Source organism: Rhinopithecus roxellana, chromosome 14 (assembly GCF_007565055.1).
Source record: "Rhinopithecus roxellana isolate Shanxi Qingling chromosome 14, ASM756505v1, whole genome shotgun sequence".
Lineage (NCBI taxonomy): Eukaryota > Metazoa > Chordata > Mammalia > Primates > Cercopithecidae > Rhinopithecus > Rhinopithecus roxellana.
In genome coordinates, this window is record NC_044562.1 from 23,609,357 (window position 1) to 24,186,072 (window position 576,716).

The 576,716-nt window shown below is 37.6% G+C and overlaps 1 protein-coding gene across 1 annotated transcript; it reads right to left on the reverse strand.

The window, feature by feature from the left end:
• Positions 1-117,047: 117,047 nt before the first annotated feature.
• On the reverse strand, positions 117,048-411,226 carry NYAP2 (neuronal tyrosine-phosphorylated phosphoinositide-3-kinase adaptor 2). The gene is made up of 8 exons (XM_010354777.2): positions 410,678-411,226; positions 409,886-410,368; positions 401,894-402,131; positions 297,819-298,120; positions 230,986-232,080; positions 191,486-191,695; positions 167,039-167,142; positions 117,048-122,366 (listed from the first exon to the last, which is right to left on the reverse strand). Exons 3-8 carry the CDS (start codon positions 402,112-402,114, stop codon positions 122,139-122,141), a joined length of 2,160 nt encoding a protein of 719 aa, XP_010353079.2. The 5' UTR covers positions 402,115-402,131; positions 409,886-410,368; positions 410,678-411,226; the 3' UTR covers positions 117,048-122,138.
• Positions 411,227-576,716: the final 165,490 nt, after the last annotated feature.

Consider the following 576,716-nt stretch of genomic DNA (forward strand, 5'->3'; position numbering starts at 1 on the left):
ATCAGCTGTTCTCTTCAGAGCTGGCAGGCAGGAATGATTAAGTCTGCTGAAGTTGCCACTGCAGTCGCCCCTTCCCAGAGGTGCTCTGTCCCACGGACATGGAAGTTTTGTCTGTAAGCCCCTGACTGGAGCTGCTGGATTTCCTGCAGAGATGCCCTGCCCAGTGAGGAGGAATCCAGAGAAGCAGTCTGGTCACCGCCGCTTTGCTGTGCTGTGGTGGATTCCATCCAGTCCAAACCTCCCAGTCTTCTTAGCACTGTCAGGGGGAAAACAGCCTACTAAAGCCACAGTAAAGGTGGTCACTCCTCCCCCCCACCAAACTCAATAGTCCCATTTGACTCTGAACTGCTGTGCTGGCAGTGAAAATTTCAAGCCAGTGGCTCTTAATTTGCTGAGTTCCATGTGAGTGGGACTCGCTGAGCAAGACCGCTTGACTCCCTGGCTTTAGCCACCTTTCCTGGACAGTGGAGAGTTGTCCTGTCTCACTGGAGCTCCAGGCACTGCTGGAGTATGAAAAAACTCCTGCAGCTCAGCGTCTGCCTAAACAGCCGCCCAGTTTTGTGCTTGAAACCCAAGGCCCTGGTGGTCTAAGTTCACGAAGGAATCTCCTGATCCTCAGATGGCAAAAATCCATAGGAAAAGCATAGTACCTTGGGCAGGTAGTATAGTCCCTCACTGCTTTCCTCAGTGAGGGAGGGAGGTCCCCAGCTCTGTGCACTTCCTTGGTGAGCTGACACTCCACCCTGCTTCTGCTCACTCTCTGTGGGTCACACCCACTGCCTAACCAGTCCCAATGCGATGAAGTGGGTACCTCGGTTGGAAATGCAGAAATCACCTGCCTTCTGTGTTGGTCTTGCTGGGAGCTACAGACCAGAGCTGTTTCCATTCAGCCATCTTGTCCCCTCCTCTGACTGAATGACTCCATTTGTAAACTGCTGATTCTTGGGGGAATTATCCCTATACACTTTTCATAAAGCATCAATGATTTTACCAGTCTTCAATCCAAGCCTCACCATTGATTTAAGGTTTAGCTAAATTAGCTAAATTTGCTAATTTTAGCAGAATACATGTTGCTTTCACAGGGACTGTTTTCAAATTAATGTATCATCCTTCTCACTGCCTCAAACTACATCCTATTCTGGCATTTTATAACCAGTTAATATGAGTTTATTTCAGTGCAAAAATATTTTGAAATCCATGCATAGTTTCTTCACAATACACATTTTCCATGAATATTTTGAAGACTCCTCATATACTTTTCCAATTCTTAAATATTTAACATTATTTGATTAAAAATCAACCTGGTGTTTGTGAATTAGACTTTTTTCTTTTTTTTTTACAGATTGATTTAAACCACACTCAAGGAATGGTATGAATCAGGATATTAGTGAAAATTTAATTATAAGATTTATTTGCTCTCTAGAGTGTTGATCAGCAAACACATTTTTGTGTTTTTTTAATCTAAAAATAGCATTTTTAGACATCAAGGAAATACTGTTAAGTAGGTTTGTTTATTTTATTAGCAGTTATAAATGACTAAGCGGATCAAGCTGATATTTATTTGACACTTCTTATGTTTAGTTGATAAATTGAGTCTATTTCCCATTAGAATTTTTATAGCCAAGTATATAATTGTGCCCTATAGTGTAAAATAATTTTAGACATATCCAAAAGCATCACAGCAACATCTACTGTGTTACTAACGGTTAGAAATTTTGTATTCATTTAAATGTACTTAAAATAAAATGAATAACCATGCGTTTATTCAATTCTTGACTAAAAGATGCTAAATTATTCAACTTCTACCCTGCAGTGATACCTTGATTAATATATCCTCTGGGAAGAAGGCTCAGGATCATTTATATCAGCTGAACTGTTTTATCCTAAAACATCAATTGGAAGATGAAAGAAAGTGTCTTTCTAATGGAATGTCATGCATCAACAAACCAGAGGAGAGGGTTTTTGTTATTGATTGTTTACTTATATGCTTTTTCTTTTTTTTTCTTTTTCATGAAGGCCCTGGAGTAACAATACCTTTTTTCTGACTTGTTCTGAAAACAAACCCAATTTGGTCCTTTTTGGAAAAAGGGATCACAGTGGCTATAATGACAGAATGAAAAATTTGTGATTTCTCATCTCATTTACTTCTACCTCTGACACGCCCCACTCCCCAACCTTCTAGTATCAGAAAGCTACACAGCTGATAGAAGAGAAGAAAAAGGGAATAAACTTATCACTTGTAGCTGCACTCCCAAATCAGCATGAGGCTATATAAAGACAGCAAGTTCTGGAGTCAGACAGACCTGGTACTCATATTTTAATGTTTGTTTTATTTAGCAAACACTAATACAGTGCTAGTTATATCCTCGGTACAGTTCTACACACTTGGCTAATGAGAACTTACTTAATCCTTATAGTACTTCAAATAAGGAAAATACTCTTCATACACCCATTATATAGAAAAAGAAACTAAGACACAGAAGGGTTAAGAAACATGCCTAAGATCACAAGCCAGCAAGTGGCAGAGACTGGATCAAAGAAATATAGTTGGAGTATGTGATCTTTACCATGATGTACCTGAGGCTGACTCTCCAGATCTTAGCCAAACCACTTAGTGGCCAGGCCCTCTTGGGCACTTAACTTTTCTGAGCTTCGATTTCTTCACTTGAAAAACGGGAACAGTATCTGCAGCCAGGGGCAGTTGTCAAAGTGTATATGACACTTTGATGGTCCTGTTCCTTATGATTATCTTCCCAGAACAGATCTGCCCAGCAGTGTTTCCTTCTCCAAATATTGCCACATTCAAATTTCAGCTGGATCTTGCCACCATACTTTTAATTCAAAATTACATATGTATTTGGGAATGGTGGTACGTTCAACATTATTAGAGTTAGCATTTAATGGCATTAATACTAGTAATTTAATGGGATTAATACTGTAACACATATTATATTCTAAAACATGTCCCAATATTTCTTATTTATTTTGCACATCTCTCAGTAGACTGGTAGTTGCATCAGCATAGGAAAATGTGTCTAATCTATTCAAAACTCTATCCAAAGCCCACAGAGGACCTGGAAAGCGGAAGGAATTCAAGAGTTATAATGTCATAAAGAAGTGAGTGAATGGTTTTCCTACAACCTATAAAATTTCCGTCAACAACATGTGCTAGTAAATGCATCCTCATTAACAGGCATGCTATCATAACAACAGCATTTCCAAGGAATGACAGCAATACAAATGAGCCAGAAGAAATGTTTAAAATAAAATTCAAAATTGTGCAAATGGAAAAACAAAGGCATTTGGCAAATTCTTAAGTTATTATATTATTGTGTCAAATTAATGTTTATTTTTTCCTTTAAGATAAAATATGAATTACAGTTGTGAAATCAGACCTACTAACAGAAAAAGAAACCCCAAACAACAACCACAATCAACTCAAGATCACAAAGCAAGATGTTTAAATGACATTTTTCCAGCGCAATGTTCCTGTCTGAGCGCCGTGAGATAAAACTCTCAGAACCACATGCTCTGGAGGCCGACCTTGTTCCAGAGAGCTGAAGGTGAAGGAAATCCCCATATGTGATTACCAAGCATCTTAAAGAGCCACATCTCACATTAAATTGCATTCAGGAGACAAAGGTTTGTCTAGTACAGCCGCTGCTCACAAATGGCTTCCATATGGTGATGTCTTCAAGGCAGTAGGATCCTTAGTTCTCACCTGTGACTCCCCTTTCTACAACTTGAATTCCGAACTGAATTAAAATTAAAGCCTAAAGGTAAAATTGTCATGTCTTTTCTATTTTTATGCTAAAATATTTTATGAAAAGCAGCCATTTTTTCCTTAGTTTGGAGAATTGTATTTTTATTCATTCATATGCTAACAAGCTGGATATAGAAAACATATCACTATGCTAAGTGTGAGACCATATACTGACTTTCCATGTAAAAAAAGAAAAAATTAAGAAAAATACATGAAACCTTTCTAAAATGAACAGTGAACCTACAGAAGGAAACTCAAATGCTTTTACAAAATGGGCTTGAAGGCAAAACCAAAAGATAAATGTACGGGTTTAAAATTACTAGTGGGCAAGCTTCCCATCTTAAATATTTGAAGTATTCAGGCCTCCAGGCACCTGTTCAAGTTTGTGCTGATTCTCCCCCCCAGGCAGCTGCCTCACTTGCCTCTGCCTTGGGCTGGTCCTGAACGTGGTCCAGGATGCATCTCTGATGAGCAAGTTCAGCTGGTGCTCAGTGACAGGTGTGGGTCCTGATTGCCTTCAACAGCATGGCATGTTTCTTAAAGAGGGAAAGAAAGCCATCAAACACTTGCTTCTCAAACCCAGCTTTTTAATGTGTGAGATCAAAATAAAAGCATATGCTAGTAAAATAATAGGCCAATATCAGGTCTATAGAATACTTTTTTAAAAAGAAAACTAAATTATGGACAACTGTGGCAAAGCAAAGAGCTGACATCACTGGTGGGATTTGAGGCATTCTATAAGGTCCAGTAACTCACAGGACATGCCTTTGTGAACACTAAAGCCTTGAATCCAGGTAGATGATGGACCCAAATGTCCAGACTCATGAAGAACTATAAGATCCCACTGTGTTGGCCTCCAGGCTTCAGAATGTGAGTCACTGATGACATGGGCATGGAGAGCACTGTCAATAAGGGTGTGGGGTTAAGAGTGATGGTTCTACAACTAGATGGCCATATAACCCTCCCTGTTCCATCCCAGAACACAGTGGGATTTTTCTGTGTGGCAGGATACAGCAAACTATGACCCATGGGCCAAATCCAGCCTACCACATGCTTTTATATGCCCATTGTACTAGTCCATTTTCACACTGCTATGAAGAACTGCCTGAGACAGGGTAATTCATAAAGGAAAGAGGTTTAATTGACTCACAGTTCAGTATGGCTGGGGAGGCCTCAGGAAACTTACAATCATGGCGGAAGGTGAAGGGGAAGCAAGACACCTTCTTCACAAAGCGGACAGGAAGGAGAAGTGCCGAGCAGAGGGGAAAGAGCCCCTTATGAAACCATCAGATCTCATGAGAACTCACTCACTATCATGAGAACAGTATGGAGGAAACCAACCCATGATCCAATTCCCTCTCCCTGGTCTCTCCCTTGACATGTGGGGATTAAAAGAATGACAATTCAAGATTCATATTTGTTGCTTTGTTCTTAAACTGGATTGCCTGGTCACAGTGGGGACACAAAGCCTAATGCATATCACCTGTGACTAAGAAATTTTTTTTTGCATGTTTGAAAAGAATCAAAAGAAGAAGAATATATAATGACATTGAAAATTATATGAAATTTAAATCATAGTTGCTATATATAAAGTTTTATTGGAACACAGCACATCTATTGTTTACATATTGTATATGGCTGTAGTGCACTACAATGACACAGTAGTTGTTACAGAAACTGTATCATCCACAGAGTCTAAAATATTTACTACATGACTCTTTAAAGAAAATGTTTGCCAGCTCCTGGTGTAGCCCCTTATCAGCTGTGGTAATGGGTAATTTACTAAGACACTCCACTTTGAGTCTCAGCTTTCCCATTTGTAAGGGTATATGAATACATGTAGTGTTGTTGTGAATGTTACAGGGGATAAGGTATCACAAAGAACCTAAAATAATGGCAACAAATGATTGTCTTTTCTATTCTTAAGGAAATGGAAGGGAAAAAAGTATTTCCTGGTCTCTTTTGTGATTATAAACAATGGAAGTGGCCACCAATCTCCCCTTGGTTTTAGGCTGTTAAAGACTTGAGATCACTGAGGGGCAACCTCAGAAACAGCCTGATCTTATGGACCCTCACACTGCTCAGAGGGAATCATAGAGGATTGCATTTGTCTACATGAAATCTCATAGTGTCTGGTGCAACCTGTGTGCATAATAAATATTTGTTGAATAAACTATTAAATGGAATAAATAAAGAAGAAACAGATGTTGATCCAAATATGAGATTCTATAGAATTTGGAGCTTTGCTCTCTAGTGTGGATGAGCAATAATAGAATATAACACCAAGGTGCTTTCCATCCTTAATGCTGAAGTGTTCCTCTAGGAATCTGAGCCTAGGTTGCTGGTAATAACCTTTAAAGAGCACCAAATATGTTCACAGCACTGAGACAAGCTGGCCATTCTGTTGTATGAGCGGCACACACAGGCTCAGGCAATCTCTGTACACATTGTGATTCTTCACATACTAGGTACTTGATCTGGATGTGGTACTCTTCTTTAACCAGTACAGCCATTTTTAAGCCCAGGCTCCCTTGTCAAGACTGGCTTTCATATATTGCACTCTTTAGCATGCTGTTGTAGGCACTGCCCTAATCTAGCATTCTCTCCACCAAGTCAAACATGAGACACACAATGAAATAACAGGTCGGAATTCCGGCAAAGTTATTTTTCTTAATATTTATCCACAGAGAAGTGTAAGAGAGAAGAAAAAAATTGTAATGCAAGAATAAAGCTTGACACCTTTCAGATGAGTGAGAATTGAATTAAATTCTCTTCTTGTCCCTCTCACCACTACAAATAGAAAACATATCCAAGAGCTTTAATGCCTTTGGACATTAAATTACATGCATGTCAAATTTTGTAACTGATTATAACTCATTTCAAAATAACACAGGAATTTCTCCACAACTAAATAATTGGTACTGTACCTTGTGAATGCCAAGTGGAGAGACAAAAAGAATGACAATCTTACAGATCATGTGGGTAGCCGAGCAAAACCTGTTTATGCCTGTCAAGCTGTGTAACTGATTTATTTTTTTTCTTTTAGACATATTTGAAATTAAATCAACACAAGAATATGAGAGGAAAATCTGTCTCCTAGGATTACTCAGCATAAATAAAGCATAATACAGGAGATTTGGATCTTCTTTACAGATTCTGTAAGACTGTCTGCTCAGACTTGTCTCCATAAAGATTACTGGATGAAGTTGGCTTTTAAAATGTCAGTAAAGTCAAACAAACATTTGTAATCTTCATCAGTTGCTCTACCCAGATTATAGATTTTTATATACCTGAAACTATACCCATGATACCTCCAAGATTTTTCAGGTATTCCCTTCTATGAGGAACTGATAAATTCTACCATTTTTGTTTTCTGCCTCTTGGGAAATTCTTCTAAATCATTGTGGTCTTTAATTTTATCATTTAAACAGCATACTACTCTTTCTTCTCTATATTATCACCTGTTTAATTTTCTTCTCCTTTTCTATATCTCTTTCTCCTTTCCTCCTCCTTCTCTTTCTCCTTATCTTTTTTCCCTCTTCTCACTTTCATTTATCCCTTAGTGATGGTCTGCAAGGTTCTGCATGACTGGCTCTTCTTTGTCTTCTTCAACCCATTTTTTTCCCTCATTATATTCATCTCTAGCCTTAAACTTATCATTGTCTAACTCATGTGCTTCATATTGGCTCTTCCTTGTGCCTAGAATGCTCTTCCTCAGGTTGTCTTCTTTCCCATCAGGACTACAATATGTGGCTATGCGTTGCGTGCAGAAAAACCCCAGGGCAATACTCAGATTATGATGTGACTAGCTTCTCCAGAACTTGCAATATGGCTTGGTTTTCTATTCTAAGGAACTCAGCCTATGTATTATATGTTTTTCCAACTCTGACAGATGAGACATAAAATGAAATTTTAAAAATAAAAATAAGGCAAAAAGGACAAATTCATATCCAGTTTCTCATACTACTTTTAGAAATGGGAAAATTTTTCGTCAACTTTCTTGCCCTATTTTTTTAAAATTGGTGATTTATAAATTATTATTATCTTATGAGTTAATGTTAATAAAGAATATCTCTCTATGCTAGTCTTCCATGACTCAGCTAAAAGAAGAAAGCAGAGCTAAATACACTGATGTGGGAACATTCCCAAAATATATATATGGAGAAAACAAATTATAGAATCATATGATTGCACAAGCTGAATTATGTTTGAAACAAACCCACAAATTCTTAAAAGTATACATATGTATATGCATATACATACAGAAACATGTATTTTATATCATACATATGGGAAAGCAAGGGTGTGTATACATATACCAAACATTTTGAAGAATGCACATAAATTTTGGGTGGAACACTGGTTAAGGCTATAATTGATGGGGGCCTCACTTTCTGCTATATATCCTGCCCCAGTTTTTGTATTTTATGGTGGTATATGCATCTATTCATGAATTACTATGTAATAAACAGAAGGTAGACCACGTGTTCATATTTCCAATCCCTATCATTTTGTATGTGGCATTTCTCTGTGCAGATTTTTCAGTCTACACCTGCAGCAGAAATAATTTTAATGTAGAGACAAAACAAACGTTATTTTATTTTATTTTTACTGTCACAAGATATAGGACCTGGGCCATGAGAATCACTCAGTAAATGTTAATTGATTATGTTAAGGAGTAACTAAATAAGTGATTGATTGAATACAGATATTAAGGCTCCAATCTCTATAACATAAGCCTATCATCCTTATAGTTGACTAGCAACATGGTATCCAATACAATCTAGTAGCTGTGGATGACCAGTCTTAATGAGGTTCCTGGAAACTCACTTTTAGTTTCTATTTAGTTTCTGTATTAGTCTGTTCTCACACTGCTGATAAAGACATAGCTGAGACTGAGCAATTTACAAAAGAAATTTTGAAATTTAATGGACTAACAGTTCCACGTGGCTGAAGAGGCCTCACAATCATGGCAGAAGGTGAAAGGCACATCTCGCATAATGGCAGACAAGAGAAGAGAATGAGAATCAAGCTAAAGGGGTTTCCTCTTTTAAAACCATCAGATCTTGTGAAACTTATTCACTATCACAAGAACAGTATGGAAGAAACTGCCTCCCATGATTCAATTATCTCCCACCGCATCCCTCTAAAAACACTTGGGAATTATGGGAACTACAATTCAAGATGAGATTTGGGTGGGGACACAGTCAAACCATATCAGTTTCCATATCAGTTTTGTAGGGTTGAACTATGACTAGAAAAGGAGGTGAGATGTTGTGCACTGACTTGAAGAAGGTGAGATCAGTTGGTTTTCCAGGAGCACATTAGAGAAAATTTAAATGTCTATACCAATTTTAGTCATACTCTCATGAAAACTATTTGGAATGACAAATTCATTTTGTTTTAGTGGAGTGCCTCGTAATCCAGTATTGCTCTGGAGGTGATGGCTGTAATGAGAAAACTGCTAAGGCAGGCAACCACCCATGTTCAGCTGGACAAGACTCACTTTATATATCCAAGTATTCAGATTTCTGGCTCACTGTCAGATAAATTATACTGCTTACTGATCAGCAATGTTCCTCTCTTCTTAACATACCAAATATCCACTCTCCAGGAAAGAGAAATGGCAAATTATAATGTACCATGGACATCAGTGCTGTCAGTAATGTTCAGAAATTCTTGAGAAAACCCATCATCAGATAACTCTCTGGAATCATCTGTATTCTGAATAAAACTGTGACAGTTATGTGCTAGTAAATGATACAGCCAAATGTGAACCCAGGCCACCTAACTCCAAAGCCATTAAATATTAAGTAATGTTAAATAAGTAAATAGTCATCAAATCAGATCAAACTTAAAATGTTTGGCAAAAAGCTATTATAGTCAAATCACTGTTCTAGAAGAAACTGGTCTCTATGCATTTTAGTAGAATAATTCATGGTATGGATAATGGTGGTGCTATGCTCACTGATGTCATAAACATGTTCAAAAAGTTGAAAAAATGGATGCTAGATCAACAAGTACAACCCTATTGATATGGTTTGGTTATGTCTCCACCCAGAATCTCATCTTGAATTGTAATCTCCATAATCCCTATAATCCCCACGTGTCAAGGGAGAGACCAGGTGGAAGTAATTGAATCATGGGGGTGGTTAATTCCATGCTGTTTTTGTGATAGTGAATGAGTTATCGCAAGATCTGATGGATTTATAAGTGTTTGGTAGTTCCTCCTGCATTCATTATCCTTCCTGCTGCCTTGTGAAGAAGGTACCTTGATTTCTCCTTATCTTCTGCCATGATTGTAAGTTTCCTGAGACCTTCCCAGATATGCAGAACTAACTGTCAGTCAATTGAACCTCTTTCCTTTACAAATTACCCTGCCCCGGGCAGTTCTTTATAACAGTGTGAGAAATGGACTAATACACCAAGAGTAGTAGTGATTGGGAGTTTTAACACACTTATGATTATTATCCATTTTCAAAATGTCCAGAAATGACATCAATATATGATGGGGCCAAGTTCATTCTTATGAATCTTCAAGATAACATCACCCAAAGTATGACACGGTGAGTTTTTTATGATTTCTTTTTATTAATATTATTTGGTTTCTCAGGCTATAACATTCAGAAAAAAATCTGCTCATGTGTATGAAAATCTTCATAACAGGAAAAGTGTAACAATAAGCACTGAAATTTCCTTCTGTGAAACTTACATCTCTATATGTACAAGGTGGTCTTCTTGTGCTGTACACACATGAATAGGCTATCTGGTTAAAACAAGAGAAACAGCCATGCCCAAATCTTACCATCTCTGAGTGCTTTGATGGCTTATTTGAATGAATGTATTCTCCCCAAAATAATTAAGAAAAAATTTTACTTGACAAATACTTAAAACATCTAATGTGAACCATTCTGTTAAACAGAAAAAATAAAATCAATGGCAAAAAGTAGAATAAATATCATATATCATATATGATATATGTGTAAAGTGTGTGTGTGTGTGTGTCTGTGTGGTATGATATGTGCTATAAGGATAGCAGGTTAGATATAAAACACATAAGCAGAGGGGGCATGAAATGCCTTCAGAGTAACATGGTTATCATTAAATGTTTTCATATTTTAAGAGGGGTTGAAAAACATACATATTTTTTACTAAATGTTATCTGGACCTTTATAGGAGGGCTTTTCAAAAAGTCCTTGGAAAATGTGTATTATGAAAAAACTATGCCTGGATTTCAAAAATTGTACACCAAGATAAACTCATACTACGTTGCTATAACATGTTTGAACAGAATCTAGTTTGAAGCACCAAGGAGAATGAGATATAAGTTTGAAAAGGGCCCCTATCAGGGCAGCATGTATTCTGCTAAAATAGAAACAAGAACAAACATCAAACTGATGAAGCTTCAGTGGAAGAATAGTTAAATCATCGATGCTTTCTGAAAAGTTTATAGGGACAATGCCCCCAAGAAATCATCAGTTTGCAGATGGATTATTTGTTTCAAGAAGGAATAAGACAATGTTGACGATGAAACCTGCAATGGCAGACCACCCACATCAATTTGTGAGGAAAAAGCTCAGTTTATTCCTTGCCCAGTTGAAGAGGACTGAAAATTAACAGCAGAAACAACAGCCCATACCATAGACATCTCAATTGGCTCAGCCTACACAATTTAGATTGAAAAATTCAAATTTAGCTTATTTTCCACTCAATGGGTTCCAAAATCATTGCTCTCAGATTAGCTGCAGACAAGAGCAGAGCTTCCAATGGAAATTTTAAACGTGTGATTAAGATCCTGAATCATTTCTTTGAAGAATTTTAACAGTAGAGGGAACATGGCTTTACCAGTACAATCCTGAGAGCAAAGGACACTCAGAACAAGAGGTAGAAGTCCAGTCAAAGCAAAAGCAGACCAGTCAAAGTAAGGGTCAGCTTTTAGGGATGCTCAAGGCACTTTGTTTGTTGACTTTCTGGGGGACCAAAGAGCAATAAACTTCTGCTTATTATGAGAGGATTTTGTGACTGTTAGCCAAAGCTTTATCAGAAAAACACCCAGGAAAGCTTCACCAGAGAGTTCTGCTCCACCGGGACAATGCTCCTGCTCATTCTTCTCATCAAACAAGGGAAATCCTGCAAGACTTTTGCTGGGAAATAATTAAGCATTCACCTTACCATCTGATTTGGCTCCTTCTGACTTCTTTTTCTTTTGGTTTCCTAATCTTAAAAAATCTGTAAAGTGCACTCATTTTCCTTCTGTTAATGATGTAAAAAAGACAGCATTAAAAATGGTCATGTAAAAATGACCATTAGACTGTGTCATTACATTAACCACATCCCCTATACAATCTCAATTTTAAGCAACCAACTAACATTTTCTATTTTCCATCTCACTCTTTCTAGTCCCTAAATCCTGAAAATCCGTTCACTACCCAGAATCTTTGATCCATTGATTCTACACATTTTCATTCTCCCTCAGTTTCCTTCATGTTCTCACTGCTTTTTATGCAGTCTGAATTCCAGAGTCTGTCATCATACTTACGCACTGCATAAATCCCTAATTATCTTGCTACTAAAGAACTGAAGGAGCTGATATGGTTAAATTCCCAGCACCTTCAGTTCTTTAGGGACAGGCTAAATATCTGGTATCATCATTTATAAAAGTGTCCTGCACTTGATGGAGCTTATATTGAAAAGATTATATTTTTATTTTTATCTTTTAATTTTGTTTCCCATGAACTCTTGAAGCTCCTTATGCCTCTATTATATTATTATATTCTAGTTGTAAAATTAATTTACTTAATAGGCAATAAATGTTTTTATTTAAAGAAAAATGTAAGGGTATTTAAGGTTAAAAGAGGAAAGAATTATTACTAATATGACTTCCAGCCCTCCCCACCCCCTCAACCCCTGCATTCGTCTCTATCCTTGGGGAACACCATTGTTCCCAATTCTGGACTTTGACTTGCAGATTTTCTGTGCCTATGCAATTGTCTGTCAGGACAAAGGAAACCTACTTATTTTATATTTGAGTTTCATAATATTCCATGATATAATATGTTACATTTTACTTTAATTATTAGTTTACTTAATTAATTCTTTACTGGAATATAATTTAGTGCCTTTGTATTACTGTTGTATATCTCCATCTGCAGTGCTACTCAAAGTGCTACTCAGAGACTTCACCTTTAGATAAACTACCACTGATCTGCAACAAAAGTATATAAACTAAGCATTAGTATTTAGAAACTGTAATAGCAACTGATGTAGTTGCAGTAACAAAAGATATATTCCTGTATTTTACAAAATCATCAGCCTACAACAGATTGTTGAGGGAAAACTCGATGGTTACAGTTGGAGAAATACAGCATTTGACTCAGACTAATGAACAATGGCTACTACAGTGTAGGCACTAAATAAATATCTGTGGAAAGAATAAATATGAATATACTTACATTTAGAAAATTAAAGCCTCTCCAAGCAGTTATTATTCTCCCAAAATGTGAAATGTGACCAAAGGAACAGGATAGAAGTTCATCTTGAATTGAAGTGAAATTAGTTTTATTTTGTACTAGTTGGAACTGATATGTAGGAGATTATGTTCCACAACCATTTAAATAATGTGACTAATGCATTATTTAAGCTAATAGACAGCACTGCTACACAGGACTGGATTGCCAAGTCATACAGAAATCAGAGCTCTCACAGGATATCAAGCTTTATTAATACGGGCAACCAAGGATATTTTGCAATTAAGGATATAAACAATTGAGAGGGTCAGAGGAGCAGGAGGAAGTTTGGGACATTGGGGGCATCTCTCCCTGTCCTTCCTTCCTGCATCAGACACAGACTCTCTGGCCCAATCTCTAAGTTGAGGTCATTACCTCCCACCATAGAGCATATTTAGTTTATGAAACTCATCCATTTTATACCCCAATTTGCATGACATTTTCCAGGGAGTCAAGCCTCATAAATACATACATTTCCTCTTTATTTACTATAAACAATGCTTAACCAGGAATATTCCATAGATGTGAACTCCTTACTAAAAATGTTATTAGTCTATTTATCTGGAAGTCTGGCTATCACAGTGATAAGGCAATTGGATAAAGTCAGTTGACTTTTTTTCCTTCCTCAGGGTGTGTCCTCCATTAAAGAGAATGTATAGGTCGTAGACTAGCCACCTTAGCTCCTTCCTCCCCACAGACTAAAGTCAATATTTAACAAGTATTAAAAGTCTGTACAAGTGGTCTAAATATCAACTATGTCTTGACAGTTGGGAAAAAATGTAACCAAACATCATAACTGGTAATTCACTCTTCGTAAAATGATTGCACTAATGGCTCAATTCTTACACCTCGGTGAATCCACGCCCATGGGTAGTGCCCTCCCACGCTGACTCAAGTTTTCGCCATCTGACTTGCTTTGGAATTAGAACATGTGATGTAAACTGAACTTTGAGAACACACTCAAATTTTCCACTCTCCTTTCAACCCCTGCCATGTGAACAAGATTTGGCTGTCTTACTGGAGGATGACAGACAACATAAAGAAAATCCACTTCATCTTAGCTGAGGCCATCCTAAGTCAGCTGCATTGAGCAGGTCAAGGTTAGAACAGCAAAGTGGCTCAGATCAGCAAAACATCGTAATCACCCCAAAAGCTCTCCTGAAGGAGAGAGAGAGCAAAAGAGCTAGACCGAGAGCATGAGAGAGAGAAAGAGATAGAGTGTGCACAAGAGAGAGTTGTTTTAAGCTGTGATGTTTTGAGGTGGTTTGTTACAGAGTGTATTAGCTTCCTAGAAGTGCGCTAACAAAGGGTAACAAACTGGTTGTCTTAAAATAGCAGAAATTTATTCTCCAACAATTCAAGGGGGCCAGAAGCCCAAAGTCTTTTTGATATTTGGTTCCTTCTGGAGGCTCTGAGGGGGAATCTATTCCATGTCTCTTCCCAGCTTCTGGTGATTCCAACAGTCCTTGACTTGGCTTACAGATGCATCATTTCAATTTCTGCCTCCATTGTCACATAACCCTCTTCCCTGGGTGTCTGCCTCCTCTGTTTGTGTCTCTCTGTGTCATGCCTCTTCTTATAAGGCCACCAGTCACTGGATTTAGGAACCATCCTAAATTCTGGAGAATTCCATCTCAATATCCTTTAATAACATTTGAAAAGACCATATTTCCAAATGAGGTTGCATTCAGAGGTCCCAGGCATGAATTTTTGGGGACACTACTCAAAGAACTACACAGAGCAATGACTAACTGTATTGGAATATGTTGTGATTAAATATGCACAATAATTAAGCCCATAATTAACTGAGAATGAATGAAGTATGAAGCAGTTTGCATACCAGGCTCATTAGCAAAATCTCTATATACTCAACCTTTCCTCAAAAATGTTCCATTTACATTGTTGTCACTGAAAGCTAGACATTTCTTGCTTTTCACCCTGCAAGTTGCAAGTATTTTTATCTCTAATACTCCTCCTTTGCCTGGAGATAGGGGAGCTATTCTTCATGCTCTTTATTGTCAGGGGCAGACCGCTTTGCTCTCTCTGTCATCTCTTACTATTCCAAGTTTAAATCTTTTATTATGTCTTGCTTACTGCAATTATCTGCCAACTCCATTAACTTTCTTTCATTCTTCTCATATTTGAGCTTCTTGTTCATTATCAGTCTTAAACCATCACTCCTAGTCTACAACTTGGTGATTTTAATATCTGCATAGACAGTTCTTCCTACATCTTGCCCATTCAGATTCTTCTCAATAAATTTTGTGCACTCCTATCTCAACTCATCATAGAAATACCATTAGACTGTGTCATTACATTAACCACATCCCCTATACAATCTCAATTTTAAGCAACCAACTAACATTTTCTATTTTCCATCTCACTCTTTCTAGTCCTTAAATCCTGAAAATCCGTTCACTACCCAGAATCTTTGATCCATTGATTCTACACATTTTCATTCTCCCTCAGTTTCCTTCATGTTCTCACTGCTTTTTATGCAGTCTGAATTCCAGAGTCTGTCATCATACTTACGCACTGCATAAATCCCTAATTATCTTGCTACTATGTCATTTCATTGTAATTGATGGCAAAACAATATGATTTTGCTCATTTGTGCCTGCAGCTACACAGCTGAACAAGGGTGGAGAAAATATACAGTCATGCCAACTTTTCTTAGGTAAATTTTGTGGCCAGTTACTTCAAGTGTGACCTTGGTACTATCTAGCAATTTTATCAAATTTAACTAGTTCATTCTCTTCCATTCTCCACAGCTTGTATTACTGATTTACCTCTCTCCTCAATCTCTTAACACACACACTTTCATAATCACTCCCAGTTGATGATGTGGCCTCGTATTTTACTGAGAAACAATCAGTGCAAACTTTCACAATAACCTACCACCACCACTAACCACCTACCTGCACACAGGTAATGGCCATTATATATGCTTCTCTTCTCTTACTATGGATAAACTTTTCATGCTTGTATCCTTAGTCACCTCTTTATTTGTGCACTAAATCCTATTCTAGCTCATTTTATGAAAATAATATCAATTCAGCAAAGCTTCTCCTGTTTTTCCTCCATCACCAGCTTTCCCTGGCTATTAGGTATTTCACATCAGTATAAAAATATGCTGTTTTGGCCTGGCGCGGTGGCTGATGCCTGTAATCCCAGCACTTTTGGAGGCCGAGGCAGGTGGATCACCTGAGTTACGGAGTTCGAGACCAGCCTGACCAACATGGAGAAACCCTATCTCTACTAAAAATACAAAATTAGCCGGGTGTGGTGGCACATGCCTGTAAACCCAGTAACTCGGGAGGCTGAGGCAGGAGAATCACTTGAACTTGGGAGGCGGAGATTGTGGTAAGCCGAGATGGCACCATTGCAGTCCAGCCTGGGCAACAAGAGCAAAACTCTGTCTCAAAAAGTAAATAAATAAAAACAAAAATAAATTTTTTTAAAAAATGCTGTTTTGTTGCCTTCCATCCTAAAACAAAACTTGCATTACCCCAGTTTGTATCCTATATTCCTGATTCCCTTTATAAAAACACTGTTCTAAAAGTTTTTTTTATATACTTTTTGCTTCTAATTCCTTGTCTCCAGAGATTGAACTGCCTGTTTAATATCTCTACTTGTGTGTTGAATGTGCATCTCAAACTTATCTCTAAAACAAATCTCCTGATTTATTGCCCAAATTTAATCTATCCAGTCTTCTCCGTTTTAGTGAATGGCTATTCCATTTTTCCAGTTGCTTAGGATACAATAAAACAAACAAATAAAACTTGGATTCATCCTTTATTCTCTTTAGCCGCATAGTCAACCCATTAGCAAATATTCTCAGCTTTCCCTTCAGAATATATCTAGAAATGAGTGTCTTCTCAACACTTCCACAAGTGGCCTAAGATTTTAGTACCTCTCACATGATTATTGAGGTTTCCTTATTCCTGCCATGGACCTCTGTGGTCTGCTGAATACAGTAGCCAGAAGAATCCTCTTTCTTTTTTTTTTTTTTTTTTTTTTTTTTTTTTATTATACTTTAAGTTCTAGGGTACATGTGCATAACGTGCAGGTTTGTTACATATGTATAATTATGCCATGTTGGTGTGCTGCACCCATCAACTCGTCAGCACCCATCAATTCATCATTTATATCATGTATAACTCCCCAATGCAATCCCTCCCTCCACCCTGCTCCCCATGATAGGCCCCAGTGTGTGATGTTCCCCTTCCTGAGTCCAAGTGATCTCATTGTTCAGTTCCCACCTGAGTGAGAACATGCGGTGTTTGGTTTTCTCTTCTTGTGATAGTTTGCTAAGAATGATGGTTTCCAGCTGCATCCATGTCCCTACAAAGGACGCAAACTCATCCTTTTTTATGGCTGCATAGTATTCCATGGTGTATATGTGCCACATTTTCTTAATCCAGTCTGTCACAGATGGACATTTGGGTTGATTCCAAGTCTTTGCTATTGTGAATAGTGCTGCAATAAACATACGTGTGCATGTGTCTTTGTAGTAGAATAATATATAATCCTTTGGGTATATACCCAGTAGTGGGATGGCTGGGTCATATGGTACATCTAGTTCTAGATCCTTGAGGAATTGCCATACTGTTTTCCATAATGGTTGAACTAGTTTACAATCCCACCAACAGTGTAAAAGTGTTCCTATTTCTCCACATCCTCTCCAGCACCTGTTGTTTCCTGACTTCTTAATGATTGCCATTCTAACTGGTGTGAGATGGTATCTCATTGTGGTTTTGATTTGCATTTCTCTGATGGCGAGTGATGATGAGCATTTTTTCATGTGTCTGTTGGCTGTATGAATGTCTTCTTTTGAGAAATGTCTGTTCATATCCTTTCCCCACTTTTTGATGGGGTTGTTTGTTTTTTTCTTGTAAATTTGTTTGAGTTCTTTGTAGATTCTGGATATTAGCCCTTTGTCAGATGAGTAGGTTGCAAAAATTTTTTCCCATTCTGTAGGTTGCCTGTTCACTCTGATGGCAGTTTCTTTTGCTGTGCAAAAGCTCTTTAGTTTAATTAGATCCCATTTGTCAATTTTGGCTTTTGCTGCCGTTGCTTTTGGTGTTTTAGACATGAAGTCCTTGCCCATGCCTATGTCCTGAATGGTACTACCCAGATTTTCTTCTAGGGTTTTTATGGTATTAGGTCTAACATTTAAGTCTCTAATCCATCTTGAATTAATCTTTGTGTAAGGGGTAAGGAAAGGATCCAGTTTCAGCTTTCTACTTATGGCTAGCCAATTTTCCCAGCACCATTTATTAAATAGGGAATCCTTTCCCCATTTCTTGTTTCTCTCAGGTTTGTCAAAGATCAGATGGCTGTAGATGTGTGGTATTATTTCTGAGGACTCTGTACTGTTCCATTGGTCTATATCTCTGTTTTGGTACCAGTACCATGCTGTTTTGGTTACTGTAGCCTTGTAGTATAGTTTGAAGTCAGGTAGCGTGACGCCTCCAGCTTTGTCCTTTTGACTTAGGATTGCCTTGGCAATGCGGGCTCTTTTTTGGTTCCATATGAACTTTAAAGCAGTTTTTTCCAAGTCTGTGAAGAAACTTATTGGTAGCTTGATGGGGATGGCATTGAATCTATAAATAACCTTGGGCAGTATGGCCATTTTCACGATATTGATTCTTCCTATCCATGAGCATGGTATGTTCTTCCATTTGTTTGTGTCCTCTTTGATTTCACTGAGCAGTGGTTTGTAGTTCTCCTTGAAGAGGTCCTTTACATCCCTTGTAAGCTGGATTCCTAGGTATTTTATTCTCTTTGAAGCAATTGTGAATGGAAGTTCATTCCTGATTTGGCTCTCTGCTTGTCTGTTGCTGGTGTATAAGAATGCTTGTGATTTTTGCACATTAATTTTGTATCCTGAGACTTTGCTGAAGTTGCTTATCAGCTTAAGGAGATTTTGGGCTGAGACAATGGGGTTTTCTAAATATACAATCATGTCATCTGCAAACAGGGACAATTTGACTTCTTCTTTTCCTAACTGGATACCCTTGATTTCTTTCTCTTGCCTGATTGCCCTAGCCAGAACTTCCAACACTATGTTGAATAGGAGTGGTGAGAGAGGGCATCCCTGTCTTGTGCCAGTTTTCAAAGGGAATTTTTCCAGTTTTTGCCCATTCAGAATGATATGAGCTGTGGGTTTGTCATAAATAGCTCTTATTATTTTGAGGTACGTTCCATCAATACCGAATTTATTGAGCGTTTTTAGCATAAAGGGCTGTTGAATTTTGTCAAAAGCCTTTTCTGCATCTATTGAGATAATCATGTGGTTCTTGTCTTTGGTTCTGTTTATATGCTGGATTACGTTTATTGATTTGCGAATGTTGAACCAGCCTTGCATCCCAGGGATGAAGCCCACTTGATCATGGTGGATAAGCTTTTTGATGTGCTGCTGAATCCGGTTTGCCAGTATTTTATTGAGAATTTTTGCATCAATGTTCATCAGGGATATTGGTCTAAAATTCTCTTTTTTTGTTGTGTCTCTGCCAGGCTTTGGTATCAGGATGATGTTGGCCTCATAAAATGAGTTAGGGAGGATTCCCTCTTTTTCTATTGATTGGAATAGTTTCAGAAGGAATGGTACCAGCTCCTCCTTGTACCTCTGGTAGAATTCAGCTGTGAATCCATCTGGTCCTGGACTCTTTTTGGTGGGTAGGCTATTAATTGTTGCCTCAATTTCAGAGCCTGCTATTGGTCTATTCAGGGATTCCACTTCTTCCTGGTTTAGTCTTGGAAGAGTGTAAGTGTCCAGGAAATTATCCATTTCTTCTAGATTTTCTAGTTGATTTGCGTAGAGGCGTTTATAGTATTCTCTGATGGTAGTTTGTATTTCTGTGGGGTCAGTGGTGATATCCCCTTTATCATTTTTTATTGCGTCTATTTGATTCCTCTCTCTTTTCTTCTTTATTAGTCTTGCTAGCAGTCTGTCAATTTTGTTGATCTTTTCAAAAAACCAACTCCTGGATTCATTGATTTTTTGGAGGGTTTTTGTGTCTCTATCTCCTTCAGTTCTGCTCTGATCTTAGTTATTTCTTGCCTTCTGCTAGCTTTTGAATGTGTTTGCTCTTGCCTCTCTAGTTCTTTTAATTGTGATGTTAGAGTGTCAATTTTAGATCTTTCCTGCTTTCTCTTGTGGGCATTTAGTGCTGTAAATTTCCCTCTACACACTGCTTTAAATGTGTCCCAGAGATTCTGATATGTTGTATCTTTGTTCTCATTGGTTTCAAAGAACATCTTTATTTCTGCTTTCATTTCGTTATGTACCCAGTAGTCATTCAGGAGCAGGTTGTTCAGTTTCCATGTACTTGAGCGGTTTTGATTGAGTTTCTTAGTCCTGAGTTCTAGTTTGATTGCACTGTGGTCTGAGAGACAGTTTGTTATAATTTCTGTTCTTTTACATTTGCTGAGGAGTGCTTTACTTCCAATTATGTGGTCAATTTTGGAATAAGTGCGATGTGGTGCTGAGAAGAATGTATATTCTGTTGATTTGGGGTGGAGAGTTCTGTAGATGTCTATTAGGTCTGCTTGGTGCAGAGCTCAGTTCAATTCCTGGATATCCTTGTTAACTTTCTGTCTCGTTGATCTGTCTAATGTTGACAGTGGAGTGTTGAAGTCTCCCATTATTATTGTGTGGGAGTCTAAGTCTCTTTGTAAGTCTCTAAGGACTTGCTTTATGAATCTGGGTGCTCCTGTATTGGGTGCATATATATTTAGGAGAGTTAGCTCCTCCTGTTGAATTGATCCCTTTAACATTATGTAATGGCCTTCTTTGTCTCTTTTGATCTTTGATGGTTTAAAGTCTGTTTTATCAGAGACTAGGATTGCAACCCCTACTTTTTTTTGTTCTCCATTTGCTTGGTAGATCTTCCTCCATCCCTTTATTTTGAGCCTATGTATGTCTCTGCATGTAAGATGGGTCTCCTGAATACAGCAGACTGATGGGTCTTGACTCTTTATCCAGTTTGCCAGTCTGTGTCTTTTAATTGGAGCATTTAGTCCATTTACATTTAAGGTTAATATTGTTATGTGTGAACTTGATCCTGTCATTATGATATTAACTGGTTATTTTGCTCGTTAGTTGATGCAGTTTCTTCCTAGCCTCGATGGTCTCTACATTTTGGCATGTTTTTGCAATGGCTGGTACCGGTTGTTCCTTTCCATGTTTAGGGCTTCCTTCAGGGTCTCTTGTAAGGCAGGCCTGGTGGTGACAAAATCTCTAAGCATTTGCTTATCTGTAAAGGATTTTATTTCTCCTTCACTTATGAAACTTAGTTTGGCTGGATATGAAATTCTGGGTTGAAAATTCTTTTCTTTAAGAACATTGAATATTGGCCCCCACTCTCTTCTGGCTTGTAGAGTTTCTGCCGAGAGATCTGCTGTTAGTCTGATGGGCTTCCCTTTGTGGGTAACCCGACCTTTCTCTCTGGCTGCCCTTAAGATTTTTTCCTTCATTTCAACTTTGGTGAATCTGGCAATTATGTGTCTTGGAGTTGCTCTTCTGGAGGAGTATCTTTGTGGCGTTCTCTGTATTTCCTGAATTTGAATGTTGGCCTGCCCTACTAGGTTGGGGAAGTTCTCCTGGATGATATCCTGAAGAGTGTTTTCCAACTTGGTTCCATTTTCCCCCTCACTTTCAGGCACCCCAACCAGACGTAGATTTGGTCTTTTTACATAATCCCATACTTCTTGCAGGCTTTGTTCATTTCTTTTTCTTCTTTTTTCTTTTGGTTTCTCTTCTCGCTTCATTTCATTCATTTGATCCTCAATCGCTGATACTCTTTCTTCCAGTTGATCGAGTCGGTTACTGAAGCTTGTGCATTTGTCACGTATTTCTCGTGTCATGGTTTTCATCTCTGTCATTTCGTTTATGATCTTCTCTGCATTAATTAGTCTAGCTGTCAATTCTTCCACTCTTTTTTCAAGATTTTTAGTTTCTTTGCGCTGGGTACGTAATTCCTCCTTTAGCTCTGAGAAGTTTGATGGACTGAAGCCTTCTTCTCTCATCTCTTCAAAGTCGTTCTCTGACCACCTTTGATTCGTTGCTGGCGATGGGCTGTGCTCCTTTGCAGGGGGAGATGCGCTCTTATTTTTTGAATTTCCAGCTTTTCTGCCCTGCTTCTTCCCCATCTTTGTGGTTTTATCTGTCTCTGGTCTTTGATGATGGTGACGTACTGATGGGGTTTTGGTATAGGTGTCCTTCCTGTTTGATAGTTTTCCTTCTGACAGTCAGAAGGACTGTCTGTTGGTCTGTTGGAGATTGCTTGAGGTCCACTCCAGACCCTGTTTGCCTGGGTATCAGCAGCAGAGGTTGCCGAAGATAGAATATTGCTGAACAGCGAGTGTACCTGTCTGATTCTTCCTTTGGAAGTTTCCTCTCAGGGGTGTACTCCACCCTGTGAGGTGTGGGGTGTCAGACTGCCCCTAGTGGGGGATGTCTCCCAGCTAGGCTACTCAGGGGTCAGGGACCCACCTGAGCAGGCAGTCTGTCCGTTCTCAGATCTCAACCTCCGCGTTGGGAGATCCACGGCTCTCCCCAAAGCTGTGAGACAGAGTCGTTCGCGTCTGCACCAGCCCCCGCTGCTTCCCCTGTTGGTCTTCAGCTGTGCGCTGTCCCCAGAGGTGGAGACTACAGAGACAGGCAGGCTTCCTTGAGCTGCTGTGAGCTCCACCCAGTTCGAGCTTCCCAGCGGCTTTGTTTACCTACTTAAGCCTCAGCAATGGCGGGCGCCCCTCCCCCAGCCTCGCTGCTGCCTTGCGGATAGATCGCCGCAGACTGCTGTGTTAGCAGTGAGGGAGGCTCCGTGGGCGTGGGACCCTCCCGGCCAGGTGTGGGATATATTCTCCTGGTGTGCCTGTATGCTTACAGCGCAGTATTGGGGTGGGAGTTACCCGATTTTCCAGGTGTTGTGTGTCTCAGTTCCCGTGGCTAGGAAAACGGATCCCCTTCCCCCTTGCGCTTCCAGGTGAGGCGATGCCTCGCCCTGCTTCAGCTCTCGCTGGTCAGGCTGCAGCAGCTGACCAGCACCGATTGTCCGGCACTCCCTAGTGAGATGACCCCAGTACCTCAGTTGAAAATGCAGAAATCACCGGTCTTCTGTGTCGCTGGCGCTGGGAGTTGGAGACTGGAGCTGTTCCTATTCGGCCATCTTGCTCCGCCGCCCTCAGAATCCTCTTTCAAACCTAAGTCGGATGATTTGTCTCCTTCGCTGAAAACTCTCTGATCACTGTCTCCGTATTTCATTCATAGTGAAAGCCAAAAGTCCTCACAAAGCCCCAGTGTAACCTGGCTTTCCATTTTCCCTTTTATTTAATCTTCTACCATTTTCTCTCTCTTACTACATTTAAGCTACTTGGCCTTTGCCCTTTCCATTCCTTCTGCCAAGAATGATATTTTCCTAGTTATTCACATAGTTGGGTCTCTCATTTCCTTCAGGTATTAGATCAAATGTTACCTTTGCAGATATGACCTTTATTCCCATCTTATTTAAAATTATATTTTGGCTGGGTGCAGTGGCTCATACCTGTAATCCTAGAACTTCGGGAGGCCAAGACAGGAGGACCTCTTGAGCTCAGGAGTTCGAGAACAACCTGGACAACATAGTGAGACCCCATCTCTACAAAAAAAATAATTTAAAAATTAACTGGCCATGGTGGTAAATGCCTGTAGTCCCAGCTACTTGGGAGGCTAAGTTGGGAGGATCTCTTGAGCCTGGCAGGTAAAGGCTGTAGTGAGCTGTGATCAGGCCACTCACCACTGCACTATAGCCTGGGCAACAAAGTGAGACCCAGTCTTAAATAGATAAATAAATTGTACTTCTTCAGTATACCCCCTCCCCAGTGCTTTGCTTTTGACAGTGATTTTTGTTTCTTTTGTCCACCGTTGTGCCTTTCAGAATAGTGATTTTAAAAGTTTGGTGTTTGTTAGTGGTCCAAGACATGAGAAGTATAAAGAAACACTTAAAAAGGTTTTATAGTCTTTTGACAGAGTAGTTTTATGCCTGTTGAATCCAATAATTTTTTTAAAAGCCTTATAATTTGTATGTCTTTTTAGATTTACTTTTAAAAATAATTCTGTTTTATTTTATTTTTAAAATGTATCATTGGGCAATAAATTTAGAATTTTAAAAACAAAACTAAACTGATCTTTCTCTTGAGATAGTTTTAGAATTATTGCCCTATAATATTAGCTGATTGAATCAATGTCTTGAGTGGCATAAAACCACATGAAGTTTCTAAGGCAAAGTACAGTTAGCAAAATGAGAACAGTAAAATATTTTAAATGCATTTTTAAATGGTTTATTATTTTTATGAAATTGTTATATCATGATTAATAAGCAGATGTAATACAATACCCAGTAAACATTAAGAAATGTCAGCTTATAGAAATTAACCAATGGGTATAATCATACTGTTCTACCATCATTTCAAATTTGGTACTTATAGACTCATTGTTTTCTTTAGGATTTTTATATACTGTTTAAAGACACATAACAAAATAATTTTTTTCTAAAAATGTATATATGTTTTCATCGACTTATTTCCTCTTTAAAAGTTAACCGATTTGTTTCTCTTATATATTTACTAAAATAAACATGTTTCCTTTATATTTAGCATATGTATAGGATGATATGTTGTAGCATGTTATATATCCCATTTTTAAATGTCTTTGTGATTTCTTATTTGTTTGAGAACTGTCTATTACTTTTTAAGTGGACTGTCTTACATATAGTAATTTATTGGTAAATGCTTCCTGAAGATTAGTTGACTGAATGAATGGATTACCCAACAGATGAATTGTTATCTCACAGACTGTTTACATTCAGGTAACGGAAAAACCATCTTTTACTTGTAGAAATTAAACCCTCATCTAAGACATACTTTCTTAAAGAATTTTGTTATTCTAATCTAATATATTATTAAGGTGTTTTACACAAATGTGATAGTATTTTGATGCAATTTGAAAATTGTATTAAAAACCCAAATTATGTTTTCACCAGTGCTTTAGAAAAGCTGTGTGTTAATCTGCAAATGTGAGTAATCATTGATATGTTTATGAGAATAGGTCTGAAAGAACAAGTTCACTACAGTATTTTAAAACATTATTGAAACTGTTGCAAAAAGGGATTCAGCCTGTGCTTGATATTTAAGTAATCTGTTAATTAGCATCCTATTTGGCTATAATACTTTTGATCAGTTTAGAATACATTAATACAAGCGTCCTTTGTTAATTAAAGGTTTAATTTATTAACAATAAAAGAGACTGTATTCGTCCATTCTTATGCTGTTATGAAGAAATACCTGAGACTGGGTAATTTATAAGGAAAAGAGGCTTAACTGATTCACAGTTCTGCATGGCTGGGAAGGCCTCAGGAAACTTACAATCACAGCGGAAAGCACCTCTTCACAGGGCAGCAGGAAAAAGAATGAGTGCCAGCACAGGAAATGCCAGATGCTTATAAAACCATCAAATCTCATGAGAACTTACTATTACAAGAGCAGCATGGGGGAAACTGTCCCCAGTGATTCAATTACCTCTCATTGAGTCCCTCCCATGAAACATGGGGATTATGGAATTACTATTCAAGATGACATTTGGGTGGGGACACAAAGCCAAACTATATCAGAGATCTATGGCAAATATGAAAAGACATTAGGACCAAAATATTAAGTCCTGTGTAAATGTGTTACCAAACTTTAAATATGAACTACATTTCTCATTAATGAATAAATAGCTGGACCATTAATATCTTTGACATATATTTCATTCTCTTCATGTTCATAACCTAATCTTAAAAAGTATAAATCTCTAAAATATTAGCGGTCATTTAATCATTTTTTTTAATGGTGTGGGACTAGCTCTGTGCAATGGGAGATACAAAATCTTATAAGACATTGTTTCTGGATTCTGATAACATAGAGGAAAAAAACGGTGATAAAATTTTCAGACATTTGTTTTCAACATGAGTAATATTGGATTCACATATATTGAGTTTATGAAGCAAGAATCTATTAGCCAGCGGGTGCGCCATGGGAGAGTGTTTTGGACCAAATTGTGTCCCCTAAAATTCATACATTGAACCCCTAAACCTCAATATGTTGAATTTGGAGATAGGGCTTCTAAAGAGGTAATTAATGGTAAGTGAGGACATAAGAGTCGAGCCCTAATCAAATACAACTAGTGTGCTTGTAAGAAGAGGAAGAGACACCAGGATGATGCACTTGCACAGAGGAGAGGCCATGTGAGGACTCAGTGAAAAGGCAGCCATCTGCAAGCCAAGGAGAGAGACCTTAGGAGAAACCAAACCTGCCAACACCTTGATCTTAGACTTTCAGCCTCCAGAACTGTGAGAAAATTCTGTTATGCTGTTGAAGCCTACTGTCTATGGTACTTTGTTATTGCAGCCCTAGCAAATTAATAAAGAGGGAGGAATTTCATTAAAGCTCAGATATTGGAAGGCTAGACTGCTATGCAGGGAGAGCTCCTTCATCCTAGAAATGATGGTCCTCCATTGTTTCTGCTTAGGAAATGGTATCCACGTCCACCTACATGCTGATCAGAAGCCTGGAGTATAGTCTCATCTCTTCTACTTTTCTCACTCAGGTATGAAATCTTGCAGTAAATATTTTCATCCTTCCTCTTAGATATCTTTTAAATTCTGTGCTCCTCTTCATTCTCATCACCATGGGTGAGTCTAAGCCTTTATGGTCTCAACTCAGAACCACTTCCTTCTTTCTGGCTCCCAAACAGCTCTGGCTTCTAAGTGACTTATTTTTCAAAAGTAAATGGGGCAACACTTTCCTTTGTTTGCAGCCTCTTTAGGATAAGACGTAAAATCCTTTATTTACCCTATATTAATCTGATCGTCATCTCTCTCTTAAGCCACCTTTTACCCTCGTACCTGTGTTCACTCCACCTATGATGAAATCCTTCCATTCTGTGAAGATACCACAGTCTCTTGACCCTGCAGATCCTCAAGTCAGTTGTTGTCTCTGTCCTATGAAGTCCTCTCATGCTTGTTTAATTTGAAGTCTCAGTCACATATTTCTTCCACCAGGAGGCCCCATGACTTCTTCCTGGTCTCTTACCTCTTACCAGAACAAGTTGGTGTTCCAGTTATTAATCATTTGGTACTTTCTAATTTTTTCCCTTAGCACCTGCTTTATGTTTATATAATTATTTTTTAAGTTGACATTTCCCCTCTCACTGAAAATTCCTTAAGGATAAGTAACTAATCTGTATGTTCACTATTTTATTACTATTATCTAGTAAATAGCGTAACACAGTAAATATTAATTAAGTAAAGAAGCAGTGACTTTAAAAAGGGGGAAAAATGTGTGGCTTTGATCTGAGATTAAATTGGGGTTTTCTATTACCTCTCCAACAATTCTAGACATTGGGACATGACTCTGTCTCAAACACTCCACCAGCCCCACAAAGGGTCACCATCTGGTGAACAAACCCAACTGTTGATAGGGAGCATCAACACGTGGCCCCACTGCCTACCTTGGGAAGTCAGGCTCTCAGCCTTGACTCAATGGGTCATAGAGAATGACAGTCAATGGTCCTTCCAACCTGAACACAAAAGGAGCAGCTCCAGAGAAAACAATAGATGTTGATCCAGTCTTGCCTCGGATAGTAGTCATGAATTAGCCAGTCCACTTTCCCTGAGTAAGTAAGAGTGAAAGGTTGTTCTTCAGCACTTCTGAGAAAGGTGAGGTAGTGATAGAATGCTTCTCTTTGCAGGCTGATACTGGAATGTAGTAAGAATGGGGAAAGTGTTCCCTCTTGTGTAGGGTAGAAACAAGTCCAAATCTGCATCATAGAATGAGTGGAAAAGGACAACTATTGTAAATGAAAGTGTAGAGGGAGGTAAGAAAGTGACTGAAGGTGTAACCTGGAAAACGCCAACACTTAGGGAATAGAATGAGAAAGACGTGTTCGTGAAAAAAAAAATGTATATATTGACCATATCAAATAACTTTTATTTAATATTTCAATGCCAAATAGGATTGACATTGATAAGATCACTCTTTAAGAGAATAAAAATACTTTTTAGATCAAATGATGCTTTTAGCATACATGAAGCTATGTTTGCTGAGAGTCTGCGAGGAGAGCTGCTGTTCCTGCTGAGTACAGTACACGTTGTTATTAAATAAAGCAAACAGGTGTTAAGCACCCAGTCATTCCTGCTGCCTCAAGAATTCTTACACCCACCATTGAAAATGTCAGACTCAGTTTTGAGCCTATAATTCATATTTACAAAGTTATTATTTGAACTTCTTTCGCTTTCTGTTAGTACTGCTTCAGAAAAATAATTACTAGGTGCCTGAATAAATACAGAGATATTAATGAATCATTCAATAGTATGCTGGGAAAAAACAGAAAAAATATTTTATTTTTTTAAACAGACAAAATTATACAGGCAAATCAATCTTTTAGTGTGAATAGAATCCCGAATAATGCTATTCTGGTCAAAGATCTTTTGCTAGATGGTTAACACTACTTCCAAATTTAGAACACATGAGATTCTTTGGTTTCTATATTATTTAGGGTATAATTGTGGCTTCTTTAACTGGGTCTGCAAATGGCAATGGTTTAAGAAAGACAGTTTATTTCCCTCCTAGGGAATGATCATGGGAAAGGAGCCTCGGGCTTACGTGGTGGCTCCATGATGTAGAGAATCGGAACTGAGCCTCTTTCCATCGAATTACTGTTCAGTCCTTGGGTACTATCCTAATTCTCATGGTTCAAAGTAGCTCACGCACATTTCAGCCAGTGTAGAAGGGGAAATGTAAGAGGAGGCCATGTGCCCTCTTAAAAAGGTATGACTTCATTCTGCTCACCTCCCAGGTTGCAGAGTTAAGTAACATGGATAAACCAGACTACAAGGGAGGTTGTCAAGTGCTCTCTTGCTTGAACAGCCATTGGCATAGCAAAGACCCAAAGGCCTTATCACTACCAGAAGGGAGCAGAGCAGGGATCTTGGGAGACAGGTCAGAATTGCCACAGCAATTGCTTGCTCTAAATGAATGTTTAGCTGCTCCTGGAGAATGTTTCTCCACCAAAATCGTCAACTCTGGACCAGTAAAAGAAAAAATAGTTTGCACTTGACTATATAAAATTATAAAACTATGTAACAAATCAATTCACAAATGATATATTTGCAGAAAAAAATAGATATAAATAAAATTTAAATTTAAATAAGTTGACAGAAAAATATATGTAACATACATGCTAATGAAGGTTAAACATACGTACTATCCAACAGATTCATGTGAATTGATAGGAAAAAGGCATCTATCACAATTTAAAACAAGTCCAAGTGGCCAAAGAGGGATAAAAATATGGTCAAACCCGTTAGTGAGGAACATAAGAGTAAGCTATCACTCCATACTTATTGTGCTGAAAGATTAAATACAAGCTTCAATACCTGTTCTGGCAGAAATGCAAGAAAAGGACTATGCCTGTTTACTGTTGGGGAAAAGACAAATTGTTGTAACTTTTTGGAAATTAATCTGGTAACACCTAGGAAATTTAAAACACATATAGCCTTTGATCCCACACCTTGGAATCTGTTACATAGATACAAAGAACTAGATGGGAAAGGTACTAAGGCACTTAGGGCACCTTAGTTTGTAGTGATGAAATCTAAAAAACAGTGAATGCCCTTCATTGGCAAGCAGTGAATAAATTATCAAGCACCTATACCATGGAATATTATACAGGCATTAATAAATGTGTTAGAGCCATAACAGCTGGCTTCAAGGAATTTCCATGAGGTATTATTCTGTGAAGAAAGAAAGATGCAGAAACTACATGTGTATGTATGTACATATATGTTCTGTAAACAGCTCTTAGGGGTTTAATTGTGTCCCTCATGAAAATATATAGAAGCCATAACCCCCAAAACCTATGCATGAGACATTATTTGTAAATCAGGTCTTCACAGATGAAGTAAAGGTCATATTAGATTAAGATGGTCCCTAAATATAATATGACCTTTTCCTTATAAGAAGAAAAGAAACACAGACACACACAGAGGAAAATGCCATCTGAAGACAGAGACAGAGATAGATGTGGTGACTCTGCAAGTCAAGAAACACCAAGGACTCCTGGAAACCACCAGAAGGCAGCAGGATGACATGAGACAAATGCTCCTTCAGAACCTCTGTAAGAGAACAATCCTGGATTTGGAACTTCTTACCTCCAGAACAGGGAGAGAATAAATTTCTGTTTTTTTTTTTTTTTTTTTTTTTTTTTTTGTGGCGGAGTCTCGCTCTGTCACCCGGACTGGAGTGCAGTGGCCGGATCTCAGCTCACTGCAAGCTCCGCCTCCCGGGTTCACGCCATTCTCCTGCCTCAGCCTCCCGAGGAGCTGGGACTACAGGCGCCCACCACCTCGCCCGGCTAGTTTTTGTATTTTTTTTTTTTTTTTAGTAGAGACGGGGGTTTCACCGTGTTAGCTAGGATGGTCTCGATCTCCTGACCTCGTGATCCGCCCGTTTCGGCCTCCCAAAGTGCTGGGATTACAGGCTTGAGCCACCGCGCCCGGCCAATTTCTGTAGTTTTAAGCACCCAACCCTAGGAAATCAACAGAACACCTAAATATCATATATTTTTCCGTATGATCTTGGGAGAGAACGTGCAGGGGAAGAAGAAAAAAAAATAGCAAAAATGAAGTTAATGAGGATTTTAGAAAATAAGAACCAAGTAATTTAATGTAAATGTGTATGGATATAAATGTTTTAAATTAACAACCTAAAAATACAACACATAGAAACACACACTCCTTCACCTCTACTATAAAATTTTTACTATGATGTTACTGTGTTTGGGTGAATGGGCTTGTCTTCTTTTTGCTTGCAGTCTTTGAATAATATATAAATAAATAACTTCATCTTTTCATCATAGAAGATACCTAGAGACTATAATCATTCTTTTTTAAGATTCTGATCTGAGATCATGTTGAATTAGGAGGGATAGAAGGTTTCCATAAACATTTAGTCTCATAGGTTTTTAATGGAATATTGGTTAAATAGCACATTCACAAATGTCTAAAATAAATGATTATTTCACATGTCAAGCTCACAAAAGAACAAATTTCTGTGAAAGCAACTATTATATTACCATTAATCCACATCATGATGTTTGTACATCAGGGTGAAAAATTCTTGAAGCATTATTCAGTCCTCTTAATAGCTTGTAATGGTAGTTTATTTGGGTTGAAAACCTATCTTTCATTTCTCTTGCTTTTACTCTTAGAATATTTATGAATGTCTCTTCTTTTACTATTACCATTCTCCTCCACTATAAAACATCATTGTGCTTTTAACTTTATACTGAGTATATTTTATGTCATTAAAATAATGAAATACAAGTATATATAAAGTTTCACTTCTGGGACTGACCTAAATCTATGCCACCTAATTGCACATTGGTTAGTTTAAGAATGTTCCTCCAGAGACAGTGATGTCTGCATGTTTGTAACCTGCAGGAAAGAGATGTTAGCCTGAACTTTTTTATTCTACTAATGAGGGTTCTGAACAAAAAATATGAATCTGTAAGATTCTAAAATTGTTTCAAAACTTAAACGTTAATATGCTTAATGTTCAAAGTAGCCAATAAAATGAATCAACAAGAATCCAAAGTTGTTAAATAATTGAATATCTATACACTTCTTGTATAGAAGTGCTATCGTGAATACAAAACAAATAAACAAATAACTAGAAATTAGAAATAAAAGCGAATACACCAAGTATCAATGACTAAGAATTTCTTTTAACAATTACTGAATGCACTACTATGAAAGTATTACTACGCAGGTATATTGTAGATTTCAGAAGATCAAAGTATTTTCCAGATTTTTAATTAATTTTGGTAACTTCTCTTTAATGTAGAGAAGGAGCAAGCACTCATTTCATTATACGATGTGATTTTTAAAAAACTGGTCCAGTGAATATTCAACAGATTTGCTGCCCAGCGTTAACATGTTAACATTGTGTGTGTGTGTGTGTGTGTGTGTGTGTGTGTATGTGTGTGTGTGTTGGTGACCAGTCATTTTCCAAGCAGAGTTTTCACATCAACATAAAAATCCAAAGAAATATTACAAAATCACAGTGTAGGATTACAGCATATATCAATCACTCCTATTACCACAGAAGACTATTAACATAGCTGAGCCATCAAGGCCACTACTTATGTTATTCTATCACCCAAATTGTTAAGGGGCTAGCACATGAATTTCACTAGGATATTTTATGACAAACATCTTTTACTGCAAGGAAAAGTCAATTCTTGGTCCAGCAAGAAAGATTTGTATCAGTTGCATGTTGAACTCCTTAAATATTGGATGCATTAGCAGAGAGGAGTGATAACCTTTAAAAGTAAAAGACCTAGATGATCTGATAGCTGTAGCAAGAATCACGGTGTCAAGATGCCCCCTGAGTATTTTGAAGTAAAAATATTTTAATGGAAGCACAATAATTGATCAAAGAGACACTCAGGCCTCCTGGGTCTGGAGTGAGGCTCTTCCAAGTCCTTAAATCTGCCATAAAGCTCTATTGGACACCCAGGGGGACACTTCTGACAATTTATTTTAGTTTAAGTGAATTCCAGAACCTTAAATTACCAGAGAGAACCTAGCCACTTGCTATAGTTGATTGCATTTTCTGTTTCTTATTCGTTTATGGATCAAATTCAAATTTTTCATTATTAATAAATTTGTGATCAGCATCAAATAGCTAACAGCTATGTCATTGAATAACTCCTAGAAGGGAAAAAAGATTATCTACTCAAAGGGTCTGAATTTTATCATCTATGCATGTTTATAATCCTTGGTTCAGGCTCTTAAAATACTCTCTCATTGCCTGCTCAAACACTAGCTCAAACCATCCTTTATGCTTGTATGTTTCATGTCTTTTTAAAAAATTATATATTGCTTATGTAGTAGTGATATTAACTCACAATATTAAAAAACCACAAATTAATGTTAGCCTACTAGCATCTGAATAGAATCTTAAAATGAGAGACCTCTCTAAAATTACTTCGTTTTTTCAGGCATCAGCAAAGCAATTAAGGAAAGAAGTAAGTTTGTTGCCTTACATAGTATGGAGAATCTTATTCCAAATAGCCTGCTCAAGTATGCAATGCTTTCCAGTCACACCATAACAAATTTCTGGAATAGAGCTGCCATTGATTTTATTCTTCCAGCTAAGCGGAGGAGAGTATATTTCCAAATAAAAAAAGAAAGAAAGAAATTAGGAGCCCAAAAGGCAAATGTTTAAGGCACTTTCGGTTTTAAAGATACATTGTTCTAGTGGTAACGAACCCCAGCCTCCATCTCAGATTTGCCTCCTTTGAGTCATCCAACTGATTAAAAATAATTTATTGAACACCCACATAAGCTGAACACGTTGAAAACTCACTCCTTCTGTCTCTGCAAAATTCATGGCTAAATGTACAAATCTGAAAACTGAAAGAATCTAACAGAAATGAAGGCCCCTTGGAAATCATTTATGGTTTTCAAACATGGATGTCCATAAACTGTTTTAAATTACTTTTTACAAGTTACAAATTTCATACAGTAAAACTAGCCTATTTTAAGGGCTAGGTTTGATGAGTCTTAGCAAATGTACACAGTTTTATAATCACTCTCACAATTAGGATATAGAAGATTCTATCACCCCAAGAAGTTCTTCCATGCCCAATTAAAATCAATCTGCTCATCTCACCCTTAGCCTCTGGAAAACACCAGTATGTTTTCTGTCACTAAAAGTTTGCTATTTATGTAACTTCATGTAAGTGAAATCATAGCTTGTATAATAATTTGTTTCTGGCTTCCTTCACATAGCATAAAATTGGATCTTGCTACTTTATCCAGTGTGAACAACCTCTATTTTCTCATGGAAGCACTTAGACTATCTACATTTATTTGAAATTATCCATATGATTACTATGTTTCCTATTTGTTCCATAGATTCTTTGTTATTTTTTTCCTCTGCCCCTGCTTCCTTTTATATGAATTAAGTATCTGTAAGTTTATGCTTGCTGCTACTTTTATCAGCAATACTTCTTTTTAAAAATTTTTTGTAGTTGCTCTGGGTTATAATATACCTGCTTAATTTTTTATAGTCTATATTTAAACAACATAATGCCTTGTAATATATGACCTAGTGCCTTACAAAGTATCCTTCCATTTCCTCCTCCCTCTTCCACTATATTATAAAATCTATAATACATTGTTATTATATTTGCTTTAAACAGTCAAGTATCACTTCCAGAAATGAGAAAATGCAAAGCAAAATCTGTTTTATTGATTTACTTATTAATTATTACTGCCAGTTTTCTTTTTGTAGATCTAAATAAGCAAGAGATTCTTTTTAACATTGTTAATATTTAATATTTTAAAATATTAAAACAAACTGAAAGAGAAAAATTCAAAAATTATATTATTCAATGATTTCTTATTTCTGAATGAAGAAATATTTTATCACAATTAGAAAGTATATTGTGTGAAGCACTTTTGGGCACCTTTAAACATATTCTATTAATAAGTGTAATATAATATTTGCTTAATTTTCAGAAAACCCACTATAACTAATTTACAATATTCTATTTAACAGGTAAGAAAACAGACTTATAGAAACTACTTAACTTAAATAACTAATTTATATAGCTAATCAATAGTACAGCATGGTCAAGAAGCTACATCCATCTGACACAATAGTTTATATTTTTCATTTGATTTGATTCCCACATTAGTTGATATTTGCAACTCAGAGAGTTTAAGTAATGTGCCCATGGTTAAATACTGGTATGTGGCATGAGGAGAATTAAAAATTTTACCTACTTGATTACAAACCTTTTGCTAGAATCCATTACATTATACTAATATCCAATCAACTTTAAAGACATGTGCTCATCTATCTACAGTAAAAGACAATTAATAAAATTATGCATTATAGTTCTATGTACATTTCTAATATAACCTCAAAGGAAATTATTTTAATAAATTCTTTTAATTTGATGTCATCTAGAAGCAATTATAATTCTGATTTCTCCCCAAATATCCTTGGAAGCATATTAAAAACTAATTATTAAAAAATCAAATACCACAAGAGGAATTAAAATTAATATCAAAGTATATGTGAATTTTAAAAGCCCAAATGTGTCTTTCAGCACTTCCAAATGTATCCTATTAATCAAAGTAATTCTTACCTGACTTTTGGCTATAACTACATTTCATTTAGATGGTATTTTAGAAGGTTAAAATTCCACTGGTTTAAAAATTGCTAAATTATTTTTTAAAAGTAAAATTGTTCTGAAAATTAATTAATAAGATACAACTGTATGTGGCATATAAGAAACCTAATTTAAAAAGCTGATTCTCTTAAAGCTTAACATATCAATCAACTTCTAGCCAAGCTAACCAAGAAAAGTGGTAAGAGGGTCCAAATTAACAGTATCAGAAATGAAAATAGCATCATCCCTATTGATCCCACAGATGTTAGAAGGATAATAAGGGAACGCTTCAAACAAAACTATGACTACATCTTTTAATAACTTAGATAAAATGGACAATAGCTTGAAAAATACAAACTTCCAAAATGCATACAAGGAGCAAGAGTGACCTGACTCATGCTATGTATGTTAAAGAAATTCAATCAATATTTAATAATTTTCCAAAAAAGAAAGCACCAGGCCCAGATGGTTTCAATGGTGCATTCTACCAGACAGTTAGAAAAGAAATAACACTAACTCTCCACAGACTCTACCAGAAGATACAAGCAGAGGGAACACTTCCTAACTCATTCTATGAGGCCAGCATTTTCCCAACAAAACCAGATGAACACATGAGTAGAAAGGAAAACTTTAAAGAATAGTATCACTCATGGGTAAAGATGCAAAAATTCTCAACAAAATATTAGCAAACAGCATCCATCAATGTATACAAAGGATTACATACCACAAATGAGTGGAACTTATTTCCAATACGCATACTGATTCAGCATTTAGAATTTAGTCAATGTGGCCAGGTGCAGCAATCCCAACATTTTGGGAAAGCTAAGACAGACAGATCACATGAGGCCAGGAATTTGAGACTAGCATGGCCAACATGGCAAAACCCCCTCTCTACTGAAAATACAAATATTAGCCAGACATGGTGACACGTGCCTGTTATCCCAGCTACTCAGGAGGCTGAGGCAGGAGAATTGCTTGAACCTGGGAGGCAGAGGTCGCAGTGAAAGGAGATTGTGCCATTGCATTCCAGTCTGGGTGACAGAGCAAGACCCTGTCTCAACAAACAAACAAACAAACATAAAAGTCTAGTCAATGTAACAAACCACACCAACAAGCTAAAGAAAAAGCATATGATCGTATTAATTGATGCTGAAAAAGCTAAAAAAACTTCGATATCCTTTCATGATTAAGGGAAACCTCTCAGCAAACTAAGAATGGTGGAAAACTTGCTCAACTTGCCAAAAAATTCTCATCTACAAAAATCCTGTAGCTAATATTGTACTTAATGGTGGGAAACTTTCCCATTAAGATGTTTTACCCCTGAGACTTGGAACAAGGTAATGATGTCTCTTCTCACTACTCCTGTTCAGGATGGCACTGGAAGTCTCTGAAAATAAAATAAGAAAAGAAAAAGAAAAATATACATGTATACACGTTGACGAGGAAGCTATAATACCAAATTTATTTGCTAGTGATATTATACACCAAAAAAAGGAAAAGAAGAAAAAACAACAACCCCAAAACTAATAAGAAAGTACAGCAAGGTCATGGTATAAAAGTTTCACTTGTGCAAGTCAATTGCTTTCCTGTATATATGCATTGCACTATTAGATTTTGCAATTAAATAAAACTACCATTTACAAGAGTACCAAAACAAAGAAAAACAAAAACAAGAAATTAAGTTATTAGGCATAAATCTAACAAAATATTCACAAGATCTATTTGCAGAAAACTATCACACATAGGAAAAAAAATTATCTGAAAAAGTAAAAATATATTAGATGTTCATGGATTAAAAGACTCAATACTGTTAGGATGTCAGTCTTTCCTAAGTTGATCTATAGATTTAATGCAATCTTAATAAAAATCCAAGTGAGATATTTAATAGACTCTGATAAAAGACAAAACAATTAACTAAGATTTTGATTGAAATTTTATTAAATATGTGGATCAAGTTGTGAAGAACTGACGTCTTGACAACATTGGAGTCTTACTGTCCATGTTCATGGACATGGTAAGAGAGTTCAAATTAACTTCACTTAATTAAATCTTATTTGATTTCATTCATCAGAGTTTTATAGTTTTCTTCATAAATATTTTAGATTATTTTAGACTAATACCTAAGTATTACTTATTTGATGCTAATGTAATGACAATTATTTTCTTATATCTCAGGAATAAAAAATTGAAATCCCAATTGTCAATTATTTTCTTAGATACCAGAAATAAATACTTGGAAATTCAATTGTTCATTCCTGGTATCTAAGAAAATAATTGACTTTTAAATATTAACCTTGTATCCTGCAAGCTGGCTATAATCATTTAGATCAAGATTTTTGGTTTTGCTTTTTATTCTTTAGGATTTCCTACACAGACATTCATACAATCTGTGAATGAGGACAGTTTTATTTTTCTTTCCTAGTCTTCTGTTTACATTTTTGTATGAGTCCAGGTTCTCCAGAGAAATAGAATCAATAAGGTATACATACATATACACATGCACACATATACTCTGTTTTTCAGTAAGTGTTTTCCTGTCCTTAGACTTGAATTGAAATATCTGCTCTTCTTCAGGTGGAAACTACACCGTTGACTCTCCTGGGTCTCCTAGGTCAGCAGCTTGTCAACTCAAACTATGGATCATTTATATACACATATATGCTCATGTATGTGTGTATGTATATGTATGTGTGTGTGTATATATATGCTCATGTATGTGTGTATGTATATGTATGTGTGTGTATATATGCTCATGTATGTGTGTATGTATATGTATGTGTGTGTGTATATATATGCTCATGTATGTGTGTATGTATATGTATGTGTGTGTATATATGCTCATGTGTGTATGTATATGTGTGTGTGTGTATATATATGCTCATGTATGTGTGTATGTATATGTATGTGTGTATATATGCTCATGTATGTGTGTATGTATATGTATGTGTGTGTGTATATATGCTCATGTATGTGTGTATGTATATGTATATGTGTGTGTATATATATGCTCATGTATGTGTGTATGTATATGTGTGTGTATATATGCTCATGTATGTGTGTATGTATGTGTGTGTGTATATATATGCTCATGTATGTGTGTATGTATATGTATGTGTGTGTGTATATATGCTCATGTATGTGTGTATGTATATGTATGTGTGTGTATATATGCTCATGTATGTGTGTATGTATATGTATGTGTGTGTGTATATATATGCTCATGTATGTGTGTATGTATATGTATGTGTGTGTGTATATATGCTCATGTATGTGTGTATGTATATGTATGTGTGTGTGTATATATGCTCATGTATGTGTGTATGTATATGTATGTGTGTATATATATTTATATAAAATAAGGAATTGGCTGTCATGTTTTCTTAGTCTGTTTGTGCTGCTATAAAAATACATATAAAATACTATAACTTAGATGGCTTATAAATGACAGAAATTTATTTCTGAAAGTTCTACAGGCTGAGAAATCCAAGATTAAGGTGCCAGCAGATTCAGTGCCTGCTGAGGGCCCTTGTGATAATTAATATTGAATGTCAACTTGATTGAGTTGAAGGATGCAATGTATAGTTCCTGGGTATGTCTGTGAGGGTGTTGCCAAAGGAGATGAACATTTGAGTCAGTGGACTGGAACAGGCAGACCCACCCTCAGTCTGGGTGGGCACCCTCTAATCAGCTGCCAGCATGGCTAAAATAAAGCCAGCAGAAGAAGGCGGAAAGAGCAGACTCAGCTAAACAGTGCCATCTATGAATGAGAAAGAAGACTGTATTGTCAGTGTTCTCCAGAGGGACAGCACTAATAGGATGTATGTATATATGAAAGGGAGCTTATTAAGGAGAATTGACTCACATGATCACAAGGTAAAGTTCCATGATAGGCCATCTGCAAGCTAAGGAGCAAGGGAGCCAGTAGCAAATGAGTCCAAGTCCTCAAACCTCAAAAGCAGGAAAGCTAACAGTGCAGCTTTCAGTCTGTGGCCGAAAGCCTGAGAGCCCCTGGCAATAAACTGGTGTAAGTCCAAGACTCCAAAAGCCAAAGAACGTGGAATCTGATGTTTGAGGGCGGGAAGCATCCAGCGTGGGAGAAAGATGAAGCCTGGAAGGCTATCTTCTTTCAAGGAAGAAAAATCCCTGGTGATCTCCTCAAGTCCACAAATCTTGTGGAGTATATTTTCTGTTTAAACCAATGTTGGTGTTCGTGCTTTTCTTCACAGCTCTTTCTTTTAAGAATTCTTCAAAGGAAAGACATAATTACATGTTATTTTAACTTGCCTGGAGATTTTAATATCTACTAATCTCCATTTTAGGAAAGGTGCTAAATTGAAGGAGAAGAACAGAAGGGAAAATGATGTGGTTCTGGAGTTACTGTGATGAACAAAGGATCAATCGAACTCTTCATAGTTTGTCTAAATAAAAAATTCAGTAATCAAATCATAAAATTCTAAGTTCATCCATAGAGAATCTGTAATCCAAATGGAGCCTGTGCCAATTTTATTTAAAACTTCATTTAGGCCAGGTGCAGTGGCTCACACCTGCAATCCCGGCCCTTTGGGAGGCCAAGGTGGGAGGATTGCTTGAGCTCAGGAATTTGAGCCCAGCCTAGGCAACACAGGGAAACCCTGTCTCTACAAATAATTTTAAAAATTAGCTGGGTGTGGTAGTTTGTATCTGTAATCCCAGGACTTTAGGAGGCTGAGGTGGGAAGATGGCCTGAGTCCGAGGAGGTTGAGGCTGCAGTGAGTTGTGATGGCACCACTGCACTCCAGCCTGGGCGACAAAGCGGGACTCTGTCTCAAATAAATCCATACATACATAAATACAAATAGATGTATTTAAAGCTTTGTAATTTTTGAGGAGGTCAGGGGGTGTTTGCCAGAGGCTGGAGATGAAAGTGAGAGATGGGGAAAGGGAAGATGGTGGCCAAAGGGTGCAAAGTTTTAGTTAGACTGAAGGAATACATTTTAGTGAACTGACTGCACAGTGTGGTAACTGTGCCACAGTCAATAATAATGCATTGTGTATTTCCAAAATGCTAGAGGAATACATTTACAATATTCCTAATCACAAAACATGTTGATAAAGTGATGGACATATTAATTAGCTTAACTGAATCTTTCTACAATGTATACATAGATCAAAACATCACACTATAGCCCCTTAAGTATACACAATTATTATTGGTCAATTAAAATACAATTTAAAAAGTTTAATTTTAAAATAGACTTTGAAAAGGAATCACATCATTATAATCTATAATATACAAATAAATAAAACAGCAATTTTAAGGAAAAATCTTGTAACTGATTTATAAAGCAACAAATTTAGGTGTATTTTCTTTCATAAAAGTATAAAAGAGTTCTTTTAATTAAATAACCTTAAATATGTATAAAAAGATTTTTGACTTTAAAATGTCAACGTACTCATGTTTTCTGAAATACATCCAATTGTAAAAAAAAAAAAACAACACTTGTACATGTAATTGCTAACATGATAGATATTAGCATTAGACTCCTTTTTAACCTATGAGAAACGAATTTATTTCTACTGAACTTGCATAAATTATATTATTATTAGCCATGGTTGTTTTATGGTCAAGTTGAAGGTTTCAGACCATACATATGTTTATCTGTCAAGTTTGGCTTCACCTACTCCTCTTCAAAGAGAGAGAGAGAGATCCTACACAAAGCTGAATATTTGCACACTGTAAAATGTATGTAGTGTCTTTTATCTCAAAGTGCTAACCTGTTATATATGAATAAATCAGTATATGCTTCAGAATAGCTACTTCAAAGGAATCATTGTAAACTGTTCACAATGGGGGCATTTAGAGTACCTTGTTTTCCAATTGACAGTCAAAGCAAAAAATCATTTTAGATTTTTGACCAACAGATAAGGAGGTGCTAAAATAGCTTCAGAAACTAAAACAATCTACAGGGAGAGATTTAAATAACACTTTTCATACTAATTTTTTAAAGAGAACAAAATCTTTTCTGGGAATTATTAATAGTGGCAAGAGGTATTTCAACAATTTTGATGAATTTACTTAAGAAATGGTTAAAGCAACTGCTTATCTTATTTAAGTAGGTTCTGGGATTCAGCTCAACTACAAGGACATTTAGTTTCTATTGTAAGATAGTGGAGCAAAACAGGCTCCAGAAATGAGAAACTGCAGACACTGCTTTTTTTAGGTCATAATGGATAAATTATGAACATCAAATTAAAAAATAAAGCTGGGTTCTCCAGTGCTTTTTTCCCACCAGGTTTTTCTTTTCATTTTAGTTGGTAGTTATTTCCTCTTTGAACTCAAGAAATTGTGAACATGTTCCTGGCCTTTCATATTAAAAGTATTTCCTTGTTCATTATCCATGCACTCCCCTGGTCCACCTAAACAGCGTGTGTGTTTTTGAGAAGACAAAATATGCTCATTGTAATAGAGTTAAGAGTTTCAACCTTTAGATATAGCAACGCATTTCTTAGTGAAACATACCTCTTGAGTGTATTACCTATGTCTCATAATCAATATGAGTATATCCTTTTAATGCTGCTTTAGGCAATTTTACTTTGTAAATTGTCTTTGAAAGCTTTTCCATATATATATATATATATATATATATATATATATATGTATGGAAAAGCTTCTATATATATATTTATATATATATAAAATCATTCTGTATTTTTATACATGTTTGTGTGTATATTTGTAAGTGTGTGTAGGCATATATATGTGTGTGTATTCACATACATGTGGACTATTTTGAACTTTCAGTAACTGAGAGCTCTCAGGGCAACATAAGTTATAAATTTGTAGGTATCGTCTTATTATATTTTAATATTTATGTTATACTTTCCTAACCAACAGGTATTACAATACCACACATGCTGTCAGCTAAGTACTTTATTACAATCTCATCTTGACTGTGATTACAGTATCATGAGTGTATGTAAATATACATATAAACTTATCAAATTGCACATGTGTATGGTATGTGGGTTAAAGTAGATCAATTAAACCTCAATGAGCTTGAGTAAAAGTGGTTTTGGATAGGTTTGGGTAGGTGGGCAGCAGAGAAAGCAAATTTCTGTCCTGAAGGAAATATTTGCTATTTTGCTTTGAATGGTAGTTACAAATTTATTACACAGTATATTCAAAATATGAGTAAAAAATAAAATAAAAAACAACGAAATAATAAAAGAATGTAGAGATGGCTGGAAAATGGGCATACTAAAAGGGCCATAAGCATCACTGCAGTCTGAAATGAATGAGGGCAAACTGCAGGGAAGATCATTGGAAGAAACTATGGACAAGGCACGTCATGACCACTCAGGATTTGAAGAAAACAAAAGCAAAATTTTTAATTTAAAAGTACCAGAGATGTATTTACCTAGAACAGGGGTGTCCAATATTTTGGCTTCCCTGGGCCACATTGGAAGAAGATTTGTCTTGGAGCGCACATAAAATACACTACCACTAACAGTAACTGATGAGCTAAAAACAAACAAAAAAATGCAAGAAAATCTCGTCACATTTTAAGAAAGTTTATGAATTTGTGTTGGGCTGCATTCAATGCCATCCTGGGCTGCATGCAGCCTGCGGGCTGTGGGCTGGACAAGCTTGACATAGAGGATATGTAATATGTCTTTCATGACCAGGAATTCATCCTCTGCACCAACCATCTAAAGACATTAGGTTCCTAAGCACTGGATTCAGTGGCCAATGTGTGTACAGCCTAGTCATAAAGTACTTGGAGATGTCAGTTTAAAGCTCTAGATACTCTTCAAGGGTTTCAAACTGAGGATTTACTAAAACTTTTAGTGTCGGCAAGCTTACAAAGTACCACTTCTACTAGACATGAGGGATAAACCACCAGAAAAATAAAATCTAGGGTTTAATTTATACATTATACTCTGAGCACCACCAAGGAAACCCAATAAGACCTCTGATTATGTGATTAGTTTTGGTCTTACACAGTTCAACAGCTCTGCCTAATTAATAATGACATTTAGTTGGTCAACTGCACCAAGTACTAGGAAAGGAATTCTTTTTGCCTGTGTTCTCTCTAGGCTTCAGTTTCCCCTTCAGGAAAAATAGAATTATAATAAGGGTAGCAACACCACGAGGATTATAAGTATTACATATGTAAAGAGCTTAGACATGTACCTGGCACACAAAATACAATATATCGGAATCCATTGCTGTTGTCATGATGGACATTTCATTTCACACAAGCTAAATTAGTGAAGTGACCATGAGTAAGGTGTTATGCCTATGTAGCATGAATGTCAGACATAGACTGTAGTCAAGTCTGGGGAGGAGAGGGAATTTGTAGCCATGCCAAAATGTGGCCCTAGGACTGCCATTACTAATATTTACATGAGAAGCTAAAATATATGATTTGCACATTGAATCTCTAAATTTCCAAGTTTTGGTTCAAATTCAGAAATTCCATAAAGCTCAAATAAAAAATATCTTCAGCTCAGATCTGCTCTTGAGTTTGTCATCTTTCAAACTCTGTTGCAAATATTTACATTGACTGTTTTTACTTAAGCGTTTACCAAGTTGACTTTTTGTGCACAATCCCCCAGGAAAAAAGTCTTCTGTTGTTATATTACATAATATTTCTTCCTTGTACACAAACGTATTTTCTGTCATTCCAGAAAATTAAAAGTGTAAGAGCTGGTTATCATGAATAGAGTAGGAATGCTACATGGGTGAGCTTGGTATAACACTTATTCTGGAGGGAGGGAGGGAAGGAAGGAAGGAAGGAAGGAAGGAAGGAAGGAAGGAAGGAAGGAAGGGAGGGAGGGAGGGAGGGAGGGAGGGAGGGAGGGAGGGAGGGAGGGAAGGGAGGGAGGGAAGGGAGGGAGAGAGGCAGGGAAGGAGAAAAAGGAGGGAGGAGTAGAGAGGAGGGAGGGAGGGAAGAAGGAAGGAAGGAAGGAAGGAAGGAAGGAAGGAAGGAAGGAAGGAAGGAAGGAAGGAAGAAGAAAGTAGGAAAGGGGAAGGGGAAAAGAGGGAAGGAGGGAAGGGAGAAAAGGGGGAATTGAGGAAAGGGGAAGAAAGGAAGGGTGGAAGAAAGGAAAGGGGAAAGGAAGAAGGGGGAAGAAAGGAAATGGGAAGGGAGGAAGGGGGAAGGAAGGGAGGAGGAAGGGAGGGAGGAAAAAAAGAAGGAAGAAAGGGAGGAAGGGAGGAAGGGGAAGGGAGGAAGCAGGGAAGGGAGGAAAAGAGAAAGGGGAAAGGAAGGAGGGAGGAAGCAAGGGAGAAAGGAAGGGAGGAAGAAAGGAAGGGGGAAGGGAGGGAGGGAGGAAGTAAGGGAGGAAGGGAAAAGGGAGGAAGGGATGAGGGAGAAAGGGAGGAAGGGAGAATGGCGGAAGGGAGGAAGGGATGAGGGAGGGAGGGAGGAAGGAAGGGAGGAACGAAGAAAGTGGGGGAAGGAATGATGAGGAAGGAAGGGAAGAAGGGAGGGAGGAAGGAGAGAGGAAGGGAGAAAGAAAGGAAAGTGAAGAGGGAGGGAGGGAGGAAGGGGAAGATAGTAAGGGAGGAAGACAGGGAGTAATGAAGGGAAGAAGGGAGGAAGGAAGGGAGGGAGGAAGGAAGGAGGGAGGAAGGGAGGGAGGAGGGAAGGGGGAAGAGAGTTATGGAGGAAGGGAGGAAGGAAGGAAGCAGGAAGGGGGAAGGGGAGAAAGAGGGAAGGGGGAAGGAGGAAAGAAAGGAAGAACGGGGAAGGAAGCAAGGTAGGAAGGGAGGAAAGGAGGAAGAGGAAAAGGAACGAGGGAAGAATGCAGATAAAAAGTGAGAGAGAAAGGAAGGAGGAAGGGAGGGAGGAAGAGAGGAAGGGAGGAAGGGAGGATGGAGGAAGGGAGGAAGGGACAAGGGAAGAAGAGAGGAAGGAGGAAGGAAGGGAGAAAGGAAGGGGGAATGGAGGAAGGAATGAAGAGGGGAAGGGAAGAAGGAAGGGAAGAAGGGAGGGAGGAAGGGAGAGAGGAAGGGAGAAGGGAGTGAGGAAGGGAGGAAAAGTGGAGGGAGGAGGGGTAAGATAGTAAGGAAGGGTGGAAGAGAAGGAATAAGAGAGGAAGGGAGGGAGAGAGGGAGGAAGGGAGGGAGGGAGGGAGGGAGGAAGGAGGGAAGGAAGGAAGGAAGGAAGGAAGGAAGGAAGGAAGGAAGGAAGGAGGGAGGGAGGGAGGGAGGGAGGGAGGGAGGGAGGGAAGGAAGGAAGGAAGGAAGGAAGGAGGGAGGGAAGGAAGGAGGGACAGAGGAAGGGAGGGTAGAACTGGCACAGTGAGTACCGCACTTTGGTGCACTAATCTGGTTTGGATCCTTATACCCTGACTGATGAAGTGTGCACTACCTGAAGATGTGCAAATCACTTTGATGCTTTCCTCAATAGCTCAGCAGCCTCAATCCAGGCAGATTCTGCTACCAGACAAACTGATGATCAGCAACAGAATTTATTAACCCAAAATGATTCTAGGGATATAGACAGCAATGGCTAACACTGCCTTATAACCTTACAATCTTTCCAATGTTTATCACTTATACTATCTCAAAAGCTGCATTTGTAGATATTGTCTTTTGAATGGTCAGCCAGAATGTACTTTTCAGAGTCTATCTGCTGAACTGTAACAAGAGTTTATTGAATAATTAGGCACATAGGTAAGTAAACAAGACTCTTTAATAAAAATGTGGTTCTTGTCTATCAAATTCCCAGAGAATATTATGCAAAGTATAAATCCTCATGCTAATACTTCTCTGTCAAGCTTATATCTTCAGTTTTTTATTGCTCTCTATGTGTCTACTTTAATGTTTCTTATTTACTCACGAAACTGCTAAATAGGGATTATTAGAATCACATGCAAACAAGAATAACTAGGAATTAGTGATAATTGGGAACCTTGCCTAGCAGTGGGCATTTAGGCAAATTATAATACCCAATATCATATTTAACTTAGATGTTGGGAGATTTTTTTAATTAAATTATTTATTCTGAGTTGTGTTTCAAAAGGTGGACTGGCCACTTACTCATTTCCAGCTAGAAGGACTGTCTCTAGTGCAAACATTCACTAATTCACACAACACTCTTGCCTTTAAGACTCATGATGAACTTCCAGAATTTCCAGGCCCATGATAGATGGATGATACAGAATTGGACAAGAAACAGAATGATAGGCAAGCAACACTAACACACAAGAATATAAAATCATATAGGGTGCAAAATCTTTAGTGCATTCCCTGAATTAATCTAATGCCATATTCTCAATGTGCTGATCAATTCAAGGACAGCAGCCCTATTTTATTTATCTTTATACACTAACACCTAGCAAGTTATTATTGTAAGACTGGGCAGGAAAAGTTGATAGACCTGAAACTCACATAGTATTGCAGTTTAAGGACTTATTAACTCCAGCAAACCAGGTACCCTCACTCCAATGCTACATGCACTCATTCAGATACAATAAATGGCTTCGCAGTTTGCGCTTCTCTTGGGCTTGTGATTAAGGTGGAGCAGAGGTTTGTGAATCAGCTGTTGCGCAAAGAGAACTGCCCAGTAAGGTTCCCTTGGAGTGATCTTGCCATTACTTGGCATAGTGGATAGAAGAGTGACCCTCAAAAAGATAGGTTCACTCTTCATTCCCGAAACCTGCTAATGTTACCTTGATTTGGAAAAAGAGCCCTTGTAAGTGTAATTAAATTAAGGAACCTGAGATGAGGAGATTATTCTTGATCATGTGAGTGGTCATTATTTAAATTAAAAGTGTCCTTATAAGAAAAAGTCAGAAGGAGAGTTGAGACAGACAGAAAAGGAGATGACACAAACAGAAGAGGAGGAGGCATTGTGATCACAGAGGCAGAGATTAAAGTGATGCAACCACAAGTCAGAGAATACCAGCAACCACTAGAAGCTGGAAGAGGCCAGGAATGGATCCTCTAGGGACTCCAAAAGGGAGCTTGGCTCCGCTAACACTCTGAATTTGGACCTCTGGACTTTAGAACTGCGAGATAAAAAAAATTCTGTTGTTTTAAGCCACCCAGTTTGTGGAAATTTGTTAAAGTGACCACAGGAAACCAATATGCCTGGGATTGTTCTCTGGTTTCAACTCATAATGATGCCAATGCATTTCTGTCCTTACAGAGCAACCACTCTCTTAGAGTGCGTGAATTCCACATTCCAACTCACATGTATGGAAATTATGTTCATTTAGGTCTTTCATTTTTAAAGAGTTCCAAGTTGGCATTGTTTTTTCTTTAGGAAAGGCATGTTTAGCTCATGAGAACCTTGCAAAATGCTTTGGAGATGGCCACCTTGGAAAACAAAGTCCTTGCTTTCTGCTGACTTAGAGGCTACTTTGGAAATTGACATTTTGACACCCATGCCTCCTCATCTGTATCCATGCAGAGAATTGTGGGCAATCATTGCATACTTTCACTTGAATAGATCTTTGCCAGCGTTTTTGATTTGTTTGTTTTAGGCAAGAGACACATTGTGGAAGGCTCTACAGCAATGTAAGGTACTCAGTTCAATAATGACTGAATGCATGATGTGATACAGCAAATAAATAAATACATAAATACATAAATATTCATTCAAGACCTGCCTTCTTTATGAAAAGTTTGCTTCTTCAACACTCCTCTATGAAATGTAATTTGGCTTGAAGTTAAGAGAATGGTCACCAAGGTTGAAGAAACAGGGTTAAATCTACTGCCCACCTGCTGGGCAATCTTGCATGCATTACTTAAACTCTCTTTGCTTCAGTTTCCCCTTCAGGATAAAGAGAATTATAATAACGGTAGCAATATCCTAAGGATTCAAAATGCTACATATGTAAAGCACTTAGACAAGTACCTGGCACACAAAATAAGGTATATCAGAATCCGTTGCTATTGTCATGTTGGACATTTTATGTCACACAAGCTAATTTAAAAGCCTACCTCTACTGGCTCAGTAGATTAGACATGGAATTGGATGGTGTCACATTCTCTGGGAATGGGAACCCTTCGTTTTACTGTAAATACCAAGAGCTCTCATCCTCAGTGTCTGATCTCCTGGACTTTCATACTACTTGGAGAAATTGCAGATTTTTTGAGGAGAAATATCACTTGTTCATTTTGCATCTCTCTTTACAATATAGAGTCCTGTCCCCAGTTGCTTTGTAAAGGTAGATCTCGAAATAAATTGATTAGATTAATTTTCTTCTTAAAATTTGTTCTTAATAATTGTTCAGGGAACTTGCTGTAGCTTCTTGGAGTTTTAAAAAAGACTAACCAGCATGATGAGTGGTAATGATGGCTGCTTTTGCCAGACCCATTTTTTGTCTGTGCACCAAAAATGTGACTTGGGGCTGGTTTGGAAGGACTTTGAAGTGACAGAATAGCTTGAAAGCCCTGATTAAAGAGGACTTGTTTACAAAACAAACTTTAAGATTATAGGAAAACTTCCTCAGTGACTTTTTTAGGTCTTTGATTCAATGAACCAGATCCTTCTTTTCTCCCATGGGGTGAAGCTGACCTAGACCACAATAGAGAAAGTCTCGCAGATAAGCTTGCCAAATCCATGCCCGATACAATTAGTGGGAAGCAAACTATAATCTTTAAAGAGCAGGTGGAGGAATGATGAACAAAAACAAAACCCGTGTTTGGCCATATCTCCTGTTTTACTGACCATTCATATTTTTGCAAACGTTTAATTAAAGAGACTTTTTTATTTTATTTTTCATCTTGGAGCTATAAATATGGTACTTCCAATCATAGATATTCTTGGAGCAGGTGATGAAACTAAAATGTCAAACCAAAAAGGAAGACTTTTGAGTGTCGTATAATTTTAAGACTTCCTTTCTCTCCTCTCTCTCTCTCTCACTTTTGTTATTTGTGTGTGTGTTTGTTTTTAAAATCTGACTGCTTTATTTTCAATGATATTTCTCATGGAACCACATTCTTCATTCCTGAGGGTCCGTAATTCTCAAAGGCTGCTCTCAGAGACATGTGAATAGGCTGTTTTTCTCAGCATCGTGTTTCCCACCTCTAGTCCACAGCATGAAATATTATACACACTCAGTAAATAGTTGTTGAAGAAGTGGAATAAAAGCCAATAGGATCTTGTCTTCAGGTGTGACCTTTTTTTTGACTTCCTTTTCATGTGCTAGCCATAAAAGTATTTTGATAAAGCTGTGAAGAGACATTACTATTAGCACGTGTAAAATTCTTTCTGAAGGTTTCTTACATTTATTTACTCCATCTCAAAATCTTGCCATTAACAGATTTTCTGTTATTTTTCAGAATTTTTGAGAATTTCTCTGACTGCTTTAATCACTGTGGTCCCTACCACTCCACTTATTCTCCATTGTACTAATTCTTTCCTTCTCTTCATCACACTTAGTGTGATAGGAAATGGGACTTTTACATGTTTACTGCCTGTTTCCACCACTGAAATGCAGTTCACTAGGTCTAAGTGAGCAGGGACCTGGCCTCTCTCATTCACTGTTCTACTGCCAAAATTTAACATAGTTCTGAGCTCATCATAAGAGCTTAATAAATATTTGTTATAAATAAATTTTTGCATTACAAAACATAAACGTTTCATTCAGTAAAGTTAGCATTCATTTGTTAATTTTAGAAAAAGTTTTTCAAAATAGCTTTAAGTTATGTTTCATCCACATGATATTTAAGGTATATAAATTATTACAGAATATGAAACAAATATTGTGATTTCATCTCAACTTATCTATTTTATTTTCTATTATGGTTTGTTTTAGTACATAAGACTTTTCTGTGTTATATGTACTATGTTCAGGCTGTTAACTAAAATAAGCTGCAAGAATTTGCGTCAGAATAGAAATACCTGAGATAAACACTTCATTACATTTGCCTTTACACTTATAAAATTCATCTAAGTAGGTATAATTAAAAGTTTTGATTTGTATAAAATGATCTGAAGAAAGACCAACTGCAAGAAACAACATATAAAATCAGAAAAGGAGCCAAAAATTGTATTTATTCACTGTTAGCTTTTTTTAATTTTGTGCATGTCTTAGTCCGTTTGGGCTGTTTTAACAGAGGACTATAGATCAGATGGATTATAAACAACAGAAAATTATTTCTCACAGTTCTAGAGCCTGGGAAGTCCGAGATGAAGGTGTCAGCAGATTCAGTGTCTTTGGAGGGCTCATTTCCTGGTTCGTATCTAAATGGCGGTCTTCCCTTTGAGGCTTCACATAGCCAAAAGGCTAAGGGCACTCTCTAGAGTCTCCTCAATATGAACACTAAGGACACTAATCCCATTCATGACAGTGAAGTCCTAATAACCTAATTCCTAAAGGTCCCACCTCCAAATATCATCACATTTGGGGATTAAGATTTTAGCATTTAGATTTTGGGAGTACACAAAATTCAATCTATAGCGTTCCATCCCTGTCCTCTCCAAATTTATGTCTTTCTCACATGGAAAATATGTTAATTACATCACAACAGTTGCAGCACTTGTTCCAGCATCAACTATAAAGTAAAAACCCAAAGTGTAATCTAAATATCATCTAAATATCATCTACATCAGATATGGGTGAGACTCAAAGTATGATTTATCTTGAGGCAAATTCCTCTTCAGCTGCGAACCTGTGAAACTAAACAAGTTATATGCGTCCAAAATATAATATCAGGACAGGTGTAGTTTAAAGATATCCATTTCATAATGGAAAAACAGGAAAGAAGAAAGAAGTAATGGATCCCAATTGAGTCCAAATGACAAGGCAAACTCCATGAGATCAAAGGCTTAAAAATAATCCTTTGTGACTTGATACGTTCTTCTCCAAGTCCAAATGACAAGGCAAACTCCTTGAGATCTAAGGCTTAAAAATAATCCTCTGTGCCTTGATATGTTCTTCTTCAGGTCCACTGGGCTGAAGGTCGCACCATCAAGACACACTGGGGTGGCAGTCTTGTTCCTGCAGCTTTCCTGATCGGAGTTGGGCATTCAGAGCTTTGATCAGCCCTGCCTTCAGTGGTTTGGGACAGAAGCCATCTGGTATGTTGAAAGGAAGGCAATGGTCCCCTCCATTTGAAACTCAGGAGGTAGCCTTGATTATCTTTAAGTCACCTTTAGGATCACACTTGTCTTAAGGAAGAGCATCTGGTTTCTGTTGAGATTAATAATTAGGCCCATGATGCACATTCATACTTGTCTCCACATCAATGGGTCAATTGGCCACATCCTTAATGTCCTTTTCTGAACATACTTTCTCATGTTTTGCCATGTGAATTGGTTAAAAACTTCCAAAATTTTAAAGTTCCAATTCCTCTCTGCTTAGCAATTCTGCCTTTAAGTCAATTCTCTTCTCTCTCATCTTACCATAAGCAGTTAGGAAGAGCTAAGCTTCACCTTGAACACTTTGCTTAGAAATCACTTCAGCTAAATACCTTATTTTACCACTCACAAATTGTAACTTCCACAAAACACTAGAACATGGACACAATTCAACCAACTTCTCTGCCACTTTATAAAAAGAATCTCCTTTCTTCCACTTTCTAATAATGCTTTTTTTCAATTAACAGCTCATCAAATGACCATCCCTATTTGTACCAACACTCTGCTCATCACTGTTACTATGGTTTGAGTCTGGTGTGTCCCCTCTGAAACTCATGTTGAAATTTTATCCCCAGTTCAGCAATGTTGACAGATAAGACCTTTAATATATGATTGGGTCATGAGGGCAGGATTAATGGATTAATGGGTTACCACAGGAGTGGATTAGTTTTCAAGAGAGTAAGTCTGCTACAAAAGCCAGACTGGCTCTCAGTGCACCCCTCTTGCCCCGTGATGCCTTCCGCCATGTTATGACGCAGCACGTGGCCCTCACAGGAAGTCAGTCAGATGTGGCTGCCCAATATGGACTTCCCAGGCTCCAGAACTGTGAGAAATGAACCTCTTTTCTTTATAAATTACCGAGTCTCAGGTATTGTGTTATAGGAATAGGACTAAGGCAATTACTTAAGTATTAAGAAGATTCAGGCTTTCTCCACAACTCTCTTTTTATCTCTGAGCCCTCGCCAGAATTTCTTCTAAAGTTCTATTCACAGCAATGTAGGGTTTCTCTAGTATGCACTTCCAAACTCTTCCAGCCTCTACCCATCACCCAATTTCAAAGCTGTTTCCACATTTTTAGGAATTTGTTACAGAAGCACAACCACTTCTCTGTATCAATTTCTATCTTAGACTGTTTGGGCAGCTGTAATAAAGTGCTACAGGTTAGGTGGATACTTTGCATGTGAGGATGTAAATTCTGGGAGTCCAGTGGTGGAATATTATAAACGGAATGTTAACATCCCCCTAAAATTTGTATATTGAAATTCTAACCACTTAGTACTTGATAGTATTAAGAAGTGGGGCTTTTGGTAGGTAATGAGGACATGAGGGCTCCACCCTCGTGAATGAGATTAGTGGCCTTATGAAAAGACTTCTGAAAGCTCCCTTGGTTCTTCTGCCATATAAGGACTCAGCCAAAGATGGCTGTGAACCAAGATGTGGGCCCTCACCAGACACTGAATCTGTTGGTGCTTGATCTTGGGCTTCCCAGCCTCAAGAACTGTGAAAACTAAATTTCTTTTGTTTATGAGTCCCCCAATCTACAGTATTTTCTTACAGCAACCCAAATGGACTAAGATAGTGTATTTTGATATGTTAAAATAGACTATTAGACAATAAAACTATAAATAATGTGGTTTTACTGAAATGTAATGACTATAGAAATGAAAACTTCCCTAAGGCATTCAGTTTTAATACTTCATCATTTAAAAATTGTTCTTAAATTAAAAAAATAAACAAATGTTCAAGAATCTTGGGACTGGATATTTAAATAATTTTACAGAAAAAAAGAAAGTTTTCTTAGTATAAGCTGTGATGGCAATGAAAAACTTATTTTTCTTATCATACAGTTTTGCATTTTTTTCCTACCAGTTTTCTTATCCCAAATTATCATCACTCTGGCTACACCGTTCATGTTATATTATTTTCTAAGTAAGCATGTAATAGTCACATTGAATATAATACAAACTTTATTGAATATTTTTCAATGTTTAATAAATGTTTGTGATCTTCTTTATGATTGAAGATCACAGATCAGTGATATCCAATAATCATTATTGCTTTCTGCAGTAATAAAAGTGTTTTATTTTTATTTGCCCAACATGGTAGCCACTAGCCACATGTGGCTATTGAACACTTGAAATGTGGCTAGTGTACCTAAAGAAATTAATTTTTAATGTCATTTAATATTATTAATTTAAATTTAAATAGATACCCATGGCTAGTAGCTACCATATTGGGCAGCACAGATATAAGTTATGGATTTGAAATATTTTTCCTGCTTTCACTTCCCAAACTCACAAAAGACCAATTTTAGAAGGGCCAATACAGTGTTAGTTCTCAATATTTCTGGAGTTCATCTGGCATAAGGACTTAAAGATTACCATTAAATTACGAACAAAATTATGCTTCTCACTTAAAGTTACCCAGGCTCTGTCTTTTCTTTTTTCATGCTAAGGTTTTGTCTGGGTTTAAAAATCAGAGGGTCAAAGTAAGGCTGATTTTGCAGGATTCCATCTGGGAGTGGAAATAATAATGGGTGAGTGCCAGATATCTCAAGAAGGAGCCAGCACTCATGAGATCCACAGCCAAATTTACCAGATAAGGAGGAAGACAGAATGACAGAGAAAGAGAATCAGACAGAACAATATTAATAAAACTGTTTTGTTTAGCTAGGTCTGAACAAAATGGTTTTATTTATATCAGTCTGAGGTTCAAACTAGGTAGGAATCTCACCATACAAAAAAAAAAAACAGATGTTTTTGGGGTTTGGGAGCAGGGGTTTTCGTATAAGAAGAAAATAAGATAAGAATTTTAGTTTTTTGCCAGGTGCAGTGGCTCATGCCTATAATCCTAGTACTTTGGGAGGCCGTGGCAGGTAGATTGCCTGAGTTCAGGAGTTCAAGACCAGCCGGGCAATACGGTGTAACTAGCTGGGTGTGATGGTGTGCGCCTGTAGTTCCAGCTACTCGGGAGGCTGAGGCAAGAGATTTGCTTGAATTCTGAACCTGGGAGACGGAGGTTGCAGTGAGCTGAGATCATGCCACTGCACTCCAGCCCAGGCGACAGAGTGAGACTCTGTCTCTAAATAAATAAATAAATAAATAAATAAATAAATAAATAAATAATTTTAGTGTTTTTAAAAATATGGGAAAAGTTGTTCTTTTACTTCCAGCAAACACACCTATTATTTTTGCTTCCTATAAGTCATAAGATTTGGAACAGAACATATTATATTCCAAATTGAACTACATGAATGCATAATTGCCTGTTTTCTTAGATATCATTACTCACTTGCCACACCCTTGAATATGAAACAGAAATTAAATTTGTGGATTTCCTGTAACTGTAAAAATTATACATTTTTCAAAGGGTTTAACTCACCACAGAAATTATCAACCCCTTTCGGCTATTGGGCCCCATTAATCTCTGTCATATTTTGCAGATATATATCTGTCAGCTATGCTCAAAAGTTTGCTGTGCAACAAATACATGTATTTTACAAGAGAAAAACACCTTTGGAAGCCACTTTTATAATGAACACCTTTTTCTTCAGGCTCATTTTTTGGAGTTTAGAACTCCAAGTAATGGAAATGGACCTGTCTGCTATTGTGTAATGTAACAAATCCATAGGGGAAAATAGAATGAAATCAGAACCACAGAAAACCAGCTTCCTGCACTTCATCACCCTCCAAAGGAAACAAGGTGATATATAATACGTGTAATAGAGTCTTGTGGGCCAAAGACAAATAGAACAGGCTGTACATTCCATTTTCACTCGAAAAGTTACATTAGAAATATCACCAAATGAGCAAACTTTTTAAATGCCTGAAACGGAAACCAAGAAACAGTAGGTATATTTGAAAACAGAGATCTCTAGTAGATGCACTAATGAAATCTTCATTGAAAGGGATTATAAAAAAGTTCCTCAAGTCAGTGACCAGCTAGTTTATCATCCAAACTGAAGCATATTGGAAAGTGAAAGTTGGTGCTATTAATAATTAAGTGACTCTTCCACACAAGCCAAGATGTCTGGCCATCCTAATATGTGTCTCTCTTACTTAGCCCGTTATTCATCCTTCCTGGTGCCCCTCCATTACCCAAATACCACCATTTTTTAAGACACTGTTTAATTCCTACTGTAACAGTAGTACTTTCACAGACTCTTCAGCCCTCTTGGATATCTTCCTTGTTTATGCTTCTGCAACTCATAATCAGTTCTACAGGTTTATATTACATTTATCATTCATTTGTAATGCAAGTTCTATTGCTATAATTACACTGGAAGCTTCTGAAACCAAGCATCTTGCTCCATTTTTCAAATCTCCCTAAAGCCCAAAACAGTCCCCTGGAAAGAGCTGCTCAACAAATACTCCTCTTCTTATTAGTTTCCTATATTTTCAAAGCCCCACTCAGGTCTTTCTTCTCCTATGAGGCCTTCTCAAACCAAAGCAGAGATAGTAAGCACTCTTCCTCTTATGGATTGTGGATATTGCTGGCTAAAACATAGCAATGCTTCATATATCAATACTGACTGCCTTACACAATATGGTATCTTGCCAGCTGGATGACAAGGGCTTTGAGGGTAAGCATTATGTCTTACCCTTTTTCCCGTCTCCAGTGTCTCTCACCACACTTACATCTAGTGATGCTAGGAAACATGTAATGTTGAACATTCACAGCAACATCACAGTGACATATAGGTCATATGCAGCAGCATTTAGCATACATACAGGTCATATGTAGCAGCATCTGGCAAGGCCAGTTTAAGTAAAAATGACCCAGATAACATAGAACCAACCACGTCTTGAGTCATACATCTAGCTCCTACAGTAAAGGGGAGACCCTCTGGTCTCCCAGACACACTGGGACAAGCATAAAAATAGGACTGAAAGGGATAAGAAAAGACTGAAAGTTGACCTGGCTAGAAATAGAGTTCATTGTTATTATCTCCTGATCTCGCTTCAGTACAGGACTAAAAGAATCTCAACTCAGTACAGGGCTAAAAGAATCTAGCCAGCTGCCCAGTCTGACGATGAAGAGAGACTCTGCGTGACCCAGAGAAAGCTCAAGCATGATCAGGCGAGTGCAGTAAAAGGTGATCCCAAATGGCGATCAAGATGAAACTCCAGAGAGGCTAGGAGAAGGGCAACCGCATGGCAGGAAGCACATGAGAAAAAGCTGGTTCTTGTGCCCCAAGGAAGAAGACTGTGTTAGTTCATTTTCATGCTGTTGATAAAGACATACTTGAGACTGAGCAGTTTTCAAAAGACAGAGGTTTATTGGATTTACAGTTCCTCGTGGCTGGGGAGGCTTCACAATCATGGTGGAAGGTGAAAGGTAAGGAGGAGCAAGTCACATATTATGTACATGGCGGCAGGCAAAAGGAGAGCCTGTGCAGGGAAACTATCTTTTTTAAAACCATCGGATCTCATGAGACTTATTCACTATCACGAGAACAGCATGGGAAAGACTTGCCTCTATGATTCAATTATCTCCCACCAGGTCCCTCCCACAACACATGGTAATTATGGGAGCTACAAGATGAGATTTGGGTGGGGACACAGAGCCAAACCATATCAGAGACTGTTGGAGTTAGGCTAGTTTAAGGACCAAAATCAAGGCAGGACTCCGGACCACTGAGAGAACACTGTAGGAGAGGGGAGAGAGTGAGCAAAGCTACCATCGATGCAAGAACAGACTCTTTCATCGCCCACCAGATAATGAGGGGAATCAGGATGTGATTTGAGCCCTGGCTGCAGTGCAGCAGCAGCAGCTGGGACTCTTTTGAACCTATGATGATGGATGCAGAAACTGCCATGGCCTGGACACAGAGATGAAACCTGTTAATATCCCCAGCTGAGAAATACTAAGAGATAACATGAAACAGGAATGGAGAAGTCCATGGGCAGAAGATGAGAAGAGAGTATACTTTCCCTATGGGCATTCTTTAGGATATTAAGGATAGAAGAAAGGAGAAAGTAGCAAGGTAAGTGTTGGAAAAGCTGAGTTAAACAAAATTAACCATTTTCTTTTACTAAATAGTCTCATGTGCACTATCTCAAGACATGGCTCTCTTATGCAGTAAAACACTAAAACATCATTTCTAAACAAGAGAATAGAACAGAGCCTGTATAGAAATGTTGCCTCAGGCACACTGGACCCGTAGAAGTGACAGAAAGTGGAGGGATGGTATACATGGAGCAAGTCCCTGGTTCCCTGGAGCAGTATTGCTCATCGTCTGCATTGCCTCCCACCACTTACTTGCCAGGAAAGTATTTGGGGGAATAATTTTAAAAATTAAAAAACATACAGACATAGATTTCATATAAATGTGTGTGTGTCTATATATACACACATGTGTGTGTAAATATACACACATACGCAGATATATATGCATGTGTGTAAGCCCTGATTGTTTATTTGCCTTACCAGCCTCCCAATCAATTACTCACTTTATAGCACAGATAATAAATAGTTGGCTTGTAAAAAAAGAAAATGTGAAAACATCTGCCAGTAATTGTATAATGCATGAGTTTCCTATTCATCTCAGTAGTTTTTTCATATAGTCCTTTTCTTTTCTTTTTTGCTTCTTTGCTGCTAGAAAAAAAAAAAAAAATAGTCTAAGGTAGGCGTTCCTGCAAGAAAACAGAAGGAATAAAATGAGTAATGCTAAATGATGAAGGAAGTTATATCAAGTTCTCCCAGCAAACAGTCACATGATGGGGAATGGTATCATGTAGGCTCCCTTTGAAGTGATTCTGTGGTTACCACCCAACAGATTTCTTACATAAGTTGTGTGAGAGGCTCTGCAGCACAGTACAAGGAGGCAGTGGCTTACAGAGTGTGGATCTGACTGAACCCAGCTCTGTCACTTAAGACTTTGTGCTCATGGATTTGCCATGGAGAGACATCTGGATATCTCCCTATGACCAAGGCATTTATTCTCCCAGCAGCTGCTAAGTATGGGCTTCTGTAGGCTCTCGCCTGAGAACACCCTGGAAATCGCCCTCCTCCAGAGGGAGCTACTTCACCCTGAGTTGTGTCCCCTTCCTGGACCCTTTCATATCCAGTGACTGGTCAAAGCACAGGTGCAAAGGCCTAGACCTCTGTCCCCAAAGGGAGACAACTCTGAAGGCCATCCCAGCTCAAGGCTCCTGTGGCATCAGCTGAATTCTACTGCCTCTGTGTCACAGCTGACATCTCTGCTCAAACCAGCTCCCCAACTCCCCCACAGGAGTTGTTGCTAAGAGTGTTTTCTAATAATTTTTCTGCACATGAACCTCAGTCTCAGAGTTAGTTTTCAAGAGAACTTGGTCCACAACAGCCGGTTCACTGACTTATCCAAGCCTCAGGACCCTCATCTGTAACATATGAGAGATATTAATAGCTCATTGAGCTATTAATTGCATGGAGTGGTTACCATGTGTTGGGCTCTGTTCTAAGCATTTTTTAGGGATTAACTATTTTAATTACTCAACCACGTTATAATATACTTACAGAAATCACTTAGTTGTCCCAAGGTCCCAAACCTAGTAAGTGGGGTTCCTGGGATTAATTTTATGACTCTGATTCCCTCACAGAACAATGGTTAAGATTGGAGGAGAATGTATATCCTATGTCTATCACAGTGCCTGAATATAGTATGCAATCCATAAATCTTCATTTTCTTCAATCTGCATATACATCTAAGTGATGCAGGGTCACGAAGATGGCAGAAGATGATAGGATGCCGTGATATGCGTGGAAAGTCTGATCTCCAACTACAAGTGACCAGTGCTAATTTTCCAATGGTGGCACATGACCCTGTGGTAGGAATGTAAGTTTTAGAGTGGGATCCTTCACATTTGGAGTCTGGATCCTCTGTCTGCCATTTTGGTCCTCTGAACTTTGGTTTTCTCATCTATTAAAAAGGAAGTAATAATATTATCTACCTTGTAAGATTGCTGTGAGGATCAAATTAATTATTATAGTGTTTAGCACATTATCTGATGCATAGTAAAATTGAATAAATGTTAGTTGTTATTATAATTGTTATATTATTTATTATTGTAGTGTTATGGTACTTTTTTACTTAGGATTAGGCTTGTTTTCACATGGCAGTAAAAAAATGAAATAGTTTAAATAAGAGGGAACTGAATTTCTCTTTCTTGTAAAACAAGTCCAGTGGTAGGTAATCCTACACTGGCATGGCACAGCAGGTGCATGAAGGCACTAGGTACCTTTCAACACAGGGAACTACTAGTCTTGCTATTGCCTTGTGGTCCAAGATAGCTGTTAGTGCTCCAGCTATCACATTTGTATTCCCAGCTATATGCTAGAGAAAGAAGGAATAAAAGAGGATTATCCTTCCTTTGAAAAGTGTCCCACCAAAAATATTACTCCTAATTTTTATGGCCATCTACTAGCCACATGCCACATCTAGTATGTATAGGAAGCTGTGATATGTGGACTCTTATTCTCGGCAGTGATGTGTTGGCTGAAATCAGGATTCTGTGACAGAGAAAAATGAAATAGATCTTAGAATTGCATCCAGCAGTCTCCACTGCAGGGGATGAGCTCTCGAGGCATCCAGTTATTAAGTTATAACATTTTTCTGATTGCCTTTAGGGAAAAAGACAAATTGTTATTTTAGGTAATGCAAATATCCAATGTCAGTTAACTTAAAACCTCAGAGTTTTAATTCTAATCCTAAACATTTTCATTTATTTCTGTAATAGTTTACTGACAATTCTAATTTATACAGCAAAGTTTACTATAGAAAATGTTATAAAATCATAAAGTAAAAATTAGTGACCCACCACACTAGTTCTTGCAGGTGTCTCATAAATAACACATTAAAAATATTAATTTAAGAAGTACAAAGCTTAAAAGATATTTATGTTCGCTATGCAAATGCATTGTCATGAAGTTCAGTGGAAACTAATTATATGGAAAATAAATAAACAGGACCTTTGAATATTCGGGACTAGCCCTTTGACACCTAATATTAAGAGACAAGGAGTGAGAAATTGCCAGCAATGTTTTCATTATGTACAATTAATAAGAATTAATAGCCTTGAAATTATTTAAGAAATTTACAATTAAAAAAAATTCTACTCTGTTAATTCAACTTACTTTCTTCACAAATACACATAAAATTTCAAAACAGCAAGATGTTAACTACTAAAAAATGTGCAGAGGCAATCAAATACAGCTTATTTATAACAAGGAAGAAATCATCACATGAAAAGAAGCATGTCACTGTAATGTGAGGAACTGAATACTTTCTCCATTCTAAGAATGTGTTAGAAAGAAACCACCCACAATTTTCCACAGTTTTTTTAATCTGACTTCACCATGAAGCCAGCCAGTCAAAATATAAAGTTACGGGAACGTGATTTTCAGCTATACCACAAACCTGGAAAAACAAATGTTATTCTGAATCTATGATCTCATCATAGACAAGGATTACATAACAGGAAACAGCCAAATGGCTGGTCGATCATTGACGAGGCTTAATTATTTACAAGGATGTAGTTTACTAAATGCATATTCCGCCCAGTGTCCAAATGTATTCTGCATTGCTTCATTGGAATCCAAAGAAAATAGCTTGCGTAAAGAAATCATTCTGAACCACAGTTGCACTTTTCAAATTAAAGAAAATAAAAATTGCAAAGAACAAATATGAGTGTTTGAATTTCTGAGAAACTGTAGGCCTTGACTGACTCTACAGAAAAATGAAAACTACACACAGCTGATCATCTTAACTTTGGGTTAAGAGGCTCCCAAAATTAGACACAATGTAGATCACCTGATTGCTTTATATTTTCTTGTCATTGAGTTGGAAAGATTGGCTGGTGGTTAGTCAGCAGCATCTACCTTGGCCTAATGGGTAATCAGCTAAAGAAAAGGTGATTTGTTTATATAATATTGTAAAATATGCACAGCTTTTATTTCTTTTAACTTCAGTTAAAATGTAAGGCATGGAAAAAATGTAATGTTCTAGGAACTCTTCCAACTGAAAAAAAAATTCCAAACCAAAGTTGCAAATATTATTTTTTATTCTCTCTCTCTCTCTCTCTCCCTCTCCCTCCCTCTCTCTCTCACACACACACAAACACACACACACAAGCACATACGTGCACAGATACACACAGAGTCCAGTGTAAAAGTGAATATAAAGATCACAGTCTTTAGAATATTTGGGATGAAAAAGAAAGTCTGAGGTTAAAGTTTCTGAGATTTTCAGATGTTACCTAATGTGTTAACCCCTTTGGGCTTGTATAACAAAAATACAATAGACTGGGTAGCTTTATCAACAAACATCTATTTCTCTCAGTTCTAGAGGCTGAGAACTGCAAGATCAAGGTACCAGCAGATTCAGTGTCTGGCGAGAGCCCATTTCCTGATTCGTAAATGTTCCTTCTTGCTGTGTCTTCACATGGAGAGTGAGGGAGTTCTTAGGGTTCTCTTTCCTCTCCAGACTTAACCACCTCCCAAAGATTCCACTTCCAAATACTATAACACTGGGAACTAGATTTCCACATAAATTTGAGGACATACAAACATTCAATCAATAGCACCTAAACTCCCTGACTCTTAACTGCTTCAGTTGAGAAATTAGGATAACACCTGTATTAATCAAGGTTCTTCAGAGATACAGAATCAATAATATGGGTATAGATATGTAGTTATAGATTTATCATAGGAATTGGCTCACACGATTATGGAAGCTGAGAAATTCCACATTATGCAAGCTAAAAGACAAGAATGCCCTTGGTGAAATTCAGTCTGAATTCAGAGGCCTAAGAACAAGGGGAACCAATAGTGTAACTCCCAGACCAAGGAGGAGGTCCTGAGAACCCTGTAAGAAGGGGAGTGCTAGTGTAAGTCCCAGAGCTTGAAGGCCTGAGAACCAGGACTTCTGATGTCTAGGACCAAGAGGAGATAGACACTCCATCTCAAGAAGAGAGGAATTTACCCTCCTTCTGCCTTTTTATTCTTTTCAGGTCCTCAATAAATTAGATGATGCCTCACATTGGTGAGGGCAGGCTCATTTCTTCCATAAATACCCTCACAGTCACACATAGAAACTGTTTTACCAGCTATCTGGGCATCCCTTAGTCCAGTCAAGCTGACACGGAAAATTAAACATCACAACACTTATTTTAAAGTCATGTCAGAAAATAAAGAACATGAGCTTTGCAGTCAAAAAGGCCCAGTTAAATCTTGCTCCTAATCTCTCTGAGCCTAGTGTGTCACTGGCACACAGGGGATTATCTGTCACCTTTCTTATTTGGTCTATTGCTGCAACTTTTATATTTCTGAGGCCAAATCAGTATGCACAGATCCCACAAAAGAACATTTTTGTTGAAACCTAGCATTATCAAATGATCGACACCCCACAATCGTGAACGTTTTCTCAGTCCCCTTAGTTGCAGAGTTTTCCACCTGTTTGTGTCCACCAAGTATTTTGATCGTCATCTCTGGTTTGTTTTCTCCATGTTTCAGATTTCAGGTTGAATGCAGTCACGGTTCTTATTGGTGGCTATCCCACATTCTACGTAAAAAAAGATGCTCATGGACAGCAGTCTCATCAAAGAAATGATCTGTATTGAAGCAGTATTTGTCATATAGCTGTTTTTAATTAAAAAGATCCCTGGCTGGGTGCTGTGGCTCATGCCTATAATCCCAGCACTTTGGGAGGCTGAGGCAGGCCAATCACTAGGTCAGGAGATCAAGACCATCCTGGCTAACACGGTGAAACCCCGTCTCTACTAAAAATACAAAAAAATAGCCAGGCGTGGTGGCATGCGACTATAGTCCTAGCTACTCGGGAAACTGAAGCAGAATTGCTTGAACCCAGGAGGCGGAGGTTGCAGTGAGCTGAGATCCAGCCTGGGCAACAGAGAGAGACTCCATCTCAAAATAAATAAATAAATAAATAAATAAATAAATAAATAAATAAATAAATACCTGATTCTCTCCAAGTGCACTATGCAAGACATTTCCTCCTTGTTCTCAACTGTCCCGTGCCTGCCACCTATAAGGTCAGGGACAACTAGAGATGCTTAACCCACCCCCCACTCCCAAGGGCCTTGTAGAATCTAAAGTTACCTCCGCACCAAAGTAAAAGAGGCTGATTGTGGCTTAAATCCATAGGCCTTGGGCATGGTGTTATTCTGGTGTTATACTTTAGGAGGAGCAAGCCTAGAGCCCATAATCAGCAGAAATCAAAGCCTGACAATGTTTTTAAGCATCCTCTTTTCCAGTTACCCCATAATGCTGCCTATGCCCCCATCCCACCCAGGATATGTAAAGTATTATTTCAGTACTATCAGAAAGAACATATATAAATAAGTGGATATGATTTTCTGTATTATGTATGATTTCTTTGTCTTATTTAAGAAAGATTTCCTTTTCTGTATTCTTAAAAATATGCTGTTCTATAATTTTAAAAATTTGCTTTTCTACTTAGACCATTAAACTATTAGTTGGTGCAGATCTACAAGATTTAAACTTCGAAAGTAACGGCAAAAACTGCAATTACTTTTGAGATGGAGTTTCGCTCTTATTGCCCAGGTTGGAGTGCAATGGCACGATCTCTGCCCACCGCAACCTCTGCCTCCCGGGTTCAAGTGATTCTCCTGTCTCAGCCTCCCGAATAGCTGGGATTACAGGCATGTGCCACCATGCCTGGCTAATTTTGTACTTTTAGGAGAGGCGAGGTTTCTCCCTGATGGTCAGGCTGATCTCAAACTCCCGACCTCAGGTGATCCGCCCACCTCTGCCTCCCAAACTACTGGGGTTACAGGCTTGAGTCACTGCTCCTAGCCACTTTTTGTACCTTAAATTTATGTGTAGTAGTGAGGTGGGAATCACATATTATTTTCAATGGAAACATCAATGGAAACATAGGGTCAATAAGTTAAGGTGTTTTTGGTTTTTTGGATTTTTGTTTTGTTTTGGTCACTTGTAGCAAACTTTTTCTGTGTGAACTTTCTCCATGTAATCTAAGGTTTCAAAGGTATTGTGTATGTCTACGGTGTCCCATATCTACACGTTTTTTCCCGCGGCTGGCTTTGTGCTCTTCTTTTTTCTTTTTGTAGTAAATCAATTTGGGCAGGAGATCATTATTAGTCTCTAACTTTTATTGGGTTCTGTATTAGTCAGTGTTCTCCAGAGAAACGGAATCACTAGGAAATATATATAATGGGAACTGGCTTGTGTGATGATGGAAGTCTTATGATTTGGTGTCTGCAAGCTGGAGCACCAGGGAAGCTGGTAGTGTCATGCAGTCTATGTCCAAAGGCCTGAGAGCCAAGGGAGCCAATGATGTAACTTCCAGTGGAGTCCAAAGGCTCAAGAACCAAGAGCTGTCATGTTTGAGGGCAAGAGAAGATGAAATTCCAGCCTGAGAGGAGAGAGGAAATTAGCCCTCCCTCACCTTTTTGATCTCTTGAGACCCCCAATGGATTGGATGGTGCCTACCCACAGTGGTGAGGGTGATCTCTGCCCATCCTGCCAATTCAAATGCCAGTCTCCTCCAGAAATCCTCTCACAGACATACCAGAAGGTCATGTTTCACCAGGCATCTGGACCTCTCATGGTCTAGGCAAATTAACATAAATTAGCGATCTTAGCTCCCCTAGGATTTGTTTTCTATTTCATTGCTTAGGGATCTAATTTTTATGCTTTTCTTTAGGTTTACTTTATGTATTAGGCTTCTCTAGAGGGACAGGACTGATAGGATAAATGTATATATGAAAGGGAGTTTATTAAGAAGTACTGACTCGGCCGGGCGCGGTGGCTTAAGCCTGTAATCCCAGCACTTTGGGAGGCCGAGACGGGCGGATCACGAGGTCAGGAGATCGAGACCATCCTGGCTAACACGGTGAAACCCCATCTCTACTAAAAAATACAAAAAACTAGCCGGGCGAGGTGGCGGGCGCCTGTAGTCCCAGCTACTCGGGAGGCTGAGGCAGGAGAATGGCGTGAACCCGGGAGGCGGAGCTTGCAGTGAGCTGAGATCCGACCACTGCACTCCAGCCTGGGCGACAGAGCGAGACTCCGTCTCAACAACAACAACAACAACAACAACAAAAAAGAAGTACTGACTCACACGATCACAAGGTGAAGTCCCACAATAGGCTGTTTGCAAGCTGAAGAGCAAGGAAGCCAGTTTGAGTCCCAAAACCTCAAAAGTAGGGAAGCTGACAGTGCAGCAGTCTGTGGCCAAAGGCTCGAGAGCCCCTGGTGAACCACTGGTGTGGGTCTAAGAGTTCAAAAGCTGAAGAACTTGGAGTCTGATGTTTGGGGGCAGAAACATCCAGCACGGGAGAAAGATGGAGGCCAGAAGACTCAGCAAGTCTGCTCTTTCTATTTCTGCTTTTATGCTGCCAGCCGATTAGATGGTGCCCACCTAGACTGAGGGCGGGTCGGCCTCTCCCAGTCCACTGACTCAAATGTTAATCTCCTTTGGCAACACTCTCACAGACACACCCAGGAACAATTGGATGCTTCAATCCAATTAAGTTGACCCTCAATATTAACCATCACACTTTGTGTTCCTTTTCTAACCTCTTTTTGTTTGTTTTGTAGTGATAATATCTTGCTATGTTGCCAGGCTGGCTATTCCCAGGCATGATCATAGTGCACTACAGGCTTGAACTCCTGGGTGCAAGTGATTCTCCTGAGCAGCTGGGACTATAGGCATGTGCCACCGCACTCGGCAATCTTTTCTAACTTCTTAATTTTCAATTTTTCTTTTTTTTCTTCAAGCATATGGATGTAATGGGATATATTTTCCTGCAAGTACTACTTTTGGCTGTGTCATACATTCTGGAAAGATGGTTTAATGTCACTCTGTTCCAACTACTTATAGTTATGTTTTTTTATCACTCAAATTATTTTAAATAGCTTAAAAGTAGATTTTAAAAATTTAAATATATTTTGGAGTTATAGTCCTACCTATGTCTAATGTTACCATTTTTTTTCAGATATCATGGTCATCATATTTAAGATTTCCAAGATTTGAAGTATGGAAGGTGATTTTTATAAATGTGCCATGTTCTTTGAAAATATGTATTTTCTAATTTTCTAGTGCAGCTCACTATGTATACACACATACATATGTATCATATTTATGTTGTATATATAATATATATGTGTATCATATATGTACCTGTACATATGTAAATATATTCTATAGGTACATGCACACCTGTGTGTGTGTATATGTCTCTATTAGGCAAAGCTTATTATGTTTTTTGTTCAAATTTTCTTTATATTTATTAATTATTTTCTAACCTATCAGTTACTAACAGAAATTCTGAAAACAATTTTAAGAACTGTTTACCACACCCCTATGATTTCATCCCCAATCAACATTTCCTATTTCCTAGTCCCATGCCTACCGAACTATCCTTGAAAACCCCTAACCTGCGAGCCTTAGGAAAGATTGATTTGAGTAAAATCTCCTTCTCTTTCATGGCCTAGCTGACCTAGCCTCAATTAAATTCTTTCTTTATTTTAATACCATGGTTTGTGCAGTGGTCAGGAAGAACCCGTTGGTTGATTACATGGGCAGTTAATGTAAAGTTGGTCTCTGTGACAACTCATGGTGCAGGCTTGCCTGCTCAGTAAAGGCAATATTTCCAAGATCCCCACTTTGGGAAGAGGTCTTAGTTCTGTTTCCTTGCCTTTTCTCCAGGTCAAGATTATTTCTCTTCTCCCTTCATAGGGTTAAAATTTTAAGTACTAGAATAAGGGCTTCTCATCGCTCACTCCCTTGATAAGCCACTTCAGCCCAACTCATAAAATTAAGCTTTGATCTTCATTTATGCTTATTTAGAATCTCCAAAGCTACTTTTCGTCAGTTTCTCCAGCATTTTTATGTGTTTTGGGTAGAATTAGAATTTTGCCTTTGCCAGTCCCACCATTTCATCTGAACTGGAACTCTGCAGCCAATTCTTTAAGAATGATCATTCATTGCTCCCTACTATGCAGGGGAAGATAAATAACAGATGATTGCTGTCCTCATTAATCTAGGGGAAGAGAGAGAGATTTGCCCTGAATTGTGTGTGAAGGAGCTTCATGGAAAGGCCTGAGGAGGCACAAAGAAATAAGTCATTAGCTGGAGTCTGAGGATTGAAGGCTTCCCCAAAGAGAGATTTGAGATGACCTCTACAGGGCGTTAGGGAGCCCCAGGGTGGAAAAACCAAGAGGAAGACATTCTCTTAAAAGGACTGAATGTGTAGCCTCAGGATGTCATATCAACATAGAGGCGAGAGTTGAGGCTATAAGACCAATGAACATAGTCATGCAGAAAGCATGGGGTAGAAGGAGAAAAATTAATGGCATGGAACTTGGGAGAAACGAAGTTGAACAAGAACCATCAAAGACCCTCATGTTCTATAGTTGAACAAAAACCTCCGTTGAAAGGAAGTTCCAATATTGATGGAAATTACAAGCAAAAGAGAAGGCCTTTGTGGGCCCAAATGAAGCAATGAACTTTCCTGTTGAGCAAAGCATGTTTTAATCTTCTGTTCTCAATAAGATGGTTTTAACCTTCTCATAACATTAATTGCAATGCTTAACTAGAGTTAAGGCTTATAGAAATCTCATACATAACAAATCATAACTAAAGCAAACAGAATATCCCAAGTTTGCTTACTGCGTGACAATTTCTATAATTTTTTAAATTTTTATTTTATTTTCTACAAGGCTAAAAATGTACTCGCCTTTATTTTACCACATACACATCCCATGATCATCCAAAATGTCACTGTGAGTAGTTAGCAAAGAAAGGAAAAAACTAATCATCCATCTACTGAATCAAGAAAATGCCTGAAGGGTCTCTTAAACCTCCTCAATCAGCATAATCTTCTCCTTTATCTTCAGAATCCCATGAGCTTCTATTATAACGTAGACTCCTCTTGATCCCCTAAAGGTTTACAATCAGTCTAAAGTTTCCTCATTCTAAGCCCCAAAAGGGAATTTTACTTTTTAACTATCTGCACTACACAAAAAGTTAATTCAAGGAATTGACTTCTGTGGCCTCAAGAATTGAGTAATAAACCCTCTTGTATCCATTACAATTCTTTGAGAGTGAGAGTTCCCCCAAAGCACCAAAGGGCAATTATTGTAAATCTACCTGGACAGAGCTTTCAGCATCGGGAAAATTTAATTCTCAGCTTACTCAGAGGTGAAAAATGGCCTTACTGAGACTCTGCTGGTTCCATATACAGCACCCACATTATACTACACTCCCTCTGACAAGTAAGCACAATTTGAAACCATGATTTTCCCTGAATATATGTTATTCATAGTTCTCATGCAGCAGCGTTTACTACCCAATAGGTACTAAAAAATGTTTATCCGGATTAAAGCATGAATAACTGAGTGAAATACAAATCTTTTAGTTGAACAATAATTGAAGATGAAGAAGCAGTTTCAGGGAAGTTGGTAGTGGAACTGAGTCTAGGATGGATGCCTCTATCTGACTTACCTTCATCACAGTCTGCTTCAAAAGAAGGACAAACTTCAGTAGTGAAGGCACACTGAACTTAGCATGTTCAGAACTTAGCTCATTCAATCTCAGACTTTAGCAGTCAAGGAAACACCTGAGAAGCTGACTAAAATTAAAATTAACTGCTTTCATACCCAGATGTTATCATTCCGTAAATCTTGTAAGTACCACAGGAATCTTCTTTGGTTTTTTTTTTTTTTTTTTTGGAGACAGTCTCGCTCTGTCGCCCAGGCTGGAGTGCAGTGGCGCGATCTCAGCTCACCACAAGCTCCGCCTCTCGGGTTCACGCCATTCTCCTGACTCAGCCTCCCGAGTAGGTGGGACTACAGGTTGTGTTTTTAGTCCAGACGGGGTTTCACTGTTTTTAGCCAGGATGGTCTCTATCTCTTGACCTCGTGATCCGCCTGCCTCGGCCTCCCAAAGTGCTGGGATTACAGGCCTGAGCCACCGCACCCGGCACATTTTTTTTTTTTTTTTTTAAATATGCCTGGTGATTCTGATGAGATACTGTGTCAGAGATACAGGTGCAAAGCCAAATAAGCCACTGTTCTTATATCCACCATGAAAAATTTCACCACACACTACTGGAGAAACCTTCGTGTAGCTGTCTTCGTTTTTGGAACAAGTATACTTGCTTAACATCAGTTATTGCATATAGAATCTTCTTCCATAGCTAGCTGACTCTACGCAATTTAAGCACTTCATTTGAGAATCAGTAATAGTTGTGTACTAACCAGTGGTACTAAACCATTTTCTGTCACCCATGTGTCTGAGGACATAATACTTTCGTATCATTTGCAAGGACTTTTTCATTCAGTAAATAGCGGAGACACTTGAGATGAGTCAAAAGAGGAGTACATATCATTTGAAAGGACCTCACAGTTAATCCTAGTGCCCATTAATGTTTAATTTGGATTTTTTTGTTCTGAATTAAGAGCTACCATGTGCTTTTAATATTTAGTCATTCTCTTATTTTTCAGCTTTTCTGCTCTCTTTTCAATGCCTGGCTTAAATTATGCCTCTTCTCTGAAGTCCTTTTGTTTATACCTCTAAAATTATTCTATTCATTTATGCTTTTCAGCATTTTGTCCAAAACTCTGCATAATGTAGCATATAATATATAACAAAAAATATTGGAACTTTTTGTTTACATATACACTTCCTCGTATGCTATAGCAGAAGCCTGTCTTACTCATCTTTACATTGTCAGCTTGTAGCAAGTTGTGTAGCCAGAATATTGTTTCAATAAATATTCGTGGATTAAATAAAACTGGCAGACAGGCACATGCAGATGTCCTGATGCTGATGTTAGAAACTCTCTGCACATAGACAAGGAACGGCCTAGTCATTAGACTATGGCAGTAGATGTAGACAAGGATAACTGGATGAAAGATTCTTCTGAGTCTAATCGTCAATAACTTCGTAGTCTGCTAAACCTAAATAGTTGAATGTCTTTTGGATGGTTTCAGTTTAAACATTACATATTGTAAAACTATGATAGCTTTACAATAATGACATGTGTGTTGGATAAATTATGCATTTTTTGACGACCTAAAGCAACTAGCATATAATGTTACTCAGTAAAGAAATGTTTTAGAGATTTACTTTAAAAACTGAAGATCCATAAAAAAAAAAAATAAAAAAATAAAATAAAAAAATAAAACATAAAAAAATATAAAAAATAAAAAAATAAAAAATAATAATAAAAAAATAAAAAAAATAAAAAATAAACTGAAGATCCAATAACTTTTAAAAAATAATATTTCAGAATAATAAAAGCCTTCTCAAACTTATACAATCGTTGGCACTTTTCTCCTCACCATGTACGAGGTTTGGAAATTTGTTTTTATTGATTAAAGTCTGCAAAGAAAACACATTTATTTAGATTGATTTGTGAAACTGGCTGCAGTAATGGAATACCGTACTACTTGTTTTAGTATTGGGCCCTGAAAATCAATTACAGGGCACTGAGGCCATTATTTTCCTCTTGTAAACAAAGGTTCTTTAAACTACAGAATATACCCATTATGTTAGAGAATATGAACCAAAGTATTGCATTTAAAGAGGGTATGCCAACATTTTCCAATTTAGATTAGGTAAATGCCATAAAATTAATATTGGCTGATTCTGAATTTTCCAGGTATTCTCGAATGTATATATTACTAGAATAGCAAAACAACAAAAGTCCTATGTTCACAATGACATAAACTTAAATGCCACTCCTTAAAATAAGAGGACTTTAAAGTCATTTCAAAAAATAATCTAAATTCTATGAAATGTCTTAGTCTGTGTAGAGCTAGAAAGGAATCTTCCCTCAGTGTGGGCCACTTGGCTGCAATGAAGGAATGTCATGGTCTTGTGGAATTTCCTGTTCTAGCCACTTAGAGTTTGACCAACCCTCAATCATGCAGGTTTCACTAGTATTTACCAGGTTCTTTAAAAACAGATTTCTTCTTTTTCTGGAAAGATCATTTACAATTATATCCAAGGAACAATGCTTAGAGTTTATTTTTAAAAAGAAGAGGAAGTGTAGGTCAAGATTAAAGCATACAACCACGGTAAAGTCTCCACCCAAAGAGGCCCCTTGCATCCAAGTTCTAGGCCTTCTTATTATACTTCCTCATGGGCTGCTTTGGAGTCCTTTGTTTCTTCCTCTACAAAGAATGGAGGAAAATTCATGGCAAAAGGAAGCTGAAAACCCAAACATGAACTTTTCGAAACCTTTGGAGAAATATACCATGTAAATAGCTGATTTTCAATAAGGCTTTAAGATTCTCAAAAAGCAATCCCATGTTTGGAAAAAGGGTTATCAGTAAGGATCAGTGCATCTGCATATTAAAGTTAATGTCAAAAAGAGTGAAAACTGGTAATGAGCATTATAGTTTTAAACAGCACCTGAGCTACTTCTTTTTAAGAAGTACTTGCGATAGCACCACACAACATCCACACGTGTAGAGCCTGCAATTGTACAAAGCAAACTTACCTATGGTGCTTCATTTCACCTTGTCATCAGCTGTGTGACATAGGAAGGTAGGATTTACACTCCTTGGAGAAGTCTCTGAATCTCTGTTTCATCATTTGTGAGATTGTGATGATAAATAACAACTGTTCTAATTTTTTCTACTATAGAAAAGAATAAAATGGTCTATATGACAGATAGCAAAATAAATAAAATGGGAAACTAATGTACATTAATGTCCTTAAGGAGAGAATTTGGGTTTTAAGACTATATACATATATGAAGAACTGAAATAAACTAGATTGTTAAAATTCGTTACCTAAATATATACACATGTATATATACACATGTAAGACTATATATGTATATATACATGTGACATGTATATATGACATATATATGACTTACATATATACATTTATATATACATATATAAGACATATATAATATGTCTTTTATATATGTCTTATGTCTTATATATATAGTCTTATGTCCATATGGTCTATATATAGCCTATATATCTGTTGTCTATATATTGTCTATATCTATAGTCCATATGTAGTCTATACATCTATAGCTTATATATAGTCTTTATAGTCTATGCATATAGTCTTAAACATATATATAGGTATCTATATCATCTTACGTGTATATATACACATGTATCTATATAGTCTTACGTGTATATACATACATATATAACAAATATACATCTTTTATATATAATATATAAATAAATATGTATATAAACATATATAACAATATATATGTTTTATATATATGTAACGTGTAGATAACAAATATATATATGACTATATTTACATGGTCTTTTCCTGCTAACGTTTCACAGCCTGTGGAACTATAAAATATTTGCTTTGTGCCTATTATTGCATCTCTAATCCCCTGAGAAAGAGTTTAATAAATGAATGGAGAAATGAACATAGCAATCTATCCAGAACAAGGAATAATTAGATATAAAGACCATATTCTGTGCCATAAAGCAAACCTCAATATAATTGAAAGGATTGAAATCATGCAAAATATTTTCTCTGATCCCAATATAAGTTATGTTAGAAATAAAACAAACAAAAATAGCAAAACCAATCAAATATTGGAAATTAAGTAACTTAATCTACTTTTAATTAATCCATGAGTAAAAGGATATTCAATAAAAATGACAAATATTTTGAACTTAATTTTAATGCAAACGCAATATATCAAAACTTGTGTTACATAGCTAATGGTGTAAATAAAAAGAAATTTTGTGATCTTAAATGCATATATTTGTAAAGAAGAAGTGTTACAATGAATAATTTGAGACTGCATGCTGAGAAACATTTTATATAAAAGTTATATATACATATAAAAGTTATAACTTTTCTCTTGAGAAAACTTTTCTCTTGTGGAAAGTTTTTTCTACCTCCCTTAATTTGATCTTAGTAATATTTTTAAATTTATTTTGAAGCTGTACAGTTACCATTTTGTCAAAAGGATAAAGAAGAAAACCATATAGGTAGCAAGGTGTACATTCACTAGTTTCTGTATTTCTCCTCCATCCTTTCCAAGTTCCAGCTGCAATGGTCTGGCATAAGGTAAGAGGGCCAATTACTTGCTATCATTACTTGTTGTGTGGGTTGGGGAGCAAGAATAAAATCAAGGGCCACTTGGGTGTGCTGTTGGTAAATCCCATGTCCTGATAAGAGACTGTGTGGTCCTAGGTGGCTGCTAATTCTGTCTGATATTCAAATTTCACTTGGCCCTGTCTACACACTTGAGGATAGCATTATGCCTTTTGTTGGCCCTCAATAGATGAATGGGTTTTTGTTTGATTATCCTTCAAAGATAGCAGCTATTCTGTGTGAATCTAAAGCTCTAGCAGTCATCAGAATGACTTAAGAACTAGTAAAATGCAGATTCCTTGTTTCTAACCAGAGATATTCTAACCAACACACTGGGTCTGGGCAGAGCATCTGCTGTTTGCACATCCCAAGGGATCCTCATATTGATAGCTCACAATATATGAGACTGTGAAGAAGTCATGATGAATATGCAGGTAAAAATGAAATGCTATTCCCTTTGTTTGATTCTAAAAGTTTTCTCAAGTCCTCCTCGACCACCGGTCTATAGAATGGTCGGTTCTTAATGCTCACTTTGCCAAAAATCCAGAGGCGGGCTGAATTAATCTCCTAGGGCTGTCATATCAAAGTGTCAGAAACTGGTGGCTTAAAAAAGCAGAAATGTCCTCTCTTACTGTTCTGGAAGTTAGAAGTCCAAAATCAAGGCATGGGCAGGGCAGGGCCACCTCCTGAGCCTTTGGGGAAGATCCTTTTTTGCTTCTTTCAGCTTCTAGTAGCCTCAAGTGTTCCTTGGCTTGTGGATGCATCACTCTGATCTCTGCCCCAGTGTTCACATGGCTGTCTTTTCTCTGTGTCAGGGGCTCTATGCCCTTGTATCTCTTCTTATAAGGACACCAGTCATATTGGATTAAAGGCCCACCCTATTCCAATGTGACTGCATCTTATCATTATAACGGAAATGACCCTATTTCCAAATAAGGTCAGATTCTGAGATTTCAGGAAAGACATGAACTTTGGGGCGACACCATTCAACCCAGTCTACAAGTCTTAAGCTATTTAATTACATATTTTCTTAAAATAATGTTAAGTTCTTCACAAGAAAATGAGAACATGCCCTTAATCTCCCATTTCTATTAATTTTAGTTTTATTTTTTTATTTCCAACTTTTTATTTTAGGCTTAGGGGAGTACACAGGCAGGTTTGTTACATGGGTAAATTATGTCATGGGGGGTTGGTGTACAGATTACTTCATCACACAGGTAATAAGCATAGTGCCCTACAGGTATAGTTTTTTGATCCTCACCCTCCTCCCATCCTCCACCCTAGGAGTAGGCCTCAGTGTCTACCACTCCCTTCTTTGTGTTTATGTGTACCCAGGGTGTAGCTCCCACTTATAAGTGAGAACATGTGATATTTGATTTTCTGTTCCTTTATTAATTCACTTAGAATAATAGCCTGCTGCTCCATTCATGTTATTGCAAAGGACATGATTTTATTCTTTTTTATGGATGCATAGTATTCCATGGTGTATATGTATCAATTTTTTAAAATTTTTTAAATCCAGTTTATCATTGATGAGCATTTAGGTTGATTCCATGTCTTTTCTATGGTGAATCGCACTGTTGTGAACATACGCATGCATCTTTATGGTAGAACGATTTATATCCCTTTGGGTATACATCCAGTAATGGGATTGCTAGGTTGAATGACAGTTCTGTTTTAAGTTACCTGATAATCTCCAAACTGCTTTCCACAGTGGCTGAACTAATTTACACTCCTACCAGCAGTGTATAAGCATTCCTTTTTCTCTGTAACCTCGCCAGCATCTATTATCTTTTGACCTTTTAATGATAGCCATTCTGACTAGTGTGAGATGGTATCTCATTGTGGTTTTGATTTGCATTTCTCGAATTATTAGTGGTTGAGCATTTTTTTTCATATGCTTGTTGGCCACATGTATGTCTTTTTTTGAGAAATCATTTTATTAAGGTTATCTTTTATTCTTGTGTTAATTCTTTTTTAAGTTATTTCCTTTTGTCTGTTTTTCAGAGGACAAAGCTATCATTCACTTTCGAATTACCTCATTGCTGTCTCTGCCAGATTTGGCACATCCTTAGAAACTAGGGATTGCTTCAGTAATATGTCTGTGTGTGCATACATGTTGGGGGAACAGAATAAACATCCCCAGGGAAATCAATGCTCCATTATCCTTTGGTTGCCAAAAGAAAGAACTTTTGCAATGTGATGAATGGAATGACCTTCAGAAGAGTGAGAAATAAATCTCCCTAACCTTGTTGAACAATGCAAGCCTGATAAGCATTGCCCATTAACTTTCTAAGAGAAAAAGCAAAGCTGAGTCATAACAACTCTGAAAAATAATGCTTTTTTTTCTAGGACAGACAAGGGAAACTCTTGAAATTCCAGGGAACTTTATTTACTGAAGCCAAAAGACTGCAATAGTCATGAATATTGTCATCTCCAAAAAGCTCAGTTCTCAATGGCAGCATTTTCAGGATGGAGAGATGTGGTAACATGCAACAACAATAAAAGTTACTCACAATTTAAATTGTTCTTGATTTTGTCTCAGCATCACATAACTTCATGCACTTCATTCTTTTCAAAGAATAGAGTCGAAGCTTCATTTAACTCAGAGAAACTCCTTTAATATGTGTTTTAATTTCTATAAGCCTTTGTTCTCAAGCTGCATGTCCCTTGTGTAAGCCTCCGTGGAGTCTTCAAGGTCTGCAGCCACCTCCTTGTGACTCACAGTTGCTCTATGTATCCAACATCACCATAATCTATTACATCACAGAAATTCACAAACTGTCCCAGAAACTCACATTTAACCAAAAGGCACTGACACCTATAGTTATCACTCACTATCCAGGAGCCATTGGTTCCAGGACAACCTTCATGTATATATCTTCCTGTATACCTTAAATCATCCCTAGATAACTTATAATACTGAGTATAATGTAAATGCTATGTAGATAGTTGTATCTTTTTTTAGTTTGGATTATTTATTTTTCTGAATATTTTCAAAGTAAGCTTTATTGAATTTTTGGATGTGAAATTAATGGATATGGAGAGCCAATTGCATGCTTGTTCATTGTTATATTGAAGTTTCCAGGATATTTCTGATGCTATTACTTCTGCGTTTTGCCTTTAAAGGATGGCTAAGGCACAGATAAACCCTTACAACCAAGCTTTCATGAAACAAGTGGCTGTGCCCTTATACATTGTTCTTAACCATAATTTATAAACTTGGATACTGAAGCATCTTCATAATGCTATCCAATGCTTTTGGTCAGAAATATGTATATGTTAGATAGTTTAATAATTGTGGGCCGGGCGCAGTGGCTCTCACACCTATAATCCCTACACTTTGGGAGGCCGAAGCGGGCACATCACAAGGTCAGGAGTTCGAGACCATCCTGACCGACATGGTGAAACCCCGTCTCTACTAAAAATACAAAAATTAGCCAGGCTTGGTGGCGCATACCTGTAATCCCGGTTACTCAGGAGGCTAACGCAGGAGAATCGCTTGAACCCAGGAGGCGGAGGTTGCAGTGAGCCGAGATCGTGCCACTGCACTCTAGCCTGGGCTACAGAGCAAGGCTTCCATCTCAATAATAATAATAATAATAATAATAATAATAATAATAATAATTGTGGGTCCTGAAACTAGTCTTTTATAGGCAAGAGTTTTCCATTTATGGGTAGGAGAAGATGATCAAGAATATGTTTTTTTTAAAAATAAATCTTCCACCAGCATTTTCAGGCCCCATTGATCACAGAGATAGTTGGATATGTGGTATGAATTCACTCTGCCATGGAAAAGTACATGCATTTTTTAGACAATATCAAATAAAAAATAATTATTAAGGTGATATGATCAAAGTTATTATGTGTTTTAGGTAGTGTGGTCTATAAACTAGTGTGTGATAATTCTAACTTTTTCCACATAGACCATTAAATGAATCAGTGCAAGTACAATGACTGAGGCCTCTATAGGTATTTGGTAAAATATAAGGTAATATTTGTATGTAAGTTCCTTTATGGTACTGGTTCTCAACCCTCGCTATGCTATCGGAAGCTTTTAAAGAGTTCAGATTGTTGCATCGACCAGTGAAGGAAGAGACAAACTGTAATATGATCATACTATACAATACGGCTCAATATTCTCAATACAGTTTAAAGGAATGGTCTTCTGACACACGCAATATGACGAATATCAAAAGAAATATGCTAAGTGGAAACCAGGCAAAAAAGACTAAATGGTCTCTGATTCCACTTACATGATATTCTGGAAAAGGCCCAACTATAGGGATAGAAATCACCTTCAAATGATATTTTACCATAGTTAAAATATGTATAAGTCAACAAAGCTTGTGGAAAATTCAGATACTCAAGTCCTACCCACAGAGATTCTATCTCAGTTGTGGAGGAACTCAGGCAAGAGTAAAATTTAAACACTCCCCAGGTGTGTCTAATGCTGGGCTTGAAAACTATCACTTCACTGCATTAATTTTAGACATCCCAATCCATCGTGACTGTAGTATCACAAATCTTATGCAGAAAAGACAGCTACCTGAAGTGTTCAAAATATAAACATCACTTCTTCTCTACAAATAGAATCATAATAAAATTTCCCTTATCAATGAACATACACTGATTGATTTATAATGCACTTATGACTAAATACAGCGGTTTAAAAAATATTGTTCCTCACTTTTACACTGTTGGTGGGACTGTAACCTAGTTCAACCATTGTGGAAAACAGTGTGGTGATTCCTCAAGGATCTAGAACTAGAAATACCATTTGACCCAGCCATCCCATTACTGGGGATATACCCAAAGGACTATAAGTCATGCTGCTATAAAGACACATGCACACGTATGTTTATTGCGGCACTAGTCACAATAACAAAGACTTGGAATCAACCCAAATGTCCATCAGTGACAGACTGGATTAAGAAAATGTGGCACATACACACCATGGAATACTATGCAGTCATAAAAAAGGATGAGTTTGTGTCCTCTGTAGGGACATGGATGCAGCTGGAAACCATCATTCTCAGCAAACTATCGCAAGAACAGAAAACCAAACACCGCGTGTTCTCACTCATAGGTGAGAATTGAACAATGAGATCACTTGGACACAGGAAGGGGATCATCACACACCGGGTCCTATTGTGGGGAGGCAGGGGGAGGGATAACATTAGGAGATATACCTAATGTAAATGATGAGTTAATGGGTGCAGCACACCAACATGGCACATGTATACATATGTAACAAACCTGCACATTGTGCACATGTACCCTAGAACTTAAAGTGTAATAAAAAAAATTTAAAAAAATATATTGCTCCTCTGTGAGGATCACATTCAGGTATAAGATTTAACTTCATTCAAGAACATTGGTGAACACTGGTAGTCCCTATGTAATACACAACAACACCAGACTAAATCCATTTACCTTATGATAACACATAATTTTGATTTCATTCATACTAAGACCTTTATGTGAGTCAAGATTTTGATGTAATCACTGAAATAGCTAAGGCAACCTCGGTTTAACAGGAAATACCATACAAATCATCTTGTATTTAAAAGGTACCATCACCACCATGACTACCACACCCAGAACTTTAACTCTTGTGTGAGAAATAGGTTATGTCCATTCAAAACTAGAAAAGATGGCAGGTACCAACTGGTAGCAATCATCTCTACAGCCACAGGGGGAGGTAAAAGATTCCCCCACCTCTAGTGCTCAAACCTGGTTAATCTCCTATTTTTCCGACATCAAATCCATCCACCATATGAACACAGAATTCAATTTCCTAATCTACAAATTTCATCTGTGACATCCCTGCTTTAAATAATTCCATGATGCCTCTTGACTTACACGGTAAATACCAAATTCAACATGCAGTATAAAACTTGGCTTGATCTGGGCTCTGTCTCTTATACCAGCTTCATCCCACTCCTTTCCACTTTCCCCTCCCCAACTGCCAAATGCGTTTCCACATCCCAAGCTTAATTAACACTACATTTAGAGACGGTAGAGGGGAAATCTGAAAGTTTGTTGATCATCTGCTAATTTATGCTGAGCTAAGTGCAGGGCTGATTTTACAGGCTTGAAACCTGTGCAGTAGCCCCACTCTGAGAAAAACCCTTCACTTGGTTTAATATTTTACTCTCACCATTTTGGAATTCTTAAAAATTTTATATTTGACTCTGTGTTTTGGAAGTAAAATCCAATAGGACAATGGAGCATATGTGTAAGTAGAGGAGATAACCCAGGCGGCACCATGTGCTTGTGTTGTTGGGTCCAGCAACTGCAGATACGGGTATTAACACAGATAGTAGTTGGCCCCACATGCAAGCTCAGACTCCAGGGAAATACTGAGAACCCCTCTTTGTTTGTGCAATGGTGTTTTCTATGCCTGAAATGTGATTTTGCAACCCCCTTCATATTTGCCAACTTATCATTCCTCTGCTAAATATTGGAGAAACTCCTAGGCATTCTCCAAGACTCAAATGGGCCCTCATTTCTTCTAAGAAGGCTTTTCCAAGCCTGCAATAGTCCATTATTTCCTACTTTAAGCCACTGCTAGTCCTAGCACTAACCACTATTCCAGCATGTATTATGAATAGTATACAATCCTCCACAGTTATTTCAGCCCTCACTAAATTGTAGATCCCTGTGGGAAGTAACTCCTTTTACTAATCTCTGTATTCCTGATACTTAGCACAGCGCTCACTGCTCTCTCAGTAAGTGTTTATCTGAATTAAGCTGTTGACTTTACTTAGTAAGTGGGCTTCCTGCTAATGGAAAGTGAATGTGTGGTCAAATGGTCCTCTTTATAAGCTGGGAAAGGCATAGTCAGAGGAGAAGTTCTGTGTATTTGGAGAATTCCAACCTTTCCAACAATCTACCAGCACCCACTCTGATGAAAGATGGCTATTTGCACAACAGGGAGCCTACCCTTTCCATCTGCTCTGTTCCCTTTGCCTGCCACGTATTCAGAGACCCTTTTATGTGAAATTAAACAATTTCTCAGATCCACTGGGGAGTAGGTTCCTCCCAGCTGATTGTATTTAATATTACAGTGTTTACTTTCTGGCTTTTTGTTGAGTGTTTAAATCCAGGTGTTTACAATATGGGTTTCTTCTGTAATTTGTGTTTATTTCAAGTGCAGATATTCTTAAGCAGCCGGTGGCACATATGTAAACAAAATCAAAATATTTGTTTAAACTTTTCTAGGGTTTTGCATCTACTAGGCCTAGTGATAGAAGGTGTTTATTTTACAGATGACTGTGAATGAGGTAATAGAGATTGTAGTGCCTGGGAAATGTAAAACAATTGAAGTGGGATTTTTTTAAAGAACATTAATGATTAAGGTGTATTGGTATAATTATTGGAATAGTTATTGGGATAGTGGCTGAATGAAGTTGAAAAAGGCATATATTGATATTGATATAGGTAGCACATTTTACTCAGCACCTATTATGCATGAATAGTAAGTGCAAATCAAGAGAATATGCCATGTGCTTTGGTAGTTGGAGAAAATAGGTACTCATTTTTGGGCCAGGTTGTAAATTTGTACATTATTTAGGCATAGCGTATTATTTAACTGATCTAAAATAATACCTAATCATTATGACTAATTTTCGTATAATAATCAAATTTTCTTTCAAGAAAGACTATTTGGGCCAGGCACGGTGACTGACACCTGTAGTCCCAGCACTTTGGGAGGCCAAGGCGGGCAGATTGCTTGAGTCCAGGAGTTCGAGGCCAGCCTGGGCAACATGGCAAAACCTCATCTCTACCACAAAAATTAGCTGGGCATGATGGTGCATGCCTGCAGTCCTACCTATTCGGGAGGCTGAGATGGGAGAATTGCTTGAGCCCAGGAAGCAGAGGTTGTAGTGAGTTGAGATCACACTATTGCACTCCAGTATGGGCAACAGAGCAAGACTCTGTCTCAAAATAAAAGAAAGACTATTTGGCTTAGTAGAAAGGATGGATAGCAGTTAAAGGCACAGCCAAAGCACATATGTAGACACAGGGTGGGCATGAGGAAGCTTTTCTTGGCCATTTTCTGAACTCAACACACCCATTAGCAATGTGTCAGGCACAGGACTGGACACTGGAGTGCAGTGCAGAATGAACCAGGCATGGGTCTTGTCTGTGGCAGTATCTTGATATGTGTTAAACAATCAGAGTTCTAACAAAAATTACACCTGGATAAAATGCTCTAAGGAAGAATTATATGATGAGATTAAAGCCTGTGCTAGGAGGAGATGATGTCATCTGGAAATCTTGATGAGGGAAGCAGATAAAGGGAACAGCATGTACAAAGAATAGCAGGTTTGAGGGCTAGGGCTAGACTCTATGGGGCTGATGTGAGGTGGGGTCATGGAGGGAGGCTGGGGCCTGTGGAACACGCCAGGAATTTCAATTTTCATGTGAAAAGTCATGGGAAGCCCTTGCCCTTTAGCAGCAGAGTAAACTGATCAGCTGAGCAGACCTTGGAAAGTCTGTCTGGCTGTGGAGGGGGGAAATATTAAAGATAAAAGAACAAGAGAAGCCTCTCCACCACCGCATTGTTCTCAAAGGCTCTTATCTTAACTCAGCATCCAAATGCAATGGGCAACATGAGGTCAATTGTGGATACTATTTTCTATTTATATATATATATATACACACACACACATACACACACATATATATACACACACACACACATATGCATCTATCTATTTTATATATATAAAGATACATACATAAAGATATATATATATATAAAGATATATATACACACACACACACACACACACACACACATCTTTCCCTTCTGAAGACCTAGAATTGGCCATAAACATTAGTTAGTGGTGGAAAATATTCCTCCCTACAATCTAAAAGCAACTCCAGGGACATCAAGGCCGAGGCTTAGTGAGGTCACACAGCTGTTCAGCAGAATGTCTCTATCTTATAGGCCATGACCCCAGTATAAAAATGAAAACAACCTTGGGCGTTCCTTAGTTAACCTTGTGGAACCTGGCAGCCATGCACAAGGATAGGCCAGCCAGGTTCAAGAATCATCTGTGAGTGTCAAGGTATGTATAGAAATGTAAGCCAGATAAGCACTTGATTCGCTTTTGTAGGTTCTGACTGTGGGAGCACATATCTGTATGACTGTGTATTTGTACTTCTTGCTAATCAAAAGCACCTGAATGGGGGAAACACAGAAGTCATTTCCTAATTGAGAACAGTTTGGGAATCTAAATACTGGCGTTGATCCACCCCCACCCTTCCTAATGAACTGTGTGGAGCTTTCCCAGCATATGGAAGAAGGAGTGAAGCTGCAATAACCTTCTGCTGAGCTGAACACCAAACATCGTGCCATGCAGGAAGGTTACAACTCATTCCTCACCCTGGATTGCAGGGATGTGAAGTTTTTCTGTAATGAATTACTGCAAATGTTGATAACTTAAATATAAGCAATTTTACTCTAGTATGATTACGTTTTAAGACATTTTAGTTCAACATCTATAAAATAATTACCAAATTTATCTATTGAGTTCCTTCCTTCAGCCTATATTTCTTGTACAACACATCAAAAGCTACGATCTAGACCAGGTTCCAGAGACATGAAGACAAATGACACACAGATCTTGCCCTAAGGAGTGTCTACACTAATGGTAGAGACAGACTGGTAAACAAGTAGGAAAGCTGATAGAAGACTGTGGTTAGTGTTACATAGGCACAAGGTGGTAGGGGTGACGGGAACCATACTCTTTATCTGAACCTGGTGAGTTTCCCTTGTCTTCTGTTCTCATCATCTATTTGTCTTATTGCAGATGGCTACCCTTGCATTTCATCATGGCTCTGCTTGCAAGAATTGCAAGGCGGATCAAGCCCAGAGGCTTAAGGTATTCCCCACCAGTCTTGCAGGAAAGCCAAAGATAGGAGTCCAGTTATTCTCTAACCCTTCTCATTCTCTATCCTCCAACCCCAAGGATGACTTGCCTTATTAGAAAAGGAAGTGAAAGCATGTCAACAGAAAGTAAATTTAAAGCGTATTTTTCATGTTTTATGGGCTGCAAATCTCTGTCTTGCCAATCAATGAAGAAGACTCAATCTTTACCTTCTATTTTAATTGCTTATATAGTTGTATACCTATATTGTGTATGTTTTAATTTATCACAGTTTACACAGAGCAAGGCAAATGAAATGATAGCTTCATAACTATATTATAACATAATTGTATTAATAATCATGTAAATGTTATTGCAAATGAATACCTTCTTAAAACAGTCAAGAAAATAGTACCTTACAAGGCAAAGTACCTTGTAACTATTACTTGGTGATAAAATATGAATAATGTGACTATCACTGATGTAGAAGAATCAACAGTAATCTATATATACACGCAAATATGTGATATATATTTTCTATTTTTATTACTGCTTTAAATCTCTTGGCCTCTGATATTTATGTGACTACTCCACCTCCTTTCACATAAATCTACACATATGTATCATTCCTTCAGTTATCCTCTTCACTCCTACATCTTGAAAACTGAGTGATGCAGGAGTAAATTATATTATTGCACAGTTTGGTGCTGATACATCAGGTTTTTCTGTCTCATCTGGATCCTCAACACCATTTGTCAGTCTTTTGTCTTATTCCAGTGATTAGCCCCCTTGATTCCATTAAACTTTGGCTATACTCCTCAAAAACCCTACACCAAATGCTCGCCTCTAACTCTAAACCAATATACTCACCTAAATAAATCAATAAAGCATATCAGATAGAAGCCACCCTGTCTTACAATACTGCTCTCTCTGAACCAGTCTTCTCCTTCTCAATTCTCTGTTTTCATAAACAGATATCTTTCCTCTTTCTGCATCTTAAAGGTTGGTGATCTACAGAATTCTGTTCTGTCTTCCTTCTCAGTTGTCACTCGGTGACTTTTCCCAGGGAAAGATAGATGTGACTGGACCAGAGCTTTGTTAGGGTATTATCTGGGATTCTACACCCGCGGACAGGAAGGGATCAGAGGGACCTTTCAGAGCTTCCCTATGTTGGAGAGGGAAGGGCAGGCTTTTCTATGTTCCTGTCAGTCAATCACCAGATGCTTAGTTTGCTAGGAAGCAAGTTTGACCATGAAAGAGGTGAATCTCTCCAGTAGGAGAAATCTCTAAAAAGGGCTACATTCGAAGGTGACAGCAACGCTCTCAGGAGTTGAATAGGAGTCTTTCATTCCTGAAGAGGGATCTGGGCAGTGGGTCACATCATTGTGTCCACCACAGATCGCTGCCCTGGACACACACACACACACGCACGCACACACACGTGCTCACCATCACACACACCAAGACCTTGCGACTTTTAGGTCTTGTCTGTATCTCAAATATGACCTAGTCTACCATGCTAATATCCTCTTGGGCACTGAAGATGAAAGATTCAAGGTTTAGGAGGTGGTTTTCCTGCTCCCTTTCTCTTGGAGAAGGGTCATCCATAAGCATGAATCCTATGTTCAGGGAGAAAAGTTCCAGTGCAATCCTCTCTTTTCCTCAGCTAATTCAAGTAGTGCTTCTGATGCTTGGGACTGCAAGAAATCTTGACTAATACAGAAAATAACCACAGGCTGAACTGAGCCAGTTCCTGGTGGGTCATGATGCCCTTCAGATTAGGCAGCACCTGCCCTGGAATCTGCCTTGTTTTGTATGTATGGCTGACTTGTGCCAATATGATTCATTCCCACCATATTTTCTCTACAGCCATACTTTCTTCCTCTTCTTTGATTTTATTTTAGTATGTTAGGTTTAAATAAGGAAGCACTTGCATTTCTCATGCAGTGACAGGATGATTCATTTCCCAGAAATGTTTATACCTCTTTTATCAGAAAGAAAAGACAAAGAAAGCTTTGGAATTACGTTCTCTCACTTCCTTCCCCACTCCCAAGATTTAATTGCTCAGAAACACTCTTAAAGAACTATCTTTCAGCATGGATAGCATATATATAGAGGGGAGGTCAGAGTAGCACATCTGACTCATCTTTTATAAGGTAAGAATTTAAAGGAATATTGCTAAAGAGGAGTGTGTGTGTGTGTATACCTGTGTGTGTGAGTGTACATGCATGCATTGTAATAGGGGCTTTTTGGGATAGGGAGGTTCAGAAGTGGTCTGTCTTAACAAGCCTTTTTCATCCAACAAACTGTCCATTCTCTTGTTAGAGGTTAACTGACTTCGATAGAGGCTGCACAACCTCTATCTTTAGAGTTGAGCTAACATGAAAGTAACCAATGCCTCAATAATGCTGATTGTTGAAACAACAAAGCAAAAAGATGTGGGAAAGAAACAACTTCAACTCATTGACTGATATTTAACTTGCATTCACTTTAAACCCTCCTGTCTCCCAGTCATTAAGGAAAACATTTTCCTAGAATAAAGGATTAGAAGGACTTCATCCCCAGTGCTTCTATTATTTAATTCTGAGTTCCAGTTTACACTTTATTTCTAGGAAACACAAAACAAATCACATTGGTATAGAACTTCATACTGCATTTTTTCACATACTTTTTTTTCTTTTCAGTGCTATATGATATTTTGAAAAGTAATTATTAACTTTCCCAGATTAGAAATTTTAAAACTTTAAAGGTCAAAGGAGGTTAAAATTTTAAAGCCAAAGAAGATCAAAAGAAGTGCCTCAAATCACCAAATTACTAGAAAGGGGAGAGTTAATGTAACTTGAGTTTTCTGCCAGCAGCAACGAAAATTCATATAACACAAGGAGGCAATAAATAAATGGGGAAGATTTGAGTTTCTCTGAAACAATATAAACCCAAATAAGCCTCACATGAAAGAAAAATAAAAATAATATGTATCCAAGAGCTAGAGAGAATTCATTCAACAAATATTTATTGAGCCTTTATCATACATCCACTTATTTTCCTAATGCCCAACAGCCTTGGCCTATTTGACAGCCTTTGTATAAAGTGAAATCCACATACCATTAACCCTTTTAGAGGCTGCAAAAAAAATGCCTGTTGTGTCAGAATCCATAGGAGGAATATGCACCTTTAATAGGTGGTCTAGGTGATTCTTATGGATGATAAGGCTTAACAATCCTGATTTAAGAATCTTGATTCAGATTCCCAAGTAGATTCAATGCATCCTTTTCTTATTTCCAGTACACAAGGTAAATACTTTCAGAGAAATGAGTGCCACTTTCTTTATCCTTCTATTATTTGCATTGAAATAATACTTTCACTCAAATAGTTCTCTTCTGAAACAGTGAAATGATAGGTGCTGTAATTCAGAGCCTTAGAATCTAGTCACTAAACACAGCACTATCTGTCTGGGTTTGTTGGAGAAATCTACTAGGGTGGCCCAACTGCAAGATTTTTTTCTTTGGCAGCAATCCCATCAGTTTGTCTGACTAAAGTTTATGCCTATATTTTAATGACTCATATTCTCCTTCTGCTCTGTCCCATGAATTACTTGGCAGAATTTCTGCTGATTTGGAACATCACATGTCAAGGGGAAGGTATCAGATTGTGTGTGTATGTATTTCAAACTGAGCAGATGCAAACGTCTGAACTATTTGCTCTTTTGCAGACCTCTCAGGATGACCTAATTTTCCCAAAGTCTTAAATTTACAATCATAACATGCACTTCATATTCCTTAACATAAACTTGAACCTTTAAAACTTTCAAAGGATAAAATGACAAAATAACAATATTGACAGGGAGTTAGGGTGACAAAAAAAATGCTGTGTACATCAAAGGAGAGAGACGAAGGGAAATTTTACTGTTTAGCTCATGACGATCACTATTCCCTGACCTGTGAATTCTGCCCTCTAGAGATCTACTTCCCCTGGGAATTAATCCTTCATAAAGACCCATGTAAGGAAAGCAAGGCAAGAACTTGGATCAAGAACTCATGAAGTATATCAAAAGATCAAAGCCACACAGTATGTCTGAGACAAAAGTGCCAAACCATTTAACTATTGTTCATCAATAATATAAATCTCAAGTCCTTTTTTGCAATCTGAAATATTACCTTCTTTCCACTTCAAAGCTTTCGTTATACATAAACTAGCCCCTTCACTGTTTGAGGTGTGGAGTGGGGCGGTGAGGTTTAAAAAGGGAGGGCTGAGTGGGAAAACAAACAAAAGGGGGAGTTCCTCAAACCACAGGATGTAGAATCTTTTAGAACATGGAGAAGGGACATTTTCTAAAGTTCTATGTTCAATGCCAGGAATTTAAATTGCATCCTGCTATAATTGAAAACACGTATGTCTAACCTAGGGTTTCTTAACCTCAGCACTATTGACATTGGAGTTGGATAACTCTGTTGTGGAGGCTGACTTGTGCACTGTAGGATGTTTAGTAACATCTCTGGTCTCTTCCCCCAGATGCCGGTTGTCCTCTTGCCGTTAAGACAACCAAAATGTCTCAAGACATTGCCACAGGTCCCCTGGGAGACAAAATCATACCCTGTGGAGAATCACTGGGATAACTGGCCTGGATCTGCCATGTGGGTGACCCTCCACATATGAAGCAGTACCCAGCCCACCTTCCACCCTCAGGGAGTACCTGCTGCCCACTCCACCACTGCTGGTTCAGTCTTCCTTGCTCTTGGGCTCCAGCCGGCATCCTCTCCATGCAGCTAGTGCAGGTGAAACTTCTCACTAAAAGTTGGAGGTGGTGAAAATTGTTGCTATGCCTCAGCACAAAACAAGAAGCAAATTGTCAATATTTGATATCAAAATGAATTAACTATATTGACCAATTCCATTGCAGAGAAGTTCTCATGAGCTGTATTTTTCCTCAATCTCTGATCTCCTAACTTGGTCTAGGTTTCTTCCTCTCCCCAAAGAGTCCTTCTCTGGCTCACTCTTCCCCTCATACCAGTTTATGAGTTCCTTGCTACCATTACATAACTACACAGACCAATTTTACTCTGTGAGTATGTGTATGTATGTATATATGTATGTATGTACATGTGTACCTATCTATTCATCTATCTAGTCCCAAACTTTGGGACCTATCTTTGCGTGGTAGATAGATAAATAGGTAGGTACACATGTACATACATACATACACATATTCACTTACATATAAAGCATGCATATATATGCATGTATATATATTAGCACACATTTGCATAGAGGAATATATGTATCAACACACATGCAGAAACAAAACCATATTTGCTAAATGAAAGGGTTTAAATTGTTTGATGATCAATATACTCTTGATCTTCATACCTAATAAGCATAGTATTTTCCCTTATTTATTTATTTATTTATTTATTTATTTATTTATTTTGAGATGGAGTCTTGCTCTGTCGCCCAGGCTGGAGTGCAGTGGCGTGATCTCTGCTCACTGCAAGCTCCGTCTCCCGGATTCACGCCATTCTCCTGCCTCAACCTCCCGAGTAACTGGGACTACAGGCGCTCGCCACCACACCTGGCTAATTCTTTTTGTATTTTTTTTAGTAGAGAGGGGGTTTCACCGTGTTCGCCAGAATGGTCTTGATCTCCTGACCTCGTGATCCGCCCGCCTCTGCCTCCCAAAGTGCTGGGATTACAGGCGTGAGCCACTGCGCCCAGCAGTATTTTCTCAAAATATCTCAGGTAAATGTTTGTGTAGACCCCTATCCCCTACCAAGCCAAGGAAACCTCAGGGATCAAAGAACAAGTGGTAATTGTTCTGATTGCATAGTAGAACAGGTAGGTTTTATCCCTTTCTATACTGAACACAGACCCTCACCCCATCCAGGCTAAGGCAATAGCAAACATTTCTTCTATGATGCAGTGCAAAGCAAGACAGGGAAACACCTAACAAGGGACAGGTGCTATTCGAACAGGAGGTTAATCTTCACTATGTAAAGATCTGATTGCCGTTAAGACCCCTTGCATCAAAGTCATGCCATAAGGTCACAGTGAGGTCTTGCCCCATTTTCCTTTCTCGTATCAAGATCTAAAGCATCCCTTTTCCGTGGAGCGGCAGATCTGGTGCAGACTAGGGAGGTGCCTAAAACAAGATGCCCGTTAAAAAGAGGCAGGACCTCACAGAAGAGACAGGCCAGGGGAAAGGTTAAGACCCTGCAAAAAGATGCTCCCTGACAACCATAGGGTAGCTGCAACTGGGTTCTCTACAGTCATATGCACAGACCACAGGTCTAGAAACAGAATTCAGGGAGAAGTAGAATAGAATAGGCAGAACTTTGCAAGTTGAAATTTGTTGCCTGAACTTGAAATAAAATCCTGATTAATCACTCTGCAAATTTTACTGGCAGCACCGTCTTATTGAGCAATATGAAACTCCTCCCTTCCATAATTAGGGAACCACATCAACAAGTTTATATTACACTTAGAATATCCCCGGCATTCTCTTGCACCATATTGGAATATCTAATAACTGGGGTATTTTGGGACGTCCCAGCACCATAGGTGACTAATTAAAATGAAAGTTAAGAGATTCGAATCGTTGCAGGCATTTTAAACTACACCTATGACAAACCCAGGATGTAACACTCCTTCTAGGTGGGTTTAATGGTGTTGGCTTGGGTTTTATTGCATCTCATATATTTCATTCGAAATCATGTATGATCTGATGGAAAGAACTTTCCCTGCTTAAAATAATAGAAAGCATTCCTAAAGGGATGTGTTTTAGTCAAGGGAGAAAGGATTATGCCAAGGGATGTGAGTTAGTTCATGCAGCTTTGCACATCACTCTCATAGTCATGCTTGTGTCATATGGTTGTTTTATCTTTTTATTAGCACATTTAATACACTTGGATTCTATGGTTTAAAACTTTGAAATCTCAAATGTCTCCTTACAGGTACTGGAAAGGAATCCAAATTATATTTAGGAGAATATCACAAGAAGGATTTATCTCAAATTCACAGGTCAGTCAAGAAATTTATACACACACACTCATACATGTATATACATATATGTACATATATATAACTTATATATACATATTTACTATATATGGTATATGATAGTTGAACCTTCACTCTTATGGACATAGCATAAGCCGTTGTCTAGATTACTAAGTCAGGAAAAAGACACCCATCAATATCCTGTACAGTATATACTCCCTGCCCATGGAAATAATTCAGTCCATTCTTGTTGAAGTAGAGAATCCAAGTCATAATGCAGTACCTAGATATGGAGTCTAGAATGGATCCCAAAAATTGCTTTGGGCAGCAAGTAGTTTTAGAACCCTTGTTGAGTACTGAAGACTTTTCTTGATGCCTCTTTTCCTTCTTCTCTGATGTGTGTTTTTTTTTCCTTATCTTTATGTCACCAATCAAGCTTGCCTTCTCATTTTTCTCCCAGTACCCCCATCCATCCTAGATACACGATCTCATGAGATTAACTATTGACCAATTAAATTTAAACCACAACTTCCTTTTCTAAGCTCAGGACTACACATCCGAATGCCTCTTTCATATTCCTGTCTGAATGCCCTACAGACTCTCATGTTAACTTTCTGGGGATCTTTCTACTCATGTCTGTCCTACTTCTCTCTTGGAATACAGTGCATCACCAAAAGTAAGTGAGATCTTGTCAAGGTTATTTTTCACACAGTTTGTTGAATGAAAACAATAAGTCAGATAACTGTGTTTTTTAAAGTCACACTCATCCCCTCGATATTCTGATGGCTCACCCCTCTCCCAAAGGAGAGTTTCCTGCCATGATGAAAATTGCTGTGTTTGGTTATCCTTGGCTTCAGGGTTGTCCTTATCAATGTATCATCCACGTGCTGCCAAACACCTGTCAAAACAATCCAGATAACAAGTCTTCTTGATTCTTCTGCTTAAACCCTTCAATGGCTCATACTGGTTTAAAAGCTTTTTCGCTCACGTCCAGCAAAATCCTCTTGAGAGCAAAGTACGTACTTCTTTCATGGCTTAACCAGAGTAGTTCCCAAATTACGGAAGGACTATTTTATATTGCTTCTAACAGCAGGCAACATAGGAGAAGGAGACAGATTTTTTTTTTTAGATGGAGTCTCACTCTGTCGCCCAGGCTGGAGTGCAGTGGGGCGATCTCGGCTCACTGCAACCTCCGCCTCCTGGGTTCATGGCATTCTCCTGCCTCAGCCTCCCCAGTAGCTGGAACTACAGGCGCGCACCACTACGCCCAGCTGAGTTTTCTATTTTTCGTAGAGATGGGGTTTCACAGTGTTAACCAGGATGGTCTCGATCTCCTGACGTCGTGATCCATCCGCCTGGGCCTCCCAAAGTCCTGGGATTACAAGTATGAGCCACCGCGGCCATCCAGGAGACAGATTCTTTAAGCAAAATTTTCTTTCTTTTTCTCCAAACCAGTCACTCTTGGCTAGGTAAAAGATGCTTGAAACCAAGGAAACAGTAAATTGGTATGTCCTTATCTTTTTTCGTCTTTTTGTAGAGATCCAAGGCTGCAGGATGGAGAACATCCCAGGTCAGATCAGGGATAGAGACGGTGACGAAAGGACCCCATAGAAAAGGGAGGCCATCTTGAGGGTAGCATTAGGGAATGGAAAATTAGGGCCCGCCTTGGGACCTGAGCAGTGAATGAAGAAGCAAGAAATGCTCTATGAGGTATTCCCAGCTCCCTCCCCAAAGCAAACTCTGTCCAGTCCACACCTGAAATAAAGACCCATTCTCTGAAGTCTTTGGTGCTCAACATGTGAGGGGTACACTCCTTTTCATTGGAGAGGGGAGGGGAACATGAGATGTACCTTTCTAACTTCTTAGTGTCAAGCATACAGAAAAGGCATGGTGAATTTTTGAAAAGTCAAGCTTCCCAGCAAAGCTTTTCATATCACTGTCTTAATCTGCCTCTGAATACTCATTTTCTGCCACCGACTGCTTGACCCTTTATGAACTGTCAACAATGCCTGAACTTCACAGTTGAAACACCGCACCATGATCCGTGCTTTTGCTTGTGTGCCCCTTTGCATCAAATGTTCTGTGTTTCTCCACTCTGCCTTGAACTTCTAAACCCTCCTAATTTTTTTAAGACTCAGCTGATCTTCTACAGAAATATTTATCTCACGTTTCCTCTCAAGTTGAGTTTGGTGCTCTACGATATTCATGCTGCAATATATCATCATTGCAAGCAGATATATTTATCCCATTCACTAAGTTGCTAGTTGCTTGTATAACTGTATCCTATTAATCTTTCAGGTAGCTTCTTTAGCACCTAGTGGATATTCAGTAAATTTATTGAAGAAAGAAATACTGGAGTTATATGCATATTAGAATTTTTTTCCTTAGAATAAATTAGAGTTTCTTTTCCTTATAAACTAAGGGCGATTCAGAGAGTATAATGACAGGGCATTTTTCCAGCACCCCTACAATCTAGTCATGATACAAATCCATTGAAGATCACGACGATCTGGGCAAGGAGCTACTTCAAGTACTCTTCAAGTGACAGCAATCCTCCTCCTGAGGCCAGGTAGAGACCTGCCCCAGCAATCTGCCAAAAGCACAGCCAAAACTGAATTTTTGCCACAGCTACCTCATTTAGTTTCTGAAGAATGATTTACATCTTTCGATGTTCTAAGAATCAAGTATAAATGACATTATGAAATGCGTATCCAATGACTTCAAGGAAGCATTTATTCTCAAGTGTCTACAGGCAGCATCTTTGTTTTGACAGCCCACAAATCTCAGCACAACTAAGTAATTTCTGTGAAAAATTAAACTTCTAGTTCCCAGTAATAGTGATTTTTATCTCAGTCTCCTTATAGGAGAAATATATCTTTGAATTTTCTTAAATTTAATCCTGACTTTTAAGGATTTTTTTAACATGAGCCCATTCCCAATTATTAAATGTCCACTTAATTATTTAAATATATTACAAAATATGGATAACAATACATTAGATTGTGTTTATTGTAGCATCCTTTGATGAATATCACCTATGATATTAAAGTGACTTAATTCAATCCTGTTATAAATGCTCTACTGCCTATTATAAGGTGAAGGTTTTTCTGGATAAGATCTTGAGTCCATGATCTGAATAAAATATCTATATAATTCATCTTCACATAATCTGCAAATTTATGAAATAAGAAAGAGATACCTAACTTAAAACACTGAAAGAGAGGGGAAAGGGAAAATGCTTTGAGTGGAATTTGGTGGTGGTATTTGCGAAAAAGGAAAAACAAAGTGGATTATTCACTCTGCAAAAATTCTTAAATGCTAACTCTAAGAATTTTTCTGGAAGGCCTTGACAACATTATGATTTACGTGGAACCCATTTGATCATTCTAGCTCCCCTCTTGCTTCTTGTCAGACAGTTTCCCAGGAGCTGGAAATGTGGCAGTAAATGAGACAGACAGGACCCTTACTCCCATGGAATTTGAATTCTAAGATGGTAGTTCAGAGAAATAAATGAAGAAAATATTTCTGAGAAGTGCCTTCAAGAAAATAAATACAGTGATATATAGAGTGTTGCTTGGAGCAGAAGGGAAGGACCACATATCAAATCACATCCTCAGGGAAGGCCAGGAAGGTGACTTCTGAGTTCAGATCTGAAAGATAAAAACCAATAAGATTTGCTTAAAAACAGTTGAATAATGAGAAACAGCAAATACAAACACACTGGAGAAGAAATAAACTTGGCAAGAATGTGGTCATGAGGGCTGAAACTTCATGAACCAGGAATACATAGGCAGGGACTGGAGCAAATAGTTATATATGAATTAAAATGGGAAACTGGATTTTGTGGCAAAGGCAAGAAATCACTGGTGATTTCTAAGCCATAGAATGACATGATCTTAATATTTTTGAAATATCTCTTTCTTACTAACAATGTTAAGGTCCAAACACAATTCCAAAACAATAATATTCTTTTACTTCTGACAATTTTCTAATCAGTAGCATATCAAGTATTATTGGCAGTTTTAAGTGTGACTTAATTTCCAGAGCCTATCTCTGTATTTTATTTTTATTTTCAGTCATCATCATCATAACCATTAATGTCATCCATAATCTCAGGCATTCTTTCTGTGCTATGAAAAACATAATTCTAAATAATTAGAGTTTTATTATACTTTTATTCCCCCAAATATGGGCCTTAATATTTTAATTATCTCTATAAAACATATTCTGTTTTTCTTTTTTGACTGTCAATGAACATTTACTTTTTTATACAGCTGTACACCTGTATTCAAGTAGATAAAATGCACTTAAAGTTTTATGAAATCCTTTAAAAATAATTGACCACTGAAAGTACAGAACTAATCTTTCAAATTTCCAAAGCTCATAAAAAGCAGTAAGTTAGAATCAGTGAAAAATAATTGATAGGGCAATAGGTTATATATAAATGTGCAAAAATATTATTAAACTTTTTTTGTTGAAAATGTTTATAAAATTCATAAGAAAAACATGTTCTTTCTCTACAATTGTATGTTTTCAATTTGTATATATTTCAAACTTATTATAAGGAAGAGCTAGAAAGTGGCACAGGTAAGGTATAAAATAAAGGAAAATGAAGGAAAAGAAAATAAATTTACTCATGGGTCACAAACACTTATCTTAAAATCTCGGTCAACTAGATCACTATATCCAAACAGAAAATATCAGGAGGCATTAGAAAGTCGAAAAGAGAAATGTTTCAAGTTACTTTGCTTTGACTTGCAAGAAATGTATTAGTCAGCATTCTCCAAGAAGGACTTATTGTAAAGAATTGGCTCACATGATTATGGAGGCTGAGAAGTCCCAAGCTCTGTATTTGGCAAACTGGAGACCCAGGAGGGCTAATGATGTAGTTTCAGTCCGAAGGTTGGAAGGCTTAAGATGCAAGAATAGCTGATGCTTCCATTCAAGTTCAAAGACAAGAAGAAACCAATCTCGCAGCTCTAAGGCAGTCAGGCAGGAGAAATTGCCTTGTATTCAGGGAAGGGTCAGCCTCTTTGTTTCATTCAGGCCTTCAACTGATTGAACAAGACCTACCCAGTTTGGGAAGGACAATCTGCTTTGTTCAATCTATTGATTTAAATGTTAAACGTTACAAAACACCCTCACAGGAACACTCAGAATAATGTTTGACCAAATGACTGGGCACCTCATGGCCCAATCAAGTTGACACATGAAATTAATCATCATAAACAGTAAGGCAATCTTTATAGCTCAGGCCAATAGTTACTTATTTATTCATTCTCCCATCATTTGTTGATACCCTGAGAGGCATGAGGTCTATTTTACATGGTGGGGATTCAGTAAGATATAAGAAATTATCTCTGACTTCAATAGATTCATGGTCTTTGGGAAAAAGGAAAATACATACATAAAATGCAGTGAGACAGTTTCCAAACAGAATAGGTTAGAAAGAAACAGTGAGGTCACAAGTCACAGAAGGGATGTTCAAAAGTTTTAACTCTAAAATGTAGAGAAAGGTAGTGAGATTACTTGCAAAGAGGAGATAAGCATTCCAGGGAGAGACAGCACACTAACAAAAGCAATGGAGACAATCAGGAAGGACAGAGTGGGAAATGCAAGTGGACTGGGAAGGAAGAAAAGTCTGAAAGATCAGGAGAAGCCCAGGGACAATGGAAGGTTATGTCATCAAAGGCTTTGTATGTCCTGCGCAATACATTGCTCCTTGATTGTTACCAGGATCCACTATAAAATGTCTCCTAAGTAAAAGGGAACTCAACAGCTCACATTTATTCATTTTGGGAAAATTTTAGCCAGTCTTTACTTGAGTTTCAGCAAATTGTTTTTTGCAGTTACCAACTATTAATACTCATGCTGTCCTCTAATGACTTGTTCTGTCCAACAGTTAGTCTTCAAATGCACATCATTACTTTTTTACTCAGCACCCATTAATTAAGCATAAGTTAAGTCAGGTACCATGCTATGTGCTGATAGATTATAGTGGACCGGACTGATGTAACCCCTTCCTCATGAAGCAGAACAGCTTCTAGAGGAGAAAGTAAATAGAGAATTACAAAAGAAAAATACATACTTTTAAAATGTGATTACTGCAATGAATGTAAAGTACAGACTAGCTGGTTGCCAAAACTTAAGTCAAAATCTTGACCAGATGAAAGAATCTCAGAGAGACCCAAAGAAATTTGTTTTATCTCAGAGTTCCTGTATCACAATTGTTAAGGTCCAAATCAACCCCTAGGTTACTTTAAAGTATGCATTAACCCATGGTCTCATCCAGGAATAGAGCTGTTATTCTTGTCAGAAAACAAGAAATAAATTTTAAGTTCCTTTTTGACTTCAGGGTCAGATTTATTTATTCATTACTTCCATTGATTATCACTGACTGACTTAACCACTCCCTTTTCAGTGGTGGTGTTATTTAGTTCACTTTGAAATTATACCCAGAGCTCATGCTGTCAACATCCAAGAAGCAAAATAGGGAATAAGAATAAGGTTTATCACAGTTTTCTGCCTCTAGGCAATTAAATTTTTATACTGCCTTCTTATAACTAAATAAGAGACATAAAACCCTGTAATTGAAATGAGATAAACTCATTTGCTTTTCTAAAGTTCAAACTGGTTTTCATCATGCCAACTCCATTCAGACGCTCCCAATATCGTCATCCTCAAGCAGAAAGCAAGAGATGTGCCCCTCCAGTCTTTGGTAATAGTTTTGATATTGAAAAAGTGAGCGGGAATAAAAGAAACTCAGAAGCTGGTTCATATCCACTAAACTTTGGCCCAATTCTCCAGGTTAACCTGGTATTTTACAGACCAAATAATTTATTGAGACTTTCTCTTATCAGCCTTTTACATATAACCAGCTCTTTCCACTGTGCTTCTCTCCTTGTCTTCCTGCTTTTGCTGGATCCCAGCCATTACTATTTACCACTCCACATTAATCCCACACCTGCTTTAAACTGTCTGGGCCCTGGTCGACTATGCTTTGAAAACATCTGCCTTCACAGCATCCACGCTCACAGGTGATGGGACTAAGGCCCTTTACAACTCCTGGTGAGCTGGGATTCTCTGTATCATTAGCATAGTAAGAACATATGAAGGCTGAAAAGGAGACTAATGTTTGGGATGAATGTTTTCAACAGAATAAAAGATTCTATACACTGAACTGTAATAGATAAAACATTGAATACATGATTTTAGGCTCTAATTTTGCATTTAAATATCACCTATTTCAAGAACACCAAGACATTTAACTCTACTAGGGATTGAAGTTTTTAATTCTAAAAAAGTGAAAATTCAAATACAGCTGGCAGTTAAATTCAATTAACTTTGTTTAATAGACATTATTGAGCTCAGAGTGAACACACATTAATTCATTCATCCATTTAGCCATTCATGTATTATTTAATAAATATGTATTTAGGATGAATTCTGAGTAAGACTATGAGCCCCAAATGTGTGGGAAAAGATTGGTTTTTATTTTCTCATCATATTGCACTTATATCACACAGAAGCCTATAAATGTAATTTTTGAGCCTTTCAATGAGAAAAAAATGTTATCTATTTCTAGAGTCAAGCAAACAACAGCATTATTGTAGTTCTATTATCTCATTGATTCATTCGTTCATTCAATAAGCATGTACTGAAATCCTAGTATCTATGTTGGATGAAGCTCAGTTGCTATAGAAAGAAATTATTATCTCAATAGATTTTTTGGATAAATACAAAAAATTAGCATGGCTTGCTCACAAGATGTTAAGTTCAGAAGGTGGGAGAGCAAAATAGATTTGTTACTTTACCAAGAAGTGGAAACTCTCCTTAGGCAATTGAGAATAATTAAAGACTTTAATAAAGAGGAGTCTGGTCAAGTTAGCAAGATCTTTTGGAGGAAGTTTAGAGAAGGAGTTAGGAGAGGAGAGAGGACTGGAAGGGAGTTACTGCAGTGAACCCTGTGAGAGACAGTGGGATCTCAACCTGGCACTCAGGCTGTGGGATGAAGAGGAAGTAACACATTTGGAAGAAGTTGTTATAATTGTATTAGTCCAGGTTCTTCAGAAAACCAGACTCAATAGGAGATACATGTAGGAGATATATATACATACACACACATATATATCAATATGTACATTTCCATTCATTTATATCTATATATATATACACAGACATATATTACACACCTATATGGATATTTATTACAAAAAATTGGCTTACATTATTGTGGAGGCTGAGAAGTCCCCCATCTGAGATCTGCATGCTGGAGAACCAGAAAAGCTGGTGATGTAATTCAGTCTGAAGGCCTGAAAGCCGTGGAATCAGTAATGTAAACCCCAGCCCTAAGACAGGAGGCTATGAGATGAGATGTCCCAACACAAATAGTGAGTCAGGAACAAAAGGGACGCATCCCCCTTCCACATTCCAATCTATTCAGACACTCTATGAATTGGACAATGTCCACCCACATTGGGGAGGACACTCTATTTTGATAAGACCAGTAATTCAAATGCTGATCTCATCTGGAAACACCCTCACAGACACACTAGAAACAATGTTTAATGTGAGCACCTTGTGGTCCACTCAAATTAACACATACAATTAACCATCACAAACCCCAGTTATGTGGATTTAGGAATCACCATTATGTAGACAAATATAAATCTGTTAAGGATCAGAAGTGCTAGGCAGTAAAGCCTAATATTTCCATAGCGTTTACCATATGTCTAAATGCTGTACACAGATTAACTTTCAGAGAACAGACTCACGGATTAAATCCTTGCAGTGATCCTAGGAATAAGTTACAATTTATCTCTGATTTTACACATGAAGAAACTAAGATGAGACGGGTTAAAGAAAGTTTCTCAAGCCTCTGAATAAGAGCTAGATTTAAAAGCCAGAAATACTCATATCCATGGATTTAACCACTACCCGAATGGTATTATCGTTACTGTCATTGCATCTTTATTATAGTAATTCTTGCTCATAGTAACATTAAATTGTACAGAAAAAAATAGGCTAAAGTATAACAGTGGTCTCTTTCTTTCTTTCCTTATCCGTGCTCTATGAATCTCTTTTCATCTCGATTGTTTTTAGATCTTACGATGGTTCCCTCTGTAATTGTCAATGATATGCTTATTGACACTCTTTAATAAAGATGACACTGATTTTCTCCTCACTCTGAAAGATGAGTCAGCTTACATGCACTTCATCCCACATTCTCCATTCCTGGTCCCAAAGTCTGATAGTTGTGATCATTGCTCTTAGCTTTTGTATTGACCATTTAAGACACTAGTAATGTACACATTTATTGTTCCATAGCACTCTTTTGGGATCTGTTGACCCTTACCCGCTTCTGATGATGAAGTTGTCATAACCCTCACCCCTACTTTCCTGATATTCCCACACTTTCCTTGCTCCTTCATCTCCTGTTATGCTAGTGAAATTTTTCCTTAACTTTACACCTCCATGGGACCCTTCTGGCCCTGGGTCATATGTAACAGACTCTTTGAGGCTTGTTAGACTCTAGGGTTTTTGATAGAAATACCATAAAAATCTCTTCTGTGTTTGACTTCCCGAAATTCCATAGAAATTCCAACACTCCCACCCTCATCCCCAACCCCACCACACTCAAGAATGTAAGCTCTGGAAGAAACTGGGAGGCACAAGTCCTTTTACCAAGGACGAATATCAGTGATTTATTGTATGCAATGTTTTCTGAACTCTCACCCTTTTCCCCCAGTTCAGAGCATTCTTCGCTGCTGGAAAGATTCATTCTCTATGATTCTTCCAAATCTCTCATTTAGAATTGTCCTTCAATAATTAGCATATTTTATCTAATTTTGCTTTTCTTTTTTTAACTACCCTACCCTGTGTGTAGAAGATCCTTTAGACCAAACTTCTCCAGAAAATGGATTCTTTCAATAACTTCCTGGGGATCAACGTACCACACTCCAAAAATGCCTGAATCTTAATTCCAACTTCAGTTGGAAAATAGTTCTACAGAATAGCCTTAATTAATAAATGAGTTTTATCAAACATTAAACCCATGCTTTCCTAAAGCAAAGCTGTAAAGCGAAACTGGCCAAACAAAAATATTTTTGAAATTGAACCTGACCCTAACTGATAAATCTTTCTGGTTTAGTTCCTCAAATAGAATTGTTTCTAAATTTGACCTCATCTCAAGGTGTTTGGAGACAAAAACAGCTAAAGATACCCGCGCCTATTAATTCTAACCTCAGGTCTCCCATATATTGTGGGCATCTGAAGGCCAGTCCTGTTTATGCCATGTCTTTCATCTCAGCCCTTCAGGGATCTGCTGGAGAAAATGGGCTTTTAAGAGGATGGCTGAGGAAGCAGAGTTTCTGCCACTTGGGAGGCTGAATTCCCACGTGCTGCTAACTCCGATGAACTGGCAGCTTTTAAAGGCTGTTCAAATTCATGCTCAGTCCTCGGGTGGCCTGCAAATATCAGACATTTTTTTCTGAATTTTTTTTCTGGTTTTCTCCTTTGTGCTGTCTTCTCTCATTGGAAGACCATTTAAATGGGTTAAGTCGGAGCTGTGGTTATTTTAAGTAGATGCTCTAACAATTCTCATTAAAGTTTTAAGGATCTTCTAGAAATAAGGAAGTAGTTATTAGCAGGTATTTCATGAATTTTTGAAATGAGGAGAAAGATAAATCATCAAAATGTCCCAGTTTTGTGCTTCAAAATATCATAAACCTATTTTATTATTGCTACATGCTGCCATACAATGGTTTTTTTGGTAACAGATTCTTAGGGAATCCTGAGGGCTTTTAAAATATTATGGAATAGATTCTTACAACCTGAAACCATTGAGGTCTAAATATGGGAAGAGTGCTGGCTACATAATCTTGCAAAATCCTCTAACCCTCTAATGCTTTGACTGATGAGTCTGATATTACTTTGCTTCAAGCTTCAGAGGTCCATTGACTACAAATCAGGTTTAATAAATATAATTCTACTTGAAAATATTAAGTACCATAAAATCATTGCCTTGATGATTTTTAACTAAGTGCATTGATAAGAATTTCGGACAGTCTTCCTGAGCAGTGATCATTCAACAAAACTTTTTTTCTGGATAGAATATATCACCGCCAATTTCCTTAGAATTATATTTTCAGAGGTTTTCCTATTCATCTATAATCCAAGATGAAAAGTTAACTAGGTAATGAACAAATTTTCTTAATATGACTTACAAGATAAAAGCTTACGAAGAAAAATTCATGAAGGCAATTTATTCTCCGAAAATTCAAATAAATGGGAGTTGAACAATGAGAACACATGGACATAGGGAGGGGAACATCACATACCATGGCCTGTCGGGGGGTGGGGGGCAAGGGGAGGGATAACATTAGGAGAAATACCAAATGTAGGTGACTGGTTGATGGGTGCAGCAAACCACCATGGCACGTGTATACCTATGCAACAAAACTGCACGTTCTGCACGTGTACCCTGAAACTTAAAGCATAATTAAAAAAAAAAAAAAGAAAATTCAAATAAAGTTTACTAAGTAAGAGGGCAAATCTATTTTGATAAACATGGATTAGATAATTGGGCAACATGTAAGTAAGAATACATTGGCTTAACTGAAAATTTAAGGAATCAATTAGCTTCTTTAGTGCTTAATGCCACCAAGGGGAATTTCATAAAATGTTCTTGAAGCTTTTTTACAATTTATTTAAGAATCAGTTTAATTATTGCACAGAGAGCAAGATACGTAAAACTGAGCACAGATTTAACATGACATTAAAATATAGATCCTGATAGTCTTACATATGATAAAATGGTGAGAGGATAAGCATGGTGGCTTATACATTTCCACAATCGAGTTTTTACAAAGTTAACATCTGGCTAAACTAGCAGTTGCAGAAGCAAGTTCATTGTACTATCAGGCTTCTGTGATGGTTAATTTTATGTCAACTTGACTAGGCCATGAGGTAGCCAGATATTTGGTCAAGCATGATCCTGGGTGTCTCTGTGAGGGTTTTAAAAAATTATTTATTTAACATTTAAATCAATGGACTGAGTAAAGCAGGTTGCCCTCTCTAAGGTGGGTGGGGCACATTCAATCAGTTGAAGGCCTGAATACAACCAAAAGGCTGACCCTTCCCTGAATGGGAGGGAACTCCTCCTGCCTGACTGCCTTCAAGCTGAGACATTGTTTTCTTCCTGCCTTCAGACTTGAATGGAAACATCAGCTCTTCCTGGGTCTCACCCTGCCAATCTTTGGACTAAAACGACATCATCAGTCCTCCTGGGTCTCCGGCTTGCCAATCCCCTGCAGATCTGGGAACCTGGGACTTGTCTGCCTCCATAATCACCTGAGCCAATTCTTATAATAAATCTATTCATATCATATAAATATATGTGTGTGTGTGTGTCTGATATATATGCATATACACATCTATATAGATATACACATATATACACATCTATATAGATATCTGTATACAAATATATACACATATATAGATATATACATACATAAATAGATATGTAGATATCTAGATATGTTAGATATATACATATATTAGTATCTATATGATATCATATATATGAATTAGCTTAGGACAATCAATAACCCTGTGTGTATATGTTAGGGGAGTGTTTTGCAGGGGGGTGGTAGGGATGGTGTTTCTGTGTGTGTGTGTGTGTAAGTAGAAAGTGATGGCTGTGATGACTATTGAGAAAAAGGATCAGGATTTTTTTTCCTAAATAACTCTTTTGTTTTAAGAAATGGAGAGCCACAGGGAAGAGACCAAGGGCTAAAATGTCCTAGTAAAATATATTTTGGTCTGATAAAAGTTAATGACTCCTTTATTTGGGAACAGCTAATATTATAGAATGCATCTTCACCAATCCACACAAATATTACTTGGAACATAAACAATATGGAGAGTAAATTCACACAAATATTTTTTGGGAAATACAAGATATAGATAGTAAATCTACGCAAATATGTTGTGGGACTTACAAGATGCAGATAGTAACTTTATTTTTCCAGTTCACCTCTTGATAATTATTTTTTTCCATCTAAAGAAATGGGAAAAGAAGGTCCAAGAAACTTTGGTGACTTTCTTAAATTAGTTTTTAAATCAAGCAAGCAATATTGATGCATTCCTACAATTATATTTTGAGAAGCATATTACAGTATATAAAGTAAAAAAGTATCTCATCATTACTCCCAACCAACGTTGTGCCACAATCTTCTTGTTAATGGTTGGTCTTACAATTTCAAAACTTTGTCAGTTCATTTACATGAATGTATATGTACATATACAAATATATATGTTTTCAAGATAGCAATGGAATTTAAATACACTGTAGAACTACATTGGAACTTTTAAATTAAGATATGAACATATTTGTCTGCCTCATTCTTTTTAGGTATAATATATTTTTATTCCATGAAGTGGTAGTTCCTTAATTTCTTGTACTTCTAAGAAACACACAGTAGATTTAATTTGCAGTGCCCTTGAGGTTAGGTATTTCCCTGTGAATGATATGTGAGTGGGAGAGACATGTTATCATTTTTAAGTGGAAGCTTTAAGAGCTGTCTGCAAGGCACCACACCCTCTCTTCTGCTAGGAATACGGTATAAAACTCCAGATTGGTGGCAGCAGTGTCTGCCTGGCCCCTGGATGAGAACACAAGGCAGAGCCCCAGCTGACCTGAGAGGACCCTGTGTGAGCAAGAAATCACCTTTTGTGTTAAGCCACTAAGATTTTGGAGTTGTCTATTATTGTGACATACTCAAACACTTCTCACCTCATACCCAGTACTGAGACACAATCCGTATTGTGGGCTGGTTTAGTCATTTTCCTAATAGAATTATTATTATTGCTTCCAATTGTTCATGAATACAAAATAATGGCAATACACATTTATATTTATACTGTACAATTTTATACCCACAGGCAGGTTTTTGTGTAGGCAATTTTGACAAATATTGCTGAACTGTCCTCTAAAAAGGTTGTAGTGGCCGCACGTGGTTGTTCACACCTGCAGTCCCAGCACTTTGGGAGGCTGAGGCCAGTGGATCACTTGAAGTCAGGAGTTGGAGATTAGCCTGACCAACATCGTGAAATCCCATCTCTACTAAAAATACAAAAATCAGCCAGGCGTCATGGCAGGTGCCTGTAATCACAGCTACTCAGAAGGCTGAGACAGGAGAATCGAATCGCTTGATTCCTGGAGGTGGAGGTTGCCATGAGCTGAGATCATGCCACTGCACTCCAGCCTAGTCAACAGAGGGAGACTCCGTCTTAAAAAAACATAAAAATAAAAATAAAAATAAAAACTAAAAAGATTGTAGCAATTTATTCTATTAGAAATGGTCCATACATAAGCAATATAGAGAGACCCTGTCTCTACCCAAAATTTAAAACAAAAAATTTAGTCAGGTGTAGTGGCCCACACCTGTGGTCCCAACTACTTAGGAGGCTGAGATGGGAGGATCGTTTGAACCCAAGAGGCTGAGGCTTCAGTGAACCATGATCATGTCACTGCACTCCAGCCTGGGTCACAGAGTGACACTCTGTCTCTAAAAAACAAGAAAGAAAGAAAGAAAGAAAGAAAGAAAGAAAGAAAGAAAGAAAGAAAGAAAGAAAGAAAGAAAGAAAGAAAGAAAGAAAGAAAGAAAGAAAGAAAGAAAGAAATGGTCATGAGAATACACATTAACTCATAGTGTAGCCAATATTAGATATGACCTATCAATCATGTTAATTTGTGTAGGATCTGATAATCTAGAACTATCTACCAGTGTTGTTTAGTTTGCATTTTCTGATTATTGATTTGACTATATTTTGTGTATTAGCTATTTGTGTCTACTCTGAATTGCATGTTTCTATTATTTTGCTTTTCCATATGGCTATTTAGGGGCTCTTATGTGTTACACATTTTTACTTTGGGTATGTTGTAAATTTTGCTATTTTTTTTTTTTCTGGACTATCTTTTGCCTTTTGATTTGATTTGTGTGTATGTCATTGCACATAGTTTTTACTTTCGTAGAGTAAATCTATCAGTTTCTTGATAGATATGGAATCTGAAATTTGTTGCATGTAAGAACTCTTTCCCCACTCTGCAAAGCATTATGAAATGTATTATATTCTATTATAACTTAAATTATTTATAAAATGCCATTATGGTTTTGAGGGGTATTTTATGTTTTATTTCTCAATGTAACTGGAATTTATTTTAATAAAATAGAGACCAAAATGAATTTTTCATTCAACTGAATAAGCGATTATGCCCACTATTTGTCGAATAATCTTTTTTTCCTGCTGACTTGAATGCCACATGCATTCTATATTTATTCCATATATATACATATATATGCACACATACACACATATAGATATAATATACTTTGCTCTCTCTGACCTCTATTCTGTTATTTTTACCTCCCCTAGTCTATTTTTTGTGTCAGTATGACACAATTTTAATTATTGGACTTTCATAGAGTGTTTTAAAACCTATCAGGCCAATTTCTCTCCATTTGTTCATTTTCAAAATTGTATTGCCTATTCTCACACATTTTTAAATCTAGATGAATGTTAGAGTCAACTCATCAAGTTTGATACAGAATCTTGTTGGATGTGAAATTTTAGATTAATGTGTGTGGTGGAGTCAAGGTGGTGCCACTCAGGTCCCCGTCAAGAGGACTTCAGCCCAGCTACAGAGAGTGAGGGCAGATGTTGGCTCCAGCTATCCACTCCTCAAGGCTATTTCCACTATTTCCAGCTATTGCTGGAGCTGAGAGGCATAAAAAACAGACCATTTGGGCCTGATATAGGACCTTTCAGAGCTCCAGAGCTCCCTTCAGGGCCTCTTGCCAGGTTGGCCAAGACTTTGTGGGGCCTCCATCACTGTTCAGCTTCATCCTTGGCCCAGTCGTCTTCTTCACCCTTCCCTTCACATTTGCTGATCACAGACAAAGACCTTGCATCCCAAATTCTGTCTCTGCTTCTGGAGGGGCTGAATCTGTGGAAATTTGGAAAGCACTGATATATTTACATTATTGGCACTCAGTGGCTGATGTGTGGATATCGTTCTTGAGAATAGTTCATCCTTATCCTCATAAAACCGTTCATCCTTAATCCTCATAAAACCAAGTCCCATGAAGCGAGTCTGTAATCACTGTTTGTTTATTAACTCCCAGAATGCACACCACCATGACGGAAAAGCAGCACAGTACCGGAAACAGAGTTCAAACAGATGTCGAGCTGGTCATATCACTGAATGAAGTGGATCTTAGGAAGACAGTGGGGTGGGGGAGGAGAGTAGAGCAAATGGGAGAGGATCTGCTTTGGGTACAGACGGGATACTCAGTTTCAGCCTTTCCCTGCCATGTGGACACTTGGGCCCAGGGAGGTTCCTCCCCCAGTTTTATTTTTTCCAAGGGAATACTATATATCAATGTATTACATACTATTTCTGGCTGCCTGATCTAGAATATGCGCACACATATTTCCAACCATTTTTTTCCTAGAAGGAATAAGGTTTCTGAGAGAAAAAAATTGCTGTATTGAATATGTATTAAACCTTAATTTATCCTTAACAACTTGCCTGTTTTCAAAGTCATGAGGTATGAGATGACAATATATTACCAAGGCCAAATGTCTGCTGCTAGGTTCGTCAACTTTCAAATAGAAGCAGATCAAAATGCATGCCCTCCGTGAGACATGGAAGACATTTGAGCCAGGTTTTTGTCCCAAACCAAAAATGATATGATTCCTTCTTCCCTAGGGAAGAATAGAGAAGGCAAATGAGAGAGAAGCCCAAAAGTTATTGGATGCCCCTTGCACAGAGAGAAACATTACACTGGAAAATAAGCTTTATGCATTGTATTAATGCAATTATACTATTTGATATTTTAGAAAATAATTATATGCTTAAACCCAGACGGTATCAGAACAGCTAACTTTCACATTCTGTATTTAAGTATCATAAGTAGTAAAATATTTACATTATTTGATTTTATAAGAAAGAACAATAATTGTATAGTTCTTGGTGTCATCATGGAGTCTTTTCTCCAGAAGAATACAAGCTCTACTCTAATTTATCATTTATTCATTCATACATTTTTATCTACTGTAATCATTTATAATGTAAAATGACAGAAAATAATGTTATTTCTTATAGAAAAATGGAAACAATACATATTTAGCTCTTTTATCATATTACTGCCTTCTATGGACCAAGCCAGTTATATTTGTTAGGGCGGGGGTTGAATGGTAGCTATGAACTGAATATTTGTGTCCCTCCAAAATGCATGTCTTGAGACCCTAGTTCCCAATGCAATGGAAAATTTGGTAATAGGGCATTTGGGAGAAAACTAGATCATGAGGGTGGGGCCTTCATGATAGGACCAGTGCCCTTATTAGAATAAACACTAGAGAGCTGGCTTCTTCTCTCTTCCCCTCCACCTTCTGAGGGTATAAACAGAAAGAGGACCCTCACCAGGAGCTGAATCAGCAGGCAGCTTTGATCTTGGACTTTCCATCCTCTAGAATGGTGAGGAATAGATTTCTGGTATTTAAGCCACCCAGTCTATGTTATCTTGTGGCAGCCTGGACTGACTGAGACAATGGTACAACAAATAGATTCACACATGTAACAAGTCAATATAATAGATTATTTTCCCTTTCTGTAAAAGTCCAGGTTAGTTCCAAGTGAAATAAATGTGCACAGATGGGGAAGAGGTAACTCAGTTTTATATACTGATGCAGAAACTAGTGGAAGGACACTATGCTGCCTAAGTTGACTAGGGTGGGAGCTGAGGGAGCCCACCCTAGTCAGCCTGGAGAGGTCGAAGTCACCACAGACCCCGTCTAAGTGGTTTCAATAGACTGGGCTGGCATGGATGCTCATCTTCTCTGTTAACATTTTAAATTCGGTCAAGGGCCACATCCAAGTGTGATTCTGGAAATGCAATTCAGTGGTAAACACAGAGAGAAGAGAAAAAATGGATTTTAAAAAAGGATTAGTCTCTGATCTCTTTCAGGTCTAAACTACTGTTACACAGCCAATATAATAACCGTCTAGCAGATCAGTCCTGCAGTCTGCTCGCCCTAACCAGCCCCACACTGAGGGCTGAGGGACACTATGGAACAGCATCCTTGTACAAACAACATTCTTAGGAAGACAGGAAAATACTTTATTTAACCATTGCCATCTCCCTCTTTGTTGTGCTCATTCTCATCAAGTCATACCTTTTCTGGATAGCAGATGACCTTGTATCTTTCTGTTTGGGGATAATTAAGAACATAGGACAGAAATTCACCTAATATTCTGCCTCATTCTCAACAAAATTCTTCATATCTTTACCCTTTGCTCTTTCTTTCCAACTTCAGATGATATAAAGCCATTTGTCCACCTCAAGACCAACTCTTTTACCTGTGTTCAGTTTTATAAAGTATCAAATGCATTAAATTTAATTTTATTTAATATTAACAAAAATCTTGAAAGTGAAGGGAATAAAATTGGAGAACTTGCCGAATTTCAAATGTCTTTTATTTAAAAGCAACAGATTAAGAATACCCCAATAAAGTGTATACAGGATGTATTAAGACATCTAAGAAGTAAGTAGGACCAAAATCAACCGATACTTGTTTTGGCTCAAAAAGTTTATCACAAGTTTCAGTGCTTTGCTGCCATCAATAGTAAAGTAACTATGAGATTTAGAAAATGCATATTTATATTATGGGGATAGTAGAAATAGTTTATAAAACTGTTTATAAAAAATGAAAAACATAATGATAATAGCAAAGAAAAATAAAAGTATATCATCAGAATTCAACTAGGAGAAAAAAACTACACAGTAATTGGAATGAAAAGTTTGAAGTAAAGAATTATTAACTCTAAACAAGAAAATCTAAAAAGCAGTAAAGAGAATCCTAAACATTTCCCTAGGGTAGGGGGAGATTGCTGAAAAGAGAAATACATATAGGGAAGGTGAGAGTCCCTTCCTCAAGGCTGGGATCCAACCTCGGGAGACAAATGTGGTTGTGACCCACTGGATGGCAGAGATGTTTTTTAGGTTCCCTGGGACACACCTGGCTCATAGTCCCTAAAAAAGCAAAAAAAAAAAAAAAAAAAAAATCCCTTTCGGGTTCCATTGAAATAAGGTGGAGGTGCACACTACAAATGACTCACAAACATCCTGCTGGCAGCTGCACAATAAGAGTAAGAAGTAGGTGGTAAAAAGAACCAGGAAGAGAGGACCTTCTTCCTGCAGTGTCTCTCCATCACCCTCTGCTTACAAAGCTTAACATCATACCAGCTATATAGAAAAACTATGTAAAGGGCCCAGCTAGATTTTTATACAGCAGGCAATGAAGGGTAACTTTTGGAGCTGAGAAGGTGTACATTGATCATTTTAAGCTATATGTAACTCTCTTTCTTACCTAGTCATTTCTATGTGAACATATGTGCTTAACTTTCCAAATAGATTAATTTCATCAATTCTCATAAATATTACAGCAATCATATGGTAAAGGAAATGAGCATATTCAGGAAATGAGACTACTTTAGTAATGTATATAAGATGCTTAATATAGCATTTGGGCCTATGGGTTTCCTAGATATCCAAATCATATTTCCCTGAAATGGTTGGTAAAATGGCCCTACTCTTTTAACTACACATTGTCTCTTGTTTGTTTTCTTTTGTTTGAAGGGATGAGGGAAGGACAGGCAGCTGAAGTACCCCATATTTCATGAATTTTATTTTTTCTGATTTATTTTTCCTTTTGCAGTTTGTTTTAGTTTATGGAAATTGTATCCCTCTAGATATCTATTAATATCTATGAGAATGAGAAGCAACTCCAAATTTTGTGAGGACTGAAGCTTATACAAATGGAAGAGGGATGTTTTTAACAAAAAAAAAAAAAAACTGTAAAATTATGAATTCTGTGAGCCATATGAAAATACCCTGCTAAAGTAAATGTATATCCAATTCAAGTTCTTCTTAGACAAATCCCCAAAATTCCCATAGCCATTCCAGCACTCCCAAAGCAAGGAGAAGTAGGATGGAAAGTAATTCAGAGTAGAAAAAGGTATTACTCTCAACTGACCACAGTCAAAATAGCCTACTTTTACAAATTTTACCAAATTGTATGACCACACACAAACACATTAGTAGGGTCTCTTACCTCATCTTAGAGTTGCTTTAACATGTGTGACCACTAAATTTAAGCTTCATTAGTTTCACATTCAATCCACCTCTGGCAATCAATATAACTATAATTTATTAACGATCTTTTCTGTTCTTTACTTACCTATTTTATTTAATTTCCTTTTATTCGTAACGTTAGTTTTCATCAAATGTTTGGTGATTCTTGGTCTTCTGCCCATACTTATTAATAAATATGTCGATCAGTTAAGGAAGGGGTAATGAATATCCTCTTTAGTAGATTCATAAACTCTTAAACTTCACCTATGACTTTGGTTTTTATAGATAAGTAAAATGTTTTCCACAGTGCCTGCATATAAACTCCACAGTGCCTACATAATCTGGCCCTTGTCTCTCTCCCTGACCTCACTTTTATGATATTTGTGACCTGTATGGTTCCCCAACACATCAAGTGCCTTTTATCTCAGAAAATTTAAATTCCCCAAATATGTAAAATATTCCCTCAAGTATTTGCATAGTTGACTATTCATCGTTTATATCCCATCTCACCTTCTTAGATTTAGTGAATGAGGCATTGATAAAGCAGAAAGAAAAAACTGTGAGAAGTCATCAGAAAATAAGGTGGCCAATCAATTTTTGGCCTTACTATTTCTTGAACTAATTTTTCTTCATTTTTATGCATTGACTTGTCTTACTTTCCTTTCCAAACCACTCTGATGAAGTTCTTCAGTGGTATAATTTTTAAAATTCTATATATTTATTTGAAAAGAGTCTACACATTCAAATAAAAATGATGTAAACTTCTTTAAAAGATTCCACCCAACAATATTTGAGATGAATTATGTTTTCCAGAACTAGATAATCTTAATCTTATTTTTTAGCTTCGTAACATCCCTACCTTTGTGTCTTTCCCTGGCAAACTTCATACCCTCATGTTGAAGTTTGTATTGCAGGCTACCCTCTCCTCATCCTCCAGTTTTTCAATCTCTACTTTGCTTATTGCCTGTCGCAATATTTGATGACAGAAACTTGCCTCTCTTACATACAATCATTTGAATTTGTGATCTTTGAAGCATGATCCTGGAGTCTGGGAGAAGGCAGGGGTTTCTAGGGACTTATATGTAAGATATAGGGTTGATAGGTTTCAGTAAACAAGAGTGGGATGGTTTGGAACTTGAACAATGTAATTGGCATTTGAAGGCTATGAGAAGTTAAGAAAATTTTAGAGTAGAACAAACATGTGGAACAAACATGTGAATTCTAGTCTCAGAAAAAGTCTAGAGGATCCTCAGGCAAGCAGACCATTCTGAGAGAATTAAACTCATGGCTATCTAATGATCTCCAAAGTTATTTCAGGCCTCTGTATCATTTTCTTCATAGTCTTCTTATTGTGAAGGAAAAGCATATGTTTACCAACAAAACAGTAAGTCTATATGTGTAATCGCTGACAAACAGGTGTCAAACCCCAAGGGAATGAGGAGGATGGGCAAAATAATGCCTCTGCTAGCAGTGTATAATCTTCTAGTCTCAGAGCAGGCTCCTTGCAGCTGTTTGAATACTTATGAGTTTTGCCACATCTGAGTAGCACTTGAACATCATACCTTGTAGTCCTTAAGGTGAAGGTTGGGTTAAGTTGATGCTACCAACTTCAACATTGATATAAATAATTATATCCATTATATAAGCTCCAAGATAAGTGGGGTTGCCGTCTTTTATTCATGACCATAGCCTAATCACTGGTCACCATGGCTGGTATTATAACAAGCATTCAAGAGATATTGATTCAGTGAATGAAATAAAGTAGTTTAATATGTTAGCTTTATATTCAAGTAAAAATGTCTTAACTATTGGCAGGGCGCGGTGGCTCAAGCCTGTAATCCCAGCACTTTGGGAGGCCGAGACGGGCGGATCACGAGGTCAGGAGATCGAGACCATCCTGGCTAACATGGTGAAACCCCGTCTCTACTAAAATATACAAAAAACTAGCCGGGCGAGGTGGCGGGCGCCTGTAGTCCCAGCTACTCAGGAGGCTGAGGCAGGAGAATGGCGTGAACCCGGGAGGCGGAGCTTGCAGTGAGCTGAGATCCAGCCACTGCACTCCAGCCTGGGCAACAGAGTGAGACTCCGTCTCAAAAAAAAAAAAAGTCTTCACTATTAAAATTAAAAAAGTGTGAATTTTTTTATATTGAAGTGTTATGAGTAACACCTTTCAAGGACCCTTGTGAGAAAATATTGTTAGAGTATTGAGGCACAAGTGCCCAGTGGGATGGGACATTTTAACTTACTACCAAGTCTCACTCTCTCTCTTTTTTCCCTTTCCTTAATAAATGTGATATCATATGGTATATTCACAAAGAAAGACAAAATTTTAGGTTAATGCATTCTTTAAAACAAAATACCTCCAGAAGGCAACAATAGTTACCCTAAGGAAAATCAACAAGCAGAATCAATTTAAAAGACAACTTACTATTTGACCCTAGCAAACTGATTTGTTCTTCATTGAAACCAGCTAGAAGATCGATAAGAAATTATTAATGACAAAGACTTTAACAAGCATAACCTCCCCTACACTGATCTGTACTACCTATGAAGTTCATTGTGTTGTAGAGAAAAATGCTGCTTTTTTAGTGATGAGTATATATACCTAAGTTAGATGGGTCACTTCCATTCAGGCTACATGGAACTGCATAGTGATTAAAATGTCTTTGAGTATCTGTATATGATGAATAGCAAACTAATAAAAATTAATTTAAATAAGAGTCTATGTTGCATTGGTTGTGTTTTCAATTCGGATAAGCCTGGTTTGAATTTCCACAATCAATTACTATTGTGCATTACCTTGGGAAAGTTTTCTAAACCTCAGCATCTTTACCCAGAGAAAGAACATATTCATAGGGTTGAGGTAAGAATTAAATAAGATGTCTTAAAAACTTAGTTCAGTGTTTTGCATAAAGTAAGAAATAAATTGTAGTGGTCATTACTATTGTTATTTTTAGTCTTCTTTTATAATGAATTATAAACCCATAAGTAGTGATACTTAGGGTATCATTGTATGCATTTTGTGAACTAAAATTATTCCTGATTGATTTTATCTCATGCTCCGACTGTGTTTCATTCTTGTTAAAATTCTCACACATTTCTAATGTGTGTCACCTTGCTATATTTGCACATTAATTACTATTGCTTTATATGGATAAAAAGCAGGGTTTAAATATATAGATACAAAACTCCCTAAATAATACTCACATGTATGACATGTGTGTATAACAATTCTGGCATATAAAGTGTCCTAGGGTCTCACCCAATATTTGTTTCATATAATGAGAGAGAAGAGCAGAAAATATAATCTCAAAAGAATATATAAATCAATTAGAATCAAAGCTTTACAAGCATACTGAGTTTGGCCTGTTATGTCCAGAACAGTGCTTGGTATACAGGTGGACTTCAGTTAGTATTTGTTGAATAAACACATAAATGAAATAAATGAACATTTCTAATAGTTTTATGTGCAGAGCAATTGGCCAGGCACTTTGTAGAATATAAGATTTATAGCAAATAAATGTAACTTCTCTTTCTGGAACTCACCATGTAAGTAGAGAGGATAAATTCCCAAAGAAATAACTATTATAAGACAGATGGCATTGTAATGAAGACCCAAGCACAACACTGTGTATCAAGGTAGGGGGGGTGTTTGAGGAGTGTACATTAATTCCAACTGGGGAAAAACATGACACAATCCTAATACTGTTATCAACAATTCAGAGCACTTGACACTAATTTCTAAGCAATATTTAGAATAATTTAAATATAAGCCTGCTCTCATGAAAAATATTGGCCTCCTAAAATGAGCGATGGGTACCAATCACAAGGAGCTGATTTAACCAAAAGCTGGCACTTTTTTTTCACACCACTCTTTACCCTGAAGTACCTGAAAGTCATTTTGATGAGGAGGGTTACGAAGTGGTACATTCTTGTGTTTGGTCCAGTGGATGAAATGTTATTTCTGGGGGAAATGATGCAATTTCCAATGTATGGGACAGAGTTGATTCTCTAATATAGCTTTCTCAGTACCAGCGTCATATTCTAATCCCCTAGGGGGTTCTGGGAAAGAAAGAAGAAAAGAGAAAAAAGTGGAGGAGAAAAAGAAGAAAAAGTTGTCTAGCCCTAACTCCAGACTAATAAAATCATAATCTCTGACAGAGGGGCCCAGGCATCAGCACTAAATAAAAATCTCACAAGAATGTAATGTGTTGCCATGATTGAAAGCCACATTGGTCTAAGACAATGCATCTCAAACTTTGCTGGGCATAAGAATCACCTATATGGCTGGCTGAAACACGATCCATGAGCCTCAGCCCTAAAGATCTATCGGGGATAAAGGTAACGTTTTCCATTCTAACCAGTCCCAGGATAATGCTGTGCTGTTGGTCTCTGAAGTAGGCTTTGAGTGGTAGTGCTTTAGGCAGTGGCTACAAAAGGCTCCCTACGTATAGGCAGAGAAGTGAGTTGCCAAGGAGTTGCTCCTCAAAGGGTGATCTATGGACAGGCAGCATCAGCATCTTCTGAGATCTTGCTAGAGATTCCTACTCTCAAACTTTTCTAAATCAGAACCTGTATGCCAGGTGGTAAGAATGTACATTCAAGTTTGAGAAGCACTGCTTTAATACTCAAATTTGATTCCATATTGGACTCATCTAGTAGATTTTTTTAAAACTGCCAGCACCTGTGTACTGCTTCAGGCAGCCTTCTGGACATTGGGAGTTTTTAAGAACTGACCAAGCGATTTTTTTTTTTTTTTTTTTTTTGCACGGCAAGATTTGAGAGAACCACCACTCTACAAGGCATGAGGTGAGGTGATGTTATGCAAAATTTTCTCTAAAGTTATGTTCTTCCGATCTCTTGGTTTGTCACATTACCTGACATTCTCATAGATATTCACTCAGGCATGTTAATAAGAATCTTCTCAAATACAAATCACTATAGGATGAACATTGTTTTATCAGTCATTCACATCATTGTGTCAACATAATTTAATTAGAATCTGAGATCACAGAGCTGGAATAAAACGAGTTGTAATGGACATTGGGAGAATGGAAAAGACCAATAATTTCAAATATTGGTGAGCTTTTTTTCATGGCCTGAGATGGATGGAAGGTTGGACTGTTGATGGTGGTGGGGTGGTGATAGGTTAGTTCTTGTTCAACCAAAACGTAGAGTAGCACACCGAGCATTTGAGTAGCTGGAAGGGTGGGACCAAACAATGAGAATAAATTTATTTCTTTTTATGAAATGAACATGGAAATAATTGGTGAGGAATTATGAAATTATAATTATGTTGAGATTGGATATAAGAGTATGTAAGTGGTTGATGAAGTAGCCATTAGAAGTTATTAGAAGTCTCGGCCGGGCGCGGTGGCTCAAGCCTGTAATCCCAGCACTTTGGGAGGCCGAGGCGGGTGGATCACGAGGTCAGGAGATCGAGACCCTCCTGGCTAACACGGTGAAACCCCGTCTCTACTAAAAAAAAAATACAAAAAACTAGCCGGGCGCGGTGGCGGGCGCCTGTAGTCCCAGCTACTCGGAGGCTGAGGCGGGAGAATGGCGGAAACCCGGGAGGCGGAGCTTGCAGTGAGCCGAGATCGTGCCACTGCACTCCAGCCTGGGCGACACAGCGAGACTCCGTCTCAAAAAAAAAAAAAAAAAAAAAAAAAAAAAAAAAAAAAAAAAAAGAAGTTATTAGAAGTCTCTGCATTATTTTATGAGCATTTTTTGTAAACTGACTGAGCTCCAGAATCTTATCATATATTTACCATGCTCAATGATATTTTAGATATTGATATCCTAGCAACACTATACATACTGACTTGCTCCTGACTTAAACCAGGTTAACTCCAAAAGTATGACTGAATAAATGAATGTGCTAAGTAGTACCCCTCCAATAAATATCTTGCCGACATACACAGGTCTAGGACTGCCAGAATTTTCTCTTTCATGCCACCAGCACATCTTCGATGCACTCTGAGTCATTTAACTGGAATTAGGTACATACAGAAGAAAGAGAAGCGTCAATGTTCCTCTTACTTAATGGGTCACCTTGAGGGAGAAGCCAAGTAGTGATTAAGGACAACTAGGGGTCACATAACAAATTAGAAAGTCTAGACCCTCAATACTCACCAGCATTAGTCTTCTACAATACATGCAATCTCATGGTCAACTGCAGAAGTTGAAAAATGTTGTATTTTTCTTTGAAAAAGTTATTATTTTGTTTCTTGATTAAAAAATACCAGTAACGACAAAGTCAACTAATTTAAACTATTGCTTTTATTAGAATTACACGGGAGCACAAATAAATAAGCACAAAAAGTATTGTAAAATATTGCCAATGCACTAAAGAAAACAATTTATTTTCAAACAACATCTGGTTACTTCAGTAGTATCAAAGTACATTTATAATTACATGTTACCTAAAAAAATCAAGTACAAAAATTAAGAGACATTAAAACATCAGTGTTTATATTATTATGTATATAGAAATGGCTAATAACACATGAGTAGAGAAATCTGTTATCTAATGCTTATTTGCACAATTTTTCAGGCACATACCTGACATTTCTAATGAATTATGAAAAATGCAATATGACATTCAAATTTTTAGATATGGTAAACATGTTATATTGGAATGGATGTTAAATGGTTTTCTTTAAAAACCCTGTCTTTTAAAAATGTAGTGCCATTATCCACTAAAAAACATATTATTTTATATCATCTTGTCATAGCTATTTGTTTCAATTGTCTGAAAGAGCAAGAAAGTAAACATACAACTGCTAAATACGTAAACACATTTTTAGTGCAAGATAACAAGACTGTGACTTTACTGTGCTTTGCTTTTTATAATCACAGTGCACTTTACACAAGTTGCTACACTATAAATGTTAACTTAAGGAGTTCCAATCAAAAGAAGTGCATACTAAACATTTTCATATATATTATATACAGTATGTATACTGTACGTGGGTGTATACATGTGTAAATGTAGATGCTTTTAGGGTGGGCAAACCCAGTTATATTTGGGAACAATTGAACACTTCAAAAGAATTTTCACATATGTTTGGTTGAGATAAATCCAACAGCATTTCTTTAAAGAAAATTCCCCTTAAATTTGAAATTTCATAATATTTAAAGGGAAATGTAGTCAGACATTTTTTCCATATTACACACATTTTGCTGCAATGTAATTGACCCAAATATCAAAGAGTTTTAAATCATCCAAACCCCAAGTCATAATGTTCAAGTCCAACATGGCAAAATGTGTTATCCTTTTAATGATTTACATAGACAGCAGTACATATTATATATGCACACATCGAGGCTTACACACAAACATATTCTATAGTTAGACATTAAGTTTAGTATGTTTAGAATTTTACCTTGACTATACACTTGATCTGAAAAAAAGAGAATTGTGTAAACACAATTGTATATATTCTTCAAAACAATTGGCTTTATTTTGAAAATATTGATGATTGCATAATTAAGCTCCTTGAAAGGTGGGACGACATCTTTTTCAATGTTTAACACCCAGTGCTTTAGAATTTTTTAATGCCTGATACATAAGTTGCTCAATAATGGATTAATAACAAATTGTCCACATTCTACAATTAACTGTCTATTTTGCATACATGGAGGATGTAGCGATATAATGTTAAATGCTATAGGTACCATTTTTCTTTTATTTCCACTTAAGTTTGGGACACAGTGAATTATGAATTGCTATCTATTCTACTTCTATTTATTTGCAAGTGTGAATTACCTCTCATCTCTGATTACTTACTGCTTACATCGTAGGAATCGTTTCTCAATTTCACATGTGAGTGTGGTTATTTTACAAGCTCTTTCCTACTTTAGGAAACTGACTTGTCTTAATATGGAAGTGATATTAAAATTGCACTTGTATGTGCATTGTGTTGATGTCTTATTTAATTAGTTAAAAACAATAACCCAATAGCTTTGTTTAGTTTTATTGACGTAGTCACTAAATTTGCTCAAAAGAATCAAACTAAATTCCATGTATAGGCAAGACCTGCACCAAAATGTAGTAGTAAAAACCTTCTTTTATTCTCTAGAAGCATTCAAAGACAATTTTGTCACTACTTTGGAAAGTAAAGTTGTATCTAGTTGTCTACAATTGGCATGTGTTTGAATATATAATACTTTAAAACTACAAATTTTAATCTCCAGATGTTTTGCTTTCCTAATTATTTTACATGGGTATTAACCTTCATTTACACAAATCCATCACATTTGACGCCAAGCTTGCTTCAGTAGCGTAAACATGGGAGAGATGCGGGCGCTGTTTATGTAAAAAATTACTCTTATACCTCAGAGGATGCTGGCATCTGCGATTGAAAAAAATGCAGATTTTTATATTTTCCTTTCATCAATCCTAAAGAAATTTATATCTTCTCTGCTAAGGAGTGTTTCACATGTAAAAGCATCTTGTGACATCCAATAAAATTCTGTTTCTATGAAATTTGCTGTGAGAGGACCATTTTTCGTAAGTATGAGCTCTTTCACCCTGATAACCACGCCATGAGATGATTTGTTCTTTGGCACTGCTAGAAATATGAGCTTCATCATAGCATAGTGTTCTGGCTATCTGTAGGCTATCTTCTGACCAAATTAACATATTGAAGTATCCTGGTTGATTACTGTCAGAGAGTCCGCTTATTTTTCTCTACATACTAATGACCTCCTTTTCTCCATTTAGAGAAACACTGCACAAAAAGGAAATTGATTATGGAATGATCATTGCCACAACAGACAATTGTATAGGCACAGAATAACAGTTCTTGAGTTAAATCTCAGTGAAGCCACTTTTCCAGATCTTTCAGTCGCTTTCCACTTAAGTAGAGATTTGCGGAAATAAATGAAAATGGTTGCCTAAAGTCAAATTTTCAAACAAGTTACCGCCTCAGAAAATAATGCATTTGAAAAAGGAGTGCATGAAACCTAGCCCTAGTGTGAGTTTGATAGAACAAATGGGAATGGTTTAATCCAACACAGATCACGTCAGTACTTTTATTTCCTTCTTGACAAATGGGCAACATTAAATAAACCTTCTGCCTAAATCAGAGTGATATGGGAAAGACAGGCGTCTGAAAAACACATTTGCATCTCCCCACAGAAAGATGTTCCCTAAATATAAATGTTAAGGGAGGGTTAATCATCACCATACTGAGCCTAAATATGTACGTTTCACAGAAATGCTGAGAATTAGTATCTTGTATCTGACTGATAGGCTTGAGTATATGTGGTCATAATAACTGAAATCAGGATAACAACTGGGGTCATAAAGACATTTTATTTCCATTCTGATTTTATCTAAACACATTTTCATCACCCTTAGATTTGTGCTCCATAGATTGTTGGGTTTGAAACATAATCTATAGCTGGTGAAACATGCTGGCGGGTTTTATTTAAGCTACTTAAGATCCCTTTGTAATTTCCTGCATTTGTGATCCCGGTTTTCTACCACCTCAATTACACAAGCAGAACCTGCAACTTCAGTAAGCATTTTATGTATACAGTTTTCCCACTGAGTATTCTTTCGTGTACACGCACACTCACACACACACGCACGCACACAGACACACCAACCGTACACTGCTCCCACTTACCTTTTTCCTCATTCTTTCAGAATTCGAATTGGACATCAAAATACACATTAATTATAAAATATTAGAAAATCATGTTATAACACTGAAAAGGCTTTTGAAAGAAACTATTACTGATAAAGCATCACTAGGTTTGTAGCAATATAGATTACAAAAATTCTCTAACTCCTGTTATATTTGGTTTTATTGAGCAGCACTGAACTATTGCTGTCAATACCCTTACAAGAAAAACTGCTATAACAATAACTTCAAAAACACACCTTTTCTCTCAGAAATATAATACTAAATTGATTGTTAACAAAGAACCACATACTATCAATTTTAGGAGGCATAAATAGTAATTTAAATATACAAAATATATGCGATAGTTTCTTTTTTATTCATTCGTGGCAATATTTATATTCAACTAACAAGTTCTTCTTAAAAGATATATATGATTTTTTAAACTTAAATTTCACCACCACATAAAATTGAATCCACCCCATCCCTCATCCCCTGCATTTCCTGTTTCTTTCTTGAAACAAAATAAAATAAAAAATGGCCATAATTCTTTGGTCATGGTGTCATAATCAGTGAGAATGGGTGTGATGATCACATACAGAAGATTATGACCCAGAAATGTGGTGATAACCAGTTTGAAAAAATTAACAAGAAATACATATTCTATCAATGGATCTAAACTTTTAGAAAGATTGGCATTTAGTGCATTAAAATATGTAAACTGGTCTAGTTGAATGTTTATTTCTCATTTTCTTGGGGAAACAAGCACACACATGAAAAGTTACTTAAATATAGTGATTAAGGTGGCTATAATGCCACTGGTCCCACTTTCTTGAAAGCAGTCATGCTCTCGAGCTATTAATTCCTTGTTCCTTCCATCGTCACAGTGAACCCTGGTCTCCTCCCATCAGATCAATGATGCAAGGACACATGTCCCTAAAGTCATTTCTGAAGGAAATGTTTTCTGCTGGGATGTCCAATATATCCTAGTAACTCTCTGGAGTCTGACTAACCATTGCTTAGTTATTACTAAATCAGACTAATGGTTAGTCTAACCATTGCCAGAGGATACTAAAGAGAAATTCTTATAAAGCCAATGTAGCAAAATATTGTTGTCAATGTAACTTGGACATCCAAATTAAGCATCACGTTTGCATTCATTTCCTGTCAAACCCTTGAAACTTAAAAAGCACAGATGCTCTTAACAAATATGGTATTCAACTTCTATGTTACTAGCACCAGATCATATATTATGTGATTGAACATGATTTATAGTTGTGAGCTCTTGTACAGAAACCAGATGTGGGCAAGGGTAAAAAAAAAAAAACATTTTAAATGCAAAAATTAATAATAAAAGGCATCAAGGGATTACATATAAAAGAGATAACAAACCAGTTAATACCGAAATGATATCATATAGTAAACTCTTGATATTTCTGTAATTTATATACGTATAATGTGTATTATTTCAGGTGTCACCCATAAACTAGTAAAATATTTACATTTTAATATCTTCTGGATTCAAAATAATCCGGGATAAATAAGTGCGCCTTCATTGCAAGGGCATATGCATTTTATCTTGAACTTGCCACGAATAGGCACAGCTTCCCATGGCATTCCACTCCCACAGAAAAGATATGTAACAGTTCATTGTCATAGGACCGAGTCGACCTCCCTCTTCATATTAAGAAATGTGGAGCTCACACCATCCTGCGCACACTCATATGGCAGTATCCCAGAATACCGTTTGCTGTTTAGAATAGGGTGGAGGGCTGTACTTCTTGGCACCTGCATTCTTCTTCCAGCTGGGCAAGATAGGCATGCTATCCTGTTTGCAAAGGCCCTTTTCCGTTTTCTGTCTAGCCTTTATTTCCTTGCACAAGCAACGCTTTTTCTCAATCATCTCAAGCATTGTATGGTCTCCATGAAACCACTGCATGCATGCCACCTAGCAAAAAAGAAAGAGTGAATACAGAAGAAAAAATGGAATGAAAGCATATTTCTTTTGCACTGTGCTAGTAGTTTCTTAGAACAATGTCAGGTGTTTCTATATCTCTTCTAAAATTCTTTTTTGTTTTGTTTTGCTTTAGACAAGGTTTCACTCTGTCACCCAGGCTAGAGTACGATGATGCAATCACAGCTCACAGCAGCCTCGACCTCCTGGGCTCAAGTGGTCCTCCCACCTCAGTCACCCCAGTAGCTGGGACTACAGACACATACCACCATGCCCAGCTATTTTTTTTTTTTTTAATTTTTGATAGAGATGAGGTCTCTCTGTATCACCCAGTGTGGTCTCAAACTCATGGGCTCAAGCAATCCTCCTGCGTCAGCCTCCCAAAGTGCTGGGATTACAGATGTGAGCTACTATGCCCAGTCTAAAAACTCTTAAGATAAATTAAGAGATAACTCTTACAAAACAAAACTGAAAGAATGGAAACCATATACAAACTTTGTACTTAAATTAGTAAACATCGTGATATTTAACAACAATTTGGGCATGAATATTTTTCAATATGTTCTAAAAGTTCATGATATGAAAGTTAAATCTTTTACACTTTTAAGCAATTTTCCAAATATATACCTGTAACTTTATGTTGGCTCCATTGTCTTATTGGTTCCCATATTTTTAAATTCAATAATTGGAATTACTTTTCAGTGAGGTCTAATATGAATGTGATATGTTTTAAAGATTTTAATGAACATTGTTTTATTCTTGAAATAATTTTTAAACACTTAGGTTTATTTATAAAGAGAATGTAGTAGAATATTTTTAATAATTCATCTCATCAAAATGATTTTAAGTGCACATCATACGCTTAGAATGTAAACGCTTAAATATTTCTCCTGCAAAGAAGTTTTTGCCATAGTTTTTGATGCTTCAGCAAATCTCTACATTAGAATCATTGGTCCCTATAGTCACAATGACAAGGATCCTAATCAACTTCAAAAACTTGGAAAAATAGATTCATGAGGTCAAGTTGGTTACCAGGAGAAAGTTCAGTGTGGACGATATATTGATACATACACACACATATGTATATATTACTGGACACCTGAAATATTATACCACTGCTTCCAGGTATATGTGGCACCATGTCTACCAGTAACTGTTCTTTGGAACAGAGCTAGCGTGTTGAGTCTGTCACACAAGGGCGGCAATAAAATTGGGCCCATGAGCTCAGCTAGGTTGTGGAAGCTTCCACATAATTGTTAAAGCAAATCTACTCTATGACTTGAAGCATTAAAATAGTGCACTTGAAGTCATTGAACTTGCTGTTACAATTTTAGGGTGATAATTACAGCAAATACATAATGCTTACTCTATATCAGATTTCATGCTAAGTACTTTGCATAGTTTAATTCATCTATTCCTTACCAAAATGCCCTGAAGTTTTACTATTTATTAACCCATAGTGATGAATAAAATGAGACTTAAAGTGATTTGGTAACTCTCCCAAAGTTACAGAGCCAACAAATGGCAGAGTCAAGATTTGAACCCAAGAGTTTATACCCAATACTCATACTTTTAACAGCTACACGATGCTGCCTCTCAATGTATGTATACATAGAACTGAAAGAATTGGGAGCATGGATTAGTACAACACTCTATGCATAGATGAGGAAGTTACATATCTAGTCTAAAACCAGGCAGGTAGATTTTGGTGTGAACAAAACTAAATCAAATTCTCACAATTCCTAATCATTTAGGGAGAGGGCAGGTCCTAGACCTAGAAAACATGGATTTAAATCCTCATGTGTCAAATTTCCATTGGTCACTAGGCTTCCTGACTTCTTTATCTGAATGAGTGAATTGATAAATTTGGTGTGAGGTTTAAATAGGATGATGCAGGTCAATTCATTTTAAAAAACAGTAAAGCATTGCCTAAGTCTCAGTATTCTAACACTGATGAATACCTAGCAGTTTTCCATACCTACACTCTGCCAGGCATGTGCAAAGAGCTCTATTTTATGTTAAATCCTCCAAGCCACACTGAAAGAATTTATCTACATGCTACAATTACAAAACTAAGTCTCAGAAAGTTTAAGAAACTAGATCATGGTCATAGCTAATAAATGATACAGACCTATATCAAACTCAGGTCTGTCTGACTCCAAAGTTGACATTCTTTCTATTATATTATGCTCCATCACCTGAATTTTACTTATAAATTATAATTATAGTTATTGTTATTTGTATTACTGTTTCCAGATGCTACTCAAAAATACAACTATATTTGTGACTTTATCAGTGAATAAAAACTGCTTATTAAATAATTAAATCAAAGTTACTAGCTTGGACTTGGAGCCCAGAAGATGATACTTTCTGATAAATATCTAGCTTGTGCCTAATTTGATAGAAAGTTCCTTGAAAAGATGGGCTGTATTTTATGCCTTTTAGTGTCCTCTAGTTCCTAGCTCAGGACCATAGACATGAGCATTCACTTTTCAAACAAAATTTTAGGTGTTTGTTGAGTTAATCTAATGAATAAGTTTGTGTTCCAACAGGATATTGTCAAAGTGGCTCAGAAATTTTTCAAAAGACTTACAATATTTCATAACATGATAATCTGTGCAATAAAAATGCAGTAACTCTATTTTGGTGAAAATAAAAGAAAAATTTATTGAGTGACTACAAACTGTCATAACGAAATTTATAACACAGAATTCCCAGAGGACAGGCTTCAAATCTCACTCGTCTTGGTGGTCCCAACATGTAGAACAGAGTCCTAGGCTTTCAATAAAAGTTTTATCAGTTAAATAGAAGCCACCATCATAGAACAGTTTTTGTTGTCTCTCAAAAAAATAAAATAAAATCCAGATAATCTTCTTAGTAAAATATTCTCGGTTCTATACATTTCAACATCATTGCAAAACCTCCAAACTTCTTTAAGGCCCAATATTTCTTACAGCATCACTTCTATTTTTTTTTTTTTTAATTTATCTATTTATTTACTTCTCTACACAAACATTAAGTCATGTGTTACTGAATTCCCTTTAATATTTTTATGGCATAAATTGGTATGTGCAACTGAAAAATAATTTTTCTGGATTCCTTTGACAACAGGGTCACTGATATATTTCATAGTTGCATAACATTTCATATATGTATACACAGTGTACTGTATTATCCATAAAATATGTATTTTGTGTCACACAGAAATGTATGCTACAGAGGTGTGTACATTTATTGAGAATACATTTCTTAAAACTCTAAAGAATAGAGGAATAAGAATAAAAATGATAAAGCTTGGAATTTTATTCTTTAGATTTTTCTTTTACATTAAATAGTTGGATAGATGGTTAGAATGGTCTGAAATACTGGGAAAAGAAAATACTTTTTTTTCCAGACTTACTCCATAATATTTAACTCATCTTTTGGAGACATGTGCAGTGAGTGAGAAAGTTTTGTCCAATATATAAAATTCCATGAAGAAAGCATTACCCAATACATGAAAGATGGCTAGGTATAAGACGATAATTCAAACTCAGGTTGCTGGAAGATTGTCAATTCAAAATATAAACATATATTTAAAAAGATCTTAACAAATATATAGATTCTAGAAAATATCTCCTTATTTAATATCTGCCATCAATTTGTTTCCACTTAAACTCCCCCAAAAATATTTCTGTTAAGATGTGATAAATAAACATAGAATATAATTATATTGTAGGAAGATATATCTGCTTCCCACATTTATTTTTAAATAGCACATGTTTTGGTGCATAGTCTTTTTAATTCTCAAAATCAAACTTCAATGTTACTACTGTAGCCATCTGCATCATTGAATCACCCCCAAAATATATCTAAATATTATGTTTTGCTGATAGTAAGATGTCATGCTTTCATTCATTGTTTTGGATATAATAAATAGCATGTTTAGCAAGTATATGAAGTATGTTAAGAACACTACTCATAAATAATTGCATCGCTTTTCTATTTTCTTTTATCACAAAATTCTTCATATTCTTAAAAGAAAAAAAAAAAAAAGACGTGTAAAATCCCATTCCACCTCTCCCTGGAACTGAAAGAACTCTGGGAATTAACTATTACAACAAATTTGAAACCAAGCCCAGTAAATAAATTCTTCTAATTTAGTTATTTAATTCAATGGCCTTATTTCTTATCTTTAATCCAAAGGCATTTATTATACTGTTTATCCCATGAAGAAAAGAAAAAATGTATACATTAGTAGGTAAGTACACATCAAAAGATAACAGTAGGACAATTGTTCAATTAGTATGAACACACATCTCTAGGACAAGATTTTTATACCAGCATGATTCAGCAGAAGCAATATCCTTGGATAATAAGTTCATGGAAATAAAATCAGGTGAAGTTTCCTGTCTAGGAGGTAAAATTTCAATCTCTACCCCTTTTATGTAGGCTACACACAGTGACTTCTTCCTAAAAAGTACAGTATGGAAAGCGAGGAGGGAAGTAACTATACATTGGAGGAACCCAGTGTTATGGTCTGAACATTTGTGCCCCCTTAAAATTCTTATGTTGGGATCTTAACCTCCAAGGTGATGGTACTAAAAGGTGAGACCTCCTCAAGGTGATTGGGAGGTGCATGGCACTAGTACTCTTATACAATAAACCCAAGAGAGCTCTTCCACCCCTTCAGCCATGGTGCCAAAAGAGCAAGAAGTCAAGAGTCTGCAACCAGGAAGAGTGTCTTCACCAGATCATAACCATGCTGTCACCCCGCTCTTGAACTTCTCAGTTTCCAGAACTGTGAAAAATAACTAACTGTTGTAGTTTATAGTGTTCTGTTCTAGCACCCCAAACATACAACACACCTGGCAAACATCACCCCCAACAGGTGATCAACAGTAGTAAATTATACTGGCAGTATGTATCCTTGGTATAATGTGATGAGACCAGAGGCACTTTTACCCCTGCCATCTTCCTCCTCAAAACCCGTAACTCCACTCTAATCATGAGAAAATACCAGAGAAACCCGAACTGAGAGACAGTCTACAAAATACCATACCAGTACTCCTCAAAGCTGCCAAGGTCATCCAAAATAAGGAAAGTCTGAGAAACTGTCACAGCCTAGAGAAGGGTAAGGAGACCCAATGACCAAGTGTAATTAATTTACATGCTATCCTGGAAGGGACTCTGGAGCAGGAAAAGAACATTGGATTAAAAACTAAGGGAATTGGATACAGTATGGATTTAAGCTGATAATGATGCTATCAATATTGGTTCATTAGTCATGACACATGAACCATGATAATGTAAGATATTAACAATGGGGGGAAAATGGGTGTGGAATATTGGGAACCCACTGTGCACTCTTTGGAACTCTTCTGTAAATTAAAAACACTATTTTAAAATTAAAAAATATATATGTACACACACGTGTTTGTGTACACGTTTGTGTGTGTGTGTATGCTTAAAGATCAAGTGAAGAGACTATATTCTTTTCAAATCTTGATTTTAACTGTATCTTTCATTCTTTAAAAGGAAGCAACATGGTATCATGGAAAGAGCTAAATGACTTGATTGGGATCCTGAGCATTGTGTGACATTGAAAAGACACGAATATCTCTGAATTTCCTAAATACTGTATATTGAATGAATATTGGTACATAATTCATACATACATAGTATATAAATTTATATATGCTTCACATATACATCTTATGGATATTGTACTGTATGTGTGTGTGTATATATATGTAAAACATATTGTTACACACTTCACACTTTACGTGGTTGTAGAAGGCAGAGAGCTAAAGCATATAAATGGAGAAAGCCCCATATATTATAACCATCTCATCTAATGATCCTTCAATGCATGAGGAGTAACATAAATGAGAAAGAACCTTTAGTTCACTTCAATAATTACTTTCTCTAGGAAATAAAATTAATTACTTCCTGAGATTAAGAGTATATTTTCTCCAAAGAACAAAGTAATATCAATGCAGTGCAATAATAAATCTCCATACTATGTATTTAAAATATTCAATTTTCCAAAGTAGATAAATTATCAAGAGAAAAAACAATACTCTGAAATAAGCACTTGGAGCATTTCAATATTGAAAATTGTACCAAAATAAAACCAATACAAGCATGCCTATCTCCACTGATTTTGATTTTTGTGCCTCGTTAGTTAGCATGGAAAAAACAATCATCTATCAAAGGCCTAGGAGACACAGCACAATGCCCAAGCAAGCGCCTTGTTAACCTTGGAATTAATTTCAGCTGGGAGTCTTGAGCCTTCTTGTGAGAGTAAAATTTAATTTCTTAAACCATAGGCACAGCAATCAATACTACTTTTCAGATGATCTGGGACAACATTGTCAGTCCTGTGTTGCTGTTTCTGAGCCAACCTCTCCAACTTGCATTGCCAGTTTTGTGAGAAATGGTCATTTCCTGCGTAAGGAGTGTAAGTTTAACCTGGCTGAAAAGGAAGCGGAAGTTCTCAAAGTTCTCTGGATTTTCTCTTTAAGGGAAGTTTCTCCGGGAGAGCATGAATAGCATTGGTGAGGGAACAAGGAAGAGAAGGCATGAAATCCAGTGTGTGTGACTCAAGAAGGGAAGCCAACATCTTCAGAAATGATGAGAGGTCGCGACTCGCCTGCAACTGTGCTCGCCCTGTCTTTAGGAGCCATGAAGTCGGCCAGGGTTGTTATTGCTTTCATTGGAAATGTTCTTCCTTTCCCATGTAGTGGGCAAAGAGGTTGATTTTTGAATTATAAAAACATACAGGAAAAAATAAGCACGTAAACACCATGGCTTTTTTACATATATCTTCAAGATAATGGATAGGGGTCGGCAATCTACAACCCACTGGCCAAATACAGCCCACTGCCTGTTTTTGTACTGTCCATGAGCAATAATTTGTTTTTATATTTTTAAATAGTTAAAAAACTAAAATGAAGTATATTTCATGACACATGGAAATTACATGTAATTCAAATGGTGGTATATATAAATCAAGATTTGGGGCACACAGATTGACCTATTTGTTGATGTACAAGGTAGAATTGAGTAGCTGGGATAGAGACCACAGGCTCATAGAGCTGAGAAGTTTTACAACCTGCCCCTAAACAGGGGGAAAAAAAAGCACTCACTCCTGAACTATTATGTAAGATGAAAAATAATAAAATTATAACTAACCATTTTGCTATGATGCATAAACTATCTGAAAAGGTCAAATAAATACTATGCTAGACCTGTAAAAAGTGAGAAAATAATTTTAATTAAACATCTAAAAACTTGTTAAATTTCCGCTTACCTGAACCTTGGTAAATGGTTTTTGGAACAAACTACTGTTACCCTAACATCACACTCTTTCCTAAACGTGTTTTCAACTAAGTAAATGATCATTTGATCCTTAAAATAAGTCTCTATTAGAATTGTCTGATAGAAGGCAGAAAAAGATAATGTTAGTATTGGTGCTATATAAACAACTATAAAACAAAATCAAGAGTATTGATTCACACGGGCTTACGATATTTTTCATATTGAGTTGGGCCCATTAGATAAACCAGAAATGATGAAACCTAGACTTGAAATCAGTTACAGAAATTAATTTAGAAAAATTCTCTATTCTATATATGTCAATTATATATTTTATAATTCCATCATTAGAAGGAAAAGCAGTATGTTAGAATTAAAGAGATAAACTGATAAAATTGTATAGATAAGAGAGTTAATACTAAGTCAACTCTTTTTAATAACCCTGCAGAGGTTGTTTAGTTGCCTGTGATGTGTTACTGTGGTGACTTAACCTGAAAAATATGTTTAATTTGAGAACATTCCCCCTAGTTTTAGTGAATTTATTTCAACTGTATTTTGGAAGGTATGGGTCAACTTGACATAATTTAGACAACAACATAGCCCTCAATAAATCTTTTGAAATTGATATAACACAGAGCTGAAAGGATTATGATTTTCTGCACTTGTCAGCATATTCAGTAATAAAATTGCTTCCTTAGTTAACAAATCACAAGTCTTTCAAATGACCATTACACAGAAAAAAAGCATTTTTTAATGAGCATATTTGACCCATGTATCTGTTATAAAATAATTGATATTTTGGAAACATATAGAGGCAACACTACTTCTCAGAATATTTTACATGAAATGTTTAAAAGGAACAGTAAAATAATTCATGTGGATTTACAATTAATTATAGATACCATTTATGCCACTTTAAAAAGTATAAATTCAAGGCTAGGAACATGATTCTGCACTAAATAATTTTCCCCCTTTTTATGAAGGCCAAATGAAGCTATTTGAACAGATAATCTAAGTGGGTAATACCAAAATAGTAGGGACTTTTCAATTCCATTGACCAGAATTTGATTTTAGGCTGTCAATCTGACTTGGATGATGTTGTATAAGTTACTCATCTGGCTTTCTTGAATAACACGACAACTAGGGATTATATATAAAATGTACCTAACTTTCAGACTTCAATATTATTTGAAGTAATATGCACCTTTTTCATAGCTTTAGGTTTTTCCATAGTCTTTCTCCTGTATTTTTTTCCATCTTTAACTCTAATCTACTGATCGGGTATTTCTTTAATTGTCCCCTTATAATTCTCCCTCATTTATCAGCACTGATGACTCAGAACATATGTTTTATGAAAAAATTATTAGGCAAGTCTACACCTGAAGCATGTACTGGAATTGCAGTGTTTATTTCCCATGTCTAAATTTAGTTTTGAGATATAGATATATTGATAAAATGAGAACCATGTCTTGATTTCAGAGTTGCTTTTGAATGCAAAGTCATGGGTACACATTAACTCCTGCTCTTCTTCTTCTAGATCTAAAAATCACCCTTGATGTACAGTCTCTGATCAACTGCCAGGCACATAATAACAAACATCACCTGTTGATATTTGAAGTTATATATATTTATTTTTATGTATCTGGGCTTGCTTACCTTACCAATTACATAAAAGTCACTCATCAAGAAGATTCAAAAGTTATAAATGCATAAGACTTACAATTATGTGATTATAAAGAAAAACAGTTGCAAATTAACATCTATTGCTCATTTTCTCTTCTTCTAAAATGAGGAAAACATCTAATGCTTCCATTTTACAGTGATATCCTTTAAGGAAGACCCATTTCACAAATTACTTTCAGGGATGAAAGTTGGTTTCAACTACCATGCTGAACAGTGACAATTATAACTTATTTCAAGCTCCTAATACAATGCACATCCCTTTTTAAATATGTATGTGTGTGTGTTTGATGTTCTATTTTCAAGCTAGGCACAGTGGTTCACGCCTGTAATCCCAGTACTTTGGGAGGCCAAGGTGAGCGCATCACTTGAGGTCAGGAGTTCGAGACCAGCCTGGCCAACATGGCAAAACCCCATCTCTACTAAAAATACAAAAATTAGCCAGGCTTGGTGGTGCATGCCTGTAATCCCAGCTACTAGGGAGGCTGAGGCAGGAGAATCACTTGAGCCCTAGAGGCAGAGGTTGCAATGAGCCAAGATCGCACCACTGCATTCCACTCTGGGTGACAGAGCGAGGCTCCATCTTAAAAAAAAAAAAAAAAAAAAAAAAAAGTTGATTTTCTATTTTCTGAAGAGACAGTATAAGATGAATAAAATGGATAAGATGACCTGGCTTTTATCACTTAATTGTATGTGAGATCAGAACAAGTTACCTAACCTTTCATTTTTTTACCTGTAAAATGAAAATAACAAAACCTCCGGTTTCTTGAGAAGAAGATTTTAATCCTAATTTGGCATCTACTGAAAGTGGACACTCCTAAAAATATAAGCTTGTCTACCCCAGTAGGCAATGAACTCTTTGAAGACAGGGACTCCATTATTAATCTTCGTATTCTTAGCTTTTAACAGAGTAAAATTTTGCAATAAATGTTCATAAAATAAATGAATGCATAAACAAATGGATCACACCAAGTGTAACATTTTCTGAGTATTTTCAGGAAAGGTGCTTTTGAAATCCTTGATTTCATGAATGAGTCCATTCCACTTTGGCTCAACTGAATCCAACAATACCTCAAATTGTACAAAGTTAACAAAAATATTGCCTGGGCTTTGTAAACCCCAGGAGGCATCTAACCTGAAACTCAGTCCTCAATGCCATGTGAGTCACACCTGGGTGTTCTATGGCTGAGAACATCTCTTTTTCAAACTCTGGACATCAATCCTCGGCCCTTTGGCTGAAGTTGAGACACAAATCAATGCTCCTTAAGCCTTAGCATGCATTCAACCAAGGAAGTATGCAACTCCCTTGGGAGTTTATTAAAATGCAAATTCTTAGGCACCAATGTCAGAGAATGTGACTCTAATTTTAGATAAGGTGGGTCTTAAGCAGCTATAGTTTTATTAGGCTTCCTAGTGATTCTGATGGATGATAGGCAGAGCATCACATTTTGAGAGATACCCAAATTCTAGTTAAAAATGATAAGAGGTTGTACTCACTCAAAAGGGCACAGAAACATTTTTTCAAGATCTGACCATTCCCATTCTCTGTCCGTACATACTTAGGGCACAACACGCAAGTAAAGAATCAATTGAGATTTTGAGAGAAGAAGTCAGACAGATTTTTGTCTTAGCAAATTATTTCAAGAACAGTCTATCCATTCTGCATGTATTTATAAATGTATGCATGTATCTGTATGCATATTTACACATATGTGCATATATTATACATTTATAATTATATCATTGAATCATTTTACAGGTCTCTTAGTTAAAATGTTACTTAAGAAATGAAATTGCAAAAGTGTCCTAAAGAATATTTATGTCAATAATATCATCCAAGAAAAAGTGGTGGCCTAAAGTTAATAAGGTGCCATATATTGAGATTTTTGATTGATCTAAAGGAATTGTCCCAAAACATTCTTCAGTGACATCATAAAAGTTCTAAGATAAATTGGCAAGTTATATGCACCTTTTATCACGTGACTTTGGAGGGAAGGATTGTCACAATCTATAAAATAAACATAGCGATATCAACAATGTAGTAATACCAACAACCATGATTTATTGCACATAACCATGTTCCAGGCATTCTATGAACCCTGAATGTATCTCAATTCCCTTAAAGCTTAATAACTCTTAAGCATGCCCTACCTATTGCTATATTTCAGATTATAAAATGAAGCTTGAACAGATTAAATTACATCACATGCCTAATAGAAGGCAGAATTAGAATTGCAATTCAAGACTAAATATATCACATGCTAAATAAAAACTTCACTCAGTATTATAGCAGATTGCCTCACAGCTAATTGTGAGTAAAGTAGTTCTTATTAGAAACTCATACACACAAACACAATTATTTCCCTTCCTATAGCCCATGACATGGAAAGTGCACTTGATTAAATAAAAGCTGTTAAGTTTGCTGCTGAAAGATAAGAGGACTTATAAACTATTAATAAAAACTCTGATGGATAAACGAAACTTTGACCTTTTTATTTGTCATTGTTGTCATCACTACCATTGTCTTCATCTTCATTATTATCAAGATTGTGGGCACAATAACCACAGTGTTTCCTCACAGTGGGCAAGGCACTGTGTAATCACTATGTCTGTTCCATCTTATCTCACCTCCAAATAGCTTACTCACTGATAGAACATCCATATACTTGTGTACTGAAAATACATTACCCACTGAAGGTAAATTTTTTAAATTTTATTTCATCAGCCACACTGCGGATCATTTCAGTAAACCCTGTTTTCCTCAGTTTCGCGGTAGCAGACAAATACAGTACAATAATCCTTCCATACATATTTATGCTTCTGTAAGTATATTTGCAAATATGGTGAGATGTTAGTGTCTCTCGGGTTACATAAAAGTGTTAACTGATACACTGAATTGTATTAGGAGAAAAAGCCAGGGAGAAAAGTCTTCACCAGGGAAAAATGTCAGGAATGGTTTTCATCCCTCCATGAAATAAGTGGCTAGTTGGACGAAACCATCATTTTACAAACTCTTGCTGTAGTGAAATTTTAGAGAATGAAATTTCAAAACCTAGAAAATACATCACATTTGTATATTACAAGATGACAACTAATGCAAAAGCAGAATAGAATGTTAACTTTGTATCTCTTAGAAGCAAATGCAAAGAGCAAAATGGAAGCATATATGATTTAGTACATGTTCTCTGGTGAAAGACTATGACCAGACATACAGTGAAAACCTTCCCATTAAACAGCACACCATCCATCGAGGCATGAGTGACATGGTATTTGCTTCTTTATGCATGTATACAGAGCAAACATACAGGTGTAATAAGTAAATTATTATGGGTAAAGGTACAGGAAAATAAAATGACAGAAAAAATCATAACATTGTATGAGAAAGAGTTGATTTGTGACTTAATTCTTGTGTGTCTGAAATTGGCTAAAAGTTTTGTTCCATTGAAATATGTATAAAGTTGTGAAGAATATCTAAAATAAGCATAAGTGACATGTGATGCAACATACTTATATATTACATTGTAAAATGAGGCTTTTCAGACGATTCATGCTAAAATATATTTTTAAAATTATGTTTGTGTACACATACAGAACCATGGTCTAAGCTTTAAAAAGCAATATATGATTCTTGATTTGACTTTTGACTGTTTAATGATTATAAAGTCTTTGCCCCTGGAGAGTAAAAATGACTATAGAAAAAAATGTGATATATTATTTTCCAATAAAGAAGACATAACTTATTTCTCAGTAATTAAACCTAGTAATCACTACAACTACAATTTCTGCTATTAATTGATTAAGCTAATTGTTTGTAATAAAAAATTAGCTTTTTGTTTGTAAAAAAAAAAAATTCCTCTGAGTATATTCCTAATTTATATGTTTTTAAATGAGCAAGAATTCTATAAATAGAAGGCCTTCTAAAGAGATAATCCCTGAAGGAACAAGCAGTATTACAAGATAAAATTCAATTATAACAAAGGTATTGATATCTTTCACTAAGTATATTCTCTTAATCATTTACATTAGCATTAATACAATTTCAAGTTTCATTTCATTATAAAATATTGGTTTCTAATAGCATATATGGGCTTGACCGCAGATAAATGAGGAGAGCCACTTCTCAGTAAATGTGGTTTATTCAGCAAAAGAAAAGGAAACTCATAGGCAAGCAAAATATACTAATACTCAAGAACGGACTTAAATAATAATTGCTTAAACAGCTAAAACACATTTTGAGTTTTTATAACTTTGAACTGAACTGCAGAAGTACCTGTAAAATATGTTTTTTCTTCACTAGAATGCATTTCCCAAAATGAGCGTTAAGTATGTTATAAAAGAAGAAACACACTGGCAATCCCAAAAATTCTGTTCTGGAGCCAGTTATTTTGCTAGCTCTGGGCAAGTCACATCACTTATCTTGGCCTCAGGTTAGAACGGACCAGTGGGTCCAAACTGTGGAACATATCACACTCACAGTTGTGTTTTGTATAAAATGCAGCCTGTTTGGCTGGCTGTGGTGGCTCATGCAATTGGGGTTGTGCATAAATGCAGTGAGATTATGGGTATTTTATATCATGTATCTACCACCATTCCTGGAAAACAGCACGTGACCAAAAGTGCTCACTTTCTTTTTCTTCCACAGATTGAATAACTGAGGCTTGGTGGAGTTATATCACTTGCCCAAAGAAATAATGTCAGTGAATGGAATAGCCAGATCTAATTCCAGAATCTGTAAAGCTCCACTGCTTCTCTCTGAATGTAGTAACCCATCCACAAGCCCTAAGATATTAGACATATCAGTGATCACTCCATCTGCTTTTGGCCCATTGCTGTTGTCAGGATTTATGCATTTATGTCTGCAATAATTATTTATTAAGGACCTTCTCTCTTGCAGTTGCATATGGCCTTATAACTGAATTCTGACTTTGTGTCTCTCTTGGGATAGACAGATAATCATTTTTCATATGTGATCTTCTTTCTGTCCCCTGCCTCTCATCTATGAGCCTGAAACAGCAGATTCAGTAGAAGTCAGAATTTCTCAGGAATGGCAGAGCCACAAGTTGGGAGGAGCCCAGATCTGTCCAACAATCTGGAACATCCATCAACCAGGAACACTGTTACACCTTATGTGACTAAGAAACATTTTTTAAGGGAAGAAGCACTAAAATTTTGGGTTATACTTGTTGCAATAAGTGTGTTACTTACCTAATGCACAATCACAAGTATAAAACGCACACACACAGAGTGTGAGGAAATATATTGTTATTGGACTACTTGTAGTCTATTTAATTTTCTTATATAGCTACAGCCAGATCCGGGGTGAAATGGTTTAGAATAATAATTTCCAATAGTATACACATCATACCTTTAAAAAGACTTTTATGGATGGATAAATATCTAATTATGGAACTGCCCTGCAACATAAGTGATGAGAGAAACTCTTTACATATGCTTTGGTTTTTTTCTGAATGCATAGGTTCAGAATTACCAAACAAACCCTCATCTTTTGATAGCCAATAATCAATCTCTTGTTTTCAGGGAATAGAATTGTATTAGAGGGGACATTGGGGAAGTTATGGACTACCTCAGCTTTCTGCTATAAAAAATAAAACTACTTGTCTGTATTAAATTTGATTTTATATGTTCAATGAAATATATCATATCCTTATAATAAAGTTATATAAATATAAGTTGCAATGACTATCTTTACAAGATTTACTTATCATAACATTCCTTAATTATTTTTATAAAGAATTTCTTGAGAAAACTGAACACTAGAACTCTAGAAAAATGCAAATGATCGCCTGTAGGATAATGCAGGGAGCAGTGCCACACTTGGCATTCGCAGTTGGACAGAATCTACTCTATAAGATTGCAACCCCTTTCTAGGTGTAACAAGAATCAACTACATACTCTTAGGTTTTACTGGTATTCTCTTATAAGAATACTGAGAGCTTTTCTTATACTTCTAAATTTAAGCAACACATTACATTCTGCCAGAGATATCCTTGCTTAACAAGGGAGAGACTTTTTTCAATTTTCATAAAAACAACATTTAATGACTTCTGCTGACATTTTGATTTGATGCCTTGGAGCAAGTGAGTAGCTAAACTGATGAATCCAAGCTCTCATTGATTGTGCGTGAGAAATATGCAACAAGGGAAAGTGTGAAGAGGGAAACTGAACAGTCATAGTATGTTAAACCCGGTGCTATCTGTCTCATAGATTATCTCATCTATTCTACATGCAAATACATTATTTCAAATTAGAATAAAGATAAAAGTCAAAAATAAAATAGATTAAAAAATTAAATCAGGCCGGGCACGGTGGCTCACACCTGTAATCCTAGCACTTTGGGAGGCTGAGGCGGGTGGATCACAAGGTCAGGAGATCAAGACCATCCTGGCCAACATGGTGAAACCCCTTCTCTACTGAAAATACAAAAATTAGCAGGGCATGGTGGTGCGTGCCTATAATCGCAGCTACTCCGGAGACTGAGGCAGGAGAATCGCTTTAACCAGGGAGTTGGAGGTTGCAGTGAGCTGAGATCATACCACTGTACTGCAGCCTGGGAAACAGAGTGAGACTCTGCCTCAAAAAATAAAATAAAACAAAATTAAATTAAATTAAATTAAATTAAAAAATAAAATAAAATAAAATAAAATAATTAGAAACTCCACTCTGCAAATGAGAATGTATTACCAACGTGATCGCAACATTTAAACGTTGTTTGAAATTCTGTTGGAAAAAATAGAATTACTTCAATTAAATACAATTATCATGTGCGTTAATGATCATTCTAGATAATATTGTTGAAAATACCAAGATGCTCTCTGTACCATATATAATTAATGCAAAACATCTCAGTGGTTAGTTTTAATTTTGTTCTAGGATCATGACTTCAAATTATACAGTGTTATGAATATTTTCTTTTCTACCTTTTTTTCCTAAAATCAAGTACTTACTTTTATAAAGCATTCCTCAAAAGTGAGAACATGATTCCAAAAGCAATTGTTATTATGTCCATATTTGTTAAGCTACATTTTCCCCTGAACAATACTTGCCAAGTTTCTTATACAATATACTTAATCTCTTTTTCTTAGCTGGGATAAGAATACAATAATGTATTCATTGTCCTTCGAGGACTGAACAATGATAAGAAAACCAGTGATGTCATCAATCTACTTTATCATAAATTACCATTATACTCTACTCTTTAGGACTCTAATTACAGCTCATCTTCATTACCTCCATTTTTCAGATAAGGCACCTGAGTCAGAAAGGTTAAATAATTTGTCCATGAAACTCAGCAAGGGGATAATGGAGCCAGGATTAAACCCAGAAATTCCATATATCTGCACATTTACATCCAATCTCACTGCTTCATGGGCAATGCATTTCGTAAATTAGTATTTCAGTTGAAATACCTCTTGGCCCCTCAACCTTGTATCTCATACCTTATCATGCAATTCAAGTATATGTAACATCCAAGAAAGAAACAAAAAGTCTTTCTCTTTATTTTTACTTTCTTTAATAAAATGCAGCATATTGAAGAAAATATGGCCTTCTTCCAATAAAATTTTAGAAAAAGGACTGAAAGAACTTTATCTTCAAAGATACTGCTATTAATTGGTCCTAAGTTTTGTGAAGCGTAAGGGATGCAATGAGAGGAACTAGAAAAAGATCAATCCAGCCACACAGCTAGTAGAATTAAATACATAAATAAATAAAATCTGAGAATAACTCAATGAAACTGAGACCCAAAAGTTCATACAAAAGATCAATGAAATCAAGTTAGTTCTTCAAAAGAGTAAATAAATTGATAGATCATTAGCTAGATGAACAAAGGGGGAAAAAAGAGAAGATTCAAATAAACGCAATCAGAAATGACAAAGATGACCTTACAACTGCTCCCACAAAATACAAAAGATCCTCAGAGACTATTCTGAGCACCTCTATGTAAAAATTAGAAAATCTAGACAAAATAGATGAATTCCTGAAAACACACAACCTGCAAAGATTCAATCAGGAAGAAAGTGAAAACCTGAATAGACCAATAAAAAGTTTGGAAATAGAATCAGTAATTGAAAAAAACAACTAACCAAAAAGAGACCTGGACCAGATGGACTCATAGCCAGATTCTATCATATGCACAAAGAAGAACTGACATCATTCCTGCTGAAACTTTTCCAAAAATTCAAGGAGGAGGAGTTTCTCCCTAACTCATTCTACAAAGCCAGCCTCATCCTGATACCAAAATCTGGCAGAGTCACAATGAAAAAAGTAAATTTCATGCCAAGATCCCTGATGAGCATAGACACAAAGAACCGCTACAAAATACTAACAATCCAAATCCAGTAGTACCTCAAAAAGTTAATTTAAGATGATCAAGAAGGTTTTATTTCTGGGATGCAATGTTGGGTCAACATACACAAATCAATAAATATGATTCACCACACAAACAGAATCAAAAACAAAAACCATATGATCATCTCAATAGATGCAGAGAAAGACTTCAATAAAATACAATATCCCTTCGTGATAAAAATCCTCAGTAGATTATGCATTGAAGGAACATGCTTCAAAATAATAAGAACCATCTAGGACAAACCTACAGTCAACATCATGCCAAATGGGCAGAAGCTGGAACCACTCCCCTTGAGAACTGGAAGCAGATCAGGATGCCCACTCTCACCACTCTATTCAACACAGTACTGGAAGTCCTAGCCAGGGTAAATCAGAAAAGAGAAATAAATAAAACACATCCAAACAGGAAAAGAAGTGAAACTATTCTCTCTTTGCCAAAGATATGATTCTATGCATAGGAAAACCTGAAGACTCCACCAAAAGGCTCCTGGAACTGATAAATAACTTTAGGAAAGTTTCAAGATACAAAATAAATGTGCAAAAACGAGTAGCATTTTTATACACCAATAACATTCTAGCTTAGAACCAAATCAAGAACATAATCCCATTTACAACAGCCACAAATAAAATGAAATACATAGAAATCCATCTAACCAAGAAGGCGAAAGATCTCTACAAGGAAAACTACAAAACACTGCTCAAAAAATATCAGAGATAACACAAATAAATAGAAAATTATTCCGTGCTCATGGGTTGGAAGAATCTGTATAGTTAAAATGGCTATACTGCCTAAGGCAACTTACACATTCAATACTATCCCTATCAAAATACCAATATAATTTTTCACAGAATTAGAAAAATCTATTCTAAAATTCATTTGGAATCAAAAAAGAGCCCAAATAGTCAAAGCAATTCTAACCAAAAAGAATAATGCTAGAGGTATTACATTTCCTGACTTCAAACTATACTATAAAGCTACAGTAATCAAAACAGCATAGTACTTGATACAGTTTGACTCTGTGTCCCCAACCAAATCTTATCTTGTAGCTCCCATAATTTCCACATGTTGTGAGAGGGATCTGGTGGGAGATGACTGAATCACAGGTGTAGGCCTTTCCTGTGCTGTTCTCATGATAGTGAATGGGTCTCACAAGACCTTAGGGTTTTTAAAATAGAAGTTGCTCTGCACAAACTCTCTCTTTGCCTGCTGCCATCCAGGAAAGATAAACTTGCTCCTCCTTGCCTTTCACCATGATTGTGAGGCCTCCCCAAGCATGTGGAACTGTACGTCCCATTAAACCTCTCTCTTTTGTAAATTGCCCAGTCTACAACCATATAATCCCCAACAAAATTAACAGAAATAGGCAATGGAGAAAGGATTCTCTGTTCAATAAATGGTGCTGGGAGAATTGGCTAGCCATATGCAGAAGAATGAAACTAGACCCCTACCTCTCACTATATGTGAAAAATAATTAAAGATGAATTAAAGATTTAAATGTCTGACCTCAGAATATAAAAATCCTAGGAGAAAAAAAAACAGGAAATACCCTTCTCAATCTAGGTTTTGGCAAAGAATTTATGACTAAGTCCCCAAAAACAATTACAACAAAATCAAAAATTGATGTGGGGCCTAGTTAAACAAAGAGCTTCTGCAGAGCAAAACAAATTACCAACAGAGTAAACATACAGCATATAGAATGAGAGGAATTATTCATAAACTGTGCCTCTGACAAAGGTCTAATATCCAGAATCTACAAGGAACTTAAATCAACAAGCCAAAAACAAAAACAAAAAATCCCAATGAAAAATAGGCAAAGGACATGAATAGACATTTCTCAAAAAAAGGCACAAAAGTGGCCAACAAACATATACAAAAATGTTTAAGATCACTAATCATCAGAGAAATGCAAGTCAAAACCATGATGAGTTACCATCTCACATCAGCTGGAATGGTGACTATTAAAAAACCACAAAACTACAGACGTTGGCAAGGGTGCAGAGAAAAGAGAATGCTTATATGTGGTTGGTGGGAATAAGAACTAGTTCAGCCACTGTGGAAACCAGTTTGGAGATTTCTCAAAGAACTTATAATAGGACTACCAACTGAACTAATAATTCCACTACTGGGTGTATACCCATAGTAAAACAACTTATTCTATCAGATACATGCACAATAAAAAATCATCGTAACAACAAAAATAATCATTGTAGCACTGTTCACAATATCAAGGAAATGGAATCAACCTAAGTGCCGATAAACAATGGATTTGATTTTTTTTAATGTAGTACAAATACACCATGGAATACTAGGAAGCCATAAGAAAGAACAAAATTATGTCCTTTGCAGCAATATGGATGGAGCTGGAGGCCAATATCCTAGGCAAGCTATTGCAATAACAGCAAGTCAAATATTGCATGTTCTCACTTATAAGTTGGAGCCAAACACTGAATACACTTGAATGTATAGATGGGAACAATAGACACTGGGATCACTAGATGGGGAAGGGAGGGAGGCAGGGATGTGAGCTGAAGAACTGCCTGTTGGTTACTACGCTTACTGCCTAGGTGATGGGATTGTTGGGACCTCAAGCCTCGGCATCAACAATTTACCCATGTAATAAACCTGGACATGTATACTTTATAATAAAAGTTGAAATTTTTAAAAAGTGCAATGGAAACTCTTTTACCACTAGTAAACAATAAGTTATGAAAAATCACTAATATGATGTATCTGGCTTGTAAAAAATTTCTAGTTAAATAATTTGAGAAGGTAGTAATGAATAATCTTTCATTTTACTATAGATATTAAGAATTTACATTGGGGAGTTATACATGATATAAATGATGAATTGATGGGTGCTGACGAGTTGATGGGTGCAGCACACCAACATGGCATAAGTATACATATGTAACAAACCTGCACGTTATGCACATGTACCCTAGAACTTAAAGTATAATAAAAAAAAAAAAAAAAAAAAAAAAAAAAGAATTTCATTCTTTCTTTCCTGTTAATGCATAAGACTGGGGACTTGCCCCTCACTTTGCTGATACAAGATCTACTCTAAAATCAGTATGTTACTGGAAATACAACATTCAAAATACACCCCCTTTTCAAATTCCCTGAATACTGGTGACCTCATGCCTTTGGCAAATATCGACAGATCTTCCCAACACTCCTATTGTGACCAAATTTAACTTCCTGTTCTCTCAACATACTGCTTCCAGGAGAATCTACAAACAGATGAGATTCAGGATATGTGATAAAACATATGTTCCACTTTTGACAAATATTGAGGGGCTTCCTGGTCTTCAGGAAAGGAGAAAAATCCACAGAGCAATGACATGTTGGGGTGCATGGTCATAGCACAGTGATTCTGGATTGAGGGCAGTTTTCTTGCACCCTCTGCTGATTCATTTTGCATGTCTCTAGCTTCGCCGCTAATCGCTATAGCACCTTAACACACGTTTGCCCATCACGTACTCACAAGTCAAAGTCCCAATGGGCAAATATAAACACAAAGATTTCTTGTCAATTTTTCCAAATACAGTAACCATTCCTACAGCCACAGCAAAGCTTCTAGGTAAAGGGATGTTAAACTCTTCTGAGGGGAACTAGTAAACCCTCAGCTATTCTGAAATTAATTTCACTTGCAAACACCAGAAAACACAGGCCTTCTTTGTACTGCATGTCAGAACACATTTTTAACCCCCAACTCCAAATACCACAACCTAATATATAATCAAAGCCCCAACACTATACAAGTTACATTCTCTTCAAGTCCCCAGTCTCCTCATCAAAGTCCTGCCAGAAGAAATGAAAGTTTTTTACTTTTTTTTTTTTCTCTCTCTCTCTCTACCCCACAGCTCTCAGAACAGAAAGCTACTTACTGAAACTCTTTTGGACTCAGCTCAGGAGATATAAGACTCTAAGCTTTGTGGCTTCACCTGATTTCCTCAGCCCTGAATGGGGTCCTCTGCTCATCACAGGGCAAATTTGTGAGCTACAGTTCTGAAGTCCATCTGGGTCAGGAACAGAGAGCCTGCTTTGTCATTGTACCCAAGATAAAAGGGAAACAGAGGACTGTTGGTAGTGAGTACACATAGGACTACAGACTGCTTTGTTCTTTTCATACTCCCTGCCAGGGAAGAGTGGATAGGAGGTACTACAGCTGGAGTCACAGGCTCAATGTTCTTGTTTTACCACGTATCATTTCTCAAAGAAGACTGCTTTCTGACTATCCTGCAGATCTAACAATTGCTCATTAATAATAATACCAGAATCCTAGCCCCCAAAGGATTATATGACCGTAGCATAAGACATTAATTTGATTCACAGTGGTCAAGGTAAGAGCCATATCACCTATCACTGCCTAAAGAAACATTTAAAAAGTGTAGTTTGTAATGAATGCACAGCAATAATCCACAGACTGTGTGTGCTTTTCTAAAGAAATGGTTACATAAGCTTACCTCGTTTTATTGTGCTTTGCTTTATTGTGCTTCATAGACATGGCATGTTTTTTAATAAATTGAAGATTTGAGGCAACCTTCTGTCAAGCAAGTCTGTTGTCACCATTTTTCCAACATTATGTGATCACTTACTATCTCTGTGTCACATTTTGATAATTCTCACAGTATTTCAAACTTCTTCAGTATTATCATGTGATATGGTTTGGCTGTGTCCCCACCCAAATCTCATCTTGAATTCCCACGTGTTGTGGGAGGGACTCCCTGGGAGGTAATTGAATCACGGAGGCAGATCTTTCCCATGCTGTTCTCATGATAGTGAATAAGTCTCACCAGGTCCAGTGGTTCCATAAGGGGGAGTTTCCCTGCAAGGGCTCTCTGTTTGCCTGCCGCCATCCACGTAAGACATGACTTGTTCCTCCTTGCCTTCCACCATGATTGTGCGACCTCCTCAGACATATGGAACTGTAAGTACATTAAACCTCTTTTTCTTCCCAGTCTTGGGTATGTCTTTAACAGCAGTGTGAGGACAGACTAACACATTATATCTGTTTATGGTGATCTGTGATTACCTTTGATATCACTATTGTAATTGCTTGGGGGTACCATGAACCATGCCCATATAAGATGGCAAACTTAATCAATTAATGCTTTATGTGTTCTCACCGCTCCACCAACCAAATATCCCCTATCTCTCTTCCTCTTCTCAGGCCTTCCTCTTCCCTGAGACATGACAATGTTGAAATTAGGCCAATTAATAACCCTACAATACAATGGCTCCTAAGTGCTCAAGTGAAAGGAAAAGTTGCACATTTCTCACTTTGAATCAAAAGGTAGAAATGATTAAGCTTAGTGAAGAAGGCATGTCAAAAGCCAATATAGGCCAAATGCCACATTTCTTGTTGCCAGTTACCCAAGTTGTGAATGCAAAGGAAAAGTTCTTAAAGGAAATTAGAAGTGTTACTGCACTTAATATTTGAATGATTAAAAAGTGAAACAGCCTTCTTGCTGATATGGAGAAAGTTTTAGTGGTGCGGGTAGAAGATTAAACCAGTCACACATCCTCTTAAGCCAAAGACTAATTCAGAGCAATGCTTTAATTCTTCAGGTATATGAAGGCTGAAGTAGGTGATTGACCTACAGAAGAAAAGTTTGCAGCAAGGAGAGATTGGTTGATTAGGTTTAAAGAAAATAACCATCTTCATAACATAAAAGTGCAAGGAGAAGCAGTAAGTTATCCAGAATATCTAACTAAAATAATTGATGAAGGTGGCTATACTAAAAAGACTTTTGATGTAGAAGGAACAGGCTTCTGTTGGAAGAAGATACCAGCTAGAGCTTTCCTAGCTACAGACAAGTCAATACCTGGCTTCAAAAGTCACGTTGACTATCTTGTTAGGAATTAATGCAGCTGGTGACTAAGCTGAAGCCAATGCTCACTTACCATTTTAAAAATATTAAGACCCTCAACAATCATGCTAAATCTACTCTGTTTGTGCTCTATAAATTAAAAAACAAAGTATGGATGACAGCACATCTGTTTACAGCATCATTTATTGAATATTTAAAGCCTATGTTGAGATCTACTGCACAGAAAAAAAAAAAAAGAATTCCTTTCAAAATATTACTGTTCACTGACAGTGCACCTAGTCACTCAATAGCTCTCATGGAGATGTACAAGGAGATTAATGTTTTTATGCCTGTTAACATTCATTCTGAAGCCATTAATCAAGAACTAATTTTGACTTTCAAATCTTATTATTTAAGAAATACTTTTCATCAGGCTATAGCTGCCACAGATAGTGATTCATCTGATAAGTTTGGTAAAAAGTTACCTTAAAAACTTCCGGAAAGGATTCACCACTCTAGATACCATTAAGAACACTTGTCATTCATGGGAAGAGTTCAAAATATCAACATGAACAGGAAACTGGAAGAAGTTGATATCAACCTTCTGGATGATGTTGAGGCATTGAAGACTTCAGTGGACTGCAGATGTGGTAAAGTATAAATTATGGTAAGAGAACTAGAAGTAGAAATGGAGCTTGAAGAAGTAACTGAATTGCAGCAATCTCATGAAAAAACTTGAACACATAATGAGTTGCTCCTTATGGATGAACAAAGAAAGTGGTTTCTTGAGATGAAATACACCTCGGTAAAGGTGCTATGAACATTGTTGAAATGACAAGAAAGGATTTAGAATATCACATAAGCTTAGTTGATAAAGCAGTGTCAGGGTTTGAGAAAAAATGACTTTAATTCTACTGTGGAGAAAATGCTCTCAAACAGCATCACATAGTTTAGCATAGGTAAAGGAGGGAAAAAGAAAAAACAAAAACAGCATTGCATTCTACAGAGGAATCTTTTGTAAAAGGAAGAGTTCAATTGATATTGCAAACTTCACTGTTGTCTTATTTTAAGAAATAGCCACAGCCACCCCAACCTTCAACAACCACCACCCTGATCAGTCAGCAGCTGTCAACACTGGAGAAAGACTTTCCACTGCAAAAACTTAAGACTTCATGCAGGCTCAGATGATCATTAGCATTTTTTAGCAATGAAGTATTTTTAAAATTAAGGTATATACATTGTTTAGACATAATGTTTACACTTAATAGACTGAATTATAATGTAAACAAAATTTTTCTATGCACTGAAAAACCAAAAACTTATTGAGACTTGTTTTATTGCAATATTCACTATATTGCCCTGGTCTGGAACTGAACTTGAGCTATCTCCAAGGTATCCCTGTAAACAGTTCAAAGAAATCTTAGCAATATTGATTTTAATACAGATCCCTGTAATTCCAAAACACATGATAAACAGTGAATTACTGCTTGATGGTGCCAAAATGATTGCTGAAAGCATATGTAGGATTTTTTTTTTTTTTTTTTTTTTTTTTTTTTTGGAAAATACTGAAGACAGTTTCCCAGGAAGGACATAAACTAATGCAACAGCACCCCTTTGTGGTGACATAAGGGTATAAAAATCATAACCAAGACCATTAATTTGTAAGGGTCTTTTTAAGAGTTTCCTACAGAACTACATTGACATGGCCTAAGATTCATTTAGTAATCCTTTCCCTTGTCTTAGGCAGAACCACACTAGTATCATCTCACCAATATGGAAGTGTACTGTGGTTTTAAATGTCTCCAAAGGAAAGATTCCATGACTTCTCCCCATAAAATAATCCAGTGTTCTGCTTTCAGGTCTAATAAAAATAACCTAACACACGAGCATGCACCCATTTCCTCTAGTTAAACCTGCCTCTTTGGTTGAAATGAGAATCAGATGGTTGTTATCCTTTTTATTCCGTGGCATCTATGTACACCAACCTTGAAGGCCAAGGATACAGAACCATAGCAAGATTGTACAAAATGGATTTGGTCAGAGGAAGTCATCATGACCTATCTATAAAACCTTCCAAAGTAGGAAATACCACTTCTGTTTGGAGCAGAAAGTGTTTTAATGGGCCAGAATGTGCAAAGCACATTTCTTCATTTGAAGAGTTCTTCGTCTTCCCCTCATGTAAGGTGAATCGCTGCAACCTGGGTGTACTTTATACCAACCTGACTCTCCTTAGACGAGGTCTGCTCACACTGCTTTCAAACAGCTTGAGGCTTTGGAACAATCGTATCTATTTATTTAACCTTCTTGTCCTTTGCACATCATCTGACTGCTGGACAGAACTGAAATACAAACTGTTATTTTTCTCTTTTTCAAGTCTAACATAATTAAACATTTTCTACTGCTGAACTAAATGCTGAACTGAGATGAATTTTCTCCATCTCAGCATTTTAAATATTAATAAAATTTTGATTTTTCTGTTACTCGCTTCGCAGTTCCCGGTGGTTTTCAAATTCTAGAACAAACTGAGCTCTTCCCAGTACATTCTGGATACTTGTTTTCATAGGGCTGACATTACCATACTGTGTTTCTTTCTTTCTTTTTTTTCCTCACTAAATGGGTTTTTAAATCATAATTAAGAAAAATAAGTAGTTGAAAATGTAAGCTTCCAGTTTTATCTCTAGATAGGGTTTATTTTCATAACACATAATCAGTTGAAACATATAGAGATTAGCTTTGCCCATTTTTGTCCATAGGAATGAGCTTTTAAGGGATGAATTAAACAATCGTATCTTCTTTGTGGTAGATAAAGATGTGATGTGCAGAAACCTACGTTGAGGCCTTTAATTTTAAAACAATACAGGGTAATAAAAGCCAAATTCATGTGCCATAATGACTTTTGATCTCTTCTGTAAAAAGGAAGAGATAGACTCATGAAAAATAGTAATAATTAACATCTGCTCTGTAAGTTCATGTACCACATGCTTTATGCCTGAAGTAGATAACATATATTGTAAAAGAACAACCAACTGCATGTTCCTGCCTGAAACCTCACTGTAAATAAAATATGAGTCAGACATTCATTATGTAGTTTTTTGGTTTTCATACTTGTCCTTAATCATCCTCTATTATGTCTGTAGTTAATGCATATGCAATCAATTTTAAGCTATTAGCAGCAACAACAACAACAAAAAATTGCAGGGGACACCAATTAGGACACAATATTTTTTCTTACTCATTCCTGTGTATGTAATTACCTTGCATTAATAGTTTGACTTGTCAAATGATTTCTAGCCCAAATGAATGTGGACGTGTTAACTTTGGAGATCCTCTTCCTCCGTCTAGTGGTGATGAACTGCACAGGAAATTTTCAGTATGTGTTTGCTCTATAATATCCATGAGAGTGCAGCTGACACACACAGGAAAGAGTAGTGCATTGAGAATGAGAAGAGAGGGGTTCAAGTCCCAGATCTGCCATTACTCACTCTGTGAACTTGAGATTTCACTTGACCTTTTGTTTCTCAGTTTTCTCATCAGAGATGGAGTAATGATTATGATTTGCAGAACTGTTGCGATGGTTACACGAGAAAACATTAGGTCAAATATATTTATACATTGATAAAACATACTTAGATTTCTTCTTTTTCTAAGAGAAAATACAAGAAACATAATATACTCAATCCACTGATCTGATCCTCTAATGGAAACCTCTGAGGCAGCCCCCATGGCCTCAGCCTCCTGGTACGCAGAGTATTTAGAGTGGACAAATCTAGAGGAGAGAGTCTTAATGATGTTGTGTTCAAACATCAGTCCCAGTGATGAAACCAATTGATGTCATCTGCTGTGTGACTCTCGGAGAAGGTTGTCACATGTAATTTTCTTGCCAAGCATGGTGAACTCAAATGTAATCACAAAAGAACAATCAGACAAATTACAGTAAGGGGCATTCTGGAAAAAAAGCAAAATTGTTCTGAACTCTGAAAATGTCAATATCTTGAAAGACTAATGAGGTTGGGAAGTATTTGTGATTCAAGGAGATTTGGAGAAACAAAGAAAGAAATTGTGGAAATGATATGTAATGTCATATCCTTGATTGGATCCCAAATTGGGGAGGGGTGAAATATTGGGGCCCTTGTAGAGATTTGAAGATTCCCTTTATATTAGATGATCGTAGATAGTAGTGAATTATTATAAATTACCTGACTGCCTTTCTGAGTTTGACTGTTTAGAAGAATACACTTGGTCTTAGGATAGTCATGTTCAAATATTCAGAGATGAAGTGACATGATTTTAAAAAAAAAAAACTTTGTGTGTTTAAAGGAATACACATTATACTAGTCTTTCAACTGTGCATCTGTAAAGAATCTCTATTAAATTATCTCTATTAAGTATTTTCAAAAGGAAAATATGAAACAAATGATTGCTCTTAGGTATTCTATCCATTGAAGATTCATTTCGGTTAAGAATGCCCTCTTTTGTAACGCTAATTGTTCAGGGAAGGGCTCTCTTCTACAATCCCCCTGTCATCTGAGGCTTAAGTGAGATGATCTCAGGGAATCAGAATTTAAATTAAAAGGAGAGAGCTCCTTAGCAAATTTCTGTTGACTTGACTTTCTACATGAATCAGCTTCCTCAAGCTGGGAGTAAGAATGATCATGCTTATGGTTCCTAATTCTCCCAGAGCTTTACCACATGCTCTTCATCCCCTAATCGTTTTTCTATAATTTTTCCCACCTCAACATTTGTTAATCCTATAATGCTAAACTGCTTGCATTTCTCTATCAAATTGTATGACTTCAGACTTCTCACTCCTTTGTAAATTGTCTTACATCTGACTGTAAAGGTCTTCCACTCACTCTTATTAAATATAAATTATATTATTTATATATTCACACACACGTATTTGGCTTCTTTATCAGGCTGTAATTTCTTTGAACACAAGAGTTTGTTGTAGCAACCATCTTCCAACTCAAGCATCTAGCAGAATATCTGGTGTTTAGCAGTACACAACAAGCATTTGTTGGTTGAATACATGAAGGCAATTTATGAACTCTGAAGTATGAGGCCTAAGCTCTGATTTTATTCTAGCTTGCACAAATTCCTATCTAATGGGTCTGGAGAGCCATGCCCTACAAACCATAAATTCTCATCAGAATGGTTTTATTTAACCCTATATACCATGACTTACTTTCTAATCTGACCCTGGCATAACATTACCTGACAAAGAAGAAAGTCAGAATATTTTACTCCAAAACATGTTTCTTTGCCATATTTTGAAATGGTCCTGCAAAGCTGTCCTGTGTGTGTGGTTGGGGGTGGGGAGAGTGGGGAATGTGTATTTGTAAAGCATCTCTATTAAGGTAGCTAGATCTTTTTCTTCCAGGCCCTGCCAATCCTGAAAAGATTAAGTAAGAATCTAGCACTTTTTAAAAGTCCGAATAGGAAACATTTGTCATCCATTGTCTCTAAGGGCAGTCACTGTAAGACTTCAAAAGAACCTTGGTCTCCACAATCTTTTATCTTAATCTGAATATTTCCTTTCTATTGATCTCAAGTGTTCCTTTCTATTCCTTTCTATTGATCTCAACCAATTATCAATCAAAAAATGTTGAAATTTACCTGTAGCCTGGAACCAGCCCCCCAACGCCGCCCAGCCTTTGAGTTGTCTCGCGTTTCTGAACCAAACCAATGTATTTTTTAAATGTATCTCATTGATGTCTCACGCCTCCCTAAAATGTATAAAAGCAAGCTGCACCCCGACCACGCTGGGCACATGTTCTCAGGATCCCTGAGGGTTGTGTCACAGGTCATGGTCATTCCTATTTGGCTCATAATAAATCTCTTCAAATATTTTACAGAGTTCGACTCGTTTTGTCAACAAGTACTAATGCTGACGACTGCAAAATGTCAATGACAGTGATATATGTCAGTTATTGGTGTTTGCTTGGTGGTACAAGAGAAGGTAGGCTACACAATTTGGCATAAAAGTAGGTGACTTTAGCGCATGGAAGCTTTGGAGAGAGAAGAAAAAGCTAAATTGGCCAAAAGTCAATTGTATTCACACTACCCTTTTGCCGAGACCCCAGATTATTATTTTCAGAGCTGTGGCATCTAAGGTTGCCAGAGCACCATTAGAAAGTTTGCACCTAACAGCATCCTCCAGAGTATTCTTTTTCCCCAGGTCCAGCCACTCCACTCAAAGTGCCTGGGAGTAGCTGAGAGGGAGGGACCGCCATAAGAAGGAAAGAAGGTTGTGATGTACTCTACTCTAGGCCACTCCCTTGGCCTCACTTCCTCACCTCCTGTCTCTCTGGGTGGTGGGCTTTTTCTTCTTTTTTTTTCTTTTTTTGACTGAGTCTTGCCCTGTTGTCCAGGCTGGAGTGCAGTGGCGCAATCTCAGCTCACTGCAACCTCTGCCCCCCAGATTCAGGCGATTTTCTTGCCTCGGCCTCCTGAGTAGCTGGGATTACAGGCATGCGCCACCACGCCAAGCTAATTTTTGTATTTTTAGTAGAGACGATGTTTCACTATGTTGGTCAGGCTGGTCTCGAACTCCTGACCTGGTGATCCACCCGCCTCGGACTACCAAAGTGCAGAGATTACAGGCATGAGCCACCGTGCCTGGCCGGGTGGTGGGTATTTAAAAATCCCAATCCTGCTGTGACCTATACACAGGACTCCTCCCTGCTTAAAAAGGAGCTAGGGGCCGGGCGCTGTGGCTCACGCCTGTAATCCCAGCACTTTGGGAGGCCGAGGCGAGCGGATCACGAGGTCAGGAGATCGAGACGACCCTGGCTAACACGGTGAAACCCCGTCTCTACTAAAAAATAGAAAAAATTAGCCTGGCGTGGTGGCGGGCGCCTGTAGTCCCAGTTCCAGCTACTGGGGAGGTTGAGGCAGGAGCATAGCGTGAACCGAGAGGGGAGGTTGCAGTGAGCTGAGGTCGCGCCACTGCACTCCAGCCTGGGCTATAGAGCGAGACTCGGTCTCAGAAAAAAGAAAAAAAGGAGCTAGGAAAGATGGTGTGCTGCCCTCTCCTGGCAGCTTTGGCAAACCTTCAGGCAGCTCAGGAGACTTAATCAGCTGTGTTAAAACGTTCCAGTTTTGTGACTCATATTGAGAAGACCAGCAGGACAGGAAGGGGAGAGACCTTCTTTCGGTTCAATAGACTGCAGTAGCGAACAGCTGTTTGTCACTGGGGGTTTTCACACTTAAAAACTTTTTTTTTTTTTTTTTTTGCCTTTGTATTTGAATTTAGCTGCAAGAGTATTTTTAAAGATTCTATAGGCATGTAACAAGTGCTAAATCACCCAAGGAGGAGGTCTCCATGTGTTTAGGGAAACTGCTCAGCAAAGTCAGGGCAGAACTATAGAAAAAAAAGAGAGAGAGAAAAGAAAAAAGTTCAGCTTTAATAAACTTATGCAAAATTTTGTAAAGAGAATATCTAAATAAAGTTAAGTAAAATTTATGGAGAAATTATGTAATATTTGTGCTATTTGCAAAGATAAAATTCTATATTATTTGTGGAGAGAAGGCTTCATAATCCCTTCTGTTCTCAGAGACTGTAAATGTCTTAATTTACTCCAATCATAGTTCATGTTCTGCCTTAAATATATACTTGTATCACTCAAGTATGGAATGTCTTTCTAGAATGGTTTCCATGATATAGTTTCTCCTAATATTCATAAACCTTTGTTGTTGTTTTTTTTGTTTGTTTTTGAGATGGAATCTCATTCTGTCTCCCAGGCTGGAGTGCAATGGCACAATCTCGGTTGACTGCAACCTCCGCCTCCCAGATTGAAGCAATTCTCCTGCCTTAGCTCCCCATTCCCTGCCCCCGGTGACTGGGATTACAGGCTGCCACCATGCCCAGCTAATTTTTGTATTTTTAGTAGAGATGGGGTTTTGTCATGTTGGTCAACCTGGTATTGAACTCCTGACCTCAGGTGATCCATCCATCTCAGCCTCCCAAAATGCTGGGATTACAGGCATGAGCCACTGCGCCCAGCCTAAGTCTGCTTAAAAGAAAAAAAAAAAAACATTTTTAGGAATGAGGCCAGGCATGGTGGTTCATGCCTGTAATCCCAGCACTTTGAGAGGCTAAAGTGAGCGGATGACTTGAGGTCAGAGTTCAAGACAAGCCTGGCCAACATGGAGAAACTCCATCTTTACTTAAAAAAAAAAAAAAAAGCCAGGCATTGTGGCAGGTGCCTGTAATCCCAGCTACTTGGGAGGCTGAAGCAGGAGAATTGCTTGAACCAGGGAGGCAGAGGTTGCCTCCCTGTAAGTCGAGATTGCACCACTGCACTCTAGTCCAGGCTATGGAGCAAGACTCTGTCTCAAATATATGCATAAATAAAATAAAAATAATCATCAAGTAAATTTTTAGAAATGAGTTTAGAAGAGATTTCTCTTCCAACGTGAAGTGCAGCCATTGCGTTATCACTCTCAGTGGTACTTGCATTTCTGTTCTATTCTCTAATTTTTCTCTCTCATCCTCAGTAAGTAGGTAAAACTGGTAAGTAACTAGCTGAGGTGGGCCTATGTGGTGACTGTGTGCAGAGTCGCAGTCAACAGTCCCAGTGTGTCTGCAAGTTATTATAACACTTATACAATGACATGCTAGTCCATTTCCACCCTTAGCATTTATTTATTCATTCAATATGCATTGAGACAGCAAGAAATTTCCAGGATAAAAATAGACATTCTCAACCCTCAAGAAGCCTCCATTCTAATGCAAACAATTATAAGCTGAATTTTTGGAATCAATACATGCTCCTTGGGAAAATGAAAAAGACATTCCATGGTCAGATATATTCGAGAAACATAAGCAATATTATATCCCTCGCTTTGCAATTTCCACTGCACATCAGCACATTTGAAACTCAGATAGTAGAGAAATGTACTTAACTTGACTTTCCCCACACTGCTTTACTGTGTAATAGAACAAAGGGTAATATTCCTCAAACCATGTTCCTCTCTGATACAAAAATAAGGCCTTTCATGGATATGACAGTAAGTACAGGGAAGAGACAGAGAAGGGAGCTGCTGCTTGGGAAAGATAAAAAAGCCTTGTGGATAGGAGAGCACACTGATCCCAGACTTGAAAAATAAGCAATAGTTTGCCAGGAGTCAAGGACTAGGGAGGGTGTTCCAAGAAGAAGGAAGAGTCAGGCAACTCTTGGAAGCATGCCAGGAATATTTAAAAGTGAGACAGGGCCGGGCGCGGTGGCTCACGCCTGTAATCCCAACACTTCGGGAGGCCGAGGCAGGTGGATCACAAGGTCAAGAGATCAAGACCATCCTGGTCAACATGGTGAAACCCCGTCTCTACTAAAAATACAAAAATTAGCCGGGCATGGTGGTGTGCGTCTATAATCCCAGCTACTTGGGAGGCTGAGGCAGGAGAATCTCTTGAACCCGGGAGGCGGAGGTTGCAGTGAACTGAGGTCACGCCATTGCACTCCAGCCTGGGGTAACACAGCAAGACTCTGTCTCAGAAAAAAAAAAAAAAAAAAGTGAGACAGAAATAACTGTGGCGGGTATGTCCATGAGCCTGAGGTGTAGCAGGTGAACGAAGACAGGTCATGGATAAGGAAGCTGAACAGGAAGACTAGGGCCAGGTCACACGGGGCCTTGAAATCCAAGCAGAGTTGTTCATGATTCATGCTGCCAGCAGTGGGCACCCTTAAGTATTGTGCACAGAGAAAGTCAACTATGATCACTCTTTTGCTGCTGTGAAGAATGGATCTGGGAACAGAGGGTGAGTTTAGAAGCTGGAGCTGGGAAAATGGGTGAGAGACACTAACCCTGTGATCAAACTGCAGAGTCATCTTGCGAGACTGTTTGGATTCAAGAGAAAAAAAGCATAAATCATAAAGATGCTGGAGTGGCCCCAGTCGCCTTCCGTACTGGTGTCCTGGGCACATCCTGCTTCTCCCTAGCGCTCCATGCATGCTTACAGTAAAAACAGTGCTTTGTACTTTTTTGCTGAAAGAAAATGTTAAACACAGCCCATGTTTTGAATAAACGAATGACTGAAAATTAACACATTTAACCCCTTCTGGTCTAAAGTGTGCTTTTGTATTCATTATTTATTTTATATGGATGTAGAAATCAAAATACTTGGAAATTCCACAAGGCCTGGAGACTGTGATCGTCGGATATGAGTGTTCGGTTTCTCCAAGGGTAGGTCCCTTGTTTCATTATTTAGGTTTATATCATACAAGTGACAGTACAGATTGTGTTCCTTCCTAGATCGTTCCTTGAATGATAAGCAACTTCGGTTCTGTCGGTTTCTCCCGAAAAGCCTCCTCCCCTTTCATATGCAAAGTTGATTGGGTTGGGTAGGATTACTCTTGACACCTTTTGGTCCTTCAAATAACTTTCTCATTTTCTGGGAACGAAGTCATTAAATGCAGCATTCCAAATACCATCCCTGTCAAAATAGCTGACAACTAGAGATTATTAACTAGCTGTAATGCAGCATTTACTTTAGAAAACAAATGCTTTGAAGTGACAGTACAGTTGGGGTTCCCCCCTCCCACTTTAAAGTGTCTGTCCATAGGATCCTGGGGAAGTCCAGAAGCCAGATACATTTTGGTGAATACATCTTGGTCTTTTGTGTTGTTGGTTAAATCTACACCAGTACTCTGGAAGCTGATATCTACGTGTGCATGTGTGGGCGAGGATATGTTTCTTTTCAGAATGTGGAAAGGGTTCAATGTGCTCAGGTGTTAATATTCACAGACACTTGTGCACATGCGCAGCTGCAGGGCTGATATCTTACTGCACTAGTCCATGGTCCACAAAAATATAATAACCAATGAATGGAACTTAGCTTTCTTCCAGGTGTTACATTCCCAGCCTCATCTCAACCTTGGAGATTTTGCTCCTAGGTAGCACTCTGCTTAGTTGAAGTCCTAGCTCAATTTGTCCTCTCCTGTGAAATTTTAGTCTTGAAAAGGCAAAAGTCAAGACCTGGGAAATTGAAGAGTGATTAAATCAATGATGAATGAAAGTGAAGGGAGGTAAGTTTTAAAAAGAAAGCAAATTCAGGGACAGGCGCAGTGGCTCATGCCTGTAATCCCAACACTTTGGGAGGCAGAGGTGGGTAGATCACTTGAGGTCAGGAGTTTGAGACCAGCCTGGCCAACATGGTGAAACCTGTCTCTATTAAAAACACAAAAATTAGCTGGGTGTGGTGGTGCATGTCTGTAATCCCAGCTACTTGGGAAGCTGAGGCAGGAGGATCATTTGAACCCAAAAGGTGGAGGTTGCAGTGAGCCAAGATCACGTCACTGCACTCCGGCCTGGGCGACAGAGCTAGACTCCGTCTCAAAAAAAGAAAAAAAAAAAAAAAAGAACAAATTCAAAAAGGAAGCTATATATGCATAAAGCAGGGGTTTGGTAGATAGAACTACCTGGTTTTACATCTTAAGTCCATAAAGCCACTCACTAGTTATAAGACCTTCAATAGGTAACAGAAACTCTGTAGCCTCAATTTTCTCATCCATGAAATGAGTATAATATTGCCTACTTCAAAAGTATGCTGTGAGAACAACATTAAATAATACAGCATTCTGAGCACTGTGTCAAGCACAAAAGATGTCCTCAACAAAAGCTATTTTAGGAACGCAATTTATCTGGAGAAGTGTTTTTGACATGAAGGATAATGTTCATTTGTAGCACAGAATGAAGGATAAAGATTTGTCCAACAGGTGGGCTGGATGCTAGTGCTAAAGATCTCTAGTGCTTCTTGAGTAAAAAACTTATGGCTAGGATGTATTTATTATTCTGAGTGAAGTGTACAGCAACTCTGAGCCACTACTAACAGCATGTAAACATTTATTCCTAATGCACATGCAATTTAAGTTGGAGTTAAATTTACCTACAAGTTAGAAAGAACACTCCTTTCCGGAAAGACTCTCAAGCTAGCTGTTTCAAACATGGTAATGGAAAACAAAAGAATCAAGAAGGAATTCTTCCATTTAACCAGTCATGCTTTTTCTGTTCTTTTCCTTTTCAGTTGACAAAAGAGGGATAATGATCTCCTTTCCTGGAAACTCAGGTTGAATTAAGGAATCTACAATGCACAGAAGATGTCATAAATCCTAATGAAAACAACTGCACATATTCATAAATAATGCATAGCACTCTGAAATCACTAGCTCTGATTCATTTTTCCCCTCCTTAAAAAGTATTATTTTTAAAGGCATACTGCTTAAAAGTTAGAGAACCTAAAATTGCAAGATTAAAGTAATGAAAAAAAATTCAAAGCAAACATCATCAGAAGATTTTGTCATAGACTTCTAGAGGCATTTTGCTTATTATCCCGAACAACACATACATCTTCTCTGTCATAAAACAGTTTTGTTTGGTTCAATTTTTGAAAACCAAGTATAGATGGCAAAGTGCACTTCAGACACTAGGTGGCGCCATGTATCCACCTAGTGTTACGCTACTTTTCCACAGGCTGGGTTGGCCCCCCCCCCATCTGAAGCCAGACATTCGTTTTAATAGTTAAATCGATATATTTTATAATGTGAATGCTTGCAGGCATTAAAAAAAAGAGGCATTTAAAACTGGTATGGGGAATATTTAAGTAAATGCTGAGGTTGGCAAAAAAAAAAAAAAAAATTGTATCCTGTGTCTCTATACCTGCTGTCCGGACCCTAGAAGATAATAACTTCCTCTATAGACCTAATGTTTTCATTGTATTTACTCATACCTTAATTCAAAGAGGTGAGTAAGTAGTATTGGGGGCAGGAGAGCTGACAGTTCTGAAATGCTACCTGTAGCCAATTTCTACTTACTTTGCCTCCAACCCATATATGAGACCTACAAGGGAAGAAGAAATGCCAGACCTAAACTCCATATTACATGGTAAATAACCGAGTATCTAATTTTGTAATTGTGAAAGAAGGAGTAATGAATACAATCGGCTCGAGTGGGGTACCAAGAACAACGTGGGGGGAATCAATTTGCCCCAGGTGCAGGCAACAATGAGATGCACGGTCTACGGAGAACTTAAAACCAGTGATAGAACCAACTAGAATCTGTCTGCTTTTTCTTATCACCATGCACTAGCAGTTCTATATCAAGTGGGTGATAGTGGGGTGGGCTAAGCATTCCTTCAGTGACTACTGCCTTTGGAATACCACCGACTGAACGACTTTTCCTCTTTAGAATTTTCCAGCAAGCAGAAAAGTTGAATCTTTTGGAAAGAGGAAAAGCTGTTAGGAAAAGGAGAAAGAATTAGTATTTTTCCAAAGAGTAATGTCTATCCAGGATTTTACACACCTATGTTATCTCATTAATCCTCAACAACAACCCCAGACTCAGAAAGGTTCACCAACATATTCCAGGTCTCACAGCCACTAACCGGTAGAGCTAGCATTCTAATAAATCTTTACTTCCTGTAAGTCTCAGGTTCTTGTCTATCTTAGGTTTTTGAGTGGTAAATCTCAGGTTTTTGAGTGGTTAATAGCATAGCCTTTGACATTTAATAAATACAAAACCTTGGATGAGGTATGTAACCTCACTCACTTTGGTATCTTTGATTCTGATGCGGGATAATAATCAATGAGGACTGTAGGGAACACACATCCAATGATGCAGGCGTGCTCTGAGCCCAGTCCTGGCACGTGGTAAGCACATCAGAGGTGACAATAAATGGCACGTAATGTTCATTATGCAAACTTTACCTAAGAACCTTGAATAACATTGTGTCCCTCCCAGACGGTAAAGGATGCTGGAGTGCGTACTTCTGCTACTTCACACCTGTAGCTTTGGTGGTTAAGTTGATAACTCTGACCTTGGATGCTGAAGAGAGGGACAAGCACAGGTACCAGGGACAGCAGAGTCAGATAACAGGCACCCTCAGAGTCCACTGGGCCCAATCCCCGCCCTTATTTGTCACTTGGTTCAAGACTTCTTTGAGAACATCTTCTTGCTTATTGTATCCTCCTTGCTCTGACAGAATAAATGACAAGGTTGTTGGTGGCAGGCATGAGCTTGTTTGGTTTTATTCCACTCTATAATGGAGTTACTGAGACACTGATCATGGAACTTCGGGACTTTAAAAAGTGACCCCCAAATATTCTGCTGCATAAAGTATGTAAAAGTGAATAAGCATGTAATGGCTAAATAATACGTAAGTTACTTAGCCCATACTGCGGCTCAGTTGTAAAGAGTTACCACACTGAATTCTTTGTATTAAGGTAGAAAGGAAATAATTCCAACATTTCATTTTACATATTCCTTGATTCAGCTGCCATTTAAAAGTAATAACAAATTTTATTTTCTGCCTTAGACATGACATTAATTAAAGTTTATAGAGAGTGCCATAAAGAACTAAACCTAACATTTTTATAAAACAATCTGACAGGACTGTAGAGAAGACACATACGATAATGCTTTTTATATATTTTTTGCACTTGCATTGTTTTAACGCAACTATGCTATAATACTTGGTAACAGATCAACTTAGCCACTGACGTTCTTATTTGTAACATGAATTTATTCCACATTTCACAGGGCTAGATCCAAATTCTTTGGTAAATATCATTTTTTATAACAAATAAGCATACTTTCTTTGTAACATAATCTTTGTTAACATAGCACTTTATTTCACAATTTAAAGTTAGTACAGAGAAACGCTTCTCAAACGTGATTCTGATGTTGTACTGTGAACTTAGTGAGGGTGTTCCAAGTCCTCCCCTTAGGGTTTTTCATGTTTGGAAATATATGTAAGATTGACATGTATGCAGAAGGAAGTGAATAATAGGAGCCAATTTTAAGACGTATCACACAGCCTGATAGAAGGCGGGTGGTGGTGAGAAGCTGTGTATTAACGAGTTCAGATTTTGCTGGTTCTGTTGTGTCTGTTGTTTCTGCTTTTCTTCCATTTCCATCATGTGATGTAATCATGAGCATAGAATCAAATCAGCTGTATAAATGTACAAATGGCATGGAAAACATGTTCTCAGTTCAGGTCTGATAGGAGAATCTGGAATATCACAGAATCTCAGAAAAAAAAAAAAAAAGAAAACACATTTGTCCAACACTTGAGCAACAGATGATAGAGAAGGGGCCTTTGGTCACACAGAGTCAGGGTGGCACATGCTCTCCCATTACATATTCTGTGGCTCTCTCGTTCCCAGCACTGCTTACTCCTGTCCACTGTAAAACGTTAGTCTCAAAGAAGGAAAGACTTGAAATTGTATCCAACTGATCAGATAAAATGTCCTTCGTCTATAGGACAAGGGGCTAAACTAAAGCATGCATGACTTTGGCAAAACAAGTCATCTCTATGCTCATAGCAGCCTGAGAATTCTAAAGAGAAAATATTTTTGAAGTTTTTCTACTCTTACATTTTATGGTGTTTTGGGTTTTCTTTTTACTTTTCTTTTCCTTTTTTTTTTAGAGCAGTTTTAGGTTCACAGCAAAATTGAAAGAGGTTTCCCATATTGCCCTTAGCACTTGTTTTTGTTTTTCTGCTTGATCCTATTGAGGGCAAAAATTAAATGAAGATGCAGCTTTGCAGCCTTTAAGATGACATTATTCAGAGTTGGGGTGGGCACCTAGAGATGAAATTAGATTTCCAGCTGGGCGCAGTGGCTCAAGCCTGTAATCCCAGCACTTTGGGACGCTGAGGCAGGTAGATCATGAGGTCAGAAATTTGAGACCAGCCTGGCCAACATGGTGAAACCCCGTCTCTACTAAAAATACAAAAAAAATTAGCCAGGTGTGGTGGCAGATGCCTGTAATCTCAGCTACTCAGGAGGCTGAAGCAGGAGAATCGTTTGAACCTGGAGGCAGAGGTTGCAATGAGCTGAGATCGCACCATTGCACGCCAGCCTAGGCAACAAGAGTGAAACTCCATCTCCAAAAAAAAAAAAAAAAGAATTAGATTTCTGATTTCACACTCTAGGCCTTACTCTCCTGCCTCCCCTTACTGTTAGCCTTTCTCGCACTCTCCAGGCTCCTAGGCATGTTTCATGTGCAAATGTCCTATCTGGAAAGTTCAATGAAAGCTCAGAACTCACAGACGCTGCTTTGGAAATACTAAGGACTGAAGAACAGGAACGAAATCCAATTGTTTGAGAAAAAAATTTTGAAGCATATATACCGGAAGATGTTTATAGAGAGAGTTGCTGAGTAAGTCAACAAACGATGACTGAGGGCCCCATTTTGTGCTGGGCATTGGCAGAAGACCTCTGAACTGAGCACAGTCCGCGCAAAGAAATTCACCTAAGTCCTTCACCCTAGTCTTCACATGTACTGACCCTACATCCCTATCTTTGGGTTGTCTATCTTCTTTTATGAAGTCTGTAGAAAACAATTCCGGCATCTAAGCATGTTCAGAAATACACTCTATTTTTTTTTTTTTATGTCAGTCTACACTTTATTTACATTTCACTGATTTATTGCTCCTATTAAGGCATTTTATTTTTTTCTTCCAGGGTTAAATATTGGATACATTGCATTTACATCATGATGAATTTGGGTAAACATCAAGCTATGGACCCCCTGACATGTTCCATTATCCAGGAATGCCGGCTGATGCTGGTGTAATGACACACCTGTAGAGCCCATGGAAAGAGAGAACCCGCCTCTGCTCCAGAGGCAGCCCTGGCAGGCTCTCATTCTCCAGCAAGGTCGTCAAGCAAAGGGGACGTTAGGAGCTTGGTGAGAGGCCAGAGGGCTGCTATGAAAAGGAGTAAGCATTTGCTAAGTAATACTGAAGGGGCAAGTTGAAAGGAACGGGGCTTACTCGCCTGGATAACAGCTATTAAGTATATAGAAGGGACTGGGTTGGGCAAGTTTTGTCCTGGGTGGTGAGGACACAGGTATCATCACACACAGGACCCACAGAGGTCATGGCTTCAGAGGCAAAGCCCTACATGGTTTCTAAGCACTCTGTGTAGGTTTCTAAAGAGATTTGGTCTGTCAAACTTTGGAATGTGTGTCCAGAGGAAATTATAGGTGACCTTTTCTTACCTCCCTCCCCCAAATCAAGGATGATCAGAGATAATTCAGTTTAGAGTGACAAGCCTCTGAAGAAGTTGAGGTTTCAGTTCGACACTTGGGTCACTCTTAGCTTTGTAATTCCTTGACATGAGAATCTGCTATTAAAAAAAAATATGTGTTTGTGAGTGAATGTGAGTGTGAGATTGTGTATGTGTATGTATGTGTGTGTGTGTGTGTGTGTGTGTTAGTGGAGGCTGTGGCTCCCACGTCCTTCCTTCCTAGAAAAACGAATTCAAACATGTCTTGGGAATATTTTTCCAAGGAGAGCTGCAGTTCTGTTTGGAGACACATCTTAGCTGCTCCATTCTTGCAGGAAAGCATGGTTTGATATGGCCTGTACATCAGCTGCTATAGCATCCCCTGTGCAGCAAGAGTATAGATGGCACTGTCTCCAATGGGGCCACTGAAGAAGGAGGCTGAGATCAGCCAGAGATGGAGGAATCACATGAACATCATCATCATCTGCTGTGTCTAAGAGCATTCACTTCTCTTTCTTCTGAGTACACCGCTTTCTACTCTATTACAGAGGATACAAAAGAGAAAGTAACATGCTCCAAGTTTAATACATGACTCCTGTGCAGTTTGACTTTATTAGCTAAGAAAATAAATTAAATTTCTAATGGTAGGCACAAAAATTCAGTCTGATTTCCAGAGATTTCTATGAAGGTAAACGCAGAAACATGGCTGCATTACAAGGATGTTCCAAAAAATGTCCCTAATTGCCCCACGTCTAGTCTATTTACTCAGGAGCAAATTAAGAAAGAATAAAACCTTATATTTATCTCTCTGAGTGTCAGAGAATAATACTTCTTTCCGGGCAAACTCTAAATGCTTTAGAACTCATACTTTTTTTCCAGAGTTTCCCATTTTCCCAGTCAGATACAATTATACATTTCTACAGATCTTGTGTCTGCTGTAGTTACCTGAAGCTAAAACTAATTGCAAAGGCAAGCAAACATACCTTCCCCTTTGTTTATACACAAACTCTGGTGGTGGGCTGTCACTATTGGCCCCAGGTCCATGGAGAATGGGGACCAGTCACTTTGGTCACCTCTGTGAATCTCTGCTGGAATAATGTCAAGCCCTTCCACCTAACTCCACCTGCAGCAATTCTTAGACAGCTCCAACCATGACATGAAATGGTGAGTGACAAACTAGGACCAAGAAAACTGAATAGAGATGGGATGAGAACAACAATCTGAGAAGTAACACAGATCTTTCTGTATGGAGGGTAATGCCCCATAATGTGGCTGGAATGTCACAGCCTTCGTAAGGTCAGATTCCTCCATAGACAAGCACCACTGGAATTATTTAGAGGTGAGTGACTGATTTTGTTTGTTTTATTTATTTTTTATTTTATTTTTTTGAGTTGGAGTCTCACTCTGTTGCCCAGGATGGAATGCAGTGGCACAATCTCAGCTCACTGCAACCTTTGCCTCCCAGGTTCAAGCGACCCTCCTGCCTCAGCCTCCCAAGTAGCTGCTATTACAGGTCCACCACGTCCAGCTAATTTTTTGTATTTTTAGTAGAGATGGGGTTTCACTACATTGGCCAGGCTGGTCTCAAACTCCTAACGTCAGGTGATCCACCTGCCTCGGCCTCCCAAAGTGTTGGGATTACAGGTGTGAGCCACTGCACCTGGCCTTTTGTTTGTTTTAAATAGATCATGTGGATTCCAGTGATTTTCCTACTAAGAAGTCTATTAATCTCCTATTAAGAATTCCGGGTTTTAATAACTACCAGGAGTCTTGATGTTGCAAAAACTGCTTAAAAAGTGACCAGAGGGATTGTTTGTTTAATAATGCTAGGTGTTCCCTATCCTTGTTTAGGTATGAGTAGTCACTGTTAGATTCAACACTTTTACATGTTTTTTTACCATTGTCTTACATGCCTGAGCACAGGGCAGTGCCATCCTGGTTGTAATTTAAGAGACATCTTAGTCAAGACTATGGTTGAGGGCATGGGAATTAGGTGAGAAAAGGACTTTTAATTTTTAATTTTTTTTTTTTTTTTTTTGAGATGGAGTCTTGCTCTGTTGCCCAGGCTGGAGTGCAGTGGCATGATCTTGGCTAACTGCAAGCTCTGCCTCCCAGGTTCACCACATTCTCCTGCCTCAGCCTCCTGAGTAGCTGGGACTACAGGCACCTGCCACCACACCCGGCTAATTTTTTGTATTTTTAGTAGAGATGGGGTTTCACCATGTTAGCCAGGATGGTCTCGATCTCCTGACCTTGTGATCTGCCCACCTCTGCCTCCCAAAGTGCTGGGATTATAGGCATGAGCCACCATGCCTGGCCAATAAGTATTTCTTGACTTAAGTTGAATGCTAAGTCAGAGGAGCTCAGAGCAATGTTCACATGAGCTATGCTTACCACTTCATCTCTAGAGTATAGGAATGCATGTATACTATGCATGTGGCCATAAGCCACAGAGGAGAAACCCAGAAGCCAGCCTTCTAATTTATAGCTCTGACAGCCCATGTATGATTTGGCTGTGTGTCAGAATCTCTATCAGCAGTGTAAGGAAACAACAGCATATAAAGGCATCCTGGACTTTCTCCCTTGCTACATTTTGAAAAAGGAAGAACTTCCCATCAGGTGAGCAAAGAGTTGGTAATGCAAAGGCACAAAGGGTATACCTTGTTTCTATTCTGGAAGTCTATCCCAGGAACCTGCTTTCACTGAGAGTTTGAAGGGGCTTAGGGTGAAACAGCTATAAAGACAATTAGGAAAAAAGCAAAACAAAACAAATAATACAAAACCTCTCTGAGATATTGAAGGTAATATACTAGCAAGGGTCATAAACTTGAAAACTTGATTGTATTAGTGCAATCCTCTGCCATTTAGCTAAACTTATCTTCTTTCAGTACCCAATGGTTTTAAGCTTTAAATGTTGGTAAGTACAATATTTTTGGAACAGCTTCAATCAGCTAAGTTGGCAGTTTAGCTTATTTATTTTATTCAGTGTCTTACTGTTTCTACTTCTTTTATATCCAAAAAGTGTTTGAGTTAGTACATTTAGTTATAAAGGCATTTAACATTTATATAAAGGCATTTACATTTTAAATTAAGACACAAGAAATTTTAAATGGTACTTGAGATACCCTTGAGAGAAGCATCTCATTTCTTGTATTTGCAGATACCTCATATATTTATAAATCAACTTTGCATACTTAAGTCAGACAAAAATACGAACAGGCACAATGTCTCTCATTAGAGAAAAATGCAATTAATCTACTTAGTTATGTTTTTAAAATAGCCTGACATTTAAAATAATGGATGAATATATAATTTGCTCATCAGTAATGGGCAGTTCCCTTGGAGGTATCATCAGTGTTTTATCAGTTACTATTTCAGAGGAGTTTCATGAATGCAAAGATTAAAGCTAGGAAGCAGAGAGAAACCACAGCAGAATGACACCACCCTACTTAACACCCATAATACTTAACAGTAACAACAATTAAACCTCACAAATTAAGTCAATGTATTGTATTCCTATTGGGTGAGCTAAAGATAGGACATTTATGTGTAGTGATTTTTCCCCATACTAATTCCGCATCCACAACCACGTACCCAAACAAACATCACAGCAATATATTATACTGTAAAGTATTAAATGACATTTCAGTTTATGCCTTTATTTCTTGTCTCATTTCTCCAAGTGATAATTAAGATCTCATTTACCATGCATGAGCACTTACATTCCCTTTCTGAGAACATTTCTGATATTGTTGGTATAAGAGAGAAAAGTCATTTATTTAAAGGTTGCCTTATTAATAATCTGTAGTTTTTGTTAAATATCTAGGTTATCTGGCCAGTCAATTTGTCTCTATAACCTAAGAAAGAAGAAAGACTAGCTGCCATACTCAATTCAAATGAATTGGGATGTGAATATTTATAAGGACATCAATATTCAACAGTGTCTTACAGTCATGCTCCAAGCTAAATAAAAATAAAACCACCAGAAATATTACAGTATAATAGGATAAGAGCTAAGAAATATGTACAAATTCATTGACAACATCTGTGCAAGTGTTGTGGACAAAACATTTAAAAATAAATCTACATAAAACAAAGTAGATAAATTTATCAAATATTGATAAATTTTCAGAGACAATATAAAAGTACACAAAACATGAAAGAGAGAAAGAATTTAAAAAATAACCACTAAGCCAATACATATAGTACAAGTTTACAACATTTATATTACAGAATGATGGAAACCAGAGACAAAAACGATTTGGTAACAAACAGCAAAGAAAGTTTCACCACCAATCACAAGGAAGAAAGACATTCTTTTTCAAATGAAAACACAGACTGCCAGAACTCATCCCCCGCGTCCCCCAACCCATACACACATAGAAAAATAAAAGCAAATGCGAAAGTTGTCTACAGCAACAGGACAGACAGAGGTGGGAAGCATTTGGCAAGTTGCATCACAGGAAGTCAATCACGATTGGCTAACGATGATGGTACCTGGCTCTGTTGCAGGTCACTGGTTTGCCTGAGAGGAGCAACTGATGGAGGAGGCACACCTGATGTCGACGCAGACCGGCCTAATTTGCAGCTTACTTTAGGCTCTGGAAACAAGGGGAAAAAGACACAATATTAGCTGACTGACATCTGAAATAATGAAGTGGCTTTTCAGCCTTCCTGTTTGTTTTGTTAGTTACTCGTGGAATATACAAAATGCTCCTGATGTTTGCTAATCATTAGCGGGTGATAAAACACTTTCATAACAGTTGACTCTAAAAGGAGCTTTATTCCCAGATCAGCTTCTGGGGAACAAATCTCAGAAGCACAGGCCTTATGCCCTTGCACATTTTACCCCACTTAGAGTTGGTTTCTATGGAGTCATCCCCCGAGCAACAACAATCCATTAGGGGAACAAGCAAGTATCATGACTATTTTGAGTGTTCACTTTTAGCTTTGGTCCACAGGATTTCTGTGTCCTAAAATGTCTTATCTCCCTTCTCCAAATGTTCTGCTTTCCTTCCTTCCATGAATGCTATCATCATGTTTTCAATGTAACATTTCTTCAACTTATCTTGATTTGCATTAAATTTTATAACTGTCTTCCAAGACTTTTGCTATCTTTCATAATATTATTTTTCCAACTTAAAAAGCTTTCTCCTACCTCTTATCTAATTTGAGGAGCCCAAATTAGCTGCCTAGGCCACTGATAGGATGCTTTAGAGATTACAATTTGAGCACTGAAAGAGTTCCCTTCATCCAGAAATTACAGGATATATGGGCGGTAGAGATGATGAATTTAAAGTCATATTTGAAGATATTTGATAAAGGAAAAAGAAGTCATAGAAAGAAAAATGGACATTTGTATTTTATCACAAACTTCAATGTGAGCTGTTGGTTTTTGAGTGCCTAGTGCAGTCCAGCTTCTGTGAGGAATTACACCTAAATTATCTCTAATCCTAAGAACTCTCTTTGGAGCTACAGAGTTAGCTATCAACACCCTCAACTTACAAATTAGAAATCTAAGGTTCTCCAAGTTCAGTCTTTGCCTAATAAATAAACAAGTGCTTTTCAAAAAGTCTTTCTTTATAAACTTGACCTAAAAATGAAACTCATCGAACAACTCGTTTTAAATGATATGACGTAACTATGGTACTGAGAACTGACACAGGTGCCAGAGAACCAGAATGTGCTCAATTCTGTTGGAAGAAAAGAAACTGTGTTGCTCACGCTGGGGAGGTGCACTATCCTTATGCCATTTCTATATGAATCGCACTTCAGAGAAAAGCATTGACTATATCTGCATTGCATGAATGGTTCACTGCCAACTTCAGTTTCCATCAATTGCCTTCCACTCCTCCACTCCCAACCCCTCTCAGACACAACATGCAGACACACAGAATGAGTAAGCTTACGCCTACTTACACACAGACTCATACACTCTCACCCATATGCACCTTTCCTCTCTCAGTCCTGTTTCCACCTATTCAACAGTGCTGCACCTCTCTATTAAAATTATTCTCCTAAGGGAACTAATAGTTTTCTTTCTTGGCAAATCAAATAGTATTTTCTCTGTATTTCTGATTTAGAGGAAAACAATAAAAGACAATAAATAAGGTTTGGACTTAGAGCTAATTTTGAATCTGACTCTGCTAGGTGTATGATCTTAGACAATTGTTTTCATTATTTTAGTTCTTCTCAAATAAAATGAATTTAGTCACTTACTCAACATTCGTCATCTATGTATTTTATGCCTACTATGTACCAGGAACTTGCCAGAGAGAAGTGACCAAAATCCCAGTATTACCCTATGGCAATAGTGCAATATGCAATATGCAATAGGGAGTGCACAGTCTATGCAGTAAACATAGGCTTTAAACAATAAATGATGGGCCGGTCACGATGGCTTATGTCTATAATCTCAACACTTTGTGGGGCTGATGCGGGTGGATCACTCGAGCTCAGGAGTTGGAGACTCCATATTCTAATGACGTTTATGTATTCTCAGGGGAGAGACATTAAATCTAAAATCATTTGCTGAAAATTAGGAAATATGTTAGAAGGAAGAAGTAGAGAGTGCCGTGGTATCATTTATCAGAGTATCCACTGTGTTCTGGGGAGCAGGGCAAGGAGAGACCCTGAAGAAGCTGCAGTAATTTACACCTGCCAACAGGACTGAATGGGCAGCAAAATCTGAAGTGGGAAGGATCCTGGATCCACAAACTTACTTTCTGACTGATCCAGAGTCAAAAGCATTTCAGAATTTATTGCTTGCATATTATAAGGAAATAGTAATAGTGAAATATCCTGGTTTCCAGGTTAGTGGAGAAGAGTTGAACTAGTGCTAAGTAAACAGATAAACTGAATTACACGCAAAATTCATAGAAAAACACCAGACACATAACAAGTGCTTTTAGTGAATGCTGGCTCTCATCCCCTACACGCACACACACATACACACGCACTTGCACATGTACGTGCATGGTGACCCTTACCTCTATTCTTCCTTCTACTTTTAATCAAGTCAACTACATTCTCTTTCTGGAAAATGACTCCCTTTCTGTCTGTGATATGCATTCCTTCACCTCACTCTCAACCCAGTGTCATGTCCTTTTAGTTTTATCACCTTGTGCCTTGCTTGGCCTTTTCTCTCCGCACCTTCTCTCTTAAGCACATCAACATTCTCATGGTTTCAAAGATAGTGTTTTCCCTTGGAGTCACATGCAGGTTCCCATAGCTCTGTCCCCTTCCCATGCTGTTTGATTTTGAGCCCCTGTGCTTCCTGGTCACTAGGCTGTCCTCATTGTCTCAGGATGCAAACCAAGTTCTAGCTTCTTCTCAATATCTTGGATCTTCCTTCTACTTTTCCTATGTATAGTAAAAACATCACCTCCATTTTCCTAAAGTCTTAGGGTCCAGATCTTGTCCTTTTTCAGTTCAGAGCTTTCTTTTCCTCTCTCTGTAAATTTAGTCCTGTTGGAATTTGCTTTTTTTCCTCCTTGCCATGGCTCCTGTAGTTATCTCAACTCATCTCAGAAACCTCCCCATAATCTCTCTGCTCAAATCTGACTTGGACACGATGCAGACTGTGTTTCCTAGATTACTATAGGCCCCTCATCTTGTTAAAAAAACGTTCAATTGTCTAATTTCCAGAGGTCCTCTGTGACCTGGCTCCATCTGATCAGGTCCACTCTATTTTCCACTGCTTTTTGCTTCCTAAAATATATACGATTTGGGCCCAGTGCAGTGACTCATACCTGTAATCCCAGCACTTTGGGAGGCCAAGGCCGGCAGATCACCTGAGGTCAGGAGTTCAAGACTAGCCTAGCTAACATGATGAAACCCTGTCTCTACTAAAAATACAAAAATTAGCTGGGTGTGGTGGTGGATGCTAGTAATCCCAGCTACTCAGGAGGCTGAGGCAGGAGAATCACCTGAACCCAGGAGGTGGAGGTTGCACTGAACCAAAACCATGCCATTGCATTCCAGCCTGGGCAACAAGAGCAAAACCTCATCTCAAAAAAATAAAATAAAATAAATTCCATACATATATATACACACACACACATACTATAAATATATATACACACACACACATACTATAAATATATATATACACACACACATACATATATATATATAATTTGGTCTACCCTCTTGGTATCCACTTTTGATTCTTCCATCTTCCACCTCAAGTTGTTACCAGGCATGGACTTCAATCAAACCGTATCTCATCATTTTCTAAGACCTACTTCAAAGTGTACTTTTATTATAAAGCATCCTGTGGTCTTGTTTCCTTCTTCTCTCTTCTGAACTGCCTTATCACTTAAATAGCATTTGCACTGCTTGCTGTGGTTTTCAGCATTTTTGCTGGTAGGAACCACCTAGTAAGCATTCTATTATCATGTATTTTTCTTTCACTGAAGATACTCAAATTAACTTAGGAAAGGTCACTGCAACTCCTCAAAGCAAGGAGGTAATGACGTAACAAAGAATATGTTATAAGACCTAGTTTCAAGCCTCTCTCCCCTACTTATTAAGGCAGTGATTCCAGTTACAGGGGATGTGACCCTCTGGGCTCCTACAGAGGAGGTATGGCATTTGAACATTCTCCCTTGATTGTGTGCGGGTGTTTAATGTCTGCCCACCCATTCTTGAAAATACCACTGGATTCTCTCTGAGGCTGTTTAAACACAAGTGTATCATATGATGACATAGATATAATATCCTGGTAACTTATAAATTAACCTCATTTCCCAGGATGCCTCAATCCTTGCGTACCTTAAGGAATCATCCTTCATTATATAAAACAATAAGCAAAGCATCCATCAGAACCCTGGTTGACATGTTTCCATAATAAGCCAATGTTTCCATACATGCCATGACTAGCTTAGCACATTTGGTCACATGGAATGAGAAAATTCAGTATTTTTTTTTTCCTAGAAAAGGATGAGAATAAGAATTATTTGCTATAGAGATTTTTTCCAGTTTATGTTGAAGATATTATCATCTGATGAAAAAAGATTATCTAACCAGATCAAAGGCTTTTATATCACCTAAGGTACCTAAAGATTAATTTCCCCTTTTGTGGGTTTCTGGTCAGACCAGCTTAACCTGTTTCCATTGTAGACAACATTATCTCCAATGCACAGACTATGCCTCACTAAAATTCAAGCAAACTCCCAATGTCACCCTGACCTGGAAACGTCTTGCTTTATCCCCATAGCGTGCCAGTCCAGATCATGTCTAGGTTCATCAAGTCCCCTTAGGCACTGCAATATAAACCACTAACCACCCACTGAACATGGCAAATCAAACTACTAGCCAAGTACCCTGTGTGGGCTAGTTCTAGAGTCAGGTCACCCAGTGGTCTAATGCTCGATCCCAGCATAGAATATGACTCCACATGCAGGGACAGAATAGGATCATTACCGTATATTCATAATGTACACACACATACACAGGCAGATACACACACACACACTCCATAACACTGCTGCTTAATGGTATCACATGGCAGGTTTTTTGTTTGTTTGTTTGTTTTTTGAGATGGAGTTCTGCTCTTGTTGCCCAGGCTGGAGTGCAAAGGCACAATCTCGGCCCACCACAACCTCTGCCTCCCAGGTTCAAGCGATTCTCCTGTCTCAGCCTCCTGAGTAGCTGGGATTACAGGCAGGCGTCATCACGCCTGGATAATTTTGTATTTTTGGTAGAGACAGGTTTTCTCCATGTTGGTCAGGCTGGTCTGGAACTTCCGACCCCAGGTGATCTGCCCGCCTTGGCATCCCAAAGTGCTAGGATTACAGGCATGGGCCACCGTGCCCAGCCAGCAGGAACATTTTTTAAATGGTGAGATTTTTGTTTATCTCATTTATTTTGACTCTTCTTTCAGTTTCACATGATTCTTAACCTAAATGTATTTGGAATTTCCTATGGTGTTTCTGAGACAGGGATGATGAAACAAATCCTTATGAGGTTGCATCCACCAAGGTTTCTTTGACCAAAAGAATTATCTGAAGCAATCACGAAAATCCTAGAAAAGACTCTAATTATAACCAAGCCTTTCAGAGATCCTTTAGTCCTGTGACATCAAAGTCCAATTGTTCAGCTCACCTACCTTTGACCAAAAGAATTATCTGAAGCAATCCTGAAAATTCTAGAAAAGATTCGAATTATAATCAAGCCTCTCAGAGACCCTTTAGGCTTGTAACATCAAAGTGCAATGTTTGGCTCACCTACCTTTGGAAATGCAATGCTCTTTGAGACTTGAACAGTGAGGCTGAGGAGCCATGACCCTGGAAACAATAAGTTTTGATCTGGAATTTTGATAGATAATTGCCAAGAATTTTGGGGTCTACAAACAATGGGCACATGCCTGCAAAGAGATCTAAGACAGGGCTTTCCTACCCCAAGGAAAATTCACCCAATTGAGAGATTAATTATTAACTAGAAGGCACTTGTTCTTCCTATGTCCAAGGAAAATTTTCCTTTGAGAACTCTTCTAGTATCATCCTAGAAGTAAAAGTTGACTCACTTGTGCATTTTAGTGAAGATCAAGTGTAAAGAGAATAAGAAAAAAATGAGAATGAGGTTGATTCAGAAAGAGAGAAAGAGGAGGTGGAGGAGGGAAATAGAAAGGAAGGAAAAGGAAGACGGAAGAAAAAAGAAGGGAAAGGATGGAAGGAAGGAGAGAAGGAGAGAGGAAGGGTGGAACACAGTTTGTGTTTTGTTTTGTTTTGTTTCCCGCCCAGGCTGGAGTGCAGTGACGCGATCTTAGCTCACTGCAACTTCCGCCTTCTGGGTTCAAGCAATTCTCTTGCCTCAGCCTCCAGAGAAGCTGGGACTACAGGTGCTTGCCACCACGGCCAGCTAATCTTCTGTATTTTTAGTAGTGACGAGGTTTCATCATGTTACCCAAGCTGGTCTCAAACCCCTGACCTCAGGTGATCTGCCCACCTCGGTCTCCCAAAGTGTTGGGATTACAGGCATGAGCAACCGCGCCTGGCCTTTCTTTTTATTCTTAATAGATATAAACTTTCATTGCTTTTTTTTTTTTTTAAGATAATCATTTCTCATCTTTCCCTTAAGGGAAATTGAATTTTTGTTCAGTATTATGTCATTAGTATTGTTATAGGATCATCTCCACAGCGTCTGCTGCTATTACTGTGAGTATTGGAGCTCCATTTGTTTCCAGAAAAAATGACAAATGACCATTCTCAACCACTGTATTTGCATAACCATATAAGATTAAGATTGGTGTATTTTCATACACGAAAGAACAATTTCATCTAGCATTAAAGAAATAAAATCAGTCAAATTCTGAGGACACATATCTTTTTTCCATTTTTTTCAATACATAACATTTTTGCTGTACTAGCAAAGACATAATGATTCCCCCAAGTAGCTAATAATGCTGAAACTTTCTAATGTCAACACATGGAAGATCCATATGACTTAATGAACTGCTATTTTCTAAATGCACGATGTTATAAATCATGATGAGTAAAACACTGCATTTTACAGTTCAAGATAGAGCAATAGATTTAAATGTAAGACAGCAGCATGGTGAGTTTATTGATATACAGCTAACATTGCCACTAACCTTTAAGAAACTACTATTCATTTAGTTCTGGAATGGTATTAAAAAAGAATATCCACAATTATATGAACAAGCTATTTAAGTATTTCTCCCTTTTCAACTACACATCTGTATAAGGACAGATGTTTTTGATATAGTTAACCAAAGCAAAATATTGCAATAGATTGAATCCAAAAAAGATAAGAAATTCTGTCTATGTTCTTTTGAATCAGACATTAAAAAGATTCTCGCAAATGTAAAACAAGTTCAACCTGCTCACAATTTGTTATAGTTTTAGAAAATATATTTTTTTGAGGAAAATGTTACTTATGTTAATATACTATGGGCTTGTCTTTAAATTTTTAATTACTAGATAATATTTTAAGTTTCCAATTTTAATTTGTAATATGATAAATATTATTATACTTAATTCTTATAAAGGAAAGTTTTTGGGGCCCTCAATAATTTTAAGAACAAAAGGTGTCCTGAGGTCATAGTTTGCGAATTGTTGCTTTACACAGTCTGTCTCCAAAAAGCTCTATTAAAAAGATAACTTTTTATATAATTAATTTGCCAGTTGTGTATTTTCAATCAATGAAACATAGGAAAATGTCATGTTTAAGCACAAGGAAGGTGGGAAATCCTTTGAAAATTTCAAGGGATTTGGGAACCACCAGTTAGGAAATGCTTTCCTGGAAAAATCTCTATCGCAAAATCTAAGAAACACTGTTTTCTGCCCATGAGACCTGAGGGAAGTTATACAAACGCTCGGGGGATTTTTTATCATCTATAACAAGAAGCAAATTCCAAGGTTCTACTCAATGATTCTTTGATGCTAGTAAATGAAATTTGTTAAAATAATTGAATGACCTCAAAGATACTCTTGATTAATCATGAGCTAGTTTAACAAGGTTATTTATTTTATTCCCCTTTTCTGGTTGGAATTTTTGTTTTTGCCTGTGTATTTGTTTTTCAGTAACAATGCAAAACTCAAGTTTGCAATTTGTTAAAATATTCTAACGCTGTTGATAAAAGTTTAGGTAGTAAATAGTTTTTAAACACCCATAAAAATTTATTTAAAAATAAAAATTTATGAGGGGTAATGGTCATTTGTCATTTTTCTCTGTCTAAAATCCATTTCCTCTTTTTCTGCAATAGTAATTTGATTTTTCTTCAGAGAACAGTATCACCAGTTATCTTAGTTCTTACGATTCTGTAGTAAGAACTGACTTCAACTCTGTCTCCAGAAGTGGCCACATGACACAAGTTCGTCCAATCAATCATTTTATCCCCTTGGTCTCATTGACTGGTACAGGGATGGACATGTGACCCAAGTCAGTCAATGAGAGTGGCTTTCATACTTCTGCTGGAGCTTTTGAGAAAGAGGTATATCTTTTCACAAGGTCTGCTAAACTCTCATCACTTCCTAGCTGAACGACCAGGAGAAATTTGCTTGACCTCTCTACACTTGTTTGTTCACAGATAAAATGGGAGAAATAATGGTACCTAGTTCACAGGATTGCTGTAAGAATTCAATAAGATAATAAATGTTAAGATTTTTCCATGGCAAAAAGAATGTACTAAAATCGCAAGAAATGTTAGTGGTTTTTATTGCTCGGGGGTCAATCTGATCTTTTAACTTCCCTGCTTATAATAAATTACACACCACTTCCTCACACTGGTACACACAGCTTAGTTTATAAAACCAGCCTCATCAGTAGTCTTGCCCCCAGCACACTGCATCGAGTTATCCTAAGCTCCCTGCTTTCTCTTACTGTAGGATTCTAGTCATGCTACTTCACTCCACCTGGTACACTTGGTCCTTCCTTCCCTTTCCTCCTCTACTAAACTCCATGCTCTTTGAAAGCAGGAACCATGTCTCTTTCCTCAGAATATTTTCCTGAGTAACATGATAACTGATCCTTAATAAGGACTCATTAAGCATTTATTGACTGAATTATTCTAAATAATATTTTAAAGAATGAGGCCACTCTAAAAGAAGATTTGTATGTTTCACGTGGATAAAAAGCCATGTTTCTCCATCTCTTCACCTTCCCCATGTTTCCAGGAAAAAGAAAACTAAAATACATAGATCAGTTTTCTCTTTTTTATTTTTTGAGATGGAGTTTCGCTCTGTAGCCCAGGCTGGAGGAGTCCAGTGGTGCTATCTCAGCTCACTGCAACCTCTGCCTCCCGGGTCCTGGTTCAAGCAATTCTCCTGTCTCAGCCTCCCGAGTAGCTGGGATTACAGGCATGTGCCCAGTTAGTTTTTGTATTTTTAGTAGAGACAGGGTTTCACCATGTTGGTCAGGCTGGTCTTGAACTCCTGACCTTGTGATCCACCCACCTTGGCCTCCCAAAGTGCTGGGATTACAGACATGAGCCACCGCACCCAGGCTGCATTGACCAGTTTTCAACTGAGTGCTTCATAATCAAAAAAAAAAAAAAAAAAAAAAAAAAAGTGTGTGTGAGCGCGTTTGAGGGATTGCAGTTCCTATGTTGGACAGTAGATGGCAATAAACATATTATTTACTACCTATTCTGGGCCAATTACAAAATTTCCAGACTAGTCTCTGTAAATGCCTAGCATAAGTCAGACAGAGTCTTCTATTTTATAATGTCTTTTGTGGCTTTTCACAGCAACAGAAAGGGCATTCTTTGTGAACACTGTTGGTGCAGCATCTCCACAGGGCCTTTCCAAAGGAAGCCAACAGCTGCCGTCTAGGAGCAAGGTCAGGGTGAACTCCACCAGGAGACGGCACAGGGTGGAGCCACCGCCCTGCAGTGACAGACACCAGTCACTGATGCTACAGTCAAAACTGGAGCCAGCACACTGTCATCGTGGTTCTCAAGCAGAATTAATCTTGTTTTGAGAGGCAAGGCAAGGAAAGGCACTTTCCGCATTATCTGAACGGTTTCTACCTAATTATTTTCCCCAAAAGAATCAGAGAATAGTTGGAATTCAGAATTTCTCTATTGAGAACGAAATTACTATCAAGTTGTATTATTTTCTAGCAGTGTTCAGGGTATCTATAGAGTATACAGTATCATATTCTATGCATGTGTTTAGCAGAAACCAAGTTAAAGGGGAAATATGTGTACGAACATAATGCATATATAAAATATGGTAATAGGTAATTAGCTGACTGTGCAAATCTAATCATATGAAACTTATATTTAAAACCTGTAAGTAGCCTCATGGCTTTATATATGTACACACACATCAGTTAATATCAGCAAATTCCTTGACTCTAGGCTGGTCCCGTAACTTCAGCTAACCACCTTCCTAGAAAAAAAAATGAGAACAAGAACACAAAAGTTTGATGAAATGTTACAAAATATTAAACAGCAAAGACTTGGACTAGTTCCTTGTTTTATGGAATCAGAGGCACTAAGGACCCCTTGCTGTATAAAATCAACTGAGATCATAGGCACAAATAAGCTCCTTGAAGGCGGGGGTCATCCTTTCGTCACCTCATAGTGTTCTCACAAGAGTGAGTAAACGACTGGACCAAAGAAAGACAAGCATACATAATGTTGCTGATGTTTGAAAAAACAACAAAAACACATGTGTTACATGGCTGCTCAGGTGCTCAATAATTAATTTTTATAGATACCAACAATCAGTTAAAAACACCTCTCAATGAGGTGTAGGAAAGGTGAAATCTCATTAAGAGCAGAGATAACAGTTCTTCGGATTTATAAGGTAGGTTATTTGGGGTAGCCTGTTCATGTTGATCTTCATAAATCGGTTTCCCTTGGTTTAGGATGATCATAAATTAGCTGCCTCTGTATATGTGATGACATAAGCTCTGAGTTAAAAATCCATAAATGGCTTTCTGTCATTTTTAGGTAAGACCCAAGTCATGGATGTGGCTGGCTCACCCTCAAGCTTGTCAGGTTCTAAGCTTCTTCTCTCTCCTCCTTTTAGCTCTTCAATTATGTGGGTCATGGCGTCACAGGGATCTGGCATCTCCTACATCCTCTTCCTTGATTGCTCTTCCTTCTAATTCACCTTGAGAGCTCAGGCCCCAGGTTATTAGGATGCCTTGAAACACACTCTAAAGGAAGCGCCCTGTCACTCTCCTTTCATCACCGATTGTAATTACAGTTTTAAACTTTTGTCATTACTGGAATGGCTCTCTCTCTCACTGGCATGTACCCAATGGTTGGTAATTTTATATTGAATAAAATAGATGAATAAATGAAAGAATGAATAAGTGAATGTGAATAAATGAATAAACCTGGGAGCACGGAGGTAGAAACAGAGAAACCCAGCCTAATTAAATCATGGGAAGAGAGCTGTAGTAGGAGTCACAAACCCAAAGTTCATTTCTTTATTTGAGTCTACTACTTATCAGTGAATCTGAGCAATTGACTTGATTTCTCTTGAGCCTCAGTTTTATCACCAAAAAAAAAAAGAAAAAGAAAAAAATGTCAGATAATGATACCAGCCCACTTATGCACAGGTTTTTGTGAAGGACAAATGAGAAAGTACACATAAAGGCATTTTAAAAGTTTTGGGATAATAAAAGTAAGGCATTCTTTTAAACAGGTCACAGATAACCCACAAAGGTAATAAACTTAAATTCCGCAACTCAGGTTACATATAATCTGCTATAACATTAAAGCAATTTTTAAAAATTATACCCGAGTCTGTTCTCTTTAAACTTGTCAATTTAACTGTTTGTTTGAACATACAGGATCTTATATGCATCAGAAAACTGTTTTATTTTTTTCTCCCCAGAAGCCAGAGCTGTACCAACCTGTTCTAGGGGAGCGAAGGTCTTTCTTGTGCTTTAGAGAGACTCTCTACTGAGTTCCAGGACTTTTTTTTTTTTCACTTTGATGATTAAAAATCTTTCAGTTTCTTTAAGTTACAAAAAGTCTTATTGAAGTAATAGTTTAAGTGCCCAGTTACTTACATTAATCAAAACTATGAACATTCTCTCAAGGAAACACTTCTCCCTTGGCCCACTTTCAGATACCTCCTGGCAAACAGAAGAGATGGCCTCCTCTCCCTGTTCTTCCATCTCTGTTCCCAACTTGGTCCCCACAATGCCTGCTCTCATCTAGGCAGAAACAGGAGAGAGCGGGAGAGATGGGGGAAGGAAAGGTTCTTGAAGGGCCTGGCACGGGCTAGCATCTCTCCCCATCTCGCTGGGGAAGGTGTTTGACACTGAAGCTCTGTCTTCTTGGGGTGCTTTCCAGGGTCCCTGAAGGACTCCTCTGATTGGTTGGCCATCTCTCACCTGGAGACATGATGGTTGCTCACTCTATGACTCTGGGGGGAACTGGATATCCTGTAGGGCACCTTGAAACACGTCCCGAGAGTCCTGGCTGCCCCAGGCACTCTCCTGATCTAGGCCACCTCCAAGGTTCCTCTCCAGGACCAAATCTGATTCATAGAAAACACACTTCATACACATCTTTAACCCACCATCAGCGGCCAAACAGTTACTTGCTAAGCAACTTTCCCTGTGGTCATTGACCGTTCACCCAGTCTTGTGCTTTTTTTCTTCCACCCTGTCCCTCAAACTGTTAGAAACAATATCAAGTTTTCTGAGTGGTTCCATTTAAGTATCTTATTTGACTTTCCACTGGGGGAGACACTTCTCACCCCTCTTCTATTAGGATGGACACATCTCTCTCTCTCTCTCTCTGTGTCTCTGTCTCTGTCTCTCTCTTACACACACACACCATACACACCCCCACACACAGAGTCTATCTGAAATTCTCTCTAATATCTAGTCTCTGTCTCTCTCAGCCTCTAACAACTTTATTAGGCTAGAAATGAGGGTTCAGTTAAGGACAACAGTATTCATTTTGATCATCTCCTTTGCAAGCTCTGTTTCTGCAGTCAAGCTTTTTGCCTTGGAATGTGAGAGTCATTATCTTCTATTATTTTGTAATTAGCCTTTTGCATTTTGTACCCTGTTTGTTTACATTCAAACTCTAGAAAGACAGGCTTTGACCATTTTAAATGGTTAACTCCCTCCCAGTTCTCCTTTTCTCGTTGTTTCTCAAAGCCATACTACCAGTATCAGGAGAAATCCAAATAAAACTTTCTCTGATAAACACGCATTCTAGCCAGCAAAAGTGACAGTTTTCCACAGAGAAATAAAAGTGGGACTCTTGGGGATACAGCTTACAGTACCCTCCCAGGTCCCTCCAAATGAGAATTCTGTTACACATTTGCTCCTTGAATTTAGAAAGGGAGAATGAAACTGCAGAGTGAGAAAGCAGTGAACAGAGCCAGGCAGCAGAACCCGGTAAATGTTCCCCGGGGAAGTCACCAAGCACCCAATTAGAACTGGAAAGGAGAACAGATGTGGAGAATTGTATTCTGGTGCATGATCTGACTGCACAGAAAGGCAGCCTTGAGGGTCGTAGCTCTGGAAGTTCACAGCTGCCTGGGGCTGAAGTGGAGCCAAGCAGGAAGTTAGAGAACAGCCTACAGCGGAAGTCTAAATTACAATGAACACCCAAACTCCATCAGATCTGTTTGCTATTCCTGTTGCATAATAAAAACGAATATAACAGAGAACTCATACTCCTTATCAATACTCATTCCCTAAACTATGAAAACATGATGGTTTAACACAATAATACTTCCTAAAGTGAGATGGTGAAGGAAAAGGCGGGCGAGTAGAGGTTCATTTTTTACTTTAACTTTTTGTCAATGAGCATACTCTACTTACCTGTCATTATACTACTATACTATTACCTAATAATAATAAAGCATTTTCACTTGGAAGACAAATAGCAAAATATAAACAGATCATGGTATCTGTGTCACACCACACCCAAACTCAGTGTCTTACAATGACACTCATTGAGTTTTGCTCATGAGTCTATGGGTCTGTTGGGTAGTTTTTCTGGTCTCAGCCAGGCTCACTCATGCCATCTCTAGTCAAACGTGGGTCAAGTAGATGGTTCTGCTATACCATGCTGTGCTTTCTCACATTTTGGGGGGTTCTCCTCTATTGTATTTCATCCTCCAACAGGCGAGCCCAGGCTTGTTCACATGGTGGTGGCAGGGTTGGAAAAAAACAATGAAAGCATTCACACCTCATGAGGCCAACGCTCAGAACTGACACATGGTCACTACCATGTCACTCTGTTGGTCAATGCAAGACTCAAGGCCAGTCCAGATTCAAGGGATACGAAATTGACTTGACTTCTTGATAAAGAGCTATGAAAGCACATTACCAAGGGCATGAATACAGGGAGAGGGGAATAATTAGGACCATTAGGATCAACCTTGGCGTCCTGAAGGAGCTGGGCCACATGAAGAAATGAAAGAAAGAAAAGAAGGCACAGCTTAGAAATTATGCAGATATATTAAAAAGTTGAATATTAACCAGGTTCTAAAAGCAAAGTTTTTATCCACACTCCTGAGTGAGCTGCAGGAAACACTCTATCCTCTCTTATTTGCCTGGCTCCTACTCATCATACTAGTATCGAATTTACTGTCACATTCTCCAGGAAACTTGTTTGAATGGCCTTCCCTTTGGCCAGTTGTGCTTGGCTTACTTATAACACTCTTTGGAATAATCAGTTGTTTTATTTTCTGATTTACCTGCTAGAATATGAGTCTAGGGTGTATTATATATATCCCTGTCCTCCCCATCCCCTGCACAACACAAAGTAGATGTTGAAGAAATTTTAGTTAGAAAATAAACACAAAGGGAATAAATGACTAAAGGAACAGATGAATGAATCTCAGGTTGGATATTTATTAGAGAAGATGTATACATTTGCAGACATCAATATTTCTTGTGATTCCCACATCCTTGACAACCTGGTTTCAAATCCTATTCGTTGCTTCTAAGCAGAACAGAAGCATTGTGAGAGATTAGGATTACTTCTTTGATAACTGTGTACAATGCAGCAACTGAGTCTTAAGGCCTGCACCTCATTCTTCCTCCAAATTCCAGCTATAAATGCAGACTCAAGGAAATCCAAAAAGGGTCATCATACTGGCCAGAAATCTTTGTCGAAAAATGCACAAGTCAATGAAGCATACATTGTTGCACTAACAGTAGCCTCATAACCACTTATATTATGTTTTGCTAAAGAAATATCTTATCATTTGCAATGTGCTGATTTTCAAAAGAAAACATCTAGTCTTGGTCCTAGAAAAAGACAGGTATCTTTCCAGTAAAATTGAATGGGAACAGAATAAACGTTTGTCTACTAGCTATTACAAACCGGCTTTGTACCAAGCATTTCCACGCATTTTTTAATTTAATCCTCATCATAACCTACACAGTGAGTTTTACTTGATCTCTTCTGTAAAGATAGAGAAAGTGGGTCATAGCAGTGTTTTGTTATTTCATCAAATAATTGACACCAAAATATTAATTCATTAATATTGTTGCCAAGCATGATTTACTTACACACTAAAAAAAGAAAACTATGCCAATTTATTATGGTCTACCAGGAAGGACCATCATGAGTACTGTTCTTCAGCTCGCAGTCCTGCTGCCCAATTCTGCATGGCTTGCCTGTTTATCACCTCTCTAAACTTGTGTGCATGGGAGTCTTCTTGGATATGAAGGCTGAAGCATAAATGGCTTTCAGTTATTGCTGTCAGGAAGTTTATCAGCAAAGTGAGCCAGTCATTTCAGTGTTATCAAGTAAAGTACAGGAAATACATTTTAGAAATTTCAAGAGAAAATCATCTTTCTTATAAATCAACTGAAAGAAATTCAGTATTCAAAGACTGTGCTCTTGAGTTCAATTGCAGTTCCATTCCTGAATCCCAGCTCTGTTGTTTATTGTAAATGGCCCCCATTTTGCCACATCTTCCCGAGTCTCCACTTTTGAGCCTTTGAATAACCCCTTAAGGTCTCTGTGATCTCTTCAATCTTTAAGGTAGTGACCAGCGGATGAATTATGACTGCAAATGTCTTATGAACCATGGTTTGGGTATGTAAAGTGTCATGTTGGAGCCAGAACTCTCACTGTCTTCAACAAAATAGAGTCAGGATTCAAATCCAGATTTGCAGGTTGCCTAACCATTTGGTGCTCAACCACTACATTATACCTTATGCATGCATTTATAATTAGTATAGAATTTACAAGCATGGTGTGCAAGAAATGGCATTTTTTTTTTTGTTTTCTTTAAATGAAATCAAATCCGCATCTGTTTTTCACTTTTCTGAACTTGTGTGTACAAGACTCCTCTTGGATATGAAGGACTGAATCATAAATGATGACGGAAAATGCTTCCTTACCACGGGTCATGAAGTCCCAGAACTGTTCTGCAGAGCAGAATATATAATATGGTCCTCCTACTCTTTAGCTCATACTGGTTGTCACAGGGGGGTCTACTGTGCAAGCACAAAGAGTCCCTTGAAGTACAGAATTCCATATTTTGAAGGTTAGAACCACGGTGCATAAAGCCCAGCCTATGCAAACTCTACCCCACCCAACTTCTCTACCAGTTAGAGGTCATGCCATTTTGCAAGGTGCTATGAAGGCTGCTGGTCCTCACTATTCACAGAATTCTAAACCTCTGTTCCTCTTTTAGTGCTAAGGAATTCCCCCTTCCTTCCCTGACCATCAAAGGCTGCATGTCTCTCTCTTATCAGTGTTCCTATTGCTAGCATTTCCCTGTCCAGGAGCAGCAGATTCTGCAAAATAAAAGCCAAGAGGGCAAGTTATCTACTGGGACCCGCTGCTTCCAGTAGAAAGCAGCTTCATTTTCTTAATCCAGTCTGTCACAGATGGACATTTGGGTTGATTCCAAGTCTTTCCTATTGTGAATAGTGCCGCAATAAACATACGTGTGCATGTGTCTTTGTAGTAGAATAATTTATAATCCTTTGGGTATATACCCAGTAGTGGGATGGCTGGGTCATATGGTACATCTAGTTCTAGATCCTTGAGGAATTGCCATACTGTTTTCCATAATGGTTGAACTAGTTTACAATCCCACCAACAGTGTAAAAGTGTTCCTATTTCTCCACATCCTCTCCAACACCTGCTGTTTCCTGATTTTTTAATGATTGCCATTCTAACTGGTGTGAGATGGTATCTCATTGTGGTTTTGATTTGCATCACCATGGAATACTATGCAGCCATAAAAAAGGATGAGTTTGCGTCCTTTGTAGGGACATGGATGCAGCTGGAAACCATCATTCTTAGCAAACTATCACAAGAAGAGAAAACCAAACACTGCATGTTCTCACTCATAGGTGGGAACTGAACAATGAGATCACTTGGACTCGGGAAGGGGAACATCACACACTGGGGCCTATCATGGGGAGTGGGGAGGGGGGAGGGGGGAGGGATTACATTGGGGAGTTATACATGATATAAATGATGAATTGATGGGTGCTGACGAGTTGATGGGTGCAGCACACCAACATGGCACAAGTATACATATGTAACAAACCTGCACGTTATGCACATGTACCCTAGAACTTAAAGTACAATAAAATAAATAAATGAATAAAATTAAAAAAAAAAAAGAAAGCAGCTTCTCTGTGCCACAGGGTCAAATCCATGCTTCGACTTAATGGTCACCACTTGATTTTACAAACCAGAAAATGCAAGTGTGGGGTCTTCGGGTCTTACCCAGCTAAAAGAAGTGAATTATTCTACTCAATGTTTTCTAAAAATTGAACTACATTTAAAAGTTGGGAGATTTCACATAATAGCAATAAAATCTGGGAACCTTGGGTTGAGCATTTCTCATGGCAGCATCAGCTGGCCCTGAGTAGCTTTTGTCCACTTGGGGTGCCCTTGTGCTTTCCAGGTCACGTGCATTTCCATCATTGAGTCCTGAGGTGCATCAGCTTGCATAGATTCTCCTTGTAATCGAGAAATATTTCTCCTTAGCAATGCTCCTAACAAATGTGAGAACATAGAACTTAGAACAAAAAGGCTTCAAGTTTCAAGAAAAGTGGGAAAAACATTTTCCTTTGTGGGAGTGAAGTACATTTCTATGTGCTTCATGTATAAGGAAAATACATGAAGGAAGGCATCTTTCCCGCTTCACTTGCTAATGATACCTGTCTGCCCTGAAGGCATCTCAATTAGCATCTCGGATCTTTTCAGAACAGCAGAAGCACAGAAAGTTGAATACGCAGAAGCCAAGGATTTTACAATATAGTTGATCCTTCCTTTTATAGGGTTTCCATTCTGGTTTAGATTTAAATGTTACACTTTAAACCCTGTGTGCCTATATATGTCTATGCGCACGTGTGGGTATGATACCACTTTGTTCATAAGTCAAGGGCTGAGTTTACTTCCAAAAACACTTCTATCAGGGTGGCCTGGCGGGGCCAAGCCAGGGCAGGTGTGTCTCTTCACCTTTTTCATCCCATGTGGAAAATTCTCTTTCCACTCAATTGATAATCATAATGATTCATAAGAAGATCTGGAATAATCCTGGCTTAAGACTCCATGTCTTCCATTAATCTCTCCATCATTTTTCAAGCCTACACTAATTAATCGTTCTCTGAATGATTTTTAATGTATAGTAAGCAGTAGATAATAAAAATAATACATTTAATTATAACCTAATTAATTTGTGTTCAATAGTTCTGTGTCATAAAGAAGCATAGTAAAATCTTTGAGTGTCAGAGATTGTATTTTACGTAGCTATGGGGGGTAAGTGTGTGTACCCCCAGAAACCATAACAGAGTCAGATACTAGCTGTGTGGAAACTATTTGTTAATGGGTTTAGCGATTGAAATCTGAGTTTTTGTCAATACCATATTTACTCTTATAATCTCCTCACGCTTTCCTATTATGTTCATGAGCATTTGGGTCCCAGTTCTCCACTGCCTTCAAGAATCACCCTCTGGGGAATCTCTGATATACTAAACAACAGTGACTTTAATAAAGTACCCCAGCAACCAGTGGTAATGTTAATTAGAATTGAGATCTCCTGACACATTTGCTTTACTTCAGCAATTCCTTCATTCCTCAAAAGAGCTGTTAAGAACAACCATTTCAAGTGGCTAAACTACTTTTGGTAAAGCAATAGTCTGTGACGGGTAGACGTTTGTATGTATATCAGTGTGGAGGTGAGACAGAGAGAGATAGACGCAGAAGCAGAAAGTTAACAGAGAAATGAGGAGTTTATACGTTGAATCTTCTTTCCTCTCTAGTGTGAGGTATGAAGTTGAGTATCCAGGGACGAGGAGGCAATAATGATGAGGAAGTGTAAAGAAAAGAAGGAGAAACAGTTAATACTGACTCATTGTCTTCTGTTCCAAAACAGAAAGTCTAAAACTCCCTCTTGATGTAGCTACTTGCTTATTTTGGACAAAGACCATCTCACTGATGAATATTCAAGTAGCGTATGGTTTGTTTAAAACACCAAAGGTGGCCGGGCAATCTTAGCACTTCGGGAGGCCGCTTAGACAGGTGGATCACCTGAGGTCAGGAGTTCGAAACTAGCCTGATCAACATGGTGAAAACCCGTCTCTACTAAAAATACCCAAATTAGCCAGGCATGGTAGTGGGCGCCTGTAATCCTAGCTACTCAGGAGGCTGAAGGAGGAGAATCGCTTGAACCTGGGAGGCGGAGGTTTCAGTGAGCTGAGATCACGCCATTGCACTCCAGCCTGGGTGACAGGGTAAGACTCCATCGCGCACAGGCACGCGCGCGCGCACACACACACACACACACACACAAACCCAACAACAAAAAAACACCAAAGGTGAGTGTGAACTTCAGATACTCTCTACATTTTGCCAGTCGAACTACGGCATTTTCTAGTTCAGAACTGGCACCATTTAGGTTCTTTCTCTTCAGAAAAATAAAAGCTAACAACGCAACATTTTCCCCTTTCTCCTTTTCTTTCCTGAAAAGTAGTAGAAGGGTAGACTAGAGGTTCAAGTAATGGTAACATTAATTTGAGTTTCGCTTTCACATAAGCAGCTGGCATGCACTGATATTATATATGTAACTCTACACTTGCCGCTCTGTTTTGCATTTCTTCTAATATGAATACAACCATCTCATTATCTAAAACTTGACAGAAGTTATTTCTTCTTCCATCTTTGTCTACCTCCTTCTAAGATAAAGAATCAGAGGGACTCAAAATATGTATGTCATTTCTTCTGGTCAGTAGACAATTTCCAGCTCTACAAACAGTGCTGAAAAACTCAGGAGGGCAGATTTTAGGTGCTGGAAACCAAAAGAGATGCTTTGGGGTTTTGATGTGGAAGACAGTGAAAGTATGGTATAAATTCTTTTTACATTCTGAATTTATTAGAATATTCATATCAAAGTGTAAAGACACTGTACGGTACGTGTTTATCAATTTATATGTAACTAAGTGTTCAGAAAAGTTTAATTATGAACTAATTTTTTCACAGGTTCTTCTTCTTTTGCCCACATTTTGAAATGTCTGGATTTCCCCAGGGTGTCATCTGAATTTCCTGCTCTCCTAGTTTAGACTTATCCAGTCTTACTGTTCTAACCATGCCAGAGGAGTCTAGTCTCAGTCTCGAAGCCACTCAATCTCTTTAGCTACAGATCTATAATCTGAACAATCTTCTGGCTTCTCAATTTGATGTTCCAGAGCATTTCTAACTTAACATGGTCAAAATGTAAGTCCTGACTTTCCCTCGTAAACCTTGCTCCACATCTCACATTGACTGTCTCTATCTCAGTAAATGACTTCCCAATCACCCAGGTTTAAAGTCACAGAGTCATCATTGGGTGTTCCATGATGTCAACTGAATGACATTATTCCTATCTTTAAAAAATAGTAAATAACTACAAAATATCCACCACATAAACTTAAAAACCTAATTACAACATGGCAGACACCGTCTACTGCTTATGCAACATCATTCCCCCTTTATCCCTGCTAATAGGATTTTGATTTCATTTCCAGATGGAAGGCAAAGGGCTCTTGATTTAGTGGAATAAGGGTTCTCTACAAGCCCATGGAAATCCCATTCTCCTTCACTCAGAGATTGGACCAGAGAAGATGTTTCCCAATTCTGAACAATTAGATGAAACGGAGAGTCTTCTGAGGTATGATGCCCAAAACTGTGTAGTACAGCAGCTTTGTCATCATAAAAACTATCATCAAGGGTAGCAGAACAGAAGAATTGAAGGATACAAAGTTCCTGGGTCCTTGACATTCCTGAACAGCTGCAAAACACCTGGAACTGCCTACCTCGAGGCTGATGCTATGGGTGCAAACAAAGGCTATTCTTGCTTAAGCCTCTGGTAATTTATACTTCATAGCTGAAAGGCTTTCTAATTAATAACAAGGCCCTTCAGGACTTTTGCTATCTTGTCACCACCTACCTTTGCAGTTTCTTCAATCTTCCCTCATCCTTCATACCAAACATACTTTGTTCCATCCCATAGACCTTTAGGTTTTTATCCAGAAGGCCGGCTTTTTTCTTCATCTTCCTGGTGAGCAACTCTTTGTTTCAAGTTCTAGCTCACATATTACTTCTTCAAGCAAATATTATTTTATCCACCAAAAACCCCCAATTATTGCTGCTAAAATCACATTGTTCCAGGAAGAACTAACTGATTTCTCTTCAGCTGTGATTTGGAAATAGCTTGTTTCCACCAAAACTCACGTTGAAATCTCATCCCCAATGCAGCAGTGTTGGGAGGTGGGGCCTAGTGGGAAGGGTCTGGGTCATGGGGGTGAATCCTCATGAATGGCTTGCTGCTGTTCTTGAGGTAGTGAGTGGGTTCTCACTTTGGTGAGACTAGACTGGCTCCTGAGAGCGTGGGTTCTTATAAAGCCAGATGCCCATTGAGTTTTGCCTCTTCATACATATCTACTTCCCCTTTAAACTTCTATCACATTTCGACCCAGTACAGAAGCCCCAACCTCATGGTGAGCAGAAGTCAGCTCCATGCTTCTTGAACTTCCCAGCCTGCAGAACCATGAGCCAAATACACCTCGTTTCTTAATAAATTACCCAGCCTCATAATATGTATTCTCTTTATAAATTACCCAGCCTCGTGTACCCAGAAACACAAAATGGATTAAGACATCTTCTCTTTCCCATAGTATTCATATTTTTATATAACACATGTGATTTTATGTGTCAACTTGACTGGGTTAAGGAATGCCCAGATAGCTGGTAAAACATTATTTATGGGTGTATATGTGAGGGTATTTCTGGAAGAGATTAGTATCTGAATTTCTACGCTAAGTAAAGAAAATCACCCTTACCTAGATGGGTGGGCATTATCCAATTTGTTGAGGATTTGAATAGAATGGAACAGATAATAAAGGGTGAATTTACTCTCTCTTCTTGAGCTGGGACATCTGTCTTCTCTTGCACTTGGACATCTGCATTCTGGCTTTTGGGATTTTTGACTCAGATTGGGACTTATACCATTGACTCCCCTAGTTCTCAGGCCTTTGAGCTTGGACTAGAACTCCGCCATTTTCTTTCCTGGGCCTACAACTTGCAGAAAGCAGATAATGAGACTTTTCTGCCTCCATAATTATGTGAACTAATCCCTCATAATAAATCTCTTTATATATTTTTATCTATATATCCTATTGGTTCTGTCTCTCTAGAGAATCCGGACTGAAACACAGAGTATACTGCAGTTATTTATTTGTCTGTCTTGCTCTAGACTTTGAGCACTTAAACATAAGGATAACTTTTTTGTCCTTGTACTCTCAGATCGTAGAACAGTGGCTGTAACATAATAGAAACCCAGAGAATGCTTCTGATTTTTATAAAATATATATCTAGCCACAATAGAAGTGTATTTTTTCACATATTTTCTATAGAACTGGTACAAATTTTGATAATTCTTTAAAACTACTAATAAGCCCCAAACTAATCATAAGACTCAATTAAATAGTGATGTCAAAGTTTTTTGGGGAAGTGACTTTTTTTTCCCATAAAAACACTATTTGTGAGCCGGGCACAGTGGCTCAAACCTGTAATCCCAGCACTTTGGGAGGCTGAGGTGAGTGTATCGCCTGAGGTCAGGAGTTTGAGACCAGCCTGGCCAACGTAGTGAAACCCTGTCTCTACTAAAAATACAAAAAATTAGCTGGGTATGGTGGTGGGCACCTGTAATCCCAGCTACTAGGGAGGCTGAGGTGGGAGAATCACTTGAACCCGGGAGGCAGAGGTTGCAGTGAGCCAGGATCGCACCATTGCACTCTAGCCTGGCCAACAACAGCAAAACTCCATTTCAAAACAACAACAACAACAACAACAACAAAACCCAACTATTTGTTCTCTGTTTCTTTTGTGACAAAGTGCACAAATATCTTCTTTTCATACACCTATAGCAATTTATACTTTACTATCAAAAATATACTTTGAAATTTCTGTTAAATTCATATAGTATTCCTTTGGCCAAATCTTAACTCATGCTTTACAGTTGGTTATCCATATATGTGCTATGGTTCTACCACCACAGCTTCAAGTTACATGTTAAGTCTGTGGAAGCTAGTACTTTGCTCCTGCCTGGGTATTGTTCCAGGAATATCCCTCAGCAACTGCAGAGACCATTCAGTCTATTCCAATTTTAACTTGTGCACGACTGTCTGAGAGACCACAAGCTAAATTCATGTAAACTGCTTTCTAAGATGAGTATCAGAGCTGAAAAGAATATTAAAGGATTGGTCGTTTCTTTAGAGCTCTAACACTCTTAAGAAATAGAAACATGAAACTACAGGAGGTTCCTTGATTATTTGTTGTTTATTTCAATTGACAGCTCTCTGTGAGTCCAACACATAGATCAATAAATTCAAAGTAAACATATTCTGTTTTTTAAAAAGTTGATGTTTAATAATATCTACCTATTAACCATGTAAAATTGCATTGCAGATTTTAATTTTAACTTGTGACATTTAAAGGTACATTAAATGAAAACTTTTACGTTTCCTTTGACTTAGATTTGGGAATTTAGTGCCATTCCCAATGCCCAGTTACCATCTTCAGCTCACCATTTCAGATGCCTTCTAATAGCTACTTTCTTTACTGCTTTCAGATTATCTTTGTTACATTTCTGTTCTCAGTGTTACTTTTATTCATTTTTTATCAGTTGCCTAAAGTACTTTTGAAGCAAAGGAAGCATAAATTCTAAATTACTCAAAGTTCACAAGTTAAAACTGCTTTAGATGAGGCCTCTAGATATTTTTTAAGAAATTGAGTACAAAACTTTTAAAGTTTTCAAGGCTGCTGTCTTGCATAGCTCCAAGAAGCACTATTCAGGTATCCTTCACCTCTGTAAATAGTTGTACCTTCGAGTGGTACAACATGGCTACTTGTGTTGCCTCTCTGTGTGGAGACAGAGATATCTGTGGTGATAATTCTGTAAGTGATACTGCATGAAAATAGTTTCTAGAGACAGGAGGAATTATCATCTGGGAGATCATAATCTGCCTTACCTGAACTGTGGTTTCCTGCCAACAAGGTGGGGCTCACAGAGCATCTTCCCAGTCTACTGGTGACCACAGGTGGCCCTGGTGTTCCATCCCATTCCTGAGCTTTGACAGGCTCTCTGGAGGAAGACGCCCCATGGTGGCCTCTCTCCTTGTTGTCCAACTTTGGTAATGGCTCCGTGCTGTGGCTTCGGACTTTCAGTTCCTCTGTTGATTCTGTGTAGTAACCAGAATTATATTCTGTTAAACAAAAGTAAAGCTCTTCCTAAATTACTTTCAAAAAATTAGTGTGATTTTCTAAAATTGTCTCAATATGTTGTTGGAAACTCAGACTTGGAGACTACAACATCTAAATGTAACAGAAACATAGACTCCAGGGGCGTTTTTTTCTGAGTTGTGTAAGGTAGTATCTCTGAGAAATACAATTTTCTTTTTGGAAAAAGAGTACCTCAACAAATCTTTAGTAACTCTTCCCTTGTGCTCATCTTTGAGTACACTTATTTAAGAGCACTTCACACTCACTCTCTTTACTTTCTAATCTTTACAAAAATTCAACCAAACCATTCTATCCAATCTGCTCCTGATAACATCACCTAGTGCCTTTTATTTGGCAAATGTATAAGCCTTTTTTTTCAGCCATTTGACAATTATTTGATTACTCACGAATTTATATCTTCAATTCTCTTGACTTTGTGGATGGTCCTTCCTCCTGCGTTGTGTTCTATATTTAACACCTTTCCTTCGTCATTCATATCATCTCATCCTCCATGCATCACTGGCACGTTGGTCGTTTCCTAGGTGCTAGCGTAGCTACTGTGCTGCTTATGCTACATATATTCTTTCTGTGATTTTTGTCCTCTAGGATTCAGTTAGCAATCACCTAATTGTTAGTGATTTCTAAATATTTTATCAGATGCCTGGACCATTCTTTTTATCTTTAGATTCATTTATCCAACTGCCTGCTAGGTGAATCCATCTGGAGTCCCCATATGAACATTTCAGATACTGAACTGATAATTTCTTATTAAACTATTGGTTCTTTCTGTCCAACCAACTATCCAAGCTAGGAGCATGTCTCTCCCTTCTTTAAGTGCTAATCCCCAAATCTATTAGAAGATTCTGCAGATCTTATTTCTGGATGTCTTGCTCTCGCTTCTCTTCCACTTTGTTTTGTGTCTACCTCAACTGCTCTGGTTCAGCTCTAATCCTCTCACTTGATTTACTGCAACTTGTCCCTGACTCTGTCCTTGACTCCTCAAAGCATAAGTTCCTTATACTGCCAAGATGATCTATTGGAAATGAAAACCTGATCATAATGTAACCCTGAATAAAATCCTTTCAGAAGCCTCCTGTTGCCCATAGAATGTCTAAGCTCTTTACTATAATCGGCAAGAATCTCCAGCTTCTTGCTCTTTCCTTCCCCTCTAGCTTTGTCATTCCCCGTTAACCTCCCTGTATTACATTGGTTGTAGGTTCTTCCTCCCCACTCCAAACCCAGTAAACACAATGTTGTTTTCTACAGCTATTACCACCCCTCCTTTGAATGCCCTTATGTCTGGTCTTTCTTTGCTTAACTAACTCTACTCACTCCTGGTTACTCAATTTAAGTATCCTCTGAAGCCCTCCCACCCATTCAGAACTCTTGCAGGGTCATGGTCATCTCTGCACTGACCTTGCTTTATAATTGTATATATCTGCTCCTCCCAAAAGACCTTGAGTTGTTTTAAGTTAGGTATTAAGGTTTTGTTTGTTTTTAATTTTTTAAAAAGTGGTTGACTCCACCACCTATCATATTGCTCAATGAATTTTTAATTTATTTATATTGCAGATTTCTCAGCTCTTCACACATCTTTCTGATCTGTGTAGGAAATGTAACATTCCTGATGGAACTGGAAAATCAAGTTATAATAAGTGTGTTAATGGAGCTAATAGTATTTTCAAAAATCTGATTATCTAATAACCACAAGTTGTAAAATTCACCAGGTTAACAGTTTAATTCAAATAAGGAATTTTTTAGAAAATCACAGACATGATTTAAAAAATCTGATTTTTTTTTTTACACTTGGGTTAAAATCCTTATCAACTTTGAGCAGTGTGATAACATAAATGTCACACTTTGGTTCCCCATTATCTGAATCTGTGGGACACAGATAGAACAGGCTGTCATACATTGAGCAGTCTGACTCAGGAATCTCAGAGGCCTCAGCTTTGCAACTCTGGCTGTGACCCATGTCACTCTTTGGGGAGCCTCATTTTTCTTACCTACAAAACAAAGAAAATACCAGCCCTACCTAACGTCATTGATTTTATTTTAAAAATCTTATAATATTCTACAGTTTAAAATATTTTGAAAACTAAAAAGTGCCAGACACATAAAAAGTAGTATTCAGTTAAACATAGTCATTTAGCCTTTATGAGTTTATTTAATTTTTCTACATTAGATAATCACTAAGGGTCTTATACAAATGGAAAATTGCCAGATAACATTTAGAAACAGAACTCTAGCCTATTGTCCACAGTAACTAGCTTCGGAAGTCAACCTATGAGGTACTAGTCACACTTGCAGGGAGTAGACCCGTCTCTAGGAAATAATCCTAAAAGCTAAACAACCACCCATGTAAAAATTGATCTCAAACAGTCAAGACGTGAGTAACAACTTAGCTTCCCCAATTTTTGGCCCAGTTTCCAACTTAGGAACAACTGAGGAAAAGTAAATATACACCTTTAACCAATCACAGAGAATGCCCCATTTCTAGTGTGCTCACCTGCCACTTCCCCAAGTTAACAGTCCCCAATCAAGGTACACTTGAAGCCTTTTCATTGTTGCTGATAAATGAAAAACTTCAGACAAACTTAATTTAGCAGAGTTTATTTGAGAAAAAGAAAGGATTTGTTAATTGGGCAGCACCCTGAACAAGTAAAGGCTCAGAGATCTCTGCCGAGCAATCTGGTCAGGCAATATTTATAAAAAGAAAAAAGAAATAACATATAGAAATATCCTGATTGACTACAAGCCATCCTTCACCTTATTTGGACATGTTTTGACAGTTTGCAGTCTGTGATTGGCTGAAAACTTGGCTGCTATGATTGGCCAAGACTCAGCTACTTGTTACAATAATATACTCTTACGATAGGTTGTAGTTTATTTACATACTAAGTTAGGTTGCAATTCATTACATATGGAGGCAGTTTTAGGCCAAATTTATTTGAACATTTTTCCCCCATAAAGCCCTCCTACTCCTCTGCCTGCCTCTGAGTCTTTGCCAAATGCAAGCTCTGAATAAATAGCCTTTGCCTGTCTCTTTTGTTTGATCCTCATTTATTTCTACATTGCTATAGTCTCTTTCAGCTCTAAGATGCTATTCAGTTGTGTAAATACATGTCATGAAACACATTATATGAGATTAACTTAAATCAGGAGGGTAGTTCCATAACAGTCTCAGAAAGATTTCAGGGTTTTAAATGGGCCTGTATATAAACTTGTTTTAGTTATAATGAAATCAAGTATAAGAAGTCTAAATTTTTTTGGAATAAACATGTTTCAGAGATTTATTCATCATTAATGATGAAACAAGTAAGATAGTAAAGCTGGTCCAAAGAGCATTTGGAGGACCTAAGTATTTATAGACATTTTTAAAAGAATGTTAGAATAAAATTGCTAGGTTAGAAATAAAACTGGTTGTGGCTGGGCATGGTGGCTGAAGCCTGTAATCCCAGTGCTTTGGGAGGCAAAGGCAGGTGGATCACCTCAGGTCAGAAGATCCAGACCAGTCTGGCCTGCCCAACATGGGGAAACCCCATCTCTACTAAAAACACAAAAATTAGTTGGGTGTAGTGGCGGGTGTCTGTAATCCCAGCTACTTGGGAGGCTGGGGTATAAGAATCACTTGAACCCCGGAGGTGGAGGTTGCAGTGATCCAAGATTGAGCCACTGCACTCCAGCCTGGGCAACAGAGCAAGACTTTGTCAAAAAGAAAGAAAGAAGGAAGGAAGGAAGGAAGGAAGGAAGGAAGGAAGGAAGGAAGGAAGGAAGGAAGGAAGGAAGGAAGGAAGGAAGGAAGGAAGGAAGGAAGGAAGGAAGGAAGGAAGGAAGGAGGAAGGAAGGAAGGAAGGAAGGAAGGAAGGAAGGAAGGAAGGAAGGAAGGAAGAAGGAAGGAAGGAAGGAAGGAAGGAAGGCAGGAAGGAAGGAAGGAAGGAAGGAAGGAAGGAAGGAAGGAAGGAAGGAAGGAAGGAAGGAAGGAAGGAAGGAAGGAGGAAGGAAGGAAGGAAGGAAGGAAGGAAGGAAGGAAGGAAGGAAGGAAGGAAGGAAGGGAAGGAAGGAAGGAAGGAAGGAAGGAAGGAAGGAAGGAAGGAAGGAAGGAAGGAAGGAAGGAAGGAAGGAAGGAAAGAAAGAAGGAAGGAAGGGGAAATAAAATTGGTTAATGCCCTTAAGGCAATACCATTACAACCTTTAGAGTCATCTTTCTACCAAATAGAAATAATTTGCATCTCTAGTTGGGGGCAGGAGGAGGGCATTTGGATGGTAATCAGTACTCTGCAGAAAAAAATAAAGCATGGAAAAATAATTGAAAGCAGGGACCAGGTTCAATGTCTCACACCTGTGATCCCAGCACTTTGGGAGGCCAAAACAGGAGGATCATTTGACCTCAGGAGTTCCAAATCAGTCTGGACAACATAGCGAGACACTGTCTCTACAAAGAAGGTAAAATTAGCTGGGCATGGTGGTGCAAGTTTGTAGTCCCAGCTACTTGGGAAGGTGAAGTAGGAGGATTGCTTGAGCCTTGGGAGGTCAAGGCTGCAGTGAGCCGAGATTGTGCCACTGCAATCGAGGCTGGGAAACAGACTGAGACCATGTCTCAGATAACAATAATACTAATAATTGAAATCAGGAGCTCAAACAAGTATTCGTACATCCAAGTTTATAGTAGCATTATTCACAAGACAGAAGCAACCGAAGCGTCCATCGATGACTGGGTCAACACAACGTGGTACAGGCATACAGTGGGGTATTATTCAGCCTTACAAAAAAAGGAACATCTGGAACATGCTAGCATAAGGGTTTATTGCTACTGGAAGGACATTATCCTAAATAAAATAAGCCAGTCACAGCAAACCACCATGGCATGTGTCTACCTATATAACAAATCTGCACATTCTGCACATGTATGCCATAAAGTATAATTAAAATAAATTAAAAAACTATATTAAAATATACCATAATATAAAAAGTGCTATTTTAACCATAATTTCTTATAAAAATATAGTTAAATACATATAACATAAAATTTCCCATCTTAGCTATTTTTAAGTGCATAGTTCACTAGTGCAAAGTGCATTCATTTTGTTGTATAATCAATCTGCAGGGCTCTTTTTGTCTGGCAAAACTGAAGGTCTATACCTATTTAATAATAACTCCTCATTTCCTCCTCCCTTTGACCCCTGGCAACCACTCCTCTACTTTCTGTCTCTAAGAATTTGACTATATTAGGTAACTCATGTAAGTGGAATTATACAGTATTTGTCTTTTTGAGAAGTCAAAATATTTTAAAGGCAATACATTCCCGCCTAATAATTAAAGTAAGATAATTTAACCAACACTTATTTTTCAGTGTCCTGAGACAAATGGAATAAAACCAGTATCAGAAAATAACATTATAAACTATTCCCAAGCTGTTTATTCACAGCTTCAAAGAAAGTGTAACTCTAGCTTCCAAACGTCACAGCCTCAAAGCCTAACGACCCATCTGCTTCAGCCCACCTGCTCTTCCAGATTTTAAACAAACCAGGGAGTGTCACTTAGGTCTCCAGCCTCAATTAAATAAAAGCCTACAGCTTTGGAAAGGAATTTCGTGTGTGTATGTGTTTTCTCTTCTTCTTTGTTTTCAAGTCCCAGAGGTTAGTCTTCAGTAAATTTTGGCAGGCATATTTAGAGAAACTTGAACAAAAGGATTAAAGAAATGGTACTACTCAGACCTGTGTCTGTATACCTTAATGTCTGCCTCCTAAATAGAAAGCAGAGCTAAAAATTCTGTAAGAAAATCATAAATGTATTATTGAGAATTTTATTTGGGAATAAATCTGTTCTTCGTGTGTGTGTGCGTGTGTGTGCAGCTGTGTGTATTCGAGAACTGCTTCCTAACTAAGGTGTTTTCTAATTCAAATAAATACAAAAATCTTCAAAATAGCTGTTGAAAAGAGACTAATTGAAAGCAGACAATTAGACTCTTGTAATATATAATATGTAAATAAGATATATTGAAAACTCAAGGAAACCTATTCAGAGGAAAAGGACATATTTATCCATATCCATATATCTCAATGTCTTTTTAAAGTTTGTTGAAAACAAAATTGATTTTAGTAACATAAACTCTCTGGAACAAAATCAATCTTACATACTGTGGTAAAGCTTTATGTGGAATCTGAGTTATTTTGAGTGTTCACAGTTACAGCCCCAGCATGTAGCTCACAGTGCCAACCACATAGAACGCACCTATCCTCTATGTAGTGAATGAATGAGTGAATGTTGACTATCGTTCTAAAATCTAATTCTCACATTGAAATCTGAATTTGAATTAAATTTATTACAAAAATGGATGTATTATTATACTTGTATTTCAGACTGCATGTTTTGTATATCATTGTCTTAAATTTGTTACAGTGTTTAAATCAAAGAAGGAAACAGAAGAAAGGTAAGACCAGGAGCAATTTGTCTTTGAACAAACATTCCCTCCAAGATTCTAATCCATCACACCTCATGCAGCTAACCCTGAAGTTTCCCATTTCCTGCCTCTCTATGCTGTCTGTGGGTCTACTTCTGTCTCTCTGGCTTCTTCCCTGTCTCTCTCCCTCTCCATATGTGCCCTGGATCCTGGGCCACCTAGAAAGACTTGGTTTCCTGGGTCTAATGGATTTTACCATTAGGTCTGACCCCATACATTAGTGGGTTTTACCAGAATCTCTCATTCGCTCTGCCTCATCAACATTGATTCACTCAGTAACAAACGAGTACTGAAGATTCTTATAAATCCTCACCACCTAAAGATCTCTTTTAGGCTCTAGGAAGAAAACAATATAGCATGAATGAGCCTTTGCACATGACTGCCTGGGTGGGGGCACAACTTGTTAAAACTGGCAGCACTGTTGCCTCTCCAAACTTGCTCCTTTTCTAGCTAAAAAGTCATGGTCTTCAGAGCCAGACAAACTTCCACTTTGCATTTTGCCCATGCCATGTATTTGCTACTTAACCTTAGTCAAGGTTCCTGAACCTCAATCTCCATATCTGTAAACAAAGATAATAATTGCTGTTACTGTCTTCCTGTGAAGATTAAACAAGATAATGCATTTAAAGTTCCTTACACAGCAATGCTAATAATCATTTTTTCTCCTACTGTTTTTCTTAGCGAAGTAGATACCCTTCTTACAGGTTCGCTATGGAGATACTTGGCAATCATCTATACTGTCATCCCTAGCATGGAGAGTACCCACAACTTAGCAGTCTTGGGATCTGGACAGGAAACAGAAGCATATAATACTTTTCCACACTTTTCCCTAACCACCATCATGACTCTATTCTTGTCTTCACTTTTCTTCTTTGTATTAAGGCAAAAGCCCCTACCTGCCTGTCTCCTGTCATGATCCATTTCTGTTTATTTTCCAGTGAAATTACTTCCTGATTCCCCAAGGCCCTTAGAACCAAGATCCAATGCTTTGCGTTAAGACATCAGGCCCTTTTGTAAACTAGTTTCTGGCAGCTCTCAACATTTCTTTTCCATTACCTATTTTAATTGAGATGATGAGTTGTTTTCTTGATATTTGCTCTTTCTTCAGCCTTACACACCTCTCCTCCAAAGCAAAATGATGAGCTAATTAGCCAGGTCTTGTTTGGGAATACTTAACTTGAGTGTTATCATTCAAGGAAGGCTTCTCCTGATTCCTTTTCCTAGTTCGAGTTAAAGCTGTGAGTAAAGGGTTAATATCAGGCTTGGGCTGCCCTAAAGAAAGTGACTTCGGAGCCTGCCATATTGTAGTACTTTCGCCTTGGCAATTGCAGTAACACGAAGTGTAGTATTGCACCTGTCCTATTTATTGTAAGCCCTGATCTGTTGGTCTGTACCTGGACAGGTGGACTAGTAGGTGGCATGGGGACCAAGGACAATGTGACAAAAATAATAAAAGATTTGTGGGGAGCCAAGGCTGCAGTTTCTTTGGATCAAGGTGACATGTGGATGCCTTGGTTTTAATTCCAGCAGTCATAAGCCCTTGGTACAATAGCTGTGTATATGGTAGCTGCTGGGGGTACCTATGAGGTACAGAACCAAACTACATTTCTGCAACCTAGAGAAACATGGTATTACATTAAAACTTTGTGTCATTGCTGGGCCACCCTATGCCTTCCATGGCACATGTCTTGTGCTCTGATGTGACATGTCACTGGCATCACTTATCACTCCCAGTTGTTGATTTATATATCTTGTTGGCCCCACTGTATCACAAGCTTTAGACTAAAGATTATATCTTTCACATTGGTACTCAGTATCTAATAGAGTCATCAGTGAGAATTGAAGGGATGGGATGAATAACTGCATGCCTGCTTCATCCAGGATAATAGCTTATTACTGTTTGCTTCTGGCTCTAATCCCATCCCTGGCTCATACGCACCTCTCCAAAGTCTCCCTGCACATGAGCCATGCATAGCAAGCATAAACCAATAGCCCTCAATAACTGGAGAACATGAGTTAGTTGCTGTTGTCAAAATTGTCTTTTCTTAAGCCATAAATGTTTCCACAATTACCACTTATTATTAATAGGACATAAAAAACAAGCAATTTGCCTGAAAAAATGAGTTTTATTTGGAAATATGAACAGTCACATCATTTACTTGGGAAAATTTAGGATTCTATTCTCCTTTTATTTATTTATTTATTTTTGCAATATTTAAAGGGAATCAACTGTCATTCATTTAATTGCTTCTATGAACATGTAGATGACTCAGATGATTTACATAAAAAGTTTTTATATGTGTGGTCCATGACTGCTGTTTTATTATTATTATTATTATTATTATTAGTTTTTTGATGGAGTTTCACTCTTATCACCCAGGCTGGAGTTCAATGGTGCGATCTTGGTTCACTGCAACCTCCATCTCTCGGGTTCAAGCAACTCTCCTGCCTCAGCCTTCCTAGTAGCTGGGATTACAGGTGCCCACCTCCACACCAACTTTTTTATTTTTTTAGTAGAGATGGGGTTTCACCATGTTGACCAGGCTGGTCTCAAACTCCTGACCTCAAGAGATCCACCTGCCTTGGCCTCCCAAAGTGCTGGGACTACAGGCATGAGCCACTGATGTGATTTTTGAAATGTCACAATCTCACATAGAGATCACTTGGTTTCAAAATATAGGCTCTGATTGTGCCTTTAAGAGGCCAAAGTTCTGTTGCTGATGAGCAATTGAGCTTCCTGTAGACATAAAGAATGCTTCCAAGTTGTTACTTCATATTGGCATAATCAACAGGATCAAAGATACTGCATGCTACTCCAACTGCTGAACAATGAGAATAGGAAGTGATCGAGGCAGATTAATTAAGCAGAAAAGACAACACATTTAAAGCACTAAAGGAGGCACTGAACTAAGCTGCATTATCAGATGGGTATTAAATTCAGTCATCAAATTTTCGAACTGAAACAGCCCTTGGAAATCACCACTTGTAACAACAGCTCACTCAAGGTAAGGTGTGTGTTTGTAATTACTGAGATGGTTGTCCTGCCTCTCAGAGGATAACTCCAGGGAAGACCAAGGTTTCCTACCCCATGGGAAAACTTGGCTCAATTTTGAATATCTTTAATTTCTAGAAAGCTCTTACACAGAGCTCATGTTGACTTTCTTTCCAGTACCACCATTTGTTAGTTGTTGGTACTCCCTATACAAATCTAGAACTCTCACTCTACCAGTCATCCTGACCTATATTCTAATTGAATATCACAGAGTATTTTAAACTGTGGTTTCTGGAGCTGATTAGAGCCAGACAGACAGAGAGGTTTACCTACAAGCCCAGGCAAGTGTTATGACTCCATCCTCCAAGTCTCTAAGGAAAAGAGGGCAAAGGCCCTGGGCCTCCACCACAGAAGAGCATGGAGGAGCGGGGGCATTTTTTTATATTTCATTATTCTTTCTCTCTTGTGTAAACTCTGTTATTTAGGGTCAGCTATGTCAATTCTTACATCCAAGGGAAGCCTTCTCTTCAAATATATATAGAGAAAGAACAACAGCTCAGTCATTTGGAGATTCCATGGTTTTAAATACAGTTGGAAAGAAAGCCCAGGTTTGTGTTTATGAAGGCACACAAGATAAAATGATGGTTTACACACAGATGGGGCACACTGAATCAAGTGGAATATGCAAAAAACCCTAATCACTTTATGGGTATAAGAACAGCAGAGAGAGCCTTCACACAACTTGTCCAAGATCGCGCAAACAGCATTTAGCAAAGACCTGATAAACAAACAGGTTTTTATCTTTATCAGAGATTATTCAACAGAGTTTACACAAGAGAGAAAGAATAATGAAATATACAGCATTCCCCCTGCTCTGCCATGCTGTTTCATGGTGGAGGCACAGGGCCTTTGCCCTCTTTTCCTTAGAAACTTAGAGGATGGGCCAGGTGCAGTGGCTCACTCCTGTAATCCCAGCACTTTGGGAGGCCGAGGTGGGCGGATCACGAGGTCAGGAGATCGAGACCATCCTGGGTAATGCGGTGAAACCCCGTCTCTACTAAAAAAAAAATACAAAAACTAGCTGGGCGTAGTGGTGGGCGCCTGTAGTCCCAGCTACTCGGGAGGCTGAGGCAGGAGAATGGCGTAAACCCGGGAGGCGGAGCTTGCAGTGAGCCAAGATTGTGCCACTGCACTCCAGCCTGGGCAACAGATCCAGACTCCGTCTCAAAACAAAAACAAAAACAAAAAAAAACAAAAAAAAAAACAAAAAAAAAAGAAACTTAGAGGACAGAGAAATAGCAGTGCAACGAGAAGCCCCCAGCACTTGCCTCAGCTTGTAGGTAAATTTCTCTGGCTAACTGGCTCTAATCAGCTCCGGAAACCACCGTTTTAACAGACACTGTGACATTCAATTAGAATACAGGTCATGGTGACTGGGAAAGTGAGAGTTCTAGATTTGTATCAGGAATACCTATACCAGGCAGTGTTCACCTCTCACTGTAACACAGGGGAACACACACACACTCACTTATACACAACAGTTCTCCATAAAACAGTTGCAAATAATAACAAATTTTCATAGTGTGGAATAATAAATAGAATTTTCAAGACCATGCCTGGCCTTTAAAAGCTGTCCACCAAACATCCAGATGATGGAATTATTCATCTTTTTTAATCAGGATACATGAGGATTGTAGAGATATTGCCACCAAATTATTTCTACCTAAAACATCCCGCGTTAATAGTATATATCAGATATTTGCATATTTCAGTAACACTTTCTTTGAGAAATTCTAGTATTGCGGGGCAATTTGCTCAGAGAACTCAGTCTATCTTTTCATTTATGTTTGTACTATGGAAGTCAAGAGACTAGCCGTATGCTGATCAAATCCCTTTGTCCTTCTCTCTGGGCATCTAGTTAAGCCATGTTTATGAGCATTCTTGCAGCCAGGGAGAGCTGTATAACCGAGGTCTAGCCATCAGAATGTAGGCGGAAATGACATATGCTACTTCCAGGTCTGGGCATCAAATGTCCTATAAAATCCTCATCCTTTTGCTTTCTTCTGCCGGCTGGAATTTTTTTGACATTTTAGAGGTTATCAAACCCACTAGATGGACACTTCCCGATAACCTGGCAGAGCAGCCCATCTTTCACTGAATTCACTAATCGGTTGCCACCTTGCCTGTGACAAAAATCACAGCCTGTGACATAACCCAGAAATAAGTCATATTCCAGTACACTGCTGAGGTTTTGGAATTGTTTACAATAGCAGTTGGACTATTCTCTAGATGTAACTCTTAATTCTAATTATAAATTCATGTAGCACTCAGCTTCTGCTCAACTCCTCATACAGATTTTAACAGATATTATTTCTCATTTTCTCTTCTGTAAAACGCTGCCTAAATATTAGATCCTTGTGTTTCTAATGAACAGAACATTTTTATTGGTATACTGACAGAAAAACTAAGAGACGGAGAAATTAGGTTGACAAATACAGTTCAAAAATCCAGTATGTGAGGCTTTTGTTAGCTCTAGTTGTAATAAAATGCCTTTATAAAACTCATACTCTTTACTGAGTATTGAATAGATATTTTAAATACTCTGGCTTTAGTAAATATGCGCCAAGTGTAAAAGTAGTTGAATCTCTAGCATGATCATTCATTTGAACAGCTTACATATATTTTATTTATATTAATTTGAATGAGGCTAGTGCCAACCAAATTTTTTTCAAATATTTTTCATTCAAAATAGTAGCAAAACCCCCAAATCTGTAAGAAATAGTTTAAAAAATAGATAATTTTAAAATGTTCATAAATGAAATATTAACCATTCTTAACATACATAATTTAGATATAAATCAGATATACTTAGGAATAAATAAGAATGAATTAAAATATTTTCCCAGAAATACAAAAACCATAAAACATCCTGACTTGGGGTTGAGATGATCTGTAGTTCATTCTCAGCTCAGTTCCATAAAATCTTTGGGAATCTGAGGAAACAACTCTTACTGAGCCTTGGTTTTCTCAGATACAATCATAGATTTGAAACAAAGTGTAAGAATTTTCCTAAGTCTAAAATCGTATACTTCTATGATATCCACATTTTAGAAAAAACCAAAACAGTTCATGAGGCTTTGACAATATTAGTTCTGTTTTAAAATACACCTGCACTTTACATGCAGTAGACATAGACAGAGAGTGTCTACGTTCTTCTTCTTATGGTCTTCAATTAAACTAAACTATATGTAGTTTAATTTCATTTTCCTTCCTACTACCCTCCCCCAATCAAATCACAATGGTCTATATAATCAATGAAGAAAGTGAGACATTAGAAACATTAATGATGTGTTTTTAATGTTTTCCCCTGCCTGTTATTAAAAAAAAAAAGTTAATGTTTGCTAGTTACTACTGGAAAGTCAGGAATGCAGTTCTACATGAGGTCTTATAACAGCAGCAGCACCAACACTGTTATTAGAGCTACCACATATTAAGTGGCTACTATGGGTCAGATGCTTCACTAGACTTCTTACAAATATTATTTCCAGTTTTTACTGGGATGGTTAATTTTAGGTGTCAATTTGATTGGATGGAAGGATGCCTGGATAGCTCATAAAGTATTGTTTCTGGGTGTGTCTGTGAGGGTGTTGCCAGAGCAGATTGGCGTTTGAGTCAGTGGACTGGGAGAGAAAGACCCACCCTCAATGTGGTCTAACCAGCTGCCAGCAGGGGTGGAATAAAGCAGGTGGAATAAGCTTGCTTGATGAGTCTTCTGGCTTTCATCTTTCTCTGGTTTGGGTGCTTCCTGCTCTTGGATATCAGACTCCAGGTTCTTCGGCCTTTGGACTCTTGGACTTGCAACAGTGGTTTTCTGGGGGCTCTTGGGCCTTTAGCCATAGACTAAAGCCTGCACTGTAGGCTTCCCTGCTTTTGAAACTTTTGGACTTGGACTGAGACATAACTGACTTCCTTGCTCCTCAGCTTGCAGTCAGCGTAACGTGAGACTTCACCTCTTGATTGTGTGAGTCAATTCTCCCGAATAAATTCCCTCTCATATGTACAAATATCCTACTAGTTCTGTCCCTCTGGAGAACCCTGACTAATACACTTACCTAGCCCTTCTAGGCTTCACTGTGAAGCAAAACTTGGGGTCCTGTTGACTGGGAAAACTCACTGTTATGGACTGAATATCTGAGCTCCACCCCCTCCCCAATTTATATGTTGAAGTTCTAGACTGACATGTGATGTTATCACCCACATTGGGTGTGATATCCGAAGGCGGGGCCTCTAGGAGGTAATTAGGTTTAGATGAGGTTGTGAGGGTGAGGCCTCCATGATGAGATTAGTGCCTTTATCAGAAGAGGAAGAGACAACAGAGCTTTCTCTGTCTGCCAGGTGAGGATACAGCAAGAAGGTGGCTATCTCTAACCTTAGGAGAGAGTCCTCACCAGTATTTGAATCTCTTGGCACTTTGAACTTCCCAGCCTCTAGAACTGCAAGAAATAAATGTCTGTTGTTTAAACCACCCACTTAATGGTATTCTGTTATGGTAGCCTGAGCAAACTAAAACACTCACCAAGGAAAACTCACCAAGGGTCTCAATGGTTGTGTAAGCTCCCCAGTGCCAGTCAGAAGTGGGTGACAGGAGGAACCAGGACATGAATGCAAGTCTGTATGAATGAGCGGCCTTTGCAGAGAGGCTTCCCTTTGTTTTGCTTTCTTTTGTTTGGGATATTTTAAGGAGGATTACTTATGTTATTAAAAACAACAGAATTTTATTTTTAGAAAATTTGAAGATTATATAAACAGGAAGAGTGGCATAATGAGATGTGGGAAATGGAAATCTAGACAGCACATCTTATACACAACTCATCTCCTGAGACACTTCAATAGACAGTCATAAAGAAGCCTGTAGTAGTTTTCAGATAGGACACATACTAGATCAGTACTCCTGAACAGTATCGGGTTATCCAAACCATAGTTACCAAGATATATTTATTGGTAACATTGAAACGAGCCAGAAAACAAAGAATGTGACTTTTCTAAAACTGACTTTAGCAATTTACTCTGAAATTTTTTTGGATTGATTTTTCACAAAAGACAAGTGAGGAAAAGTGTATGTGTGTGTGTGTGTGTGTGTACACACACACACACACATATATATATATATATACTTATGTTCAACTAATGGTAAAAGGTATTACCTTTACTGTATCTGTCTAGACATTTTACACGCCAGGCACTGTGACCTGGAAGAATAGAACAGTGAACTAAAACACCATGACCTCTGCCTGAATAGAACTCCTAATGTAAGGTAGAGAGAAAATAATTACATAAACTTATATGGAATTAGAGCTCTGATAAGAGCTACAAGAAGAGATAATAGATATAATGAAAAGATATAATAGATTTTTTTTAAGTAGAGAAGTCTAGAAATCTTGATTAAATAGTGATTCAAAAATGGCAAAAGGGAGGGTGAGGGTGGATTAGATTAGTTTTGTGGGCGGAGGGAAATATTTGTGCAATGCCCATGGCAAGTTGGAAGAGGTGAAGATCTGCGTAGCTGGAGTGGAGAGAGAAAGGGATAAAAGGCACTAACTGAGGGTGAAGAGACAGAGCTGGTCAGATATACAGGGCCTCCTTCTGAAAAGAATTTCATTGCTCAGTTTGAGAGCAAAGAAAAGCAGTTTAATGTTTATGTAGGGATACATGGAAAACAAATGCACACATGATTAAGATTTGTAAAAGATCACTCTGGTTGCAGTACAGAGGAGGAATTAAGGCTCTAATCTTAAAAGTTTTCCTCTGAGAAGGGAAATGTCTGGAAACTAGGGGTTTTGATGGTTGATTCCAGACTTTCCGTAACACAGTAATGTAGATCCCATAGCCTATATTTGATTTCTGTCTACCACACATTTTCAAAATTTTCTTCCTGCCCCATTCTCTTCCTTTGTGCATCCCAAAGCCAACCAGCTTGCTGAAACCTTGAAGTCCATAAATTAAGCTTTTGATATAAGCTAAAGGCAAATTCTACGTGGCATAAATATTCTACAACTGTCAATGGAGAATAGATGTTCTTAACAAAATGGTTCTGTAGCTAACTTTTGAAAAGGCTTGGTTAAACAGAGTTAAACAGAAAGGCTTGCTATTAAGATTTCTTCAAGTCTTTAATGAATTATTAGGCATTGCATGTTTAGAAGGCTTATATAATGTTGAGATTCCTTAATTTTATTCTCTAGGGTGATTCCCATCCCCCCATTCCAAGAACAACTCCAAAAGATATCTTGTTACACAGAATGCACTTTGAAAACTATGAATAGATGGCCTACTGACAGCTTGTTGCTGGCAGAGATGGGGCTGAAATTCGGAATATCTATCCCATTCTATACTATCCCATAGTTTTGGGAAAAAACTAAACCCTGGTGTATAACAGAAGTTTTCAATTATTTACATGTATTTACTATTTCCTTCTATCTACACTCTCTCTGGAATGTTATGAAGACAGAATTTTGACTCCCCTTAAAATTCACACATTCAAGTCCTAATCCCACAATGTGACAGTATTTGGACATAGGCCCTTTAACCAGGTAATGAAGGGTGAATATGGGCACAAAGGTGGGGCTCAAATCCCATAGGTCTGGTGTTCTTACAAGAAGAGAGACCCGAGGTATGCATCCACAGGGAGTAAAGGTCACATGAGCACCCAAAAAGAAGGTGGCCATCTGCATGCCAAGGAGAGAAGCCTCAAGAGAGACCGAATCTGCCAACACCTTGATCTTGGACTCCAGAACTGTGAGAAAGTAAGTATCTGTTTACCCCACCCAGTCCTTATTTTGACATAGTAGCCTAAGGAGACCACTACACCAACTGTACATGAAATCTTAATCTAATTCTACCACTTTCTAGATTTTATTTGGGGTAGGAAGAAATTTGAAGACATGAATGGAGGACAATGAATGTTTCCTAAGAACTATGAGGCGACTACACAATCTTCGTTTTACTGATGAAGAAACCAACACACAATGAGGTTATACGACTTACCCATTAACACCTGCTTGGTGAACAATAAAGCTGAGGTGTGATTCCCAATTTATCTGAATTTAAATATAGTATTGGCTGCAGTTTACCACATGCTTTCTGGATTCCCATTTCTTCATTTTTAAAGTGTCGATATCTTACTACATTAAAGCACTTCTAAGGACCTCTTCCAAATGTCAAATATTATGCTATTAACACTTTAATATCGTGGAGTTTTACATCTTTTATTTGGGGCAGATTTAAATAAAGAAAGTACCACCTGTAGCTCTGGGCAACCAGTGTCCCTGCCCTGAGTACTGCACTTTGGAGGTTCTCACTCTGATTCTCATCCTGTTACCTCTCAACATGGGACAAGAAGTCCAGGAAGCCAAGAATCTGTGCCCATCTAGAGCCTCTATCCTCTTTTCCAGACCTCTCGATACGCAGCCTGGACCCAAGAACTCTGCATTGCTGGTCCCAAGCTGGCTTCCGGGTCCTGGGCTGCCTTCTCTCCTTGGGTTTGTCCTACCAAAAGCTGATGCTGAATGTGCTATGTGCACATCTAGGCTTAACAAATAGCGAGAGGAAAGCTGTTTGCAGGGTCGGTGAACAAGACAGGCAGGACGAAAAGTAAGGGCCTCTATTTATGTTCTTACAATAGGCCTCATAAGTAGGTAGGCTCATGTAAAAAAAGTATGAATGGCATCACACGGGACTGGAGTTGATTGTAGCTTACTCTCTTGGATCCATTCTATCCTTGGTTTGTTCATTCAGATTGCAAGTGTTATAATGCCTATACTTTTCCAGAAGACTTAAAGATTTAAAATGATGTAGTAGCTGTTCTCTGATTTTAGTAGGTTTCCAATCTAGTAGGAGAGATGACATATCTTACAGGCATTGTGAGTCAATTAAAGAATTTTGAGCAAGAATATGACAAGAAGTAAAGGCAGTGATCTGTATGGTGGATTGGAACAGCCATAGTTTAGAAGGTGAGGTTTCAGGACAGTGTGATTACAATGGCCCACTGACAGAAGGAATGAAAAGAGAAGACACAAAGAGAAGTGGGCACAGGAACAAGGCTGGAATATAGAGGGAGAGAACAGTCCAGGGTGACATTTGGACTAGGGAATGGTGCCACATCTTTGCTACCTTCCTCCCTTCCCTAGTCACATTTATTCACATGCATGGTGTTGTAGTTCAGGACTAAGAATAAGGCAAAAGTGATCCAAATCACAGATCCTCCTTTCCAGAAAGTCACTGTGTGGTAGAGAACAAGGACATGGACACATAAAAAATAAGCAAGTTAAAGCCCAGAAATGTCAGCCTGACAAAATAGCACAGCAAATACTTTTTAAAAAAATTAAAAGATGGAGAGAAATAATGGTTCAGGGACTATGATCAGTTCAGCCTGTTTCTGAAAGGAAGGCTGTATATTAGAAAGAATGAGACCTGAATTTACATAGAAAAGAAGTAACAAATTGAATGTTTTCAGTGGCAGGCTACAGAGTTTGTATTTATTTTCAAGGAGCAGGATATGATGATGTCATCAGTTTTAAAGGAAGATTCACCCAAGAGAGGTGTGTGAGAGGCACCAGAAGGAAGATGTGAGAATGATTATCCCAGGTCACAGGCTCATTATCAGTGCTGCCTTATCTCTGGGCATGTGAAATCTACAGACATCCAGATGTCACCACCTCAACATTAGAATGCCATCAACTTCTAAAATATTGTTTTCAACGTATTGTACAGACCTAGTTTTAAACATGCAGAAATATACAACATTTAGTAGTGTATCTTTTTATAAACAACTAGTGTTTGAATCCAGTGCCACAGAATTTGTGGCTATCTACCAGATGAAGATCATTTTATTGGGATTCCAAAATCTACCAACTGTTCAATGAAAAGATAATCATTTTTTTGTTAACCAACCGCATTGTCTGGTCTTAATCTGATGTCAAGATTTAGTGAGAGAAATACCAGACAAGGTTATATTGAGAATTCATTAAATAACGACTCTGAACCCTGAGTCAATTCTCTGCATATTAAAAATGGAACATAATTATAGAAAGTGTCCTTATTGTTCCACAGCCCTTTTTACTTCAAAATAGTACATAAAAATGCAAATGTCTCCCTATAATTTACCACATTAAATATGTATGCCCACAGTTCTCTAAGGCCCCTGTAATGGCAATGGTATGCTTTTAGTCCTTTTCCATTTAAGACCTGACAGTACTTCAGCTCATTTTATTCCCTCTGAATTCAGTTCTTCACGGTTCTTTTGATAGAGAAACCACTGATAAAAATCTCCTAGAGGGAAAGATAGAATTCTACAGTGTTGACCAAACAGGATTTTAAGGTTATAAAATCTTTATAACCTGGGTCAGATACAAATTTTGACTTAGGATGTTTTAAGATGTCTTTATCTTTTGATAAATTCCAAAATCATGTGCCAAAGTTATAGAAGACTTGCTGCTAGAGTCAGTCTTAAATAGGACACAACGCAGCAAATTAACATAAAGCTAACAACCTAAAAAAGAATACTCTTGAAGAAAGGAGGCCACAGGACTCAAACATATGTCATTTTAGATTGGTTCTCCTTTCTACTGCCCCCATCATAGTAATGTTGAATAGACTGGCTTAGTACAAAGATCTCTGGATCTAACTCCCGGAAAACTTGACCTCGGTAATGGTTTTGCCATCATCTGTGTGTCACTGCGTACATTTTCTTACTTTCTCTGCCTCTGTGTATCCATTGCTCAAATAAGCGATTTAGGCCATACCATCTCTGAAATGCCTTCTGGATCTTAAAATCTATGGGAAAAAAATAAATGAAAGGGCCAAGATGTAAAATTATATACATTGTTTTCTCAGTTTAAAGTGAAATAGGATTCATGTGAGCCATAAAACATGACAAGAAATGATGTTTGATGAGAAGTATCCCCCTACTAAAGTCCAATATTCTTAAAACTACAAAACTGGCCTGTTTCAAGGAGATTTTCTAATTAATGATACCTTACAATAGAACAGAAGAAGGGTGGCTTCACATACAAAATATCCTTAGGTGCTGCCAGCAGTGTGAACAATCAGACAGCCAAAATACAGAAGAAATGATGCCAAGCTCTAGGAAAAGCAACAATGGTATATACAGAATGAAGAAACCATGCCTATAATTTGAGTGGCCCTTTTATGAGATATTCAAGATAATTTGGCTTTACAAGAGGAATCTGAATCTCTGATTACTAAAGCCATGGCAAGAAAGTAGACCAATTATCTATTGGATGCAAGGAATTCAAATTAACTTTTCCTTCTATAGGAAAAGAAAATGTGAAACTCTATCAATGCCTCTACCATTTCTGTTTTCATGTATTTTTTTAAGTGGTGATGTCAGAATAACCCTTTGAACAACAGGATAGAAAGAGAATGACTGAAAAGTCAAAGCAATACTCTGTGAATAGACATTTTATAGGTTGGGAAGATGTAATGTAGAACATTTTTACGTATTCTCAACACTAAGTTAATATGCATAGGAAATTACTATTAGGCATTTGTGGAACAAAATCGAAGTTCTTGTGGCATGGGTTATTACCACGTTTTATTAGAAATGGCCTAGATGTTGTTGGAGAAAATAAAGTTGGTACTAATAATGTAGTGCATAAGTTTATACCAGCAATTTGGAAACCAAGTGCAGAAAGTTCACACCTCTGGACACTTTGATCTGGGGAGTCCCAGTCATAGCACTGCACAGCCACAACATTGTACAGAATTGTCTTTGGGGTTATGAGCCCCTGGGTACCAGTTCAGACTTAGCCCTAATTAAATCTGAGGCTTTGGGCAAATCACTTTCCCCTTCTGAGCCTCTATTTGCTTAACTGTAAATGAGGCATTTAGACTCAATGGTCTTCTACAAGGATTCTATTAAGTACCAGAATGAATTGTATATTAGATGCTCCTGTTCTTGACTGCATATTAGAAATCAGAGCTTTAAAAATTATTCATGCTTGGGCCACAATTAAAACCAGGATTAAGAGACGCTGTTTTATATTATGGAAAGTTTTTAGCAACACTTAACATAATTTTGGTTATTAATTCTGTAGACTGGCTAGATCCTGTGATTCCACTGTTTTCTCTATTTTAAAATGAAAGTATTTTATTTGTCCTGTTTGCCCCAAGAGAAAGAAGAGTAGAAGTAAATAAATAATTAGGAGCTAATCCATTTTATATGTATTAGAATTCCTTGGGAGAAAACATGTTACAGGTAGAAAAGGAAGATGTTTGACTACTCCAAGTTTGAAGATGATTGCCATCATTTATTTATTTACATTATGATTATTCTCCAACTTCATAAATAAGGAAAAATTTGGCTACCAAATCAAGAACAAGCACAACCAACCAGTGATTAGGTGGCTGAGAATTTGTTATTAAATTCTGATTTTTTACTTAGCTACTTCAGATAGGCAGCTCTATAAATGAAAAGATAACCAGCAGATTAAGAAAGATAATCAACTCTTTTGCATCAACTGACAAACAATCATTAGGAGGTTAAAAAGTCACTGATCTAAGACATCCAGAAGGCATCATATTTGACACTTCACAGTATTATGTGTCTTCTATGACTATAATTTTTTTTAAAACAGGATAAGAGTTCCCACTTTTAATTTTTGAAGGAAAGACAAGCTTTTCCACTCTTAGGTGGGAGTGTGTGGGTAGCTGAATATATGCACAGGTGCAATCAACTTTAATTAAGACTCAAATCATTCTAACAGGCAGATGGAAAAATGCCTCTATCTTTAAAAGAATCAGAGGCATTCAGGCACTAAAAATATTAATGCATGGGAAGAAAAATACCATTTCCATTCTTCCTAAAAGACATAATTCTGAAAATACATTCATGAATGTTTCTGAAGCAAACACTAAATGCTAAGAGGAACAATTCCTCCATTACAAAGGCTAATGAGAATATTTAATTTCTATCAAAGTAAATGCAAAACTTGGTATTGCTGGAATCACAGTTACTAATACATATTTGGGGGAGATAAATATGTCATAGCTATTAAAATTTCATTTAAAAATTAAGGCAGTAATGGTAACCCTTTTAGGGTTATTATAACTGATGGCCATAGCACTGAATGTATCAGTACTGTATATTTTGCTGACTTATTTACTGATTCTCTCAATAAATACGGTTATAGAGAGTAATAGTGTTTGGGAATCATTAGCAGCCAGTATGAAATTTGTCATAGTATTCCTGGGGGAAAATATACATATAAATGTGGAGGAGAGATATTGTTTAGGGAAAGCCAATTAACTAGATTTGATATTTTTCCTCCAAAATGACATTTTAAGTGGAGTTAGTTAAGAAGATCAAGTAAAACCATAGGCAAAACAAATAGAAATATATTTAAATATTGATCTCTTAGCAATATTTAGAGGGCATGTATGAGAACTGGAGCTCTGTTTCAGATTGTGCTTTTTCATAATATTATGGTTTTGCCCAAGTAATTGAACCTCTTTGGATTTCAGTTTGCCTGTGATATCAGGGAGTTAAATATGATTATTTCTAAGGACCAGCACATAGTTATTGAGCCCTAGGTGTAACGCATGATTTAAGGATGGAGAATAGGGAATCACTGATCTTATTCTCCAGGCGTTCACATTAAAGCCAAAAAATGAAACGTACAAAACTTCTTTCTTTGGTAATTTTATGTGGCAATACCATTTCCACCTCATTATGTTTCCTATGTTTTCAGTTTTTTTAGGTTAGATGTCTGCCATCTGCTCCTCTGAATGAACTCAGGTTATCCTCTTTTCTTCACACTCTTTCACATCCACACACATCCAAAATGCATGTATGAACTGTTTACTCGCAAAATACCTTGGGAATTGTGGTGTTTACTTTTTATTTTTTGTGAATTAAATGAAAAAAATAGAACTTGGCTTAGATGTTATTCCTTATTTCTGATGTTACTGATATATTTTATTGCTGCTGTATCTTGTTTCACAAATTATCTGGTAACAGACTTCTTTGTGGCAAAATCAATCTGAGTAAAAAATGATGGTCTCAGGGGGTCTCAATATCCATTGTTTTGGATTAAGCTCATCAGCTTAATCAGAAAAAGTGACAAATGAAAGAAAAAGAGAAGGAATAGGAGAAGAATGAAGAGGGAGCATATTTGCAATACAAGATTCTTCAGATAAGGTTATGATTAAGCCTCAAACAAAACTATCTTCTGAGTGTCACTAGAAACAGTTCACTGGAGTGGGTGCCAGGATGCCCAGGTCTTTGTGAGCTTCAGAACCTAAAAAATTACTGAGACACGGGCCAGAAGAACCAGAATGGAGCAATGTGGAGGGAAAGAAGAAGGAAAATAAAATGCCTTTCTAAAATGCTCAGTTCTGGAATCGCTTAGAACCCTGAAGGAGGAGGTTGCACTGAGCTGATATCGCATTACTGAACTCCAGCGGGTTGACAGAGCGAGACTCTGTCTCAAAATAAAAATAAAAATAAAATAAAATGCTCAGTTCTGAATCTGTCTTCTTTACTATCTACAGCTTTGTTAAAAATATACTTGACTGTCACATCTTCACTTAGAAAATACTCTCTCCATTATTAATGTATCTGTGATCCTCATTTGAATTCTTGATTTTATTTTCTGAGATTTCAAAATAAACATGAAATGCCTGGCACAGAGTAAGTGCTCCATAAACATTTATTGAATGAATGAAAGACTGAATGGATGCATAAACATGGATAAAATGTTTATATATTAATACCATTAAAAAGAATAAAATACTTAGGCATAAATGTAACCAAGAAAGTAAAAGACTTATACACTGGAAACTTTAAAACATTGCTGAAAAAAATTTCAATAAATGAAAAGACATCTCAACTTAATATTTTTACGATGTCAATACTATGCAAAGCAATATATCTAGTCAATGCAATCCCTAAAAAAAAAAAAATCCCAATAACATTATTTTTTTGCAGAAATAAAAACATCCATCCTAAAATTCATATGAAATGTCATGGGACCTCAAATAGCCAAACAATCTTGAAAAAGAACAAAGTTGGAGGTCTCACATGTCCTGATTTCAAAACTTGCTACAAAACAGTAACCAAAACAGTGTAGCACTGGCATAAGACAGACCAATGGAATAAAATAGTTAGCCCATAAATAAACTTTATATATATGGTCAAATGATTTTCACCAAGTGCCAAGATCATTCACTGGAATAAGGATGGTCTTTTCAACAAACTAGGTTTGGAAAACTGAATATCCATATGTGAAAGAATGAAGTAGAACTCTTACCTTACACCACATATAAAAATTAACCCAAAATGTATCAAAGACCTAAATGTAAAAACTAAAACTATAAAACTCCCCCCAAAAATGCAGGGGAAACATTCATGACATTGTGAGAGAGGAGAAAGTAAGAAACTGGTCAAGCAGGCAGTTAGGGCAGCTCCTTGGTAAACTCTTTCAAACAAAGAACAGCCTCAAAGTAAAACTGCAGGCCCCAGATAAGAAAAAGTCTGCATCTGTGAATGGAAACGCTCATTCTGTGAACCCAAATAAACAAATCCCATCCTTTTTAGGACCTATTTCTCTCTTCTTGACATGGCTTTGTCTCTCACTTTTCACCTATTTTACATATGCCTACCTCTCTGTAATTGGCCATAGGCTAAGTCTTCATTTACATAGGGTAAATCATCACTTCAGCCCCTGATTGGTCCCAGGTGAAACCTTCACCTTTACCTCCAATTGGTTCTCCAAGACGGCCCATAGACTAATCAGCACATTCCTCCCCTTCCAGTCCACAAAAACCCAGACTGAGTCCCATAGCTGGCAACCATCTTTTTGGCCCCCTCTTCACTGCAGAGAGCCTTCCTCTTTTGCATAATAAACTTTCGCTCCAAACTCAACCTTGGTGTCCATGCTTCTTAATTTTCTTGGTCATGAGACAAAGAAATCCTGGTAATAACTCAGACAACAAGGCTGCATTTGGATGACAATAACTTCTTGAATATAACAACACAAGCACAGGCAACAACAGTCAAAGTAGAGAAATTTAAAACTTTTGTGCATCAAAGGACACTCTCAGCAGAGTGAAAAGGCAACCCATGGAATGGCAGAAAATATTTCCAAACCATATTATATCTGATAAGGGATTAATATACAGATTATATAAAGAACTTCTACAACTAAACAACAAAAAGAAATCAAATAACCCAATGAATAAAAGGGCAAAGTATTTGGATAGATATTTATCTGAAGGAGGCATATAAATGGCCAATAAGCATGTGAAAAGATGCTCAACATTACTAATCATAAGGGAAGTAAAAATCAAAACCAAAAGAAATGCCACTTCATACACATTAGGATTGGTATTTAAAAAATAAAACAAAACAAAATAACAAATGTTGGCCAGGATGTAGAAAAATTAGAACTTTTGTGCATTGCTGGTGGGAATAAAAAATTAAACAGCTGCTATGGAAAACAGTATGTAGGTTTCTCAAAAACTTAAACAGAGTCTGGGTATGGTGGTCCACGCTTATAATCCCAGCACTTTGGGAGGCCAAGGTGGATGGATCATGAGGTCAAGAGATTGATACCCAAGGTCAAGAGATCCAGACCTTTCTGGCCAGCATGGTGAAACCCCATCTCTACTAAAAATACAAAAATTAGCTGGTCGTGGTGGCACATGCCTGTAGTCCCAGCTACTCAGGAGACTGAGACAGGATAATCGCTTCAACCCAGGAGGTGGAGGTTGCAGTGAGCCAAGATCGCATCACTGCCCTACAGCTTTGTGACAGCAAGACTCCATCTCAATAGAAAACAAAAAACAAAAAACAAATAAACAAAAAACCAGAGAAGTACTATCTACATGATTCAACAGTTCTACATCTGGATATTTCTCAAGAATAGAAAGTGAGATCTCAAACAGATTATCATATACCACCCATGTCCATCACATATTTTGTATTACTCAAAATAGCCAAGAGGTAGAAACAACCCAAATATCCTTCAATGGATGCATGAATAAATGCAATGTGGTTATTTCCCTAAAATGGAATATTATTCTGCCTTAAAAAAATGAAATCCTGCAATATGCATGGATGAAACTTGAGGACATTCTAAATGAAATAAGCCAGTAACTGAAGGATAAATATTGTATAATTCCACTTATATCAGCTACCTACAATAGTTGAAATATTCAAGACAAAGTAGAATGGTGGGAAGAGAGGATGGGGAATTATTGTTTAATGAGATGGAGTTTTAGTTGGGAAGGATGAAAGTTCTTGAGATGGATAGTGGTGATGATTGTGATACTGATGCTTGTGAAACTGCCATTGCAAAACTGTTAACTGAGACAGTAAAGGAGAGCTGAACTAACCAACTGCATCTTGCTTCTAACCTTCAAGCTGTCCTTGTTCATTCCTAAGTGTAAGATGAACTAACTTTGGCAGGAGCTTAGTTTATAGTTTAAAACAAAGATGATAACAGCCCTTTTCCAAAACAACCCCCTTCTTGCCTGGGGACTAGACTGCCTTTGTAGGACTAACAAATTACCCAAAAGATTAGAAATTATGGTATAGGAGTCATGCAGCTGGAGGCTACAAGATTCTGACCCTTCCCAAATTGTTCTTGGGGATAACATCACTATTGTAAAGCCTAAGATCATTTCTTGAGATATTTTGCAGATCTCACACTTGATGGATCAGCTGGCACCACCCAGATCAATAAACTGGCTCATTTGATCTTGTGGCCTCCACTTAGGAGCTCACTCAGCACAAGACAATTTCAACTCCCTATGATTTCATCTTCGACCTAACCAGTCAGCACTGTTGACTCACTGGCTGCCCACCACCCACCAAATTATCCTTAAAAATCCCTATCCCTGAATGCTTGGAGAGACTGATCTAAGTACTAATAAAACTCTATTCTCCTACACAGCTGGCTCTGCATTAATTATTCTTTCTCTGTTGCAATTCCCCTGTCTTGATAAATAGGCTCTGTCTAGGCAGTGGGCACCATGAACCCGTTGAGCTGTTACAGTTGCACAACAGTATGACTGCATTTACTGCCACTGAACTCTACACTTAAAAATAGTTGAAATTGTAAACGTTATTTTATATATATTTTATAATAAAAAGTTTATGTAGTTATTGAGTTGCAGGGCTGGTGTAAATTATTATGAAGCAGTAACACAGCTCTTAAACATCGATGCTTTTTAAAAGTACAGATCTTCTCAACTTCAACACTAATTGCAAAATAGTATCCTGGATTTTGAATTCTTCTTCTTATCATGGATGGGCCATGTGGCTAAATTTACCCTACCTTCTTCCATCAGTTTTACTGGCTTAGCCCTACTCTAGCTTAGTATGCTGGAATTTGACAGGAAAAAAAAGTCTTCAGGGTAAAGGGTCAAGGTTTCGCATTGGCTTTCACAAGCATCAAGGTCTGTGGCTGCACTTTAGAAGGGAACTTGCCTGCTCTTAATAGGACCCTGGCCTGTTGGAGGCCCAGTGTGCTCTACCATGCCCTGATGACTACCGCTCTTACGTCAGGCTGGTTTTGATTCTTCTTCCTATTTCATGACCTTCCGTTTGGGTTCCTAACACACCAGTCTTCAAAAGATTCGCCATATACCATATGTTCTTACTTTCATAGGCCTCAGCACATAGGTATGTGAAGATCATATTCTGGTGAATTTAATATTTTTTTCATGGAATATATTTGAATGGAAGTGAGTGCTTTTTAGGCCTTTCTTTTCCTTCCTCAGTCCCAGACCTAGCAGTTCCTGTTAATTGGAAACCATTACATGTGTAGCTGACACATCATCTCACAATTTCCCTGGACATATAACTCAGGAACTTGGGTATGCCTTCACTTATCTTGCTCAATAGCTTCCACAGTCTTCTCTCTTCTTAGAAGAATGAGAGAGACAGGAAGAGAAAGAGATCAAGAGAGAAAGACAGAGAGAGGAGGAGGTGTGGGGGAAGGAAGCTGAAGCCCAGGGAAACACACATTTTACACCAACACAGATTATGAGCTTCCTGGCTTCCTTAAATGTCAGCTACTCATGAGTCTCTTGAAGCCCTCCATTGATTTCACATGGAAGTAGGTCAGGGCTGTTTTTAACTGGAGAAGCCTCATGCTGCAGATTTCATTTAAGTGTGAGGAGTGAATATTAAAAATTGATGTGCAAAACAAACCTCTGCTTAATTAGCATCTGGATCAAGTCTTTATTAGGAAAGCTATTAATTTTGAAAAACGAGAAAATTGACGATGAAGTCATTTGTGTCTGTAGCCTTTCACATATAAAAAACATTATGGATAGTCACTTTTCATCCACTGCCTTCTCTATGCTAGCTCATCTGTATTTAGGAGGTTAGCATTCCTTCTATGCATTTGTGGTTACACACATATTTTAAAATAACATTTGAGTGTTTTATCTGACATTACATTTTTCAAATGCTAACCTTAATTGTTTCATCTCAAGTAATCACTTTAAAAGAAAATGAGATTCTTCTACTTGAATGTACTTAGAAACAACACTTCACAAATCATATTTTTTAACAGTCTTCCATCTACATACTAATTATTTTTGATATTAAGTACTTCAACTATTCTTGGTTTCCACTTAATGATTTGGTTAATACCTATAGCTTTTTGGAAGCAAAATTTTTATTTTAAAAGAAAAATTGTTTGTAATCAGGAAATTTTTAAAAATTACATTTGAAAAATACATTGACAACCCTGTGATATTGAAGCTTTTTCTTCTGCTGGTAAATCATTTTTCACAATCATGGTGTCATGCTGCTCAGCCCTTTGTACAATAAAGATGACCTCTGTGTTCTCCGAGTTATTCTTTATGGGGCAAGGGTACTGGGCTGCATTGGATGTGAAGGCCCTCCAGCTTCCAGGCTTAGATAGCATTCAGCAGCCTTAAAACATCCTGTCTCCTGTGGGAACAGAGAATGGCTTGCATTCTCTCCAATTCTTTATGCTCCTAACCTCAGGTCGTAGAGTGATTCACTTAAGATGTCAAATTCTTTACCCAAACCTAACTGAAGAGAAAGTTATGCAAACAACAACATGGAACCTCTGAAAATTTATTTCATTTCAACCTTACTTTATCTTTTACCAAAATATTTATTCTTTTTACATGTATCTAAAGGTTAAACAATCACCTTTTATAGTTGCATAGCAACGAACATTTACAAGGTATTTACCTGTGCATAATTTCCTTTAAATTGTCACAACAATCCTATGAGGTAAATATTTAACAACTAAGACTCACAAAGTTTGACTTTTCCTAAAAGAACGGCTGTTATTTGATCCAGCATTCCCGCTACTGGGTATCTACGCAGAGGAAAGGTAGTGATTATATGAAATGGATAATTGCACACCCATGTTTATAGTAGCACAATTCACAATTACAAAAATATGGAAATGGCCCAAATGTTCATCAATCAACAAGTGGATAAGGAAATTGTGGCGTGTGCACACACACACACACACACACACACACACACGCACACCTTGGAATTTCTATTTAGCCATAAAAGGAATGAAATAACAGCATTCGCAGTGACTTAGATGGAATCAGAGACCATTATCATTAGTGAAGTAACTCAGGATTGGAAAAACATTGTATGTCCTCACTCATAAGTGGGAGCTAAGCTATGAGGATACAAAGGCATAAGAATGATACAGTGGACTTTGGGGACTCAGGAGAAAGGGTGGGAGGGGGTGAACGATAAAGACTACAAATTGGGTACAATGTATACTGCTCTGGTGATAGGCACCCCAAAATCTCAAATATCGCCACTAAAGGACTTATTCACATAACCAACACCACCTGTTTCCAAAACCGATGGATTTTTTTTTTTTTTTTTTTTTAAAGAACAGTTGTTAGATGGCAGATTTATTTTTTAACCCCAGGACATTAAACTCCCATGTCTGTTTTTTTTTTTTTTTTTTTTCCACATATACAAATACCAAATAACCTTCCACTCTATCTTCCACTATAAGGAGGTTGTTTTTTAAGCTGGTTAAACAAAGGAATTTTTTAAACAAAGATATGAAAATGAAGGTACACTTTTATTCTTACTCTACTTTTCATCTTCTGAAAATTAAACTGCAAATGGACTGTATTCAATACCATATGCAATCTAGCTAATAATTTTGCTGTCAACAATGTGATATTCATTGATCTTGCTGTTTGTTCTTTGCTTTCCCCAATCAGTAATGGGACTGACTTCTCTTTTCAGTATTATAGTAAGAATCATCTAAACCTGGATTCTCCATTGATATTCCTTGAAACACTTGGTTTCTAAACATCTTAACTACTGCTGATCTTGGCATTCTTTGCAAAGCTGAGATTAAAATCAATATTGGTTAATCATGGTAATTCTATTGGATGGTGCTATTTCTTAAAAGTTAGCTTTAGAAAAATCAATAAATCCACAAATATAAACAGATTATGCAAAATTCAGTCATAGGGAGCATGGACATTTGCAAAAGCTATAAACCATCCCTGCCCTCAAAAACTTACCATTTAATTAGTAAGGTCAGATGCATATTTATTCACTCAAATGGTTGAACACATACTGAGCATACACTTTATGCCAGAAAATGTGCTATCTACTGCAATAAAAAACTCAGTATGTGTCCTAATAATTTAGTGGGTGAGACAAACATTTAAACACATAAATACAACACTGTCAGTCATATGTCAGAAGAACCTTTTTACAAAAATGAAGGAGCAGAGTTCCCTAAAAAGGGAAGCAGAAGGGACACAGTTTTAAAATGATTACTAATGAGGATAACATATTGCATGGAAATAAACAGAAAAATCTTAACATGTTAGGCAAGAGTGCTGCCCCAGCTACTTGGGAGGCTGATGCAGGAGGATTGCTTGAGGCCAGAAGTTGGAGGCTGTAGTGCACGGTGAACATGTCTGTGAATCACCACTGCACTCTAGCCTGGGCAACATAGCCAGAGCCCATCTCTTTAAAAAATATATAGAATTATTTACATAGAATAATCAACAATATCAGATGTTTCATGAAGGTTTAAAAGATTCAGGAGAGGAAAAATGTTAGAACCAGAACCCAATTAGGAAGCCTCATGTAACTCTGAGGTGAGTAGAAGAGGAAGCCAGGTTGTAGGAAATTAAGGCTGGAATGAGGGAGAAGAAATGGAGACAAGTACAGCACATTCACTTAAGTGGACTGGCCATGGAAGCTAAATGGAGAACCATGGCTGGACATAGAATCAAGCTTCTGTTTTAGGAAACATCAGTGGGCAATTTGATTATGGTTTATACTAAAGAGCCATACACACAGCTTGGTTCAGATGCCAAAATGAATTCTGCAGGCTACAAGTGAGATTATCAATTATCCAAAGAAAAACAACTGTGAGGTAGTCTGCTTTAATTTCTTAGGTTTAAAACTCCTCTTTGACCATTTCAACATTGACAAAAAGCTTTCATTAATTTGACACATATCTCTTGTAATTAATTATTGGTAAGTGGTTAATAACTAATGGTCAAAAGAAAGTTGTCTGTAGATATAGATACAATTTTGATATCCAGAATGTGTAACTTAAATAGAGCAGTACTTTATTTCAGCTCTGATCATTCTTTTGGGGGCCACTAACAACTAAATCCTTTTTCATCCTTCTAGTTTTTGGGAATCTAGATTTCTTAGTTGTGACATGGGAATAAAAAGATGCATTAGAATTATCCACCCATAGCACTATGGTTGGATCTAGGGTTGGACAATACATGAATACACCAATCTCTACTTTATGACTGCTTCTAGCTATTGTTTTTCCATCTTTATTCTTTCTTACCTTAATTATATCAGTTCCATCTACAAAAAGAAAAGAAAAACATAGGAAAATGCTATTTTATTGAATATAACTGAAAGTTGAGCAGTAGAACATGTATAGGAAAGTTTTTTCCTCCATTATCAATTATCAGAAGAATATTACAGACTTCTGGATTGGAATTTTTTCCTTTCAGTTCAGTTGTTCTGGATTCCTTTCTAAGCCAGTTGTAGCTGACTAGACAGTGCACGCTGCTTCATGATCCATGTAACTAACACTCCTTACTTCCCTCTTAGATTCCTTAATATTTTTACTCTGTCCATTTGGAAACAGCAATAACCCAGATTTTTCAGTTGATTGGTTATTCTGCTAAGAGTGGAACATTTAATTAACCTAGCTCCCACCAGCAACAACGATAATGCGTTTGCTTCCACCAAGAAATACCATGCACCACTACAGACATTTAATTAAATTTGGGATTTTCATCCATTTACTGAATTCCAAATTTTTTTTTTATCAAAAACTGATAAAAAACTATTTTTTCAAATATAACTAAAACCCATTTTTTTTTTTTAACCAGGGAACACACATATTCAAGACCGCCAGTCACATAATGATAGCTTTGTAGATTTATGCAATGTCTTTCCAACGAAGATGTTAAATGACCTATTTGAATGGTTTTATTTTATTTTATTTTTTTAGACAGAGTTTCACTGTGTCACCCAGGCTGGAGTGCAGCGGCATGATCTCGGCTCACTGTAACCTCTGCCTCTCGGGTGAAAGCAATTCTCCTGTCTCAGCCTCCTGAGTACCTAGGATTGCAGGCACCCACCACCACACCCAACTAATTTTTGAATTTTTAGTAGAGATGGGGTTTCACTATGTTGGCCAGGCTGAGTAGTTAGGATTGCAGGCACCCACCACCACACCTGACTAATTTTTGTATTTTTAGTAGAGATGGGGTTTCACCATGTTGGCCAGGCTGATCTCAAACTCCTGACCTCAAGTAATATGCCCGCCTCAGCCTCCCAAAGTGCTGGGATTACAGGCGTCAGCCACCACACCCGGTCATTGAATGTGTTTTTATTCTCTTTACAATTTTTGATCAATAATGCACAATGTTAAGCAGACTGAAATTTCTTCTTTAAAACGTTATTTTCTTTTTTTAAAAAAAGGTATCTTTCTTTCTACAAAGGTAGAAAAGAGATCAATTTTCGCAGCTCATTCCTTCGTACAGAAACTGACGATGATTTGACCTTACAAAATGGTCCAAATTTAAATGCTTGATGGGTATATTCTTTATATCTTTCCCTCCAATAAATCTGCCTGGAATGGAATGGCCATTCTTTCAAACATGCACTTAAGAGCAGAAGCAATGAATTCAGCATTCAGCATAGCTGCTTTTTTGCTGAATGACTATATTGATTTTAATGTGGAATATTCTAAGTCAAACATAGAAGCTGATTTTTGTTTTTTCACTTAATGGTCAAACATTTCTTATATGGCTTTTTTCCCTAAAGTTCAATAGCCTTCTTCAGTGACTGTGCCTATTAATTCAATGAGTTCAATAAATATTTATCATGTACCAACTTGGGAAAAGATTATATTGGATCAAATATTACAAAAAGTAAAATGATGAAAAGGTTTGTAGCTTGTTCTCCCTGTTCCTTTGTCTCAATAGAGAGAATCAGATAGAAATAATCTTTATAATGCATTGGAATAAGTCTCATATCATTACCAAAATTTGAAAAAAAGTACTCAAAGACAATAGCATAAGGAAAACACCACGGAGAAAATGGTTCACTGAGTTGGGAGTCAAGGATTAGGCTGACAAGTTTTTCATTAAGTTTCTGGCGAAGTTCTTTCAGCAAGCGAGAACAACGTCAGAAGGAAAGTCTCAGAAGGAGGAAGTGGGTCTCCCTTTGGAGATTTACAGATCGCCAGTAATCTGAAGAAGCCCCATACAAGAAGCCAGGCCAGAAGGGACTCAGTTTTAGCATCTAATATTTTCATTTGAAAAGTGAGAAAACTAAGACAAAGGCAAACTGACTTATTTAAGGTCTCAAAGCTTGTTAATGGAAACCACCTTTTGTGACATCCAGCCTTATGCTAAACTTCAACATCATATTTAATTAGAATGTAGGACACGCCTAGGGTAACATGATGTAGCCAGTAGGAACTCACTTATACTGAATATTTAATTACTTATTGTTCTCAAAGTGTCAAGAATACATGATAGTCTCTAAAACCAAAAAAAACAAAAAAACAAAAAAACCCAGAAATTAAATGTTTATTTCAAGTAACAGAACAGGAGGGAAAAATCAGTTCTAGTATTTTTCATGTGTGTAAAATTAAATACTACTGAGGGAATCTTGGTTTAAAAAAGACTGGTATAACAATTTCTGAATTGAAAATGTTTCTGCATTTTTACATCTAAAGCAGGTAGGGTTCTTCTTAATGGATTGCTGATTAAATTGGTGACATGAAATTGCACTTAAAGATTCAGCAGCCAGAGAACATAAACATGGGGGATAAACACGTCTGCCTGCATCAATCAAGGACAGCTGCAGTCTACCCCCAAAAAGGTGAGCAATTATTTATGAAATTATGTCTTCTTCAGTGATTCTATATTGCAATTCTAGGATAAACTAAATGAGAAAAACAGACAATGTCATGGTCCCAATTAACCAAGGAGCCACACGAATTTTCAAAATCAGGCCGGGCAAGGTGGCTCAAGCCTGTAATCCCAGCACTTTGGGAGGCCGAGACGGGCGGATCACGAGGTCAGGAGATCGACACCATCCTGGCTAACATGGTGAAACTCCGTCTCTACTAAAAAATACAAAAAAAAAAAAAAAAACTAGCCGGGCGAGGTGGCGGGCGCCTGTAGTCCCAGCTACTTGGGAGGTTGAGGCAGGAGAATGGCGTAAACCCGGGAGGCGGAGCTTGCAGTGAGCTGAGATCCGGCCACTGCACTCCAGCCTGGGCGACAGAGCGAGACTCCGTCTCAAAAAAAAAAAAAAAAAAAAAAAAAAAAAAAAAAAAAAAAAAAAAAAAAAAATCAAGGAATTTTAGTTATATTCTATTTAACCTCATCCTGAAAAAAATCCCTTCACTTTAAAAATAGGTCAGCTTGTTCTTGAAGAATTGTATTTTTTAAAAATTTTAAAGATGAGTGTCTAATTCTGTCAAGTACATAGTACCACAAATGTAAAGAGAAAAGAGGTGGTGCTAAGAAGCATAGGGCCCCTTGGAGTTGGTTTGTCTGTTTTACCCCAGTCAGTTTTCAGATTAGTGCTGCTAGGGTGCTCATTGCTTTGGTGCATTGGCTGGAGTTTTGGATTAATCAACTATTTTCCCCTTGGAGTAGCCATGGGCCATCAAACTTCTGCATAGTTATGGCCAAGATGCAAGCACTGAGGACAAAAGCCCTGTATCCCTGGATAGTAGCTCAGTACTCCATATCTAACAGACCAAAGAAACCTCCACATACACCCTTAAGTTATGCTTAGAGGCACTGAGGTGAACCCTCATCTCTTTTGATCAAAGAAACCTGAACATACATCCTTGTTATGCTTAGAGGCACTAAGGTGAGCACTCACATCTTTTTACTTAGGTCATTTAGGCGATTCTGAGGCCCACTGGGCAGACCACATGCCTTTAGGGGCAGCTCAGAAATCTGGGATACAGAGCTCCTTGCAGTAACTGAGATATTCCAAAGTGAGTTTTGAAGGGTGCCCAAAAGATTTCTCACCACCTTCCTAAATTGATGCCAATCACTAAGTAGTTCATGCCATTTGTGTACAGATGAGGCTTTCTCTCATTAAGCAGATATCCCTGAGAATAACATCATGAGCCCTTAGACTTTTGATGAAAATTGGTGAATTTTGGAGAGATTGATCAAGTATAGATAAGGTATCATTAAGTCAAAGAAACTCTAGAGCCAAATAATCGGGATTCAAATCCCGGATTTACTCCCCATGTGACTGCAAGAGTTGTGCCTTAGTTTCTTCCATCTTTAAAACGGCAAGGTCAATATTACATGCCTCAGAGTACTGCTATGAGGACCAAATACTTGTAAATTTCCTAGAAAGTTCTGGTACAGAGTAAATGGCATTGAAGGTTAAGTATATGCCACTATTATTATGGAGGTGTTCTCGAGGAAGGGGATGGCCATTGCTGCCTTCTTCCACATCCTTACCATTAGTTTCTTTGATGCTCCCACTCTAGGCTTAGTTGGTCTTGCCCTTGTTCCTGAGACAAATCTGTTTGAGCCCAAGGCACTTTGTGAGAATCTTACTACCTTATTCCTCATTAGCATTGTGAGCCCCAATTTCTCAGCTCTTTGGCCCAGTCATGAATGCTAGAGCCCCAGATTGCCAGTAATACTCTCATTCCGTCCTTTCAGTGCCCCACAAGAAAGACTTCCATCCTCTCCTTTTGCCTGTGAGTTACACTGTTCTCTCTGCTCTCCCACACTGACTCGAGAGTGTCCTCTGAGATAGCACACCTTTGTTCTGAGTCACAGCCCCATCTGGAGGGCCTGCCATGCTCTGGCTAGTCCTCCCCCTACAAAACCCTGGACTCATCTGGATGGACTTCTGAGGTGAGGACTGCTGCCAGCCAGTCTTAGGTTTCTTCCTCGCCTTCTGGACCAGCAGCACCAGCTCCTGTCTGAAGCAGCTTTTATCAGTGGTTCTCAAACTCAAGTATTGAGGAATTCTGATGAAGGAAGTGGCACACACTCAGCACGACTAAGACCGAGATGCTAAGACAAGGATAGATGTGATTCACAGATTGCCCACCATGTATTCCATTCTTAAACTCTCAAGGTCTCTGGGAGAATCCACAGGTAGTGTAATTGTTATCTATTTTGAATCTGCATTACTCTGGTCTGTCCTCCTTGCAAGCTGCCAACTAATCAGTAACTTAGTCAAGGAAAGGAAAACAACAGTCGGTCATTTTGAGTTGCCTGTTTTACTTTCTCCTGTCTCTATTCTTTTGCTTACATAAATTATCTTTTAACCTTGTTAGATGAAAGCAATAGTTTCTTGAATACAAGTAAATGGTGATGCTAACATTTAACCATATGTCCCCAGGTTATTGTTTAACTGAAGGCATTATGGAAAGATTCTGAGAGCCCCTTTGACAGCATCTAATGGTGTCTTTCTATTTTCCTTGAGAGTCTAAAATAAATAGCAATTTGATTTGTCCATCTGATTTTTTGATTATTCATTTGTATTACCTGCATTTTTCCTCCTTTCCATTTATGTAAAGTAAAATATTGAGGTTAATGTAACTCAGGGGCATCCCTTTCTCTGCAGAGTTGATGCATGGTTAATAGCACATGTGAAATAATTCAATCATTGGCTCCCTAAAAGCTAAGAAGAGCCCTGACCACTCTTCCATGTACAAGCTTTGTTTTAGAAGTACACAAATCTTGTTTTTGGAGTTGGATGGGGAAGTCTGTGACATATAGTACACAGACTGATTCTAACAGATGGATTTTTCTTGAAATAGCTTCATTAGTTAATCATTTCTTTTGCATATACTTTTTTCCTAGTTAATTGGCATAGCTGCCAGCTGGAGCTGTTAAGGATCCTCCAAAGAAGCTGACAGGTAGGGAGAAAACCCAATTGTCTCACCAATTCTAAGATGAAATCTCTATTAATTTCCTAATACCCATTATGTGTTTTTAAAGTAAAATGTTTAAAATAATATTTTCTCTTATTCTAAACACCTTATTTGATCTGTGTGAAAACCAAATCAATCAATGAATTATCTAGAAGAAACTTTAAGCTTTAGTAAATTATCTAGACTAGGGTTTTACAACTTTGGCAGTATTGACATTGTAGACCAGATCATTCTTTGTGTCTGTGTGGGGTCGGGTGGCAGTCTTGCTCTTTATATGCTGTTAAGAAGCATCTCTGGCTTTTACGCAATAGATGTCAGTAACGCCCCCAGTTGTAACAACCAATAATATCTCTAGACATTGCCAAATATCCTGGGGTACAAAATTGCCCTAGTTGACAACTGCTCTAGAAATAGATTATTTCTAGTTTTAAATTCAACTGTTAAAATAATTTTATGTATGTATGTACATACGCATGCATGTAACTCCAGACATGCCTAATATATTAGAAATGACTGCCTTTCACTTAGGCAATTAAAATGTTTTGGGGGCAATTATTGAAGTAGCCAGTTTTTTCATAAGTCTCTAGGTAAAGGCAAAAAAGAGAATTCGTTGCTTATAACTACCAATAGATATTAATTATCTAAAAAATGCCATTGTCATTTTCATTATCAGAAGTATTGAGAGTTTCTTTTCCTTTAAGGAAAGTTCTCAGTATGACTGTATGAATAGATAAATTTTTTAAAAAATCATGTAGAGGCATAATTTGAGATGTAACTGATTAATTATCAGCTTAGGTGCCTAAGGAATTTTTAAATAAGAGAAAGAAATGTAATTTAATGAAATGGACTTAGAAAAAAGACTAATCTGGGTCTGTTTTGACTTTACTATACACTTGTGAATTGATTTGGGACTCATAAAAGGGTTATTCAGATAGATAAATTTCCTGGTCTTTGAAATTCAGTAGTAAAAATAATATTCACCACCTTAGCGACTTTTCTGTAAGTTATATATTGATGGATCTAGGAAGAGTACCACAGAAATAAGATGTAAATCGCCATGACTTTTAAAAGGAAAACAATGGGCCTATTCTCATTTATAGTAATGGTAAAAATATAAGAACATGAAGTATACAAAGAGAATCATTTTTTATGTCAAAGAATATCCTAAATTCTAATCAAACTGCTTTCTTTCCAACAGAGGTTTTCTAATGGGAATTTGCTCAAGAAGGTTTTTTTGTTTGTTTCTTTGTTTGTTTGTTTTGAGACGGAGTCCTGCTCTGTCACCCAGGCTGGAAGGCAGTGGCATGATCTGGGCTCACTGCAAGCTCACCTCCCGGGTTCACACCATTCTCCTGCCTCAGCTTCCCGAGTAGCTGGGACTAAAGGTGCCCACTACCATGCCCGGCTATATATATATATATATATATATATATATATATATATATATATATATTGTATTTTTAGTAGAGATGGGGTTTCACAGTGTTAGCCAGGATCATCTGGGTCTCCTGACCTCGTGATCCTCCCACCTTGGCCTCCCAAAGTGCTGGGATTATAGGCGTGAGCCACCACACCTGGTCTTAAGAAGTGTTTTTAAGTTTTAACATTTATCAATTGCATGTTTGAATGTTTAATTCCGCCCCCCAAACCCTTGCCCCCAAATCAAGGTATTTACCTAAAAATTCCATTATGGTCTCTGTTGTCACTGTTTGACTTTCCAGGCCCATTGTAAAAATTTAGATTTTTTACTTTTCTTTTTTTTTAAAACACTCTTCTTTTAAATAGGAATATAACATTTCCTATTTAAAAATGTTATATTGTGCAGATTGTCATTTTTAATTCTTTCAGCTTACATTCAAGATACACTATCTGGCTTAGTGTGGCAAAAGTGAATTAACACAGTTTGCATGTTAAGATTGCAACTCAAAGGCCTCAAGACCACGTACTCGGTGTGTTGTGTGCACATACCTAAAATTCCACAGTGGTCCCTATTTTCACTGTTCAACTTTCCAGGACCACTGCAAGAATTTAGCTTTTATACCTTATTTTTCAAAGACACTCTTCTTTTAAATAGGAAATGGTATATTTTGCAGACTGCCATCTTTAATACCTTCAGGATACGCTATTTGACTTAGCAAGGCAAAAGTGAACTAACACATTTTGCATGCTAAGATTTCAACTCCAAGGCCTCAAGACCCCGTTCTCTGTGCGTTACCCGCACAGCACACAATGGACTTCACCCTGGTTGTAAGCCTGGCACTGGGCTCTGGGGCTCAGGCAGGCCCTGCACAGGCCCTGCACACTTACTCTCTGCAGACTCTTTGGAGCGCCGGCCACTGGACGACTTGCGCAGCAGGCTGCGGCCGGAGGAGAACAGGCTGGTCAGTTCCTCCAGCGGACTCGTGGGTGTCCGGGACCGGGAGCCGCCCGGGGCAGCCCCGTAGGTGTTCACCGCAGCGTTGACCATCTTGGCCCCATCTTGCGACACGGGTCTGGGGGTCGAGTGAGGCACTGAAGGAGAGCTCCTTGAGAGGCTGCCCGAATGCACAGCGTCATAAGGGGGAGGCCTTTTGAGGCTCAGGGGAGTCAGGGACCTCCCCATGCTGACGGGGGAGGGAGAGGTGGAGTGGCTTTTAGGGTAGCCGTGGGGAGACTGGGTTCGGTACAGCGTGGACGGGGGCGGAGGCGACGAGGAGAGCGCAGGGGTGGCAGAGGCAGGTCCCAGGGCCGCTGCCTGCTCTTTCTCCAGTTTCGCATGGCTGGGGACGTGGGACGGCAGCGCGGAGGGTGACGCCCCCGCCGGCTGTTTCATGTAAGACACGTTTTCCAGCACGGGAAGCTTCGTGACCTCCAGAGGGGTGAGCGGGGACTCATCGGAGTTGGGGGAGCAATGTACGGGGGCGGGCGGGAATACCAGCAGCGGGGGTCTGTGAGAAAGCAGGTTGGGAAAGGGTGGGGGGATGTCACAAAGCAGCCCCTTGGGGGGGCATGGCACTGAGGCCTTGGCAAAGTCCAAGTCAGGCACCGTGGGAGTAGCACATTGCGAAGAACAGCTGTGATGGTCAAAGTCACATTTGGTGTCTTGGCCCAAGTCGTCAAAGATGGGGTACTTCATTTCCTCATAGACGGCCTCGCTCTGGTCGTCGTCCTCCTTCCTGAAGTCTCTGAGAATGTTCCCCACCATCTCGATGTACACGGGCTCCTCTTCCTCGGGGTCTCCCGCGGGGCTGCCCATATGGGACAGGGAGGAGTCCCGCGGCAGCGACGTCCTCCGGGGTCCGTGCTTTTTGATGTACGTTTCATCGAAAGATGTGCTCAGCTGAGTGTTCGGATTCCGCTTCGGTTTGGGAGGAGGAATCTTCTTGGAATATTCATCACTGTGGGGTCTTGGTTTAGCTGACACTAAAAGAAGAAAAAAACGTAGTGGAATAGATGAGTATAATAGGAGAGTTTTCAGAAATGATTTGCATGTGGATTTACTACAATAAACTTTAGACCAGAGGGGTAGACAGCTTCATTCTTAGTTTGAGGTTCAGAGTAAAAAATCAACCAAAGAGTCAAGTATTTTCCATATTTAGAAAACTTGATGGTGGAATAATAGTCATCTTTAAACTGATATTCATAATCTAACACTGAAAAATGCATTAAAACGAGGACTGTTCACTCCTTTCCCTTAGAATGCCTAAATAGAAGCTTTCAGATGAAACATATTGGATAAAAGCAATCATAAATTTTGTGAAAGCTAACCTGCATGAATTGAGAAAGAAATGCAGGAGGAAAAAAAAAAAAAAAAAACTAGAGTGTCTGCTGGCACTATTGGTCAAAAATACCATACAGATTGCACCCTTTTACTGATGTGGTTTTTGCAGGTGAACATATCTTGCTTGCATTTAGGATAAAAATTTCCCAGCCTGCTAGACTTAAAATCTGTCTTGGTTCAAATAAATAGCTTCCATACAGATGGGTCTGATATTTCAGGGGAAATTGATATGAAAATCTTATGAGGCTAGACAAGTTAATCTTTAAATCTCCAGGTATTGTTGATTATGGTGTATTTGCCTGTTTTTGTTCTTAAGATCTCTTATGATATTCCAAGTGCTGTCTCGGAAAGAATTTATTAGGTACGTTCCACTGACACATCAGAATGCCCTCGAGAGTTTTAAAAGAGAATAACTCAGGGAACCATGTGTAAGTTTCAAGAATAACTTCTGGAAACTCATAACAGATATGTGTACCAAACCATTGCACAGCCTGCTGGAAGACCCTTTATTGACAAAACATAAACTTCTGACACCATACAATAGCATGGAAGAGGCTGGCAAATGCCTGTGACTAAAATCAATTGTTTAGCATGCAAGGAAGGTAGTTGAATCTTGTTATTATCTCATTATCTCATTGTGTTGATATATGATTACAGAGATCATCTTTATTATGCAATGTAGCAGAATGTGGTTGCTTACAGAAGATGATAGCATATAGTGTGAGTTGACAGTACAGCTTAGAGTTGTAAGACTATGAGGAGCTAACAGGCTAAAGAGAAGGGTCTCAAGGCACAAATGGGGAAACACTTGAATTTTCCTTTTTTTTTTTTTTTTTAACTTTAACTGGCCTAATTTATATACAAGAGTTTTACTAAAACGTGGTAAAGGAGCTGAAAATGATTAAGGATAAGCTAGATGGCTGCTCCACCCATCAACTGAGCCTTCAGCAACAGGGAACCAATCAAATATTCTAGCAGCGACTATGTATTTCACCTTTCTAGATCACTCCTGTTTCAACTATTTTGTTCCAATGTGCCTATGATGATGGTTTTACTCACTACAACCAAACAGCTTTTTGAGGGGAAGGTTCGTAATCTGTCTGGAATTTCCATTAACCCATACTGGGTAGAACTAGATGTTATGTTCCAGGGGGACTGTAGCAGTAAAGTCTTTTAATGCCCAAAGTGAAAAGCCTAGAGACAAAATGGGGTGAAAGTTATGCAGTCAATCTTTTTAGGAGGGACCCAAAGCAATCAATAATTGTACCACCTAACTTGGCATATATTTTACTGGTTTTGAAATCTCAGTACATTAATTTTCATACGATTTTAATAAGTCATCAGATTATATACAAAAGTCTGAGCCCCAATAAAGTAAAACTATAAATCAGCGAACAAGGTTGACATAGTTTTGGTCAGGACTTGGAAGAACCAAAGCTCATCCAGACTATTTTTCTGAAACTTGTTTCCTGCCATTTTCAACAGCAAGAAATGACTGTAGACCAACTACAGGTTCTGGGAAATTATTTTCTACAAATACTGAGTTCTAGGGATTGAATGGAGTGGGGCTGAGGGAATTCTTTGAGGGCAGAGGACTGAAGAGTGAGGTGCTCTATGAAGGGAGGGCTAACCTAAGACTAGAATTTAGTGTGTGTCCCTAAGATGGGTAATTTCATCATATGGAAATAATCACATTTAGAATTATGTTTTCATTTTTCACCCTCTTAAATTATAATTTACTTTCATTATCTTTGACCCTTCACTAAAGTCTGATACTCCAACATAGACTGTGGAGAGAAATAACAGGGTAAGAACTTAAGCATCTGCTAAGCCTATGCCTAGATAGCAGCACTGGATTTATGGGAGACTACAGTGTGGGATTCCCAGGTAGTGAGGCTGTCAGTGGCAGATTTGGGCATGGTACGGTATTCAGAGAAGCAACAGTTGATTAACAACATTGGCGACAACTTCTCTCTTTCCCACACAGATGATAAGGTGGCCTTTGGAATGGAAGAGAGCTATGTTTGGATTTACTCCAATTGTGAGCAAATGCCATTTCGTTTTGTTTGCCAAAAGAAACAGAAAAAAATTAAATAAAACCCCTCTATATCTATGAAATGATTTAAGAAAGAGATGTTTCTATTGCAGAATGCAGCATACTTAGAATTAAGTAGAACAACTACTAATTGAGAAGGAATCTAGACAATCGATTTACGAACAATTTCAATGACAAACCAAGTATAGATGTTGTATGACAAGGGAAACAAAATATAACATCTTATGGTACCTGTGAGATTATCAGAGTTGACAGTTGCTATTGACTGAATTGGGTCCCCATTCTTCCACAAAAAAAGTCATCTGTTGAAGCCCTGACTTCCAAAGTGATGGTATTTGGAGATAGATCCTTTGGGAGATAATTAGGCTTGGATGAGGTCATGAGGGTAGGACCCTCATGATGTGATTGATTATAAGAAGAGACAGCAGAGCTCTCTCTCTCTCTCTTTCTGTGTGTGTGTGTGCATGCGTGTGCACGTATGCCATATGAGAACAGAGAGAAAGCATCAGTCTAATCAGTCTACAAGTCAAGTAGAGAGCCCTCACCAGAAACTGACCATGCTACTATCTTGATTTTGAACTTTTAGCTCCAAGAATTGTGAGAAAATTTCTCGAATTTAAGCCACTCTCTAATTTTGTTACAGTAAAACAAGTTTAGTTACCTAATACAACATTATATTTATTAAGTCCTAATGTAAAAGACCTTTACAGATGAACAATGAACATTTTAATTTCATCCTCTGGCATTGGAAAACTTTAACTAACTTTGTTATTTTAGGATTAAACAACTCTTTCCAAGCCCCTTAAGTTTCTCCTGCTCCCTGTCCCCTACCTCCCTTAACTTTTACAACTATGTCACAGAGAGCACATTCTGGCTACATCTAGAGATGCTCATCCCATACATGGGCCAAGAGCACCCTTCCACCACATGGCTTGTCATGCTCACTCCTTTGATCTGACTCTCTGACTCTGGTTTCTAATTTGTGGAAGGCACTTACTACTTAAATCTGACCCATTCTCTGGATGTTTGCTGTTTGTTGTTTGTTTTGATACACTTACTCCTGTTTCATGCTGCTCTGCTTGTTCAGCCCACAAGCTGAAGTTAGTCTCTAGCCTGCCTTGCCAAGGGAATCCCTCTTTATCTAGGCAAGCTTCTTCCCTCTTCCCTTCCCTGCTGGTGAAGAGATCCTAATGCAAGCAGATTCATAAAGTTCAATCAATCTCCCCTCCAGTCCTTTCTCTTATTATTGATCCAACTTTAAAACGAAGGTGTGAGTGTGGGGTAAAATGGCTCACGCCTGTAATCCCAGTACCTTGGGAGGAGGAGGCAGGTGGATTACTTGAGGTCAGGAGTTCGAGACCAGCCTGGCCAACATGGAAAAACCCCATCTCTACCAAAAGTATAAAAATTAGCCAGGTGTGGTGGTGCATACCTATAATCCCAGCTATCTCAGGAGGCTGAAGCAGGAGAATCGCTTGAACCCAGGAGGCAGATGACCCAAGATGGCACCACTGTACTCCAGCCTGGGTGACAGAGCGAGACTCTGTCTCAAAAAAAATAATAATAATAATAATTAAATTAAATGAGGGTGTGAAGATGTTTCGAGAATAGACTCTTCAGTAAATTATAGATGATCAGGATGAATTAACAGATTCATTCTTTCAATATGGGGGCAGGGGCTTCTTTAAAAAAAAAATCTGCTTTTCATTCCCTGACATCCATCCTTGTAATCTCATGGTTCTTTGTGGTAAACCAGAGGAGGAAACAAATTTGTTTCCAATAAACTAATTTTTATTTTCATTTTCCATGAATCATCTGGTTCTACCTTAGTACAAGTATTGAGTAAATAATTTATATAACAATGAAAATGTATTTCAACTGTCACTATCATGGGCGCTGTTTTAAAAGTGTATCTCCATAAGAAAAGTATGAAATTTCAGACAACATTGTCCCATAATTTATTCCAACTTAACCTCATTCTAGGAACTTGAAAATGTTTTTAAAAAACCATTTTATTTAAAATGCCACTTCTTTATAAGGTACTTAGAAATAGTCTTATGCTACATACATAGATGCTAAAATATTGCTAATAAAAGACAATAAAATGGCACTGCAAATTTCAACATTTAACCAAATTCAACCATAATAAAAAGGTGATTTTCATCACTCTTGAATACATTTTAAATTATTTCTAATAAGCCCAAAGATAGAAGCAATAATTCCTGTGAAGCTCCAGAACACAAGTTTTAATGCTTAAAATAGTATAATGACAGTAGCATTTAATAAGCAGAAAGTGACATTTTTGAAATGAGTTATGTGAGCACAAAGGTTATACATGGCTTTCAGTCATGCCCAGATGATCTTCCTTTCACAGTTAATTTTGGAAATTCACCACGTGCCTTGTCAACCTATCTTTAGGAAATACTTTTTTCCTTATTAAAAAGAAAGTGTAATGTAAAACCATGCTTTAGTATCTGCAGGTGTTCTTGACCCAAGAGGTGAAAAAAAAAGAGATACAACAGAGGTTAGCCTCGTCCCTTCCTAGAAAGACTGTGGCCACAGAATCCCAGAATACAAAGGGCTCTTCGAGATATCCAGCCCAAATTCCACATATTACTAATGAACAAATATGAATTCCTTATTAACCACAGTATCTAAGACAATCTCATAACTTAAATTTAATTCCACACCCTTTGAAACAAAGAAACCCGTAAAGGAAAAAGCTATGCAATTCATTATTTTGTTTATGGCATGAAGTATCCTTTTAAACAGTCCTTTCCGTAGCAGCACTATAACTTTGCATGTCGTGTTTTAGAGTTATATTTAAATAAGTAATTCAAACAGGAAAATGTGAATCCATTGAAGGAAAATAACGTCTACACTGTGTGATACTGGAACTGGCTGATTCTGGAAGGTGAGAGACACATTTCCCACTTTCAGCAGAACTGTGCTCACAATAACTCTTTTCACAGCTCACAACTCCATGACTTTGAAGGATATTTTTATTTTCACAGTCACAAGCCCCACAATACTATCCACTATTTTTTTTTTTTTTAATTAAGATGGTAAGGAATGGAAGTTGCAAACGACCTTAGTCTGTTTACAGTAGGAACAAGAAAGTGTAATCATGCACAAAAAGGATTAGGTTTAAAGTTGTAGGACCTGTGTTACAGTACTGGATCTGGCGACAGTGAAAACAGAGAACTCAGATGAACATTTTGGTGGGACCAAATGAAGTAAGGCATGGAACTGGCTCAACAGTGTGGTCAGAAAGTCAAGTGGGACTGAAAGGGTCTTGCCTTAAACTAGAAGACATGATTCTAATCCCTTCTCTGCCTCAGTCAGGATGCAGAACATTGGCAAATTACTTTGAAGTGCATTTTTATTTACACTCACTTTTGCTATATATACAACAAGGGACTTTAATCAGAACTACTGTTCTTTAAAGTATTCATTTCAACTCACCAGTTGTAAAATAAAATTAGAGTTTGTGACCAGCATTTTAAAACAATAAATTAGAATAGATTAGAAAATATGATTCCCTTTCATGGGAAAGAGCTAAAGGTTGCTTCTTGAAACAATATGTAAGTATATAGAAATTCCCTGAGCCACACATATTTCTTACGGGTCATGATCAAGAATGTTTGAAAAACCCCAAACCAGAACACCTGTGGCTGAAAGTCTCCAGTAACTGATCTATAAATTCTTTTTCTCCCTATACCTATATATGTTCTCATTCAGTAAGAGGTGGAATCTATTTCTTCTCCCCTTGATTCTGGCAGCTTCCACTTTCTCCCAAGGAAAGCAAGCCACTAAGTCATAAATCTGACCACTCAAAAGATCACCATGCTGTAAGGAAGCTCAAGCTATCCATGGGGAAAAGAACCAAGAAATGGAATCAATAATGAAAATGAAACCCTAGCCATACAACTTCAGTAAAGCTGTCCCAGTGGCCCCCACATCTGTCTGAGCTACCCTAGATGAGATAGCAGACATTTTGGCTCGGTGGTAAGCCATGTCCACTGAGTCCTGTTGAATTTTTAACCCACAAAATTTTGAGCAAATATAATCAATGCTTTTTATATCTCTAAATTATGCAGTTATACATACCTAAAACTGGTATCAGAAGTACAGTGCTACTATAATAAAAATCTAAAACCTGTACACCGGTTTTGGTACTCAGTGATAGCAGAGGCCTGAAGGATAATGAGGAGACCAGCTGGAAGCTCTAAAGCTGTTAAGGAAATTGATATTGGAGGCTGGAAAAAGGGAGCGTGGTGTTATATATTGGGGAAAAATTGGCAAGATGTTGCCTGTCGTAATGCAGAAAATACAAAATGTACCTAATGAAATTGTGGACCTAACGAAGGTGAGTTCTGGAAGAAGATGAAACTGTGAGTTGGTCTGTTTTAGCCATGTACAATAGAGGATTGCAGGAGACAGAGCACTCAGGCAAGAGCTGTTTCGTTCTCAAGCAGAAATGAAAGGAAATAGTTCCAGCGCAGTGTTTGCCATGAAGACTTTTCTGAGCAACAAAGGGTTTCAAAATAAAAACAAGCTTCAGAGCAAAGGTCAAATTCAGAGCTCTGCCAGTAAAATGTGGACTTGGTGTAAAAATCAAATTAAGGGTTTGAATATAAGAGCCCCTGTTGACATCTCTGAAAGGTTTAAGGTACTGAACCTGGGGCTCTTAAGAATGTCACAAGCACTGTGCCCCAATGCCCTGACCATAGCCTTAAGTAGAGAGGAGCCTGTCTCAAGGCAATCTGTGGTTCTGTCTTTCATCTAAAGAAATGCAGTAAGATCTCAGTCATAGAAAGCCCACAAACATTATCAGGATATTGTGCAACACTGTTAGACAGGACAGAGATAGTTCAAAATTTAAATTAAAAAAGATCTCAGTCATAGAAAGCCCACAAACGTTATCAGGATATTGTGCAACACTGTTAGACAGGACAGAGATAGTTCAAAATTTAAATTAAAAAAGATTTTGGGCTCCAAATCTTTTAAAGGCTGGAAGTAGCTAGGAAAACTACTCACTTTCGGGTACAGGTCATTTGTTATAGAAAAGAAAAGATGATTTGGAGAGTAGATTCAAGAGCTTAGAGAGCAAAATCAAGAACTACAGATAATCAAAACCAGGGAGCAAAACTGGGCCCTTATCAACAATTTTTTGTTTTTGTCTTTTTTTTTTTTTTTTTTTGCCCTCAGAGTAGGGAGAACTGGACACATGAGTCTAATTCAACTTCTGAATTGCTGCGAACCAGTGACTCCTATGTCCCTCCCCCCTCCCTCTAGCCCCCAGTTTTTGAATGAGACTGTACATCACACTTTACCTGCCCCTGACCTCCCAGTGTATGTTAGGTTTGTGTGGTTGCAGATAAATTATACTTTTAATTGAAAGCCTTTGCATATGAGGAATTGCAACCTAGGAGCTGTACTGAGAAACTGCACCAAGGTGCTTCATTGCACATGGGCATGATTTAGATGATGAAACCTTCATTTCAATCTGATGTTGCCATATCATGAAACTTTTGGGGAAGAGGGTGAGAATATTTTGCCTATTGGAAATACTGTGGCTGGAAGGCAAATTTCATTTGACAGTCTTTCAAGAGAGCCACCCTCAACACCTTCCCTTCTTTTACACATTCTGTCTATCAACAGATAGGATCTATCTCCCTCTCCTGAAATAAGAGCTGGCCTTGTTTCTTGCCTTGACCTACAGAGTGTGTCAGAAGTGATTTTCTATGTCTTAGATGTAAGAGGACTGGTGGGATTCACTTCCTCTATCTTGAGAGCCAATTGCTGTGAAAGACCTCTGCGACCAACATGTTATGAAGAAGTTCAACCTAGTCATAGAAGAGGCCAGAGAGGAGAAAGATTGCTCAGACATATAAGTGAAGCATTATTCAATGTTCCAACCATCCCAACTGCCAGCTGAGTACAGAAAAATAAGAGGCCCTAGCCGTTGTCACATAGAGCAGAGAAACCACCCATATGAGCCAACAACTCACAGAACAATAGGAAATAATAAAATCTAGGGGCCAGGCATGGTGGCTCACACTTGTAATCCCAGCACTTTGGGAGGCTGAGGCAGGTGGATCACAAGGTCAGGAGTTTGAGACCAGCCTGACCAACATGGTGAAACCCCGTCTCTACTAAAAATACAAAAATTAGCCTGGTGTGGTGGCAGGCACCTGTAATCCCAGCTACTTAGGAGGCTGAGGCAGGAGAATTGTTTGAACCACGGAGGCAGAGGTTACAGTGAGCCGAGATCACGCCATTGCACTCCGGCCTGGGTGACAAGAACAGAATTTTGTCTCAAAAAAGAAAAAAGAGAGAACAATAATAATAAAATTGTTGTTGTTCTAAGCCGTGGTATTTTGGTTTGGTTTATTATACAGAAATAGATAACTGAAAAGAAATCCAAAATTAATTTCCTGTGCATGTGGATATCTTGTTGAAAAAATATTGTCATTTTCATAGAACTAGGGTATAGACTGTACCCTGAGGATACAGAAAGCATCCTTTTAGAATACAGAAATTAAGAAAGTAAGCTTTCCTTTGAGTATTATAAAATCACCACAGGATGATTCAGAGAAGAGATATAAAAAGATTATGTATTTTCTTGTCAAAAATCTGGATTGAAATCAGAAGAGAAGGTATTAATATATATAAAGGAAGAACAACCAGAGTAGAGGTCGCCAACCACAGGGATGGAAAACCTTAAGACCATGGAGCAAAGCCCGGTGGCCCCTCAGAGCAGTACCTAGGGTATCCAGTCCTCTGTCAGATCTCTGTTGTGGACATGGACCCAGTATGCTAGTAGAGCCTGAAGCCACTATATACATAATTCTTATGAGTCATTCATTTTCTAAGTTCAGATTTGATGAGAAAGCTTTTAATAATTTAGATTTCCAAAGTTTTATGCCTATGTTTCTAATATGATTTGACTGTGTCCCCACCCAAATCTCATCTTAAATTGTAATTCCCATAATCCCCACATGTCATGCAAGGGAACTGGTGAGAAGTAACTGAATCATGGGGGTGGTTTCCTTCATGCAGTTCTCATGATAATGAGTTCTCACAACATCTGATGGTTTTATAATCATCTGGCATTTCCCCTGCTGGCACTCATTCTCTCTCCTGCACCCCTGTGAAGAGGTGCCTTCTGCCATGATTGTACGTTTCCTGAGGCCTCCCAGCCATGCAGAACTGTGAGTCAATTAAACCTCTTTTCTTTATAAATTACCCAGTCTTGGGCAGTTCTTTATAGTGATGTGAGAACAGATTAACACAGTAAATTGTTAATGGATAGCAGGGCACTTCTGTAAAGACAGCTGAAAATGTGGAAGTGACTTTGGAACTGGGTAACAGGCAGAGGTTGGAATAGTTTGGAGGGCTTGGAAGAAGAAAGGAAAATGTGGGAAAGTTTGGAACCTCCTAGAGACTTGTTGAATGGTTTTGACCCAAATACTGATAGTGATGTGAACAATGAAGTCCAGGCTGAAGTGGTCTCAGTTGGAGATGAGGAACTCCTTGGGAACTGGAGTAAAGGTGATTTTTGCTATGCTTCAGCGGAAAGACTGATGGCATTTTAGCCCCTGCCCTGGAGATCTGTGGAACTTTGAACTTGAGAGAGCTGATTTAGTGTATGTGGTGGAAGCAAGTTCTAAGCAGCAAAGCATTCAAGAGGAAGCAGAGCATAAAAGTTTGGAAAATCTGCAGCCTTACAATGCAATAGAGAAGAAAAATCAATTTTCTATGGAGAAATTCAAGTCTCCTGCAGCTGCAGAAATTTTCATAAGTGATAAGGAGCTAAATGTTAATCACCAAGATAATGGGGAAAATGTCTCCAGGACATGTCAGAGACCTTCACAGCATCCCCTCCCATCACAGGCCCAGAGGCTGAGGAGGAAAAAAGGGTTTTGTGGGCTGAAGCCAGGGGCCCCCGGCTCTGTGAAGCCTCAGGACATAGCGCCCTGCATCCCAGCTGCTTCGGCTCCAGCCATGGCTAAAAGAGGCCAAGGTACAACTCGGCCATTGCTTCAAAGGATGCAAGTCCTAAACTCAGGCAGCTTCCGTGTGGTGGTGGGCCTGTGAGGGCACAGAAGTCAAGACTTGAAGTTTGGGAATCTTCACCTAGATTTCCAAGGATGTATGGAAATGCTTGTAGGTCTAGGCAGAAGTTTACTGAAGAAGCAGAGCCCTCATGGAGAACCTCTGCTATGGCAGTGTGGAAGGGAAATGTGGGGTGGGAGCCCCCACACAGAGTCCCCACCATGGCATTTCCTAATGGAGCTGTGAGAAGAGGGCCACCATCCTCCAGACCCCAGAATGGTAGATCCACCAACAGCTTGCACCGTGTGCCTGGAAGAGCCTGGAAAACCCACAGACATTCAACACCAGCCGTGAAAGCAGCACAGAGTGGGGCTGTACCATCTACAGCCATAGGGACTGTACTGCCCAAGGCCATAGGAGCGCACTTCTTACATCAGCGTGGCCTGGATGTGAGACAAGGGGTCAAAGGAGATCATTTTGTAACTTTAAGATTTAACGACTACCCTATTGGATTTTGGACTTGCATGGGGTCTGTAGCACCTTTTGTTTTGGCTAATTCATCTTGTTTGGAACAGGTGTATTTACCCAATGCCTGTAACCCCATTGTATCTTGGAAGTAACTAATTCGCTTTTGATTTTACAGGCTCATAGGTGGAAGGGACTTGCCTTGTCTCAAATGAGACTTTGAACTTGGCCTTTTGGGTTAATGCTGAAATGAGTTAAGACTTTGGGGGACTATTGGGAAGGCATGATTATGTTTTGATATTTGAGGACATGAAATTTGGGAGGGGCAAGGGGCAGAATGATACGGTTTGGCTATGTCCCCACCCAAATCTCATCTTATAGTTCCCATAATCCCCACATGTTATGGGATGGACCCAGTGAGAAGTAATTGAATATTGGGGGCAGTTTTCCCCACGCTGTTCTCATGATAGTGAGTGAGTTCTCATGAGATCTGATGGTTTCATAGGCATCTGCCATTTCCCCTGTTGGCACTCATTCTCTCTCCTGCTGCCCTGTGAAGAGGTGCCTTCCACCATGATTGTAAGTTTCCTGAGGCCTCCCCAGCCATGCAGAACTGTGAGCCAATTAAACCTCTTTACTTTATAAATTACCCAGTCTCAGGTATTTCTTTATAGTGGTGTGAGAATGGACTAGTACACTTTCTTACCAGAAAACGAGCAAAGTGAGATTCTAGTTCTATGTACCCATCTCTTTGAGTTTGGCTACTCTAGACATCTGATGAGAGGGAGTTTCTGAGCTTGTAGATTGTGGCCAAACCTATACCAAGGCAAATTCAGCACAGTAACACCCTTTTGTGAAAATCTATCCAGGCAGGCAGCCAGCATTCCCAAGAAGACACAGCCCTCTGTTCACAGTGTATATCACAAGTTCTAGTTTGATATTTGCATTCCAGGGCAGTATCTTGTTTCCAAATCACTCTCCTGTTCTAGACATGGGATGCCCATTAGACATAGCCTGCTTGTAGAGAACAGAAACAGCGGTGGTGCTGCAGACATTTCCTCAGCTCTACTACTACAGGCTCTCAGATTGCACCTGCCATTCCATCCTTTACACAAGTCTAGTAAGATAGAGAAAAGAATTAGAGACAATATATCTATCAGAGGGAGGAACTATTCTGAATGAATGATCTCAGTGGGAGGTTATGCTAAAATATTAGGTTCCATAACCTAATAGATGTGAACAGCAGAGCGTAAGACATGAGAACACATAGGGAGAACGTGCTCTGGAATCAGATCTCAGTTCCAATCCTCTCATGATCTTGAACCACTGTTTAACCTGTTTCTTCATCTATAAGGAGGAGATATTTGTAGGACTGATTATGAAAATCAAATGAGTCTGTGCATTTAAAACCATTATCAGAATTCCTGCCATTTGGAAGGGCCTCAAAATATATACCTATTAACATTTTACTTTCTCCAAAACAATGAGTTTATTCCTGCTCCCAGGAATGCTTGTGTCCCTGTTGAAACATTGAAGCCAACAGCCTAAAATACAGCACTATGACATGCTGGCCTGAACAAGCAGCCTCAAGGTCTCTCTGACCTCCCCTGTCACTCCTCCCTTCTCTCAATCCCCTCTCTCTTTGAAAGCACAGAATTGAGTTGTTATCTGAAGTTTCCTTGCTGCCTAAAGCCCAGACCTACCAAAGAAGAAAACAATTTTCTCTGGTCCCTTCCCTGAGTTTTAATTAACTTAAATCATACTGCAAAAAGAAAGACCAAAGTCTGTCAACACACCTGAACAGACTTTTGTCATAAGCTATTGTCTTCTATTTCTGTCCCTTTCAGTATCTCAAAGATAATCATTTACCAGCCATTGTCTGCTCTGTGGGCCCAGCAGACTTCATCCTAGGCCACTTTATGTTCTCCAAGTCCATCCATTTCCCCTCTAAAAATTATTTACTATCCCTCATATTGCTGCATTTCTTCCATTTCCCCTTCCCCTATGAAGAAAGTTATATAAACATCTGTACCCCATCGGGTTATTAGGTAATCATTCCTCCATGATTCCCTTGTGCTGTGCACATTAAAATAAATTTTGTGTGCCTTTTCTCTTATCTTCCTTTTTAAAGTTGATTTTCAGGAAACCTCCAGCGTATAAAGGGGAAAGCTTTCCCTCTCAACCGCTACATCTATACAATGCTGACTTCTTTGTGCCACTCAGATATCAGCATAAATGTTACCTCTCCAAAGAAGTCTTCTATGTACATCCAATCAGCACTTGTCCCTGTTGGATATTTTTCTCTTGTTTTCCTCTCTATTGGTTTGTGTGAGCTTATTGGTGCCTGGTGTAGGTATTTTCCCTTTTCCCACTTAACATAATCTCCATGACAATAAAGGTTCCTTTTTCATCTTGATCTTTGCTAAATCATTAGGGTAAAGTGACTAGAATATCACAGGTTCTAGGTAAATATTTGTTCACTGCTGAGTGACTTACAGACCTTTGACATTCTTAGAATTGGCATTCAGAATTTGGGGTATTTTGTAATAACCCTAAAGAGTCATGAGCAACCCTATAACTTGTCATTTCCTCAAATAGTCTTTAAGAAGTGGGATGATGAGACTAATGAAGAGTGGTAATACTGGCAAAAGAAACAAAAGGAGAGTGGTAAGAGTGGTCAGTGAAGGAATACTCAACATTTTCCATGTGGAAAAATTGAGGCAGGTTAAATATTTTACTTGCCAAAAAGAAAGGTTAGAAAAATTAACTGAGAAATTGATATTTTCCTCTTTTGGTTCCTTTTACTCAAAGTAAAAGTCAAGGGAAGGCAGGAAGGGTCAGAGCAGAGGGAAATCACAAGTTAGATTTTGCAATGTATAAAACACTTAAGGTCTAATGACTTTGTAAGCATAATCCCAGACCATAAATTTGGGATTAAAACAATCATTTTTTGGCAAAAACCTCCCGTGTAGTTATAAAGCTTAATATAGCAATGCCATTTGAAAGCATATCACTAGTAATATAGGAAATAAAAATATCCTAAAACTCCTTTATAACTCTCATTCTTCCTATATGTGAAAGTGATGCCATGTGGGATTGCTCTGAAGTAGCAAATAATTACGCAAAAAATGCCACAGCCAGTATGATTTTTCTTCCTCTAATAGCATGCCAGACCTCCGATCATAACCCAAAATATTTTCCATCCTTTTTCCCCTTGGCTTCTTCATATGCCCTTCACTCTAGCCAAACGAAACTACCACTGTTCCCCCACACTTATCAGATATGTATATGTTCAGACTTTACTGAGACATTTCCCCTGTTTCTGTACCATCTTACCCTAAATAAGACCCTTCCCATCTTTTCAGGTCCAACTCAAACATCACCAACTCCTCCCTTTCCTCCTCTCTTTCCTGCTCCTCCTCCTCCTCTTCTTCTTCTTTTCTGTTTGTTTGTTTTTTCACTTTGGGCTTCATCTCTTTCTTTCTTGTGGACTTCCTCATTTTTACCTTGTACTTGATTATCAGCTTCTCTCTCAATGGCTATGAGCTTTCTGAAGGGATAATTTATCTTTTTAAAAGTCCCAGCAAACTTTACACAGCAACTTGCTCCCAATAGGCAATCAATTAATAATTACTATAAATAACTGTTTATGGGATAATAAACTGTAAGTGTATAACGATTCAAAGTTTTCAAATCTTTTCCTCATATATCCCTTCAAATTTTCTTTTTCTCTTTCCTCCACTTTCATTTTTTTTAATGAAAGTTTACTTGCCACATAATGAGGTTGCAGTCAACTATGGATCCCATATCTGTGGTCGCATAAGATTACAATACTATATTTTTACTATACCTTCTCTACATTTATATATGTTTAGATACACAGATACTTACCATTGTGTTACCATTTCCTGTAGTACTCAATATCATGACACACTGTACAGGTTTGTAGCATAGAAGCAATAGGCTCTACCTTATGGCCCAGGTGTATACTAAATTATGCCATCTGGGTTTGCATAAGTACAATCTGTCATGTTCCCATGACAACAAAATTGCCTAATGACACATTTTCTCAGAAAGCATCCCTATCATTAAGAAATGCATGACTGTAGATGCAAACACACATGCACACACACATACATTACTGTAGGTTCCTCAAACCAAGAGATCTCTGAGTGGTTTTATCTCAGCATATCAATCACCTCCACCCACTGGTCAATCAAATGCTAGGAAGCTAAGGAAAACAATACACACGTTTAAAACTTAGGGATTGCTGAGCTATTAAACCAGTGGTTGATAACTATTTTTTCTTTTCTCTTTGCCCAAATATTTTGAAGCCATCAGCAAGTTTTCTTTACAAGTTCACTGTAGCTATCACTTGCAGCATTTCTACCTACAGTGAAAGGAAGTTACCAAGTAAGGTGATTTCCTAAGTCTTAAGGGAAAGAAATGTGACAGCATAAAAGTGTCCACGGAAAATGCATGATGCTAAGCACCCAGTAAAAGCACAGTTAATTTGGATTCAACCCAGGGGGGATATTATCTTAAAGAAAAGTAAGTTGGGAGAAAAATCCGATTAATGATTGGAACATTTCTCCTGTCCCTGGGGCAGTCAACTCTGTAGAAGCCGAATCCCTGTCGTTTCATAGATACAGTCTGCTGAGGATTATCCTTTGGAAGTCTGTCCTGGTTGTGATAAAAAGATAGAAATGTTTGTGATCTTTTTAAGTACCTGAGATCACAGAGGAAGCAGCATGGAATTACAGAGCCATAAAACATTTCATCCAACCTCATTGAAGTTGTGTCGCTGTATGCTAACATCTCCTTTAATGGAACTGTAACTTCAGTAATAATAGTAATAATGATAATAATGCATAATAATAATAGTCATCATTTATCAAATGCTTTATTTGTATCAGACAAGGTGCTTTGGGGGGATTATTTCATGTAATCCTTACAACATCCCTATGAGGTAGGTACTATTATTAACTCCATTTTATAGAAATTAAAATATAGTTACAGAGAAATTGAAATACTTGCCCAAGTGGCAGGAACAGGGTGAACATGGGTGAGCTGACTTTAGTCACCATACTGTCAAAAAGACTAATTTGCCTCTATATATGATGGTGTATATTTGTTTTACAAATATATTGTTAAGGGCATTTTTTTTTAACCATTTTTTAAAACACTACCAATACTCTTCCAGGAGTCAAATTAGCCTAAATTCTAATCCCAATTTAATAGTTGTATAACCTTGGGAAAGTCAACTCTAACTTTACTAAGCCTTGTTGAGCTCAACTGTTAAATGGATATAATGATGCTTATTCACATATGCATGTGCGAATTTAAAAAGACATTCTATCTGAAGTATTTAGCATACTGCCTGGGATATAGGAAGGGCTTAAAATGTAGAATCAGATATTATCAATTATTATTGCTATACATGGAGAATTATCTCTGGTTACACTGGAAGATATGAGAACATATGCTTTTACACACACTTCACATTTATCTATCACAGAGCTATAAAAATTAATGGTGCCAATACCAAAGAGTCTTCCAGCTCTGGGAAATTATAAAATGAGTGATTTTGCAAATAAATACAGATTTTATGTTCATCGAACTATGAGACCAATATGTCAGTTTCCTTCTGCATTAGGTTTATAGCCCATGTATGTGAAGGTAAAAGAAATGGATTTACTTTGAACAAAAAAAGCAACCTTTGTTTTAAAAATATGTAGTTATTGGAACTTTTGGGATATTACCATTTTAGTATTGACAATCTTAGTTTTCTTATCAGTTTTTTTCTTTTAAAAAAAGATTTTCCTTAAATAAGTTTTAATTGAAAGTGCAAATAAGAAATCACAAAGTGAAGCAAATCACAGCATATGCATGGCAATAGAAAATTCAACAGATTCTGGCCGGGCGCGGTGGCTCAAGCCTGTAATCCCAGCACTTTGGGAGGCCGAGACGGGCGGATCACGAGGTCAGGAGATCGAGACCATCCTGGCGAACATGGTGAAACCTCGTCTCTACTAAAAAATACAAAAAACTAGCCGGGCGAGGTGGCGGGCGCCTGTAGTCCCAGCTACTCGGGAGGCTGAGGCGGGAGAATGGCGTAAACCCGGGAGGCGGAGCTTGCAGTGAGCTGAGATCCGGCCACTGCACTCCAGCCTGGGCGACAGAGCGAGACTCCGTCTCAAAAAAAAAAAAAAAAAAGAAAGAAAATTCAACAGATTCACAACTTTTATTCAAACTTTTTTTTTTTTTTTTTTTTTTTTGAGACAGAGTGTTGCTCCGTCACTCAGTCTGGAATGTAGTGGCGTGATCTTGTCTCACTGCAACCTCTGCCTCCCAGGTACAAGCAGTTCTCCTGCCTCAGCCTCCCAAGTAACTGGGAATACAGGCACCCACTACCATGCCCAGCTAATTTTTGTATTTTTAGTAGAGACAGAGTTTCACCATGTTGCCCAGGCTGGTCTCCAACTCCTGACCTCAAGTGATCCACCTGCCTTGGCCTCCCAAAGTTCTGGAATTACAAGAGTGAGCCACCATGCCATAGATATATCCCTTAGATTTTACAAAATTACATTGGTGAGTTATTTTCTGTGCTTCTCAAATTTAGGAAAAGTGTGACTAGATTGTTAAAAAAAAAAAAAAGAGAGAATGTTTTTAAAAACTGAGATGGCTCATTATGAGGACATGCAGATAGTGAGCATGTTGTTTTTTTGTATTCATGCAGTTCACCTTCGGATATTGCAGGTATTCTATTATCCCCATGCAGTGTACCTTCATTCTCGAAGAGTTGGATGGGAAAAGAGAAAATTTTTTGTTGTTTGTGCACAATTTTAATTTAGTTCCAATGACCCAATACTCTTTAGCTGGTCTCTTATGTAAGTTCTGTTTGCCTTTCTCAATATTCAGATGAGGAAAACGGTTTCATCTAGGACAGAGTAGTTTGATCCACATCAGAATCTCACTGACCACAGGAAGTAGACACTGGTATTTCTTAGTTCTGAGCTCTTAGGGGTTACTAAAAACACAACACAAGCAGAAATAGCAGTGGACAATGGAAAAATCTAAGCCTTGACTTTTGAACTCAATGCCTTAAATCAGTTTTGTTCTTTTTTTTTTTTTTCTTCCCACATTATTTGGAGGTTCTATTTAATCCACAGCAATTTCAGGGAAAAGTGTTATCTCAGAGACAGGGCTCTCAATAGTCAGGACTACAGTGGGCGACACGGAAGCAACATCCGCAAGGAGACGTTAGTCTTCCTAGCAGGAGTCATGGGCTATTTGTGAATTTACTATTATTTAAATATTTATGAAAACTTCAGAGCTATTCTTTGGTTTTAGTTTTAGATGTAAGTTTGTTTTCTTTATGATAAATGTCATCAAGATGACATGAATTCTGAGTCTAAACTATAAGAAAGGAGAGAGACATTACAGTTCACCCAGTCTGTATTATTCTCAGATTACAGTTCACAGATTATTCCCTGTGTGGCTTTTCCCACCCTCAAGTCATACCTTAAACATCTAACTCAAGGTCAGGATGGAATATCAACCTAAAAATTAAACTTCAATACAAAGACATTTTGAGTAATAATAACAGGAATTTAAAGAAATTGCTCTAAAACTAATTCAAAAGTATATTTTCAAACTCAAATTTAAATTTGAATATGGATACACACACATACATATACACGTGTATGCATGTATATATGCATGTATGTCTCTCTCTCTCTCCTTCTCTCTCCCTCCTATATATCAAGAAATGCTCTGCTTTGTGATCACTTATGAAGATCCTTCATATATAAAATTGTAAATACTGTAATCAATTAGCTCTGACCATGTCACAAACCCATTCCTTTACCCCTAGAATGTTCTCCCATAGTTACTAGAATACACGTAGGCTTCTATGACCTCTTTCTCCAGCCACATCTCACAATGCTCACCCCACCTTTGATAACTCCCTGCAGCCAGAGGCCTCTCTTTCAGTGATTCAGACGGAAAAAGTGATTTCCCAACACAGGGCTCTCTTGTCAAATGCTTCCTACAGGTGGCAGACCTTACTCTTCACTCCCCTGCCTCCCTTGCTATTTAACCTCTAGGTCTTAGTTTAATGTTCACTCAAGGACCTCTTCTCTGGAAAATCAATCTAAGAATAATCTTTTCTGGAACCCTCCCCTTTTTCTTGCCACCATTTCTAGGTGAATGTTTATTTGTGTTACTGCTTGCTTAATGTCCTTCTCCTTTAGATAGGGAGATTGTGTTTGTCTATCTTACTTCTGGAGCCCCAGCTCTAAGCACAGTGCCTGCTTGAGAATAACATTAGAATCTTTTGCAAAGTTACAGATAAAATGATGCAAACTTTTACACTGTTCATTCCTTCTAAACATCTTTTGCTAATTTCACTTCAGAAATATTTTGCCGTGAAGTTGATAAGTGGGAGATCTTGTCTCATCATCAGACATCTTATCCAAATAGGAAGGACAAATGATAATGTAGGCCGGGCGCGGTGGCTCAAGCCTGTAATCCCAGCACTTTGGGAGGCCGAGACGGGTGGATCACGAGGTCAGGAGATCGAGACCATCCTGGTCTACACGGTGAAACCCCGTCTCTACTAAAAAAAATACAAAAAACTAGCCGGGCGAGATGGCGGGCGCCTGTAGTCCCAGCTACTCGGGAGGCTGAGGCAGGAGAATGGCGTAAACCCGGGAGGCGGAGCTTGCAGTGAGCCGAGATCGCGCCACTGCACTCCAGCCTGGGCGACAGAGCTAGACTCCGTCTCAAAAAAAAAAAAAAAAAAAAAAAATGATAATGTGATAATCCGCAACGGCTTGTCACAATTAAAATAAGAGAAAAGATGTTGTCAAAGTACACCCGAGCTAAGCTGGCAGTTTAGGTACCGACAAAACAATTATCAAGTAGTGTGATGCTGGAAACGCACAAGGAGAAAGCTCTAACATGAGAGGAAGTTAATCTTAACAGGGGCAAGGTTTGGGGTGGTGTCCTGGGTTTCTCAGCAGGTACAAACTATACAGAACAAGAACACGAGGTAATTGAGAATAGTGCAGCCTCTTCCATTTCCTTGACTCTGAATGTTCCAAGCAAATTTGCCCTTACAATTCTTTTCAAATAGCACAAAAACCCAAGCAGGGAAGAAAAATTGTTCTCAGCCAATAGGAATTTTGGTGTTACCTTGGAGATACGGATCCTTTACAATCAAACCCATGTCCTAAAATTCTCCCACAATCACCCTTAAGTACACAGTACTTAGACCAGAGAATAAAAGCTTTCAAGGGCATACCCCAGCAAGCCGTTTAAAACAATAACAGAAATTCCTAAATGCGTAGAGATAATTGAGACATTGAACACATACGGTAAATGCCCTTAGAACGATCAGGAAGCCACATGCCCTGGATTTCTAGAATGTTTCTATGTATTTCTGTGAACAGATTCCAATGGGAAGAATTGTTTTTCCTCATTTATGTATCATGTGTCATACGCCCACACAAAGCAATAGCAGAAACTGTTCTTTCCCCCAGTGAATTTACCATTTAAAGGGGAAACAAAACACATGTAATTTCTAACTATTTACCAGCAAGTGAGACTCACAACTGACAAAACAAGGAGGAAAAGCACCAGTGGATCCAAATTGCAGCTCCCACTCCCTCCTGCCCCACTCTGTCTTCCAGATTTTTAGTGAGCTTTCCTTAACATTCTAATCATTTAACTAAGTTCCAGTTAGGTCCAAAACTTTTTGAGAGACAGGAAGCCAGATCTTAATTCAGTGATTTCTTTTTCACCATGAGTTCATTGCCATGAATTGAAGCAAATGTGAGAAAAAAAAAAAAAAAAAAAAAAAAAAAAATGTAGCCCCTAACTCCAGGATGCAATCCAGATGAGTACATGATTTAACATTTACTGTCAACATAACATGATACGTGTAATACAGAAATAGAGAATGATATGTGCTGACTACTAAAAGAAAACAGAATCATTTTATTAAAAACATACTGATTTTTGCATTGCAACTATCTGGGTGAATTGTTACTGTTGTGCTCCAGCTAAAGCATCTATTTCACCTACGATAGCATGATCACAATAAACTCTAACTGCCTCTATGCCTGTCTGTTTCCTCCCCTGGAATGCTTACTCCATGCCAGCCCTGCCTGTCTTTATCCCCCGTAGATACCCACTGTCTGTCCAGGGGCCTGGAGTACAGCAGGAACTTTAAAATATGTGTTGAATGAATGGCCTCAAAATATGAGGCACGTGGAATCCCTAGTGGGTCGTAAAATGCCATGAGTTGACTAACCCTTGCCCGTCTTTCCAACTTCATCTTTTGTGCCTTTCTTCCAGGTTCACTCTGTTCCAGCCACCTCTGGCCTCCTTCCTATTCCTGTTTGCCAAACGTATTCTAATCTCAGACCTTTGTACTAACTCTTCCCTCTGTCTGGAATGTTCTTCCCCCAGCTATGTACATGGCTTGCTTCATTACTTCTTTTCAATTCACATCAAGTATTACCTCATCACTGAGGGTTTCCCATGACCACCTTATTCAAAATGGTCATCCCCCTGTCTTTCCTCTCCCCAATTACTTATTTATCTTCACAGCACCTGTCATTAACTGCCATCATATTTACTTATGTTTACTGGAATATCACTGCCTCTCCCCACGAGAACATAAGCTCCATGATAGTAGAGACTTCTTTTTAGGCACGGCTGCATGCTCCAGGCCTGTAGCAATGCCTATCATAGACTAATTGCTTAATAAATATTTGTTGAATTGATGAATTCATGAGAAGCCACCAAAAAAAAAAAAAAAAGTTTTGGAAAGGTCCTTTGTGGCCTGCATCTCTTCCATCTCTGAATTCTACAGCAAATTTATTTATAAAAGCTAGCATGAAATATGTGGACAATTTTAAAATAATAAAAATTAGAATAGATCAAACAAAAACCAACTTGGGTTAAAACCATTTTCCCTGCTCCTTTGTTCCCCCAAGCCCCTCTAGTTTTGCTAAGCCAAGTTACACATGTAAAATTCTGAGCACATCACAAATATCCTTCCAGCTCCTGCTTGCGCCAGAGTTTCTGTTCCAATTGATCAATTATACCCTCTAAAAATATGCCCACTCATCTGGATATAAATGCAATATTCTATTGATAGGAAAGATCCCACTGAATTTACCAAAGCCTATTCAAATTTTGCTATGATTATGGTTCTTTAAAAGAAGCCAAGCTGTTTAGGTGGGCAATTTAGCATCACATATCAAATTCCTTGAAAAGTACAATGTCCTTGCCTGGAAGATTGTACTTACAGGCATGGATCTCAAGAAAATATTCAGTCATATTTGAAAAGATATGTCCAAAGCCAAGGTATGCTCTACATCATCGTGTTGTTTCTCTCAAAATAAGTTAGAAACAACATAAATATCTGAAAAGAATATTGTATATCTAAATTAATAAGACCCTTATAACTATATAATAAAGTATTCTGCAATAAAAATAATGTTGTGGTAATATGCCTATTGGCATAGAAAAAAATGGTCAACATTTACAAAATTCTGTTTTTGTGAAACAAGTGTCTATTATGCAGTGTCTATTATGCACATATATGTAAGTGTATAGAAAAGTACCTTGATGGATTGAAAAAATTTCTATGACTTGGAAAGAGAGCTGGGTAATGGCTATTCTTTACATATTCTTTTTTGCATATGTAATATATTATTATCTCCTTGCGATAATGAGGCTTTACTTTTAAAAGAAGCAACTATAATATAAAACTGGGGAGGAGATAAAGTCAAATATGCCCCTTCAGTTTACATCATGCATTCCTAATGCAGGCAATATCTTCTCCAGCAGGATGAAATTTGGTTCTTGGGAAAGGGGCAAAATATCTTTCTTTTCATGTATAAAGCATATATATATATACAGCACATGAACGGATATATTGTACATCTGTATCATTAAAGTTTTATGGTATGGTGACTAGGAAAAACATACCTTATAAAAACTCCTTTTGGGAGTATAATGAAAAAAATTGGAAGCCTCACTTTATTTCAATCTAATATTTTAATATTTTGTTTGTGTGTTTTTCGAGCTTTTAAAGTTCCTTCCATTTATTTGATATACAATTACTTATCCTCACTTCCAGTAAAAGCAGGTTTAAATTGAACCACGGGTACTACAAAAAAATTCATGAGGAGTTTCTGAAAAGAAGTAAAGGAATGAGGTTACTGGACCACTAAAGGTAAAAATCTTCAGCTTAGGAGAGCGTTAACTCCAATATCCAGTAAGCCACTTCAGGCATCTCAGAAGCAAGCCATAGAAATATTTCTGCTTTTTCTAATTGAGGTCAGACAATGGGAAGCTTTCCCTAATCCCCAGACATAGCACTTTTTTTTTTTCTTTTGGCATTTGTACAATGCCTTCATTTAAGACCTTCCTTAAAAGCATCCTCTCCATGATAAATGAGCGATGGAATTGGCAAGCTTTTTCTCTACTGACACTCATATTTCAGAAAGTCAGGATTATGATTAGAGAAGCACAATATCAAAGACAAGACTCAAATAAGTCCCCAGAGCAGGAGCAGCTGAAATTAGAATTATCACCAGCATTTCCTCCCAGAAACAATTTCAAATCCATCAAAAGGACAGAAGGGAATAATTCTAAAAGATAAACAGAGAGGAAGAGAGAGAAAAAAGACAGCCTCCACCTCCAATATAATAAAAACAATTTCTCCAGGTTGTCATAAAATATCCTCAAGGGGTGACTAAAACTCCAGTTACCAAAAGTAAAGAAGCTGGAGCTTTCTGGTAACGTGTCACAGGGTACTTAGCCCCCAGATGTATGGAGTTCTTGGTCAAAAGCCAAGTTGTATCATAGTGATAGGAAAACACATGTGTTCTTCTTGCCCATTCCCAGAAATCAGGTCAATCCCATTAAAGAATGACTCTGTCTGGTGATGCCTCTCATAGTAGAGGAAGCTACAGCCATAAATTTAAAGAGAAGCTATGGAAGATAGAACAATGGCACCTCCCAAAATGTCCATGGCCTAAAACCTGCAGCCTATGACTACATTACAAAGCAAAGGGAACTCAATAGATGTGATTACGATTAAGGACTTCAAGATGGGGAGATTAGCCTGGATTGTCCAGGTAAGTCCAATCTAATCACAGGAATCTTTAAAACAGGGAACCTTTTCCCTGGCTGTTATTGGAGAGAGAGGACAATGGAAGCACAGTGAGTGAGATGTGACATGAGAATGTGACCAGTCACCACTGGGCTTTAAAGATGGAAGACAGGGGTCATAAACCAATAAGAAATGCTATCATTTACTGATTTCCACAAGGAGTGTATGCAGCTAAAGAAGCTGGAAAAATGGAAAATGGATTTCCCCTAAAGCCTCTAAAAGTGAATATAGATAGGCTGACACCTTGATTTTAGCTCAGTGAGACTCATGTTAGATAGAATTATTAGTCAGAATATTCAGTTAGACAGAATTATTAGTCATATTAGACAGAAAACAGTACAAGTATTGTTTTCAGTCACTAAGTTTGTGGTACACATACTTTTATAGCAGCCCTGAGAAATTAATATGGAGCTAAGGTTGGAAATCTCCAGTACTCACTTTATTACATCCATGGCTAGTTCTTAATAATACAAAACACCTTGAATGTTAGTTGAGAGATCCAGCCCTCCTCCGCAGCCAGACCACTCCCCGGAGGGTCACATCATAGGATCAAACCAATGAATTCCCAAAACAGTACAGAGGCAGAGCAGAAAAAACAGGGAAAGGGAGAAATATTTCTGAAGATCCTTGTTCATTTTTCCCTGGATCTTTTAAATTTGTACTCTAAAGCATTAGGCAACATTATTCAACTTTATTTGCTCAATTGTAGCTTTGTTAGAAACATAAAGGCCCTCCAAACAATGTGATTTTACCTAATTTTAAAATAACTGGGCACATTGTAGACCCTGGTAATCAGCCTAGTCTATTCTACTTAGTTCTTTTTCTATTAACCTGACAACTTAAACATGATAAATGGATGCCAGGGAGAAAAAAGAAATAAAAGGGAGAAGCTTAACAGATTCTTTTGGTATTGTGACCCTCATTAGAATGACATACTTGATTATAAATATATGGCTGTTTTATTCTTAGCTCAATTATTGAGAAAGCTTCTCCCTGACCAAGTATTGAATGTTGCTCCTTCCTCTATATACTTGTATTTCCCTATTTCCATTTATTCATAATACAGCAATATCTGAAATTGCATTCATGCTTTGGCTCACATATCTATTTTCTCCACTAAAACATAAGCTCCATTCTTGCCTGGTAGTCCTGGAAAAACATACATACAAACATACGTACATAAAAAAGGAAATATAAGCTTCATGAAATTGGAGACTTTTTGCAGATCTTATTCATGCTATATCTTCATGGAGTAAAATAACGCGGGACACACAGTAGGCAAGCATTAAATAATTTTTGAAACGATGGATGGATGGATGGATGGATAGAGGGACAGAAAGAACAGAAATAAGATATTAGATGTTCAGAAGGTAAACAAATCTTTAAAAAAATGGCAAGGTTTTGTAAATCTTTACTGGGTGGCTATTAAGTAGACAGATGGAGAAAACAAGAATCCCAGGTGACATTCCTCATGTGGATAATAATATAATACTTGCTTTGACCAATGAAATTAGAGCAGAGTTAATCTGTTCTATATCTAAGAAAAGAATTTAGATGTGTGTGTTTTGCTTTGGCCTCTTTCAATCATGCTCATGAGAAAAGTATGGCCCAAGTGCTGTTGCTACTTAGTCTAGGCCTCAGAAAAACAGATATTTGAAGTAAACCTGAACATGACCAATGGTCTGAGGTTGAGCACAGCCAAAGATATTGACATGCATTAGCCATTATATTCTTCTGACTGTTATTCATAACTGTAACAGTACACTGTTATACTCATTAGTATCACTGATACAGCTGGTCAATGGGGATGCATGCTACAGGAAAGCGTGATCACGAAATGTAGCAGAGAATGGTTAACAATCCATTAAAATTCATGCTTCCCTTACCATAGTGTAGAGCTGCTCCTAGAAGTAGCTGCCAACCAGAGACTGTACAAACTTTTGCACCCAGGGGGAGCCATTTGACAGTTCTGATCAATGGAATAATATTGGAAGTGATGTGTGTTACTTGAAGTAACCAAGATGGTCAAAACAATTAAGAAGTCATCTCTTTTGCTTCATCCAGGTGGACACTAATGACTGAGGAACTCAAGGAATAGCAGAGTCATAACATTGAAGAAGTCTAGATGCCTAAATTATCACCTGGCAGGGGGGTGGGGGGGTGCCACTCCAGACCAAAAACACCCACGTTTGGACTATTATGTGAACAATAATGAAATTTGTATTTTGTTACGCCAGTAAAATTGAGTTTGCAACAGCTAGTAATAGCCCATGTAATATGTTGAACATGTAATAAAATTATATCTATTAAATGATTATAGCTGTGTATGCTATATCGTATATCATATATGTATATCGTATATGTGCAGGATTATTTCAGAATCAGAAAATGTTTATGTCCACTTAAGAGAATGCTTCTCAGAAGAGAATGTTTATTTTAAAGAAAAAAAGCAAGCTTTCCAATATGGGAACATTTTCTATTCATTCCTATAAACAAATGGAGCAGAGAGTCAGAGGTTATAGCTGATGAGGCTCCACTGGTGAAAAGACTCCTGCCTTCATACAGTATGTATACTAGTAGGACTTAGACAATAAACAACCATAATGCATAAGTCAATTATATGATACATTAGAAGGTAATGACTGCTTATAGAAGCAACAGAGCAGGGTAAGAACTGCCGGGGTATAGTGTCAGGATCTGTAGGGGTTCAGTGGAGCACAACTTAACTAATATTTAGAGAGTCACTGCCCAGAGTGAATGGAAGTGAAGGTTGAGAGGAGCATCCCCAATTTCTTCCATCTATGTTCCTCACCAGCTCCCAAGGTGATTCTGGGAACGGTAGGACTCCTATTGTCCTTATCTCAACTCTAAATGAATTGGACTCTTGTTTTTACTGGGTAGAGGAAGAGGAGGAGAACTAATCAGGCTTAGACAGGTTGATAAGGCAGTGATTGCCCTTCTGTGTCTTCAGGAAAGCCTACTTAGGCATTGTTTGGCACAGGGACCAGATCTGTTAGTTGCACATTTACCAGTGATAACTAGATGGATGGATCACACACCTGGAGGTGCCAATGTTCCCTAAAAATCAAACATGTTATAGATTTGCTGCTCTATTGCTTCTATAAGCAGTCATTAACTTCTAATGTATTAACCTGAGATGATCAATAAGATATTTTAACAACATAGAATCTTTGGTTGTGATGGCAACTCAAAAAAAAAAAAAAAAAAAAAAAAAAAAAAAACAGTGTTAGAAAAGGGAAAAGAGAGTTGTTTATTGATTAGCCCAAATTTGATCCTACGTATATGTAATTTGAAAAAGGGAAGAAAAATGAAATAAAGCAAAAATCCAACTCAGGTGCACAGAATGTATTTTTAAAACATAAAAAACAAAATGCTTGTTTTTCTCCTCCCACCATAGCCTATATTTATTTTGGTTGCTCACACCTCCTTCCAAATGGTTGATCAAAACACAAATCTTTCTGGAAAAAAAGCTTGAATTTGATGATTTCAGTCTCAGAACTATTTTTAAAAAATCATTCAAAAGTATTAGCATATTTTGTATAGACAATAAAGATGGAAAAATGTGAAGAAAAACTGGAAAATGCTTGAAGTTTCTGTATGTTGCTGTAATATTGCATTTAGAAAGCTACAATTATTTCACAAATGCTGTTCAAAACTCCAATAATCTTTTCATTAGCTGTTATTCTTTATTCATAAAATAAATTTTATCAAGTATATTTAAATATACATATATAGTAAAATGGTTATTACAGTGGAACAAACTAACATATCTATCATCTCACATTGTTACTCATTTCAACACCTTGTGGCAAGAGCAGCTACAAGCTACTTATTTAGCAAAATTCCTGAATATAATACATTATTATCATCTGTAGTCTTCATGTTGTACATTAGATCATACCCTTTGACCCACATCCATCTCTCCCTTTGCCCCCACAACCTCCACAATCCCAACTCTGGTAACCACTGTTTTATTCTCTATATAAGATAAATGTAGGCTGGGCACAGTGGCTCACACCTGTAATCCCAGCACTTTGGGAGGCTGAGGCGAACAGATCATGAGGTCAGGAGTTCAAGAACAGCCTGACCAACATGGCAAAATCCCATCTCTACTACAAACACAAAAAATTAGCCATACGTGGTGGTGCCCCCCTGTAATCCTAGCTACTCAGGAGGCTGAGGCAGGAGAATCACTTGAACCCGGGAAGTGGAGGATTCATTGGGCTGAGATTGTGCCATTGCACTCCAGTCTGGGTAACAGAATGAGATTGTCTCAAAAAAAAAAAAAAAAAAAAAAAATATATATATATATATATATATATATATATATATATAATGTGTTCTGACGACAGTTTTATATGGTTTTAGATTGGGAAATTTTTCTGTAATAAAAATTGTTTACACTAAGGCCATGGGGAAAAGAAGCAAAAAAACAAAAACAAACAAACAAACAGAAAACAAAAAAAACAGCTTGGATTACTTCAGAATATGTATTGTTCAGCTGCTGTTATTGCCACTGAAAAATGAAAATGCTGGTACGTAAAAGGATTAGTAATAAATGTTAGGGATCAAGCTATTATGGATTAATTAAATGTTTCATTTTTTTATTTTTTTGAAATACTTTTTTCATCTTTTCTTTTTGAATTTTTTTGTTTGTTTGTTTGTTTTTGAGACAGAGTCCAGGCTGGAGTGCAATGGTGCAGTCTCGGCTCACTGCAACCTCTGCTTCACGAGTTCAAGTGATTCTCCTGCCTCAGCCTCCTGAGTAGCAATATCATGCCAAGCTAACTTTTGTATTTTTAGTAGAGACAGGGTTTCACCATATTGGCCAGGCTGGTCTCGAACTCCTGATCTCATGTGATCCGCCTGCCTCAGCCTCCCAAAATGCTGGGATTACAGGTGTGAGCCACTGCGCCCAGCCTCTTTTTGAATTCTTGATAAAAGTTGATATACTTCTCCAGGTCATCCTAAGCCAGAAATGGAAAGCACATATACTTTTTGATATCGGCACCTTTAAAACAGTGGTTATATTCATGAATTAAAAAAAAAAAAAAAAACACTTGTCCAATCCTTCTTTGAAGCTATTGTAATCACATATTTTCAATGCGAATGATTAAGACTTATAAAGTCACCTTCCATTTGGCTGCGCTAACCTTTCTTCGTCTCTTTCTCCCTCGTACCACTGAAGAGAGAAATGGCAAAGATGGTTATTTAAAAAACTGTGCTGGTTATTAAGCTTTTGCTCCTCAGCTTCCATCTCATCCTTCCATGTTCAGCCCTGTGATTCTGGAGTTGGGACTCTGCAACCATGTTTATTCTGTGCCGAGTGCTCCCTGTTAGAGGAGGAAGAGGCCCTAGAGGAAGATAGAATACTCGGAAGAGAGAGGGGGAACTTGTTTCTTCCTGGTTCACTACTTGTTTTCACCTTAGTGGTAGCATTTGTTTCCAATTTCCAGGTTCTTCCAGCGATCCTAGAGAACCAGCTTCTTTATGTTTCAGAATTAGCAGCCGCCACCAGACAGGGACTTCCCTTCAGAGCTCCACATGCCTTGCTGTTAGGGCCCTTCCTGCCAGCTTCTGGGGTTTGATAATCTCTCCTTTGCTGTCAGGGATATGTCTTGGTCTGTGTTTGCTGCTATAACAAAGTACCATAGTCTTGGTGGCTGATAAAAGCAAAAACTTGGCCGGGCACAGTGGCTCATGCCTGTAATCCCAGCATTTTGGGAGGCCAAGGCGGGCGGATTACGAGGTCAGGAGTTGGAAACCAATCTGGCCAATATGGTGAAATCCCGTCTCTACTGAAAAAACAAAAATTAGCCGAGTGTGGTAGTGGGCGCCTGTAGTCCCAGCTACTTGGGAGGCTGAGGAAGAATCACTTGAACCCGTGAGGCGGAGGTTGCCGTGAGCCGAGATCGCGCCACTGCAGTCCAGCCTAGGCAACAGAGCGAGACTCTGTCTCAAAAAACAAAAACAAAGAAACAAGCAAAAACCTTGTTTCTCACGAGAGAGAGAGAGAGAGAGAGAGAGAGAGAGAGAGAGAGAGAGAGAAAGTTCTCCCTTCTTATAAAAGCACCAATCTGATTTAAGAGAGCTCTATCCTCATGGCCTGATCACCTCCCAAAGGCCCCACCTCCGGATATGATCACATTATGCATGAGGAATTCATCATATAAATTTGGTGGTACATAAACACTCAGTCTATCACAGGATGGTAGGCTCTTCAGGAAGTTACTATTCCTGAGTTACCTCTGTGTCCTCTTTTTGCTTTTTCAGTCCTTCCATATCTGTTGACTTCATTCTTTATATGAAATTCTATGTGTTCAAGTGCAAGTATCATGTATAGTTTTTATATTTATGACTGGGCATGGTCTAATAGAGGAAGCAAATAGGAAAGTTTGAAAATCTGAGGTAATTTTGGACAATGCTCCATGAAATTGGACAAATGAGGCAGAATAATAAGAAAAATGAATCAAAAAGAAAGAAGTGCCAGGTGTAGTGGCTCACACCTGTAATTCCAGCACTTTGGGAGGCCGAGGCAGGTAGAACACTTGAGGTCAGGAGTTTGAGACCAGCTTGGCCAACATGGTAAAACCCTGTCTTTACTAAAAATACAAATATTAGCTGAGCGTGGTGGTGCGCACCTGTAATCCCAGCTACTTGGGAGGCTGAGGCAGGAGAACTGCTTGAACCCCGGAGGCAAAGGTTGCAGTGAGCCCAGATGGCACCACTGCACCCCAGCCTGGGCAACAAGAGCAAAACTCCATCTCAAAGAAAGAAAAAAAAAGCTATTAATGCCCATATAATGGAAGACACATGTTTCAACTACTGTGTATATGCCTCAATGCTTCAAATAAAATGTTTGAGGCCAAGACCAGTGTCCAATACCTTTTTAATCAGCCTCCTAGGACTTAATATACTGGCCTGTACATAATAAACATGTAAATTTATTTCGATGGGTTGATGTCTTCTTAAAAAAAGAACAAAAGACCCTACAAAGGATAGACATTACAGTGTCACTTTTCTGCTATCCACTTTCTCCCAGAGCTATACATTTATAAATGACCTCGCCAATCTGTCTGCTTCCTGTGTGCAATGGAGAGTAGCTGAATAATATTACACAAAATTAAACTAATAGAGGTTTCAGGCTATTATCCATTACAGATATGAATACAGCCTATGCAGGCACACAGTACTGACCCAAAATATTATTATGATTTTCCAATTCCCATGACGGTCTTACTTTTCATATTTCTTTCACAACTCACATTTAACAGATAATAATTGTTTGTTTTAGAAAAATAGAAGAAACCTGTGATAGCTACTTTAGTGACCCCTAGTGAATTTCATCTTCTGATATCCTAGTATAGTCTCTTCCATGTCCACTCTGGCTTTGGCCATATGACTTGCTTGGCCAATGGGAAATTAGCAAATATGAAGCAAACAGAGGCATGATAAATACTTGCATATCAGGTGTGACCCTTGGAAATGCTTGCTCTTGGAAGCCAGTTGCCATGCTGTAAAGATAGGCTATTGAATTCCACGAGACTACATGAAGTGAGGTGCTAGAGGTTGAAAGACCTCTTCCAGTCAAACTTCCAGTTGAATGCAGTAGCATGAGAGACCTCAGCTACACCACATGGAGCAGAACTTCCCAGGAGAATTGAGACAAAACCCAAGGCAGTGAGAAATAATAATTCATTGTTGAGCCATAAAGTTATGGGGTGGTTTGTTACATAGCAATAGATAATTAGAACATCACTAGTGAAAAATTTCCTCTTATTTTCATCACCCAATAAAACTCAAACCAAAATTTACAGCCGTTCTTCATTTTCCCTTCTTTAGCTGCAATGGAAAAAGCTCCAGTCTCATCAAAGACCCTGATGGGCTTTATTTCTTTTTCTTTGCCAGCTTAAAGCTTTCCTCCTTTAGTTATCTCCTCTTTCACCTTCATCAGTGTTTCCCTCTTCTCTGGATCTTTCTTATCACCATTCTAACATGGTTTCATTCCTCCCATAATTCACACCAGAATGTTTATATATATACATTACCCTGATCCCTCATCTCCTTCCAGCTGCCACCCCATTTCCCTACTTCTTTTTATAGGCAACTGTCTCAAAAAATTATGTTTGCCTCCTCTCTACTTCCTCTCAGGTCACTTTCTCTTCAACCTCTATCCCAATTTGGCTTCTACCTCCACCACTTATGAAATTATTTTTCCCTGATCACCAATGCCTTCAATATTGCCAAATCTAATAGATTCATCTCTGTCCTCAACCTAATTAAGCTCTCAATGATTTGTCACCATTGAGTACTATATCTTTTTGTAATATCTCATGTAATGTATTTAATACTGTAAGGAAAGTGAAAAAAAAAAAGAATGATTATATGGGTACTCAAAGAAGTTTCTACTGAATGAGTATTGCTTTTGCACATCCTAAGGGGACCATCCATGTGTATAAGACTGTAGACATTTACTGATGAGAAATGTTTTCTGGTCACCATATCTTAAGGGAAAATAACTATGCTTCATATTTTTTAAGTATGAATAAAATGTGGCTTTTATTGTGCCTATAGGAGTGGGAAATGTCACAAATAATGTTAAATATTTCTCCAGATAAAAATTATCTGCAGGTAACATCTCCCCAGTTCAAAAAATGCTTCAGTGGGGTAAGTAATTACTGGTAATATGTTTAAGTTGGTATATAATGGTAAAAATTAGTTTGTAAGAATTAACTATTATTAGATAATGTATCTCTAATTAGTAGACTTAACATTAGTTCTTGCAACTTTCTTTTTAAATAAATAAGGGCCAACTGCAATGCACATGTATTTCATGTAGCGAGCTTCAGGGAATATAGTAGGGATATAAAGAACAGGAAGACCTTCAAGAATACATAGCTTGAGGGTGGAGCAAGATGGCTGAATAGAATCATCACCACCCCAACCCCATAGGAACGCCAAATGTAACAACTGTCTACACACAAAATAGCACCTTCATAAGAACTAAAAATCAGGTGAGCAATTATAGCACCCGGTTTTAACTTCATATCACTGAAAGAGGCACTGAAGAGAGTGGGAAAGACAGTCTTGAATCGCTGATGCCACTTCTTCCCCATCCCCCACCAGTGGCCACATGGCATGAAGAATCTGTGGACTTGGGAGAAGGCGAGTATAGTGATTACGGGCCCCTGCATTGAACTTAGTGCTGTCCTATCACAGAGGAAAGCAAAACCAGGTTAAACTTGGTTGATGCCCAGAGGAAGCATTTAGACCAGCCCTAGCCATAGGGAATCATCCATCCCAGAAGTCAGAACTTGAGGTCCCATGAGCCTCACCATTACAGAATAATGTGCTCTGGAGTCCTTAATAAACTTGAAAAGCAGTATAGTCCACTAGGACTGCAATTTCTAGGCAAGTCTTAGTGCTGCCCTGGGCTCAAAGCCAGTGGACTTGCGGGGCACATGATCTAGTGAGAAAAACACAAGCCAGGGTGGCCAAAGGGGTGCCTGTACTATGTAATTAAATAGTGGAGTACATTGCTAGGTCTGAGGCTGACCCTTCAGGACAGTGGGCTCCCCTCTGGCCCAGGGTAGGTCCAGAAATGCCATTCAAGAACTAAGGCCCAGAATCAGGAAACCTAATGGTCTGCTTGGCAGTGCAGCTTACAGCAACAAAAGGGATTCCTTCCTTCTGTGGGAGGGGAGGAGGAGGAAGAGTAAAGAGGACTTTTTCTAGTGTTGTGGACACCAGCTTAGCGGCAGTAGGATAGGGCACCAGGCAAAGTCGTGAGACCCCCTTCCAGGTCCCAGCTCCCATATGACCTTTCTAGACACACTCTGGGCCTGAAGGGAACCCATTGCTTTGAAGGGAAGGACCCAGTCCTGGAAGGATTTATCACCTGCTGATTAAAGAATTTGCAGGCTCTGAAGAGCCAGCAGCAATGTGCAAGTGATCATGTGAGCCTGGGGTGATACTCCAAGATATGTTGTCTTCAGGTGGAACCCAGTACATTTACAGCTGTGGTGCCTACAGGGAGAGACTCCTTCTGCTTGAGAAAACCAGAGAGAAAAGTAAAGGGGACTTAGTCTTATACTTTAGGTGCCAGCTTGGGTAGAGCACCAAGTGAACCACTGGAGTCCCTGATTCTGGGCCTTAGTTCTTGGATGGTTTTTCTGGACCTATCCAGAGTCAGAAGGGGGCCCACTGCTCTGAAGGGTAAATCCAAGGCCTAGCAACATTCACCACAAGCTGACTGAAGAGACCTGGGGCCTTAAGTGAACATTGGCAGTAGCCTGACAGTACCCACCATGTGGATCTGTGGTTGTGGTAGCCATAAGGAGAGACTCCTCTGCTTGTGGGAAGGAAAGGGAAGAATGGAAAGGACATTCTCTCATGGTTTGAGTGCCAGCTTAGCAACAATAGAGTAGAGCATCAGGTAGACTTCTAAGATTTTTGACTCCAGGTTTTGGCCCCTGTATGACATCTCTTGATTCACGTGGAGCCCAGGGGGAACTCATCACCCTGAAGGGAAGGACACAAACCTGGCTGGCTTCAGCAATTGCTGACTGTAGAGCTTTAGAGCCTTAAGTGAACATAGGTGATAGCCAGGTAGTGGTTACAATGGGCCCTGGGAGAGACCCAGTTCTCTGCTGGGTTCAGGTCTGCTCCAGTGCAGCCCCAGTGGTGGTGGCCACAAAGGTGCTTGTGTCACCCCATACCCTGCTCCAGATGGCTCAGAACAGAGATATAGACTTCATTTGTTTGAGAGAAAGTAAGGAAAGAGAACAAGAGCCGGGTAATCTACAGAATTCTTCCAGATCTTATCCAGGACCACCAAGGCAGTACATCTATGAGCCTGCAAGAATGACAGCATCATTGGGCTTAGGGTGCTCCCTAATGCAAGTAGGGCTTAGATAACAATGTCCAAGTCCCTTCAAATACCTAGAAAGCCTTTCCAGTAAGGACAGGTACAAACAAGCCCGAACTGCAAAGACTACAATAAATACCTAACTCTTCAATGCCCAGACACCAGCACATTTTGACAGGCAAAAGACCATCCAGAATAAAACGTAACTTCACCAAACAAACTAAATAAGGAACCAGAGACTAATCCTGGAGAAACACAGATATTTGACTTTTCAGAAAGAGAATTCAAAACAACTGTTTTGAGGAAACGCAAAGAAATTCAAGATAACACAGAGAAGAAATTCAGAACTCTTATCAGATGAATTTAACAAAGAGATTGAAACAATTAAGAAAAATCAAATAGGTATTTTGGAGTTGAAAATGCAATTGACATACTGAAGAATGTATCAGAGTCACTTAATAGCAGAATTGATCAAGCAGAAGAAAGAATTAGTGAGCTCAAAGACAGCCTATTTGAAAAGCCATGGTCAGAGAAGACAAAATAAAAGAGAATAAAAAACAATGAAGCATGCCTATAAAATCTATAAAATGGTCTCAAAAGGGCAAATCTAAGAGTGATTGGCCTTAAAGAGGACGTAGAGAGAGATAAGGGTAAAAAGTTTATTCAAAGGGATAATATCCGAGAACTTTCTAAACATAGAGAAGGATATCAACATTCAAATACAGGGTTATAGAACATCAAGTAGATTTAACCCAAAGAAAACTACCTCATGGCATTTAAAAATCAAACTTCCAAAGGTCAAGGATAAAGAAAGGATCCTAAAAGCAGCAATAGAAAAGAAACAGATAACATGCAATGAAGCTCCAATAAGTCTGGCAGCAGATGTTTCAGTGGAAATCGTATAGGCCAAAAAAGAGTGGCATGACATATTTAAAGTGCTGAAGGGGGAAAAAAAAAAAAACAACTTTTACCCTAGAATAGTATGTCTAGCAAAAATATCCTTCAAGCATGAAGAAGAAATAAAAACCTTCCCTGATAAGCAAGAGCTGAGGGATTTCACTAATATCGGACCTGTCCTAAAAGAAATGCTAAAGGGAGTACTTCAATCAAAAAGAAAAGAATATTAACAAGCAAAAAGAAATCATGTGAAGGTAAAAAACTAACTGGTAATAGTAAGCACATAGAAAAACACAGAATATTATAACTCTGTAATTGTGGTGTATAAACTACTCATATCTTAAGTGGAAAGGCTAAATAATGAACCAATCAAAATAATAACTACAAGTTTTCAAGACATAGACAGTACAACAAGACATAAACAGAAACAACAAAATGTTAAAAAGTAGGAGGATGGCCGGGCGCGGTGGCTCAAGCCTGTAATCCCAGCACTCTGGGAGGCCGAGACGGGTGGATCACGAGATCAGGAGATCGAGACCATCCTGGCTAACACGGTGAAACCCCGTCTCTACTAAAAAATACAAAAAACTAGCTGGGCGAGGTGGTGGGCACCTGTAGTCCCAGCTACTCAGGAGGCTGAGGCAGGAGAATGGCATGAACCCGGGAGGTGGAGCTTGCAGTGAGCTGAGATCCGGCCTGGGTGACACAGCGAGACTCCGCCTCAAAAGAAAAAAAAAAAAAAGTAGGAGGATGAAGTTAAAGTGTAAAGTTTTTATTAGTTTTCTTTTTCAGTGTTTGTTCATGCAATTAGATTTGTCATCAGTTTAAAATAATGGGTTCTAACACAGTATTTACAAGCCTCATGGTAACCCAAATTAAACATCATACAACAAATACACACACAAAAAAAGCAAGAAATTTAATCCTACCACCAGAGAAAATTACCTTTACTAAAAGGAAGACAGGAAGAAAGAAAGCCAGAAAATGAAAAACAAAATGGCAGGAGTAAGTCCCTATTTATGAACAATACCATTGAATATAAATAGATTAAACTCTCCAATCAAAACACAGAGTGGCTGAATGGATAAAAAACAATACCACCCAATCATCTGTTTTCTATAAGAAACATATTTCACCTATAAAGACAAATGTAGACTGAAAATAAAGGTATGGAAAAAGATATTCCATGCCAATGGAAATCAAAGAAGAATAGAAATAGCCATATACTTATATCAGGAACTTATTTCCAGTACTCATCTCAGGAAATATAGATTTCAAGACAAAAATTATAAGAAGAGGCAAAGAATGTCACTATAGAATGATAAAAGGGTCAATTCAGCAAAAGGATATAACAATTGTAAATACATATGTACCTAATCCTGGAGCATTCAGATATGTAAAGCAAATATTATTAGAGCTAAAGAGAGAGATAGGCCCTAATACAATAATAGCTGGAGAATTTAACACACGACATTCAGCCTTCGACAGATCTCCCAGACAGAGAGTCAACAAACATCAGACTTAATCTGAACTACAGAACAAATAGACCTAATAGATATTTATATAACATTTTATACAGCGGCTGCAAAATACACATTTTTCTCCTCAGCACATGGATCATTCTCAAGGATAAACCATATCCTTAAGACAAAGCATGCCTTAAGCAAAAAAAAAAAAAAAGAAATAATATCTAGCATTTTCTCTGACCACAATTTCCACAATGGAGTAAAACAAGAAATCAATAAAAAGAGGAATTTTGGAAACTATACAAACATATGGAAATTAAACAATATGCTCCTAAAAGACCAGTGGGTCTGAGAAGAAATTAAGAAGAAAATTGAAAAATTTCTTAAAACAAATGAAAATGAGGCCGGGCGCGGTGGCTCAAGCCTGTAATCCCAGCACTTTGGGAGGCCGAGACGGGCGGATCACGAGGTCAGGAGATCGAGACCATCCTGGCTAACACGGTGAAACCCCGTCTCTACTAAAAAATACAAAAAACTAGCCGGGCGAGGTGGCGGGTGCCTGTAGTCCCAGCTACTTGGGAGGCTGAGGCAGGAGAATGGCGTAAACCCGGGAGGCGGAGTTTGCAGTGAGCTGAGATCTGGCCACTGCACTCCAGCCTGGGTGACAGAGCGAGACTCCTTCTCAAAAAAAAAAAAAAAAAAAAAAATGAAAATGGAAAGACCATGCCCATACTTTTGGGATACAGTGAAAACAGTAATAAGACGGAAGTTTTTAGCTATAAGCACCTACATCAAGGAAGAAGAAAAACTTCAAATAAATTACCTAAAGATGCATCTTAAAGAACTAAAAAAGTAAGAGTAAACCAAACCCAAAATTACTAGAGGAAAAAATAATAAAGATCAGAGAAGGAATAAGTGAAATTCAAGCACAGCAATGTGAAAAGATCAATGAAACAGAAAGTTGGTTTTTTAAAAAGATAAAGGTGTGTCAATTTTGTTTAGCTAGACTAAGAAAAAAAAGAGATGACCCAAATAAATAAAATCAGATATGATAAAGAAGATATTACAACCAAATAAATAAAATCAGATATGATAAAGAAGATATAACCAACCAATGCAGAAATTCAAATGATTATTAGTGGTTACTATGAGCAACATTAAACCAATAAATTGAAAACTCTAGAAGAGGATAAATTCCTAGACACATACAACCTACCAAGATTGAACCATGAAGAAATTCAAAAACTGAACAGACCAATTGCAAGTAATGAGATCAAAGCCACAATAAAAATTATTCCAACAAAGAAAAGCCTGGGACCTGATGGCTTTATTGCTGAATTCTACCAAATATTTAAAGAACTAAGACCAATTCCCCTCAAACTATTCTGAAAAATAAAGGAGAAAGGAATACTCCCAAAATCATTCAATGAAGCCAGTCTTATCCTGATATCAAACCAAAGATGCATCAAAAAAGAAAAAAAAACTATAGGTCAATATTTCGAATGAATATTGATGCAAAAATTCTCAACAAAATACTAGCAAACTGAATTGAACAACATATTAAAAAGATCATTCATCGTGCCCAAGTGGGATTTATCCCACTGATGCCAAGATGGTTCAACATATGCAAATCAATTAATGTGATATATCATATCAAGAGAGTGGAGGATAAAAATCATATGACCATTTAAATTGATGCAGAAAAAGCATTTGATAAAATTCAACATTCCTTCATGATAAAAAAGAAACCCTCAAAAAACTGGGGATACAAGGAACATACTTCAACATTAAGACAAGCCACGTACAACAGACCCACAGCTAGTGTCACAGTGAATGGGGAAAAACTAAAAGCCTTTCCTCTAAAGATCTGAAACATGGCAAAGAGGCCCACTGTCACTGCTGTTATTCAACATAGTCCTGGAAGTCCTAGCTAGAGCAATTAAACAAGAGAACTAAATAAAGGGCATCCAATTGGAAAGGAAGAAATTCAATTATCCTTGTTTTCAGGTGATAAAACCCTGCATTTGGAAAACCTTAAAAACTCCACCAAAAACTATTAGAACTGATAAATTCAGTAAAGTTGCAGGATACAAAATGAACATAAAAAAATCAGTAGCATTTCTATATGCCAACAGCAAACAATCTGAAAAGTAAGAAAGTAATCCTATTTACAATAGCTATAAATAAAATAAAATACCTATGAATTAACCAAAGAATTAAGGATTTCTATAATGAAAACTATAAAATACTGATGAAAGTAATTGAAGACACCAAAAATTGAAAAATATTCTATGTTCATGCATTGAAAGGATCAATAATGTTAAGATTTCCATATTTCCCAAAGCAACATCCAGATTCAATGCAATCTTTATCAAAATACCAATGACATTCTTCACAGGAATAGAAAAACAATTCTAAAATTTATATGGAACCACAAAAGTCCTAGAATAGCTAAAGCTATCTCAAGAAAAAGAACAAAACTGGAAGAATCACATTACTTGACTTCAAATGATACTACAGAGGTATAGTAACACAAACAGCATAGTACTGGCATAAAAACAGACACAGAGACCAATGGAACGGAATAGAGAATCCAGAAACAAATTCATATATCTAAAGTAAACTCCTTTTCAACAAAAGTTCCAAGAACATACATTTGGGAAAAGAGAGTCTCTTCAATAAATGGTGCTGGGAAAACGGGATATTCATATGCGGAAGAATGAAATTAGAGCCCTATCTCTTGGCATATACAAAAATCAAATCAAAATGGATCAATGACTTAAATCTAAGACCCAAAATCATGAAACTGCTAAAATTAAACATTGGGAAAACTCTCCAGGACACTGGACTGGGCAAAGATTTATTGAGTAACACACAAGAAGCACAGGCAACTAAAGCAAAAATGGACACGTGGGATCATATCAAGTTTAAAAGTTTCTAAACCACAAAGGAAACAATAAACAAAATGAAGAGACAACCCACAAAATGGAATAAAATATTTGCAAACTATCCACCTGACAAGGGATTTATAACCTGAATATATAAGGAGCTCAAACAACTCTATAGTAAAAAATATAATAACCTGACTTAAAAATGGGCAGCTATCTGAATAGACATTTATCATAAGAAGATATACAAATCTCAAACAGTTATATGAAAAGGTGTCCAATATCATTGATCATCAAAGAAATGCAAATCAAAACTACAATAAATATCTCATCACAATTAAAATGGCTTTTCACAATTAAAAAGACAGGCAATAACAAAGGCTGGCGACGATGTAGAAAAAAGGGAACCCTCATAGACTGTTGGTGGGAGTTTTAATTAGTAAACCACTGTGAAGAACAATTTGGAGGTTTCTCAGAAAACTAAAAATAGAGTTACGATATGTTCCAATAATCCCACAACTAAGTATATACCCAAAAGAATAGAAATCAGTATGTTGAAGAGACATCTACACTCCCATATTTCTTGCAGCACTATTCACAACAGCCAAGATTTGGAAGCAACCTAAGAGTCCATCAATAGATGAATGGATAAAGAAAATGTGGTACATATACACAATCGAATATTATTCAGCCTGATATGGTTTGGCTGTTTCCCTACCCAAATCTCATCTTGAATTCCCAAGTGTTGTGGGAGGGACCAAGTGGGAGGTAATTGAATCATGGGGTCAGGTCCTTCCTCTGCTATTCTCACGACAGTGATAAAGTCTCATGAGATTGGATGGTTATTATAACGGGGGAGTATTTCTGTACAAGCGCTCTTTTCTTGTCTGCCACCATGTGAGACGTGCCTTTCACCTTTCACCATGACTGTGAGGCCTCCCCAGCCACGTGGAACTGTAAGTTCAATAAAATTCTCTTTTATACATTGCCCAGTCTCAGGTATGTATTCATCAGCAGCCTGAAAATGAACTAATGTAGTAAATTGGTTCCAGTAGAGTGGGGCATTGCTGAAAAGATATCTGAAAATGTGGAAGTGACTTTGGAACTGGGTAACAGGCAGAAGTTGGAACAGTCTGGAGGGCTCAGAAGAAGACAAGAAAATCTGGGGAAATTTTGGACTTCCTAGAGATTTTTTGAATGGCTTTGACAAAAATGTTGATAATTATATGAACAATAAGGTCCAGGCTGAGGTGGTCTCAGATGGAGATGGAGAAACTTGTTGGGAACTGGAGCAAAGGTGATTCTTATTATGTTTTAGCAAAGAGACTGACAGCATTTTACCCCTGCCGTAGAGATATGTGGAACTTTGAACTGGACAGAGATGATTAAGGGTATCTGGCAGAAGAAATTTCTAAGCAGCAAAGCATCCAAGAGTTGACTTGGGTGCTGTTAAAAGCATTCTCTTTTACCAGGGAAGCAGAGCATAAAAGTTTGGAAAATTTGCAGCCTGACAATGTGATAGAAAAGAAAATCCCATTTTCAGAAAATTTTTGCAATCTGTCCATCTGACAAAGGGTTAATATCCAGAATCTACAAGGAACTTCAACAAATTTATCAGAAAAAAGCAAACAACCCCATCAAAAAGTGGGCAAAGGATATGAACAGACAGTTCTCAAAAGAAGACATTTATGTGGCCAAGAAACATGAAAATAAGCTCATCATCACTGGTCATTAGAGAAATGCAAATCAAAACCATAATGAGAAACCATCTCACACCAGTTAGAATGGCGATCATTAAAAAGTCAGGAAACAATAGATGCTGGAGAGGATGAGGAGAAATAGGAATGGTTTTACACTGTTGATGGGGGTATAAATTAGTTCAACCATTGTGGAAGACTGTGGCAATTCCTCAAGGATCTAGAACAAGAAATCCCATTTGGCCCAGCAATGCCATTACTGGGTATATACCCAAAGGATTATAAATCATTCTACTATAAAGACATATGCACATGTATGTTTATTGCAGCACTATTCACAATAGCAAAGACTTAGAACCAGCCCAAATGCCCATCAATGATACACTGGATTAAGAAAAATATGGCACATATACCCCATGGAATACTATGCAGTTAAAAAAAGGATGAGTTTATATATTTTGCAGGGACATGGATGAAGCTGGAAATCATCATTCTCAGTAAACTAACATGGGAACAGAAAACTAAACACCACATGTTCTCACTCTAAGTGGGAAATGAACAATGAGAACACATGGACACAGGGAGGGGAACATCACACAATGGGGCCTGTCAGGGGCTGAGGAGCTAGGGGAGGGATAGCATTAGGAGAAATACCTAATGTAGATGACAGGTTGTTGGGTGCAGCAAATCACCTTGGCACATGTATACCTATGTAACAAGCCTGCACATTCTGCACATATATCCCAGAACTTAAAGTCTAATAAAAAAAAATAAAGAAAAGAAAATCTCGTTTTCTGAGGAGAAATTCAAGCCAGCTGAAGAAATTTGCATAAGTAACAAGGAGGTCAATGTTAATCCCCAAGACAATAGGGAAAATGTCTCCAGAGCACGTTAGAGGTCTTCACAGCAGCCTCTCCCATCACAAGCCTAGAGGTCTAGGAGATAAATGTGCTTTTATGGGCCAGGCGTGGGGTCCCTGTGCTGTGTGCAGCCTAGGGACTTTGTGCCCTGCATCCCCGCAACTCAAGCCTGGCTGAAAAAGGGCCAACATAAAGCTCAGGCCGTGGCTTTAAAGGGTGTATGTCTCAAGCCTTGGCAGCTTCCACATGGTATTGAGCCTGCCAGTGCACAGAAGTCAAGAATTGGGATTTGGGAACCCCCACCTAGCTTTCAGAAGATGTATAGAAATGCCTGGATATCCAGAAAGAAGTTTGCTGCAGGGGTGGGGCCCTCATGGAGAACCTCTGCTAGGACAGTGTGGGAGGCAAATGTGGGGTTAGAGCCCCCACACGGAGTCCCTACGAGGGTACTGTCTAGTGGAGTTGTGAGAAGACAGCCACCATCCTCCAGATTCCAGAATGGTAGATTCATTGACAGCTTTCACCGTGCACCTGGAAAAGCTGCAGACACTAAATGCTGGCCTATGAAAGCAGCCAGGAGGGAGACTGTACCCTGCAAAGCTACAGGGACAGAGCTGCTTCAGACCATGGGAACCCACCTCTTGCATCAGTGTGACCTGGATGTGATGCATGAAGTCAAAGGAGATCATTTTGGAGCTTTAAGATTTGATTGCCCTGCTGGATTTTGGACTTGCATGGGGCCTGTAGTCACTTGGTTTTGGTCAATGTCTCCCATTTGAAATGGCTGTATTTATCCAATGCCTGTATTCCCATTGTATCTAGGAAGTATCTAACTTGCTTTTGATTTTACAGGCTCAAAGGCAGAAGGGACTTGCCTTGTCTCAGATGAGAATTTGGACTGTGGACTTTTGATTTAACATTGAAATGAGTTAAGACTCTGGGGGACAGTCGGGAAGACATGATTGGTTTTGAAATGTGAGGACATGAGATTTGGGAGGGGCCGGGGTGGCATGATATGGTTTAGCTGTGTCCCCACCCAAATCTCATCTTGAATTCCCAAGTGTTGTGGAAGGGATCAGGTGGGAGGTAATTGAATCATGGGGTCGGGTCTTTCACATGCCATTCTCATTAGAGTGAGTAAGTCTCATGAGATCTGATGGTTATTATAAGGGGGAATTATACCTGCACAAACTCTCTTGTCTTATCTGCCACCATGTGAGACATGCCTTTCACCTTCCACCATGGTTGTGAGGCCTCCCCAGCCATGTGGAACTGTAAGTCCAATAAACCTCTTTCTTTTATAAATTGCCCAGTCTCAGGTATGTCTTTATCAGCAGTGTGAACACAGACTATTACACAGCCATAAAAAAAATAATGAAATACTGTCATTTGTAACAATATAGATGGAGTTGGAAATCATTATGTTAATGAGATGAGCCAGGCACAGAAAGACAAATGCCACATGATCTCACTTATTTGTGGGAGCTAAAAATTAAATGAAGATAGAGAGTAGAAGGAAGATTACCAGAAGCTGGGAATGGTAGTAGGGGGTTGCAGAAAGTGGGCATGGTTATTGGGTACAAAAATACAGTTAGAAAGAATGAATAAAATCTCCTACTTGACTGCATAATAGGATGAGTATAGTCAATAATAATTTAATAGTACATTTAAAAATAATTAAAATAGGCCAGGCGCGGTGGCTCAAGCCTGTAATCCCAGCACTTTGGGAGGCCGAGGCAGGTAGATCACGAGGTCAGGAGATCAAGACCATCCTGGCTAACACGGTGAAACCGCGTCTCTACTAAAAATACAAAAAACTAGCCGGGCGAGGTGGCGGGTGCCTGTAGTCCCAGCTACTCAGAGGCTGAGGCGGGAGAATGGCGTGAACCCGGGAGGAGGAGCTTGCAGTGAGCCGAGATCACGCCACTGCACTCCAGCCTGGGCGACACAGCAAGACTCCGTCTCAAAAAAAATAAATAAATAAAAATAATTAAAATAGCATAATTGGATTGTTTACTACACAAAGAATAAATGTTTAAGGTGATGACCCCATTTACCCTGCAGTTACGCATTGCATGGCTATATAAAAATATCTCATGTACACCATAAATATATACACCTATTATATACTCAAAAAATGAAAAAAGAAAACTCAAGAACGACGATAACAACTAAAAGAACATAGAGCTCAAAGGACCCCATCAGCTCATTCTTTTCTGTGTGCTCCCTTCCGTAATGTGCCACTAGCAATCCCTAGTGTGAAGGATGGGAAGAATTTTCCAAAGGCCAGGGGGAAATAGGCCACCATTTCACGCAGGTAATGCTATGAGTAATGACAAGGGGCAGGAAGCAGGTGAATTTTCAGGGCAAGGGGGAACGGCATAGGCTGAGAACACTGTGCTGTCTATCATGTGGCAGAGTCTTGGGAGAACAGGAAGAACAAGGCTTGGCCTGCTGACAGCAGCAGCTGGAGAGGGATTGGAGGCTCAACTGAGGGGTAGCCTTTATCTCAGATAAGTTCTGAACTAGATTTATATTTGAGAAATATGAAGGTGAAATACAACCTTTTGCAATTATTTATTTGATGAAATAGCCCTGGCTGCTATGTTTATAATTTAAGCATCTATAGATCTCTTACTGAAACTCATTGGCAGTTTTGAATCTTTTGATTTGCAAGAAAAAAATGTAAATGTAATCAATAGCAAACATTTAATGAGTGTTTATATAGAGTGTAGGATCTTTCTGTCACAGAAAAAAATGTTATGGATAAGACATACATATTATAGATACATCTACATCTATCTTTCCAATAAGGAAGGAATGGAGGTAGGATTATGAGTAGCTTCTTCAGTAGGAAATGGAGCACTTTTTTCACTATTTACCAACAGTTCCACTGCTCCTACCTCCATCTAAGCAACCATCATGTGTCTCCTGTATCCCTGCAGTAGCCATCTGACTGGCCTCCTTGATTCCATCTGACCCCTGTACAGCTATACTCAATAGGGACCACAGTGGTTGTTTTCAAGTAGTTCATACCACTCTTTCACTCAGACCACTACAAAGCTCCTTTGGAATAAATCTCAAAGCCACAGGATAGCCTATAAGGAAAGCTACAGGGTCTCTCCTTCTTTATCCTCTCCAATCTCATTTCCTGGTTTTTTCCTTTTGATCCGAAATGTTCCCTCAACACTGACCTCCTTGCTATGCACTCTTCTGCCTTTGGGTTCTGTGGCCACTGTTTTTGCCACTTGTAACACTCTATTTCAAGATATCCACATACGTCATCCCACATCTCCTAACTATCTTTGTGAACCATCAATTGATTGCATCTCACTTCCAATCCCATTTTCTTTTCCTGCTTGTGACAAAGGAAATAGGCTCTTTAAACATTTTCTTCTGGGCTGGCTGGTCCAATGTTAAGTTTTCTCCATAGATAATACTGGAGAAACATTGAAGGAGAAAAGAGTTTTGCTTCCTGTGTTCCTGTATCTCACTGGCCAAGCTTCTGCAGTACAGGTAGCTTCCCCATGCTCAGCTCCTACAGAACATGCAGCTTCTCTGGCATTTAACTTCTAAGACATCCAAAAGCTGTCAGCTGCCTGTTGATCTCAGGACATTATGTAGTGCAGTGGAGTATCTCTGGTGAGAAACTCCTGGGAACAGTTTTCCCCAGCACCCTAGAGGGTAATTCTCTGACAAGTTGCAGAGGCTGGATTTCCAGCAAGTCCTGCCTTGCACAGTTCCACAGCAGTGTCTCTGGCGCCGATGACGCACAACTGCGCACTCCCAGCAAGATCTGGATCTTAGCCCTGGGCCAGAGGCTACTCTGACTCAGCCCTGGGAGTTAGTGGCTGCTCCTTATATCTTCTATTCTTGTATTATTTGCAGCTTGCTTTACTTTTTACCAGCTGATTCGCTTACTCCAATCCTCTGTTATCATTATTTATTCTTTACAGTGAACTTTTCCTGTTCCAATTACTATATGGTTTCTCTCTCCTGTTGGGCCTAGACTGATACAATATTTTAGCTCTGATATCAAGATGATGTCTTTTCTGTCCTCTCTACTTAAAATTTCCTTCTGCATCTCTTTACCTTGCTCTGGATTTTTATTTCTCCTGTTGCACTGATCATCTTCCAACATACTAGCCAGTTTATGGATTATGTTTATGATTTATAAACTGCTTACTTCTATAGAATATAAACACCTTGAAGGTAAATATTTATTTCACTTTTGCTCATGGATATATCTGCAACTTGTAGAATAATGCTTGGCCCATAGTAGGTGCTCAATAAATATTTGTTAAAGAACAATCATATGGATCGCAAGCAGCTGTCTCTGAAGAATGCCTACATTGGCCCCTACTGTGGGAATTCAGCTTGTTTCCAGTGGCTATGGTTAGTATTCCCACATTCTTTGGGGAATGAGGGAAATGCTAGTCCTCCCACTTGTCCTAAGCTGTAAATTATAGAAGCTGCTTATTGCTGCATGCGCAGGCCTTAAGATGCAATCTTTCCCTCTGCCATCATATAGGAATGTTTTCTTAACATCTCCAAATTCATTTAGTCATTTTAACCAAATCAAGAAATCCTTATTCAATTGTTTTTTTAATGTACCAATTAATTTTACATTTAATTTACCTGTATTCCCTGTCACGCCAGTTTGCACATATTGCTAAAACAAAGATTTTCACAGATACTGAAATGTAAATTTTTGTTAGAAACATAAGATAACCTGCCAGTTAAGAAACAGATCTGTATAGCTCTGGCTTCCTTTATCTGATAGCAAATGTTAATATGGCATGTAAATAACCATAGCCAAGTTACCTAGACATAGTTAGGGAAAAAATAAAATTACAAAATACTGAAACAAATGAGGTCTAACTTTCATTTCTCTGGCTACTATTTAACTTATGGGAGCAAAGTCTTTTTACTATATGGAAGTGAATATCTCTAATTTGAATTTCATCTCTATGTACTTTTTTTTTTTTTTTTTTTTTTGAGACAGAGTCTTGCTCCGTCAATCAGGTTGGAGTGCAGTGGTGCATTCTCGGCTCACTGCAACCTCCACCCTTCAGGCTCCAGTGATCCTTCCTCCTCAGCCTCAGAAGTAGCTGGGACCACAGGTGCACACCACCATGCCCAGCTATTTGTTTTGTAGTTTTAGTAAAGGTGGGGTCTTTCCATATTGCTCAGGCTAGTTTCAAACTCCTGGGCTCAAGCAATCCACCCGCCTCAGCCTTCCAAAGTGCTGGATTATAGGCATGAGCCACCGCACCCAGCTGGCTTTCTTATAAAGATAGCCCAGCTCTTATATCACACAGAGATGGAAGACTATAGAAGATAAAATAAACAACAGGAGGCCTTAAATAATGATTATATATGGAGAGTAGAACTTTTGTTATTTGGAACTGCAAGGACATTACTCAGTTTGGTTAGCCACATTTTTGGAGACATAAGAGCATTTTTATTCAGCAGCAACATACTTTTTCATTTTAAGTATTTTTTTAAGAAATACTTCTAAAATACATTATGTCCTTATTTTCAACAGTTAAAGACACTTCCTCTGAGAAGCCATCTTTGGCCCTTCTAGTTTTGGGTAGGTGCCCTTGATCTATGCTCACAAAATACCTGGTATCTTCCCTTCCAAAGCACAGATTTCACTTCACTGTTGACGTCAGTGGGCTACACTGGGTTACCATGACTTTTAAGGGAGAGAATCTATCTTTCTTATTTCTCTGTTGCCTAGCATAGTATAGTGCCATGCGGACAGAAGACACTCAGTAAATATCTGTTTACTAATGACATCTTCAAGGGCATCACTGCAAACACTGGAAACAACACAGGGCAGATCATAATCAAGGCCTTGTAAGTGGGTGGTGCTATGTATACATTCTTTACACTTTGGCTAGTAGCAGGTAGCTGTCCTCTCAGGTTCTTTTCCCCTGCTTGTACATTGTTTCTAATACGCTATAGGGTTAGAGACTCTAAATCAAATTTCTACTGAGTAAAAATAAGTTTAAAAATTAAAGAAAGAAATAAACTAAAATTCACAAGTTTTAGTGCAAGAAGGAGTTTGGCTACTCTAAGTTCTTTCTTATTCTTAGTTTTCAGCCATTCTGGTTAGACAAAGTTGTCAGAAAGCAGAGATTTCCAAAGGGCAATGTGTTCCTGTGTTCTGCTCCCTGTAGACAACTTAATTTAATACATATTAATAGCTAAAAATAAATTGTAAAAAGCAGGTCTTAAATCACTGCCCTCCCACTTAACAAGAAAAATCATAGATAGCAATTCATATAATAGAAACTGTTAGTGCAGATATAGAGCCATAAAATCAAAGCACTCTTTATGCAATAAGTTTATGCTTCATTGAGGTCAATTAAAGCAAGATTTATGCACACAGGCAGTCACTCTGCCTTAAAAAATGGCTTTTACACACTCTAAGGTAGGGTGAAGAGCTGCTCAAAAGCTAGATCCCTACAGAATGGGAAAAAAAAAAAAAAGGAATGAATCTGGAAATATATACCTGTCCTCTAAGAATATGATAGAAATGGCTAAGTGAAACCGGAAATATACAGGCATAAGAAAGATTAAAATTAACATCCAAAACTCATTTAAGGAAAAGAAATCTCAGCTCTCTGTTGCATCTCAATTGAGAACATTATTTTTTAACCTTATGTAAATGGCACAAGCTGAACATTCTTTGATTTATATTATTTGGATAAACTAAAAGGTATATGGTGCCAACAACACATTACAGTCTGTCAACAGTATTCTTTGTGACCACCCATAATTAGTTTGTATACCGACCAAGATTCATAAATACAAAACAACTGAAGAAAGGCAAGGTTCTTACAAACCTAAAGAGCCCACAAAGCAATCTCATCTTTCACATCATTCAGAGTGATTGCTGTATTATAAACAAAGCAGGGCCTGAATGATGGATGGAGAGAAAACACACCTGCTCTCTGAGGATCATGAATCACCATGCTTTTCTCTAAGCTCTCCAATATTGAAACTTCTTTCTACATTAAAAGTGCGTGAAAGTGCATTAACTCTTCATAGCAATTAGTCTCCTGAAAGACTTATTTATGAAAACATACATGATTCACAATGTTCCCATTCATCATTACTTATTAAGCCCACCTCTGCAGAAGGCATCAAAGGTACAATGACAAAAGGACAAGGTTCATGTCTCTAAGGTATAGTCTCACTGGGATACCAAAAAGATAGGCAGATATTTACAATAAAATAGATTAGCAGATATAATGGCATTGTACACAAAGTATAGTTCAATCACAGAAAAATGCTTACATGAGTTATTACAGAGAAGGTAGTTGACCCTGTTCCTTGAAGGATGAGTGGAAATTTGTTGCAGAGAATAACTTGGAAAAGAAACTCCAGAAAGAAAAGTTGACAAGCAAGGGCACAGAGGCAGGAACAAGCATGGGTTGTTTGGAGTAAGCTAGGTAGTCTGAGTTGACTGTAAGAGGCATGGTTGGCAGGAGGTGTGGCTCTGTAGGCAGGAGCAGATGAAAAAGGTCATGCTAATAAGTTCAGTTTTATCAGATAAACGATAAGCAGGATAGTGACGTGATCAGACGAAATGAGCAGAATGGTGCTATAATTGGATACACATGTGAGAAAATCCTCTCTGAAAGTAGTAAGAATGATGGATTTGTGAAAGTGAAGCTGCAGGAAACATGACCAATTAGGTGCCCATGCAATTGTCCAGGTGGGAAACATGATGGCCTAAATGAGATAAGAGCATAAAAGTGCAAACAAGTGGACAGACTGACATAAGTGGAGCAGAATTGACTGGACTTGATCATTGAAGAGAGGTCAGGGCAAGCGAAGGAGCGCAATCCAACTAGGCTCTTGCATGTCTAACTTGAGCATCAAGATAAAAAAAAAACATGGAGGAAATGCCTGGGTCAGTGTGGATATGACAAGTTTGAAGGCTCTTTGTGATATCTACAGATAGATGTAGGTGTAAAGATTCAGACATCTGGAGATAATGTGGAATTCATGACTTATTTATTCAACAAAGATTACAGTGAGAAGATAGGAGAGCCAGTGAGAGTTCAGAGACATCATTTAAGAATCAGGCAAAACAACAGACACCCTCAATGAGATGAATAGAGTAGTAAGAAGAAGAAAATTAGTAGAGGGTCAGGCATAAAAAGTCAAGGAGCATGGGATTTAGGAAGTATAGAGGTTCATAGTCTAAAATGCTGAAGAGACATACCAAAGGATGGGGATAAAAGGACACCATTGAGAAGAGAACCAAGATTCAATGTAGTGTCATGGCTAGGGCATCAGAGAGCAGTGGATTTTGGATGAGGGTGGAGGCCGCAGAGCAAGCATGTGCAGGAGGTCTTTCAGCAGCCAGCTGAGCAGCAAGGGAGGGATGCAGGACAGTGGCCTGAAGGAGTAACCTGCTCAAAGATGCAACCTCAAATGAGTCAATTTCATTGTCAGACTGCTCTGGGGTACATTCACCCATTAGGAAGATTTCTTCCCATTACTGTTAAATCTATGAGATGGGGAGTAGCAGTATAAACAAGAAGTCACTTTCTTAAAATTAAAAGAATTCATTTTATAGTTTTGTACAGTACCAAACGTTTTATGTTATCAAATGGTAAAAATGTTTTTGTCAGATACACTCTCTAAAAAAATACTGACTGAGGCCGGGCGTGGTAGCTTACGCCTGCAATCCCAACACTTTGGGAGGCCAAAGTGGGTGGATCACGAGGTCAGGAGCTCGAGACCATCCTGGCCAACAGGGTGAAACCACGTCTCTACTAAAAATACAAAAAATTAGCCAGGTGTGGTGGCAGGCACCTGTAGTCTTAGCTACTTAGGAGGCTGAAGCAGGAGAACTGCTTGAACCTGGGAGGCAGAGGTTGCAGTGTGCCGAGATAGTGCCACTGTACCCTAGCCTGGGTGACAGAGAGAGACTCCGTCTCAAAATAATAATAATAAAAATAAAATAAAAACACTGAGTTGGAAAGATGAGAATGAAGCCGAGTTATCTCTCTGGGAACATGCTGATATAAGTATAGGCAGGGGCCAGGCACGGTGGTTCATGCCTGTCTTCCCAGCACTCTGGAAGGCTGAGGTGGGTGGATCACTTGAGGCCAGGAGTTGGAGACTACCCTGTCCAACATGGCAAAACCCTGTCTCTACTAAAAATACAAAAATTAGTCGGATGTGGTGACTCACACCTGTAATGGCAGCTACTCAGGAGGCTGAGGCAGAGAATGGCTTCAGCCTGGGAGGCAGAGGCTTCAGTGATGAACCGAGATCACACCACTGCACTCCAGCCTGGGCGACAGAGACTCCATCTCAAAAACAAACAAACAAACCAAAAAACATAAAACAAACAAACAAACAAAAGATAGGCAGCTCTGACGTGCCTTCTAAGGATGGTGGCATCCCTTTTTTTTAGGTCTTAGGGGACATATTGAAGTCTAGAAACATGAAGGAAAGGTGAGGAGAAAAGAGATAAAGAGGTGGAAGTCATTTAATAAAGACAGGTTATGAACTCCTTTCTGCATTTTGTTTACAAAAATCCTAGTAATTATTAATTCAATAATTTAGTACAATACTTTCTAATGCTTTCATATAAATGCAAAGAAGAGATCAATCTTCATATAGGTTTGAGGCCAGACAAAAACAGAGACTAAGAGGAAAGTTGCAATGAGGGTTACATTTAGTATTCTGCCCTTTCTCCACTTCATCTGCAGACATGCTTTTTGATGTCCATTCACCCATTACTGGAAATTGATGCAGTTGTTGCAATTAAGGAATTTATAACTTGGGAACATCGAGTCTCTTATTTGTCACCAAAATGCTACAGAACAGGCAGGGATCAGAAAGGTACACAGCATAAATTAACATCACCAATCCCTACAATCCAGGGGTTCTGGAGAATCACAGGTGAAAGCACTGGGGAGTGGGTTTGCTGTATCAAGAACACTGTGCATTATCTGTTCCACAACTATCTAGGGATTTAGGGGACCAGTTCCCATGCTGGGTCAACAATAGAGCTCCCCAATTAGGAAACTCAGCAGTGAGGATCATTCAGACTGATTTTTATGCACACTCTAATTTTAATGTTAATATCATTTTAGTGTCAGTATTTTACTTGGAACTTTATGTTCTAGAAGTTCTTTGTCCTGAGGACTGCTGGACTAAAGAGTGTATTTTCTTACATGTGAAGCCAAAGGAAATGAGATTTTTCCAACCAATAAAATAATCCAAGCACTTTGTGGAGGGATGATTTCTATTATGTGGAACAAAGGAAAGACAAAGAGAAAAATAGGGAAGGGAATTATATTTTGCCCTATTTATTTGCCAAGTATCTAGATTGTATTGTGATATTTCTATTATCCCATGGAATTTTAGTTTACCTTTTGCAGTTTTCATTAACTTTCCATGAGTTGACTTTTGAAACATTCAACCAGATAGTTGGATGGTTTCTAGGAAAGCAATATATGCCTGTTCTCCTTAGTATCACCCTGAGAACTCAGAATTCTAGGTTGGACACAAGATTCCTGCCCTCTGAAGTTTATACCCTGTATCATTCTCTCTCATTGAGTGCAGAAGCAGGACTGTGAATATGATGGTATTTCATTCCCTTGATTAAGTTAGGGATTATGGAAGAAGGCAAAGAGATCTTCCAGTTATAATCATTGCTTTTACTAGGTTGGTTCTGAGTTAATAAGAAAGGAGATTAGGCCCAGTGTAGTGGCTCACACCTGTAATCCCAACATTTTGGAAGGCTGAGACAGGAGGATCATTTGAGGTCAGGAGTTCGAGACGAGCCCAGGCAACTTAACAAGACCTTGTTTCTACAAAAAATAGAAAAATTAGCTGAGCATGGTGGCATATACCTGTAGTCCAAGCTACTTGGGAGGCTGAGGTGGGACGATTGCTTGAACCCAGGAGTTTGAGGCTGCAATAAGCTATGATCATGGCACTGTGCCCCAACCTGGGCAACAGAGAAGAGAGACCCTGTCACAGAATAATAATGAAGTAGATCGTTCTGGGTGGGCCTGTGTTAATCAGGTGAATTCTTTAAAAGAGGGTCCAGGCTTTCCCTGAAAGGACAGAATCAACATCCAAGAAACTCTTCTGTTCTTGAAGAAGCAAGCTACTGCATGTTCTACAACAGCATAAATAAATAAATAATAAAAAGTTTTGCCAACAACTATGTAAACTTGAGAAGGAACCCTGAGCCACAGATGAGACTCCAGCTTCAGCTGACACCCTAGATTGAAGCCTTGGAAAATCCTGAGCTGACTCTTAACCCAAGGAAACTGTGAGCTAATAGACCTATGCTGTTTTAATCCATTAAATTTGTGGTAGTTCGTTACACAGCAACAAAACACACCTCTAAATCAATGGCTGATTACAATAGACACACAGGTACATTGGGCTTGTCGGTTTCTCATGGAAGCCTCCATCTGTGCCAACAGCATGGGTGATGAGTCATATTATGAATCAAAAACACTGAACAAACTAGGCCAATGCTGAATTTAATAGGGGGATGTTGAGTGAGACTATTAAAGAGGCAGGGTATTCTTTGGACTGGACAACAATCATGGCAAGAACCGAGAGAAAGATGCATTGCATGATGACTTGACTTGAAAACTGTTTCATTCATGAGCCTTGGGGTACGTTCAGAAAGAGATCACACATGGTAGATGTGGAACTCCATCTCCATCTGAGCAGTGCCTGGTTTGACAGATGGGTCTTACACTAGGAAGCCTAGCAGCATCTGATTCTGCCAACCTGGGAAGAGAAATCCAGGAATGTGGGCCTTCACTGATAATCTCCTACATGCTTTCCTCATAAAACAAGAATACACATTAGAACACTATCCAATGCCAAAACAGTGGAGATTTTGAGAGTTTGCTTTCCACCTTCTTTGTGCTTCATTAGTATAGTGCTAAACCGAGTTTTGAGCACTTCTTGGGGGCACACTATAAGTACAAGTGCCACTTGCTATGCGAACAAAGGCACTAACCAGGGAAGTTGCAACCACATACACAAGCCTGTCAAAAAGCCACCAGAAAAGCCATTGCTGAGCCTTTAGAAGGAACAAAAAGTGTTGCTGAAAAAGGAAAGACTCTTTCAGAAGAGCCAAATAAATTCAGAAAAAGCCACGCTGCTATTCAAAGGGCTACATATGACAGTATTTGCTGAGCCTCTATCATCTCATTTATTTTCAAAGTCTGGCCAGGGACATTTGGGAAGTCACTGCTGTTCTCTTAACCACCCTCCCCTACCTAAGAATACAGCCTGGCAATGACAGGGGAAGGGAAGTAAAGTTATCAAGCATCTGCTATTTGTCAGACACTAAGCCAGGTGCTTTGCTAACTTGCTTTTCTCTGCCTAGCAACTTTGTAAGATGGATTATTTTTTGATTGCTGCTTAACAAGTGATCACAAATTTAGCAGCTTAAAAATCAATACCTTTACTAGCTCACAGTTCTGCAGATCCAATGTCTGGGCACAGCCAGAACCCAAAAGGCTACGTTCTCTTCTCAGGGTCCCACAAGCTCAAATCAAGGTAGCAGCCAGGCTGAATTTTCGTTTGGAGGTTCCAGGAAAAAATCTACTTTCAGACTCACTCATTGTTGGCAGAATTCAGTTCCTTACAGTTATAAAACCAGGTCCCAGCTTTCTTGCTGACTTGCAGCCATGGTGCTGCTCTCAACTCTCAGAGGCTGCCCATGTGCCTTACCACATGGCCCCTCTATCTTCCAGCCAGCAACGGTACCTCAGGTCCAAGGATGATACAGGAGTAGTACAGCAGGGAGTGGGGGAATCTTGAATACAGTCTTAGAATTCTGCCTACCACTTATGGTCAGTATTGTTATTTCCATCTTAGAGAAAACTGAGGCTGAGGGAGAGAAAGAATGCTAATGTCTGCAGCACTGATATGAAACCAAAATCTGTGTGCTGGGCTTTTATTGTGCCCATCATTCAAATAGTGCATTGTATCCACTAGATGATTTTTCAGCTCTCACCCCCATCCATCCTTCTACCTCTTGGAGTCTCCAATGTTGTCTATTATTCTACTGTTTGTCCACGTGCAGCCATTGTTTAGCTCTCAATTATAAGTGAGAACATGAGGTATTTGACTTCCTGTCTCAGTTATTTCACTTAGGATGACTTCCAGTTCCATCTACGTTGCTGGAAAAGACATTTTGTTCATTTTTATGACTGTGTAGTATTCTATGATCCATTTGTATATGTATGCCACATTTTCTTTATTCAATCCTCCATCAGTGGACACTTAGGTTGATTCTATATCTTTGCTATTGTGAATAGTGCTGTAATAAACATACAAGCATGTAACGAACTACCACAAATTTAATGGATTAAAACAAAATAAAACATTTGATGAAATGGTTTCTTTCCCTTTCGATATATACCCAGTAGTGAGATTGCAGCATCAAACAGTAGTTCTAGTTTTACTTCATTGAGAAATGCCTATACTATTTTCCATAAAGGTTGTACTAATACATATTCCAACTGACAGTGTAAAATGTTCCCTTTTCTTTGCATTTTTGCCAACATCCATTGTTTAACTTTTTAATAATAGTCATTCTGACTAAGATGATATCATACTGTGGTTTCAATTTGGATTTCTGTGATGATTGGTGATGTTGAGCATTTTTTCATATGTTTATTGGCTGCTTGTATGTTTTCTCTTGAAAAGTATTTATATATGTTCTTTGCCTACCTTGTGTGGGGTTACTTGTTTTTTCCTAGAGTTGTTTGAGTTTCTTATAGATTATGGATATTAGGCCTTTTTCAGATGCATAGCTTGCAAATATTTTTTTCTATAGTTTGTCTGTTTACAAACAAATTAATTGTTTCTTTTGCTATGTAAAAGCTTTTGAGTTTAAGTCCCATTTGTCTATTTTTGTTTTTGTTGGGTTTGCTTTTCAGGACATGGTCAAATTCTTTGCCTAGGCCAATGTCCAGAGGCATTTTTGCTAAATTTTCTCCTAGGACTTGTATAGCTTCAGGTCTTTATTTAAATCTTTAATCCATCTTGGGCTGAGAGGTATGGATCCAGCTTTGTGATGGTTAATACTGAGTGTCAATTCGATTGGACTGAAGGATGCAAAACATTGTTCCTGTGTGTGTCTGTGAGGCTGCCAAAAGAGATTAACATCTGAGTCAGTGGACTGGGAAAGGCAGACCCACCCTCAATCTTGGTAGGCACTATCTAATCAGCTGCCAGCGTGGCTAGAGTAAAAGCAGGTAGAAGAATGTGGAAGAACTTGACTTGCTGAATCTTCCAACCTTCATCTTTCTCCCATGTTAGATGCTTTCTGCTCTTGAACATCAGACCCTAAGTTCTTCCACTTTTAGACTCTTTCACTTACACCAGTGGTTTGCCAGGGCCTTCAGCCACAGACTGAAGGCTGCACTTTTGGCTTCCCTACTTTTGAGGTTTTGGAACTCAAACTGGCTTCCTTGCTCCTCAGTTTGTGGATGGCCTATTGTGGGACTTCACCTTGTGATCGTGTGAGCCAATACTCCTTAAAAACTCCCCATCAAATATACATCTATCCTATCAGTCCTGTCCCTCTAGAGAATGCTGACTAATACAAGCTTTATTCTTTTGCATATGGCTATCCAATTTTCCCAGCAGCATTAAATAGAGTGTTCTATCCTCGGTGCACATTTTTGTTAACTTGGTCAAAGATCTGTTGGTTATAGGTAGGTGGCTTTATTTCTGGGTTCTCTATTCCATTCCATTGACCTATATGTCTATTTTTATACCAGTACCATGCTGTGTTGGTTGTAGTATAATTTATAGTAGTCAAGTCAGATAATGTGATCCCCCGTTTTGTTCCTTTTAAGGATTGCTTTGGCTATTCAGGCCTTTTTTTCTTTTTCTTTTTTTTTCTTTCTTTTTTTGGTTTCATGTGAATTTTAGGATTGGTTTTACTCATTATGTGAAAAATGAAATTGATAATTGGATAGGGATTGTGTCAAATCTCTGGATTGCTTTGGATAATATGGCCATTTTAATTATTCTGATTCTTCCAGTCCATAAGCATGGATGTTTTTCCATTTGTGTCATCTATGATTTCTTTCATCAGTATTTTGTAGTCGCCCTTACAGAGACGTTTCACTACCTTGGTGAAATATGTTCCTAGATATTTTTATAGCTTTATAAATGGGATTAACTTTTTGAATTGGTCCTCAGCTAGATTATTATTGGTATATAAAATTCTATTGATTTCTGAATGTTAATTTCATATCCTGGAACTTTACTGAATTCATTTATCAAATATAGGGAGGGTTTTTTTTTGTGGTAGCTTTAGGTTTTTCTAGATACAAGATCAAATCATCAGTAAACAGGGATAATTTGACTTCCTCTTTTCCAATTTGGATGCCTTATTTATTTATATATTTCTTACCTGACTGCTCTTGTGAGGACTTCCAGGAATAGTCTTTTAAAAAATGTTATGGCCACTTATAAGAGTCACAGATCTGCACTAGGAACTGAGAAAGCAAAATCAAATATGTGGCTGGCCCTGACTGGTGCTGACTTAAGTCCTCAAACCAGGATTCTAATCTGGGAAACCTGTAAGTTCTCCAAGATAAACACACTCAACTTGCTTCTACTCCTTTTTCTTCAACTGTCTCCAGGTTGTTTCTAAAATTTTACATTGGAAGAAAATCAAATTCTGGCTTCTTTAAGTTGATCAACACCAAACAGCCATAATCAACAGATATTCTTTGTAGGAAAAAGCACACTATTAAAATGTGTTAAACTATTTCTTCTCTAGATAAACACCTGATTACACGAAAGAAAGGCACATGGTTGTCATGCCAAATTTTCTGGTTTCTAGAAATTGTTCCTTTAACTCATTGCTGGCTGTGACCTGGATAGAGTAAGACAGACTATGCTGGGGAAATAGAATCAAAACTGTTTATAAGCAACATGAGAGAAAGGAACATTTGTGTTCTCTTTGTTGCTGGAGCTGGATCCCAGCAGAAGAGGGTAGACACTCAAAGTATTTTCTGAATAAATGGAGGCATGAGAAACAACATTATTAAAGGCTCTAAATTACTTTTTCTGGTAATTCCTAAAAAGAGGTTTTGTGTCTATTTTTAAGGCAGTGACTTATAATAAACTTCGGCTTCACGTGGTTCTGGCTCAACCACCCATTCCAAGATTGTAACAACAGCCATGACTGCAAATATTGTAGCAGGTATCCCAATTTTTGCTTCCAAAGACATGACTCTACTAAACTTGTCTAAAACAAAATCAGAAATCAGGAGAACTCTCCCAATTCAAAAGTATTTGATTGCTTTGTAAAGACACAGTCATGGAGAAAATTTTTGCAATCTACTCATTTGACAAAGGGCTAATATCCAGAATCTACAAAGAACTCAAACAAATATACAAGAAAAAAACAACCCCATCAAAAAGTGGGCAAAGGATATGAACAGACATTTCTCAAAAGAAGACATTCATACAGCCAACAGACACATGAAAAAATGCTCATCATCACTCGCCATCAGAGAAATGCAAATCAAAACCACTATGAGATACCATCTCACACCAGTTAGAATGGCAATCATTAAAAAGTCAGAAAACAACAGGTGTTGGAGAGGATGTGGAGAAATAGGAACACTTTTACACTGTTGGTGGGATTGTAAACTAGTTCAACCATTATGGAAAACAGTATGGCAATTCCTCAAGGATCTAGAACTAGATATACCATATGACCCAGCCATCCCACTACTGGGTATATACCCAAAGGATTATAAATTATTCTACTACAAAGACACATGCACACGTATGTTTATTGCGGCACTATTCACAATAGCAAAGACTTGGAATCAACCCAAATGTCCATCTGTGACAGACTGGATTAAGAAAATGTGGCACATATACACCATGGAATACTATGCAGCCATAAAAAAGGATGAGTTTGCGTCCTTTGTAGGGACATGGATGCAGCTGGAAACCATCATTCTTAGCAAACTATCACAAGAAGAGAAAACCAAACACCGCATGTTCTCACTCATAGGTGGGAACTGAACAATGAGATCACTTGGACTCGGGAAGGGGAACATCACACACTGGGGCCTATCATGGGGAGGGGGGAGGGGGGAGGGATTGCATTGGGAGTTATACATGATATAAATGATGAATTGATGGGTGCTGACGAGTTGATGGGTGCAGCACACCAACATGGCACAAGTATACATATGTAACAAACCTGCACGTTATGCACATGTACCCTAGAACTTAAAGTATAATAAAAAAAGAAAAAAGAAAAAAAAAAAAAAGAAAAGAACGTGAGGAAGAGTTCATAACAAATGGAAGGTAGGGATACTTAGCTGGTTCTTGTAAAGACTTGAAAATGTAGAGATAATTAGAGGTTAATAAAATATTATTTATACTAAATACTATGTTAGTACCATATTATTAAAAGATTATGCCTTGGGAATACTAATGTCACAATATTATTAAAAGGTTATTTTGCCTGAGGAATATTTCTTAATGCCATAATATTGTTAAAAGATTATTACACATGAGGAATATTTTTCTGTTTATTTGGACCATTGTGCAATTTTTTTTGCTTCTTTTCCCTGTTCATTTTCATTTTATTTATTTTTGATACAGAGTCTCAATCTGTCGCCCAGACTTGACTGCAGTAGCACAATCTCAGCTCACTGCAATCTCCACCTCCTGGGTTCAAGCAATTCTCCTGCCTCAGCCTTCTGAGTAACTGGGATTACAGGCTCCCGCCCCCATGCCTGGCTAGTTTTTGTATTTTTAGACAGATGGGGTTTCACCATGTTGGCCAGGCTGGTCTTGAACTCCTGACCTCAAATAATTCACTTGTCTAGGCCTCCCAAAGTGCTAGGATTATAGATGTAAGCCACCATGCCTGGACTATTATTTTTAATTGACAAAAATTGTATATATTTGCCATGTATAATATGTTATTTTGAATTATGTATACATCGTAGAATGGCTAAATTGAGCTAGTTAATATATATATATATTAGCTCACATACTGTTTTTTTGTGATGAGAACTCAAAATCTCTTAAGGATGCTCAATATAATATGTTGTTATTAACTATAGTCACCATGATGTACAATAGATGTTTTGAATTTATTCCTTCTAACTGAAATTCTGTATCCTTTGACCAATATTTTCACACACTCCTGCCCTAGCTCCTGGTGATCACCAGGCTACTCTTTACTTCCACAGGATTAACTTTTTTACACTTTACATGTAAGATCAAGTGGTATCTGTCTTTCCGTGCTTAGCTATAATTTCATTTTACATAATGTCTTCCAGGCCCATCCATGTTGCCAAAAATGTCAGGATTTTATTCCTTTTTATAGCTGAATAGTATTCTATTGTATGTATGTGTGTGTATGTGTGTGTGTGTGTGTATAAATGACATTTTCTTTATCTCTTCATCTGTTAATGGGCACTGAGGTTGATTCCATATCTTGGCTGTTGTGAAGATTTGTGCAATAAACATGAGAGTAAAGATGTCTCTTCAACATACTGGTTTCCTTTGGAAATGTACCCAGTAGTGGGATTGCTGGATCATATGGTAGTCCTATTTTAGATTTTTGCCCTATTCACTATTCCTTAATGGTTATCTTTGTCTATCAATAGTGTATAAGGGCTGTCTTTTCCCCACATCCTCTCTAGTGCTTATCTTTCATATTTTGACAATAGCCACGTGTAAAATTTTTAAGGCTCTAACATGTGAAGTGGATGTGCATATCTTTTCTTTTCCTCTTTGTTTTTAATATATGTGCTATACTAGACCAAAATGTCATGCTATTCGGGCCTATTAGAAGTGGTGGTTCAATAGTATTCAGCTATATTTGTATGGCACCTTCTTTGTACCATGCACAATCATTGGCATTAGTTCACTAGGTTGTGAGGGGTGCAGGATCTGATCAATTTTTCCATTATTCACAATCACTTTAAAGGTAAAGAAACAGTCCCATTGGATCACTTGCCTAAAGTCAATGTTTGCCTGTTGGTCCTAAGTACCGTCTCTTTTGCCCAAACTAGACGGCATTTCTAACAATGACATTATCAAGGAATGGCTATGTGTTTACCTGAGGAATGGGGATGACCAATATGAGGGTGCACACCCTCCTTTTGTTGGATCACACGTTAGACACAGCTCATAGAGCCTCTCACTCTTTCTGCTTAACCCCCTTTATATCATCTAATCTTTCCTCAAAATAAGCAGGAACCACACTGAAGCAATAAAAAGGAGTAATTAAAATATTTACAGTATACTGATTGTCAGTTTATGCGCACCAGTATATAAATTTTTAAAGGTGTTACTGTTGTAGATAATCTGAAAATAGAACAGTAATATATATTTTTAATGTAACAGAGTTACAATTTTTAAACACAAAATTATACTTTTTTGGTATGTGATTTTTTTTTTTTTTTTGCTTGTGCTCATCCGTTTTGTATTTTTCTGCTCTGAAAAGCCATTTTGTAGAGTCCAGTTCTTTTTACTTTTATCCACAGGGAAGTCATAATCCCTTACTTAAATAGAAGCTGGTTACCATGGCAATCATTCTAATGGCACTGAATCAATATTTTGATTTTGCTGGCATTTAATGTAAAAAGAAAAGACAGGCTAAGATTTATAAAAGTCATTTTTTATCTTTGTTATACTGTTGATAGCTAGAAAAATTATAAAGAAAACATATGCTCTATAATGAACTCCAGTTATAGCACAATTATACAGAACTGAGAGTTCATAAAAGAACAATCTACATATTTATGTATTAATAATTTTGGCTCTGAGTATACACATACATACACACGCATTTGGACTCAAGATTTTTTCCCCATCCCTGAATTGAGCCCTGTCTCTATGCTATTATTGAGGTCATAAATTGGTAGAAGAGATTTGCATATATCTACTTTTGCAATTGCCATTTTATTAAGTGTTCTGAAGAGAAAGTAAAATTCCCATGAAGAATCAGTTCTCTGTGGAAGTCTACCATTTCTGCACTGGGTCCCGATAACTTATGTAGCCCACTGAACACCCTCAGAGCTCCTTTTTGAGGAGAAATGCTAGATTTGGAGTTGGTGTTTAATGAGCTCACTACCTATCAAGTATTTTTTCCAAGTCTAACAAGTCTTTGCTGCTGCAATTTAACCACATCTGCTATTTTGTCTTCAGAAGAAATAAAGCTTGTTGAGCTGCTGCCTTCTGCTTGACAAGAAGGCATTGGGAGCCCACTATCCCTGAATGGTGAACACATCTGAGAGAGAATTATGAGACTGTCTGCCCCAGGAACTAGCTATGAAACATCCCGAATGAATGGGAATCCCTTCTATTTTTAAGACAAGTGAAATGCCACTCAAATTTTTCTTCTGTGGGACAGTAGTCATTATTTTCTCCATACTTTCACTCTAGGTAGCCCAGGTCCCCCTCCCTAAATGGGGGCTTTTCTGAGGTGTGTATTTTACACTCTTTCCAGAAATGTTCCTGCCAACATGACATTGATAACACATCCCTTACTGGCTACCTTTGTCCTTCTCATCTCTCTTCTATTTTTGGGTGGATCTTTTATTCCCCTTTATACTTGAGTTATTCCTGACTGCATTCAGGCCCCCCATCTTTCAGAGATCACTTTCTTACATCAGTAATTTTCTTTTGTAAACAATCTAACATAATTTATTATGTAGTTTTCTGGCAGTAGAAGTAGGAGAATGGTGACTCCTGCACAGAGAATCACAGAAAATAAAGAGAAATGAAAAGCACCATGTATCAAGGAAATCTACGAACAACATTTAAAATTTACAAAAGGTAGGCCTCTGGGGCCTTTTAGTGTACTACCGAGCTAAGGAAACACCTATTAATACATTGTGTCTGAAAGCATCAATGTGTTACAAGCTGAAGGACTTACTGATAACTCTGAATCAAGAGAAAAAGAATCAAATGTCTAATACTCTAAGAGGGCAGAGGAATAACAGTTATATATACACATACACACACATGAATGTTCATTGTAGCACTATTCATTGTAGCTGCAAAACAGAATCAATCTGAGTATTCTTCAACAAGATAATGATTAAATAAATTACTTGACTGTACATTTCTCTGTTAAAGTTGTTTCTTAACAAGTTGTACACCATGGAAATCGGTTACAATCGAAGAAGTGAAAATACAAAGCACAAGACTCTATGCACTATGATGTCAATTTTGCAAATATGCAAACACATACATGTTATTCACATGTGTGTCTTAACCACATATTCTTACATGCAAAGCATTTTTTGTATATGTATAGTAGGAAAAACTGAAGCCACAGGAGATTTTTTTGTAGAATTTATGGACTGACTCCATCTCCAGGCATTTATTGGTATTATTCAATATGCACTGAAGATATTGGTTGTTTTTGGCTAAAGGCACCTGGGCACCAATGAGAGAGAAAGGAGAGACAAGGATGATGGCAGAGACAGCACGTACCTCATAGGCATCTGATTTCATGGACTACCTATGAGAATCTGTGGAAAGATTAGGCCAGAAGGCCAAGGGGCTTTCATGAGGGACTAGGGAGCCCATGATACAATGAACACTGCCTAGTTGAAGAAAGGACCATGTGGCTCTCTGAGACAAATATAACACTTGGTACCCTAGGGGCTCAGAGAAGCTTGCTGTGGAGAAAGGAGAGTGGGGCAGAAGAGAAGCTATGGGACCCGGTGGAACTCTCTCAAACTGTCACTGGCAGCATTGGGAATCTTGAAGTGTTTTCCACATTTGCTATGTAAAGATCTGAATGTGCCTATGCAACGAGCTGAATGTTTGTGCTCCCCAAATTAGAATGTTGAAACCTTAATCCCATAATGATTGTATGTGGAGATAGAAAGGGAAGGAGAGCAGTGCTTTCATGAATGGGATTAGTGTCCTCCTATGAAGAGGCCAGCGAGGACTTTCTGCCCTTTGAGGATACAAGGAGAAGTTGGCAGTCTACAACCAGGAAGAGGGCCCCAACAGAGCTCTCAGGCTTCCAGCCTCCAGAACTGTGAGAAATAAATTGCTGTTGCTTATATGCCACACCGAGGCTATGGTGTTATGTTATAGCAGCCCCAACTGACTAAGATAGCTTGTGTCAAGGCGCACTTGACGCAAGTCACTGGAGCAAGGCTACTTTCCCACCAAGGAATTCTTGGGAGTAACTCAGGGAAGCTGAGACTCTACTAAATTCAGTAAGGCCTAAAGAGCTGTTGAGACCTGGTGTTAATGTGACTTAATTTATATTCATAGACCAGCAAGGAGGCTGGGATATATTTGATTTGTATGTTTCATAGCTGAGAAAAAACACAGGCAGGTAAGAGTAAAAACTGGAGATATTAAGTAGAGTTTAAGATTATAATATGCATGCACACACACACATAAATACATAAATTCATATTCACTGGAAAGAAATTCACCAAAATGTTTAAAATGATTATTTCTCAAAGATAAGATTATAAGCTTTTTCTTGATATTTTCCTGAATTAAAATGTTCCCTTAATAATCAAATAATACCTTGAATTGTATAAATAGTATAAGAAAATATAACTTTTAGATATATTTCTGGGCAGAATAATTTTTGAATAATTTGAAGCTTTAAGGGATGAAAAAATCTCATATATTGCCTTCCCTTTCTGAACCATCATAAATACATTCTTCTGGAAATTTGACAACACACTAATAAATAACCTTCCCCTCAATTCTTTTCTGGGACTTCAGGGTGAGAGGCAGCATTATGTGGCCCAGTGAAGAAGGCACTTGCTCCTGGGCATGCTGACTGAACATACTATCTGAAAAACATTTCTAGGCGATGTGGGCATGGCGTGTTTTACCTTCAGTCCTCTCAGGGGGTTTCCCGCTCTTACTGGCTGCAGTGCTGCTGACCGTCTCTGATGAGGTGCTCAGCTTGGTGCTGGGGTCCCGCTTGGGCTTGGGTGGTGGTTGCCTCCGTGAGCCACAGCTGCTGTCATCGTCTGTACCCCCAACTGAGTGCAGGGACTGTGATCTCACAGAAAAGCCGCTGGAGCAAGGATGGGGGAGTCTGTCCTGAGGAGCAGGCATTGTCATGAATCCCATGCGGAAATGTTTGCCCACGTAACTCCCTTCGTGGCCTCGCCCTACTTCTCCACCTATGCTGTAAAAGAAAGCAAACCAAAAACCATGTAGATAAAAGGAGCCAGGATATACAAGAGCACATGTGTGAGCATATTTCTAATATGGAAACTTTCAAATCTTCATTTTAGTCTGGTGAAAGGCTACCTTTTAAAACAAACTCAAGTAGCATGAAAGCATTCTAACTTTTGTGTTAAATGTTGTTTTCCCCAAAGGAAAGAAAAAATACTGCAGAGAACACTTATCTTCAATCACTTTATATTTACTTTGAGGTAAATCTTATCAGTGGCTTAAAACGTAAACAAGAATTCCACGACAATGACTCATAGATTCCTTTTGACATGTGACTCAGTCCTAGTGGTCAGCACTTGGGACTCTTGTCCATTTCATCAAAACTATTCCTGCTTTTATCTGCTTAACATATTGGAGAAAATGAAACAAACAACAATAATAAATGTTCTGTTACCAAACACAAAAGAAAGAAAGAAAGACGGAAAGAAAGACAGACAGACAGACAGACAGACAGACAGACAGAAAGAAAGAAAGAAAGAAAGAAAGAAAGAAAGAAAAAAAGAAAGAAAGAAAGAGAAAGAAAGAAAGAAAAGAAAGAAAGAAAGAAAGAAAGAAAGAAAGAAAGAAAGAAAGAAAGAAAAAAAGAAAGAAAGAGAAAGAAAAAAAGAAAGAAAGAAAAGAAAGAAGGAAAGAAAGGAAAGAAAGAAAGAAAGAAAGAAAGAAAGAAGAAAGAAGAAAGAAAGAAAGAAAGAAAGAAAGAAAGAAAGAAAGAAAGAAAGAAAGAAAGAAAAAGAAAGAGAAAGGAGAGAGAGAAAGAGAAAGAAAAAATGAAGGAAGGACGAGAAAGAGAAAGTGAAAGAAAGTGAAAGAAGGAAGGAGAAAAAAATAAAAGAGAAAGAGAGAGAAAGAGAAAAGAGAAGAAAAGAAAAAGGAAGAAGAGCGAGAAGTAAGCGACGACATGAAAGAAAGATAAGGAAGCCGCGTTCAGCAGGACAACAACGAGAATAGAAATAAGCAGACGCCGAAAGTAAACAAGCAAGCATGAAGGAAAGAAAGTGCTTTCAGGAACAAGAAGTGTTAACAGGGAGCAGTAAGGAAGCAAAACAGGAAGAAGAAAGGAAGAGAGCCGAGAGGAGAAGGAGGGAGGGACGAGAAAATATTTGCTTAAATTGGTGAAGGTCAACCACTTTTTTGTCAACCACTCTCAGTCCTCCAGAATCTTCAGTTACATTAGAAACAGTTCTAAGAAATCAGACACAGAATGAAACAGCAACATTGAGTAAAGAGGCGTAGTTTAAGTATCATTTGATCCTGAGATTATTCTAAGCACTTCATAAATACTCAGGGTATGCAAAGTTTCCAAATTTAAGGTTAAGTTTCACACTGGAAAGTTTGGACAAAAATATTAAAATATAAGAAATCACCTCTAATTTTGAAATTCAAGCAATTATTTAGGAAATGACTCTTGGGTCTCTGTCTATGCTATTAAGTAATAATGACTCCTTTATGCAGAGAAGGGACACAAATGTGACTGTAAACTTTTAAAAGGAAGATTTTTCTAGAGTTTCTTTTTACCTATGAAGTTATTCACCAAGAGTAAATACAATGTTTTAAAAACATCATTACAAAATACATGACTGATTTTCTTAGACACGTTTGAATGGTAAGAAGTACCTCTGAGTATATGAAGTTTGGAAGCTTGTTGAGTCTACCTTTCCAGACATGTAAGTTTATTTAGATCTTCGTTTACTAAAACTAATTTTGGCTGGCTCTGCCTTCATAATATGATGGAATTTTATATCTTTCATATCATTACAATGTTTGTTATAATTTTAACATTCCATTAGGAACAATAATGAGAAATGAGATTTTCTTTGCCTTCTTCAACTGGGGACTTATGACAATTACATGTCCTTTAGGGATATAGCCAGGAAGAATTTAACGAGAACATTAGATTCTTGATTCTGGCCTTTAATACCAATGATAACTTGCCTCTCAACCCAAAATATTTTATATGTATTTTTTTCTATTTTCAATGATATTCAGACACTAAGCACGGAGTACTATCTTTGCAATAAAAGTGGCTGGAATTTCAGTGCACTAAAAATCAACAGTATCCAGAAGCATGAATGGAGTCCAAGTGACAGCTAAGGGGCAGTGTTCACATCATAGCCGAAAGTATCCTAAGTCAGTGCAGTGTTTTTATGTGTTTTATTCTCTCTCTCTCTCTCTCTCTCTCTCTCTCTCTCTCTCTCTCTCTCTCTCTGTGTGTGTGTGTGTGTGTGTGTGTGTGTGTGTGTGTGTGTGTGTTTTAAAGAATGGCAATTAAGACATACATTAGAAGCTTATCCAAACAGAGTGGTTTGTGAAAAATGAAGAATTTGAGAAAGGATGGGGTAGTGGATGTAAGGGGCAGTCTTGGTATAGGAAGGTCTATCTTCAGTTTATGATGATGTGACTTTGATCTTTCTCATAGATGATATACTTGATGTAATCTAACTTTGCTTTCAATTATTTTTCATCCTAATGTCTTTTGCTCATTTCTGTTGCATCACTGCACAAAAGGTGCTTTAAGGATTCATTTAGCCAGTCATCCCATTTCTGGTAACACAGCCACCTGGGGAAATTTATGCATGTGTTAATGCACATGGGCATTTATGAGAATTACTAAAAATAATTGTATCAGCAATTTCTCAGTTACTTTTGACCTAAATGGAGCCTGAACCTTTTCCCAGACTGATAATTTACTCTGCTGCTTCATTTCAGAATTATCTTTTTTAACAGCACCCAACAACTTAATCTAACTTTATCTGCTTTGGTTCATATATGCCTTTTACACACACACACACACACACACACACACACACACACACACATATTAACATTTCTTTCAAAAGAAATTCAATGCACTAGCAGGTACCACTGCAAGTTTAGTTTGACCAGACTGTAAATGCAAGATGAAGAAATAGGACAAAAACTAATTTGGATGCAAAGACCGTTGTTCAAGTCAAGGCTAGGGACAAACAGTAAAGGTGATGGCACATCTACATTCAAGAGACCCAAAAAGATTACTAGTCCAAAGCAAATTGAAGATTGTGAAATGCAGCATACAAGTAGTTTCTGAATTTGCTAGGAACCTGTGGAGTTTTTTAAATATACAGATTCCCAGACTCTATATGAAGGGCAATGATTGAATCATACCTGTTGAATCAGAATCTCTGTAGGTGTAGAAGATGAGTTTGTGTTTTTAAAACTATATCCAGATGTTTCAGATGTAGCTAATCCAGAACCCCCCAGAAATATTAAGAACAATAGTTAGGGCCATTAATGAGTAGATACATCAATTAGAGGCAATCAGGAAGAGGCAAATACTAGGCAAAATATCACAAATGAGAAAACATACAACCTATTAGCCAAATCTTATTAGGTTATCCTGCAGTAACAAACAATCCCCAGTCCCTAATGTTTTTTAATGACATAGGTTTGTTTCTTGCTTGTATGAATGCACATCAACTGTGACTCTGTTTCACGTACCTTCTTCATCCCAGGATGTAGCCCCACTGGGACTTTCTCTCCTGGCAGAGAGGGAAAAACACCAACTAACTTATGCAATGTCTCTCCTGGCTTCTGCTCAGATGTGGCTTATAATCTTCCCATCACTCTCCACTGACTAAAACCAGTCTTATGGTCAAGCTTGAGGTCAGTGGCCTGGGCACATATTCTCCTCCAATAAGAAAGTACTGCAAGTCATATGGCAACACATGGGGATGCATATTCCTTGTACAGGTAGGAGATCAAATACCTGGCAGCTGTGATGGTATGCAACTGAGATCTCTTAAGACAGCACTTGCCATGAGGAATGAAGTTAGCTGACAAGACAACAATGATCCATTGAGTACTTTATGTTTCCAATCCCTATAACTCTGGACTCTACACAGAGTTAAAAGGTCCAGGTCCCCAAAGAGGGCACACTCTTTTTAGAAGATACAGCAAGGGTCCTATTGAACAACAACTTAGAGCTGCCCCTTGGGCAATTTGAACACCCCTTGTGTAGTGGGTAGCAGGCAAGAAGAAGCTGGTCATGGTGGTGTGCACCTGTTTCCCAGACACTCTGGAGACTGAGGTGGGAGGTTTGCTTGAGCTCAGGAGTTCAGGGCTGCAGTGGGCTATGATCATACCACTGCACCATTCCAGCCTGGGTGACAGAGCAAAAGCCTAGCTCTAAAACAAACAAACAAAACAGAAGAGTCATTGCTATTGTGGAAGAGATCCTTGATCCTGGTCAGCAGGAGGTAAGGCTGCTTTTATGCAATGGGGCAAAGAGAAGTATGTGTGAAACCAAGGTAATCCACTTGGGTGCCTCTTGGTACTGTCTTGCCCAAATGTGACTTTGAAAAGTCACATGCAGCAACCCTGGCCCAGAAAGGTTATGGTTACCAGGGGCTCCAACTTCTCATGAAAGAGAGATTAGTCTCTCCACCAAGTAAGCCATTGAGACAAGTGGAAGTGCTTCCTGAAGGTGCACTGAATTTCGGATGAATGATGGAGGAGGGAGATGATGAGAACCAGTCGTAGCTCCCATACAAACTGCAGTGATGAGGACTATAGTTTATCTCCCTAACTGCACCCTTCCAAGTTTCCCCTCAGGAAGAGCCAGAAGGGAGCCAGGAGAGAACTGTTCCCCAAGCCTGCAGGAGAAGGACAGCAGCTGAGTCTAGGGAGTGAACTGTGGCAGCTGTGGAGGTGTGTGACTCAGAAATCCCTCAAGAGAGGACCTTCTTTGAGGACAGCAGTCAGCTGACAGCCGCCAGCGGCCATCTTCCAAATCTGGTGCAGCATTTTTGTTGAGGCTATGTTGCCCATGAGCAGCTCCTAGACAACGGATGAGCACAACGAGGTATTACACCTGGTTACTTCTTCCCAGATTCGGGCAACCTTTATGGCTGGCTTTCCCTATTGCACTGGTCAAGACCTTCCTTCGCATCACTATACCACAGTCTGATGATCTTCTTATTCAATTGCTTTTCCTCCCTCTCTCCTTTTACAGGTGCTAGACCTGCATTGTGATCTGAGGCTTGTCCTGCCTCTTCCTGATTCCTCCTTCTTTATCTCTCACAGGCATTCTTCCCAACAAACCTCCCAGACTTCTAACTCTATCATGGTGTCTGCTTCCTGGGAGACCTGAACTGACATACTTGGGAACACTTATACAACCTCTGGCATTCAGAAACCAAAGAAGCAGGGAAAGAGAGAAGGCATCACGACAAATGGAAGACCCCAGAAATAAGGAATGCCTGTAAAAATAGGTCATTCTCCTGCTTCAGACTGAGCATTTAAATGAGGCTTGAGGATTTAGAAGCTAAATGCACTATAGGAATATTTGGCTGGAAGTGAAAGTTATGTGGGCTAAAGAAAGTCTTGTTGCAATAAGACTCCAACACTCAAGATAGATTAAGCCTGACACATCTCATGTTATAAAAATAAAAACAAGTTTCATAATCCTGAATTTAAACAAGTATGCTTTTTCTCATATAATGAAGGCAATGTTGTGAGATCTACTTGTGTGTTGGTTATTCCATTACAAAACACAAAGTGTAAAATATCTAAATCAAGGAGGGTTATTTTTCCAGAAGTAATTGATGCAATATTTGTAAATATCTCCACCAAACAAGTTAATGGCTAGTAGAGAGGCCTGGATATTTGTGCACTGGAATCATGGAGTTATAGACTATCCCAGAGCCATTATTTAGCAGCCATATAACATTAGTTACTGAACCCCTGGGGCCATTTCCTTAGCTGTTTAATAGTGGCATTGGCCCCATCAAACTGGTATCAAATTTATCTGATATACTGCATATGAAGCACTTAGCAGTATGATATATAAAATGCAGTCAATAATTTTAGCCTTAAAATTCCTACATTTATTTAAGTCTTTTCTTACTGAATTTTGCTTATAGGATAATCATTTGCATTATAAGGCCATGCCTGTAAAGCATGCCATATGGTACCATGTAACCTCAGAAAACTTCACACAAAGAAAGTCAAAATAAAACCCTACATTTAACTCAAGGTATCAAGATAATCTAGGCAACTGTACCCCTCACGTTATTAACTTTCTTAAATACTTGCATCAGTTTTTCAAAGCACCTGCTGATCAGGACTGATAAAGAAAGGTACAAAACAAGCACTTCAAAATTTCTCTGACAATGCTAATCAACATGGTTTGTTCCTTGTCTTGTTGTCTCTTGAAATCCATCTGCATTAATGTTGTGTGTTCCCTTATGAGAACTGCTTCCTTCCGAAGATAAACAAAATCCATGAGAAAGGTGAGCTGCTGAGGTGAGACGTCATCTTCAAAAGTGACAGGGGTGTTGTTTCTGCATGCAATTTTGAGGCAAACTTGTCAATATTTTGTAATAGAATTTTCTTTGCCAAGCACTGGGAAAAACATAATCCCACTCCAGATAGATAATGATGATGACAATGATGTAGATTGAGAGCTAGATAATGATGGATAGATAAGTAGATAAAGACATTGATCCTCTTTTATGCACATCTAGAAACTTGAGATACAAACTGAAGGGTTGCCTAGGAGTTTGCTTGCTTGAATAGTTCTTTTCTGTAGTGATACTTTGGAGCTGAGCTCAAAAACCTATCTCTGAAACTGATTCATACTCCAGTATATTTCTACCTTTGCAAACTTTGCAAGCCATTTAGGATTTTTTTCTGTTACATTTTCAAAAAGATGTATTTATCTAGTATTAGGGAAAGGGCGCATTCAACCATAAATTAAGTGGGGGAACATCTGAAAGCGAAATGGTGGCAGTTACAGCTGTAAAGAAGAGGATGAGATTTGCCTGTGGGCAGGTGGGCCACTGTTACCTGTGAACTCTTGGAATCTTTCATGTGGGCATTTCACTATGAATGAGTAGAAAGAAACTAATAGTTACACTTTCTTCCTTAAAAGTATGACTTAAAAAGTTTATATTTGATGCTGCCTCCCTGTTGCCTTTTCTTTAGATGCTCAAAGCCAAATGCTCACCTAGTTCTGCCCACTGAACGTCCCCCTGGCCCATCCTACCAGAAGGATCCCTGCTCCAGTATAATGGCCTTTTCTAGGTATCAGTACCAGCTAGGATGAGCTATGTTCATGGAAATTGGCCATCGAAAGAGCCACGAGTAACACCTCTTCCTATCTGACAAGGAATACACCTCAACTCAATGTCAGACTTGAGAGAGGCATAATTAGTTTCATCTGCTTTGATTTTTGGCAGATGGAACTTGTCATACAATTCATCATGTTCACACACTCTCCACAGCCCCATTGGCCTTGAGCCATTTGGCTGGTCACATTCACTTACCCCCAGATTCATGAGAGCAGACATTCTGTCTCCTTGCTCACCACACTAGTCACTAGCACACATTTGTTTTATGAAGGAAAAATGAATAATGGAAGTAAGTCCACTTTGAAGATAGCCTAATAGAAGGATTAGTTTAAAAAAATTTGTGGACATATTTCACTTTTGCTTCCCAGGGATGCATTCTCCCTTATCTTTGCAATGGAAATTTCTGTAGGGAAGCTTTTTTTTTTTCTTCTTGGTCCACCATATTGCTCAGTCTCAGCCACACAAATGTTGGATCACCCTGGCCACGGTGACTATTTTAGGAACTGGCAAATGCCTCAAGGTGGTCCAATCAGATTGAACCCAGGGCATGCATGAAGCTGCACTGGCCAGAAATCTGGACCTGCTTCATCCTTTTTCCCATTGTGAAGGAAGGCAAGTGGGACCAGGTCTTCAGGCCTTGAAGAAGACCTGGCTATAACTATGTCTGCAGCTAGAATAATCCCAGAACTGTTGAGGTATGTCAATTACTAAATTCCATTTTGTGGAAGCCATTTATATTTGGGTTTCCTGACAGATGTATTGGGAAAAGTCCTAAATGAACCAATGTAATAATCTGCAGACAATAGTTACTAAATAAATGCTATTGGCTAACTTTTATGAGAAAATGTAACTGGTGTCAGGGATAGACCGAGGATGATACAACATGGCAAACAAATGCATCCCACTTTATTATTTGAAGAAATCCTTCCTATTTAACACTATGAATAAAAATAATTAACTGCTTTACATATTTTCCCTATATCTAGTTTTTAAATCAGGCAGTATACTTGGATATGAAAACTTGGCTTCAGTAAAATTAAACTGTGTTCATATTTTCTTCCAAATTGTTCACTCACCATTGCCCTTAATGTTTTCTCTGAGCCACACATGCTCATTCAAAACCATAATTTGTGGATTTTTTGCCTTAGGCTCAAACACTCATTTTCACCACTTCATATCCTCAATGATATCTATTTTCTACTTTTATGCACCTAATATTTTAACTCTTCTAGTTTTTTTCAGACATTAATTTCCTGTGTCTGGCTGTTTATTGATACTTCTTAGATATGAAGGTCAAGTGTTAAAAATGGGATTTTTACACATCTTTTTATTAACTGCTGTGATGAACTGTTACAGAAAAACATAATAAAACAAGAAAAAATAATAAAACTGTCCTGAAGAGAAAGGACTCAGTTTCTATTAGTTTCAGATATTATATTTTAAGATGATGATGATGATTTCTCACAGCAAGACTCACCGAGACAGAGTCTTGCTGTGTCACCCAGGCTGGAGTGTAGTGGCGCATCTCGGCTCACTGCAACTTCCACCTCTCAGGTTCAAGCAGTTCTCCTGCCTCAGCCTCCCAAGTAGCTGGGATTACAGGCTCACACCACTATACCCAGCTATTTTTTGTATTTTTAGTAGAGATGGGGTTTCACCATGTCGGCCAGGCTGGTCTCGAACTCCTGACCTCATGATCTGCCTGCCTCGGCCTCCCCAGTGCTGGGATTACAGGCATGAGCCACTGTGCCTGGCCTAAAATGATATATTTTAAACATCAAATACGTTCTTTCTCCTTGGTAGGAGATTTCACCTCTGCCAAAATTCAGTATTTTAGAATTTGAGATATGTAACTAACCAACTTATTTACTAGCTATCCAATTATAGGTAGAAGACATAGTTTATGAACTTCAATTATGCTTATCTTTATAAAGAAACACTTTCCAGGGTTGTTATAAAGTCAAATGAGGTAAAACACTTTAAAATAATCTATCAAGGTAGCTGATATAAGTACACGTGCTATAGACTGAACATTTATGCTCCCTGCTTCCCCCACCCCAAATGTATGTGTCGAAACCTAATCCCCAGTGTGATGGTATTTGCAGATGGAGACTTTGGAACGTGATTAGGTCTTGGGGGCAAAACCCTCTTGACTGAAATTAGGGTCCTCATTAAAGAGACCCCAGAGAGTTCTCTTACCCCTTCTATGGTGTGAGGACACAGAGAAAACAGCCGTCAATGAACCAGGGAGCAGGACCTCACCAGACACTGAATCTGCCATCAGCTCGATCTTGGACTTTCCAGCTTCCAGAACTGTGTGAAATAAATGTCTGTGGTATTTACCCTAGCAGCCTGAGTGTACTATGACAGGAGCCTGGACAAATATTAATTTACCTCCTCTTCCTTCCTGACTTATCTAACTCTGTATCAATTTTTATCTTTCCATTCCCAGTCATCAAATAGGCGTTTTTAATAAGTGTCCACCCTAGAGCACCACAAGGGAAAACATACGCTAATCATATAAATACACTTTGTTTATTTTTGTAAGAGGGCTTCGACAGTATTGTCATACAATATACTTCCAAATCCAGATAGCAAATAAAGAGGAAAAAGTCAAGGAAAAAAAGCCATAATTATCAGCTGGACATAATTATAGAGTTGCTTAAATCTATTGAATGGATTTTATGGTTATCTCTATCAAATGCCATGATAATTTAAGATTTTTATGAATGTTGGAGCTTAGGGTAATCATGGCTAGGGAGTTATGCTTGAAAAACAAGCACACAACTTATTTATCACAAAGTGCTATTGCCAAGAGTTTGAGGTTAATATTGCTGCCCATTAATGTGATGCTTAATTATAACAAAGTAAGGAGGTCACAGAAGGAAGTAGAGAGATTTTTTTTTAACCTCTATCAAAGTTCCTTTTCTTCAGTTCTGAGCTTATAAAGAGGCAGGACAGAAATATAATGCTTATTAAAGCCAGAACAAATTCTATGGAACATCTTTAAGAGACTTATTTTTACTTAAAACATGACAAGTGCTTTTAAGATTAACATATGTTATTATCTACGGTACTTTGGAATCTAAAATTAAAACATCCCTCATTTCTATACACAAGATTCTTCTACTCCTTGAAGTGTCATGGCCTAAAGAAAAGAGGGTATATGGAAAATAAATTATAATATTCAGATTGAACTAAAATACAGTTTACAGAAGTCCACATCGTGGGAGATCTTTTCCAAAAATTCAACCAGAGGAGGAGAAGTTCTGGAAAATATATTTTATTTGTGTCTTCAAAACTGACATAAGCTTTGAATATGGTTTGAGAACATGCCAAGTTTTTAGAAATGAGTTTAGCTAACCATATGTGGCTCATTTTTTTCAACCTAGAAGTAGAAACTAGAACTATAGAATAACATATAATGGCCTTGAACTTCCCAAGCAGAAGGCATTAACTTAATGTCAGTTTAAAGTATAATAACTGGTTTAGCTTTCTAAAGGTGTAATTTTTAAGGAGGACAAAACAACTCTGTCCTGAGGCATTTATTTACTCACTATTTATTTACAGAATATCCAGGTGTCTACAGTTTGTCAGGCAGTGAACAGAGCAGAGTGCTCAGGGTCCTCAGAAAATCACAGGCTCTTGAACCCCTATGATTTCAACACCTTGTGATCAGATGTTCTCTCAGAGGAAGTACAAGGCAGGTACAATGGAAGAACAAGTCCCAGAGCCCTAACAACCACCGAAGGGCTGGGAAGCCCCATGGGAGGAAGTGGCTTTTCAGCTGATGCAGATCATGAGTAAGACTTCATCAGATGAAGAGAGAAGTGGGGAAGACAGGGATTTGTGAGCAGGCGGTGGGGATCTAGAGAAATTGAAAAATTATGGGTATATTTGGACAAAACTTAATTGGACCTTGTCTGTCTTGTATTTCCAATGGCTGGAACAGTGTTTGGCCCAAAGGAGCAACCAATAAGTATCAATTAAATAAATGAATGTATATGTATATATTTGGGAACAGTTCAAGAATAACACACAGGTTTCTTAAGCTACAGGATGGATGATACCATTATTTAATGACATTCTTCTCTATTTCCTTCTTCAGTGGCCATTTTCTCAATTTATGATGGAGAAAGGAAAAGTTTGTGAGTACTCATACACTCTTAATTTTTGTCCCTGTTGGAACCAGTAATTTGAATGCAGAGATCAGCTTAATCCCCTTCTCTCCATCTCTACTGCTCTGCTTTGGTTTAGGTGCTCATCACTTCTTGGCTAAATTAATGCAATTGCCTCTTAGCTGATCTTTCTCTACAGTGCTGCCAGATTTATCCTTCTAAATGCAGATTTGCTCATGTCACTCTCTAAATTAAAACCCTTTGATAGCTCTTCCATTTCTTTGGACTAAAAATCCAAACTTTTAAGTTATACTCATGGTCTTTTAAGGTCTGGATTCTATGCCAGTTCTCATCTGCAACATGTTCCCTTTCTGACCTCAAGAATTCTCTAATGGAACATGTTCCTGCCTTAACATTGCTATAGGACTCTACGCTACTCCATGTAATAGCACCTCCTTTATCACACCCTTTAGGTGTGTTCTCTGAGTAGATCTGCTCCACTGGTCTGCGAGCTCCTTGAGACCACAGACTATGCATTGTTTGTAGCAAGTGGAAAGTGGGTAGGAATAGTGGGAGAGAGGGAGAGGAAGAGAGGGAGACAGGGAGAGGGGGGGGGGGGAGAGAGGGAGAGAGAGAGGGAGGGAGGGGAGAGAGAGAGAGAGAGAGAGAGAGAGAGAGAGAGAGAGAGAGAGAGAGAGAGAGAGAGATGTGACCCATTAAAAACCGCTAGGTAGTTTCAGAAACTTTTGTTTTTGAATTATTTTGGGATAGGTATTTTCAAACTATCATTGGAAAGAAAAATTACAATGATACTATGAGGCTTAGGTATGATTCGCTGATAATTGCTTTCACTGTTGAAACAAAAATATATATGATGGAATGCTGTTTTCAGATATCCCAATGGCCAACTTGAAAAATTGAACATACAATTCTAGCTCTATTACAAACTAGCTCTGTGACCCCAGGCACATTAATTCGTTTAGTTTTCTTATCTTCACCTCAAAGTGGAGGCTACCAATATCTCTGTCTCATATTGTTTTATACATTATTTACTTGCCTGAGATAACACAGTAGAAGCCTCTAAATTAATCATTATTTAACAAATCCCTGGATTAGATACCATTGTCCTTAAACTTTGTAAACATCTTAATTGACACCAATGGCATTTTGAATTCCAGAGTCAAGAGGCTACTCTCTTGTTTGTCCACAGACTTATGATCTAGAGACTAGACTATGCTTATGAGATCAGTTATGTATACTCTCAAACCTTAAGCCAGTTTGAAGTTGGATCTAAAGGGAGAACACATGTTCCTATTAGTGAGAACTGTAAAGTCATGCCCTGGATTCGAGAAAGAGCCAAACAACTCAAAGAAGTGGCAGATACCATACGCTTTAGTATAATTTCAGTATGTTTTCTTTTCTGAAAAGTTTCCTATCAGTAACAAGGCAGCTAGTTACTTTCCCAGCCCAGACCATCATCTATGATACAGTATTAGATACTGACATCACCCTTGAATGCTTCCTTTTTTACTACTGTTTTAGGGTGCAAAGCTACCAAAACATGTACCCCATTTTGCAAAATCTCTATTCTCCATAATATTGGAAGAAAGGGATTAGTATGACCCCAAACTATTTCTGGCATGAAATTTCACACCAGAAAAATGAGTTTTCTTGAAACCTGTAGCTCCCAGGTATATTGCCATCTATTCATTGACCTTCTAGCAGAGAGATGGTATGATTTGTCAAACAAAATCAGAAGACTGAGATAAAAAACCTTTCATGTCAGCTCTTAAACCTACAGCATTCGCCCTTCCCAAACATTTGTAATATGTGCTTCTTCTGATAATAGTGTCTTAAGATTTATTGAAATAATGCTCTAAATTTCTTGAACAAAATGAGATCTAAAAGACTTTATAGAAAGTACCTGGAAATTGAAAATATTTGAGCACAGTGAAATGCTTCTTGCAAAATATTCTGCTAAGTTCTCAAATATTTTGCAGTTTAAAACAGAGTCATGGAGAGGAAAGAGAAGAACACACCTCAGACAGATATGGAAATCCTAGCCATGTATTTACAGAATCATTGTGAAAAATGAACTATCAAGGAAGAAAAATAAACCAGTTTCATCTTTCATATCAATCCAAAAATAATTCAATGTCTTTCTAAATAATGAACACAACTTAAACTTACCCTTCTTAAGAATTAAGATAATTCTGCAGTTACATAATACACACCTCATAATGACTGCAAGCTTTAGGAAACCTTGGCTTTGACAAATCTGAGCCTAGTCCCTCAGAATAACACCTCAAGGTCTATTTCACTAAAATGATTGTTGCTCTCCAATGAGAGGTCCCTAGGTCTTTCTCCTCTCCATCTTTCAACTTCTCTACATTATTAACTATATTTTTTCCTCTGGTATGCTGACTCAATCTCTCTTAACAATTTTTCTACATATATTATTCTTTCACTTTATTCTCTATAGAATATTCTTCATTGATTATTCTCATCAGCAATCCTAAACATTTCAGACTGCTTTCTTTAGCAATACTTAGCTAATTCTTTCTCTATTTCTCTCTCTCCCTCCCTTTCTCCTTCTCTTCTGCTTTTTTTCTTCTCTCTCATTCATTAAATCATTCATTCATCTTTAACTCACAAACATCTATTGATCATCTCTTTTGTGCCCAATACATTGTTTGCTGCCAGGGGTGCACCTTTGAACAAGATGGCAAAGTCTCAAAAGGGGTTCTTACCTTATCACTGTTCTTAAGTCATGTGTATCTATTGTACTCTGGCTTCTACCACCAAAGAGTCCACCGAAATGGTTTTCTTAAAGCGGTGGCTCATGCCTGTAACCCAGCACTCTGGGAGGCTGAGACAGGCAGATCACAAGGTCAGGAGATCGAGACCATCCTGGCTAACACTGTGAAACCCCATCTCTACTAAAAATACAAAAAAACATTAGCCAGGCATGGTGGCGTGTGCCTGTAGTCCCAGTTACTAGGGAGTCTGAGACAGGAGAATGGCATGAATACGGGAGGCGGAGTTTACAAGTGAGCGGATGGCACCACTGCACTCCAGCCTGAGGGACAGAGCAAGACTCAGTCTCAACAACAACAAAAAAAGTTACCTTTTCCTTGCTAATGGCATAAACTAGAAAGTTTTCTTCATTTTTCTCTAGGTTCTTCTCAACACCTTTAGAGCCATTTTATGTCTTCTAGACTGCAGCTTCTTTCTGGAATGTCCTATTTCCTTGGCTTCCTGAATACTGGCCCGTCCTGCTTTTGTATCTTTCCAATTTTTCCTACTTGGTATTTCCACTGACTTCTCTTCTTGCCCTTCCTGCTTCAGTGTAGGTAAAAGTTCTGTTCCCCCTTTTCTGATTTTTCTGTGCTTGTCTTTGACAAATACCAATTTTTAAGACTTCAATGCTATCCTGTCCACGTGATTTTCAAATCTAATATTCCATGGTTACCTGCATTCTGAGACATCTATTTGCCCTCCCAACAAAATACTGCACATTTCCAAATGGGTGTTCCTTTGACACTCAGGATTAGCATGTTCCAAACCAATGTCATCGCCATCTTGCTTTTCCCTCTATTGAAACTTTGTCTTCAAAGCAACATTCTCTCAGTCACAGAGATCAAATGCTTCCAAGAAATTTGACACCTATATACTTCCTGTATATACACACACTCAAATGGTCAACAAATTCTTCCTCTTCTACCTAGATTTCACAGCTATTCCCTATTTTCCAAACCATCTGCAAGACTTTTTATGAACTTTTGGTCCCAGCTACTAAATTATATACTTACTTGGATTATTTGTCTCAGTTTTCCCCAGCAATAATGCATTCATTGACCTAAAAAAAAAAAGTCCTAAAAAAGAAACGGGATCTCATCAATCCTCCTCTTTAAAGTCTTCGGGATTACCCAAAGTAAGAGTCCAGTTCCTCTGTAAGGAATTTAAGCTCTGCTTAATCTGGCTCAGCCTTCTTTCTTATCTTTTCATATCCACTCACATAATTCTTCTTCCCTACACTTCCATGGGGTCTTTTCCCCTTCAAACTACATCTCCATTTGAAAAAAAAAAAAAATCTCAAGTTATTCAGGGCCTAAACCAATGTCACTTCTTTCTTAAACTTTCATCAATACCCTCTCTCTTGTTTAGTGAACTTCCGTTTTTATTGTCACTATTTGCCTTATATTACAGCTATTATACACAATCTTAACATTATACAATTTTTGAAGATAAAAATCAAAATGTGCATGATTCTTTATCTCCCATGGCATCTAGTATACTTCTTTGAGTGTAAAAATTAGCATGTAAATATTTATGGATTTAAATTATTTTAGACCTACATTAAAAGGAATACATAGTTAATTATATTATTTCCAGGCATATATTAAAGAGTTACAGAAGTTTTGCTTCAATAGAATAAATCTAGAAGACCAAAAGCTTTTTAAAATAGAGACTTGGCTTGAACAGAAGTGAAGAGATAAAGTAAAATACAGATAATAAGTAAGTTACGTCATCCAGAAATTTCCAACCTCTAAAGGGAACTGAGCTCAGTATCTCTAATTGAATAGTCAAGCCATACATTTTCCAGGAAGTGAAAAAATTCTATCATCTGTGTGTCTATAGAAAAAGACACTGTGGATCACACACACATATGCATGTACACGTACATTGTTTCCAGACAGAAAATTTCATTTCCAACACTGCTCCTAAATCATTGTGTGACCACTAGAGAATTCATTTCCAAATAGATTCATTTGTTTATCCAATGAGATAGTAATACCTTACCCCACGATCCCTCAGGATATTTGTGGGATTAAAATGCAAACATAAATCTAGGTCAAGTTTTATTCATGAAGTTTTTCCTATTTTAACAACAAATAGCATTTTACAAACATTTCTATTGAACACACTACCTTGGCAAACTGATACAGCTGAGAAGCATCCTCTCTGGCATTTTTGAAGTCCATTAAAAAAGTCATGCCTTAGAGTTCTAAAAACCCAGCTTTCAGCCCTCATCCATGTAATCAGAGTGACATGTAAATGTGAATCACTAGAGACAATACTTAAGAGCCAAATACTCATGCATGGATGCATTAGTTACTCTAAATGGAGTGCCCAGTGTGCTGTCTCTATGCACAACAGGTTGCAGATCTGCTTAATGTACCCAAATGTAATAATATGATAGATTGAAATATAGATGGCAAAATTGCCCATGCAGAGGCCAGGAGCCTGTCTCCCTGTTTTTCTAGAATAGCTTTCCGGGAACATTGCACTTTCCCTGATTGGTTTTCTTCAGACAAAATAATTGAATTTAATGCTCTGTGTCAATGAAAGCACTTGGAGTATCCACTTTATGCTGTAGTCCTAACGGGTGTCAGGGTCCAGTGTTAAACTTTGCCTTTGATCAAACCTCATCTTCTCCTACACATCTTTATTCATAACAAATTAAAAGCTATTATCACAACATATTAGCAGCAGTTTTAATGCTCACAATGCATCTAAAAATAAAACAACAATTCTCCATTACAATAGATGCAATATCTTAGTTGGCCTCATTATAGTATTTATCATCTATTATTTGTTGCACACAACACAGCACAATGAGCCAGTGCTATACAATAAAGATATACACCCCTCAGGGTTTACAGTTTAACTGAGAGTACATTTAAATTTAAGATCTACCCTATTAAAATAAAACCCTCCTGTACACATGGAAGGGGACCAGGGAAATTTAACTTCACAGCTTCCTTATTGAAAATAATTTCTTATTTACTGAAGCCTGGTTCAACTTGAGGACAATTAACTTAATGATTCTTTGGCAAAGGTTTTCTGTGGGGCTTTATTGTTTTTGTTTTTGTTTTTTCCATTTATAACTCATTTGTGGCCATCTGTTTCAGTTTTTTCTTAAAGAGTTTGCAAACCTTGGAAAATACAGGATTTGGATCAGGGTAGGAATCACCAAAAGATATTTTCATTGCAACCCATTTAGTTTAAAAAAAGGAGGATAAAAAATGTAAGTTGTAGGCTAATTTCGGAATGCATGAGACACAGTGTTAAATATATACACATTCCCTGGCCACACACTTTCTTGAAATCTTCTCCCCAAAGATATTATATCTTTTTTTTTTTTCCTGTCATAGCCACCACACTCAGGGCCACAATCTGGACCTTTTGATTACCAATAACCTCACCCTCTCCATAACCTCAGTTTTAAACATCTGTGTATTTCACTACTAACACTTGCCCTTTCAGTTTGCGTCCTTTAGTGTTCAGCCTCAGCTCTCCTTTGACCCCCTTTCGGAACTTTCTGTTCCTTGGTCTTGCAGTCTTTTCTGTGTTTCTCAATTGCTGTAAATCTTGTCTTCCTAAATACAGCTTAACTTTTGTGATCCATCGTCTCTATCACTCCCTGGTATATACCTTCAACATGCTTATGCTTGAAGTGGTAAATGTGATGAGCACAGGTGTGTCAAATGTCAAGGTCAAGATCAGTTAATTCGGGTTCACAGCAGGTGGGGCTGTCATTTGCAAGGATGACCTCAGCAGCAAACCAGGTTTGGTCTACAGTCTTCTCATCTATCTTCCATAGCAGCACTAGGTCAGTCTACGGAAGATACACTTAAAGGGAACGTCAGTCTACGGAAGATATGCTTAAAGGGAACAAATCCTTGCAACAGCATTTGATTTAAAAATATTACATAATGTGGCAACACTGTACATGTTCAATCTTATTTTCTGCTACAATAATCACCAATATCTATTCTTTGCTGATGGCCCCATAAAATCACAAATATCTTACTTATTAGTTAATTAATTAAACCCATAACTACTGAAGGCCTGTCTGTGCTAGACAGTATGCCAGGCCCTAGTCATTCAACTAAAAACAAATTATCTCTCCCCATAAAACACAGAGATTAGGGGTAGAGCCAGGTGATTAAGATTGATGCTACAAAGAAAATAGAGTGATATGAAAGGGAAAAGTAGGGAGGACCCCCTTTAGATGGGAGGATGAGTGAATAATGAATTCTTCTGATAGAAGATATTCTTTCCATTTCTTTAAATCTCACCTCATAAGATCCAGAATCAATTCATCCTCCAGTCGAGTTCAATCTATTCTCATTGACAGCTGTTTTCTAAACTTCTCTCTTTCCTAACCCTTGAGAAGCACAAATAGAATAGATTTTCTGCAAAATTCACTTCATAATGTTAAGTTTTTGTTTTTAAATAAAGTAAAAGTCTTGTGGTGGAAAGGGAATCAGTGCTGTTTCTTATATTCAGGTTTAATCTGTATAGGTCTCAACATGGTTCTGGGCATTTACAAGAGTATTTAGTAGAAAAATTGACCTACTACTATTTTCTTGTAAATTAATAAAATAAATACACGTGTAAAGTGTATGCAATAAAATTATGTGAGCACTATTTAATTCAGCATGATAAGAAAATAAAAGTGTTTTGAATATCTTTTTGCCAAATTTAAAGAATTTGCATAAAGTTCATTCATTACTGGTTTTTACATATACTAGGATAAGAAACACAGACATAAGCTCTATAGTTTTTCATATCTTATATTGAACATTCTTGTGAAATCCAAGCAAACAAATCTTCCCACAAGAATGGAGGTGAAAATGCAGCTGTATTGTGTATACAAACTGCGAGCAACCACCAACCTATTCCACCTCTTTGTTTTTCCCTCTCCACTGCAATCCTCAAAGCATCATTAACAGTAAGAGTAAATAACCTTTCCATAGACCATATCACCAAGCTTAGAAAAATTATAAAAATATCAAACCATACCTTGAGACGACGAAAGCATATGGAAGGCCTATAATCAAATAATTTCCTTCTACACTCTCGTCTCACACTCTCTAGGATCTAATTTTCTGGGAGGAATGAAATGGTATATCTTAATATCTGGTATCTTCTTTTAACAGCTAGGAGGCAGGCTCTGGAGCAGAAATTAATGCCAAATGGGGATGAGAACGTGAATCCAGCAGAACTTGTGGTAAAGCATTAGTAACTGGACCTATACAGTGAATGGGACTGGATGTGACTAAATACACATGGCAACTGATTCATTCTTGCCTTATTAAGTCATCTTCGAAGTCAACCAAAGTAATACTTCCCATTTCCCTGCAGAGGTATCAAGGTTATTCACAGTAAATCAGGTGACAGAAGCCTTGATCTTGTAAATCCCCACATCCAGTTTTGTGGGGAGACAGTCATTGAGTAATTTGTCTTGCTCAGTGAAGGACAGTGATCTATGTGTCACATTAGGGAACTGCCAGTGTTCCCACCAACTTGGATTTATAAAATATTTTTCTTCTTAAGAGCTCTTAATGCTGTCATACATTTTATGTGACATGTTGCTACAGACACATTCCTATTTTACAAAATAACTAAGTAGTAAAGAGCATGAAACAAGAGAGAAGAGTGCAGCATTGGAGGTGAGATAAGAGGTAATTGGAAATCTCATGGGCATTGACTTGACCCATGGTCATTGTAAGAACCTTACTTTGAGTGATTCAAGAAGTCATTGGGGAGACTTTTAGTTCTGTACTGAGGTTGGATTACAATGGGTTGGCAGAGCTGCTTGTGCACGTCGTTCCAACTCTGACATGACTTCACATTGGTAGCTTCAAATCAACCACTGTGAAATATTTCCACCACGGAAATCAGCAAATGCCACTAATAAAGTCTTTTTTCTTTTTCCCTATAAAGGTCATTGTTAAACTTTTCATTCATTTTGAATAAAATAGTGACATGGTATGAACTACATTTCAGGTTAATAACAGGAGTGGGAAGCGAGATCAGAGGCTGAGAAGTCAATTAGGAAGCAATTGCACAAATGCACGAATCCAGGTGAGAGCCACCGGTGACTTAGACCAAGGCAGTAGTGGTAGAGACACTGAGTTTCCTTGTCAATCTCCAGTCAGAAAAACAACTCTACCAAGTGTTTTGAGAAACTATGGAAATCCACACATTTCTGTAAAATCTCTCATTTTTCCTTATGTTGGTCACCCTGTACATGTTAGATAAAAATGACTAAGCAAACCCCCATTCATGACCCTGTATCAGCCATGCTTTTTGCTGAGGCAGTGAATGGCAACATCACTATTCACTAACATAGGCTTTGGGAATGCATTTAAAACAGACTTTTTAAAAAACATGAAAGTTGCTACACACCAGGTGTGGTAGCTCACACTTATAATCCTAGCACTTTGGGAGGCAGAGGTAGGCAGATCACTTAAGCTCAGGAGTTTGAGACCAGCCTGGGCAACATGGCAAGACCCCCATCTTTACAACAAATACAAAAATTAGCCAGGTGGTGTGGCGCACACCTGTAGTCCCAGCTATTTGTTGGGGCTGTGGCAGGAGGATCCTTGAAACTGGAAGGTAAGGCTGCAGTGAGCTGAGATGGTGCCACTGCACTCCAGCCTGGGTGACAGTGAGACCCTGTCTCAAAAAAAAAAAAAAAAAATGTTGCTATAAAAGATGTTACATCAGCAGAGCCCACTTCACTCTGGCAGGATATACTGATATAGTTTGAATCTCCCCTCTAAATCTCATGTTGAGGTGTAATTTCCAGTCTTGGATGTGGGGCCTCATAGGAGGTATTTGGATCATAGAGGCAGATCCCTCATGGCTTGGTCTTGTCCTCATAATAAATAACTTCTCATGAGATCTGGTTGTTAAAAGTATGTGGCATCCTCCCCGTCTCCCTCTCTTGCTCCCTGTCTCACCATGCGATACTTCTGCCCCAGTTTTGCCTTCTGCCATGAGTAAATGCTTCCTGAGGCCTCCCCAGGAGCCAACCAAATGTCAGGGCCATGCTTGTACAACCTGCAGAACTGTGAGCCAATTAAACTTCTTTTCTATATAAATTACCCCACCTCAGGTATTTCTTTATATCAATGCAAGAATAGAGTAAGACAAACATTATGGAAATAACACCTAAATTATCAAAGCCCTTTATATTTATGCCAAATACATTTCTTACCTATGTGATAAGTTTATTACCATGTCCCTGTTTTGCAAATGGAAAGATGAATTGCAAGGAGCTTAACTAACTGGTCTAAGTTCTCATAGCTTGGAACCAACGTTGGTTTTGAAGCAGGCCCACCTATCCCCAGAGTTGTGCAGTTTTAGGACAGGACACAAGGGAATTCTTTAAAAGAAAAAGAAAATATTCTAAGTGTAGAGTCTTAGGATGTAAATAGACTTCTTGACAAGATGGCTTGGGTAGAACAGTGTTATCTCTGATGGTTCTGACACAGACGCTTCCTACCATCAACAGTCAAAGGAACAGTCACCAGTACACATGGGCCTTTGCTGTTCCAATCACACACCGGCCCCACGGGCTATGGGGCAGCCAACACGTGAAAGGGCACATGGATCTTCTTCTGGCCTTAAGCACTCAAGTTCAAGTCTCTGCCTTTGATCTGTTCTACCCAGGCCCTTGACTCAGCCCACACCCCTTGGGTCATACCACCGCTGCTGCCACCTCCTGTATACCTGCTCATCATCTCCTGGTTTCTTAGCCAGAAAGGGTATAGGTTTTTTAAGTCTTTCATTACTGGAGACTGTCCAGCCAATGCATAATGTAAATAAACAACACTAAATGGTTAAACCACAAGCTTTTACAGTCTGGAGAATCTTATTGCTTTATATGAAGGATCATGCAATCAATGACTTTTGTAGAGAGGGCAAACTTTTCTGAGATCATATCCAATCTGGAAATGTCTCCTGCCAAAAGTCAAGGCTGTTAGCATCTCTCATGACTTGAAATGTCACTAACTGCAGAGTAAAGACCCCCAGTCCAGCCCACTAGAGAGAAGCCATCTGTGGCATACAGTTTTGCGACATACGTATTGGAGGAAGGGAAACAGTACCAAGTTCTTTCCAGATACAAACCATTGTAGTAAAAACTATAGAGATATATTTGATGAAGACTCTATATTTAAATCTAGGTTTCAAGAAATTGCTGAGAAATTGCAAATTCACAGACACTTAAATTCTGATTTAGAATCCATAATAAAATAAAAATTTAAGATAGGTAGGGTGAGATGATAGTAGTCAACACATAACATGATTTGTGAATAATAAAAGGTGGTAGGACCCAGAAGCCTAATGATGGAGACATAGGTTTGACAAGCAATGGGACACTTCCTCTCACCTCAACCAGGCTAAGGAATTCACTAACTCTTTAAAGAGCAAGTTGTTCAAAATTTCGTTTTTGCACTGTTTTTCATATAATGTATCATTTATTGCTCATGTAATTAAGCTTAAGGTAATAAACTATAGGCAATTCCCCTTCTGTAGCCAGGAATTTAATTTAAACTTTTTTTTTTTTTTCTTTTTTGCCTTTTTAAAGTCCTGTGTCAGGAACTCTTCAGGCATTATTAGGAAGGGATATTAGACAGGCTGAATGGGATTCAGAAGACCCTAAGGCTTGTCCATCTTGGTTCCCACTCTGTCTCCATCATCTAGGGCAGTGCTTAGAATGTGAACACCTTCAGGAAATACTGGTTAAATAATGGAACAAATGAAAAATCCCATCACAGCAGTCAAGAGTGTAATGCTCCATGCAGGTGGGCAAATCTGAGAAGCAACATCTTTTAACAGCCATGACTTGTGCAACTCTACACACAAATACTCAGCAGTATTCAGGTCGTGGAAACTAATAGCAAAGTTTAAGACAATGTTTAGCAACTCTGCATTTTAGAAAAGACAAAGGCACATCTAAGTTTTAATTTACATTGATTGCAATATGTCTCATCAGGCCCCATGCCCTGTCAGGTTCCTCTCTGAGTCAGCCCTGCAGAGGCTCCCTTCTAGTTTCTGGCTTAGCAATCCTGGATTTGGATTGCCTAATCCTCTCAAGCTACATCTCTTCCTCAGTCTCCATATCATTTTCCTTACCCAGGAGGCCTTGCTGTAGAACAGAAGCTGCTACTTGTAAAATTTAATTTATAAAGAGAGTCAAGCAGATATATTTACATCTACAAGGAAAATCCCCAGTCTTTCTCAAAACTGGTCTTTCTCTTTACTTACAAAAATGCATTTTATATTGATGCTGCACAGCATCCTTTATGAAGATACCTTGACATTTTTCTTAAAAGGATAATGATTATGAGTCTCGTGTTGCTGCTAAGGGAGTCAAACAAGAATCTTTATGTTGTAAGTAATCAAAGGAATACCTTTGGGACAACACCGCATGTGGAATAGTATAGAAGAGAACAGAATGGGATGGAAATTGAGTCTCAGAGCTAGAAGGTGCCCAAATTCCCTAGAGTATTTAGTTCAGTATTTTCTGAAGTGCTCTGACAAATTGAAGCTCCTCTAATCGGCGAGATGTGAATTAAAGGGGATTCATAGTCAAGTCAAACACAGTTCAGGTGGTTTCTTAACTGCAGATCACTTGGATGAACAATATGAGAAAGTGCATTGGGGAACATCTAAGAACCTTTCACAGTTTGCATTGTTTCTCAAACTGTTTTTGCAGGAATCTCACAGAGCTATGAACACCCTTTGGGAAATGAGCTTGTAATTCAGCAGTTCTCAAACTTGGCTATACTTTGGATCCACCCGGGGGACCTTTAAAAAATGCTGGTGCTGAAATCCATCCCCACAGAAATATATTATTTGATCTGGGTCAAGGTTCCAGGGCGCTGGTATTGTTTAGACTGTTCTCAAGGGCCTTATGTTTGGCAGTTAGGGTTGAGAATCCTTGCACTGTGTGAGTTCAATCCCCGCTTTCAGGATTAGGATACCCTGCTGGCTTACACATCCCCATCCTAGCCATGTGACTCCAGATTACTAGAGAAAGTTGGGTATTTCAGAATATGGCAAAAGCTGGTACTTGTTTCCTCTCCCAAAGGGGAAATAAATTATTGGGCTTTTAGTAAGAAAGGAAAACAGGAATCTATTATCTTATTTTATGATTAATTACCAGCTACAGGTGAATCGTAGAAAAAGGGGAGACTGGGCACGGCGGCTCACGCCTGTAATCGCAACCATTTGGGAGGCCGAGGCAGGCAGATCACCTGAGGTCAGGAGTTCAAGACCACCCTGGCCAACATGGCGAAACCCTGTTTCTACTAAAAATACAAAAAAAAAGTAGCCGGGTGTGGTGGCGGGCACCTGTAATCCCAGCTACTTGGGAGGCTGAGGCAGGAGAATTGCTTGAACCCAGGAGGCAAAGACTGCAGTGAGCCAAGATGGCATCACTGCATTGCAGCCTGGGTGACAGAATAAGACTCTCTCCAAAAAAAAAAAAAAAAAAAAAAAAAAAAAGGAAAAAGGGGAGCCTCATATATATGAGAAAATCTTTTATAAAAATATAAGTATGATGCAGACTTTGGAGTAAAATGTGCTGCTGAGTGAGCAAAACCTATTATTTCAGTTGAGCATTGACATCAGTCATGAAATCATTCTGCAGACGAAGTTGGAACAGTTCTTCTGCCTGGATTCTTAGCAAAGCTGTGCTGTTAAGCATTCATTTCCTTACCTGGGTGGCATACTTCCCTATTTACTATGCGGTTTTAGGCACGTTTGTTCTTTAAAGGAAGTCCGTATTTCGATATTACTGATAAAATCAAACTCACCAACCATTGTAGAAGAATTCATTCCATGACTTGGTTCTGTAGACTATGGAAACTGTCTAAAGTCTGTCCCAAAAGAGTGTCTTTTAGAAGCCAAAGGGCAACCCACCTATTCAGAAAGTTTGGGAAATAAAAATCCCATCAAAGGCTGGGTGCAGTGGCTTATGCCTATAATCCCAGTACTTTGGGAGGCCAAGGTGGGTGGATCACTTGAGACTGGGAGTTTGAAACCAGCCTGGCCAACATGGCAAAACCCTGTCTCTACTAAAAGTACAAAAATTAGCTGGGCGTGGTGGTGCATGCCTGTAATCTCAACTACTTGGGAGGCTGAGGCATGAGACTTGCTTGAACCCAGGAGTCAGAGGTTGCAGTGAGCCAAGATCACACTGCTGCACTCCAGCCTGGGCAACAGAGTAACATTCTGTATTTAAAAGAAAAGAAAAGAAAAGAAAAGAAAAGAAAAGTCATATAAAACAGATGAAATAAGGATTCTGTTATGTTTATGTGATTGGCTTATAAAATGAGCAGTCTAACTTTTTTCTTAAGTTAAATAAACAAAATCTGTTTTATTTTATTTTTAAAGGTTAAGGATTATCATTCTTTTCCTGGCACTTATGACTTCATTAGGCATAAGCTGCCAAGCATGTTTGTTCGCCTTCAAGCTCTGTGGGAGAATGATTAAGATTTTTCTGTCATTCCTTTTTCTAAGCAGCAGCAGGATTATGCAAAGGAAATACATAAATTTTGATTTAGTCTATATGATGATCAGTGGATATGGGTCAGAAGAAACTTCCTAGGAGAACAAAGAGAACTTTGTGAATGCTGAGCCCAAATTTTCTTTTCTAGCCCCAGATGGACCTTTTGCTTTCCTCTTATACCAAGCACTTTGGGAATGTCAGCTAAGCTTCACTCAATGCCATGAACAGATGTGCCATCATACACAGAGAAAGCTAATAGAGGATTTGGTTAAAACCAATAAAACTTGGAAATGCCACCTATACAATTAATACTCTGTATGTGGGTGTGGGTGGAGGATATCAGAAGGGAGATAGAAAATAGTGACTGCTAAAATATATCTATGTATCTATGAACAGACATCCCCATAAATAAATACTACGTCTATGTTTTGTGGATAAAGCTGGTCTAGCAAAGCTAATTCAAAATTCCTAAGTAAAATCTAATTCAAAATTCCTACATGAAATCTATCAGGTTGAAAGTTGACTGGGATGGTGGCTCACGCCTGTAATCCCAGCACTTTGGGAGGCTGAGGCAGGTGGATCACTTGAGGTCGGGAGTTCAAGAACAGCCTGGCCAACATGGTAAAACCCTGTCTCTACTAAAAATGCAAAAATTAGCCAGGTGTGGTGGTGGGCACCCGTAATCCAAGCTACTCAAGAGGCTGAGGCAGGAGAATTGCTTAAACCCAGGAGGTGAAAGTTGCAGTGAGCCAAGATTGTGCCACTGCACTCGAGCCTGCGCGACAAAGCAAGACTCTGACGAGGAAAAAAAAAGAAAAAGAAAAAAAGTTACCAATTAGAAATCAGAAAGGAGGCTTGAGGCTACAGCAGAGGTCCAGGGGAGCTGTGAGGGCCATCGTGGGCCTGAAGGCCACTGATCCTGAGAGATCTAATGTACGTGCACTGTCCACTCCATTTACTTCCTGCCCAAATACTAGCTTGTGGCAAAGGACAGGCCAGCATTTACTGGCTCCTGATGCAAAGCAGAGACTATGCCAATATTCTCCTTCCCAATGAGAGGGTAGTGCAGCCAGGGAAAGCCCACTCATTCCCCAGAGGGTGTTCAAGAAAATCTAAACTGGAGGAGATAGGAGCACCTGGCTGGCCTTGATTACCAGACAGCAATATGTGATTTTTGTCTACCTGTAATTTCAAAAGTGCTAGTCATATTTTCCAATCCCAGTGGTGTTCTGCCACACTACTGGCTAAAGTTCCCTTAACTGAAAGACCCTTCCCATTTAAAATGTTTAAATGTAGGGAATTCTAGGGAATAGCTGGAACTCAGATCTGCAGGGAGGAGGAGTTAATGGCTGGTATCTGATAATTTTCCCAAAGGGGAGCCCAGGGAGGTTGAACTGTGAAGGGAGAATATCCTATCAGAGCCTCAAAGAGAGCATGGTCTCCAGCCAACTCACCTAAAAAGTAGGCCCTGATGGGTTTCTCATTCTGCATTATAAAATAGCTACAATTGCTTTGAGTGAGTACAATGAATTTATATGAACAATGCCCAGAAACAAACCCAGAGGTTGTTTATGAGACGCAATTTTTTTCGTGGAGAGAATCAGTGGCATTTGGAAGCAGAGATCAAGTGTACCTAATACCATAAGCCCAGCTCAGCAGCAGGCAAGGCTCATTGCCTGCGCCTGCCTGCTCCTCACACCGGGGCTGTTTGCACAGGCCTTCAGAGAATTCTCAGTAGCATCAAAGCTTAGAACATTTACCTCCTACAGAATCACTAATAGCTGGCAGTTTTCTTTTCAGCTCATGCATTCCTATAGCTCCCACCCTTGGCTATTCTTTCAGAGGCCGCTGTTGCCAGGAGCATAGGAGTGCTGAATACCCTCTTGGTTTTACAGTCTACCTCTCACTGCTGATTTATTTTCCAAGCAGAGCAGCCAAGCTTCTAAAAAATCTGGGTCTCCTCATTTTCATCACACTTGTTCTAAAATAATAGCCAGGAGAAGGAAGGCTTGGCAGATAATGGCTATTCCAGCCAGGGCACCATGCCCCTTGTTCAAGGTGGGTGGCCTCATGATAAGGAGAAAGTGATAAAGGGAATTCCTCAGGATGCTAGTTCTCACCAAATGGGGGTAGAAGAGAGGTGGGGGCAGTGTTACCACCCCCCCCCCCCCGCCCCCAACAAGGAGACATTTGGCAATGTCTAGAGATAGTTCTGATTGTCACGCCGGGGGGAGGGGGCATGGCTACTAGCATCTAATGTGTAGAGGCCATGGATGCTGCCAAATATTCTAACACACACAGGGCAGCTGCATCAGCAAAAACTCATCTAGTCCAGAATGTCAGTCATGCTGAGAAACCTTGATATAGGGCTTCTGAGGCTTTTTGAGGTAATGGCATACTTCTCCCCTCTTTTGCCCAAGTCATTTGAGCAATTTGGAAAATACCCATCTTGCCCTTTCTGTGATTGCGCTGAGTGCAGGGCTGTGAGATTCAGTAAGAGGGGACTGAATTTAAATACATTATATGTGTTTTCCTGGACAAATGAATACCACAGGGACTCACACACACCCCTCCCACCAATAATCTCTGGCTCCTCCCCACCACTGTCCAGCTTTTAAACAGTCCTCTGGAAGATAACATAAAGCCAGAGTCTAAAGGGAGTAAATTCATCTTAGAGACATCTAATTCTGCCTCCCTCTCAAGTAACCTTTCTGAAAATGCTGCTGGCTGAAGGTGAGCACAAACCTAACTTAGGAATGAAGCTGCTAACATGGTTTGAGAGTCAATGACTGTATTAGTCAATCCTCATGCTGTTAATAAAGACATACCCAAGACTGGGTAATTTATAAAGGAAAGAGGTTTAATTGACTCACAGTTCCACATGGATGGGGAGGTCTCACAATCATGGTGGAAGCTGAATGAGGAACAAAGTCTTGTCTTACATGGTGGCAGGCAAAAGAGCTTGTGCAGGGGAACTCCCATTTATAAAACTATCAGAGACTTACTATCACGAGAACAGTGTGGGGGAAACCACCCCCATGATTCAATTATCTCCACCTGGTCCTGCCCTCGACATGTGGGGATTATTACAATTCAAAGGGAGATGTGGGTGGGGACACAAAGCCAAACCATATTAATGACCAACTGCTGTAAGCACTTGAATGAGAATCTTGATAGGCTAGGCTCAGAGAGCCTCAAAATTACTCACAGGGGTTCTTAAAACTCATACTGATGGGCCTCACCCTTAGGGTTTCTGATTCAGTAGCATTGCGGTGAAGCCCAAGTTTTCATTTCTAGATGATGCTGATACATTTTAGGTGACACCGATGCAAAGCCATGCTTTGAGAACTACCAGACCAGGCCAATCAACTTTGATTTCAAAGCATGTGTTCAAGTAATAAGATTCACAGTAGAATTTTAGAGCAGAGATTAGCCTTACAGAGAACTCTGTTTCTCATTCTCCAAGTAAGAAAATATGACACTAAGCCAGTCAACATTAAGCAGGAGGCTTACAGCAGAGTAGAAAGAGTAAAGGATGTCTCATCAAGACATCTGGATTCTAAGCCTGGTGGCTCCTTAGCCTATGGGCTAGTTGAACTAACTAGCTTTGGTAAGTCATTTAATCTCTGATCCTCAGCCCCTCATCTGTAATCGAGAGAAAATACTTCCTTGCCTAATTCACACTGTCGTAGAGATTATTAAATGAGATTTGATAAAATGATAAATTATGTCTTAACATCTAGAGGTAAATTAATGTAAGAATGCCTATTACTCAGCAACTAGCCTGAAGCTGCAGATGTAAGTGGCCGAGCCCCAGTGAAGGGCTGCCCTTCTAGCTAACTCAGTTAATCATTTGGGATGTATACACTGAAAAAATACATGTTGGAACACCATTCTTCTTAGAGTCCTACAGTTTATGGCCTGCTTGTAGAACTAAGACAAAAGAGCAAAGTGGACACAGGTCTTTAATTGCCATTGGCGTCTCAGAAAATGTGAACACCAAATGCCACGCCTAGCAAAATGGAATACCTACACACATAAAGCACCAAGTTAAAAGCCTGATTTCTCTAAATAGTGTTCATTTACTATGGTGGTGGAGGAAAGCAATCTCACTAAGCTGGAAATACCCAAGACCCTCAAATCCTCAAGTTTTTCCTGTAAACCACAACCTTGGCAAGTGTGAGTCCTTTAAGAAATTTTATTCACATATAGTTCTTTAAAATTTTAAACTAAATTTTATCCATGTATTTATAGTGTATCTTATTTCTTAAACAAAAAAGTCTTTGACTCCAGATAGTAATTGAAATAATTTAAAAGACACTTTTCAAGAGAGTTATTTTTCCGTGCCTGAAATAGGGAAAGGGCTACAACATTTTTTTTTCTCATTTAGCAATTATATCATCAAATTATTTCCATATAAATCTTTTTGGGGACTCAAATATAAACAAAACTTTCAATTCCCCATGTAAAACTGAAAATGAACAAATATTTTGAGCAGTATGTTTCATTTCGAATATATTTTCTTCTTAGGTATGTTATTACTCATGCTATTATTTTAAATAGTGTGTGTGTCTGTGTGTGTGTGTGGTGTGTGCACACTTCTCACTTTTTCTAAGAGTAGCTCTTGTGATAATTGCAAATAATTCTTAATGAAGGTATTTTGACCAGTGCTTTTACCCAGTGTTTACCAGTCCCACAAACAGCTGTGGAACTGAGTAAGAAACCAATACTATTTATTTTCAAAGTCTCTGCTCAAACCAGGGCAGGAATTTTGGATAGTGATGGATTAACATATTTTTTTCTTACCATTATTTATGTATTTACATAAAAAGCTGTGCATACTTAATAATTATAGTTTTATGGTTTAAAGATAAGTGGTAATAAAGCCATCCTCACACTCTATATCATGGACCTACCTATTACCTTCAAATGTTTCCCCTAGATCTTATTTATTGTTATTATTTTGTGAAAGGAACACTTAACTCAAGATCTAGCTTCTTAAAACATGTTTATGATCCAGTGTTATAATATATAGATGTCATGTAACTTAATTTTTTAAACAATTTAAAATAAATGACAGATTTTCACATTACTCATCACCTGCGTATAAATTACTAGTACAGAATATCCAAACAGGTGCATGATAGCAACATATTTGTTAGGAAAACACAAACCAATCTCTTCTTGGTAAAGAAGTACAATATTTACCAGCTGTCTGAAGAAGTCCTGAACAGTCCACAAAATCCCTGAAATAAAGGATCCATGGGCTTTGTCTTTTCTCTGTATACCATTTCCTCCATTTATCCCACTCTGTTGTTCTTCCCATTAGCAGTTAAGATTGCACATTTGTTTACCCAAGGAGTTTGTTTGGGGTAGGGCTGGCTGGGGAAAAGAGCTGCCTAGGGAATCCAGCTAAGAGACCTAGAAGAGGAAACTTAATGATCCTAGAAGGGAAGGAAGGAGGTGGCAGTGAGGAAAATAGGCTCTGTGGTGGTGGAGCAGCAAGAACATCAAATAACATTTTGGAAGGTTTGATTTTTCTGCTGCAGTTGAGTAAGGAGAGAATGAGAAAGGGGTAAACAGGTGCATTTCAGAAGCGTTCAGGAAACTCCACACTCTCTTTCTATTGAAGTGACTCGTCATTAGTAGCAGTACTTTTCTTTTAATATTCCCTTAAACATTTTTGGCATAGTGAAGCAGAAAAGAAGTATTGAATATCTTATTTTTGATGCAACAGTGAAAACAAAGGCTAAGACTAAAGGAAACACTGCAAATGAACCTGCAAACAGCCACACTGTACACTACTCTAACAGGCACCATTCTACTTCCAATCCCTTTTGTTCTCGGACCACTCTTCTCATACACATGAATAAAGAAGGTGAGGGCAGCCCAACAAAATGGCCTCACATTTTTATATGCAAAAGCAGATAGGAAGATGTTTTATCAAGTAGAGATCAACAGTCATCATCCTACATTTCTCTGAGTTTTCCCTTTGATTTCATGGAACACATTAAGAATGATTCTGAAATTTCAAAGAGATGTCAACTTAAGGGAGAAATGGGAAGGAAAATATAAAGTTCTGTTCTTGAGATTCTTGTTGAATTATTAGGGAGTCATTACATCAAAGACACTGTAAATTAGCAGAAGGGCTGTTTACTCTCAATTTAAGATAGTTAATCCTGAAAATATCTGGATACATGGATCATGTTATTGAACTAAAGTATAGCAACTATTTTAAAAAAACAATTAGTTTTAATGTAAAAACCAATTATGTAAGAAAGAAAACCAAATTGTCTCCTCATTGTTCAGATCATACTATACAAGCTTTAAGTCATCTTCTCAAACACAGCTCCTATATGTAATTCTCCTGCTTAAATATCTTCAGTGGAATCTATTTGACCATTTATTTTATTTTCCCTTTTAAGGTCCTTCTTGCTATACCCTCAACCACTTTTGCATAGCTTCACAATATATCCTATGTCCCAATCATGCAAATACTTGCCTTTCTATGAAGCCTGCATTTTTGTGTCTCAATATTCCTTTATGCTATTTTCCTTCCTCGGCAAGTCCATCTTGAATGAAGTTCACTTATCTACATTCCTTCAAGGGCTAGCTCAAATGCCCTTTCAGTTAAGAAATATGGGCCGGGCGCGGTGGCTCAAGCCTGTAATCCCAGCACTTTGGGAGGCCGAGACGGGCGGATCACGAGGTCAGGAGATCGAGACCATCCTGGCTAACACGGTGAAACCCCGTCTCTACTAAAAATATAAAAAACTAGCCGGGCGTGGTGGCGGGCGCCTGTAGTCCCAGCTACTCGGGAGGCTGAGGCAGGAGAATGGCGGGAACCCGGGAGATGGAGCTTGCAGTGAGCCGAGATTGCGCCACTGCACTCCAGCCTGGGCAACAGAGCGAGACTCCGTCTCAAAAAAAAAAAAAAAAAAAAAAAAAAAAAAAAAAAAAAAAAAAGAAATATGGCTTAAACTCACCCACTTGGTTTTCATCTTTCTCTCCTTCGTATCTCCATTATGCTTCCAATTTTTAACAGTACATTTTGGTTTGTATCAGAATTTCTTTTACATATCTATCTTTCCCTAGTATACATCTATAAACCTTAGATGGAAGAGACCATTTTTTTCTTTCTAGAATTTTACCACACCCACTCTTCCCAATAACACCTGTCATGATACCCACATGTAGTAGACATTCAATAATATCTATTGAATTTTTAGTCTTAACATGAAATACCTTCCAAAAATTATTTTCTAAAAATTAAAAATGTCTCAGGCTGCCAGAAACAATTGTCTATGTTAGGAATTCACAGATTTACAGAAGTTTGGATTTTCTTAGAAAGTAATACGTATTTTGATTGATTTAACTTTTACCAAGTTTACTTAACTGGTAAAGTCCAGTGACGTCAGTAGACAAGTAAAAGAAGTAGAAGAATTTCTTAATATATATTCACCTTTGGGATTGTTTGAAAATTGAAGAGAGGAATATGGAGGTGCAATAACATTTTGCATTAAGAAAGATGCTTTGAAGAAAACAGGACTGGGGAAAGTGAATCACATTGAGAAAAAAACTGACGAAATTACATATAGAAAAAAATTTAGATGCTTTTCATATCCTAATAATTTAGCTAAATTTAACCTCTGAATCTTCTGAAGTTTGCTCTTAAGAAAAAGGAAATCATAGCACAACATATACAAGGTGACTGCAAATGCAAATACCTTTGGTAATAACTAGTGGATTAAAAAACAAAAAAAAAACTATGGTACTTTGGAATTCTAAGCATTTTCACAATTCATTGGAACCAATTCAAAAATGCTATTAGAAGTTATTGTTTTGGCTGGACTACAGGTGCCATGGAATGCTGAACTTTTGGCATGTCATACTCTTTTATTAAAGAACTTTTGGTCTGCATGTAGAAACAATGCCTTTTAATTATTTCAATGGGTCACTTAGGATGGTTCAAATCATCTAGACTTTCATTAAATATTCTTGCTCAGATTCATTTAATAAGTAGATCAAGTAAATCATGTTGTCATACTCTAATCTACTGAGGTACAGTGTTAATTTAGGACAACTTATATTTTAAATTAAGAGTCACTCACCTGATTTTACAAGAATAAGAAGTTCTCATGCAAATTATACCAAATTCAAAGGGATGGATTTGTTGGCAGTGGATTTATAACCAGATTTTTCTTCTGGCTGAAGAGTAGGGAGAAGCTTATGTTGCTGGAATTCTTACTCTTTCTTCAAATATCTCCTGTTCCTTTTTCAATCTTTTCCTATTGTTTTTTCCATTGGCTCCCACTCACTGACTGTTCCCAAGTCACATATAAACATATTTCTCTCCCTCAATATTCAATCACATCTGCTAGTGCAATTTTAAAACATATTAACACCCTAATGCTGAATCTCTTATTTTTTTTCCAATGATTGAATTCTCTAGCATCTTAAATTCACAAGTCAAAGCTTTTGACTGTTGTGTTTGGTCCATGAAGAGTCCTTCCAATCCTTGCACAATATTCAGACCATGCTCCTATACTAATGGGTGATACAAGAGATATTTTGAAATTCCCTGTAATGTTGTTTGAAAAATACTTTTTATATTAGGATGTAATGCCTGCTTTTCTTCACCACTCTCCAACAGGGTTCTGAATTACGCCAATCTCATCTTCCTGAACCCAGCTTTCAGGACCATTGTATTTTCATGAAAATTTGTCATCAATTTTGTTTTTCACAGATTAACCTTGAAAATATTTAAGGTCAAATTGCTAAGAATAAAAGCAATACGAGTGACGGACTGATTAGAAAGGGATATCCCCACCTTCAGGCTTAAAGTTGGATTTGGTTCCGGCAAACCTGTCCTATGGTCCAAGACAAAAAGGTAGCAAAGACAAGATTCCTCACAAACTCACAAGATTTATGACCATAAACTTCTTGATTATCATGTTACAAAACCTGCTGTGAGTTCTTCCGTTGAATCACTTCAACTTTGAGAAAAATGAATTCATAAACAGAGTTAACATCTTCTGTCTTTTATTTTTAACTTAGGAAGAGAGAGAGATTGGCTTCTTCTTCCTGGATTCCTGTTTACGCAGCTGCACCATCATGTTCCCAATTACTGGGGCTCAGCATCCCCAACTCTTCATCCTCCACATCCAGGATCCAGATTCTTCCCAGGTTATTCTTTCCCTTGGACATAGGTGCTTACCACTTACCCCTAGCTTATGGCAAACAGCATCTCTGTACCAAGCGTAGTCTGCCTCACACTTGGATAGCACCTGATTAAACTTCCTAGAGCATACTTTTATAAATTAATGACTTATGTTCCTTAAATGCCTACAGGATTAATTTCAACTGTTCCTGGCTGAAACTCAGGGTTTTCTTTCTTCCCTTATGACCTAACATCTCATCAATCTTGAACTGACTTGGGGCTCCTTGAACATTTCTTTTAATACAAGGATTCATAAGGGCAGTTTCTCCTCCTCCTCTGCCTCCACCTGGCCATCACAGCAATTCCAACTCCCATTTTTTCTCCTGTTTTCTCTACAGAATGTCATTTAATTATATATCATTTTGTTTGAGTACATGGAGGGGCCTGTTTCATATTACAGAGATACAGAAATACATGTGTATGTATATGTGTGTATATATGTGCGTGTGTATCTATGTGTGTAAAAGTGTACCTGTGTGCATGTATGTGTGTGTATCTACACTAATGCACACACACACATATGCAGTGAGAGAGAGGAAGATTGACTCTTATAAAGTAAGTTTCTAAGGAAATGAGTCAGGGCCTTTGCTATTCAAAGTTAGGTCCAGAGACCAGCAGTATCAGTAAGATCTGCGAACTTGTTAGAAATAAAGACTCTCAGACCTGCTAAATCAGAATCTGCCTTTTAATAAGATGCCCATGTAATTTACATGCACATTAAAGTTTGAGAAGCACTGCTCCAGAGGTACGCTTCCAAAAGCACACATATAATATGTATACCTCACAAGCGCTGGATATGATGTGTACTACAGATATGTAGGGCATTGTGTAATTCTTTTTTCATATTCCCTTTCCTTCAAAGGCATAGGCAGTGGTGACTTAAAGGCAGTTAATACAGGTCAGCAAAATACAATTGTTAAAATTTGAGAACGTTTATGAGACAGTTGTTAAACGGCCATTTTTTAAACAGTCAATTATAGAAATTCACAATTAAATAAATTATATTAAAAACAAAGGTAACATACTCAAATTCACCATTGTATAATTACTGTATTCATTTTACTATTATCTATGTTTTAAAGTTACTTAGGTCTATTATATCTGTATGGCATATTGCTATATAATGATGTATGTATCTCTTCAATTCTGTGTTTGGAGACCACTGGTGTGTGCTTGAAATTCATCACAATAGTAGTATTTACACAATGAAAATCCATAAATACTGTAAGTAAGGGTTTGATTTATTGTTTTGATTGCCTGGATTTAGGAAAGTGATAGAGAAAATGATAATGCAGTTTAAATTTAAAAGTGTGTCATAAAATATATATTTGCACACATTTTTCTTTTTGAAAAGCCTGTTAAAGATTTACCAGCCCATTGCTGGGTAAAGGCACTAGAAATAGAATGTTCCTACAATGAACAAAAACCTGGCATATTTTCAATGTAAAATTTTTTTAGACGTCCATTAAAACTAATCTGCCTCATAGATTTTTGTCGATTCATTTAGACTCTCCTCATAGTTTTCTCTGAATCGATGTTGAGCTCTGCAGCACCACCAGTTATAAATTATTCCATTAAATAGGTTCTGACCCCACTTATTTATTGGAAAATCACCTAATCTCTCCAGTTCTGGAAGCTCTGCAGGCTTCTGTTACTTTCATTGTAAAATGAAGAGTTCCATATTCCACAAGGTGTCATGCTCTCCAGAACCACTATTGCTAGAGAATATTCTAAATAAACAGCTTTTATGAGACACCGGAACAAGTTTATCTGTCAGTTTCTCATTGGGAAATCAGTTCAGTATTATGAAAATACATCCCACAAAACTAGACTAGGAGATTTGAATTATAAATGAAATATTAATTTACTCTCTGGCTCTCTCTACCCAATTGCAAAGCATCTGATTTCTAAAAAGATTTATTTTCAGATATGTAACTTATTCAAATAATAAGCCTCACAACTGAATGCCTAACTAAATAATTTTTCAATCTAGATTTTGGGGAATAACACAAATACAGGAAAATGTCAAAATACCATTCTTGCCTTTCAGACTCAAATAGGTTTTCTCCATACCTTATTTAAAATTTATACTCATAATATATACATCAAATCAAACTTAATTTCACTACTTTCCTTAGTTTATGGCTTTAATATCAGCATTATCAGTAACTAACATTACACAGAGAACTTTAACTCCTCCCACCGGCAAGGGTAGAACAAAGAGAAAATGATGCCTTTTGAAGAAGGAGAATGAATTATATCTGTGCATTGTATTGTAGTGGTTTGGTTTGGCATGGTTTAGCAAAAGTGTAGAATTTGGCCGGGAAAAAATAAATAAATAAATAAATAAATAAATAAATAAATAAATAAATAAAACTGAAAAACTGTCAGTTTGGATAAGTTGACATTCTTCAGATGATCTATTCCAAAATGGAAATGCTAAATACATTTGTTTGCTTCACTTACGACTTTATTTTCTTATGCTTTTGCTATAGTTTTCTGTACTTTCAAAAGTTTCTATCACAAGCATGTATACATTTAATATTTTTGAAATTAGAACAAAGATTTCTTCTAGACAACAGAAATACTGATCTTCCTAGAACTGGAGTGTCGTGCAAAGAAATACTGATGCTTTTACAGCTGTATAAAGTCTCACACTTGCACATATATTCAGAAAATAACAATCTTCTGTAACAGATGATGTTTTGAAAAACAAAGAAGTAACACTGTATTTATCTATTGCTAGCAAGAAAAGGGATATCCTATCCAATTTCTTTCTAGATAATTCATACTGAAACAGTTTTGAACCAAAATTTAAATTAAAAAAAAATTACTCTTTGGACATAAATGTTTCTAAGGATGACAAACTTCCTATGACTTTTACACAGCCCTCCCTGAGCATATCTTGAAAATTGGTCCCTTTTTTGACTACTCAGGGTCATAATTAACAGCATAAATATTGTACCCTGTTTGAAAATAGACCCATGTATTTAGGGACTGTTCAATTTTGAAGGGCTCTTACCTCTGCACCAAATGCTCTCAGGCTGCAATGCACTTATGCTATGCCTCACAGTCAGCCAAGCACAATCACATTCTTCAGGGGTCAGTAGGGCTATGGGAGCAGATTCCTCTTGTGCTGTCTTTTTCCTGTCCACCCCTTTAAATGCCTACTTCTTACTTGCTGCTAACTGAACATGCATAGGCAAACAGGATAATTAGCTCCAAATAAAAGTAAAAAGCAACAAAATGAGAGCCTGAACAATTGAGTAGACACGTGTGACGTCAAAGGTGATGCATTTTAAATGGTTTTTTTCTTCTTGAGAAGCAGGATGAGTCGTGGGAGAAGCAGGATGTGTCATGGGAGCCAGGTTCTTTGGACAGGCTGGGCGGGTCCAGATCCCAGCTCTACCTCTTGCTAGACATGTGACTTTAAGCAAGTCACTTAAAATCTTAATGCTTGGTTAATCCATTGATAAAATGGGTATAATATTCATATCTCCCTCAAAGGATGGTAGGGAGATTAAATGAGGTGATACATACCCAGTGCAGGGAATATAATAAGTACTTACTAAAGAGTCATATTATCATTATTTTTACCTCTTGGTTAAATTTTGTATGTTAAAATTAGTAGCTTTGTGATGTCTGATAGGTTTGCTGCATACTAATGGGTTCCTTGAAGCATTTTAGCTGTCACAGAGAAATAGTTGAATGTGGCTTTGAAGGCAAAGAGAGCTAGTGTCAGTCCTGGTTTTGCCATTTGCTGTGCACATTTGGAAGCAGCTTACACTCTCTCAACTTGTTTCCTCCTGTGTAAATGAGGCAACACATGTTTCACAGGGAATGCATGGAGATTACATAATGCCGACATAAAGCACTTTATCTAAGACCAGGGACTTCATAAAATGCACGACAAATGTTTGCTAAAATCAACTACAGCCATGCAGGTGTTTGGATAGTGTAGCTGCCCAGATATTTCTGTTAATGTATTACTATATGTCTAATTTAGTGATCCACCCCCAATTACAGTAAGATAAATCATTTAAAATTATGTTTTAAATATATCTGTGCCTCAATATTTGCTTGCATGCAGAGAACAAAAACTATTTGAGAGAAAATATTGTTTTTTAAACATCAGATTTTTAAAATACTCATGAGTATAGTCATATTCAAGGATCAAACTCACAAAGAAGCAGGTTTTCTAAGCAGTAAAATAATTAAAATTCATCCAAACCATTCTGCATCACCAAATTCACTCACGTGTATAGACATAGACACACACGAGGACATGAATAGCTGCTCAGGACTGGATTTTAAATTGACAGTTACTTCATTTGAGGACAACCATGTTTATAGTACATGCAGTAATACAGACATGGTATCTGGCAGACATTTGTTGCAAAGCGGCTAGCATCTGTTTCATTTCCACAAACAACGGAGGTTTGTCTAAATCCCTCTACATTGATTTGAAGGTCGATCTTCAATTTTACTTTAACATATTTTGTGGGGAAGTTCAAAGATAAGGAAGCATATTAATAAGATTTAGCTTTTTTTTTTTTTTTTTTTTTTTTTGAGACGGAATCTACCTCTGTCCCCTAGGCTGGAGTGCAGTGGCCTGATCTCGGCTCACTGCAAGCTCCGCCTCCCGGGTTCATGCCATTCTCCTGCTTCGCCTCCTGAGTAGCTGGGGCTACAGGCGCCCAACACCACGCCCGGCTAATTTTTTGTTTTGTTTTGTTTTGTTTTTTGTTTGTTTTGTTTTGTTTTGTTTTGTTTTAGTAGAGACAGGGTTTCACCGTGTTAGCCAGGATGGTCTTGATTTCCTGACCTCGTGATCCACCGGCCTTGGCCTCCCAAAGTGCTGAGATTACAGGCATGAGCCACCATGCCTGGCCTAAGATTTAGCAACTTTTTTACATTGCCATCTAAAAAGAAGTCAAGCAGTACCCTGCCTCAGTCTCCCAGCTGGGAAGGAGGCTGAGCTAGGAGGACTGCTTGAGCTCAGGAGTTTGAGACCAGCTAGGCAGCATAGAGAGACCCCATCTCTCTCTCTCTCTCTCTCTCTCTCTCTCTCTCTCTCTCTCTCTCTCTCTCTCTCTCTGTATGTATGTATATATATACACACATACACACACACACACATATACACATAAATTTCATGTAAGATTCTGTATATGTAAAATCTTACATTAAAAAAATAGTTCTTACAAGCCAGTGCAATCATATGTTCTAGGTTTTTGCTTTGCTTTTTTTAACAAAATCCCAAGTAAGTAGTTGGCTAGTCACACTTTACAACACAGTAAGACAGCACGTATAATTTCCTGTATTCTGTGCAAAATGGGGATTTCTCAGCAGGCATTCCCCCCATGATATTTTTATTCCAATTGCTTTTTACCCACCAGAAATGTTGAGTATCCTTTTCCTCAAGTGTGGCACACAAATTTTAGCAAGACTTAACAGACTCAAAAGAACTTGTACCATATATGCCAGACTGCCATGTATGCCCATATACCATATATGCCCTACCTTTGGAGGTCTCAAATTGTGCTCATGAATAGGTCAAAGTGAAACCTCATGCTATTTTACTTTTATTTCTACTAACTGGGGAAATGGGTGTGAGTGCATATGCATACAATAAAATAATGAAGAGAAGTGAAGAAAATAAAGAAGGGTAAGATTGTTCTATAGTAATATTTCAAGGCAAGAGGCTTATCAAGTCTTTTACTTTAGGCACAAAAAAATCAGGTCACAAATAACATTAGGAAAACAAACCAATTTTTTAACTGTGTGATGGGTTCTAAGTGGAAAATGCACAATGCAATTACTTACATTTATATATTGCTTAAGAGAGACGACAGATGAAATATACTTCATTGTGAAATCTTCAGAATAGGCCTGTTAGCTATTAGCTGTTAGGCCTGTTAGCTATTAGCTAGTACTCTTTTATTATTCTACTTTAACTTCTGGGTTACATGTGCAGAACATGCAGTTGTGTTACATAGGTATACACGTGCCATGGTGGTTTGCCGCATCCATCAACCCGTCACCTACATTAGGTATTTCTCCTAATGCTACCCCTCCCCTAGCCCCCAACCCCTCTACAGGTCACAGTGTGTGATGTTCTCCTCCCTGTGTCCATGTGTTCTCACTGTTCAACTCCCACTTATGAGTGAGAACATGAAGTGTTTTGTTTTCTGTTCTTGTGTTAGTTTGTTGAGAATGATGGTTTCCAGCTTCATCCATGTCCCTGCAAAAGACATTAACTCATCCTTTTTTATGGCTGCATAGTATTCCATGGTGTACATGTGCCACATTTTCTTTATATAGTCTATCATTGATGGGCACTTGAGTTGATTCCAAATCTTTCCTATTGTGAATAGTGCCACAATAAACATAGTGTACATGTGTCTTTATAGTAGAATGATTTATAATCCTTTGGGTATATACCCAGTAACGGGATTGCTGGGTCAAATGGTATTTCCGGTTCTAGATCCTTGAGGAATCACCACATTGTCTTCCACAATGAACTAATTTACACTCCCACCAACAGTGAAAAAGCATTCCTATTTCTCCACATCCTCTCCAGCATCTGTTGTTTCCTGACATTTTAATGATCACCATTCTAACTGGCATGAGATGGTATCTCACTGTGGTTTTGATTTGCATTTCTCTAATGACCATTGATGACAAGCATTTTTTCATATGTTTGTTGGCTGCATAAATGTCTTATTTTGAGAAGTGTCTGTCCATATCCTTTGCTCACTTTTTGATGGGGTTGTTTTTTTTTTTTCTTGTAAATTTGTTTAAGTTTTTTGTAGATTCTGGATATTAGCCCTTTATCAGATGGATAGATTGCAAAACTTTTCTCCCATTCTGTAGGCTGCCTGTTCACTCTGATGACAGTTTCTTTTGCTGTGCAGAAACTCTTTAGTTTTATTAGATCCCATTTGTCAATTTTGGCTTCTGTTGCCATTTATTAGGTAGTATTTTTTTCCTTATTTTTTCCAATTGGAATGAGAGTCTTGAGGTACTACCTGGCCAGTTGGAAGAGAAATTCTTAGTGGCAAGGCTAGAATTCAGTAATTCAAATATATAGTCTGAACTATTACCTTTACAGGTTACACAGAATCCTTATCACAATTAGAAAGAAACTCCTCTGTCTTTTTTGTCCTCTGCATGTCCTCAGTGACTTATTATTCCTCTGTCTCCTTAGACAGACCCCTGTCCAATAGTTTATTAGAATGGCTGGATTATTTAAATCAATGGTTTTGTGTATTGCTGTTAGGTTAATTTTCTAAAGTGCTCCTTTGATCATACCTCTTCTTCTCAATGATTTCTTCATTTATCATTGAATCACACTCTTAATCTGAATGCCAATTCTGTCTAGAATATATTGCCCACTTCAGTTGAAACACTGGTTTGAATGATTGTATTGCTTTCCCCACTTGTTTGTGTCCTGTTTCTTGTCTATCCTTCCTTTCTCACTGTCCTGTCTTGGCTTCCTGTGTTAGTTTCCTAGGGCTGTCATTAAAAGAACCACATGCTGGGTGGCTTAAAATAACAGAAATGTATTCTTTTGAAGTTCTGGAGGCTAGAAGTCCGATTCTTGGCGTTCCTGGGCTTATCAACACATCATTCCAATCTCTGCCTACGTCTACACATGGCTGTTTTTCCTCTTCGTGTCTGTCTCCTTTTCTTTTATTATAAGGAAGCCAGTCATATCAGAGTAGGCCCACCTAATCCAGCATGATCTCATCTTAACTTGACTACATCTACAAAGACTTTATTTCCAAATAAGGTTACATTTATAGGAACTGAGAAACTGGGACTTCAACATCTTAATGCAGGACACAATTCAATCCAAACATTTCCCTAAAAGTGATTATGTTATTCATCTCTCAGTGCTCAATATATGCGCAAACTCTATCAAGAGGGTTTGTGTTTCTCCAGTTCATCCTTTTTTGAACTTTCATAGGCTTGAATGACTCCCTGGAGCACTCACTATGTCTGCTTTTTTTCATCCCTCTATCTCAGGATGTCTGGAGTAGTGGCCTGCATGCAGTAGGAACTCAATAAGTATTTGTTGAATGAATGACTGCATTCAACAAGTGAATGAATGTATATACCACATACTTCGGTTATTTTTGTAAATGTGGTGGCATAGTGTTATTTTCTGTCTTTAACTTCTCCTCTAAGGAAATGTGAAAGACATTATTTTAACCCTATTTTGTATCCCAGAGCCAGAGTCTAGCATGGAATTCTCACTTGGATAGTAATCTGATCAATGCTTTGCTAATTGATTGGTCTAGAAAAATGTGATTGAAAGGCAGGGAGACTCTGATAGTCTATTCTGAGATATTTTTTAAAAATGGAAGTCTATTTCAGGGCAAGGCCAAGTAGATTGGGTGATTAATGTTTTGTTTATACTGTTACAGCAGGTAGCTAATCAGACATCGACAAGGCAGAAGAGGCACCAACTGCAGCACCGCCTCTCCCACCCGCAATCAGGAATGTCAGATGACCATCAGTTGATGGTCAGGCAATTTTTAACTGTCTCTCTAAAATAATAATTGGTTGTAGCTGGTGCCAGGGAAAAGTCAGTCTCCCAATAGATAGAAAAAACCTGAAACTGGTGATCAGTGGCTTCTGGATAAGATCTCAGGGCTCACACATTTGCACTAAGAGGCAAAATGGTGGAGTTTAATTGGTATCCGACCTCTAAAGACATTCGGCTGGTAAGGGAAGAATGCCTCAAGTGAGTATGCCTACAACTCCAGTAAACACACTGCGCATGTTCTCCTCCCAAGCACTGACAGGCTACTGCGCAGGCGGACAGTCCCCAACCAAAGAAATAATAAGGGGAGAAGGAACGTAAGATCCGGAAATATGCCAATGTTTAAAACCCCAAGTCAAAAGGTCAAACCGCACATTTGTCTTTCAAGTCACTCACTTGGCCCTCTTCCAAGTGTACTTTCCTTCCTTTTGTTCCTGCTCTAAAGCATTTTAATAAACTTTCACTCTTGCTCTAAAATTTGCCTTGGTCTCTCCTTCTGCCTTATGCCCCGCTCAGTTGAATTATTTCTGCTAAGGAGGCAAGAATTGAGGTTACCGCAGACCTGTATGGATTTGCAGCCAGTAACAATACCAAATACAAATTCTCTCAATATTATAAAAGATTCCAGATATCTGGCTGATCATAATTGTTTAGATACCATCTTGACTCACCTTTCATACCTCAAGTTTTGACTTTTTGGATGCAGATGGCTCTTGACTTTTTGGAAACAAGTGGTTCTCTCCTTTTGCATGTTTTATTAGAAATATATAGTGCTAAACAGCATTTTCAACTGGAAAATCGTGAACAACTCCTACAGTCTCCACTCTTAACTTTGCATAACCCCTAATCAGTTGCACAATGGGGAGCAGAGCAAAGCTCACACCTGAGGTCTTAAATATGACAAAGAATGCTTGAAAGAAAAGAATTAAAATATTTTTCCACTTTTCTATTAATGTTTTCACTTAAGTAGTCTCTTTATCCCTCAAGTAAGCCCCAAATGCTCATTTTCTAAACCCTGAAGAAAAAAAATCTGGAAAATGTAATAGGCATTCATGACACCCACAGAAAATGAACAAAAGCAAAGAATTCAAACAAAGTCCCTTACATTCCATATATGAATGAGGAAATAGAAAACAGTATTTGTCAAGAGGGCATAAATCTTCAAGTGTTTGAGGAAAAGCGTTTTGGGGAAATGGTATATTCAGAAAATGTTGTGTATGTGTTATTTGCTTAGTTTGGTGTGTTATGATAGCACAAAAAGAGAGCGGGCTTCTCCAGGAGTTGCAAAGTGCTCAAGCCATTCAAGTGGCTGGTTCAGGCTGCCAGGCCTACATTTGCAATGTAAATTAGCAAGCAACATGGTGTCTTCAATTGTAGGTGAGCCTTAATAGGCCTGCTGATTGCTTCTTAAGAGTGTGGATTTTGTGCAGAAGAAATTGCTGAATGTTAGGGAACAGAGCATCTCACCAAAAACCCCACAAAGGGCAGAAGTGATTGATGTAGAAGAAAAGCGTAAGTACACTTTAGTAAGTGACTGTTGTTGAAGAAAGAGTTCAGAGTTCTGTCCACTGAAATAAGTCATGGGACACCTGACATGTCTTTCAACAATGCACCCAATGACACAGAGAGTGGTTTTAGAATGTATATAGATCTAGGAAACACCCAAAAATATAAATTTATTTGTGAGTCTATCCCAGGAGGTGTAACTTTAGCAAAAATGTAAGGTCGCAGAGGTTGACAGAATATACAAATGGACATATCTGCAGGAAGGTCGGGTTCATGCACAAGTATAGATCTGCTTTTAGATAGCAGTCCCAGAATTCAGGTCAAGGGGGCTCCTGGCAAAGAAAATCATGCCCAAAGGCTAAGTCGATATGTCCTCTACTTCTCATCTATTTGCTTTTGGTTTTATGGAGAACCTAAGGAAATTTGCTATTTTTCTTAGATCAGCCCTTTTAGATACTTAAAATGGTATCTTGTATTGCCTTCTAGTATTAGATTCCTAAGTTTGTACCATATAAAGGGTGAGATGAAAATACTCATAACTTTTGCCAGTAATTGAATAAAAGTCTCTAACTAGCTCACCCTCTGCTGAGTTTGTTACACAAATATTATCCCAATATGAAATAGTTTCAGAGAGCAAGCAGCAAAGAGGAAAACAAACACGCATTACAGATAAAAATGAAACCGCCTGACTCCTGGTACCTGCTCAGTTAATGATCAGCTCTTCCCTTTACAAAATGAGGGCACATCTGTGCCTATTGCTCATGTTCTTACTCTCCCCACCAAACCCAGCATGGGATGGAAAAATATAGTTTAATCTAGAACAGAAAACTAACATGGATTGCTTTCCCATAGCCTGTACACTTATAAGCATCAGAAATTTCATGTTAACAATTGTTTAGTTTCTCCTTAATGCAAAAGTTCTGGTAACCATGGATCCACAGGCTGCTGTCACTGCAATGGCTGGGAGGTGAGCAGGCTGATGCGCTGCCCAGTTACCTAAAGTCACCATCCCTCCCTACTGGCCTAGCACTGGAATTCCTCCATCGCTCGTGTTCCTTTCCTGGCCCACAGGTATTTTTCCTGTGATCCAGAGGTGTCTACCTACTTCTCTGCACCTTCTCCCACAGGCCTTCTCACTCTGTTTTTCCCCAAGATTTCATGAAATTAAGTTATGAAGATAATTCATGAAATGGGGTTGCAGGATGACACATTGGATGTTTATCACAAGGTGCCCTTGTGTCCAATATTTGCACCAAGGATAAGGAAGAGGCAACTGAGCAGAGGGAGAGGTCCAGTTGCCATGCAGTCTTGATGGCAGCTTGACTGACACCACAGAGAATTCTGGAGCTAACGTGGCTGTCAGAATCATCCTGCATTTAACTTTTAGACCCCTCCCTCAATCAGTCTCTGTTTGTGGGTCTCCCCGCTGCTGACCACACACCCAGCAGCTGGGAAGACAGCCTTTCCTTAAAGAACTTTTGGCAGAGCATCTCTGAGTGCACCACATCTTGCAAGAGAGTTTGCTGGGTCCTCCTTCCATAAACCCTCCCATCTGAGATAGCATTTAAAAAGTCACTGACAGGCCTGTTCTTTGTTGCATTCTAGCTGTAATCTCTACAACTGCTCTAAGGATCCCACGCTTCTGTATCTCCAGAGGGTCACCAGGATAGACTCCACAGCTGCCCCTCCACACAAGCAGAGTTTTCCAGGATTCCCAAAGTGCACGCTGCTTACAATCCACAGCCAGATAAACTCTGTACTTATCCTGCTATTGCCTGCCACTCTTCATCACCCCAGTGCTTACTAAGTCTCCTAAAAAAGAACTGCATAGGGATTTTCTGGGAGCATATCAAGGGAAGGATGAGATGTAGAAGAAAAAAACTCCAAATGATTTGACCAAAGTCATTTTGTCCACACAGCACAATTTACCCAAATGACACAATAAAATCTTGATTGACAATAAAATAAGCCCAGCACTTATTTTCGTGTTTGTTTTTCATTTGCTGGTGACTTTAAAAGACATTGTGGGCAGGTTCCCCTGCCCTGAAATATTCACTATTACAAACAGAGTTGAATAATACATTTTTCAAAGTAGGATCACTCTGAAAAACAGATCAGATTATTCACAAATAAAATGTTCATCAAAGATACATGAGTGTTACAAATACAAGAAAACACATGATTGATTGACTGATCACCTATTCAATTTGACAGAATTATTTCTGCAAATTTGTTTGCCACTAAATACTCGGCTACAGAATCACTCCAAATGCCACAGATAAAACTGGGCTTGTCTTTATCCCACACTCCAGCAGTGAGAACAGGGCTGCTCAAGGTTTTCATCCTGTTGCGACAGCTAACTTTAAATCCAAGACTGATGCAATACAGGCGTAAGCCTGCCTTAGCAATGCCTGTTTGGAATCCATAGTGTTAAAATGTATTATATGCATATATTATACCACCAGAGGGAAGAGGCAGCTGATGGACTTCATTGGGGCACCCCTCTCTAGTTTACCCATCTCCACCTACTTATTTCTTATCTAACCTGGTTCATAATTTAAGTTACATGTCTGGTCCGTATAAGTTATTTGGGTTTGAATCTTCTGCTGCAGATCATTAATACATAGACACCAGATGATCACAACCATTTAAAAATATTGATGTGGCTAAGATTATCTGGACTAAACAATCAAAATCAATATTTTGAAATGCTTTTGGGGTAAACAGATGCCACTGGAAGCAAAACAGGTCAGTTTTTTAATGGACCAACTGAAGCCACTAGAGGGGGCTCTAAATGATATTTCAATCTGACTAGAACTCGGTATTACTAAAAATACTTCTATTGTCTGACATTCTGATTGTGCTCTGATTCAGGTCATTCACATTTGCAAAGTCAGGGATTTTGATGTGGTTTATGGGGAATCACATTTCCTGGGAGCTGGCCTGGCAATGCATGATCTAATAAGATCAAGAAGACGAATAGGAGATGTGTTTCTCCTCTGACCTATGCATAACATCATCCGGGTTATAAAGTCATTCACTGGGATAGAAGAATTGGAAACTGGACCTTCTAGTCCGGGTGGGTGCATTTGGTCAGGATAATGGGTAAAACTTCTCAAGGCACAAAAGAAAGGTGAAGTCAGGCCTTGATGGAATGATGATGGGAGGAAGAAAGAGACAGGAAGTGAACACACGGAAAGAAAGTGCAAAATGTAAAGAAAGAAAAGAAATGTATTCTACCTTAATTTCAATCATAAATCCAAATTTTCATCATTCTTATGACTTAAACTTTCAGACCTTTTTTCCCAAGTTTAGTAACAATCACTTCCATGTACATTGATTTAGAAATATTTATAGAAATATATTTAGAATAGCAAATCCAATGATCTAAGCTTGAATATTAATTAAATAAACCTATGCAACTATGCAGTGTATATGTACACAATACACATTTATATGTGCAAGTTTGTTTAATGAGATATTATTTCTTTATATGACATACACATACAGACAGACTGCAGGGGGAAATCACTTTCTAATTAGGATCAAATCTTTTTTAAATTTACATTTCTAATTAATTAGTGTTGATGTTGAGACACCCACATTCAATTATACTACAATCTGTGACAGAAGATACACGTTTTCACTCAAATAAATAATAAAACAAAAGTACATAAATTATTGTCTTTCCTAAATTAACAGTGACACTAAACTTGAAAAGAAATTAAAAGTCTATAATAATTATTATCACCAATGATTCAGAACCTAGCAGATTTTTCACTAACAGATCTGTTTAACAGAAAGCCTAAGGACTGGCTGCTTTTGTCAATGAACATTATCTTATCTCTAATCCATGGAGAATAATGAAATTTTAGGGATATACTTTGTAGATAGAAGGATTTTTGGATTTCCCTCCTGCCGTGAGATGGTCTCCAAAATAAAATATGGTACAAGCTATGAAGCAAAAAGTAGGACAGAGACATCTGAAGACCAATGACGAAAGGTAAAAGTTGCAAGGATTTCTACCTCCATAAACACAGAAAGAGACCAGTTTATCTTTCAAACTCACTCAGTCTTCCACTACAAGAAGTATATTCCAGGAACAGACTTTTCTCTATTGGTCCATTCTTATTTGGCAACATTAGGCAGTTTCCTGTTTTCTGTAAAGTGTTCAAATGCCACTTTACAAGGACAGATTGCACAATGAAAAAAGATGTATGGAGGATTGTGCACATCCTGGGTGCAATTTCAGGCTGGGTGGAAATTTCAGTGCTACACACTTGTGTGAAAAAGCCTTGATATGTTTCCAAGTCCCTGAAAGTTTTTGGCACAGGCTTTTCTGGGCCAGAATCTGAGATAACCCAGTTAGACACCTCCACACACAGAACAAATGGTAAGGTGCATCTGGCATTTATTTAGAGGGAGCCATCATTTAGCTTTAAGCAGAACTATTTTCATGGGGAGGAATAATTCTGGTAGAGTTTATGAATAACTCCCACCATGGCAGTGTACAAATGATCACTGATATTCTCTTGGAAAACAAATCTTTTTTTTTTTTTTTTTTTTTGAGATGGAGTCTCACTCTGTCACCCAGGCTGGAGTGCAGTGGTGTGTGTGATCTTGGCTCACTGCAAGCTCTGCCTCCCGGGTTCACTCGATTCTCCTGCCTCAGCCTCCCAAGTAGCTGGGACTACAGGTGCCTGCCACCACACCCAGCTAATTTGGAAAACAAATCTTATCCATGTAATGGATAACCTAACCTCTCTTTCAGTTATCAGAGTAAATTTTGGTCCCTTATTGCTGGGTATAATGAATCCATCCAACAGGAGTAACATATTTATCCTCTGTTTTCTAAATATCAATTTTAAATTCCAAAGCGATGGAGCATAGGCAAACACTTTCTCTCTCTGGCAATCTTAATCCAGAAAGAAAATAAGAATGAGCTAAAGTAAGCATATCCAGATAATTCTTCCAAATGGACCAATCAGAGAGTAACCTCTCCTCTCTTACCTTCAGAGAGACTAGAAATGTGACACTGATCTGATTGATCTTCCTCCACGTGAAGAGGAATATCAAGATTAGAGAAGAATTATTGTTACCCCTCCCAGTATGAAACAATAAACATATCACCAAATGTGACTTTATTTTGTAACTCAGTAAGTTTTCTAATGAAATCTGACAAATAGAAAAATAAGACAAATGGATACATTACAAGTTCAGTGTTTTATCAAAGTAATCAGTCACAATAATCTACCATGAGCAATACTAATAGCAACTGTCACCTAAAATACATATGTCAAACTGATTAATAAGAAATCACTACCTTATTAATTATATCATATCTGTAAGGGAGATTGGTAGCCTCTTGAAATCTTTCAAGAGCTAATATTATGAGTGATAGACAATGTATATACAAAAAAGTCATCATTTGATTGGTTAACTAATTGATGGATTAGAATTCACTCCACACCTAAAGAGGAGTGAATAAGAGACAATGTCAACTTGAATCGTTTGACCTACCTCAATTGCTAACACTTTCTCATTATAATAAGCTACCGTGGACTGAGTTTCCAAAGCATCAAAACATCAATAGAGGCCAGGCGCGGTGGCTCACGTCTGTAACCCCAGCACTTTGGGAGGCCAAGGCAGAAGGATCACAGGTCAGGAGATCGAGACCATCCTGGCTAACACGGTGAAACCCCTCTCTACTAAAAACACAAAAAATTAGCCGGGTGTGGTGGCGGGCACTGATAGTCCCAGGTACTTGTAAGGCTGAGGCAGGAGAATGGTGAGAACCCAGGAGTTAGAGTTTGCAGTGAGCCAAGATTGCGCCACTGCACTCCAGCCTGGGTGACAGAGTGAGACTCTGTCTCAAAAAAAAAAAAAAAAAAAAAAAAAAAAAAAGACAAGTGTATATCCATAATATTAGCACAATAAGAATGCAAATTAAAAACAGATATTAAAAAGCAAACATAATTTAAAATCATTACCATCAACATGTTAAACTGTTTAGCTATCTTACATAGATTTTTAAACCATATAACACAATATGATACAATAAAGCAGAAAGTAACTATAAATATTTCTCACTCTTTGTTTGCCCTACATATACTGAAAAATTGGTGAATATGCATCTTTTTGTTTCTAGAAAAATAAAGAGAAACTAGAAAGAGACTAAACATGAGGATGTGAAACTGAAAGCAGAGTCGACCAACGAAAAGTTGAAGCAAAACATGATTCATGTTTAAGAAAAAGACCACTTATTCACACTCTATGTCTGTCCATGGAAAAAGAGGAAATGGATTTAAATTTCACCATCAAAAAAGAATTACTTTAAAACTATCACAGCTTCTTGACTAAAGTGGTAAGAAGGAACTAGATGTTTATATTTCCACTAAAAACATATCATGTGAATTTAAATTTTGAGCTGCTAAAGGTGGGACACATTTAGTGGAAGCACTTAACTGAGCACTCTTACCAAATCTTTCACGCAGACATGTAAACAACGGAAATGAAGCAGAGATCAGGCTTCTGCTCTTGTGGAACCTGGATTTAACAGAATGTTCTTCTTCAGTATGAATCAGAACCCAGAGTTCTGTTTCCCCAGCACAAAGCAGCATTCTTTTTGTTTGGCAATCAGATAAATCTAAGCCTTTGTTATGTTCTATTAAAATAAAAACATTAAGTGGCCTTTTTTTCTAAATGTAAGGATTAAAGCTATACTAACATTGATTCAATCAAAAAAATTGTAATTCAATTTTATCTATAGATTCTGACTTGTATTTTGAAATATTAAAACGAAAGAGAATGCCTTAAAGTATGTAGATTTTCTGTCACCCAGGCTGGCACAATCATGGCTCACTTCAGTCTCAACCTCCCCACTCAAGTGATCCTCCCACCTCAGCCTCCTGAGTCGCTGCAACTACATGTGCGGGCCACCTGTAGTATGCAGAGTACAATAACAACATGTAGAATACAAAAGAGATTCATTTTAAAAAATCATTAAAGAAAATGTAAAATGCCTGGGTAATTTTACATTTTCTTCAATGACTCCTTAAATGAATCCCTTTTATACTATGCATATTGTCTTTTTTTCTTAAGTATCGGTGGAAATTAGTTAAGCTGTAACAATCAGGTAACTAAAGAATAAGGAGATAGAAATAGAGCCCCACAAATTAGTTGCCAGAAAAACATCTTAGAAATGATTCTACATTATTTCTGCATGACCAAATGCTTTTTCTCTAAAAAAACATCATATATGAGCACTGTTGTCCCTGTAGACTCATTTGGGTATTAAGACAGTGGTTTTCCTCTTATGATGTTTAATACAGAAAAGCAAATGTTTCATTAAGCATCTTTTTCCTACCTGCCTGCCACATGACCTTTGGTCTTGATTAACATAGTAATGAATTACATTTATCTCTCTGTGTTCACAAATACACTCTTGGGGCCAATAAAATGGCATATGGCATAATTGAGTCATCTGTTCAGTCATAATTATTATTAGGTAAACACTTTCAGCCTAGTGGAAGTTGACAAGAGTCCACTGTGTTCCCTGGAATCAGAGGTTAAGATATTACTCTGTTCCTTGTTTTAGGTTTAATCGCATTCAGGTTTTCCTCTTTTCCTGACAGCATGTACAGTAGCAGTGTCTGCTGTCTGGTGTCAGACTTTTTGTTCTTTTATTTGGCTCGTGAAAATAACCACAATAAGATATAAAGTGGGATTAGTTCAAAGTGTTTTTTTAATCAATAAAGGAATGTGTCAATTGAAGGCCTGGTGAAATCTGTTTTACTCATAAATATTAGCATACCTTCTAGAAATAAACCTGAGAGCCTCATTAAAAGAATGTTAATGATTGCATTAAATATATGTAATAAAATTCTATTCTGCACTAGTGTCAGAACTGAGTAGAGACCAACACCAGGCATATAACAGTGATATTATAGGAAAAGCATAGGATTTACATTGCATTCACTCTGCATAGTGTAGGACCAGTGCCTGGTACATGATATGGGCTCAGTAAATACACAATGAATCAATAATGGAAGGTGACAGAACAGGAGCACTGTCATCTTGGACAAATACCACCATTTTAAGTTCCAGCTCCCTTTCCCTCATGCATTTCAAGGAAATCACTTTTCTTCTAACAACAAGCAGCCAGAAAGAGCAGACAGTAAAACACAGATAAGACAGCTTGGGCACAGAAGAAGCAGGGAACGTCTTTTGGGTAATCTCTAAACTTCACACTTATACAATGGGCCCAGTAAAACAGTGAGCCCTAATAAGCACGTTCCTTTCTCTTTAGGTGCACTTAGATAGGGAAGCTAGCTGGAGGTATGCCTGCAGCTGCAGGAAGATATATGGGAACAGACACAAAAACTCTACCTCCCAGATAAGCAAGACAAAGAGACACAAACTAAAAGTTGGCCTATGTGGTCTAGGAATGGGATGAAAGCTCATAAAAACTCTTCTCTATACAGATAGCACACCTGGTTGTAACTGAACCATCCGGCCCTAGAAGGGTAAGGCATCCCCTCCTCACCAGCCTCTGAACCCTTAAATACCCTTAGTCTGTAAGAGAGAAGCTCCTGACCTAATTAGGCCAGAAGCCCCTCTCAGGTTTATTCTCCAAAATAAACCTGTCTTTGATTGTTAAGTTGCTTTTTGTGTTTCTTTCTTCCTTCTTCAACTCTTACAGAAGTGAGTGAAGAAAGCAGGGCCAAGGCAGAGACAGAGATTCAAGCCAAATTCATGTTCTCAGTCTCAGAGGAGAAGATGCCAGGACGCAAGTCAGCAGGGCAAGTATCAGATCTTGAACTGTGAATCCAAGACAATATGAGGAACTAACAGTGTCAAATGTTTCATCAGGAGATGTAGTCTCATGCAGAAAGTCTGGGCAAGGGTGACTCAAATTCACTGGGCCATGTCTGGTTGTCTCAGAGCTTTTTTAAAAGAGAGGCTAAGCCCATTGCTAATTAAGCAGTGGACTCATATGCAAATGTAATGTGTGACAAATGTCTTTCATCTGAGAACTCCAGCAATAAAGTAATTAAAGTGGTTGATTTTTGTATGCTTAGATACTAGGAGACCAACCTGCCTGGGGAATGAATATGCTGATTCTCTTATGGACCAGTGCCTCTAGAAATCCCAGAACTATTTACATGATACCTGATTAAGAGAATGGACACGTCACAGACTCTTTAAAATTTATTTTCTAATTGCACGTCTATGCATCACTTAATCAACACTGACATTTTAAGAGCTTGTCAATAATCATAAAGAAGTTGAGTAAACGCTAAACCTTCAACCAAAGCACTAAGTTTCTCAAACGTTTCCATCCAGTAGTCGTAAAGTATGGTCCTGGAGAAGGGAAGATGCATGTGAGAGAACCCTACAATTTACCAATATTTTCTTATTCACCTTAAAACTTATGTCAACATTCCATATTCTTCATAACACATCCATCTGAAAGTATAAAAATAACAAAAGGCTACAGGAGTATACGCCATGCTTATTCTCACTTCATACACAGTAGTCTCATTTGTGTCTAAAATCATGGACATTCTTATTTCCATTTTACACTGAGTCATTGGCCATTGTCTATCCTGCCCATTGACAATAAAATTATTTGATTAATTATGAGGAAAACTTCATTGGACTGTACATTGAAGGGGTACCACTAATTATTTATCAGGCTGTTTGGCATTAAATAGTATATTGTACATAGTGGATAATGTATAGTTGAGAATAGGGATATGGATACAGGTCAGAGGTGCACATTTTGAATGTGCACTGCCTGGCCAATTGTTAAAATAATTATTCAGCCAAAGACAAGTGTATCGTTTCCTATTGCCGCTTATAACCAACGATCAGAACTTAGTGGCTTAAAACTACACAAAACATTTCTCTTCGTAAAACTCTGGAGTTCAGGAGTCTGAAATGGGTCTAACTGGCTAAAATTAAGGTGTCAGCAGCTCTTTCCAAGGCTCTGGGGGATAATCTGGTTTTTTGGTTTTGTTTTGTTTTTTGGCCTTTTCCAACTTCTAGAGGCTGTCTGCATTCTTTCACTCAAGCTGTTTACTTCAATTGCCAGTGAAATTTGCTCAGGTACTGTCACTGTGACACTTTTGCCTCCCTCTTTCCCATTTAAGGATGCTTTTGACTACATTGTGATCACCCAAAAATAAATCTAATTATTTTATGGTCTGCTGGTTAGCAAACCGAATTCCATCTGAAATCTTAATCCCCCTTTGCTATTTAACATAACACGGTGGTACCCAAACTTTTCGGCACCAGAGACTGGTTTCATGGAAGACAATTTTTCCACAGATGGGGAGGGGGATGGTCTCGGGATGAAAGTGTTCCACCTCAGATCATCATCAGGCATTAGATTTTCATAAGGAATGTGTAACTAGATTCTTCGCACGTGTAGTTCACAGTAGGGTTCGTGTTCCTATGAGAACCTAATGCTGCCACTGATCTGGCAGGAGGCGGAGCTCAAGTGGTAATACTCTCTTGCCCGCCACTCACCTTCTGCTGTGCAGCCTGATCCCTGCCCCGATGTAAGATATTAACAGCTTCTGGCAATTGAATGTGGACATCTTTGGGTAGCCCTTACTCTGCCTACTAGACTAAAATTGAAGTTAATATCACCATCATAACTGAATTCCTAGGACACTAGAATAAGTCTATAACTTTATTAAAAATTACATTGAGATTTATTGACAGTAATCTGTCAGTCAATTTTTTAAAGTTTTTTGTTTTTGTTCTGTTTTGTGTTTTGAGACAGGGTCTTACTTTGCCACCCAGGCTGGAGTGCAGTCGTACAATCATGGCTCATTGCAACCTCAACCTCCTGGGCTCAAGTGATCCTTCCACCTCAGCCTCCCAAGTATCATAGCTGGGATTTCAGGCACATGCCACAATGCCCAGCTAGTATTTTAATTTTTTTACATAGATAGGGTCTTGCTATGTTGTCCAGGCTGGTCTCAAACTCCTGGGTTCAAGTGATTCTTCCACCTTGACCTCCCAAAGTGTTGGAATTACAAACATAGGCATGAGCCACCACTCCTGGCTCCAAAAGTTTTACATTATAACACAAAAATATTAATTGCTCTATAAAAAAAAATCAATAGATGTCCAGGTGCGGTGACTCACGCCTATAATCCCAGCACTTTGGGAGGCCAAGGCAGGAAGATCATTTTAAGGTCAGGAGTTCAAGACCAGCCTGGCCAACGTGGTAAAATTCTGTCTCTACTAAAAATACAAAAAAAAAAAAATTAGCCGGGCGTGGTGGAGGGCGCCTATAATCCCAACTACTCGGGAGGCTGAGGCAGGAGAATTGCTCAGACTTGGGAGGCAGAGGTTGCAGTGAGCCGAGATCATACCACTGCACTCCAGCCTGGGCGACAGAGTAAGACTCCATCTAAATTAAAAAAAAAAAAAAAAATCTTGATAGACTGAGAGTTTTCTAAAAAGTATCCCATGAGACCTTAGAAGAATTACTACATGAAATTTTAAAACAGTAATTAAAAGTTATTTTGTGGTATGTAATGATCAAAAAAAATCTCTAAAGCTTAGAACTATGATATCTCATTTTGTTTTTTGGCTATATATTTGTATTAATTTTCACAATTAATTGTCACAAGCAGGAGTCAATATTTTTCAGGATTGGCATCACTGGGGAGCTTGCAAGAAATAACAGAATCTTAGAGCCAATCCCCTTGAATTAGATCTTAAGTTTTTACAATATCCCCAGTCAATTTGTGAGCAGAGTCTGAGAAGCATTGATATAGCAAATAGTCTCTTACTTAATATAAACATTTATATTAGCTGTCACTATGTTTCCCTGTTTATTTAAGTGTTTGAATGGCCTTTGCTAATGTTTTGGTATATGAAATTAACAACTTTCATAATCATAGTTCTATTCGTATAAATACACATTTATATTTTAAATCATTGGTAAGATTTTAATCTATAAAGACAGAAGACATACTGAGTTACAACTAGAATTCACCTATATTTGAAAGTGGCTATTCAGACACAACCATAGAGCGCAGTGATATGCCCTGTTTTATCACTCAGCTGGGCATGCTGACTGGATGCGAAGGTATCCTAAAACATTTCATAATGGTTGATTATGCACAAATGTAGCAATTCTGGGAATTCCATTGAAACAGGTATTTGGTTACCATGCCTTCCAAAGGCTAAGGATAAAGCCAAAGCTAACAAGTAGATTTTAGCCAAACACTCCCTGTGGCTGAAATAGAACCCTGTATGCTGAGCTCTATTTTGTGTGTGTGTGTGTGTGTGTGTGTGCGTGTGTGTGTGTGTGTGTGTGTGGTGGGGTGTACGCATGCGTGTCTGTATTAGTTGATTGTATTGTCTTTTAATATTGACTTGGAAAGAACACAAATCAAAATAAACAATAACAAAAGACTAATCAACATAGCACTCTAGGCAATCTTGGGTTGCTTAGTTTAGAACGAATCAAATTCAGTGGGAAACCGCAATTGTCTTTATAGATTTGAGGAAAGGAAAGAGGAGTGAGAAATGTCTATTGAGGCCCTAAGTGGTAAGACTGAAACCTATGTGAAGAATTTACAGAGGAAGGATTTTTATCCTCATAAGATATAACTTACAACCACCCAAGAAAACTGTCCAAAGATAAAATGAGCTCCTTGGAGACTTGATGAATTGTCTTCTGCCTTATATGTTTAGCTTTAGGCAGAGTGCTGGCAGAAGGGATTCAAATTTCATTTGGATGATTAATAATAATAGCTCATATTTGTTGAGCACTCTTAAGAGTGCACTTCCTACAGTGCTAATACAACTTATAATATTAACTCATTTGCCCACAACAGCTTCTTAAGGTAGATGCTACCCTTCTTTATTTTAAAAAGAGATTTGAAGAAGTTAAAGGACTTAATCTAAGCAATGAGTGACAGAAATAGCATTTGAGTACAAGTCCCTCAGATTATAGAGCTATAACACATTGCAAATGAAGCAGGATAGATTTGAGCCCTCCTCTTCCCCTCAACTGGAACAATTCTTCCTGGTAATTGGTGTGAAGTGATTATCTTTTAAGAATGATGCTTTACATTTTGACTTTTTCAAGTCATTGAAAATTTCTCAATGACAATTTATGTGTGTGTGTGTATATATATGTGTATGTATATGTGTATATATATGTAGAGAGAGAGAGAAATTGGGAGGTTGTCACTACCTTCTGTGTAGTTATTGACAGGATCAAACAAGTTAATATAAAGCAATTCAAGAGTGAATGGTTTAGAAGAAATTCAGGAAATGTTTGTTGAATGTCCAAATGAATGAAATTTCCATTCTTATTAGCCTACCATATAACACAGTTTTGAAGCTAAGAAAACTATTTGACTCACTATTTTTAGCTTATATTTCTGAAATGCCACAGAAACTTATACCTGAGTAAAGTAAGTAAAGGAGGTGGTGTAAGGTTTTGTGATCAATATGAAATAGAATTAGCCAGCAGTTCCTAACAGCTCTAAAGTGGTCTACCTGTTATTCTAAATTACAATCATAGTTATGGTTTCTGCAAAGCCATAACTATATAAAGCCATATCATCTGCCAGGTCTGGTAAATGCATTCATCCTGATCAATCGATCTATCTGTCTGTCTATCTATCTATCTATCTATCTATCTATCTATCTATCTATCTGTAAGTAGTGATGGCATTGTGCCAGATCTAAATTATCAGAGTATAATTTTAAAAACTCTGTTATTTTAGCTGCAATGAAATTATTTTTTGTATAAAAAGGTATATTTGCATTCCTACAGATGTAATTATTAAAACAAAGAAAATATTAGTATTGACAGATCAAGTACATTTAAAATTCTTAGAAAAAAGCCTTTTTGCCATTCACAGTGGACATGAACAGATGGTGAAGAAAGTTTCAAACTGATCCCGGTAGTTTCTGGTCTTCCTGGTGCCTGGCTGCTGTAGACAGGTCTTCTGCCTCCAAGTTTTCCTCATTTTGTTCACCTGTTCCTTCCCTTGCCAAAGACGAAATCCTTCTACAATCTGGTTCCCACCTTTCTAATTTAATTCATTTTTGAAAATTTTTCTCTTTATGGCCTGTAGTAGTAATTTGTGGGTTTTACTATTTAGCATTAAGTCCCCTTTTAGCACCTCTGTTTTGCTTTTTGGAAAGTTCCCCTCCCCCAGTTTAAGTGATATTTCTTCTATTCCAAAAGTATTCTCATGAACAGCATTCAGCCTTGGTCGGACAGGGGAATTTTCTGGCCATAGTGGTTGGTGTAAGAATGACAAGGCAGGGCCTTCAGGGCTCTGAAGGAAGACATACTTTTCTACTGGTCCTCAGCCTTGGAGGTGTTAGATGGTGCACAAATCCTGAGATGGAGAGAGGTGGCAGATACGTAAAGAAACTGAGCCCTAGTAGTTACAAGATTAACATTTGTGGACCATTTACCATGTGGCAGGCACTTTTCTAAGGACTATAAGTATGTAAATGCACAAATTCATTCATCATAAAAATCAGATACCCATTTACAACTGAGGAAACTGAGGCACATAATTTTTAAGAAGGGCCAAAAGATATACAATTATCAAGTAGCAGAGCTGGGGTTTGAACCTGAAAAGTGTGGCTCCAGGAAGTGTGTTTTGTTCACCACTATCTTCTTCTGCCTCTCCAAGTGTCATCATGTGAGCCCAGAGCCAGTTCTATTGCTGTGATTTTCATTTCACAGAGCTCAAAAATTCCACTAGGATACCTTGAATTGAGTTTGCCGTTGCTACTAAAGACCAGATCAGTCTCTTCAGAAACATACACATCTCATGTGCTTCTCTCTTCATATTTACTGATGTTAGAAAAAGTCCATTAAATCTATTCTTTCCAGCTGGATATTTTCTACTGAAATCACATTTTCCGCATGAAGCCACCCTCCCACACTCCAGTCTATGAGGCTGCTCCCTACTCTGTGCTTACTAAACCTACACAAATGTAGGTTATGCAGCATTCTTGACAATATCAAATTCTTCATTTCTAATGTCGATGGCATCTGTTTTTTAAATAAACCATGTGTCCTTACAGTAAGGATCAAGACCACATATTATCTTTCTCTGATTCCTCAGGAGACATACTACCTAATGGTATTTATTATACCTAATAAATACTTATCAGGTGTCAGATTATCAGAAACAGGAATGGTGCATAGGAGATATCTCATGTATGGCTTATCGGCCAGGTGCTGTGGCTCATGCCTGTAATCCCAGCATTTTGGGAGGCCGAGGTGGGCAGATCACTTAAAGTCAGGATTTTGAGACCAGCCTGACCAAAATGGTGAAACCCCATCTCTAATTACAGTACCAAAAAAAAAATTAGCCAGGCATGGTGGCAGGCATCTGTCATCTCAGCTACTCAGGAGACTGAGGCAGGAGAATCACGTGAACCTGGGAGGCACAGGTTGCAGTGAGCCAAGATTGTGCCTCTGCACTCCCGCCTGGGCAACAAAGTTAGACTCTGTCCCACCCCCCCAAAAAAAAGAGAGAGAGAGAGATTGAGAAAGAGAGATCCGGTTTTCTTGGGTACAAGGTAGAAAAGGGTATTGGGTATTTTAAAATGAAAATGTATTTTGGAAAGAATTAATCTAGATTTTACTTTTGTGTTACACATATTTAATGATCTCATAATGGCACTCTTCACTGCAGTGCTTTGTGTTTTTTTCATTATAGTTTAAGTTCTGGGTTCCATGTGCCGAATGTGCAGTTTTGTTACATAGGTATACACATGCCATGATGGTTTGCTGCACCCATCAACCTGTCACCTACATTAGGTATTTCTCCTAATGTTATCCCTCCCCTATCCCTCCCACTCCCCGACAGGCCCCCATGTGTGATATTCCCCTCCCTGTGTCCACGTGTTCTCACTGTTCAACTACCAGTTATGAGTGAGAACATGCATGCACTGCAGTTTTTGCAATATCAAGAATCAGCTATCATATTCTTAAATAGTAAAGTTTTCATTCTTGAAAATAGTACTTCACACCTATCACATTATAAGAGTTCATATTTGCAAAGCTTGTTGAAGTTTATTTTGTGTGGAATATGTGTTGTTTCACTAGAGCTTCACAATGAACTTGTGAGGTCAGTACTATTACTTTATAATATGGTCAAGGAAAAACACACTTAAGAATGAATGACTCCTAGTGAGTGAACATCTAATATTATGCTGCAAAGCTTTGACACCTACACTTGAACTCATTCCACTTTAAAATTTTATTATTTTATGACTAGGAGAATATCTACCACTTAGCAGATGTTCAATAAATGTATACTTGTTTGACTGTTATCTCTATTAATTATTATAAATATATTCTGTATGATTTATTGAATACTACAAGATTCAATGAAGTGCTATACCACACAGACATTTTTTATTGTCTCCAGGAGTTCATCATGCAGTTTGTACGGAAATGCGCCATCACAAACACATCGCATCCTTTTCACTCACCAGAGTTGGTGCTGATCTGAATATACACAAACCCAAGGGCAATGAATATAAAGATCACCATTTGCAAACTGGTTTAAAAATTAATAACCTAAACTTAGAACTGCTCATTGAATCTCTCTGGCTAATTTTGATTCTGGAGCATGACAAAGGCAATGGCTTATCGCCATTCAGCGCTTCTAATAGTAATGATAATTTGAAAGCTTGATAGTTAGTTGCAGCTGAAAATGTGAGCACTCTGGGGGAAGAGGAGGGCCAGCCCTTCTGGGAATATTTAAACCTGGATGCAGATAGGCACAGCCACAAGAGATATAAATACATATATTAAGTTAGTATAGAAATCAATCACATAGAATCATTATTTTAGTATAAGAGATTTCTTTTAGGACATATTTATTCACATACTTCTTTTTAAGTTAATAAGAATGGGCACATTAATGCAGGTATTTCATTAAAAGAGAGGTATCTCTTTAGATAATCTGGCATCCTTCCCCACTTCCACTCCCTTAATATTTCAGTTTAAGTAAATCTCCTCTCTTTCTCTGATTAATTCCCCTGGTCGTTTTCAAGTGTGAAGCTACACAATCACAGCCATGTCACACTCTCCTGATCTGTAATAGTTATTGATGACTATCACTGAATTACAGCTCCTACCCACAAAAGCAGGAGGTGGTGTGTTAATTGGCTGAAAAGATTCCAACTCCTCCACTTGGCCCTCTGTCTCTATTTTTCTTTTTCCACCAAAGTGCTTTCTTTGCTCTGCTTTCAGAGAGCTGGATCTATCACTTACCAGCCACAGCCTCACACTTGTATTTTGCCAGCAGAGTTGAGAAGGCCAATCTCAGGTGGCAACAAACCAGGACAGCTTCCCAGGTTCATTAGCTTTTTCATTCCAAGTTCAATCTTCCTAAATTCCACTTCAAATGGAATCCCCACCTGAGTTCTTTTTAAACTAAAAATCAGACCCAAGAACATCAAGAAAATTCACAGAAATTATATTTGTTTGAACAGCTGCTTGGAATTGCTCTCCTTGTAGTCAGAATCATCTTTTATAATCTTTTGGTCAGGGAGCTATAAGTTCAAATTGCTAATATTGAATTAAGCATAAATGATGCAGTAGAATGTAGAAGACATTGATTTTGCCATTCCCTGACCATTTCTAAGTTCCTTCTAGTTTTAGTGCTTTGAGTATCACAGATTTTTTTTTATTTAATCTTTCAACCTCTTCCATTTAATCATTTTGTTTGATTTTTTTCATGCATTCTATATTAATTTAAAGAATTGACAGTAGATTTGAGGTTCTAACCTTCAAGTTTAGAATGTACTCAACATTATTCTTATTTATATTTTCTGATTTATATTTCCTTTTTGGTGCTAGTATCCTCCATGAGGTTTAGGATCTGTAATTCAAATTATTTACTATAGAAGCTCCATATTGTCTCAATGTAGAATTCTCTCCATTGATGTAATAAGCTTGGAGTTTATTTGATATTAGCATCAACTATGTTAAGATGTCTTGAGATTAACAAATCTAATATTATAAATGATGTTAGATATTAGTGAAAATTACAGTAGAAACAAACAAACAAAAACAAAACAAAACAAAACAAAACCTCTATATATTTAACAAAACCTGAGGAAGGCTGCAGTATCGGTTATAAGAATGAAAGAACAGTGGGGTCTAATCTAGAGGCAGAAGGGAACAGCTCCACTAGGAAGTATCCTGTTGACCTTTCTTGTCTCCACCTGAGCTACATGGGCAAGGCTGGACCACAGTCTTATTAGACTCCTGGCAGAAGACCCTGCAACTTCTGCTAGAGCCAAGGAAGATAAGCAGTCTGGTGAGGAACCACTGTGAGGCAATTTCTTATCAATCTTGCTTCCCCCACTCATCTTAGGCTATTGATGCAGGATTCCCAGTAAGTCTATAAAACCGCTTGACTGTAGTTTAGTTTGGCTTCTTGGGGGAAGAGACACTGTCTGCTTTGTCTTCAGATGGCCTCTCTGGTTGAATTTCTTATGGGACTAGAAAACGGGGAGTTGACACCATACTGATCTTGTCTTTGCTGTCTGTGTAAGTAATAAACTGTCTGAATCTATTTGGGCTTATTGTCTTTTTACCAGCCAAGTCTAACAGGCGCAGTAGTCATCCCTGTGGTCCTGTTAATCACCCTTCTGCTGTTTACAGACTGTTTTATTACTTAGGAAAATTTCAGTTGCTTTCAAGTTATGCTGTTTTTGACAAATCAATATTACATAATTGGATTTTACAATGAATCGCTAACCACTAAAGATTGTCACCATTTGTAGGTGCCACAGTACTGGGTCTTGCAATTCTAGCCTGTATTCAGTTAATACTTCATTCCTCTGTGCTTCCATATAACTTTGAATTTTCATATTTCTTTCTGTATAACTTTCATGCAGCTTCATAGCATTTTCTCATGTTTAGCAGAATCGGCAATGCAATTGGTTTTCGGGTTTTTGTTTTGTTTTGTTTTTTGCATCTTTTTCCTACCCAGTGAAGTTACTCACCCTGGAGAGCATTTTTTGTTTCAGTACTCCAGATTCAGCAGAGTATAATTAATTCAATGAATGAATGAATGGACAATTGTAACAGCTAATATTCATTTACTGCTTCCTAATTCCATATATATATATATATAGAGAGAGAGAGAGAGAGAGAGAGAGAGATGGAGTCTCAGCCTGTTGCCCAGGCTGGAGTGCAGTGGCACAATCTGGGCTCACTGCAACCTCCGCCTCCCGGGTTCAAATGGTTCTCCCACCTTAGCCTCCAGGGTAGCTGGGATTACAGGCGTGAACCCCCACGCCTCACCAAAGTTCCATACACTTTCTAAGTCATGTAATTACTTAATAATCACAATAACTCTATGAGTTTTACACTAGTTTTACAATTGAGGAAATTTAGACACAGAAAGGTGACATAGCCCAAGATAAGATTGAATATTATTACTAACAAGTAAATAAACTAATTTTTCAAAAACTGCAAGGGAAAAATGATTATTTTTGACCTTTTATTTTTATATCTATATACTTCTATAATTAAAATATTTTGAATGCAAATTCTTCTTTGCAATATTTTATAGGACACTCATGCTCTAATTCATTCTTAATTTAGCCCAGCACCAAATTGGGCTGCTCAGGTTTGATAGTAAGCCTTATTTTATTAAGCTTCCTATTTCTTAAGCTTTACTTTTTTAATTTTTTAAAATATATTTTTAAAAGATACCACAGGTCACATAAATCACATCTTAGTGATTCACATTAGAATTTAGTTTTCCCAATATACATAAAATTCAGTATATCTAGTATAAAAAGTGGTCAGAGACAAGCACTGCCTTTCCCAGATGGCACTCTGAAAACTTTGTCATTCTATAATTCTAAGATCTTCTTACTGATTTTATATACATTCAAATTAAGTATCAGAAATATTAGTGAGTGAGAGTCATTTCTATGTTCAACTGGTACTTTGTTATTCTTTAACAAATTAAAAGAGGAAAATGTTTATGTACTTTAGCATGATTTCCTAAAAAACTTTAGGAAAAGTTTAACAAAACCTGAGGAAGGCTGCAGTATTGGTTATAAGAATGAAAGAACAGTGGGGTCTAATCTAGAGGCAGAAGGGAACAGCTCCACTAGGAAGTATCCTGTTGAGTTTTCTCATCTCCACCTGGGCTACATGGGCAAGGCTGGACCACAGTCTTCTTAGACTCCTGACAGAAGACCCTGCAAGTTCTGCTGGAGCCAAGGAAGGTAAGCATAATTTCCTAAGAAACTTCAGGAAAATTTTTATGTACTTTAGGTGAACATGGTATTTTGGTAAACTTATATACAGAAAATAAGTTGACATTTTGTAGTTAGAGTAGTTGAAACATCTTCTGATGATGTGAGTAACCCAAACATGTTTTAAATGTTTTGCAACAGAAAATATCAGCTACGTACCTCTATATTTTTTCCAAAATACAACATTTTCTGTGGATTCGTTATATAAGCATAGTTAAATGCAAAGCAACATAACTCATAGCCAAGTCAGTAACAGAGAATATGGAATAATTTTTTTCATTCCAAATCTTTTTTGCTGTTAAGGGAAGGGGGGAGAAAACTGTTTCAGATTTTCAATATTTCTCTCTTCAGTTTTATGAGAGGCACTGATCAATGGCACAAGTAAGTGTTATTGTCCTTTAACATGCTATTATACACATTATTAACATTTCCAAAGTCAATTGGAGAAATGTTTTTGCTTCTAAGTTCCCATGATATTTTAGCCTGATGGATGGACAAATGGCGAGGAAAGTAATGTTTTTCAAGTTCAAGTTACTACTGGCCAACGATGACTTCAGTGAACTCAGAAATCCACTTCCCTTGCCTTGCCACAATACAAATGCTGGAAATCCTTCATTATCAAAATAAAGAATCATGTCCCTCAAGAAATTTTCTCCAGGTAAGTTAATTGAAGAGGTAGTATTCTCTTAATTATGATTTCTACATTTTATATTACCATGTCACATGTGGGTGTGTGTGAATGTGTGTGTATATAAACCCAATACATCAAGTATTTCAGGAATGTATAAATTTATAGGCAAATCTTTATGGGAAGATTTAACTTTTCAGAAACATTTCAGTCTGCATCATGATCTTAAATTCCCACTGGAAGCAGTGGAGATACAGATGATGTGTGTGCTAAGAGAAAGAAACACTATACTCAGGGAGAGCGTGGTCATCAGTGCATGTAATTTAACTTGTATTGATTCTGGCCATGTTGGTATACAATGTTAGACCATATATGTTAAGTTTCTACAGGAAATGTCAATGCCATAATGAAGACAGAAATCAAATCTCTCGGAATCATTGGCTTGTATGGTAAGTCTTTCTTAGTTGTCATCTGCCATTTAAATTTATACAGTTTCAGCCTTTTGAAATAATTCCAAGGTTATCTGAAAAAAATGCGACATGAGCAGATGACTGCCATTATGTATTTAACTCACTCCATATGGAAATACCCATTAAGATCATTTGAATCTAAGTAGCAGCTGCCATCATGGCATGGCACAAAACCATGCAAAAGAACGTATAAAACTTCTTGGGGGCTGGTAGATCACACAAGGTCAAGAATTTGATCTTTGGAAAAGTATGTCAACTCAATTGGATCTATGGTCAGTGGCCATTCCTTATATAAGTCTTGACAGGTGTCTCATAAAACTACTTTACTAGTCCACAGGGAAAGGAATAACAATTATATGGAACAATTACTATAAAGCTGTTCTTCAGAAGAAAACTCAAAACTTTATGTGTAATATTTGTATATATTTCCAATAAAAAACAATTGGTTTAGTGATTAATAGAGATGTCTCATTATTTTACAGGTAAGTTTCTTGCTGGTCTAGCTCTATTTTTAATTTAGATGTATGATATTTCCTTTTCTTTTCATTTTCTTTGTTTTAGACAGAGTCTCGCTCTGTCGCCCAGGCTGGACCATATGTGTACTAGTACCACCATTTTGTATTCTGTTTGTGGATTGGTTTGGCTCTAGTACAAAGTATTGATGTGTAGAGGGATCCTGGTTTATATCAGCATTAGAATGTCATTTCACGTGGCACCTTATGTCTCCTCCCAGAGCTGCGTGTCTGGGGTCTTAAACTGCTTCTTATCCATGCTTTAGGAAAGGCAGGAAGAAGAGGAACTCATGTTTAAGTATCTTAGTAGGTGTTGTCATTTTTCTATCTTATTAATGCCTTACTATAAGTCTGTCAGATTGGTAATTACCTCAGTGTTATAGGTGAAGAAACTAAATCCCAGAGAAGTAATAATTTGCCCAGAGTCAGTTGCAGACGTGTGATTTGAGCACAGGCTTTTTTGTTTCCCAAGACTTCCCCAGACAGCAGCATCGTGGGGATGATGGTTGTTCAACAAGGACTTTGTGAAATAAGTTTTGTGATTGCTAAGACACAGGACAAAAAATGAAAAGTTTGTTTTTTACACATTTCCCAAACACGTAGAATCAGATAACTGTTATAAACATGGAGCATCCCCCAAAGACTAGAAACCTCATTGCTTCTTGTTACATCAGTCAAGTGAAGCTCCTTAAGAGAACAGACCTATACAAGCTCTGAGGTTGTTCTGTTATAGATAGAAAATTATGCTATGCAGCTTAGACTTACACAGCTCTTGGATCAATGTAAACTAGATTATCACTGACTGTTCCTGCAACTCAGTCCCCTTTCTTAGGTACCCCTGCCTGGGTTCCCACTTCCCTTATTGTGTAAGCTTGGTCCTTTCCTTGTTGGGTACTTAGTTCCTGCATGTTCACTCACTCTTGGCCTTAGCGTCTTTCTAACTTGGTGCCTGATTTATGGAATTCCTGTAGGTGTATACAACTTCTTTCTTTCTTATTAAAATCCCAGTCACAGTCTCACCCGACTTATTGCTATTCAAGCTTTGTTATTCCATCCTGCCCTTTGGTCCCTATTGACTTCCTAGTCTCTGGCTATTTTTCTCAACATTTACTCTGATGCTGTCAGTATTTGTGCCTTTTGCCTATCTTTAATCAATCATCATCTTTTGATCTAGGATATTGAGGGCTTCCTTTCTCTAGTCTTTAGGCCCCAGATAACCTCTGCCATACCCTACCCGGGTTCTTGATCAAGTCTGGCTAATTGCCCATCTCCCTGTTTATTCTCTACTCTTTGTGTTAGCTTTTACGTTCTGACTCTGTTTCCCTCCCCTGGATCTCCAATTCATCATGTCACATACTCTATGCAAACATCATGTATGTGCATTTTTATATCTTTCATTAATTGAAATATTTTCATTAGAATATATTTTATCAGTAAATATACTTCTTAAATTGTTTAATTTTTAAGGAAAGTAATATGTATTATAAAAACTATAACTACTTCTTAAATTACTAAGCCTGAGAAAAGTCAATTATTTGTCAATGCAATCATTAAGATGTTGCACTGTGGAAGCTTTCTGTGGAAGCTGCTGGAGGTGCAAGTCTGGTCTTAAAGAAGAATTAAGCACCTTCTATAGGGGTTGCCTTCCAATGGCAAGCCCAGTCCCTGTGCACAATGCAAAACACCAGTGTGGCATGCCATCACCTTTTCCAGAATGACATTGACTTAAGTCCACTCAAATAAGTTAATGTTTCTCTTTTAACTAACTCACTTGGCAGAAACAATCCGTTTACATGCCAATTTGAAGACAGACAAAGGGTAGGTCCTGAGCAACAGGGACATTTGGAAGAGGCATCTTACATTGTATCAAGTTATAAGCATCAACTACTTATATTTTTAATCTAAAAATCATTGCCAAAACGTGACACACAATTAGAACTCATACATTTTACAATTATAGATATTTCAAAGCTGAAAAATCCTAATGAATACACAGAAACCCAGAGGAGTATCATCCCAGAAAAACCTGTTGGTTACCCAGATACACTGTCACAGAGGGTCATGGTCGTGCCTGATAAACTCACCACAGTCCAGGGTGAGAATCCCCTTCATATGGTTTCCTCTCATAAACAAACCCAGATTTTCAGCTAGAAGCTTAGGCTGCAAGTGACATGCAACTCTGGTCATGTAGTTGCAATTAAAACTCTTCCTAGCAGCCATTCCCTATGCACTGTTGTGCTACCATCTCCTGGCAAGGGGTTTTGCCCCCTTCCAGGTCTAGAACTTGATCTGTTTATACACAGGGAGTATATTTGTCCCTCAGTGATGGGCTCAGGTTAGCCAAATTCCCAACCAAAGGCTGATGTATAAAATAAAATAAATTTCTTCAGGCCCACTATCTAAAAAAAGCAAAACAAAACAAAAAAAGACACACTCATTTACAATAAAAAATATAACTGCCAAAGAACATGAACACTCCTATCCTCTGGCTGATCATCACATTCTCTCCATGTGGTCACTACATAGGAAGTCAAATTATAATTGGAATTAAATATTAAATAGTTTACAAGTGTGATATGGTTTGGCTGTGTCCCAACCCAAATCTCATCTTGAATTGCAGCTCCCATTATCCCCACGTGTCGTGGGAGAGACCCAGTGGGAGGTAATTAAATCATGTGGGCAGACTTTTCCTGTGCTGTTCTCATGATAGTGACTAAGTCTCATGAGATCTTATGGTTTTAAAAGAGGCAGTTCCCCTGCACACTTTGTCTTGCCTGCCGCCATGTAAGATGTGCCTTTGCTCCTCCTTCATCTTCTGCCACAATTGTGAGGCATCCCCAGCCATGTGAAACTGTAAGTCCATTAAACCTCTTTTACTGGCCAGGCACGGTGGCACATGCCCATAATCTCAGCACTTTGGGGGTCCAAGGCGGGTGGATCACCTGAGGTCAGGAGTTTGAGACCAGCCTGACCAATATGGTGAAACTCTGTCTCTACTAAAAACACAAAAATTAGCTGGGTGTGGTGGTGTGTGCCTGTAGTCCCAGCTACTCGGGAGCCTGAGACAAGAGAATTGCTTGAACCCAGGAGGCAGAGGATGCAATCAGCCAAGATGGTGCCACTGTACTCCAGCCTGGGCAACAGAGCAAGACTCTGTCTCAAAAAATAAATTAATAAATAAAGTAAAATAAAATACAAACCTCTTTTTCTTTATAAATTACCATCTCAGGTATTTCTTCATAGAAGTATGAAAATGGACTAATACAAAGTGAGAAACTCAGACAGGAAACAATGCACATTTTCTTCATCAGTGATTCAAAACAAGTCAAAGTAGCAATATAAGATATTTGGTGATTTGCCTTCATTATTTGGTGGCTTCAGATTTTAATAAGTTGATTATTATTTTCTACACTGGGGTAGAACTACTACTGAAATAGAAAATGTCTCTTTTTCCTTCTCCAGTGCTTTAACAGGATCTGTCAGTTTTTTCTTTTGTGCCTCTGAATTTTGTATTCTTCCATGGCTAATCAACTACTCCTCACCCAACTCCTGCATTGGAACAAATATGGATTATTAGAAACGGTCTGAAGTTAAGACCTGCTGGTTATTTGACTCTTCACGAGAAATTCTCCAAGAAATTGAATGTTGATATAATAAAATTATCAGACAACAGCTCTATTTCCCTTATTTCCATAGACTTGAGAATACCACACTGAAGAGCTGGCAGTGTTGACATTTTGGTTTCTGTTATTAATAATGATGATGGTGATGATGATAATAGCCTTTTATGGAGTGATGACTGTTTACTGGGCACTGAGCTAAGTATAGTACATAGGTATGGATGACATAGGTATTCATGGCATCTCTAATTTACAGATGAGGCAACTGAGCCTCAGAAAAGCTAATGAACTTGTCCAACATTATTTCACTAGTCAGTAGTTGATATGGTTTGGCTCTGTGTCCCCACTCAAATCTTACCTTGAATTGTAATAGAGGGACAGACCTGATGGGAGGTGATTGGATCATGGAGGCAGTTTCTCTCATGCTGTTCTCATGATAGTGAAGGAGTTCTCATGCCATCTGATGGCTCAAAAGAGGCAGATTCTTCTGCACCCTCTCTCTCTCTCCTGCCGCCTTTTGAAATCGTACCTTGCTTCTCCTTTGCCTTCCACCATGATTGTAAGTTTCCTGAGGCCTCTCCATCCCTGCAGAACTGTGAGTCAATTAAATCTCTTTTCTTCATAAATTAGCCAGTCTCATGTAATATCTTTATAGCAGTGTGAAAATGGGCTAATAGAGTAGTCTAGCTGGGCTCTAAAATGTGACCATCGGACTTTGGAATTTACATATTATTTGGACACTGTATCTTATGTGTCTTTACATGAAATGACCAACTAAGATTTTCACTGTTTTGCCCTTGTTAATTATTAGATTTGGTTTATCATATTAAAGACAGCTATTCTATTATTTTCCTAGTTATATGTCTGAGATTATGCAGAATACATGCAAGTTTTGGAAATGTAGACTATTTTGTAGTGTTAGTTCTGTAGAGGGATTCACTGACTTGCAGAGCTTCATGCCTGTGGAATATGTAGCTCTTAAGGACTCACCTTAGTTCACAGTATTCTCATACTGCAATCCTTGGGAGCCCAAAGAATGCCACTTGTCACAGAGGATGGCCATGACATAATTTGCATCAGAAAGGAGTTATTGTTAGATGGTAATGTAGATGAGTGCACAGAATGTAACTCATGGAGAGCACCATTGATCACCAAGGCTCTTTGACACCAGCCGCCACTGACACCAGTGTCTCCATTCTAGACATGGAGACAGCCAGATTTTGTTTGACATCTCTAAAGCAGGGAGTCTCCTATCTCTAATCAGGGCAATTCATCCAAGCTGCAGGTTCTCAAAATTCTAGGCACACTCATTCCTACCCACTAGGACAGCTGAATCTTTTGACAAACCAGAGGTTAGATAAATTCAATCCAGCATGCTTCACAGCTCAGTTTTCCTTGGCCACACCAATAGCCTTTTTTTTTTTTTTTTTTTTTTTTTTGCTCTTCTGCATACTTTTTTTTCTTTCCTCAAGTCTGTGCCTTACATCATGCACCTCAGTCTATTCCACTCTCTCCTTGATCTTGTCCTACATTATTCCTCTTGCTCTTAAGTCTTTTTACTCCACCCTCTCTAACCCATGTTCTACATTAATGAAATCCTCTGTACATTCAGAAGGCTTTATTGAGCATTTATTATTGCTCCTTAGCCTTAAAAACTACAATGCTTCTCCAAGGAAGTTGTTTTGTTTTGCTTTGCTTTTTGTGAAGATTTGAACCCAAACCATCATATTCCAAAGATCATGTACACGCTTCACCCTAAGTTATTCAGGTAAAATCAGATTTCATAGCATTGCTGAAGTTATCAGCTAATATTTTCACTGTGTCATTCTCTCATTAATTGTTAGTGTTAACTCAAATCTCTTCATTCTACCCAGTACGCCCTATGATCTGAAGGTGGAATCAGCATCTCCATGCCTGCAAAATGCTGCTTCCAGGCATTTAGTCTGCTAGCCTCATGTGAAAAATGGCTGTTTGGTAAGGTTTTGCTCTGTGTCCCCACCCAAATCTCTCCTTGAATTGTGATCCCCATAATCCCTACATGTCAAGTGTGGGACCAGTTCGAGGTACTTGAATCATGGGTGTGGTTCCCACATGCTGTTCTAGTGATAATGATTGAGTCTCTGAAGATCTGATGGTTTTATAAGCCTCTGGCATTTCCCCTGCTTGTACTCACTGTCTCTCCTGCCACCCTGTGAAAAGGTGCCTTCCCATGATTGTAAGTTTCCTGAGGCCTCCCAGCCATGCAGAACTGTGAGCCAATTAAACCTATTTTCTTCATAAATTACCCAGTCTCAGGTATTTCTTCATGAAATACATGAGAATGAACTAATATACTATCCCCTTGAGCTTCCTGACACTTGCTTAGCTTCCCTTATTTTCACCCTCCCCCATGTATTGAAGACAGGGAATGTGGGTCACTGTAGTCCCCCTCCACTCCATGTCTTGCCGTCATTCTGGGTATCTTCAATGTCTCATGGAAACTGAATCATGCAACATTCTCTTATCATCTTGGTGTCCTAATTCCCAACAACATTTGCTTCTATTTAACTTCAGAGACCCACCTCCATGGCTACAGCCTGAGATCTGTAGTGACCCACAACTCTCCACCACTGAAAAACGAGTTCAGACACCCTATTCTGTAATCACAATTTTCCATCCTTTCAGGACTCTCAGTGACTTTTTCTCTTACTCACATTCTACTACCTTGTCCATTAATCTCAACAAAACTCCAAATTTTAGCCTTTCTACTTTTTCGCTAACTATGAGGCCATCAATAGCTTAATTCCCTTCTTTATTTGGCTTAGAATCCATGAACTATTTTTTCAACTATGCTCTTTCCTGTATCTTCAACTTCCTTTCCTCAAGTACATCCTTTAAATCCACCTAATGAAAACCCAACCCTTATACATTTGGGTGTCTGCCTTCTTCATAGCCTAACCCAAGATCCTGGGCACTGGTGTATCCTCCACAGTTCCCAAAACCTCAACTATCACCTCCTCACCCTACAATATTTACACCAACTTATACCAACTCACATGCAGATGTATGCATCCTCTGACTCCCTCTTTCCTCTCCAGCACATCTCACTTACCAGGTACATTCTCCTTTAGTCACACCACTTCTTTGAGTCTCTTAAACATATTATGCTTTTATGCATAGGAGCACTTTTGCACATTATGCAAAGGAGCACTTTTCTTCCTTTGACCTTGAATACTCTTCTACTTATCTTGTAGGTCTTACTTTATATATTTATTTTCCCAGGAAACCTTGTTTGAGACTCGAATTCTGGTTTATGTGTATGACCTGTGTAATTCCAAAACATATACATCCCCATCATAATTCTTACTGCAAAAACAAAGGTCAGTGTTAACTAGATGTGTGTTGAATAAATGAGTAGATGAATGAATAGTTTAGATTGTCTTCTTGTTTTACCATTGGACTTCTGATGATGCTATTTTAAAGATACCTACTATCTTTAATTCTTAATTCTTTCATTTGGAAATACAGAAAGGTATTATGTAAGTTATTATCTACCAAAACTTCTTGGTATTTTTATCTTTGGAAATTAAATAAATGCAAAGTGTTATTGAACAGCAGCAGACATTTGTCAGAGATTTCACAATACTTGCCAAATAGGGCTTTTGAATCTCCAATCCAGGGCTCAGTGGATGAGCCTGTCACCATAATGCCATAGCAGAGGCAATGCACTGTGATGAATTGGGAGGATGTGTCTATCTTTGATAAAGCTAAAGCACTTGCCAGACTCTTTTGTTCTGTGGCAGTCTCTTTACACCACTGCAATAGCATTATAAGTGTTCCCGAGTTTGTCCATGGCATTACTTGATGTGACAGTTTTTCAGATGAAACTCATCTATACTCATAAAGTTAAACATCCAGAACCAATCAGTGGGAGTTTCAACACATTTACTAGATATGCGGTACTGGGCAGAGCAGAATAAAGTATCCAAGAGACATAAGATAAGACATGAAACTTGCTATTAGGAACATATTCAACATCTAACCTTGTAACAAGAAAACAATCATGTTCCAAGCTACTATATTTCTGTCGTAGGTATATGCTATAGTAGTTCAGAGAGAAGAGAGAGAGAGAGAGAGACCAAGAATGACAGTAAGAAAGAGAGAAAGAGAGAGAGAGATCCTTGTTAGGCAGAGTAACTGGTGAAGCTTTATCATGATCTGGTCTGCGGCTATTTGAATTGATGTCCCCATTCATAAATTGTGTATAGAAAGAGAATTGAGATGATGTAATAGATATACGCATGAACTTTGGAGTCAGATGGGGCTAAGTTTGACATGATTTCTGAAACTTACCCGCTGTTTCATGTTGGTCACCTTCCTTAGCCTTTCTAAACCTCATCTGAAGAGATGATTAAATCAGATGTTTATGTGAAATACATAGCCCACTGTTTGAGGCAAGTGAAAGAAGACCTCACTTAAACTTGCAGATATGTTGGTTTTCTTTTATTTGACATAGTGGTGGAGAGGTGCCCTTCTTTTCTGAAATGAGTTCAAAATAGTACCATGCATTGTGACTTTGTTCCAATTAGTGAGAGGAAGGGAAAACATGAAACAATCGTGATCTACAAGCAGTGTGATCTGAAAGTGGGGAAGGTCATGCAAACATCCCCAGGTATCAGAGCCAGATGCAATGATTTTTACTTGTAGACAGAAATAGACTAGCTACCTTATAGCTCGTGCTGACAAACCTCCTTCAGTATATGGTAATACCAACAGTTCATACATGTTTTTCTCTTTAGATGATTAGAACACAGGAGCAGAAAGTATCTTTCACAACTGTCGCATACTGAGTCCTCCAAAGCTTAAGCAGTTATATGATTACCATGAAGCCTTTCCACATGGCTGTGGAGGAGTGCCTGTGAAGTGCCCAAGCTCCAGTCCAGCCCACTACCTCTTCAGAAAAGATAGCTGCTTGGTTTTAGAAACTAGACACCAAATAACAAGATTATTCTAATTTATATTACTTGGGTGCAATATATATATTTTAACTTGGGGGCTATATATATATATATATATATATATATATATATATATATATATATATCTTTTTTTTTTTTGATGAATTGTATTTTCCACTTCATAGCTCAGTTCTCCTTTTCCTTTGAATAACGAATTCCATTTTGACAATTGCTCAGGGTGGCTTCCATGGCTACTCAAGCCATGCCTTGCCCTGGTGGGTATACAGTCCCTCAGCCCCACCACCAGCTTCCATTTGAAGGAATGAGGCTCTGATATGGCAAAAGTTCAGAGCAGAGTCTTTTCAGCAGGAATAGGATAAATCCAGAGGCAGTGGGAGTGAAGATGGGGACAAAGAAGGCAGAATAATTTTACCTGAGAAGAAGCCAGGAGGCTTCTTCTTTTCCTTTTCTTTTTTATTTATTTATTTATTTATTTATTTTGGCTTTTAGACTATACAGAAGAAAACAGTCAGAGTTAGGTTAGACAGTGGGGGTTGGGATTAGGTTGTAGCATGTTTTACATTATGGGTTAAATTGTGTCCTTCCCAAAATTAATATGTCTTAACTCCCTGTACCTCAGAATGTGACCTCATGGGTAAATAAGGTCATTGCAATATAATTAGGTGAAATAAAGTCATACTAGAAGAGGGTAGGCCCCTAATCCAATGTGACTGGTGTCCTTATAAAAAAGGGAAATTTGGACAGAGACACACATGGGGGAAATGCCAGGTAAAGATGAAGCCAGAGATCAGAGTAATGCTTCCCCAAACCAAGGAATGCCAGAGATTGCCAGCAAACCATGTCAAGCTAGGGAGGGTCTTCTTCACAGACCTCAGGGAAATACAATGCCAATATTTTGATCTTGAACTTCTAGCCTTGAGAATTGTGAGACAATAAATGTTCATTGTTTAGGCCAATTGGTTTGTGGTACTTTGTTAGGGCAGCCCAAGGAAACTGATACATGTTTAATGTTGGACTAAAGATTGACCTTTATTTTACAGGCAAAAGGAGTGCACAGAAAAAGTCAGGGCAGAGACATGATCTGACCAATTAATCTGATTTCCATATGTTAAATTGACTAAATGGGGTGTTTAGGGGCTAGAGACAGGAAGCCCAGGATGAAGTCCACAACACAACTGCAAACTACAGTATCTGGCACCTAGTAGGTGATCAATAAATAATTATATCTTATATTTCCTAGTTCTTAATATTTGACATAGTTCTTGTATCACTTCGTTTAATTATTGCAACCACCCCATGAGGGAGATAGTATATCTCGTTTACAAATGAGCAAATTGATGTTCAAGAATGGTGAGAGATGGAGCCAAAAATTAAATCCAGATTTGTCTGTTTTGAGGGCCCAAGTTCTTTACTACTAGCATTCATGATCATGTAGTAAATATATGTTTAATAACTGAGTGAATGCATGTGGATGCTTGTGTTTGCATTCATGTGCATAAATATGACTGAGAAATAAGGCTGAAAAGAGTAACTGCCATAATATAAATTCATCCCTTCAGGTTATTGAGGTGGATATTTTACAGGGAAATTAGCTAGAAAAAGAAATACCAATATGTAGAAAATTCATAAGCATTTTAATAATTAGGAATGCTACACAATTTATTCTGCTCAAGGAAAACTAAATTAAGAAGCACACTACAGATACAGGCATGAGGAGATTTGAAATATTGAGTGAGTATTGGGCCAGTCAAGTCAAATTAAAAACTTAAGCCCATTTAAACTCCACTGTGATGACTCCTTTTGAAGTCTTTAACTGATGTGTGAAAGATCATTTGACTCTCAAGCATTTCCATTTCAACTCATGTTCATTTGTATTTATAACACGGGCACAGTTGAGTTTCAGTAGACTTATATTATTTATCTCTTTATATGGGTCACTTTCTGTTTCTTACCGAAATTCTTTACTGCCTTATGTACTCAATAAAATAAAATGATGCCTTTATTCAAGTATGCCTTTGCTTAATTTACTTTCTAGGCTTATTTGATTATTCAAGAAATTTGAGGGCAAATAGCAGCTGTCTGGGATATAAACTCAGAGGAGAAGTGTCACCGAAAAAAGCAAAACACACAAAAGATCATGTTTATGAAAGGCCAAAAAGGAAGTCACAAAATGGGTCAAAATGCAGGAAGAGTAGTACCATAAGATAAAATAAACTTTTTATATATCAGGACACTTTTCAGACTTGGCTAGGAAAACACACTCAGCTAGTTGCACAATAGCTTTCAAGAACAATAATGTTCTTCTCAATAAAGAATCAATTCAGCATTGAGGTATTCGACAAGTCTAATCATATATGTTGTATTCGACAAGTCTAATCATATATATATCAAGTTGCTTTTTAAACATACCTATATCAGTTTTACACACGTGTGTGCACACAGATATGTATATATAAAATGGTGATGTGATTCACTTAATGAAACCTATCGAATACATTAAATGATAATATAGAAACATGTACCATCTACAACAATGGCACTGTCCATGTATTTCTGTATTACGAAGTAAGACAGTGTACAGTTTTCAGAGGAGAAAGTTCACAGAGAAAATGCATTGTTAGGACATACCAGCTGATGTAATGCAGCACCTCTAAGTTCATGGTATACGTTCCAGTGCCCACTAATAAATAATAAGGGCACAGAGTGACAATCAATCAATCAGTATCAGTTGAATGCATGAACATTTTCAAAAAACTGTTTCTCTCTTCATGAAAACTCAAAGAATTAATTTTCAAGCCTCTACTTTTAATTGCACAAGTGTCACACTTCTAAACTCTAAGAACAGCCGGGTCTTGTCCCCCAATACTGAAATTTGTGCTAGAATTTTATGAAATAGGCTTGTTCCCTTCATTTACACATGGAAAAGCTGGTGCTACTGTGGCTGTGGACTGATAGAAGTGTTTAAGCAGCTTTATAGCCGCCTGGGATGCTGCTGTAGCGGAGGGCAGAGGGACAGCTGTCTCTGACGCCACTGGACAGCTCCCAATCTTACCTATTGCAGCTCCAGAGTACTGGGCTGTCTTTATGCTGTGTCATTTACATCACAGACAACCTTGCTAGGTTCTCCTTCCTAGCTCTCTGAAGGTAATCTAAAGAGCAATTTCTCTTAAATATTCACACAAACCCTCCCTTACCACTGAACAGAAGAAACTCATGGGCAGTTGTGATGACAGATCTTTTTATTAAAATATATTGGTCCCTGGTTTGGTAATTATAGAGATAAATGCTATTCCAAATCATTTTATTCACATTCCATTTTACACCCCCTAAATACTGATATTTGCAAAATATAGCTTAAGGAAATACCTGATGTTTTATCACTTCAACTGTTTGACTCTAATAATTTTTTTATTTTTTATTTTTTATTTTTGAGACAGAGTCTCACTCTTTCGCCCAGGCTAGAGTGCAGTGGCATGATCTCGGCTCACCACAAGCTCTGCCTTCCGGGTTCACGCCATTCTCCTGCCTCAGCCTCCCAAGTAGCTGGGACTACAGGTGCCCGCCACCACACCCAGCTAATTTTTAAAAATCATTTACTCAGGACTATTTAAAAATATTTGAAGACAATTAAATCACTTAGTTTTGGAACTTCCCTATTCTACTCATACAAACTAAAATAGACATACATATCACTTGATATCATATTTTGCTATATATTTTTAAAATATTTTTTAAATTTGCCCTTTAAAGTATTTGACTATACATTTCTTGTTTAATTTATGGTTAACGATAAGTGTTTTCGGCAAATATGCATATGCCAGGATTTTGGCAAAGGGAGGAAATTCAATGAAAATATTGTTTTCCAAAAAAATTTGCTTTTTTTTTTTTTTTTTTTTAAGAGATAGGGTCTCACTATGTTGCACAGACTGGAGTGCAGTGACATTGACAGTCACAATCTTGGCATATTGCAGCTTGTAACTCCTGGGCTCAAGTGATCCTCCTGTCTTAGCTTCCTAAGCTGGGACTACAGGCATGCACTACTGCACCCAGTTAAAAATGACTTTTTTAGTGAATACATAATTAGGCAATTAATGAAGTTGGTATACTTACTCATAATAAATATTTGATGAAATATTGATTATATTACATTTTATAGGTTTTTTTAAAAAAGTATTTTGGAACCAATAATTCAAGATGCTCAACCAATATTCGTTTCCTTGCTGAACTAAAAACTATACTTCCCAACAGCCCTCACAGCTAGGCATAGTCATGTGACCCAGCCAGGGCATCTGGTTTATGAGTGAAAGGGAAGTGTACAATTTTTGATCATACTGTAGAATAAAGGAACCTGCCTCCCCTTCCCCCTACTTGACAGCTAAAATGCAGACATGGCAGAAGGAGATGGAGCAGCCTTTTTAGATCACAAGAGGGAATTTGTACAGAGAAGATAGGTGAGAAAAATATGAAGGAGTCGGGACCTAAAACAGGGTGGAGATGCCATATCAGTCCTGGACTGGTTGTGCTTAGACTATCACAGAGAGAAGGGAGGGAAGAGTCTTTTACTTTACTTAAGTCAAGGTTATTTTTTCCTTTGTTATAACAGTCAAACTGGCATCCTAGGTGGTATTTTGGAAAGTACAGAGCAGAATTAGATACAACTCCAGCTCTCAAGATGTTCTGGTAGGGGAGATACCTATATAGCTGTATATTTTTATATAAGCAATTTACCTAAATATAAATTTATATAGCAATATATAAATATATCTCTCTCTATATATATTTATATAGCTATATATTATATAGTTATACACACATATATACATAAATTTATAGATATAAAGTTGATTTTATTTACATTGCCTTTTCTATCAAATCTGAACACATATATATAACACAGTACAAATGTATATATAATATCCCTGATCAGTCACCAGTCAAGAGCTTTAAAACCTATCATTGTTGGCCGGGCACGGTGACTCAAGCCTGTAATCCCAGCACTTTGGGAGGCCAAGACGGGTGGATCATGAGGTCAGGACATCGAGACCATCCTGGCTAACACGGTTGAAACCCTGTCTCTACTAAAAATACCAAAAAAAAAACCAAACAAACAAATTAGTCTGGCGTAGTGGCAGACGCATGTAGGCCTGCAGCCCCAGCTACCCGGGAGGCTAAGGCAGGAGAATGGCGTGAACCCGGGAGACGGAGCTTGCAATGAGCCAAGATCACGACGCCGCACTCCAGCCTGGGCGACAGAGCGAGATTCCATCTCAAAACAAACAGCAAAAAAACCCCTATCATTGTTATAAAGTATATGGCCAAACACACACACACACACATATATATATATACTGTATATATAGTGTGTATATATATAGACACAATATTGCTTATTATTTTCTCACACTTAATGTAAGTCTGATGACTTTGCTCATTGATAGCAACTTTTGGTCAACTCTTCCCATGTTCAATTCCTCAACATTTCTGTGTTCACAGTCGATGGAGCATGGCTTGCCTTATAAGTGGACTTCTTAATGCATAAATGCATTTTGCTAATGAGTTCCCAGAACACGCTAATGACATTTTGTTCTGGATCATTTCCAAAGTGGTTGCAAGCAAACAAGCTCATTTAAGAGAAAGAGAGAGAGAGTTCAGAGGAAGACATTTATTCAGTGACTATTAACTAAAAACATTTGCACATAAATGTGATTACTTGAGAAATTGCATCAGAGTCTGATTGACTGACACTGGAAATTTAAAATAGACTCCCTTGAAGTTCAAAGCTTTACCACAAATCACAAGAATCATTAATTACCCTACACAGGATCTTGGGAGTTGCCTGTTTGTAAAATCTGCTGCCTTTATGTTCATAAAGCTTAAAGTAGAAAAGCAGAGTCCCAAAAAACAACTAGAAAATGGAATTTTGTTAATTAAAACAATAAGTAAACACAAAGTCTGAAAGAATGCCAAGGGTCTACCGTTTGTTGATGAGGTATGATTTCTCTACAACAGCAGCATATGGAGATCATGTAACTGTGATATATTTGATCCAAGTGGATTAAAATACTAGTTTGGCATTTGAAATAATTTCTGAAAAATACAGAGTTACTATAATTTCATCACAATTTCCAAGCAATAGAATTGATATGTACCATAGAATTTATTTTATCATTTTATTTTTTAGAGTTATTTGAACATGTTTAATGTGAGTCAAATCAGTATAAATGACATAATAATTTGAATACGTGAACAAGCTCTTTTTTGGCCACTAAATTTTTACATCTTTCCTTCTCTCTGAATGTACATTTTCATTGCCCAATCCTCAAATTAATCTTTTACTTTTTTATTTTTTAAATTGACAGATAAAATTAAATGTATTTATTGTGTAAGACATGATATTTTGAAGTATATATACACTGCAGAATGACTAAATCTAGCCAATTGACTTATGCATTACCTCACATAGTCCATCACAGAGTTTAACATCTGTTTTTGTTTTGTTTGCTGTATTTTCCTATTTATGTCTGTATTTTTCTTTGCTTTTAGTTTTAATTAAAAAAAAAATACAGCATTCTGATTTGGGTACTACCTCTTGGGTTCAAATCCCTGATATGTTGATTAATAACTGAGCTCTTGGGCCTCAGTTTCCTTATCTGTAGACTGGAGATAATAGCAACTAATTCATAGTGTGGTGGGGTGTGAGTTAACATGTGCAATGCACTTTGTACAGTGGCAGGCACGTTGTCAGTGTGTGGTGGATGTTAGTGGTATCATCCACCATAATAGAAAGAGCTAGCAAATTGAGTATCTGATACATGAATAGATCACTTTTCACCTAATAAATAACTTTGATGCTATTAAAATCATGGCTAAGAAAATAATATCCCATCATAAATTGAAGAAGGGAATCTAAACAACATGTGCAGATTTCAATAATTTGTGCTATAGACATGTCTGATTATTCTGTATTTGGAAAGACTTCATGTCATTCATGTTCTAAGACTTTGATGGGGGAAATTAATAAGGTCCTGGACATTGAAAAACATTTTTATCCAGTCATGTTGAGTTCAATAAAAAGGATTATTTTGAGAAAATGTAAGTTGGCAAATAAACCTTTAATCATTGTATTCTATATCTAAAAGAAGGAAAAATAAGGAAGAGGAAGAGAAAGAGAGAGAGAGAGAGAGAGAGAGTAATATGAGTGAATAGATTTTCAAAAAGCAGAGAGTCGCAGGAATCAGAATAATCCAGAGTTTATCGGTTTACGCTGACACATTTTCCTGGCAAAGGCCCTGACTGTAGGCAGAGTCACATGACCAGGAGGCTGTGTGTGTGCCTGCTTAAGAGCCCGTGAAGCTCTTTGGCTCCAAACTAGCATGTGTACCATGTGACGCTGGGGTTGCCATGGTAAGTACATAGTGTGCAACTGATGCTTTTTTTCCTGATATGCTGCTCTATCATAAATGCACCAGAATTCAAATTAATACTAAAAAGAAAATCACTGCAAGAGGAAGTTTTATGGGGCTTTGATTAAATATTCAGCACTTATGCGTGAGCTCACCCTAGATTCTGCAAACATATGTGCTATATCTATCATTTTTCCTCAAATATAATTTATCTTAAAATAGTCGATGGATCGTCAGTATACAATTAAATAAATATATTAACCTCAGTTTTATTGTTTTCTCTTTGGCTGTGCTGAGGTTTACTTTATAGTGAGATTTTTAGCTACCTGAATATTATTGATTTCAAAAGAAAATGATTTTTCTTTGTTCTTCAAAATATTTCCATGCAAAATGCCAGAGACATCGCAAGGAATTCTGGGTATTCTGAACTTTGTGAAAATCTGAAGACACTATTATGGATCCAATGTGAAAGCTGTCCCAAATACCAGTTCGTGGCTTTGGAAACTTTCGAGTGCTCAGAAGGTCCTCTTGGTTCTCCACAGTGTCACTATGCAAAATGCAAGCTTAGCATTTGAACTGTGAATTTGGAATCCTGCTGTGGTTTCTTTTGTGGTCTGCCAGATTTGATTCATGTATAAGAAACTGATGGGCAGGCCATTACTTGTCCCTAAATGCCCCCTACCCACCCCCACCCAAATAATGCATTATTTCCTATTCTCTCTTTCCTTTTTCATAACTGTTCTTTGGAGTCAGATACATTTGAGCTTTACCCTAATACTGCCACTGGCTAATTATATGATCTTGGAGAATTTCTTAAAGTCTCTAAGACTCAGCTTAAATAAAACAAATGATAGAATCTGCCTCATGGAGGTATTATCTGGATTAAACAGATGCAACATGTAAAGAATTTATAGGATATGTTATATAATAAGCACTAAATCAATGTCATCGGTTATTATGGTCTCTTTACGGTCACTTACATTTTTCTCTCTTACATTATGCAAATTTTTAAAAACAGGCAGTCCTAGAACTTTAAACATTTCCTGAAATGTTCTTGAAGTTTTACTGTGCATGTGGATCAATAATCCAAAGAACTCAACCACAAATGCAATTCTAAAGCCCAGTTTCCTGATGCTTTCCCAGGAATCACCTTTGGGAAGGCCAGAATACATTGAAATCCCTTCCAAAGAATTGGCCTAGGTGATGACAATTAGGTCAACAAAATGAACAGATAAAGTAGCAGGTGTTTGAAAGCTATGAACTGCAGGCCAAATTCGACTTGTCACCTGTCTTTGTAAATAAAGTTTTATTGAAACACTGCCACACTCATTCATTTAAGTAGCCTTGAGGGCAATTTCATGCTACAGCAGCAGAACTGGGTAGTTGCTGTATGGTACAAATGCCCAAAATAATCAAATGATCACTATCTGAAAATATTTGCTGAGCTATGGACTAGAGGGTACCTGAGTAGGAAAACACAGAAAGTGGGAGGAAGGTTTTAAAGAGCAGAACTGCCAAATGGTATTCAGAACTCAAGTTTCAAAGTAAGCATTCCAGGTTTCCCCTGGATTCCCATATTGAAAAAGAACTCAAAGGCCAGCAGGGAAGAGAGGACAATAATCAACTATGGCTGGGACAAAAACAAATATTTTAAATTATAAATGACGATAAACTTCATTGATTATTCTCTTCCTGAGAAGGGAGAACGCTTTCTTACTAGGTCAGCCCTACAGAATTCAGATATCTTTCAAAGACTGAACGAGGAAAAATCAACCCCTTCTGCATACCCATCAGATCCCCCAAATCCAGAAATGTTACCTTGATCTGCACGATAAGGAGCTTAACCAGACAGAGGAGTAGAGAGAGGAAAGCCTGGGTTGGCTGGTATGGGGACTCTTAGGAGTTTATAGGTAGGAAGGAGAGTCACTGTTTTTCTGTTTTTTGGGGTTTTTTGTTTTTTGTGTTTTTTTTGGTTTTGGAATAAAATGCTCCTTTGGATATTCTTCCAGAGACACCAGCAAAGATCTGAATCACTTTACAAATCTTCCAGGTCATTAGATTCTCATTTGTTCAAAAGGGATTCTGTACCAGATCTGGCCATTATTTGGCTCACTTTTAATTTTATGCATGGAAAGAAAATGATTAGACGAGGTGTATTAAACTCAGAATAGAATTATGTGGATTATGTAAAGAATGCTAGTAGACCAGAATAAAAGATAGCAAGCAATAATGTCTGTGAAGACCAGAGAAGGTCTCAGTGAGATATCACTTGGGCTGAGTCCTGAAGGAGCCACACGGACTTGGACAGGGAAGGAGACACACGGGTGGTGAACGATGGAAAGGACACAGACGTGAGCAAAGGCTAAACTTGCGGGAGGACTACACATTCTCTATGGCTGGAGAGCACTGGCCCATCCAGCAATACTGATGTTCCATTTAGTCCTCACTACAATCTGTCAAGACAGGCATTGGGATTGTGATTTTTACAGATGAGGAAACTGTGATATTAAAAGGAAAAATATAGTTGACTAAAATTACACAGTTTGATGAAGTGTCATTATTTGTATCTCACTTAGTATCACCTTAAGAAAATTGTCCCTTTCGTGGACAATCTCTGGAAGGTTGAATTCTGGATGGTGACTATTTGGGGTAAGATTGAATAGTTACCCAATCTGAATATTCCCTAACATTTCTCCATCTATCTTGGAGTTGTTAAGATGCCAAGCAGCTTTTCTGCTCAGAGGTCATTACAAGGTTTTTAAACTTTCCATTTTTCTTACGCAAAGATTCTAGGTTTGATTGCCCAACTGATGGCCATGTCCAATAAAAATCTAAACTAAATAATTTTGGTTGGAACTAGTCTTATTTCTCTTTTTAATTTAGCAGTGACTTGCTATATGACCACAGGTAACCCACTTTTCCTGCTTGGATGATATTACATATTAATCCAAATCTGAGAAAAATTGTAAAATAGGGAATTAGTTACCGGCTCAGGGCCACTCTTTTTCTTTCACAGTCTTCTTGCTGCTTCTATTTTTCCCTTAAAACTGCAGTGCTCTCTCACCTATTTTATGGAGCGAGTCTAATAAAATCATTCACAGTCAGGTAGAAGAAGTGACTAATAATCATCAAACTATACTAATATGTTATCTCTTTGCTTGTCTTATTAAAAGTGAACAAATATGCAAGCCAAAAGAGTCATTTCATAATTTGGGGATTTATGGCTTCTAGGCATTTCAAGCGAGGTATTTTCTCAGGGTACCAGTTGAGTAAGCACTTCCTCAAACTACACCACATGACTAGCTTCCTATTCATTCATGAATAAAATCTCAGGATATCAATCATTGAATCAATCACTCAGATATACTTATTGAGTGTCCCCTGTTCCAAGTGCAGTGGAAGAGCTAAGCGAGTTCCTGCCCTTGTGTTGTGGGTACGTTAGTGTGTAAGAGTTCACACTGACTTAGCACTTACCATGGATTCTCTTTTATGCTTTCATTGTGTCTAAGTCCGTTTATTTCTTACAACATCCTAATCTGTAGGTACTGATATTACATGGAGAAAACTGCAGCCCAGAGCGTCTGAGTAATTTGTCTGTCATCACACAGCCAGGAAGAATGAGAGTAAAATGTGGCTTGGAAGGAAGTCTGACTCTACAGATCCCACTGTTACATTATATTATAGGTTGAGGTGAAAATATTAAGTAGAATTTTTTTTTAAAAGAAAAGAGAAAGAAAGCAAAGATAAGTATAACATGTAACTAATTTTCTAGGGGATGTTACAATTTTTAAATTTCAATTATCAAGAATTAATTCCCATCAAACTGTGTCTTTATTTTTTCATCTTGATGTTTCTCACTGTAATGAATTTAAACTTGAGCTTACCCTTAACTATTCCTCTCCCCCTTCATTTCTTTCTTTCTTTTTCTCTCTCTCACACAATGACACACTAATTCTTTCACACAATCTTGTCATCAAACTGAAAATAATACACTTATATGACCTGTATGTCCCATTAGTACAGTTTCATTACTTAAACAAAAGAGTTTCTCTTGAAAACCTCTTCATTAATGTGCCTGCTAAAATCTATTACAATAAAACTCTTGGTGGTTGTATAAAATCCTAAAGTAATTCTAAAAACACAAACATTTATTTCTCTTTGATTATTCTCTACACAACAGTAGTTTCCTTCCTACCACAGAGAGAAAAAAAAAAGTGTATTTTTAAACATATTAGATAGGCCTCTTAGAAAAGTCCATTTTCAAACAGAAACTCGACAATAGAAAGGCCTCTTTAATAAGTCCATTTTCAAACAGAAACTCGACAATAGAAAGGCCTCTTTAATTTTCCCCTCACATTAAGTTTCCTATTCCAAGTGTGTGTCAAGAATTTAATTGCAGCATGAAATTAGCCAGTTATAAAATACTGTACTTGTGCCCTTGCCTTCTAAAGTAGAATGCACTAAATAATTTGCTTAATGGCCTCTAACATGAGACCTCAATTTAATAACCAGAGTGCCCTTACGTGTTGGATAAATTCCTAGTGAGATATGCTCTGTGTGTAATCCATCAAAACATCAATAGATCAAACACACACACTCACACACACACAGAAACTAAAAGAAAAATATAAAGCTGATATGCCAAGCTGATGAGTTTAAAACGAACCAGCCTGGCAGATGACTGTACCTTTTGTAGGAATGCACGTGATTCCTTCTCTTATAGCTGTGTGAGCAATACCCTCAAGGACTCAGCGGTGGAAGATTACATGGCCAGTCCACAGACATGAGTGTGTTAGGGACCTTACATGTTTCTGTCTCTTTTTTCTGAAAGCTTTATTTCTTTAAAAAAAAAAAAAAAAAAAATCGGTTTCTATAGTTGAGGTTGCCAAAAGGTTGGCTTCCAGAAAAGCAATGTTTCTATAATGATTACGTGTCAGTTTAGACATACCACTTGCAATATGATGGAAATGAATTCAATCCTTTTTTGTACTTCATAGAACTACAAAGATTTCTTTTCCTGATTACTTTTAACAAGCATTTTGCAAACTTATTAGTTCAGAGACTAGAGAAGATGGAAACAAAATCTAGTTGTTTAATGAACAGGCTAACATTTCTTGACCTATAATCTCCCTTTTCACTTTACTTTATGTTGAATTTATATCCACATATTGCTTTGGATTTATGAGAACTAAGTCAATGAGAGTAGCAGAAGATAATAGAATAAATATAAAATAAATTAAATGAAACAGAGGAAAGGATAATTTGAGGGAATTCCAAAACCTTCATATTGACTTTTTGACTTTGTAGTTTAGATGGTAAATATAGGTAAATGCGTTGCTAAACCAATGCATTTATGGCATTTATAGTGAAGATATTGAAATGTAAGGACTTGATAAAAAATAATACCAGATCATAACTCTGGGACTTTAGGTCTCAAAAGCCAATATTAAAAAAATTTAATATTTCTATGTTAATGTATGAGATAAGTAAAATGGATGACTCTTCCTGTAGTACTTAGAAGCGGTGTGCTATATTATTTACGAGGTTATTTGCTTTGCTCAGAGATGATAATTAGGATTTGAATAAAGCAAATTGAAACTGGAGAACATTAAAAGAAAGTATGCAGATGAGATTGATTAATTTGACTTACTTATATCTCAGAAGAAAAATAATTTGATAAAAACTTAAATTTTAATTAGTTCATTTTCCTGCTATCACATTTAATACAAAATCACATATTCTTAGTTCACTTTTTAAAATCTACCTTAATTAATTTGAAAGAGTTGAGGGAGACTCTTTTTCCCCAAAGTTTAGGTATGAATGTAAACAAAATAAAATAAAATAAAATGTCATCTTTGAGATATTCAGTCTCAATCTTAAATTCATGATATTGAATTTCATCAAGTATCTTAGGGACTGTGTTATTAACATGAGGAATAAAGTATCTCCGAATCTTTATCTTAGAAAATTTCATAAAAAGATCATATATTTCCATCATTGATAATACCTTCATGATGCATGTAGTAAAAAGGTGAGGTTTTTATTAACTAAATTGACTGCTCAAAGAGTTGAAACTAGTGAATGTATCTATTATGTACTATTTCTTGTCTGCCAGAATATGTTGCATTCTTATCAGCAACCAACAAGAGCTGCTAGTTGGCATATGGAGATAGTTTTATTGTGCTGTATCAGGTTGATCATTATGAGCCTGTCACTAAAATAGGGATTTATCTGTGTGACTGAGATAACATAACATGCATGTATTATTAAGCACATCATTAAAAAATAAACATGCATACACTTGTCTAGGTGAACACCAGGCCACAATATGAGAGATTTGTTTATTCCTCCACATGTTCACTAAGGCCATTTCATTTTTTTCCCAGGTTATAGTTCCTACAATAGTTCATACATGCCATCAAGCCTGAATTGAACTCTTCATTCAATTCTGGGGTGACAGAGGTCATGCTGTTTTCACGTTAACTAAATCACAGTCTGTCTCAAACCAAGATGACCAATTGTGTTAAATTAAAGATAGAGGTTCTTTGCTGAAGGCAGCTTACACATGGGGCTGTGTTGACACCTCTAAGCTGACTTTCTTTTAGAATTCTAAGTCACATTGAAAGGGAATGACTTGGATAGACAGGGTCACTGCATTAATGACAAATCCACAAGCCACATGGCATTCATTCCTAAAACCCAATACCATCCTAATCTTTCATTCCCCTTCTTTAATGCAATCATATAACTGCACAGGCTTCACGTTTTCACCTCATTTCAAAATGCTCTCTTGCATGCACCATCTCTCCTTGGCGACTTCTAATTTTGTAAGAAGTGATAGAATCCTTTCCCTTCCACTATAGACTCAGAAGCAAGAGCTTTTATTTTCTAGTCATGTGTGAAACTGATTGACTTCTTTAGAAAACTCACATGGTGTCAACTCAAACCAGAGTATCAGAAAGCCATATTTTATTGTGTCTTTTAATAACGTCTGTTTATAATCATGAGAGCTTCTGATAGCTAGCCATTGGGAAGAATAGGAGTCATAGTATCTATCATTAAAAAGAATTGTTCATGATTAAGATGACTTGATTCATGATTTAATGACTAAGATGCTGTCATTAAAATATTCATGGAAGTGTTCGGTTACTTTGTTTCCTTTTCTCCTTTATTCTCCTTGTTTTGTGCCTGAGAGTTTCCACCTGAAGGGTATCTCTACACTACAGTGATGCCCTCATCTGACTTTGCAAGTTTTGTATTGACTATACTTTTTTCCAGTTGTATTTTTAGCTGACACTGTTGGCAATGGTGTGTAGTTGAATTACTCCCTGCCAGTTTTTTTTTTTTTTTTTTAAATAGATCGGTTCACAGCGTCCTTGCCTATTGCTTATCTGTCCAGTTATCTGTCCTTTTTTGCTGTTGCTGGTGGTGTTCATTCAGACAGACGTCCTTTTTACCTGTTTATTCCAGTCTAACCCTGTGAAAAAAAATTCGTCATGAGTCAGGAGAAATTCCTCATGGCATGTATTACTGGTATTGTGATTTGAGTGGCAGCCGACTGACACTTAGAGAACAATTTATCTACCTGAATTGGACTAGACATCACTAATGCACACGGCAGATTGATTGTACAGCTTTAGTGAACGTATTCTTTATTAATGAGATTCAGTACGATTTGCTAAAAAGCCTTTTACTGGGTAGTCATTTTCCTTCCCCCTTCACAATCTCTTTTTATCCCATTTAATCTGTTGAACCATATACCATGTTTTGAAAATGTGTTTCTTTCCTCTACTTTTATTTGAAATACCGAGACATTTTAAATAATTGCTGGCAAACTGAACAGAACAAACACAAAATAAAAGAAATATTGGAATTGAAATGGATTATAAAAGACAGGAAACCAGAAAAAGAATTAAAATCCTAAAAAGTCATTTAAATGAAGTAAATGTAAAATTATGTGGAAAAGAAGAAAACAAACCAAGAATAACATTTGACATTTGAAATAACTGATTTCTATAAATGAAAGTATTTGTACTGATAGGGGTTGTAAAGCATCATGGGATTCCTTTCTAAAGAAAATATGCTATTTGTATTGATTGGCTGAGAGTTGTGAGTTGCTGAGGTTTGGGGACTTCAAACAGGCCCCAGCAAAAATCTAGAGAAAAACCATAAACTACACATCTCTTAACCCTTTGCTTCATTATCCAGAGGCCACTAGGCAGGAGAGAATAATTTGTCTTAACTCTGAGTTTTTTCTAAAACACCAGAAGATGATGTAAGGTTGAACTATTTTAGATTCTAGTCTCACCCTGAACAAATATTCCCTCCTATGTAATTTCCAACCTGGTATAGGAGGAGGATAAAAAAGGAAGTGACTTTTCTACTCCTGAGAGAAGAGTCTTCACGTGCTCTGATTACTACAGATATTTCCCCATTATCTTTCTTTTTAAATTTCCCCATTACTGTTTATTTTTGTAAATCACAAAATGTCGTCTGTCCCCTAAGTAAAATAAAATGCTGAAATAACGTTCTCCTAAAAATAACCTAGAAAACAATTTGCTTGACAAATGATTTTCAATCCTATTTTGTCACTTATCTCAAAAACAAATACTGTTTAAATTGTATATACTAACAGGCATCTAAATAATTTTTAAAATTATATGTGACAGTCTAATAATATCAAGCAGCCTAGGTGCTTAAGAAGACTTCTCACTAGGTGCGGGGACTCAAGCCTGTAATCCTAAGAGTTTGGAAGCCTGGGGAGGGAGGATTGCTTGAGTCCGGGACTTCACAGCCAGCCTGGGCAACATAGTGAGATCCCATCTCTACCATCAGCTGGGCATGGTGGTGCATGACTGTGGTCCTAGCTGCTTGGGAGGCTGAGGTGGGAGGATCACTTGAGCCTGGGAGGTTGAGGCTGCAGTGGGCCATGATTGCACCACTGCACTCCAACCTGGGCAACAGAGGGAGATCCTGTCTCAAAAAATTTTTTACAGTAAGTAAATAAAACAAGAATCCCTCTAGAAAAAAATCCTAAAAACTCAAACTTATCCATGCCATTCTGATTCTCTCTGTAAAAGAGCTGGATATGTCAGAGTTACAATGACTGTATCAAGTACTATATGAATAAAGAAATACAAAAATTAGCCGGGTATGGTGGCATGTATGTGTAGTCTGAGCTACTCCAGAGGCTGAGGTGGAAGGATCACTTGAGCTTAAAAGGTAGAGGTTGCAGTGAGGCGAGATCACGCCACTGCACTCAGTCTGGGTGTCAGAGTGAGACCCTGTCTCAAAAACAAAAAAAAAAAAAAAAAAAAAAAAAAAAGAAAAGAAAAAGAAAAAAGAACTCCTCTTTGCCTGTGCAAAAGACAGCTGTCAGTTATTGTTGGGCCAGCTTCCCCTAGCATCCTCAAACCAATATGAAGCTGAAACCTACCAGTAGCATTTACCCTGCAATGTTGAATATACATTGCTCTTCAGAAAAGAAATCCAACTACAAAAAACTTTAAAAAATTATTTTAGGTTTTAGTTCTTATAGACATAAAGTAGGCATTTTATCTTCGTAATTCATTACTTCTTTCCCTCTTTAACTTTAGCCTAAATGTATGACATTTTCACCAAAACATTTACATTAGTAGAGTAAAAATATAGCAGCTCATGTGCCAAGAAAAAAACCTTTCAGGGTAATTCCCTGAAAATATCTGGAAAGTCATTAGCGAATTGCACTTACAATATCACATGTTATGCCTGCTTATTTACTATTCCCTTGGAGAAGTCATCATCAGTGCACTGAGTGGGTTCAACACAATCTGATTTGACAAATGTTTAATAACCTACTATGCACAAGACACAGCTTCTCTGCTCTTGGAAGCTAGTTTAATAATTAAGACTAAACCTACCAATTATTGCATCCTTTTGAATCTATTCATATGCCAAAATCATCCTCGTGTAATTTTAACTATTTTAGGAGAAAGAACAAAATATGTGTACATTGATAAAATAAAACAAAATGATAAAGTGGAAAATTCACAGTTGGGGGCTGGGTACATGTGTCATTTGCAAATGTCCAAAGCAAACAATCTTCCCGTGTATTGCTTCCTACTCTACGTAGAAGTGGAATCTTTGTAGACATGGTGCCATATGATGTTATTAAGATAGCCACGTTAAGTGATAAAGGTGAAGGTAAAAATGGTGACAGTAACAATAATAATAATAGTAATAATAATATTAATGCAAATACAATAATAGCAGCTACCAATTCTATAGTAAGTTGGCTACCCCACTAGTTGTGCCACATGTTCTATCTTTTCTTTCTTTTCACAGCTCAACAAAATGAAGATTGTTATTTCCAATTCAAAAGGAATAAACAACTTTAAGAGTTAAGGGACTCATTATGAATCTCATTAAAGCTAGCAAGTAAAAGAAACTGATTCCACCTTGTATTAAGGCACAAGGAATTTCCCACTACTATGTTCCCTTTCACCCATATACACAGCATTACTCCAAGTTTCATTCTTACAATGAGGTAGTAACCTACAGGTTTATTGAAATACCCAAGAACAGAAAACATCCCCAATTTTCTATCTAGTTGAAAGCATCAACTAGTTATCTATGTATCCATCACTGCAAAAATGTCTTAAGTGAACATCACCAATGCTAATAACTGAATCTTCCCATTATCAGAGCATTTTTCCTTTTTGAAAATGTCAAGCATTCTGTAGGCCTACATCTGCCGTTTACCTTCCTTCTTAGATTACAGGATTTGTGCCTGTCATCTCTGCCCTAAACTGGAAAGCAGCCGAGTGTGTGGATCATTTAGCTCTTAGAATCAGTGTCACCGATTGCATGATTTCACTAACTGCACAAAAGGCAGAGACCTCTAGGCAACTGTTCATTTGTTCTGGTTAATCTGGGTGCTTGCCCTCCATTTCCTATTTAATGAGTGTAAAGTTTCGGTTTTGCAAGATGAATAAGTTCTAGAGATCTGTACCTGTGGTTAACAATACTGTGTTACGCACTTAAAAATTTGTTAGGAGAATAGATCTCATGTGTGATGTTATTACACACATACAATAGCAAAAACTTTCCTGAAGCTTAAATGTGTATATGTATACAGTTTTTAGAGTTTTATAAAAGCATTTCAAATTTTTTGACTTTTCATAAGCATATTAAAAGTTTTATAAAAGTATTAACATTTCTATAAAACTGTCAACCTCATACCTACAAATTATCAAAAGCGAAACATGAAATTCTGACAAATAGCAACAAATCATTGAAATCCTAATACACATCTCAAACATACCGTGTCTACAACTTTTCTCACCAAACCTGGTTATTCTGCCATCTTCCACATCTCAGTTAATGGAAACGCCATCCTTTTAGCTTGCTCTCACACTTCCCATCCAATCTGTCACCAAATTCTGTCAATTCTACCTTCAGAATGTAACTACGATTCCATCACATCTCACCTCCCCCAGGGCTGCTGCTCTGGTCCCAGCCACCATCTTCCCTCATCTCTATTGCTTTTACAGCCTCCTGACTGGTCTCCCTGCCCTGCCCCTACTGAGACCCGTCTCATCCCAATTTCACCCTGAGCTAAGCCAGCTTCCTGACAGTAACCTCCATGTCCTCACGAGATTGGACTCCATTGCTTCTGGCCCGATCTTCTAACCCCCACCTCACCTGCTCTGCCCTGTTCGAACCACAGTGATAACCTTCACAGACCTTCTATGTGCTAGGAATGCTCCCCATTATGACCTCTTCTCTCCACATTCCTTCTTCCTTAGAAATCTGTTTTTCCTGAGGTCTGCATGGCTTCTTTATTCACTTATTACTTCAGGTCTTTACTCAAATGTCACATCCTCAGTGAGTATTTCCCTGAGCTTATTTTAAATTGCACTATCCCCATGCTCCTGACCCCTAATTCTCTTGTTTAGTTTCTTTTTTTTTTTTTTTTCACAGAATTTATTACATTTGCACTTACTCTGTATGTACTTGTTTCCTTTTTGTCTGCCTTCTCCACCTCCCAACCCCCTACCAGATTGTAACTCCGATGAGGACAAGCATGTTTTGGTATTTTGTTCACCATCTTATCCCAAGCACCTAGAGCAATGACTGACATATAATAGATGCCCAATATATGCTTAATGAAAAATTTAATATGGAAAAAAATAGCTATGCAATACATACAAACATCAACCTAATAGAAAATTAAGAAATCTCCTTGGTAACAGCTCTCTTCATTCTTTGCTGAACCACTTCATTTTTTATTCAACATCAGGATATGCTGAGTGGTATACTTAGCTCCAAATCAGAGACAAAAATGCAATTTACAATTAAAATAATGGATTTTAAATACTGGTCTTTTTATTTTTTAAAACATCTTCCTTGTACATCTTACTGAAATTGATTTTCTTTTTCTTTCTTTTATAAAGTGATCTTTTTTTCTGCTTCCTAGCAGGCTAGCTATATTCACATTCCAGTACGGACATGAGTACTCCATTGTGTATTTCCAAATATGAGCATTATTGGGAATAACTTTTAACTAGAGGCATGTGTTTCAAGCAGAGTTTCATTTTGAGGGGGGACTTGATTTTCCTTTTATCAATTTGTGATTAAAATTAATTTTAAGGTAACCCATACATATATAGTGAAGACATTTTCTTTAGGCAACCTCAAAGTTAGAAGTCTTGGAGCAATTTTATTAGCATGCGCAGGCTGTATTCTAGCAGTTTCATTTGTTACATTAGACACATTCTCTAGGAGACATTGCATTTTTAGCAGTTCAAAAAGTCCCCTGACTCACAGCCTTACTCCATAATAATTTCTTTTTCCTATGGGGTTTTTTTTTTTTTTGAAACATTTTACAAAGGCCATCTTTGGTTAAAGATATCTTCCAATAGCTAGAAGAATATAAAAAATAGTTCTCAACAGGAAACTATTGACAGTCAGTCTATAACCATCTCTCCACATTTAACATTACTTTTCAAAGAAAAATTACCTTAAATTCTCCAATGGGCTTCTGTTTAATCATTCAATTTGCCATGGTGTTGGATGTTTGGAAGGTCCACTCTTCACTGCAATTTCCTCTGTCAGAAGAGCTTAATTCTCATGCTGACTGAGTAGCTCACATGAGCCTCTGTTCTGAAAGCCCCTCCTCTTGCCAACATCTGTCTATTTATTTCAGATATAGAACAGATATTGAGCTTCTTAAAATGTAAAATAAGTGCTACTTCTAGGATATAATTAAAGTAAAAACAACCAAAAGTATAAATAGCTCTTGAAAGGTACGTGAGAAGACTGAAGGAGGCTTACCCTAACAGGAACCTTTAAAGGACCTTTTTTTTAAATGTTGTCTCTACTCTGTCCTGGCAGGTGACTAGATGAAAAATCAAGGATTGTCTCTATTACTAATATAAGCACAACGTAAACTGTAAATTTATAAATTCTGAAGTTTGTATTAAGCATCTTGGGAATCTTGATGGCTCTATCTGAAAACAACAGGCAAGCAGGACAGACGCCATTTTGACTTGTATAAGGGGTCTCCTTAGATTAACTTTCCCCATGAGTACTGAAAAAAAAAAAAAATAGAACACCTATCATAAATTAATTCATTTAGAATCATCCTTGCAGATTAAACACCTGGCTCAATAAAGAATTTTTCTGGTCTAATCGTATGGTTTGAGGAATAAAAACTTGCCCATGCATTTGATTTTTTTTTAACCAAAATTACTCCCATATATGAATATCTTGTTCAGCTTTGAAGAAGAAAATCTGTATGCATGATTTTTACATAAAAACAAGCAAAGCAGATTGTGGTCCCCTGAAATGATTAATAGAAAAGTGATTCAAATTAATCACAAACACAAGAGGAAGCTGAAATTAGAGAGGGTTATTAAGATACTGGCTGCTGTTTAATCTCACCCGTTATCAACACATTAACCTTGTTTTCTCTGCCTGAGCACTAAGTCCTACAGCAAAATTAGGTCAGAAATTCACATCAGATCAGATCAGCTGACTCATTCCAGCAAGACCCTGACATGCTGCAGATTTGAGTTTAATTCTAGATAGGAGGATGGCTGAGGGCTTGTGTGTGTGTGTGTGTGTGTGTGTGTGTGTGTGTGTGTGTTGCTCAAAGCATAGGTTAGTTACACAGTATTTCTGTGCTCCCTGTAGAGTATTCCTAAATACTCTTAGGCAAGCTGGTGGAGTATTTCTTAAAGTTGACAGTGTGTTTCCAAACCTTTGTTTAACCATGTTCACTCCACCTGTGCAATGGGGCTTAAACACTCCTTTTCATGTAGAAATAGGGTATCTCATTTTTCTACATGCCTCCAATTAAAACAAACCTAATAATATTAGCTACTTGTGACCAAAATAGCTATTCATGGTGCAATGAGTGGGTATATCATTCACAAAAATGCTCTTCAATAGATGCTATTTCCACAAAGTCTACTGCCACAAATCATGGGTATGTTCCCAGAAGCCATTACTATCTAAAGAGGATTTATGTAACTGTTAACATTTCTCTAATAAGAGCTCTCTGTGTAATTATGTCTTTGGGTAAAGTAGTCATTTAAAATATTAACCAATTCAAAACTTGGATGTCATAACCATTTGCCTTTTGGGTAGCAATGTGTTAGTAAAGGAAAAACAAATATTTTCTTTATTTTTATTTTTGCTTTATTTTTCTTCATGGTCCAAAGGATGGACTTTAGTGGTTCTTTTTGAGTAACAGAAATAATGACTCTTTCAAATATAGATAGCTTTCAAGTATATATAATAATATGCAATTGCATGTATTTTTTTTAAAGGAGCTGTAAGTAATCTAATTCCATTTCTGTCACTTTTAAAGAGGAAATATAACCTCATATAGATCCCTTGAGGGCATCCACAGGGAACAGAGACATTCCTAATCAGCCTAAGTAGTCCTTTGTGTCAGAACCACTTTGCTAAAGTCGAGAGCTGTCTTCCAGATTCACAATGTTTAGGAAAATTTAACTAATGTAGCATTTGTTTGATTAGAAAAAAAGAAATCCTACCCTTACCTATGGGAGATATGATGCTCAGAAAGACATGTACTGGGAACAGCTTCTCTTGTTGCTTTTAATTTAAAGGATGTTTCCTATATTGTTTTTAAAATACTAGAGCTAATAGCAAAATGAGACAGTGCAAGAACCAGTTTCAGAGTTCACAAAGAAAACTTTGTTTGAAGGGACGTTTTGTGCATTTGGCATATCAGATTATCTTTGGATTGCCTGTCCTTCTCAGGGGATATCGTCACTTGATGGCCTAAACTTGGTGACCTGTAAATAGTCAACTCCCAGGAAGGTGTTCACAGGTACACCCAGGTACTGCCTTAAGGGATGTTTGTGGTTGGACTCTGTTCTAGTCCGTCACTTGCCTTCTTCTCATTGGCTGGTTCCTGAACGTGTCAATGGTTCAATACACTTCTACCCTTCCTGTTTCTTACCTTTTCTCTCAATCACATGATAAACTGGAATTTTGCAACCCATCTCAAGGGAACTCATTTGTGTGAAGCTATAGGTTTTATGTGTTTGTTTTCTTATAGGTTTTTCATTAAAAAAGTAAATCTCATTTAACAGTGCCTGCACAAAGCCGTTAGGATTTAAAATAGCAGAAAAGATGAGCTACTAAAATAATTTTTCATTCTCCATTAACTTGTTTCCTTTAAGTCTTTTTCTCTTTTTCACCAAATGTTATTTGAAGCTGTTAGGAAAAACATGAAGAGCATCGCTTTTTATTTGATATTTTTTCACACAGCCAGACTTTTGAGTAAAATCCCATTTGAGAAATGGAAGTGAAGGTACGAGAAAGTTAATAGTGACAAGGTGCTCAAGTTAGTTTAAAAATAAGGAATTGGGCTCAGAAAGCCTAAGTGACTTAGAACACTGAGAAAGTGATGAGGATATTCTTTTTCTAAGAGCTCAGTGTTTTAAGCTTCCCAGCATCAGCACAAAAGGCATTTCAGCACATATGTGATCCAGAAGGTCAATCATATGAAATCCTATTTCCATTTTTTAAGCAATCCTTGGCAGTCTGCACGTTTCTGAAATTGCAACTGGCATATTTCACAGAGAATTATCATCAATGCCTTTTCAAGGTCAAACATGCCCCATCTTTAGATTTTTCAGCATGTATATTCTATATACTAAACTGCAGTATAGTTTTAAAAGGCATCAAGCAGATATGTTACATAATTTTAAGTAATTAGACTACGTTTATTAATGCCTCATTGAATTCTCTCTACTCAATGTAAATTGCATGCTAAAAATATTAAAACATGTGTTAGGTTTATATGTGGGTCCTCTGTATCTTTCACCATCCCTGGAATCCCAAAATGCCAGTGTGACTAGCGACTTGCTATGGACTTTCTCAAAATACTAAAAACACATTTTTTATTAAGAACGTGGCAGCAATTCCAAAATTGTAGTTTGAGAAAAGAATGGAGGACTGTTATTATTTTTAAATTGTCAGAACTCCGAGACATCCAGTCACCATATGAATGAAATAAAATTGAATGTGGACGTTACCATGAGTACTGAGACTAGATCATTTGAGATTCCACAGCCAGTCTATCATAAGGAGGTTAAAGACTTTAGCCTCCTCATCCTGTCCTATCATTATTTGTTTGGCCTGTTTCACTTTTCTCTCTCCAACTTCCTCCCTTACCTATCCAGATACTATCTCTGTCCTCACACCGTACGTGGGTCCTGATTTTGGAAAAGAAAGACACCTGAGAAATCTCAACAACCAGAAAACTTTACTAGTATTCTGCCCCCTCCAGAGATATTCATATTTTAAATTAAAATTCTAGAAAAACATGGTGGGGGAGGGAAAGTAGGAAAGAAAGGAAAATTCTAGTCAGCAAGACACATACACATTTTTCAAATCCTAGTGCATGTGCTTACTGTGAGGACAGTAATAAAATAATGTTTGGGATATGATTGACCTCACCAGGTTTGGGGCATGGCCCACAAATGACTGTCTCCCATATGTGCACCTGGTCAGGGTTCCTGCTGCCATCTGAATCTTTACCTGTGATTGTCTTTGAGGTGAGGTCTGAGTATGTCCTGATGGGAGTAATTCCTCTGTGCCTCCGCAGCACAGGCATGGAACAGACTTCCATCTTGGTTTACTTTCCTAGCCCACTATTTTCCCACTAGAGCTTGTCCTAGACCCAAGGCTCCAGCTCTTCTCCACTTGGCAGCTTTAACTGTACTGAAGCTTTTGGAGAAACAGGGAGAAAGGACTGCTCTTTAATTCCACCTTTCTGTTTCTTTTTCTACTAGTTATTCTCAGCTGCTCTGATGATTTTTCACAAATTTTATCTCCATAATTTGGCTCCTGATTTAAATCTATGTATTGACTTTAGATAACCAGGCTTGGGAACTTTTCATGCCAGTTTTTAGTCTTTCATTCAGTCATGATATATTCATCCACATAACGTGGCATCTGTCCTCTTACCAGGGCTGAGCAGTCTGTGCTCCATCTAGAATGTCCTAGATGCCTCCTTTCCTACCTACTCAAGGACTCTCTAACAGCAACTTTTCCCTTTCTTTAAGTCATCAATATTTCTCCTTCTGCAGTAATCATTCACACCCACGTTTTAAATATGCTAATTTTCTCCCTTCTTACGGGAACAAAATTTTTATTTAAAAAAAAAAAGTTGGGTATGGTGGCTCACGCCTGTAATCCCAGCACTTTGGGAGGCTGAGGCAGGCGGATCGTGAGGTCAAGAGATCAAGACCATCTTGGCCAACATAGCAAAACCTCATCTCTACTAAAAATACAAAAATTAGCTGGGCATGGTGGTGCATGCCTGTAGTCCCAGCTACTCGGGAGGCTGAGGCAGGAGAATTGCTCAAACCTGGGAGGCAGAGGTTGCAGTTATAAATGATAATATAATATTATTATAGTATAATATTATATATATTTATAAATGATGTATTTATAAATAATATAATATTACATCAAATAAATACATCATTTATAAATATATATAATACATATATTATACATATATGTACTTATAAATAATAAATACATCATTTATAAATATATACTATTTATAAATAACATACTTATTTATAAATTATAAAAATTTATAAATTATAAATATTTATAAATAATACGTATGTTATTTATAAATAATTATTTATATTCTGTTCAAATCCTTTATTTTCATTCTCTTGTGAACACAATCCTATTCGGTTTTGTTCCTGGCCCTTCAATGAAATTGTTCTTATTAATAATACAAATGTGGTAAAAAGCAATGGTCATTCTCAGGCTTCAACATATTTGATGTATCAGTCAAATGTCTCTCTCTTCTTTAATCGCTTTTGACACTTCACTCTAAGGCATCATACTCCTTTGTGGTTATCCCCTCTCACTAACTGTTCTTACTGAATTCTTCCACAGTTCCTATCATATGAGCAATCAGGTGCCTCCAGGGGGCAATCCTGGGTTCTTTTATCATCTCTATTTAAATTTCAGTCCTAGTTATCCTCACATCGGCTCATGATGGTGAAATCTATAGACTACAACTCTCATATTTGTACCTTCAGCTTGGAACTCTACCGTAGCTTCCAGATTCTTTACTCAACGGCTTCCATCACCTCCACTTGGACATTTAAAAGGCTTCATAAAATTGTCATACCAAAGCTGAGCTCCTGTCCCGCCATCACTTACCCTAAACTTGCTTCCCTTTTAGTCTTTGCCATTGCATTAAATGGAAACATCCTTCTGCTAGCCTAGGCAGAAACAAAATAAAGTAGAAAACAACAGCAGAACAAACCTGAGAGCCACCTCTAATTAATTTTTTTCTCTCTTGCTCAACTACTGCATCTCATCAATCAGAAAATTCAAATAGTGCTCATAAATTTATTATTTTACACCACTTTTACCGCTACCATCCCAGTGCAAACCAACATTATCTCTCAGCAGTTAGGACACAACAAAATGATGTACTTCTCTCTTTTGCTCTGTTCTCAAGTAGGACTAAAATTTTATCTTCTGCTTATGGGGTGAGTAGACGTGAATGTCTCCAGATAACATGGGACTTCTTTGATTCAATGTGTGATCTGAATTATCTTTACTTTTATGCTATTAACATAGTTCTGAAAAATATTGCTTTATCAGACTAGCAGGAATCAACTCAAAGTTCACATAAATGGATTACTTAGACCTCACTTACTATGTAATGACAGGGTTTTACTGTGTCTCCATTTACCTAAATGCCTGTTCCTAAGTCCCTTGGACTTTAGTCCTCTGAGGTTACGCCCCTTTTTGAACACTTGACAGTTAACCACCTAAAAATTAGCCATTTTTATTGTCTTAATAACTATGAATCTTTAAGTAGAAACCTACTGAAGCTTGTTAATGAAATACAGAAGATAGTAGTACAGTGATAAGCACACTTCGGGTGTTCTGTAAAAGCTAATGGAATGATCCAGAAAATAATTTTATTTATATGCTTACAGAAAAGGATTTATCATTGAGTTTTAATGCCAAGATTACAAACTTCAGACTTCAGAGTTTTGAAGTTACTTTCAAAAACATGTAGGTCATCCTTTGTATTTTGAATTTTAGAAAACTCAGACTCATAAAACTAAAGTTAAATGCTCACACACAAAAAAAGTCCCTCAAAAATACTTCACAGAAGAAAAAAATGTCCTAAGATGGCATTTATACACTCTAGAAAATTATTGTGATACCAGTTAAAATTGGTTAGAAATCAAAATAACATAGTCCTCAACAATCAATTAATTGACCTTAAATATAAATACATGCAATTGTGAAAATGTTGATCAATTACGCAATTTTTATACCTGATAATATATTTTCATTTTAATAGTCTGGAGAAAAAAGTTCTCTTTTAAAACTATCTTGTACACCATTCCTTTCTATTTCTAGCTTTTTGCTTTCAAATCATCTCTCTCTCCATATAGTTATTTTTAATTAAATTATTGGAGTAGCGTGATCTTACCTAGCTTCTTTATAAGCATGAATAATTCATTTTAAGATAATATTTTGGTTTTTTAAATATCATGGCGTACAGAGATGATAAGCAAAAGTATTAACGCCTGATTAGATGAAAAATCTCCCAATTAACCATCAAAATGTCTTTCATATTATTATTATTCAGTTATCAAGCTAATTGATATAGATTAAGTCCCTATATTCTGGATTTTTCACTTAGTGAATGAACTTTATTGAAGAAACAGGATTCCATCTGACACAGGTGTCTCCCTGTACCACCAGAAGACACACACACATGCAAACTGAAAACGTTGTGACATTCTTTTTAAAAAATCAAAAGATATGCATTCTTCTTTTGGTGTCAGCACTCTAGGAAATTTAACCTCAATTTGGAAGGCCACCCTCTGGGGCTCATCAGCTAGTAGCTGGTAGGTTTTTTCATCATAAAAGTAATTCTGTTTGAACAAACTTGTGGCACTTGGTACCAAACAAGAAATTTAACAGCCATAAAATTCTGCGTAGGGAGAGCACAACGTGAGGATTCTACCTGCCTTCAGAGGCTCACATAAGTATAATTATTGATGTTCCTTGGCCATAATCTAGAAAGAAGATGAGCTCTATTTAAAGGGTAAGAACTATAATCAAAGGCCATTAAAGGTAGGGATTTTCATCAAACTTGGGCTATTGAAGGGTTTGTGTTTTCCCTTGCGCCTTTGCCAAGAGGTTATTGAGCATAAGCTTTTGTTCAGACGAAACTGAATTTTTCCCCATCCCGTCTGTAGCTGCATATGCACGCACATAAGGAAATAACTGTTGTTAACGAAGGATGATATTGGCAGGGTGGGTGGTGTTTTTGTTATAGTTGAGAGTTCACTTTCATATACTCTCGCCAAGTCTAACTGACTCTGAAAGACCTTTTCTGACCAAGCGACAACATCACAGCCTTAACAGCCCTCATGGACTTTGTTGTGTGCACAAAACTCGAAATAATTTTATTTATATTTACCGTTTTATTGCTTCTTCTTGTCTTCGGCGTTTTTCATTCTTCTCTTTCAAATAGGCCAGGTTAGTTTCATTTCTCAAGCGATCATTCTCTCGCGCAATATCTGATGCATTCTGAATAACCAAGCCATCGTAGGCCTTCATCCCCATATCCTCAATGTACTGGAGAAATGTGTCCAAAGGGTCTTCCTCAGGATTAGAACTCATCATCTTGGAGGATATCATGTAAAGAGGAACACTGCCTGCAGGGTGAGAACACATTTTACTTTTATCCAGGGTGGGGAAAAAAGCAAGGTGCTGTTTATTATCCCTAACAACTCAAATCTCCAATGATTATGACCAAATCTGATTGGAGAAAATGTCTCACTAGAATAATTGCAACCAGAATATTTGAAGTAAATATTAAATAAGTGCTACCTGAGTAACAAACCCTCTCTTAAAGTAGCAACACTAGCAGGACAAAGGCCAAAGCTCTTGAACTATAAGATGATGCGAAGGTGTAAATACTGTATGCAAAGTTAAACATTTGGTTAGCATAATTACAATAATAATTTTGTTTCTTAAAATGTTTCTACACAAAGAAGATATATAAGATCCAAGCTTCATGTATTTCTGATTGCCATAAAGACTTTTCTGTTCAATTTCAGGTAAAATGATGTAATTATGTGGAAAGAACTTTTGTACATATATGTGCTTCCCTTAATTTTTGAAATTAAAATGCATGAATCTGAACTATTTATGCAAAATACAGTAGTAGTAAAAGAAAAACACATTTCTAATATAACTGTTCTATAAAAGAATCCTTTTTAACTCTTCATTCCTCTCCATAATGGTCCTCCATAATGTCTTCATACTACAACTAACATATCATAGATCACTAGGACCACATTAATCCTGACCAGTCTGGTAATTCAAGCATTGACAACTGTTGTCTCATTGTTACATGAAGTTTTAAAAACTTGAGCCTCAGAAAGGTTTACTGAGAAACCAAAATTAATCAAAACAAAACAAAAAAGCATAGGAATTTCAATTAGTATATATTACTCTCAACTGTTAAATGATGCTAGTAATAACTCCTACCTCCTGCTGATGTGAAGGTTAGGAGAGGTGAAGACTATAAATAATTTAGAATAGAGTTAAACAATAGTAAGTATGTAATACTATTAGCTAATATTATCATTAAAAAGTATGAACTGGCAGCAATAGTAATGTCAAATGTATATGTGTGGTTAGATGGGTAGATGGACAGATGGATGGAAGGAAGGCTTACTGTACTAATTGCATACTAATTGTGGTATAAGAAACTGGTATAATTGAGTCAGATTAAAAAACCAAAAGCAAAGTCAATTAACAAGGGGGAAAAAATTCTCCATTCAAAAGTTATCAATTCCCTTGCATGTTTTACTTTCTTTAAAAGACTTAGTAAGATATTTTTAAAATATCAGCCCAACTCTTTGATGTAAAACTCCCAGACTTTCGCTTTTTCAATTACAAATAATTTTCATTCTGATTTTTTTACAGGTATAATCATGTTCCAAAACCTGGATAATAACTATGGAAATTTTACTTCTCATCAGACTTTATTAGCATTTCAGCTGCCAGTCAATCCATATTTGATTTGGAACCCATGCTGAATTTAAGGATTTTTCTCTCCTATCTAAGAAATTATTGAAACTGGAGTCTAGATAAGGTTGTTTGTTAACTCTTCATTTTCATGTTAAGTTTTTATATGTTTTGTTTTATGTTAAGCTGTAATAGGTTAGCAAATGAAATGTCCTTTTAATTCCAACTATCTGGTGTAATTGAATTGTATTTTAATATCAGTCTGTCAGATTAGATGCTTATGTGATGGACATTAAGAATAGCAAATTAATGCTACAAATGATTGCAATTTGGGGGAAAATACAAGAAAATGATTCTCAGAGAGCTAAACCATTGCCATTGTCAGGAATTCACTTCTACCAAGGACTTAAGCAATAGTCCTTACTAGTGCCTGGATAAAAAAAGAGCAGCACAACTTCACGACAATTAATTCTACCCAAGTTAAGCAAGCCAAGTCACTACTACAAGAATTCTAGAGATAATGCCTCCGGCTGGATGATGATCACTCCTTCCTGCCCTCTAGCAAAATAGTATATTTCCCAATTGAATAAGGCATTATTACCCAAAGGTTTTTTTTTTTCCTTAAGTTTTCCTCCAACCAAAATGACACCAGAGATTCCTACACAGTTTATGTATTCCAAATATCAATAGGGCTACTTGTTTACCTCTGAAAACTAATTATCTTCCTAAGTAGTCTTTCAAATTGGCTGGAATTTAAATTATTTTTGTTCTGAGAAAATATTAAATAATATTATGAAGTATTTACACTATAGAAAGATGTATTTAACAAAATGGAGATCAATTTTTTGAGATGAAAATGAACCATCGTATCTAGTAAAACTTCAAAGTAATGAAAATTGGATAAATGTTTGTACACATGCTCCTGCCACCTAGTTCTAGAAAAGTATTAAATTCCATGACCATTCATTTATTCGAGTATTTGTTGAGCACGTGTTATGAACAGCCCTCATGAAGGCAGAATTGTGTCCCTCTAGATGTCTTAATGGCAGTGTTAGAGCAAAATAAATAAATAATTGCACTACTTGTGACTAGTGTGGATTTAGGTGGACTTCACTAGTTGGTCATACACATTTTATTTTCACTATTTTTAAGGGTGAGCAAGAAACATTGTTCGACGATCGTGTTTAGTCTCTGAAAATGAACACAGGCCTGATCAATGTTTAAACATCACACCTCTTTGTTTACTTGTCCACATGTAAAAAGTATAATAGTTTGTAATATTGAGGAGGCTGTGAGGCTGTCCTGAAGAGCATGGATAAGGAGGCTGGCAGAATGGCCTATAAACCCCAGTGAAGGCACCTCTAGCTCTAAGACTTCATACAAGTTAATTAACGTTTTTCAGCTACAATTTCCACATTAAAAAAAAATAGTGGTTGGAATAGACTCATGTTGTGAGTATTGAGTTAGAAATGCAAATTCCATAAATTTAACCATTATTAATAGTCAGTAACATTACTGTTAGTTTCCCAATTCTTAAACATGGCGAGAATTATATTTAATAATAATATAACCCCTTGATAAATGTAATTTTACTTTGAAACAAAGGTAAGTACAATGTTTATTGTAGTGCAACTTCCTTCAACATGCATTTGTAAATGGAGGCCAGGTTAGGAGTTCGTACATTCTTCCCCCAATCAAATATATATGGACAGCTCCACATAACCATTGTCCCCCATTGTCCACATCCAGAAAATAAAGAAACTGGGACATATGGACCACGAAGCTCATCCCATCTCTCAAACCCTAGATCTCCACCCTTCCAAGGCAAAAGTGTTTCTCAGGCAAATGAACTATGAGTAAATAGATTCATGGCCTTACTAGCGAAAAGACAACCTTATGTTCATTGTCTACTTCATTATACAGTGAGAACCCACAGACAGGTACAACCATAAATCTCTGTTTTTTGGAAATTTATATTTACACCTAAGGTAGATATTGAATAAGGTATGTTGTAAACCACCAAAAAGTTGGCTGCATTTTGACTGTTGGATATTAAGTCAAGTTTATTTGTGGTCCTTGAATGACAATAAGGTATGCAAGAATTTTATAAAGGCTTTCCTCGAACATCTAATCCTATGTTGGCATCCTAGAAGACCCTATTTGTTAAGAGGCAAATGGCCCCTCTCCTCCAGGTAGCATCTTTAGCTCTGTCTCCGTAAGTAAGGGAGTCTGACTTACTGAACGACCATTAACTGGTGCATGGGATATTTGTGACAACAGAGTGGGTGAGACTAAGGTGGAACTCTGGCTTTTCTACAGGCATCCCTTTTAATTGAGTTCATCCCCTTTAATTGAGTTCATTGAGTCTGTTGCCATTTTTGCTCAAAACAAATTATTTTAGCCCCTTCCCTGCTCCCTGAGCATTGGTTGAAAACGAGCATCTTTGGTCTTCATTTAGAAGACAGATGTATTCTCTTTGCAACACACAATATTGATACAAGTAGTGCAACACTGTGTGTGCATTCCTTGAAATTTGTGGCCAACATTTAAAATTTGTGTCAGGGACCCTCCTGGGAAAGCACCTAAAATGACCGAAATCAGATTTCCTGTACAATCTACAGATACCTTCACATCCTCCCTTTCTCTGCCTTTCCTCCACTGTGGTATTCTGCATTCATAAAAGACTCTTTTAGTTTAAGTTTTTAGATTACTGTATTTAGAATCATAGCCATTCTAATGTAAGTTACAGATGTTGGCTTTCACACAGCTGTATGGTTAACTGCTCAACTTTATTTTATTCTTTTACTTTGTTATTTACATCATGTTGACCACACCCTTCACAAAGATCACTTTGTATAACACTGTGACACTTCTCAAAATTTGAAATTTCATTCCACCCAGCTAAATTGCACCAAATTAAACTGATGGAATTCTTACCATAAGTTAAATGCTAAGCATGTAACTGTTTATTGAGTTAACCATTTTCTTATTTTCTTTTGTGCAAGGCCATCATTATACTTTACCAATGCTGAACCTAGAGCTGAAGGTAACATTCCATTTCTTTACAATTGTTTCCACTGAAATAAAACTACCCGTTATATACACATGTGGAGCATAAGCTAAGTATGGTAAGTCCAAATGGAATTCATAGAAACACTAAAACATTTAAAAAACACTCATTTTTTTTTCTGTAGTTTCCTGCTACTGCTTCCATCCAGAGAAGTCAAGAATCTAAGACACTACGTGACCCTTAGTTCCGAAGCTTAAAAAAAGCAGCATTTTTGAGAAAGATGCGTATGCAAAAGAATTGAACTAAGATTATAGATTTATGTGGGCTATTCCCATTGTAAATTAAGGTATCAGTTGTATGTGGTCTCAATCTACCAGAGGGTATTTATTGTGGCACCAACTAATATCAAGATTGAGTTCCCCATGGTATAGAGGGTTTTTTATTAATTACAAGATATTGTTGAATCAATGGTGTACAAAGAGTAAGATAAATATTAGGCATGCCATCTTCCTTCTCATGCATGGTTAAGCATTTCTCTTCCCTTTGCTTCAGAACAAATTTCTTCATAAGTATAATTTCATACATTGCTATATCAAGCACTCTAGCTCATAAGGACTGGCTAGAATAGACATGTACACTGATTTGTCAGGCAGAGCCTTCCAATGGGCAATTTATCTCCATTTACCAAAAGCAGAGCTTTATAGGTACTAGTATCATCTGAGTAAGTTAGTCCAGTAGCCTTCATAGGCACAGATCCTTTTATCTTTTATTAAGGTATTTATCTAGAATCTGAAACTTTTATTTTCCAAGATATAAAGTTGTGACAACTCCGTTAACTTGGTTATTTGCCACATATACTAAGTGGTGGAGAAAGAAAAGGCTCTGTCTTGGGAGAGAGTGGATTCCTAATCCTAATACCTGAAGCTCTATGAGAAGCTCCCTTAATTTTAGGCCACAGTTAATCCTACAAGATAATCTTATAGCTATAATAAGATAGTTTATTTTGTACCATTGTTATAATGCTACTTGTGACCAGCCAGAAGAACACAATACATAGAATGGAATAAATATCCTAATTGAAACCTAAATATTTTACTTTTATTGTACTTCACATTTGTGTTTTTATTTTATTTGCAGAGAGGAAAGTTTTCTAGTCTCCACCTTTATATATTTCTGAGCTCTTTAAATCACACCTGTCTCAATGCTGTGAGGAAGTTATTAGAATTTGAGTTACTAAGATTTGAGTTTCCTTCCTACTCCAATCATTGCATCTTCTTTGAGGTAGACAATCCTATTTTTGTTTCCTCATATTATTGATCCAATAAAAGTTTCCCAAGGCAATTTCGACTAATTTTTGTTGTTTTTGTTCAGCAGGAGAAAAAAAATCTTTTACAAGTTTTGCATGTACTCAAACCAATTTGAAAACACATTGTGTGTGAAAATGTAAGTATTTAAATAATCAGACTTCTGATACATATGTAAAATACATATGCAAATTAATATTTAAAATTTGCTGACTTCACATAGGACCAAATCATCAGGCTAGCCTGGTTATAACCCATAACACATGTAAACCATGTCAAATTTTTTTTCTGATAAAAATCTTATAATTTGTCAAGCATTACTCCTATAATTTCACTTTGATTATGCTTGAAATCCTACTCCCTACCCCACAAATGGTCACACTCATTTTCTCATTCTCAGTGTCATCAAAATGCAGCTGTTCTGCCCAAAATGGGAAACGTTGAAGTTACAACCAAGAAAGCTTGCTAAAGTGACTACAAAGACACTGATTGCTTTTTTCTCAGAAAGCAGATTACTTTGCAGTGAGTTTTTCTCCACGATCTCTCTTCCCAAAATGAGTAAAATAGGCATAAATCGTGTTAATGCAGTAGCATCATGAATTGGTATCTCCCCCTCATCTTCCAGGTTGTCATGGTGCTGTATGCCCATGGTGTAAAGGGATTGTACATTTCCATTAATATTAGAGACTCATGCAAAATGCCAGTGGCTGAGATACTTTTTGGAGGCTTGGGCCAAATGGTTCCAGATGCTTACAAGGCATTATTTGCAAAGTAGATGTAGTCAGTCTAATAAATTGCTGACTGGAGCTAGAGTGGGAACCATCTAATTGAATTGGGAGTCTATAATTTATTTATTTATTTAAACAATAGCCAACCTTCTTGTGTCTAGGATTTTTACACTTCTCTTCCTAAACTTGACAGATGTTTCAAGTCCTCAGGCTTCTCCACTGTCCCTTGTGCGGTTGCAATATTTTTCTCTGGTCTGTTTCCACTAATTCTCTAAACTATCTGTGTCCTTCACATAGTCCCTTTCTTTGCTGAGTTGGCTCATGTATGTTGCACTTTCCATAGGAAAACAAAATAATTTCTGCATTTGTGGACCACATTTTCTCATTACTTTGTATAATTGGTGCTTGCTTGACAATATATAAAATAAATGGGAACATTGTCTAAAATGTGAAGAATTAGGAAGAGACTTAATTTTAACTCTTTCTCTATATTTGTTATTCCACACTACTTGGTTATAAATGCTGGATGTTAAAATGACTAAAACTACATCATGTAACCTTTTCATTTGAATTTCATTACTTTTTGGCTATATTTAGAAAAAAATCAAATTATATGGTACCAAAACAACTTTAGTATTTCCTAATGATAGTGAAAAATACTATTTTATGCAACAGTTTTTCCAGAGATGAAATACCCACATGTCTTGTATTTAAAATATTGCTGAGTAGTTGGAAAAATTAGGATGGAGACACCCCAACAAAATAAGAACATGTCCCAAGTAAAACAAGTCCACCTAAAGTTTTACAGAAAATATTTATTGTGATGAGACTAATAAAATCTTTCTGACATTGAATAGTATTAAAAAATGTTCCTCAAAGTGTGTAATCAGTCAGGAAGAAGCAGTGTCAGCTTTGCTGTTTGTCTGGTAGTTTTGAATTTTGGGGGGTAGTCTGTCTTTTTTTCCTGAGAATGTAAAATTGGGCTCTCACTGCTGACACAAATGTGCTAAGAGGCTGTTGTAAAATATTTATGGTATGGAATAGTGGATAAATAGCTAGCATGAACAACTTGAATGCCAATTAATACCCTGGAAAACATTTTCAATGCTGTTAATAATTCAACATGGCTTATTTTACTAATGAAAATCTAGTTTAACCATTTCCATGGTAATGTAACTAAGTGGGTAAGGGAGTAAAAATAGCCTCAGGCTCACTAAAGCCCTGGATGCCTTCACTGTGGCTTTATTTCTGCTCCACCTAATAAGGCATGCAAACTTCAGCATTAAGTATCCCTAACTAAAATCCATTCCATTTTACCACCAGATTGCTTGATCTATTTAGTGCTGGATTCAATTAGCATGCTTAGAGAATCTGAAAAATGAGATACATACCAAAATTTAAGTCCCCAGGGAGAGCTAAGTGCAATAACCAGAAGGTGACTTGTGTCTGTCAGAGCCCTCTCTCACGGTTGATCTCAGGGCAGTTCTGTAGGAGTAATCCAGCACCATAAGAGATAGACTTGTAGTTCAGCTCAGTGTTTCTTCAATTAAAGTGCATTGTGTCAGGATGGGAAAAGTGTCGACTCCGAGATTCTTCATCACTAGATCAGAGCATTCTCGATGTCCTTCCTATCAGATAAAATGGCCTTTAAAGTTTGCTAGGAAGATGCAGTGGCAGAAGACAGGTGCTTGCTTCCTTAAATCGACATTCGGAGAAAAGAGGGCATAGCTAATGGGTGGGGATGAACACACAACCCCTCTCCTTCCAGGTCCAGCAGGGAAGAAATTGAATGATTTTACCCACTTTGCTACACAGATGATTACAAGACCCGAAGCAATCACCAAGCTGACTAAGGTACTTCATTTGATTATATTCTGCGAAGACAAAAATAAATGAAAACAAAAAATCAGAAACATCCTTTCTAAATGTCTCCTTTCAGCCAAAAAGATGCTCTTTCTCATTGCCACTTACATACAGAAGGTTTGGAGCAGCCCAGCTTGTGGCATAGTCCCTCCCCCGTGACAACCAGCTCTCTCTCTCTCATTCTCTCTCCCTCCACTCCCTCCCTCCCTCCCTCCCTGCCCCTGACTCCCTCCCTTCCTGCTTCTCTTTCTCCTCTCCAGCTGCCTTAGTCTGTTGAAGCTGCTGCTGATTAATCAGGGATTCTGAAACAAAGAACCTACCTTCTGAAATAAGCAGTAATCTTTCTTCTCTGTTTCTGCAATCCGTCTGCATTGAACGGCAAGGCTGCCAGCGTTCTAGCACCTTGGATAGTTCCTGCTCACTAGGCCCATTGGAAAAGGGAGAAGAAGCAACTGAAGAAATTGCAAGAAACCGGAAAGCGGCATCGTTCTAGTTTGGATTTCGGCTCCCTGGGGGCTCCCATCCTCATTAAAGGCCTCACATCTAGGCAACAGAACCTCTCTCTTTTATCTAACTGAGCTGAAGTCTGATTATTAAATAATAAAAGGAAAAGAGGGTAAAGAAATACCCTTCATTTATATTCACTATAGCACTAATTTAGTCTTTATGGAGAGGAAAAATATAAATCCATTGAAAACAAACGTTCTTACTACAGAGAATGGTTAAGTTATAAGCATTTCACCCTTGGTGTGGCTAACGAAAATGAGCAACAACTTAAATGGAACATCTAGATCTCAGTTTGATACCTTTATTTGATATCAATTTTGCCTCCACCCTCCCTGCACAGCCGAACCATGCACACAATTACTGCTGACGTACTTCAGGCTGCTGCTTGGGGAGAGAGGGGAGGAGCCTTTTAACCTCATCAAAACAGCTTCATGCCACCTGCTCCCATGGCATGAGAACAAAACTAGCCCACTTAGAAAGAACATGCACAGTACACACGTGTGTGGAACAAAGATCTCACTCAGACTGCACATTTTTTTAACTAAAATAAGATGCAAAATAAATATGACATATATGTCATTAATTCCTATAGACTCGTTGTTAAAATTAAAGTCATTCTATTTCTGATATTTCCCAAGGACTCTCCTCATTCTGTTCTTAATACTCTACTGAATATATACATATATATCATGTTATATACCACAACTTAAATATGGGAGTGTGTTTGTGTGTATTTGTATTTACTAAGTTCAAAGTTTTTATCATACTTGCTCCTCCTCAGTAAAAACTAAAATGTACATGTTATAATCTATTAACTTTGCACTATGATAAAAGGAACAATATGTAATACATTTCTGATTGATATGGGCTAAAAAAAAAAAAGCAATTCTGATGGGAGGGGATGTGCTTATTATTTGATAGTGATCAAGTTGATTTTTTCCCCTCACATTCTTTTTCAGTAACTCACTGTAAATGACCTTCAATTGCAGGTTGATTTTCCCAAGAGTTATTTTTAACATCTATATTCATAACCAATGTCTTAGAAAATAGTTTTCTAAATTTAGTTTTTAATGCATTGACAGACCACAAAAATAAACTTAAGTTCACCTGTCTAATTCTTAAATGTCACCTGGGACTACACTATAATTTTCTTAAATTATATTTCTTTCACTTGTAAGTACCTGAGGAAAAATAAAATCAACACATTATATTACTGAAAAGCTTTTCGATTTCACATGTTCTGAAGTTCATTCCTGAAGCTCATCACTTATTTCTTGGTCTTTGTGTATCTAGCTTTTGGTTGGAACAGGACATCTGTTTAATTTTAAGAAGGATTCTGCAAGATGAGATAGATGAAAAGAAAAGAAGGAGGAGAAATACAAATGTGAAAGAGAAGAGGCCACACGTCTCTCATACTCTCTTCCCCCATCCCAATGCTCTCCCTCTCCCTCTCTCTCTCTCTCTGTCTTACGAAGGTTCTAAATACCTAGCACATTGCTGAAAACTGCCTCAAACACCACTTATAAACTAGTAACAGCCACCACACTGTGATCAAGAGGTTTACTAATGTGCCATAATTTTTGGTAGTGAAGTGTTCTCATAGATTTTGTCTTTCAGCACATGACCAAAGGTGGAAAAAATTCTTTACAAAAAAAAAAAAATTATTGAGCCATTTTAGAAAATGGAAATACTTTATCATGACTGATAATTTTGCCAGTCCAGCAGTCTATATTTTGAACTACAGAGAGCTTGAATAAACTGTAGTGTAAAGTCCATTTCTTTATATGAGAAAAATACTGCCAAGATAAGTACACTGACTTACTTCCAAGCTCACATTTATTGCCTCATTAGGATTAAGACCCAAGGTCACTGGGCTGACTGCAGGTCACCTCATCTTTGGCCAGTACAGTGGTTCTCAGTCCCCTTGATTTCATGCACCAGAATAATCCAAACAAAGTGAGGAGACGCTGACATACCGCTGCCAAGCGTAAAAAATGAAGAATTTGCCATTTCCTTAACACAAAAAATAAAAGGCTTCTTTATATTAGAAGAATAGAGAAAGCATACTTATAACAATAGATGGTCTTTTAAGTTTCATATTTTCAACTTTAGGAAAATATATATTTTCCTTCATTTCCTTCCTTCCCTTCTTCCTTCCTTCCTTCCTTCCTTCCTTCCTTCCTCTCCTCCTTCCTTCCTCCCTCTCCTCTTTCCTTCCTTCTTGTTTCTTCTTTCCTTCCTTCCTTCCTTGCTTCCTTCCTTCCTCCTCCCTTCCTCCTTTCCTTCCTCCCATCCTTCCTCCCTCCCTCCCTTCCTCTGTCCCTTCCTTTTTCCCTTCCTTCATTCCTTCTTTCCTTCCTTCCTCCCTTCCTCCCTCCCTCCCTTCCTCCCTTCCTCCCTCCTTCCTTCCTCCTTCCTTCCCTCCTTCCTTCCTTCCTTCCTGATTTCCTGCCTCCCTGCCTTTCTTTTCTTTTTCTTTCTTTTTCTCTTTATATTACAGAATAGGGCTTGAGAATCATCACATTATACCAACCCCATTTTCTCAATCCCACATTTTCCTCATTCTAGGTGTCAATGTCACTGATAGGGCAATATCTTCTCTGGAGACATACTAGTGTATAGGAGTTTATAAAAACCTTTGAGGATCATGCTGAGAAGGACCCCAGAACTACTTTAGGTCTCACTGAATGAAACAGCAAAGGATCTTTACTCTTGCAAGTCATCTTAGAGCCAAATGCAGAACTCACCTCTACTCATTTCAATAGTATCTGGAGAAAAGTGCATTGGAAAAACTTTAAGTTAAAAATCCTCATATCAGGAATAAAGGTATAGAGATATATAAAAAGCTCAAATTATACTCATGCATTGGTTTATTTCTTGTACATCTTTACATGGATGTTTCTGATGTCAATAAGAAACAAGTCATTGAGATACCTGATGACTTGGTATTTCTTTTAAAGTTCTTTAGTCAGGGTAGAGTTTAGCTCTTTGGTTACACTGTATTAATGGTGTTTGATGTTTTAGGGGTTAAATAGGTCCTTTCAGTGAACTTGGATAGACCAGAAGAGTCAGCGCCCTGAAAATGCTTCTTATTCTATACATCAGCCAGATAGTGGAAGGTGCTTGATGTATAAAAGTGATGTAAATGAGAAAAGTGGGAATTGAAATAGAACAATTTAGTTACCCAAATTTTAAAGGGTTTATTCAAATACATGAAGTGAGGATGTACTCTCTGAAGTCATATCAAAATTTATTACAAAGCCTTTCGAGTTTTTTTTTTTTTCCATGATCTGTACTCTTTCTATTATTCTTTTCACATTTAGCTTAGGGAGGTGACCCCTCTGTTATAATGAAATTATTCCACTAGGGAAAAAGCTAATCTCCTTCCCATCCAATCAGGATTTCTAACCCTTCTGGTAACAGCGTGAAATGAAAGTCTTGGTAGAATGAAAACCATATGCTCTTCATGATTTTTGCCTGTAACAATGTAGATGTCGACAGAAGTCGCACATATGACTTAGGGGTCGTGGGGCAGCAGATGGCAATATGGGTGCTCCAAGATGCAGCATACTCAGTAGCTAAAAAAGAAAGAAAAAGTAAAAGATTTATGGTCTAATAATACACAAAAAAACTGCATTTATAGTGCCAAGGGGGAAAACTGGCAATAAATGAAATATTCCCATGACAAGAGACTTAGGAATAGATCCCAACATCCCTCCACTGTTTTGTCCAACAGATATTTTCTAGTAAAGATTTCAGAAATACCATCAATGTATTCATCGCTATACTAACAATGATAAAAATATTGCTAAACAAGGATCCATATATTCTAGTGAATCAGACACCCCCACTCCAACCAATCATCTCTCTTCTTTGAATGAATAATATCTATACTTTTCAAAAGTCAAATATATCTTACCCTCATAGTTTGTCCTGATTTACCACATTCAAACTGGATGCTTGTTCTCTGTATTATGAAATACCCAGTATAATTAAAAATAAAGTCATGAATTTTTTATACTCTACCAAATATTCCTATTTCATTGTTCAAATGTTTTTGCCTAAGAGTCCTTAAGAGTGGAGCCCTTCCTTTCTGTTCCCATGGCCCCAGCATATAGATTGTGTCTAGTCAGTGGTAGGGATTTTCTGAATGAATGCATGACTGCATATCTCATCTGATGACATGTTCTGCCCAAGTAGAAAATTCAAAAGTACCCATATGATGAACATGAGATTGTCTTTTTTAAAATAAAAGTATAAATGGAAATTTAAATATAGAAGTAACCAAACTAAATTCCAAGTAAGTGAGGAAGAAAAATATTTCCAAAGGAACTCCATAGTTTTTCTAACTAAAAATGCAAAATAACCAGTTTGAAACTTGCTAGAAATAATAAAATTGCTCCATAGGAAGACCAACTGAATATATAAACATAAGGATCATATTTAGAGAAAACAGTAAGATTCTTCTAAGATACTGTTTTAGTCAACTCAGGCTTTGAAAACAAGATACAATCGACTGAGTGGCTTAAATAACAGAATTTTATTTTTCATGGTTCTGGAGCTTGAGTAGGCCAAGATCAAAGTGCTGGTAGATTTGGTTCCTGGTCAGGGATCCTTTGCTGGCTTGCAAATTGTACCTTCTGGCTGTGTGTCCTCACATGGGAGGGAGAGAGAGAGAGAGAGTCTCTTCCTCTTCTTATAAGGACACTAATCCCATGACAGTGGCCTCACTCTTTTGACTGCTTCTAAACTGTATTCCCTCCCAAATGCCCCACCTGCAAATACCATCACACTGGGGCATAGAGCTCCAATGTGTGGATTTTGAGGCAGACACAAAGATTCAATCCAAAACAGAGACATAAAAAAGATTCGGGAAAGTACAGAAATTCCTTGTTCTTGAATAGGAAGAAAAAATTTAATAAACAATTACTTCTTACTAAATTCACTAGAGTGAATGCAATTCCAATTTAAATAAAACTGTTTTGTAGGCCTTGAAAAGCTATTGGCAGAGATGTTCTTGACTAAATATTAAAACATCCTGCAAAGCTTTATTGATTTTATTGTAGTATGGCACAAGACTTGATTGTGAATCTATAGTATAGGTTAGAAAGTGCAGGGAAAATATATACAACTGTAGGTATTTAGCATTAAATATGTCATTGCATATCAATAAATAATAAAATTGAAAAACAGAGAAATGTATACATACACAATGAATTTTCACAGTTCCTTACATGAAAATAAATCTAGATACTTGCAAAACAAAATACGGTCTAAGAACCTACAGCATCAGCTCATTATATATGCAATTTGGGTCTCTCCCCAAATTGCCTGTCTTAGTCTGTTCAGGCTGCTATAATAAAATGTCACCGACTAGGTGGCTTAAATAACAGAAATTAGTTTATCACAGTTCTACAGAGTGGAGGTCTGAGTTCAGAATGCCAACATGCTTGGGTTCTGGTGAAGGCTCTCTTTCTGGTGTCCTCACATGGGGTGGGGGAGAGATTGAGAGAGAGAGAGAGAGAGAGAGAGCTCTCATAAAGTCACTAATCCCATCTTGAGGGCCCTACCCCATGACCTAATTACCTCCCCAAGGCCCCATCTCCAAATATCATCACACTGAGAATTTAGGGTTTCAACATATGAATTTGAGGGGACACAAGCACGTAGTCCATGACATTATTCGGGTCAGGATCTGCATTATAACATATGTCTAGGTGATTGGGGATACATATTAACATTTGAGAAAAACTGTTCAAAGAAATTCCTCTGATGATGAAAATGGTATATATCTGCACTGTCGAAAATAATAACCGTTAGCCTGATGCAGTAGCATGAACCTGTAGTCAGCCTACTTGGGAAGCTTAGGCAAGACGATTGCTTGAGCCCAGGAATTGAAGGCCAGCTGGGCAGTGTAAGGAGGGCCAGCCCCTGAGAAAATAAAATATAATATAATAGCCACTAGCTACACGTGGCTATTGAGCACTTAAACTTTGGTTAGTATGACTGAGGAATCACATTCAAAATTTTATTTTAATTAATTTAAATTTAAAATCCACATGTAAATAATGGCTACCATATTGAACAATTTATCTCCAGACGTCTGAAATATTTGTATATGAAAACAGTAATTTACGAAAATAAATTTTAACATTATCTTAGAGCGGAGATGACCTATCTCAAGATAACTAAAGATAAAGTTCGAAACAACTAAGTGATAACAAAGAAAACTGAATACATAAAAACATAAAACTTTTTTTTAAATTTATTTTTAACCTTTATGTTAGGTTCGTGGGTTCATGTGAAGGTTGGTTATATTGGTAAACTCATTTCATGGGGGATTGCTGTACAGATTATTTCATCACCCAGGTATTAAGCCTAGTACCCAATAATTTCCTTGTGCTCATCTCCCTCCTCCCAAACTCCACCCTCAAGTAGACCCCACTATCTGTTGTTCTCTTCTTTGTGTTCTTGAGTTCTCATCATTTAACTACCACTTACAAGTGAGAACATGTGGTATTTGGCTTTCTGTTCCTCCATTGGTTCAACCATTGAGGAATGCAGTAGTGTGATTCCTCAAAGAGCTAAGAGCAGAATTATCATTCGACCCAGCAGTCTCATTCTGGGTATACTCCGAGGAAAATAGATCATTCTACCATAAAGATACAGCACGTGAATGTTCATTGCATTACTATTCACAATAGCAAAGTCATGGAATCAACCTAAACACCCATCAATGACAGATTGCATAAAGAAATTGAGCTACATATACACCATGGAATACTATGCGACCCCGAAAAAGAATGAAGTAATCTCTTTTGTGGGAACATGGATGGAGCTGGAGGCTATTATTCTTAAAAATGTAAAACATTTAAGTAGGAAAAGAGTATAAATAAAGTTAACAGTTATGTATTTCTATATTTTATTATAAATAAACAAGAACTAAACACCATAGCACTTAACAAGGGCAAAGAAAAGGAAGGGGTCAATCATAAATAAGAAATTGAAATGGCAAATACATACAAAAAATATGTTTAACCTTATAGTAATAAAATGAAAATTAAATCAACAATGGGTCTTAGTTTTTCATAATAGCTCATACTGGCATAAATGTGGAGAAATGAATAGTTGTGTAAATGCACACAACCAAAATGTGAGGAAATATGATAATTTCAATTTTTTAATGTGCACAGTCTTTGAAATAATAATTTTACTTTCAGGACATGGTAAGTGTGCCAGACTATATGTTTGAGACTACTCATGGTTTGGAATAGCAAAAATGTTAAAGCTTCCTATATGTCTAAAAACAGGAGAGTGAAAGATAAGTTATTATATAACAATTAAAATTATAATATAGGTTTATATTCATTTATGTGAATGTGGGTATTGTGAGGAGGGCAAGAGCATTAGCTCTGAGAAGGAACCACTGGGCTGGTGTACTGCTTACCCTGTAACCTAACTATGTGACAATGGAAAAGATATATAATTTCTCTCTGCCTCAATTTTTTTATCTGAAAACAGCAATAAGAATAGTATAAACTTACACATTTATATTGAAGTTTAGTTATATGTAAAAGCCTATGTAAAATAACTATATTTAGAATTTAATAAGTATCAATAAATGCTAGCTGATCTTCAATTTTTATTTTTATTTTAAGTTCTGGGGTACATGTGCAGAATGTGCAGTTTTATTACACAGGTAAACATGTGGCATGGTGGTTTGCTGCACCTATCAACCCATCACCTAGGTATTAAGCCCAGCAAGCATTAGCTATTATTCCTAACGTTCGCCCTACCCCCACCTCATGACAGGCCCCAGTGTGTACTGTTCCCCTCCCTGTGTCCGTGTGTTCTCATTGTTCAGATCCCACTTATAAGTGAGAACATGCAGTGCTTGGTTTTCTGTTCCTGTGTTAGTTTGCTGAGGATAATGGTTTCCAGCTCCATTCATGTCCCTGCAAAGGACATGGTCTCATTCCTTTTTATGTCTGCATGGCATTCCCATCAATGATAGACAAGATAAAGAAAATGTGCTATATAACACGATAACTGATATTTCAGTAGATGTTATAACAGTAATAAGAAAGTACTTGGAAAGATAATCAGTAATAGGTCTGCCTTTGCCAAGTCACCCATTGGTTCATGAGTGGCCATTTAACTTTCTTTTTTTTTTTTTTTTTTTTGAGACGGAGTCTCGTTCTGTCGCCCGGGCTGGAGTGCAGTGGCCGGATCTCAGCTCACTGCAAGCTCTGCCTCCCGGGTTTACGCCATTCTCCTGCCTCAGCCTCCGAGTAGCTGGGACTACAGGCGCCCGCCACCTCGCCCGGCTAGTTTTTTTGTGTGTGTTTTTTTAGTAGAGACGGGGTTTCACCATGTTGGCCAGGATGGTCTCGATCTCCTGACCTCGTGATCCGCCCGTCTCGGCCTCCCAAAGTGCTGGGATTACAGGCTTGAGCCACCGCGCCCGGCCCATTTAACTTTCTTTACTATTTCACTTGAAATACTGTTTCATCCTGTCTTTCATGACATTGGATTCTTCTGTTTTTCCTCTTATTTCAATGCCTTCTTCCTCCTGGTTTCTTTTGCTGACTCTCTCCTCTGTTTAAGTTCTAAATGTTGGAGTGCTCCAGATCTCAGGCCTGGCTCTCTGTCCTTTCTGTATCCATATTTTCTTCCTGATCCTTCAGTCTAAAAACGAAAGCCACCAGTCCCTTTATTACATCGACTGGATACATTCCATTTCAAATACATACCACCATTTGAATGATCTTGTTTACACACACATTTGTAGGATATATTCTTACTACTGGTAATTTTATTAGTTTCTCCTTACTAAGATGTAAGTCCCATGAGAATAAGAACCTTGTATGTGCTTGTTCATCTTTGCATCCCAGCATATGGATCAGAGTCTTGTATAAGAGTTCTTGAATGAAAATTTATTGAATAACTGTATTACCTAGGAAAGAACATCTTTTAGAACATGTGCATACCTATAATGCTTTTGCATAAACATAATATTCACAATAACAGTAATAGCAAGCACATACACAATGTTTATTATGTGCCCTACTTATATTAACTAAATCGTTCAATCACCACACTAATTTTAAGAGATAGGCACTTTAATTCTTCTCATTTTAAAAATTAGAGTATTGAGGCAAACAGACTTGAACTGATGTCTAAGGCTATGCAACTATTACATGTAGAGGAAAATGCAGAAAAAAATAGCATAATTTTGTTTATATCTGGCATTTATCTATTTTTTATTCAAAAATAAATGTCTGTGTTGCTTAGGTCTCCCCAATAGGTGTATACTCTTTTTACAATACTTTTATATGGTAATTTTAAGGGAAATGTAAAATCCTATCTTCGCAAAACTACCCCCGAAAGAAGAGCCTTGGGAATCTGTGGGTTTCCACTTATTTTTAAAATAAGAAGGCAAGAGGATTTGTGGAATAGAAATGCCTCCAATGCATTACCAAGTTGGCAGTATCTGCAACAAAGAGATAAAAATTCAAAAGTAAGTACGAGTGTATTGGGCAGATAGGATTTGGGGCAAAGTAATAAAGCAAGCAGGGGATTGCAGGTGGAAACAACCTGCCTAATGAAAACATTTAAAACAGAGTTTAAGAGATGATGTCCTTCAGGTTTGGGGGCAGGTTGGTTTTCAGTGACTGGCTTCCTTGATGCTGAGCCAAGTCTTGCCCACTTTTTCGGCTTCTGTCACATAGAATACTATAGCTTGTTTCACCTAAAGTGGGAACACTGTAGTTTTCCTTAAGCTCACACAGAGTTGATACGTATTTGAAAATACCCATCAGTAAATAGAGAACAGTGGAAGAAAAAAAACAGACAGCTGCAGCCTACAATACATTCTCCAAGTCTATTTCCTCACTTTATTTAGTTAATTCAAGTACAGCAATTTGAGAGAATGTTAAGGCATATGAAGTGGTCACAAGAAATTGATTAGTAAAGTAAAACATGAGGACCTAACACTCTCAAAACTTGACAATCAACAAAATAATAAATTCACAATTATATTCCTCCATGCCCTGATTTTTTTAACTCTAGGTTGACTATAAATTAAATTAAAGGTGCTCTCGGATAAAAATTCGGTTTAATTGTTCTGTAGTACTCTCTATATGGCTGGCCATTATTGTGAGGTCAAATTTAAATATAGAAACAGGATTTTGGAGATAATCTAGTCTAACCCCTTCATTAAACAGATCAGGAAAACGAAGCTCAGAAAGTCAGGCAGCTTGCCTAGGAACACAGCACTGCTTCTTTGGGTGTTCAGGACTCATTCCTTCTAGTGTGTAACACTTTATCTTCATTCATAGATCTTCTCCTTAGCTCTCTTTCCAGGAGGTTAAGAAGAATAAACTGCTGGATTTCAAATGGAAATTAAGGAGTAAATTAAGGAGTAAACAATTTTGTACAGAGAAAGAGGCACTAAAATATCCACTGGGATATGAGACAGATTAGGCCAGCCTTGGTAAAATTGTGAAGTGGTTTTCTGGAGACCCCAGGAATCTCTAGCTCCATTCTACTCCCTCAGCCAAGTGCCTTACACCCTCTCCTTCACTCCTGAAAGCTACAAACTACAAGCAACAAAACTAATAACATATTGTCTCTTGACAATCTGTTATTGGTTCCAGTTTTGCACTCATGACTTCCTCTATTTGAGAAGCTTTTCCCCCAGATACCTGTGTGTCTATCTTTGATGCTTTCTCCAGCCTCTTTCATGAACACCACCCCCAGTCTCTCATATTACCCAGTTGGCTGTAGAGCTAGATTAAACCAGGTTTACATTATGGCTTTAGTCTTTGTTAGATGTGTAATCTTGAACAATGATTTAATTTCTCTGTGGTTCAACAATCTCATCATTAAAGTTGCAAGGGTACTTACCTTACAGAGTTGTGATAATTAAATGAGTTAGTATTTGCAAGATGCAAAACATTAGCTCCTATTGCCCTATTTATTACCTTTTTAATTTTTGAGACATGGTCTCGCTCTGGCACCCAGGCTGGAGTGCAGTGGCATGGTCATGGCTCTCTACAACCTCTTCTTCCTGGGCTCAAACAGTCTTCCCACCTCACTCTCCAGAGTAACCGGAACTACAGGTACGTGTCACCACACCCAGCTAACTTTTGTATTTTTTTAGTAGAGATGGGGTTTCCCCATGTTGCTCAGATTGATCTCAAACTCCTGCAATCAAGTAATCCACCTGCCTCAGCTTCCCAAAGTGCTGGGATTACAGACATGAACCACCGTGCCCGGCCTTTATTACCTTTCATGTATTTGTGTTATGTTATCTTAATATATTTACTCATTATTAATTAATTATTTATCTCTGCTGTTAAGATAAAATTCTAGGAGAGTAGGGAACTTGATTTTCTTTTCTTTTTCTTTTTTCTTTCAAGACAGGTTCTCGCTTTGTCAGCCAGGGTAGAGTGCAGTGGTGTGATCACAATCACAGCTCACAGCATCCTCAACTTCCTGGGTGCAAGCGATCCTCCCACATGAGCCTCCCAAGCAGCTGGGACCACAGGTGTAGACCATTATGCTCAGTTAATTTGTAAAACACTTTTTGTAGAGATGGGGTCTTACTATATTGCCCAGGCTGGTCTTGAACTCCTGGGTTCAAGCAATCCCCTTATCTCAGCCTCCCAAATGATTTTCTTTTTCAGCTTATATCCCAAGTATTCAGAAAGTTTCTTTGCAAAGAGAAGGCCCTCAGTAACTATTTCTTAAGGAGCCAACAGTGATTTACATTTCAGTGGGCACTCAGGTACGTCCTCAGGCTCCATCAGCCCCAGCCTCATTTTTTTTTTTTTTTATTTGACTTTAGGTTCTGGGATACATGTGCTGAACATGCAGGTTTGTTACATAGGTGTACATGTGCCATGGTGGCTTGCTGCGCCTATCAGCCTGTCATCTAGGTTTTAAGCCCCACATGCATTGAGGATTTGTCCTAATGCTCTCCCTCTCCTTTCCCCCAGCCCCCAACAGACCCCAGTGTGTGGTGTTCCCCTCCCTGTGTCCATGTGTTCTCATTGTTCAACTCCCACTTATGAGTGAGAACACGTGGTGGTTGGTTGTCTGTTCCTGTGTTAGCTTGGTGAGGATGATGGTTTTCAGCTTCATCCATGTCCCTGCAAAGGACATAAACTCGTTCTTTTTTATAGCTGCATAGTATTCCATGTGTATATGTGCCACATTTTCTTTATCTAGTCTCTCACTGATGGACATTTGGGTTGGTTCCAAGTCTTTGCTACTGTAAATAGTGCTGCAACAGACATACATGTGCATGTGTCTTTATAGTAGAATGATGTATAATCTTTTGGGTATATACCTGGTAATGGGATTGCCCAGCCTCATTTTTCACCACTGAATGAAGCTCTGTTCTGTTTAAAGGTGTTTTAGGCCTCAGTAAGGAAGACTGTACACTCATGTGTACAGGCACAACCAATTCTGTGTCTACATGAGTGACCTCTGAGTGCTGAGCAGTCCTTTCCCCAAGTGGTTTTCCCACGTGAACCACAATAGTTTCTGGAATTCCATTCTTTTCTTCACTTGAGCTCAGTCTTTAACAGAGGTTCACTAAAACATTCAATGCAAGATATCTGTATTCATATATATGTGAATTCTAACTTCTAGGTTATCAACTAGTTTAATCATTTTGCTAGTAAATAGGACTCTGACAACAAAACCAAAGTTTGTGGTTATAATCACCTAATTAATCTGACCAGCACTATGTAAGTATCTAAACAACAGTACAGGCAAAATGATAGAAATGAAATGTGGAGGCAACACATTTGTGTAGGCAACTTTCTCTACACAAACAAAATAAATTTTTTTGCTATGGAAACTTTATATCTTAAAAAATTTCTTCAACTTTTAATTTTTCTCCATTCTATGTCTGAAATAAATGAATATGGAATAGAATGCCAAACAATCAAACAATATATAGAAAGCCATGCCTTGGGAAATGAAATAAACTAGCCTTAGAAAACTCAAGGACGAAAGAAAATCAACTGCTTTCCAAGTTTAGGTCACATTTGACCTAAAGTCTAAGAGACCAGCAATAGGTCTGAAGGAAGTACAGATAATCAGGCCCAGCGTAAATATCACCAGAGGTACGGAAATGTGAAGAGCTGATTTTGGAAGTGAAAAAAACTTTTGAAGACATGGACACCCAACAGCTATCTGGTGCAGGAGCTACAATCAGTAGGCGTTCAATAACTGTTGCTTATTGAATAATGTATAGCATAGAGATAATAGGCTTTTTCCTTCTTTCTTCCTTTCTTTCTTTCTTTTTCTTTCTTTCATTCTTTTTCGCTCTTTCTTTCCTCCTTCTTCATATTGTTGTTATTATTATACTTCCTATGGCCATACAAATTAAAAGCACAATTAAATTAATATTTATTTTGTGCTCCCACCAATTAAGTAAAAATAACTTAAAACAAATTTTTGTGACTGAATTCTACCTGGGCATCTAGTGAAGATGTTTTGAGATGAGGGGGAGAAAGAATGCAGAGATAGAAGAGGATAGACTCAGTGCTTCATTGATTTTACAGTTTAGATTAGAGCTTGGAACAGTAGAGAGATTTTTGTTAAATTTTCACTTATATACCTGCTGATGTTTAGAAGAACCATTTCAATAAACTTGTGTTTCTATTCCCTATTAATAAAATAGGGGCTATGAATTACTTTCTCTACACAAACAAAATAAAACCATATTAAAATTATGAGACTATAATTATAAGAAAACCAATTATGGTAAATGACATAACATAAAGCAGATATATAAAATTAATTTTTCCAATGTCTTTATTTTATAAGAACATGGCACCACAAAATTTGTTATTTGTGCAGTCCACCAATGATCAATCTGTGGTAAGATTCTAATTTTCTCACTCCCACTTTGCTGCTCTTTCTCCCAGAGGGACGAGCTGGAAGAACAGAGGCTAGAATAGATGTGACCAAACTTCTACTTCTTCATCTAGAAAACAATATTTTGTGCTCAGGTGTGTTCCCAGGTACACTCACCTAGAAAATCATGTAGTGAGCAGCTTACTGCAAAGTGTATGTAACTGCATGTATACAGAGAGTCATCCCTCAGTATCCACAGAGGATTGGTTCAAGGACACCTGGAGATATCAAAATCTGTGGATGTTCAAGTCTCTTATATAATAAAATGGTGTAATATGTTCAGTATTTTAAAATTTTTACACATATTCTTCCACGTACTTTAAATCATCTCTAGATTACTTATAATAGCTAATACATTGTAAATAATGTGTAAATAGTTATTATACTGAATTTTGTATTATTTTTATTTTTATATTGTTTTTTGTTGTTTTTTGACTAATATTTTCAATCCATAGCTAATTGAATCCACAGACACATACAAATGGTCAACTATATTCTCAGAGTAAATGCACCACCATAATTTTAAAATCTACCCATTTGTATGTTAATGTAAAGTTATACTAAGATACAGGATTTGAAAAGAAGTGGTTTTTAGTAGATGCTCTAACTTTTATTTTATAATACAATCAGGGTAGGGCATTCAGCATGAATGTACCATTAGCAAATAGGTAGTAAAAATCCAAATAAAAAATAAATTTTAAAAAGTAAGTGAAAGTCTAATGTAATTACAACTGATTTATAGTACAATATTTATTTTGAATGGAGACTCTTATCTCATTTAAAATATTCCAAGCATTGTGTATATGGATTAAAGTTTTTTATCCATTAAAAGAAAGCATACAAATTGCAGGATGCTCTAATAAAGCAAAACCAAACCCCAAATGATAAATGCACACAGCCTATTTTAATCTGAGGCCCTCTGTGAAAGGTTATGCATTTACTTTTATAAAAAGAAATAAATGTACAATCATCTGAAATCATCTAAAAAGCAACTTTAACTACTTACAGTATCTTTAATTTGGCTATCTTCCATTATTTTCTTAAGGATTTTTTAATGGATATGTTTTGCTATGAAAATGCATGTAAAATTTGACAGGTTATGTTTTAAACCCATTAAAAGCTATACTGTTCGCCTTATACCCAGGTCCTAAAACTAATAATCATATGCAACAAATAATTTATATGTATGAATCCATTCTCACACTGCTATAAAGAACTACCTGAGACTGGGTAATTTATGAAGAAAAGAGGTTTAATTGACTCACAGTTCCACAGGCTGTCCAGGAAAAATGGTTGGGTAGGCCTCAGGAAACTTACAGTCATGGCAGAAGAGCGAAGGGAAAGCAAGCACATTCTTCATATGGTGGAGCAGGAGAGAGAGTGAAGGGGGAGTGCCACAAACTTTTAAACTACTAGATCTCATAAGAACTCACTCACTACCATGAGAACAGTAAGGCGGAAAATCTGCCACCATGATCCAATCACCCCCCAATAGGTCCCTCCCCCAATATTGGGAATTGAAATTCCATAAGAGATTTGGGTGGGGACACAGAGCCAAACCATGTCATTTTGCCCCTGGTCCCTTCCAAGTCTCACGTTCTCACGTTTCAAAATACAATCATGCCTTTCCAAGAGTCCCCCAAAGTCTTAATTCATTCCAGCATTTTACTTAAAAGTCCAAGTCCAAAGTCTCATCTCAGTCCCTTCTGCCTATGAGCCTGTAAAATCAAAAACAAGTTAGTTACTTCCAAGATACAATGAGGATACAGGAATTGGGTAAATGCCTCTATTCAAAAAGGGAGAAATTCCTCAAAATAAAGGGGATATAGGCCCCATGAAAGTCCAAAACCCAGCAGGGCAGTTATTAAATCTTAAAGCTTTCAAACTAATCTCCTTGACTACATGTCTCATATCCAGGGTACACTGATGTAACGGGTAATATCCCAAAGCCTTGGGCAGCTCCACTCTTGTGGCTTTGCAGGGTACAGCCCCTGTGGCTGCTTTTATGGGCTAGTGTTGTGTGCCTGCAGCTTTTCCAGGTGCACAGTGCAAGCCGTCAGAGGATCTACCATTCTGGGGTCAGGAGGACAGTGACCCTCTTCTCACAGCTGCACTAGGCAGTGTTCACGTGGGGATTCTGTGTGGGAACTCCAACCCCACATTTCCCTGCAGCACTGCCCTAGTAGAGGTTCTCCATTAGGGCTTTGTTTCTGCAGAAGACTTCTGCCTGAACATCAATACATTTCCATACATCCTCTGAAATCTAGGCAGAGGTTCCCAAGCTTCAACTCTTGCCTTCTAAGCACCCACAGGCCAACAACACATGGAAGCTGCCAACGCTTAGGGCTTGCACCTTCTGAAGCAACAGCCCAAGCTATATATTGGCCCCTTTTAGCCACAGCTAGAATTGGAGTAGCTGGGACACATGGCACCATGTCCCCAGGCTGCACAGAGCAGTGGGGCTTTCAGTCCCACAAAAGCATTTTTGCCTCCTACACCTCTGGCCCTGTGATGGAAGGGGCTGCCATGAAGGTCTCTAAAGTGCCCTAAAGGCATTTTTCCCATTGTCTTGGCTACTAACATTTGGCTCTTCTTTACTTATGCCAATTTCTGCAGTCTGGAATTCCTCCCCAGAAAATGAGTTTTTCTTTTCTGCCACATAATTGGGCTGCAAATTTTCCAAACTTTTATGCTCTGCTTCCGTTTTAAATGTAAGTTTTAGTTTCAGGTCATTTATTTGCTTATAAAAATGAACATAGGCTTGTAGATGCAGCCAGGCCACATATTCAATGCTATGCTGCTTAGAAATTCTTCTGTCAGCTACCCTAAATCATCTCTCTCAAGTTCAAAGTTCCACAGATCTCTAGAGCCAGGGCAAAATGTCACCAGTCTCTGTGCTAAGGCATAGCAAGAGTGACCAGTTCCCAGTAAGTTCCTCGTCTCTATCTGAAACCACTTCAGCCTGGACTTTACTGTCCATATCACTATCAGCATTTTGGTCACAACCATTCAACAAGTCTCTAAGAAGTTACAAACTTTCCCTCATCTTTATGTCTTCTTCTGAGCCCTCCAAAACTGTTCCCACCTTTGCCCATTACCGAGTTCCAAAGTTGATTCCACATTTTCATTTCCTTCCACTTTCATTCCACCTTTATAGGTGTTGTCTGATACTCAATATTTATAGGTGAGATGAAGCCAAAAGTACTTTATAGCAATGTCTCACTCCTGGTACCAATTTTCTGTATCAATTCATTCTCACACTGCTATAAAGAACTAAGTGAGACTGGGTAATTTATGAAGAAAAGGTTTAACTGACTCAGAGTTTTGCAGGCTGTACAGGAAGCATGATTGGGGAGACCTCAGGAAACTTACAATCGTGGCCAAAGGGCAAAGGGGAAGCAAGCACTTTCTTCACATGGCAGAGCAGTAGAGAGAGTGTGAAGGGGGAGTGTTACAAACAACAACCAGATCTCATGAGAATTCACTATCATAAGAACAGTAAGAGCGAAACCTGTCCCCATGATCCAATCACCTCCTGCCACATCCTTCCCACAATATTGGAAATTACAATTTGACATGAGATTTGGGTGGGGACACAGAACCAAACCATATCATTGTACAACCTAAACAAATATTCAATTGAATTGAAAGATTTTGCTGTTCCAAATATGCATTATATATTATATATATATATTATATATATATATTTCTAAACTCATTTATGTCTTCCTATGTAGGTAAACATGAGAAAAAAGAAAATTGTCTGATACTCAATGTTTACTTGATGTTTCTTCTAAGTTTTCACCTCGAGTCACACTGGAGGTCCCACATTTTTTCACTCTGCTATATGGTGTCACTAAATACTAATAGGGCAATTCCATGGGGATATAGTCACAAAGTCTACTATTTTTGTTATAGAGTTTATCCTGATTTATGAATGAGAACTCTCGCTTGTGGCAGAAACAAGACTTAATGAACTTAGAAAGGGGAGTTATTTTTTCTTTAAATCATGGTACGTTGTTTTCATCTTCAGTGTCTGAACAATCAATGGTCTGAGGGCTGGATTTGGTGCACACAAGAGAAAACAGACGTGGGGTCAAATGCCAAAAGGAAAGTCTCATGGCATCTCTTGCATGTTCTTTCAGTTCACCTTGGCTTGATTTTCTCTAAATACAAAGTAGTTTTCTTCACATGACAGTGGACATGGCTGTCAATAGTTCTCAAGATCCATAGCATACAGTTTTCATCACCAAGAGGAATTATCCATATTTGAAGTACCAGGAGAGAAGGGAGAAAGGACAGAACACATCTGTTTTCCTTAGAGCCATTACCTGAAAAATCCACAAATCACCAGTCCTTAAATGCCAGTCCAAAAAAAGTCAGATTTTTGACCCATGGCCAAACTTATCTGCAAGAAACACTGAAAAAGTTGTCTTAACCAAGGCAACCATGTATCCCCATAAATTTCAAGAAATCTATTAAAGAATAATATGAATATTAAAGGACAACTAAAATTCCACAATTATGGCAATGAATATAAGAATAACTCAAGCATTAATAGATGGATGTAACTGAGTTACAAAGAGGAACCAAAAGAAATGTGTTTCCCAAAATAAGACAGAAGGCTTTAGAACAGGGGTCACCAATTCCATGTTCTAGAGCCCCACGGGTACCAGTTCGTGCCTGTTAGGAACAAGGCCACACAGCAGGAGGTGAGTAGTGGGCAACTGTGTGAAGCTTCATCTATATTTACAGCTGCTCCCCACTGCTCACATTACCGCCTAAGCCCCGCCTCCTGTCAAATCAGCAGTGGCATTAGATTCTCATAGGAACGCAAACCCTATTGTGAACTGCACATGCGAGGGATCGAGGTTGCTTACTCATTATGAGAATTAAATGCCTGATAATCTGTCACTGTCTCCCATCACCCCCCACATAGGACCATCTAATTGCAGGAAAACAAGCTCAAGCTCCCACTGATTCTACATTATAGTGAGTTGTATAATCATTTCATTATATATTATAATGTAATAATAATAGCGATAAAGTACATAATAAATGTAATGCACTTGAATCATGCTGAGACTATCCCCCTGACCCACCCCAGTCTGTTGAAAAATTGTCTTCCATCAAACCAGTCCCTGATGCCAAAAAGGTTGGGACCTCTACTTTAGAAGGCATCCTTTAAAAAAATTCATTTTTATGGCTGAATAGTACTCCATTTTGTATAAGTACCACATTTTCTTTATTCATGGATGAAACTGAAGGTCATTATGCTAAATGAAATAAGCCAGGCACATAAAAACAAACATCGCATGTTCTCACTTATTTGTGGGGTCTAAAAATCAAAACAGTTGAATTAATGGAAATAGAGAGTAGAAGAATGGTTATCAGAGTCTGGGAAGGGTAGTGAAACAGGGGTGGGGAGGTGAGCATGGTTAATGGGTACAAAATTAGTTAGAAAGAATAAGACCTAGTATTTGATAGCACAACAGGGTGATTTTAGTCAATAACAATTTAGTTCCACATATAAAAATAGTAAAAGAGAATAATTGGATTGTTTGTACCACAAAAGACAAATGTTTGAGGGGATGAATACCCCATTTTCCATAATGCAATTATTACGCATTGCATGCCTGTATCAAAACATTTCATGTCGCCCATAAATATATACACATACTATGTACTCATAAACATTTAAAAAATGTTTTAAAAAACCTCATTACTGCAAATAAGGCTTTTACTTTCAAATTATTTTTTACAACATTTTTAGCTGGCTAACAAAATTAAGGTCAAAGCAGTTTAGTTTTGGTTTCCTCCATTGTATTACAGTAGTTTTGTTTAAAAGGTTAATGAATGAGTGCTCTTGTCAGGAAACTCAGGAATCTGTTTGCTTTCGGAGAGAATATTGCTTCCTTAATAATAACATCTGAACTTCTGAAAGCTTCTGATTAAGAGATTAAAAAGAATGTGCTAGACGCTGCCAGTTGAGTTTCTACTCACTAGGTGAAAAAGTAGGACATCAGAAACACAGAGTAATTTTCTCCAACAAGTGTTAAATGGTACTTCAGTGAAGCCGTGCTGACTCCCTCATTCTAAGTACCTATTTAAGACCTTGGAGCAGCTGAGTCACACAGTAGAGCCTGACCCAATCCACTTTTCAATTGCTCTCCTGGTTCCATACAAAAAGCAGAAACAATTAAACCTCTTTCAGGTACCCAAATCAGAGACACCCCCAAAATATTGTCAGCACCTGATGTAGTGCCTATGGCGTTCTCTAATGGAGATCTATTATGTGCACCTAAATATCTTTCACATTTTAAATCTGATGAGTAATCCTTTGTATCACCTCCTGCCAAAATATCTATTGTATATTTTAACTAGGAGAGGATGGCTGCCATGTAACTAAATTGGAAGCATGGATATTTTTAGTGCTTGGTGAAAAAACTTACATAAAGAGCAACTCTATTCACCCTATTGAGATCTTCTTATATAAAAGGCCTGGCACGAGTGTAAAGTATTATTATGACTATAAAAGCGCCTCAATCTGTAATCATAGGAAAGGCAGTATTATAGAGAAATACCATTCAGTTGCATGGCAACTGAATCCTAGTGGAGTTAGTTGCCACGCAGAGGAGTTATTATGAGTGCTTAGATGCAGCCCAGCCAAAAGAGCACTCAGACCACAAGCAGGTAAACACCTACCTGTTGCCCGAGGACATTTTCTCCTCCACCCTGGTAGTCAAATAAAATTGAAGATGAAGATGTGGGTTTGCTTCCCGATGCAGGGCCTGAATACCAGTTAAGGTTGTTTTTTTGACAAATGTCTAGCACCTTGGTTTATTGTGTAAGCAAGAAAAAGCACGCACATCACAGTGTCAGCAACAATGGGAAATCCACAGCAAGAGCTTGTGCCAAATTCAGATGATTCTAGAAATGTAAATGTACCTTACTAGCCTCCAAAATGGGTGTGATGTAAAAGCTCAAGGTTTTCTCTTGTTAAAAAATAAAAATGTAAGTGCTTGATATTGGGTCATTGTTATGTTTTATCTTCTAGTATTCGTTCTTTTTGCAAGGAATAGCAATTTCAGCTTCTTTTGAGAACTACACTTTCCTCATTGTCAATCATGCAGTTTGGGTGAATCCCATCTGCAGCAGGGATGGGCAGGTGATCCAGACCCGGCCCATTCATCTATTTCATTTATCTGATAACACTGAAATTGGGTTAGGGTTGGGCATAAAACAAAGCCAGGTGAATAAGACCCATTCTGAGGCTTCTGATGGAAGTTTTGTGAAAGAAGTGCTCTCTTTCTGCTGGGCAGTCTTAGTCAGCAGAGGTTCCTCAGGAGGTGGCCACTTTGCCTCCTGTGGACATGCTTTACTAACTTACCCAGAGTGAAGCCAGCTCTGAGGAATGCAGGGCCAAGAGATGCAGGAGACAGCTTGTTAATTGCATCATTCCAACACCTGCATCCTGCTGGGACAAAAATCCCACACCCAAACTTTGGCAATAGGCAATTTATTTGTCTTTTAAATTTAAGCTATTTTGAATTAGATTTCTGCCCTTTGCAAGAAAACAGGTTCCTACCAATATTCAGCACAAACTTGAACTTCGGAGTTTACATCTGCTCTCTACCACTTACTAACCGTGTGACCTGAGCAAACTACATACTTTTTCTGGGCTGCAGAATCTTTGTTTTTAAAATGAGCCTAATAATGGTACCTTGTTTGTGTTAAATGAGACAGTGCATGTGAAGAACTTATCCAAGTTCCTGGAATAAAAGATGAGCTCAGTGTCAGGCCTCTGAGCCCAAGCCAAGCCATCGCATCCCCTGTGACTTGCACGTATATGCCCAGATGGCCTGAAGTAACTGAAGAATCACAAAAGAAGTGAAAATGCCCTGCTCCGCCTTAACCAATGACATTCCACCACAAAAGAAGTGAAAATGCCCTGCTCCGCCTTAACCAATGACATTCCACCACAAAAGAAGTGAAAATGGCCGGTCCTTGCCTTAAGTGATGACATTACCTTGTGAAAGTCCTTTTCCTGGCTCATCCTGGTTCAAAAATCTCCCCCACTGAGCACTTTGCGACCCCCACTCCTGCCCGCCAGAGAACAACCCCCCTTTGACTGTAATTATCCTTTACCTACCCAAATCCTATAAAACGGCCCCACCCTTATCTCCCTTCACTGACTCTTTTCGGACTCAGCCCACCTGCACCCAGGTGATTAAAAAGCTTTATTGCTCACACAAAGCCTGTTTCGTGGTCTCTTCACATGGACGTGCATGACAGTAAGTGTTATTTATTATTTGTTAAAGATATACAAGTGTGTTTCTATGAGTTGAGTGGAGTATGTGATGTGCAGAGAACATGACCCTTTCAGGGATATCCTCCATCACTCATATACTACTCTCTGGGCCCCTAGTTCTTGAATTTCATTTTACCCAAGAAACACTAGTGAGCCTTTAATAGGTTCAAAAAATTCCTCTTACACCAAGGTCCTTGGAGCATTGCAAGACAGTAGTGTAGGCCACTACTATTCAAGCAACCTATGGACTTGCATCTTTGTCCTATGATGGAGGGAACCCTCCCTGGGTCTTGTTCCCTCAAAGCACACTTCCCTCTCATCTCTCTTAGAAAACTGATAGACTCTTAAGCCTTCAAAGCCATGCTGGAAGTCCGCTGCATAAAGATTTTGCTCTGCCATGCAAAATTTCTTTGTAGTGATAAAACACCAGGTACAGGGATACATCATTGGAAGGAGAATGTGACAAAAGAAAAAATACAGAAAGCACAAAATAGAAATTAATATCTCAATATATTGTTCCTACCAAACAGTTAATACTCAGTGAGTTGTCACAACAACCCCTGTGCTAAGCAGAAATACCCACTCTGCTTATATCAGTAACTTTTTCATGGCACCTGTAGGCCAAACAAATACCATTTATTAAAATGGTTAGGTCCAAATGCCTAAATAACTACATTGTAATAACCTAATATCAATTTGAAAAAATAATACATTAATATTGAACAAAAATATTTTTATTTTATTTAAAAATATCCACAATGATTTACTAAAATGCTGTGCACACATATCAGATGTCGCAGAATTTCTCAAAATGCAAAACCAGTTTGGACATTGCCAACCTCATTTCCTGTTCCTCGTTGACTTTTGCATGACACTTGCTTTTTGTCACAACCACTATCAAAACCCAGCTTCACAAAGATATGACAGCATCAAAAATAATGTTGTCCAATCCTACATTTAAACCCAAAATCTCTCTGCTATAAGTTTGCTGCTAGCACTCAGGGGCACCTGGGCACAGTTTGGGGACTGTGATACAAAGACATTTCCAAATGTTACCTTATGTTAAGGAAAAAACAGTCTTGTGAGGAGTGGAACTTTAGTCAGTTGTCAAAGACAAAGAAACCAGATTTTTAGGTATAATAATTTGTTTAAAGTTACTAAATAGGGGAAGGCAGGTACTACACAGGGCCTCCAAAGTCCCTGCCTTCAACCATTACTCTGTTTTGTCTAAAGCAGGAAAAAAATGTATTTATGTTTTTCATGATGTTGTTAATTTCACTCCTTAATTTATACAGTCACACATAAAATATCTCATAAACACTAACTTTGTGCTCACTGCCAAGCTTGGGTCTGAAAATTCAGAATAAGTAAGAACTCAGAAAGCACAGGGGATAAATAAGGACAATAAACGTTTGTAAAGGTGCTGTCACAGAGTATAGAGGGTACCATGGGGATCCACAATCATAAAAGCTTCATTGAGTATCTCATGCCTCAGGAGAAGTTGATATGATTAAGCAGCATCAAGGTACCATCACATTGTTCAAGAATGTCATCTCCAGCCAAAGCAGTAATACACACAAACTGCCAAAGATCCTAAACCGTCTGAGAAAAGGGGGGTGCAGAATGTTAGGGAGGCAGGAAGGATGAGGCATATCTAGATATAGGGCTGAAGAATAAGGGAGGGGTCCGATTATCAGCATTTTCCCAGGAATAGCAGTACATCAGTGTGTCTCCAAAAAGTGATATTGATGCTGGAAAGTTGATTCCTAAAAACCAGAACCCCATAACTGTTGAAGAACCACTCTTGGGTTTCAAAATGAACAGAAGCATTATAAAAGCTTTGAGAATATCTGCTGCTTCAACAAAAAGCAACAGTAACCAAAAGCTTTTCTCTGAGTGTTTCTAGTCCTTGGAAACAGTGCACTCTAGGAGCCACTGCTTGTGGCAACAGGGAGCTTTGCCTTCTCACTCACCTCTGACAATGACACTTCTTTAAACTGTTTCAGATAAATCTGTTTTTCTTTTAAAAATGCACATGCTGACTTTATTTATTTATTTATTTTGGGGATGTTGGGAGGAGATGATAGGTTGATATAAGGATGATGCTTATAATCCAAGTGGTCCAGTGTCTATGACCTCCAGCCCAGGGATGCAAGTAACTACCAGAAATTTTAGGTATAACAGTGAGTTTGCAACCTGAGCAGCTCTGATTCAGTGTTCTGAACAGAAGCCCGTGTGACTTCAGTTACAAGTTCCATCAAAGAAGCAGAGCCCTGTAGACAGGGTGGAGCTGAAATAAATATGTATGCCAAAATCTCCTTCAAGGGGAGAGCAAGGTTGTCTCTACTCAAGGGTAGAATTGGCTCTGTTACAATTCAAACATACCATAAAAATGCTTAATGATGCATTTTCACAAGGCTTGCCCATCAAAGTCCCTGCGTGCCTGATCTTACAATTGCGATGCTAATGGATCAGAGTTTGGAGGGAGATTTATTACCAAATTAATGGGGAAGTGGCAATATACCAATAATGGTTATAATATATTGAGCATTTGCAATGTGCTAAGACCTGTATGAAATGTTTTACAGGCCTCTGCTCAAATATCAAACAACTCTGAAGAGCAGATATAAGCAGTTCTAATTTTACTGACAGGGAAGTGAATTGTAAAAGCATCATGCCCATGATGTTAGCGGCTGTAGCAGGATGGGAATATAAATATGAAGAAGCCCAAGTCCATGGTCTTCATTGTTATTTCTATTTTTTTAACAAACATATTACAATAAAGCCATTTCCAAAAATGTGTGCTTTATTTTGTGTAATGACACCAAGAGATTCCAGCATTCAGGTCCCAAGGAGGCTTTGATGTTTGAAGCTATGTTTCAGGCATCAGGATCCCTGCCTCAGTTGAGAGGAGAGAGGGGAGAGTGCCTGACTGATCTTTCTCACGTTGTTTCCTGACAACATCTGGGATCTGATCCAACAAGGGCGGATGTGATTGGAAGCTCTGCATATCAATAATCCCTTCATTAAAGGTTTTAGACACCTGGCTTCACTGAAATGCTTCATGAAACTTGTGTGTGAAAAGATCCCTGGAGTCTTCTGCATGGTGAAAGTACAGTTAGCAAGCAGGTCTAACCTGTACTTCTTGATCAAACTCTTCTGGTTATCAGTATACTAAGATATTTGAAAAGGAAAAGGAAAAGAAACAAAACCACTTAACAAAGAATATGCATGTTAAGATTTTGGTCACCATTTTGAAGGGAGCATCAGGAAGAAAAGTAGATTTGTAAGTCATTTCTGAATTTATTTGTGTATCAACACTATTCAGAAATTGCCGCAAACATGGCAAATATTTGAAATCTTGGTTTACTTTTAAAATTAAAAAGAAAAAGAACCTTTTTTATTATACCACTCATCAGTAGGGCTATACTTAAAGGTCTATCGAGTTTTCATTAGCCTTTTTCCCTGGCACCCACTGACAGCTATATTCTTTCTAATTAAGATGAAACAACACTCCAATGCATCTGTAGTGTGCAGCAAAATCCTCCCCATAAGGTTGAAGATAGACAAATACCAAACTACCCAGCGAATATATAGATATAAGGCACATCATCAGGTATAAACCAGTCATCAATAAATATAATAAATAAAAATAATTGTATTTAATAATTAAATGTTTTCTTCATTCTAAGGGTCTCTACCTGTCATAGATAGGGTTATTATTCAGCAAATAGTTAGGCTGTATACTTCCTTTGAATGTGATTGACCTTGACCTTTGGACAGTGAGCAGATGTGATGCTAGCAGAGATTTCAAATGTGCACCCATGGTTCCTGTTGTCTTCCTATACTGCTAAGATGCACATAAGAAAAGCACACCCTGGTAGCCACTACCTGTTCTCCTGTGGGACAGAATCATCCCAAACAAGCCAGCTGAACTGCCTGCAGCATTCTGAAACAACACCTTTCATTGTGACTCCTGACCCATGAGTGAGAAAAAATAGATGCATGTTATTGTATTTTGGTGTGATTTGTTAGACTGAATTATTGCAGCCTAACATCCCACCTCACTCCCCACCGCAAGGATGCCTAATGACAACTTATTCTAAACAACTCTGGTAAACTGTACAGGATCAAGTAATTTTAGAGGTCAAATTAAGCTATTCTTTCTGTCTCTAGCCAGTACAAAATTCCCACTTTAAAGCTCCCTCTTCATTGGCAAAAAATTCTGTTTCTATTGTCCAGCTTTTAATTTCACAAAACTTGCCTAGCGCCCTTAATCAGCAGGTAAAAGAAGTACTACACCATTTGTATAAGAGATTGTCAGCACATAAATGTGCAGAGGGTTTGTATTTAGTTCTGTATTTCCACCTTCTTCTTTCTCTGTTTCCACCATTGGAGTCCTCATAGCCATGGTCTTTCTGATGCTGGCTGGTCCAGCTACTCATGTCTTAGTGGTGACTCTCTCATTCCTGTTATTTTCTACTTTTACATTTTGATAAATGAGAGGGTCTTGGGTACTTAAATAGATTTACCCACAGATTCTTACATAGCTGAGAGTGTGGCAGCCTGGCCACTTGTCCAAAGTCCATCCCACAGCCTTTGCTGGTGGGGTTATTTCATCAGCTTCTTTGGGGAGAGAGAAAATATAACATACTCCCAAATTACATCCATGGTCTACCTTCAAGCCCACGGGGAAACTAGGAATACCTCCAACTGAGAGAGGTCTTTGCCCTCTCCTGCCCAACCCTGCAACTTGGACATTGCTTTTTCCCTAATACAAGAGCAGAGCTTTCATGAGATTGTCAACCAAAACCTTCTGTCAGATTTCTCAGATTTACCGGAATTTATTTCTTGCCCTTTGCTATCACAGGCAAGAAATTTAAACAAGTAGGATTCCAGCTGGGTTAATGCAGGAGAGAGTAATTTACTCACTGCCAAAGCAAAGATCAAACAATCAAGTTTCTTTCTTTGCAGCTTGGTATGAATCTGGGGAGGGAGATAACAAGTATAAATTTCAGGATGTAGAAGAAAGGATTTATAGTTACCCATTAGAAAAGTTTATGTTCTTAGCTGTTTTTGATGTCAGGTAGTCAAAGAAGTAGAGAAAACAGAAATCAATATCTTATATTTCAAGTTATCGCGGTCATGTTTTGAAAATCACGTCAATGATGTAATTTTTCTTTTAAGTGAATGCATTAAAGAATATATTTGATTGATAATTTGGATTTGAATGGTTGGTTAGATTGTCTACAGAATGTAAGTTCCATGAGTACAGGGACTTCATTTTACTCACTGCAGGGAACAAGAGTGCCATGTGCTTAAAAAAAAAAAAAAAGTACTTGAGTGAATTGGTATAAATAAGCCTGAAGAATTTTTCACCATATGACTTTGACTTTAAATTATCTGATAAATTTGGGATCAACTTGAAGAAGATAGGCTAGCTATTATGTTTCCCGCCCCCCGCCACCCACGATTTCATTTTTTTTTTTAATCTATCCTACCGGTTCTTCTCTTTATTCAGGAAATGTCAAACATCGCACATACATAACCCTTTGTTATTCAAATCCTCTCATTATTTTCTTTAAGCCTAGGGCTAAGTATCATTAAAAATTAACATGTTCATCATATTTAACAGTTTTTATTCACTAAAAGTAAATAGCCCACTTTCAGTAACAAAACTCACAGTGCACTTTTTTCTTAACCAAGGAAACACAGAACTAGTTTGAATAGAGTAGTTGTAGTCTTCATAAAACACACCACACACACATACACACATGTGCATGTGTAGATACATAAAAAATAATAAGTATTATATATATAAAAGTAGGGCACATATCCTTTGGGGTATTGTTGCTCTGGAAAACCTTAAGTAATACATACTCCTAAGGCAGTTTTAATTGGTCAAATCTGCCTAAGCACAAACATTCAAACATGTCAGTGGACAGCAGGGCCTTTGGACATGTATTACCATCCCCACCACATCAACATCATAAACATTCTGTAATCTGTGCTATTTGATGTGGTAGCCACTAGCCTGGTGTGGCTATTTTTATTTATATTAGAATTCATTAAAATTAATGAACAGTCTAAATTCAGTCCCTCAATCACACTAACCTAATTTAAGTGTTCAGCAACCACATGTGGCCAGTGGCTACCACATTGGACAGCACAAATGTAAAACATTTCTTTAATGGAAGAATATTCTTTTGGATGGCACTGGCCTATACAATGCTAAGTCTTATTCCATTGGCCCATAATTGCAGAGCCCTCTTGTATCCCTTTATTTCACTGGAAAGTTTCTAGCACAGTAGAAACAAATAGTGTATAGTCAAAATTATCCTTGAGAATGCATCAAGGGTATTGGTATTTTGCACATGAAACCTTGTACCTATATGTAAAAGTGTATAAGGTATGTATAAGTACATTTGTATTTAGATACAAATATATGAAAAAATATATATGTGCATATATAACATAGCATTTAACTATTTCATTTATTCTCTAATAATCCCTCCCTCTGACAGGTGAAGCATTTCTGAATTCACATCAGTATAAAAGTGAAACTCCTCTGCTTCTGTCTAGGTTTCAGGTGCACAAAGGCTCTCTTACATGGTCCTAGTATATTTCCAAATCTGGCTCTGGAAATTCAATATTAGTATGGCGGTACCAGGGACAGGAATTGGTTCATCAATTAACATTATCAGAATGACTACCTCTCCACTAGTAGTAAATGGGTGCCTTCCTCAACCTGCAAGGACTAGTATGTGAGAAGTAGGGAGGAATTTGGGTAGGAGATCAATGTGGGGGAGTCATTATTGGGTTAGGCAAGATCGAAGGTAGGACTTGAAGAGAACATACAACATGGGCAGGTGAAGAGGAACATGTAAGATACTTTAATAAGAACTACTGAAATGATCTGCAGCACAAAGGTGAAAGCTGGCACAGCCACTCATGAGAAAGAGAAGACCAGACCTGTCCAATTTCATATCTGGCCATTACCAACTATACCTCTTATGCTTCAGTCACATCTGAACTATCTCTTATTCCTCAACATACCATTTTTATGTTCTCTCTCTGACTCCCAATCTTTTGCACCTGCTGTCTCTAGAACATCCTGAAAATCTTTCTTCACCAAGGAAATTCTTAGCTCCTCTCATCTCCCTGTCATCTTCACCTCTATAGAGCTTTGTCTGTCCCTTCTGGGCAGTCACACACCGATTCCTCCACACTCTAACAGTACATTGTTTATCTGCTTGTGTGTCTGTCTTCTCACTAAATTCTAAACTGCAGGGGGCATGTCCATGTCTCATTAAACCTTGTGTTCTCAAGGCCAAAACAATGCTAGGGACACAGTATGTGCTTACCTGCCTTAAGAAGAATCGATGGATGACAGATGGATAAGAAAGAGTGGCTCAATAGCTCCAGCCAGTTATTATTGAAGTCTGCATGGATTAGTGAAAGTGCTACTACGGATATTAGAAAACTCTCAAATCTGTCAATATTTCTGAATTACTCAGAATATTTTGTTTTCAAGTAACAAAAATCCAACTCAAAGTGGTATAATCAATGGAAGAAAATCTTTGTTCTAGTTAATAAGCCTCAGCACAGCTGGATCCAGGACAGTAGCGTCAGGTGTCAATCACTTTCCAGCTCTCAGCTGTGCTCTCTTATCTGTTGGATTTGTGTTGGACAGTCCTTGCAACGTAATGATCTGACAGCTCCATGATGACAAGTTACTGTCTCACCCACCTTCCTAGAAAGATATCCCCCATTTCTCTACTGTGCTAGGAGAATTCCAGGTGAGCCTATCTTTGTACCACTGTGAACGTCTCTGGAGGATGTGATGTGGAGTGCCGAGGAGGTGATACTGTGGTTGCCCAGACTTAGGTCACATGATGATTCCTGGAGCCAAGACTGGCATTAGCCTTGCCGTATCCACAGTGACTGAGAAGTAAGCAGTGGTATTCCAAAGGAAACCTGAGGTATTCTTATTAAAGATGGAGGCTGTACACTGGGCAGACCAAAACAAATGTGTCCCCTATGGTTCCTTTTCAATGTAATTATCTTCCTACTATAATATGAAAAACCCAGTTCATTATGTGTCTTTATTTTCTCTGTGGTAGAAACTATTACACCAATGCTTTTCTTATTACTGTCTCCAAACCTGCAAGTGGCTATTTCAAACAACAGAGGGAAAACAAATGTTACATGTTCACTTGTTCTTTGAATCTCCTACCGGTCATCATCAGGTATTATAATCAACCTCTTCCCAACTCTAATCTGCTATTGCTAGCTATTAGCCAAGTGATTCAGATTCAGATTGGTTCACTTGTTTGTTTTCTCAGTGGCAGAAGAATGTGCCAATCAAACATTTTTTCTCTTTCTTTTTTCTGATAATGCTCATAGGATTCCATCTAAACTGGTGTTCCTTCACTGCAGGAGGTGCTAAATGCTTTTAGGTGGCGTGGCGTTAAACAGCGTCAATCCACATGGTGAAAAGGTTAATCTTCCTTACATTCTCTAAATCTCCTTCTAATTGTACAGCCAAGAAAATCTGAGTTTGGATCCAGTCTTTTTAAAAAATATTTGCTTTTTACTGCATAGAGTAAGCTTTACTCAGATTCTGTAGTGGGTGCCAGTACATGGATAAAAGTCCATAATATTTTCTGGTTTTTTTTTTTTTTTAATCTTCAGTTGTACCATTAACATTTGTGTATCCCAAACAATGGAAGTTTCCATTTAAAGCACTGTGGAAAATACAACCTTATATACATTTACATAAGTAAAGAAAGTAGTCAACCTTTGCTAAAATATTAAATACATAGACATACAGATGCTGTGTTATAATGCAAAAGTTGGCATAATTTCGAATGTGTATAACTTTGGCAGTGCTAGGAAGCTAAAATGCGTCCCTATTTAATGCCTTCAATGGCCCACTTTTGTTTATACAAGTCGGGATTCAGTAATGAAAGTTTTCTTTTTAAGTTTCTAAGTTGTTAAAGAATGTGTTTAAATATATAGTGAATAAGAATGATTGTATAAAGTAATATTTTGGGGATGTGAATTTTAATACAAGATGTAGTTTTATTTAATTAGCAGACAAGCAGGGTCTTTGAGGGTAGCTGCTTTTGCATCCGTTACTGCAATGCAAGGAGGAAGCATCATGCCAAGGGTCCTTCGTGTCGGGGCCATATGGAGAGTAATCACATTTTACTAGTTTCAAAATAACCACACAAGACAACCTCTGTGGTGCTGAAATAAATGGCCCATGGAATTGTAGATTTGCTCTAAGTGGAGGTATTCAACCACAGCTGTCATCGATTAGCCACAGTTTAGGGGTAACAGATATCATCCTCTTCAGCGCAGGAAACAAAGTATTAACCTTAAGAAGTTACTTCAACCAACAGCAGAAGCAATCCTACCCGGGAACATCAGAATAGATAATGGCATATGAAGCACATGTTTTGGTGAACCAAAAACAACAAAAAAAGAATTGAACAAATGATGAACCAATAGTTACATATTATGTTCCCTTGTAGTATTTCAGTAACATTTTTGTTCCACTAAGACTCTGGAGTAAATGCGGTTCGATCCAAGAGCAAAAGTACCAGTGCCACAAACTGAACCTATTCTTCCTTGAATGCTAGAACATGGCTATTAGCCTCAAATGGGACACAGAAAATGGGTTTCCTAATGAAAGTTTCCTTCAAATTTACTCATGGTCATTAAACAAGACATTTGTTTTCTTATTGCCCCTAATTTCCCTAGCAGGCTAAAGAAGTAAAAGTTAAAGACTAATAACAAAAATAACCTTGGTAATTGTTACATTGAAGTAAAGAAACAAGAGAGAGGAAATAAGGGAAAACAATATTTCCCCCAGTCTGGGGCATAGTTTAACAGCAAATACACTCTTTCAAACATTAGCTGAAACAGACAAATTATTTCCTACTGCATCATTCTAGATTTAACAGCATCTGTTTTAGCTTTAGGTGCAATATTTTGAAGTCCAAAAACTCAAGCAATTCTTGTGGAATTAATACATTTCAGCATTCAAAGTCTTTAAACACAAGATGTTCAGTATAAAATTGCTTTCTAAAATAGTGCAAAACATAGGCTACATATTGAAGCTACATATTGAAAAGACAAGGTCTATGGTTTCCATTAAATATGTAAGATTATAACAGTAATTCTATAAACAATCATAACATAACACTTGAAGAAAAAGGCCTATATCTTATTTCCACTGGATTTTTTATTTCCACTGGATTTTTTAGATTTAATGTAAAATGATTACATGTAAAATGATTTCCACTGGATTTTTTAGATTTAATGTAAAATTTAGTGTAAAATTGATTAAGAGTACATCCTGTAAATCTCTGTGAGTTACAGCTGTGTCCCAGTGAAGGCCATATAAATTGAACTCTTTTTAAAAGGCATTCAAACATTGGCAAGTTAAATATGCTCTGTGAAGGTAAATTAAAACTGAGGGAAAATGGATAAATAAAACAGATGTGAAAAAAGTCATGTATTAGGAAAAATACATCTTGGTTCTTTGCGAGGGAGAAGAATACTAATATGCATACACATTGCAAATTGTCAAAAACAAACCTATGGTGGGTCCAATAAAATCAAAAAGATATGAAATACCTGTTTGGACGAACGGAGGCAAGATGGTGCACTTCCTGGTTCTTCATCACCAACTTTTCCCGCGAGCAAAAATGCAGCCAGCGCCCAGGAAGGTGCAAACCAACCGGGCATGCGCCAGGTGACGTCAATCCGAAGAGACCAAGATTTACCTGGTCGCACCCGCAGAACGCCCCCGACACGCCCGTGCCCCGCCTATTGCCCGCCCACTCCTAGAAAAGCCGCTCCGGCCAGCACGCCGCGTGAACTTCCGTAGTCCCCACTCCTGTCGGGACCGCAGGAACTTCGTCCAAGAGCTTCACCAGGTAACTCTGCCAGCCTCCTTTGCCAGAGGCCGACAGACCTCTCCCTACTCACCTTCTTCCCTGAAAGCTAGGTGACCAAAAATAAATTGGCAGTTTTGCTCCTACCCTTGCCTACTCACTGGTTCTTTTGTGCCCGCTCTGGTGGTCTTTAGAAAAACAAATCAATACCTACATACAAAATTTGGTTTAAAATAGAAAAAGAGTTTTTTGGGTGGTTTTTTTTTGGGGGGGGGGGGCACCAGCAAATAATGCTTTCTATGCTCTGTAAAATAGATTGGTGCCTGGAAAAAAATTACATTATCAAGGAATATTTTACTCAAGACTATTGCAATAGGGGAGAGAAACTGAACTTGATTCCATTGAAACAAAGGCAAGAGAGTTTTTAAGCAGAGAGGTGAGCTGGTGAAATGGTGCTGAAAGATGGAAGACATTTGAGGGGAGGGTCTTGGTCACTGAGATTAGGCCCTCTGTGTTTGCTAAGGGCCTAAGTGAGTTCCCTAACCTCCTGCAAAGATTGGGAGACAGGAGCACTGCCTTCCTTGATGATTATCTTTCAAAGAGCTGGCTCTCGGGTCCTTGAGAAAGACATTCCTGGTTTGTAAAACTGGCAAGAGTCTGGGAGAAGGTTCCTATTTCAAAGAGGCAAAGTGCAATTGCAAGTTTTCTAAAGTAAACCCTCTTAAGAAAAGGGAAGTTAAGGGTCTAAGGACCAGAAGAAATCTGTCTCAAGTTTAGCCAAGTTGAGGGGAATGTTAAGGCCCTCCTGGTCAATACACACACACACACACACACACACACACACACACACACACATAAGTATACAAATAAAAGGATAATGCAGCCTACATAAATACATTTTCTTCCAGAATTTTTTTGATAAATGTTCAAATATTGTTGACAAAAATTAAATACCCATTCCTGATTTAATAAACAAAACTGAACAAAAAAAAACCACTGAACAAAATAGTAGAATTCTTCTTTCACGTTTTAAAATATCTATCTTAAATCAATAATCAACATTCTTTAATAGTGCAACTAGAAATATTTCCAATAAAATCAGGAGCAAGATAATGATATCCACCATCACCACTATTTACCTTTTCCTTATAGTTCCAGATCAGTGGTTCTAAAGCGGTGATCCATGAACCAGTCATACCAGCATCCTTTGGGAATTATGAGAAATGCAAATTCTTGAGCCCCACCTAATTCCTATTGGATTGTAAACTCCAGAAAGTAGCACAGAGCAGCAATCAAAGTTTTAACAAGTCTGGCAGGTGACTCTAATGCATACTAAAGTTAGTTCTGGGCAATATTCCATACCATATTCCAGGCAATATTCAATAGGCGAAATTTTTCTGCAAAGAACAAAATAGTAAATATTTTATGCTCTGTATCCTTGTTGTCTCTGTTACTACTCTGCCAATATGGTGCTAACAGACAATTTTTAAAGAATGGATGTGGTTTTGTTCCAATAATACTTTATTTTAAAAAACAGATTGAGTAAAATGGTCAATAAGCACATAAAAAGATGTTCAATGTCATTAATTATTAGGGAAATGCAAATGACAACTATGAAATACCACCCACACCCATTACAATGCAATGGCTACTACCAAAAAAAAGCCAGAAAATTAGTGTTGGTGAGGATGTGGAGTTATTGGAACTCCTGTGCACTGTTGATGGTAATGTCACATGGTACAGCCACTGTGAAAAACAGTATAGAGGTTCCTCGAAACGTTAAAACTAGAATTATCATATGATCCAGTAATTCTGGGTATATACCCCAAAGAATTAAAAGCAGGGTCTTGAAGAAGCATTTTTTTTTCTTTTTTTTTTTTTTTTTTTTTTGAGACGGAGTCTCGCTCTGTCCTCCAGGCTGGAGTGCAGTGGCCGGATCTCAGCTCCCTGCAAGCTCCGCCTCCCGGGTTCACGCCATTCTCCTGCCTCAGCCTCCCAAGTAGCTGGGACTACAGGCGCCTGCCACCTCGCCCCCGGTAGTTTTTTGTATTTTTTAGTAGAGACGGGGTTTCACCGGGTTAGCCAGGATGGTGTCGATCTCCTGACCTCGTGATCCGCCCGTCTCGGCCTCCCAAAGTGCTAGGATTACAGGCTTGAGCCACCGCGCCTGGCCCGAAGAAGCATTTTTGTACAACCATGTTCATAACAATTACTTACAATTACTAAGACGTGGTAGTAACCAAAATGTCCAATGACAGATGACTAGATAAGTAAAATGTATTATTCAGTCTTAAAAAAGAAGGAAATTCTGACATATGCTGCAACATGGATGAACATTGAGGACATTACACTCTGAAGTAAGTCACAGTCACAAAAAGACAAATACCATGTGATTCCATTTATATGAGGAATTTGACTTATATGATGATTTTGAGTACTCTAAGTAGTCAAAATCATACTACTTAGAGTACTCAAAATCATGGAGATATAAAGTAAAACAGTGATTTCTAGGGGTTTGGGAGAAGGGAGAATGGAGAGTTTTGAATGGGTGCAGAGTTTCAGCTTGGAAAGTTAAAAAGCTCTGGAGATGGATAGTGGTGATGGTTGCGTTACAATGTGAATGTACCTAATGCCACAGAACTGTAAAAGTTAAGAGGTTTAAGATGGTAAAATTTACGTTTATATATATATATAATCATTATTTTTTAATCCAGAAAAAAACTCACTAAATATATTTAATACCATTAAACTGTGCACTTAAAAATGGTTAAGATGGTAAATTTTATGTCATGTTTATTTTATGTGTACTACAATCTTAAACACTGAAAAAACATATTGATAACTGAGTTTGGTCCTCCGGCAGTAGCCTGCCAACATTTTTTCTAGATGCCAGAATATAGATGACACAAGACAAGAAGCCTAGAAAGAAATACAATCATTAGAACATAGAAGTAATTTTTTTCATTATTTCTGGCTGACATAACACTATCTTCTAACAAACTGTACATTTGATTTACTTACTGGTTTATTTTCAGAATCTCTCAACAAGAGGGTAAGCTCTGTAGTTACTGAGGTTTATGTGTGCCGTGTTCATTGATGGAGAGCTGGCTTACAGAGCAGTGCCTAGCACACAGTAGAAATTCCATTGATATTTGTTGACTAATTAAAGGAAGGAATACTTATTGCTCTCAAATTAATTCCTAGAGTCAGTGTAATCCCCAGGTGGAAATGGTTTGAAATTTAACAAAGCAAACTTGAGATTCATCCAAACAAGTGAAAACAGACAGCTATTGGGGGAGGAGAAGCAGCAGGGGTGAGGGGGATGCAATATAACTTTGCTGATATTAAGCTGTAGTAACCGAAATTATCAAAATATTGACAAATTAGAAATCTAGCCAATGAATCCTGAATTTAATTAATATAAATAAAGATGATATGGCAAATCTATGGGAAAATAAATATTGGATATGTGGCATTATTAAAAGAATGACGATCATTAAAAAGTCAGGAAACAACAGGTGCTGGAGAGGATGTGGAGAAATAGAAACACTTTTACACTGTTGGTGGGACTGTAAACTAGTTCAACCATTGTGGAAGACAGTGTGGCGATTCCTCAAGGATCTAGAACTAGAAATACCATTTGACCCAGCCATCCCATTACTTGGTATATACCCAAGTATTATAAATCATGCTGCTATAAAGACACGTGCACACTTTTGTTTATTGCGGCACTATTCACAATAGCAAAGACTTAGAACCAACCCAAATGTCCATCAATGACAGACTAGTTTAAGAAAATGTGGCACATACACACCATGGAATACTACGCAGCCATAAAAAGGGATGAGCTCATGTCCTTTGTAGGGACATGGATGCAGTTGGAAACCATCATTCTCAGCAAACTATCGCAAGAACAGAAAACCAAACACTGCATGTTCTCACTCATAGGTGGGAATTGAACAATGAGAACACTTGGATCCAGGAAGGGGAACATCACACACCGGGGCCTGTTGTGGGGTGGGGGGAGGGGGGAGGGATAGCATTAGGAGATTTACCTAATATAAATGACAAGTTAATGGGTGCAGCACACCGACATGGCATATGTTTACATATGTAACAAACCTGTACGTTCTGCACATGTACCCTAGAACGTAAAGTATAATAATAAAAAAAGAATAACCAAAAGATTATTATATCAATTAAAAAGCAGGCAAAATAATTGAATGTCCTTGAAAAATGAAATATCCATGTGGTGGTAGTATAGCCATGGGTAAAAACTTGGCTTTTCGATTTGGAAGCTCAAAATCAGATTCCACCGTTGACTTGTAGTTTGACCTTGGACAAGTTATTTGTCTTCTGAAAACCCTTGAGCCTTCTTTGCAAAATAGGACTTAGAATGTTTATATCAGAAATTGTTACAGTCAGTTAAGGAAGTAATATATGTAAAGAACATAGCATTTCATTTATCTTGTAGTAAATATTTAATAGGTGCTGATTTCTATGACATCAAAATTGCATGCAAAAAAAATTAGCCTGAATGTCCAAGAAAAAAAGAATTGAAAATTGAATGATTTAATTATAATACTGCCTAAGAGATCATTATGCCAAAATTAAAACATATATTTGAATTATATTGAAGGACATGCAAAAGTAATTAGATCAAAAAGGTAAATGATAGAGGAAAACAACACACAAATTGTATAAAGGGGATAGTAAAGGTTTTAAGAGATAAGGATAGAAAGATAGATACATGGATAGATGCATTGAAATGAATACTGGCCAAAAAGCACACCAAGTAATTCATAGAAGTCCTCTCTGAGTGGCAGACTTATGAGTGATTTTCTAATATGAACATGTGTTACTTACTATTATTATTATTTTAGTTTTTGTAGGGACAGGTTCTTGTTATATTGACCAGATTGGTTTCAAACTCCTGGCCTCAAGTGATCTTCCCAGTTTGGCCTCCCAAACTTTTGAGAAAACAGGTGTAAGCCACCATGCCCAGCCTGTCATATTTTTAGTGACAGAATAAATAAAGTAAAGGAATTCTTAGAGATTAGAATAATTTCCTAACACAGATATATCTAGTATATGTATTTCAATGATCATTAATTCAAATTATTATACAGTTTTATAATGACATTTTAAGGAAACAGATTGACATGGAATTTTTTTCCTTGAGATTTGTGTTCATGGTGTCTAGGAAGCTCACGTTTTCTTTCTCTTTTTGTTTGAGACAGAATTTCACTTTATTGCCCAGGCTGGAGTGCAGTGGAGTGATCTCAGCTCACTGCAACCTCTGCCTCCTGGGTTCAAGCGATTATCCTGCCTCAGCCTCTCAAGTAGCTGGGATCACAAGCACATGCGTGCCACCACACCCAGCTAATTTTTGTATTTTTTTTTTTCATAGGCATTATCTTTTTTTTTTCCATTTTTTTATTATACTTTAAGGTCTAGGGTACATGTGCATAACGTGCAGGTTTGTTACATATGTATATTTGGAGGGGGGAGGGATTGCATTGGGGAGTTATACATGATATAAATGATGAATTGATGGGTGCTGACGAGTTGATGGGTGCAGCACACCAACATGGCACTAATTTTTGTATTTTTAGTGCAGACAGGATTTCACCATGCTGGCCAGGCTGGTCTTGAACTCCTGACCTCAACTGATCCACCCGCCTCAGCCTCCCAAAGTGCTGGGATTACAGGTGTGAGCTGTTGCTCCCGGCCAAAGCTCATGTTTTTATGTTTACTTTCTCTTACATATTTCCAGATTGAAGAAGACAGAGCTCTAATTTAATATATTTCAGGAGGTGAGTGGAAGGAGGAGAAAGCTAATTCTGAAGGTTGTGAAGAAAGGCAAACCCGGCACGCTTAATATGTCCTTGGAGAATCAGTTTAACAAGCTAAATTGGTTTCTTAGAAGACTGGGATAATGTTATTTAATAAGAAAGTTCCTGTTTCCAGGATTCTATTCTCTTCTTATCTAAAAATATCCTGGAATGCGATAGTCTTAAAACCCTTTCAAAACTTGGCTTTCCTAACAGGCATTTCTAAATAAATTTAGTTGCTTTATTATAGAAGACTCGGTTAGGCTCTTATTTCACACATTATTTTAGACACTGACAATGAATCCAGAAATTCAAAACATCAGTAAATAATTCAAAATTACCCTTGCAAGGCTACAAAGGAAGAAACGTTTGTAGTGAAAATATTAAACTGGAATAGAACAGGTTGTATTTCTGGATTTGTCACCAGCGTCTGTGTCACCACACGCAATTCATTTTGATTCATTGGGGCTCAGCTCTCTGATCTGAAAAATGAAGAGGCTGGATGTGATGTTTCTGAAGAATCTTTTTAAATGTAAAGAGAAGCCTGTGAAATTTCATGGATTTAACAGTTTTGATATTCCCAGGATATATGAATTCTATAGCCATGATGACATACATTATAATCAGTACACTTTATCTTTTAGTGAGAAGAGATATAATAAGAATATTAAGTTCAATCCTTAAATTCTTAATATAGGGCAGGTTATCAGTGCAGCAATTAGCAATGCAAACCTTTGAGTCTCAGTAAAATCAAACAGTAGATTTTCCTATGCTATAGGAAAATGTCAACAACCAGAATGGCTATATGTTCAAAAAAAAGTAATGAGCTTTAATTCATTGATTCCCCACTAAAGGTAGAATAAAAATCTACCAATATAGATCATCCCATAAGGAATCAGTCTTCAAGCCAGGACAGTTTTAGTCTTTGATGCTGTAGTGATAATAATTTCAATTTTTTTTTCACTGTCTCTGTCTCTCTCACACACATCTCATGAAAAAAAAAAAGGAAAAAGAAAAAAAAGTCTTAAAAACTATTTTAGTTCTGCCCAAATATTGATAAAACCTTTGATAAAATCTACTTGGAAACTGGAAAAATGGTTGATTCTGGCTTCCTTAAATATCTAAGTTCCAAAATCTCTGATAAAGCTCTACTGACAAATTCCCAGACAAAATACAAAGTCTAGAAAGGCTAAATGTAAAGGATAGCAAGTGTTCATATATTGTTCTTTTAATATTTAAAATCTTACCCTTAACACATTGCCTAAAAATTATGTTTACATGATGGCATCTTCTTCTGTACTGTGATCTCCAGGGTGCAAGTAGTCTGTCTCAGTAGAAATCTCCAGGTAAATGCTTAATACATGTCTGTGCAATTAATGTTGAATGAATGAAGACTCAAGATATACTAGTTTCGAATTTTTGGTTTTGCTTGTTTTCAAATTGTCTTCCCTCATGCTTTTGTATTTTGATAAATAAAGCCAGGTCATTATAATATCAGAATAATTTGATAGTGAAATAATGTTCATGAAATACTTTATTATATAAATATCAATAGGTTGGTATTATATTTACCATTATAGCGTAATATTAAAAGAAGGCCTCAAACTAAACAAAGCATCTATCGTGTTGGTTCTATTGTCACCTGGAATTTCTTGGAATGTTGCAAAACGCATTATTCTTTCATAAAGACAAGACTGAAACAGAAAACAAATATCCTTTTGAGGAACAGCAGAATGACATGGTTATATACCAGTTACTGATGTCAGATTTTTTTGGAGTTGGACAGAGAAAAGGCAGAGGAAAGTGTAAGTGCAATAGGAAAGATATAGAATGACGAAGAAGTCCTACAAGGAGAGGTATGGCTTTGGGTTTCCTAAAACTAACCCTCAGGATGCTAATGCCCTAAACTCTATGCTCAGGGGACTTTTTTAAGTTCTTTTTTCATATTCTGATTTTTAAATAAAATAATTTGCAAGTCCTTCCTTATTCTGGAATAAAAATGGCAACACATTTAGCAGAGGAACTCTATTCTGGGGGTACAGAATATAGAATCACGCATTCTGGCTGATTGCAGTCTTGATTCCAGCACTTACTAGCTGAGTGACCCTGAATGAGTCGTCACTCTGAGTTTTGTTTCCTCATGTGTAAAGTTGTCATGGTATCACAGAGCATATGGCTGTCATTCAATGTTAGTTTTCAACCCATCACATCCACCATACTTGAGTAGGAGAATTAGTGAGCTACATGGTTTTACTATTAGGTGTACACATGACAATACAAAGAAAACACTAAGCACACTCAACAAAATAGTAAAATGAGCCTCCTGATTTGAGGTGGGCATAGTGGAGGAAGGACAGTGTGGCCACAGAAGGACTAGCTCCTTAACATAGATTATTGTGAGATGTCAGTTTGTACCGCGTTCAGATGAATTAGTTTTTCTTATGCTGTATTTAGAAGGAAGCAGCTTAGGCACAGATACGCTAATATCCTTATATTACTAAAATTTTCTGTTCTTCTAATGGAATAATGTTGCTTGAAATCTCTCATCTACCGCATATGTGGAAGTGTATGTCTCTGAATCTCTAGCGAGATACAAAGAATTAATGGGCTCAAGGGCATGGTTATAATCATTGGCAAGACGTATAATAGGGAGTTTGGTTTGATGACTTTTGCAAAATCTCTTATTTTATTAATAAAGTTTTTATTTCCTTTGAACCAGCACTGTAATAATTGTTAATAGTACTACAAATAGCTATTATAAATATATCATCACACTATTAGCAAGAAGTAAAGAAAAAGGCTTAATTGAAAAAAAAGCATCTGAAAAGATTTTGGTGATATTAAAAGCATAAAGTACAGAGACTACGTCATCTCCATAAGTAACTCATTATGAAAAAAAAAAAGTGTGTTTCTATTGGGCTAAATGCTCTGCATAATATGTTAGCTAGGCATATGGTCAACTATCTTTGCAATAGAAATAGGACAAGTTAGAACTCACTCGTCTTTTTTTACCAGCTGTGCTATGAAGTCATGGATATGTAGGAAATCCCATTATTGAGCATTTTGTGTTGCTTCCTCATGAGCAAATGTGTTCTGTCCACACTGGGTCTTCTTTCTACATTTTTCACCTCATTCTACTTTCAGCTTTTGCTCATACAACCGCTTAGAATGCTTCGCCCACAGATCTTGACCTGGCAGTTTCATTTCACATGTAACCTCTTCAGGGAGGCCTCCCATACTTTAGAAGTTTTCCTTTCATCCTAAAATTTTATTTCGTCTTTAGAACATGAGCTTCTCTCCCCAGTGTCTAGAATAGTGTCTGATACTTAAAAAGCAACAGATGTTGAAGGATGAATGAATGAATGGCTAAGTTCTTGTATTTTAACCCCATAGTGTGGATTGATTCAAAACCAACATAAGACAAAGATGCTCACAAATGATATTTTGAAATGTTTACTTTTGAATTTTATGCCTTACTCCTTATAAAAACAAAACACCCGAGTAAAAAGCAAAATATCATCATTAGTGAGGTCTTTCCCCTCCAAGGATGCCAGTGTAGGTCGGCCAGTGTCTATCCTTGCCACCTCCCTCTTTGGTGGTACAAAGAAAGAAGAGGCAGGCCAGGGTGGAAGGTGTGCAGAGGGACCCAAGAGTCAGGTTTTCAGAGGCTCTAGCCTGCTGCCCCAACGTATAAGGGCAGTTGAAGTTTTAGAATTTTTTTAAACACAATTGGTAACCAAGAGGAGCACCTGGAATCTCATTTCGTTCTGCCTCATATTTCAGGCTTTGAATAATCAATCAAGCCGCTATAATATTTTCCTGGAGTAAAAATAAAAATAAAAAATATGAAAAATAAATACTTTCTCCAGCTACTTAAAAAATTTACATTTAAGCTGACTCAAGCCTGTGGCTTAAGCCTATAATCCCAACACTTTGGGAGGCCAAGGTAGGAGGGTCGCTTGAGGCTAGGAATTTGAGACCAGCTGGGGCAACATAATGAGACCCCATCTCTACAAAACATTTTTTAAAAAATTGCTCAAGTATGGCATCAGTGCCTGTAGTCCCAGGTACTTGAGAGGCTGAGGTGGGAGGAACATTCGAGCCCAGAAGTTCAAGGCTGCAGTGAGCTATGATTGTACCACTGCACTTCAGTCTGGGCAACACAGTGAAACCCTGTCTCAAAAGAAAAAAAAAAGTGTTTTGTTTTAAATTTACATGTAAAGAAAAGAATATTGTCACTCAAATAGGACTGAACCCTTTTGTGAATTGATTATTGAGCAAAAATATGATTTCTTTCCCTTAGTATTATACACATTCATTATACATAAAATGTAATGATAGGCCAGGTGTGGTGGCTCAAGCCTGTAATCCCAGCACTTTGGGAGCCGAGGTGGGTGAATCATCTGAGGTCAGGAGTTTGAGACCAACCTGGCCAACGTAGTGAAACCCTGTCTCTACCAAAACCACAAAAATTAGCTGGGTATGTTGGCACGCGCCTGTAATCCCAGCTACTCGGGAGGCTGAGGTGAGAGGATTGCTTGAAACCAGGAGGCAGAGGTTATAGTGAGCTGGGATCATGCCACTGCACTCCAGCTTGGGAGACAAAGTGAGACTCCATCTCAATATATATATATATATATATATATATATGTGTGTGTGTGTGTGTGTGTGTGTGTGTGTGTGTGTGTGTATGTGTGTATATATGTATATGTGTGTGTATATATATATATAATGTACTCGTTCATTCTTTTCATGTATATTTGAGTAATTAGCACATACTAGCTTTGTCCTTATTTCTGGGAATACTGTAGGGAAAAACATGGCTGAGCACTCTGCCTTTGTAGGATCTATGTTCTACTGTAATTGGGGAAAGCAAAAATACACGAATACATGATCTGGCACATTTCCACCCAGTCAGTGCCAGTTGTATATAAGGCAAACGTGTGTGCGTGGATGAACTTGGAGACACACTTCTTTTTATTGATTTCCCATTGGATTTAAGCATGTCCAAATAGTCCAAAGACCGTAAATGATACGAAGCTATAATCCCAACACTTTGGGAGGCCAAGGTAGGAGGATCCCTCACAAGGAATAACCAGCACTTTTTCTGAACAGACACGATATATCCTCCAGTGCTGATACCTCAAACCCAGTGTCTTTTTCCATTCCTTTGTCTTCAAATATACGTGAAGTGATCTGCCACTTTACGAAAATCCAGCCAAAGTTGGAAGGGGTAGACTTAGCTCTAGTAATGCTAAATTTTAATTAAATCTTAGAAAAAGGTATTGTATCTAATGTTGGGTAAATGCAAGAAATAAACCAGGCAAAAGTGCAACTGCAATTAGTGGAAATATTTAAACTCTATCTTAGTAATTATCTGTTAAGAATAGGAGTCGATAGCTCTTCAAGTGACCTTGAACAAATTGTATAATTCTTTAAGTTAAAAGTTTTCTCATTCCGTATACCAGTGTTAATACCATTTTCCATTTACTGACCTCAAACAAGGATCTGTCCTAGAGCTTATTCTGTGTTCTAAGATCTGTCTGTACAAATTTTCTGCATTGATAGAAATCATTATTAATTTGTTGAAAATTAATATGTCTTGGTGTTTATATAGCGCCTCAAAGAATTAGAACCTTATCTTCCATCTTAGCACACACAGGACAGCTGAGTTTCTGCTTAATTTCTCCCACAGGTGTTAGTTTATGTATTTCCAATATGAGGCTTTTTTTTTTTTCCCCTGGTCGTACTTCTAACCTCTTCAGACCTTTTTATGTTATCTTTTCACCCTCACTTGGAAATTCAAAATCATCCCGTTTAACATCATTAGCAAATTTAATTAACATATTTTTCCAGATAGTAGCGATGTTAAACAAAAACCTTACGTGTTACTATAATGACATCAAATTCAGTTCGCTTTTTGAGATAACTGGCTACACAAGAGAGCAGATGTGGGAGTCTCTGCCACAAAAGGAGCAACTGAGAATAGAATGTAGCAAGTTGGGAAGAAATGGGATAGGACATCCTTGCTATTGTATTGCAGGCTGAGGACCAAGAAATGTACCCAGAAAATCAGAAGCAATGGAGTGCAAAGCAATTATGTTTTGGGTTCCTTCAGGTTAGTATTAGGAGTATCACTATATTGAATAAAAATAATTTTGAGTTTCTTCCTCCATGGGGATCATTAGGTGACTGAAAGTTAATAATTATAGCTAGCATGCACTGAAGACCTAATAGCCACTGTGACTGGCACCAGGATACATTTTTTTTTTTTTTTTTTTGAGACGGAGTCTCGCTGTGTCGCCCAGGCTGGAGTGCAGTGGCCGGATCTCAGCTCACTGCAAGCTCCGCCTCCCGGGTTCCCGCCATTCTCCCGCCTCAGCCTCCGAATAGCTGGGACTACAGGCGCCCGCCACCGCGCCCGGCTAGTTTTTTGTACTTTTAGTAGAGACGGGGTTTCACCGTGTTAGCCAGGAGGGTCTCGATCTCCTAACCTCGTGATCCACCCGCCTCGGCCTCCCAAAGTGCTGGGATTACAGGCTTGAGCCACCGCGCCCCGGCCGTCAGGATACATTTTTAAAAGTCTTTAAGATATGAATCCTGCTTTTAAAGAGCATGCATTGTGTGAGAGACACAGAAGTACAGTTAATTTTAATCCAAAATGGGAAGCGTAAAATGGGCCATGGAGGAAAGAAGAGACAGTGAACTGGGTGAAATGGGTAGAGCTCAAAGAATAAATGACATTTGGATTGAATTTGTAAATAGCAGTTTGATCAGAGAAAAATGGGAAGAAGTTAATCAAGGGGAGAGATGTATGTGTGCAAAGGTGTTTGAGAGTGAGACATATTCCTATGCTGGGGAATAGCAAATAGGCTTACTGTGGTTGGAATAAAATCGGCCAGTGGTGAGAGCAGGTGGAAGTGATGGAAGATAAGGTTTAAAACCATAAGACTGGCTCTTGGCTGCCTTGTGAGGGTTTGAAGTTGACCCTGTAGACAATTGAGTGGGGATTGGGAGCAGCATAGAATTTAAAGTTGGGAATTAACATGATAAATTGATGTCAATATTGTGATAACTGGACTGATGTGCTAAAGAAATTTTAATCCTGTTACAATGTTTATGTATTTTAACCATTCTAATCAAAGCTATATTTCCCAGATGTAATAAATAGATCTATGCAAGCAAAATTCCACACAAATGAATAGCTTGCCTATTGATTTCTCCTCCACCTCTGAAAAGAAATTTATTGTCATTAAAACATTACTCACTCTTCTAAAAGGAGATAACATAAAATGTATTATATAGTAAAAAAAAAAAAAAATGCCACTTACTAAAATGTTCATAATTTTTTTCTAATTTTTCTAGTTATGTAAGAATTAATTAGTAGGGCTCTTTTTAAAGTACTGCTATTAAAACATGTATAATTCTTTATATATTTATACATATCCAGTATATTTACTTAATTTTCTAGTTGTCTTAGAAATAACTAACAAAGGCTTTGTTAAGGTCTACTGTTATAAAAACATTTCTAAATCATTTCAGTACATTATCCTGCCTCAAGAAACATAATTAACATGATATTAGTACTGATGATGAACAATTTTGCAGTTAATTAAAGCCTGGGTATCAATTCCCTTTTTTATATAGTAGCAAACATTTAAAGGCAGATGGCATGAAAATAGAATTCTGTAGAACTCAAGATGTTATAAAAAGCTTTGATTTTTTTTAACTTAATATGTGAGAACAACATGTTCGGTGGATTTACTCCTAAATGGAAAGCCCCCAAAATTAGTTAATAAGGTTGTAAACTAATAGTGTGGAGCATGATGCCATCCACATATTAAATTATAGATGTATGTTTGTTCATTGAATGAATGGATCTTCGGTTAAAGCACTTGTAATGTAAATTGATTAAATATATGACTATTATCCATTTTACTGACAGATGTTCACCATTCCCCTGAGGCATACTACTTGCTGTTATCTGTATTTATTGAGCATTCACAAAGATTTAGGCACTGGACACGCCCTATGCCTTAAGGCTCCCTGGTTTTCATAGAATTTTACCTTCTGCTAGAACATCACCTGGCTCTTAGACACATTAAACATGTCACAGCAAAATATAAATGCAGTTCTACTTACATATCCATTCAACCAATTTTCTTTTATTGTATTTGTGTGGTTGGCGCTATGCTAGGTGCTTGAGATATACATAGCAAAAATGGATAAATAGGACCAACGTGGTCTCCACCTTCATGAAATTTATGGTGTATCATGCAAGAGAGGCATTAAACAGGTAATTACAAATGTTAACACTGCTAAGAAAATTGGAAATATTAAGGTGCTGTGGAACCTGTAGGGTGGGCAGTAGGTTAATTTGGGGAGGAAAAATTATCATTACTTGTTTCTTCAGTTTTGCTCTAGTTACTTATTGTTTTAGGCTTGGTGCTGAGACCATGCATTTATGTGTTCATTCCACCAAAGATAATCAGTTTAACAGTCAAGTCTATCAGGATGAAGTGTCAGCATGTTCATTCAAGCAATCTGGAGATACTTCATTTATGATAGGGCTATTGGGTAGATATGTGAGGTATTTAAAATTATATTTAAAAAACCGTAGAAACCATTTATTTCTAGAAGAAAGGAGCCCCCCCCCAAAATCTGAAAACTGAGTAATTACCTTTTTATTCCAAGACAGATTATTTTCATTATTTCCGCATATGAAGAGATAGTCATTTTCCAAGTGTTATTCATGTTAAATTTTCCACATCCAAATTTATAGACAGTATTTTAGCAATCAAACCAGTTTAGAAATGAAATACCTAAAGTTCCATTATTCTAATAGAAATCTAAGGAACAAAGTTTATGTGGCTCTTTTATCAATCAGGATTTTGATCATCACTGTTAATGCCATAGGAATATAATATGAGAGGTGAAGTGAATTTTCTGTCCATGCAAAAATAGTAATAAAAAAGGAAGGTGACATTATTACTTCTTATCTACTAAGCTTCATTATTCATCTGTCTTATGCCATTCCCCAACCACATTATCAGTGCCTCTTTCCTTGGGCGTTTCTGATACTTAACAATGGTTTAATTATAGTTACCCAGAATAATATGGGGAACAAAATGATTATGCATTATAAAGGATATTTAATTTCCCAGTGTCAGCACAAAACAAGTTTCATCTAAATGACTATTTTAATTATGTCTAGAAGTCTTGTCCAAGATCTACACCAATGCAATGGCACTTTCCATTGATGTAATCTGTTAGATAAAACATATGGACCAAGAAGATACAGCTGTGAGTCATATAGAGGTGCCCCGGACCCTCCCCACTTTCTCATTACACACAAACTCTCTTCTTTCCCTTTCCTATTGTGATCCATGACTAATTTACAGCACCTGAAAGCTGACCTCAAAGAAAAAACTTCCGTCTGCTCTCCTTTGATCTCTATGGCAGCTACAAACTAAAACGCTTTGCAAATCTCTAAGTCTAGGCATCCAGGGACAGACTGTCAGTCAGGCAGTAACCTTTATTGAGATTCAGCCTGCGTGCACGGCACTGCTCTGGAAGCTCTGGGATATTACAAAGGTACTGAATGAAGTTCCTGCAGAAGCCCTGACCGTCAAGGGCTCTCAGAGTAAAAGACAGTAATCAATTCCAGATGAATCTATGACTATACAAAGCAGATCTATTACTGCTAGAAATTTTCCACTGAACTTTACTCTTCAACCTCTAGCTTGCACTGAAATACTGATAGGACTGCCCATGACATCCTTTTATAATTCAGCTGCTGGCTCAATCCCACCCAGACAAGTCAATCACTCCAGAGAGAGAATGATGAAAATAATCCCTCTTGGAATAAAAGTGTATCACCATATACTCTAGAGAAATAGTATTATTTTGATATTGACTCCTGCATTTCATTTAACAACACACTTAAGTTTTGTTTTTTGTTGCTGTTGTTGTCTTCTAGTGGTTAACTATATTGTGTAATTTGGAGAGCCTTATAGGGGAAACGTCTGCTATTTACATGCATGGTGTTCCCATATATGAAGAGATAGTCATGGACTGAGGGATGATGATTAAGCAACAAGGGATTTCTTTTTCAGGTGGTGAAAATCTTCTAAAGTGAATTGTGGTGATATGAACATACTGAATGACATTGACTCACCTCTTTTAAATGGGTGAATTGTATGCTATGCCAATTACAGATCGAAACTGATTTAAAAATCTCTAACTTTCTGTATTTGTGGGCTTTTTGTTAAATAATAGCCATGACCAGCATTCTTGTTCCTTTCTTGATTGACTGTATGTGACTGTTTGCAAAATTCAGGTTTACTTATTTCCCTTAGCCAATATAAAAGAAAAAAAAGGCTGAGCTAAGAGTCAGAATCAGATATTACCTAAGGCACATGGTTTAATTACATGCAACCTTTTAAATTACAAAACGGTCTTCAACTATCCAAAATGCAGACAAAACATATAGTTGTTCCCATCATTCTCTGCCTTTGAGAAGTACCTCTTTGTTGTGCTTTAGCTCTAGTCTGTGAGGTGGGTTATTGAGGGCTTTCCTTTCTCCTTCATCTTCCCCCTGAAATAGTTCTCAGACCATGCAGCTCCTTAAGTGTCAGGCTAACAGAAAGTAATTAAGGTTTTTCAAATGACTGTCCTACAATTTCTCTTTTTTATTTTTTTAGCCAAGTATGAGTACATAAAGTATTATATTATTCCCAAGTACATCAAGGAAAATTTATACATATTATGATTTGCTTGCTTTCATCCTTGTCCAAATTTTTTTGTGGGGGACAAATTTTTTTGTCCCCCACAAAAAATTAAGTTGTAAAATATTTTTACAACTTAAAAATTAATTAATTAATTTTACAACTTAAAAACTATAAATTTTACATTTTATAATTTTTAAATTTACAACTTAAAAATTATACATTTTACAACTTATTATATGTATATGTAATACATATGTATATAAGTATTATATATGTAAAATTATATATAATATATAAATAATAATAACAAACCAGACTAACCTCAAACAATGCAATAATTCTTGAGAAGAAACTAAAGGGCTGGAATAAGGAGCAATAAAAAGATGCCAGGTACGTATGGCTACTTGGCTACCCCGGCTGAAAGACAAAACATGAAAACTACATAGTAACATTCTTTTCCCCAATCCAGCTTCCTGTCCCAAGCTCCTTTCTGAAATTGGTTTGCTTCTAATGTAAAACCCAAGATAAAGCAAACCAATGGAATTGTTTATTTAAGTTCATTTTAAGTGTTAGCTATTCTTAGCATGAAAAGAATTCTGAAGTCAAGGTGAACTCCAGGGCTATTTTGAGGCTATAAAATTAACAGAGATTATACTGAAAGGCTCCAATAAAGAACATAGAGTGATTCAAGGGGTACCCCAATGTAGGCCTTCATGCTTGGAACTATTCTTTGCATCACCACAGCCAGTCTGGTTTTGTTTTTTTTTGTTGTTTTGTTTTTTGTTTTTTTGAGACAGAGTCTCGCTCTGTTGCAAGGGTGGAGTGCAGTGGTGTGATCTCGGCTCACTACAATCTCTGCCTCCCTGGTTCAAGCAATTCTCCCACCTCAGCCTCCCGAGTAGCTGGGACTACAGATGCATGCCACCACGCCCAGCTAATTTTTAAATTTTTAGTAGAGACAGGGTTTCACCATGTTGGCCAGGATGATCTTGATCTCTTGACCTTGTGATCCACCTGTCTCAGCCTCCCAAAGTGCTGGGATTATAGGCATGAGCCACCGCTCCCGGCCACCACAGCCAGTCTTTTATGCTTAGGACTAATCTTTAGTTTGAAACTAGCAGGGAGTCTCAATAATTTAAAAAACTTAAGTCTTGCCATTTATGTCCTGACAGTTGATAACATATTGGCTCATTAATGGAAAAAACTAGCATCATCAAAGCTCTCACTCTTTCTTAGCCCATCTTTCTTTCACTTCCCACCCTCTAAACATGAATATTTTTCCAAATGCATTACTTAACTAATGTCCTCCACATTTCCTTCATGGAACAGATTCAGCTAGTACCTTTACAGGGAACCCAAATCCTTATCTCCAATCTAGTCCTTTCACTCAAGTGCCAGGACTCGAAATGCTAGTCAGGCACTTCCACTTCGATTTCTCAAAAGCATTACATTTGAAACTGAACTCTTCACACACTTCCATCTTCCAAAGAACTTTCCTAACCACTGTTTTGTTAGAGGCTGTTACCATTTTCTCAATTTCCTGAGCTCAAAGTACTAGTGTCATTTTGAATCACCATTTTTCTTCATTTCCTACATTCATTTAATCCCTAAGGCTTATTGATTTTGCCTTTAAATTGTCGCATATAATTCTCTACATTTACACTGTCATTTTCAAACTGTAACACCTTTTCTCTGAATTACTGCAACAGTCTCCTGGCTGATCTCCATACCTCTATACCCCCAATTTCAGAGTTGGCCTCTTCAAATCAATGTCATGTATAGTTCTCAGTTTAATCTCCCCTAACCATTGCCCTTGCTGGTTCATACGATTTGTGATAATTTGTGATAACTTGATGCTTCCTCCTATTTGTAAAGCTAACATTTTATTTGGAGGTCAATTTAAAAGCATAAATTTCTCCATGTAATTTTCCCTGACTTCTTCAAATTTCAACAAACTCTTACTCCTCTGAATTACTTAAGAACATAGAGTTTGTGTAACTTATCAATTAATTGCATAAGGCTTTGTGTAGCCAATATTTTTTCCTTAGTACTGGTTGAGATTCTTGGGGATAGGAACTATGTCCTTTGTGGTTTACTAAATAATGATAATGGTGGTTTAATGATGATGATACTGATATTCACAAGTCACTCACAGTAGTGTGGCACAGCTATGTTGGAACATAAGCTGCTCACTCCTGGGAGAAAAGAAGGAATGAGCCAAAGATGATTTGATGGGTTTGGGGGAAACGTATTCCAAGGAGAGACGAAGAGCCAAACCTCTAAAAATAAGGCATACAGCAAATGCAAGGTTGGGGAATGAGGTAACAAGCAGAGAAGGGGATTCCAGGAAGTGGGTTCTATCTGAATCACAGGTCAAGGTAGTTCCTTCCAGTCCATTTGACAGATTCTAGAAGCAGAACAAAGGCTTGAAAAAAAAGAGGAATGGTAGTAATTACCTGAGAGATGAAGATTCACAACCTATAAGACAGGAGAGACCAGAAATGAGAGTTAATCAGGAAGATTATGCCTGGCCAGAGGGAACACAAGGTGTCACATAGATAGCTTGTCCTTCCCATGCAAAGAACAGCGTTTATGGGAAAAGTATCTAGGGCGAGGTATTTTCTTTATACATTCCTAGGTTCTTGTTCTTCTCCTACCTCTTGATCATAACACAGAGTGACAAATCCTGATGGTGTATATTAGCTCATTGGCCTGTGTTTTTTACTTGAGGCAGTTTATCTATAAAAATACGTAAATCTCAGAAATCTGATGTATTTCCCATTTCTTTCCTTCCTGGACTAGTACAAGGCAGTAACTCGCATGAGTGTTTAATCTGAAGACTCCTTTCCTTTGACTAAGTCTGGATCAGAGTCGGGGTATAAGAGGAAGGAGAGACAGATTGGTAGCAGTCTATTTTGCTCTTATACTAAACCACTTTCTAGTGCAGAACATATTGCACAGGTGAAAAAAAATCTGTAATCTGTTCAGAGATAGTTTTTCTGTCTGGGGCTAAAGATAGAATAAAATATTCAAAATCAATTTATTAGTTCAAAGCAGCTGAGAAGGCTGGAATAATTCAAGTAGATATGCTCTTAATAGTGGAGGAATGGACATATTCCTGAGAAAAGTCTGGCAAGATATAGACCAGACTTGTATGCATGGCTTCAGCTAGAGGCTTTGCAGTGGTTGTCAACCCATGGAATTGAGGAATACTGACAAAAAGTGTCTACTTCAGCGTTGAGAAATATGCTAAGTGTGTCTTTCTGAATATTTTTATTAATAACAATACCAATTCTGCCACCAAAGAAAACACCAAAACAAACAAACCCCCAAAAATCCTACAAATGTTCCCCTAAGGACAAGTGTTGCTTGTTATTCTGCATGTAATAAAAATTTACTGAAACCTGTAATCATGGGGCCAACTGTAGTTATTTAAAGACTATTTTTCCAATGAAGGGTTATCAGCTTTTTTGTAATTTTGTCTATTGAAAGATAAAATGTGGTTAATCTTTTGTTAATGTTAAGGAATAGAGAATATTTGTATTATAAATAACGAAATGCTAAAAAATAAATTGCTTACCCTCACAATTAAACATAACATTTTATTAAATATTAAAGATTAAATTGCTAATCATGATGATAAGATATATCTATAATTTGAAAAGGGCATTGAATAAAGCCTTTAGAAACTTTGAAGATATTACATATGTACTATCTTCAGGATATATAAAACTATCAGTCATTCATTCCAAAAAATCTTTTGTCTTTTGCCAAACACTCTTCAAGGCAATGAATATACAATGATGAAACAGACTAGGGATCCTGCTTCTATACAACTTACAAGGGAATTGAATACTTCCAAGGTCATCTTTGAGCTCTCTTTGTCTATCATTTCTGATTTTCTCTGGGTGCTGGGTTTGTTTCAGTGGGCTGCTTGCTTTATACTATGGACACACAGATGCCTCTCTGCTTGACCTCTCAGCTTTTTGAATTTTAAGAAAGAAACTATGGAAATACTATTCCTCAGTTTGGTTAGATATATATTCCTTGTGACTGAATGTGAGTGTCCACATTGGTAAGAAGATGTCAGCCTCCTTTGGAAATACAGTCACAGCAAAGGGAAAAACATTTTGTGAAAGAAATGCCAGTGGAACACTTGAAAGACCAAATAACACACCACAAAGAGCATCTGATAAATTTTTCAACTACATTATTTACATTATCAAATCTTGAAAGAAAACAAGGAATAGTGAAAGAAAAAGTACAAAGCAACAGCAGAAAGACTGAAAGAACTCAGCAGAAATTTCATTTTGTTCCCATGACAAAGAAGCCAGAATATAGGGCTTGAGTCAAGAAAACTAACTGCCTGCTAGGTCAAATAAACACATGCCAAAGATAACATAATACTGAATCTCTGTAACACAGCAACCACAGTGCCAAAATAATTTTAAAGATTATATATGCAAAGAAAAAGAAAAATATGACTTTAAAAGTTATTAGAAACAATCAAGATGCCCCTGGTGTTGGAATTTGTGGACAAGGACGCTAAAACTCTATTTAAATCTTTCAGAGATTTAAAGGAAAATGTGATCATAATGAGTAGATAATCCTGGCAATTAAATAGAAAATATGAGAAGAATCAACTAAAATTCTAGAACTAAAAAACTGAAATAGCTAAAATGCAAAATTTACGAGATTGGCTTAAAAACTCATTGGAAATATCCAGAAGAGAGAAACAGTGACCTGAAGCTAAATCTATAGAAATTTATAGATCTAAAGCAAATGAAAGAAAAAAAGATCTGAACACACCAAGTGAAAAGAAAAACAAATGAACTGAGCTTCAAATATTTGTGAAATAATGTCAAATGAGCTGACGTATCTGAACTTGGATTCCTAGAAGGAGAAAAAACAAAGAAAATGAAGTTAAAAACATAAACAAATCTGTGAGACTTAGTAAACAAGATAACATACAAAGAAACCAATATTAGGTTCATTATAGTCAGGCTATTTAAAACCAAAGATTAAGAAAAATATTAAAAACAGAAAAAACATCAAATTATATAAACAGGAACAATTACAATAACTTCTTATCAGAAACAATGAAAGCCAAAAGACAATGGATATCCTTTAAAATACAGAAAGTAAAAGATATCTGGGAATTCAGAATTCTACATGCAGTAAAAATACCCTTAAACATAATGATAAATATATCCCTTTTAGTAATGAATGGAACAGCCAGGCAGATCAATAAGGAATAGAAGACTTCAAGGATACTATAAACCAAATAGAGCTAAAAGCTATCTATAGAAAAGTCTACCCAACAACATCAGAAAACATTATATTCATATGCTTGTGGAATATTCTCTAAGAGAGATAATATTTTAGGCCTCAATGTATTTGAAAGGAATGAAATCATACAAAATATGTTCTCTGACCAAAATGGAATTAAACTGAAAACCAATAACAGAAAGAAAATTTAGAAAATGTGAAAAAACATAGGAATTAAAAACACATTCTGAAATACTCAATAGGTCAAATAAAACATCCCAAGGGAAATTAGAAAACACTGGGAGATGAGTTACAACAAAAACATAACATACAAAAACTTATAGGATGTGTTGATACAATCTTTAGATGGATATTTATAGCTATAGACATCTACATTTAAAAAGAAGAAAACTTTCAAATCAATAAGCTAAACTTCCACCTTAACAAACTAAGAAAATAAGAGAAAACTAAACACAGAACAAACAGAAGGAAGAAAATCATAACAAAACTACAGTACAAATAAATCAGAGAATAGAAAATAACCCACATTGCTCCTTGGAAAACATCAACAAAATTGTCATCTTTTAGCTAGGTTGAACAAGAAAAACAGAAGATAACTCAAATTAGTAAAATCAGGAATAAGAGGGGCCATCACTACTGAGCTTACAGAAATAAGAAGAATTATAAGAAAACACTATGAACAACACTATGACAACAAATTCAATAACCTAGATAACTTAGCTACAATTATATACAACTTAGGTAAGAAGATATAAAATACTGTAACTAAATTAAGAAGAAATAGAAAATATCAATAATCTTATAACAAGTAAAAAAAAAAATAGAATCATTAAGCAAAAATCTTCCCACAAATTAAAGCCTAAGTTGACATGGCTTCACTGGTGGATTCTACCAAATTCTTCCCAATCTCTTCCACAAGAAGGAAAAGAGAAGGAAGAGGAGAAAGTGGGAGGGGAAGATACTTCTCGAATCATTTTATAAAGCCAATTACTACCCTGATACCAAAACCAGAAAAAGGAGTCACTAGAAAAATAGGCTTATATCCCTTAAGAATATAGATTCAAAGTCCTAAACAAATAATGAATTGCAGACTAAATCTAACAATATATAAAAAAGTGCTATACACAATGGCAAAATAGAGTTTATCCCAGGAATGCAAGATTGGAGTAATTTAAAAAATCAATTAACATAATACACTATATCAACAGAATAAAAGACAAAGGATGATTATTTCAATAGACACAGAAAAAACATTTGAAAAAATCCAACACTGCTCCATGATTTAAAATACTCAATAAATGATGAATAGAAGGGAACTTCTTTACCTGAGAAAATTTATCCCTGATAAATTTATCTCTGATAAAAAATATCTCTGATAAATTTACAACTTACTATCATAATTAATGATGAAATTAATTAGTCCATTCTCATATTATTATAATGAGCTACCTGAGACTGAGTAATTTATAAAGAAAAGAGGTATAATTGGCTCCTGGTTCTGGAAGGTTTACAGGAAGCATGGCTGAGGAGGCCTCAGGAAACTTTTAATCATGGCAGAAGGTGAAGGGGAAACAAGCATGTCCCACATGGCTGAAGTAAGAGGAAGACAGAAAGAAGAGGGAGGTGCTACACACTTTTAAACAATCAGATCTCATGAGAATTCACTCACTATCATGAGAACAGCAATGGGGAAGTCTGTCCCCTTGATCCAATCATATCCCACCAGGCCCCTCCTCCAACATTGGGGATTATAATTCAACATGAGATTTGGGCAGGGACACAAACCCATACCAAATCAAAGATTGAATGTTTTCCTCCTAAGATTGGGAACAAGAGAAGGAGGTCTGTTCCAAGCACTTCTATTTAATATTGTGCTGGAAGTTCTAGCCAAGGCAATTAGGCAAGAAAAAGAAATAAAAGGCACTCATTTTGGAAAAGGAGAAGCAAAACTATCAATTCTTGCATATGACATAATCTCATATGTAGAAAACTCTAAGGAATACACACACACACACACACACACTATGAGAGTGAATAAATGAGTTCAATAAGATTTCAAGATATAAAACCAGTACACAAAAATCAACTGTACTTCTATACTTTAGCAATGAATTACCTAAAAAAGTAATTAAAAAACAACTTTACTTACAATAGCATCAAAATGACTAAAATATTTAGGAATAAATAATAACAAATAAGTCAAAGACTTGTACACTGAAAACTATAAAACATTTATTTGATATGTACTATAAGCCTTAACATTAAAGCTAAAACCATAAATCTGCTAGAAGAAAATATTGGATAATCTCTTTATGTAGTGACAGAAAGCAAAAATTTTGTAGAGAACAAAAAGCAATCATTTCAAACATAAAAACAGGTAAGATTTTTCTCTGTAAAAAGAATACTTAAGGAAATGAATAAGGAGCCACAAACAGGAGAGGATATTTGCAAAACATATATCTGACAAAAGGACTGAAGTTAAAAAAAATATAACAATTACTGCAATTAAATAAGAGGATTACAACAAATTGAATTTAAAAAACACAAATCATAGACAATAGACGTTGGTGTGGATGTGGGGAAAAGGGAAGGCTTATGCACTGCCTGGAAACGTAAATTAGTACAACCTCTATGAAAAACAGTATGGAGATTCCTTAAAGAACTAAAAGTAGATCTGCCATTCAATACAGCAATCCCACTACTAAATATATACCCAAAGGAAAAGAAGTCATTATATGAAAAAGACACCTACAAACATGTTTATAGCAGTAAAATTTACAATTGCAAAGATACAGAATCAACCTAAGTGCCATCAACTAATGAGTGGATAAAGAAAATGTGGTATAGATACACTGTCAAATACTACTCGGCCATAAAAACAAACAAAATAATGTCTTTTGCAGCAACTTGGTTGGAAATGGAGGTCATTATTCTAAGTGAAGTGACATAAAAGTGGAAAATAAAAAACTATGTTATCACTTATAAGTGGGCGCTACGCTATGAGTATGCAAAGGCATACAAAGTGATATAATGGACTTTAGAGACTCAGAATAGGGAGGGTGGGGAAAGGGCTAGGAATTTAAACAAACTACATATTAGGTCCAATGTACACTACTTGGATGATGGGTGCACTAAAATCTCAGAACTCACCGCTACACAATTCGTCCATGTAACAACAACAACAAAAACAAAAAAAAACAAAAAAAAAAACCACACGCTTATACCCCATGAGCTATTGAAATCAAAATGTAAAACACACACACAGACACACACTTGAATGAACATTTTTCAAAAAAAATTGATGAAGAGCCAATAAGCACATGGAAAGTTACTGAATATAGTCAACAGGAAGTTGCAACCACAATCGAATATCTCTACAATCTCACCAGAAAAACTAAAAATTAAAAGATTGACCGTCAAGTCCCAAATAATGGAGAGCATATAGAGTGGCTGGAACTCTCATAAATTGCCAGTAGAAATATAAAATGATACAAAGATTTTGGAAAATGACTGTTTTTTGTTTGTTACAAATCTAAGCATACATTCACCTGTGACACAACAGTTGTACTCCTAGGTATTTAATCAAGGGGAATAACATAATAGGTCCACAAAAACTTAGTCAAGAGTCTTTATAGCAGCTGTATTTCTAAGGGTCAAAAACTAGAGACAACTCAAATATCCATCAATATAAGACTGGATAAACAAATTGTAGTGTTATTCAGGGGAGTACTACTCAGCAACTAAAAGAAATAAAGTACATACAAAAGCATAATGAATGAATCTCAAAGGCATTGTGCTGAGCAAAAGATGCCAGGCACAAAATGGGTATGTATTGTACGCATAGGGCATTTCATAACTGACAAAACTAATGCATAGTAGAAAAAACTCACAAAGATAAGTAGTTTCCTATGGGTGAGCAGATGGAGATTGGCTGAGAAGTGGTAAGAGGAAATTTCCTAAAGTGATCAAATTGTTTGTAGTTTAATATGAACATGGTGGGTTTCAAGGCAAATGTATTTTTCAAAACTCTTTAAATTTTATTCTTACAATTTTTCCATTAAGGTATGCAGATTTTGCCTTTAAAAAAATACTGCAAGCAAATAGTGAAGATAGAAAGCCATGAAGAAAAGCGATTACTCATGCTTAATGCCCTTTAAAATAATATTGTTATCTGTTCAACATGATTGAAAGCAAGATGGACCTTGGGATTTGAGATGGTAGGGAGAGTAATGCTTGCTAGAGGAAGTTCTCTGCCTCCAAGTCCAGAAAGCTTTACAGTATATTTGTAATGTGAATGAAAATATGAACTCTGGAATGTGAACTTTGAGTCTAATTAATAAAAAGAAACTATCAAAGTGATGGAAGAATAAAATCATACGATCTTGGAATCATTAGTTACAAGAGAGGGAGACACTGAATAAAGCAAGGTCACCCCATGTTTGTCACCCTGTGTCTAGCTATAATAAACAATGGAAAAATAGGCATCCAATTGTTCACGTGTTCATTACTGAACACCATTCAGGGTCTTTTCATGCATAACTCTAGGACTATCTAGGACTATCATTGGCTATGAAGTTCTGTTCCAGGAAAGTCCATTCAAGACAGGAATGTGAATGGTGACCTCCTGGAGCCACGTAACATGGCAGGTGGTTCAGGTATCATCTATATATGACAAGAACTGTGCCAAGGGCTGGGAATAATTACAGAGGCATTGTTCTCAAGGAAATCACATCTTGAGGTAGAGCCACAAACAAAAATGCACTCTCATATATAAATACACACACACACACACCATTTCCAAGCTAAGCTAAGAACTGTATTTGTAGTAGTATTAAGTAGCTAGATACTTGGTAGTGTAAGGTGTTTGAATTTTCAGAAATAGAATTTTTGAAAATTTTTAAATCATCAGAATTATACATGGACTTCAAAAAGGATCATGAAGAATGATGGGAGAAGCTGGGGATTTTAGACGTACATATCAATCGTAGCAACAAATAGAAATGCATTAAACACTCCCATTAAAATAATACAACTCTGAGATTGAGTCAAAATTTAAATATGTGCTGTTTTAAGTGAAAAGCCTAAGATAAGAATACTTTAACAATTTAAAAGAAAAATAAGGAAATGCTTAATAACAAAAAGGAAAGCAGTAACTCTACACTGAAGAAAACTACAGACACCATCTTAACTGAGTAGTCAAAGCTAACATTACCAGCAATGAGATAACTAGACACTATGGGCCTCCTGATATGATGCACTGAGATTCCTGTGACATTGTTGAAGAAGAAAGCATAGACTAAATTTAATTATGAGAAATTATCAGACCAACTCGAATTGATGTACGTTCTACAAAATAACTGCACTGTACTCTTCAAAAGTACCAAGGTAAAGAAAGACAAAGAAAGGCTCTGAATCCTTTCCAGATTTAAACAGACTATGGGAGATATGCTATTCAGTTAGAAGTTATCTAGCTATTATCATTTCTAAAAACTTATAAAAAATTGTAGATTTGGTTAAAAACATGATCGTATTAAAATAATATTCTTAGGAAAAAAAGAGTATAAGGAGACTTGACAATTAAATGCAACATATGATCCCAGATGGGATGGGATCCTAAACTCAGGAGAAAATTTGTGAGAAAGGACATTATGGATATAAGTGGCAAAATTTGAGCATGGACTACAGATTAAATGATAGTGTAGTAACAGTGTTAAATTTTCTGATTTTTATAATGGTAGCACAGTTCTGTAAGAGAAGGTGCTTGTTCTTAGGAAACACTCATTGGTGTGTTAGAAGAAAGAGGTTATGATGTGTGCAGCACACTCTCTAATAATTCTGAAATATAGATACATGTTGGAGAGAGAGAGAAATAATGTAAAACAATTGTGCAAAGTATTTGAAATATTTAAACTTAGGTAAAGTGTATATGTAATATCTTTATATGATTCTTGCCTCATTCATGTAAGTTTGAAAACATATTTAAAAGTTATAAAAATGTTTAATTTCACCGTGAACAAATGAAAATTCATATTGATGGGATAGGTAAAGGGTTGTTTTAATTTTGTGCATTTTCTCAGAGTCAAAGAAGGCAGGAACAAAGAAATGGAGATAGTTCTTTTAATATCTAACAAAAGGACAATTAAGAACTACATGGAAGTTATTTTTCAACACAAAATATTAGACCTGGCAGAAGTTTTTTGTGTGAACAACTCCTCATACATTTTAATGGATTAACATCAAAAATTCTTTGTGTTTTGATCAAAACTGTATTTGAAATTCTTTCAGTACTCTACCACGAAACAAATTTAGTAAACAAGTGTCACAGGGAAGATTTCCCAGTTTTAATATCTGCTCTCAAGATCTAAGTTTTTGGAGGCTAAATTATTCATTTCCTCATTTTGGTTTTGAAGGAAGGGCGAAAAACATACACTGACTCATTTATTTAACTCAGCACTCAATTCTCACTCAACAATCTGACATTGTCACGTTTTTCTTTTTTGACCATACATGCTATCAGCACTAAGGTAAAGAATTAGAATAGAAATAGTATGTTTTCTCCTCTAAGCAGTATTTTTTTTTAATTATCATGCCCTTTAATTTCTTTCCTTAGGAAATTTTTAAATAATTTATGTTCCCATCCCCCAAGGTTATGTTTTTAAAATAATGATGTGTTATAAATCAAAAAATTAGTAACATATAGAAAAGTAAAATAAAATCTACAAAACCTCTAGTGAAGTAAAGTCACACAAGTTAACATTCTCTCATTTCTATTTTCTTTTTTAAAGTCTTAATTTCTTTTTTTTTCTTTTCTTTCTTTCTTTTTTTTTTTTTTTTTTTTTTTTTTTTTTTTTTTTTTTTTGAGACGGAGTCTCGCTCTGTCACCCAGGCTGGAGTGCAGTGGCCGGATCTCAGCTCACTGCAAGCTCCGCCTCCCGGGTTCACGCCATTCTCCTGCCTCAGCCTCCCGAGTAGCTGGGACTACAGGCGCCCGCCACCTCGCCCGGCTAGTTTTTTGTATTTTTTAGTAGAGACGGGGTTTCACCGTGTTAACCAGGATGGTCTCGATCTCCTGACCTCGTGATCCGCCCGTCTCGGCCTCCCAAAGTGCTGGGATTACAGGCTTGAGCCACCGCGCCTGGCCTAAAGTTTTAATTTCTTTCAGTTTAGTGAGAACACTACATTAGAATAGTTAGAAGCCAGGAAGAAAACTACTCAATGTTCCATTACCTCATGAAATCAATGTCTTTGTTCATGGTGCCCTTGAACTTGTGCACATGCACATTTTTACGTACATTTGGCAACACTACAGATAGAATGTTATTCTACATATAATACATATAATATAGAATACCATGCATATATTCTTATTTGCCACAGCTTTTTTTCTTAACTCTTCTTCTTTCCTTTTATTTTTCCCATCTAGCTTTCCATCCATGGTACCCAATGTTAACAAACTGACATATATCCTTTCATGTGCCAGTATTTTGCATACTCACAGTATATATATATATGTGTATATATATGTGTATATACATATATATGTGTGTATATATGTGATCAAAGATATCTTATCTCATTCATCAGAACTGGGGGTTGTTCAATAAATGGGGAGTATAAAACTGATATAGGTATAGCTTGAAAATATTCTTAATTTAATCACATACATTTAAACACATTATATTTCTAAGAGTATAAGCCAGCTGATTTTAAACTTTCTTGCATTAACCACACCAAAACTTCCAGTTTGGGTTTCTTTAAAGTGCATCAAAACTTTGAAGTCATTTTCTAAGTAATTTAATGTAGAATTTTCTACCCTGCTCTTTTCACAATGGTTTTGTCCATATCTATGTTCTAAATATGTATGTTTTAGTGACTTTCATTTCTGTAGTCTTTCCAAACTTTTTAATTTTGCTTTCGTAGAAGGAATCACTCTTTCACATTTATTTATAACCACTTCATGTAATATTTTATTAAATGTCATAATTGCAATAGGAAGAACAAGTGCACAAAGAGATTTGGTAACAAATACAACTAATCCTTGGTAAGTGAATGTTTAATGGTAGGAATAGAAATGTGTGGATAACTAGATTGAAATCAATTTTCAGGGAATAATCTGTGTGCATTTTGCACATTTTATAGAGGAATAAGGAACATAGATGAATTTGTTGCATCAGTTAAGTGGAAGGTGGTTGAAAGAACTACTTTCTGTATCTTTTAGATCATTTGTTTTATGTAATGAAATTATCCAATACGTATTTCTCAACAACTTGCTTTTTCACTAACTATAGATCATTGCTCTTTTCAAAATAGTAGTTTGGATCTAATGCATTATTTTCAATAGCTGAATGATGTTTCACGAAGTGAATATGTTAAAGCCCCAATCAATATTTTCTTATTGATAGGCATTCAGATGATTTCCAGGTTTGGCTGTTTCAAACAATGTTTTAATGGAGATCTTTATGCATATATCCTTAAATACTGCTGCCTTTATTTCTGTAGGATAAATCCTCTAATGTATATTTCTGTAATCTTATATTTCAAATATAATTATACAATACTTTATAATAAGTCCAGGGTCTCAAAATGGATCCTTATGATTCAACTTTACACTTGGCGACATTTTGACACGTTTGAAAATTTCAACCAATCTGTAAAGGAATTTTTGATAATTTTGAGCCCACTAGGACTCAGTAGCCTATGATTTATCTATTGGTTTGAAGAGTTCTGTAAGTAAATTTTCCTGGCCCCTATACGTCTTGTATATGGAGAATACTACATCTAGAATCACACTCATTTATTCCTGTGATTTCTATCACTGAAAAATTTGTCATCAAGTCCAAGAGAGACCAAGTAAAACTTAGTCTGTATTGAGATGGTATGGGAAAATATGAAGCATTTAAACACACAAAATGTTAATATATATCTGAACGCATGGTTTCCATTGCCTACAAATTAGAAAAATGTTATAACTGTCACATAAAAATTAGCTTTCTTTTTCCCATGATAATTGTAAGTTATTTTAAATTTTATATTGATAACAGGCCACTGGGATATAACACACCAGCATGTGATTGATAGACTCCCATAAAAGAGTGACCAGTATTAATAAGCTATGTGAGGTAGATTCAAGGTACGTAAATATTCTAGAAAAGTATTGGGGCCACCAGGCTACATGAATCTTCCCTTTAATGTCTCCAATCACATTCTGCATCTTCTAAATCAGCTGCTATGCACAATCCTCTAATGACATCTGACTGCTGATTCTGCAAGATGCACTCCTATGTGCTTCAACATAGAGGAGACCTCATGTATTAATATGAGAGTTTTTCTATTGATTATCAGTATCTTTGAAAAGCTGTGGACATTTGCTAATAACCTGAAATTTAAAAGTTGAGCTTTGCTGTATTTTTTTCTTTATTCATTATAGACCTACCTGGTATATATAAGCCCCTGCTTCCCTGGGATCCAGGTACCCCCATTACATTTAGATTTTCCAATTTGGTGACTGCAGTTCCCACTGCAAGGTCTGGTCTACAGAGAAGAGTAATAATAGATCTCTTCAAGGATGTCAGGGATCTCATAAATTTACTTATCATAGTTTTGGTAAAAGATATGCTTTCTGGACCCTCCCAGTATGGATAACAAGGTCTTAAACAACAAACTTATTCTAATATTCCAATCACCTTGGCCTCTTTGAGTCCCCCGCTCTATGTTAAACCAAGTCAGCCCAGCATTTCCAGCTTGATCACTGTGAGCCACATTTTTTTGGTCAGTATTTCAGCCAACTAAACAAATTGTTACAGCCCTTTCTATCTCTTTAAACTGCAACATTAGATGCAGAATCTGTTTAATGAGCCTACACAAATAATTTTTTTCTGATTTGACATTATGTTCCTTTTACCTTTATTTCAATGTTAAGATCTATTCCAGCACATGTTTTATAGATTCTGCCTGCATAAATTAGAAAATTTGAGTAGTTATTTTGAAGTATAGAGTGTCTCCTCATGGATCACATTCTTTGTACCTTACCCTTTGGGCTCCCTTAAGACATAAGTCAAGTCATAGGTCTAGAATCAAGGAGGAGCAGTGAAAGTGAGTCCCGGGGGGACTTAGCATTGTCTTCAAGTCAACTGTCTCGGGGAGCCCACTGCAATTTCCTCAGGCAGTGCAGGGTTAATCCACTTAGAAGGAGAAGGTTGTGGAGAGGCTGCTGCCTCTCAGGGGAGAGAAGCCACTGGCAAAGAAGTCTCATCAGAATTTAAGGGCTTAATGACCCAAATTTCATCAGGATCTTCCCACATGTCTCAATTCTAACATGCCAATTCCAATTTACTCCAAATCAATGCCCTCTTCTATAGTTGCCCAACTGTAAAAATGCCTAACTTGTACAGTTGATATTCTGCAAGGCTGAGAATTCAACTTGTGTTGTAATTGAGACAGTTTCAGGATGATATCCTGTGCTTAATTTTCAGCAATCTCAATCGTGTGGCTACAGGATATAAGGGTCTCTTTGAGGGTATAAGTAGATGCTTTCAGCTTATTTATGCAGTGCTTGAGTTGGAATTTGAATTCCTAAGCTCTGAGCTCATCTTGCTTGTTTTTGTTTTTAAACCACTTTGTTCAGCAGTATTAGCAGCAACCGGTTAATCTTATTTATTCATTAGTTTTCCAAGAATGTTCAAAAGTATTTTATAAACAGCCACCCTGCTGCTTGCTTCTTATAAGTGGTAGACTAGAAGTATCTGATGCAGATATTTTGCATATCTCAATTAACAGATAACATCATAGACAATCAATGCTCTTTACTGCTAGAAATAGTCATTAGTGTCTTTAGATCTAATCAGATTAGAGGGACAATTCCAGAAGTGCCAGAATGAATTCAGAAAACACATCCTTAAAATTGTTCTTCTAGAACCACTCAATACCAAAATCTGTATGTCAGGGTTCACCAGAGAAATAGAAAAAATTGGAGAGAGAGAGAGAGAGAGAATATTAATAATAGATAGATAGATAGATAGATAATAGAAAGATAGATAATAAAGAATTCACTCATATGATTATGGAGGCTGAGCAGTCTCAAGATCTGCAGTCACCAAGCTGGAGACCTAGGAGAACCAATGGTGTAGTTCTAATCCAAGTTTTAATCCAAAGGCGGGAGAAGACATGTCCCAGCTTGAAGACAGTCAGGGATAGAGAGGGAATTCTTTCTTACTGAGCCTTTTTGTTCTATTTAAGGCTTCAATAATTGAATGAGGCCCACCCACATTTGGAGGGCAAACTACTTGGTCTACCAATGCAAATGGTAATCTCATCCAAAAAGACCATTTAAGACACACCAAAAATAATGTTTAACCAAATATCTGGCCGCCCTGTGGTCCATTTATGTTGACATATAAAATCGACTATCACAGTTGATGACTAAGGTTTGAAATAAGTCACCATATGCAAAACAATACTAACTATTTTAGGTAAATCTAAAACAATTTAACATGATGTGTTTTTCCCATAAAAATGCAATGGTCTATAATTGTTTGAGACAGTACAGCCTTATAATGGTGTATCTACACATGTATTTATTTATTCTACCTCTTGATCTTCCATGAAATTTTACTGGAAGTAATTCAACCATTCAACATCTCAGGATTTAACTCTCAAGTAGGGGCATTATTTTACACTCTTCTTACTAGAAAGTTATGACTAAGTAATGTAAATGGTAAGAATATTTCAAAATTTTACATGAGTAACACTATCACCCTAAACTATGGGAAAACATTGTGAAATATAACTTTCTGAAATGATGAAAATGTCTTATACCTACACTGTAGAATTAAAAAGTCAGTGTCTCAACCGAAATAGCTACGTTTCAAGTGCTCAACTGCCACTTAATAAAATTAAATTAAACCTGAACTTAATTTAATATGGTTCCCATACTGGAAGTACAGCCTAAGAAAACAAGCTACCAATGCTCTTTCCTTCTTCATCAGCAAAATTAACAGTTAGCCAGTAATTCTGTTCCATGTAATGACAATCATGGGATTTTGAAAAAGGAAATTTGATTACATATGTTAAAACTATGTTTTTCACTAATAGTGGCAAAAGTAAAACAAAATTATTTATACTATCACAAGAAACTGCTCAGGTCACAATTTCCAGTATCATCTTCCATCTTATTTGAAATATTTTCAGTCCTAAAACTCCCCTAAACCAAAATTCAACATGGAGTTTTCCTAAAAAAATGTCTATTTATAGGAAAGTCTATTCTAAAAATTTAAGTTTTAAGAAAGGAATTCATTGCATTATTCAATAAAATCGAAACCAACAAAGTTTGTGTTCAAAGACTTGTGTGATTTTATAGTGCTTATTAACATTCAATGATGTTTGCAAATGTATGTTCACTGTGCTTTTTGATGTAGGAAGCATTCATACTGCAGTACATAGATTTTTAAATAATCACATTTTATTTTATAAAAGGAATGTTGAACATAGCTGAGGACAACTAGAGGAAAGCAGAATAAATATTAGAAATGGGCACAGATAGGGTGGTCAATAAATAAATATTTGAATGAAGTCTTACTTCTTTAAGACTCATAAAAATACCCAATATAGATGCTTATTTTTTTCTACTATTAATCTTAAAATAAATGTTCACCTCATAAAACATGAAGCACTTCTTAACTTACTGATATATCTAAAAATTATTTTTTTGGAGCTAAAGTGTATATTTAGTTGACAAACAATTTACCATAAAATTCTGAAATTTAATCTCATTCAAAGAAATATCTGTAAGCCTGTGGCTATCCTACATTGGGCAAAATAGCTTCTCCTACTGTTTTCTAAAATTATTTTGGACCCAATTTAAAACACAGCAAAATAAAATAATAACAGCAACAAAAATATTTATAATTCTAAATGATTCAATTAAGTTTTATAGTTACTTTTTTATTAGCTGATCTCTATGATGAGGCATTGATCTTTTGGCAACATTGTTCAACCTGTCTAAACCATATACCCAGGAAAAATATGCATTTTGTTTACCTGTCCCAGAAGGACTTAGAAAAAATCACCTAGTTCCTGCAATTAAAATGTCAAAGGCATGCACAAAACAGTTTGGCTGGTACATTCAATGATAAGAAACACAGGTTTAGTTAAATTCATTTTTCTAAAGTGCCAACTGACAAGTTTTCATTGAATTCAGTCCAGGCTCAAAAGTATAATTGATGTCAGCTCAAATTCTTAGCCAAAGACAAACACTGAATCTGTTGCTGTTGGCTTTGTTTGGGTTTCAGGTGCAGGGCACCCGCCATATGGTATCCTTGAGGCTGTTTTTGTTATGGCGTGTGTGTCTGTATGTGTGAGTGTGTGTGCTTTTTAATATTACAAACATCCTTCAGTTGCAAAGCAAACAAAGAAAAGGCAATCTACTCATTGCCTAGAACCACTACAGACCACCAACTGTTGGGTGCTATTAAAGTTATACAGAGCATTAGACAAATAGAAGTTCTTGTCAAAGATATTGCTTCACCACTGAATTCTTTATTTGCCCTTGACATCCTGTTTTTTCACCAACAAATGGCTGTGCATTTATAATTAATGAATTTACACTGTATTATTAATATAGAATTTAAGACTGTGCAGCAAGCCAGTGTACATTTTCCAAGTTTTGCACCCAGTGTTTATTGAATCATCATTACCTGTGAGAGTAGAGCACTTTTCAATGTGTAAAAATGTTTTATTTCAAAATGGGAAATAATTTGGACTGAATGATAAACAAGCAAATGAATCAGTGAATGAATCAATGAATGACTACTTGTGGAAGAAACTATTACATATTAAAAATAGTTTTCTCTGTCGGGCGCGGTGGCTCACGCCTGTAATCCCAGCACTTTGGGAGGCAGAGGTGGGCAGATGACGAGGTCAGGAGATCCAGATCATCCTGGCTAACACGGTGAAACCCCGTCTCTACTAAAACTACAAAACTTTAGCCAGGCATGGTGGCGGGGGCCTGTAGTCCCAGCTACTCAGGGGACTGAAGCAGGAGAATCGTTTGAACCCGGGAGGCAGAGATTGCAGTGAGCCGAGATTGTGCCACTGCACTCCAGCCTGGGACAAAACGAGACTCCATCTCAAAAAAAAAAGTTTTCTCCACCACAGTCAATATATTTAATACCATATTCAATAGATTTGAAAAGATTTACAGTTTTCTTCCTTGTTTATATAATTACAACTCTAATTCCTCAATCAAGTTATTATTAAAGACATAAAGTTCAGGCACTGCACAAGGCCATATGGTAAACATCATAAAAAACAAAAATCTCCAGGCTCAAGAAACAGGGTTTTCATATCTAACAGGAATATGTTGAAACAACAGTGGATACTGTAGGCAGAATATAATCATTAAATATAAGTAGTATAGGATAAAAAGGCCAGTATATACATAATACTGGGAGGTTCCTTAACGGCGGTGGGGCTTAACACACTTGGAGGAAGAAATAGATTTTACACAGAAAAGTGTGGATACTGAACATTCTTACAGGACAGACTAATAGTGTGAAGAAAAAGAAGTGAGAAGGAACACGCTGAGTTATAGGTAATTATGAACACTATATAGTGTGACTACAGTGTAATAGACAATATTGTTAGATAATTGAACTAGCAGGATTTTTAAGAACCTGATTTCTAGGCATTTAGACTTGATGCAATAGAATAGTGTGTTCAGTAAAATCTGGGATTGTAGATTAATCTATTCAAGGCCCCTGAAGGATCTGATTTCACTAGGAAATCTCCATTTTGGTCTGTTTCATATGTTCGGAAAACATTGTAAAATTTTGTTGAATAAAATGACTATGATATATAAAAAATATAGTTTCAAGAGGCAATAACAAATTTCTATTTACTTAAACCAACCATGGGATAAACTTAGCCTATATAAACACATATAATATATTTACAGTGTAACAATTTAGTTTTTTTGACTTGGTCATTATTATGATTATTAGTAAGTTATAAACAGAAGCCAAAATTCTAAAACTCCTGCCTCTAATTTGTATCTACTTTCTTATAACTGATACTCTCATTGTAATACAATTAACAAACATATCCCCAATAACAAATTAGTTGACCCTATTGAGGAAATATAGTAGGTGTGTGTGTGTATATATATATGTTTACTATATATGTTATTATATATTATTTACTACTACTATATATTATATACTACTATATAATATTTTATATAAATTTTACATAGAAAATTTTATACAAAATTTAAATAGAATAAAATATACTACTATATAATATACAGTACTATATATTATATACTACTACTTACTACATACTATATATTATACACTACTACTATATATAATACTATATATTGTATAGTACTACTATATATAAATATAAATATATTTTTATTATAAATAAATATACTTTCTAGTAGGTGTTACACTACTTCTGCTAGACATTTTTGAAGGACAAACTTTTCAAAATAATTACAGGTAAGAGAGTTTTCTCCTGCTATTACTGCACATTGTAAGAGTTCAAAGACTAATAAAAGTTATTAGTTTCACATTTATCAGTTTATCTGTGTCTTATTTTTCTTCTGGGCCCTCATACAACTAGTAAGTCTCAAAGATCAAGTATACAAGATACGTGGTCGATTCAACATCTAGCTCATGGGAGAACCTTGGTCAAAGTCTTAATGATTTCATTGTCTATCAAATTATATTAAAAGCCAAGCTCCTTCTAAATGGTGTGACTTGCTAATGAGTTCACCTCTAAGCACTTCTCCAGCAGTTATCAAGATCTGTGTTTCAAGCACTCTAACTTATAAATTGGAAGTTTTCCTTGATTAGCACTCTGACTCAAAAGCTCTGGGTGGAGGTTATAGATAAAGAGTTTTGACTGATTTTCAAAATGTTGCTTCATCAATACAGGAGCTGATTTCTCTAGTCGGTGTCATTAAATGGTCCTCTGAAAGGTCAGGCAGGGCTGGCCAATTTGTCCTGTGGGATATTAAATTTGACCTTTGGACTGTTGCTCCCCCTCCTGCTAATCCTGCCCCCTAGATACTCCTTTGCCATGCATTTCAATGGAACTTGGTGGCCATGCTGTTACTCATTAGAAAAGGCTTTGTTACAGATTTATGAATACCCTGGATGCTGGATAAAGTGTTTTTTTATATTATTATTATACTTTATGTTCTAGGGTTCAGGTGCACAATGTGCAGGTTTGTTACATATGTATGCATGTGCCATGTTGGTGTGCTGCACCCATTAACTCATCATTTACATTAGGTATATCTCCTAATGTTATCCCCTCCTCCTCCTCCCCCCACCCCACAACAGGCCCCGGTGTGTGATGTTTCCCTTCCTGTGTTCAAGTGATCTCATTGTCCAATTTCCACCTATGAGTGAGAACATGCGGTGTTTGGTTTTCTGTTCTTGTGATAGTTTACTGAGAATGATGGTTTCCAGCTGCATCCATGTCCCTACAAAGGATAAAGTGTTTTTAGTAAATGAGTAATCATTGTGTATCTTATCTGCAGCTTTTCCTTATTCTTACAACCATTTCTTTAAAGTGGTGGTTCTCAATCCTGGCTTGTCATTGGAATCACTTGAGGAGCTTTTCTACCACTTCATGCATAGGCCCCACTACAAACCAATTAAATCAGGATCTCTGGCCTTGGGACCCAGCATCAGCATTTTTTTAAGGCTTCCCAGGAGACGTCAATGAGTAGCCAAGGCTGAGAACTATTGTGGTAAAGAGATGCTTTGTCTTCCCAGATCCTTGTCTAAAGGTTATGAAGAGCAATTTGACTTCTTTCAATCTCTGGTTCTCCACCGGGAAGTTCAATTGGATCAGTGTCACATGCTTCTAATTTGTGCCATATTTTGTGATATTATGCGCCATCTAGTATTTCCCCAAATTATCTTAACTCCATTCTCTTCTGTGGATTCCAAAAGTAAGAGAGACAAAGAGTTGGCTTGTGAAGGGGATGCCGCTCCACTCTTTCTTTTGCAAGTGATAGAAGCCTTACCATAAATTAAAATAAGGAACATAGAATAAAATTTACTGAGTTATATAACTGAAATGTTCTGGGAGTGGGACTAGATCAACGGATGGCTTGGTTTCACAACTAAAATGATGGTGTCACCGGGACTCCATGTTTCTTTATTTTTTGACTTTGTGGTACTGTTGACTTCATTTTCAGGTCCTATATTTGGTGACCCTTTCAGTTTCAGGCTAATATTATTCCAAGTACAAGCTAAATAGCAGACAAGTCTCTTTAAATAGGCCATGTTTAAGCTCTGGCAGTCATTCTAATAGGCTAAATTAGATCTTGTATTCCTGAACCTACCCCTAAACCAATTATGACATATAGAGATATTTAGAGCTTCAAATAAGGCCTGTGTTTTCCCATGCTCCCTCTCTGGAGTCAGGGATAATGTCCTATCTGAAGCACAATACCTGAAATTGGAGACAGGTATTTTCTACCAACATTTATATTGCTCCTACCTAGAGAGAGGGAATCAGTAACAGGCTTCAAAAAGCTAACAAGCAATTGTCCATCATAGGACAACAGAGCCAATGGGGTGAGGGCTCCAAGGAACTTGCAATAAAAATGAGTCTCTCTCATGGATCAGTGAACGACAAATACGAAAGAGTTTCTGGGTACACCTTAGCCATGGCCAGCTTTTTATTAACCATAGGCAGAAAGGATCCAGCATAATGATGCAAGGTTACAGGATATTTTAGGAAAGGCAGGAACCAGTAAAGAATTACTTCATATCAGCATGTCTTTCTTAATGAAGTGTAGGCTGTAAAAACACCCGTTTAAGAAAAAAATAGGAACTAAATGACATTTTATAAAGTAAAAATGAGAGATAAGCAACAGTTCTTTTAATTTAGCTGTTTCTCTATTACCTAAAAAAAAGATCCACAAAGGTAAGAAGCATGCCTTATTCAATCTGCATGGGAAAGCCTATACATATTTGATAAGATGATGCTCTGGCCATAAAAGATAATAATGACAAAAGGTCCCTTCTCATCATCATGAAGATGATATGATCTAGAGATTACATAGGTTTTAGAAACAGTTGCTTATTGAATTCAACTTCCATGTGATGTTTGGTGAGACTTTTCACATCTGTAAGTCTCAGCAGCTTAATGTCTAAGATAGGATAATAAAAATTCTTACCTATAGCATTTTGAAGTGAGGTTATCCATGAAGCATGAACAAATGTTTGGCAAAGAGTAAGTGCTCATTAAATATTAAACATATATCTCTTCCTTCTCCTCTCCCTCCTCCTCTCTTTTATCTTATCAAGATCATCATTGTTATTGCATGGCAGTTAATGTTATTTAATCACTGAAATAATGTACTATTTTCCTTCGGATTTTTCAGTTTGATTTATATATCTTTCTGGTCTGTTTCTAGAAGTAGTAAGATTTGATATGGTTTGGATCTGTGTCCCCACACAAATCTCAAGGGTAATCCCCAGTGTTGGAGGTGGAGCCTGAGGGTAGGTGATTTGATCATGGGGGCGGTTTCTCAGGAATGGTTAGTACCATTTAAAAGTGTTTAAAAGTGTGTAGCACCTCCCCACTCTTTCTTTTCCTCCTATTCCCTCCGTGTGAGAGGCCTCATTTCCCCTTTAAAAGTGTGTAGCACCTCCCCACTCTTTCTTTTCCTCCTATTCCCTCCGTGTGAGAGGCCTCATTTCCCCTTTAAAAGTGTGTAGCGGCCGGGCGCGGTGGCTCAAGCCTGTAATCCCAGCACTTTGGGAGGCCGAGGCGGGCGGATCACGAGGTCAGGAGATCGAGACCATCCTGGCTAACACGGTGAAACCCCGTCTCTACTAAAAAAATACAAAAAACTAGCCGGGCGAGGTGGCGGGCGCCTGTAGTCCCAGCTACTCGGGAGGCTGAGGCAGGAGAATGGCGTAAACCCGGGAGGCGGAGTTTGCAGTGAGCTGAGATCTGGCCACTGCACTCCAGCCTGGGTGACAGAGCGAGACTCCTTCTCAAAAAAAAAAAAAAAAAAAAAAAAAAAAAAAAAAAAAAAAAAAAAAAAAAAAAAAGTGTGTAGCACCTCCCCACTCTTTCTTTTCCTCCTATTCCCTCCGTGTGAGAGGCCTCATTTCCCCTTTAAAAGTGTGTAGCACCTCCCCACTCTTTCTTTTCCCCCTATTCCCTCCGTGTGAGAGGCCTCATTTCCCCTTTAAAAGTGTGTAGCACCTCCCCACTCTTTCTTTTCCCCCTATTCCCTCCGTGTGAGAGGCCTCATTTCCCCTTTAAAAGTGTGTAGCACCTCCCCACTCTTTCTTTTCCCCCTATTCCCTCCGTGTGAGAGGCCTCATTTCCCCTTTAAAAGTGTGTAGCACCTCCCCACTCTTTCTTTTCCCCCTATTCCCTCCGTGTGAGAGGCCTCATTTCCCCTTTAAAAGTGTGTAGCACCTCCCCACTCTTTCTTTTCCCCCTATTCCCTCCGTGTGAGAGGCCTCATTTCCCCTTTAAAAGTGTGTAGCACCTCCCCACTCTTTCTTTTCCCCCTATTCCCTCCGTGTGAGAGGCCTCATTTCCCCTTTAAAAGTGTGTAGCACCTCCCCACTCTTTCTTTTCCCCCTATTCCCTCCGTGTGAGAGGCCTCATTTCCCCTTTAAAAGTGTGTAGCACCTCCCCACTCTTTCTTTTCCTCCTATTCCCTCCGTGTGAGAGGCCTCATTTCCCCTTTGCCTTGTGTCATGATTGTAAGTTTCCCGAGGCCTCCCCAAAAGCTCAGTAGATGCCAGCACCATGCTTCCTGTACAGCCTGCAGAACTGTGGGCCAATTAAGCCTCTTTTCTTTATAAATTCTCCAGTCTCAGGTATTTCTTTACAGCAGTGTGAGAATGAACTAATACAAGATGTATAGGAAAAACAAAATTACAAGAAAAGAAAGGAAAGAAGAAACCATGATATGAGAACTAAAAATAAAATCCTAAGTCCCCCAAAGGATGGAACAGACCCGCTTTTGGCCAAGAGGACCCTAGAAAAACCTTAAAAACTGAGTTCCCAGCCATGATAGGAAGACAGGTTGGACCCACCTTGTTGTACCTCCTCCCTTTTGCAGTTTGGACACAAATGACCAGCATTAATGTTAAAATAGAAATCATAAGACTGATGGAATAAACTCTTTGTGACAACGAAATACCAAAGTATAAACAAGACCTAAAGCCATGCCAGGCAAGGATGAAGTCACTCATCCTTACATTTAAATAAACTATGTTCTAACTGCCACAATGTTGTACCTTTTTTCTGGTAGCAAAATAAACAATGGCCTTGAGATAAGCAATATTGAAACCATTACGGTTCATCCTCCTCCAGACACTGAATAACTGACCTCCTGGCTCCACCAGCCGTAACTACAACTTTGATCAAACCAGGAGACTGATTTTAGTAGTTTTCTCCTGATAAGAGAACGCTGACCATGGACCGGCTCTGACTGGTTTACAGATGCTGGGCACCTGAGCGCTCTGCTTCACCTTTTGATGTATAGGGCCTAATTATAACATATTTAAAGGTAAAGTCTTCATCCCAAAGTGAATAGGGGGTTGTATGAAACATGGATGTTTGTTCAGTATGCACATGTCAGGACCCTGTTTGTGAATATCCATAGCTCCTCCTGTAACCTATTGAATACTTAGTCAACCCCTTCAGGATAAATTCCTGTCTCACCTTCCCTCCTTCCAAGTGCCTGCCTTTTGGTTTTCCTGGTACCTATGCTCCCCAGCCTGTGTGGTGGCCGACCTACAGATTGTAACCTTTCATAAGAAATAAAGTCTCCTTTCTACATTTATAAATTGGTGATTTTTCAATTGATGTACCCATAATTCTGTCATTCAAATTTAAATACTACTAAATATTTTGGTGTTTTTCTTCCTTCATTTTCTTCCGAATAACTTTGATATGCTTATTTTTAATTTTAAGAAAAAAATACTCTATATTTGTTAAAATTGCCCTCTACTAATTTCTTAAATGTTTATATCTATAGAAGATACAGCATTTCTCATATTCAAAAACGTAAAAATTCACCTGAATTCCTATTTTTCAGTTCTTTAGTTAGCTAACTAGTTAAATAGATATTCATCAGATTTTCCATTTGAGTTTTTATATTTAAGAATCAGGAAATATTTTTTAAACTTCTGCAGACTAAAAGTAGCATTGAATATCTTCTTAGTCTGGGTAAACGTGTTGGAAATAATCATAGTCACTCAAATGCAGATTTTACTATGTTAACCAATTAATAAATATCCTAAACAAGATAAATTACATAGTTGCCTCAGAATGAGGCAGGTTCAAAAATACATTTATAAATTATTTTGAACTCCAAGTTAATCTTAAGATTAAACTTAATCTAACATGTAAACAATTCATTTTGTCATAAACCCATTGGGAATCATCTTTTCTAAAACTGCAAGACAGAAAAAAAAAAAAAGAACATATTCCCAGTTCTCCCCTGTGGAGAGAACAAGCTTTTCCTGGCTTTCTTGCACATTCTTGAAAGAACTAAAGAATTGCTTCATCTCTGCTGCAAGTAAACAATTACTATTCAACAGTCAGTCACACCAGGCAGGCATGCCCAGCACCATTTACAGCCTGCTGAAGCACAGCCTCTCCCAACTTCTACCAGAGGTAGCAGGGAAATCAGTAAACAGGCAGGTTGGCAGAATGGAAATAGGAAGAAGTGAGACATCCTCAACTGAGCCTTTTTCAGCCATACACTCTTCTTCTTCCCTCCCCAGTCAATTCCCAGAAGAACTGCAAGTCAGGTAAAAGACCAAGAAGAACCTAATTGTTTTCTGCTGTCCATATCATGAACAATATCCCAAGATGAAATAGGCTGAATATGAGAGTGCTTTTGATAACAAAAACATGAAAGTTTTGGCATCACCACCAACCCAGCCTCTATTGTCTTTCCCAAATGCCTATATTTCTCTTGCTTCCCTGCCACTCCCATAGTCAATGGACCACAGACTTACCAATTCACTTACCAGATAAGATTTTCAAGTGTTCTCCCATTTATTCTCTTCTCCTTTCTATTTACTTAGTAATGAATTCTCATCCTTTCTCTCATAAATTGGCTTAGGAGGCTTCAGTTGGTCTCCCTGATTCCCATTCTCCCAGTTCCATTTATTCTTCCTGCTCCTGCTAAGATTTATCTGTTTGTACATCTAATTGTTCTGCTTTTAAAAATATATAAACAAGCCAGGCGCTGTGGCTCATGCCTGTAATCCCAGCACTTTGGGAGGCAAAGGTGGGTGGATCACGAGGTCAGGAGGTCAAGACCAGCCAAGATGGTGAAACCCCGTCTCTACTAAAAATACAAAAATTAGCCGGGCGCAGCAGCAGGTACCTGTAATCCCAGCTACTCGGCAGGCTGAGGCAGGAGAATCACCTGAACCCAGGGGGCGGAGGTTGCAGTGAGCCAAGATCACACCACTACACCCCAGCCTGGGTGACAGAGTCAGACTCCATCTTAAATAAATAAATGAATAAATAAATAAATAGAATATAGAAACAATTTCCACTCTTTCTTTGTGTGGATGAGATAGATACAAACTCCCTAGGGTGGCATAAAAATCTTTGCCTGGCATGTTTCTACTCTAACATCAGGACGCCATCTCAGCCATCATCGTTCCTGCTTTATCCTCTCCCCCATCACACCTACTTTCTTTTCTTCCTCCTCTCCCCCATCACACCTGCCACCATTCTCTTCATACATCGTTTCTTTTCTTGCCCACATACACACATACATTTGCATATGTCATTCTTCCAACACAGGAAAGAATATCGGAAGTAACATTTTTTGAGCACACTTAATTTTTCAATCATGCAATCTGTACAGCAATGTAAAGACATGGGAATGATTGTTTCTATTTTGTAGGAAAGAAAACTGAGGAGAAGGAAACTGTCCAAGCACATTATGATGATTGACGGTGTTGCCCGGCTTAAAATCTTTGTCCTTTCTCCTGTGTGGAATACCCTACACCCAATTCTTTACTGGAAAAATCCTCATCTGGCCTTTAAATCTCAGTTTAGATATGAGCTCACCTCCCAAGGCTCAGACAGAAGAATGGGATAACTTTCTATATAATGTTACTTGTTCAGGTGATCTCAGAATTTCTACATGGGAGACTCAGAGGAACAATCCATTTGCAAGGTGAGAATAGTGGGGGCAGGCAAGGAGACCCATCTTGGAGCTTTGCTTATGTAATGAGCACACTGTTTCAACTCTGTTTTATGCTAACGAAGATTAGTATGCAATGCCCACAGACAACCTGCCTCTTGGCATTGCAATATGACATCTCTTATGACACAAATTCTATTCTAGTCTTCCATGAATATAGCTACCTAATAGACTAATGAAGTGAGCTTCCTGGGTCTTGCACAACATCTCATTCATCTTTCTATTCAATACCCTTGACAGGGATCTAGCTTTCTATAGGTGCTTAGTAATTGTTGGGTGAATGAGAGCAGGAATAGATGAAATGATTATTTCCTGCCATAAAATCTTTCAATGAACTTCATTAGGAAACAGCTTGGAAGTATGTTGTTTTCAATTATCAAAAACCAAGGCTCTAAGTACCTGTTAATGGCATGTGTGGCTATTTTAGTAGTTAAGTTTTAATACATTTAAACAAATAGTTGACTTCAATACCCAAAGTCAATGACCCATTTAGCCAAGTAATGCCATAATTTGCTCTCAAAAAGATCACTTCACAGTTAATTCACTTTAATCTTGGTAATGGTTATATTTCTATTATTATGATTCAATTAAAATCAAACAATTTTCTTTTAAAAATTAAGCTGGAAACTTGAATAGTTTACATAAAAATAGGAGTTGAAAATTATAAAGGTACTAAGAAAACATGTCACTTATGCTTTTATAACCTCAAAATGGGAACTAATAAAAGACAGGGCTGTAATTCTATAGGGAAATGTAATAGCCAAGATCCTAATATTTTGTATCAGATGTTGAGGAAAAAACGTTGACAAAGAGCCACATACAGCTCATCGTTTCTTCATTTACCCAATGAAATAAGACCACAGGCCACCATGATATTTTAGTTTTCTCTCTAAACTATGACAGTGACTGTTACTTGAGTCTCTATCAGACAAAACACTAGATTCTTTGCACGAACTATCCATTCTAATTCTCACAAATATACTTTAGAGCAGATAATGTTCTCTTTTCTCTACAAATAAGGACACTGAGGTTCAAAGAATTTGTAAATGATTGGACAAGCATCTTCTATAACTTATCTGATATCTAAAGTCTGACAATTGTTTCGATACAATTCTACTCTTATAACTATAAATTCTACTTAGTTATTTCAGGCATATGGAATTCTTTAAGATAACAGCATCATTTAGAATCATAGGCATATATTGAACTTTACTTAACCTTTGTAATGTCTCAATTTACTTTATAAAATGATTTTGAGGATTAAACAATAGAATCAATGTAAAGCAACAGCTCTGAGCTTATAATTAGGCTTGTAACAGGTTCTGAGCTTACAATAAGCACTCAATAAACCTTGGATGATGATGATGTTCATGATGATGATAATGATGATGATGGTGATAATGATGATGATAATGATGATTTAGTCTAAACTACTCATTTTTCTATGTTTCAACAAGAAAGTGACTCAGATAAATCAAATGACAAGCACCCATGGGAAAATGGTGGCAGAGCCTGATTCTCACTTTTCTAGGGCACTGCTTACCTAGAGATTGCTTGATGATATAGTATGATGGATATTACCATGTATAACCTGGCATGCAGGTAAAAAAGAAAACAAACAAAAGGAGGTAATCTTCTCTAGGTTCAGGGTGATATAATATCTTGCTACTCAATGTGTGTTCCACAAACTAGCACCATCAGTATCACTTGAGAACTGTTTAAAAAGGCAGACTCTCAGACCCCTCTCCAGAACTGCTGAATCAGAATCTGCATTTCCACAAAATGTCCAATGATTCACAATCCCACTAAAGTTAGAGAAGCATGGCTACAGTCCTCAACTACCCGGAAGCAAAATAAAGATTAAGAATATGGGCTGTGGAGAGACACCCGGATTCCAGCCCTGTCTCTAGCATTTCCTAGCTGTGACACCTTGGACAAGTTCTTATAAAAATTAAATGCTATTACTTGAGGTTAGGAGTTCGAGACCAGCCTAGCTAACATGGTGAAACCCCGTCTCTACCAAAAATATAAACAATTAGCTGTGCGTGGTGGCAGGCACCTGTAATCCCAGCTACTTGGGAAGCTGAGGCGTGGAGAATTGCTTGAACCCAGGAGGCAGAGGTTGCAGTGAGCTGAGATTGCACGATTGCACTCCAGCCTGGGCTACAAGAGCAAAACTCCATCTCTAAAAAAATAAAAAAAAATTAAATGTCATAGTATATTTAAAGCACCTAATACAATATGGTTAAACTCACTGTCATAATAATGAAGACAGACCTAAATATTAAGAAGCGTACTTTAAATGGCAAATAATGAGAAGATAGAGATTTTGATTTGGAATTTTCATCTTCCAAATCAAATAGGAATAAAAGAGACTTAAAAAAATGTTGAGAGTAATTATGAAACATCTAAGTTTAATTTTTAAAAATGTATATATATGTATATACACACATGCACATATATATGTATATAATATATGTATGTATATATACCTACACATACAAATATATACATATAATTTCTCAGGTTTGTACAAAATGTTCTTTATTCCCAAATACAGATCCTATTCATGCAGGGAAAATAAAACTGAGACTGAGTCAAAACTGCATGTTGGATTCTGTCTACTAGCTATGTCCAGATCCTTAACTGACTGTTCTCATTTTAGCAAAATCAGATTGCATGGAAATGGACATTTTTTACTTGTTGAGTAGAGAATTAGCTCAGTGTTAATGCTCATCTTATTTCATGGTTTTCAGTGTGTTGTAACACTGACACATCAAAAAGGTGACCTGTCATCTCATCAACCTGGCCAAATAAAAATTAAATAAAGATAGATGGAGATTAGTATGACTTATATCATAACAGAAGATAGCATTAACCAGGAAAGATGATGGGGGTCCCATGAGTTTTAGAAAAAATTAATTTCTCTTGAGTGAAACTGAAGTTGTTTTACTAACAGTACTTTCCAAATGTACTTAAATTCCCACAGTATCATTTTCTATATTTGTAAAATAATGATATTATGAGAGTCACAGATGAAATGGTATATCAAAGCACATTTTTGGATTTGGAAGCACATTCTATCATGCCTAATGTCACGTGATTAATCTGAGTCTGTGCCAAATTGAAGCCCTAATTAAATATGCACTTTTTAAATGAAGATGGAAGGGTCTTCCTACACCAGCCATGCCTGGTAGCATCTATCTATTCATTCTCCATCACGTGACCAAAAAATGTGCTCTTTAAATTTGTTTTAGCTGGTGTTACAAATGAGAAACGAGTGGTCTTTAACCTATGAGCTCACCAGATGGCTTTAGCATAGATCAGATAATAGGATAATAGTATTACAATTTTTCCAGGGCATATTTTTCTCTATATATGAATAATTATACCTTCTTCATCTCAGCTTTTTCTGAAAATAATAAGCAAATTACAAGTTGGTGATTGTAATTGTCACATTTCAGTCTTTATTTTTCATTACCTAATATTAGTTTTCAAGTATTCTATGTGTAGTTGGGTCACCTAATTTTAGAGGTTTTCATGATGAAAATCTAAAACCATAGAGACAGAGCGATTTGGGTTGTTTAAAATTAATTTGGCCTTTTATTTTAAGTTAAAAAGAAGCCTGGGTTGTGTCAAAGATTAGCTGACCTCTCCCTCAACAAATTGTTCACCAATAAAGCTTAAGACTTAATTTATAGTTATCATGGTAGCCTGTCTTTGCATTTATTATCAGTTCACACCATGGACCTCTAAGGAATTGCTTGTCAGTGCTGATTTTATTTTTGTCATTCCAGAGATCTTTGAAATATTATATCTGATAATGATCCTAAGACCTGATTAAATTGCCTGAGAGGCTTTTTTCTTACAACTTGGCCAGATAGATAAGTTCTCTATAGCCACTAACAGTCAGTCAGAATGGATTTCATTCTGATAATCAAGTCTTAAATTAATCTCCTTTCCCTGATTTTTGAGGATAATACACATCAATTTTCTTCTCTCTCACAAATGATGTCATATATAAGTATATGAAAATAATCCTTTCATGTTTTTATAATATTGCATTCTTCTATCTAAAGGTTTTTAGTTTAAGCTATCTTAAAAATATTTGAAAAGGTCACTGACCTTAAAGTTGCTATAAATTATATGGAATCAAGATTTTTCATCAATATATCATTAAAAGTTTATTTTCCAGTTCAACATCTACAACACATTACAGAAGGTGCTGTAAAATACATTCTGTGTTCTACACCTGTGTATTATCTGCAACCACCTCACATCTGAAGAACTGCAAAAGAATTCAATCTGTTCTATCTACTGCCTTTCTTTTTCTCTGTCCAATTATTTAATTCATTATATTCATTTATTAATACTCTCTTCTGGTTCTCACTATATGACCTCTCCTGGGTTCTATAAGTACAGTGGAGAGCCAAAAGAGATGTAGTTTCTGTCCTCAAAGACCTTAGAAGCAAGTTGAGAAAAGATCATCAATCAGAAAACAAATGGACAAAATAAAGTTGCCAATTACTTAGTGCCAGCAGGAGATGCTGTATAGTTAAAAGGGGGATGAGGGTGGGCTGGGTGCAGTGACTCATGCCTATACAGGCAAGCTATATTTGGGCCCCTTTTAGCCATGGCTGGAGCTGGAGCTGGTGGGATTCAGGGAGCAGTGTCCCAAAGCTGCACAGGGCAGTTGGGCCCTGGGCCTGGCAATGATACTATTCGGTCCTCCCAGGCCTCCAAGCCTGTGATGGGAAGGGCTGCCACAAAGGTTTCTGGAATGCTTTCTCTCCATTGTATTGGATATCAGCACTTGCCTTCCTTTCAGTTATGCAAATTTCTGCAATCTGCTTGAATTCCTCCCCTGAAAATGGGCCTTCCTTTTCCTACCATATGACCAAACTGCAAATTTTCCAAACTTTTATGCTCTGCTTCCCCTTTAAATATAAGTTCCTTTTTAGATCATCTCTTTGCTCACGCACATGGGAATAGGCTGTTAGAATCAGCCAGGTCAAATCTTGAACACTTTTCTGCTTGGAAATTTCTTCCACCAGATAACTTCAATACTCATTCTCAACTTCAAACTTCCACAGGTCCCCAGGGCAGGGGCACAATGCAGCCAACCTCTTTGCTAATGAATAACAAAAGTGACCATTGCTCCAGTTCCTAATTAGTTCCTCATTTCCATCTGAGACCTCCTCAGCCTGGACTTCATTGTCCATATCACTATCAGCATTTTGGTCACAAGAACTTCACAAGTCTCTATAAAGTTCCAAAGTTATTTTCCATTTTCCCATCTTCTTCTGAGTTCTCCACACAATACCAACCTTTGTCTGTTACCCAGTCCAGAGCTGCTTTCACATTTTCAAGTATCTTTATAGCAATGCCCCACTCCTCAGTACCAATTTTCTGTATTAGTCAGTTCTTGCACTACTATAAAGAAATACCTGAGACTGAGTAATTTATAAAGAAAAGAGGTTTAATTAACTTATGGTTCTGCAGTCTGTACAGGAATCATAGTAGCTCCTGCTTCTGGGGAGGCCTCAGGAAACTTACAATAATGGCAGAAGGTGAAAGGGAGGCAGGCACATTTTACATGGCCAGAGTAGAAGGAAGAAAGAGAAGGGAAAGGTGCTACATACTTTTAAACAACCAGATCTTGTGAGAACTCACTCACTATACAGTACCAAGGAGGGGATGGTACTAAGCCATTCATGAGAACTTCACCCTGTTAAATCAAACTAAAGATGACCAGAGAAAGCCTCTGTAATTCCATAATTGAGTCCTTGAGAACAAACCATAACCTAACCAGTAGGCAGAGAAGACTGAAAACCTAATTTAGGAATATGCTTCTGTAACAATTGCTGAGTCTCAGCCAAATCCAGCAGCCATACTTGAACCACTCATATGCTGCTGACTGTTCAAACTGTGTTCAAATAAAGCAAATGCCAAGCTGCAACCAATCCACCTGTTCCTGTAACTCACGTCTGTTTTCTGTGCATCACTTTCCTTTTTTTGTCTATAAATTTTCTGTGACCATGAGACGCCCCTGGAGTCTATCTGAATCTGCTGTGATTCAGGAGTCTGCCCAATTTGCAAATATTTTTCTCTTGCTCAATTAAACTCTGTTAAATTTAATTTGTCTAAAGTTTTCTTTTAACTGCCCCCATGATCCAATCACTTCCCATCTGCAACACTGGGAATTACAATTAAACATGAAATTTGGGTAAGGACACTCAAAAAAAAATCCAAGATCCAAGCCATATCAATGCTATTAACACTTAATAGACTGAGCTCACAATATCTCCAAGCTATGCCTGTAAAAGCTATGGTTCTTGACATAAATATGAGCTTAATATGTTTTCTCCTCTTCCTTCCTCCATCTCTTTCCTAGCTTCACATTTCTGTTTTCCTTATCAAAGTACTTAGTTCCATTTTGATTGCTTCACTCACATTGATCCCTCCCTCCTCCACCCTTTCCCAAACCCTAACTCAAGAATGTGTTTCTTACTCTTTACCACTTTCTTTTCTGTCTTTTCCTCTCTTCAAGACAGAAGAAACAAAGATCTATCCCTAATTAAAATCTCAGCTCCTTCATTGTGACCTCCTAGAACACTTTAGTCTTTTTGGTTATACCTCCTTTGATTTCAAATTCCTACAGAAGTAATTATCTTCCTCATTTGTCCATCACTGAGTCTGTGCATCAAAGCATTTTCATTTATCTTTCTGTGGAAATAATTTAGATATTAAACAGAATTGCACACCCCTCAAGAACAGAATCTCTTAAAACTCCTTATATTCCTAGGAGTGGCATAGTGCATAATTAGTCCTGAAGTCACGTTCTTTTATTCTTATACCTGTGGCTACAAGGCAGCCTCAGTGCCACCTAAATATCATGCAAAGGGATCTCCAAAAAGAAAGTCATGTTATTGGAAAATGGAAGAAATCAGGGAGGGTAGAATTAAACAAAGCGGAATAGAAGAGATGGCCTCTATAATTCACTTATTCATTATCAGCCCTTTGTGACAGAGCTACCATATACTCCTGCTTATCATTCTAACAATATAAAGTGCTATATTGTGTAAAGAAGGCAATTGATAAATAAAACATGGGATATATAATTCCAGCAAGGTGGTAACAAATAAATTTATACCTGAATTTGAATTTTGGACATTAGGTTAATAAAAGCAAGAGTGCTTATTTTCTTAGTAAATATTTACTTTGGGTATTTAGAACCTAGTTCAAGGCAAATGGCAGGTGCATAAAATTGACCCTCAAGTAAGGCGTCAATTAGATGATGATTACTTCTAACCTATTCTTGCCCAGAGCAGAGTAAATGGATATTATCTCGTCTCTAAATTGACCATATATTTTCCATCTTCCCCAGGGCTGACCAAAAACTTCTTGTGTTCTTTCACCTTCCCATACCTTGAGTCTATGCATTGCTGTTCTACTTTTTCTGTGAGTGAACTTTGCCCCCTCCACTGCCCACCTTTTAGGAAGCAGACTCTTCCACTAATGATCCAGTCAACAAGACAGAAGGAATGAAGAGGTGACAGCGTGTTCTGACTGTGTCCCAGCCTTCCTCAAAGTGGGAAAGGCTGTACTCACTCAAAGTGCCTACCACTCACACTTTGACCACTGCCTCTCACCCCACTTTCTCCCATATCCCTCATAAATCTTCTAAGTCCTCTTACTTTCACTCTGCCCACCCCAACCTTTGTACCCATGGCTGTAGCCATCATCCTCCCTTTGTATGCTTTATAACTCAGTAATCAGGGTGCACCTTCCTCATATTTGTCTTTGCTTAATTTTAATTATTCACCTTTTGGTCTTTTAATATGTCTTTAGCTTGTTTAATTTTACTAGCATTTTATCTATTTTTAATTCTTACCTTATATTGTGGTCTTATTTCTAATTCCAATGTCATATTCCATATTAGTTCTTCCTGCCATTCTCCTTTTAATATTTTTCTGAGAGTTTTTCTCTTTTAATATTTTTCTCTTCTATCATTTTGATTTCTTTCTTAAGTGACATTTCAAATTATTTTAAAATAATAATGACTCAAGGCAAGGAAGATAAAAAGGGGAAATTCCTCATGATTCTCATGCAAAATATTTATTCAAAACTTTATAAAATGTTCTATTTCTCTGTTTTCCTCATTCCTGAATATATTCCTCTTCTTATTTCTCTATCTCCCAAGGCAAGAACAAGCAACTAATAAGACTTTGTGACCACAGTTAATAATAATATATTGTATATTTCAAAATTGCTTAAGAACAGATTTTTAATATTCTCCCCTCAAAAAACTGTTAAGTTGGTAAGGTGAAGGATACATTAATTACCTTGATTGAATCTTTCTGCAATGTATACACAGAACAAAACATCACATTATACTACTTAAATATAAGAAATGATTTATTTGTTTATTTAAGAGACGGACTCTCACTCCATTGCCCAGGCTGGAATGCAGTGGCACAGTATTGGCTCACTGCAAACTTCACCTCCTGGGTTCAAGTGATTCCCCTGCCTCAGCCTCCCGAGTAGCTGGGATTACAGGCATCCACCACCACACCCAGCTAACTTTTGTATTTTTAGTAGAGATGAGATTTCACCATTTTGTCCAGGCTGATTTTGAACTTCTGGCCTCAGGTGATCCGCCCACCTTGGCCTCCCAAAGTGCTGGGATTACAGGTGTGAGTCACCGCACCTGGATTATTATTATTATTATTATTATTATTATTATTATTACTATTATTATTATTTAAGATAGAGTCTCACTCTGTCACCCAGGCTGCAGTATAGTGACACGATCTCGGCTCACTGCAACCTCCACATCCCGAGTTCAAGCAATCCTCTCACCTCAGCTTCCAGAGTGGCTGGGACTACAGGCACGCACCACCACGGCCAGCTAATTTTTTTGTATTTTTAGTAGAGACAGAGTTTCACCATTCTGGCTAGGCTGCTCTCAAATTTCTGATCTCAAGTGATCTGCCCACCTCAGCCTCCCAAAGTGCTGGGATTACGGGTATGAGCCACCAAGCCTGCCTAAATATAAAAAAATTATCTGTCAATTGAAATTTTGTTTAAAAAGACACTGAAATCCCATAAGCTCCTGGCACTGGTTGAAGTGACTCATGCATGGAGGAGAAAATAACAGAACAGTTAATGGAGATGCTATTATGACTAGTTTGAGTCTCCAGATTAAAAGGTTTGTGTTTGAAGACACTCTGAGGATATCAGCCTCCACAGTTGTGCATATGTCAGAAAACATAAAAAATATTAGCAAAATGCAATGTAGACACCATACCGTGCTGTGGATACAGACAGCAGCAAATATCCCCAGTGTAATTTGCATCTTTGGAAGAAGCTCAAGTTCAATGCTTTCTTAAATCTATCAACAGAGATTACTTCTCACCTTAATGACACCAAGGGAGTGAAGAGATTTTCAAAATTGTCACCAAGACAGGTTCTTCATTTCTTGATTGTCCTGGAATTTCAGAAAAGCAGAAATAGGTTGTTAGGAAATCCCTAGGTTTATTTTTAGAGAGTCTAATTCTAGAATCCCAGATCTCACTCTCAGTACTTTTTCCCAGAAGGTGCTTGGTGGCTTGGTGTAATCACACAGAGTAAGGTTCAGAAAACACAGAAGTCGCTGGAAACCAGCCAGGTGGACAATGTGGAATACAGAATTGCACTTGGGTTTTCTAAAAATAATATTGGTTAAGTTTGTACTTTATTATCCCTTTGCCATAATTTCCCTTACTTACTTTATACAATTCTTTTCTTCTTGAATTTTATGGGTAAATACTTTGAAGGACAATGTGGGACATATGTTAGGTAATTAATTAGTTAATCAATCACTGCAGAGATAAATGAACACAAATGTTTCTGTAGATGTAACTTTTATTGAGCTTTCTTAGACATTAAAAAATTAGCTATGAACATGCAAAAAGGCTCAAGTCTTTATTCATGTTAACTTTATTGCATTTTTATGATGAAAAGAGGTCTTTAACTTTATTGCACTTTTTATGATAAAAAGAGCACTGTTCTGATTCCATATTTTATTTCAGTTCTTACTCTTTTTGTAAACTCCTCCCACTTCCATTCTCCACCTGTCTTCAAGGTGCACCCATTTGTTTCATATTCATCTTATTTTATAATATTGCATTGTTTGCGTGTGTTTTCAATTTATATAAATTACACTGTTATATATATTTTATTCTGTTTATTTCTGTTTTTTTCCTACTCAATGCTGTTTTTAACATCTACTCATGTTGCTCTATTGATCTAGTAACTTTGTACTCTTTTTCTATTGCTGCTATAACAAATTGCCAGAAATTTAGTGATTTAAAACAACACAAATGTATTCTCTTAGGTTTTGAAGGTCAGAAGCCCAAAATGGGTCTCACTGGGCTAAAATCAAGATGTTATACCAGTATTACTTTTTTTTTCTAGAAGCTCTAGGGAAGAATTTGTTTACTTGCCTTTTCCAGCTTCCAAAGGCTGCCCACATTCCTTGACTTATGGCCCCTTTTCATCCTTAAAGTCAGCAGCAATAGTTGGTTGAGCCTTTCTCACATTGCATCACTCTGACACTTCTGCCCCTCTGCGCTCCACTTAAGGATGCCCTGGGCCCACCTAGATAATTCAGAATAGTGTCATAATTTTAAGTTCAGGTGATTAGCAACTTGAATTCCATCTGAAAACTTTATTTTTCCTTGCCATGTAACCCAACATATTCACAGGGAGTAGGACATAGGCATTTTCGGGAAGCCATCATTCAGCCTACCCAAATTACATCATATTCCATACTTTATCTGCCATATTTTCATGTACCTCTTTCTCTTTCTAAGGGACAGTTGCATTGTCTCTACTAGGCACCACAAAAGTATTATTATAGGTTATGTTCCATTAATATTATATAGCATGTATTACATTGCATAGTATAAAAGTGTTACGTTGGGCCGGGTGAGGTGGCTCACGACTGTAATCCTAGCACTTTGGGAGGCCAAGATGGGTGGATCACGAGGTCAGGAAATCAAGACCATCCTGGCTAACACAGTGAAACCCCGTCTCAATTAAAAATACAAAAAAATTAGCCAGGCGTGGTGGTGGGTGCCTGTAGTCCCAGCTACTTGGGAGGCTGAGGCCAGATAACGGCTTGAACCTGGGAGGCGGAGCTTGCAGTGAGCCAAGATTGTACCACTGCACTCCAGCCTGGGCGACAGAGCAAGATTCTGTCTCAAAAATAAAAAAAGTGTTCTGTTGGATAAGTATATATAAATGTATGTCAATATTTTATATATATATATATATATATGTACACACAAACTTGCAGTTGGCACTCTCTATATCCTTGGGTTTCATATCCACAGATTCAATAAAGTGTGGGCTGAAAATATTTGAAAAAAATTTAAATAATAATGCACCAATAAAAAATAATACAAGTAAAAAACCTTAACAGAAGGTGCCACAGACTGTATTTAGAAAGGCCACATAAATTCCATACTTATGACTATCTTATTTTACTAGTTATATTAGTTGCCCATTGCTGCTGTAACAACTTACTACAAATGTATTGGCTTAAAACAACACAAATTTATTCTCTTACGGTTCTGGAAGCCAGAAGCCCCAAATCAATTTTAGTAGATTAAAGTCAATATGTCATCAAGGCTGATTTCTTCTACAGAATTCAGGGAATAATTGGTTTCTTGTCTTTTCTAGATTCTGGATACCACCTGCATTCCTTCTGCAAATAATTTCAACCTCTTGCCTTCACGGTCACATGTTCTAGCTCCTCTTCCATCTCCCTCTGCCTCCTGCTTATAAGAACACTTGTGGTTACATTTAGGACTCACCTGGGGTCACATGGGTAATCTAAGTAATCTTCTCATCTCAAGATCCTTAACTTTATCATATCTGCAAAGTCTCTTTTGTCAGGTAAGTTAACATTCACAGATGCCAGGAATTTTGACAGTGATGTCCTTGAGAGCCATTGTTCAGCTGACCACTGAATTCCTAGTCTTATTTCATAATGCAACTTTTCTCATTATTTCAATGTATTCATTTATATAAAAATTATTATACACATATAATATTTCAGACACAGTGCCCTACAGTGAAATGGTAACTTCATAATAACATGCTTTCAAAGGGCAGAGAGAGAGTAACAACAAAACATGGAATATTACTAAGCATTGCTTTGACTTTTTCAGGGTTTCCAATACATTCTGCATAGTGTCTTAGTTACATGATAACATTACCTGAATATTACAAACCTACTTTACATCTGAGTCTTACCTAAATGTCTGGATTCCTGTTCCACTATGAGCCTCTCTTTCATACACCCCTACACAGGACTGATTCTCTAGTGCCAGACCCAGACTCCACCTTTCCACTGATTTCTGGGCCCTCTTCCAAACCTAATTTACTCCAGCATACAAACCTGCCCTACTCCCCTATCCTTGGATCAGGCTGGCTTGACTAATTAATTAAAGGATCTTACTTTTAGCCTTTGAATGACATCATTGAGAACATCAGTTTACATCTAAAGAAGATGACTTGCTGTGCTCCATGTGTCATCATTACACATAATTTAAGTGCAACATCAACAGCGTATCTATTTTATATATCCATAGCTTTCAGGCATTTATATCTCCTATGATAAAAGATAAAAATTATGTATTACTTAAAGCCATCATTTATCATTATGATTGTTATTAACGAGGTCATTCAATACAATGTAGTATAAAAGAGTATTGGGAATCTGAAATACCAAATATAACTTTAATATTGAGCTTTTATTTCTTTCTCTGTATGTACTAAATTCTTTCTCTTGTTGCAAGCCTCTATGATGTTTATTTATTTTTCATGGACCAATTACTATCTGGTGGAATGCAGAGGACTAGTTGGAGGGAAAACTGGTGGAAAGGAAAAAGTTCTGGCTCTTGGTCTCAGGATAAAAGCTACAAAGCAGTACAGGTATGGATGGTGGAGATAAAATTATTTTAAGAGTTTCTTCTGATTAAGATGATATAGGAAGAGGAAGAAATAAGATGCTGGGAGTAATGGAGAGTGCTAGGGTAGAAGAAAATTGTTATCCTAGGTCTCAAACGGATTCTTAAAATTTTTGAGAAAGGCAGAATAGTTAATTAAATAACATGTTTAGCATTAGGCAGAAAATGTAAGAAAAATCATATGTTTGAATTCATTGCATCTCTATCCTAAGTCTTCCAGCTTCTCTCAAAGGCTAATTCTGCTGTTCTACTCATTGGATATTTGTTTTTTACTTTTATTTTACCATTTGGCTATATCATTTATTTAACTTAATTATCTTAAATTAAATAGAGTGTTTCAGGTGTGGATAGACTAGAATCAAGTAGTTAGGCAAGGATAATTGACTCTCCAAAATGTGAGATAATTGTTCCTGTGATGTCAGCTCAAAATAGGGTATACAATTTCCATGTTTATAAGACCAAAGTGAGAGAGTGTTCACGTTTCATCCTATTATTCCATTTTTTTCACAGGTATCTTACCATATTGGATCACATTTGTTGATTTTTTTAGTTTTCTCTGGAAGGATATACATTCAGTGTGAATAACTTGGAAAGCAGGAGATGCTGCGAGTGAGGCAGAGACCAGATGGGGAGAGCAGATTAGTTATCGGTTTGTGATATGCTTCAAGGGGACACCAGGCCAACACAGTTGGAAGCTGCATACTCAGTGATTCATTCCATATACTAATTTCATTGGTAAAATAATTTTTTTTGTGGATGAAAAGAAGTGAAAATGTAAATCTTATTTAGGAAGGACTGATGTTTAACATAATGCCCTTGTTGTAATAAAATAAACTCAATAAAACGACAAAACAGGAGATTTTAAAAAACTAACTCATCTCTAGAGTTTCTTGATTATTTATAGAAGCTTACCTGGATGGGTTTTATACCTGAAATGCTTGACGTTTGCAAGCCAGGGTTCTTTCCCATAGAGGCATAGCTCCTTTCTTTGACATGCGTGATTTTTCACTGGAGCCTAGAACTTATACATAAATGGAAGATGAAGGTAGAGTACAAACAGCCCATTACTTGAAATAACATTGGATCCAGTTGCAAAAATATGGCTTTCTGCATTAAGCAAGTGATCGTTACACATAAATTAAGTGCAACATCAACAGTGTATCTATTTTATATTTTCATAGGCTTCGGGCATCTACATCTCTTTGACATGTCATGTCAAATACAATGTAGGTATAACTGTCCTTTATGGAATTTTGGCACCCCTGTGGATGCCAGTGTGTCCAACACATCCTATGCAACATGTGAGATCTTGTCAGCTGCAACTGTCATCAAGGCCCTTGGTTATTTCCTTCTCCTTAGTCCCTATAGAAACCAGATTTTCATGTGCACCACCAGAGGAAATCTGTACTCCCAATCTTACCCTGCACACTTTGTTGATCTGAGGCTTCCCTGGTGCAGTTGAGGTATGAGACATGTGGGACCTGCTCAGTGGGATTTAACATACTGCAGGGTGAACTGTTGACCCCAGTGAAATCAAGAAGATAGCAGGTAATTCTTTCCCTTCCACAGACAGACTATCCTGATGCAGGTCTCCATATGGTCTCTCTAAAGATGGTCTCATGAGATCAAGCAATCGGTTGTGCTAGTAACAAGTGGTGGCCAGATGGTTAAAGCACTTCCCTGTATTTGCTCTTCCACCTTTCCTCCCTCAGCTCCCTTGTCCTTCACTCCTGATTTCCTGGGATTGTTCTTCTATATAAAGTATCTACATAAGCCTTTGCCTCACACTGCTTTCTAGAAAAGTTGGCTTAAGAGAAGCAGCTGTAGGCAAAGATGTGTATGAGTGGGCTCCTCTCCCAATCCAACCTCTGAAAGATGATTTAAATGAATGCAAGAATCTTCTAGATTTATATGAAATTCTAGGCAGTCTTTGTCCCGGGTGTCTTTTCACTTTGAACAATTTATCCTATAGTATGCCCCATTGTTCCTCTCCCAATCCAACCTCTGAAAGATGATTTGAATGAGAGCAAAGATCTTCTTCTAGTTTTAAATGAAATTCTAGGTGGTCTTTTTCCTGGGTGTCTTTTCACTTTGAACCATTTATCCTATATAGTATGCCCCATCATTCCTCCCCCAATCCAGCCTCTGAAAGATGATTTGAATGAGTCCAAAGATCTTCTAGTTTTTGGGTGTTTTGTTTTGTTTTCTTTTGTTTGTTTGTTTTGAGACGGAATCTTGCTCTGTCGCCCAGGCTGGAGTGCATGGCTGCGATCTTGGCTCACTGCAACATCTGCCTCCCCGGTTCAAGTGATTCTCCTGTTTCAGCCTCCCAAGTAGCTTCTTCTAGTTTTATATGAAATTCTAGGTGGTCTTTTTCCTGGATGTCTTTTCACTTTGAACCATTTATCCTATAGTATGCTCCATCTTTTTGCAACTAGATACAATATTATTTCAAGTAATTGGGGTACTCATCTATAAATTGTGTCCCACTGGTAGTTTATTTACCATTATGAGAAAAATCATGATTCAGGCTATGTCATGTTAAGGAACGCTCATAAACATGATCCACAAGGTAAACACTGAACAATGGGCTCCCCAGTTGAATAGAAGAAACTTCTATTGCTCAGTCTCATCTAACAAAAGGAGATGGAATTGTCCTATAATTAGGATCCATTCTGAACCAGGGGCGTTAAGACAAGCTGTGTAAGTTAGGCCCCATTAGGAAGCTGTGCAATTTGGTAGAAACTCTCAAGAGAGAGAAGGAACAAGCACACATGAGGCATTAGGCTCAGGCATTGCAAAGACCTGTGCTCCTGACACTTGAGCAGTACTTCCGTCAGCAAAATGATGAATTCTAAGTTTTGGTTTCCTGATTCTATCAAACTTATAGTTTAGTTTCAAGAAATGCACTGAGACCCGCTAAATCATGCGTGAAGACTTTTAGTATACAAACTCTAGGGCAGCAGTTATTAAACATGGTCTCAGGAATCCAAAATTATCGAGGACCCCAAGTACTTATTTTAATTTGGATTATAGCTATCCATTTTAATACAGTAAAAATGAAAATTGAGAAATTATAAAAAATATTTATTTAGTTCATTTAAAATAGTAACAAATACATTTTATGCTAACATAGATAATGTATTTTTAGGAAAAAGTATATTTCTAAAACAACATAATAATGAAAAAAGTCACATGGTTTTACATTTCTTCAAATCTATTTAATGTTTTGCTTAGTAGAAGGCAGCTGAATTCTCATATGTGTTTTGCATTAAATCTGTAGTTGAGAAAGATAGAAGTGTTTTAATAACTTTTCAAATAACTATGGATATTCATGTTTGGTACTACATTCAAACTTAACAAAAGGTTTTAAGAGGTATTTCTTTCTTTTTTCTTTTTTTTTTTTTTTCTTTTTTGAGATAGGGTTGTACTCTGTCACCCAAGCTGGAGTGCAGTGGCACAGTCCCTGCTCAGTGCAATCTCTGCCTCCAGGGTTCAAGTGATTCTCCTACCTCAGCGCCCCCAGTAGCTGGGATTCCAGGCATGCACCATCACACCTAGCTAATTTTTGTATTTTTAGTACAGACGGGGTTTTGCCATGTTGACCAGGCTGGTCTCAAACTCCTGACCTCAAGTAATCCACTTGCCTCTGCCTCCCAAAGTGCTGGCATTACAGGCGTGAGCCACCATGCCTGGCTGAGGTATTTCTTAAATAATTTTTTGCAATGTGAATCTGAAGCCATATTAATGATCTTTTTTTATTGTTGCTCTGTTACATTAAAATCCCTTTGGTCTAACTTGTACTTTGAATGGATGTTTTACCCATATATGTAACAACATATATAGATCAATTAGAAAATACTAATATACTGAGTCATGCACATCTTCCATATGCTGACATATTTTCATATAAAATAGCAAAAATGTCACAACCACCCTGATCACAAAAGTGTTTATGATTTAGGAGATAGTCTAGTTCACAATGGTACCTAGACATTTTCCAAAAATTCTGGATAATGCTAAAGAGCTCAAATTTTATCACTGACCATGAACATTGTCAGTTACTGTCCATGATTCTATGAAACATCGGTTATATGATGCTGACAATGAACATTATCAGTTATTTGCTATAAATTGACTGGCTTCATTCCTTTTTGAGAAAATGTCTACCAAATGCCCAAATCTGATAACCAGTTTGCCTGTCAGTAGTTTTTACAACAGAATTAAAAAAAAAAAAAAAAAAAAAAAAAAAAGAAAGTCAGTGCTAACTCAGCTCACAACTAATACAATCACACCAATCTCTTTCCTCAGGAAAACATCAAACTTCAATATGCAGCAGAGTGCTTTATATGTTTCCCATGTCATCACATAGAGTGGAACATTAAAATAACATGCATTCAAGGTCAACAGCTAACACGATTAGTAACATACTGTTTTAGTAAGGACAATTTTTAAAAAAATGAAATTGGCCTCTTTTTTTCTTTTTTCTGCTTGTATGTGTTGATAAAGAATTTGAGAATTACTATAGTTCCGTAGTAATCAAGCACATTGTCTTGATTCATAGAGGTGCCAGCAGTGTTGCCCACTACTGCTCTGTGTAAATATTAACACAGTGAACCGCCAGGTGATCACAGACTACACTTGGAGAACCTCTGCTCCAGGGTATTTAATGGGGTGGCAGAGGATCCAGTAAAGCATTTCCGTGAGTCTGATGTTCTGGCAAAGGGAAAAAAGAAACATCTGTACTCCAGTTTTGGAAGACAAGGGAATCAAAAGCACACAAGAGTCAAGAGACAAAGGGAGTCCTCCACAGAAGGTGGTTGCCAAATCAAAGATGGATGCCAAAAGAAGAGATCACAAAGGTCATAAACCCAGTATTAAGTTTAGGAATCAGGGGACCATGTAAAGAAAAAAATAATGGTTAGAATGCCAACAAGAGAGATGCCTGAGTGAATTTTGGGAAAAGATAATATCACAAAATAGTTTGTCTTGAAGTCTCCATTATGTGAAATAGGAGAGTTGGCTGTGTTTGAAAGGCCAGTGACCAGCGACTTTAGGGATCTCTCTAAGTTGAGTGCTGGGTATGTTGGTGAATCATAAGCATATTTAGATGTACGTGGCATTAAGGAAATCATAATATGCAAAAAATAAAAAAATATATAAGTTAAGGGCAATTCTGTATATTACAAATTTACAAAAGGATTGATACATAACTTACAAAGGGATTCAATATGCCATTCCTTTCAATATCACCCTACTGATTTCATCAAGCCTGCAAAATAGGTGATTCACAAAACTTCAGACTTAGGGAGAAAAGCACTTATGTGAGTAGGTTTCCTCTAGGGAAGTAGAGAAGTAAAAACATTTCTTATCGACACAACTTCTTAAATGGAATACAGTGACATTTATTAGGCTCTCTAAAAGGAAAAAATATTCAAGAAAACTGAACAATAATGTGCTGCAATAAAATTTGATATTTTAGTAATTATGGAAAAATAGAGACTACAAATCACAAGGGGAAGAACTGTAAATAATGCATCTTAAAAATCTCAACATTAAATAAAACTCAAACAATAGGATTTGCCACTTTAGTTTTCCATACTATTCTCCTAAGTCTCTAAACCATGTTTTATGTGATTTTCTTTTAACTCAGGTTTATTGTGGTAAAAATTTACATGCAGTAAAGTCTACCCTCTTTCAGGTGACAAGTATTTTGACCACTAGCACAATCAAAACAAAAATTCCAACTACCTGAAAGAATTTTCTCATGTTCCTTGGTAGTCAATCCCTGACCCCCAACTCTAACATGGGCAACATGCTATTCGAATTCTGTTTCATAATTTTTCTAGAATGGCATATAAATGAAATCATACAGTGTGAGCCTTTTGTATTTGTTTTCTTTCACCTAGCCTTATGATTTTGAGATTTATTCATATTGTTTGGTGCAGCAGTGTATTAGTCTGTTTTCACACTGCTGATAAAGACACAACCAAGACTGGACTATTTGCAGAAGAAAGATGTTTAATGGACTTAGACTTTCACATGGCTGAGGAAGCCTCACAATCAAAGTGGAAAGCAAGGAGGAACAAGTCACATCTTACGTGGATGGTGGCCAGCAAAGAGAGCTTGTGCAGACAAACTCCTGTTTTTAAAACCATCAAATCTCCTTAGACCCATTCACTATCATGAAAAGAACAGCATGGAAAAGACCCGCCCCCATGACTGAATTACCTCCCACTGGGTTCCTCCCATGACAGGTGGGAATTATGGGAGTTACAATTCAAGATGAGATTTGGGTGAGGACACAGCCAAACCATATCATTCCACCTTAGCCCTCCCAAGTTTCATGTTCTCACATTCCAAACCAATCATGCCTTCCCAACAGTCCTCCAAAGTCTTAACTCATTTCAGCATTAACTTAAAAGTCCACAGTACAGAGTCTTATCTGGGACAAGGCAAGTCCCTTCCACCTATGAGCCTGTGAAATCAAAAGCAAGTTAGTTATTTGTGGCCAGGTGTGGTGGCTCATGCCTGAATCCCAGCACTTTGAGAGGCCAAGGTGGGCAGATTACCTGAGGTTAGGGGTTTGAGACCAGCCTGGCCAACATAATGAAACTCCATCTCTACTAAAAATATAAAAATTACCCAGACATGGTGGTGGGAACCTGTAATCTCAGATACTTGAGAGACTGAGGCAGGAGAATTACTTGAACCTTGGAAGCAGAGGTTGCAGTGAGCTGAGATCACACTACAGCACTCTAGCCTAGGCAACAGAGCAAGATTCCATCTCAAAAAAAAAAAAAAAAAAAAACCAAGTTAGTTACTTCCTAGACACATGGGAGTACAGACATTGGATAAATACAGTCATTCCAAATGGAAGAAATTGGTCAACACATAGGGGCCACAGGCCCCACGCAAGTCCAAAATCCAGCAGGGCAGTCAAATCTTAAATCTCCAAAATGATCTCCTTTGACCCTATCTCTCACGTCCAGGTGACACTGATGCAAGAGTTGGGTTCCCATGGTCTTGAGCAGCTCCACCCCTGTGGCCTTGCAGAGTATAACCCCCCTCCTGGCTGCTTTCACTGTCTTGCATTGAGTGTCTGCAGTTTTTCTAGGTGCACAGTGCAAGCTGTCAGTGAATCTACCATTCTGAGGTCTGGAGGACAGTGGCCTTCCTCTCACCGCTCCATTAGGTGATGGTTCCCAAGCAAGGGCTCTGTGGGGGTTCTGACCCCACATTTCGCATCCACACTGTCCTAGCAGAGGTTCTCCATGAGGGCCCCACCCCTGCAGCAAACTTCTGCCGAGGCATCAAGGGTTTCCACATGTCTTCTGAAATCTAGGCAGAGGTTCCCAAAACCCAATTCTTGACTTCTGTGCACTAGCAGGAACAATGCCATGCGGAAGCTGCCAAGGCTTGCCACTTGCACCCTCTGAAGACACGACCCAACATTTGCCCCTTTCAGCCACGGCTGGAGTGGCTGGGATGCAGGGCACCAAGTCCCTAGGCTGCACATAGCATCGGGACTCTGGGCCCAGCCCCCAAAACCACTTTTTCCTCCTAGGCTTCCAGGCCTGTGATAGGAAGGACTTCCGTGAAGACCTCTGACATGCCCTGGAGACATATTTCTCATTGTTCTTGGGGATTAACATTTGGCTCCCTGTTACTTATGCAAATTTCTGTAGCCAGCTTGGATTTCTCCTCAGAAAATGAAATTTTATTTTCTATCACATTGTCAGGCTGCAAATTTTCTGAACTTTTATGCTCTGCTTCCTGTATAGAACTGAATGCTTTTAACACCAGGCAAGTCACCTCTTGAATGCTTTGCTGCTTAGAAATTTATTCAACCAGATATCCTAAATCATCTCTCTCAAGTTCAACATTCCACAAATCTCTAGAACAGGGGCAAAATGCCACCAGTCTCTTTGCTAAGATAGCAAGAGTCACCTTTACTCCAGTTCCCAAAAAGTTCCTCACCTCCATCTGAGACCACCTCAGCCTATACTTTATTGTCTATATCACTATCAGCATTTTGCACCAAGACATTCAACAAGTCTCTAGGAAGTTCCAAACTTCCCCACATTTTTTCTGTCTTCTTCTGAACCCTCCACACTGTTCCAACCTCTGCCTGTTACCCAGTTCCAAAGTTATGTTCATATTTTCAGGTATCTTTTTGGCAGTACCCCACTCTACTAGTACCAATTTACTGTATTAGTCCATTTTTACGCTGCTGATAAAGACATACCCAAGACTGGGCAATTTACAAAAGAAAGAGTTTAATGGACTTACAGTTCCACATGGCTGGGGAGGCCTCACAATCACTGCAGAAGGCAAGGAGGAGCAAGTCACATCTTACATGGATGGCAGCAGGCAAAGAGAGAGCTTTTGCAGGGAAATTCCCATTTTAAAAACCATCAGATCTCATAAGACTTATTCGCTATCACAAGAACAGCATGGGAAAGACCCGCCTTCATAATTCAATCACCTCCCACTGGGTTCCTCCCATGACACGTGGGAATTGTGGGAGCTACATGGTAAGGTTTGGGTAGAGACACAGAGCCAAACCATATCATCTTTGTATTGGTGAGTAGTACTTAATTATTTCCACTCACCAGTTGATGAACATTTGAGTCATTTCCAGCGTAGGGCTAAAATAAATAAAGTTTACAAAATCATTCACTTTTAGATCTTATTATAAATGTATGTTTCCATTTCTCTTAGGTAAAAATGTCTGGGTTACAATGACAAGTGTATTGTTTTAAAGTTTTAAGGTTTTAAAGTGTAAAGTTGTAAAGTTAAATTTAAAAGGAGCTGCCAAATCATTTTCTAAGGTGGCCATATGTTTTGCATTCCTACCAGCAATGCCTGAGTCTCCATTGCTCAGCATCCTCACCAGCACTTGTTCGTTTAAATTTTAGTCACTGTACGCACTGTATAGATTAGTATTTAGTATCAGAGGTGGTTTTGACATACCTAATGTTGGGCACTTTCCATGTGCTTAGCCACCATCCATAACTCTTCTTTGGCAGTATCTATTCAAATCCTTTGTCTATTCTATGTGGAGGTAAGCTGTGGAACATATGGAGATGATTTGTAAACCTTGAGGTAAATAATACTCACGGCCAGAAATAGATACATTTCGTGAAGCGGTTAGAAGTGAGTTGACTCAATTTATATTTGTTGTTTTTGTTGCTTTGGTAATCAGCATATCAGAAATATCAGACTCCTCCAGCTGTGGGCTGCTGTTCCCTGGCATTAATCGTGGAGCATCTCATGGTAGGGAAAGGCTGGGAATGGGATGGGGGAAAAGATCCTGTTTTTTCTTGTCCAACCCAGTTTTGGTGGAGTTTGAAGGGTGTACCTTTCCCAGTTTACCCTCCACTTGCCCTCCATGGCAGCAAAACTCTGCCTTGTAACTGTGGGGGTCTTGGTTACGAAACTCACCCACCTCTTCTACAGTGACAGAAGATCCTGGCTTTGTATCAATGTAAGATCTTGGGTTCAGTGGTGTTTCCTGGCCTTCTCCTTGACAGCAGTTGGTTTCTGTTTATACCTTCCCACAGGGTGCAGGGTTCTATGTCTTCCCTGTACCTACATGTGTGATAAAGCTACACATGTGAGAAGCGTCTAGGGAAGTTGTGCCTCTCTCAAGTGGCAGCCAGTCACCACCCATATGTCTGTACTACCAAGGGGGATTTCCCTCTGATCTATTGCCATGCCTCATCAGTCCTTCCAGTAAGGACGCAGTAATACACAAAGTAAAAATACCCTATTTTTTTTAAAGACAGGAATAAAATATGCAGAAGTGATAATAGGTGTGTCTTTGTAGTGGAGCTATAGATTAATTTTATAACACTTGGCACTTCCAAAAAGTTCTAAAATAAAATTCATTACTTGTTGAAATGATTACAGTTCAAATAGAACAAAACTTTTTAAAGCATGCACTGATTACCCGCCTAATGGAAGGCATGAGTATGGATATCGTAAGTTCAAAGGTAAATAAGACATGGCCCTTGCTCTCATAAGAAATGGGCTAGAATTTCTACAGAAGTTTCATGTGCATTATTTTACTTCATCTTCCCAAACACTTCGTGAGACAGACAGGTCAGTAATCATATTGATTTTATCAATAAAAAACTGAGGCATAAAGAAGTTAAGTGACTTGTCAATGGTTCTGTTACTACTGCTTCATTTAAAGAAATCTCAGAATGTAGCAGCTTAAAATTACTTTATTTTTCTCTTGATTTTTGGGTCATAAAATTATCATTCTATTTATCTCTTGATTTTTGTGGGTCATAACCTTGGGAGAGCTTGACTGGACAGTCCTTCTTCGGGTCTCAACTGGTAGGTTACCAAGATGGTGCCCTCACATGGCTGACAGATGGTGTTGGCTCTGTCTGTGGGCTCACCTGGAGCTATCATCTGGGGCACCCGCCTCTAGTCACTCAAGTATAGCAGTCTCAGGTGGTCAGACATCTTCCCTGACTACTAGAGAATCAGGTCGGTAAAGCATGAATTCTCCTGATCTAACCTCAAATGTTATACAGTGTCACATCCACTGCATTTCTATGGTTAAAAGGAAGTCACTTAATGTCAGCCCACATTCAAGGTACAAAAACATAAAGTCCACTTTCCAGTGAGAGGAATGTCAAGAATTTGTGCACATGTAAAAACTGTTGCAATCAAGGTGGCATTATGACTCAGTGGCAGAACCAGAATTAGAACACTGGTATCTCTTCCAACCATAGTTTTCTTTACACTGTATCTACCTCCTTTATGGATATTTAATTTGTACATTTAATTATGCCCTTCCAAATGGAAGCTGGGAAGTTGGCAAGATTTTGAGAGTGCCACTTTTAATTCTCACATTAACATCCCTTTTTAATTAATTGATTTTGGCAACACTGCATCTACATGTATTCAAATGAAAGCAATGCAAAGTCATCAACCAATTCACTGAAAATGCTGTGCAATCTGTAACCTCCTATATTGAGATAATTCTACAGAGATTTTGTTAAAAGTTTCATATTTGTCACATGTAATAAAATAATCTTTGGATTCCTGTATTTTCTCTATCTGCTCTTGGTCTCTTATATTGAAATGAAAATGCTAATTAAAAAGTTCCTTTTTAAAGGTTTGATATGCTGAGGCACTAGCAAGCATCTTTACCATGACCTACCTGGCATGAAGGCAGTAAACATTCTCATGTGATAATTAAAGAATGAATTCAAAGCATATTTATTTGAATGCAATAGTGAATGTTTAAAGATAGGCCTCTGCTTCCCTGAGGAAGATAAATTCTGATGGGATGTTCTATCACTACTGATGAAAAAAATCTTTGCAAAACTCTACTACAAAAAGTTGCAAAAACCAAAAAGTAAAATCACTTATTGTGCATTAAAACTAATTATATGGTATCTGTATAACAAGATAAAGGATGAACCTGTGATAATTTGCTGTAGAAATTCAGGTGATTAAAATATTCATTACGTCTCTTAGAATTAGGAGTTACTTTTCCATCCATAGAGCTCGATACCACTCTTGTCGTTAAACCCAAGGATTCAAAAATAATAAAAATTTCATAGCTAAATGGGATATGGTGAAATGCATCCCATCCCACTATTACTGACCCATTATACAAAGGAACATAATGTACAGTACTATTAGTGGAGTTTTTCTTGATTTCCCAAGAAATATAAAATATACTCATCACTCAGAGCCTCTGGACATTGCTGGGCTGCAGTACAATGAGCCATGGACTTCTCTGGCTCTCTGTGCAGAACTGATATCATCCATGATGAGAATTCACAGTCATCTGAAATTAAGAAAGAAATACAGCAACCTACAAAATTAATGAACAAAATTAGTACTCAAAATCTAGAGAAAAACTAAACTCAAAGATTGGTAGAAGTAAAAATATATTAACTGCCTTTTCTAAGAGTAATCATATGGCTACCTCGGAGAACGATCATAGTTTTCTTTGATAAAATGGGTGACAATACATGGGTATTTCTAATCTACAGTATAAAAATTCAAATCTAGACAGGTAAAAACTGTTAGTTAATTTATTGACATTTCTTTTCATTTATGTTCACATTGCTTTCTTTCCATCGTAAATCCTTTCAAAGTGATCATATGTATGATCTTATTATTTTTAAAAAGGGAAACAAAAAATATATCAAATCCTGGCATTATTCCATTTTTAGACATGTTTGTAGAATGCACATTTTATAAAATAATGTATACTGGAAATACTTGTCATTGTTTTTGTTGTTCCGATTTTCCTGCCTGTTTTCTTTTTTTTTTTTTTTAACTTTCTTCTATTTTGTGGGTCCATTCCCTGTGTTTCCCTGTTCTATTTTGTGGTTGAATTTCGTACTGAACTCTTTGATGTCAGGTAAATCTTTTTCTTCAAGTATTCAAACTTCTGAGCAGGGTATTAGTGTGAACCTGAGAAAAAGTTGAGAGAAAGGGCACTATGAAAGCTTTTGGTTTTGCATACTCAAACATTTCCAAAGTTCAGCAAGGTCTGGTTTTACATGTAGAGAATTTTCCACATAAAGAACTCTTATGCTCTGAATAGTTAACCATCTTCCAAAATATGGAAAGTCTAATTAAAACATTAACAACAGCAAGATTTTTATCCACTGTCTTAAACAGAGGGCTTATAATAGTACACTTATATTGGAATGCAGAGAAGAAAAATCTGACTTCACAATAAATGGATTACTCTAGGACTTAGGAGCACAAGATAGCCTCAGAGCAAAAGTTCTTTTTAAGTTTTCTTTATACAAGTTACAGAGTGGTTTACAATGCCATGCCTTTAACTTGGCTTGGTTTTGTTAACATATGGGCAGGGGGAGCAGTACAGTGCTAAGGAGAAATGTAAAGTTTTTCAATCTTGTTCAGATGGGTAATAACAAACACACTGTTAAAGTCCCTGTCCCAATGAAGATTCTTTTTTTTTTTTTTTCCAGCAGAAGGACATCAGCTGGCTTTGTGAGACTAAGATCTAAGCAATGTATCCATTATAACGGAATCCTTCTTGTATAAAATAAAACTTTGTTCCCCTTTCCAAAACTCTGATAATCCTTGATTTACAGCACATTAAGTTTTTTCCTTTAATTTACATGTTGGATTTCACTCATACAGTGAGCTTCTCTGAATTTTAACTTTCTATTTCACTCATACAGTGAGCTTCTCTGAATTTTAACTTTCTCGAACCTGCTTTTCAAATTTTAGCATGCATCAGAATCACCTGAAGAGTTTTCTAAAATACGCATCTCTGGGCTCATTCACAGAGAGTTGGAATTCATGTGTCGGAGGTGGGGCACCAGCACTTGCATTTTCAGTAGACACCAAGCCTTATTAAATCCGAGCATAAGTGTGGTACAATTAACAGTGCTTAATTACTCATTTCATTGAAACGAAATGCATGCATGCATTTAAATATGCTTTACATACAAAATTAAATAGATAAAAACTGAATGAGAAACTACTCATCCCTTACCTACTCAGGCACAAATTTGCATAGAAGTTTTCTGAAATAACTTGATTTACATTTTGAACGTACATTGAGATATAGGTATTCACACACAGCCATGTCAAATTAGCTCTACTTTTAGGGAAACTGAATACATTTGCTCCACTGTCACCATACATGTTTTTAAAAAGGCATGCAATAGTATTCTACATTGTGGTTGGCTGATCAAATAGAAAAAGAAAATCCAAGAAAAACCCCACTAATAATTTTTACAACTCATGGCTTCAGACATTTGCTCTATGCTTCCTATGCCTTATAGACAGTTCTGTCTTTAATTCTTTTTTAATTCAAAAATATTCATAAAGCACTAACTATGTGCTAGAAGACCTCAGGTTTATCAAGATTATGAACTGACAGATTGTCTCAGGGATGTCTCATTGCATTGTCTCAATGTAGCTCCTGTACCCATGACTACATCGCAAGGCATATAAAAATGCTGAGAATATAGCATGGGAATTGAAAGAAGAAAGAGATTACTTAAATCTGCAGACATAATTAAAGTACTATGTTGGAGCAGTTGGAAGAGAACCTAGAACACAGGAGGTGATCAACAATTCATTGTTTAATGGAGGTGCTCTGTAGCTTGGGCTCTTAGAGACAGATGCAGGATGCAGACATACAGAGCTGGAGAAGTTAACATTCCAAGAGTGGGAACAGTTCGAATGTGAGAAAAAGACTATTAAAGCATGGAATTATATGAAAGAATTACATTAATTTAGTTTTATGGCAGTATAATGTGCATAAACAAAAATAATAAAATTAGAAGTTATTTAATAATAGTTGACATTAGATTGAAGAGAGATTTCAATATCCACACTTAGGATATTGGTCTTTATTTGGTAGGAAATTGGAAACTCTTCACTGCTATGGATGAGAGAAGTTTTAATAAAGATTAGTCTGGCAATAAGTATAGAAAGATTTAGCAAGGAAGAAGGATAGAATCTGGAGACCAAATAAGAGGCTATGATAATAGAAGCCTTCTAGTAAGGTAGTGGGCGTAGAGAAGAGATGGATTTGACTAATGCTAAAAGTGTAGAATTCATGGTACACAAAAACTGATACTTGTTTGTGAAAGGAGAATGACCTAATAATAAGTACCAGGTTTCAAACCTTTATCACCAGGAGCTGTGAGTCCAGCATGATGATGATTATGTAATTTAGACACAATATTCATGTGTTGTATAACACATTCATGTGTTGTATAACAACATTTTGCTTATTGACAGACCACCTATTACATCATGGCCTCATAAGATTATAATGAAGCTGAATATCACGTAGTGACGTCATAGCCATCCTAAGTCACACCACACAATGCATTACACATGCGTTTAGGATGATGCTTGTATAAACAAAACTATTGCACTTCCAGTCATAAAAAGCTATAGCACATACTAATATGTATAATACACGAGAATTGATAATGATAACAAACAACTATGTTACTGGCATATGTATTTACTATACTATACTTTTTATCATTATTTTAGAGTGTACTCCCATTACTTATATAAGAAAAAAGTTGACTATAGGTAAAACAGCCTTAGGTGGGTCCGTCAGGATATATCCAAAAGAAGGCATTATCACAGGAGATGACAGTTCCTGACATTGCCCCTGAAGACCTGGACAAGACGTAGGGGTGGAAGACAGTGATATTAATCATCCTGACCCCATGTAAGCCTAGGATAATGTGTGTGTGTGTGTCTCAATTTTTAACAAAAGTGTTTGAAAAGTAAAGAAGAAAATTTAAATAGAAAAGAGTTTATAAAATCAGGATATAAAGAAAAAAGTTTTGTAGGGCTGTACCATGTTTTTGTGTTTTAAGCTAAATGACCTTACAAAAGAGTCAAAGTTTTAAAACAAAGTTTATAAAGTTTACAGTAAGCTAAAGTCAATTTATTATTGAAAAAAATACATCTAATAAATGTAGTGTAGCGTAAGTGTACAGTGTTTATAAAGACTACAGTCATGTATAATAATAACCTAGGCCTTCATATTCACTCACCATTCGCTCACTGACTCACCCAGAGCAACTTCCAGTCCTGTAGGCTTCATTCATGCTAAGTTCCCTACACAGGTGTCCCACATTTTGTCTTTTATATTGTATTTTAACTGTACCTTTTCTATGTTTTAATATGTTAAGATCCACAGATACTTAACATTCTGTTAAAATTTGCCCACAATATTCAATACAGTAACACGCTGCACAGGTTTGTAACCTCGGAGCAATTGGCTACACCATCTAGCCTCGGTGTGTGATCGGCTACACCATCCAGGTTTGTGTAGGCACGCTCTCTAATGTTTGCACAATGCTGGAATCACCTAATAATACATTTCTCAGAATGTATCCCTGTTGTTAAGCAATGCACTACTGTAGTTTGAAGAACACTTTAGTAGTTATACCTACTTTCTGCTTTTATTTTATGAATGAGAGACTCTCCTATAATGTTTTTTTAAATCTCTGCCCCAAATCAGATTTTAAATATGCATATTTCTAACATACGGCCTTCTTTGACCAAGATAGAATGAAAAATGATTATACTCATTAATGTTTAAATTTGCTGGCTATAAAATTGCTAAAATTAAGTTTCTGGCAAGCGAGTGCATTTTCAGGAATAAACAAGTGCACTGCTCTTCATAGTCTTTGCTGGCACTCTGGTGAGCTGCAACGGCACGCCAGCCGAATTGCCGCTCTGACAATCTGTTCATTTTGGTCCTCTCCAGAATCAGCAGAGTAGAATCATTCATATGGTGCTTGTCACTGAACATAAAAATGACAGAAGTCAGCACCTTGGCAAAGCCACCATCCATTCATTCGCCTTCTAGAAAAGTATCATATGTGACTTTTGTACCCAGATTTTTCTCTTGATTCATTTTTTTCTAGTTTATTATTTAAATCAAGAAAAAAAAGCTCAAGTCTACCTAAAATCAATAGGTACATTAACTTGCTAAAGATACGATTCTGATTATGAGAAATTAAATGACACAGTCTAGAATTTCTGAGAAATTAGTAACTTGGTTGTGATTAGAGTGGGGGATTTGTGTTTTCTGTGGCTATGGAAAATTTCTAAAAATTATTTTTCACATACTCAAAGGTAATTAAGATTGTATCAAAACATACACTTTCCTTGTATGGGAGAAAAACTATACCTTTCACTATTTTACATAAGAATTTTTGAAATTCCATGCATGTTCAAGGATGGCATATTCTTACACCATCACCTCTAGGATAGCACTGATGTCAAGAGAAAGGGGAGGACAAGATGAATCTGAAAACACTTTCAAAATAATGAAGTTGTCACTGATTATACCTTCCATCTGTAGGCCATAAAGCACTGTACATAACAGTATTCTTTCTCAGTCCTTGTGAGGTAGGACTGTATTACCTGTATTTTACAGTTGGATAAACAAGAGCTCAATCTAGTTTAAAATCACACCGTGGGAGAGCTGGGAGAAGAGCCCAGAAGATCAAATTCCCAGTTAGTGGTCAGAATCATTAGTGTTGCTCTAAATACACGCTTCTCCTTGGCTTGACAGTGAACTGTGACCCTGAAAAACAGGGAGAGAAAAGAGAAAGGAAGAAATAAAGACAGGAGAGAAGGAAGAAGGAAGGAGAGATGAAGATGTTTATGGACCCAGTTTATTTTTGTATGTGTTCACTGTAGAAAAGACATGCATGTACCTATTCGGGAATGCCCATAAATAGCATGAACCATAAGCATCATAAATGCAAACACACATACACACACTCTATTAAAAAACATGCAACACGGCATCATAGATATTTCTGCTTAGGTTTGTCATCTTATTCTGACACTACAAATGGTGTGACTGTGGACAAATTATTCAAACTCTTTGGGCCTCAGTTTACTTATGTATGAAAGCCAGGTGGTAATTCCTACATCATAGGATTCTTGTGCACATTAAATAAAATTCTTAATATGTAAAGGATGTCAGTTTTGCCACTGTCCAGTTCCATCCAAGTACATATATTCAGTACTTTCCTGACCATACTGCCACTGCCTTTCTGGGCTTTAAAAACTCCACTGTCAGTTTTGGGGCCATATCCAAGACTTTAAAGTGGGCATGCCCTTACGGAAAGTTTGGATGGGAAATTTGGAAAGGCCCAATAACCAGGAATCACCTATGGAGGATCTAGAGTAGATATAGAGAAAGCTGCTGATGGAAGGTCTTCGTCAGATCACAAAAAGGTGTCGAACATGAGCGTAGGCAAAGTGAAGAGCTCACCCAAGCCCTAGTGGGATGCTTGGACTGCAGAACAGATGTGGTCCTGCTGGGGCATCATGGAGTTCACCAGGATGTCAATGCTGTCCTGAACTTTCTTCTGTGGGTCCCCTCAGGGACTTCCACTTACGGCCAAACCCCTTCCAGATTTCCCCATCATCTCCTGCCTAGTAGATCTCCATCTTGTTATTTTGACAGAGAGCTAGGCTGGGCCTTCTTTTACTCTCTTTCTACTCTATTGTGCCTAAACTCAATGCTTTGCTTCCTTTGGAGCTATCCCAACCGCTTTTTCCTCCCCTCCAAAATTTTCATTTCATTTCAAGTGGAAAACTTTGGCTTTCAGGGTATTATTCCTGTTATGAGACATAAATCTTTCTACTATGAAGACATATGCACATGTATGTTTATTGCAGCACTGTTCACAATAGCAAAGACTTGGAATCAACCCAAATGTCAATAAAAAATAGACTGGGTAAAGAAAATGTGGCACATATATACCATGGAATACTATGCAGTCATAAAAAAAGGATGAGTTCAAGTCCTTTGCAGGGACATAGATGAAGCTGGAAACCATCATTCTCAGCAAACTATCACAAGAACAGAAAACCAAACACTGCATGTTCTCACTCATAAGTGGGAGTCAAACAATGAGAACACATGGACACAGGGAGGGGAGCATCACACATAGGGGCCTGTTGGGGGGTGGGGAGCTAGGGGAGGGATAACATCAGGAGAAATACCTAATGTAGGTGACGGGTTGATGGGCATAGCAAGCCACCAAGGCACATGTATACCTATGTAACAAAACTGCATGTTCTGCACATGTACACCAGAACTTAAAGTATAATAATAAAAAAAAAAAAACTAAATAATAATAACATCACCAACAACAAAAAAAGCCTATTTTGGGTGTTTTAATAACTAGATACAATTTCTTCCTCCATTCTTCCATTTTGTAATGATTATAAGTCTCCTCAAGGCAAAGGGGATGCCACTCACACAGCTAGAGGAAGAGTCAAGCACAAGAAATGCTGAAAAGGGAAGTGCCTGGATTAATATTTCAAGGAATTTCATGCTTCATATGTGAAGCACTTAATGCAATGTCAGCCACATGTCAAAAATTTAATAGACACCTGGTCCTATTCCTCTTATGTCTGTTGCTGCCTGATGTGGGTCTGGTAAAAGCTTTTTCTCCATCTTTTTGGTTCCTTCCATCATCTACACATACTTGATTACCTACTAAGAATTGACTTGTATGTCAGACACTGCGTATGTTGACAGGAAGTAGCAAGATACGTACTATCACCTCATCCTTCAAAGAGATCATCTTTAAGTAAAACAGGCCATCAGGTTGACAAATTGCTTGAAAAACATATTAGGGAGATCGTAAGAGTCTTTAGGGAGTTCAGGAAAGGAAGTGATGATGAAGGATGAAAGATATCAGACTCGGTAGAGGAAGTGACGTTTGAGCTTCCCTGTGGGGAAGAATATATTACTCAATGGAGACTGACAACAAGGGAACTTCAGACAGAGGGATTCACCTGGGCACACGTAGGAAGGTTTGAAACTCATACAACTGCAAGGAAATTAGTTCATCCAATTAGGAATATAATAGAAGGAGTAGCAGGGAGTGGTGCAAGCCAAGAAGTTGAGAGAATTTGGGTCCAGATTGTGAAAGTCCTGATATGCAAGGAAAGAATGCTGCATTGCTTTTTCCTGTGAGCAAGTGAAAGTCAATACAAATTATGCTGTTAGATGCTTTCACTAACAGACTCCTGCATCCCTCTCCCTTGACAAATATTTCAGCAAAAATTGTCAGACACTGATCATTCTTTCTCCGTGTTCAAAGAGAAATGGATTTAATACAGACAACAAAATAATATTTAAAATGTTTTCTTGTATTAAGTGTTAAAAAATATTTGCAGAGAAAAGTAAAATTATGTTTTATAAATGACCATTAGAGGATAATTCAACCTATGTGGCTATAAGCATGTTAAATTCACAGTTTTAACTTTCCCCCCAGTAGAAAAAGAAAAGAAAAATGAATGATGGTTTTCCCAGGGGTAAATCATAGCAACTACAAGTCAAACTTCATCACTCTCAGTTCTAGGTTAGGAGAAGGGCTTTAGGCATATCACTTAAGAGATTTTCAGGATCATAGGTGGCTCTTTTGATGACTTCACATCTTTGTGATGTCTGGCCCAGAAGCTGTGTTCCAGTTGTCACCACAATTAGTCAATGGACCATGATTAAGCATGAGATTGTTTCAGTTGGTTTTATGATACCTCTGCTTCCAAATCGCTGTCAGACATGGGGCTCTTGGACTCTGAAACCATACAAAGGCAGACAGTAGAAATGCATGAGGGCTGAGTGATGCTGTCAGTACCGGGCAGATGACTGAGGATAGTACACAGACTTAGTAGTCTGCCATGGCTTTTTGTCGAGAAAGCATTTCAAAACAAATAAACAAAAAATTTAAAATGCCTACTCATGTACATGACTCTACAAATTCCTGAAAACTGACAGAAATGCATTTTGCCAATCCATTTGGAATTACACATGTTTCTTTATTCCTATGAGTGGTGTGAATACACTGTTGAAAGGGTTCTAGATTAGCCATTAGTAGGTGCATTGTGATTTTCTTTTTCTGTTTTCATCATTGCTTTTCATAATTTTTCATCTTTTTTCATCATTGCTTTCGGCAATTGATGAGCACAACTAGATTAACAGGTATAATGTTCAAGTAATTGAAAAATCAATATAATCTTTGAGACTGACAAGCACAACTTTTCCTCACTTGATTTTGGAGTACTGTTATTGTAGAAGTGTCAATGACTTCTCCATACCCTCAGGCATTCACATCTGCTGGCCTGAAGACTGTTTAGTGCAAACATCATGAACTCTTTGCCTGACAACATTTTTTTCTGAGCAAGAGAGTGCATCACTTAGTGTACAGGGAAATTCAGAAATTGCCAAAGAGGTGATGCACTGAGAAGCAAACTTTAACCTATGCAAGACAAGGAGCTGGTATATAAAACCTCTGTTTCCTTGCCCTTCAGTTGACATAACTCTGAAGTAAATTTCACATAGTTTCTATGAGTTCCTCAGTGAGATTGCACTCCAGTTGCCCACAGTGGTGACTATTTTAATAATAACACAGCTTTTGTTGGGTTTGCACACTTTCTTATCTCTATTCACCTCTGTCCTATGGATGTTTCTTGAATCACTTTTCAAATAAACTATCTGCACTCAAATACTGGTTTGCTCCAGGTTTGCTTCTGGAGTAACTCAGACCAAGACTTAGAGTGCTGTGTACCTTCAGTATAAATGTACCCACGTACGCTGTTTGTGTATTTGCTTGAGAGCCTAGAGGTTTTCCTTATATTTCTCAGTTCATGATCCAAAACATAGATAAACTCAAACCCACACAGCACATTAGATTGGCCATTCATGACCCCAAATGAAGGAAGCTTCCTCTTGGCCGCTTTAGGTTAGAAGACTGTATATGAATACATGGGGCAGAAATTCAAGGTTTCAAGCTCAGTTTCAGCTTCATTATCTTCCTCTGTCCTTTGGACATGCCTTCTGCTCTCCGAGAGCATTAGAATCACATCCCCACTACCAGGCCATATCCAGGACTAAAGCCCCATTGGGTTGCTGTATTAGTCCGTTAGCATGTTGCTGATAAAGACATACCCCAAACTGGGCTATTTACAAAAGAAAAAGTTTTAATAAACTTAAAGTTCCACATGGCTGGGGAGGCCTGACAATCATCACAGAAGGCAAAGATAAGTAAGTCACATCTTACATGGATGGCAGGAGGCAAAGAGAGAGCTTGTACAAGGAAACTCCAGTTTTTCTTTCTTTTTTTTTTAGATGGTGTTTCATTCTGTCGCCCAGGTGGAGTGCAGTGGCACGATCTTGGCTCACTGCAACCTCCACCTCCTGGTTTCAAGCGATTCTCCTGCCTCAGCATACCAAGTACCTGAGATTACAGGCACCCACCACCATGCCTGGCTAATTTTTATACTTTCAGTGGAGATGGAGTTTCACCATGTTGGCCAGGCTGGTTTTGAACTCCTGACCTCAGGTGATCCACACACCTCAGCCTCCCAAAGTGCTACGATTACAGGCATGAGCCACCGCATCCAGCTGGAAACTTCTGTTTTTAAAACATCAGAAGATGTTTTAAAAACAGATCTCATGAGACTTATTCGCTATCACAAGAACATCATGGGAAAGGCCTGTCCCCACGATTCAACCATCTCCCACCAGGTCCTTCCCACAACATATGGGTATTATAGGAGCTACAAGATTAGATTTGGGTGGGGACACAGAACCAAACAATACCTGTTGCCAAGTCACCACAAGATCTCTCAGTTCATTTCTTAAATTTTAATATACGATTTGATTAAGTGTTCACAAAAGTTACCAATATATTTTTCCTTTGTTTTAATTTATTACAAAACATTTAAAACACCCAACCAGTGTGAAGAACAATGTAATGAATATCTAAATATGCAACATAGATATAGAAATAGAGAGTAGATATAGATTAAAAATTATACAAGATGGTATAAGATTTGAGATATGAGATATATAAGATGATATTACATATAGTTTATTTAAGTTTATATTACATATAGATGTAGATTTATTGTTGTTGTTACTGTATTTTAGCCAACATGTCTGTGAGGTAGAACAGGTAGGGTTGTCTACACCAACCATATATGCCAGGTTGTGAGAGATACCTGCCATTTTTATACCATCTTTGTCTTCTTCTTTTATCCCCATTATATAAAAAAGAAATTGTTATGCTTTTGTTGGTCATTTTGGAGTTTTCAATTCATTCTTTTCAACTAAACATTATTTTTGCAGAATTTAGTTTTTTATTGCTACCAGATTTCAAAATCAAGCATTCAGTCCCCTTTATTCCTCTCTGGAAAAAAAATGTAGAAATATGTTTAGCAACTTCTAATGAATGTGGTATAATATAAAGTTATTGACTTCCTGGGGTTATAGTAAGAAATGAATGAATTGATAGATCCGAAGAACTTACACTATGTCTGGTGCACAGTGTTGAAACAGGAGAGTTCCCTGACCCCCTCACAGGACATGTGACAGGGGTGTAGCTCATTTGTTCAGCTGCCGTGCTCAAACCCCGTATGAGAGTAGGGGCACACAGATGGGCAGGTGCAGGAGCCAGGGCTAGTGTTTTGGGGGCTCTGGCCCCACGGTAGCATCTTGGGTTGGGTGTCTGCAACTCCCAAAGCCCAGGTGGGCACATGTTACACTGTGTTCTTTTAGCCTTGCTACCTGCAGGTAGTTTAAGTGTTAGACAGCTCAGTGGACCCCCCTGGTACCCAGTTCCTTGTCCAGCAACCAGGAAGAACCAGGTCACGCAGGGACTTGAAGAATGAATGCAGGGTTTTATTGAGTGGTGGAGGTGGTTCTCAGCAGGATGAATGAGGAGCTGGAAGGGGGACGGAGTGGGAAAATGATCTTCTCCTGGAGTTTGGTGGTCCAGCAGCTGATCTTCTCTCTCATTGTCCCCAGTTGTGCTCCTCTTTACGTTCAGATGCTTCTTCTCTTCTTTTCTGCTCTGCCATTCTGCTGTTGTTCAACTGCTTGCTCATCTCCTTTTGGAGCCGGGGGGTTCAGGTTTTATATGGGTACAGGATGGGGGGTATAGTGGACCAAAAGGCAAATTTTGGGGTACAAAAAGAGGAATGTCTTTTCTCGCTGAGGGCTATGGGTTTCCAGGCTGTGGGTTTCCAGGCTTAAGAGTGGGGCCTTTTCCAAGGAACTGCCCTCTCCTACCCAGTATTTCCCTGTCTCCTGTCCATATCAGTGCTATTGTTGCTATGGTTGTGGTTGTTTTCAGAGGAACAGAAGGTGAGGTTGAGGAAAAGTTCCACAAGTCACAAATAAGGGATACCTCACTGTTGCAGTAATTATTCAACTTTAAAGTTGGGCCTCCAAGTTTTTGCCCACAACCCTCTGTTGAGAAGAATCTGAGGGACGCACTGAGCTCAGTGAAAAGGGCACCATTCTTAGACAGCAAAACACACGGTGAAGAAGGTTAAGAAGTCTGCTTGCAGACAATTACTTATGGGTAATAGGGATTTGAACCCAGTGCTGTCAGAGTCCAGAGCCCCAGATCCTAACAGCTGGCCAAATGGCTCCCCTTCATTTGCAGACAGAAGTGATCCCTGAGAGATCAGATTTAACTGTGATCAGCTTATTTGGATTTCCTGATACCAAGACAGTCTCTGTGGGGTAACCAACCACTGTCAAATCAGTACTTCATTCTGGAAAGAAACTGTTGGTAACAGCTGGCTGACTGCTGCATCATTAAGTTGGAGTTCTCTGAAATCCCATTCTTTATTTTTTCATTTCATTGTTTAGAGCATTTGAAATACATGAATTTAGCCTACGATAAGGCAGAAGGGTGGTATATTACATAGAATTTGAGGTTGAATTATTTACTATCTTTCTGGTTCTCTTTTTCTTCCTCCTAGCAAGAAGAGTAGGAGGAAATCCAGACTATGTATCTCAGAAAATGGTTTTAATTTACTTCACAAGAGGTGCTGTAGTATTGAATGTTCCTTAATTTGAAAGTAATTAAAAAGTAATCTCAGTTTTAAAAATGCTCAGAAACTCAATTGACCCTAGAAAAAGACATATTTATACTCAATTAAAAATTTCACCAACATGCACTTTCTTATTTCTTTTTGTGTGAAATATGTAACTTTTATCCACATGACCTTCTTACCAGACATTCCAGTTCTTCCAAGCTGTAAGTAAATATCCTAGCTTCTGGTGACATGCGTGCAGCCAACTGTAAGTATGTGAAGCACTGAATGAGTGGATTTATATATAGGAATTTTCAAAAACTAAAATACATTACAAATAGCAATAGAAATAGGAGTCACAATCATACATAAATCCATGCAGAAAAAAACCGGAAAGGGTGTGAAATGACTATTAGATAATCAAAGGGAACACATGAGTCTGGGAATCAAATTCTGTTATAAACAGTAGCACATACAACATCTGGGACTAGCTAGAAATTGAAGGGGAATATCCATAAGGATTTGAAGTGCAACAAGTCAAAGTCTGTTTCAATTGAAGTTAAAACAAATCCTCGTAATGGAGATCAAAACATCAAGTTAATTTAACATCAATTTCCTGAAACTGTTTTGAGGTTTTGAAGTTTCTCTCCTGGCTACACTTACCTATGGGCCATATCCCAGGTTGGAATTTAAAATAGACTCATGAGGCGGGCATGCTGGCTCACACCTCTAATCCCAGCACTTTGGGAGGCCAAGGCAGGCAGATCACTTGAACTCAGGAGTTCCAGACTAGCCTAGGCAACATGGCAAAAACCTGTCTGTAGAAAAAATACAAAAATTAGTCATGCGTGGTGGCATTTGCCTGCAGTCCGAGCTACTCTAGGAGCTGAAGCGGGAGGATCGTCTAAGCCCAGGAGGTGAAGGCTGCAGTGAGCCAAGATCGCATCACTGCACTACAGCCTGGGTGACAGAGGGAGACCCTGTCTCAAATATATATAAAATAAAATAAAATAAAATAAAATAAAATAAAATAAAATAAAATAAAATAAAATAAAATAGACTAATCTATATGTTTTCTCCTCCCACCTCAAAATCTGGGTGGGAACCACACACCTGGTTCACAGAGAGGATTAAAACCACACCTTTACTCCACCAGAGAACGGGCACTCATTTAAGATCAGAAGCTAGGCAGCCCAAAAGCAATTTGTACTCGGCTCTGTTCAGACCTTAATATGCCTAACAACTGTGCTGACTTGTTTTATTATTTGAGGCGTGTCTGCACGTATGTTTTCCCCACTAAGTAGTTCTATAGGAGTAAGGAGTCCATTCTCATTCACTGTTATATCTTGCACATTTCCTCGCAATAATATTAAGTACTATTTATAAAATCTCTATTGTGTGGTGTCTCATCTCTTTGCATATGTTATTTCAAGTCCTTACATCTCTGTAAGTCTATTATCCCCATGTTTGTCGATGGTATTAAATGAAACATTCTGAGATAACCAACTTCCATGGTGAAACCACACAGTATGAGACATTTCCAACTGGCATTACTTAGATGGAGGCCATCTATGAAAATCACGCAGTTGATTTTCATGATAACTGTTGCATGCTCCTGGTATCTTAGGGAGGGAAGCTAGGGTGCTAACTGCCCTGGAATGTAAGACACAGCTTCTCTCAGTTAAGAATGCTCTTAGCCAAAATGCCAACAGGGCCTAATTGGAAATCATTAGTAGGAGATCCTTTGTTCATTCTTCTTGAATGACCCTCTCCCTTTTGCTGTATGAACTGCCTTAAAAGACCTGTATCCAGCTCTGGTTAAGCTGCCTGGCGTAAGGCCACTCTAACAAAGTGAAACAAAACAAAAGAGCATTTAGGGGAAACATAGGAAATGGAGAGAGATTAGTTTCATCTGGATTTTGGCTTCTCATCTTCGGCACCATATCTGCACAGTAAGGTTATTTCCAGGCACTTAATTCCAGTGGCTTTTTTTTCCCCCAGAGACCCTATTAGTCAACTGATAATGCAAAAGATGTTAAACATAACCTGCCTTCCCCTTGACACCCCTCACAGTGTGAACAAATTAAGAGTTCTCTTTACTCCATTGTTTACTATGGGAATAATAACCGTAGGAACTCAAAATGCATTTTTATGTACTTTAAGAAATAAATCATTTGCAAGTGATATTACGCATGGATCTGTCTCCTCTGACAACTCAGTTGTTTGCAGTGCTGCCGACTGGAAATGACGCTAAAAGCATGCAGTGATTTAAGAAGCTGGTTGACTCATGCACCAGCAAAGGCAGAGTTGATGGGTGGGGGCACTGCAAGAGCTTACAATATCTGCATATTTCCATTGCCCTTGAAAATCAGGCAAAAAAATGTTTTCAAAATAAACTTTTATGCATTCCACTAATTGTTGACTTTATACTGAGCTTAATGTATGATTAACCAATGAGTTCTTAGCCTTCTCAGTGAAAATCCATCCATTTTTCTTTCCGTTTTGACACAGAGCAGCAATATTGCCATGGGCTGCCGTGGATAAATGATGGTAAGGTAGTAAACAGCACACAATCAATAATAGAAATTCCCCCAGAGGTAGCCTCAGTTTGGAGAAACAGAAGGTGGTGGGAAAGGAAGCAACATTTCCTAAATTTGTGTAAGGTTATCAATGCCTTTGCTCTATTGTCCCCTCTGCTGGCTGATGGAAGAAACAGCATCATTTCCTGGTCTAGGCCTGGCTGTGATTATTGGCAGCACATCATTGCTTAGAGCATTTGGCACCTACCGGGTCAAGTATAAGAACAGCCTTAGGAAAAATGGTGTCAGAATTAGTCCTCAGCATCTTCCTCTCTTCTTCTTCACATTCACCCTGATCTTGACCCTCACTCTACACTTATTTCTAGTTTAAGGAGAAAATCGATTAGAAAGCTCATTGCTTACTGCTCTTCCTTCTTTCCTTCCTTCTTTCCTTCCTTCCTTCCTTCCTTCCTTCCTTCCTTCCTTCCTTCCTTCCTTCCTTCCTTCCTTCCTTCCTTCCTTCCTTCCTTCCCTCCCTCCCTCCCTCCTTCATTCCTTCCTCTTTGATATATTAGAAGCCACAGGAATGATGCTTTTACTCATCTAACCATTGTTAATTGTGCAACATTCCTCAAGCATTCTGTGCTGATCCTGGAGAAAGTTTAGTGACATTTATCGCATTTCAATTGTCTGATGTCAAGTACAACCAACATTTAGTGAGGGCCAACTGTGTGTCAAGATCTGTGTCAGACACACTTCATTATTTTATTTTTTCTGAGATGGAGTTTCACTCTTGTAGCCCAGGCTGGAGTGCAGCGGCATGATCTCAGCTCACTGCAACTTCCGCCTCCCAGGTTCAAGTGATTCTCCTGCCTCAGCCTCCTGAGTAGCTGGGATTACAGGTGTGCTCCACCACACCCAGCTAATTTTTTTGTATTTTTAGTAGAGATGGGGTTTCGTCATGTTGGCCAGGCTGGTCTCGAACTCCTGACCTCAGGTGATCCACCTGCCTTGGCCTCCCATAGTGCTGGGATCACAGGCTTAAGCCACTATGCCCGGCCCACACTTCATTATTAATACAACACCCGGATTGCTGTAGAAGAGCTTGATTCTATAAGGCAGATAGATGAAGGAATTTAAAACTGACCAATGAGTGGTGTAATAGACACATGCTCCCAGGACAGAGGAGGCCCAGCATACCCACAGGGAATTGGGAGTATCCAGGTGAGCTTTCTGGAGAGGTTTTTGTCTAAATTTTGGTATGGGAAAGCTAACGAAATGAACAAAGGGTAAGACAGTCCAGGCAGAGGCAACAGTTTGCACAAATATAGAGAGGTGAGAATAAGCATGGTGTGAACCAGGGCTGGTGTGAAGTTCAGGGTCACTAGCACACTGCATTTGACATAAGGGGTGGTAGGGGAAAAGAAACCAGGTCAGGGAAGCCCCTCTATTTTTGTATTTTTATTTTTCTTTCTTTATTATTTTATTTATTTATTTATTTATTTATTTATTTATTTTATTTATTTATTTAATTTATTTATTATTATTATTTTTTTTGAGACAGTGTGTTGTTCTTGTTGCCCAGGTTGGAGTACAGTGGTGCGGTCCCGGCTCACTGCAAATTTCGCCTTCCAGTTTCAAGCGATTTTCCTGCCTCAGCCTCCCGAGTAGCGGGTTACAGATGCCAGCCACCACGTCCCGCTAAATTTTCTATTTTTAGTACAGATAGGATTTCACCATGTTAGCCAGGCTAGTCTCGAACCTCTGACTTCAGGTGATCTGCCCACCTTGGCCTCCTAAAGTGCTGGGATTACAGGTGTGAGCCACTGCTCCCAGGGGGAGCTCTCTGGATCTGATCAAAGCTTGAGCTTCACCATGTAGGCCATGCAGAGTCAGCTAGAACACCCTGGAGACAGTGTGGAGGCAGGATTTGAGGGGGAAACAGAAAGAGTGAAGAATCTTTGCAATAATTCTGGTGAAAATGATGCAGGTCTAAATAAGGGGGGGGAAGTGTTTAGACTCCACAAATATCTAAAGGTTGGTGATTGACTGGGCATGGGAATATTAAGGGGAGAGAAAGGACTCAAAGGCAACTTCAAATCTCTTTCCCTGGTCGAACAGTAGTTCCCTCCAGTGAGGCAGCAAATACAGAAAGGCAAGAAAGTCTAGGAAGACCAAAGATGAGTTCAGTATTGTGTTTTTCCTTTACGGTAGAGATTTTCATGTAGAATTTAGGTAAAAAGCAGAAAAGATAAGGGGTGGAAATGTATATTTGGGATCACTCTGACTAAAAACAGCTAGTTAAAACCATATAAATGAATCATGCTGCTCAGAAAAGTATTATAATAAAGCCACAGGCATTTGCCAATGTGATCACTTATTTAAAACTAGATAAATATATAGAGGAAAAGGACCACGGAAGGGGGAAAGGAGGTAAAAAGATGTAACATTTCATAGACATCGTAGAAGTTGAGCACTTCATGAAGCCAGGAATAAATGATTATATTTGGCAGAGAGATACAGATTAGATAAGCACTATAAATGTTGAACATGGGAGGGACATTGTTGGTGGTTAAGTGAGTGTAATTAATGTGAGTGTGGGTGGTAGGTCAATGGGTATGAGTGAGGGGTGTGTGTGAGTGTGCGTGTATGAAGGGTTATAAGTAAATGTGAGGAGCAAATGAAAAATTAAGAATGGAAGAAAGTCAAATAAACCAGAAAGGAAAAGGCTCTGCCATGAGTAGGTGACTCTATCTGGGATCTTAAATGAAAGAAAGATGTGACAATAGCAAAAGAAGGCATCACCTTAAAAGAGGTTGCAATTTTTTGAAGCTAAAGTGGCCAGAGAATATTTAAGGACTGAAGGAAGAGATTTAATCTGGAGGGAACAGTTATGGCTATGGAGAGGAGTCCACTGATGAAAGAGGTTCCCAGAGTGATGTGCGTGCCGGGGAGATGAGCAGGGGTGAAGGAATTGGCTTCATTCAGGATGAAATATACCTTCTGCAATTGGAGGTTACGAGTAGACAAAGGTATGTGAAGAAGAAATTTGAGGGAGGTCAGTTCACGAGATTGGCTGATTTACTTCCCAAAGATCTCCATTTTCTTGCCAGTACTAATGCCAAGGTTTTCAGCATGCATGGTGGTAGAGGGACAGCATAGTGGTCTGAGGAGAGGAATTGAGGTTTTCAGTGCTCAATAAATGAAGAATCAACAGAGTAAACCCTGCCTGGATCAATAGCATTGAGGGTCCAATGGCAAGCAGAAGCTATCAATTTCCAGTCTTCCCAGCTGAGTCCTGGTCCACAGTGCTCCCAGAAATCCAATTTGAGTCAAAGGGTAGATTGTTGTATTGATACCAGAATGGGGTGTTATTAGATGGAAAGGATCGAAGGTTGGTGATAGAGATTCTACAGGAGTAAACTCATATCCTCACACCAGAGTTCCAGACAGGAAGCTAGAAGAGGGAAGCCATAAACAGGCACTTTCAGACAGAGAAAATGGAGAGAGGAGTAGAGAGGAAGGCTGTAGCCTAGGAAACTAGCAAGAGTTGGTTGTGCACCTCTCTTTTCAACTGTTTAAATGACCTCATGTTGGTAGCTTGAAAAAAGTGTTGTTGGGAATATTTATGCCTTGGAAATCAGCAAGCACCACAAACTGGGGCCTCATTTTTTTCGGAGAGCCAGTCCACTGCCACACCACTGGATTAAAAGATAGAAGAGGAGCTGTCTTAGTCAGTGCAGGGTGCTAGACTGGAGGCCTTCTAAACAACAGAAATATATTACTCATGGCTCTGTTACCTAGAAAGTCCAAGATCAGGGTGCCGGTATGGTCAGGTTCTGGTGTGGGCTCTCTTCTGGGTTGCCAACTTCTCCTTGTATCTTTGCATGGTAGAAAGAGAACGAAAGAGCTATCTGAGGTCTCTTTTATATAAGGGCACAAATCTCATCCATGAGGGCTTCACCTTAGTTAGGAGGCCTCATCTCTTAACACCATCACATTGAGGGTTAGGATCTTAACATGAATTTGTGGAGGGATATAGACATTCAATCCATAACATGGGCGTTAGTAGTTTTAGAAGAAGAGGAGGCCATCGTCAGAGTCTAAAATGTGAAGAGTTAATGAGTGACATAGAAAATGAGGAAAAGTTTCAGGATGTTTTTATTTTGTTAGATTAGTTAATTAGTTAGTTCGTTAGTTAATTTTTAAAGCCTGAAGCTGAAGCACAGAGAGAAAACCATGTAAATGGAGTTCCAAGCTATTGTAGTAGATGATTTATAAACATGAATATTAAATTTTCCTAGGTAGAGGGCAAGAATCTATTCAGGCACTCAAATCTCCAATTAATTAGATGGAACAATTAGAAATTAGATAAGTGTCATCTATGAGGAAAAGGAGAGAAAATGACATCATGAACCTCAAGAGAAAAAGATTAATATTTCTTCCAGATTTTCCCATACTTAGTATATTTAATAAGATTCAATTCAACAGACTTTTATTGTTCACAATATTATGCTAGATGTTAATATGGAAAGGAGCACTTGATAATGAACGATTTAAACCTTCATATGAAACATTACTTTATTTCTCTTGTAAAACATTTAAAATTAAATATTTAGTGGCAAAAAAACTACTTTTTCTTAAAATTTTGTCCTGTGAAACCCATTGGTAAAAGCTTGCTCATTTGAATGTTGCTAGAGAGTTGCTAAGGGATATTGCACAGAGAAATTTGTTTTGCATTACCTGTGATGACCCATGATGAAAGGAAAAATGCTTATTTCTTTTTTCAAAGAGAGTTAAAAAAAAAATCAGACCATTCCTAGATGAGTGCTTAATACCCAACAGGCATCCAAGATAATTTGCTGCAGTGTACTGCATCCCACTGAATTTCCTTCTCTTTGGAAGATATTCATTCATTAGCTTACATTAATTTTTATTAACTGGTTTTAATTTTTATTTGATTGTGATGCTACTAACTTGATTGTGATTATTCTCCTGCTTCTTTTCTATAAGTAGAATGACAGGAAATTTCTGAGCAGGGAAGAGGGAAGTAGACAACTTCTATTGGCTCTGGCAGAAAATTTTAAAATACTCCTCAAGCCAGGTGCATGACACATGCCTGTAATCTCAGCCACTTGGGAGGCTCAGGTGGGAGGATTGCTTGAGGAGCAACCCAGGAGTTGGAGGCCAGCCCAGGCAACATAGTGAGACTCCAATCTCTAAAAAAATTAAAAATTAAAAATTAAAATACCCCTCAAATGACAGCATGAAGGCCATTATCTTATTATGTCTACTCAGAGAGCTGCCCTTAGATTAAAGGTTCATAAGCTGTTTTGGAATAACCACCCTTTAAGGACATGGTAAATACTGTTCGTCCAACACCCAGTAAAAAATAATTGTTCATGTTATAGTACAGAACCTCCCCAGCTAATAATAACTGCTCTTAACCTTCCAAACTTGTTGCTTTAGTACTTTCTCTTAACTTCTGCATCCGAGACTACTGCCACCCCTCTTGTAGCCCCTTGAAGGCACCACTCCACATCATGACTTATTTCCTGTCTACAAACTCTGTCCCTCAGGGCAACAGACCTTCTCGATGTTAACTCCCAGGAGTCCACATTGCAGAGAGGTCAGCCAGGGTTGGGGTTGCACAGACCCTCCCCACTCTCTCTCAGTTGCATGCTGTCACTAGAACAAAAACATAACTGGCTATGGGTCCTTGTCTCAGAATTACCCAAGGCAACAGCTCCTTCCATTTCTGTTTTCCCCACTCCTCTTCACAACACCATGGACCATTATCCAAGAGAAACACCAGGCTCTCCTTCACCCTATCTTTTCCCAAGGCATCTCACAAAACATTTTACCTCTCTCCTTAAGCCCCAAAAGATTCCATTTATGAAAATATGATATGAAAAAGCCTAGGAAGACACTATAGAAGAAAAGTTTACTGATGCCATAAAGGAAGATATGATTCTATGGCGATGAAAAGAAGAAATACAGGAAAGATGGGAGTTCCTGCTAAATTATTGTATAAGTCTAATGTTGGGGTGAGCAATGCCTAGCAAAATCTCAATGATACTTTATATTAACAAAATCATTCTAAATTTTACCCAGAACTTGAGGCATGAGGAAAAATGTAGGCAATGATGGAAAACAATTGGGAAAAAAGTTATTATGGAAGAAGGCATTCTATCATTTATATAATCATTTTAAAAATACATAGGTTAAAAATTATCTCAAAACAATATATAGAAGAAATATATTATCATAAAATATAAATATATTATTATAAAATGTTTTGTCTTAGTTGTCTGAGTATTTTGAAAATAAAAAATAACCATACCTCTACTGTATCAATTGTAGATAAAACTAAGTATTTAAAAAACGAATTTAAGGCATAAATATTCAACAGGTCTTTTCAAGAAGGAAGCTGTTAAAAGAAAATGCAATGAACAAAATATGAGAAAAAATGAATGCATTATTTTAAAATGTTACATTAAAATTTATAAAGAAATTAACAGTCCAGGCCTGGTGGCTCATGCCTGTAATCCTAGCATTTGGGAGGCCGAGGCAGGAGGATTACTTGAGCTCAGGAGTTCAAAACCAGCCTAGGCAACATAGTGAGACCTCATCTAGATAGATAGATAGATAGATAGATAGATAGATAGATAGATAGATAGATAGATAGATAGATAGATAGATACATACATACATACATAAATACATAGATAGATAGATACATAGATACATAGATAGATACATAGATACAGAGATATCTTCCTTTATGACATCAGTAAAGCTTTTCTTTTGTAGTGTCTTTTAGGCTTTTTCATATCATATTTTCATAAATAGAATCTTTGGGGGCTTAAGGTGAGAGGTAAAATGTTTTGTGAGATGCCTTGGGAAAAGATAGGGTGAAGGAGAGCCTGGTGTTTCTCTTGGATAATGGTCCCTGGTGTTGTGAAGAGGAGTGGTGAAAACAGAAATGGAAGGAGCTGTTAGATACATAGATATAGATGTATCTAGATAGATAGATAGATAGATAGATAGATAGATAGATAGATAGTCTCATATAAAGGAACAACCAGGTACAAACTAAAAAGTTCATTGGTAGGAAAAATAATGAAAGTAAATAAACTTGAAGTTAAAATGATTTCACTCATTGATGAGAGAAAAACTAAATTATCTTGTAATAGACACCTCGGTATTTTACCTTATCCTCTCAACCAAAACCATTTCAGTGAAATTTGAACAATTCCGAAGGCCACCACCTGCATGTCTTTGCCCAAGGGCTTTCTCTGTTTCATCTGGTAAAAGTCACCTCTTCTTGCAACCCCCAGCCAAGGAATAACAAGAGTAGGTAATGAGCCCACCTCTCTAGTCCTGCAGATGGGATAACTCTGAATTTCTCAGTTCTGTAATGGGATTAAAGTTCACCTGTCTGTGTTGACAATCTGCTCAAAACGCACACTGAGGGGATTTCTTCTGTCCCCGTTTCATTTCCCCATTCTCCTACCAGTGTTTCTCAGGATTAGCAACCAAATTAACTGCTTATTTTCATATCCTAGCCTCATAAGAGCTTCAGGTGAACCCAAGACAGACATTCACAAAAAAGGTGGGTTGTGCAGAGACAAATCATAAAAGAAGAAAAATTGTCAAAGGTAAATTTATTTTGCCTCGCAGGTTTCAAGGAAATGAACATTAAAGGAATAACTAATTTTTTTAATTTATCAGATTGTCCAAGATTTAAAACTAATCCTCAATGTTATAGAAGCACAGGGAATCCTTGTATACTCTGCTGATGAGAAAACAAATAGATAAAAAAAAAAAAAAAAAACACGTAAAAAGGGAATTTAGCAAAATATGTCTTTCCAAAATGTTTACAGTCTTTTGCTCATTGGGTCCACTTTTATTACTTCTTTATTCATTTATTCACTAAATTACATTAAATTAAGTGTGCTTTGATGCATAGCATACTTTATGCTAAGTATAAAATCAGAGACTAAGGAACCCTAAGTGCAAACTCTCAGAGTGTTAGTTATATTAGAGGAAACTAGTATATGGGGAGAGGTGGGGTTAATGAAGGAATAGACAAAATTTCCTTGGATTCCCTTATTTGTCTCCTTTCCTCTTGGTCTAATGTTACACTGCCCTTAAGCTCCTGGCTCTGATACATGCCCTTGCTTAAGCGTTGGTGTCTTCTGCTGGCCTGATTCTGGACCTTGACCCTTCCTACGTTATAAAATTGTATTACTGGCATTGGCCTACCTATTTTTTCCTGGGTGCCTGACTTGGATCTCTTTCAGTTTTTAACATATCTTCTCCCATAACTCAGTGTTAACCACTTCCATCTTGTAACATACTGTCACCCAAACGATTGCTCCATTTGCTAGCATGCACTACCAGGGTCCATGTTTTAAAATAATATGCCAATTGCACTATTTTACAATCCATGTCAACAGCAATTGGAAAAAAAGATACAACTGAGAGACTTTAACATATATATCCCAGAGTCTAGGAATTCTCTTTTTAAAAAAAAAGATTCGGTAAAAAAAAAAAAAAAAATTAATCCATGAAAATCACCAGCAAATGATAGGTACACGGGGTGTGTGTGTGTGTGTGTGTGTGTGTGTGTTTAACTCAGAACATTTTTTTTTCACAAGGGAATCTTTTCTATTCGAATATTCTGTTCGAATATTTTACATACAATGAATGATATTAACAAATAAAGACCTGAGGACTGTATGATCCTCAGGATATTAAGTATGGGAACTTTAAAAAAATACCTCAAATTTTTCCTAAGCCCTTAACGTAGGAAGATAAAAATTTTCACAGTTCTAGGTTTTGAAATGATGGGTTTTTCCATGGTAGCCCCACACCCCAGGGATTCACTAGTGCTTAATCAATTGGCCACCTGCCAAGATGTTCCGGCATCAGCAAGAAGGTGCAGAGTTGTTGCCAAATCATGATTTACAGAAGTAACCACAGCTGATAATCAGGTCAAAGCTGCTGCTGAAGTTCTGTTCAAATAAATGCCAGAGAGTTGGGCTCCAACCTTAGACTTGCATCTTGGTGACAGAAAAGTACATATCAATCTCAAAGAGTATTACCTACCTATTTTTAGGAAGGTAAAAGATGCAATAAATGCATTGTGAAATGAAATAGGTATTTGAATTTACTGCCAGCATTTAAAAATCAAATTTATTTTTCATTCTATATAAAATCATCTGTCATATTTAATACTACATAAATTATATGGTAAAGTGTATTGAACTTCTTGGTTCAAATATATTTAATGATCTCTTTGGCTTAGTGATGAATTTGTGAGACAAAACTTTAGGTGATTTCCACTATACAAGTGGGTCGTGCTGACCTTCAAAAATCTCAGTGTGCCTAATAACTATATGTCTCAATATATGAAACTCAGACTTGTAATATCAGTGCTTTAGGATGCCGGGTGGAAGGATCACTTGAGACTAGGAGTTCAAGACCAGCCTGGATAAGCTAGCAAGACCCCATCTCTACACTAAAAATTAATACATAAAACATCAACCAGGCATAGTGGCATGTGCCTATGGTACCAGCTACTTGAGAGGCTGAGATGGGAGAATCCCTTCGGTCCAGGAGTTCAGGGTGACACTGAGCTATGATCATGCCACTATATTCTAGCCTGGGTGACAGAGCACATGAATATATACACATATATATGAAGTTAAGTGTATGCAGATTTAGGTATCGTCCATTAAGCTGTGATAGGACTGTATTAGTCCATTTTCACACTGCTATAAGGATACTACCCGACACTGGGTAATTTATAAAGGAAAGAGTTTCAGTTGACTCACAGCTCAGCATGACTGAGGAGACATCAGGAAGCTTACAATCACAGCAAAAGGTGAAAGGAAGCAAGGCACCTTCTTCATAAGGTGGCAGGAAGGAGAAGAGTCCAGCGAAGGGGGAAGAGCCCCTTATAAAACCATCACCTCTCGAGAGAACTCACTCACTATCACAAGAACAGCATGGGGAAAAATGCCCTCATGATTCAATGACCTCCACCTGGTCTCTCCATTGACACATCAGGATTATGGAGATTATAATTCAAGATGAGATTTGGGTGGGGATACAAAGCCTAACCATATCAAAGGCCTTATGATTTTCGTGGCTTTCATAGGGTGAAAATACTTGAGAAGTCTGTAATGTTACACATCAAATAAAATATTTGAAAACTGCTAGAAATAATAAAACATGCATACCTAATACTTACAGAGATTTTTATGTTTCCCAGGTATTTTCATTGAGCTATTTGCACTATATGTTTACAGTATGTTTATAAAGCAAAAGGAGTCAGTGAATACAAAATTCTACTTTCCAAATGGGACAGAGCAAAGTCAGGAATTTGCCAGAGGTCAAAAACCTTGGCTAACAAAGGCCTGAATAAGTGTATCTTTGCTGCCTCATCTTTGTGCTCTTCAAAACAAGTGACCTTGAAAGGGGTAATCTTCCACTGGCAGAATTTTGTGTTTAATATGAATAATGAATATTTATTGGCTTTCCAGATAGTATTTTAAAAAATCAGCTCTGAGTGAGACACTTATTTACTTTGCCGTGGAGATAACCTCTGCATGTGATTAATTATGCCTTATAATTACAGTCTGCATATGAGTTCATTTTAACCATGTGTCATTGAGTTATTTATTAATAATATTGTTTTAGCCCAGCATTTCAATTAACTATACATATCATTGGTGATTTTTAATGATTCCCCAGTTTTAAAAATGAAAAATTGTGTTTTTTTGTATATATATATATATATATATATATATATTTTTTTTTTTTTTTTTTTTTTTTTTTTTTTTTGAGGCGAAGTCTCGCTCTGTCGCCCGGACTGGAGTGCGGTGGCCGGATCTCAGCTCACTGCAAGCTCCGCCTCCCGGGTTTGCGCCATTCTCCCGCCTCAGCCTCCCGAGTAGCTGGGACTACAGGCGCCCGCCACCTCGCCCGGCTAGTTTTTTTTTTTGTATTTTTAGTAGAGACGGGGTTTCACTGTGTTAGTCAGGATGGTCTCGATCTCCTGACCTCGTGATCCGCCCGTCTCGGCCTCCCAAAGTGCTGGGATTACAGGCTTGAGCCACCGCGCCCGGCCTTTTTTGTATATTTTAATTTACCAGATAAAACAAAAATGTTTACCAAATGATATTAGTTTATTTCGTGCAAAAGACCAATAATAATATCAAATACATTCATAACAATTTGAATAAAAATAAATGAAAATTCTGCACTTTGTTCAGCTTTTTGAAAAGTTGTTCAGTCTCTAGCTGGAAAATGGAATCACAATGCTGGAGTCTATAACATACAAAACAGAATAATAAAACATCCAATGATGTTTTGATCCAAAGTTTGCAAACACTTTCATACATATGATATCATTGAATCCAAACAATATGAATAGCAGCTAATGAATGGAAAGGATCAATCTGCCATGGTACAGTCAATTTGGGCCCCTAACATTTATGGGTGATTTTCATTTTTTAGAATGATTTTCTGCAGAAATGTGAAGCCAATATCCAGTGTTTTCAAGAAAATCTACTTCTTACATTCTGGAAAATATGTGCATGAAGTCTTTTTAATTAACTATCATCACTGCACATCCCTTCCCACCATCACTTATGGCATTAATTGTAAAATAGCAAAATCAGTTCATGCTATTCAAACATGGAGCATAGCAGTGCATTCTATCAAATGGCACAATAGTCCAGGTGATAATGTGCTAAAAAATGGAATGAGTCACTATTGAATCATGGGAGGAATGACATTGAAAACTGGATGAGATCCAAGTCAGGCACCAGGGAAAGAATAGGTAGGCCAATGCCAGACTAATGCTAGAAATGCAATATATAGCTCAGGACAAGTGAAGATCTGGAAACAGGCTAAGATAAGGTGCTTCCAAGATTTAAGCAATGGTGGCCATCAGAGCCAGAGTTTTGAGGGCAGTGTAACATCAGAGCCAAGATGAATAAATGAAGGAGAAAGGTAAAGGAATTCACAAAACTTTTGTCTATTCTCTTGCAAACTTTGCCTCCTCCACTCTTCCCAGTTTCCCTTATAGCAACTAATATTCTGAGAGCTTGAATGTAGGTTTTTCTCATTTCTAATTTTATTTTTAATACAAATAATACAATAAATCAATAAATCAAAGAATTTTTTTTTTTTTTTTTTTTTTTTTGAGACGGAGTTTCACCCAGGCTGGAGTGCAATGGCGTGATCTCAGCTCACTGCAACCTCCACCTCCTGGGTTCAAGTGATTCTCCTGCCTCAGTCTCCCAAATAGCTGAGATTAAAGCATGTGCCAACATGCCCGGCTAATTTTGTATTTTTAGTAGAGATGGGGTTTCTCCATGTTGGTCAGGCTGGTTTTGAACTCCTGACCTCAGGTGATCCACCCACCTTGGCCTCCCAAAGTGCTGTGATTACAAGCGTGAGTCACCACACTCAGCCAGTATTTTCTAATTAATTAGATATAATTTCCAATAGATCTATAAATAATTATTAAAAGTGGACATACTGAGTTGAAAAACGTAAATGTTTTAAAAATATGTTTGTAAGTATTTTTGCTAAATCACCTTCACATTATGGGAAGATTTCCTGAATATACCCTTTATAACACTGAATTTTGTCTCTTAATTTTGGACAATCTTGACAAAATAAAAATAGGATCTCCCTATCTGTTTAATAACTACAAAGCAAAAGGTTTTTTTCACTTTTATTCTGTGGGTTTTCTGTGAATAAATATTCATGTTTTTTCTGTAGTGGTTTGTTTACTCACTTTTTATACATTTTATTTTTAATTGACAAAATTGTATGTATTTATAGGGTACGATGTGATGTTTTGGTATGCTCACTATATGGAATGGTTTCATCAGGTGAATTCATAAATCCATGACCTTAATGTTTGTCTTTTTTATGATAAAAACATCTCAAATCTACTCTTTGAGCAATTTTGAAAGCTTAAAAAAATTGTTGTGGAAGTGTCTGGGTTCTTATAGGAACTTTCCCTGAAAGTGGTATTTGAGTGAAAGTAGTGGGTTGAGTTGGTAATCTTGGAAAACCCTGATCACAGAGAAGAGAAATCAGAGAAGAGAAGGGGCTGATAAAGGCTCTGTGTTTTAGTGGATTTCCATGAAAAATCATCCCACCCATGGACTAGAAAGCTGGGGTATTTCCACAACAGCTCCTGTCCGTCTACTTCTAGGGACTGTTAGGGGACTGGGCATTAACTCTTTAGCACTTTCAGCCTGCCACAGGCCACCGGGGTGAGGAGAAGTGAGTACTGGCTTCCTGCCAATATTATGAGCCAAGAAGAGTAGGTAAGTCATCTACGGTGTCTGCTACAAGGTGGATTGTTGCCTTCGTTGTTGTGAAGAAATCTTTTAATCTTGAAGGATATTAATTCTTCATTATTGTTCTATCAACTATTTTTCCTAACATATTTTTCTTTTAATTTTTATGGATATTTTCACGTACAATTTTAAAATGTCATGCTTTTCACTTACATTTTGTCCACTGTTCTTATACTTAAATCCATTTCCCACTAGGAGATCCAATACATATTCACCAATATTTTAACTTAGATCTTATTTTTCATATTTAGAGTTCCAAATAATATAAGAAAGCATAAGATAACTGGTGCCTGTAATATTCTCACTATAAACATTGAATACATTTGAATATATACTCGTACATTTGACATTGGTTGGTTGCATAACCTAAACGTACTCTCTCTTCTCTCTTCCTAACAGAAACTAGAATTTTCTTTGGATAATTTTTCATCCATCATTGCGCAGCATTGGATGAACCCTAATTGTACAATCCTTACCATGGATACTGTCGTGGATACTGGACCAGATAATGGACCTTTCCCAATTGGTATATGGCATTTTCTATGCTCACAGGGTCTGAACTGGGAGTCCCTCAATCAAGGGGAATCACAGGCATTTGTTTGATTTTTCTGGTGAAACAATGCCCTCTCCACATGGGTGAAAATGAGGAAGCCATAGCTATAGTTGCTGCTTGCACCTGTCTGACAGTTACATGGTAAAGCAGCCTGAGAACTAAGCCAACACAGAGAAGAATGCCAGAATGGCAGATGAATGGACGTGGAGTCTTAACTAGATTGAGGCTGTTACGTTTTTTTCAATGTCATCATCCAATAATTCCACTTCATTGTTTAAATCAATTTTTGTTTCACTTCCTTTACTTACAAGATACAGTCCTGATTTAATTAAATATATGTACTCTTTGTTAAGATCATATTTGACTCATTTTAGATGGAAAAGAAAATCATTAAAGATGTTTATAACCCAATAACACATAAATTATTTATGATAATAAAAGATAATAATTACCTGATGTTAAATGTGAATGCCCTTAGTTTTCTATAGAAAGTCCTAGCAACATTTGTTCTTGTCTGTGTACAACTCCAAAGTATTTATTTTCTGATATGGTCAGGCTTTGTGTCCCCACCCAAATCTCATCTTGAATTGTAATCCCCATAATCCCCACATAATCCCCACTCAATGGAGAGCCAAGGTAGAGGTAATTGAATCATGGGTTTGGTTCCCCCATGCTGTTCTCGTGATAGGGAGTGAGTGAGTTTCTCACAAGATCTGATGGTTTTATAAGGGCCTCTTCTCCCTTCGCTAGGCACTTCTTGCTGCCATCTTGTGAAAAAGATGCCTTGCTTCCTCTTCACCTTCTGCCATGTTTGTAAGTTTCCTGAGGCCTACCCAGCCAAGCTGAACTGTGAGTCAATTACACCTCTTTTCTTTATAAATTACCGAGTCTCGGCAGTTCTTTATCACGGTATGAAAATGGAATAATACGTTTTCCTCGCAAAGATCCATCTATATATAATATACCTTGGTAAATAAGACGATATTCTCAACTTTAATAATTATTGTGTTTTAATAATCCATAGTTATTCAGTCAAACTGAGTCATTTTACAAATAAAGAAACTGAGGCCCATTGAGGTTAAGCTATGCGTTTCCAGAAGTACTGGTTAAAAAAGAAAAATGATAAACCAAGCCTCTGGCTTTTCTTTTTTTTCTTTGAGTATCTTTATTTGAAAATGTTAATTCCTGGTGGACAACATAAGTTTCTGAATATTACATTATCCCTGTTGATCTAAACCTTTATTCACAAAATATTTGTAGCTTAATATCAATTTACTTTTATATATATATATGATAGGAAATTATTCTCTAGTTGGAGAATGTTGATATACCGCAATTAAGTATACCCACACTTGTCCCTGGGATTTTTTTTTTTTTGTACCGTAAGAAGTTTTATGACTTTTTAGTAAAGACTGCTTAAAGTTTAACAGGGAAAAAATATAATCAACTAAGAATTAAATGAATTGAATAACAAACAGATGAAAAACATTTATGATCAAAGTTCCAGTCACTTGGTCTTTGAGGAGTCTGTTTAAATTAAGTACATTTTATATGTGAAATCTTAGTGTATTAATGTAAATATGCCTACTTTAAAAATTATTCATTTGCATTTTCTGAATTGTTTCAGAAACACACAGGTTATAAGGCTACAGAAAAAGTCTAGTTCTAGTATACAGTGTTAGTGTCAGACTTCTAACTATTGTGACCAACAACATGACTCTTCCACTAATTTCATTGATGAGTTCAGAAGTACAATAAATGTCATCACTGATACGTTTTACTTGTTATTTTCTTGTTTTCAAAACAACAATAGAGAATGTTTTTCCATCTCTTTACATTTTGTATCAGACTAAGTTCCACTGAAATAAGAATGGCCTAGGCCTGTTGATTTCAAGAATATTTCTGTAAAGCAAAACATTTTTATCAACTAAACTAACATGGCTCTTATGACTCTGATAACAAATGTAACAGCTGAAATCCAGCAATGGAGAAAAGCAAAATAAAACTACATCATAGACTCAAAATCAGTAATTCAACAAATAACATGAGATACGTATATCGTATGTAATTTGGGACTGTTAAAATCCAGCATATTTTTCTTTCCAAAAAAATGTAATGCCATAGGTGAGAAAAAAATCAATATTCTAATAACATTTACCTTAGATTCAGTTTCATTTTCCCTGAAAATATCAGTTTCTAAAAAAAAAGTGCTCAATTTTTATAGTTCACCATAACTTATGTTAATTTTATGATTACAATGAGTCAAATACTATATTAAGGGTTTTATAGAAATGATCTCATTTGATATTCACATCAACCATTTGGGAGAACTGTTTTAATGACCTCTCATTTATAGATGGGGAAACCATAATTCAGAGTGGTTAAATAATTTCTCCAAGGTCTCAGACTTTTTACATAGCTGAGATGAGATGAAACCCAAGTCAGTTTTGAATTTAAATATCGTATTCTTAATGCTACACTATGCAGCATTCCTGCCTGTCAATTTTTTTGCTCCTGAATTATTTTATGTTTCTTTGGTCTGTTGTTTTCCATACTGGCATTTGGGATCTCTTGAGTATGTGTAATGAACACATTTCAGATACCATGACATTTACATGGTAAATAATCTTTTCAAAAATAAAACTGATCACCATAAATTCTGATCTTTGTACTGTTCCTACTTTAATTCAATATGTTTGAGAGCCTACTGTGCTCCAAAGACTAGATTGAATTTTTTAAACCTAAAGATGTATATAATACAGTTCTTACTCTTTAAGATTTCTCAAGGTGCCTTAATTTATCATGAAAAGTCATAACTCTGGCAAAGGAAGGCATATTAGAACAGAGAAAAAATAAATCATGAGGTCCTGGGCTTATATTTGCTGGGAAACTTTTTACTATGGCTTCAATCTCATTACTTGTTATTGGTTTGTTCAGGTTTTGGATTTCTTCCTGGTTCAATCTTAGTAGGTTGTATGTATGTAGGAATTTTTCCATTTCTTCTAGATTTTCCAGTTTATTACCATATAGTAGCTCACATTAGCCACTAACGATCCTTTGAAATTCTTTGGTATCAGTTGTAATGTATCCTTTTTCATTTCTGATTTTATTTATTTTTATCTTCTCTCCTTTTTTCTTAGTCTTGATAAATGTTTGTCAATTTTATTTAACTTTTCAAGAAACCAACTCTGTGTTTCTTTGATCTTTTGTATTTTTTAAATTTCATTTATTTCTGCCTGATGTTTATTATTTCTTTTCTTATACTAATTTTGAGTTCGATTTGCTCCTGCTTTTCTAGTTCTTTAAGATGCATCATTAGATTGTTTATTTGAAATTTTTCCTCTTTTTTGATATAGGCACTTACGGCTACAAGTTTCCCTCTTAGCACTGCTTTTGCTGTATCCCGTAGGTTTTGGTATGTTGTGTTGCCATAATCATTTGTTTCAAGAAATTTTTCAATTTTCCCACCCCACAACTCTCTCTGTCTTGTTCCTGCTCTTGCCATGTGATGTGCAAGTTCCCACTTCACCTTCCCCAATGATTCTACACTTTCAGAGGCCTCCTCAGAAGCACATTTCAGTGCTATGCTTCCTGTACAGTCTGCAGAACCATGAGCCAAATTCACTTCATTTCTTTATAAATTACCCAGTCTTTGGTTTTCTCTATAGCAATGCAAGAATGGCCTAACACACTAGTGAAAGATTGCTGGCTTTCAAATTAGCTTTCTATTTGCATACTACTCAATTCACAGATATTCAACAGCAATTATGTAAGGAGAAGTTTGAAAAAGGACAGAGATGGGAACACAGGTTTTGAGAAAGTCTGTGCCCAGCACTTCGGCCTGGCAAAGAGTTTTACTTCACTGTACCATTAGGTAACTAAATGTGTCTTATCCCACTCCATTTTCCAGTGGTCAGTTCCTGTGTTAGTTTATATTATTGTGTAACAAGTTACCATAAATCTAGCAGCTTAAACCAGCACCCTTTCATCAACTCACAGTTCTGTAGGTCAGAAGTCTGACGTGGTGTGCCTGGGTTTTCTGCTTATGGTATCACAAGGTTGAAATCAAGGTATTGGCAGAGCTGGGTCCTCATTTGGATGTTGTAAGGAAAAATCTGCTTCAAAGCCCTTTCCCATGTGGGAGAATTTAATTCCTTGCCATTGTAGAACTGAGGCTGTGTTTCCTTGAAGGCTGCCAGTTGGGGTTTTCTCTTACCTAGAGAGACCCATATATTTTGTCTATCCTCCATCTCCAAGTCAACAGAAGTTCTTCAAAAACCTGTTATGCTTTAAATTACTCTGACTTCCTTTTACGCTACTAGCCTGAGAAAGTTGCTTTTTTTACAGGATTCTCATAGCTCCTTAAGGATTAAGCCCATCTAAGAAATCTCCCAGGGACATAGTCACAGACTCTGAGCATCAGAGTAGGACACAGCTACTTTCAATAGATACTCAGAAAGTGCTGGGTCCATCTTGCATCCCTTATGAGAGGTTGTTTTTTTTCAAGTTTGTGTCATTATCTCAGTGACAACCTCACTTATGTCAGTGCTTAGTATCTCCCTTTCCTTTACAGTCAGTCATGCCATGTCCCAGAACTCTCGGCCACAGCGCCTTCAATGGGCTGTTGCTCTGTCTTCCAAGGAAAGAAGAGAAACTGGAATGTGGGAAAAACCACCCTTCTCTGGATTCCTTTTCTTCATGCCTCCCAGGCACATTTCATGGGTGTGCCAGACTTCCCTGAGGGATGAGGACATGTTCAATAATTACAACTGAAAAGAGAATCACACTTAGGATAGTATTTTGAAAGACAGAGCCTGGAGTAGGGTGAGGAAAAGAAGATACTGATTTAAGAAATCACTCTTGGGTCTGTGGAAATGCTAGTTCTACCCTCACTGATCCTGCACTTCCAGGGACCCGAGAGCCAGTTCTCTCTTTCATGTTGCACCCTTGGCACCTGATCCTGAAGGAAACATTCACCCTCCAGTTTGTGCCTTGCAAGACCCTAGTTCCAGCTCTGTTCAAATCATAAAATAAGATGCATGAGACTACTAAGGAAACTGAATATACTAAAATATGATTATTAAAGTAATTAAAATCAAATATGTGATACTGTAATACATGAGCTTATGAATGCAGAAAATAAAAATATCCAGGCGTGAGCCCAGTAATTTTGAAATAGTGGTAAACATGGATATTTCAAAATACCTGCAAAAATGTAATGTGATTTGAAAATATCCCTGATTCTTTGTTGTCAGTAAAAGTTCAGTAATACTGCTAGCATTACAATGCTGAGGCGGGGGTGGATGCATTGCTTATATTCACAATAGAAGGAAATACTGATTTCTAATTAAAGATTCCTCATGGGAAAGATCCATTTTTCCTCCCAAGTTCACAGACTCCTTTAATTCTATCCATTAACTCCAGTTTGGAACTCCAGTGTAAAACCATCATTCAACATTCTATATATCTAGAGGAATTGAGAAGGAAAAACAAAGAGAAAAAGCTGTTCTGATTCACCAAGAAAGAACAGATTTAAATTCGATTTGTAGGTTATTCCTGAATATCTACTATGTGCAGGGTGTTTGTCAAGAAAAGTGACAAAGGAAACAAAAACACTTTATTTGAAAAAAAATAAATAAAACTAAATTACAAAAGAATGTTCTCTGCAGTCATTGTGCTGACTTTACAACAGGATTTCTACTGCTCCCAGAGGGAGCTGAGTTTCAATTATTGAGATGTACATTTGATCTAGTTTAACTAACCTACTTCCAGTGGGCCTGGTCTTGGAAGGGAAAGATGCAAAAAATAAGATTGTTCTGTAGGGCATTTTTGTGATAAGTCAAAACACAACTGATTCATCGAAGATTACCAAACTGCAAGATTCATAAGCGGTAGTAAATATTTAAAGCTCAGATGGAAACAGAATTAGAAGGAAGAATTAAGTCACCTAATCCTTTCACCTGCTCAGAGGCAATAGGAAGGCTTAAAGAGAGAAACCTTTGGATATTTGCTGATGGCGCACTTGTGAGCTTCCCTTCTGTTACTGAACACATGGAGAGAGTAATTTTTCAAATTGACATTCACTTTTGAAAATGGTTTAATATGTTAAAATAAATCCAACAAATGTAAAGAACCCATTATTTTAAAGGGGATGAACAGCAATAAGCTGATTCATATCATGAGAATAATTTTATCTTAGTAAATGTCTTCTGCGTATCATCTGCAAGGCTTTTTCTAAAAATAAACCCTTGAGAAACTAAACCAAACTGCTTGTTTTTGCAGTATGTAGAAATCTTCAAAATACTACAGTTTAAAAGCAGATTTGACCAGAGTTGGTTTACTTTCACTATGTTTTTTTTACAGGTCAAATTGCCATTAATTTCACAAATAGTTTCCCAAAACAAGCTTGATACTTATAAACATAGGGCATAGGGTAGATGCAACTAGCAGGAAATGCAGGATGAATAACTCACTAGCAGGTCTCAGCTTCAGTGTCTCCATTATAAGGAAGATAGTAAAATGCTCACAGCTTTCAGCCTTAATTCTGACACCGACCTCCAGGATGCATTTTAACTGTGGTGCCAAGTGCTGGTGAAGGGCAGAGTCAGAAGAACTGAATTCGGCTCTTTCTTACACCAGCTGGATGGTCTTGAGCAAGAGTCTTATCCTTAGTAAGTCCCAGTTCATGTATCTGTAGAGTGGAGCTAGTAGCCTCATTTAAAGGGCTATCAATGAGTATTGAATGAAATCATACATTTGAAAGAACTTGCAAATTATGAAATATATGAAGATTTTTTAGCATGTACTTTTTATTTTGTTTTGATTTCAGTTTTAGTTTTCTTTAACAGGTTTATTGGGTATAATTGATATATAAAACCTTGCATGTATTTAATGCATATAATTTGATGCATATGTTTGGACATATGCATACAGCCATGAAGCCAGTATCACAATCAAAGTAGCAAACATACAGGTTGATTGTTATTTCATAAATTATTTTAACTTTCATTTAATTTTTTTTCAAATCGGCGGTTCAGGTAAAATAAAATTTAGCAGCTTGGAAAGGACAAACCCCTCTCTTAAGTATCATATGCTGTAATTGAAGGAATTTACAAGGCTCTCCATGTGTGCTTCTGAGGACAAAGGAAAAGAAAGGAGATCATAGGCTAATGACAAGGAGATCACTCATCCTAGCAACAGTCCTCAAATTCATAAGACTAGGCTGGTGATATGGCGGAATGGCCCATTAAGGCAATCCATACGAATCTCCAGGAAAAACCAGAAACCCTTAGGACCCAATAAGATACACATCAAATCTAAAAAATGGACAAAAGATTCAAACAGATTTTTCACCAAAGAAGATATACAAAATGAAAGTAAACACAAGGAAAGGTATTCAAAATAATTAGTCATTGGGGACATGAAAATATGACTAAGGAAAACATGAAATAACACTATATAGTCATTAAAATGGCTAAAATTTAAAAACTACTGATAGCACCAAATATTGGTGAGAATGTGAAGCAACTGGAACTCTCATACATTGTTGGGAGGGATCCAAAGTGTAGGATCATCATGAGACAGACATTCTGAAACTGGAAACACCCCAAATGTCATCAATAGAAGAATGGATAAAATGTAGTATTTACGCAATGGAATACTACTCAGTAATTTAAAAAGATGGCTACTGATACATGCAATAACAGGGGTGAGTCTCAAAAATATAGGCTCAGTGAAAGAAACCTTACAAAAAAAGAATACATACTGTATGATTCCATTCAGGTGATGGTCCAGAACTAAACTATAGTAAATAATCATCAAACCAGTGGATTTTGTTTTTTGTTTTTGCCAGGGGATGAGTTGGGGATTGTCAGGAAAGAGGCATGAGGGAACTTTTTAAGGTGGTGATGGAGTATAAGTTACACAGATGCATGCATTTTTCAAAACTCAGCAAATGTACACTGAAGATTTGTGCATTTCATTGTACCTAAATTTTACATCAAAATTGTTTGAAACAATATTGAACTCTAGTTAATATATGCACACAGTAGGGAAAAGCATACTGATATCTGTAATTTATGAAAAGCATCAAAAATAAGATTAATGGATTGATAGATGAATAGATACGTGACAAAACAAGTATCGATAAAATGTAGAATCTAGGAGTTGGGTAAATAAAGGTACACTATAAACATTGTTTCAACTTTGCTACTGATATACTTGAAATTGTTATGATAAAATTTTGAAAGAAATTGTGGAAACATATCCAATTATGCTATCATCTGCAAATACTATTCTAAGAAACCTGAAGTCCTGAATAGCAGGATGTGGTATGTCCCCTACCTCCACAAAAGCAGCCATGAAGCAGTGTCTCCAGCACCTAATTATGATTCGCTTTAATTTTTAACTGCCCTGTGACTCTGAATGTTCTCACTTGGAGAATTTAATAGTCATGGAAGGGTACTTACTTCTCTAGGAGTCATGATAATATTCTCATGACACTGAAAGTTGAGACTACTACTCAATGCTCTTGGAAATCAAGTAAAAATGTAGAGTGATGTTGGCTCATGTTGGCTGAAAAACATGAGCCTTCATCATGGGCATAGGGTTGCCATCCTAGAATAGAGCTCTTGGGACTCTTCAGAGCAGTGATTAAAGATAAAAGAAAGCTATAATAGTCCTAAACAAGCAGGACAGCCCACCCAACAAATAGACCCTTTGGAAATGAAAGTGTAGGTTATTCCTGGTTTTAGAAATCTGACCAAGGCAAGAATAGGGAATGAAAAAAGAAGAAACAGAACTGCAGAGGAAATGTCTTCTGGATATATGATCACTTGGAGAATGGTGAGATAGACTTCCCTTGTATCTTAGCTTTCTTTTCTGGATTTCTTCAGGACATTTGGTACAATGAATTCAGAATGACAGCCAGTGGGCTGAATCCAGCAGAAGGTGGCCCACACAGTGTTTGGTGTCACTTTTTAATTTTAATTTGGATCTCTTTCACTAAGACACACACCCTGCTGTTCAAACCGGATGTATTTATCACACTGTCTTATACCTGTCCAGATTTACATATTTGTATTACCTTCATGACTTCTACAGGAAACTGAATTTACCACCACTTCTTTGGGGAGATATTTTCATGCCTTTTTCTGTTATTTTTTTTTCTTTTCACTTTACAATAGGAGCTGATCCAGTAGTTGTTGCTTAAAATGATCTGTGTGTTGTTGTTGTTGTTGTTGTTGTTGAACTATTGGTAGGTTTACACATCCTGTTTATTTCAAACATAGTAGAACCCACAGGTTGTGAGTACTGAGATGACTGGCTACTGTGGCAATGTCTCCTCCAATTGCAGAAGTTGTTATGGTATGTATACCCTCCTGCCAGAGTGAAATGTGTATGTTTGTCATTGAACGTTTGATTGCTGGATTATGTGGGAGCTGGATAGGTATTGCTGTGGCTTAATACACCAGGTGACACCTTAAAAGCAGAACACAAAGAACCCAAATCTCTATGCAGTTCCTTAGCACAAAATATGCTCAATACTTTGTGTTCTCTGTTGGATGGTGATAAACCAATCCAGCTAGCACTTGGAAAATGTAAGTAAGTGACCCTAGAAAAGGTGGAGCTCTAGAGCTTGGATTTTATCCTAAAAAGTGCTGGTGGGTTTTGCTGTGTTCCTTAATAGCCTTCTTGCATAGTCCAGTCCTAGGAAAACTGAGACTAGAGTAAGTTCTTGACCGCTGAGACAACCTTCCCTGCTCCCTCATGTCCCGATATGTCCATGCAACAGAATGCCACCAGCAAAGATAATCTGCATGTGCCTCTTTCTTGACTCCTGAACAAGGGCCCATACACAGGTAGTTCGTGTATCCATATCTGTATATCAATTTAGTATTATATCAAATGTTCTTCCTTCTATCTCCAGATCCAGTCAAGCACCCAGCACTTTATAGATGCCCATTGATTCACTGATTCAGCAAATGCTCACAGACGTTCTCCTCTAGACGGCACTGGCCTAGGTGCCAGGGACACCAACATGCCCAATAAATAATGAATGAATAACTTTCTATCAGTGATGTTAGGTTCCATGTAGATGTTACCCTAGACTGTGCTTTATAGATCTCTCAAGAACCCAAGGAGTAAGCAATTACTGTCACAGAATTCTACAAGAAAAGTAGCTGGGCACATGGAGATTATTCACCCAAATCTCCTGGCTTTACAAGTGGTAACTACCCATTAAAGGCAAGATAGCCCAGAACAGGTATTTTATAAATTTAAAAAGGTGAAGTTGCCAATTCTGTCATAATGAAAACATTTGTTAGGCATCCAGGGTAATGCACATCTTGTCTTAATTTGGACTATTTGGACTAGTTGAAAAAATCTGTTACAGAAGAAATGTCTCCATAAATGTTTTCCTGAAATCTAATATAATGTGTGCAAGGATGTTATCTTGCTCATTACCAAACTAGGAAAAGGTTGCTGTTTAACAATTTAGCTCAAAGTAATTAGCCTCAAAGAGGCTGTGATTTAGAAATGCTGCCCATAACTCCCATTAACTTTAATTGAGTTTATAGTGCATGCAGGAAAGAAAAGAGAGAGAGAGAGAGAAGAGAAAGCACATAGTACTCCCTTTTAAAATTAAATTTAGGGTCAATTCAAGAATTATAGCTTCTTGTTGACCTGGTTTTTCTGTTTAAATTATTCCCACAATTTGTTTATGACTGTTTTCACATCATTAACTTTTATAGTTGTTTTTTGTTTGTTTTAAACCACTCCATGTTTATCCTTTCAGAGCTCCTCATTTGTAGATCTCAAAAATTATTTTTGAATGGCAAGTTATTTCCCAGTCGTCCTATTTCTTCCAAAGTCAGCCTTTGTTATTGTCATTTTGAAGCTGTTCCTCCCAGTTCATTCTCCTTCTCCTGGAGCCTCACTGTTCATGTTCATACTTCCTGATTCTTCCCCCCAGTGAGACATTTGCCACATATGAATATCCAAGTTGAATTACCTATCGCTTTTCTAGCTTTTCCAAAGAAAGATTTGCATTTTTTTCCACATAAAATATATACTGTGTCCTTGAATATCTAAACTGTGACCTAGACTTAGGGGAATTATCAAGGAAAACAATCCTGGTCAAAGTGCTAATGGAAATGGAGGCACAATGAAGGGAGTCTGGGAGAGGGGAATCTACCCTCACCTTTCGTGATATATGTACCTCTTCACCCCAAATCTCATGGACCCCTTGAGTCCTCTACTAACGTAGTTATCAGACATTTTCCCTCAATGTTACAACTTCTTTTTCTTTAAAATTGTAAAATATTTTCAGCACTTAGAAAAGTATAGAAAAAGAATGATTTGGCCTGGCGCGGTGGCTCACGCCTGTAATCCCAGAACTTTGGGAGGGCGAGGAGGGTGGATCACAAGGTCAGGAGAACGAGAACATCTTAGTCAACATGGTGAAACCCATCTCTACTAAAAATACAAAAATTAGCCAGGAGTGGTGGCGTGTGCCTGTAGTCCCAGCTACTCTGGAGGCTGAGGCAGGAGAATGGCTTGAACCCGGGAGGCAGAGGTTGCAGTGAGCTGAGATCGCACCGCTGCACTCCAACCTGGAAGGAAGGAAGGAAGGAAGGAAGGAAGGAAGGAAGGAAGGAAGGAAGGAAGGAAGGAAGGAAGGAAGGAAGGAAGGAAGGAAGGGCAAAAAAATCATTCCATTTCTCAGTAAATTAAATTTTAACATTTTGCATTACCGCTTCCATTCATTTTCTATTGCTGTGTCGCAAACTACCACAAGCCTTGTGGCTTAAAACAACAGCAATTTATTTTATCTCACCATTTCTGTGGAAGTCTGTTACCCTACCACTTGCCTTCTGTTTGGAGTAGCCCAAGGCCGACACCAAGGTGAGGGCTAGGTTGCATTTTCATCCGGAGGCTGTGGGTAAAAGCAGTCTGCTTCCACGCTCATTCTTGTTAAAAAACTTTCAGTTTCTTGCAGTACCAGGACTGAAGTCTCCATTTGCTCTCTGACTGTGAGTCAGGGGCTACTCTCAGCTGCATTTCTTGCCATGTGGCCCTTCCATTTTCAAACCAGTAGTGGCATATCAGATCCTTCTTCTACTATAAATCACTGACTTCCTCTATCCCTGACCTCTAGACCCAGATTTAAAGGGCTTATGTGATTAAGTCTGATCCCCCACCTTTTTTTTTTTTTCTGATGGAGTCTTGCTCTGTCGCCCAGGCTGGAGTGCAATGGTGCGATCTCGGCTCACAGCAACCTCTGCCTCCCAGGTTCAAGCCATTCTCCTGCCTCAGCCTCCCAAGTAGCTGGGACTACAGGCGCCCGCCACCATGCCTGGCTAATTTTTTTATTTTTAGTAGAGATGGGTTTTCACCATGTTGACCAGACTAGTCTTAAACTCCTGACCTCAAATGATCCACTTGCCTCAGCCTCCCAGAGTGCTGGGATTACAGGTGTGAGCCACGGTGCCCAGTCAACCCTTTTTTTAAAGTTAATCTGTGCCATATAAATTAATCTAATTTCAGACATAAAATTAATTATGTTCTTTATCTGAGATTATGCATGGCATGTATATAGGGGCCAGGAATCTTAGGGATCATCTTAGAATTCTGCCTACCACACCACTTCAGCAACTTCTTTCCCTTTTTTCAGTATAAGGTTTTACTCTGTCACCCAGGCTGGAATGCAATGCTGTGACCATGACTCACTGCAGCCTTGACTCCCTTGGCTTAAGCAATCCTCCTGTTTCAGCCGCATGGGTAGCTGGGGCTATAGTTACACACTACCACACCTGCACCTGCTAATTTTGTTATTTTTGTAGAGATGGTGTCGCACTATGTTGCCCAGGCCAGTCTCTAACTCCAGGGCTCAAGAAATCCTCCCACCTCAGCCTCCCAAAGTGTTGGGATAATAGGTGTGAGGCACTACACCCAGCCAATTTCTTAATTAATATACTGCAAACATGCAATAGCATACTACATTGCTGTTGAAATAAACCAAGAAGTTCTATATTGATCCACATGGATAAATCACTTAAAAATCATTGGAAAAATGAAATTTAAGATGGTATAGATGACAATATACTATTCAAGTAAATTTTATAAATGAAGATTTCTCTCTCTCTCTCTTTCTCTCTCTCTCTCTCTCTCTCTCTCTCTCTCTCTCTCTCTCTCTCTCAGTGCATTTGGTACTTAAATATTGCTGAACACAATCCTATTACTGGGCATATACCCAAAGGAATATAAATCATTCCACCATAAAAACACAAGCACGTGAATGTTTTTTGCAGCAATATTCACAATAGCAAAGACGTGGAATTAACCTAAATGTTCATCAATGGTAGACTGCATAAAGAAAATTGTGGCACATATACACCATGGAATACTTCACGGCATAAAAAAGAACAAGATCATGTCCTTTGCAGCAACATGGATAGAGCTGGAGGCCATTATCCTTAAAAAACTAATGCAGGTACAGAAAGCCGAATTCCACATGTTCTTACTGATAAGTGGGAACTAAACATTGAGTAGACATGGACACAAGGAAGGGAACAATAGACACTAGGGCCTTCTTCAGGATAAAGGGTGGGAAGAGGGTGAATATAAAAAAACTACCTATCCAGTACTATGCTTATCACCAGGTGACAAATTAGCCTGCACACCAAACCCCTGTGACACACAGTTTACCTCTATAACAAACCTGCACTTGTACTCTTGAACCTAAAATAAAAGTAAAAATAAAATACATATTGCTGAACCCAGTTTCTCTATTACACATTCAGTATGGTGCCCAGAGATCTCATTAGCTGCTAGATCCATGAGTCGCTGATTCCCTCACCTTCTTCTCCTTCTTCTCCATGATCACAATTTCTGGAAGGAAGCTGCCACGCTAACTCTGGAGGGGCAACACATAGGAAGCGCAGTGATTTTGGGTCCTGATTTTTCTGCCCTTGACTGAATACCTTTCCAGCAATCCTTTCATTTACACCCTTTTATTGACCACCCCTAAAATGAATTTCTCCCCAATTACCGATCTGAATAGGTCAAGGTTGCTGCTATTGCCTTTTGGATGTCATCCAGCTTCCTTCTGAATTTGTTGTTGCCTCTCTAGTATCACTTCTCTCAGGTGCTGCCAGAAGCTTTACTCTCTTGAAAGCTTCACCTCCTTACCATGGCTCTGGGAAAGCTCGTCTAAGAGTCTAGTGTCCCTCAGTACCCACCATTACTTTTAATTTATTCAAGCTGTAGTTCTCATTCCCTACCATCTGACAAACATTCTTCTAGGACTGGATGATACTTCCATATATGTGTGTGTGTGTGTGTGTGTGTGTGTGTGTGTGTGTGTATGTGTGTGTGTGTGTGTGCATATACATCTCTACACACATACATACAAATATATATACATATGTGTATACATATACACACACATATGAATACACACAAACATATATATGCATACTGTATACATGCACACATACCCAGAGAGAAAGAGAGAGAGAAACAGAGCAGATAAGTAAAATGGATGATAAACATAGCATGTTAGGTAGTATTATGTGGTTATGGACCAAAAATAGGAGTAAGGAATAGAGTAGATGTGTTGGGTGGTGGGTAAAGTATAGTTATCTTCATTATCATTGCACTCATTTTTACTAAAAAAAAAAAAAGTCTGCTTATCTATCTCTTTTCATATGTTATAAGCTCTTTGAACCCAGAGACCATATCTTACACTAATGCCACAAATATGTGGAGTGTTCATTATGTACTACGTGGTGAAGAATACAATAGCGAACCAGTATACAGAGGCCCCCACCATCTCAGAGTCTAGAGGTTTGTGGAGAATACTGGCATTAAACAGTTACTTCCAAGGGCAGTGAGCAGACATTCACAAAACGACTGTTGCATAATTGGAGTACTGGATTCCTAAGGCATTTTCCAGCAGTCTGCTTTTTAATCTCTTTTTTTGTGGCCATGGAAAATGGCCTGGGTCTTGAGATTTAACCTTCCTATAACACATGCTCTGAGCATCCTGATGTCTGAGCTAAACATGACCTGAGATTCACTGAATAATTATGTAGTATTCCTTAGTTGCTTGCCACAGATTAGAGGTTCAATAAATAAATTAGAGACCTTATATTAATTACAGTTTCTTAAGACTGCAACTCTAGCTTTGTGTTACCTAAATAGCATTGTCTATACTGTCATTTTTTTCTTAAATTAAGGTAATAATTTTCTCACTAAGATTGGTCTGCTCTTTCCATGAAAGGAAAGCTACATTTTGACAATAATCTTTAAAGGCTGTTGGTAACTTAAAAGCAGAGCAGTTTTGGAGATCAATAACTTGGCCAGGAAAATCTGAATTATTTTGTTTTTCATTCACTTATCTCAGATTATTTCTTCAGATACAGGGCATCTCAAAAGTTTGAGATCATAATTTTATATTTGAAATATGATATACAATTGCACACTGTAAATTACTACTACTGTACCTGGGTGCCTAGTAGGACAACTGGCATAGTACAGGCACTTAATAAATTGGTTGAACCGAATAATAAATAAAGTCACATTATGTTTTTTGTTTGTGTTTGTTTTTGAGACGGAATCTCACTCTATCGCTGGGCTGGAGTGCAGTGGCGCAATCTCAACTCACTGCAACCTCCACCTCCTGGGTTCTGGGTTCAAGCGATTCTCCTGCTTCAGCCTCCTGAGTAGCTGGGACTATAGGCACAAGCCACCACGCCCAGCTAATTTTTGTATTTTTAGTAGAGATAGGGTTTCACCATGTTGGCCAGGATGATCTCAATCTCTTGACCTCGTGATCCACCTGCCTCTGCTTATGAAAGTACTGGGATTACAGGCGTGAGCCACCACACCCAGCCCACATTATGTTTTTTAATGGTTTACTTGATTTCATATTTTTGAGGATAAGACAAGTATCACTAAATATGCTTTCCATCTAATAAATAATAGAAAAGAAACATGTTTTTAAAATATAAGGTATTGTATATGAAATCTATAAATCTTATAGTGTGTGCAAATATATAATACAGTGTTTGACACTTAATGTGTCCTTAGTAAATGTTAGTTCTGGTCCTTTTATCCTAATTAAAAATATTTCATAAAAAACATAATTTCTCTCACTTCCCATTTTAACTCCTTTTTCCCTTAATTAAAATAATTTATTTTCCTTTATGGGTTATAGTTTGTGTACTTTCTTTTATTTTGAAATCCCATATATGCTTTCCAAATCAAAGCCATCAAATTATAATAACTCATTTGCAAACTGGGTAATTAACTTGGTTCACGTTTTCAAAATGATTTCTGATATTTATGTCAATTTGCTAGTCTTATTCAAATTGAATGCAACTTTTATTTACAAAATGGCTATGTTGAGAGAATTAGATTAAAGCTTAAGTTACTAGAAATAGTGGAGGTAGCAAAACAAATATTAAATAATGTAGTAAAATTAAAAATACACAATTGTATGACTGAAGAGTATTGTGCTATTCTTTATACCTTCCATTTGGGCAACAAATCATTTTATTCAAGGACACTCAGTGGGAATATCTGACCTAACACTAAAGATTTTTACATTGGGCAAAAAAACATGGTGTTGATGGGAAACCTTGTTTTTCTATGCACTTGTCCAATTGATCAAGCTAATAAGCAGTGGGAATAACTATCAATTGAAAAAAATATGTACTTCTTGATTACAACATGGTGCTTCTGTTATATTTATGTCAAGGCATCATCATCATCATTCATGTTCTTCTTTTCTGGGATTCAGCATTTCCATTTTAAGATCTTATTCAGCCACTAATTCTTCATTATGAAGCAGCCTATTGGCTAAAGTTGGTATTTATACAAGCAATAAGCATAGCAGCATATTTTCTACGTGATGATCAAATTTAGTTCCTCTGAATGATATCTTTTGATGGCTTTATTCTGCCTATTTTGCTGTAGAGTCTTTCTATTATGCATGATTGCATTGGCAGGCAAATGCAAACTATATTTTCAAGTCTTTATAAATGCACTTATTAATGAGGATTGCTGCCACTCTTCTGCTCACACACCTAGGAATTTATATTATAGTCATGTACCTTAACTTACTCTCCTATTGGTCACCTCTCAATACGACACAATTTTTACTTGTATAGAAACCAACGGAAATATCAAGAAGCCATTACCTGATATAAAAAGCAGTGGCCCATTCTCAAAGGACAATGCATCAATAATATCTAATTGATTGCTTGAAATAAACTTGAGCATATTACCAGAAAGTGATTGAAGAGATGAAGCTAAAAAAAAAAAAGTAAAGTAAACAATGGGATACACTGAAGGCATCTTCATCTGTTGTTCAAGACTTAAGTCTCCCCTGCCTCAATCACAGAATGGAGTAGGGGTGACCTGAGATACATCTCATATGTTATTTTCTGTAAGGTTGGAGGTTAGTAAGATGGAATCTGTGAAACAAAGGAGAACAAGAAACATTTCACTTAAACAAATGAAGTGATATGTAACTGTGCTGGTTTAGTAAACAACTTCTAATCATCTATTTGTATTTTCAGGAGGTTGAAATCAGGCATCATAGATTATTCATGTAATAGATATTTTCTAGCAACTACTATACACTAGGAATTGTATGAAACACTAGAGATAAATTTATGAATAAACATCCACCACCATCACCACAATAATAATGCAATGTCACATGTTTAACTCATAATTGTCAAGTACTTTGCCATATCCTCTTCTTGCCTCTCAAAACCATGCAAAACCAAAGAAGGACACACTAAGCTTAACTGCATTTTACCAGTGAGAGAACTGAGCTCTGTGTGATCCTATCTGTGCCTCAGTTTGCTCATCTGTGAAGAAGGAATAATTACAGTGTCAAACTAACTCAAACGGCCGTTATAATGATTACATAAACAAATATAAGAGAAGTTTTGGAACCGTGTCCAACATATAGTTAGGCAACAAGTTAGGGTTTAAGTGTTATGATGATATCGTATAAAGTGAACAGGTGTTAGAATCTTATTCAAAATATGAACATAATTTATTTACTATTACTTACTATATCCTTATAACAAAAAGCCATGCAGATGTAGAAGTGGAGATTTGTTTATGCATTCTAAATTTGTAGATAAAGTAAATCTTATATGTAAATTTTATTAAATATATGTAAAGTATAAATGTGTATCTATGTTGACTTTATAAAATTAACATGAGCTCTTTACTAATTAAAAATGAAAACTTGTAACAGAATAAACCAAAGTTGGCAACAACTTCCTTTATTTCTTGAATCTGAACTTAAATAAAGTTGCTTTTAAAGACTATTCTAAATACAAGAAGTGTTATAACACGTTTTTCAAGTCAACTATTCATCTACTTGCTTGAGTTTATTTTTATAACATAATATGTAAAATGGTATTTTTACAATATCAGGTATATTGCAAAATGAAATTATATGCATTTCCAAAGTAGAAGTTTTCCTTCTGAAATTAATTTTGAAAATAAATACATGCTCTTTGTTACAACTCATTTCCCCTCAAGTAATGTAAAGATAAAGAAAGAACTATTATTTCCTGCCTGCAAGATTAATATCTCAGCAACTACAAATATTCCAAGAATAACTGTAATAAACCAAAATGAAAAAGCATAGCTGATAGCATCTTCAGTTCACCTCTGAAGTATATGCCAAGCCAAGATGAGTTCATAACCAAGGTATTGTCTCTGTCAAACATGTTGGAGCACCTAAGAGACCAAATGAACCTGAATTTAACAAACGTATATAAACTGTTCGACTAGATATAAAGATCAATTTTCTCAATCCATATCATTCTTCAAGGCACCGTTTCAGACTCTGTAGGGAATTCAAAGAGATGGACAACTAGCTTCCACTTCCATGAGCCCTGCAATCTGTTTGGGAAATTAGGATTCAAGGGTTTAACAACAAAACTAGCAATAAGAAGTAGGTACAGAGTCGGCCAGGCATGGCTGTACATGCCTGTAATCCCAGCACTTTGGGAGACCAAGACAGGTGGATCACTCGAGGTCAGGAGTTCAAAACCAGCCTGGCCAACACGGCAAAACCCTGTCTCTACTTAAAAAAAAGAAAAAAAAATTAACCAGGCATGGTAGTGCATGCCTGTAGTCCCAGCTACTCAGGAGGCTGAGGCAGGAGAATTTTTTGAACCCAGGAAGTGGAGGTTGCAGTGAGCCGAGATCATGCCACTGTACTCCAGCCTGGGCGACAGAGAAAGACTCCGTCAAAAAAGATGAAGGAGAAGGAGAAGGAGACGGAGAAGGAGAAGAAGAAGGTGGTACTCGGTTGCTTTCCAGGGAAAGGAGATGGCTCTGAGAATGTGAACAAACGAGGCTAGCCTAGTAATCTATCCAATACTAAATGAATTCCATGACACTAGATGTAACTTCTTGTCAAGACATTGTCATAGATATTGCACGTCATACGATTTGTATGTGTGCTATTATACTATCCAACACTCCTTCAAGAATTAGGACACTATTTTTCTATAAAATACGATCTATGACTGGAGCAATTGTGTTGAAAGCCAGTGAACGACAGCTTACTTACAAAATTTCTCTTTTACAGCATCACTTCAACTCCCACTTTAGTAGATTAGCTTTAGGTACATAGGCTCAATTCTCTGAACCCAAACAGATGGAGCACAGTATATTTTTCACATGAAATTTTCTACTGGCACTGGTAGTACATAATCTAGGTAGACAGATTAGAATACTTTTATTTGGCAATGCTGTCTAAATTTGTAATAATATGGCATGTTTTGTTTATGAATTTAGAATTCATGAATTTAGAATACACTTCTGCCTATATGAATTCATTTGACCCACACATTAACTGCATGGGGTGGGTATCATCACATTATCCCATTTCCAGATGAAAAGAAGATTATTCTAGGAAGTCGCCAGATTTGCTCATGCTCACAAATCAAGACACAAAGCCAATTGTTAGGATTCTAGTCATGATTACTGGGCAGGAAACTAAAGGACTACATTTATTGACATGTTAAGAATGTAACTTCTTAACAAAAAAATACAACAAAAAATACCCTGAGTATGTTTTGATAAACACAAATTATAATGGCACAAATATTAAATATTGAGGTACAACTGTTTCACAACTCCCCAAGTTTTTCCTCAAGCTAATCTTGTGTTGACTTCTAACCAAGAAATTCTCTAACTCAAGATGTTAGAAATTCCTAACTGAAGATGTTTCACTTAATAAACCCCTTAGTCAGAAAACATTGTACTAGTCACATGTTGCAAATATCCTTCCCTCATTATAAATAGTAAGCATCTATGTACAGACCTTGATTATAACCAATATTTAAAAGCCTTATTCACAGTGCTCTTTGGTCTCTATGATGCCTTTAACATGCCCTTATGATTTGTCATCAGCATAGTTATATTAGCTCCCTAGATTTCATTGAATACACCATGTTACCTCAAAGCTTTGAGCCTTTGCACAAGCTACCTCATCCCCTCCATACTCTTCCCTCTATTGTTATTGATGAGCTTCTTATCCTTAAAACTTTGGTTCAGGCATGAACAACATGTGACTAGCACAGTGTTTTCTGACTAAGGGGTTTATTTATTTCTCAGACTAAACCCTCACCATTGTGACCTGGGTTGTTGCTGCCCTTGAATGTTCCTATGCAACCTCTACTTCTTTATTCATCATGAGCTTCATTCATTTATTTACACATCCTCTTATTCAATATTTACTTAAAAGTCTTCTCCATGCCAGAAACTGTCCTAAACACAGAAAATACAATACAACAGAACAAATAAGATTATTATCCCCAGAAAACTTACATTCTAAGTGGAAAAAGACATTGAATAAAGAAGAAAATAATCAATGAGTAATGTTATTAAAATTATAATGTTATTAAAAGGGAAGTGAACAGGGCAATGGCATGGAATATATGATGTAATATAAGTGGATGAAAAATTACACAAATGATGTTATCTGGAGAGGCTAGTCAAGTTATAAATTGAGTACTACTCAAGAATAAATTGGAACTAAGAGATGTGAAGGATGAGGTCCAGTCAGACATTTGAAAAGCTGGTCTAAGAGCTGGCAACTAAGAGTGGCACAAAAGCTTTCAGGTAAAAATGGATTGGAATGGCTGAGAATTCAAAAGCATTTTGATAGCTGCAGCTCAATGACCAAGTGGGAACGTGGTATTAGATAAGTCTGGGGCACATGTAGAAGCTGGAATGTGCAAGAGCTGCTGGAATTTTAATTGTATTCTAAAATAAGTGGGAAGACATTGAATAATTTTAAAGAGGGGAATGACATGATTTTATTTAAAAAATGTTATTTCAAGAGTTTCCAGTTCAGTTTTCTACACAAATATATGATTGTCAATTGACAACTTTTCTTTTCCTGTTTTCCTTCTTCCCAGAGTTCTTCATCCTCCAGAACCAATCTGAGTATGTTCGCTTCCACATCAAAGGTAAAATTATTAGCCTTGGAATGTCTCTTCACTACTGCTTTAGAAAACAACTTCTTGCTTTCCTATGTTGGATATGACACATATTTTTATTTTCAGTCTATATTTCCTGAATCCCCAGCTATACTGTGGTAGCTTTTATAGTTAACAGCTACTTATTCTCTCCGCATCCTCACCATACTTCATGCAGGAAAAGTATGTTTCTTCACTCCAGTGACTTTGGGATTCTTTTGGCCAATGGAATGTAAACAGACATTATACAAGGTCCAAGCAGAAGTTTTAGATGCACTTTCATGGTTTGACTCTCTTCCATTCTAAGAAACTTTTCTTGTATTATTTATTTGCTAGTTTCCTGTTTTCCTTTATTTCTGGCTTTTTTCCCCCTTCTGCAACTCCTGTTAGTGGGATCATTGATTTTCTGCACTGATTCTCTACCTTAATTCATATTTTTCAACCAACTGCCTTAGTTCCTTTCACTTTCTGAGAATTTACTCAATTTTACATTACAATCATTTTGTTGACTTAAAATCTTGGTATGAACAGCTAGGTAAAATGCATTGTCACTTACTGAAAGTCCTAAGGCTGGTAAAGGAACAGTTTTGCAAGGGAGCTCTATTTCAGACATATTAAATTTGACCACTCTTAGAGATGAAAGAATTTGGACTTAGATTCAATGTCTTAGAAAGAGATATAAATTTGGCTCTTATGAGCTTCTACATGGGATTAAAGTCAATGGAATGGATGAGATCACTAAATGAAAAAAATATATGGTTAGAAAGAAGTCCTACAACCAAGCCATTAGGAGTTCCAAGAATTGGAACTTGGGTAGAAGATTATGAGATAGCAAGAAACTGAGAAGGAGTTATGATTAAGACAGGAGTGAATGTTGCAGAAACCAAGAGACCATTAATTGCTATCATAAATGTATGTTAAATGTGCTTTTTTACCACAGAGAACAATCAATTTTTCCTGAGTGGGTTGGGGAAATTTTCACAAAATTTTTGACACGCCTTAAAGGATTAGTATTATTTCACTAGAGAGATAAATAGGAGTGGAAGGGAAAACATTTCAAATAAGAAAAATAGCATAAGCAAACTTCCAAGAGTGTGGAAGGCAACACATGCATGTGGAAGAGTCCATGGAGACCAGGGCATGATGGAGAAATAAGAGAAACATTAGGTGACATAGAGAGTAAGGCTGGAAATTAGGTTGGAAGAGAAAGGTGGTGTCTAATTAAGAAGCACCTTGTATGTCCTACTAATATACATAACAGTATGAGAGCAGTATCCTGTGATAGCAATAGTTGGTGTTTATAGAGTCTTTGCAATGTTTCTGGCATCATGACAAGCAGTATCATGTATTATCTGACTGAATTATTTAAAAATGTCTGAGAGGTAAATATGCCTGTGTTTCATTTTAAGAACAAAAACGTATAACAAGACTAAGAGAGTTACTTAACCTACTTTCATTGTATTAGTCAGTAAAAGCTTACTGCTGTAATAAATAAACCTAGTGCTTCAATGACTTAACCCACGGAAATTTATTTCTTACTTACATAAAGCCTAATAGCATATGCATTAGAAAGCATTCCATACAGTGATTTGGGGATCCAGGCTTCCTCCATGTTGTGGTCCTAACCCCCGATGAGTTCTCTGAGCCCTGTAAATTTATCCGGAAAACGAGAAAAAGAATGTGGAGAAGATTATCACCCACCATTACATGCTTAGCCACTTGAAGCATTTTCTGCATTGTATCAACTCTTATTTTCTGCTTCCTTTCATTTTCCATGAAGTATCAAATGTTTGGTAAATGGTTGAACATGTACTTAGGAGGGTGTCATAAGTGAGAAATTTTTTGTTATATGCATCACAGATTTTTAGAAATATATAAGAGCAATTCTTAGTCACTGAAAAGCCACTCTATCTCTTAAGGAGAGCAATATCACCAGTGCTGTGTAACTCAAGTCCTCGGCTCCCCTTGAAGTTTAGTCCACCACAGGCATCTCCTCTGAGCATGTGGGGTGGTTAGAAATCTCTATAGGCAGAAGATCTCACCTGCTTCCTCCATTTGTCTCCACAATTTCTACCTTGAACATTTCTAGGAGATCTTCCGTTTGCAAAATTGGATGGTGATGACTTGGTGATGAAGGGAGCAATGTGGGTTATGAGCCACTGATATCCCTCCTGTAGTGGGGTCACATAGTGGCCTTAGAAAGATCATGTCCACTCAGAACCTCAGAATGTGTCCTTATTTGTAAATAGGGTATTTGCAGTTAATGATCTCCATATGAAACCATTCTGGGTTTAGGATGGGCTTTCAACTCAATTACTGGTATCTCTATAAGAAGAGAAGAGGACAAGGAAAGATTGAAAAAGAAGGCCATTGAAGACAGAGGAAGTGAGAGTTGTGTTTCCACAAGCTAAGTGAAACTGGAAGAAGGAAAGAAGGATTCTCTCCTGGGGTCTTCAGAATGAGAATGGCCTTGCCAACACCTTGATTTCAAGCTTGTGGCCTCTAGATTGCCAGAGAATGAATTTCTGCTGTTCTAAGCAACTCAGTTTTTAGTAAATTGGTTTAGCATCCTTGGTAAACTAACACACTCTGATCTATACCTAGTTTTCACTTTGAACAGACTAGAAACTGCTGAGTTATTTTTCAATTTGCTTTCTCTCAGCATTTCCTAAAATTAATCAGGCACCATTTTCTATAAATTTTACTATGAAATCTTTTGGGTTTATTACTGTCTGCATTCACTGTCTGTCCTCCTCCAGCTTATGTCTCAGAGTTTAGGGATTCATTATCACTAGCCTAGAATTGCAATATCTTCCCTGTCTTTAGTCTCTCTTTCAATCCCCATTGCAAGCATGATTTTTTTCCTTGAAATCATATATGATCAGACTGCCCTTTCCCCAGGAGCCGGGAAATGATTGAGCCTATTATCTATCAAAGCTAAGCTAGTAAAATAATGCTTTGTAGCCTAGAACTCTAGCCCTCTTTCAGCATAACAAAATACAAGGTTATCTGCCAATTCCCTAAAATTAGATTTCAAAGTATACATAGACAGTCCTCCTCTTTTCTACTTTCAGGACTTCCAAAGCGACAGGAAAAGATCAGAATGGTGGACGATGTGTGTATTCAGGGTTTCTTTAGGGCTGCTGTGACAAATTATTACAAATTTGGTGGCTTAAAACAAAATAAATTTATTCTGTCACAGTTTTGATGAGAGATTCTGGGCATGGATCAGATAGATCTGCCTCCAAGGGCTGCCTCCACTTACTCCTTTGGAGTATTGAGCAGTGCACTTGAACTCTGGGGCCCCCAGTCCGCTTATCTGGGAAACAGGAATAGTATATTCTTAATTCATATGTTGGTTAAGGGAATTAAAGGAAACAATTCAGACAAACAATGTAGCTTAATGGGTTGCAAACATTCTGAACACTAGTTATTGGTAATATTTAGCAAAGCAAGATTTCCATGAGTATCAGCAGTCATATTAACAGACATAAAGTATCTGTTCTCATTTTCATATCACATCAGGCATCAGTATGGGCAGAGGATGCATGGCATTCAAAATGAAATCATAGGACCTGGAATCAGGCAGAACTAATTTGAATCTCAACTCCACTAGAGCTGCCTTGGACTCTTTTCTTAACTTTTTGTAAGTATTAGCATCCTCATATCTAAAATTGGATTACTAATGGCACCTACCTCATAGGATGGCTTTGAATATCAAGAAAGAGAAGGTAAGTAAAGTACTTTGCATAGACCTTGCACATAATAAACAATTGCAAAATGATAGCTACAATATTATTAAAATAATACTGTCATTTACTCTGATTCTACTAAGCACCAGACCCTATAACAAGTCATTCTGCAGATTATTTCCTTGAAGTCTGGGGACAATTTGATGAGTTAAATACTGCCATTGTCTTCACTTCACAGTTGAGAAAGCACAACTCTAGTGACTGCTACAAAGTTCCAGGGCTAGTAAGTAGAGGATGGAGCTAGAGCTCAAACCCACAAAGTCTAGCACCAGAACAGCCTCCTAAACATCTAATACCATAAAAAGCATTTAATACACTTTAATAGGATACGTTGTCTGCCCCTGAGCACTCATTAATGAAGTCTTTTGGACACCCAAGGCCCCATGCTAAGCCAGGGGTCAGTAATCCAGAGTGAGGGCTTCTCACTTAAGACCTTAGAACTCATATCTGGCATGCCAGGGCTTTGCAGAGCTTGAGGATGGGGCAGAAAACTGCTTTGAACTACAAAATCTACAAACTAGACATTGGGGAGAACAACATGAGGGCTCAGTGTCCCCAAAACAAAGAAGCTTTATAGATCCAGCAAGTACCAATAAAGCCACCAGATCATTTGCAATAATTCATATTAACTTTCCCAAACACATGAGCTGATCTCTCCCCTCAAGAAAGTTCTTTTTGAATTTATATACTATTGAATTTGAATACTTTATTGTTTTATAAAAATTAAAAATTTTATTATTTATTTATCTGAAAATTAAAGAAAATATGAGATAAAATAAATGTTTATAGCTTGAAATTTTCTTAATAAATGACAATCAAATTGTGTTTATGGATATTAAATGATGGGACATCAGATTATCACATATAGCAAAATATAAATCATACAAATCCCTCCTTGCTGCTTTCCTAAATCCCTATATTCCCATTTCTAATTGTCCATTTACAATAGGAAAACCAGATCCTATTTATTCACAAACTAGCATTTTATTTCATCCAATTTCAAACTTTTAATCACTACTCCTCTGCAGAAGAAGCTCTGAGAATATTCCCTCTGTTAGTTCCCTGTTTCTAAAGGCAGGAACAAGGCACCCAATACTATTTGGAACTAGCTGAGTCACCTCCAAGTACCTTCAGGCAGTTGATTCCAGAGGCTTTTATTCATGAAAACCACTGAGGCCACCATGCAACTGTAGCCTGGGAGGTTGCCATGGCAACATGTGAACATGACCCCACAAATGCAGATGCAAGTGTAGTCACATTCAGCACAGTTGACAAAAAGACACCACACAACACCCAGCTGCACATAGGGTATAAAATCATCAATATGTCAGCTTGGAAAAGACATTGAAGTAAAGTAATATTATATATACACCCACTTGAGCATTGGTTCCGGTAGCCCGGGATTACGTTTGAATCCCCCTTTTTTCCCTCGCCCTCAATAGCCGATCTTTATTATCAACTTCCATAAGGAAAACGTGTCCTCTTATCTCCATCTCTCCATTTCCATCACCTTGGACTAGATCATTGCAATCTTTCACTAAGATGACTGCAACAGTCTCTGGTCAATTAGCTTCTCTCCTGCAACATTCCATGCTCCTCACACCACTCCAAGGATGAACTTCACCTAGATGTTACTTTCTAAACACCACACTCCAGTAAAGGAGCCAGGCTTGGAAGGCAGAAACAAGATGTACCTGGAATAATTATGACAAACAAACAAATAAGGAAGTACCCCAAAACTGATGGGAATACGTTGAAAGAACAAATGACCCAGGTTAAATGAGCTGCCACTGGCCAAGTAAATACAATTTGTGCTGCAAAATGAATAATGCAGATAGATTTTACACCATAGATAAAACCAGAATCTATGAGTTCATACTGAGAATAAATGAGTAAATACATAAGCAAGTAAACAATTTTTAAGTAAGAAATAAGTAAATAAGAATGATAAGTAATGTAAAAAGAATGGAAGAGTTATAAAATTTAACCATCATAATCATAATTGGTTCAGGTAAGTATTACCAGTAGTGCTAAATACCACTAAGTAAAGTTTAATAAAAAACTGCATGTTTACAGATTCTCAAAGTATCCCCCAAGAAAGGGAAAAATGATAAACTTTCTAGTGTAGAAACCTAGCAGATTTTTCCACCTTAAACAATTAGTCAAAGTTAATACCACTAATTAATGGGACAAAGTGAACAGCTTATTTTCTAATGTAATGAAGTAAGAGAGTCATAATTTCTGTAGTATTCCTGTAAAAGGACATCGCTTCCGTGGTATTCCTGCCAAAAATGCATTACCTGAATGTAATCATGATGGAGCATTGAACAACTTCAAATTAAAGGGCTGTGAGTTTGTACCTCAGTTGACCTATACTCTTCAAAATGTCAATGTCAGGAAAGACAAAGGCTGAGACCTCTTCCAGACCAAGAAGACAAAGAAGTCATGGCAACTGGATGCAGTGTGTGATCCTGGAATGAATCCTGGATCCAGACAATGGAGGTAATTGTTTGTAAAGAACTTACAGAGACAATTGGAAAATATAATGGTTTTTTTGTTTTGTTTTGTTTTTTAGACAGCGTCTCACTCTGTCACCCAGGCTGGAGTGTAGTGGTGCGATCTCAGCTCACTGCAACCCCCGCCTCCCAGGTTCAAGCAATTCTCCTGCCTCAACCTCCTGAGTAGCTGGGAGTATGGGCGCCCACCACTATGCCTGGCTAATTTTTGTATTTTTAGTAGGGACAGGGTTTCACCATGTTAGCCAAGCTGATCTCGAATGTCTGACCTCAGGTGATCCACCCGCTTCAGCTTCCCAAAGTGCTAGGATTACAGGTGTGAGCCACCACACCCAACCTAAATATTCTTTATATATTAGATAGTACATTAATTTTATAATTAATAAATTTGGTGATTGCATTGGAGTTACATAAGAGGATGTCCTTTTACCTTGCAGATACTGAAATACTTTTGGGTAAAGGGCCATGATGTCTATAACTCCCATTTGAATGGCACAATAGCAATAACAATAACAATAATAATAATTATTTTCTATATAAAGAGAGGATACATGATAAGTCACAAATTTAGAGTGTAAAGAAATTCATTGTACTATTTTTGCAAATTTTCTATTCATTTTTTTCAAAATAATTGAACATTTCAAAACCAATTCTTAAATATATGCTTTTTCTGATTGTCTTAAATCTCTTCAATAGTTTCCCATTTCTGTTATAGTAAAATTAAATTCCTAAAATGTCCCAACCATCACTGCAGCCTCATACAGATCAAATCTAATGATCTCATGGGTTTCTTTCATTTCCAAGAAAATGCCATGAGTTTTCACTATCTGCTGATACTTTCTTTTCCCTATTTGCATATCTGGCTATCTATCTGTCTATCTATCTATCTATCTATCTATCTATCTATCTATCTATCTATCATCTATCTATCATCTGTCTCATCTTTTCTTTATTTTATAAAGCACCCAGATTAATAAAGGTCAGCTCCTTAGAGAAGTCTTCTCTGCCTAATCCACTCCTGTTCCCAGTTTTCTCTATCAATCCTTCACCTATTTCCATCATAGCACTTTCAAAACTGATGTTATTCAATTTCATCACCTGATTTCTTATTTGTCAGTAACAGTCATTTGAGTTTACCTGATGCTTCAAAAGTCAGGAAATACAAATACCTTGTCCGCTGCCCTATTTCCACCCTAGGGCCTTAGCAGAGCAGGGCCACCTGAAAGAATGGATATGCTTAGATGCCTATTTGCCAGCCATTCGTGCAATGACGGGCTAGGCAAATACATATGGTCTCCCTCCAGTTTCTTCCTACCTCCGCCTCTTTAACAGCTCAGTAGTTGCAAGGGAACTTCTCTCTCCCTCCATTTCTCCCTGGCCCTTTACCCCAATGGTCCCCATGGGATCATTCAGGGAGTTTCCTGCTCTGTACTAAAGGTTAGCTTGATACATACAGGTCTAATGCAGCCAACCCTTAGTGTTCTCTATGTAACAAAGTGATTTTCCAGCCTCTGTCATTTGAAACTAGTGCATCCTGAGTAGGTCCATTCCATTCTTGAGTGCCTTTCAGGATTAGAAAGTCTTTTATCTTAGTTCTCTTTCATTTGTCATTGCACTAACCACAGCTCTTGATCCACTCAGAAAAATCTTAATCCCTTTTTTATATGACAATGTTTCCGATATTTGAGGTTTCTTATTTTTTATTCCTAGCTTTTCTCCATTGGTTTTTTCTCCTTTGGTCTTATGAAAAACATCTCTCTCCCTTTTTGAGAAAATAAATGCATATTTCTTTGGTATTGGAATATTTTATCAGTGTCTTAGTTGGGGAGGGGAGCATTTTCTTCATGTCTCTGCTGTGAATTAAAGCAAAAATGAATGAAAAGAATATGATATCTGGTTTTACTCTTTTAAGTCAGTGAAACGTGCTGTTTCTAAAAGCACTGAGACTATATTCCCTTTCTGAGCTTTATTGAAGGTTTTCTTCAGATACATTCTCTCTCAAATTAAGCTTTCTTTTATTGCAATTTAGTGTACATGAAGTAAATGGCCATGTCTCTGTGAAGAACACTAGCATTTGAGGACTTATGTTATGTCACTGCTTACTTTATGTTACTATGTCATTTCTTTTCCACGTTGTGCTTATCATCTGGGTATAATTATCCTCATTTTTTACATTAGGAAATGAAGCAGTTAAATAATTTGTCCAAAAGCAGACAACTCACAAATGAGTAAGATTGAATTTCTACCTTCATTTTATATCAAGTTGTTCAATGAAACAAAAAGAACTTAGAGAATAAAACACTGTAAATAAATTAGCCAGATGCTGGTACTAAAATTGCAAAACAGAATAGACATGCAACAAACCATTAAAGAAGATTACTAAATGCAATTAAGAAAAAAAGAAGATCTGAAGCAGTGTTTGATCACAAGTGAAATATTAGTACATACCTTTCTAGTGGTTGGCACAGAAGTGATGTTGGCAATAGGATTTGAGGAACAGAGGTGATATAATAATATAACATTAAAGTGAAAGAGTGAGTAATCCTTTTAGCAAGTCAGATCCTTATTATCATAATGCCTAATATTGATCATCAGCCTTTAAAAAATTCTAGAATAATTGGAAAGCGTTCAAGAAATACAAACAGAAATAATGAAATTGGCAAAAAATAGTATAATAAGGCACCCAAATTACTTGCTAAAAATGAATATACCAATTAATGAATGAAATTGGCTCTTTATACTAGAACAAAAAAAATATACGAAATGGTGACCTGATTACAATCTTGAAGGATTGAATGGGGTTGTTCTCTGCATCTGTAGAGATTTTAAAAGCGATATTTAAAAGGGGATCTTTTCATGAGATTTTAAGAATAACTCCTCTGTCATCAAAATGACACAATAGTGAAAGAGAGTGTCTTATAAGTAGTGGACAGATGTTCATAAATAATTAAGAACAGAATAGAAAATGATTTGTTAGAAATGATTTTGGCTTTTGGGGTCAGAATGCATGGGTCTAGACGATTACTTCCATTGTAACCCTTTACCCTCACTCAAGGACATCCCGGTTTAATCCATTCATTGTCATAAAAATAAAAATCTCTCTCCCATTAAATATCTCAACAGAAGTCCCACTGAATACATTCCTAAGTTTAACAATTATTGCCCACAGAAATAGCAAATTAATATCAACAACAGTGACAAGTAGCTTCTATATTTGTCCATGTTCTCTGAGAAACAGTGGTCAAGACTGAATCTAATGTGAAAGAAAATCTTAAGGAAAACACCTGTCACTGAAAATGGGAAGAGGCTGGGAGTGCCATCAGATCTCCATGCATTTCTATCTCAAGTGAAGGAGAGAAGGGAGAAAGGAAGCTTGGGTAGAAACATCTTAGACTGCAGAGCAGTTTTAAAGGGAATTCAGCAAGACTGTTGAGGAGTCCTTGACCCAAAGTCACCTGTCAGAAAGAATCTACTCATCACCTGATCTCCCAGGAACTGTCTGTCTCGGCATCTTTGCCAAAGTCATTAGCACTCACACGGCAATCAATTTCTGAATCACCAGCTTATATCCTAAATCAGTTTCACTTTCTTCAAAGGTCTGAAAGGCACTTTCCCATGTCCACCAAAGTCACAGTTTCTTATGTCCTAATTTTGTGCCACTCACTGTGTCCAATACTCTGAGACGTGTTGAATTTTTACAAAACTGTCCAATATCCCATTTCTTTGACTCACAAGCTTTTGCTCTTAACCTCCACTACCTGCCTCCTGCAATACTATTCCACCTCCCTCTATGGCATACCACCCTGATCACCCTTTAACAATGTCCAGAAGTCATAATTTAGGCTACGATTTCAAGCTATTTGTGTATGCTTTTCGTTGTGATAGAAAGAGAAGGAATAGATCAATCTAACCCTTCAAATGTTTAAAGAGTGTACATGGGCAAGAGCTTCATGTCTAAAACACCAAAAGCAATGACAACAAAAGCCAAAATTGACAAATGGGATCTAATTAAACTAAAGAGCTTCTGCCCAGCAAAAGAAACTACCATCAGAGTGAACAGGCAACCTACAGAATGGGAGAAAATTTTTGCAATCTACTCATCTGACAAAGGGCTAATATCCAGAATCTACAAAGAACTCAAACAAATTTACAAGAAAAAAACAAACAAGCCCATCAAAAATTGGGCGAAGGATATGAACAGACACTTCTCAAAAGAAGACATTTATGCAACCAACAGACACATGAAAAAATGCTCATCATCACTGGCCGTCAGAGAAATGCAAATCAAAACAACAATGAGATACCATCTCACACCAGTTACAAAGACAATCCTTAAAATGTCAGGAAACAACAGGTGCTGGAGAGGATGTGGAGAAATAGGAACACCTTTACACTGTTGGTGGGACTGTAAACTAGTTCAACCATTGTGGAAGACAGTGTGGCGATTCCTCAAGGATCTAGAACTAGAAATACCATTTGACCCAGCCATCCCATTACTGGGTATATACCCAAAGGATTATAAATCATGCTGCTGTAAAGACACATGCACACTTTTGTTTATTGCAGCACTATTCACAATAGCAAAGACTTGGAACCAACCCAAATGTCCATCACTGACAGACTGGATTAAGAAAATGTGACACATATACACCATGGAATACTATGCAGCCATAAAAAAGGATGAGTTTATGTCCTTTGTAGGGACATGGATGAAGCTGGAAACCATCATTCTCAGCAAACTATCACAAGGACAAAAAACCAAACACTGCATGTTCTCACTCACAGGTGGGAATTGAACAATAAGAACACTTGGACACAGGGTGGGGAACACTACACACCGGAGCCTGTCATAGGGTTGGGGGAGGGAGGAGGGATAGCATTAGTGGATATACCTAATGTAAATGACGATTTAATAGGTGCAGCACACCAACATGGCACATGTATACATATGTAACAAACCTGCACATTGTGCACATGTACCCTAGAACTTAAAGTTTTTATAAATAAATAAATAAATAAATAAATAAATAAATAAATAAATAAATATAAAAAGTGTACTTTGATGAACAGCACAAATTCCCTTAATAGGTTTGTACACAATTTGTGACCCAGCATTTTCATGATCACTACTTACTAGTAGCTATATGTTCATGAAGACCCCTCAGTATGTGTTATACTCATATTGCTTATATATTTCTGTTGTAGATTTATCTTATTTCTGAAAGTCTTGAACACAACTAGCATTTACCTCCTGTGGATACATGCCTCCTACATCTTGAAATGCATTTTCCTTTTATCCTTTTCCAATGCTACTCCAATTTCTCACCTTGTATTTTGGGACTGTTGCTTTTATCACTTGCTTTTCAACTTGATCTCATTGAGAAGTTTTACGAATATGCTTTGTGTTCCATCTGAGCTTTTAAGCAAAAAACACTTGGTCTAAGCACCAAATTTGCAAACAAAAATTATTTGCTTTTTCTGAATATGCCTTTGATTCTCTTCTGGAACATGATTTCATCAACTATCTAATTAACAGCAATTGGGTGTTTTCTTTTTTTCAATTTTAAAAATTATTTTTATTAAGGTACACCTCACATGCAATGAATCAAGCTATTTAAAGTATAGTCTGTCATTCTGGCACACAAATGAAGTCACGTAAACACCAGCACAATCAAGGTGTAGAATAGCTTCATCACCTCCCCAAATTCCCTCATAGATCTCTGTTGTTAGCTCCTACCCCCACCATCAGCTCCTAATAACCATTTATCTTTCTCCATCTCTGTAGTTTTGGCTTTTCAATGATAGTATATCAATGGAAGCATATGATATGTAACCTTCATGTCTGGCCTCTTTCACTTAATATAATGAGATTCATATATGTGAACATCTAGAGATAGAAGAAAATTATATCTGTTGCAGAAGGATTAATTTGGTAAATTTATTTCATTTAACACATTATCCCCATGATTT

What these genes read in the sequence shown, in the direction of transcription:
- NYAP2 (XM_010354777.2), bottom strand. Translation starts at nt 402,114, where the DNA reads ATGATATCCTCCAAGATGATGAGTTCTAATCCTGAGGAAGACCCTTTG. An exon ending in CAAGAAGAAGCAATAAAACG is followed by an intron (nt 298,121 to 401,893) that starts GTAAATATAAAT and finishes TTTCTTTTACAG; the next exon opens with CATAGGTGGAGAAGTAGGGC. An exon ending in GTGACCTGCAACAGAGCCAG is followed by an intron (nt 122,367 to 167,038) that starts GTACCATCATCG and finishes CTTTTTTGCTAG; the next exon opens with GTGGCATGCATGCAGTGGTT.